This window comes from Lacerta agilis, chromosome 15, assembly GCF_009819535.1.
Source record: "Lacerta agilis isolate rLacAgi1 chromosome 15, rLacAgi1.pri, whole genome shotgun sequence".
In the NCBI taxonomy this organism is placed as follows: Eukaryota; Metazoa; Chordata; class Lepidosauria; order Squamata; family Lacertidae; genus Lacerta; species Lacerta agilis.
The window spans coordinates 17093668-17670383 of NC_046326.1; the positions used below are offsets into that span (position 1 = coordinate 17093668).

At 45.1% G+C, this 576716-nt stretch overlaps 14 protein-coding genes and 1 non-coding gene across 22 annotated transcripts; 5 read left to right on the forward strand and 10 right to left on the reverse strand.

Moving 5' to 3' along the window:
* Positions 1 to 4369: 4369 nt before the first annotated feature.
* Positions 4370 to 9643, reverse strand: LOC117060201 (NXPE family member 2-like). The gene is made up of 5 exons (XM_033172379.1): positions 9430 to 9643; positions 8166 to 8865; positions 7338 to 7396; positions 6777 to 6992; positions 4370 to 4975 (listed from the first exon to the last, which is right to left on the reverse strand). Exons 1-5 carry the CDS (start codon positions 9497 to 9499, stop codon positions 4440 to 4442), a joined length of 1581 nt encoding a protein of 526 aa, XP_033028270.1. The 5' UTR covers positions 9500 to 9643; the 3' UTR covers positions 4370 to 4439.
* A 15430-nt stretch (positions 9644 to 25073) lies between these two features.
* On the reverse strand, positions 25074 to 29284 carry LOC117060250 (NXPE family member 4-like). The gene is made up of 4 exons (XM_033172457.1): positions 28578 to 29284; positions 27668 to 27729; positions 26628 to 26849; positions 25074 to 25749 (listed from the first exon to the last, which is right to left on the reverse strand). Exons 1-4 carry the CDS (start codon positions 29249 to 29251, stop codon positions 25214 to 25216), a joined length of 1494 nt encoding a protein of 497 aa, XP_033028348.1. The 5' UTR covers positions 29252 to 29284; the 3' UTR covers positions 25074 to 25213.
* Positions 29285 to 42134: 12850 nt separating this feature from the next.
* On the reverse strand, positions 42135 to 43992 carry LOC117060071 (NXPE family member 1-like). Its single transcript, XM_033172165.1, is given in 3 exon segments — positions 42135 to 42310; positions 42313 to 42669; positions 43928 to 43992. Coding segments are annotated over 3 exon segments (561 nt in total). The 5' UTR covers positions 43956 to 43992.
* Positions 43993 to 52592: 8600 nt separating this feature from the next.
* LOC117060395 (NXPE family member 4-like) lies at positions 52593 to 64319 on the reverse strand. Its single transcript, XM_033172614.1, has 7 exons — positions 63778 to 64319; positions 63423 to 63532; positions 62711 to 62771; positions 61698 to 62376; positions 55794 to 55855; positions 54077 to 54295; positions 52593 to 53379 (listed from the first exon to the last, which is right to left on the reverse strand). The coding sequence occupies exons 2-7, from the start codon at positions 63501 to 63503 to the stop codon at positions 52844 to 52846; spliced, it is 1638 nt and encodes a 545-aa protein (XP_033028505.1). The 5' UTR covers positions 63504 to 63532; positions 63778 to 64319; the 3' UTR covers positions 52593 to 52843.
* Positions 64320 to 79609: 15290 nt separating this feature from the next.
* Positions 79610 to 91619, reverse strand: LOC117059962 (NXPE family member 4-like). 2 transcript variants are annotated; one of them, XM_033171937.1, is made up of 7 exons: positions 91361 to 91619; positions 90994 to 91103; positions 90125 to 90185; positions 89111 to 89789; positions 84445 to 84506; positions 81402 to 81620; positions 79610 to 80240 (listed from the first exon to the last, which is right to left on the reverse strand). In XM_033171937.1, the coding sequence occupies exons 2-7, from the start codon at positions 91072 to 91074 to the stop codon at positions 79705 to 79707; spliced, it is 1638 nt and encodes a 545-aa protein (XP_033027828.1). In that variant the 5' UTR covers positions 91075 to 91103; positions 91361 to 91619; the 3' UTR covers positions 79610 to 79704. The 2 variants fall into 2 exon arrangements, with proteins under 2 accessions (XP_033027828.1, XP_033027829.1); XM_033171938.1 differs by lacking the exon at positions 90994 to 91103.
* Positions 91620 to 102072: 10453 nt separating this feature from the next.
* On the reverse strand, positions 102073 to 108703 carry LOC117060023 (NXPE family member 2-like). Its single transcript, XM_033172063.1, has 4 exons — positions 108066 to 108703; positions 105618 to 105679; positions 104147 to 104365; positions 102073 to 102703 (listed from the first exon to the last, which is right to left on the reverse strand). The coding sequence occupies exons 1-4, from the start codon at positions 108701 to 108703 to the stop codon at positions 102168 to 102170; spliced, it is 1455 nt and encodes a 484-aa protein (XP_033027954.1). The 3' UTR covers positions 102073 to 102167.
* Positions 108704 to 152432: 43729 nt separating this feature from the next.
* Positions 152433 to 330002, forward strand: ZBTB16 (zinc finger and BTB domain containing 16). Of its 2 annotated transcripts, none has more exons than XM_033171723.1 (7): positions 152433 to 152456; positions 157078 to 158367; positions 233427 to 233524; positions 266528 to 266614; positions 317520 to 317690; positions 326705 to 326872; positions 329673 to 330002. In XM_033171723.1, exons 2-7 carry the CDS (start codon positions 157130 to 157132, stop codon positions 329900 to 329902), a joined length of 1992 nt encoding a protein of 663 aa, XP_033027614.1. In that variant the 5' UTR covers positions 152433 to 152456; positions 157078 to 157129; the 3' UTR covers positions 329903 to 330002. The 2 variants fall into 2 exon arrangements, with proteins under 2 accessions (XP_033027614.1, XP_033027613.1); XM_033171722.1 differs by lacking the exon at positions 152433 to 152456 and adding an exon at positions 153567 to 153828.
* Positions 175642 to 175713, forward strand: TRNAA-UGC. The gene has a single exon. It is a non-coding gene; the product is annotated as a tRNA-Ala (tRNA).
* Positions 330003 to 351081: 21079 nt separating the features above from the next.
* HTR3A (5-hydroxytryptamine receptor 3A) lies at positions 351082 to 369257 on the reverse strand. The gene is made up of 9 exons (XM_033172264.1): positions 368872 to 369257; positions 360568 to 360734; positions 359357 to 359401; positions 357858 to 357967; positions 356745 to 356914; positions 355303 to 355463; positions 353474 to 353684; positions 352102 to 352335; positions 351082 to 351517 (listed from the first exon to the last, which is right to left on the reverse strand). Exons 1-9 carry the CDS (start codon positions 368954 to 368956, stop codon positions 351228 to 351230), a joined length of 1473 nt encoding a protein of 490 aa, XP_033028155.1. The 5' UTR covers positions 368957 to 369257; the 3' UTR covers positions 351082 to 351227.
* Positions 369258 to 386657: 17400 nt separating this feature from the next.
* On the reverse strand, positions 386658 to 399111 carry HTR3B (5-hydroxytryptamine receptor 3B). The gene is made up of 11 exons (XM_033172531.1): positions 399094 to 399111; positions 398548 to 398724; positions 394571 to 394615; positions 394175 to 394284; positions 393451 to 393620; positions 392424 to 392581; positions 389677 to 389887; positions 388276 to 388476; positions 388152 to 388173; positions 387313 to 387488; positions 386658 to 386945 (listed from the first exon to the last, which is right to left on the reverse strand). The coding sequence occupies exons 1-11, from the start codon at positions 399109 to 399111 to the stop codon at positions 386806 to 386808; spliced, it is 1428 nt and encodes a 475-aa protein (XP_033028422.1). The 3' UTR covers positions 386658 to 386805.
* A 20307-nt stretch (positions 399112 to 419418) lies between these two features.
* Positions 419419 to 451823, forward strand: USP28 (ubiquitin specific peptidase 28). 5 transcript variants are annotated; one of them, XM_033172648.1, is made up of 26 exons: positions 419419 to 419536; positions 424439 to 424516; positions 425454 to 425586; positions 426269 to 426386; positions 426956 to 427118; positions 428122 to 428208; positions 428709 to 428846; positions 429920 to 429993; positions 430877 to 430956; positions 431938 to 432086; positions 433763 to 433890; positions 434050 to 434145; positions 435127 to 435291; positions 435661 to 435872; positions 437380 to 437450; positions 438381 to 438612; positions 440516 to 440704; positions 441221 to 441366; positions 441538 to 441723; positions 442668 to 442763; positions 444441 to 444619; positions 444984 to 445062; positions 446310 to 446389; positions 447902 to 448025; positions 448734 to 448929; positions 450417 to 451823. In XM_033172648.1, the coding sequence occupies exons 1-26, from the start codon at positions 419474 to 419476 to the stop codon at positions 450590 to 450592; spliced, it is 3438 nt and encodes a 1145-aa protein (XP_033028539.1). In that variant the 5' UTR covers positions 419419 to 419473; the 3' UTR covers positions 450593 to 451823. The 5 variants fall into 5 exon arrangements, with proteins under 5 accessions (XP_033028539.1, XP_033028540.1, XP_033028541.1 ...); XM_033172649.1 differs by lacking the exon at positions 442668 to 442763; XM_033172650.1 differs by lacking the exon at positions 441538 to 441723.
* A 1378-nt stretch (positions 451824 to 453201) lies between these two features.
* On the reverse strand, positions 453202 to 454380 carry CLDN25 (claudin 25). The gene has a single exon (XM_033172082.1). It carries the CDS (start codon positions 454166 to 454168, stop codon positions 453458 to 453460), a length of 711 nt encoding a protein of 236 aa, XP_033027973.1. The 5' UTR covers positions 454169 to 454380; the 3' UTR covers positions 453202 to 453457.
* Positions 454381 to 461422: 7042 nt separating this feature from the next.
* LOC117059816 (G protein-activated inward rectifier potassium channel 4-like) lies at positions 461423 to 490680 on the forward strand. Of its 2 annotated transcripts, XM_033171664.1 has the most exons (4): positions 461423 to 461478; positions 478930 to 479209; positions 481295 to 482543; positions 490149 to 490680. In XM_033171664.1, the coding sequence occupies exons 2-4, from the start codon at positions 478991 to 478993 to the stop codon at positions 490505 to 490507; spliced, it is 1827 nt and encodes a 608-aa protein (XP_033027555.1). In that variant the 5' UTR covers positions 461423 to 461478; positions 478930 to 478990; the 3' UTR covers positions 490508 to 490680. The 2 variants fall into 2 exon arrangements, with proteins under 2 accessions (XP_033027555.1, XP_033027556.1); XM_033171665.1 differs by lacking the exons at positions 461423 to 461478; positions 478930 to 479209 and adding an exon at positions 480214 to 480220.
* A 6853-nt stretch (positions 490681 to 497533) lies between these two features.
* Positions 497534 to 513060, forward strand: ZW10 (zw10 kinetochore protein). The gene is made up of 16 exons (XM_033171663.1): positions 497534 to 497721; positions 499295 to 499429; positions 499809 to 499910; positions 500006 to 500083; positions 500219 to 500378; positions 502601 to 502750; positions 503267 to 503455; positions 505195 to 505358; positions 505756 to 505938; positions 507107 to 507345; positions 507546 to 507617; positions 508740 to 508897; positions 509509 to 509639; positions 510491 to 510622; positions 511497 to 511699; positions 512857 to 513060. The coding sequence occupies exons 1-16, from the start codon at positions 497587 to 497589 to the stop codon at positions 512975 to 512977; spliced, it is 2352 nt and encodes a 783-aa protein (XP_033027554.1). The 5' UTR covers positions 497534 to 497586; the 3' UTR covers positions 512978 to 513060.
* Positions 513061 to 517880: 4820 nt separating this feature from the next.
* On the reverse strand, positions 517881 to 527599 carry TMPRSS5 (transmembrane serine protease 5). Its single transcript, XM_033172533.1, has 7 exons — positions 527542 to 527599; positions 526302 to 526485; positions 524067 to 524180; positions 520311 to 520474; positions 519809 to 519907; positions 519553 to 519701; positions 517881 to 518161 (listed from the first exon to the last, which is right to left on the reverse strand). Exons 1-7 carry the CDS (start codon positions 527597 to 527599, stop codon positions 517994 to 517996), a joined length of 936 nt encoding a protein of 311 aa, XP_033028424.1. The 3' UTR covers positions 517881 to 517993.
* Between the last annotated feature and the right edge of the window lie 49117 nt (positions 527600 to 576716).

The window sequence follows — 576716 nt, forward strand, 5'->3', positions numbered from 1 at the left end:
AACAAAACCACCACACAATGGCTGAAAATGTAATGAAAGATTTACTGGAACATTCTTCAAAAACACCAATGTTCCTTCAACTAAGCCACATGATAAACAGAGCCATGTACAGGTATAGGTCATACAACTGAATACATAATATACGATAAAATGTTCACGCAACTGAACCATTCAGCAGTAGGTTGGGTATAGCAACAAAATCTTAATGCCACCAAAAAGTTCACAAATAGTTGATGGTGAAATGACGGTAGAATTCTTCAGAGTTTAGAAGTGTACATGCGAGTCTTGCAAAATCACCACCCAGATGAAATCAACAAAAATGGCAAGGAAAAAAGGAAAGAAAGAAAACCTGTCTTCCGGATTACTCACAGGTTTCACTGTATAGCTTCATCAGTTGTGTACAATGTAAACAATACCCAAATCTATATATATAAAATGCAAGTGTCTCTGCGTCCGTGTGTCTCTGGGTTTGCGCAACTGAGCATGTGCCCCAGGGACACAGGGATTGGAGCAGAGAGACATCGGGCCACGAGCAGCGTCGGCAGTTCAAGCGGGGCGGTTTAAATGGAACGCCGGCGCTGCAGAGGACGAGGGGAAGCCGAAGAGGGAGGTCACGCTGCTGCTCCCGCCGCTACAAGGAGAGCCTGTTGCTGCTGACCCCCTCCTGCCCCGTTGGCCTGCATGGCGCTGCTGCCTCTCCTCCACCCCCGACCACCCGCTAAAGCAGGCTTTGGCAGGCGGGCGGGGGGGGGGCAAGCAGGGCTTCTCCGCTAATGCAGAGAAAGCCCTGCTTGCCTCTCCTCCACCCCCCGACCACCCGCTAAAGCAGGCTTTGGCAGGCGGGTGGGGGGCAGGGGGGAAATCAGGGCTTCTCCGCTAATGCAGAGAAAGCCCTGCTTGCCTCTCCTCCACCCCCCGACCACCCGCTAAAGCAGGCTTTGGCAGGGGGGTGGGGGGCGGGGCAGGCAAGCAGGGCTTCTCCGTTAAAGCAGAGAAAGCCCTGCTTGCCTCTCCTCCACCCCCCGACCACCCGCTAAAGCAGGCTTTGGCAGGGGGGTGGGGGGCGGGGCGGGCAAGCAGGGCTTCTCCGTTAAAGCAGAGAAAGCCCTGCTTGCCTCTCCTCCACCCCCCGACCACCCGCTAAAGCAGGCTTTGGCAAGCGGGTGGGGGGCAGGGGGGCAATCAGGGCTTCTCCGCTAATGCAGAGAAAGCCCTGCTTGCCTCTCCTCCACCCCCCGACCACCCGCTAAAGCAGGCTTTGGCAGGGGGGTGGGGGGCGGGGCGGGCAAGCAGGGCTTCTCCGTTAAAGCAGAGAAAGCCCTGCTTGCCTCTCCTCCACCCCCCGACCACCCGCTAAAGCAGGCTTTGGCAGGGGGGTGGGGGGCGGGGCGGGCAAGCAGGGCTTCTCCGTTAAAGCGGAGAAGCCCTGCTTGCCTCTCCTCCACCCCCCCGACCACCCGCTAAAGCAGGCTTTGGCAGGGGGGTGGGGGTGGGGCGCCAGCCCCCTCCACATATATTCTAGCGCCCGTTTTTTTAACGGGCTTAAACCACTAGTTACAATATAACATATTACATAAATAGTACAAAAATGTTTACATAATACCATATAACATCTTACCAGGTTAAACATTGTGATCAGCACAACACAGGCACAGCTTAGTGAAAAGGCAAACTACAGCACTTAAATATATCAATGGGTAAATGAAATCAATTAGTGTAGAATTGCTTTCTTAAAGGTACAACAACTCTTCTCTAGGAACCATGAAACCTAAATATAACATCCTAAATCAAACTCTGTGTTGAGGCCCTTGGGATGGAGAGTATCAAGTTCAAATAAAAAATTGTACTCTTTCTGTAATAGCACTCTGCGTATGTCAGTAGTTCTAAAAGGAAGTTTTTTTGGAGTCCATAAGATGAAAAAACTTAAATCATCCTCAGTATGAGCTGCTGACTGAAAGTGTTGGACCAAGGGAGCGTCCAAACATTTATTGAATATTTTGGACCTATGTTCTGATATCCTAGTTCTAACTGCACGTGTAGTGCTTCCTATATATAGAAGACCACAATCACATCATATCCAATATATACAACTAGTGGTTTAAGCCCGTTAAGTTAACAGGCGCTAAAACATATGTGGCAGGCAGGCAGAGGGATCGCCAGCCCAGCCTGTGAGGCAATGGCGGCAGCAGTGGGGTTTTTCCCTGGGCCTGGGGGGAGCCTGCCTCCCTGCCTCTTGTACATGGACTCCAGGCCGGCAGGCGCGAGGGGGGTGCTGCGGTGGGAGGCCTCGGCGGACAGGGTGTGTGTGCCGGTGCCCGCCCGCCGGCTCATTCTCCCTCCGCTGCTGCCGCTGAGGGTGGGGTGACAGAGCTGCCGAGCGGGTCTCTCCCTGCCTGCCTGCCAGGCGGTCCTGGCTGCGCCAGAGGCCGCCACCGCCCGGTGGGGTCTGGACGGAGGAGGCCGGCCGGCGGCATCACCATGAAGGAATGCGAGTACCGGCAGATTCCGCCGGGAACCCCGGCCGCTCCTCCTTCCGTGGAGCCTCCGGCGCCGGCAGCCCCTTCCGTGGCAGCCGCCACCACCCCAGCACATGGGCGCCACCGCAAGTGGGAAGTCTTCCCCAGGCGCAACCGCTTCTACTGCGGAGGCCGCGTCATGCTGGCCCGGCACAGCGGCGTCTTCCTTCTCACGCTCGGCCTCATCGTGGTCACCAGCGGCCTCTTCTTCGCCTTCGAGTGAGTCCGTGAGTGAAGGAGCGGAGAAGCCCAGGCTGGGGGACGGGGGGACACCCAACCCACCCAACAACCCCTCCTGCTTTTTGACATTTATTTCCTTCCTTCCAAAACCGTAACCTCGCTTTCCAAACCCAGCCCCCAAAAGGGTCGCAGCCCATCCCGACTCTAAGGGAAAACCCAGGAAGAGGCGTGAGCAGCCATTTCTACCTCCACTGCTTCCTGGTTGCTTTTGGCACCATGTTTTCTTTTGCGCTCCAAGTGTCCGCGGCAGCGGCAGTGTGGCCTCCCTTCTCGGCCTCCCCTCGGCCTCTGGAGCTCCGGCGTTCTGATTCAACCGCCCTGCTTCAACTGCCGCTGCTGCTCCCGGCCTGATCTCTCTGCTCCAATCCCTGTGTCCATGGGGCACATGCGCAGTAGCGCAAACCCAGAGACACAGGGACTGGACGCAGAGACACTTGGGTTTTATATATATAGATTTCTTGTGGAGCAGTTAGAAAATTATTGTAAAACTATCTGTTTACCATTGAGCATATTAGTGAAAGATTTAACAGGTAACACAAATTTACAACATGAACAATGGCTGCATCTGAAATGTCCTTTAAAAGCTCCACACTGATCTTCATGTTTATACTCTAATGCATCTCTGTGTGTCAGGACGTCCCTAAAGGATCTAGTTCTCTTGCCCAAGATAGGTAAATTTTCACATCCTGAAACGCTAGAAATGATATGCCAATGGTTTTTGATAATTTTCTCAATGGACGAAGATAAATGGTTATATTCAATAGTAGGAAAAATCCTATTATGTAGATTCTTGGGTTTGGGTACTAACAGATTCTGTCTAGGCTTTCTGGATAACACTTTGAGGATAGCCCCTGTCTTTCAATGCAGAGGAGAGTGACGCAGCATGTTGGAAAAAAATCTGATTCTAAAGATGAATTTCTTTTTAGTCTAATGTATTGACTAAAAGGGAGACTGTTTTTTAAATGAAAAGTATGATTGGAATGATAATGCAATAATGAATTTTTATCTGTAGGTTTGCGGAACGGACGTATATTAATGATTGATTCATTAGCAGAAGTAACAAAAAATAACTCAACATCTACAAAAGGAATACTATTAACACTCATCTTGCCACTAAACCTCAACGCTGCATCACATTGGTTCAACCAAATATCAAACTCAAGAAATATATCCTTATCTATAACAAATATCAAATCATCAATAAACCTGTGATAGGCCAGAATATGTTTCTTAAAGAGATTACAATTGCTCAGAATGTACTGTAAATCAAAAAAAGCATGTAAATACATACATGCAAGAGAAGGAGCGCACCGGGAACCCATTGTGACTCCTCTGCATTGTATATAGAACTGATCTTTGAAATGGAAAAAAAATATTATCTAGAATGATATCCAACAGGTCAAGTAAAAAATGAACAGGGGGATCAGATTGATTATTGTCATGAAGGATATGCTCAACCAAAGAACGCAATTTGTCTAGTGGTACATTGGTATATAGGGCTTCAACATCCCAAGTTGCCAAAATGGATCCCTGAGGGACAACGAGGCCTTCAATCACAGAAATGAAGTGTTGAGTGTCTTTAATATACGATGCTGTCACCAGCCTAGCAGTCACCAGCCTAGCAGCCACAAATGGAACAGGCAAGACGGTTCTCTCTGTTGATCATAAGGGCCAAGGTCATTCTTAACAGAGGTATGTTAGAAACAACACGATTTGGCTCCAAACCACTTGTTCTGGTGGGTGAATTTTGTTTGTATTATAGGCAATAGTCATGTCCCAGGCATCAATTACGCCAACCCTGAGACCTTGAAAAATGTATTTCATGGCAAGGTACTGGGCATAGCCATGGAAGTCGCCAAATCGCTCTGTGTCTGCATTCATTTCTCGGATATTCTCTGTTTTGACAATGACTTTGGTGTCAGGGCTTCTCAGGAGAAGGCGCTCAATGGCGCGGCGAATGTTTACAACCCTTCGCACAAAGAGATCCATGGGGAATGGTCTGAAGTGCTGACCTATAGCAATGACGATGGCTGTGTCGCTGTCCCCTGCTACTTGGTCGATTTCCCGAGCAACGTAATTCAAATCTTTGACTGAATAGAAGGACTTTGTCACAAGGGGGTACCCATGTTTTTTCCACTGGATGAATGTGTTCCTCTCCAGGTCCAAAGCCACATGTGTCTTGAAGACTGGAACGCTTTGGTGATCAAAGTACTTCAACGCTAACAAAGAAGAGGTTGGAAAGAGGAAATGAAATATTTGAATAGGAATGTTTTGAAAACTAATAGCAAGGAAGTTCTGATGGTTCCAAGGGAGAGCTTTTCTTTTTTATAATATTTTTATTAGTTTTTAATTACAATATTTCAATAATAGCCTCATTATAACAATGCCAAATCATAATACAATTACTAATACCAACCATTCAGATGCCAAATTATATAATTTAGGTGCCCCCCATGTGCTAGAATTGATGGTTTGATTATTTACTTTATTTCTGCATTCCAAAATCTTATTAATTTCAATTACACTCCAGTCAAAATAACAATCCCTTATACAATAACTGCAATATTAATGCCTTCTATTCGTATCGACACATTAAATGATTTATAAATCAACAGGTGAATCATTCAAACTATATCCTTGTTCTTCCTGTGTGTGGCAAATATTCTGTCCGTGGCGTTTCTTCCTGTCCTTATAAAATGTTATGTCTATCTTTTCCTGGTTGTTGCTGTTCTCCATCATGCCTTGGGTGAAGCTATTATCCCATTGTTGTTTCAGAAGGGATAACGTTTCTGCCCTACATGTCTTGATCTGCCAAGGGTCCAACAACATTCCCTCCCCCAAAATTATTCAGAGCACTTGAGCTCATGCACAATATTAGGTAGTCAGGTCCAAGAGTCCATAACTTAGTGGCAGAGCACTTGCTTAGCAAACAGATGGTTCCAGATACTTTAACTGGAAATGTCAAGGATTGTGTCTTATGTAAGAAGGCAGGGAAACTCCTCTCTACTGAAGACCCTGGAAAGCCAATGTTAATCAGGAGGCATGGATGGGTCTTATCTTTGTCCAGTAGGCTATATTACAACTGTTCAAAAGTCATAGGTTTCTACACACACCGTCCTCTCCATCTGGGCAAGCAATAGGCAATATCTCAGAGCTCAAGGAAACATTTCAGCTAGGCAAAAGCACTGGAGGAGAGCACTGAGTGGGAACATTGAGGGGTGTGGCCTGGGGAGGAGAGCAACATGGGCCAGATAGATAGGACTAAAGGGCTGCATCCAGCTCCAAGGCTGGAGGGACCCCAACCCCACTTGATAGAATGATGGCTATTTATTATTTTACTCTTCCTCAATTGTTGAATGACTCTCTTCTTCTTTTCTAGCATGAACCTGCCTGCTAAATAATTGTTATAATTCTCATGCTTCATTGGCTCTAAGACTTCCAGTTTCTAAGCAATTTGTTATTTGGATTGTCTTTGTCTTGATTTTGATGATTGGGTTAATTTGGTTTTACAAGCTTTGTTTGGCCTACTATGAGCTTAATCCAACAAGGTATTTCTTATACCAGCATGAGGCTAGAGTTTCAAGTGTTGCAGCAAGTGTAGTTTTGAATTGTATCAAAGCAATCTGAAAACTGCGGCTAACGCCGCAGAATTACAGAGCTTTCTTTGTGTACCTATGGAGGGCTGCATTTCTTAAACCCAGTGTTCTTCAATTTGTGTCATTGGCTAAGTTGGCTGGGCATGATGGGAGTTGTAGTTTGACAACATCTGAGGACCTGAGGCTTAAACTACAGCCCCCTCCTCCCACATTCTGCAAAGCAAGCTGCTTTGGAAACTTAAGAAACTGCCCGTTGCAATTGATGATAGGTCTTGGGGATCTGCTGTTCAAAGGAGGGTGTAGTCCAAAATTTTAAACTGGGAAGGAAGGAAGGAAGGAAGGAAGGAAGGAAGGAAGGAAGGAAGGAAAACAACATTTTGGATCTCAGCAGAAGTGTGAAAATCCAAACCCAGCCAAGACGTACTTGTCACTCTCTTGGTAAGGTAAGAAATCCATTGAAATGATGTTGAATCCCCCATGAGATAAATCATTTTGCTCTTCAGGCTGGCACGGATCTTATCCAAAGTGCTGAAATTGTGGACAGAGCAAAATTCTGGGTGCCAGGTGTTGTGCAAAACATAGCCGCTGGGGACAGGAGAAGCCATCCCAATCCTGCACTTGTCTCTCGTCACGTTACTCGCTGAAGAAATATAACAAATGAGAGGATGAAGAAGGAAGTAGTTGCTGATACCTCCTCTGACCACACAAGACCCCTGCAGGAAGTGATTAGATATTCAAATTCTCATCTTTGTTGGGAATCAAGTCATCCTAAGCAATAACTGAATTTTCTCCCTTGCATTATTCTTCCCATGACCTCTCTCTCTTGCCCCTTTCAAACTCTTCCTCCCATCATCTTTTTTCAAATAGTCCTGTTCTTGCCACATTGCACCTCAGTCTTACAATGCCAATTAAAAATACAGGCCCTGCCTCAATTTCGGCATTTGTTGCATTCAAGTTATGACCAGAACCAGATAGTCTAGCTTACTTTTGCAGGGCATGACACGAATGTTCCCGAAATTCTGAGGGATCTCAATTCCAACACTGGACATTCAAGAAAGAGAAAATACTCATTAGAAAAGCAAATGACAACAAATCAGGTTTTTACACACCTAAATGGCTACTGCTGGAAACTCAACACTGGAGCCAAGCTTCCATTGGAAGGGGAGTGGGAACGCCTCTGTTTGTAACTGTTTTGATAACTAAACTTAGGAAAGGAGATGGGAGCACTTTCCCCTGTTTTCCGAAGCCACTTGCAGATCCTCTATGTGTCCCTTTTTCCCAGGGACAGTCCCGGATTTACAGAAGCTGTCTGGGTTTCTGATTTGATCTCAGAATGTCCTGCTTTTCCTTAGGACATCCTTATTTTCATGGGAGAAATGTTGGAGGGCATGGAGTTATGCAACCCCTGAGCTAATGTTTTATTTTTTTAATGTTTAATGTTTTATTATGTTTTTATATGTGTTGGAAGCCACCCAGTGCGTTTGGGGCAACCCAGTCAGATGGGCAGGGTATAAATAATAAAATTATTATTATTATTATTATTATTATTATTATTATTATTATTATTATTATTATAGAATAGGACATCCCTATTTTCATTGGAGAAATGTTGGAGGGTGTGCACTTAATGATATGTGAAGAAACCTTCCCTGGTTCTGAAAATGGATGAAACGAGCAAGATTTTCTTCCCAGCATGGCCAGTAGAGATGATAAGACATCATCACTCAGATTTTGTTTTCAAATAACATTTTAGAGGATCCCAGAGGAGTTTTCAGTACTTCCCTAAGATAAAGCATTTGAACAGCAAAGAATGTACCTTTTTAAAAGTCTCTTTTCCATGGCTGTGAAGTATGAGATGGGGCTGTTGTTGGACTTCAGCTGGATGAAAGCTTCACATGGCACATGCTTTGGTTTCACACAGTAAAAGGCCTCCTGGTCTCGCTCATCTAGATACTCGCACAGTTCTGCATTTGTGGTCTTGTTAAATCCACATTCAGTGAAGACATCTAACGTTTCATTTAAAAATTTGCCTGTGAAAACTATTTTGTCGTAGCCCCTCTTCCTTGCAGCCCACAGTGCTGAAACTCCTTCACTGGGGTGGATGAGCATGAGGGATACTTTAACACTGCCAGCCCAGAATAAAGTGAAATTGACCAGGTATGTCCCATTCCTATAGTCTGTGATGTGTCCGGAAGCTCCAGCCCTAAGACTTGAAGAGAAGATCCTTGCTCGTAAGAAGTCTCCTCCGTATTCCTTCCTCTTACCCAAGTAGTTGTATAAATCCAGTCGAACCATCAAATACTCGCCAACACAATAAGAGTCTTTGTAGTTTAAGATGGTGGCCTTGCTGTTCTTAGCACTTGTGGTGGTATTTATATCCATGAAAGTCATGCTGGGCATCAGGTTGTCTAGTTTTCTAAGGACAGCTTTAATTTCTTCGTCATTTTTTGCCCATTCCATTCTAGTATGTCTTGAGGTTCCATCTTTCATTGGCCAAAGTTCACTCCTGCTGTCTGTGATTGAAGCATTTAATAGGTATTAAAAAGGAATCTACCTTAGTGCATCTAGCCCAGTATTATGGTCTGTCTGTGTATTGGTGCAGATTCTGCATGGCCTCAAGCAGATGGTTTTTCACATTAGCTGCTACTTTGTCCTTTTAATGGGAAATGTTGCGCATTCATCCTAGGTCAGGGGTCAGCAAACTTTTTCAGCAGGGGGCCAGTCCCTCAGACCTTGTGGGGGGCCGGACTATTTTTTTTTTTGGGGGGGGGTGCATTTTAAATAAAAGGACACATTCTACTCATGTAAAAACATGCTGATTCCCGGAGCACCCATGGGCTGGATCCTGCCCCTGGGCCTTAGTTTGCCTACCCATGTCCTAGGTCTTACTGTTCTACCACCAAGTTGCAATCCCTCCATCATCTTAAAAATGTTTTAATTTACAAGCATCTGGGAAACAGAGGAAGGGAATAAGCTGCACCACATATTTTCTTGATTGCGAAATTAACATTGTTCACAATGTGTTGTGTTGATATAATGCTTGGTGTGGTTATGAACATTAACAAGAAAATGCTTACCAATACCTGTAGGAACTTCACTTTCTTTAAATTGCTTCACAAGGCCTCCAAAGATGGTAAACTTGAGCATGGAATTAAAAATAAACAATTTCAAGGGTGAGCAGAGAGATACTGCCTCAGCTCCAATGGGTTCATTTGCAGCAAATTGGAAATGATGAAACAAAAATGTGGGTTCTTCCCTAGCTCCCAAAAATCATTTCTCATCCTGAATCACCAAACAGAGGGGTGGGGGAAGTTTATTCTCAGGCCACTTATATCTAGAGGCAGAATCGAGCTAATACCCTCACAATTCAATGGCAATATATTTGTGGAAACAGGCACTGAATGATAGATTCCCACTGTCCTTTCAAGGACAGTTATAACTTGCTCAATAGATACATATATACATCTTCAGGCTGGATTTGGCTAAACTGTGAAAGCATAGGAGGGGTTGTTTCAAAGGGGTGAACTGGCACAATGTAACAAGAGATGTTCAGTATGGTGATGGGCAAAAATGTCAACTTTGTTTTTTAAGAGGAGCTTAATGAGCAGCTTAATGAGTCCCTACCTTGCATCTCTGGCTCATGTGAGCAGGAATGGCGCGAGCGGGGGGGGGGGGGCTTGCTCAGCTGAGGCAGAGCTTTCACATGGTCAACCATTAGCCAGGAGGCTGAAGAGCCTCAGCTAAGCCTTGCTGCACCTCCAACTCGCAAGAAGACCCTTTCCAGAGCTCGTAGTGGATGTCCCCTTTGGGCTCCTGGGAGGGTCTCCTCATGAATCGGAGGCACAGTGGGGCTTTGCTGAGGCTGGTCAGGTATCTCCCTCCACTTCCAAGGCCCAACTGAGAGGTGCCGGTACACCGTTCTGGCATGTTCTGGCTGGGGGGGGGGGGAGAGGAAGCCCTGGTAAAATTGCTACATTTGTAGCATACATTTAATCTCTTATTATAATGACTGTAGTTTTTCCATCACATTGCCATTCAACAGTGTGTGTGTGTGTGTGTGTGTGTGTGTGTGTATATCTCCTATATAATAAAGTGCAAGTGTCTCTGCGTCCAGTCCCTGTGTCCGCGGGATTGCGCTACTGCGCATGTGCCCCACGGACAGCTGTTGGGACTTGGAACGCGAGACTTCGGGCGGCCGGGCGAAACTGTTGAAGCGGCGGGTGTGCGCGGGCACATGGCAGGCGCTCGCTCGCGTGGACGTATTTCTAAGCGGCAGCGGCGGTTACAAGTGGCGGCGGGTGAGCAGTCTGTTTTTAAAAATGCTTCACCACATATGTTCTAGCGCCCGTTAATTTAACGGGTTTAAAGCACTAGTGTGTGTGTGTATATATATATATATATGTATATATGTGTGTGTGTGTGTGTGTGTGTGTGTGTATATATATATATATATATATATATATATATATATATATATTCCTACCTACAAAGATTTCACTTCATGCATCTGATGAAATGAGCTTAGATCCACAGAAGTCTATGCTGCAATGAATTTGCTAGTTTCTTAAGGCGCTGATTTGATTTGTTTTTTGCGGCTCCAGATTAACATGGCCATAACTCTGGGAACTCTAAATTAATATCGTGGTCAAAACTATCCCCCCCCCTCATTTATTTATTTAAGTTCCAGTTGAGATGCTCACTTTATGTTTAAGAGTCACCAGGCACTAAACACATATTGGATGTGACTGTTGGGATATTTGTACACGCCGAGCTGCAAAAGCAACAGCGAGGCCAGTGTAACATGTGTCTGTTTTTATCCTGTGAGAAAGCCAGCAGTCCTATATTCTTTCTCACACATCTGATGTTATTGTACTTTCCTTTCAGTTCTGGCTCGAGAGATGCTAGATGCTCTTATGCACAGCTCTGAGTATCTGAGCTGGCTAGCAGAGACATATTCTGCATTTACCTATAATAAATAGTTTAGCCTAATCAATGGCTTGTGTGTGTTGTTCTTCAAACTGGGGAACAATCACATATTGAATGTGCCACCGGTCTCGCGTAGCCGGGAATGTGCACAAGGCTTTGTTCCAGGTTCGGGGCAGTCTCACAACTGGAGCAGGGGCAGGGAGTGACCCTCTTTCTTTCTTTCTTTTTAAACCCTCTTTAAGACACTTTACTGTATATTCCACTCTTTTGCTTTGCCAACATTTTTTTTTTCATAGAAAAAACTGGGTGAGGAATGATTCCTACCTTGGTCTCCATTCTGTGGAAGGTGTAGCTGAAGACAATGATTGTTCCCAGGACAAGGGCCAATAAAGTTGGCGGCCTCAGGATCGGCAATAAAATCATTCTGATCAGCTGTGTGAGAGGAGAGAGTTACTCTTGATTTCAACTCTTATCGCTGTAGCATATCTGAATGTTGCTTTAAGACTGAAGGGGAACTCAAGCAGTGAATAGAAATTCATGGTAAGAACCAAATTCATTTTTACATGCTTGAGTTCTCTCTGCTGCGGATACATTACTACCCTCTGCAGAACCTTTCTCCCAAAAGAAGCACCAGAAGAAGAAACAAAATTTAAAAGAAAACTTCCTTCCAGTAGCACCTTAGAGACCAGCTAAGTTTGTTCTTGGTATGAGCAGGGGTAGGCAACCTAAGGCCCTTGGGCCGGATGTGGCTCAATCGTTGTTTCCTGCTGCTCCAGAGAAGCGGACACAGGGCAATGGATTCAAACTACAAGAAAGAAGATTGCACCTAAACATTAGGAAGAACTTCCTGACAGTGAGAGCTGTTTGGCAGTGGAATTTGCTACCAAGGAGTGTGGTGGAGTCTCCTTCTTTGGAGGTCTTTAAGCAGAGGCTTGACAGCCATCTGTCAGGAATGCTTTGATGGTGTTTCCTGCTTGGCAGGGGGTTGGACTGGATGGCCCTTGTGGTCTCTTCCAACTCGATGATTCTATGATTCTCAATCCGGCTCATGGACAGTCCGGGAATCAGCGTGTTTTTACATGAGTAGAATGTGTCCTTTTATTTAAAATGCATCTCTGGATTATTTGTGGGGCATAGGAATTCGTTCATTTTTTTCTCCTAAATATAGTCCGGCCCACAAGGTGGTCTGAGGGATGGTGGATCGGCCCACGGCTGAAAAAGGTTGCTGAACCCTGGGTATGAGCTTTCGTGTGCATGGAGTTGGGCCTCGGAGGTTGCAGCCTCTCCTTCTGCTTGCCCGCTCTCCAAGGGAGGAGAGCCAACAGGATGCTCTCTCACAGCCACAGTCCTTGCTGAGCACACATTCCCATTACTAACATTTGTGTAAGGTTTTGTTATAAGAATTTTAAGGTCATATGTATATATATATAATAGATGTTCATAACTGTACCAAGCAAACACATACAAATATTTAAACCACATGTCTGAAACCCACAGAAAAGTCCTGAAACCATTTTCTCTTTCCCAAAATGACCTCAAATATTTCTCTGCAAGGTCTAAGGAAATGGGAAAAAACTCCCCATTGTCTCTTTGCTCACAAATCCTGCCTTAAGGGCACATTTAAGGTGTGAATAAGGTGAGCCTGTGACCTGGATTTGGGAATTAAGTAGTTATGATAACAAAAGAGTGGCCAAAACCCAGATAATGCAATCAGGTAACCTGCCAGACAGGAGATAATACACTCAGGAGTCTGTTTTAGACCTCCCCCTGTGATGTATGTATGATGTTTCTGAGGGTGGTCTGGAGTTTGAGGGTGGACAATTTCAAAAGTCTATATGAGGGTGGGCACACCTTTGTTCTGGGTTCCTCCTCTTTCCTGCTGGTGGTGCTTTGCTTCTCAATATTCTCTTGTTGGTCTTTGTTATTTTCTCCTTCTGAAACAGAACCTATAAAAGAATAGAAATAGAAATAACAGAAATACTTTATTGTCACTGTACCACTTCTTTACGGTGAGATTAAATTAGCCCCCCCCCAAAAAATCTCCCAGTCCATGTGTCACCACTATATGTGCTATCGTAGGACCACCAACCTCAAATATCAGCTGCAATGTTGCTGTCTTCCATTCAGCAGCCTCACGGCCCATGGGTAGAAACTGTTCTTTAACGTGTTGGTGTGGCTTATCATGCTTCTATATCTCCTGCCTGTTGTCTTTGTCCATGGAGTTTTCTTGGCAGGGATACTGGAGTAGCTTGCCAGTTCCTTCTCCAGGTGGAAACAGCAAACTATGGCAAGTGCTTAAAGAAATGGGAGTGCCTGATCACCTCATCCATCTCCTGAGAAATCTCTATGTGGGACAAGAAGCTACAGTTAGAACTGGATATGGAATAACTGATTGGTTCAAAATTGGGAAAGGAGTACGACAAGGCTGTATATTGTCTCCCTGCTTATTTAACTTATATGCAGAATTCATCATGGAAAAGGCTGGGCTGGATGAATTCCAAACTGGAATTAAAATTGCTGGAAAAAATATCAACAACCTCAGATACACTGATGATACAACTTTGATGGCAGAAAGTGAGGAGGAATTAAAGAACCTTTTAATGAGGGTGAAAGAGGAGAGTGCAAAATATGGTCTGAAGCTCAACATCAAAAAAACTAAGATCATGGCCACTGGTCCCATCACCTCCTGGCAAATAGAAGGGGAAGAAATGGAGGCAGTGAGAGATTTCACTTTCTTGGGTTCCATGATCACTGCAGATGGTGACAGCAGTCACGAAATTAGAAGACGCCTGCTTCTTGGGAGAAAAGCAATGACAAACCTAGACAGCATCTTAAAAAGCAAATACATCACCCTGCCGACAAAGGTCCGTATAGTTAAAGCTATGGTTTTCCCAGTAGTAATGTACGGAAGTGAGAGCTGGACCATAAAGAAGGCTGATCGCCGAAGAATTGATGCTTTTGAATTATGGTGCTGGAGGAGACTCTTGAGAGTCCCATGGACTGCAAGAAGATCAAACCTATCCATTCTTAAAGAAATCAGCCCTGAGTGCTCACTAGAAGGACAGATCCTGAAGTTGAGGCTCCAGTACTTTGGCCACCTCATGAGAAGGGAAGACATCCTGGAAAAGACCCTGATGTTGGGAAAGATGGAGGGCACAAGGAGAAGGGGACGATAGAGGATGAGGTGGTTGGACAGTGTTCTCGAAGCTTCTAACATGAGTTTGGCCAAACTGCGAGAGGCAGTGAAGGATAGGCGTGCCTGGCGTGCTCTGGTCCATGGGGTCACGAAGAGTTGGACACAACTGAACGACTGAACAACAACAACAACAATATCTCCTGCCCGAGGGCAGGAGATTAAAAAGGACTCTATATGGGCTCTTTGGTACCCCATAAGGGAAAAGGAGCAGGGTTTTTTTTCCCTCTTAACAGTTTGTAAATACAGAGTTGATGGACACTGATCTTCTTCAGTAGCAGCTATGATTAAGATGAGCACAGTTCAGTACCAATGCACTTTGGCTGAGATTTTTGCAGGCTGTAGAACACAATGTTTGCAGATCCAAACAGGAGTTCATATGCACCGTGTTGCCAACGGCGGGGTGAGGGTGGGGAGGAGATTGAGTAATCTGTTCTTGTTGGGCACAGAGAGGCGAGAAACTGGGTGAGAGGTTATAATTTGGGGAGAAGACCAAAATCCAGGAAACCAATCACAAAGTGACAGGTGGATCAAAGGCAATGAGCTGAAAGAACAGAGAGGAGGAAGGAACTAAGTCAGTGCAAGAGATTAGGGGTGGAGGGAACAGTGGAGCTAGAGGAACCAAGTAAGAGAAGAAGGGACAAGGACCAGAGGAGAAACTGGACCCAGGGTCGGACCTGACACTTTTGCTTGCAAGCTAGGATGACGTTCCATGCAAGAACCAATTGCTTTGCATTTGTTGTTCTTTCCTTTGTGGATACTTGTTGGGGCTTTTCATATATTAAAAACAAACAAAAAACTCACCTCCTTTGAACTTGTCTGATATAGCACTGCTTGGTTGAGATGACAGGATCAGTGCAATGGGATCCAGGACAGCAGTAGACTAGGACCCCAGTTGAAGAGTGACTGAGGCCTCCTCCTTATAAAATATCTCATAAAAATCCCAACAGCTGCATCATTTTGGAGCTATTTGGAAGCTAGATCTTAATGCTAGTCCTCTTAGAATTCTGGTGCTCACTGCAGAAGGATCTCAGGGAAGAAGGAATGAAAGGAGACGTGTGGACTTTTGGCTTGAAAAGATTCCCTGCCACCACCTTTAACAAATTCCCTCTGTCACAAGAAGGAAGTTGGCTAAAGAGATTTCCCTGTCACCAGGAGACTTGCATATACCAGTACATGTGGATGTTTGGTATTTCTTTTATTTATACAGCAGTTTCTACCACACCCTTCTAACGCAGAAGACAGTGATAGCCATCACAGTTCCCTCCAAATGGCGTTGGACTGGAACTCCCGTCATCAGCCTGACCAGTGGGCATAGAAGCCAACTCCTAGTGGTTGAGGTCCCTTCAGCCCCCCCATAAAATCTTTGAGGGGGCTGGGCCCCTGCAAATTTGAGGGGCATTGTCACTCAAATGCATACCCTCCAACATTCTCCGATGAACATACGGATGTCCTATTCCCTAATAGTAATAATAAAATAATTAATTTTATTATTTCTACCCTGCCCATCTTACTGGGTTGCCCCAGCCACTCTTGGTGGCTTCCAACATATATAAGAGCATAATAAAACATTAAAAGACTTCCCTATACAGGGCTGTCTTCAGATGGTTTGGAGGTCTGATAATTCCATACTCTCCAACATTTCTCCCATGAAAATAGGGATGTCTTAAGGAAAAACGCTCCTTCATGGATCACTGCCTTGTCGTGGCGAAGGGGCTTCAATAACTATGGGAAGCTATGAGCTATGCCGTGCAGGGCCACCCAAGATGGACAGGTCATAGCGGAGAATTTAGACTAAATGTGATCCACCTGGAGAAGGAACTGGCAAGCCACTCCAGTATCCCTGCCAAGAAAACTCTATGGACAAAGACAACAGGCATATAAAAGTTATGGCGCTGGAAGATGAGCCCCTCAGGTCGGAAGGCATCTAACATGCTACTGAGGAAGTGCAGAGGACAAGTACAAGTAGATTCAGAGCTGATGAAGTGGCCGGGCCAAAGCCAAAAGGTCGCTCAGTTGCAGATATGCCTGGAAGCGAAAGGAAAGTCCAATGTTGTAAAGAAAAATATTGCATAGGAACCTGGAATGTAAGAACCATGAACCTTCGTAAGCTGGATGTGGTCAAAAATGAGATGGCGAGAATAAACATTGACATCCTGGGCATCAGTGAACTAAAATGGACGGGAATGGGTGAATTCAGTTCGGATGACTATCGTATCTACTACTGTGGGCAAGAATCCTGTAAAAGAAATGGAGTGGCCCTCATAGTCAACAAAAGGGTGGCGAAAGCTGCACTGGGAAGCAATCTCAAAAATGATAGAATGATCGTGATATGAATCCAAGGCAGACCTTTTAACATCACAGTAATCCAAGTTTATGCACCAACTACCGGTGCTGAAGAAACGGAAATTGACCAATTCTATGAAGACTTACAACACCTTATAGAAATGACACCAAAGAAGGATGTTCTTCTCATTATAGGGGATTGGAATGCTAAAGTAGGGAGTCAAGGGATAAAAGGAACAAATGGCAAGTTTGGCCTTGGAGTTCAAAACGAAGCAGGGCAAAATTGGAGATATGAAAGGAACATTTCATCCAAAGATTACCATAATAAAGGACAAAAGTGGGAAGGACCTAACAGAAGCAGAAGACATCAAGAAGAGGTGGCAAGAATACACAGAGGAATTATACCAGAAATATATGGAGGTCTCATACACCCTAGGTAGTGTGGTTGCTGACCTAGAGCCAGACATCCTGGAAAGTGAAGTCAAATGGGCCTTAGAAAGCACTTCTAATAACAAGGCCAGTGGAAGTGATGATATACCAGCTGAATTATTTAAAATTTTAAAGGATGATGCTGTTAAGGTGCTACACTCAATATGCCAGCAAGTTTGGAAAATGCAGCAGTGGCCAGAGGACTGGAGAAGATCAGTCTACATCCCAATCCCAAAGAAGGGCAGTGCCAAAGAATGCTCCAACTACCGCACAATTGCGCTCATTTCACACGCTAGCAAGGTTATGCTTAAAATTCTACAAGGCAGGCTTAAGCAGTATGTGGACCAAGAACTCCCAGAAGTGCAAGCTGGATTTCGAAGGGGCAGAGGAACTAGAGACCAAATTGCGAACATGCGCTGGATTATGGTCCGTATAGTTAAAGCTATGGTTTTTCCAGTAGTAATGTATGGAAGTGAGAGCTGGACCATAAAGAAGACTGATCGCCGAAGAATTGATGCTTTTGAATTACCGGAATGGTGCTGGAGGAGACTCTTGAGAGTCCCATGGACTGCAAAAAGATCAAGCTTATCCACCCTTAAAGAAATCAGCCTTGAGTGCTCACTGGAAGTGCAGATCCTGAAGTTGAGGCTCCAGTACTTTGGCCACCTCATGAGAAGAGAAGACTCCCTGGAAAAGACCCTGATGTTGGGAAAGATGGAGGGCACAAGGAGAAGATGACAACAGAGGATGAGATGGTTGGACAGTGTTCTTGAAGCGACTGGTATGAGTTTGGCCAAACTGCAGGAGGCAGTGGAGTGCCTGGCGTGCTCTGGTCCATGGGGTCATGAAGAGTCGGACATGACTGAATGACTGAACAACAACAACAAAGTCTAAACAGATGTATTTCACCACAAGCTTCCATGAACTTCTACTTCATCGGATGCCTGGTATGCTATCCTCCGCAGGCAGGGCGTAGAGAGAGAAATAAATGAAAGCAGTGAAGTCAGAGGGCAACCAAGTGCAAGGAAACTCATCAATTAGAAGGCAGAAAACGATGACTCAGTAGATTAGCTTTATTTCTATACTAAAGAACTTAGAAGGAGCCTATTGTTCTTTGCTGCCTAATAACTTTGCTCCCCTAAAATAATCTTCCATATAAACAGATGGTTCCCCTCTTTTCAATAACTGTAGTGCAGATGATCTCCATATTTTTCTAGGGGAAATAATGCTAAGAGTTTACTCTACAATAACTAGAAAGGAGTTAGCATACTCACTGCTTTATTTTAACCTGAACATTTGCAGAAATGGAGTGCAATGTACATATGCAAAACAACTGAAAGCCTGTAAAGAAGTGTAGCTGAGCTAAATATCTATTAGGCATAATTGTTTGGATCAATGTCCTAGTCTTTAGCTTGATGTGAGCACTGCCTCTTACTTTACATCTGATGTTTTGTGCTGCTCTCCCCTTTCCTCTGCAAAAATGACCCAGGTCCACCCTTGGGCATGTTGGGCAGGACACAACGGTGTTCTGCTCTCTGTACTGGGGCTTCTCAACCCCCCGCTTCCTGTGCTGGCCACCATATGTGTCCAGGGCCGGATTTAGTTTTGATGAGGCCCTAAGCTACTGAAGGTAACGGAGCCCTTTATATGTCCAGCTTTCCTTTGTGAACAACAAATTGTCACTGTATCATGTGTTGAATATATGCTATATGGTATCTAAAGCTAATGCTAGTAGGTATCCAAGAGGAACCAAGTAAGAGAAGAAGGGACAAGGACCAGAGGAGAAACTGGACCCGGGGTCAGACCTGACACTTTTGCTTGCAAGCTAGGATGCTGTTCCATGCAAGAACCAATTGCTTTGCATTTGTTGTTCTTTCCTTTGTGGGTACTTGTTGGGGCTTTTCATATATTAAAAACAAACAAAAAACTCACCTCCTTTGAACTTGTCTGATATAGCACTGCTTGGTTGAGATGACAGGATCAGTGCAATGGGATCCAGGACAGCAGTAGACTAGGACCCCAGTTGAAGAGTGACTGAGGCCTCCTCCTTATAAAATATCTCATAAAAATCCCAACAGCTGCATCATTATGGAGCTATTTGGAAGCTAGATCTTAATGCTAGTCCTCTTAGAATTCTGGTGCTCACTGCAGAAGGATCTCAGGGAATGAAAGGAGACGTGTGGACTTTTGGCTTGAAAAGGTTCCCTGCCTCCACCTTTAACAAATTCCCTCTGTCACAAGAAGGAAGTTGGCTAAAGAGATTTCCCTGTCACCAGGAGACTTGCATATACCAGTACATGTGGATATTTGGTATTTCTTTTATTTATACAGCAGTTTCTACCACGCCCTTCTAACGCAGAAGACAGCGATAGCCATCACAGTTCCCTCCAAATGGCGTTGGACTGGAACTCCCGTCATCAGCCTGACCAGTGGGCATAGAAGCCAACTCCTAGTGGTCGAGGTCCCTTCAGCCCTCCCCCCCTAAAATCTTTGAGGGAGCTGGGCCCCTGCAAATTTGATGGGCATTTTCACTCAAATGCATACCCTCCAACATTCTCCAAGGAACATAGGGATGTCCTAATAATAATAATAATAATAATAATAATAATAATAATAATAATAATAATTTATTTCTACCCCACCCATCTTACTGGGTTGCTCCAGCCACTCTGGGTGGCTTCCAACATATATAAGAGCATAATAAAACATTAAAAGACTTCCCTGTACAGCGCTGTCTTCAGATGGTTTGGAGGTCTGATAATTCCATACTCTCCAACATTTCTCCCATGAAAATAGGGATGTCTTAAGGAAAAGCGGGACATGCCAGGATCAAATCAGAACCTGGGACAGCTTCTGTATATTCAGGACTGTTTTTGGAAAATAGAGACACTTGGAGAGTCTGCAAATGTGATCAATTATGTGAGGCAGGGCTTACCTGCCCTCCTCCCAATATTTTATTCAAGTTGGCACCCCTGCCAGCGGGCATGCTGGCTGGGGCTGGTGGGAACTGGAGTCTCCAAATCTGGAGGCCACCCTGGCATAAACAGTACCCCAACAGTTATAAAAATAGGTAACAGAACAATATAAATCACAACAGAGGTAGACACAAGCAGATAAAATAGCATGTTTTAACACCACCAGCTACCTACCTGACCAGGCTGAAGCCTAGGATGGAACAAGAATGTCTTCACTCACCGGCAGAAGTGCATCAGAGAAGGGAAGTCACCCAAGCCTTGTGGGCCAGCCACTGCAAAGGTTCTGTTTCTGAACAGCCCCACAGTCTGTTATTGTGTGCTTGAGGTAAGACACAGGTAACGGCTTCCACCCCACACCCACCCAGTGTGGGCTGGCTGGTAGAGGAAGAGGCCCCCTGAGGCCCCTGAACCCAAGCTATTTACGGATTTAGCAGAAATGAATCACGAATATTTGGAATTGTGCCCAAAAGCAAATTGGCAAGCAGTGCAGGCATTGCTGAATCCATGTAACTTAAGCTGTGTTGACATGGCAGTTTATTCCCTTTTTACGACTGTTAATTTCCACATGACTGTTAATTTCCACATGACTGTATATTTAACAACAACAACAACAACAACAACAACAACTTTATTATTTATAACCCTCAATAATATATTCAAGGGGTCTGGATGCCTGCAAAGGTGAGGCCCATTGCCATTCGAATGCATACCTTTCAACATTTCTCTGATGAACACAGGGACATCCTATTCCGTAATAGTAATAGTAATAATCAAATTTATTATTTATACCACACCCATCTGACTGCATTGTCCCAACTACTCAGGGTGGCTTTCAACACATATCAAAGCATAATAAAATATTAAACATTAATAACTTTCTGGTACAAGGCCGCCTTCAGATGTCTTCAGTTGTATAGTTACCTATCTCCTTGACATCTGATGGGAGGGCGATTCACAGGGAGGGTGCCACTGCTGAGAAAGCCCTCTGCCTGGTTCCGTGTAACTTCATTTCACTTTTCACATGATGCAAAAACCAGTTTCAGAAGTATAGGGGCATTATAGTGATATAGTACATGTTGAGTCCAGAAAGCATGGGGCTAAATGTGTTTCCCACTTCTCCTGTGCTTCCTAGACATGGGTCTAAATGAAGTGGTTGCAATGGACAGGCAGGCTTAGACTTGCACACCTGTCACTACAGAGAGAGATCTTGCACTTTGCAGGGCTCAAAGACTGGGGCAGGGGTGTGGAGCGCTTTTGGGAAGAGGTATCTAAACATTTTTGAACCAAGGTTAGGCCTCATTTTCAATGCCAAGGCCGGATGCAGGTGAATAGAGTATTCCTGGACATGACTCTTCCTTTGCGCCAATCTACCTGGTGTTAGGGAAGGAGCTAAAGGATTGCAGATTCCTCATACCCAGTCTATATTTTGTCTTGAAATCCCAGAAAGCTACTACCTGTCTTTCTCAGTCCTACCTGGACATAATGGCCAGGATTGAACTTGGAACCTTCTGCATGCAAAGCAGATGCTTTGAGCGATGCCCCTTCTCCAAATTGACTTTTTCACCCCCTCCCCAATTTTGCCTCTGTCATTTTGTTTGTGTATTATCATATGCATTTCTATTATATAAAGAACCCAAAGTTTTCTGGGTGCTCTACAAAAGTTTAAGAACCACAAAGTCACTGCTCAAAATCTTAAAAGCCAAATACAATTGGATCCAGACGAAAAGGGAGACTGAGAGGGAACAGGAAATCAGGAGTAAGGAGGCTGTAATAATTCCATAGCAGCAGCAGTGGTAACAGTAGTAGTAATAATAATATTGAAATCATTATTAATAATAAAAGCAGTAATGATTCCTCTGACTTAAGGTTTGGGGCAGGGTGAAGATGAAAGTTTTGGAACATCCTGCTTCCGACAGCTTGTGTAAAGAGTTGCTGTTCAGTTCCTTGCAGGGCCAAAATACAACCTTGAGAAGAGACGCTGTTGTCAGTTTGTTGCCAGAAAAGCAATATGGCGTCTTGTGGCACCCTAAAGTCTAAACAGATGTATTTCACCACAAGCTTCCATGAACTTCTACTTCATCGGATGCCTGGTATGCTATCCTCCGCAAGGCAGGGCGTAGAGAGAGAAATAAATGAAAGCAGTGAAGTCAGAGGGCAACCAAGTGCAAGGAAACTCATCAATTAGAAGGCAAAAAACAATGACTCAGTAGATTAGCTTTATTTCTTTACTAAAGAACTTGGAAGGAGCCCATTGTTCTTTGCTGCCTAATAACTTTGCTCCCCTAAAATAATCTTCCATATAAACAGATGGTTCCCCTCTTTTCAATAACTGCAGTGCAGATGATCTCCATATTTTTCTAGGGAAAATAATGCTAAGAGTTTACTCTAAAATAACTAGAAACTAGAAAGGAGTTAGCACACTCACTGCTTTATTTTACCCTGAACATTTGCAGAAATGGAGTGAAATGTACGTATGCAAAACAACTGAAAGCCTGTAAAGAAGTGTAGCTGAGCTAAATATCTATTAGGCATAATTGTTTGGATCAATGTCCTAGTCTTTAGCTTGATGTGAGCACTGCCTCTTACAGTACTTTACATCTGATGTTTTGTGCTGCTCTCCCCTTTCCTCTGCAAAAATGACCCAGGTCCACCCTTGGGCATGTTGGGCAGGACACAAAGCTGTTCTGCTCTCTGTACTGGGGCTTCTCAACCCCCCACTTCCTGTGCTGGCCACCATGTGTCCAAGGCTGGATTTAGTTTTGATGAGGCCCTAAGCTACTGAAAGTATCGGGGCCCTTTATATATCCAGCTTTCCTTTGTCAACAACAAATTGTCACTGTATCTTGTGTTGAATATATGCTATATGGCTGGCATGTCCAACAGGTAGATCGTTATCTACCGGTAGATCACTGGACGTCTGCGGTAGATCACTGGCAGATCATTGGCTCCCACCAAAGAAGCTGAACAACTGTGGCTCCCCTAAAAAAGCTTCCTCCTTCCTAAAAAAAAAAAGCTCAACAACTTTGACCTGAACCCCCCCAAAAGGGGGTGGATCATTGCCAGTTTTTAACTCTGTGAGTAGATCACAGTCTCTTGGGAGTTGGCCACCCCTGCTATATGGTATCTAAAGTCATTTGCACATAACAAAATATGCATTTTATCAAAGTAATTGCTGAACTGAAATACAATTAAGAAGAAATATATTAATAGTGAAATAATTATTAAGCCCCCTATCCAAACAATGACTATCATCAGTGCAGATAAGAAAAAATTAATTTTAATTTTTATCATCTACAGTACTGTTTTATTTATGTTATAGTGCATTACATTGATTATTGCATTCATTTTATTGATCAATGGTCTCATTAGATAGTAAAATTCATGTTAAATTGCTGTTTTAGGGGTTGTTTTTGAAAGTCTGGAATGGATTAATCCATTTTGCATTACTTTCTATGGGAAAGCGCGCCTTGGTTTTGGAACGCTTTGGTTTTGGAACAGACTTCTGGAACGGATTAAGTTTGAGAACCAAGGTACCACTGTATATAGAAATGAGCAAACCAGTGATATTTCAGGGAGCAGGGTAGCAGGCGGGCCCCATTACTTACACCATAGGAGCCTACACAACACAAAACACTGTTGTTGTATGTAGGTTTTATTTTTTATCTTATATTTTGGCAATGTACATCCAGTTGTTTTTTCTTTAATTTTTTTGGGGGGAGCCCAAGAGAGTGGGGCCCTAAGCTATAGTTTGTTTAGCTTATATGTAAATCCGGCACTGTAATGTGTCCAAAAGCCTGCTCTGGGCCAAGATTGGAATGGCATACCATGAAATATAAGTGGCTGCTACTACCCAAAGCAAATTTTTGCAGATAGGGAAGGCAATCCAATTATTCTTTCTCTCTCCCAGGCAGCTTCCCAGAAGCAACTCAACAGGAATTGTTGGGAAATGATCCTAACCCAGAAGGATCTTTGGGAAGACTTAGCAAGGCTCTCCTGACATTCTAAGGAAAACCCAATTGGACAAAGTTTATCCGTCCAATATTTGATAAAGTGTCACATATCCTTAATTGCTCCATTTTCCAAAACAAAATTCTCTGCTTTGTCTGTTATTTCGTTTGTTAGCGAGAGGATTGCCATGTCGTCAGCGTATAATAAGATGGGTATTTTTGCTTGTTGCAGGGACGGGGCGGGTTGGTTAAGAGCTTTAATAGCTGTTATTATATCATTTATATAAAAATTAAAGAGAAAAGGAGCCAACAGGCAGCCTTGTTTGACGCCTCTGGTCAATGGAAAGGGACGGGAGAGAGCACCAAGGGGTCCAAATTTCACTCTGGCAGTTATATCTGAGTGGATTTCCACTAGCAGCCATAAGAGCCTTTTGTCTATGTTGGTTATACTTAGCTTCTGCCAAAGTCTCGTTCTGTTAATAGAATCGAAGGCAGAGGATAAGTCGACAAAGGCAACATATAGCTTGGAGTTAAACTTGGTTTGGTATTTGTCAATCAGAGTTTGTAGGACTAGACAGTGGCCTGAAGTACTGTGGCCTTTCCGAAAGCCTGCTTGTTCTGGGTGGAATAAGCCAATTTCATCCTCCCAGTTGGTCAGCTTCTCTAGTAGATATCTGGTGTAGATCTTGTAGGTTATATCTAATAGGCTGATAGGCCTGTAGTTGGTAGGATCTTGGGGATCTCCTTTTTTGTAAATTGGAATGAATATACTGTGTTTCCAGTTTGTCGGTATCATGAGGGAGGAATTTATGGCAGTGAATATAGGGGCCAAAATAGTTGCCCACCAGTGTTGATTTGATAGGAATACCTCAGGGGATAACATGTCTTCCCCAGGTGATTTACCTCCCTTTAACAATAGCGGAGACTCCCTGAGCTTGGATTATGAGGGAAAGAGCTGCTTATTTCTTTTGGTGCTTTATTACATCCTTAAGTCTCTAAATACAACTGATAAAAATGTTCCACATGTTTAGCTGACTGTCTTGCCCCATTCAAAATCCTTTCCTTTGCATAATTAAAGCTTTCACTCTGGGTTTATTTTACTGCCTTAACATATGTAAGACAAAAACATATCAATCTGACTCCCGACCACGTGATCTGGTGGGTGAACCAGGTTTGTGGCGTAGGCAACTGTCATGTCCCAGGCATCAATGAAGCCCACCTTCAGATCTCGAAAAATGTCCTTTAGCGCAAGGTATTGGGCATAACCATGGAAGTCCCCAAATCGCTCCTGGTCTATTGACATCTCACGGGTGTTCTCCGCTTTGATGATGACTTTTGTGTCTGGGCTCCTCAGGAGAAGACGTTGGATGGCTCCCCGTATGTTAATCATTCTTCGAATGAAGAGCTCAATGGGGAAGGGACGGAAGTGCTGGCCCAGGGAGATGACAACTGCTGTGTCTCTGTCACCTGCCACATGGTCGATGTCCCAAGCGACATAGCTGTGATCTTTCACTGTGTACTCAGAAGAGCCTATAAAAGGGTGAGCATGTTTTTTCCAACTGATTTCAATGTTTCTAGCAATGTCCACTGCGACCATTTGGTGGGGTTTCCCAATTGCATAGCGCTTGAGATATTTCAGTGCTAATGTGGGAATAGAGAAAAAAATCAGTACAAGTTTTTTGGTCATTGCCCTTAGAAAAATTAGGGGACTATTTCTTGTGGGGAAAACTCTACTGAGTGGCTGGTGTACTCTCTTGGATCTGATGTTGCTATTTTGTTTCAGGACAACTACAGAGACATTTGTATTAGCCTGATTTCCCCACTACTTCCTAAGTACCCAGGGCTTACAGAGCAATTCTATACCTCCCTCCTGCTCTCAGATACCAGTCCTGCTACAACATACAATGTTGCTAGATTCTGCACAGCAGTGCTTGGGGAGGGCGGCATGAGTATTGCCCCCCCATGCACCCAGGCCAATCGCCCCGACAGCCCCCCACCGCTGCTACACCCTTAGTGCATGCATAGGAAAGACTAGAAAGGGATCAATCAGGGATCAGAGTGGCCCGTGGAAGGTGTATTGTCAAAACTAGGCAAGGATCAAGAGCCAAGGCAGCAGTGAATGACTGGAAACAGGCCCCAGAGTTCAGCAGACAGAGGAGGAAACTCTGAGCCTCAGCTGGGTGGTGTTCTCCAAGCACAGAACAGATGCCTGTTGCATGTGTCAGGCAGGGGGTGGGGAGCGTGCAGGTGACAAAGGAGGTAAAGTTCTGGGGTGTGACTGCTGGGGACCTGTTTGAGACAGTCTCTCCTTTCCACCTTATACCTTGCTACTCAGTCTTAATATAACGAATGTCGTAACCAAGAAAAATAATAATAACAATATGGTTCTTACAGCCCTAGACTTAAACTAGGAGATGGCTCTTTAGCGTGTAGAAAGGACTGTGAGTTAGCAGAAGCAGGCACTGTGTGTTACTGGAAGCTTTGTTACATTGAGATTACATCTAGGTGGGAGAACGTACTATTGACTCTCTTTGTGAAATACTCCATCCATTGCCGTACAGTTGAGTCTCCCAGGAGGTAAATTAGTTTTCGTTCCAAGCAAGTGTAAATCCTATCCAAGGTATGGAAAGCTGACATGTTGCAGAACACAGGATGCCACTGGTTCTGCCAGACGAAGCCCCTGGGAGATGGGGACCTCATGCCAACCTTGCACTTCTCGCTCGCCGTGGTCATCACCATGCCTACCAAAAGGAAATGAGAGACAAGCAGGTGCCAGTGAACTCTGTAACTGCAGCACTGTGAAGGGAAAAAACAGGGTTGAAAGTGTGGCTGGTCCCACAGCCTCCTGGGCAATCATTGGGGATCCCAAGCTATAGGAAGAAGGACAACCAGCAGGGACAACCCTTTACTGCAGCCCCTCAATTCCGCACCTGGCAAACTGTGTCCCAGCCCTGAAGTTGGCATCATTTTCAAGGATGGGGAAGAACCAGAATAGCAATGGAGATATTTATTGTAATTATTTGGCCTCCTGCTTCTACGCCAAGAGGTTTCGGAGGGTTTGATGACAAGAGCAGCAATAAAGGATAAAATTTAAAACTGTGGAAGGCAGGAGAGCAGTCAAAAAGTCTTAGCTTAAAATAAAGGAGAAGACGACAAGATCCAAAAGGTCTGGCTGAATGAAAAGAGTCTTTCTTGGGAATCTCCTAAAGCACACAAGAGGTTGGGGTGTGGGAGGTTGGGAGCCAGAATCACTAGGTTGGATTGAGCCCAGAAAAAATATGCTTGGGGATGGTGTACCTAGGCTTTCTTGTACCCTTGGCAAAGAGCTGTATCCGCACCCCCTGTTCCTTGTGGCCCGGCCATCCAGAGCAGCGGAGGAGAAGCCCAGGGAGTGTGTGGACAGGCGGGCAAGGCTACTAGCCACTTCAAGCCAGAGTGGACAGGCATGTTTTTTGTGTCATCCCACCCCCCTTGGCAGAGGCCAGCTTCGCCAACCCCTAGGTATGCCCCTGGATGGACCACACAAAAGTTGTGACAATAATCAGAAAGTCCAGCTCACTTTCACAGGCAACAACACGAATGTCCCCAAATGTCTGAGGGATCTCAGCTCCAGTGTTGAACCTTCATGAGAGAGAAAAATGGCCATTAAAAATCAAGTTGGAATATAAGTCCATTACCAAGAGTGCTGCGGCTTTATCCCACCCCATTCTCACACCTCAGTGGCCTCTATTGGAAATAGATAGTTCTTGGTGTCTTCCAGCAAGATGATTGTTGTATTATTGTGTTCTCATTAGGTGCAAGTGGAAAGTTATATTGGAGTTTCTTTAAGACAGACTCCAGAGTGTTCCAGCTGTGGAGGATGTGAGTGAAACCTAGGAAGCTGTCTGTCAAAGCATTGCTCCATCTAGTTTATTAATGTCTACACTGACAGGCAGCAGCTCCCCTACAGAGAGATGCTGGGGATCAAACCTAGAACATTCAGCTTGCAAAACATGCTCTACCATGGAGCCATGAACACATCACCATATTACATTGAAATGTCTCAAGACTGACCCCAGAGTGCTCTTGATTTGGAGGAAGCAAAAGTAATAGTGTTAATAGTCCTACCCTCCAGAGCAGGAGAAAACAAGCTTGCTCCATCTTCCATACGACAGCCCTTGAGATATTTGAAGATGGCTATCATATCTAGAGCACATAACTTCCTCCAAAGAATTCTAGGAAGTGTAATTTTCTAGAGCTACAATCCCCAGCACCCTTAACAAACTACAGTTCCGAGGATTCCTTTTGGGAAGCCGTGTGCTTTAAATACATGGTACGCATGTAGCCTGTGTAATATCACCCCCCCCCATGGTCAGAAAACAGTAGTTTTCTGTTGATTGGTGTGACTATTTGCTAACTGAGATATAGCAATGGTAACAATTGGCTGGTGGGACCCCAGGTGTTTTGCTGCCTGAAGCGAAGAACAATACCTGTTAAAAAGTGTGTGCTCCAAGGCAGTGAGGTAGGAGATAGGCTTGTTGTTGGACTTCAGGCTAACAAAAGCATCACAAGGTACATTATTTGGTTTCTCACAATAGAAGGCCTCTCGGTCTCGTACATCTAGATACTCGCAGAGTTCTGTGTCTGTGGTCTTGTTAAAACCACATTCGATGTGGACTTGTGATGTTCCATTTAAAAATTTGCCTGTGAAAACTATTTTGTCGTAGCCCCTCTTCCTTGCAGCCCACAGTGCTGAAACTCCTTCGCTGGGGTGGATGAGCATGAGGGATACTTTAACACTGCCAGCCCAGAATAAAGTGAAATTGACCAGGTACGTCCCATTCCTATAGTCTGTGATGCGCCCGGAAGCTCCAGCCCTAAGACTTGAAGAGAAGATTCTCGCTCGTAAGAAGTCTCCTCCGTATTCCTTCCTCTTACCCAAGTAGTTGTATAAATTCAATCGAACCATCAAATGCTCGCCAACACAATAAGAGTCTTTGTAGTTTAAGATGGTGGCCTTGCTGTTCTTAGCACTTGTGGTGGTATTTATATCCATGAAAGTCACGCTGGGCATCAGGTCGTCTAGTTTTCTAAGGACAGCTTTAATTTCTTTGTCATTTTTTGCCCATTCCATTCTAGTATGTCTCGGGGTTCCATCTTTCATTGGCCAAAGTTCGCTCCTGCTGCCTGTGTTTTCAATGCTTGAAATGTCTGAAAACATGGGGTTCATTTATTATTTTATGGAGGAGGTGACATTTGAATTGTTTTTTCTTTATTACATGAACAGAAGTGTGCTCCCCCCCCCCCCGGATATATTGCTTGATATTCACTTTCCACACAAAGTGAGACTTTTTAGCATAATGGCATAATATTTTGGACACCCCCTTTGCATTGACATTAGAGAAACACCCACAATTTTACCACCCGCTGGAAACGTTTCTGCTTTGCTAAGCATTTTTGTAGAATTAATTTGATTTGACGTCAGCTGTTTCTTCTGTGATAAAAAGTCGACGGAATCTCTCCATCATATAATCTTTATCTGTTCCCTGCATAGTGAGGCTCGGGCAAAATTACTAAGACCAATAACTCAGAAACTTACAGGTGCACCAGCTGAGTCACACCTTGCCTTACTCCTGCAAGACAATGACTCTTATACAACCTTGCAGGTGGCAAGGTTTCTAAACTCTATCATATCTCAAAAAAGGCGCTGTGGCCAACTACACGACCACTAATACTTTTGTTTTCTGCTCCCTGGTTGCAATTTTAAAACTTGTATTTGTGCTGTGGTTTGTTTCCCTATGACTCCAGGGTCTATGGTTTGCTGTAACTTTATGTCATATATTCCATATTTTATGTTTTTATGGGCTTATAGCCGCAATAAATTTGAATTTGAATTTGTTTCTTCTGTATGTTATGATTTTATAATTTAATGATACTTTAGTGATTTTATTGCACATCATTTTTTTTAATGAGTTGGTCATTTAGGAATACTCTTATGAATAAAATAAATAAATAAATAAATAAATAAATAAATAAATAAATAAATAAATAAATGTTTTATGGATGTTTAAAAGCAAAAGTCCTTACCAACATCCAGAGCCATTTCGTTTGCTTCTGACTGCTTCTTCAGCGCTCCGCAAATGAAATTCTTGAAAATTGCAACAAGAAATAACGGTGAGAGTTTGCACACTACCTTTGCTGTCTCCGCTCTTCAGTTCCACCAGATGAATGTTCACAATGCATTTATACACACAGCTTCAGAATTATTGATTTCACTGGTGAGACATGAGGTTTAATGGGGGAAAGTGTGAGGATTCCTACCTTTGTGTCAGTTCTGTGGAAGGTGTAGCTGAAGATGATGAATGCTCCAAGCACCAGGGCCAAGAAAGTTGTCGACTTGCAGGTAAGTGCCAAATACATTCTGGTCTCCTCTGAGAAAGAAGGAGGGGGGTTTCCTCATGAGTTGCCACCTTTGATTTCAAGCCTACCACATACAACATGAACAGGGCAAGTTGGGGGGCGGGCGATGACTTAACTGCACATGATGGTAGTTCAGGCCATCTGTTCACACCACCAAATTATATCATTTTGCAACACTGATTAGCCCTCATTAATGCTACTTCAAATTTTGCATGAAAAAGGAGGTTCTTCAGAGCTTTAGCAGGGCAAAGAAAAAGTACTAACAACTTCCTTCACATGGTGATCAGCTAATCCAGAGCTTTCCAAACTGTGTTGTGACATGTTAGTGTGTCGTCTGCAGTGTGTCGGTGTGTGTGTGTGTCACACAAAGCGAGTTTTCCCTCATAGAGAACACGTGTTGCGGTTGGGGCCTAGCTAGACACCCTTCTGTATTTGGGGCGGGACCCAGTTAGATAGCCAGGGCAGCTGATAGGGGCTTTTGGGTCGTTGGGGAGATTTGTATGTTGCAAATGTTGATAGACAGTTCAGGGGTTATATATTCTTGGTGCTCGCAGCCTCAGCCCCTCTTTGCTGCGTGCACCGGATCACCTGGAACACCTGGGCCGTCTGGAGGACAGTGGAGCGATCTTCTCATTGTCTGGTTAAATTTCTTTGTTTCCCCCTTCTTTCCAATCCTCTCCAATCCCTTAATTACTTTAATTCCCCCCCTTTTTTCCTGTTTGATTTCCCACCCCACCCCTGGCAGGGGCTTTGTCACACCGGGGGGCTGTTGCTCTTACCCCTGCCCTGCCCTTTGGGAAGATTCTCCCTGTGCCCGTGAGCACTGCCTGTGCGTAATCCTCCTGGCTGGCCTTTCCCAATAGTGAGAGCCCCCGTTAGGGGCTGTCCTTCGCACAAAGGTCCCCCCCCCCCATTTCTCCCGTTTATAATGGTGGGGTTAGTCAGGGCTGTTCCTAGATTGGCTGGAATCACTTTCTTTAGTATTCCTGAAGGCTGTCTTTATTTTGGGGGGTGAGCAGCGCTGTTGGCTGTATTTTAATCTAGCCTTGGGTGGCAGAGCTATTGGGAGATTCGTTTTATATTGCAGCTGTTGCTATTGCAAGCATGCTTTCCTAGCGTTGATGTGAGCACCGTTTTGGGCTGCTTCATTTTCATTTTGTGTGGGCCTCATCATGACAAAGATCCTTAAGAGCAGAATAATTGAGGCCTACACGGCCTGCATCAAGCCTAAGCCTGCTACTGTTAGCAGAAAATGGCTGAGTCTCTGGGACACGTGACTCATTCTCTCTATAAAAATGTATCAGTTTGTTTGCAGGCTCATTAGCTCAGTGTGGGTGTGACTGCCTGAATGTCTGCTGTTGTTGCTAATGCATCTCTGAGGCAGAGTGGAGCCAGTGACTCTCTGTGCCTCATATGACTATGAGCACTCTGTGTATGCTCTTTAGCTGTGCTGTTTCTGAACAAGTTTATTTTCTTCAAGTATGTTTTGCCCTGATAGTGACAGTCACCATTTTAGATGTCTATTTTACTTAGCATTCCTTATTGGGGTTATTCTATTGCTGGGTAAGCAGAATAGAAATAGAAGTAGAAATACTTTATTGTCACTGTACCACATGTTTTACAGTGAGATTAAACGAGCCCCGCTCCCCCCAATCTCTCAGTCCTTGTCACACTCTGTGTGCTGTGGTACTACCACCAACCCTCAACATAAGCTGCAATGTTGCTGTCTTTCATTCAGCAGCCCCACGGCCAATGGGTAGAAACTGTTCTTTAACCTGTTGGTGCGGCTTATCATATTTCTATATCTCCTGCCTGAGGGCAGCCCATTTGTGATATTTGACCCCCCCAAAAAAAGAACTTTGGGTTTCTTGAGGGGGTGCTTCCCTCAAAAAGGGCAAGCAGGGGTACCTGGACAGGCGGGCCACCTCGAGTCTGTTATTTCATTGGAATAGGGCTTTGCCTTAATAGGCCTAGTGGTCCATGGAATACTGCAAATGATTGGACTGTTTAACCATTACAGCCTTAGTGGTTGGGGGCTTATTGTTCCATAAATAAATTTGAATAAACAAGGCAATTCGGACAGGATCTTATATGCCAAGGGTTTAATAGTTCAGCAGCTTGGTCTGTGATTTGTTTTGCTTGATTCCTTTTATCTGTATGCAGATAGAATGGCTCCAAAGAAGCCTTCTGCGCAGCCTGCTTCCTCTATCCCTGCAAAGAGGGCTATTGAGAGGCCATCCCAGTCACTTCGTTTGCCCAATCCTAGTTGTGCTGTGGGCTGTATTAAATTCTTCATAGCAAGTTTGGCTGGTGATCCAGAAGCGTTGGCCTGCTTTGCATCCAGAATGGATGGTCCCCTTCAGTGCTCCGTCCGTCAAACCAATGCTCAAGCAGGGCCACCGTCTCCAGTGGGGGCTTTGTCTCCTACTACAGCGGCATCCAGCAAGGAAGGAGAGGAGCTCCCAGCATCGGGGGTTTTAATTTCTGATTCCCAATTTTCACAGAGTCCAGTTCCTTCCTCTTCGCAGGCCCCGGTGCGGGTGGTGGGAGCATCAGCTCGGCGGGCAGCTAGGAGGAGGGGGCAGCAAAAGGCCCCCTCCCGGTCCGGGAGGTCTTCTCAGTCCTTATCCGGGCCTTCTTCTGGGGTTGGTATCTCACCTGTTTCCTTCCTCAGCCTCTCCCAGGTACTTTGCTGCAGGATCCTGCGCCTGAGTCCTCTGCAGAGGTCAGCCTGCCAATGCCAGCAAGAATGTATTTAGGCAGAAAGCGTTGCCACAAGAGACGTTCCAAAAAGCGGGCCAAAAGGAGCCGGGGAGACTCTTCTTCTTCTGCAACGGCCTCTCCCAGGTACCTCGGTCCAAGGGGTGATTGCCATGATGTGAGCACCTCTTGGTGGTGCAGCAATAAATGCTGGCATGCTTGCAAAGCTAAGCAGGCTCTGCTGCAGTTCAAATTGGATGGGAACCACCTGTTGCGATGCATGGAAGTTGGTCAAAATGACCCTCAGGGTCCCTTCCAGTTTGTCAGTTCTTTGATTCCGTGACACCTCTTGTAAATAGGTGCACAAACTTTTCGCTGCTTGCTGCTTAGGCAGGCACCCTCCCTTGGGGGGGGGGGGAAGGGGGCCCACAGCAGCAACCCAAAACGCCCCCTGTCCAAGCAGGGCTGGGGCTGACAAGCAATAATTCTATGCCTCTCGCCCATATTCTCATAAAATTATCTCCATCGAAACCTGGCTGGAAGGTTATACAGATTGGTCAGCTGTTTTGTACTTGTGGGAAGGGTTTACCCAATATTTTAGGATTCCCGTGGCTTTCCAGCCGGTGGTTCGGAATACAGCAAATCAAAGTCAGTTAGAGAGCTACCTGAAGTAGCCAGCAAGAGGGCTGAGGTAGGAGCTTGCATTGAGACGTATGGCGGGACCCTTTGATTCTCCTTTTGTTCCCGACTTGTATTTTTCTCCATTGGGGATTTGTCCCTAAGTAAGCCCCATGTGATTTTTGTCTGATCCATAATTTATTGCATCCCAAAGGCCCCCCCCCCCCATGAATGATGCCATCCCGTCAGAACTTCATTCCATGTACTACATGTCCTTGGATCAGGCGGTTAAGCTTATCAAAAAATACAAACTAACAAATCAGCATACAGGAAGAGGGGCCTTGTGGTCAAAAAGGCGTTATTGAATCGGTCTTGATGTTATTGCCGGTTCACCCTCAAGATTTAAGTAATAATAATGATGATACTACTACTACTAATAATAATTTATCATTTATACCCGCCCAACAGAACATCAAAATGCAATACTCTATTCATCATAAAAAGTGGTTGGGCTTTCATTTGGATGGAGCTCATTATATTGATACGGTGATGCCAATAGGATGTGCAATAGCCTGTGCAGCATTCGAGTCCTTTAGTACCTTCTTTGATTGGCCTTGGCGAGTTAGTTTGGTTCATTGGGGCGACCCATTATATGATTATTTTCTTGGTTGGTTCATGGGACACCAGCGATGGCGTAGTTTTACTGGACACCTTTATTCCTTCTCTGAGGAGCTATGTGTCCTGTTGGCAGAGCATTAGACGGAGGGCTCTATTCTCCCCCCCCCCCTTAACATAGTTGGTGATCCTGTTGATATCGTTCCTCGAACATACTGCTTGCTTACGGAGAAGCTGTCTGCCTTTAGGGAGGTTATTTTGTAATAGTTCCTCTGAAGCAAGTGATGCTTCATCAGATCAGATCTTGTCAAGTCATCTAATTTAATTTTGCAGGCAAAGTAGTTGTCCCAGGCCGCACTTCCGTTCCACTTGGCCATGCTGCCTGTGGCCCGAGGTCCCCTTAGCTTTGTGTTTGCTTACCAAGTGAGGTGAAGACGGATCTCATGGGGCAGTCGCAATTCCTAACGAATGCAATAGTGTCACCGCGGCAGGATACCTTGAACCTGCACAGTGTTTCAGGTTCATTCTGATGCTACTGTACCTTGGCCTTGGGCTTCATTCAGGGGCTGCTGCTGTGCAAAGCCATGGCCTCGAGTCTGGTGTGGCGAGGCAATCATGTGACCTAACCTTTCTTGAGTTTCCCCCATTGTAGTAGCAGTGTGCTTCTGGACTGAGGTGTTCAGTGACCATTGGATCTGCGTTTGGTCTTGGCAAAATGGTCCTCACGTTCCGGTAGAGTCTCCGCCGCTTTTACGCATCTTCCAGCTGCACTGCTTAAGGTTTAATATTGTGTTTCTCTGCTCGCTGTACTACGGGATCATTTAAGGTTCTTGCTGATGCTCTATCACATATTTCAGATGGAGAGCTTCAGGTCCTGGACTCCAAAAGCCTAGCTATAGCCAGACTTTTCCTGGAGCTCATGTGGCACTTTAGAAACAATTAATTGTTACGGGGAGTAGCAGCTTCCGTTCCCTCTTCCGCTTTTAGGCCTTATGAGAAGGTCTGTACTGATTTCTTAGCCTTTTTGCTGGCAGTCATCGGCCGTTCAGAGGGACTTGCCCCCACCCTGAGCAGGCACTGCAGTACTTGGCTCACCTGCTCCAGTTCAGACGTGCTACAAAAAATCATCAGGATCCAGTCCGCTGCAGTTCCCCTTTTGGAAAAAAAAGTAATTTCCAGAGACCTTTGCGCATAGGATGTCATGCGCAGGGCCTTTGAAAGTTGGAGTTGACTCCAACCCCCAAGGACACCGGGCAGTGAGCAGGTCACTTTGACCTTCTATGCATTATCTGCAGCAAGCCAAGACTTGTCTGCTGGTCAAAGATTGAGGCGAAACTCCTTTCTGCTGCATATTCCATGGCAATTTTGTGCACTGAGGGTTGAGAATATTGTGTGGAGCCAGCACAGGGCCGAGAGTCTAGAGGCTTATTGCTTCACGCCTTTTCCTTATCTGGTTTGGAATTTGTCGTAGAGTCAGGAGCTCCAGGACAGACCTAGTAAGCAAGGGGGGATGCCATTGGCAGGCTCCTGGTCACAGGTGTGGCGGGCCCTTGCCCAGTTATGGATACCAGTATTATTTGGCTCTTCATCCTCTTGGGGGGCTGGTCCACTCCTAGTGCACGAAAATAGGTTCCTGTCAGCCAGGCATCAATTTGCTTGTGTCGAGCGCCAGTTATTACAGCCAGCAGCTCACCTACCGCTGAACATGCTTCATTCCTTCCATTTAGGTGCTGTTACAAAGGCTGCACATTGGGGCCTGTCGGGACAGGATTATGAATACAAGTTTTTGGAAGTCTGACACTGATAAGGGTTTACGTCAGGAAGCATCGCCAGTGATCAGCTTGCTTTTCGCACAGCTCACTTGCATAATCAATTCCCGTGTCGGCTCTGTTATTTCTACACAAATGGTGATATTTCACAGTGGTGGCGTGGAGTGGTTGAAATGCCCTTTTCATTAACTTCTCTCTGACCACGCCTTAGGTTGTGTACAGGGGTGGGGTTGAGGCTGCTCAAGAGTGGCTTACAACAGTCGTGCAATGCAGTCCACTATTCTGTTGAATGGGAGGGGACAGACCTATCCCTCCCCCCAAAAAATATTGGGCAAGGCGATCCCTCTAAGAAAAAAACAAATAAAAACCTTACATAATTGTAGTTTCTCTTTAAATCACACTGATGATTTCTCTCTTTTTTTCCAGTTTCACCGTGATTATTTCTTTACATATAAATCAACGCAAGTACATGTTAAGCAAATCTGTCTGCTCTTTGGCCTGTTTTCGGTGACATTTCAGTGGCCACTTCCACTCATCAACTTTTTGCGATTTGTCACTTGTGCCGTCCTCTAATACTGAACTTAGGTGACCCTGTCAGTTTTGAAGTGAAATGTTCCCACCTGAAGGAAAGAAAGCTGGTTCCCACACAATAATGTTAGCTTAGAAATTAAAATCAGTCTCTGCCAGCCCGATGTGGACCTTTGGATTTTTCCAGGGGATTAGGGTCAGGCAGATGAATACTGTGCCATGAATTTAAGAAAACAAGAAGCCTTCCTTCCCTATACCATATGGAGAGGTAAGGTTCCAGGTGAGAAGAAAGGAAAAAGGACGTTGTGATGTATCCTGGGCTCCTTCAGAGTGTCTTTACACCTCTCTTTACTCCAGACCCCTGGGTAGGCAAGGGGGTGTCACAAAGAAAGTCATCTTAAAGATGGTCACTGGAGTTAAGGCCACAATAGAATAGCTGGATTGCATTTCCAACCCTTACTGAAAGTGTGCAGGTTTCTATTCCTACATGTCCCACCAGGGATGGAGAAGGGTTTTGGACTCAGATCCTGCCCTGAGCCCAGTTAACAACTTACTCACCAACCTCCCCCTCCAGCCTCCTCCATGCCCTCCTCTCTGTCTCTCACCTCTTCCCTTCTTGCTTGCGCTCTGTCCTCCCTGATGCCAGCTGCAACAGGTGAGACCAGCAGGATAGGCAGGCTGGTATTTGTTTCTCTTCCCCTTGCTTTGCAGTGAGGAATTTGCCTTGGGTAGGTTGGGCCATGGGAGAAGGGGAGGGCCAGAGGAGAGAAACGGAGAGCTTCTGAGCATGTGCCACTAAGCTCACTCAGAAAAACAACCTAGCTAGCAACCTCAAGGTTTCCCCAAACATGGGATTAGGGCAGAATAAAGGAGAGTGGTGTAATGGACAGACAGCCTTAAACCTCTCACTAGGGAGAGCGAGAGCAAGAGAGATTTCATTTTACAGAGCTAAAAGACTAAGTGGGTGGTAGTCCATATTCCTAGCTGGGATATGGTCCAGATAGGCTTATTCCCCAGCTCTGGGAAAAGGCATCTAAACAAATTTGAACCAAGGATAGACATTTTTCCCAACACAAAGGCTAGCCATATTTAAGAGTGTAATGCTGGGCCTGCCTCTGGCCACAATGAACACAGCTGCCTCTGGTTTTAGTTGTGAGCGTGACTTGCATACAGTGTTTTTAAGGCCACAGAAATCTCCCTTATACCAGGTCAGGCCATTGGTCCATCACTGACTGGCAGTGCCAACAACCCAACAAGTGTTTCAGGTAAGGAAGTTTCTTTCCCAGCCCTACCTGTCTATAAATGCATGTGGCAAGAGGCAGGAGAGTTAGGGCCTCAGACATGGAGAGTAACTCACTGATACAGAGGGAAGGCATGGGTAGAGGGGTGCTGGTAATCAAAGAAAAGGCTTAACAAACCGGCAGCTGACATCCATCTGGGGTGTATGGCAGGAGGGCACCAGTACGGGGAGTCAAAGCCAATGACAGGCACCTTCTGTTTCAACTTTTAAACGCCTGAAAACATTTCTATTCTGTACGGGTTATGCAGGCAATAACCTTTTCCACCATAGTTAGCTGATTCCTGTTTTATTTTAGATAAATGATAGATAGATAGATAGATAGATAGATAGAGAGAGAGAGAGAGAGATAGATAGATAGATAGATAGATAGATAGGTTTTATAGGTAATTGTTATAAACCAGTTACAGGTGGGTAGCCGTGTTGGTCTGCCATAGTCAAAACAAAATTTAAAAAAAATTCTTTCCAGTAGCACCTTAGAGACCAACTAAGTTTGTTCTTGGTATGAGCTTTCGTGTGCATGCATACTTCTTCAGATACACTGAAACGGAAGTCACCAGACCCTTGAATATAGTGAGGGAGTGGGGAGGGGTATTACTCAGAAGGGTGGTGGGAATGGGTGATCAGCTGATAGGTGTGGAAAACCTGTTGACGACTCTTAAGGCTGCAATTGGTCTTGCAGGGAAAGGCAAGGGGTGAGATGGCTAAAGATAGCTTTGTCATGTATAATGAGATAAGAATCCAATGTCTTTGTTCAGACCAGGTTTCTCCATGGTTTTAAGTTTGGTGGTAAGTTGCAATTCAGCCACTTCTCTTTCCAGTCTATTTCTGAAATTTCTTTGTATTAAGACAGCTACTTTGAAATCTTTTATAGAATGTCCTGGGAGATTGAAGTGTTCTCCTACTGGTTTCTCTGTCTTGTGATTCCTGATATCAGATTTATGTCCATTTATCCTTTGGCGTAGAGTTTGGCCTGTTTGTCCAATATAGAGAGCTGAAGGGCACTGTTGGCATTTGATTGCATACACAATGTTGGAAGATGAGCAATTAAATAGTCCTGAGATGGTATGTTTGATGTTGTTGGGGCCAGTAATGGTGTTGTCCGGGTTTATGTGGCAGCAAAGTTGGCATCTGGGTTTATTGCAGGCTCTGGTACCAGTGTCCATGTTGAGTCCTGTTGTTGTATTATTGTGGGTGAGGAGCTGTTTGAGATTGGGTGGCTGTCTGTAGGCGATGAAGGGTCTTCCTCCCAGAGCTTGAGAAAGAGAACTGTCATTGTCTAGGAGAGGTTGTAGATCTCTGATGATGCGTTGTACTGTTTTAATTTGGAAGTTGTATGTGATTACTAGTGGTGTTCTGTTACTTTCTTTTTTGGGTCTGTCTTGCAGCAAGTTCTCTCTGGGTATCAGTCTGGCTCTGTTGATCTGTTGTTTAACTTCATCAGGTGGATATTTTAGTTCTAAAAAGGTCTGCTGTAGATCTCTTAGGTGAGAGTCTCTGTCTGTAGAGTTGGAACAGATGCGGCTGTAACGTAGGGCCTGTTATAAACCATACATACATACTTACATACATACATACATACTTACATACCCTGCTCATCTGGCTGGGTTTCCCCAGCCACTCTAGGCGGCATCCAACAAAATATTAAAATAAAACAAACCACAGACAATGCTCTCTTACAACAATTGACCTTGTGGAGATGCAAGTGCAGCTGAATGCTGGAAGATTGAGGATTTCATCACACAGGGGGTACAATTAGTCTAGGAGCATGGGTCTTGCAGATAATTCTTGAGGACACATAAAGTTATGATTTAGCTAGTTTGCATTCCCTATTGTATCACCCCCAAAAAGAGTTGAGTGAAATGGGGTGGTGGTGGTGGTCCTTTCTTCAAGGAGTTAAGTAGCAGTAAAATATCAGTAAACTCTGAAATGAAATCTTTCTCTTCTAAGTTATAGATACAGTTATATAACACAGCCCAATGCATTTCTCATCATATAAAATCACAAGCATTTGGTATTCCATTTGTGCTGACCATCTGATTCTTTCACAGGGATTAATAGATGGGTTATTTGTAATATTAACCTTATTTGAAAAAAAAAAACACCTTAAAAGATAGACAAATTGGGAAATGGTCAGAATAGCAGTACACTTCAAAACTACTAAGGTAAGATGGGGGATTAAATCAACCAAGACAGCCACTGGCTTCCTTTCCACTGGCTGGAGAGGAAGGTCATATTGCTGGCTTTATCATCAGAATGATTCCCATTCAGAATATAAAAACCGTATATTGTGTAGAGGAGTTCACAATGATCATACTATCCTTTGATTCCCTGCCTACATTTAGAGGGCGGAGTTGGACTTCTGAGTTATGCATATCGATCTCAATCAAAGGGCTCTCTTCATTTGAACCAATATGGGCATTTGACAGAATAATGGGGCTGCCACTAGTTACGAGCTCAAGTAGTTTAATAAATCCCTCCAATTCTCTCCATGCCTTGCCACTATTAAACTTGGAAATTATAGGGGGAATATAAGTATTTGCCAGGTAAACATTTATATGACCTCTGAGTTATATATGTTAACACAATGGTTATTACGTCTGGCTACACTAATCTCAGCACATTTGATGTCATATTTGGTAGATACATAGGTGATTAACCCTCCACATGGCTGGCCATATTGTGACAATTTGCAGACAGGTTTTAACTAATGGTTAAACCTCTTCAGATGGATATCTTTCCAGTCTGAACATATCTAGGGATTGTATACTATTCTGGGGATTGTATACTATTACTGCTACTAGTACCATGTGTAATACTATTATTATTATAATTACCGTATTTTTCCGTGTATAAGACGCCCCCTATTTTGGGGGACACAAAAATTAAGAAAATGGGGGGAGTTTGCCAAGAGTCGTTAAACTTTTTTGGGGGAAAGGATTGCCCAGAGTTGTTCAACTTCACCCACCAGACTGACAATCGCAATCGCGCATGCCGCCGAACCCACCGATCGCCTGACCACTCACCATCAGCAGCTGCCAAATGCCCGCCCAATTGCCGCAGCAACAGCCAATCGACAGCAGCCCTTGCCGCAGCCACCAATCACCCATCTAATTGCGCATAACATCTCCTGCTCGCGGCAGCAACCACTCCTCCGCCCCACCTCTGCATTATCCGTGTATAAGACGACACCCCATTTTTGACATTAATTCATAAGAAAAAACACCTTGTCTTATGCGAGGAAAAGTATGGTATATTTTTTTAATAACATGTGTTTGAATATATAGTCATGGCATTTATGAGGGCATTGTTTGAATTGTGTTTTCTCATCTCCCCCTACCAAAACACTTCTGCAAACCCCTCATAGGCCTTATGAGGATCTCAAAACTAAATTAACAGGATGGTTGGAATACCACCAAGTCAATGATGTCTTTTTAAAGGACAAAAAATAAAAATAAAAAATGGCTTCGAACATGTTAGATCAAGGATAGAAATGGATGTAATACAGGGAAGTAAAAAAACATTGTCTAGAATTTATGAGTTTCTGCTGGAGTAGCATACAAAGGATGAAGAAATTAAAGAGGTCATGTTCCGTAATATTAAGTGCACATACCGGTAGATTGTAAACATGACAAATGTGTAAATATAAAGAAAATATAGAGAAACCAGAAGGAGGAGGCAGGGAAGTAAAAACTTGTTTCGAGTTAACTACCCAAAGCAAATATTTGCAGATAGGGAAGGCAATCCAATTATTCTTTCTCTCTCCCAGGCAGCTTCCCAGAAGCAACTCAACAGGAATTGTTGGGAAATGATCCTAACCCAGAAGGATCTTTGGGAAGACTTAGCAAGGCTCTCCTGACATTCTAAGGGAAACCCAATGGGACAAATATTTGATAAAGTGACCCATATCCTTAATTGCTCCATTTTCCGATCCAAAATTCTCTGCTTCGTCTGTTATTTGTTTTGGTCCTTTATTACACCCCTAAGTCTCTAAATGCAACTGATAAAAATGTTCCACATGTTTAGCTGACTGTCTTGCCCCATTCAAAATCCTTTCCTTTGCATAATTAAAGCTTTCACTCTGGGTTTATTTTACTGCCTTAACATATGCAAGACAAAAACATATCAATCTGACTCGCGACCATGTGATCTGGTGGGTGAACCAGGTTTGTGGCGTAGGCAACTGTCATGTCCCAGGCATCAATGAAGCCCTCCTTCAGATCTCGAAAAATGTCCTTTAGTGCAAGGTATTGGGCATAACCATGGAAGTCCCCAATTGCTCCTGGTCTATTGACATCTCATGGGTGTTCTCCGCTTTGATGATGACTTTTGTGTTTGGGCTCCTCTGGAGAAGACGTTGGATGGCTCCTCGTATGTTAATCATTCTTCAAATGAAGAGCTCAATGGGGAAGGGACGGAAGTGCTGGCCCAGGGAGACGACAACCACTGTGTCCCTGTTGCCTGCCATGTTGTCAATGTCCCGAGCAACGTAGCTGTGATCTGCCATCCTGTATTCCAGGATGGTGACAAAAGGGTGGCTGTGCTTCTTCCACAGGATCTGGGTGTTTCTGTTCATGTCCAGAGCCATCATATTCTTCTGCTTACCCGTTCCATGGAGGTCAAAATACTGAAATGCCAATGCAGGAATAGAGGGTGTGGGGGTGTGGAATCAATACAAGTCTTTGAAAACTATCCTCTGAGAAATCAATGGACTACTTCTTCTGCGAAATGACTAGACTACTCTTGTTGATCTAATAGTGCTGTTCATTTCAAAGAGAAATATGCCAAGATTCCTGTGTCTGCTATGAGTTTTCTTCATCCACCCTAGTATGCATGCTGTTCCCCTTACAATGATTGCATCAATTTCTCTCTGTAAGTAGCAGTTTAGTGGCTGCACCTTCACAACCAGGCAAATGATATTCAGCAGAGGGCAACCTTTCCCCTAAGAACTCTTCCTTGCTGTCATGTGCCAATTGGCTATGGAGTGGTAAGGAAGGAGAGCACCTGTGCACTCATCAGCCAAAGGAGACCAAAGCTCCCGGCAGGTAGGACTTTTCCCTCTTTCAGAGAGAACTGAATGAGGAAGGATGGTGAGGTTACAGCCAAAAGTGCTGGGAGTTGACTCTTGCAAGCTGAATTCATTCAGAACTGGCTCTTGCTTCCTGCATATTCTCAATGAGTGAACAAACAAATACATTCTACAAACAGTTTAAAACATTCACTCAACCAGTGATATCAGTGAAGCCAGGAACAGTATCTTTGAGCCTGGATAAACAGAATTCTTTTTAAACTCCTCTGGAAAATCAATAATATTTTTTGCAAGCAAACAACTTTCCTAAAATAAAGTGCCCTAATAAATGCATTTTTGTTTACATTTCTTGGTTGGAGAACTGCACCATAAGATTCAAATAATGAATTCCAAAGGATAGCTGTGTTTGGATTTATGAATTAGTTTGGAAAGCATAACTTAGGCCGTATTACACTTTCCTTTGCTCTTTCCAGGCAAGGTCCTTGCTTTAAAGCTCTGTATCTGAGTGACCCCCATAGAGCTTTGCCCATGAAAACACGCTCTTTAAAGCTCATTTGGAGCAAATGGCAAATGAGTGCTGAAGAGTGGTGAAATCTCATGGGTAAAAACAGAAAACAAACAAACAAACAAACAAAAACCACTCAGATACAGAGCTTTAAAGCATTGACCTGGAAAGAGAAAGGCAAAAAAGGTAAGTGCGGATAAGCCCTTAGACAAATGTCTCCCTGATCTCCATTTGGAACAGATTCCTTAAACATAAGAAAGACTGGGTGTTCAAAAGTTAGGGTGCAGAAGCCTGAAACAAAGATACTTGTTACAGGCAACAATATTACATTGTGGTTGTCTCTAGGTAGGAAAACGTACAATGGGTTTTACTTGTGATATACCACATCCATTATCTCAAAGTTGAATCTCCCAGGAGGTAAATAATCTTTTGTTTCAAACAATTGTTAATTCTCTTGCGGTTTCTGAACCTGAGCACATTGCACAACACAGCATACCACTGGTTCTTCCAGATGAAGCCACTGGGAGATGGGGAGCTCACTCCAACCCCACATTTCCCCTTTGCCACGGTTACCTTCTTGCCTGTCAAAAGGAAATGAAAAACAAGCAGTTGCCAATGATTTATTGCATTCCTATGCCACTCTTCATTCTGGAAAGGGCTTTACAAACAATAAATAGCAACGGAACATCACAAATGCAGCATAAATGATATGAAATAATTAACAATTGCAATCGATGAAATACTATTAATGAAACAGCACTTAAAAAATAAACTCAGCGTCACAATTACAGCAAAGGTCATATTACACGAATAACAAATCAATACAGCATTTTCGAAACCTATAAAACATCATTAACGATATATCAACAAATGAAATATGCACTGCCCCATGACTCATAATCTTTCGCTCTATTCAGTTCATTAAGATACACATAAGATACACATAACGTCTGTTGTCACACCAGCTCAGCCAGATGCTGCATCTACAGGGGTCCTTGGGCAGCAATGATTGTAGCAGTGTGAGGAAACCAGCATGGAAAGGAGTGAATGGATCTATAGTCTGTGGGCAATCAGTGGGGGTCCCAAAGCTCCAGGAAGGAGGGAGGAGGAAAGTAGTTGGCAGAAGCAGTGGCATAGCTAGCCACTCAGGTGCTTGGTGCGGGGGCGTGTCCTGAAGTTGGGGGCGGGGCGATCTGCTCATGGGGGCGGGACAAACATCTCTGGCTCTTGGAGCCTCTCCATTGCCTCCCCCTCAGCTGTAGGGCAGCTGAGGCAGAGGCAGTAGGCAGGCACAAGTTCCAGCTACCATGTCACCCCTAAAAAGTTCTGTGAGCCCAATTTTATTCTATTTTTTAAAACTCATTTTGTCACACCCCCTCAGTGATGATACCCGGGGTGGACCACACCCCCGGCACTCCCCTTCCTCCGAGACAACATTTTATAGCAGCACATCAATTCGGCACCTGACAAACCATGTGCTAGTTCTGAAGCCACAGTCATTGAGCCAGTGGTTCTAGTCCCTACTCAAAACTGAAACTCACTGGGTAGCCTTGGGCCAGTTACTTCCTCTCAGCCTAATCTACTTCACAGGGTTGTCATGTGGAAAAGAACTATTTGCACCACTTTCAGCATATTGGAGGAAAGATGAGTTATAAACGTAGTGATAAATAAATTTTCCAGGATGGAGCAAAACCAGAATAACTATTCCCTTATTATAATTATTTGGTCTCCTGCTTCCACTCCCAGATGTGTTGGACTACAACTCCCAATCCCCCTCAGCCAGCATGGCCAGTGGTCAGGGGTGCTGGTAATTGTAGGCCAACAATAGGTCAGGAATGCTTTGATGGTGTTTCCTGCTTGGCAGGGGGTTGGACTGGATGACCCTTGTGGTCTCTTCCAACTCTATGATTCTATGATTCATATGATTGAATACCTGGGGATCCAAGGTTAAGAAAGGCTGGTCTAGAGTATATTGGGGGTGGAGGGCAGCACTATCCTTTGTGCTTGAATAATCCATAAATGCCTTTCCATCTTTTCTCAATTTATCCTTTGTCCCTTGGCAACCTACAGTTTTTGTTTTCATCTCTCTAAAAGAGCGCATTGTCATACTTTTGGGTAACACTGGTCAATACTTATATTCTGAAGTGCCTTTCAATTCTGAGCTATAACTGCTCATGAAGCCAAAAGGAAATGACCTGACTTTCTGATTGATAGTGGCTGGGGCAGCCCATAGTGAGAGTGGCTGGGGGTATAAATAATAAAATAATCATCATCTAAATTTCTATCCAGAAACATATTTAACAGCACCAACATTGGAGGTGGATGTATTCATGCTCTAGTAATCTCACATACCAACTTCCAAAAGCCTTGTACTTGAGGGTACATGTGCTTGTAGGAGCTGACCATAGACTCAGCTGCGGTTGCCTTCTTGCCTGCCGAAAGGAAACAAGACAAGTACATTACAATGAACTCTGCAACTGCAGCACAGTTGTGATGAAACCAACATTGAAAAGAACATGTGAATGACTTTATAGTCCATGGGAGAATCACTGGGGACCCCAAAGCTCCAGGAAGGAGGAAGGACAGTAGCCAAGAAGCAGAAAATTCAGTTCACCTCCACAGACTAAGACACGTATGTCCCCAAATGTCTGAGGAATCTCAACTCCAATGCTGGACCTTCAAGAGAGAGAAAATGGCCATTAGAAAAATGAGTTTATATTCTATGCACATCACCAGATTGCTCTCCTGTCGTGTCTTTCGCTCCTAACCAGGGCCGGTGCTAGAGTTTTTTTGCGCCCTAGGCGAGATCACCTCTCCCCCCCCCCCCCCCGCCAATCATATTTCAAACACAGATGTATTATAGGAAGAATAAAAAGCAACTGCCTAGTTCGCCTAAATGGACGCACCGGCCCTGCTCCTAACCACATTTCCTGTCACATCTAAGTATCTGTATGGTTGAGATGGGAGAGGGAGAATTCCAAACACTGAGCTTCTCGTTTTTCTGCCATTCCAGAATATTCCTGAATGATACCGTTTTCAGTACAGCTGTGATCCCCTTTGAATTAAAAAAAAATTACATTAAAAAATAATAATACCAGAACACCTTGCTGGTTCAGGTCAAAGGCTCATGAAACCAAGCTTCCTGTTTTCATGGTAGCCAAATGTAGATGCTCCAATGGGAAACCTGCAAGCAGGACATGAATGCAATAGCCCTCTGTTTTGGGTCCCTCCCAATCCTATAATTCTATGATCCCCTTACTTGTTCCCCAACAACTAGAATTCAGAGGCACACCAACTTTTCAACCATTGATAGCTATGAATTTGTCTAGAGCCCCTTTAAAGCCATCCAAGTTGGTGGCCATTATGACATCTTGTGGGAACAAATTTCATTGCAAAGAAGGAATTCCTTTTGTCTTCACACCATTCATAATTTTATACCTTTCTACCATACCACCTCATTCACCCTTTTTCTAAACCATAAAGTCCCAGATAGTGTAACCTGTCCTTGTCAAAGTCCATCTCCATTCCCTTGATTATTTTGGCTGCCCTTTTCTATGTACCCACCACATTTTCCATGTCCCTGTGAGGGTCACCAGGCACAATTAACATCTGATGCAATCATTTCACCAAATCTATTAGCCAATTAAATGCCTTTCTATAAATCACATTTTCGCTTGGCCAACAAGCTTAATTTTTAATATAGAACATATGTTCTGACTGACGGTCGAATAAATTGTTATTGATTGAATATAGAACATAAGGTGAGGATTCCTGCCTTGGTCTCAGTTCTGTGGAAGGTGTAACTGAGGGCAATGATTGCTCCCAGCACAAGAGCCAAGAAACCAGCTGGCCTCATTCTGGTCTCTGTTGCACAATAAAGGTTTCTGCATCAGTTGCTACCTTTGATTCCAGGCCTCCTACTTGGCAACTCTAAGCCATTGAAAACTCAGTCAACCCCTTGGCCCAGTAGCATAAAGTGAAGCGGAGCTGCATTTCCATTGTTCCAGGATGGCTCGTAAAATGGAACCCAGCCTTGTGAAACCAGAATGATAGATCATGCAGGAAGTGGGTGCTAGAGAATATTGCAATGACTTGGGTGTCCAAAGTCTTTTGCACGCATCATATTTTGTTTACAATAACAAGGAACTTGACTTCAATCAAGTGTGACTACCAAAAATAAAATGGTGTTTGTTCTTGACAAGAGGGGGGGAACTGAATCTGGGTAGCAGAAACTTCATGCTCTATTACCCTCCCAATTCCCATAATTGTACTCTGTTTCTACGTTTTTTAATTCTGAATGTTAAATTGGTGTAACTCACCCTGAGACCTGCTGGGTAATAAATTCAGTTCTCCTTCTCCAAACAAAAATAGCAATAATAATACCTAGTACTATTTTTTGTAGAAAAAGAGATGCTGGAACTGTCCATTAACACCTCCCTTATTCTCTTATAATGGCAACGGTGCCTACCTGAGAGGTGCCAGAACTGAGTTCCGGCAAGTTCCGGCTTAGGATAAAACAAACACCTGATAATACCTAAGAAAATCTGGCGGGTTTCTCACTCCACCAGGGCCAGCCCACCCATGAGGTGAAGTGAAGTAATTGCCTCAAAGCCAGTAGCATAGCAGGGGTTGCCAGGGCCCGGGGCCGTGTGGGAAGGAGGGAACCAGATGGAGTACGCAGGCACATTCAGCTGCCTAATGATGTCTACATCACCCAGAAGATCGCAGCTGCAGAGATAAGAAAAGAAAAGTTGTTCCATTGTCTGGAGAGATCACTTCCCATTTCACATGGAAAAGCTGTTTTCAACAGAGTCCAGCGACAGAAGCGTGCAGCTATATTGAGGCAGCATCGAGCGTTGAAATTTTGCACCCCCTAACAATTTTGTGCCCGGGCAATTGCCCCTGTGGGCCCCCCATGCTACACCACTGCTCAGGGTGGCAGGTTAGGGATAGTTGGGAGTGGTGACAGATCCACGACTGCAAGAAGCACACCATTTGCCACTTGCCTGCTCTTCTTTCATCCTCTCACCAGCAACAACTCCTTCCCCTGCCACCCCTGCTTCCTCCTCCTTTTACCTGGCAAAGCCTTGCCCCTGCCAGCTTCCTTTTGGACTTCCTTTCTCTGGTTATCATTGCTGGGATGGAGGGGCAGCATTTTCTGGTATGCCTCAGCAGCAAAATGTCCTGGCCCTGCACCCAAATTCGGCAAAGCAGCATCTATCACGTTGTGATATCCACGAACCTTTCTGCCTGCACTCCAACACAAACTGAGGCCTCAGCTACATCATTAAAAAGAAAAATAATCCACAATGAATTGAAAAAAAAAATGTTTAAAAGTACCTTTCAAAAAAAAAAAAAAAGCAACCAGAGTCCTTTTTGTTAGGGATAATTCAGACTGAAATTCCCATGTATTAGGAAAAGGTTATTTATGTATGCCACCACTGCGAGCGAGGATGTGTGGAAGTCAATTTACAATGTTATAAAGAAGGATAGATAGGTTTAAATACCGGTAAGTGTTTTTGTTTTGTATTTTGTTATATTGTTTTTTATTGTATGTAGTATTTTGTAGTGTTTAGATAAAAATTAATAAATTTTTGAAAAAAACAAAAACAAAAAAGGTTATTTATGTATGCCACTACTGTGAGCGAGGTCCCAACTAAAGAAGAATGGCAACTTAAATTGATGGAATATGCACAGCTTGCGGACCTAACACATAGAATAAGAAAACAAGAGGAACATACATTTAGAGAAGACTGGAAAACGTTTATTGAAAATATGGGGGGAAATTGCGTATACTTGAAAACGTTGGCAGCATTAAGATAAATTCAACAGTGTAAACAAGTTTTGATGGATGTAATAATGGAATACAAAATGATTTAGTTTATATAAAATATGCCGGGATTTATTATATGAAAAATGAACCATGGAAAGGGAAGAAGGAAAGTCATTGATATTTTAAGGATGTTTAAATGAGTATTTTAAATTGTAAAACAGAACATTTAATAAAAAATTATATATACCTGTATATTTAAAAAATGTGTATTCCTGGTGTTGGGCAATCGGGACAGATTAGGGATTTTGCTGGTTTACCACCCAACTTGCCGCCCAGCACTCTCCCTGCCTGAGCTGACAGAGCTGGTCTCGGAGGTGGTGTTGAGGACCCTCAGACTGCTGGTTCTGGGAGACTTCAACATCCATGCCAAGGCAGCTGGCTCTGAGGCATCTCAGGACTTCATGGCTGTCATGATAACCATGGGGCTGCCCAAAAATGTCACTGGCCCAACACACATAGCAGGCCACACATTGGACCTTGTTTTCTCGACTGGGCAGGTAGAGGGTGATTTGAAGGTGGGGGACATTGACACCAGTCCCTTGTCATGGTCAGATCACTTCCTGCTGAGACTTAGGATGTCAGCATCAGGCAGGCCCCATAAATAACCTAGAGATGCATTTTAAATAAAAGGACACATTCTACTCATGTAAAAACATTCTGATTACCGGACCATCCACGGGCTGGATTTAGAAGGCAATTGGGCCGCATCCGGCCCCCGGGCCTTAGTTTGGGGGGCCCTGCTCTAGACCCTTGCCCCTCTTGGCTGATTAAAAACTGGGGGGAGGGAACAGCTGGCAGTCATTTCACCCGAGAGGCACAAATCTACCAATCAATGAAAGAGCTTTCTATTCACCACTTTTTCAGTCTCTAGAGAAATGGAGGCGAGGATTCCTACCTTGGTCTACCCTTCTGAGACCTTGGTCTCAGTTCTGTGGAAGGTGTAGATGAGGGACGGCAATTGTTCCCAGTACAAGAAAACTGCTGGCCTAGTGGTGCAAGCTAAAGGCATTCTGGTCAGCTCTGTGAAGGAAGTGGAGACCTTCCCTTCAGTCACCACCTTTGATTCCAAGATTCCCACAGCACTTTGCCCCAGTTGTGTATCCAACTGCACACTGTTGAAAACTCAGTGAGAATCCCTTCACCCACTAGCACATAAGTATTGGTCTGACATCAGGAATGGAATGTGTAGAATAACAAAATTTGTTATAAACTTGTACTCTGTTGCATCCTTCCTAACTTAGGATGCCCGCCTGGCTGGAAGTGGTGGAGCTTGATGGAGCATTGCAGTCAGCACCACATTCACAGAGATGATGCTCTTCATGGGAGACAACTCCTAGGGGCCGTGAGGGCTTCAGGCCCCCCCCCCCAACAAAATGTTTTTTTTGGGGGGTGGCACCCACAAAATTGATGAGCATTCCCATTCAAAGTGTGTGTGTGCAAATGCCACATAAAGTATCTGAAGAAGTGTGCATGCACACGAAAGCTCATACCAAGAACAGACTTAGTTGGCCTCTAAGGTGCTACTGGAAGGATTATTATTATTATTTATTTTGTATAAAACTTTTTGTTTTATTCCCCAAAGCAGACAGAAACTTCCCATGTTGTGTTCGTGCATTAGTGGGAAAACACAGTAAGGTAATACTTGAGTAATACCGAATAAAATGTCACAATGGTCTTTTCAAAATGAAGATCTAGGGTGTGGCCAGACACACAAAAGACAAAATGTCATTGTCATTTTTGTCATTTGTCTTTTTTTTTGAATGAAGAGATTTGGGATAACAAAAGCTGGTGAGTTTCACACTTGAAGCTGATAAATGAGCTTCTGTCATTGAAATATATTCGGAGTCAAGTTCAACTCAGTACATAACAGTCATGCTGTGATATCCATGAATAAACTCGGGGGGTTGCATAAGGTGTGTCTGTGACTTTTGGTTGGTTCCCCCCCCCTTGATACTGTTTGTATTGAAGGTGGGACCCAAACCGTGAACGGCCATAATCTAACTGGGAGATGGGAAGAGAATAAGTCTGCAGCTGCCCATACATGCCACCTGCGCATCTCCTTGACATCTGATGGGAGGCCATTCCACAGGGTAGGCGCCACTACTGAGAAAGACCTCTGCCCTCAGAGAGTTAATTGGCTCACCCTAGGGGTGGATGGAAAGACAGGAAAAAACTGCTATAAAAAGTCAGAAATTTAAAAAAACAAAAAAACGCTATGGAAAATCATTTAGAATTTTATTTTTTGCGCTCCAGTTGCCATCTGGTGTTGCATGTTTGTAACTCATTCAAAACGTTGTTTTTTGACTAGTGTAGCTGAGTCCCAAGTCTTGATCTATACCCTTCAACTTAAAATGCCTGTCAAGCACTATTGGACCCTCCTCAATCAAGAAGGGGTCAAACTAATGGTGATTCAGTATTGGCTGCCCCCGAAAAACTCACCCACTTTGTCAACTTTTGCATCTTTTTGAACTATGGCAGGACCATGGTGAATAGCTTGATGAAGTCTGAGTCAGTGTGCGGCAGTTGTGAAAAAGGGGAATGTCATGTTAGGTATCTTCATCTCTTATTTGAAAGCAAGAGAGATCAGTATCATAATGCCATTATCTTGCGAACCGCCCTTAGATCTCCAGATGAAGGGCGGTACAGTGGTACCTCGGGTTACAAACACTTCGGGTTACAGACTCCGCTAACCCGGAAGTAGCACCTCGGGTTAAGAACTTTGCTCCAGGATGAGAACAGAATTTGTGCAGCGGTGGCACAGCGGCAGCGGGAGGCCCCATTAGCTAAAGTGGTACCTCAGGTTAAGAACCATTTCAGTTTAAGAATGGACCTCCAGAACGAATTAAGTTCATAACCAGAGGTACCACTGTATATAAATTTGATTAGTAAATAACAAAATATTTATACAAACCATTGCATCTGACCACACTTGGTCACCTCACCTCAAAAAATTGTATTGTGAAGTTGAAAAAGTTTCAGAAAAGGGTAACCAAATCGATCAAGTTGAAGAAAGGTTACAATATCCGCAGATACTTTGATAAAATCGGGGAAAGGGACCAAACAGAGATGTACAACATTCTTCTAAGTGTGGAGAAGTGGGTCTTCTTACTCTTTCACCATACAGTAGTAGGCTGTGTTATGTACCCCAAAGTCATCCCTGAGCCAAAACCTGGGTGACAGCCAATGAGATGTAAGAGTCTGCTCCTACCTGACGGAAATATTTGTGCAGAAGAAAACCACACCAATTATTCTCCCTATCCCAGGCAGCTTCCCAGAAGCATCTCAACAGGCACTATTTGAAAATGATACGAGGCTAGAAAGGTATTTAGGGAAATCCAGTGGAGCAAAATATCTAAGTGCACTATTTAAATAAAGTGTTCCATAACTTTCATTGATACGTTTTCTGACTCGTAATTCTCTGCTTCCTCTTTGCTTTAGCGTTTTAACATATGTAAGTTAAAAACATATCAATCTGATTTCCAACCACGTGATCTGATGGGTGAAGTATGTTCATCCCATAAGCAATTGACATGTCCCAGGCATCAATGAAGCCCACCTTCAGATCCTGAAAAATGTCCTTTAGTGCAAGGTGCTGGGCATAGCCATGGAAGTCCCCAAATAGTTCTTGTTCTATGGACACCTCCCGGGTGTTCTCCCCTTTGATGATGACTTTTGTATCTGGGCTCCTCAGGAGAAGGCGCTGGATGGCTTCCCGGGCATTGATTGCCCTTCGGATGAACAGCTCAATGGGGAAGGCGCGGAAGTGTTGACCCAGGCAGATGACAACCACTGTGTCTTTGTCACCTGCCACCAGGTCAATCTCCCGAGCTACGTAGTTATGATCTCTTACCATATACTCAATAACAGTGACGAAGGGATGCTTGTGTTTTTTCCACTGGATTTGGATGTTTCTCGCCATGTCCACAGCAATCAAATTCCGCTGCCTCCCAGTTCCATGGCTGTCAAGATATTTAAGGGCTAATGTGGAAACAGACATAGAATTAATCCCACTTTTTTTGTTCATTGAGCTCTCAGAAGATACTGAGCTATTTATTTTGGAATGACTAGTCCAGGGGTCAGCGACCTTTTCCAGCCATGGGCAAGACCACCATCACTCAGACCATGTGGTGGGCCAGACTATATATATATATATATATATATATATATATATATGGGATGAACGAATTCCTATGCTCCACAAATAACCCAGAGATGCATTTTAAATAAAAGCACACATTCTACTCATGTAAAAACATGCTGATTCCAGGACCGTCCGTGGCCCGGATTGAGAAGGCGATTGGGCTGCATCTGGCCCCCGAGCCTTAGGTTGCCTACCCCTGGACTGGTCTATTCTCTTGCATCTAACGGCAAGGAAGAAGCAGGACTTGGCCACCCATGAGGCTAGGTGAGGCAGTCATTTCAGGTGTCAGAACTGGTTTCCTAAACAGAATTAATTCAATAATGTCTGGAAGAAGGATGTTGTGGGGTTGCTGTTACTATGTTATGTAATTTTAGGTATTGTAAATTGCCCAGTGATCCTCGGATGAAGAGCGGACTAGAGGTGAATTAAATGAACAATGTTCAGGTCACAGAAAAGTATTCTGGCTTACCCAGAAATAGGAATTAAGCTGGCAGCAAAGCTACACTGTGGTTTTATCTAGGTGGGAGAACTTACTATTCACTCTCTTTGTGAGATACTCGATCCATTGCCTCACAGTTGAGTCTCCCAGGAGGTAAATTAGCTTTCGTTCCAAGCAAGTGTTAATCCGCTCCAAAGTGTTGAATGTGGACACATTGCAGAACATAGGGTGCCACTGGTTCTGCCAAGCAAAGCCACTGGGAGATGGGGAGCTCATCCCAACCTGGCATTTCTCACTTGCCGTTGTCTTCTTGCCTGAGAAATGGAAAGGAGATATAAGCAGTTTCCATTGAACTCTGTGACTGCAGCACAGTTGTGGGGGAACCAGCTTTCTGTGGGGAAAGTCAAGGTTCCAAGGAGGAGGAACAGGGAAGTAAGAAAATACCTGGCGGAGGCAGCATTTTATTGTTGCCTATAAGGTCTGCTTCTGGCAAACAATATGCCAGTTCTGAAGCCAGGGTCATTTTCAGGGACCCTGAACAGCACAGAACAACAATTTATTTCTTTATCATAATTATTTGGTCAACTTCTTTTATCACAAGAATTTTCAGAGGGCCTGAAAACAGCAATAAAGAATAAAACCAAAGACAATTCAAAGCCAGGCTACAGCCAACAAGTCTCAGCTTTTTTAAAAATGGAGCAAATATCTTTTAAAACAAACAACAAAACACCCCAAAGATAGAAGTTTGCATGCACACAAAAGCTCATACAAAGAATAAACTTAATTGGTCTCTAAGGTGCTACCGGAAGGAATTTTTTTATTTTTTATTTTGTTTTGACTATGGCAGACCAACACAGCTACCTACCTGTAAGCCTTACCAAACACACACACAAAAATTGGGTGGGCAAGAGATATGTGAGTCTGGGTCAGCAGCATGGATGAGACTCAGGAAATAAGATGCTTAGGGATGGATGCCACCCAAGTTGTGACAACTTAAACTAGGAAGGGGACAAACAAAGGAGGATGCCTTCACCCCAGTGCGGATCCCCTTTATCACATATGCAGCACAACAAGACAATGACCCACCCCCACAACAGTATATGAATCAATATGGCTGATCTGACCCAACAAGCCCCACACAAACACACACAAACAAACCAAAATGCAACCAACCTAATGTAACCAACCAAGCTCTAATCTCTTGCAATGCCCATAAAAATAAGCAAATATATAACTACCCTGTTTCTCCTAAAATAAGACATGGCCATAAAATAAGCCATAGCAGGATTTCTATGCATTTGCGAAATATAAGCCGTTCCCCAAAAATAAGCCATACCCCGAAAATAAGCCATAGTGACGTGGTACCTCCCATTAAAACAGCCTGGAGAGGCGTCGCTATGCAGCGTACCGATGCGACACGGTTAAAATAAGACATCCCCTGAAAATAAGCCATACTGTGTTTTGTTGAGCAAAAAAAATAAAATAAGACGGTGTCTTATTTTAGGAGAAACACAGTAAGAGCCCTACCCATATGATGCTGACACAAAAACCCTGCAGAAACGCTGTGCAATAAAACGAAATAACATTAACCTTTCCCTCAACCGCATGATGTCTATGGCAACAGTTTCTCATACTGAAAGCAAACGAAGTGTGAAAAAGACTCTACGAATCAGAAGTGCAGATGCTATATGTACGTCTCCTTGTTTATTTGTTTTGCAACACAGACACACACACATACACATACACATACACACACACACACAACACAAACAAACTTTTAATAAAGACTGATTGAAAGGAATTCCAACTCACTTCCACAAGCTGCAACGCTTATTTCCCCAAATGCCTGCGGGATCTCAGCTCCAATGTTGGACCTTCAAAAGAGGGAAAACATCCATTAGGAAATCCAGGCCAGACTGTGTGTCCTCCCAAGAGGACTACTGGCTTCATCCCACCTTCTCCTGCACACACCTCAATGGCCTCTATGGGAAATGGAAGCCTTGCATAGGTGGATCATATTCAGGGGCTGGGCAGAAGAGGAGGAGTGGTGGAGACTGCCTCCCCATCCTGATGCTTCCAGGGAAGAGGAAGCGGAAGACAATATAAATTTACAACAGTGGTTTGTGGGAGATCACAGCTCAGAGGCAGATGAGGGGGGAAGTGGGGAAATCATGGGAGAGGAGGAGGAGCAGCAGCTGGCTGACACGTTGTCATTAGAAAGCATTCCAGACCCTCCATCTCCCAGAACCTGGCAAGCCTTAGATTTAGGAGAGCAAGGAGCTCAAAAACGGAGGGCACTAAGCGGCACTCATAGAGGAGGTAATGATGATGACGAATGAGGAAGTGGAAGGGGGGGTGGAGATTCACTTGGGACAACACCATTATCCAAGTGACATTATCCAAGGTGAAAAAGAAGAAGAAGAAATGGAAAAGAGAGAAATAATAAAAAATAAAGGAAAACCGGGACGGGGGGGGGGGGATAAATAAATTTGACTTCTGATTAGACTCGTTGCATTGTTGTTCCTATTATTTCTTTACACACAGTTTCAAATTATCATTTATTTTCTTTGTTCTTATAAAAAAGTTCCTTTTTATAAATCATTTTTATTAGATTTTCCAATTCAACAACCAATCAAAATCACTTTAAAATATTCCAAATTATATTCAAAATTATCTATACAAATATCAAATATTTCCATTATTCTGCCAAATTATTAATTTTAATTTTAGGACTTCCCATGCTTCAAATGTAAGGAGTTTCTGATCAACCATTTCCCATTGCCATCCATTCCATTCCAATGTTTTCGCAGCCTCTGAGGTGTTCCAAGAAGCAAGATAAAACAAATCAAACAATGTTTTCTGTGTGGGTTGAAGTCCATAATCCACTTCCAAAAATCGCATTGCCCCTTGTCTCACTGGTATTCTTATTAAATCCAAAAGTCTGATCACAGGCAGTTGCCATCTTGACTCAGTCACAATGAAATCCAAACATCATCATCATCTGCTTTATTATGGTCGACGACCAACACACACACACACACACACACACACACAAACAAGACACATACAGAATCAATAATAAATGCAATTTAAAATTGATCTGAGATTTGATCTAGAAGGGGTTGGCCATCTTAAAATTAAAATACATTAAAATTAATAATTATTGCTTTAAAAGAATAAATTTACAATTAATTAAAAGAATCAACAATTCAGATTATTATAATACTTAAATCGAAAGAAGGATCAGGAGCCACCTATTTGTGTGGACCAAAGCTTAATAGCGACAGCACAGAACTTTGCCACCGCAGCTGTAACCTTAGGATTGGCATCTGAGAGGAGCCAATGAGTATAGTGTTCTTCAGAACATCCAGGAGACTCACATAGTAGCGGAGAGATAAGTTCATTCCGTAAAGCCCTATAAAAGCGGCAATGGAGAAGCACGTGGTCTGTAGTCTCTACTTCTCTGGAGTCGCATGGACGGAGTCTGTCACCCAAAGGAACCCCCCTATACTTCCCATCCAATACGGCAGATGGCAGAACATGATTTCAGGCCAGTGTGAACGCCCTTCTGTGGGATGGGACCTTGAGCTGAGTAAAATACCTAGCTGGGAGTTGTAAGTATCTCCTTTCCTCTGGGGTTAAAAAAGAGGGACTTTACATAAGTCATTTTGCCTCTCGATAGCCATTAACCTCTGCTAGACTAATGCCCTTGCTGTGTTGTAACTATGTGAACACAGGTAAGCTGGATGTGGACCTATGCTCGTCATCTTGTTTTCTATGGCTTTGCTCCAAGAGGAGTGATGTTTATCTTTTAATATCAATGGGGCAAGGCCCTGAGGATTAAGATGAACTTTCAGCCAAAGGTTACAGGCCTGCATCCAGAGTCTTGCCTCGATGCAGACCATGCCTGTTTTGAGACAAAGAGCAGCATTTGGCACACATGGAGGCACCTGGAGGGCTGCTCTGATAAATTTTGACTGGACCCTTTCAAGAAGGTTCAGATTTGGTGGGGGGGGGCACAAAGTTGAGCCCCATAAAGCAGTTGAGCTAGCGCTTTAGCCTCAAAGAGTTTTAGAGCCGCAGGTACATGGTGTGCACCGTTGGATCCTAAAAAACCTAAGATTGCAGAGGTGGACTTCTGGGCTGCAGCAACAACGTGTGTTAAGTGGGCTTTCCTCAACCCTCTATTGTGGAAGACTATGCCTAAGTATTTAAAACAATGGACTTGCTCGATTTTTCATCCATTGATACTCCAAGGTCATGTCTTAGGACGCTTAGCAAATGTCATTACTTTGGTCTTCTGATAGTTAATAGTAAGACAGGCCTCTTTACAATATTGAGCAAGGGACCGGAGTGCCCGTCTTAATCCGACTGGAGTCCTGGACAGGATGAGGGCATCGTCCGCATGCAGGAGAATGGAGATAGTCCTGTCTGCCAGTTTGGGTGGATGGAAATCAGAACGTGATAGTTTAGATATTATATCATTAATAAAATAATTGAACAGCAGGGGGGCTAGTACGCATCCCTGCTTGACACCCAACTGAGTAGGCACCCGATGTGTCAGATGTCCCTGATGGGAGCAGTGGACCAGGAGGCTTGTGTTTGTATATATTGATCGTATAAGAAGGAAAAGGCGAGGATCAATTGTTGAGGATTTCATCTTCTCCCAAAGCTTATTTCGTGAGATGGAATCAAAAGCAGTTTTTAAGTCTATAAAGGCTGCAAAGAGGGAGGAAGATTTACAAGATATTTATTTCTCGATGAAGTGTTGAAATACTAGGCAATGGTCCATGGTCGCTCTTCCTTTCCGTAATCCTGCCTGTTCTTCTGCGATTTGATGCTCCACCTCCAGCCAATCTTGAAATTTGTCTTTGAGATGTAAGGAATACAGTTTACTCACAATATTGAGTAAACTGATAGGCCTGTAATTTCCTGGTTTGAACTTGCTCCCTTTTTTATAAATGGGAATTATAATGGCGACACCCCAGTCTTTTGGAATGTGTCCTGTGCTATCAATATATGTAAATAGTGATGCTAACACAGGGCACCACCATTCTTTGTTTTTCTTAATCAGCTCAGGCGGGATTAAGTCCTCACCCGGCACCTTCCCTACCCGAGTACTAGACAGTAGGGAATCTATGTCTGTCGTAGAGACTGGGTTCCATTCTGGGAGCTCTTTTAGATTCCACGAATCAGAAATCTCAACAGGATCGGGGTCTGCATACATTTGAACCTTTTCAGGAGAGGTTTGCCAATCATATTGAACGTTCATAAATTTTAAGTTATTTTTGAGGCTTGCTTCTCCCTGTGGTTCAGTGTTACGCAGCCAGGATTTTATCTTCCAACATGGCATGGCGAATTTCCCAATTAAGCTGTGTCATTCCTCATAGAGCCAGAGATTTTCTGGGAAACTATCCAAAATTCTCTAAAGATAATTTAACCAGTTGGCAAGGGGTTCTATCTGTGCCAAAATCAACAAAACTGAAGTGCTTTTTATCCTCTTCCGAATAAATCAAAGATATAGTTGCTTATTAAATAGGGACAGCGCTATTGTATATTATTTCATTTCCACACAGTTTATAATTATGGAGCCAAATTATATCCGCAAATGTCAAACTTCCAGTCTTTCAAATCTTGCTTGTTATAAATAATGAAAACGGTTCGTCTAGGGGGGTTTTGCCCATTGATATAGTGTAATAAAGCAAAATACAATAACAAAGGCAGAGGCTCCCCCCCCCTTTCCGTCCCGTTCCCACATACCGATAAGATGTTAAAATCTTCTTCCTTTTGATCTTCTTAGCTTCTCAGTGGCTGAATTATTTGGCGAAATACTTTTCCTCCTTCTGTTTGAAGCATGCCCAAGACTTATCTCTAATTTTCATTTTTAAGCATTGGGGCTTGTGCACGGACAGGGTGGTCTCCGGGAATGCCTTCCCTCACGGGGGCTAACCACCCTGGCCCCTGCGCTCCTCTTTCCTCAGAATTCGGAGTAGGTTTGATGGGCATCTGTGGGTGAGGCAGTTCTTCCCATAGCTCCTGGGAAGAATTTGGGAGGCTGATTACTCCCGTATCAGCTTCTAATTTCCCTGCGAGGGTCGGAGAAATGTTATAAGTCAGCCATTTCCCGACACGCCCAAGCGCAAGTCTTAAAAAAAAAGTTCTTAAAAAAGGAGTTCTTATCTATACTTTTTTATTTTACAAGAATCATTTGAATTCTTGCAGGAGATTTTTGGTGTTACAATAATTTTTCAAATACTGTTTACTATTTTTTTCCATTCTTTCTGTACTTTCTGTATTGGATACCCTCAGACTGTCCCTGTCATCATAGCCAACTGCAGGTACTCTATATCATTTGGACCTGCCACGCATTTATCATAGGTGCTTTCTCACTTTTCCAGTTTCTTGCGATTAAGATCCTGACTGGTACTGTCGAGAACATAAAAAGTTGTCTAGCATCTTTTTTGATTTCTGGTGACATTATACCTAAGACGAAGGTTTCAGGTTTTTTCTTGATTGAAAACCTAAATAACTTTTAATTCATTATAGATGTTTCCCCAGAATTCTTTAATGGCTGGGCATTCCCACCACATGTGCATATATGACCCTTTACCATCTTTACACCTCCAGCAAATTGGTGATCTGTTTTTATATATCTTTGCAAGCTTGGCTGGAGTCTGGTGCCACCTGTATTGCATTTTCATAATATTCCCTCTAAGATTATAGCATGCTGCAAATTTGATATTTTATACTTTCCTAGGCAAACAGTCAGGAGCCGCTGGCAGCATCCTGATGAGTGTGGAGTGATCTAACAAGTCAATTAGCGTAGTGCCATGTTCTTATTAGATGCAAATGGAAAATTATATTGAAATTTCTCAAGGGCAGACCCCAGAGTGTCTTCATGCCATGGAGAAAGTGAAAGTTAAAGTGTTACCTTGGTATAATGAAAACCAATTAAAATGAAGTCTGACATACAACATTTCCTGTGTGGTAGATTCAGGGTATGTTACTTCAGTAATAAACTATTGTGATGGATCTTTGCCTCTAGTGGTGTTGAAAAGTTGAATTAGTGGTGGGGTGTAAGACAATAAGGGAACACCCACACTTTCTGTTAAATTCAGATCTACTTGTTCTGTTTTCCATTTCCCCTTTCATTCTTCGCCTTTTGGATCATCTCAACCCCCAGCTGCACCCCCACCCATGGTAGCCAAGTTGAGTATGTGCATCCCCCCCATTGGTAGACTCCAACTTCCGGGTCCACCTGTGCCCAAACAAAACAGCAGCAACTGGGTGGGGTGAGGCTACGAGTTTCCTTTTTTGCACAAAAATTCATTTTGCTGGTCTGCAGCAGCCAATGAGATTTAATGACACATAAGATCTGATTCTGTGGTTTACATGGGATTTTAACCAAAAGAAACAATGGAGAAGGGATGGCAGGGGAAGCTTTCAGACTCAAGATAAGAAACTGATATAGAAAATATGGATCAAATGGAAGAGTTCATGAGCCCATAGACAATCAACTTGCCCTGTTTGCATATACTACCAGCACCTCACACAAACACAAAGGGGAAAGCAGAAGAAGAAGAGGAAGAGGAAGAGGAAGAGGAAGAAGAAGAAGAAGAAGAAGAAGAAGAAGAAGAAGAAGAAGAAGAAGAAGAAGAAGAAATCCCTGGGTCTCAGTGCCAGTGAAATAAGGGAAACGTTCACCCAGTTATGTACCTGTCAAAAAGTCTCTTTTCCAGGGCTGTGAGATATGAGATGGGCTTGTTGTAGGAATTAAGCGAAACAAAAGCTTCACAAGACACATTCTTTGGTTTCACGCAGTAGAAGGTCTCCTTGTCTCTCCTGTCCAGATACTCACACAGTTCTTCTTTTGTTGCTAAATGAAAACCACAATCGCTGAAGACATTCAATGTTCCGTTTAAAAACCTGCCCCTGAAACCTATTTTGTTGTAGCCTCTCTTCCTCGCAGACCACAGTGCAGAAACTCCTTCACTGGGATTGATGAGCCGGAAAGATGCTCTGACTTTGCCCTCCCAAAATAAAGTGAAATTGACCAGGTACGTCCCATTCTTATGGTCCTCAATATGCCCAGATGCTCCGGCCTTAAGGCTTGAAGAGTAGATCCTCGCTTGTAAGAAGTCTCCTCCGTACTCCTTTCTCTTCCCCAAGTGGTTGTACAAATCCAGTCGAACTATCAAGGGATCTCCAATGCAATAAGAATCCTTGGGGTTTAATACGGTGGCTTTGCTGTTCTTGGCACTTGTGGTGGTCTTTATATCCGTGAAAGATACATTGGGCATCAGCTGGTCTAGTTTTTTGAGGATACCTCTTATGTCTTTTTCTGCCCATTCCATCCCACTATGGCTTGGGACTGGCGAAGTCGTCCTTCTGTTATCTTTGATTGAATAAGTTTATGTTAAAAGAATTCCAATACCTTAAACACACTTGTGATACTAAATAATATAACTACATCGTATTGTACATTATTCATTATATCGTACCACAAAATTTCATACCTCCTATTTACATTTCTCAAAGCCTAAAAGGTCTTTATCCAGTTATTGACCAGAGTTGTCTGTTACCACTTTACTGTAGGGGGGGGAGAGATGTGCCTTCTTTATTAAAATGATATGTATGCTTTGCAATATGGTTTCAAATGCTCTCTGATATATTACTTGAAATAATGCCTTATGTGGTTATGATTTTTTTTAATAAAGTAAAATCCTTACCAACTTCTGTAGCAACATGAATCCTTTCCACTTGCCCCACGAGACGTCCGAAGATGGCAATCTGGAGCATTCAGTGAGAAAGAAATTATTTCAAGCGTTCACAAGGACAGAATGTAGCTCAGAGACTGTAGCTCAGTAGTATGTTTTTCATGCAGAAGCTCCTAGTCCAATTCTGGGCTTTCCAATCTCAAAAAAAGTATCAAATAGCAGCCATGTGAAGGGAAAGACTTTAGATTGAGATCCTGGAGAGCCACTGCCTGTCAGAATTGGTGATATTGACCTAGAATAGATGGACCAATAGTCTGACTTACTTAGTATGAGAAAGCTTCCTACAAATATTCAAGAGATTTTAAACCTTGAACCAAAGGTTCCTACTGATTCCCACTGATTCCTCCTTTATCTCTGCTCAGTTTTGGTGTTTTTTTTTTTACCCACTAGGTAGCAAATGGGCAGCTAAAGCCCTAGTTAAAATTGTTTAAGAAAGCTTTGTTGATAAAATAAGGCATGCAGCTTCACGGTAGTGCCAACCGCACAATCTCTCCTTCTCCATTTTAAAACCATTTTTAAGTCCTTACTAACACAATATTTGTTGTATTCACACCCCCAGAGAAACATAAAACTATTAATCAATTCTAGACCTTTTTATGTACCACTTTCTTGGTTGGCCTACCATTTATTTTTTAGATACAGAAAATGGAGTGAGGATTCCAACCTTGGTCTCAGTTCTGTAAAAAGTGTAGCTGATGATGATAATCGCTCCCAGTACAAAGACCAAGAATGCTGCTGGCTTCATGGTAGAAACAAAATGTGCTCTGGTCACCTCTGTGAAAGAAGCAGAGGGGTTTCCCATCAATCACCACCACTTTTTATTTCTAGTTTTCCACAGAACTTTGCACCAGAAGCATATTCAACCGGATCCTGTTGGAAACTCTTAGACCACTAGCATATAAATATTACTGTGACAACAGGAATGCAATTAACAGAACAGCGGCTCTTCCTTCTTGCATTCTTACAGACTTAGGGTGCAATCCTTGTGTTTTCTGCAAATCAAAAAAGGAAAGACTTACTTTAGGGGTTCACATAGAGAGACTTTATCTTCTTCTGAGTGGAAACAACATCACATCCTCAGGTGAAAAGAAGTCCCCTGCCACTTTAACAATAGGCAGTTGGTGCTGAAAATGGCATCATTCATAAGGGCGACTCAGGAAACCAGTACCTAACCTGAAATTGTCTGTATAATGATCACCGTGAATGGAAACAGTGTAGGGAGTGCAGGATCCAAATGGAACTGTATTTTGAGCAAAACCAATGACATAGGCTTTGTTGACCTAACTCTCTCTCTTGCAGCAGCTACAGATAATGAGGAACGCCTCTGGAGCTGAATCTTCCTCAGCCACTTAACCCCTTGTTCTCCAAGATTGTTCTCCTATAGCATTTTCTGTAAGCTTCTTCCCATCTCTTCCAGCCTGCCAGTCTGCCTACCTGCCATGTAGCAGGGTCTTCTCACACATGGCCCCCCCTTCCAGTCCTTGAGCCCAGGATCTGGTTCCATTCCTGAGAACAGAAAGGAAAGACAGAGCTAGTTTCAGAGCATGGCTCATAAACTGCACCCAGCCTTTGGAAACCGTAATGACCGTTTGCTTTAGCAGTGGGTGATAGAGAATATTGTAATGACCCCAAAGTGTAAAGTCTTTTCTGCACAAATTGTCCTTTGTTTGTGTTCCCAGAGAAATAGACTTCAATAAATTCTGGGGGAACCAGCTTACTACCAAAAGCAAAGAGACATATCCAAGTTTGCTATGTTAATTTCAATAGTTCTACTCTGAGTAGGGCTAGCATTGTCTACTACCCAAAGTTTTCTGCTTCAGGTTTTTGCATATGGCAGGGTGGCCTAATTTGCCTAGCAAACAGGAACTTGATGCTATCCAAGACCACATACACACCATACATTTAAAGTGTCATTATATACCTTAACAGTCATAGTCCTCACACTGAGAATCCAGGGAGCTGTTAATGGGGTGCTGAATAGAAGTAGTAGTAGTAGTAGTAGTAGTAGTAATTGTTGCTGTTGCTTATTGAATTTTTATACTGCCCTATACCCGGAGGTCTCAGGGTGGTTCACAGAAAAGATGAACAATGAGTGATTGTTCAGAGTTCTGAATGTGTCGTTCAGAGACCCCTGCCCCCCTTACAGAGCTGCAATTCCCCAAGTGAAGTAAAAATCAGTTCCTCCTTCCAGTGACCTTTGGGAATTGTCACTCTGAGTGGGAACTAGGGTTGCTGCCAGATGGCCCGTTTAATGTGCATTCATCCTGATCTGTTTTCAAGAGAATAGATAAGGTTGGCTGTTTATGGACATATCTGTATACAGGATATTAGCATAATTTTCACCCATGTATATCTCTCTCATCTATTCCCCCTCCCAACTCTCCTTGACTATAAATCAATAAAATGGTTCAAAGGTGGCAAACACTCCCAACTGTAAACTCTGTATCAAAGCTTTTGAAATTAAACAGCAGTTTCACTTACAAAGCGGATGCTAGCGAACATTGAAACGACTCAGGAGTCCAAAGTCTCAATTGCACACATTGTCATTGTTTGTGATAATAAGGTTATCAACCTCAAGAAATCCTGGGTGTCACTAGCTCACAATAGCACCTGTTCCTTTTCAGGTGTTTGCTCTTCACAAAAGGGGTGGGAACTAGATCTAGGAAGCACAAACTTGGAGCTCTGACCCCCATCCTATTCCTGTGATCATCATATGTTTCAACTGTTTTGAATTCTGAATGTTAAAATGTTGTAATCTACCCTGGGAGCTGCTGGTGAACTGTGGGTATTGCATGTAATATAACTACTACTACTAATAATGGCTATTCACCACCAGTGTCTCCTGATGGGAAGAAAGGTCACATCCTTTCAAACTGAAATTTGCTATTCAATTCATTGTGTTCTGTATCCATTTGGACTCTGCAAGGCATTGTGTACAGCAAATAAACTATCAACTGGGTGAATGACATTTTTTCAGGGTATATATTCCCACCCATTAAGGACCAAACTATATATGGCAGCACACCAGGGATTTTTAAAAAATGTGATCGGTATGGGAGGTTCCCTGTTTCTTACTGGAGATGTCACAACTGTCCTTTCAAGGTCAGGATGCAGGGGGACGGGTTGTTGGGCAGACAGGCGACAGGCAAAATGCTGTGCTCATTTTTCAAAGTGAAGAGATTTAGGATAAGAAAATCTGCTTGGTTTCACACTCAGTGTGGGCAAAGCTGCCTCTATCACATGAGATCCATGGTGTTTGATTTCCTGCCTACAGCCCAGCACAAACTTAGGTTTCAGTCAGTTGAACACATTTGGGGCATAGCTCTGGGACTGGCAGAAGATGTTTCTATGACTTTTGGCTGCTTCCCTTCCTCCTTTTACAGTGTTGCTGTTGTTGGGCAATTTGTGCACATTGGCAAACATTAGCACCTGTTCTTTTCTGGCAAGGATTGGCCCCACCCCAGAAGAGCCTGAGTGAGAGAGCTGCGATGCAACAGACCTGCAATACAAACTCCCTCTTTCGTTGCATGATACATGCACAGGCAGTTGGTGACTTCACTATGTGGCCAGCCCCTCCTCCAACCTGGGGCATTGCGGTTGCCCTATCAGCCCATCCTCAGGTCTGCAGCTGCAGTTGCTGAATGCCGCCAGATTGGCTTGGAGTAAAACCTCACTCATTCATTATCTGATTGTGGATGAGGAGGCTGTATCTGGTCGGTAGCACTGAGACCTGGGTAGGTGAGCAGGTCTGAGTTGGTCTCACCCAGTTGTGCCCACCTGGGTACTCGGAGCAGCATCAGGGCAAACTTGAGGATTGGGGAGTTGCTGTGATCTGTGGAGATTTTTTCTCTCTCTCCAGGCTCTCTGTCCAGTTGGGGGGCATCTAGAGTGTGTGTTCCTGGCATTGGGCAATAGGGACAGATTAGGGATTCTGCTGGTTTACTGCCCGTCTCTCTGCCCAGCAGTCTCCTTGCCTGAGATGACAGAGCTGGTCTTGCAGGCAGTGTTGAGGACAGTGGCGAAGCATCTACCCGTGCTGCCCAGGGCTCGCTTGCTCCCATTGGGGGCATGGTGAGGAGGGTGCCCTCCCTGGGGCCGGATAGCTGCTCAGGTGCCCAGAGCGGAGCACGCACCATGCATCCAGGGGTAGAGTGAGCCGCCCTTGCAGACATTTATTGCGCTGCCTGCCTGTAACTCCCAAGCCTCCCCCAAGCTGTCAAAACGAAGTGGGAAGGGGGGAATGCCGTTGCCAAAGCGGCGCAGCTCCCCGCTTACCCCTACGTTTTGGGGTTAGGCTTGGGAGTCGCGGGCAGGCAGCATGCCAAATGTCACCCCCCTCAATGAGGGTAGTCAGGGCGATCTGCACCCCCCACGACCCCCTTCCTACGCCCCTGGTTGAGGACTCCCAGGCTGCTGGTTTGGGGTGACTTCAGCATCCACGCGGAGGCGACTGGTTCTGGGGTGGCTCAGGATTTCATGGCTTGACGTAACACACTTAGAATTTTGGTTCAGGGCCCCAAAGGGGTCTGCTACTGTTGGAGAAGACGGGTGATGTCCAACCAAGGAGAGGAAGAATCAAGCAGCTTTTTAAAAGCAAAGATGCTTTATTCGGTTGCAACCTACTGTATGCAAAGGTGATGAAAGGTATGAGGAACCCCACCCAAAGGCAAGTCCATAATTTTATACAGTCGCAATTGTGGGTGGTCTGATTCATCACAGGTTTGTCAATTTACACAGTAAAGGTGAGTTTCATGGGTGCAGGGTGCAAAAGGGAGGTTTGGTTGCAAGATACAAAGTGGGGTGCAAATCCTATCTACATGAGTAAGGTAATACCTAGAAATCCAGGAAGAGATGGAAAATGATATGGCAATCCGGTTTTCCTAGAATAACAATAGAGATGAGATTTTTATCTAACAGCTGAATTCCTCTCCCCACAGGGTCAAAGGAAATGATCCGGTCCTCTGGCACTTTACAGATGAAGGAACGGTTGCTGAGCAGAAGTGATTAGGTTGAGGCTAAAAATAACATTTATACTTTCATGGTTACAATAAAGTGATTCAAATCAAATTCATGAGTTACAACTCTTATTTTCCTGAAAGTTGTTAAAATTATTAAGTTGAAACAAGGATACAAAGGGGTCGATTCCATTTGCAAAATGTATATATATACATATATACATACATATATATATATACATATATACATATATATATATATATATATATATATATATATATATATATATAGTTGTCTTCATTCATTTTATTTGGTCTTGGTTTACAGCTTCTTTAGATATTTTTCTACATCGGTGGCAACATTGCAAGGGGAAAAACAGCTACTGACTTGGGCTATTTGAAATTAACTCTTCTTGGCTGTAAAAAGTTTGGAACTTTGGAAGTTTGAATTCTTTGCCTAAAAGTTGGATTGTTGGACTTGTGTGGGACTTCTGGCTCAGCAGTCTCTTTGTTCTCTGAATTGAGTTGCTGGCCACCTGGTGTTTACTTTTGGGACTGTTGGTCTTCTGCTGTGAATGTCTGAGACTGTTACCACAGCAACTGGGGTGACCTTGAGATTACAGCTGCAGAGCCCACAGGAAATGCATGAGAGCACTAGATCCAAAACAACTGGCTCTGCACAAAGAAAAGGCTCTGTTTCCCTATCTCTACAGGAGCAAATGGAGAAATTAGTTGCTAGTGTTGCAAAAATAGCAGAAGGACTCAAAAATGTGACTGAAGAGTTGAAGCAAACGCAGGCCTCAGTCAATACAATTAGTGCATCAGTTAATACAACAGTTAACTCTGCAATAGAAAAACTCCAAGCTGATATAAAAGCTGATATAAAAGACTCCACCCAAACATTGGAGAGGTCAATTGGTCAAATTGAGGAAAATGTAAGGAAGAACAGAGAGGAAATTAATAAAATTGGGCAGGAGGTGACAGTCCTGAAAAAGGACTCAGAGGAAATTAAAGTGGTTAAAGAAAAAATAAAAAAGGTGGAGGAGAAATTGGACAATATTGATTTGGAGAAAATAGAGAAAATTTGAACACGACAGAGAACTGTAGAAGAATCTCTTGCCTTTCTTCAACTCCATCAAAGAGAAGGGAATATTCGTTTGAGAGGTCTTCCGGAACTGGAAGGTGACAGTTTAAAAGCATATATTGTGGAGCAATATATTGTGGAGCAATTGCCTTGGAGATTTTAATGGTGCAGTTTCCACATTAATGGACAGATCCCAAAGAACAAAATTAACAAATGATGGGAAACTACCAAAGACTTTTTTTGAAATGGTGGATAATTTGAATTTGGTGGACTCTTGGAGGTTAAAAAATCCCACCGAAACAGAGGCAACGTATTTCAGTGAATCCCAGCAGTCATGGTCGAGGATAGATTACATTTGGATCTCGAAGGAATTGGCACCAAAAATACAAAAAGCAGAAATCGGCCCAAAGACATATTCGGACCATAATCTGGTACAGGTAACCCTAAAAATGGTTTCCAAGGATTCTTTCAGGTGGAGAATGGATGACGCTTTGATGAGAGATACTAAGCTGGTAGAAAGAGCTGTGAAAAAGATGAAGGAGTATTTTCAAATTAATTGGAATTCGGAAGTTGAAAACAGGATTGCTTGGGATGCAAGTAAAGCGGTAATGAGAGGATTTCTCATAAGTGAAAAAGCAAAAAAGAAAAAATTACAAAATGCGGAAATGGAAAGGTTGCTGAAATTAATTAAAGTGAAGGAAAAAGAATTAAGAGGACATCCTAAATGTTTAAAAATTCAAAAGGAGATTAAATACTTGCAATCCCAATATGCAAAAATTGTGAACCAAGATATTGAATGGAAAGTGAAAATGATGAAGCAAAGAACATTTGAATCTGCAAATAAATGTGGAAAACTATTAGCTTGGCAGCTAAAGAAAAGACAGAAGGCAAATGTCATCAGTAATTTAGTAGTAAATGGAAGAACTGTGGAGAATCCAGAAGAAATCAGATGGTGTTTTCAAAAATTTTATAAGCAACTGTACAAGGAGGAGAAGATAGAAGAATCGGAGATAGACCGATTTCTGGAAAAAAATGGATTGTAAAAAGTCCCAGAGGAAAAATTAGTAACCCTCAACCACCCGATATCGACTCAAGAGATAGAGGATGCAATCAATAATATGCAATTAGGGAAGGCCCCAGGACCAGACGGATTAACAGCAAAGTATTACAAGATTTTGAAAGATTGGCTATCGCAGCCTTTGAAAGAAATTTGCAACAAAATTTTAGAAGGAGATAGGGCACCAGAGACGTGGAAAGAAGCCTTTATCACACTGATTCCAAAACCAGAGACAGAAAAAACTTCAATGAAAAATTATCGTCCAATTTCCCTCCTAAATGTGGATTATAAAATTTTTGCGAATGTTATGGCTACAAGATTAAAAAGAGTGTTGAAAGATTATATACATAAAGATCAAGCAGGTTTCTTACCAGGAAGACAAATAAATAATAACACAAGAATTATTGTGGATATTTTAGAAAAATTGGAAAGAAACATAAATACGGACGCAGCACTATTGTTCATAGATGCGGAGAAAGCCTTTGATAATGTATCTTGGACATTTATGAAAAAGAATTTGGAAAAGATGGGAGTTGGAGAAAGATTTTTAAATGGCATTAAGGCCATTTATACAGAACAAAGAGCAAAAATAATAATAAACAGTGTGATATCGGAGGAAATTGAAGTTGAGAAAGGAACAAGACAAGGGTGCCCTATCTCCCCTTTATTATTCATTACGGTCCTGGAGGTCCTTCTAAATATGTTACGAAAAGACAAACAGATAAAAGGAATTAGGGTGGGAGAGAAAGAATATAAACTACGCGCCTTTGCAGATGATTTGATGCTATCCCTACAGGAACCGGAAAGCAGTGTCCCCAAAGCCCTGGAATTAATTGAACAATTTGGACGTGTAGCTGGCTTCAAATTAAACAAACAGAAAACCAAAGTTTTAAGTAAAAATATGAGGGCAGAACAGATACAAAGATTACAAGATGGCACTGGACTCAATTTTGTTAAAACTGTAAAATATCTAGGTATCAATCTCACAGCAAAAAATTTGAACCTGTACAAGGACAATTATGAAAAACTGTGGACAGAGATAAAGAAAGATTTGGAGATTTGGACGAGATTGAAATTGTCGTTAATGGGAAGAATAGCAGCGGTTAAAATGAACGTCCTACCAAGGATGCTGTTTTTATTCCAAGCCATACCAATTTTGGACAAATTGGACTGTTTCAAGATATGGCAAAGGGACTTATCGAAGTTTATATGGCAGGGTAAAAAGCCTAGAATTAAGTTTAAGATCCTGACAGACTCTAAAGAGAGAGGAGGCTTTGCCCTGCCAGACTTAAAGATTTATTTTGAAGCAGCGGCCTTTTGCTGGTTGAAGGACTGGTTTAAACTAGAGAACGTGGATGTGTTGGACTTGGAAGGTTATGATAATATGTTTGGTTGGCATGCATACCTTTGGTATGACAAAGTTAAAATCCACAAAACTTTTAAGAATCATATAGTTAGAAAAGCTTTGTATCAGGTTTGGACAAGATATAAAGACTTATTGGAGAGAAAGACTCCTAGATGGATCTCACCAGTTGAGGCCAAGGCCTATAAGAGACCGAATATGTCTGCAAGTTGGTTAAGATACATGGACATATTGCAGCAGGAAGGTGACTCATTTAAGCTAAAAAGCTATGATCAAGTTAAAAGTCAAGACACCGACTGGTTGCAATATCATCAGGTTTATGAAACATTTAAACTAGACAAAAAAAAACTGGTTTTCAAGTGGAAAAATCAAAACTGGAAACAGAACTGATTGAATCGAACTCTAAAAACCTTTCCAAGATGTATAATTTGTTGCTAGAGTGGCATACGAAAGATGAACTGGTTAAATCGACAATGATAGATTGGGCGAAAGATGTGGGACATAATATTATGATGGATGACTGGGAGAGATTGTGGCAGAAAGGTATCAATTTTACTGCATGTAATAGTTTAAGAGAAAACATAATGAAAATGTTATATAGATGGTATCTGACACCAGTTAAGATAGCTAAGATGAGTTCTAAAATGTCGGATGTGTGTTGGAAATGTAAAGTTGCGAAAGGTACCTTTTTTCATATGTGGTGGTCATGTCCAGGGGTAAATGCTTTCTGGGATAAGATTTATAATGAGTTTAAAAAGGTAATGAAAGTTACCTTTGGTAAGAAACCAGAGGCATTCCTTTTGAGCATGACCAATGAAGAGATACCCAGTCAGGATAGAGTATTTTTTATGTATGCCACAACAGCAGCTAGAATTTTATTGGCAAGAACCTGGAAGGGTGAAGAGATACCAACAGTGGAAGAATGGCAGATGAAGTTAATGGAATACATGGAACTCGCAGAACTGACCGCTAGAATCCGAGACCAGAGGGAGGAGAAGGTGTCGCAAGATTGGAAGAAATTTAAGGACTATTTATTGAAATGTGTTAAATTGAATGTTTGAATATTTGAGCAGAATTATCTAGAAGAATCGGCTTTAGCAGGTTAATGTTAGATAAAATGGTTTAGAAGAAATTTTTGATGTGGTAGATTTAACGGTATAAGAAGATTTTAAGATATAGAATATAAGTTATGATTTATATTGGATTAAGCAAATTTAAAGAGCATTAAGAAATCTGGTAAATGTTAAAGGGAAAAGAAATAAAGCTACCTAAATAGTATATGTGATTTTAAAGGCAGTGGAGGGAACAGGGGAAGTCCCCTGAGAGAGAAGTCAAAAACAAGAAAAAAAAACAAAGATAGGTGTTTATTAAGGTTTGTATATGTCTTTTCTTTGTTTGTTATTTTTATGTTGTTCATTGTTTATTATGTATTATGTTTTTATTGTGTTTATGTTTGTGTAGTGTTGATGTTTTTTTGCTTTGTTTTATTGGAAAATCTTTAAAAAAAATAAAAAAATAGATATTTTTCTACATCAGCTGCCATGACGACCAGGAGAATTTCCCAACACGTCGCCAGCCTGACACATGTGGCAGATTGTTGTTGTTGTTGTTGTTGTTGTTGTTCTTTATTGAATTTATATTCCGTCTCAGGGTGGTTCACAGAACAAAATCAAAATATAAAACCGCAAAATATATAACCAAACAACAACAAATTTGCAGCAACAAATCACTATCTTTCAACCACTTGGTATCCATATTTAACTTTTTCCATGCCTTGGAGAGATCCATCTAAGCGTTTTCCTTTCTAACAAATCCTTGTATCTTATCCAAACATTATACAATGATTTTCTAATTATATGATTTTTAAATCTTCTATGTGCCGTGATCTTGTCATACCATAAACAAGCATGCCAACCAAACACATTATCATCACCTTCCAAATCCAGCAAATCAGCATTATCCAACAAAAACCTATCCTTGAGCCAGCCGAATGCAGCTGCCTCAAAATATAACTTTAAGTCAAGCAGGGAGAATCCACCTCTTTCTTTACTATCTGTCAATAATTTATATTTAATTCTCAGCTTTCTCCCCACTGCCAGATAAATTTGGATAATACCTTTTGCCATTCTTTGAAACACTTCACATTATCGATAATAGGCAATACCTGAAACAAAAACAACATTTTTGGCAATACATTCATTTTCACGGCAAAAATTCGACCTAGCAAATATAGTGTAAGATTTGACCATATATCAAGATCTCTCTTAATTTTATTCCATAACCTTTCATAATTATCTTTATATAAGTTCAATTTTTTTTGATGTTAAATTCACACCAAGATATTTCACCTTTTTAGTGAAATTCAGACCTGTGGTAGTTTCTAATCTAGATATCTCTTCTGTTGTAAGATTTTTTGACAAAACTTTGGTTTTACTCTTACTGTATTTTTCACTGCATAAGATGCACTTTTTTCCTCCTAAAAAGTAAGGGGAAATATCTGTGCTTCTTATGGAGTGAATGGTGGTCATTGGAGCTGAATTGCCCAGGGGCCAAAAGAGGATCATGCTTTTGATTTTACAAAGAGAAAAGTATATTTCCAGACGGGGCTTTTCCTCTTTGCTTTTCCCCCTTTGCAAAAGGAGCTTTGCTTTTCCCCCTTTGCAAAAAAAAAAAAAACAAAAACCTGCAAAACATTTAGCTTATCCTCAAAAAAACCAGGTTTTTTCCCTTTGCAAAAAAGCTGCAAAACTTTTAGCGGATCCTCAAAAAAACAGGGTTTTTAGAGGAGGAAAACCAGAATTTTTTTTTCTTGTTTCCTCCTCTAAAAACAAGGTGCGCCCTATTGTCCGGTGCACCCTATGGAGCGTAAAATACGGTATACTCTTATGTATAAGCAGGTTATTACAGTAATGCTTCCAGTGCTCTTATCTGTTTACGATTTATCTGTAAATATCCAATGAACCATTTCCATTCTTTTATAAAAAGTTTGTTATCTTGATTTCTTATTCTTCTGGTAAGTTTCACCATTTCTGCATATTCCATATGTTTTTGTATCCATTTTTCCTTTGCTGGGACTTCTTCTTCCTTCCAGTTTTGGGCAAGTAAGATTCTTGCCGCTGTAGTCGCATACATGAATAAATTTCTATACAGTTTGGGTAGTTCTCTCCCTATAATTCCCAAAAGGAAAGCTTTGTCAGTTATGAACCCTCCTGGTTACCCATCTGTCGTCATCTTTTTTTGTACATGGGTAAAGGCCCATACCAGAAGTGCCACTTTTGGCCCATGATTGGGGGTCCCAGTGTTGTGTCACGCATGCGCCATCACACTTGTGACGTGTCACACATCAGTGACATCACACATGCACCACATGATGTGCATCTGTGACTTCATGCGCACAATGCGTGCACATCATCAGGAGGAAGCTGAGTGCCTAGTCCGGTGCTATCTTCCTACAAATAATAATAATAATAATAATAATAATAATCATTCTCTTACACACAGCAACCCAGGCCATCTGGGCGGGGAGGGGGGGTTGTAGTGATTTTTAGGAAGTCATTAGTTTGCACCAGGCGTCCTATTGGGAAGACCAGGTTTTCTGAATGCATGTACTGGAAGTTGGGCAATGGGGCAGTACAGGATTCCTTTTGGTGTACTGACCTCCCCGCTGCACCAAGGATTCCCTGCCCGAGCTGCTTCAGGCTATGGCGGATGTTCTCCTGGAGACACCTAGCTTTGTTGTCTTAGAGGACTTTAACATCCATGCCGACATGACCTTACAAGGGGCCGCTCGAGACTTCGTGGAAAGCATGGCCTCCATGTGGCTGTCCCTGAATAAGTTTGGCCTAACTCATAGCTGTGGACATGCTTTAGACCTGGTGTTTACCTCTATGGATGTTGATGATCTGACACTAAATAAAAGCGAAACAAAAGAAGTGCCATAGTCAGATCACTTCCTGGTGCAACTGGACTTCTCCGCGACCCTTCCCTTCTGCCGGGAGGTAGGACCAATTCGGATGGTCCGTCCCCACTACTTAATGGATGCAATTGGCTTCCAGAGAGTGGTGGGGGATGTTTTAGCCCATGTTGATGGCCTTTCAGCTGATTCCCTGGTGGCCCGCTGGAATGTGGAGTCAGAGCCGTCTCATCCATAGAGGCCGGTGGCGCAGCGCGCCAGGGCGCAGGGCACCCCAGGGGCGCCCCCGTGAGCCCGCCGGCATACCGGGCTCCCCCTCCCCAACCAGTCCCCGCCCCCATGGGCAGGCGGGCACTCGCGCGCCGGCGGGCGGGCGGGCTGTAAGCCGCCCGCCCTCGCCTCCTGGAGCCCCAGCTGGAGCGCTGAAGCGGCGCGGGGCTTTGCGCGACCTTCCAGCACTCCAGCTGGGGCTCTGGGAAGCGAGGGCGGCCGGCTTGCAGCCCGCTGGCTTGCAGCCCACCCTCCCGTCGGTGCGCGAGCTCCCGCCCGCTCCCCCTCATCCTCCGCCCGCCGGGGCGCGGGTGCCCGCTCCAATGCCACGCCTCTCATCCCCCGCTTGCCCACCCCCCCAAGGGGCGGCCAGCGCGGGAGGGAGGCGGGCGGAGAGGCGGCAGGCTGGGGGCGCCGAGGGATCGTTGCACCAGGGCGGCCCATCGCTCTAAGATGGGCCTGTGTGGAGTTAACCAGGGCTATTGACTGTCTGGCTCCAAAGCGCCTTCTCCGATTGCATGGAGCCCAGTCAGCCCCGTGGTTTTCCCCGGAGCTGAGGACGATGAAACAGTCGCTGAGACGGCTAGAGCGCCGGTGGCGGAAAACTCATTCTGAATCAGACCGGACACAGGGTAGAGCTCAACTTCGAGCCTACCAAGTGGCAATGGCGATGGCGAAGAGGACATTCTTCACCGTTTCTATTGCATCTGCAGAAAACAGCAGCAGGAGACTCTTCCAGGTGGTTCGCAATCTAGCAGAACCACCTTCGTCATTCAGGCCTGGTAGGGACCCCAAGATCTCCTGCAATGCTTTTGCAAAGTTTTTTTGCAGATAAAGTTGCTCAGATTAGGAAGGAGGTAGATTCCACCGTGGGAGCAGGGCTGGGGTGGGAGAGTGCTAGAGCTCTGTCTAGTCATGTTTCATGGGATCAATTTCAATCTGTTACCTCCGAGGATGTGGACAGGCTGCTTGGATGAGTGAAACTGACCACCTGTCTCCTTGATCCTTGCACATCCTGGCTAATAAAAGCGAGCCGGGAAGGACTGGGCGATGGGCTCTGCGGGGTGGTGAACACTGCCCTCTGTGAGGGAGTCTTCCCATACCCGCTGAAAGAGGCGGTCTTTAAACCGCTTCTTAAAAAAAACATGTTTAGACCTGACCAATATGGCCGACTATCTACCATTCTTGGGCAAGGTGATTGAGCGGGTGGTTGCTGAACAACTCCAGGCACACCTGGAGGATGCGGACCATTTGGATCCCTTCCAATCGGGATTCAGGCCTCATCATGGGACTGAAACTGCCTTGGTTGTGCTGGTCGATGATCTCCGGCAGGCTAGGGACAAAGGTGAGAGCTGTTTCCAAGTTCTGCTGGATCTCTCAGCGGCCTTTGACACCATTGACCATAACATCCTTCTGGACCGGCTAGAGGGGTTGGGAGCTGGGGGCACTGTTATACAGTGGTTCCGCTCCTTCCTCCTGGGCCGTGTTCAGAAAGTGGTGGTGGGGGATGAGTGTTCAGACCCCTGGGCTCTCACTTGTGGGGTGCCTCAGGGTTCCGTCCTCTCCCCCATACTTTTTAATATCTATATTTGGGCTGGGGGTTCATCAGTATGCGGATGATACCCCGCTCTACCTCTCTTTCAAATCAGAACCAGTGAAGGTGGTGAAGGTCCTGTGTGAGTGCCTGGAGGCGGTTGGAGGATGGATGGGGGCTAACAGATTGAGGTTGAATCCTGACAAGACAGAAGTACTGTTTTGGGGGGACAGAGGGCGGGTGGGTGTGGAGGACTCCCTGGTCCTGAATGGGATAACTGTGCCCCTGAAGGACCAGGTGCACAGCCTGGGAGTCATTTTGGACTCACAGCTGTCCATGGAGGCGCAGGTTAATTATGTGTCCAGGGCAGCTGTCTACCAGCTCAATCTGGTATGCAGGCTGAGACTCTACCTGCCTGCAGACTGTCTTGCCAGAGTGGTACATGCTCTAGTTATCTTCTGCTTGGAATACTGCAATGCGCTCTATGTGGGGCTACCTTTGAAGGTGACCCGGAAACTGCAATTAATCCAGAACGCGGCAGCTAGACAGGTGACTGGGAACGGCCGCCGGGACCACATAACACCATCCTGAGACATCTACATTGGCTCCAACTATGTTTCCGAGTACAATTCAAAGTGTTGGTGCTGACCTTTAAAGCCCTAAACGGCCTCGGTGCTGTATACCTGAAGGAGTGTCTCCACCCCCATCATTCAGCCCGGACACTGAGATCCAGTGCCGAGGGGCTTCTGGCGGTTCCCTCACTGCGAGAAGCAAAGCTACAGGGAACCAGGCAGAGGGCCTTCTCGGTAGTGGCACCCACCCTGTGGAAAGCCCTCCCATCAGAGGTCAAGGGAATAAACAACTACCTGACATTCAGAAAATATCTGAAGGCAGCCCTGTTCAGGGAAGTTTTTAATCTGTGATATCTTAAATGTATTTTAATATTTGATGGAAGCCACCCAGAGTGGCTGGGGAGACCCAGACAGATGGGCGGGGTACAAATAATACATTATTATTATTATTATTATTATTATTATTATTATTATTATTATTATATTTATTTGTACCCTACCCATCTGACTGGGATGCCCCAGAAGGGTTGCCTTCAGATGTCTCCTGAAAGATATATAATTTCTCATCTCCTTGACATCTGATGGGAGGCCATTCCACAGGGTAGGTGCCACTACCGAGGAAGACCTCTGCCCTCGGAGAACTAATTGCCCCACCTTGGGGTGGATGTAAACACAGGAAAAAACTGCTATAAAAAGTCAGCAATTAAAAGGAAAAAAAATGCTATGGAAAATCATTTAGAATTTTATTTTTTGCTCTCCAGTGCCATCTGGTGTTGCATGTTTATAACTCAATCAAAATGTTGTTCCTTGACTAGTGTAGCTGAGTCCCAAGTCTTGATCTATACCCTTCAACTTGAAATGCCTGTCAAGCACTATTGGACCCTGCTCAATCAAGAAGGGGTCAAACTAATGGTGATTCAGTATTCAACTTTGGCTGCCCCCCAAAAACTTACCCACTTTGTCAACTTTTGAATCTTTTTGAACTATGGCAGGACCATGGTGAATAGCTTGATGTAGTCTGACTCAGTGTGCGGCAGTTGTGAAAAGGGTGGATGTCATGTTAGGTATCTTTATCTCTTATTTGAAAGCAAGAGAGACCAGTATCATAATGCCATTAGAGTGGTGCCCCGCTAGACGAAAATGATTCGTTCTACGAGTGTCTTCGTAGAGCGAATTTTTCGTCTAGCGAATCGGCAATGCAGAGCGGAGGTTTTCGCGACAAAAAAAATTCGCCTTGCGAGGCAGCCCCATTGACATTTTCGTCTTGCGGGGCAGCCTTCCGCTAGCGAATGCCGTTCGTCTAGCGAGTTTTTCGTCTAGCGAGGCATTCGTCTAGCGGGGCACCACTGTATCTTGTGAACCGCCCTTAGATCTCCGGATGAAGGGTGGTACAGTGGTACCTCGGGTTACAAAAACTTCGGGTTACAGACTCCGCTAACCCAGAAGTAGCACCTTGGGTTAAGAACTTTGCTCCAGGATGAGAACATAATTCGTGCAGTGGTGGCACAGCAGCAGCGGGATGCCCCATTAGCTAAAGTGGTACCTCAGGTTAAGAACGATTTCAGGTTAAGAATGGACCTCCGGAACAAATTAAGCTCATAACCAGAGGTACCACTGTATATAAATTTAATAAATAAATGACAAAATATTTATACAAACCATTGCATCTGACCACACTTGGAGTATTGGGCACCTCACCTCAAAAAATTGTATTGTGGAGTTGAAAAAGTTTCAGATAAGGGTAACCAAATCGATCAAGTTGAAGAAAGGTTACAACATCTGCAGCTACTTTGATAAAATGGGGAAAAGGGACCAAACAGGGATGTACAACATTCTTCAAAGTGTGGAGAAGTGGGTCTTCTTACTCTTTCACCATAAAGTAGTAGGGTGTGTTATGTACCCCAAAGTCATCCCTGAGCCAAAACCGGGGTGACGGCCTATGAGATGTAAGAGTCTGCTCCTACCTGACGGAAATATTTGTGCAGAAGAAAACCACACCAATTATTCTCCCTATCCCAGGCAGCTTCCCAGACGCATCTCAACAGGCACTATTTGAAAATGATACGAGGCTAGAAAGGAATTTAGGGAAATCCAGTGGAGCAAAATATCTAAGTGCACTATTTAAATAAAGTGTTCCATATCTTTCATTGATACGTTTTCTGACACGTATTTCTCTCCTTCCTCTTTGCTTTAGCGTTTTAACATATGTAAGTTAAAAACATATCAATCTGATTTCCAACCACGTGATCTGGTGGGTGAAGTATGTTCATCCCATAAGCAACTGTCATGTCCCAGGCATCAATGAAGCCCACCTTCAGATCCCGAAAAATGTCCTTTAGTGCAAGGTGCTGGGCATAGCCATGGAAGTCCCCAAATATTTCTTGTTCTATGGACACCTCCCGGGTGTTCTCCCCTTTGATGATGACTTTTGTATCTGGGCTCCTCAGGAGAAGGCGCTGGATGGCTTCCCGGGCATTGATTGCCCTTCGGATGAAGAGCTCGATGGGGAAGGCGCGGAAGTGCTGACCCAGGCCGATGACAACCACTGTGTCTTTGTCACCTGCCACCAGGTCAATCTCCCTAGCAACGTAGTTATGATCTCTTACCATATACTCAAGAGCAGTGACTAAGGGATGGTTGTGTTTTTTCCACTGGATTTGGATGTTTCTCGCCATGTCCACAGCGATCAAATTCCGGTGCTTCCCAGTTCCATGGCTGTCAAGATATTTAAGGGCTAATGTGGAAACAGACATAGAATTAATCCAACTTTTTTTGTTCACAGACCTCTCAGAAGATACTGAGCTATTTATTTCGGAATGACTAGTTCAGGGATCAGCAACCTTTTTCAACCATGGGCCAGTCCACCGTCCCTCAGACCATGTGGTGGGCAAGACTATGTTTTTTGGTGTGGGGGTGGTGAAATGAATGAATTCCTGTGCCCCACAAATAACCCTGAGATGCATTTTAAATAAAAGCACAAATCCTACTCATATAAAAACATCAGGCAGGCCCCACAAATAACCTAGAGATGCATTTGAAATAAAAGGACACATTCTACTCATGTAAAAACATGCTGATTCCCTGACTGTCCGTGGGCCAGATTGAGAAGGCGATTGGGCCGCATCTGGCCCCCTGGCCTTAGTTTGCCTACCCCTGACCAGTCTATTCTCTTGCATCTGACGGCAAGGAAGAAGCAGGACCTGGCCACCCATGAGCTACTTGAGGCAGTCATTTCAGGTGGCAGAACTAGTTTCCTAAACAGAATTAATTCAATAATGTCTGTAAGATGGTTGTTGTTACTATGTTATGTAATTTTAGGTTTTCATATTGTAAATTCCCCTGTGATCATCGGATGAAGAGCGAAATAGACGTGAATTAAATAAACAATGTTCAGGGCACAGAAAAGGATTCTGGCTTACCCAGAAATAGGAATTACCATATTTTTCGTTCCATAAGACACACTTATTTCCTCCAAAAAGTAAGGGGGAATGCCTGTGCGTCTTATGGAGTGAATGCATTGTCCCTGGAGCTGAACTGCCTAAGGGTCAAAAGTAGATCGTGCTATTTTTTTTACAAGGGTAGAAGTGGGGGTTGAAAGGAAGCCGCTGAACAGCTGTTCAGCAAGTGATCAGAGAGATAAGGCTCCCTATAGAAATGGCTGAAGGACTAGATGCTGCAGAAATGTTATTTGGAACCTATAAATACGGGGCTTTTCCCATTGCAAAAAAAGCTGCACCACTTTCAGCTGATCCTAAAAAAAACAGGGCTTTCCCCCTTTCCCCCTTTCCTCTAAAAACTAGGTGTGTCTTATGTTCAGGTGTGTCTTATGGAGCGAAAAGTATGGTAAGCTGGCAGCAAAGCTACACTGTGGTTTTATCTAGGTGGGACAACTTACTATTCACTCTCTTTGTGAGATACTCGATCCATTGCCTCACAGTTGAGTCACCCAGGAGGTAAATTAGCTTTCGTTCCAAGCAAGTGTTAATCCGCTCCAAAGTGTTGAATGTGGACACATTGCAGAACACAGGATGCCACTGGTTCTGCCAGACAAAGCCACTGGGAGATGGGGAGCTCATCCCAACCTGGCATTTCTCACTTGCCGTTGTCTTCTTGCCTGAGAAATGGAAATGAGAGATAAGCAGTTTCCATTGAACTCTGTGACTGCAGCACAGTTGTGGGGCAACCAGCTTTCTGTGGGGAAAGTCAAGGTTCCAAGGAGGAGGAACAGGGAAGTAAGAAAATACCTGGCGGAGGCAGCATTTTATAGTTGCCTATAAGGTCTGCTCCTGGCAAACAATATGCCAGTTCTGAAGCCAGGGTCATTTTCAGGGACCCTGAACAGCACAGAACAGCAATTTATTTCTTTATCATAATTATTTGGCCAACTTCTTTTATCACAATAATTTTCAGAGGGCCTGAAAACAGCCATAAAGAATAAAACCAAAGAGAATTCAAAGCCAGGCTACAGCCAACAAGTCTCAGCTTTTTTTAAAAAAAAAATGGAGCAAATATCTTTTAAAACAAACAACAAAACACCCCAAAGATAGAAGTTTGTATGACTTCCGGCGGCGACGCCATCGCGGGCGGTCGTGGGTTGCCTCGGCAGCGAGGCGACCCAGGCCGGCCCGGCGGTTGGAGCCCCGCTACCGCTAAGCGGGGCTCCGGTGGGGCGCGGGAAGAGCGTCCCGTGCCCTGGGCTCCCCGGCGGGCCCGTAAAAGCTCCGAACCCTTCCCTCGTTCCCCCTGTAAAGGGGGAGTGGGGGTGAAGGGACAACGGAGCTGGGCCATTAGGGGACATGCCCCAACCGGGTCGGCGAAGCGGCGGCTGCCGCTCGCGATGAGCGACAACGTTCTCCCTGTAAGGATTGAAATTAAGGAAGCCCGGTGGCTGTGAGTACATGATTGGATTTGCATTTCGCTTTTAACGATCCGGGAGGTTTCATGGAAACCTTCTTTTTAAAATTGTGGTCTTTGCGCCCTGGCTACAGGGAAAATGGCTGCGAAAGATTGTGACTGAGTGGAAATTTACTGGTACTAAGATGGAAAAGTTCTGAAATTGAAACTGTAATTTGATACCTATGCCCGCTTCTGCCATGCTGGGTTTCGTTTTTGAGTTGGTTACGAACCATGGATTGACTGATGAACAAAGGATTAATTTCTTGAGACTGGAACTGCTTAATCAAAAATTGGTGATATTGAACCGGGATATGGCAGAAAAGATATTTCCCACAGAGGAGACTTTTCAGGAAATGGCTGCATTGGAAGAGAGCCTTGGCAAAGAGCTGAAGGGGATGATCGAAGAACAGAGTAAAATGGCTTGGCGACTCTGGAAAAAAGAAACGTCCTTTGGGGGTGGCAGACCCAGGACGGGGAAGATCTTTATATCCAACTCTCGAGGTGAGAGCTCGGGAGTGTTGGCGAAAAAATTAATATGTCTACAAATAAAAGAAGAATGGTATTTTGAACCGGAGAAGCTGGAAGAAGAGGATGTGCATACCCTGACGCTCTATGCAAGGACTGTTATGGATTTTGTCTGGATCTGTGGACCTACAAGGAAAGAGGACATCTTGAGGAGCGGCTCCGGAGTAAGACGGGCAAAGAAAATGGACAGAAGGGGGATAGGGTGAACTGTATTAAGGGTAAAGCAAAAATGATTTATTACGGCACCCTGAAGCCGGTGTGTCGAGACTTTAAGTTTTTGAATTAGAAAAGGGATATTTTGATTTTTCTTTATTAGCAGCAGTTTAAGAGAAAGAAGATGTTTGTTATGATCTGATTTAAGAATAATATGTTAAGATATGGAATTCTGTGATGAATTAATACGAAGTTATAATATGATCTGATTTTAGTTAAGTTAAGAACTGGAATAATATTGTAACTAGAAAATAAGATTTTCTAAGAAGAATGTTTAGTTTTGTACTTTTTAAAATGAATTTAATTTTTTTAGTATATGAAGTTATTAAAGTAATATTTGGAATTGGAACCGAAGGAGAAAAGGCAGGGGAAGTCTAAGCCAAAGATTCGACCAAGAAATTTTTTTTTTTGTATAAGAAGAAGAATTATTGGTATGTTTGTATTTGTTTATTTTTAGTTGGGGTGGGGAAGTGTTGGGTTAATGTTGGTGATGGTGTTGGATTGTCTGTTTGTTATGGAAAAACTAATAAATTCTTATAAAAAAAAAGATATAAGTTTGTATGCACACAAAAGCTCATACCAAGAATAAACTTAACTGGTCTCTAAGGTGCTACCGGGAGGATTTTTTTTATTTTTTATTTTGTTTTGACTATGGCAGACCAACACGGCTACCTACCTGTAAGACTTACCAAGGCACACACAAAAATTGGGTGGGCCAGAGATATGTTGGATGAGACTCAGGAAATAAGATGCTTAGGGATGGATGCCACCAAAGTTGTGACAACCTAAACTAGGAAGGGGACAAGCAAAGGAGGATGCCTTCACCCCATTTCGGATCCCCTTTATTACATATACAGCACAACAAGACAATGACCCACCCCCACAACAGTATATGAATCAATATGGCTGATCTGACCCAACAAGCCCCACACAAACACACACACACACAAACAAACCACAATGCAACCAATCAAATGGAACCAACCAAGCTCTAATCTCTTGCAATGCCCATAAAAATAACCACATATATAACTAAGAGCCCTACCCATATGATGCTGACACAAAACCCTACACAAACACTGTGCAATAAAACGAAATAACATTAACCTTTCCCTCAACCGCATGATGTCTATGGCAACAGTTTCTCATACTGAAAGCAAACGAACTGTGAAAAAGACTCTACGAATCAAAAGTGCAGATCCTATATGTACTTCTTTGTTTGTTTATTTGTTTGTTTTGCAACACACACACACACACACACACACACTTTTAATAAAGACTGATTGAAAGGAAGTCCAACTCACTTCCACAAGCTGCAACGCTTATGTCCCCAAATGCCTGCGGGATCTCAGCTCCAATGTTGGACCTTCAAAAGAGGGAAAACATCCATTAGGAAATCCAGGCCAGACTGTGTGTCCTCCCAAGAGGACTACTGGCTTCATCCCACCTTCTCCTGCACACACCTCAATGGCCTCTATGGGAAATGGAAGCCTGGCATAGGTGGATCATTGTCAGGGGCTGGGCAGAAGAGGAGGAGTGGTGGAGACTGCCTCCACATCCTGACCCTTCCAAGGTAGAGGAAGAGGAAGACAATATAGATTTACAACAGTGGTTTGTGGGAAATCACAGCTCAGAGGCAGATGAGGGGGGAAGTGGGGAAATAATGGGAGAGGAGGAGGAGGAGCAGCTGGCTGACACGTTGTCATTAGAAAGCATTCCAGACCCTCCATCTCCCAGAACCTGGCGAGCCTTAGATTTAGGAGAGCAAGGAGCTCAAAAACGGAGGGCACTAAGCGGCACTCATAGAGGAGGTGATGATGATGACGAATGAGGAAGTGGAAGAGTGGGGGTTGGAGATTCACTTGGGACAACACCATTATCCAAGTGAATGGGTTCTATAGCCTCTCTCTGTAAAGTTTGAAATAAAAAAGGACTAAGAAACTTTTCCTTTTCTTTATCCTTTCATTTTCCCCCCATATATTTTTTAACTTCATCTATTTTACATAACAAAGAAGAAAGAAGAAGAAGAAAAGGGGAAAGGGGAAAGAAGAAGAAGAAGAAGTAATGGAAAAGAGAGAAAGAATAAAAAATAAAGGAAAACCGGGGGGGGGGGATAAATAAATTTGACTCCCGATTAGACTCATTGTATTGTTGTTCCTATTATTGTTTTACACGGATTCAAATTATCATTTATTTTCTTTGTTCTCATAAAAATGGTTCCTTTTTATAAATGATTTTTATTAGATTTTCCAATTCAACAACCAAACAAAATCACTTTAAAATATTCCAAATTATATTTCGAATTAATTATACAAATATCAAATACTTCCAATATTCTACCAAATTATTAATTTTAATTTTAGGACTTCCCATGCTTCAAATTTAAGGAGTTTCTGATCAACCATTTCCCGTTGCCATCCATTCCATTCCGATGTTTTCGCAGCCTCTGAGGTGTTCAAACAAGCAAGATAAAACAAATCAAACAATGTTTTCTGTGTGGGTTGAAGTCCATAATCCGGCGGCGACGACATCGCGGAGCGGTCGTGGGTTGCCTCGGCTGTGAGGCGACCCAGTCCGTCCCGGGGGTTGGAGCCCCGCTACCGCAAAGCGGGGCTCCGATGGGGTGCGGGAAGAGCGTCCCGCACCCTGGGCTCCCCGGCTATGCCCACTATGGCTCCGAACCCTTCCCTCGCTCCCCCTGTAAAGGGGGAGTGGGGGTGAAGGGAAAACGGAGCCGGGCTTCAGGGGACATGCCCCAACCGGGACGCGAAGCGGCGGTTGCCCCCGCGATGAGCGTTAACGTTCTACCTGTCAAAGTTGGAGCTTAAGAATCCCGGTGTCGTGAGTATTGGATTGGATCTGTTTTTGCGCTTTGTTGACGACCTGGGGGACATTTGGAAAGGGAGCCTGCCTTTTTCCCCTCGGGAGATAGAAAATAACCAGCTCAAGAGACTGCTGTTACAGCGATGGCTACAAAGTATTTAAAATTTGACAAGTGAGACTTTTGGATTTCCCTTTGGGGATTAAACAGGTGGACAGTATCTCTTTTTAAAATCTTCGATTCTTGCGCCCTGGATTCAGGGAAAATGGCCGTGAAAGACTTGGACTGAATGGAAAGTTACTGGCAAGATGGAGAAGTCTGAGAACCGAAACTGCAATTTGACACCTATGCCCGCTTCTGCCATGCTCGGCTTTGTTTTTGATTTGGTTATGAACTGTGAAAGGACCCATGAAGAAAGGATTATTTTATTGAGACTGGAACTGCTCAACCGAAAATTGGAAATATTGAACTGCCATATGTCAAAAAAGCTATATCCCACAGAGGAGACTGTACAGGAAATGGCTGCATTGGAGGAGAGCCTTGGCACAGAACTGAAGGGGCTGATTGAACAACAGGATGAAAAGGTATGGCTACTCCGGAGTAAAGGATCGTCTTTTGGGGGTGGCAGACCCAGGACGGAGAAAATTGTTATATCTAACTCCCAAGGTGAGAGCTTGGGAGCGAAGGTGAGAACTTTATGTTTATGTCTACAAATAAAAGAAGAATGTGATGATGAACCGGAGAGGCTGGGAGAAAAGGCGCGTACCCTGATGTTCTATGCAAGGACTATTTTGGATTTAGTCTGGATCTGTGGTTATGTAAAGAAAAAGGATACTTCGAGGAGCAGCTCTGGAGCAAGACGACCAAAGAAAATGGACAGAAGGGGGATAGGGTGAACGATACTAAGGTGTAAAGGCAAAGAATGTATTATGGTAACCTGAAACCGGTGTGTCAAGATTTTAGGCTTTTAGAGAAAGAAAAGAGGTATTTTAAATTTTTGTTATTAACAGCAGTTATAGTGAATGAAGATATTTGTTATGATGTATATTGAAAATAAGGGGATAAGAACTAGAATCCTGTGTGGAATTAATATGAAGTTATAACATGTTTTGATTTATGTTAAGTTAAGAATGGGAAAATATTGTTTATTATGAAACAGGATTTGTTAAAAAGAAGCTTTTGAATTTTAATTTTTAGATATTTGGATTTTTTAAGATTATGATGGCATAAGATGTTATTAAAGTAATATTTGGGATTGGAACCGAAGGTGAAAAGGCAGGGGAAGTCTGTACCAAGATTCGACCAAGAACTTTTTTTTTTTTTACAGCATAAGAAGAAGAATTATTGGTATTTGTGTATTTGTTTATTTCTAGTTGGGGGTGGGTCAATGTGGGTGTTATATTTGTATGTTGTTTGTTGTAAAACCAATAAATTCTTATAAAAAAAAAGAAGAAGTCCATAATCCGCTTCCAAAAATCGCATTGCCCCTTGTCTCACTGGTATTCTTATTCAATCCAAAAGTCTGATCATAGGCAGTGGCCATCTTGACTCAGTCACAATGAAATCCAAACATAGTTTTTATGGCTTTTCCCACCCGCCTGCTTTACACTTGAACCTTTTCAGGAGAGGTTTGCCAATATTATTGAAAGTTCGTAAATTTTAAGTTATTTTTGAGGCTTGCTTCTCCCTGTGGTTCAGTGTTACGCAGCCCGGATTTTATCTTCCAACATGGCGAATTTCCCAATTAAGCTGTGTCATTCCTCATGGAGCAAGAGATTTTCTGGGAAACCATCCAAAATTCTCTAAAGATAAATCAACCAGTGGCCAAGGGGTTCTGTCTGTGCCAAAATCAACAATGTGAACTACTTTTTATCCTCTTCCGATAAATCAAAGATATATTTCCTTATTAAATAGGGACAGTGCTATTGTATATCCAAAATTCTCTAAAGATAAATCAACCAGTGGCCAAGGGGTTCTGTCTGTGCCAAAATCAACAATGTGAACTGCTTTTTATCCTCTTCCGATAAATCAAAGATATATTTCCTTATTAAATAGGGACAGTGCTATTGTATATTATTTTCAGAGTTCATCCACAATGATCAAGCAGGTTTTTTGCCAGGAAGGCACCTGAATGGAAATATAAGAAATATAGTGGATGTACTTGAAAGATTGGAAAAGAGAAGCAATAGAAGAGCTATTTTGATGTTTGTTGATGCGGAGAAGGCCTTTGATAATATTTCTTGGAGTTTTATGAAGCAAAATTTCTATAAAATGGAGATGGGAAGTAATTTCATGAATGGAATAAATGCAATATACCATGAACAGAAAGCAAAGATAATTGTTAATAATGTGGTATCAGAAGAAATAAGAATTGAGAAGGGAACAAGACAAGGGTGCCCGTTATCCCCATTGTTATTCATCACGGTCCTGGAGGTCCTTTTAAATATGATTAGGCGGAATGAAGCTATTAAAGGAATAAGAGTGGGGGAGAGAGAGTATTAAGTAAGAGCCTTTGCAGATGGCCTGGTTTTAACCCAACAAGACCCTGAAAATAGTGCAGTGTGTGCACTAGAAACAATTCAACATTTTGGGCAGGTTGCAGGTTTCAAACTGAATAAGACTAAAACCAAAGTTTTAACTAAGAATATGACCAAAGAAGAGTGTACGAGATTGCTTTACCTACTTGTTCTGTTTTCAATTTCCCCTTTCATTCTTCGCCTTTTGGATCATCTCAACCCCCAGCTGCACCTTTTCTATTGATATAGAAAATACGGATCAAATGGAAGTGTTGATGAGCCCATAGACAATCAACTTGCCCTGTTGGCATATACTACCAGCACCTCACACAAACAAGAAAAAGAAGAAGAAGAAGAAGAAGAAGAAGAAGAAGAAGAAGAAGAAGAAGAAGAAGAAGAAGAAAAGAATTCCCTGGGTCTCATTGCCAGTGAAATAAGGGAAACGTGGCAAGCAAAGGTGAAAAAGCACCTCTGTGCAGACTTTGTTCTCAGGCAATTTTTGGGAAGGTTTTTGTTAATACTCATCTATCTCAGGCATTTTTCTGTTGCCTTCCAATTGCCCAGGAGCACAAATGAACAGTTCAGTACTGTCCTCATGTAAGATATTTGCATATTGAAAAGAAAAGAATGTACCTGTCAAAAAGTCTCTTTTCCAGGGCTGTGAGATATGAGATGGGTGTGTTGTAGGACTTCAGCGAAACCAAAGCTTCACAAGACACATTCTTTGGTTTCACGCAGTAGAAGGACTCCTTGTCTCTCCTGTCCAGATACTCACACAGTTCTTCTTTTGTTGCTAAATGAAAACCACAATCGCTGAAGACATTCAATGTTCCGTTTAAAAACCTGCCCCTGAAACCTATTTTGTTGTAGCCTCTCTTCCTCGCAGCCCACAGTGCAGAAACTCCTTCACTGGGATTGATGAGCCAGAAAGATGCTCTGACTTTGCCCTCCCAAAATAAAGTGAAATTGACCAGGTACGTCCCATTCTTATGGTCCTCAATATGCCCAGATGCTCCGGCCTGATGGCTTGAAGAGTAGATCCTCGCTTGTAAGAAGTCTCCTCCGTACTCCTTTCTGTTCCCCAAGTGGTTGTACAAATCCAGTCGAACTATCAAGGGATCTCCAATGCAATAAGAATCCTTGGGGTTTAATATGGTGGCTTTGCTGTTCTTGGCACTTGTGGTGATATTTATATCCGTGAAAGATACATTGGGCATCAGCTGGTCTAGTTTCTTGAGGATACCTCTTATGTCTTTTTCTGCCCATTCCATCCCACTATGGCTTGGGACTGGCGAAGTCGTCCTTCTGTTATCTTTGATTGAATAAGTTTTTGTTAAAAGAACGCAAATACCTTAAACACACTTGTGATACTAAATAATATAACTGCATCATATTGTACATTATTCATTATATTGTACCACGAAATTTCATATCTGCTATTTACATTTCTCAAAGCCTAAAAGGTCTTTATCCAGTTATTGACCAGAGTTGTCTGTTACCACTTTACTGTGGGGGGGCGGGGGGAGGGAGAGATGTGCCTTCTTTATTGAAATGATATGAATGCTTTGCAATATGGTTTCAAATGCTCTCTTTGAAATAATGCCTTTTGTGGTTATGATTTTTTTTTAAATAAAATAAAATCCTTACCAACTTCTGTAGCAACATGAATCCTTTCCCCTTGCCCCATGAGACCTCCGAAGATGGCAATCTGGAGCATTCAGTGAGAAAGAAATTATTACAAGCGTTCACAAGAAGAGTGTGTAGCTCAGTAGTATGTTTTTCTTGCAGAAGCTCCTAGTCCAATTCTGGGCTTTCCAATCTCAAAAAGGATCAAATAACACCCCTGTGAAGGGAAAGACTTTAGATTGAGCAGGGGTCTAGCGAGGGGGGGTGTAGGAGGTGGGCCGCCCCATGTTCCAGGGGAGGGGGAGTGACACTTTGGCCGGGCCACGGGGCGGTGCGGCCTTGCCTCACAGCCTTCTCTCAAACCTGCTCGGCAGCCTGCGCGTGATGGAGCGGCTAGCTACGCCCCTGACATTGAGATCCTGGAGAGCCACTGTCTGTCAGAATTGGTGATATTGACCTAGAATAGATGGACCAACAGTCTGACTTACTTAGTATGAGAAAGCTTCCTATAAATACTCTGTGGGTATTCAAGAGATTTTGAACCTTGAACCAAAGGTTCCTACTGATTCCTCCTCTATATCTGCTCAGTTTTGGTGTTGTTGTTTATTACCCACTAGGCAGTAAATGGGCAGCTAAAGCCCTAGTTAAAAGGGTTTAAGAAAACTTTGTTGATAAAATAAGGCATGCAGCTTCACGGCAATGCCAATCGCACAATCTCTCCTTCTCCATTTTAAAAACATTTTCAAGTCCTTACTAACACAATATTTGTTGTAATCATGTCCCCAGAGAAACATAAAACTATTAATCAATTATAGACCTTTTTTGTACCACTTTCTTGGTTGGCCAACCATTTATTTTTTAGATACAGAAAACGGAGTGAGGATTCCAACCTTGGTCTCAGTTCTGTGAAAAGTGTAGCTGATGATGATAATCGCTCCCAGTACAAAGACCAAGAATGCTGCTGGCTTCATGGTAGGAACGAAATGTGCTCTGGTCACCTCTGTGAAAGAAGCAGAGGGGTTTCCCATCAATCACCACCACTTTTTATTTCTAGTTTTCCACAGAACTTTGCATCAGAAGCATATTCAACCGGATCTTGTTGGAAACCTAGTGAGAAACACTTAGACCACTAGCATATAAATATTACTGTGACAACAGGAATGCAATTAATAGAACAGCGTCTCTTCCTTCTTGCATTCTTACAGACTTAGGGTGCAATCCTTGTATTTTCTGCAAATCAAAAAAGGAAAGACTTACTTTAGGGGTTCACATAGAGAGACTTTATCTTCTTCTGAGTGGAAACAACATCACATCCTCAGGTGAAAAGAAATCCCCTGCCACCCTCACAATAGGCAGTTGGTGCTGAAAATGGCATCATTCAAGAGGGCAACTCAGGAAACCAGTACCTAACCTGAAATTGTCTGTATAATGATCACCGTGAATAGAAACAGTGTAGGGAGTGCAGGATCCAAATGGAACTGGATTTTGAGCAAAACCAATGGCATAGGCTTTGTTGACCTAACTCTCTCTCTTTTTGCAGCAACCACAAATAATGAGGAACGCCTCTGGAGCTGATTCTCCCTCAGCCACTTAACCCCTTGTTCCCCAAGATTGTTCTCATATAGCATTTTCTGTAAGCTTCTTCCCATCTCTTCCAGCCTGCCAGTCTGCAAACCTGCTACGTAGCAGGGTCTGCTCACACAAGGGCCTTTTTTCGCACAGGGCTTTCTTGGTAGTGGCACCCACCCTGTGGAATGCCCTCCCACCAGATGTCAAAGAGAAAAACAACTACCAGACCTTTAGAAGACATCTGAAGGCAGCCCTATTTAATGTTTAATGGATTATTGCATTTTAATGTTCTGTTGGCAGCTGCCCAGAGTGGCTGGGGGAACCCAGCCAAATGGGCGGGGTATAAATAATAAATTATTATTATTATTATTATTATTATTATTATTATTATTATTATTATTATTATTTCCCCTTCCAGTCCTTAGCCCAGGATCTGGTTCCATTCCTGAGAACAGAAAGGAAAGACGGGGCTAGTTTCAGAGTTTGGTTCATAAACTGCACCCAGCCTTTGGAAAAAGTAATGACAGTTTGCTTTAGAAGTGGGTGATAGAGCATATTGTAATGACCCCAAAGTCTAAAATCTCTTCTGAACAAATTGTCCTTTGTTTGTGTTCTGGGAGAAATCAACCTCAATAAATTATGGGGGAACCAGCTTACTACGAAAAGCAAAGGGGCATATCCAAGTTTGTCTAGCAAACAGGAACTTGATGCTATCCAAGACAACATATGCACCATACATTTAAAGTGTTGTTATATACCTTAACAGTTATAGTCCTCACACTGAGAATCCAGGGAGCTGTTAATGGGGTGCTGAATAGAAGTAGTAGTAGTAGTAGTAGTAGTAATTGTTGCTGTTGTTTATTGAATTTTTATACTGCCCTATACCCGGAGGTCTCAGGGTGGTTCACAGAAAAGATGAACAATGTGTGATTGTTCAGAGTTCTGAATGTGTCATTCAGAGACCCCTGTCCCCCTTACAGAGCTACAATTCCCCAAGTGAAGTAAAAATCAGTTCCTCCTTCCAGCGAACTTTAGGAATTGTCACTCTGAGTGGGAACTAGGGTTGCTGCCAGATGGCCCGTTTATTGTGCATTCATCCTGATCTGTTTGCAAGAGAATAGATAAGGTTGGCTATTTATGGACATATCTGTATCCAGGATACTGTATTAGCATAATTGTCACCCATGTAAATCCCTCTCCTCTATTCCCCCTCCCAACTCTCTTTGTCTATCTATCAGGTAAATGGTTAAAAGGTGGCAAACACTCCCAACTGTAAACTCTTTATCAAACCTTTTGAAATTATACAGCAGTTTCACTTACAAAGTGGATGCTAGCAAACATTGCAATGACTCAGGAGTCCAAAGTCTCTATTTTATATTGACATTGTTTGTGATAATAAGGTTATCAACCTCAATAAATCCTGGGTGTCAATAGCTCACAATAGCACCTGTTCCTTTTCAGGTGTTTGCTCTTGACATAAGTGGTGGGAACTAGATTTGGGAAGCACAAACTTCGTGCTCTGATGCCCATCCTATTCCTGTGATCATCATATGTTTCAACTGTTTTGAATTCTGAATGTTAAAATATTGTAATCTACCCTGGGAGCTGCTGGTGAACTGTGGGTATTGCATGTAAAACTACTACTACTAATAATGGCTATTCACCATCAGTGACTCCTAACGGGAAGAAAGGTCACATCCTTTCAAAGTGAAATTTGCTATTTGATTCATTGTGTTCTGTATCCATTTGGACTCTGCAAGGCATTGTGTACAGCAAATAAACTATGAACTGGGTGAATGACATTTTTTCAGGGTATATATTCCCACCCATTAAGGACCAAACTATATATGGCAGCACACCAGGTATTTTTAAAAAATGTGATCGGTATGGGAGGTTCCCTGTTTCTTACTGGAGATGTCACAACTGTCCTTTCAAGGTCAGGATGCAGAGGGATGGGTTGTTGGGCAGACAGGTGACAGGCAAAATGCTGTGCTCATTTTTCAAAGTGAAGAGATTTAGGATAAGAAAATCTGCTTGGTTTCACACTCAGTGTGGGCAAAGCTGCCTCTATCACATGAGATCCATGGTGTTTGATTTCCTGCCTACAGCCCAGCACAAACTCAGGTTTCAGTCTGTTGAACACATTTGGGGCATAGCTCTGGGACTGGCAGAAGATGTTTCTATGACTTTTGGCTGCTTCCCTTCCTCCTTTTACAGTGTTGCTGTTGTTGGGCAATTTGTGCACATTGGCAAACATTAGCATCTGTTCTTCTCTGGCAAGGATTGGCCCCACCCCAGAGCCTGAGTGAGAGACCTGCGATGCAACAGACCTGCAACGCAAACTCCCTCTTTCGTTGCAGGTTAGAGACACAGGCAGTTGGTGACTTCACTATGTGGGCAGCCCCTCCTCCAACCTGGGGCATTGCGGTTGCCCTATCAGCCCGCCCGCAGGTCTGCAGCTGCAGTTGCTGAATGCCGCCAGATTTTGCTCAGAGTAAAATCTCACTCATTCATTATGTGATTGTGGATGAGGAGGCTGTATCTGGTCTGTAGCACTGAGACCTGGGTAGGGGAGCAGGGCTGAGTTGGTCTCACCCGGTTGTGCCCACCTGGGTACTCAGTGCAGCATCAGAGCAAACTTGAGGGTTGGGGTGTTGCTATGGTCTGTGGAGATTTTCTCTCTCTCTCCAGGCTCTCTGTCCAGTTGGGGGGGGGAGCATCTAGAGTGTGTGTTCCTGGCATTGGGCAATAGGGACAGATTAGGGATTCTGCTGGTTTACTGCCCGCCTCTCTGCCTAGCAGTCTCCTTGCCTGAGATGACAGAGCTGGTCTTGGAGGCAGAGTTGAGGACAGTGGTGGAGCACATATCCATGCTGCCCAGGGTTGGCGTGCTCCCATTGGGGGCTTGGCGAGGAGGTGCCCTCCCTGGGGCCAGATAGGTGCTCAGGTCCCCAGAGCGGTGCACACACCCTGCAACCGGGGGCGGAGTGAGCTGCCCATGGCAGACATTTGGCGCGCTGCCCGCCTGTGACTCCCAAGCCTCCCCCAAGCTGTCAAAATGAAGGGGGAAGGGGGGAATGCCGTTGCCAAAGCTGTGCAGCTCCGCCCTTACCCCAAGGTTTCGGGGTTAGGCTTGGGAGTCGCGGGCGGGCAGCATGCCAAATGTCACCCCCCTCAATGAGGGTAGTCAGGGCGATCTGCCCCCCCCATGACCCCCTTCCTACGCCCCTGGTTGAGGACTCCCAGGCTGCTGGTTTGGGGTGACTCCAGCATCCTCGCGGAGGCGACTGGTTCTGGGGTGGCTCAGGACTTCATGGCTTGACGTAACACACTTTGAATTTTGGTTTGGGGCCCCAAAGGGGTCTGCTACTGTCGGAGAAGACGGGTGATGTCCAACCAAGGAGAGAAAGAATCAAGCAGCTTTTTAAAAGCGAAGATCCTTTATGTGGTTGCAACCTACTTTATGCAAAGGTGATGAAAGGTATGAGGAACCCCACCCAACGGTAAGTCCAGAATTTTATACAGTCGCAATTGTGGGTGGTCTGATTCATCACAGGTTTGTCAATTTACACGGTAAAGGTGAATTACATGGGTGCAGGGTGCAAAAGGGAGGTTTGGTTGCAAGATACAAAGTGGGGTGCAAATCCTATCTACATGAGTAAGGTAATACCTAGAAATCCAGGAAGAGATGGCAAATGATATGGCAATCCGGTTTTCCTAGAATAACAATAGAGATGAGATTTTCATCTAACAGCTGAATTCCTCTCCCCACAGGGCCAAAGGAAATGATCCGGTCCTCTGGCACTTTACAGATGAAGGAACGGTTGCTGAGCAGAAGTGATTAGGTTGAGGCTAAAAATAACATTTATACTTTCATGGTTACAATAAAGTGATTCAAATCAAATTCATGAGTTACAACTCTTATTTTCCTGAAAGTAGTTACAATTATTAAGTTGAACGAACGCCAATAAGACACAAGGATACAAAGGCATCAATTCCATTTGCAAAGACTCCAAATGTAACAATTGCAAAATGGTCACAGTAAGGATTCACATTTAAAATTACCTGGACACAATTATATAAAACAACAACACTTGGTTGCACTTACAAAAGAATACTTGGATGCAATTATAAAAATAGAGATAGGGTAAATTCAGGAAATAGGGTAATGGGCAGTGCAGGGAAGAAATAAAAATCCTTTATTTGACAGAAAGGGAAGAAGGGATTTGAAGGAGGGGAATAATGGGAGAAGCGAATTCAAAGGAGAGCAGACTAAAGGCAAAATCAAAGAAAAGGTTTATATATACAGTGGTACCTCGGGCTTGCCGACAAAGATCTGTATAGTTAAAGCTATGGTTTTCCCAGTAGTAATGTATGGAAATGAGAGCTGGACCATAAAGAAGACTGATCGCCAAAGAATTGATGCTTTTGAATTATGGTGCTGGAGGAGACTCTTGAGAGTCCCATGGACTGCAAGAAGATCAAACCTATCCATTCTCAAAGAAATCAGCCCTGAGTGCTCACTAGAAGGACAGATCCTGAAGTTGAGGCTCCAGTACTTTGGCCACCTCATGAGAAGAGAAGACTCCCTGGAAAAGACCCTGATGTTGGGAAAGATGGAGGGCACAAGGAGAAGGGGATGACAGAGGATGAGATGGTTGGACAGTGTTCTCAAAGCGACTGGCATGAGTTTGGCCAAACTGCAGGAGGCAGTGGAGGATAGGGGTGCCTGGCGTGCTCTGGTGCATGGGGTCACAAAGAGTCAGACACGACTGAACGACTGAACAACAACAACAACATTGGGCTAAGAACTTAATTCGTTCCGGAGCCTTGTTCTATGAAGCCTTGTTCTTAGCAACATCAGAAAAACAACAGCACATTGTCTTAAGGTTTGGAAGGTGGAAGCTAAATTAATGGACTGTCCTGCCATTTGGACGACAGTTGTGTCAAACATCAACAAACTGTGTGTACAAAGCCACCGTGACTTTATTTGAAGTATTACATTTTTGGCATCACCTGTGACATTTAGCTTTGTTCGAAAGGTTGGTCTGAATCATACCCGCACCTGACCCTGTATGAGAATGTTCCTCCTTTTTGTTTGTTACCTCCTGGCTCCCTCTCTGCTTTGCACTTACCTCCGTTTTCCACAAAGCCGTCCCAGCAATCGTTTTCTAAATCTACACTTCCAACATGGGTTACCATATATCTGGATTTCTGGATTACAGCAATTTCTGCCTGGATACTATTCTCAACAGATGAATCCTGGCTATGTCCGGGAAATTCTGGACGTATGGAAACTCAACTTAGTGCTAAAAGGCAATTTTCAAAAATATGACAAATATCTCTAAAGGGCTGTTTAGTCCTTGAGGAGGGTGTAACTCATTGAGGCTGGAAATATTTTACCGAAAAGTGTGGAATAGCAGTCAGCAACCCAAATAAAAACTTGCATCTGCCTAGTTGGGGAGGGGGGGCAATTGCTGTCTAGCAACAGATGGAAGGCTTCACATTTGGCTACACCTGTGTGTAATGCGTATTTATTTATACAATCTATATCCACTTGAATTATGGTGCTGGAGGAGACTCTTGAGAGTCCCATGGACTGCAAGAAGATCAAACCTATCCATTCTCAAAGAAATCAGCCCTGAGTACTCACTAGAAGGACAGATCCTGAAGTTGAGGCTCCAGTACTTTGGTCACCTCATGAGAAGAGAAGAATCCCTAGAAAAGACCCTGATGTTGGGAAAGATGGAGGGCACAAGGAAAAGGGGACGACAGAGGATGAGATGGTTGGACAGTGTTCTCGAAGCTACTAACATGAGTTTGGCCAAACTGCGAGAGGCAGTGAAGGATAGGTGTGCCTGGCGTGCTCTGGTCCATGGGGTCACGAAGAGTCGGACACGACTGAACGACTGAACAACAACAACATATCCACTTAGTGCTAAGCGTTTTACAAAGAAACAATGCACACACACAGAGAGAGAAATTGGTTAAAACTATAAAATCAAGATTCAATTAATATGTCTGAAGAAATAATGGGGAACGGGGAGTCTTCAGCAGGCCAAAAAGTGCCTTTAGCTTTTAGCAAGTCCATCTTGCGGAGAAAATTAATAGTGCTGTTCCCACCTGCTCTCACTAGATGGTGGTAAAGTAAAAGATATGATAGGAGGAACAGGATAATGTATGCACATCCAGTGCAGACTTTTGAGTGTTGGATTGATTTATCTGCTGGCCAGAGTCTGTCCCCCATCAGCTTTCCAGTCACAGCCTTTTGCACAGGCTGGAGCCTCCATAGCTGGCCCAAGTGTTGCCCCACATAGCCTTGCTGGGTTTCTCCATTCAATACTGCAATGTTCTTAATTCTTAATTTAAAATTGCTGTAACCTGCCCTGGGACCCTCCCAAGCTTGGGGAAAGAGGTGTGGGGCCCTGGCAGGATCCTGGAGCTCCACCACCTGCTTTTCTGAGCATGTACAGAGTGCCTTCCCTTGCGCCTGCTTGCCTGTCCCTCTTCTGGCCATTTCTGGGCAGTGAGTACCGGCACCTATTTTCCTAAGGGGGTGGGGTGGGGGAGCGCTGTTCATTGCTGCATTCAGGCCAAAATGCACTTTTAAAGGTAAAGTTAAATCAAGAATAGGCTAAAACAAATTAAAACTCACCTCAACATCTGGGTAAAGGTAAAGGGACCACTGACCGTTAGGTCCAGTCATGGACGACTCTGTGGTTGCAGCGCTCATCTCGCTTTACTGGAAAAGGGAGCCAGCGTACAGCTTCCGGGTCATGTGGCCAGCATGTCTAAGCCGCTTTTGGCGAACCAGAGCAGCACATGGAGACGCCGTTTACCTTCCTGCCAGAGCAGTACCTATTTATCTACTTGCACTTTGACGTGCTTTCTAACTGCTAGGTTGGCAGGAGCAGGGACCGAGCAACCGGAGCTCACCCTGTCGCCGGGATTCGAACTGCCAACCTTCTGATCGGCAAGCCCTAGGCTCTGTGGTTTAACCCAGAGTGCCACCCGCGCTTTGCACAAATCGGATTTGCCAAGTTAATTATGCTGTTCCCAACTGCTCTCACTAGACGGCGGTAAAGTGTAAGACACATGAATGGAGGGACACAGTAAAATCTCTACTGTGCTGGAATAGTGGAGAACAGCTGATCCACAAGTGAGGAAGGGCTGGAGTTTAGCCAGGTTTCGGTGACAGGTGAGCTCACGCCCCAATGACTGCCAAGGGACTATATGCATTTCTCAAGTACCTGCTGCTTCCATTTGGCCTTAGCTCATCTCTACCCATAAGCTGCATGAGAAGGCTTATTCAGGGTTCCAATGGGGAACCCAGAAAGTATCTGCAAACAAAGAAGGGAAAGCAACTTTTCCTATGTCCTCTGGAAGGAACTGACAACCAACAGCTGCCACAATCTTTCCCGAGCAATGACAATGATTGGCTAGCAATGTGACCAAGGCTGCGGTCCTCTCTGCCCTTATTGTTTTTAAGGTGAGAGAAGTTGACTGGCATGCAGTACCAGGCTATTTTGCACCTTAAGCAAGACTAACTATTTCAAAATAAAAACAACAACCCTGCTCCCCCCAAAGTGATAACTTCAATTTTCAAAAACAGATGTCATGTAGAAAAGCACCATCACACTTGTGACGTGTCACACATCAGTGACATCACACAACACATGCACCACATGATGTGCATCTGTGACTTCATGCACACAATGCGTGCACATCATCAGGAGGAAGCTGAGTGCCTAGCCCGGTGCCACGCAGCTTGGCTAGGCACTCATGCTGTGCTGTGCTTGGCTCAGTGCTCAACTTCCTCTGCCCCTTCATCACTGGGGTGTGTGTGTGTGCTAAGTGCCCTGCTAAACAATATTGAGCAAGCAGAAGACATCTCAGCCCTAAGGAGTTGGCACATATTTAACACACACTAACCCCGATCTGTCCCCAGAAATTCTGGCAGTACTGGGGATATGAAATGGACCAAATCAATACGGTTTGGATAAAGAATTGATTCTATATTTATAAATAACTGCCAGGATGTTGATTGCAAAAGGGGGTGATATTTAGAAGAATTTAATAATGATTTGTGGTAAAGTCAACTGGTTCATAGCTATTGCTGAAAAATCAACTCAAAAATCAATGTGTACTAGAGCACAAAAAAGAAGATGGTGCATTTTCAATTATGTGGCAAAAAATTATTATAGCAATGTTCAGAGAGCTGCTAAATATGCTACTATTTGCAATTCATTCATTCATTCATTCATTCAGATTTATATAACGCCCTTCATCATAAGATTTCAGAGTGGTTAACAGAATATGAACAAGTAAGTACAGGATATGAACAAGTAAGTAATTAAAAACAAAACAGCAAAACTACAACCCCTGCTTACTGAACTAGATGGGCCTTTGGCCTGATCCAGCAGACAGGATCTGCTCATGTTCCCTATCGACTTTTCTCACACCATGAACACTTACACAGTTTTACCAGAAGCTGTCTTATTCCCCTGGATTCTGAAGTAAATTGTCCCAAACGTCCTCACTCCTCGTATGGGAACTGCCCCGGATCCCCTCAACCTTCTGGCTGCCCCATTCTCCCCCCTTTTCCGCTGTTCAAGATTGCTCTGTCCTCCTGTGGAACTTAAAGTTCCTTCAGTGGAACTTGAAGGGGATTAACTTTGATTGGAATGTACCCAAAACATCCATGCAGCAAAAGTTATTCGACAGTTTTAAATTTTAAAACAACAGCAGCAGCCTTGAATGTAATAGAATATGTTCTCAGGTAAAGTTTGTGAACTGCCTAAAAATATCTGTCCTCTCCAGTTTGCAATAATGGAAGAAATAACAGACTTGGTTTCAATAAATTCTGGCAGTTGCTAGCTTCCTACAGATAATAATAATAATAATAATAATAATAATAATAATAATAATAATAATAATAATAATAATTTATTTGTACCCTACCCATCTGACTTGGTTGCCCCAGCCACTCTGGGTGGCTTCCAGCATATATAAAACATGGTGAAACATTAAACCTCACATAGCTTCCCTATACAGGGTTGCCTTCAGATGTCTCCTGAAAGATATATAATTTCTCATCTCCTTGACATCTGATGGTAGGCCATTCCACAGGGTAGGCGCCACTACTGAGAAAGACCTCTGACCTCAGAGAGTTAATTGCCTCACCCTAGGGGTGGATGTAAAGACAGGAAAAAACTGCTATAAAAAGTCAGAAATTAAAAGGGGAAAAAAACGCTATGGAAAATCATTTAGAATTTTATTTTTTGCTCTCCATTGCCATCTGGTGTTGCATGTTTATAACTCATTCAAAACGTTGTTTCTTGACTAGTGTAGCTGAGTCCCAAGTCTTGATCTATACCCTTCAACTTGAAATGCCTGTCAAGCACTATTGGACCCTCCTCAATCAAGAAGGGGTCAAACTAATGGTGATTCAGTATTCAACTTTGGCTGCCCCCCAAAAACTCACCCACTTTGTCAACTTTTGAATCTTTTTGAACTATGGCAGGACCATGGTGAATAGCTTGATGTAGTCTGACTCAGTGTGCGGCAGTTGTGAAAAGGGTGGATGTCATGTTAGGTATCTTTATCTCTTATTTGAAAGCAAGAGAGACCAGTATCATAATGCCATTATCTTGTGAACCTCCATTAGATCTCTGAATGAAGGGCGGTAAAGTGGTACCTCAGGTTACAAACACTTCAGGTTACAGGCTCTGCTAACCCAGAAGTAGCACCTCGGGTTAAGAACTTTGCTCCAGGATGAGAACAGAATTCGCGCAGTGGCGGCGCAGTGGAAGCGGGATGCCTCATTAGCTAAAGTGGTACCTCAGGTTAAGAACAATTTCAGGTTAAGAACGGACCTCCAGAATGAATTAAGTTCATAACCAGAGGTACCACTGTATATAAATTTAACAAATAAATAACAAAAATTTTATACAAACCATTGCATCTGACCACACTTTGAGTATTGGTCACTTCACCTCAAAAAATTGTATTGTGGAGTTGAAAAGGTTTCAGAAAAGGGTAACCAAATCGATCAAGTTGAAGAAAGGTTACAACATCCGCAGATACTTTGATAAAATCGGGGAAAGGGACCAAACAGGGATGTACAACATTCTTCAAAGTGTGGAGAAGTGGGTCTTCTTACTCTTTCACCATACAGTGGTAGGGTGTGTTATGTACCCCAAAGTCATCCCTGAGCCAAAACCGGGGTGACGGCCTATGAGATGTAAGAGTCTGCTCCTACCTGACGGAAATATTTGTGCAGAAGAAAACCACACCAATTATTCTCCCTATCCCAGGCAGCTTCCCAGACGCATCTCAACAGGCACTATTTGAAAATGATACGAGGCTAGAAAGGAATTTAGGGAAATCCAGTGGAGCAAAATATCTAAGTGCACTATATAAATAAAGTGTTCCATATCTTTCATTGATATGTTTTCTGACCCGTAGTTCTCTGCTTCCTCTTTGCTTTAGCTTTTTAACATATGTAAGTTAAAAACATATCAATCTGACTCGCGATCACGTGATCTGGTGGGTGAACCACGTTTGTGCCGTAAGCAACTGTCATGTCCCAGGCATCAATGAAGCCCACCTTCAGATCCCGAAAAATGTCCTTTAGCGCAAGGTGCTGGGCATAGCCATGGAAGTCCCCAAATATTTCTTGTTCTATGGACACCTCCCGCGTGTTCTCCCCTTTGATGATGACTTTTGTATCTGGGCTCCTCAGGAGAAGACGCTGGATGGCTTCCCGGGCATTGATTGCCCTTCGGATGAAGAGCCCGATGGGGAAGGCGCGGAAGTGCTGACCCAGGCCGATGACAATCACTGTGTCTTTGTCACCTGCCACCAGGTCAATCTCCCGAGCGACGTAGTTATTATGTCTTACCATATACTCAAAAGTAGTGATGAAGGGATGGTTGTGTTTTTTCCACTGGATTTGGATGTTTCTCGCCATGTCCACAGCGATCAAATTCCGCTGCCTCCCAGTTCCATGGCTGTCAAGATATTTAAGGGCTAATGTGGAAACAGACATAGAATTAATCCAACTTTTTTTGTTCATTGACGTCTCAGAAGATACTGAGCTATTTATTTCAGAATGACTAGTCCAGGGGTCAGCAACCTTTTTCAGCCATGGGCCAGTTCACCGTCCCTCACACCATGTGGTGGGCCAGACTATATATATATAGTTCTCTGTAATTCTATAACAGCTTGGTACGGTACAGCCTCCAAGAGAGACAAGAAAAGGCTCCAACGAGCTGTAAGAACTGCAGAAAGGGTAATTGGTGTTAGCTTGCCTTCAATAGAGACAATTTATGCTACCCGAGTTAGGAAGAGAGCAGAGAGAATTGTAGCAGATCCTTTACATCCCGGTCATCATCTGCTTGATTTACTTCCATCTGGACGTCGCTACAGGAGTTCATATACAAAATTGGCCAGGCACAAGAATAGTTTTTTCCCTTGTGCCATTAAATTGTTAAATTCATAGTTGTATAGCTGAAGGGGGGATAAATTATGGGTGGGGTTTCCTTGCTTCTATGTATTGTGAAAGGAACAGTGTCTGTATGTTTACATTGCAATGTAGCTGAAACAAATTCCAAGTATGTTGGAAAATGTACTTGGCCAATAATAAAATTATTATTATTATTCATATATATATATATATATATATATATATATATATATATATGGGATGAACGAATTCCTATGCTCCACAAATAACCCAGAGATGCATTTGAAATAGAAGGACACATTCTACTCATGTAAAAACATGCTGATTCCCGGACCATCTGTGGGCTGGATTGAGAAGGCGATTGGGCTGCATTTGGCCCCCGGGCCTTAGGTTGCCTACCCCTGGACTAGTCTATTCTCTTGCATCTGATGGCAAGGAAGCAGCAGGACTTGGCCACCCATGAGGCTAGGTGAGGCAGTCATTTCAGGTGGTAGAACTGGTTTCCTAAACAGAATTACATTGGTACCTCGACTTATGAATAACTTGACATACGATTTTTTCGACTTACGAATGAAAAAAGTGCCCACACACCTACGAATTTTTCGACATCCGAAGGACATCCGTTGGCAGTTTTAGATGCAGTTTACTCGACTTATGAATTTTTCCGAATTTTTCGTTTTCAAATGCTTTCCTATGGGGTAAACGCTTTTTTCGACTTACGAATTTTTCGACCTACGAATGTGCATTCGGAACGGATTAAATTCGTAAGTCAAGGTACCACTGTAATTCAATAATGTCTGGAAGAAGGATGTTGTGGGGTCGCTGTTACTATGTTATGTAATTTTAGGTATTGTAAATTGCCCAGTGATCCTCGGATGAAGAGCAGAATAGAGGTGAATTACATAAACAATGTTCAGGGCACAGAAAAGGATTCTGGCTTACCCAGAAATAGGAATTAAGCTGGCAGCAAAGCTATATTGTGGTTTTATCTAGGTGGAAGAACTTACTATTCACTCTCTTTGTGAGATACTCGATCCATTGCCTCACAGTTGAGTCTCCCAGGAGGTAAATTAGCTTTCGTTCCAAGCAAGTGTTAATCCGCTCCAAAGTGTTGAATGTGGACACACTGCAGAACACAGGATGCCACTGGTTCTGCCAAGCAAAGCCACTGGGAGATGGGGAGCTCATCCCAACCTGGCATTTCTCACTTGCCGTTGTCTTCTTGCCTGAGAAATGGAAAGGGGAGATAAAGCAGTTTCCATTGAACCCTGTGACTGCAGCACAGTTGTGGGGGAACCAGCTTTCTGTAGGGAAAGTCAAGGTTCCAAGGAGGAGGAACAGGGAAGTAGGAAAATACCTGGCGGAGGCAGCATTTTATTATTGTTGCCTATAAGGTCTGCTCCTGGCAAACAATATGCCAGTTCTGAAGCCAGGGTCATTTTCAGGTACTCTGAACAGCACAGAACAACAATTTATTTCTTTATCATAATTATTTGGCCAACTTCTTTTATCACAAGAATTTTTAGAGGGCCTGAAAACAGCAATAAAGAATAAAACCAAAGAGAATTCAAAGCCAGGCTACAGCCAACAAGTCTCAGTTTTTTTAAAAAATGGAGCAAATATCTTTTAAAACATACAAACAAACAACAAAACACCCCAAAGATAAACCAGGATTTATCTACTTCCTTACCAAGGTATCTGAAGAAGTTTGCATGCACACAGAAGCTCATACCAAGAACAAACTTAGTTGGTCTCCAGGGTGCTACTGGAAGGAATTTTTTTATTTTTTTATTTTGTTTTGACTATGGCAGACCAACACAGCAACCTACCTGTAAGCCTTACCAAGGCACACACAAAAATTGGGTGGGCCAGAGATATGTGGTTCTGGGTCAGCAGCTTGGATGAGACTCAGGAAATAAGATGCTTAGGGATGGATGCCACCAAAGTTGTGACAACTTAAACTAGGAAGGGGACAAGCAAAGGAGGATGCCTTCACCCCAGTGCGGATCCCCTTTATCACATATACAGCACAACAAGACAATGACCCAACCCCACAACAGTATATGAATCAATATGGCTGATCTGACCCAACAAGCCCCACACAAACACACACACACAAACAAACCACAGTGCAACCAATCAAATGGAACCAACCAAGCTCTAATCTCTTGCAATGCCCACAAAAATAAGCAAATATATAACTAAGAGCCCTACCCATATGATGCTGACACAAAAACCCTGCACAAACACTGTGCAATAAAACGAAATAACATTAACCTTTCCCTCAACCGCATGATGTCTATGGCAACAGTTTCTCATACTGAAAGCAAACGAAGTGTGAAAAAGACTCTACGAATCAGAAGTGCAGATGCTATATGTACGTCTCCTTGTTTATTTGTTTGTTTTGCAACACACACACACACACACACACACACACAAACTTTTAATAAAGACTGATTGAAAGGAAGTCCAACTCACTTCCACAAGCTGCAACGCTTATTTCCCCAAATGCCTGCGGGATCTCAGCTCCAATGTTGGACCTTCAAAAGAGGGAAAACATCCATTAGGAAATCCAGGCCAGACAGTGTGTCCTCCCAAGAGGACTACTGGCTTCATCCCACCTTCTCCTGCACACACCTCAATGCCCTATATGGGAAATGGAAGCCTTGCATGGGTGGATCATTGTCAGGGGCTGGGCAGAAGAGGAGGAGTGGTGGAGACTGCCTCCCCATCCTGACCCTTCCAGGGAAGAGGAAGCGGAAGACAATATAGATTTACTACATTGGTTTGTGGGAGATCACAGCTCAGAGGCAGATGAGGGGGGAAGTGGGGAAATCATGGGAGAGGAGGAGGAGCAGCAGCTGGCTGACACGTTGCCATTAGAAAGCATTCCAGACCCTCCATCTCCCAGAACCCGGCGAGCCTTAAATATGGAGAGAAAAGAGCTCAAAAACAGAGGGCACTAAGCGGCACTCATAGAGGAGGTGATGATGACGACGAATGAGGAAGTGGAAGAGGGGGGGGGGGTGGAGATTCACTTGGGACAACACCATTATCCAAGTGACTGGATTCTGTAGCCTCTCCTTTTCTTTATACTTTCATTTCCCCCATATATTTTTTAACTTTATCTATTTTACATAACAAAGAGGAAAGAAGAAAAGGGGGGAAAGGGGAAAAGAAGAAGAAGAAGTAATGGAAAAGAGAGAAAGAATAAAAAATAAAGGGGGGGGGGATAAATAAATTTGACTTCCGATTAGACTCATTGTATTATTGTTCCTATTATTGTTTTACACAGATTCAAATTATCATTTATTTTCTTTGTTCTTATAAAAAAAGGAGTTCTTATCTACACTTTTTATTTTACAAGAATCATTTGAGTTCTTCCAGGAGATTATTGATGTTACAATAATTTTCCAAATACTCTTTACAATTTTTTCCATTTTTTTCTGTACTTTCTGTATTGGATACCCTCTGACTCTCCCTGTCATCATAGCCAACTGCAGGTACTCTTTGGACCTGCCACGCATTTATCATAGGTGCTGTCTCACTTTTCCAGTTTCTTGCGATTAAGAGCCTGACTGCTACTGTCGAGAACATAAAAAGTTGTCTAGCATCTTTTTTGATTTCTGGTGACATTATACCTAGGAGGAAGGTTTCAGGTTTTTTCTTGATCGAAAACCTAAATAACTTTTTAAATTCATTATAGATATTTTCCCAGAATTCTTTAACAGCTGTGCATTCCCACCACATGTGCATATATGACCCTATGCCATCTTTACATCTCCAGCAGATTGGTGATCTGTTTTTATATATCTTTGCAAGCCTGGCTGGAGTCTGGTGCCATTTGTATTGCATTTTCGTAATATTCTCTCTAAGATTATAGCATGCTGCAAATTTGATATTTTATACTTTCCTAGGCAAACAGCCAGGATCCGCTGGCAGCATCCTGATGAGTGTGGAGTGATCTAACAAGTCAATTAGCGTAGTGCCATGTTCTTATTAGATGCAAATAGAAAATTATGTTGAAATGTCTCAAGGGCAGACCCCAGAGTGTCTTCACGCCATGGAGAAAGTGAAAGTGAAAGTGTTACCTTTTTATAATGAAAACCAATTAAAATGGAGTCTGAATCCAACGCATCATGGAGCAGCTGCTGTAACTATTTGCCTGCTTATTCAGACATATAACCTTTCCTGTGTGGTAAATTCAGGGTATGTTACATCAGTAATAAACTATCTAGAGGATATTTGCCTCTAGTGGTGTTGAAAAGTTGAATTAGTGGTGGGGTGTAAGACAATAAGGGAACACCCACACTTTCTGTTAAATTCAGATCTACTTGTTCTGTTTTCAATTTTCCCTTTCATTCTCCGCCTTTTGGATCATCTCAACCCCCAGCTGCACCCCCACCCATGGTAGCCAAGTTGAGTATGTGCATTGGTAGACTCCAACTTCCGGGTCCACCTGTGCCCAAACAAAACAGCAGCAACTGGGTGGGGTGAGGCTATGAGTTTCCTTTTTTGCACTAAAATTCATTTTGCTAGTCTGCAGCAGCCAATGAGATTTAATGACACATAAGATCTGATTCTGTGGTTTATATGGGATTTTAACCAAAAGAAACAATGGAGAAGGGAGGGCAGGGGAAGCTTTCAGACTCATGATAAGAAACAGATATAGAAAATATGGATCAAATGGAAGAGTTGATGAGCCCATAAACAATCAACCTGCCCTGTTTTCATATACTACCAGCACCTCACACAAACACAAGGGGGAAAGCAGAAGAGGAGGAGGAGGAGGAGGAGGAGGAGGAGGAAGAAGAAGAAGAAGAAGAAGAAGAAGAAGAAGAAGAAGAAGAAGAAGAAGAAGAAGAAGAAGAAATCCCTGGGTCTCAGTGCCAGTGAAATAAGGGAAACGTTCACCCAGTTATGTACCTGTCAAAAAGTCTCTTTTCCAGGGCTGTGAGATATGAGATGGGCTTGTTGTAGGAATTAAGCGAAACAAAAGCTTCACAAGACACATTCTTTGGTTTCACACAATAGAAGGTCTCCTTGTCTCTCCTGTCCAGATACTCACACAGTTCTTCTTTTGTTGCTAAATTAAAACCACAATCGCTGAAGACATTCAATGTTCCATTTAAAAACCTGCCCCTGAAACCTATTTTGTTGTAGCCTCTCTTCCTCGCAGCCCACAGTGCAGAAACTCCTTCACTGGGATTGATGAGCCGGAGAGATGCTCTGACTTTGCCCTCCCAAAATAAAGTGAAATTGACCAGGTATGTCCCATTCTTATGGTCCTCGATATGCCCAGATGCTCCGGCCTGAAGGCTTGAAGAGTAGATCCTCGCTTGTAAGAAGTCTCCTCCGTACTCCTTTCTGTTCCCCAAGTGGTTGTACAAATCCAGTCGAACTATCAAGGGATCTCCAATGCAATAAGAATCCTTGGGGTTTAATATGGTGGCTTTGCTGTTCTTGGCACTTGTGGTGGTCTTTATATCCGTGAAAGATACATTGGGCATCAGCTGGTCTAGTTTTTTAAGGATACCTCTTATGTCTTTTTCTGCCCATTCCATCCCACTATGGCTTGGGACTGGCGAAGTCGTCCTGCTGTTATCTTTGATTGAATAAGTTTTTGTTAAAAGAACGCAAATACCTTAAACACACTTGTGATACTAAATAATATAACTACATCGTATTGTACATTATTCATTATATTGCACCACGAAATTTCACACCTGCTATTTACATTTCTCAAAGCCTAAAAGGTCTTTATCCAGTTATTGACCAGAGTTGTCTGTTACCACTTTACTGGGGGGAGGGGTGTGTGATGTGCCTTCTTTATTAAAATGATATGTATGCTTTGCAATATGGTTTCAAATGCTCTCTGATATATTACTTGAAATAATGCCTTATGTGGTGATGATTTTTTATATATATAATAAAATCCTTACCAACTTCTGTAGCAACACGAATCCTTTCTACTTGCCCCATGAGACCTCCGAAGATGGCAATCTGGAGCATTCAGTGAGAAAGAAATTATTACAAGCGTTCACAAGGAGAGACTGTAGCTCAGTAGTATGTTTTTCATGCAGAAGATCCTAGTCCAATTCTGGGCTTTCCAATCTCAAAAAAGGATCAAATAGCAGCCATGTGAAGGGAAAGACTTTAGACTGAGATCCTGGAGGGCCACTGCCTGTCAGAATTGGTGATATTGACCTAGAGTAGGTGGACCAACAGTCTGACTTACTTAATATGAGAAAGCTTCCTACAAATACTCTGTGGGTATTTAAGAGATTTTAAACCTTGAACCCAAGCTTCCTACTGATTCCTCCTTTATCTTTGCTCAGTTTTGGTGTTGTTTTTTTTACCCACTGGGTAGTAAATGGTCAGCTAAAGCCCTAGTTAAAAGTGTTTCAGAAAGCTTTGTTGATAAAATAAAGCAAGCAGCTTTACGGTAGTGCCAACCGCACAACCTCTCCTTCTCCATTTTAAAAACATTTTCAAGTCCTTACTAACACAATATTTGTTGTAATCACATCCCCAGAGAAACATGAAACTATTAATCAATTCTAGACCTTTTTATGTACCACTTTCTTGGTTGGCCAACCATTTATTTTTTAGATACAGAAAACGGAGTGAGAATTCCAACCTTGGTCTCAGTTCTGTGAAAAGTGTAGCTGATGATGATAATCGCTCCCAGTACAAAGACCAAGAATGCTGCTGGCTTCATGGTAGAAACGAAATGTGCTCTGGTCACCTCTGTGAAAGAAGCAGAGGGGTTTCCCATCAATCACCACCACTTTTTGTTTCTAGTTTTCCCCAGAACTATATGCACCAGAAGCATATTCAACCGGATCTTGTTGGAAACCCAATGAGAAACTCTTAGACCACTAGCATATACAGGTGAAACTCGAAAAATTAGAATATCATGGAAAAGTCCATTTATGTAAGCAATTGTTTTCATTAGCTACTAGAGTTTAATATATGAGATAGACTCATGACATGCAAAGCGAGATATGTCAAGCCTTTGTTTGTTATAATTGTGATGATTATGGCACAGAGCTGATGAAAAAACCCCAAGTTGAAATTATTAATTTGGGGTTCTCATCAGCTGTACGTCATAATCATCACAATTATAACAAATAAAGGCTTGACTTATCTCGCTTTGCATGTCATGAGTCTATCTCATATATTAGTTTCACCTTTTAAGTTGAATTACTGAAAGAAGTGAACCTGTCCACGATATTCTAATTTTTCAGGTTTCACCTGTAAATATTACTGTGACGACAGGAATGCAATTAATAGAACAGCGGCTCTTCCTTATTACATTCTTACAGACTTAGGGTGCAATCCTTGTATTTTCTGCAAATCAAAAAAAGAAAGACTTACTTTAGGGGTTCACAGAGAGAGACTTTATCTTCTTCTGAGTGGAAACAACATCACATCAACAGGTGAAAAGAAGTCCCCTGCCACCTTCACAATAGGCAGGTGGTGCTGAAAATGGCATCATTCATGAGGGCGACTCAGGAAACCAGTACCTAACATGAAATTGTTTGTATAATGATCACCGTGAATGGAAACAGTGTAGGGAGTGCAGGATCCAAATGGAACCGGATTTTGAGCAAAACCAATGGCATAGGCTTTGTTGACCTAACTCTCTCTTTGCAGCAGCCATAAATATTGAGGAACGCCTCTGGAGCTGAATCTCCCTCAGCCACTTAACCCCTTGTTCACCAAGATTGTTCTCATATAGCATTTTCTGTAAGCTTCTTCCCATCTCTTCCAGCCTGCCAGTCTGCCAACCTGCCACGTAGCAGGGTCTGCTCACACATGGGCCTTTTTTTTGCACAGGGCCTTCTTGGTAGTGGCACCCGCCCAGTGGAATGCCGTCCCACCAGATGTCAAAGAGAAAAACAACTACCAGACCTTTAGAAGACATCTGAAGGCAGCACTGTTTAATGTTTAATAGATTATTGCATTTTAATGATCTGTTGGAAGCTGCCCAGAGTGGCTGGGGAAACCCAGCCAGATGGGCGGGGTATAAATAATAAATTATTATTATTATTATTATTATTATTATTATTATTATTATTATTATTATTATTATTATTATTATTTCCCCTTCCAGTCCTTAGCCCAGGATCTGGTTCCATTCCTGAGAACAGAAATGAAAGACAGAGCTAGTTTCAGACCGTGGCTCATAAACTGCACCCAGCCTTTGGGAAAAGTAAGGACAGTTTGCTTTAGAAGTGGGTGATAGAGCATATTGTAATGACCCCAAAGTGTAAAGTCTTTTCTGCACAAATTGTCCTTTGTTTGCGTTCCGGGAGAAATCGACCTCAATGAATTCTGGGGGAACCAGCTTACTACCAAAAGCAAAGGGACGTATCCAAGTTTGCTATGTTAATTTCAATAGTTCTACTCTGAGTAGGGCTAGCATTGTCTACTACCCAAAGTTTTCTGCTTCAGGTTTTTGCATATGGCACAGTGGCCTAATTTGCCTAGCTAAAAGGAACTTGATGCTATCCAAGACAACATATGCACCATACATTTACAGTGTCATTATATACCTTAACAGTCATAGTCCTCACACTGAGAATCCAGGGAGCTGTTAATGGGGTGCTGAATAGTAGTAGTAGTAGTAGTAATTGTTGCTGTTGCTTATTGAATTTATATACTGCCCTATACCCGGAGGTCTCAGGATGGTTCACAGAAAAGATGAACAATGTGTGATTGTTCAGAGTTCTGAATGTGTCGTTTAGAGACCTCTGTCCCCCTTACAGAGCTGCAATTCCCCAAGTGAAGTAAGAGTCAGTTCCTCCTTCCAGCGAACTTTGGGAATTGTCACTTTGAGTGGGAACTAGGGTTGCTGCCAGATGGCCCGTTTACTGTGCATTCATCCTGATCTGTTTGCAAGAGAATAGATAAGGTTGGCTGTTTATGGACATATCTGTATACCGGATATAAGCATAATTGTCACCCATGTAAATCCCTCTCCTCTATTCCCCCTCCCAACTCTCCTTGACTATATATCAAGAAAATGGTTCAAAGGTGGCAAACACTCCCAACTGTAAACTCTTTATCAAACCTTTTGAAATTATACAGCAGTTTCACTTACAAAGTGGATGCTAGCAAACATTGCAATGACCCAGGATTCCAAAGTCTCAACTGCACACATTGTCATTGTTTGCAATAATAAAGTTGTCGACTTCAATGAATACCGGGTGTCACTAGCTCACAATAGCATCTGTTCCTTTTCAGGTGTTTGCTGTTGGCAAAAGTGGTGGGAACTAGATCTAGGAAGCACAAACCTCATGCTCTGACGCCCATCCAATTCCTGGGAGCTGCTGGTGAACAGTGGGTATTGCATGTAATATAAATACTACTAATAATGCCTACTCACCACCAGTGACTCCTGACGGGAAGAAAGGTCACATCCTTTCAAACTGAAATTTGGTATTCAATTGATTGTGTTCTGTATCCATTTGTACTCTGCAAGGTGTTGTGTACAGCAAAACAACTATCAACTGGGTGAATGACATTTTTCAGGGTATAGATTCCCACCCATTAAGGACCAAACTATATATGGAAGCACGCCAGGGATTTTTAAAAAATGTGATCGGTATGGGAGGTTCCCTGATTCTTACTGGAGATGTCACAACTGTCCTTTCAAGGTCAGGATGCAGGAGATTTTCTCTCTCCAGGCTCTCTGTCCAGTTGGGGGGCATCTAGAGTGTGTGTTCCTGGCATTGGGCAATAGGGACAGATTAGGGATTCTGCTGGTTTACTGCCCGCCTCTTTGCCTAGCAGTCTCCTTGCCTGAGATGACAGAGCTGGTCTTGGAGGCGGTGTTGAGGACAGTGGTGGAGCACATACCCATGCTGCCCAGGGCTTGTGTGCTCCCATTGGGGGCTTGGCAGGGAGGTGCCCTCCTTGGGGCCGGATAGCTGCTCAGGTGCCCAGAGCCATGCGTGCCCTGCAACCAGGGGCAGAGTGAGCCGCCCTTGGTGGACATTCGGCGCGCTTCCCGCCTGCGACTCCCAAGCCTCCCCCAAGCTGTGAAAATGAGGGGGGAAGGGGGGAATGCCGTCGGCAAAGCAGCACAGCTCCCCCTCTTACCCCAAGCTTTCGGGGTTAGGCTTGGGAGTCGCAGGCGGGCAGCATGCCAAATGTCACCCCCCTCAATGAGGGTAGTCAGGGCTATCCGCCCCCCTCACGCCCCCTTTCCTACGCCCCTGGTCAGGTGCGGAGGAAGACTCCGCAGTACCCGGGGCGGCGAAACGAGGCGCCGCCCCGGGAGCGGGGCGTCGTGACGTCACAGTGTGACACAATATATCTGGATTTCAGCGATTTCCGCCTGGATACTATTTCAAACAGATGAATCCTGGCTATGTCAGGGAAATTCTGGATGTATGGAAACTCAACTTAATGTTAAAAGGCGATTTTTAAAAATATGACAAATATCTCTTAAGGACTGTTTACTCCTTGGGGAGGGTGTAACTGTTGCTTCATTGAGTCTGGAAATATTTTACAGAAAAGTGTGGAATAGCAGTCAGCAACCCAAATAAAAAGGTGCAACTGCCTAGTTGGGTAGGGGAATTGCTGTCTAGCAACAGATGGAAGGCCCCACATTGGCTACACCTGTGTGTAATGCGTATTTATTTATACAATCTATATCCACTTAGCGCTAAGCGTTTTACAAAGAAACAATGCACACACACAGAGAGAGAAATTGGTTAAAACTATAAAATAAAGATTCAATTAATATGTCTGAAGAAATAATGGGGAACGGGGAGTCTTCAGCAGGCGAAAAAGTGCCTTTAGCTTTTAGCAAGTCCATCTTGCGGAGAAAATTAATAGTGCTGTTCCCACCTGCTCTCACTAGATGGTGGTAAAGTATAAGATATGATAGGAGGAACAGGGTAATTTATGCACATCCAGTGCAGACTTTTGAGTGTTGGATTGATTTATGTGCTGGCCAGAGTCTGTCCATCAGCTGTCCAGTCACAGCCTTTTGCACAGGCTGGAGCCTCCATAGCTGGCCCAAACGTTGCCCCACATAGCCTTGCTGGATTTCTCCATTCAATACTGCAATGTTCTTAATTCTTAATTTAAAATTGCTGTAACCTGCCCTGGGACACTCCCAAGCTTGGGGAAAGAGATGTGGGTCCCTGGCAGGATCCTGGAGCCCCACTGCCTCCTTTTCTGAGCATGTGCAGAGTGCCTTCCTTTGTACCTGCTTGCCTGTCCCTCCTCTGGCCATTTCTGGGCAGTGAGTACTGGCACCTATTTTCCTTAACGGGTGGGGGGAAGAGCTGTTCATTGCTGCGTTCAGGCCAAAATGCACTTTTAAAGGTAAAGTTAAATCAAGAATAGGCTAAAACAAATTAAAACTCACCTCAACTTCCTTAACATCTGGTTAAAGGTAAAGGTAAAGGGACCCCTGACCATTAGGTCCCGCCGTGTCCGACTCTGGGATTGCGGCACTCATCTCACATTATTGGCCAAGGGAGCTGGCATACAGCTTCCGGGTCATGTGGCCAGCATATGTCTAAGCCGCTTCTGGTGAACCAGAGCAGCGCATGGAAACGCCGTTTACCTTCCCGCCGGAGCGGTACCTATTTATCTACTTGCACTTTGACATGCTTTCGAACTGCTAGGTTGGCAGGAGCAGGGACTGAGCAACGGGAGCTCACTCCGTCACGGGAATTCGAACCACAAACCTTCTGATCAGCAAGCCCTAGGCTCTGTGGTTTAACCCACAGCTCCACCCACGCTTTGCACAAATCGAACTTGCCAAGTTAATAGTGCTATTCCCAACTGCTCTCACTAGACGGCGGTAAAGTGTAAGACACATGAATGGAGGGACACAGTAAAATCTCTACTGTGCTGGAATAGTGGAGAACAGCTGATCCACAAGTGAGGAAGGGCTGGAGTTTAGCCAGGTTTCGGTGACAGGTGAGCTCACGCCCCAATGACTGCCAAGGAAGTATATGCATTTTTCAAGTACACGCTGCTTCCATTTGGCCTTAGCTCATCTCCACCCAAAAGCTGCACGAGAAGGCTTATTCGAGGAACCCAGAAGGTATCTGCAACCAAAGAAGGGAAAGCAACTTCTCCCATGTCCTCTGGAAGGAACTGACAACCAACAGCTGCCACAATCTTTCCCGAGCAATGACAATGATTGGCTAGCCATGTGACCAAGGCTGTGGTCCTCTCTGCCCTTATTGGTTTTAAGGCGAGAGAAGTTGACTGGTATGCAGTGCCAGGCTATTTTGCACCTTAAGCAAGACTAACTATTTGCAAACAAAAAAACAAAAAACCTGCCCCCACCAAAATGCTAATTTTCAAAAGCAGATGTCATGTAGAAAAAAAAATGAAAGCACAAAAGCTGAAACTGCTAATTTTATTTTTAACTGCAAAAATAAGTAGTTTAGCAATATTTTATAATCTTTCTCAAATACAAATGTTTTAGCATACAAATCGTTTTTTAATTTTTTAAAATACTTTTCAGATATATACATTTCACTGATTTTACAATCATTTTGACATTTTAAAACTTGACTTCCTTCCCCCTCTTTCTACGGTTCCTTAAATTTATTTTTAATATCTTCTGCATATCCAAATTAACCTAACTTACTCATTTACTTATCTTCTTTAAATATATACTCTTATGCAGCTGCAGGTTTTTACAATAATGCTTCCAGTGCTTTTATCTGTTTACAATTTATCTGTAAATATCCAATGAACTATTTCCATTCTTTGTTATCTTGATTTCTTATTCTTCTGGTAAGTTTCGCCATTTCTGCATATTCCATAAGTTTTTGTATCCATTCTTCCTTTGCTGGGACTTCTTCTTCCTTCCAGTTTTGGGCAAGTAACATTCTTGCCACTGTAGTCGCATACATGAATAAATTTCTACACCGTTTGGGTAGTTCTGTCCCTATAATTCCCAGAAGGAAAGCTTCTGGGTTTGTTTGTTCTTTACAAATGTTATTTTAAACATCCTTTTCATTTCATTGTATATCATTTCCCAGTAAGCCTTAACCTTACTACAAGACCCACACATATGATAAAAAGAACCTCCTTTCTCTTTACATCTCCATCACTTGTTTGATTTAGATTTATACATTTTTGCCAGTTTACTCGGTGTTGGCCATTGCTGGGCAACCTGTAGCCTCCATGGGGGCTAACAAATCATTTTGGATGAATTGTGATGTTAAAATTTAAATTAAAGTTTCAACCTCCACGACGTTCCCAGGGCACCCACAATTTTTTTTTGCACAGGGCCACACATGCCACAGGGGTGTGTGCACCCAACATCAGCATGCCCAGTAACCTAGCCCAGATTCACAGGGTGCACCCTGAGGGGGGTGGGGCACAGAGGGAGCCCCCTGTGCCCGGTCCAGCCGGGCACACTGCCCAGCAGAGAAAGGGCAGAGACGCTGCTGCGATTCTCCTTCTTCTCTGACCTCCTTCAATGAGGGAGCCGTCGGGGGGGGGGGAGGCGGCGCCCGGTCACGTCCCCTCTCAAAAATGCGCCTGGGCCAGGACAGGTGTGCTGACATCAGATGCACACATGTGCGACGGGCGTGTCAGCACTTTTTCCTCTCACGCCGGTGGGCCTGTTCTCACTCAGATAATTTGCCCCCACCTTACTGAAGAACCCTTTACCCAAAGGTTTATTTTCCTTTCCTCTTAAAATTTTAACCCAGAGTATCCTGCGGGGGCACCTTTGTGAGGTGATAACTAGTAAGTTGGAGTCTCAGACAGGTTTTCTTTAAATAAACAATAAAGATTTATTTAAGGCAAGATAGTATATAGCACACATGGATTAAACTTAGGTTACTTCAAGAATACGGTGCGACTCCTGAGGTACTTTAAGTAATAGACCAAAGGGCTCTCCACACCTGCACCCTTCACTGGGTTTGGGAGTTTCTTCTTTTCCTTAGAAGAATCTCTCCCCTCCAGAGTAGATTTGAGTCCCAAGTAGGCTGTTCCTTTCCAGCTCCCACTTCTCCTGGCTCAACCTCTGCCTCCCAGTAAAATTCTGGTCTATTCCTCCTACAGGACACCACACTCTGTCTGTCCCTCACAATACGCTCGGAGTGGAAGTTATGTATATTTTTTTCAGAACCAACTCTTTCTCCCATTCACTCTTTATACCTCAACCTGTCTCCTAACCTGTCTCCCTACCTACAGGTATCTCCTAACCTCTCCAACCTCAATTCCAACCCTCCAAAACCAACCCTCTTAACTCCCTCAACTCCTTAACCGACCCCCAACTCCTAACTAGCTGTCTCTCCTCAAATCCTCTCCTTTTAAACTCTCCCTCCTGGAACCACTGGCCAGTCAGAGGCTGCCGTTCATTAACGATTTGCTGGCAGGGCAAGAAAGAAAGAAAAAGAAAGAAAGAATCACTTGTTGATTCAACCTGTCCAGCAAAATCAAATTTTTCTTCACAGCATGCAAGCGGCCCTGGGCATCCATGTTCCCGGGGCCAAGCCTGCAGGCCTGGTTTCCCCCTTCCCTCCCAATCAGAATAGGGAAAAGACACCAAAGGAGCCAACTCCTAGGGGCTGAGGGGACTTTGCCCCCCCCCATAAAATATCTGGAAATACCCCCCCCCCCAAGGTTGATGGGCATTGCCATTCAAATGGTGTGCATGCACCATGTCATGTGATCCGATTAAGGGGGTGGGGCCTATTTGCCCCACATAATTACCCAATATTTTATTCAAGTTGGCAACCAATAGAAGAGAAATTGCAAAGTGAAAACAGCAATGATGTTGCCTGCCTGCCTGTTTATTTAAATTATATACCGCTTCACATTGCCACAGGAATCGCTGAGAGGTTCACACATCCCAACAACAGTATCATCAGTATAACATACAATACAGAGTCCACCTCCTCTTATTGCTGCTACTCCAAATTTTGAATAACAAAATGATGTTACCTCCAAGCAGAAGTAAATTAAATGTGGAGGAGTAAATTGAAAAAGTACCGCAAAAGCAAATCATATATGCAATAAAAAGATGCATTGAAGTACGGCATTGAAATGCAACATAATTAAGTATGTATCTGGAAAAATCTCATAAATACTACCAAAAACACTCTGTGTATGGTAGGAACACAATCACCAAAATAATTCACATTTACACTATACAAAACCAATCTATGCACACCCACTTTAGCCAACCGCTCAGCCAACACATTTTGTTTCCACCCACAACACCACTCCATCCACTCAATTCTCCCTTTAATAAAACACTCAAGACACTCAACTAACCAATAATCATGTACAGAAAAATAGGTCCGCTGAATAAAAATGTGGGCAGAAGATATTTTCAGCTTTACAAGCGTGGCAAAACAGAATGTGGCCTGCAGTTCTTAGTACTCAAAACTGCTCCTAAAAGATCCTTAAAAGCCAGCATTTCCATTAATGCTACCTTTGGGAAAGAAGAAGAGTAACCGTTCTTGAAGTGAGAACTTATACTTGTAAAATTAAAATGAAACCACGAAGCTTTTAAGGTCTAAAATCCAATTTATTTCCTCAAGTTCCACTCTAGAACTTTCCCCCTGGGGTTTGGCAAAAGCCTGTGGGTGCCTGCGAGTATCTAAGGATAGGATCTGAGGACAAGTCACTATTGGCGGGATGCCAAAGGCTCGTGTGCAGAGGACCAACCCCAATGCACAAACAAGCCAAGGAATTGCTTGAGCAGCAATATTGAACTGTACCAATGAAGCAACATGCAACTTAAGGTGTGTGGCCAGGCTAGAGAGCCAAAAGGACCATGCACGGGCTAGTCCACACTTCCACTTGTGGTGCTGTTTCCCCCCCAGGGAAATCTGCTCTTTAATACTGAATCGGAGCAAGCGTCAATTGCATTTTCTGCAGATTGATGCTTGTGCCAACAGTAACGAGCAAGTTTTTTTCCTGGGAAAGCTAAAACCACTTGGACCATGCCTAGAAGTCACCGGACAAGCAGAAAACTGAGATCTGTGCTTTCTAGGCATAGGACAAGTGGAAGTGTAGACAAGCCCTAAGTCCTGGACTGAAATTTCAAATATGGAATTGGATTCTTAAATCAGATTTCCCTCCTGCTTCTAAATCTGAGCTCTTAATTCCTTTGATTTATGGAATAGTTGGGAAAGCGGCTGCAGCTCAGCTGAGGTTCTGCCTTGCATGGAATCTAGTAATCAGCATATCAAATACCATTGCATGTCAGTTATCAAATACTTCATGCCACTGCATGGCACAAATGAAATATGTAAATATGAAGTGCCATTGCATGTCAGCTATACATAGTCAAGTGCTAAATGACGACTGCATGCCAAACTGCTGCCAGCTCTGCTTTTGTGCTGTTCCTCCTCTTCCTCACATCCTCCTGAAGCGATTGTGAAGGACTTTTCACTGTTGCTGTGCCTGTTGTTTGAAATCATCTCTGCTCTAACAAGAAGCCAGCAATTAAATCTTATAAGATGGTTTTACAGTTGAGCGGAAGGCCCCTTTTATCCACTTTATTTTAAAATTGTTCTATTTTTTATTCCTAGTTTTCAGGAATATAAAACTTTACTACATTTGCTGCAAACCTTCATACTTTGGCCATTTACAGCTCCCTCTGCAGATATATCTTACACATAAATAAGGCTTTCATCTCTGCAGCACTTGTCTAAGAACCCACAGTGGCTCAGAGCAGTTTCATTAATGGATCTTTGCCTATAAATTCTTCTGTCATTCATACATGTATTGGCATACCTCTGCATCATCTATCTGTTTCCCAATGGAAGCATTTGGGTAGCATAATTTTGGTAGTGGTGGGGGTCACAGCTGGGATGATCGGAACCCAAACAGGCGCGAGGTGTGTCTCCCCACCCCCAGTCTACTCCCCCCCCCCCAAAAAAAAATGCATAAAGGGGGAGAGAAAACCTGGCCTGAGGCTGAAAAGAATGGCTCCCCTTCTGGGAGAAACCAAAGTATCAACAGTAAGGGAGAGGTTTTTACATGGTTATAACAGAGACAGAGACATTCTTGACCATGGGCACCAGCGATGGTCGAGTATCATTCAAAGCAGTTGTTATGTACTGAGTTGAATAGGATCCAAAATGCAGCAGCCTGATTGGTCCTAAAACAATAGGATTGAGATTGCAGCAGTCTGATTGGTCCGCAGGAGACACCCAATCGGGCTCCAGGTGGAAATGAATCCGCAACGTGATTGGCATACAGGAGTATCCTGGAATTAGCCAATCACGTGGGGCCCATTGTGTAATAGTGCATATAAAGCAAACGTTTTGGGGGAACTGCATTCCTCACTACTACGAGCTGAATAAAGAGCATGAAATTCACACTTGACTCCGAGTATATTTCAGCAGTGCATCCCAAAAAGGGACACACCCCTTGGATTGGACGCTACAAGCACTGCATAACTGCTGGGTATATATGCAGGACTTCTGAGTCTTCAGACCATTTCATGGGCATCTCCTTGGTGCAATCTGCACAACAACCCTACAGAGTAGGCCTTAGCAACTGCAAAACGGCAGGTGGTGGAATGGGGCCAAAGGGAGGCTTCCCAAGGCTACCTAGTGATTCGTGGCAGAGGTGAGAGTCAAGTGAGGGATTTCCTGATCTGCAGGTTGGGCTCCTACAAGATCTAATTCTAGCTCTTCATTTTATTCCTCGTAGCGGTCATAGCGGTAATCGGCATGGCCCCCCAGGCTTTACCATTTCCTGTGGAACAACAAACACACATAGGATTGTAGCCTTGCAGCAGAATCCTATCCCTGTTTGCTCCAGGGTGAGTCCCATTGCCTTGGTGGGGCTTACTGCCAGGTAAGTGGGTACAGAATTGCAGCCAGCCACCTCTCCCTGCCCACCTGCCCACACACTAAAGTAAAATGCCTCAAATTACACAGCATTTGCTCATAAGAAATGTGGTTTCTGACTCTCATAATTTTTTTTGATTGTGTTTCTACCTGCACCTTTCCCAGCAGTTTTAACAACCCTTTTAAGCTTTTGGGTGTGTAAAGGTAAAAAAAAAAAAGGTAAAGGACCCCTGGATGGTTACGTCCAGTCAAAGGCAACTATGGGGTTGTGGCACTCATTTCGCTTTCAGGTTGAGGGAGCCGGCGTTTGTCCACAGACAGCTTTCCAGGTCGTGTGGCTAGCATGACTAAACCGCTTCTGGCGCAACGGAACACCGTGACGGAAACCAGAGCGCACGGAAATGCCGTTTACCTTCCCGCCACAGCGGTACCTATTTATCTACTTGCACCGGCGTGCTTTCAAACTGCTAGGTTGGCAGGAGCTGGGACAGAGCAACAGGAGCTCACCCCATTATGGGGATTTGAACCACCAACATTCTGATCGGCGGGGCAAAGAGGCTCAGTGGTTTATACCACAGCGCCACCCCTTGCTGGGGTGTGTGTCCAGGTCTCTGCAAAGTACTTCAGATGAGGCTATGCCACAGATATTTATATATTTCAGAAATTATAAACTGTTTTTTGCATTCAAGGAATATTCAAAGAGCAGTGTGCTGAAATTAAAGCATAATGCCAATCATAAAACAGGAAAACCAACAAGGAAAATAAATTGCAGAGATAACATACGTTGATTTGGAAAGCGGTGAAAAGAAATATCTTACACAAACTTTGAAAGTGTAACAATGGCTGTGTACACACACTCTGGTTTACTCTCACCATTGCTTTGGGAAATGGTGTAAACACAGTGTTAGCCACAGTCCACATCTATCCTGCACTTACAGGTATACTGTGTTTTCCTATCAAACTCCTCATTTGATGCATTTTTACGCCAACCAGCCTGTATCTGAATTGAGAAAGAGAAAGGCCTACAGTAGCTCCGTTTTAAGCTGCCCATGTGTGCACAATGTTGGGTCTTGCTTCACTTCTAAGAGAAGAGAAATGCAGAGAACTGGTGTCACACTGCTAAAAGCATCATATAAAGACATCCTGGTGACTGGCATTTTTATTTAACTAAAAAAATAATGGCTTAGGCATGAGAATAATTGAATAGGATCACTATGGTCCATCTCCTTTCTTTCAAATGCCCCAGTGCTTGATAAGGCTTGCAATGGCTATGCTCTGCCCAAAAGGTCAGAGACAGTAATGCTTCTGAATACCAGATACAGGAAGTTGCATGTGGGGAGAACGCTCTTGTGCTCAGGTCCTGCTTGCAGGTTAATTTTGTGTCCAGGGCAGCTGTCTACCAGCTCCATCTGGTACACAGGCTGAGACCCTACCTGTCTGCAGGCTGTCTCTCCAGAGTGGTGCATGTTCTGGTTATCCTCCGCTTGGACTACAGCAATGTGCTCTATGTGGGGCTACCTTTGAAGGTGACCCGGAAACTACAACTAATCCAGAATACGGCAGCTAGACTGGTGACTGGGAGTGGTCACCGAGACCATATAACACTGGTCCTGAAACACCTACATTGGCTCCCAGTATGTTTCCAAGCATAATTCAAAGTGCTGGTGCTGACCTTTAAAACCCTAAACGATCTCAGCCCAGTATACCTGAAGGAGCGTCTCCACCCCCATCATTCAACCTGGACACTGTGGTCCAATTCTGAGGGCCTTCTGGCGGTTCCCTCCCTGCGAGAAGTGAGTTTACAGGGAACTAGGCAGAGGGCCTTCTCGGTGGTGGCACCCGCCCTGTGGAATGCCCTCCCATCAGATGTCAAGGAGATAAACAACTGTCTGACTTTTAGAAGACAGCCCTGTTTAGGGAAAATTTTAATGTTTGATCATGGTTTTAATATTCTGTTGGGAGCCACCCAGAGTGGCTGGGGAAACCCAGCCAGATGGGCAGGGTAGTAATAATAATAATAATAATAATAATAATAATAATAATAATAATTGCAAACTTTCTCATTGGGGCATCTGGTAGGCCAGTGTGAGAAGAGGATTCTGGACCAGATGGGCCATTGGCCTGATCCAGCAGGTCTCTTGGAATCCTGGAACTGTAGCGTTGAAAGGGATCCTGAGCACCATCTAGTCCAAGTGCCTGCAATGCAGCTGTCCCATACGGGGGATCAAACCTGAAACCTTGGCATTATCAGCACCACGCTGTAACCAACTGAGTTATTCTCGAGTTCTTATGCTCATCTCTCCCTGTTGATGCAACACGGGTGCCTTGAGTTATACAAATGTGTTGATCTGATCATGTGAGGAGTTAGAACAGGTTGCATGCCTGCCTTTTTACATATGGCCTCAGGATGATGACACCGCCTTGCAGAAGGAGTCCCAACATGCTTTCAGCTTTGTTTACTGAGAGAGCTAGACGCCCCTTCTCTCTTGTTTGGCACAAGAAGTCCAGAGGAATCCTACCTACCGATCCTTAAATGCCATGCTATGGAATTCCAATGCTAAGGAAATGCAATGCAAAGGTCGGGGGCTTCAATTATGTCTCAACTGAGACCTGAAAACAACAGCAGCAGCAGCAAATACCAATTGTATTCATTGTCCTGATTTCCATTCTAGACATGGGACAAATATTTCCACTCTCATTTCTATTGGAATTCTCCAACTTCCATAGCTGCATAGCAGGCTCTGCTTTCCCAACGGCCTTCAATTACAGTTGGGTGTTGGAAAATGCAGCATTCAGGGCACAGCCCTCATGGGGATGAATGGGATTTGCTCAAGAGCTTGGCTTGCATCAAGGTCTGACCGATTGCCCTATTTGTGGCAGGAAGAGCATAGGATGTTGCCATAAATGAAACCAGACCAATGATCCCCTTAGCTCGGCACATAAACTATAGAGCTTGTTCCCATGGGAGGCAGTGATGGCCATAATCTTGGATGGCTTTGAAAGAAGGCTGGACAAATTCGTGGAGGCAAAAGCTATCTACAGTTGCAACCCATGATGGCAATGCTCTCCCTCCACAGTCGGAGGCAGTAATGCTTCTGAATGCTAGATGCTGGAGAGCACAGGAAGAAGGAACGCTCGTGGGCTTGGGTCCTGCTTGCGGGTTTCCATAGGGATTGGGGGTGTGTGTGAGAACAGGATGCTGGATTAAATAGGCCACTAGTTTAATCCAGGAGGCACTTTTTAAGTTGCTATGCCCACCTTGATCTGCAGCACCTCTCCAGAATTTCAGACAGGGGACACTCCCAGCCCTACCTGGAGATGCCAGGGATTGAACCTGTGACCGTCAACATGAAGAGTAGATACATTACCACTGAGCTACAGCCCTCCCAACATTTTCCCCAGCTCAAAAATGGCTGGTGACGTTGCGCACTAGGTTAAAAGGGAGATGGTGGCGGTTCTTCCGAATTGCATTGTTCAGCTTTTTCACTTGCCTTTTCCATGGTTTGTTATCCGTCTTGAGTTAAGCAAGAACTTTCCCTTAACAATTACAGCCTGCTGTTGCGTATCGAAGACCTCAAGCCACCCCCGAATGAATTGACACAGGAGACATAATTTTTGTTTGGGTTTTTGGCAATAATTTAGGCCACAACTTTATTTAAATACAAATTCGGTGAGTGGTTGCGTAGGCATTGGTTCAGACTACTGTCCTACCGGGACAGAGGCTGGCCTAAAACCAGCGATTGGGAAATTGCAACTGAGGAGAGTTAAGGAGCGGGGGGTACAACGCTTCCCTCTCCCCAGAGGGGCTCAGCTACGGCCCTAACCCCTACTGGGGGTTCGGACAAAGCATAAGAGCCGCCGGATTCCTTTAACTGAATTCCCAATATCATCATGATTCTGGATATGGGTACCGCCCAATCCAGCAATCCACGCAGGAACCAATGCCTAACCGCCAACCTTACTAGTTGTGACAAGTTGCTACCGCAGTAGGCGAAAACCAAATGGCAACAGCCAATCAGCCAGATGGAAAAATTCCTACTGGGCCTCTGCCCCAAAAGCAGACGACCCCATGACAGGCAGTTGCAAGGTCAAGCAGAGGCCTAAGGAAAAGAGGGGGGGGGCGGGATGGGTGATCTGAAGCTCGCAGCCAAGAGAAAGATCACCCTGCGTGCAGAGGAATATATAGGACGCTGAGCTGTCCATCACAAATTGCTACATCTCGCTTTGCCCAGCAACAACCTCTAGACCCTATAGCTGCTAAGGCCAGCTGCCGGCCCCACCCCCACAGGACGGGATGTGTCTTGCCAGGTCCCGATCGCAACACACGCTCTTACTCAAGGTAGAACCCGATTTGTGGAACTCCAGGCCAAAGGGTTGTCAGTGACTCTGCAATCCCAGGGCTGAATCTGCAGAGGCAGCTCTGCCGACTGCCGAATTTCCAAGAAGAACCGAGCCATCAAACGGGGCTCATGAAATAAAACTTTCTCAGTCAGCCCAGGATGCCGCCACTAGGCCAAATGATCCTGCGCAGATGGTGGAGAGATAAATGATGCCATCTTTTTACTGTAGCGCTTGAGCCATAATTTGTGTTAGACATTTATTAGATGCGGTCTTCTCTCCCCCCCCCCTTTGGGGGGGGCTCTGTAGCTCCAGACAACTGCAGCGGGCGAGGTAGGAAGCGGAACCCGATGTTAATAATCTGGCTGGCACTTCAGCCTCTCTCCATTTCTCTCCTCCAATTTTCTCCTGTGACAATTTATAGGTTAGTTTGATGCTTGAATAGCTGTGTCTCTCCAGTAATATGTATTCTCTGTAAGTATTCCCTGCTGTGGCGTATCCTAAGAGAACTCCATCAAATAATTATCTTTCCTCTTTCTTTTTTTATTCACAGGCTTTTCACGCAATCTGCATCACTATAAAATATTCCAATAGTTTTTCTCTCTGCACACAGGCATTCTGTGACTGTAAAGTGTATTTATGTACGATATTAAATCCACCCAATGCAGTCCTCTGTCTTGGCACTCTTCCTCTTCTGACGCTCCAGCCACCGTCAGACCCTCTCCCCTGTCTCCTGTCTCCGTGGCACAATTAGGGCAGCCATAAAAACTGTCCTGGCTACGCAAAGATTTGAGATCGCCAATCTTTTCCCAGATCGTACTTTTCTGTGGTGTTTGACAAACACCTCTCTCAAGCCTGGTCCTGTGGCATGCCAGAAAGAGATTTTGCAAAGTCATCCTGCATGGCACTTAGTGCTCAGCCTAAGAATTCGACCCATCATTTTTCAGTCTTTTGGGGAGAGTTGGAGGAGCCAAAAGGGCATCCAAATACAGGCTTCGATGTGGGGAGGGGAAGGTGAGGGTGAATTATAAACATTTGGAACATAAGAACATTAGAAGGTCCATGTTGGATCAGGCCAAAGGCTTTTCTGGTCAGATTCTCCTATTGGCCAATCAGGTAATAATAATAATCAGTGCTTTTTTCTGGGGGTATGCAGGGGGTACGCATAACCCTAAACATTTTGTGAATCTTTGTACTTTTGTCCATTTACTGTATTTATTTTTCCCAATTTAAACTATAAAATGGTGGTTTTCTTGAGTCAAAATAAGAGTACCCCTAAACATTTTTTTAAAAGGAAAAAAGCACTGATGATAATAATTTATTATTTATACCCCGCCCATCTTGCTGGGTTCCCCCAGCAGAATATTAAAAAGACGATAAAACACCAAACATTAAAAACTTCCCTAAACAAGGCTGCCTTCAGATGTCTTCTAAAAGTCAGATAGTTGTTTATTTCCTTGACTTCTGGTGGGAGGGCATTCCACAGGGTGGGCGCCACCACTGAGAAGGCCCTCTGCCTGGTTCCCTGTAACCTCACTTCTTGCAGTGAGGGAGCCGTTAGAAGGCCCTTGGAGCTGGACCTCGGTGTCCGGGCAGAACGATGGGGGTGGAGACGCTTAATGGAAAGCCCAGAAACTGGGCACAGCAACAGTGCTTTCTCTACTTGTGAACTCTAACATCTGGTATTCAGAGACATACTGCTTTGTCAGTAGAAGTAATATAGCCATCATGACTAAAAAAAAAAAAAAAAAGTAAAGGACCCCTGACAGTTAAGTCCAGTCACAGACGACTCTGGGGTTGCAGCGCTCATCTCGCTTTACAGGCTGAGGGAGCCGGCGTTTGTCCACAGACAGTTTTTCCAGGTTATGTGGCCAGCATGACTAAGCCACTTTTGGTGCAACAGAACACTGAAACCAGAGCAGCGAACGGAAATGTCATTTACCTTCCCCCCTGAGCGGTACCTATTTATCTACTTGCACTTTTTTTGGCATGCTTTCAAACTGCTAGGTTGGCAGGAGCTGGGATAGAGCAACAGGAGCTCGCCCTGTCCCAGGGATTCAAACCGCCGACCTTCTGATTGGCAAGCCCTAGGCTCTGTGGTTTAGACCACAGTGCCACCCACATCCCTTAGCCATCATGACTAGCAGCCATTGATAGCGTTATCCTCCATGAACTCATCAGTATGGCTAACCTGGCCCAACAACCTAACCCTCCCCCCAAGGAAGCCACATTGCAAATGCAACCAGCCGAGCTAGGGACCCCCCCCCCAATCTCACGCAATAGCAACAAAAATCAATATATAAGTAGAGGACCTATCCAGGTGATGCTGACACAAACCCCTACACTAACAGTAGGCAACAGAATGAAAGAATAATACCCCCATCTCTCTCCCCCCTTGCTTTCTACCCCCCCTCAACCACAAGATGTCTATGACAAAAGTGTATCTCGCTGAATGTAAACGAACTGTGAAAAAGACTCTATGAATTGAAAGCAGAGGCGATAGATGTACCTTTCCCTGCTTATATGATTTGTAACACCAAAAAGCCCTTAAAAACTGATGTTAAAAAAGCACTCCCTCATTCATGATCCCCATCAACTAACATTCAGAGAGGCATCCTGACTCTCGTACTGACAATAATATTATAAATCTATTGTTGTTGTTTAGACTGGTTAGTCTCTTGGTACCCAAAGGTCTCCAAGTGACTTACCACGCCTTAAAAACGTAAACATAAATATACAATACCATAAAAACAGAAAAAACAGCCCCCACAGCAGCCACAGGAAGCTAGGCAGCACACTCTCAATAGCTCTCATGGCTAGTGGTCTACTTGACTTTGTTGGCAAATTTCATAGTTTAACTGTAGGCATTGTGAAGAAGTAATTCATTTCGTCTCCTGAATTTTCCAACATTCAGCTTTTTGGGATGACCCCGCATTCTACCATTATGATGGAAGCAGACAAGCTTCTGTCTGCCTCTGACCCCCCCCCCCCATGGCATGCATCATTTTATATGCTGCCACCTTTCCCCTCCCCTTTCTTTCAGATGCATTATTCATTGCGTATTCTGCACTGCCGTTTAGGTCCCCAAGACATACACACAGATAGACGTATTTATATAAGGGTGTATACAAAATGTGTACCATTGACATGCGGATTGTGTGTGTGTGTGTCTTCTTTTAAAAATTGTACAAAAAAGGGAAGGCGGAACAGATTTGTGACCAAGTGCTGGCGAATCTGACAATGTGGGGCAGATGTAGGCTGGTCTGTCCATCATCGTTCTAACATACGATGAGGAAAACTGCAAAAAAGAAGGGTCCCAAAATCTGCCCCCCCCAAAGAAATAGTCTTTTGGAATAGAACCAAGTGACGACACCCTTCTCTGTGCAGTGTCTGCCTTGATTTCTGTCTACCTGTTGCTTTCTCCTTCTTTTAGCCAGGAAATTCAAACTTAGATACAGGAAACACATGAAGATTAGCACAGGTCAGGCAGACAGTGATGGATAGGAAACACAGGGAGCTGCCTTGTACCATGTTAGACCGTTGCTCCATCTAGTACAGTGGTACCTTGGTTCTCAAACACCTTGGTTCCCAAACGCCCCCCCCAAATGGAAGTAAGTGTTCTGGTTTTTGAATGTTTTTCGGAAGCGGAATGTCCGAAGCGGTTGTTGGCTGTTGTTTCCAGGGTGCCTGCACTAATCAGAAGCTGTGCCTTGGTTTTCAAACATTTCAGAAGTCAAATGGACTTCTGGAACAGATCGAGTTTGGCGCTTTTGTTTTTGCTATTTATTTTGCGTTTTTGTTTTTGAGGCTTTTTCGGTTAATTTGTTTATGTGACTGTGTGGAGCCCAGTTCAGCTACTGATTGATTGATTATGTGACTGCAGAAATGGATAAAAGCCCCCCCCCCCCATCCAAACAATGACTATCATCAGTGCAGGTAATAAAAAATAATAATTTTAATTTTTTATCATCTACAATACTGTCTTATTTATTTTATAGTACAATACATTGATTATTGCTTTCATTTTATGGATCAATGGTCTCATTAGTTAGTAAAAGTAAAGTTAAATTGCTGTGTTAGGGGTTGTTTTTAAAAAGTCTGGAACGGATTAATCCATTTTGCATTACTTTCTATGCGAAAGCGCGTCTTGGTTTTGGAACACTTTGGTTTTGGAACGGACTTCCGAAACGAATTAAGTTTGAGAACCAAGGTACCACTGTAATTCAATATTGTCTGCACTGATGGGCAGCAGCTCTCCAGGGTTTCAGGCAGGAGAATCTCTCAGCCCAGCCCGGAGTTGCTGCCAAGGACTGAACTTGGGTCCTTCTGCATGCAGTGCAGGTGCTCTACCACTGAGCTACATCCTCACACAGATAAAAGTCCCCCTCCATGAATCCTGATGGCAGTCTGCTCTGGATGCACCCCAAAAGGAGCGAGACAGAGCCCTTGAAACTCAACATGTAATGCAAGCCGCCAGCAGAAACAATAGCTAGGGCAGGTGGGAGGATGCTGCGAAGCAAGCAACTTTGTTGTAAACACCTTGAAGTTTCTGCTTGTCACCTGCAATCTGCCTTTGTGGATGGCTTTTGTTCCTGCCCAATTGGTTTCTCACGCCTTAATCGCTCCTATGACTGCCCAGGCAGGTCTTATCGATAAGGCTTAGGAGAAACTGCCTGCTTATACAAGAGAGCCTTCTTCAATAATAATTCCTAAGAGGCCACTCCCGGATTTGGCAGATTGAGATCAAATGACAATGTGCCCATCCACAATAGCAACCCATCTATGGAATGCTCTTCGCAGGGAGGCGCTTTGAAGGGATGTCTTTTCCTCTGAATAGTTTTCTAACTATCTCTGTGCAGCTTCATTACTGTATCTTTTTGCTGTTGTCATAGATCACTTCTCTTGTTGAGAGAAGCAATTCATACATTTAAGAAACTAATCCCCAATCTATGCAAACGTTCCCTGTTATACATTCAGATAGAAGTGATGGACTTTGCTGTGGCATGGCTCTTGAGACATCGCCGGGTTCCTCAAAAGCTTTCGACCAGCTGAAGAACTATCCCCCTAAATCAGGGGTGGCTAACCCTTAGCGGGGTGGTGGTGGTGGTGGTGGTGGTTCTGGTCCCATGCAATTTTTTTCTGGTTTACCAGTGTGGATGGTGGTGCTGGAAAAAGAGATGTAGTACTGAGCTAAACCCCATTCATCATGGTGGGACTCCTATGCCCTCTGCACGCATGTGAGAGCAGGGGCCAGCTACTCCTGTTACGGGCATGTTGGCCTCTGGAATGCAACCTTCTCAGGCCAGAAACATTTTGCCCTCTAAATTTGCAGCTGGGCAACTGAAACTAAGAACACTGCAAACCCCAACAACCCTTCACCACTCCCACAGCATTCAGGTTTTGAATCTTAGCCTTCAGCAGCCAGGAGGACAAGGGTGCAAACATACATGGGTGGCTCCATTGCAAGGTGTGAAACGAGGCCCAAGTAAGTCGCCCCCCCCCATAGATTCATGCTAAAAGATCTGCTGCCACCATCCTTCCAGAAGGAGAGCAACCAAAGGCAGCTTTCCTCAACCTAGTACCCTCAAGCTGTGGTTGGACTCCAACTCCCATCAGTCCCAGCAGCCAGCATGGCCAATAGTTAGGGATGATGGGAGTTGTAGCCTAGCAACATCTGATGGGGCTCCCCACCATTGGCTGAAACAGCATTTGTCAGGCTTATAGGTAAAGGTAAAGGACTCCTGGACAGTTAAGTCCAGTCAAAGGCGACTATGGGGTTGCGGCACTCATCTCGCTGGCGTTTGTCTGCAAACAGCTTTCCAGCTCATGTTGCCAGCATGACTAAACCACTTCTGGTGCAATAGAACACCGTGATGGAAACCAGAGTGCACAGAAACGCTGTTTACCTTCCCACCACAGCGGTGCTTTCAAAGTGCTAGGTTGGCAGGAGCTGGGACAGAGCAACGGGAGCTCACCCCATCGCGGGGATTTGAACCACCGACCTTCTGATCAGCAAGCCCAAGAGGCCCAATGGTTTAGACCACAGTGGCACTCATGTCAGGCTTATAAGGTCTGTTCTTATAGAGAGAGAGGGAGCACTGCTAATATGCACGGCACTAGACATAGTGCAGGTCCCTGTCCCCATGAGCATGCAATCTGAAATTTGATATGGGAAACAGCAGAGAAAGGGAAATGGAGGCAAGGTCGAGCAGGGGAAGAATGCGTGGTAACTACCGTTGCATGTACTTAGGCTTCATTAATTCAGCCTTCCTCAACCCAGTGCCCTCCAGATGGTTTGAAGGGCAACTCCCATTGTGCCCTGCCATCAGGGCTCTTCTCTCATCAGCCCCAGCCTCATGCAGTCACACTAGCAGGGCATGATGGGAGTTTTAGTCCAAAACAGATGGCAGGCGCCAGATTCAGGGAGATGTTCCTAGGGGGAAATGCCCTATGAACTGAAAACTGGAACACTTTAAGGCAGGGATGACTAATATCAGGCCCTGCAAATGTTGTTGGGACTTCACACTGGAGAGCCAGTGTGGTGTAGTGGTTAAGAGCGGTAGACTCGTTATCTGGGGAACCGGGTTCGCGTCTCCACTCCTCCACATGCAGCTGCTGGGTGACCTTGGGCTAGTCACACTTCTCTGAAGTCTCTCAGCCCCACTCACCTCACAGAGTGTTTGTTGTGGGGGAGGAAGGGAAAGGAGAATGTGAGCCGCTTTGAGACTCCTTCGGGTAGTGAAAAGCGGGATATCAAATCCAAACTCCTCCTCCTCCTCCTCTTCTTCTTCTTCTTCTTCTTCTTCTTCTTCTTCTTCTTCTTCAACTCCCACCAGCCTGAAACAGCATGGCTGCTGCTCAAGGTTTATAGAAGTGGGAGCCCAACAAAATCTAGAAATCTGGAGGGCCAGAAGTTCCCCAGTGCTGGTTTAGCATCAACAGATTGGAGACATAGCTGGATTGAGGCAACCTACTTCTTGCTTAGCTGTATAGGGAAGCTTGTTGGTTTTTATTTAGGATGTTGCCTTGGCAAGGTACCCATCAGATTGTCTCATAATTTCTTCCCAGGGATGCAGCCTGTTCATTTTGGAGAATAAATACATACCAAACCTCTCACCTGTTTTTGAGAACACTCTTGACACATTGTTCTCTTCTTTCCCATTGCAGGGCTGGGCTCACACCTGAGGGCCTATTCCTGTAAGCATGTACAGTGAGAGTCACACCTTTTCCACCACTGGAGCATGCTTCTAATGCCATTACCTAAGGGAGGTGTTGTCTGTGTACAGCTCGCTTGAGAGGTCAGGGAACATTCCTGGTGCCTCCTGCCCATCCCCTCCTGGCCTCTGTTCAAAGCCTGCCCTGATGTTCCACATCTGTTCACATGGCAGATGAAGGGTATCCTAGACTGTACATTGATGCTGCCTGCTCCCCCCCCCCCGGGCGGGGGGTGGAGAAAGAAGTAACACTGGTGAGAGAAACCTTGTTCCTTTCTTTGGGTGATCTACTTGGCACGCTTTCTCAATTTGCAAACAGGGCCACCAGAAGTCACCAGGTGCAAATGTCTTGATTAACAAGGCCACATTTTGTCCCAATGCAAAACTTGTACTTCACAATTCTAGCCACTGATCATCCCTCCCTGTTACTGTCTACATCACGGGTAGGCAAACTAAGGCCCAGGGGCCAGATCTAGTCCAATCGCCTTCTCAATTCGGCTTACAGACGGTCTGGGAATCGGCGTGTTTTTACATGAGTTGAATGTGTCCTTTTATTTAAAACGCATCTCTGGGTTATTTGTGGGGCCTGCCTGGTGTTTTTACATGAGCAGAATGTGTGCTTTTATTTAAAACTACCTGGCCCGGCCACGCATTGCTGTGGCTGATTTGGTGAAATGGGAAAGGGACGTGCAGTGCAAAAGTGGAAGTGTATGCTTACTGAGACTTTTTCTGCTGAAGTTGAGGATGTGTGGTTTCCTTACCGGCTCTGCAGATGCTTTAGGCGCCGCCATAAATGGCGGTCATTGCATTTCCGGGCATCCAGACTCTCCTCTCAGTGGAGACGGAGTCCCGGAAATGACCAAAGTTTTTTTGCGGCCGACTCCGCAGGTGCTACGGCCGTCTTGTTAGTGGAGCCGTCGTCGGAAACTGCTTCTTATCGGGTTGGCTCTACAGCCGCTACTGCTGCTGCTGCAAATGACAGTAAGTTTAGTTTCTGCCTGCCTTGGCCGTTTTGTAAGTGGAGGCGGTGTCAGAAACTTGAAAGGTTTGAGAGTGCCGTTTCTGCCCGTCCTGGCTCTGTAGGTGGCCGAGGTAACACCGCAGATGGCGTAAGTGATGTTTCGTCTCGCTTTTCCTCCCCACCCGATGAAGCCATGGCCGCCAACCGCACAAATGGTTGCTCCTGCCTGCGTGGGTCTACAGCTGCCACCAGAGACAGCAGCGGCGTTTGTGAGCGGCATGCCCCTCTATTGGCTGGAGGTAGTGAAGTAGTAACAGGAGGAGGAGGGGTGTGAGATGTTTTTAGTGTGTTCTGCTGCATTCCGTCCACTGGAGGGTGCTGTGTTTTTTGGCACAAAATCCAATTTTTACCTGGGTTAGGTGTATTATTTTTGCAATCTAAATACGTAAGATCCTTCCCATATGCCCATGGAACGTTGTGTCCAAATTTGAACGCAATCGGTCAAGCGGTTGCAGAGAAAGGTGGTACAGCACAAACACCTACCTTTTACAATTTTATATATATAGATGCATCTCTGGGTTATTTGTGGGGCATAGAAATTCGTTCATTTCCCCCCAAAAAACATAGTCTGGCCCCCACAAGGTCTAAGGGACAGTGGACCGGCCCCCTGCTGAAAAAGTTTGCTGACCCCTGGTCTACATAGTGACTGCTTCTAATTCTGCCCATGTGCAGTGCTTCCCCCCCCCCCCGAGGGTACGCAGGGGTACGCATACCCCTAAACATTTTGTGAATCTAAGTTTGGCCTCATTGAGGGGCAGTATTTCAATATAAGTAGGAAACTGAGAGTCCCCCTAAGCTTTTTTTTTTTTAAGGAAAAATAACACTGCCCATGTGCATGCACAACAATGGGGAGAATTTCGCCACCAGCGGCCAATGGAGGTACTTATTCCTCCCTCAGATCCACAGCATTCAGAACCTCAGGGAGCATGTCACTTGCCTGTGGGACACACATCTAGTTGACAGGTCAGCATTTGCATGACAGTCCATCTCTCGCAGTGTAGCCGGGAGTTCAGAGAGCTGAGGGGCACCACCTTTCACTGTTGCAAGGCCTCTGAAGTTTTGCCTTTTGGCCTCAGTACTGTGCTGAACATTTATTCCGTGTTGTTTTTTAATCTTTATCTATTAATGAGAAAAGAAATTGCATTCAAAAATTACCAAAGGGAAGAGGGAAAGAAATAGCGAAATTCTCCTGGGTGGTGTGTAGGGTTTTGTTTTGTTTTGTTTGCACTTTCCTTACTTTCAAGGTGGCCAAGGGGTGTTTGTATTGTATTTTCCTTCATTTTGCAAACCATCTCTTCTGTGGTCTGCATTCTGCAGCCTTCCTGGGTGCCCACCATAGCTGTCAACCCTCCCTGCTGTTCCCCACTGCTATAATAAGAGAATTTCCCGCAAAAAAGGGAAAGGTTGACAGCGATGGTGCCCACCCTTCATGAAAATCCCAAGATATCCTCAGCTGCACTTTTCTGTAAGCTGAGGACACCAGGGATGAAGTCTACTGTGATATTGGCAGCTTATTCTTTCTCTTCTTCTTCTCTTTTTATTTTTAAAAGGTAATAGGAAGGACATCTGTTAAAAACACTATGAGTGAATGCACCAATCTCAAGCAGCTGGTTGCCAGCCTCCCTGGTTTCAATGAAATCCTAGAGGAAATTGTCATGAGGTAACTCCTCTCACAGATTCTTTTTCCCCCAAGTCAGGAAGTGCAGGCAGGTGGGGAGGCTGCACAGCCCTGGAGAACCACCCTAAAGTCTTAGGGTGGGCTACAACAATTAAAATATGTTAAAAACAGTTTAAAACAACTTGCAATTGCAGAAATAATGTCACCCTTATTTTGACTACACAAAAGCATTTGACTGTGTTGACCACAGCAAACTATGGCAAGTTCTTAAAGAAATGGGAGTGCCTGATCACCTCATCTGTCTCCTGAGAAATCTCTATGTGGGACAAGAAGCTACAGTTAGAACTGGATATGGAATAACTGATTGGTTCAAAATTGGGAAAGGAGTACGACAAGGATGTATATTGTTGTCTCCCTGTTTATTTAACTTATATGCAGAATACATCATGCGAAAGGCTGGACTGAATGAATCCCAAGCCGGAATTAAGATTGCCGGAAGAAATATCAACAACCTCAGATATGCTGATGATACAACCTTGATGGCAGAAAGTGAGGAGGAATTAAAGAACCTTTTAATGAGGGTGAAAGAGGAGAGCGCAAAATATGGTCTGAAGCACAACATCAAAAAAACAAAGATCATGGCCACTGGTCCCATCACCTCCTGGCAAATAGAAGGGGAAGAAATGGAGGCAGTGAGAGATTTCACTTTCTTGGGTTCCATGATCACTGCAGATGGTGACAGCAGTCATGAAATTAAAAGATGCCTGCTTCTTGGGAGAAAAGCAATGACAAACCTAGACAGCATCTGCAGAGACATCACCTTGCCGACAAAGGTCCGTATAGTTAAAGCTATGGTTTTCCCAGTAGTGATGTATGGAAATGAGAGCTGGACCATAAAGAAGGCTGATCGCCGAAGAATTGATGCTTTTGAATTATGGTGCTGGAGGAGACTCTTGAGAGTCCCATGGACTGCAAGAAGATCAAACCTATCCATTCTGAAGGAAATCAGCCCTGAGTGCTCACTGGAAGGACAGATCCTGAAGCTGAGGCTCCAATACTTTGGCCACCTCATGAGAAGAGAAGACTCTCTGGAAAAGACCCTGATGTTGGGAAAGATTGAGGGCACAAGGAGAAGGGGACGACAGAGGACGAGATGGTTGGACAGTGTTCTCGAAGCTACCAACATGAGTCTGACCAAACTGCAGGAGGCAGTGAAAGACAGGCATGCCTGGCGTGCTCTGGTCCATGGGGTCATGAAGAGTCGGACAAGACTGAACGACTGAACAACAACAAAATATACCTCTCAGGTTTCAAAAGCCAGGATAAAGAGGTGTGTCTTCAGCATTCACAGAAAGCTATATAATGAAGACTCCAGATGCTCCTATGTGGAGAAGGAGTTTTGCAACTTTGGGGCTGCCACAAAAAATGCCGTTTCACAAGAGTCCAAGGGTGGTGGAACCACTGAAAGGGTGATCTTACCACCCATGGACTCCTAGAGGGAAGGAAGTTATCTTTCAGGTATTTGGGGCCTAAGCCATTAGCCAGCTCACAACCATAGAGTAATTTCAACCCCACACCCTGAAAAACCACAGAGAAAGTGTCTAAGGTGTCCTCTGGAAGAACGTAGAAGAAAAGAAGCCTCTTTCACAAGAGAATAAAAGAAACTAGAGTGGAGGTTTTGGCACAGAACTACTCTGGATAGGCCAGGGTTTTCCTTGAAAGTCACGACATTGGGGGCAATGCTCAAAAATGGAGAAACGTGAATGGGATGCTGACCAGGGTTTATTTACATATCTGTCCCCAAGCTGTGATTTAAGTGGTTGAAAATCAAATCACCTCTAGGAGACAGCCCTAGCAAGGGTTAACCGTGTGTATAAAATGGATTGCGATTTTTAGTAATTCAGTATAATCACAGTCTAGCAGCAGGTTGCTTTTGCAGCAGGAGGGTTTGGAATTATTTTCTGGGGTTTGCAATATAGAACTTAAATTAAGCCTCAGAAGTCAGGGGAGCTCCATCGCATCCCTAATGCGGTGCTAAATTCTCAGCGGCACAGGCTTTGTATTAAAGCCTTTGCTAGCAATTAGGTTCATTAACTATCACAATACCTTATTTATTACTTGGAGTGCCATATGGTTTCCCAGCGAAAGAATGGCACCCGCTCCGGCGCAGACCATTTGGCGTCATAAAAATGTTAACAAATAACATTATGGCTCTCGGGGGCAAAAGGGCTCCCTGGGACGGCAGGTCAGGAGCGGCGGGAGGGAATATGGAAACATTTTTCTTCCATGGAGGAGATAAAGAATTCCTCTAGACAGGCAGGGATTCCGAGCTAGCTCAATGGAAGTACAGGCCCATAATAGGCTTGTCACTATTTGCAGTAGGTGTGGGTGCCATTCATTGGGTGGCCACCATACCCTGAGCCAGCCATACACCACGTGGCCTGGTTGATTGCAGGCCATTTAAAATAAGCAAGGCAAGAATTGAAATAGTTGTCCGTCCATCAGAATTGAAAATCCTCCTGCTTGGTGGATGGGGAATCATAGGGCCAGCTGCGCAGAACGTCCTTTGCCTGCAGTAGGTCCCAGCTTCTATGGGAGAGGTGGGATGCTGGAGGGCTGTGTCTATGGCTTTCTTTTGTATTCACAGGCTGGGGGGCTTAAAGCAGAAAAAAAATGACATAGAAATAGCTGCAGAAGATCATAGAACTGTAAAGTTGGAAGGGACAATGAGGACTGTCTAGTCCAGGCATCCCCAACCTTTGGCCCTCCAAATGTTTTGGACTACAATTGCCACCATCCCTGACCACTGGTCCTGTTAGCTAGGGATCATGGGAGTTGTAGGCCAAAACATCTGGAGGGCCACTGGTTGGGGATGCCTGGTCTAGTCCAACCCCCTTCAGTGCAGGAATCTTCTGCCCAACATGGGGCTCAAACCCACAACCCTGAGATTAAGAGTCTCATGCTCTACCAACTGAGCTATCCCAAGGCTTGAGTCCCAGTCTGGGAAAATGGCAGTATATAAATTTAATATTAATAGTGAAATAAACAAAAACAAAAAAAAACCCACTCTCCTTTTCATGTGATCACCCCAATGACTCTTCTGCTATATATTTTATTTATCAAGGTACGTTTACAACACACATCCCCACCTCCAAAAATAAACGAATTTGCATAAGGGAACCAATAAAAATGAAACAAGGATATTGATTAAAAAAGAAAATACAACTAAATCTATATCCTCTGGAAGGCTGACGATAGTATTCTGTTGCTGCAAAGTTCATAAAGCATCTAGTAGCAACTTAAAGACTAACACATCTGTTATAAAGGCATAAACTATAACCAAATCCATAACAAACAAACGGGCAAAATTACAGAATCACCAAGTAATGAAGTAGAGCATTTCCCTTGGCATCCAACCAGGAGCACGGGCAGGTGCCACCCTTTGGATAAGCCAGCACCACTGATGTGTTGTAATGGGTGACGAGAGCCCGGCATGCCAACCTCACTCCTCCATTTTCCCGAGGAACCACTAGAGGTCAGCAGTGGCCACTGCGAGGGCAGTCAAAGCCCAGGGACGCAACTCCTGGCACCAGCACCTCTCGCCTTTCAGATTATCCTCTTTGTTCTGGGCTCGACTTGGCATTTGGTATCTGCCAGTTTGTTGGCTCGGAAAGGGATGCATGTGCAGCGAGAAGCCCGGGCAGGAATCCAAAGGAAAACGAGGGAAATTAGCTTTGTCTTCTTTTATAAAGTGGGTTTAAAAATAAATAGCCCATCCTTTTGCTCCCCCTTAGCTTGAAATAAGCAAGCTCTGGAGCTAGGGCTGCTTAGTTGCACTGGGGGAAGGGGAGGGGGTGGAAGCACAGGGCCTTCATCCTCCAGACATCGTTTGACACCCACCAAAGTCAATTGAGATCACAGTGATTTACACTTGCTGAGGGCCCAGGTTATCCTTCAGAATGCGCCCAGATGTTGGATGATTTCCTCCTATTTGTCTCCTGGGCTCTCTCCCTGCCAGCTTCAACTGGTGGAAGGAGTTGGAGAACATCAGTGCCTGCTGCTTTTACACAGGAATGAGCTGAAGGGAGGGGCAGCAGCCACGAACACACCCTTGAAAGGCACCTCCCACTTTGGGCAACTACAAAAGAGCTTACCTGTTCAGTAAGTACTTGATGGGACTTAATTCTAAGTACACTTGCAGTGCGACCTCAGAAGAAAGTCCCACTATGTTTAGTATGTTGTTGAAGATTACAGCTTCAGGGTTACACTGATAGATTCCTAGTCTTCTTTACTCCTCGGACTCAGCTACATTAGTCAAAAAAGCAGTGTTTTGAATGTGTTATAAACATGCAACAGCAGATGGTGCTGGGCAGCAGCAGCAGCAGCAAAAAAAAAGTATGCAATTCTACATAGCGTTCTTTTCCTTTTGATATTTCTGACTTATTTATAGCATGTTTTTTTTCCTGTGTGTAGATCCACCCTTAATCCTTATAGTCATGACGAGCCTATTTGTGACCAGGAATTATTTTCTGCATTACAACTTATATTGTATATCAATAAAGTTTGGGGGGGGGGGTTAATGCAAAGGATTGTAGCCAATGCTGCTCCTACTCAGAGTAGACTCATTGACATTAATGCACATGACTAACTTAGGTCTGTTAACTTAATGGGTCTACTCTGGGTGGAACTTAGTTGAATACAATCCTTAGATTACAACTGAAGGTAGAGAAATACTTTGGTAAACACAGATGCTCACACCCAGCTTTTGTCTATCCAGCCAAATAATAAAGTAGTAGTAGTAGTAGTAGTAGTAGTAGTTGTTGTTGTCGTCGTCGTCGTCTGGAACAGGCACTGTGGGCATAATCTGATGCAATGTGTGCATCTTTTTAAGATCCACAATGGATATGCACGAGAACAGGATAGCAGCACCCTCTGTGCCCATTGCATTGCTTTCAAATGGTGGCTTGCAGAACTGACTATGCACCTGGACTCACATCTCCACTCTCACACTGGTACAACCAACCAGTCACACATAAGTTCCATTTTTTGTGGTTAAAGTTAGATAGGGGCCAAGGGCATTTGCAATCCTGCTGTCAGGCGGCAGAGGAACCAACCGTCACAGCGGGTTGCCAGGAATGGATAAGACAAGGAAAAGTCCTTACCATCTGCTTTTTACTCAATATTTACAGAGAGAGGCTTGGGAATGCAGCCTCTTGGAATAATGGCATTGTCCCAAGTAAATCTCCACCACCCCCTTTCTCCCACTTCCTCATTTGTCAACAGCACTGCCCCCCCCCCCAGGGTTGCTGCTTAGGGCCATCTGTCTCTGAGCTCTTTGCTCTCCTACTTTTAAGGCTCGCCGGGTTCTGGGAGATGGTGGGTCTGGAATGCTTTCTAGTGATAACGTGTCAGCCAGCTGCTCCAGCTCTGCCTCCTCCTCCTCCTCCTCCCCAACTTTCCCCCTCATCTTCCTCTGAGCTGTGACTTCCCTCAAACCCCTGTTGTAAGTCTGAACTGTCTTTTTCTTCTCTGGAAGGGTCAGGCTGGGGAGGCGGTCTCCTCCATTCCTCCTCTGCCCAGTCCCTGACACCTGCATGGTGCTGGTTGACCAAGAGGAACTGAGACCTGCAGCTGAAGAGGCTGGCAATCTGAAAGGGCTTCACTCTGTACTCTGGGCTGGGGTGGTGAGGAGTCAGTCACAGATTTTCCAGGGGGAGCACATTCCAGAGCCAAGGTGGCCCCATGTGAAAAGCCTGTCCATACTTCACCACCAAGTGTCCAGTTCTCAGCTGTGAAAGAGTGGGATGTGAGCACAACAAATAAATAACCCAAATTTCCACTGGGATGACAAAGACTGCTTCAACTGAACTGGATGAGGTATCTCTAATGCTCTGGATTTTTTGAAGTCTGGGGAATTTGCCAACGGTCCTGCTGTACAAATATCACCAGAAGTCACAGCAACCTGTTTCCAGTTTCCAGACAGATAAGATAGCAAGGACTTGTTGCACCTCCTGCAAATATTCAAGAAATAAAATTGGTTAATAAATAGCTTGGCAGCCGGCCTGCAACAGCGAGGTGTGGCTCCACAATTAGACTTGCAACATCTCCTCGGTTCTTTGTTCAGTTTGTACTTCACAGGGTGGGGATTGGAGGGCCAGTTTCCTGTCAGGACATGATGGCTCCTGAATTTTAGTCATCTAGGTCAACATGGAACAGGATCAGATGTCTAAACAAGGTGTGCATTTTTACTGGGAGCCAATGCAAGTTGAGCAATTTATTACTTGAGGCTTGCTGAGCTAAGGGTCTTCAAGTGAAGCATGAGCAAAGGCTTCTGGTGATGCAGTTTCTTTGTAGATATTTGTAGAAGGGGAAGGAAAGATCCATTTCAGTCTACTCATAGGCTGGATCTACACTGATCTGGAAAACGCTATTAAAAATTGCTCCCAATGCCTATTCTCATTGGCGACAGATTGCTGCTCTATAGAGCCCTCTGGTGTCACATTTTTATAAAACATTTTTAACGATATAACTCACCAGTGTAGATAACTCCATAAACACACACAACACCTTAAGATGAAGAATGTCAGGGACAGACAGGAGTCCGAAGGGTGGACAGAGGAGGAAGGTGGAGGGGGCAGAGATTTGTGGGGTTCTGTGCCACCCCTGAGGCAGAAGCAAGGGGCTGGGCAGTCAGAGATTGGAGAATAGTGAGTGGGGAATCCTCATCCCAGCCCCCAAGGAGGATTCTCAGCCACAGCTGGGATGAGTGGCCTGCAGTGGTCATGAGCAAACCAGGGCAAGGCTTTCATGTTGTCACTTCCATTTCCTTACAGCTTTGGTACTTAGCAAGGGCCACCCAAAAAGGCATTGAGGGCCACATGCAGCCTGCAGGCTGTGTGTTGGATCAGCCTGTGCTAGATCTTTAGAAAGAGATTTCTGTGAAACCTTGGCGTGGTCAGTGTTAGATAATGCAGCTACCAGGAGCGAGCCAGCAGTAAATCACATAGTGCAAGTTGGCGTTCACTCTTTATTAGCCAAAAATGTATTCTGCACAGGAGTCTCAGGCCTAATGAGCACAGAAACTCATCTCCGGTAGGTCTTGCCCCCATGAAACAGTTGCTGAGACTGAAGGTACCTGCCTCCCCATAGCTGCCTAAGTCCCCTCCTCTCCAGGGTCTTTCCCAATCAGAGACTGAGCCTGTGTGTCACCAATCTCTCCTTCATCCTTTTTATGCCTCTTCTGGTTCTGGGAGCAATCAGGGAGGGGAGGTTGTTGCAGCAGGAGGGGGAGACATTTGTGACCCTTCACCAGATGACTCATCTCTGCCTCTTGGCCTCCATCCTCCTACTCTTCTGCTTCAGCTTCTGCCTCCGATTCTGTACTTCTCTCTGCAACAGACTCTCCCAGCTCACTAAGCCCTGTTACCTCCTCAGATCCTGACACCTTCTCTTCCCAGTCTTCTCCCTCCCCTCCTATGATTACTCATTGTTATCCCCCCCCCACTCCTCCCCGTGCTCTGAACCTTCTTCCCTTGTTAGTTCCTCAGCTGGTTCCTCCCAGCGTTCATCTGAGTCCAACCAGTCCATGACAGCAGGTAAGACCAGTGGGCTATTGATCTGCCCCAAAATAACAGCGAGCTCTCACATCCACTTCTTGTGAACTGCATCAGTGGGCTACTTAACTGGTAGTGTGTGTAATAATGGCATCAGGGTCTCACTGAGGACTAGTGTGATGTCATGGTTAGAATATCAGACTAAGATGGTGAAGGCCCAGGTTCAAATCTTCACTTAACTATGAAGATCCCTGTGTGGTCTTAGGTGACCAGTATCTCTCAGCCTGATCTACCTCACATCCTTATTGTTAGGATAAAGGGGTGGGAAAACCTTGAACTCTTTGGAAGAAAGGTGGTATGTTACTATAATAATAAATGGTCATGCTGATAAAGACTGAGTGGGCAATGCAAGTACCAGTTTAAGTGCCCCATTTCTTTCCTTTCTCCTTAGCGGGCATCTTTCACCATGCAGATTACCAGATTTGTTGTTGTTCAGTCGTTCAGTCGTGTCCGACTCTTCTTGACCCCATGGACCAGAGCATGCCAGGCACGCCTATCTTTCACTGCCTCCCGCAGTTTGGCCAAACTCATGCTACTCGCTTCGAGAAAACTGTCCAACCATCTCATCCTCTGCCGTCCCCTTCTCCTTGTGCCCTCCATCTTTCCCAACATCAGGGTCTTTTCTAGGGAGTCTTCTCTTCTCATGAGGTGGCCAAAGTACTGGAGCCTCAACTTCAGGATCTGTCCTTCCGGTGAGCACTCAGGGCTGATTTCTTTAAGGATGGATAATTTTGATCTTTTTGCAGTCTATGGGACTCTCAAGAGTCTCCTCCAGCAGATCACTCTTTCCCCAAAACATACCCCAAAATATTATCTTCCAAAGGAAAACAATTTCATCAATGATGTTTCTGAAGACTCATTTAGGAGTGAGCACCTCCCCTCTCCATTTATCTCGCTCTTTCTGCCTCTGAGCTATTTTTAATTAAAATAATTTATTCTTACATTTTTAATTGATTCCACTTCTTTCTTGCAGACTTCCCATTGGGTTGGACTTCTCCATTTACAAGGGAGGCACACACACACACACACACACACACACACACACAAATTCATGCGGTGCCACAGCAGCCCCTTGATACTACGCGAAATTTATCCATGATTTGGTAAAATGTCAAACCTTTTAGGCTAAAGAGATGAGAAGGGAAATGGAAGGTGGCAGTGGGGTGGAGAGACAAAATAAATAATTATGCAGCAAATTGAGCAAACACACACACACACACACACACACACACTCCAAACAAACCCGGCACTTATTAAGACATCAGGAGCAGTGCTTGTTACTTCTGGCTTCAGTTCTCCTGAGCACAAAAGACGGCTTCTAAATATAGGCATTGAAGAGATGATTAGGTCATAGGCTGCTAGAGAAGACATTTTAATGCAATTACAAACCAAACCATGCATTGTCACAGGGAAAGGGAAGGGGAAACATGACAGCAGAGAGCCCGGGTGCCCATTTCTCAGCACTATAAAAGTCTGCCTTCCATAGCTGAGTTACCGTTAGTAATATTTTCCTCTTCTGAGCTCTTGGAGTGGGGCAAGGAGCAGGGATAAAGTCTTGGAATGTGGGCCGGCAGGCCTTGTCTGTCAAAGTGATCCTGAGTCACAGCTTACAAAGGTCCTCCAAGTGTTTGCAAGCTTAGGTCTGTAAGCTACAAATGACATTACTGTTGTCACCCACACTTTTCCTGATATATTCTCCAGCATTTCACAGGCAACTCCCAGCATCCCTGACCACAGGCTGGCTGCGCTGGTTCGCAGGTGTGTGATGAGGATTGCAGTCCAGTTGGAGTCTAGAGGGCATCAGCTCGGGAAAGGCTGCCTTAAACATTAGAATCTGACCAGGTCCTCTCCTGCTACACAGCTTGAGTCGGAGCCTTCACCCACCTAGCTCAATATTGCCTGCACTGGCTGGCAGCAGTGTTTTAGGCAGAGGACATTCCCAGCCCTACCTGGAGAAGTGGGAGATTGAACTTGGGGACTTGCTGCATGGAAGGCAGCTGCTGTTTCACTGGGCTATGGCTCTTCCCTTGTTAAATTTCTACATATTTGCAGCTGTTAAAAGAAAAAGGAGCACACATTGGGGAGAAGGGCATATGGACTTTGGAGGCTGCCAGAAAAGCTTCAAGACAAGTCTAGGAATCTCAAGCGCAATCCTAAATACAGTTACTTGAGAGTAAGCCCCACTGAACTCAATGGGGCTCCTTTCTGAGTATGTGTGTTTAGACCTTGGTTGTAGAGAGCCAGTGTGGTGTAGTGGTTAAGAGCGGTAGACTCGTTATCTGGGGAACCGGGTTCGTGTCTCCACTCCTCCACATGCAGCTGCTGGGTGACCTTGGGCTAGTCACACTTCTTTGAAGTCTCTCAGCCCCACTCACCTCACAGAGTGTTTGTTGTGGGGGAGGAAGGGAAAGGAGAATGTTAGCCGCTTTGAGACTCCTTCGGGTAGTGAAAAGCGGGATATCAAATCCAAACTCTTCTTCTTCTTCTTCTTCTTGTAAATTGATGATAGATTAGGGGGCACGACACCAGGGCCCGCCCACCCACGAGGAGGACCAGAGCAGCTGCCTCAGGTGGCAGAATCCAATGGGGTGGTGCCCCCACAGGTAACTTGCCCACCGCTGCCACTGGGGTAATGCAGTGGCAGCTTCTGGCAAGATCTCACGAGATCTTGCAGAACTCTCGTGAGAGCTTGCTAAACTCCCAGTAAGCGCATCCCAGGTTTGGTGGGTGGGGTGCTAAAGGCAGCACCTTCCCATTTAGCCTCAGGTGGCAAAATGAGACAGGCAGCTCCTGCAGGTGAGACTATCCCACCTCCAGGAGACAGAATTAGATTCTTGCTATCCTAAAAAGGCAGAGATTCAGTCAGAGGAAGAGTCATTGGGTATGAATGCCTTTGTACGTTATAGGTTTGGAGGCTGTTATCCAGAGTTAACTCCCAGCCTATGTGAAAGAGGGATTTCAAGGAGTCTAATCACACCCGCTAGAGGAGGGGTAGGAAACCTCAGGCCTTGGGGGCCAAATATAACCTTCCACACTTCTGTATCTAGCCCCAGACCACACCCCTTGCTGGACTTTCTTCATAACTTCCTTGAATGTCTTCTCCTGGCTGTGATGTGTCCTCGAATTCTGATAATGGTTCTTGCTTGCCTGGATGAAGGGCAGTGTTTGTGTGCAGAAACCCCAGCCTACTGTACAAAACGGAAAATGACATTTGCCTCTGGCACCGCCCATCAATATGTGGCCCTCAGAAGACTGCCTGGAGGGGAACGTGGCCCTTGGGATTCTGGACATCTGTTTGGCTTATTGCAAGTGGTGTGGGGTTCTCTCCCCCCCCCTGGGAATGTTTTGCACAGCCTGGGGGGTTGATGTGAGGTACCCACTTCTGCCTTGGAGGCTGCGGGGGTCAGGTGCCTGCCCTCCCAGCAGAGAAGGCCATCCTTTTCCCCGACACTGTCTGGCCCGTTGGAAGATTGATGTGGAAGTGTTTGCATTCAGGCTGGTTTCCTCTGGAAATCACCGAGTGTGTGAAACAAACATACAATCAAACAAAAACCACTTTTGTACGTTCACATTGTACATATACACAAACAAAGGTTAAATGCACCAGTGAGTTAACTTTCAGCAGGGACTTAGCTATGGGGTTTCCATTACTGGTAATGGGACTCACGCAGCTTAATTTTATGCGTGCAGCAGTAAAAATGGCCCCCTTAGCTACAAAATTTCAGCTCTGAGTTCCAGCCTTTTGAAAGTTAGTAGGTAAGCAAAACTCCTCACTGTCATGCTATTTGCCTTGCGCTTGGGCTGTAGCCCTCTTCATCAGGCCCTCTTTTCAACATCTAATAAATGGGGAGGGGCTTCTCCCATGCATGTTTACTTGCAAGTAATTCCCATTGAGCTCAACAGTGTGTTTAGTAGGCTAAAGGCTGGCTGTTTCCTGTTTTTGCCTACCACTTCCAAACCTGTTCTAGCCATTGGGTAAGATGCAGTGACATCACAGAATGCTCACTAACGTTCCAATGTTGAGGAGAAAGATGTGATCCAAGGGAGGGGAGCAAGAAGTGAGGAGAGGTTGCGTCACCCATGGCAGCTGCTCAAAAAACCCAAATGTGCCCATGGGTCTTAAAAGTTGGGAATCGGCAAGCTTCACCAAGTCTCTGCTCACTCCTAACTCCATGTCATTTATGAGCAACTTTACAAGTAGTGGTCAGCCTAGTACTGATCCTTGGGGAACCTCACTTCTTGCATCTCTCCAATACTGAACCATAAGAGGACCTCTTCTAGTCCTTAAAAATAAAATAAAAATAACTTCTGATGAAGTTGGCTGTTATGTACTGAGTTGAATAGGATCCAAACTGCAGCAGGCTGACTGGTCCCAGAACAATAGGATTGAGATTGCAGCAGTCTGATTGGTCCCAGAACAATAGGATTGAGATTGCAGCAGTCTGATTGGTCCGCAGGAGCCACCCAATCCAGCTCCAGGTGGAAGTGAATCTGCACTCTGATTGGCATACAGGAGTATTCCTGAATTAGCCAATCACGTGGGGCCCATTGTGTAAATAGTGTATATAAAGCAAACGTTTTGGGGGAACTACATTCCTGACTACTATGAGCTGAATAAAGAGCATGAAATTCACACTCGACTCCGAGTATCTTTCATTGGCACTTACAAAAATGTTCTCATCAGGGCTTTTTTTTCAGCAAGAACTCACCAGAACTCAGTTCCGGCACCTCTCAGGTGAGCACCATTGCCATGGTTAGAGAACAAGGGAGGTGTTCATTGTGAATTCCAGCATCTCTTTTGCTAGAAAAATAGCACTGGTTCTCATCATCTCCAGAGCTTAAAACCCAGGGAAAAATATACTTCAAAACCTCAGGTACCCAGATCCAATAAGGTTCACCAATATTTTGAATTTAGCCCAGGCCACAACACAGATGCACATATGTTCTGTGCGGCTAGCCCCTGTCTCAATTCCTTATCCGCAGAATGTGCAGCTCAGCATTTCGATATGGATCTAATAACCTCCATGCCTCCACCTTTCATGAGGGTTTTGATATCAGGCCGTCCATGCAAAATGAGTGCCAACCTCATCTGTCCCCAGCATACATTAAACCCCATTATAATTATAAACACACTTTCCCTCTGCAGATTACATTCACCCCGGTGACGAGCCTCGGGGCATCTCCATTCTTAAATGTGTTTCTTATTTTCCTATCTTAACTGCCTGTAATATCAGTTCACATCCTATTTGTACCATGCAAGGGGTGGGGGTGGGGTGGGGGAGAGTGGAAGTGAGTGTTTTCTTATGAAGAGAGAGATCTCTTACTCTAATTTGGAAACCTTTCTTTTCTCTAGCATTCTCCGTGCACACTTCAAAGAGTAGACCCAAGGCAGAGTGTCCACCCCTTCTCTCCCCACTTTGATTCATCTGTACATTTAAGGAAACTTGTGGGATTTGTTTGTTTGCTTGGTTGAATGAATGAGTGATGTAATTATTATCAAAATGTAAACTCAGGGGGCATAAGCCATGGGTGCAAGTCATAGGTGCTGAAAATAACCAGCCACCAGATACACTCTAGAAGGGGATTCCAAGCTGGAATGCAATTCAGCCTGAAGCTGGGGAACACCCCCACCTGAAGCCCTGGAGAGGTGCTGCCAGCCAGTGCAGGGTGTACTGAGCTAAATGGACCAATGGTCTGGCTTTCTGTATTCCAAATCTACTCATCACAGCCTCCATCTCAGCCTTTCTCTATTCTGAGGAGCAGATTTGTTCACCAACCAGACACTGTTTCCCCCTTTCTCTCCCCCCGCCTTGCTGCTGCCCCCCATTTCATCGTAATCTTGCAATTTCCCATCCCTGTCCTCTCTATAAAGGCCAGCAGTAAATCTTTGCTCTCAGCCTTTCATGGTCATTCTGTGACACCAGAAAATTCCCTGCCAACCCTATGTAAGTCCTGCTTGTTTGTTGAGCTGGGACTTTAGAAATAAATAATAAAACCTTATCACAACGGAGGTTTTGTGTGCGTGTGTAAAAGCAGCTCCAATTCCTGTCTTACCAGAGTTTCCTCCAGCCAACCCTTGGTCATAGGAACCAAGGAAGCTTAAAACAGAAACACTTCAAGGCCCTGAGCCTGATATTCCATGGGCCAAATAGAGTCAAGGAAGCTTCCTTAAATCAAACCAGATGGTTGGTGCATCTAGTTCAGCATTGTCTACACTGACTTGCAGCACCTCTGCAGGGTTTCAGGCATATCTTACCCCAGCCCTTCCTGAAGATGCCATCTGGGCCTGAACCTGGAACCTTCCTCATGCATAACAGGTGCTCTGCCTCTGAACTATGGCCTCCTTTTGAGCTCCTCAGGGCAAGACTTCAGGGCAGAAGGCCACAGCCCCACTCAGCAGGAGGGGCAAGAGCTGTGTTAGAAACAGATATGACAACGAGGAGCAAAATGGTACCTTGTTGTTGTTTAGTCATTTAGTCATGTCCGGTTCTCTGTGACCCCATTGGCCAGAGCACAACAGGCACTCCTGTCTGCCACTGCCTCCCACGGTTTGGTCAGACTCATGTTGGTAGCTTCGAGAACACTGTCCAACCATCTCATCCTCTGTCGTCCCCTTCTCCTTGTGCCCTCAATCTTTCCCAACATCAGGGTCTTTTCCAGGGAGTCTTCTCTTCTCATGAGGTGGCCAAAGTACTGGAGCCTCAGCTTCAGGATCTGTCCTTCCAGTGAGCACTCAGGGCTGATTTCCTTCAGAATGGATAGGTTTGATCTTCTTGCAGTCCATGGGACTCTCAAGAGTCTCCTCCAGCACATAATTCAAAAGCATCAATTCTTCGGCGATCAGTCTTCTTTATGGTCCAGCTCTCACTTCCATACACCACTACTGGGAAACCATAGCTTTAACTATATGGGGTTTATGGGTGCAACAACAGAATGTCTAGGCACAACTTTTTTATAACAAGAATACAAGTCCTTCCCCTGCCCACCCCAGTAATATTCTTAAGAGGGTCTCTTCTCCAGTCTTCAGAGAGTAGGTGGAAGTGGGGAGGCAGAAAAAGGTCTTCCTTTCCTTCCACTCTGCAGTTTTATTCGAAATCTTAGTGCACAGTACTGCGGCCAAAGCTCAGAATCTGTTCACGCTAATAAAATTCCCCGTCACAAAATGCACCTAGAACAATGGGTGTTTCGAAGACTGGAGTAGGGATGAATTGCCACATTCTGAAGTAAGTGACCTAATAAAACAAACGTTCATACTTGGCCTAGATGGCTCAGTTAGTTAGAGCTTGGTGCTGATAGTGCCAAGGTTGCAGGTTTGATCCCCATATGGAACAGCTGCATAATCTTGCCTTGCGGGGGGGGGGGGGGGGTTGGACCAGATGATCCTCAGGGTCCCTTCCAACTCTACAGTTCTATGATTCTATGATATTAAAACACAGACTGTATTCTATATGCAAACAAGCATGATTACCTTTGTTTGTCAGCACGAGGCACTTGAATGCTCCTGTCTAAACTTACCTAACTTCGCTAATTGTCCATTTTAACAGCAAACAGGACATGGGGCTGTGCAATGATTGTGGGCCGCCCTCTCCCCGACATAACCCTGAGTTCCTCCCTGTTCCCATCTTTATAAGAAGAGCTTCTGGATCAGGCCAATGGACCATCTAGTCCAGCATCCTGTTCTCACACCCAAATGCAAGGAGTTAAATGGCAAGCAGGTTCTGAGTGCAAGAGCACTCTTCCCACCAGTTCTTACTCAGGAACATTACAGTGGTACCTCGGGTTAAGAACTTAATTCATTCTGGAGGTCCATTCTTAACCTGAAGCACCACTTTAGCTAATGGGGCCTCCTGCTGCCGCTGCGCCGCCAGAGCACAATATCTGTTCTTATCCTGAAGCAAAGTTCTTAACCTGAAGCGTTATTTCTGGGTTAGCGGAGTATGTAACCTGAAGCGTCTGTAAGCTGAAGCGTATGTAACCTGAGGTACCACTGTACTGCCTCTGGCAGAGGGGGCAGGGCCCAGCCTCCATCATGCCTAGTAGCCATCAGTAGCCTTATCCCCCATGAGTTTGTTCAACCCTCTCTCAACCTTCCCTCCCTAACCAATTGATTAACTGGAGCTTAAGATGTAGAGGGTTAACTGTGCATTTTCCCTGTTTTGGCAAAATTGCTCCTACAACAGCCAAGAGAGATACAAGCAAACTGGAGGAGCAGCTTTCTTGGAAGGAACTTGAAAATTGTTCTTTTTCCATTTCTTGCTTGCTCAGTCTGTGCTGGGGACTAAGCTGTTGGCCCTCCCTTCTCAATTGCATTTTTTAATTTAGCAATTTTCAGACTTCTGAGAATTGGGAGACATCAGTGGCACTGTAAATTGAAAGTAGAAGTTCCCCTGCACTCTTTACTCCTGCTTTTACAGTGTGTGGGAGTCTGGAGGAGCAGGACCCAGAGGGACTCTACCCGCTGCTTCTCTGTATGAGTCTCTGGCCAGAGTGTGCTTCTCCATGGCCAGGACAGAGCATGCAGAGACACTCACAGTGAGTGAGCCTCCCATTTTAGTGGGTATGTTGGGCTCAAAGGGACATTTACAGGACAATCCTGTACATGTTTACTCAGCAAACCCCCAAGTAAGCATGCATAGCAGGAGAGCAGCTTCAGTGGAGTCATCAGATGAGTATATTTGCAACCTGTTACCAGTCCTCTGATAGCACATAGATATGTTGGACCCCCCCCCACTCCATTTGGAATTACTGATTCTAAGAGGATGGACTGTGTATTAATTATTTAACCCTCTCACTCCTGCAGCTACTGATTTTTTTCAGGGCCTGAAATCCTTGGAAACTGCTCCCCCTCAGTGTTGAGCTACATGAGCTATTGGCCTGGCTCAGTATACGGCAGCTTCCTATAACCCGGACTTTTAAAAAGAAAAAAAGAAATTCCCCCAACATTTTGTAGCGCATGAAACACCCTCTCGAGTTTCAGGACATTTTGACTCGTGAAGTCATCGCCCCAGCCAGTCACTCTTCTCACCGTTGTCCTCCCCCGCTCCTCGTTTCATTTAAGAATTTTTAATGTTGGTGATGGTGATTTATATCCCGCCCATCTGGTTTTATTAGCAACCGCTGCTTGAATCTACCTGTCCTGGGCGTGCGAACAAGTCCGTGTGTAGCGGGGAGACGACGAGGACTGGCAACTGGGGGAGGAGGGGAGCGAGGAGAGAAGAATGTCCTGCATGCCTCGCAGACGGCAGAACACTGGATGGGTGCGGGGGTCGACGGAGAGTCTTTGTCTTAATTTTGGATGCGTGGTGGCGAAGCGCACGTGCTTTCTTGTTTTAACCTGGGGCGTGTTTGTTGCGTTCCGGGGAAGGGGCGTGCAGCTGGGGCTCGCGAGTTTGAGCAGCAGCAGGTAGCAGCAGGGAGGCGGAGTGAAGGGAGAAAGGAGGGGGGCTTTTGATCCCTCCCCCTCCGCCCCTCCCGTAGGCGTCTGCTGCCGCCGCCTCCATATTTGATCCGGGCAGAGGGAGAGCGCTGTCCAGCAGCAGCAGCATCCCTCGGGAGTCCCTATGGCGCGCGTGCGCGTGTCCCGCGCGTATTTTTCCGGATCGGACTTTCTAGTATACCCAGCCCAACTTTCTGGGGCGTCCCTTCTGAGCGCATCGGGTTCTCAATCCGAAATTCCACCCACCAACCCACCCCGAAGAAGGTGCGGCGTCGAGTTACAACAGGTCCGCGCTGTGTAATACTGAACTTGAAACGGTTCTGTTCCCTCAGTTACTGCCCCGAAAACATCTGGTCACAGATGGACTGGATCAAAGGGAGCTGGGCATGTTGTGGGAGGGGAGGTGGCTCATTTTAATCCTACTAGACCTCCCCCGCATTATGTGGACCGCTTCTCTGCCGTCCCCATGCGCACGACGTTTCCACGGGTTGAATCCCAATCCGGAGTCCCTATGAGCGCTTCGAGAAGCGTGTGCGTCGATTGGTGGCGAACCTTGTCTGGGTCCTGAGTTGCAGGCTGTGTGTGTGTGTGTGTGTGTGTGTGTTTGGTGAAGGAAAGTGGGTTAAACATACGAGCGATTGGGTGGTATCTGTAACATCAGGATTCATTTGACGCAAGGGACTGAAAAGAAATCCTCGGCGGAGATCTGGTAAGTGGGCTAAAAAAGAGTGCACCTGGGCACGTGCAGAGCGCCCCTGCTGTGTACCCTCGCTTTAGGCTTAGGGAATATTTCCATAAGAATGCAGGCCAGGCATCCAATTCCACTGCTGAAGCATCGGCGCCTCTCCATTCCCAAGTCCAACAGTAGATCGGGGCGGCTTCTTCCCCAGCGTCCCGGCAGTCCACCGCGCCGTGATCAGCCCACGGGTTCTTTTGCACGCGAGAACCGCGTGCGGTGCAGGCAGACTAGCGCTCAGGCAGCCCCTCGAGGTGTAAGCAAGCCCCATTGCCCTCCGTGGCGGCGGCAGCCCCTCCCGTTCCGCGCCTCGAAGAATCGTCGAGCAGGTCGAAATTCAACAGGGGTCCCACTCCCTCGCTCCCTGTTGAATTTTCTCGCGTGACGCGGGCGCAACTCTTGAGCGCCGGACTCTTGGCCCCGCGTGTAGCCAATAGTCCAGCTGCAACCAGAGCAGCAGAGGCGTCTTTGGCAGCTAGGGGTCAGGCCATTCCCGACTTGGTCGTGCGGTCCCGGCGTCCGGCTCCGGGCGCTGGCTGGCCGTACCTAGGCCGGGTCCGGGCGCTGCGCCGCGCGCGGCCGCTTGTGGGCAGGAGCCGTCGGTGCCAGCAGTCAAGATGGTGCCTGGCTGGGGCTTCGCAGGGGAGGAGAGCTGGGGGCGGCCCCGACGCGCCTCGCCAGCCGTGGCAACGTCAGGCAGCCGCTGGTGATTTGCTAGCCGCGCCGCCGAGCGCAGCTAGAGAGCCTGAGAGCGGGCGCTGCGAACTCGCCTGACGCGCCGGCGATGCTGTTCCTCCGGCCGCCGCCGCCGCCGCTCCTCCGCCACTGCCGCCTCCTCCTCCTGCCTCCGCCGCCGCTGCTTCTTTAGCAGCCCGCAAGAGTTCCGCGGTGCAGAGCCCGGTAAGTCTCCGCGAACGGGACCGAGCCAAAAACTTGCTCCTTGGGCTGGCGTGCGCAATTTACGCACGGGGCAAGCGACGACCTCCGAGGGCTCCAGCGCAAAACTTGGGGTGGGGGAGAGAAAAAGTGCCCCAAGGAAGGGTCTTTTTTGTTGTGGTGGTGGGTGGCGTTTTTCTTCTCCCTCCTTCCCTCCCTTTCTTTGGAGAGGGGAACATGGGGCAGGGGGTTGTCAGTTCGGGACACTTCGCAGAACACCTGGGGAGCGCGCGGCAAGTTTTTCGGAGCATTTATTCTTTTTCTTGGGAAGCGGAGTGGCGTGCGAGCGCAGGACAGTGGCCGAAGTCGCGGAGCGTGTGACCCTGGCTGGATTATGGCACGCAAAGAAGCAGCATTTGCGCGCCCGGGGACAATAGATATAAAAGAAATTACTTTTTAAAGGCCGAGAAGGAAGGGGAAAAGGATAAGAAAGGCAACGAAATCCCTTATGTCAATAAAATAACCATTTGATGTTAGAAAGCACAAGGAGATTGTGGGCTGTGCGCTCCTACGCAGTTGCAAAGGGAACAGCATCCCGTGCAAGAGAGTAGAATATTTGGGGTTTCCTGTTGGAGTGGGGGATACCAACTTGCTCTTCGGGGGGAGGCGGGGCGATTGCACTTTGTTCCAACCTTGCCATCTTTGGGCGGGGGGGGGGGTGCTAAGGTCGGGGTGCGCGGTGGGCGCCGGCAGTTGCGCGTGTGAGTTGTGCGCGGAGGCTGCCGAGGGAGTGCGTCGGCCGGGGTATGTGAGCCCTGGGCTCCTCATCCTCGTGCCTGGCGGATCAGGGTTCTGCTCGAGGACACGTATTTTGGGGGCGGTCATATGCGTTTGCGGGGCCATCGGAAGCAACTGTTGGTCAAAATAGTCGGAGGTTGCTCAAGACGAATTATTTGGGGAAGGGGCACAGACGAACAGGTCAGTTACCCCAACATCAGAATTGCACCTTGTCTTTAAATGTGTGCGTGGTGTCGGGATTGAGGGCCTCCGACTGCGCGCCGCAACCGGCGCAAAGGGCGCCAGGCCGCCAGCGAACAACGAGGCTAAAACAACACAGACCTCGGATTTTCGGACTTCTTTTGCCTCCAGCCCCAAAGGAGTTTTGGCTTCCAATTTCATGGACACCCGCGGATTCACCCCTTCCAAGCCCAATTCAAGTGCTTGCTTGGGCAGTATATATCTCCTCGATCTCAGTTCTGAAAAATAAATGTACACCCTCCCGGCTTAACTGTATTATGAACTGGGTTGCTTTTCGGGGGGGGGGTGTGCTGTAGAAGAGAACTGCAAAGAAGACGTCTTTTTAAAAAGCGTTTTCCCCTTTACTCATATTAAATATATATAGAGAGGGTGTTTTCTTTCCCCTCCTCCTGCTTTAGTTGCAAAATACGAGGGGATTTCGCCTTGCTTTCTTTCCCCTGCTGGGTTAAATCGCGGCTATTGGACCTCATGCCAGTAAACGCGCCCTGCTCGCTTTTCCCTTGATGGCTCAGTTCAGACTTGCGCCACAAAGAGCCTTCTCCCGCAAAGTCATAAAAATACGCGCACCCCACACAAAAAATTAAACAAATAAGATTACTCCCCAATCTTCACCCTGGATCAATTGTGAACCGAAAGCTCCGCTTAGAAGCTCAGATGCGGAGCGATTCATTCTAGCGCTGGTGCGGATGGGGAGAAAGTACTAGGGTTCGGATGCCTAGCCTGGCCGGTGGGAAGCGAGTGAGACCTGACCGGGACCTGGGGACCGGGTCCCGAGTTTCCCCCAGCTCCTGTTTCCTGGGGTTGAATTATTCTAGGATGACACCCCCCCCTTTTTTTTTTTAGTTCTGCACTCTGTTTGCCGTGCGGGGGCTCTGAGGATGCTGGAACTGGGGGAGTTATGAACCCATTGCTTCGTGGTTCGGGGCATTAAAAGCTAAAGATCTACCTGTGGGTGGGGAGAAGTCAACCCCTCACTCTCCCAGAGACTTATGGTGGGAGTCAAGGGAGGCAGCCCTAAAAACCGGGACCCTCAGAGCCTTCCAATAGAGGGGAAAGTGTTGTGTGCTCTTATATCAAGTGCAAAAGCTGCTGCATTGATTCTAGAAAGTTGTGGCAAAGGGTTGTCATTGCCTATAAGCGTGCGGGGGGGGTATGGAGACAAACTCTTTTTAGTCAATGCAACCCTATCCCTACCCACCTCCAAGTAGTTGGGGTTAACCTTTTAATGCCAAAACTGCTTTTGCAGTGTGGGCTTGTTTGTGTGCATGCTTAGAAGCTGATGTGTTTGTGTATATGTGAGAGCTGGGGCAGGAGAAAGGGATGTTAGGCAGTTTGTATATGTGCTCTAATAATGTACATACAGTAGTCTAAAGAAGTTGCTGTTCACAATGGACCCTGGCTGGGTATCATCCTGGTCTCCTTTGGAGGAGAGTGGGATTGGGTTTGGGGAAGTGGTGGGGTGGGGGGAGAGAGAGACAGTCTCATATGGATCGTAGAATTTAGGTTCCCCAGCGCTTGCTCCAGTAACCTCTGTATGTACTCTCACTCCTCTCAGCCCCATGGAACTCCCCTCCTCCTCCCAGGAACAAAGGAGAGAAAAGAAGCTGGCCAGGATCCCAGCCATCCCCCCTGGCTGCACTTTTGTCCTGGAAAAGGCTCTTTGGGGTTGTGGAAGAGGTGATTCTGTCCAGGGCCACAGCTGAAGGCAAGGGGAAAGGAAGGGAGGATGCCATCCGCCACCCTCTATATTTTCAAGTTGTAGGCTGGGGAATTCTTTGGGATTTCTACTGGGGTAGAAATCATGGGTTTACTTGCTCTCAAGTTATTGTGCCTCCCCTCACCGTCCCTCTACCGATTTAGCTGTGTGCCCAGGGTTAACCTTGCTTTCCACCCACTCCAAGCCTTCAGTTGTCTCTGTCCCAAAGTGGCTTGTTGGATGGAGGGGAAAGCAAAGCAGAGCAAATAGGAGTGTTTCTCCACCCCCAACCCCACCCTTTCCTTCCTTTCTCCAATTCACCCATAGGATACAGAGACACAGGCCCCCTTTCACCTTTGGTGTTTAGTTGTCTTCTTCTTCTTCTTTTTTTTTTTTTGCAAGGGATGAGTTCTCTACTTGACTTCTTGGGGTTCTCAGTTCGATCTCATCACACTGTGTGCCTGTTAACATTCCCATTGTCTTTCCTCAATTTCTCTCTCTCTTCTCTCCCTCCCTCCATTTCCCTTCCTTTATGACAGCTCCAGATCGTGCAGTGGAAAGACTCCCTAATGCCTAGACCCCGGGAGTGTTATGGATCTGACTAAGATGGGTATGATACAGCTCCAGAACCCCAGCCACGCCACCGGCCTCCTGCAGAAAGCCAACCAGATGCGCTTGGCTGGGACCTTGTGCGATGTGGTGATCCTGGTAGACAGCCAAGAGTTCCACGCCCACCGGACAGTGCTGGCTTGCACCAGCAAAATGTTCGAGATCCTCTTCCACCGCAACAGTCAGCATTACACCTTGGACTTCCTCTCGCCAAAGACATTCCAGCAGATCCTGGAGTACGCCTACACGGCGACCTTGCAGGCTAAAGTCGAAGACCTGGATGACCTTCTTTACGCTGCTGAGATCCTGGAGATTGAGTACCTTGAGGAGCAGTGCTTGAAGATCCTGGAGACCATTCAGGCATCGGAAGACAACGACGCCGAGGCCAACATGGCTGATGGCAGCACCGAAGAGGAAGAAGACCGGAAGTCAAAGTACATTAAAAACATACTCATCTCCAAGCATTCCAGTGAAGAGAGTGGCTACTCTAGCCTGGCCAGCCAGAGCCTGATGGTGGAGCAGAGCCCCTCGGTCTCCACCTCCTTTGGACTCTCGGCCATGAGCCCCACCAAGGCAGCCGTCGACAGCCTCATGTCCATCGGCCAGTCCTTGCTGCAAGGGGCGCTGCAGCACAGCGGCCCTGAAGACTTGCACTCTGCCAGCGGCCGCCACCCAAACCTGTCCGAGGTGAAGACAGAAGCGATGCAGGTGGAGGAGGCCTCCAGCCACGAGAGCCTGAGGACGGCTGACTTGAGCGCTTCCATAGGGGACAAAGGCGATGACAAGAGCAAGCAAGGGCCCGGCACCCCCACACGCAGCAGCGTCATCACAAGTGCCCGCGAACTTCACTACCCCCGTGACGAGAATGCTGATCAGTCCTCGGAGGTGGTCCAAGGCCCACCGGCTGGGCCAGATCTCATGGTTTCCCACGGCGACAAGACGATGGGCATCTACCCCGTGCTACCCAATCACAAAGGCGACTCCATGCTCAGCATCCCGTCCTCCATGGCACCCGCTCTGCACGTTCAGCCGGCTCTTGCGGTGTCTATGGACTTTAGCGCCTACGGGGGGCTCCTCCCACAAGGCTTCATCCAGAGAGAGCTGTTCAGCAAGCTCGGGGAACTGGCTGTGGGTATAAAAACTGAGAACCGAGCCATTGGCGAACATTGCAGCGTCTGTGGGGCAGAGCTTCCGGACAACGAGACAGTAGAGCAACACAGGTACGTCCTTTCGGTTTCCTTCTTGAGCTCGGCAGTGAAACCTTGCCTCCTTTATGCAGTCTTCTTTATGCAACCTTGTTCCTCACTTCCTTGACTGCAGCCAGTAGAGCTGAGTTTCCTTTCGAGAGGCCTGCTAATTTATTTTCTTTGTTAAAGTTAGAAGCATGATGTAGGATTTCACATTAACCTCATGCTACCAGGAATAGAATAAATGGGGAGGGGGGGGTGGAAGGAGAGATTCTAGATGATGGCCAAGTGGGCGCCAGGAGAAGAGAGAGGGATGGGAGGCCTGTCGGAAATCCAGCGTCCTCCTCACTAGATTATATAGCCAGAGTTGCACTAGTGGCTTTGAGATATAGCAGAAAGAGGACCGTTTCTATCCAGGTTGGTTGGCCTTTTTTTCAATTTTTTTCCCATTTTAGAAACATTTTAATATCTAAAGTGGTAGAGCAACTGATGCTTTGAGTGTAGAGCTGGGTGACACCTGCTTTTCAATATTGTGATCTATTACCAGCTAAACATCACAATATACTGATATATCACAATGTCTGAAATAAGGATGGAACCTTGTAGAGGTGAACACTGTAGGGCTGGGCGATATCTGGTTTTCAGTATTATATCACCAGCTAAACATTGCAATATACTGACATATCACAATGACTGAAATAAAGACGGAGCTATGTAGAGGCATTGGCTGGCTTCACAGTTTTCCCACATTGTGATTTTTGCATAACACACACACACACACCATGATTTGCGATATATTGCAAGGTCAACGTTTATGAAACTGATATCATGATATGGATTTCAAACTGGTTTTGGACAATGTATCACGCAGGTCTGTTTGAGGGTGGGTTGTGATGTATATGTCAAGGTTCCTGGGGAAATAAATGAATTCCTGCCCATTTGCTTGGAAGGAAATGACCCCTTCTGGTTGAAACCCTGTGCCCACTTACCTGGGAGTAAGTACCATCAAACTCAAAGGGACATACCCCAGCTTAGACATGTGCTCTCAGTTACTACCAGCTATGGCTCTGTTCGAGTCTACATAGTTAGCTGTGCCAACATCAGTTTTCTTCCCTTTTTATGAATTAAAGTTTGGAGCAGCTATTGATTTGGTTCCTTTTATTTCCCCCTCCTCCCAAAAAAGTCCCTCCCACCACTATCTCTTTGCAAGCTTTATCTCTGACCTCACAGTGCACTTGCGATGTTTGAACGATAATTATTTTGGACATTGAGCCATTTTGTAATTGATATGTGACTTTTTTTATTTAAAATGTTTGGTTATTGTAAGCTGCTTTGAAAATCACTACTGAGAAAGCCAAGTATACATTTTTTAAAAAAATAAATCAAAATAAACAGTAATTTACACTCTGTTTACTACAACCTCAGGGTTGGTTTCTGGATTTAATCTCTCTTTTTGGAAGGGAAAAAGACACTTCCTCTGAAAGCGTGGAGTTTAAAATGGATGCTATCAGTTTGGGCTGTAACCTTTAATAGCTTATTTTAACAGATTAATTCACAAAAGCAATGTAACCTATTAAGAAGACCGGCAATTTATTTATTTAGAAGGGGTGTTAATACATGGAAACCAATTATGATCTTCACCAAGTAACTTATACATTTGGTTTTTGTTTGGGTTTGTTCTAAAAACTATGTTGCCCAAGCGGATAGACTGACCTAATTAAAAAATAAAATGCCATCATCAGTGTGTGAACCAAGTTTGACTTTTTAAAATGTTGGGTTAAAAATATTCCCCATTTCAGTTTTGCAATGACTTAATCCAGCTGCACCAGTTTTCCTGAATACATGTTTCTGGTCCTGGAGCATAACCGATCTTTTGTGTTCTTTGAGCGTCTGGTTATACCTTTGGGGAACGAATCTTAGAAAACCTCTGTTACTTGGGGAGAAAGCCTCTTCCCTTTCAGTGTTGATTGCTGCTTTGGGAATCGGCTCCTTGTGGCATTTTTTCCCCTAGGCTCTGGGTAGAAGCCTGCCTGGCAAATTGGTCTCTGGGTCTTGCAGTACTGCTTTTCCTTCCTGGTTTTCCCTGTAGTGGCAGAAAGCTGAAACTGGTGCCTGAGAATTCCTTGGTTTAGTCCCTGTGCAAACATTTGGCTTGAGTTCAGTGTATAGAGTTCGGCATATTTCTCGTGTATCTAATACTCTGCAAACAAACATATTACAAGGCAGTCCGCTAATAGGATTCAGAGCAAGAATCCTGGATATGCTCTGAAGTGTTTTAATGAACCAACAAGTTTAATTACTGTAGTCCAAATGTACACATGAGGCTCTGGCAGGATGTGCTTTTTCTCTGTCTGTTTGTGCAACTCTGGGTGCGCAAGTTCTGTTTTTGGGTCTTTAAAAAATTGCCAGCCGTGGCCAATGTATGTGTAAGGTAAAGGTAAAGGGACCCCTGACCATTAGGTCCAGTCATGTCCAACTCTGGGGTTGCGGTGCTCATCTCGCATTACTGGCTGAGGAAGCCGGCGTACAGCTTCCAGGTCATGCGACGAGAATGACAAAGCCGCTTGTGGCGAACCAGACCAGCGCACAGAAACACCGTTTACCTTCCCACCAGAACGGTACCTATTTATCTGTATCTTTCGAACTGCTAGGTGGGCAGGAGCTGGGACTGAGCAATGGGAGCTCACCCCATTGCGGGGATTCGAACCGCCGACCTTCTGATCAGCAAGCCCTAGGCTCTGTGGTTTAACCCACAGCGCCACCCGCATCCCTAATGCAGGTGTAGTGTATGGCTAATGTTAGATCGCTTCTCACCAGTGAATGGGCAATTCATCTTTCCACATTTGAAGATCAAGTTTACAAAGTCCAGCACTCAGCACCCCCCACAGGATTGATGATGCCCATCTGAGCACAAAGGGGTCTGAGCACCCTGCGTGTCCTGTCCGAGATGACCCCATCTGCAGCAAAAAATTGTGATGTAACAATTTTTGTGTCATTAGGATTCTGGTTGGATCGGCCAACTCCCTTTTAAAAAAAATACTGATGCATTATTGCAGCAGTTGGTCAGTTCCTTTTCTTGGCCCCAAACCAGAATCCCGTGTTGAATGCTCCAGTAATGGTTGGTTGTCAGTGTTAGAACAAATAAGGAGGCAAAGCAGATTCTGGGCTTTGCAGGTGAGGTTCTCACAGAAAGGAATGCTCTTCCAAAACATTAACAACATTCTCTGCGTGGGGAAATCTAGCATGTTGAGGAGAAGGGTTCTGTCCTCATTTCCCCCCATAGCTACTAGTGCAGGGAGCATTCAACCCTCTCTGCCCCCCTGCAGTTGGAAGCCATAGAAACAGACTTGCACATTCATCTGCTTTTAGGGAGAAGGAGTTCTTGTCTTAAAGCATTGGATGGCAATTCCAGCAGTTCCCTTGCTGGAGGATCCCTAGGCAAAGAGTGTTGGGAACACTGAGCCACACAACTGCTTCTATTACGCTGCAAACCTAATCTCTCCTTCCTGGGACTATATGCCCCATTGGACTCAGTGCAGATGGAGCCATACCATTAACTCTTGATGTGCCAGGGACTGCACAGAATTTAGGACTGACCCTCATGTCTGCAATCTACAAGGAACACAAATGCACAAGACCTTTGAGTGTGTGTGTTTCTTTCATATTTCTGTAGCTTGCTTCAAAGACAGGGGTTTGCATTCACCCTTTTATAAGCAAACATCCAAATAAAACTGGCCCCATTGTCAAGCGTGTTTGTGAGGTGAGGAGACAGAGAAATGAGGCCAATATACCACATGGTTAATAATAATAAAAATAACAATAATAAATAATTTTATTATTTATACCCACCCATCTGGCTGGGTTTTCCCAGCCACTCTGGGTGGATCATTTGATTGCACTCTGGGGCAGGGGTAGCCAACTCCATGCTCCCCCCCATGAAAGGTTTGTAGTCCAGAACATCTGGAGGGCACCAAGCCCTGGGGTATATTTGGGCCAGTCATTGCATCTCAACCTCTGCTTTCCCACCTGTAAAATGGAAACACCCAGTGGCTTATCGCTCGGTGTAGTTTTGGTTAAGCAGAGACGAATGGTAAGGGCACTGGAGAAATGCCAGACACTTTGAAAATTGTTGGTGGAAACTACTTTTGGAGTTGAGGTGGGACATGCAACCTGTCTTGGTACATTAAGCACAATTTTTTCATCTCTTTGTTGTTAAAGAGCACCTCTCCTTTTATTTGAGTGCTGGGGACAAGCTTTTATCTATGTTTGCTACAGTGCCAGGGTTTGGCAACTTGGCAAAGGTTGCATCTAGGGAATTTCTAATGCTGAAGCAGCCGGGAGTTGCCAGACCTGATCGATAATATGTATATATTTTTTCCACTGCAGCTAATCTCAGTGTTAAATTAGCATTTACTTAATTTTACCAATGTCGCCATTTTTAATAAAACTGAAAACTATGAATAAGAAAGCAGAGAATGTGTCGGTCTAAATAAACCATTTTTTTCTTTTAAAAAAGCTTTCTGTTCTGTGCTCTTTTAGATGTAATTGAAGCAACAACTGTAGCTGTCTAGATTATTTATTTATGATGCTCTTAACATAGTCTTGTTGGTTTTCTCAGAAAAAAAGATACATGTTGGTTAGGACTGGATGGCAAATATCTAGATGAAGCTTTCTAGTAAATGGGGTGTTTTTTAAAACTGATGGGCATGATCCTGCAGATAATTAATCATGGCTGCTTTTGACTGAAAGCCATGAAGTGGTCACGAATTCTACTTCCCACAAATCCAGTCAGATTTTTGTGCTGCTAATTTTTGAAGAATTTTATGCAGTGTGATTATGCCAAAGCCACAACACAAAGGAATGCTTTTAAATTTACTTTGAACCTCTGATAGCTTGTCTGATAAATGCCCATGTATATGTAATCATTGGTTTTTTAGTTTTTAGTTTTGCAACCCAGACAGTGTATATAACTGATTAAGTATCCGTCGTCTTTTTGTGTCCTAAACTTCCTCAGGAATAGATTGATCCTGAAGGAATTCCTCCGAGAGTGTTAGCAGTTCATTGCATTTCTAACATTCATTTTAACCTACATTGCTATGGTAAATGTTAGAAATGTTTTAGTACAGCATCTGGGTAGCTTTACATGATTTATAAATGATGAATAATAATAACTCTCAGTTTTTTTCAGAGACCAGTGGGAAAAGGCTGAAAATTCACTGATAAATCACAAGTGTCTAATGAGCTTTGGCTATGACCAATTTTTATCGTCATTTATCAGAAAACAGTGACATTTATCAAAGAATATTAGTAAGTGTCCCCAAACCAGTCTGATGACACACTCTTTTCAGCTACTCACTTGCAAATCTGAAGAATGGCCAAGATCATGAATGACTCTGTTTCATCCTCATTTCCATCTTTTACTGGTAAATGTTATTATTTAAAATTTCTCTAAAGAAGGCCAGCTGAGAAACTGGTCCGGAAATATATAGAATTAATTGAAAATTGTGGAAGATTTAACTGGACTTAATATGCCAAAGGTTCATAGTAACTTTGGCATTTTGCACTAACTTCATCAAATGACTGAATCATGGATAAATTAAAAACACTAACTGAATTTGATGAAACACGTATGATGCATTTTCTAAGGTTCTATGAGAAGATGTGGGTGCGAGCAACATTTATTGGTGAGAGAAGTTTCAGACAGTGACTGGCAAAAGTGGTTTTTTTTTAAGTTTGCAGTGTAAGATCTTCACAGCTGTCCCAATGCTTACTTTCGAATCAATTTTTTTTTTGCCCTGTGATATTTGTTTATTTATTTATTTATTCCTCCCAAAGGAGCCCCAATATACCTCATTTATCAAGAGCTTCAGATTCTGACCTCCCCAAAAAGTCTTACAAAACTCTTTGCACTAATATAAGTTTATCACGTCGGCTAAGCTGCCTTTTCAATAAGAAAGCCAACGTCGCTCAATCTCTTGCTCTTAAACTGTGCTTATGATTTTGACCAATTGACCACATCGTGAGTTTACAATTGTTTTTTTTTTTTTTAAAAATGTTCATTTTAATAAGAGGTTTTCTTCAAGGTTCAGGAAAGTTCAGTTTTAATCTAATGTTGGTATTGATTGTAGCTTTTAATTGCGGGCTGAGTGGGGGGTGGGAGGCTGTATAGTTCAAACACACTTAAACACAGCAATATTAATGAGGGTGTTACTCACATTCCAAGAACCAAAGGGCATGATCCTGCCAGAGTTAAGCACTCTTTAAGTCCCATTGATTTAGTGGGAGAGAATTAAGCATGTGCACAACTCCCCCACGGAATAAATATTTTAACAAAGTGCTCAACTTTGGCTGGGTCAACATGGCCAAGGCTTGTGGCTGCTTCAATGGCCAACTTTGAATGTACATCTTCTTCTTTTTTTAGCCACATTGTTACATAAATGGGTTTTCAGTGCATCATCTGTATTTTGGAGCCCTGTTCCGTGTCCTTGAAGAATCTTCCCTTTTCTCGATGCCTTTTTCCTTTTGGTGTTGGCGATTAGGCAGCAGGAAGAAAGTAGTTTGCAGTTAGGGGCAAACCTACCTACTTTCTGGCGCGGGGGGGGGGGGGGCATACATGAACTGAAACGAATCCATCCTTTGAAATTTGCGACTTCTCTGAATTTTGCAGTGCAGTTATCCATCCAACTAATGTGTAAAGACAGAGATATATGAAAGTGAAGTGTGCCTCAAAATGCGTATGCTGTTGAAAATGCATTATATTGTGAAAAGTCACTTTGAAAAAAATACGTAAATCAGGCAAAACCACATACAACAGGGTAATTCTTTTTACTAAAATGCTGTTTTATTTTCACGAGGACTTTTTTTTTTTTTTTTAAGGGCAAGCTGATGTGGAAATGTGGAGACCTGAATTTAAGATCAGATAACTGAGAGAAACTGAAATTGACAGATTGGTTCATACCTAGGGGTGATGTAGTAACCTTTCCCCCCATATTTTAATGTTGTGTTAATGACACATTGGCTAATGTACTCCCGAATCCCTTGCAACCTGAATTTTTGGAATCTCTTCTGCTGTCCATTCGCCCCCTCCCAGGGAAAAGAAAAACCTTCTTGACAATGATTACTTCCAGAGTTTGTAGGCTAGGTTAGCAGTCTCGTGTTTCTCGCTGATGGACCTTATTAGTGGCACCTGGCATTGTAACCCGCTAATGGAAACCAGCATTCTCCCACTATGGGCTGGCTGACAAGTAGCTCTGTCAGGCAGTGCTTGCCATGCGAGGAAGTTCTTATTAGCTTTATGGCCAAGAGAACTCACCCCCCATTCAGGAAATGAAGGCTGCCGTTAAGGTCCACGGCTCTGACCCCGATCGTGTAACCTGCGAGCGCCGAGGAGACCCCTCCTCAGGAAGTTTGGCGGCCAGTTCAGCCCTCTCTGGTTCTTGTCACTGGGGAAAGAGGGAGCGCATTGTGGAGGGTAGGAGCCTTGAACTTTTTGATTTATCCTGTGGGGGACTTAACTGTTTCCATGCGTGGAATGTGCGCTGGAGGTGGGAAGACCCCTTGAGAAATATGTGCTCAGGCCACTTGATTGGACAATGCTCTTTGCCCTTTGTAGCAGATCCTGCTCAAAGAGAAGGGGGGGGGATTTTAAACCTTAATTTAGCAAGCGAGACCTCCCTTCATACACACACACACACACACACACACACCCCTCTTATAATATCACTCTTCCCATCTTAGGAATTTGATTTTAATCTCCCCTTTTTTGCATTTCTTAAAATTCAGTCTCTAAGCATCACTGTGATTTCCTGCATGCCCCTGTCCTTATAAAAGAAGCCCCAATGCGGTACCATCTAGGAAGGTTTGTGCTGAACTCCATCAAACAATAAGTTGTTCATTTAAAGGATTCTCCAAATGGGAGATCTTGAACTTCCTAAAATCAGTTACAGATCTGAAGAAGTGTGCATGCACACGAAAGCTCTTACCAAGAACAAACTTAGTTGGTCTCTAAGGAGCTACTGGAAGGAATTTTTTATTTTGTTTTTCCTAAAATCAAATCAGGTTAGGCAACTGCAAGCATTTCGGGGGGGGGGGGGATTCCATAATGCCATGACTGCCACCCCAAAGGTAACACTACCCAAAACATCATAGTACTCACCCCAAACTGTCACCTTGTGTCATCTGCTCCTGATTCTGTCAGCCAAGGGATTCAGGAACAGAGACTTGCAGGTGATAGAGCGCCACCAGAATTTTGGGGGTGTCGGGGGGGGGAAGGTTTGTCCTTTTGCTCAACCAAAAAGTGATGATCACCTGAGTGTATAATAGAGGTGACCTTAATTTTTAAGAGAATGGTGAGGGATGAGTATTCATCCCTTTACCCTGATCTGCTTCCTCCAGCCCCACCATCTTCTTCATGTGTGTCGAACTTCTGAAATCGCAAAGTTGTGGCTTGTAACATCCTGAACTAAAGACTGAAGGGTGTTTTTTTTTGTTTTTTGTTTTTTTTCAAATGATTGCAGCACTGATATCTGAATTGCTTACACCTGTTAAATCAAATGAAGGCATTGATTTTAAAAATGCACTTTATTCTTTTTTTATTATAAAAAAATAGTCTCCTTCTTTTGCCATGTTAACATCATTCTGAAGTGCCCCATATTCCGATGAAACCAGCTTGAGATAAATGGTGCAAATCACATGAGCCCAGATTGAAACAAGTCCAATCTGTGGTTAGTTGAACACCTTGTGAGTATATGAGTTGGTTGTATGAACCGGCCACCAGCAGCATAAATCATAGCTTCATACCCGGTGACTAGCATCATACGCATTTCGTTCATTCATGCTCTTGATGTGGCAGATCAGCGCAACTGGTTCAACATGTGCTTTGTTGTATTCTGCAGATTGAAATGAGCTATCATGGAATGGATTGAAATATGCACAGTGGTGCAATCTTGTTATCAGCTATCTGGTTTCGGTGTGCGTTTCCACCCCCTCTTTGCAAGGCTGGCTCAATCTTACTGAATGTTGGTGACTCCCCCCCCCTCTTTTTACTGGGAAACAAATCTGTTTTGGAGTGAAAGGCAACACTAGTTTGCTTGCGAGGTCTGGAGAGGATGAGTGAGGAACATGGAAATATTAGCGCAGAGGTTTTTCCCCTAGTTGCCCAGAGTTCCCACAGAGAAGCTTGCAAGTGTCAGAATGACGCCAAACTTCTAAGAAGTCTGAGTAACCACCTTTCTCTTTGCATGAGTGGAGCAGATTCATTTTCTTATCCCGGGGCTGTGAGCAGTAGCTGCCTTTTGCTTCCCTTGCAACTAGCAAGATGAGCGACATTCTCCTTTTCATTCATAATTAGCAACCGTTGCACCCACCCCTCGCTGGTTTCAAGGAATGACTTCTAAAAATGAGTAATTACTGAATATTTCCCATCAGTCAAACATGGGGGCTGCTGCATCGCCTATCACCCGAGTGAAAAAAACCTAAAAAAAACCCCTTCTGTTTGTAGTTAATTTTAGTGGCAGGCGGATCATGTTAACTGGCTGTAATTGCTTCCAGATATGGCCAAGGTTTTTGTGTGTTGGGATGAAGGGTTTGGTAAGTGCTTACTTCCTGTGTAAATTAGCTTGTTCCATTCATACTGGCCAGACCTGGATTGTGTCATTGTTGCTGCAATTTTTCTTTCTCCTGTCCTGGTGTTAGGCAGCTAAATGCTTTATATAGCCTTAATTCTTCACGGAGCTTCCCCTGACTTGTAGTAGCGTCTGCATACTCTCATTATCAATATAGGGACCCTGTGAAGCTGCCTCGCAACATATCAGACCAATGTTCCATCTAGCTTAGAATCATAGAATTGTACAGTGGGAAAAGACCCCAAGAGTCATCTAGTCCAACCCCCCTACATTATTGTCTACGTGGATGCAGGGGCGTAACGTGGGTTGCTGGTGCCCGGGTCAGGGCAAGTGTTGCCTCCACCCAGTGGACTGGGCTTAAAAATGGGATAACTCCACAGATTTGGCTTTCAGCACCTGGTAGGTAGAACAAGATATAAATGGCGATTAATAACAGCAGCCTGCACAAGTAACTTCCACTCATATTTAAGTAGAAGTAGTAGAAGAAGAGTTTGGATTTGATATCCTGCTTTAGGAGTCTCAAAGCGGCTAACATTCTCCTTTCCCTTCCTCCCCCACAACAAACACCCTGTGAGGTGAGTGGGGCTGAGAGACTTCAAAGAAGTGTGACTAGCCCAAGGTCATCCAGCAGCTGCATGTGGAGAAGCGGGGAAGCGAACCCGGTTCACCAGATTACGAGTTTACCACTCTTAACCACTACACCACACTAGCACCATAATATTACATTTGATACCCAACAAACCTGTCTCTGACACTGTTGTGTCAAACAGTGTTATTTGTAGCATGATCTGTATGCAGGCTGCTCAGATGATGGGCCACTGCCCCAAGGAACACACATTTAAAACTGCAGTCATGATTCAGCCCCAAAGTTAACCACCTTTAAGCCTTATTGACTTCAGTGGGAGAGGCCCAACTCTCTCCCATTGAAGCCGGTTGGAGTATGGATAGTGTCCATTCTTAAATATTCTCTGATATTTAGCACATTCTACCTTACATGCATAATATAAAAGCGAGCTGTCTGGTTTGTAGCCAACGGCGCTGGCTGTGGGGAGAGGGGTGGGTGGGGCAGTAGAGGAGAGATGTAGCTATTCCTGGACCATGTTGGTACAAAAGGTTTGCTGTTCTTATCCGATTATATATCAGTTTTACTGATAACCCTGCAGTCTGCTTAGCTATGTATGAGAAGCTGATTACCCGCTTTAGACGCCAGGTTTTTACAGACATATGAAGGCGAACTGTCAAGTGGGAAATGATTTCAGATTAAGAGAGAGATCTGAGGAGTGGTGGGATGGATGGAAATTGGTTCTCACCTTTCAAGCAGGGAGAAATAAAGAACTGCATTTTATCTGCAAATTAGGTGGTGTGCACACTTATACACATACATAACAGCTCAGTTTGGCTGTAATGGAAAACGGTGCCCTCTGGACTGCAACTCCCACTACTCCTGACCATTGGCCATGCTGACTGCTGGTGGGAGTTGGAAGTTGGAGTCCAAAAACATATGGAGAGCCACAGGTTCCTCTTCCAAGTCAAACACCTCCTTCCTCCCATCTTCTGGTGCAGCTGGTAAACCCTGGCTAGTTTAAACTAGAGGTGCTGAACCTGAGTCCCTTCAGATGTTGTTGAGATCGCTGTCGTTTCAGCTGCAGACAACATGGACAATGGTCAAAGATGATGGTCACTGGACTCTAGCAACATTCTATGGACCAAGGGCCACCCACCCCTGGTTTAAACTATTGTGGTTTTAAAAACAAACAAAAAACCAGCCAGGATCATAAACTGTGACATAGTCCTAGATTGTTTAAACAAATCATACTTCAAGTCCCCCTTAGTTTGGATGTAATGGGGAACCTCTAGTTAGTTTAGAAGCGGAAGCAAAAGCTTCTTATTTTTTCTTCACATCTGCAAAAGAGGAGCAGAGTAATGTGGGAAGAGCATGTTCCTGACATTTTTCTCAGCACCAGTGCATAGCAGGAACGGGTCTCATTCTGGTCAATGCTGTGCCAATTTAACACATGCTTGTACATTGGTCCGTTCCATTATGTCCCAGTTCTACATTGATCTGCATATATTACATAAATTTGCATTTAAGTATATAAAACCACATTTTAAAATATGTTCTTGTGAGAAGGGCAGCAGAACATTTGGGAAGTGCAAAGTCTGATGGATAACTTGGGTTCTGGTCCACACTTTAGTTCTGGGTTGGTGGGTCAGGTCGCTTCTTAAAGGAATTTGAATAGATCCCTTTCCCCGAGCCCCCAGAACGTTAAACTCAACCATAGTTTAGTGTTACATGAAAAAAGGCTCAATACATACACACATATGAGTATGTCTGCATTGTATAGAAAAGGTAATTAATTTTGGATATAGAAAATGAAGATGGACTTAACTCATCTAGACTATTTTACTGCATTTATCTTTCTGCAAGTGTAGTGAAATGTATAGAAGTATATATGAGCCTATATATATATATATATATATATATATATATATATATATATATGATTAAGTGTATATATATGAGATCAAGTATATATGACACCTTTATTTATCTTCATGGCTCCTGCATACCATGTTTTTTGGAATTTGATCCTAATAAATTAACATTGTTGGAGGGTGTTTGGAGTTTGTATGTGTGTGTTCAGAGTTTGAGTTGAATAACTTGGAAAACGACCCACCCCACCTCTGCTGCACAATCAATTTCTGCTATCTGTCTTGCAAAACTCAAATGGTGAAGCTGTTTAAATTGGGTGCTGTGCTGTCCAGTGTTTGCAGAACTTGGTCAGCTATTTAAAGAACTCTGGTATCTCCTTGAGGAGTTTATTGTACTGGGAAGCAAACAAGAAGTAATACAAAGTCCGTTCTTTTGTTGTTTGCAGTTTTCATCATGCAAGAAAAATCTCAGGCCCCCCTCTCTCTGTGTGTGTGTTTGACAGAAAGACAATGAGAGAGGGGGGAGAGAGAGAATAAATGACTGCATTCAGATGTTCTGATGCAAACCATGGTTGACTGTGATGTGAGTGAGCCTGCCCCTCTTCACAATTTATCTGCTTTTTAACACACCATCTGAACTCAACAAACTATGGTCAATCTTAACTATTCTGTGTTTGAAACAAGCCACTGTCAAACCGTAGTTTACAAAGCTGCCTTGCTTCAACAAGATTGGTTTAGGGTTTGAAGTAATGCTAAAATTTTCTTAATTGAATTCAGAAGCAAAAGCTTGTTTTATTTGTTTAAATGTTTATAAACTACACATCTGATCTCCTCATACACAGTTGGGAAGTACACAAGCCCAGGGGAAGATAGGTTCATTCATCTCTCAAAAAGGCATCTTTTTTACTTGAGTTCAGCTGCAGCAACATCATTTTAACAAGTTGCTTGTTTACATAGACCCGTGCATGAATTTTCTATCTTCAAACTGCATTCATTCTAATGTACCAGGTACTACTTTTAGGGCAGTGTGTGTTGCACTATAACTTAACATACTGTTCCTTGTGCAAGGAAGCAAGTGTTAACTGGATCCATTCACCTTCCAAGGCAGGCTGGAGCAATAGAAAATCAGAAGATTCTCCCCATTCTCTTAATACCACCAACATCACTAGGAGCTCAAGCAATAGGACTTTAATGGTTGCAACAAAGGACACACCACTCAGAGGTGGGGCCAAAAGAGATAATTTTCTGGGACATCTTTGGTTCCTCTATTGCCAAAGTTAACGCACAAAGTCCGCATACCTGCCAAAATGATTTTGCATGGCCAGGCGGAGTCCCCCGAACCCCGGGCAGCCCCTGAGGGAAATAATGACACGTGACAACGTTCTATGGGATTAAATTGGCCACAACTTTATTAATATTCAGATGTAGGGAGACCTTGGCTCAAGCACTGGGCGTTTATTCTTCCCAGCCCCCCAGCCGGGGTTCTGGGTAATTTCAGTGTTATCCAGCATGTGTGGGGAGTGGGCTAGCTCTGGAGAACATATGTTCAAGCAGATAGCCCACCCCCCTAATTTGCCGCCGCTGGAAGGGGAGGGCAGTGACGACCTCTGGGCGCATGGTCAATGCCTCCCCCTGAGACCCCTTTAACAGGAACCTTGTTATCGATGCCGCAATGGGGGTGGAGGGGTCACCGCCCCACAGCCCCCCCAATACTGTAGATGACTAAAGGATTCTGCCCAAGGCCTGCAACCGCCAAAGTTGTGACGAATTGCTACGGGAAAGGCGAAACCTGCCAATGCAGGGGAAGTCCTTTCCAGCCCTTCAACAGCGACCTTGTCATAGCAGCGCCTGCGTGCCTGTATGGCTGTGGGGGAAAAAGTGGTTAACCTGCAATGTAAATGACAATTGAGGGAGTGGAGGGTGGGGAAGCTCTGAATCCAACGGCCTCTTCCCAGGTATGACTCAGTTCTATTGTGTGTACTGTATAATCCCTCCTTCTACCTGGCCAATCCCCCCGGCAACACCTCCCCAGCCGGGATTGGGTGGCTGCTGGAGTAGGTGGAGTCCACAGGTATCCAACCTGGGAAGGCGGTGCCAGGCCCAACTGCCAAGGGCTGCTCTGTGATCCAAGGGGGGCTACTCGCGACCACGCAAAATGCGACCCCATTTGACGAGGGAACGTCCATTATGGCACATCATCTCCATCCCCACTTGTGAGATGGCGCTGACCTTTATTCTCAGCCAAGGTTGCTGTGTCATGTCGGTACGAGTGGCCATGGTTCTGTGTACTTTCCCAACCTTCCCCTTTTGTGTAGTTATTCACAGGGGATCAGAGGAGAGTGCTAAGGAGGACGCGTGATTCACCTTTCTGGTAACCACTGATGACATAAATACAAAGTGCTTGATATGTGTGTGTTAAAAAAAGAAACCAAAACAGCAACACCAAACCTGACTTTTGCTTCTTTTTAAGGAGAGGTTCTGCTAATTTGGGATTGTGAAAGTTAAAACTTGCGAAGAGAGGGCTATGAAGAGGAGAGAACTGATTAAACTCTTGGGCAGTTAAAAAAATGTTTCAATTCCTCCCTCCTCCTCTTTTCTTTTTCTTGGAAGTGTGTGTGAATGATAAAAATGGAGAGTTGGATGACATTTCCCTCGCTTAAGACTTTGGTTTCTGGTTGTGCCAGCTGAGGCCACCTGCCGAAGACCATGTGTCTGAACTGCAATGTCTCTCCTGGTTGCAAAAGTTGTGGATGCTCACCCTTAATCTTAATGGACTGGATGTTTTATTATTATATTTTAAAGTGAAAGGGCTTGGCGTCCGGTCTAGTAGGCTTTGTATGTTCAATTGACATAAATTCTTAGCAGGTTGTAGCTCAACTGCGGCTGTTGTGGTTCCGTACAGCGGAGCTGAAGGAGCTGGAGGTGCCAGGCCTCTCTCGTGATCAAAGATTGCGCTCTGCTCAGCCACGCTGGCCTCATCCCGCTTCCCACAAGCAAAGGGTTCACACCATTGCAGCTCCCTCCTCACGCCAGAGGAAGGAGGCAGAAATCTGAACCGGCAATCCTATCTTGATTCATCTCCACACACACACACCCGTTCCTTTCATGAATTGCTCTGGTTCGGATCGGCTGTTGGGGGAGTTGCAAACACGCTTGTTTCACCGGCTGCCTGAGGTGCCTTATCTGCTGTTGCTGGCTGCAGGGTTTTTGTGGTTGTAGCACACTTTCTGCAAGATGCACAAACTACCGTTGTGTCTGAGAGATAAGGCAGAGAGGTGTGTCCTGCAATGCTGGCTCCTTGCCAGCAGTTTGCTGATCTCTTGGGTTTTCTCTCAGAGCTGCTAACCTCAAGGCAAGAGCCCGTTCCTTCTCCTACCGGCCCCCCCCCCCCGCCCTGACACTCACGCTGCTGTGGTCTTGGCCAACTCTTGTTTACCACGGTCTCTGTCTTTGCTCTTGTGGTTCAACATAGCAGGCAAAATGACAATACCTGTCAAACGCCTTGGGCGCATTTAATTTACCGCTTTAGAAATCCTGGCGGAGTCAAACGCACAGAGAAGTGGGAGGGTGAAAAACAATACCTTTTGTTCTCTAGAGATGTAAGAAGAGGACTGCTAGATCAGGCCAATTGCCCATCTAGTCCAGCATCCTGTTCTCCCAGTGGCCATCTGGGTGCCCCATTGGGAAGTCCATAAGCAGGACCTGAGTGCGACAGAGCTTTTTTCCACCTGTTTTCCAGCAACAGTTATTCAGAGGCATGCTGCCTCTGTGGAGGTAGATCATAGTCATCTTAAGCTGGAGTGGTGGATCTGTGGCCCTCCAGCTCCCAGCACCCGCAGCTGCCAGCATGGCCAATAGGCAGGGACTATGAGAGTCCGAGTCCAGCAACATCTGGAGGAGTGCAGCAACACCTGTGGCTGAAGCAGCCCTTGTAGGACTTGTAAGGTCTCTCCTTATATATAGAGAGAGCACTGCACATGCATGGCACTTAACATAGTGCAGGTCCCTGCCCCAATGAGCATGCAATCTGAAATTTGCTATGGGAAGCAGCAGAGAAAGGGAAATGGAGGCAGGGGTGAGCAGGGGGAGAATATACGATTGTTGCTTTGTTCAGCCTTCACCTACCTGTGCCCTCCAGATGTTTTGGACTGAAACTGCCATCAACTCCCATCGGAGAAGGCTGGCTTCATGACCGTTGGGTACAGGGAGCGATGGGGATGAGGGGTTGTGCTGAATCAAGCTTCATGGAAAAGGTGGGCCTTGAGGAATGATGGGCAGGAAGGAAGAGGAATGGCATTGCGTGAGCATTCAAGGAGGCACTGTCAAGCATCAGGATTCAAAGTCCATGCTGCTCTAACTTGGATTGGTTCTCCCCATCATGCTTATAAGTGGCACCTTCAAAGAGGAGGTTGAACATGTTGGGCCAGCCAGAGAGGTTGGGGGGTTGATTTGCATAGGGTGAAATCTCCCAGGAAGTTCTCTTGGGCCCAAACACTGTGGCACCTTTGAGGGGACCCGTGAGTCAGATTGGTCCCTCTCCCAAGTTGCTACCCTTCTCACCAGCCATAACCTACCATTGCCTCACAGCCTCATGGAAGAGTGGCGGCCCTCTCTCTCACAGCCATCAGCAAAGCTGGGTGTGGCAGCACCCACTCAGTGACGCTGCTTGCCTCTCTGTGCTCCCAGGTTGCGATTGCTCCTGTTTGCATTGGAGGAAGTGGACAAGGCCTTTTGAAAGTGGAGATTATTTCTGCCTTCGCAGGTGAGTGGAGAGGTGAGCTCCTTGAGCCCCCTTTCCCTCTCCAAGCCAAGCTTGGATTTCCATAGTAATGGTGCTGATGAATTGGCAGCTTTTCCTGCACCTCTCCTTCTCGCTCGAGGGAGAGTTTGGAAAGGGGCCGCTCTGATTTAAAGGATTCTGAGCCCGTTGCCGGTATTGATTTTTAGCTTATCTGGCCCTTTAGCTAGAGGCTGCTCTTCTCTCAAAGTGTCTAACCAGATGTAACTTAAAGCAACAGAGAAATGTATATCATCCTTTTCCTCGCATTAATTAGGGTCTGCAAATGCATTATTTAGAGGGGTAAAAGCCACAGCAGCCTCCCCTGGAGATAATTTAGAGACGGGCTGGTACGTGCCGCCTGGGTCGCAGGTATTGCATGGCTGGGCTGGGCGCACGTGCTGCAGGACAGGCGGGAGGGCGCAGGGCATGCAGAGTGCTGAGCGGCAGTCCAGAGAAAGGCATGCATCATAGAGAGATGTAGCTCAGTGGCAGAGCAACTGCTTTGCATGCAGAAGGTCCCAGGTTCAATCCCCGGCATCTCCAGGTAGGGCTGAGGAAAGATTCCTGTCTGAAACCCTGTGGAGCTGCTGCCAGTCAGTGTAGTCAGTATTGAGCTAGATGGACCATTGGCCTGACACAGTGTAAGGAAGCATCCTGGCTCAGTGTAAGGCTACTGAGGCTTGTGTGGACTTTGGATAATCCTGTCTCATTCCTCATCAATGTGAGGTGCTGAGTTGTATGCTGAGGTTATTATGCAAATAGAATACTGTAGAATTATGGGCCTAAAGATACACAGAAATAACAAAGCTCAAAAGTAGACAAATTTATCCTTCCCTAGCTTGGAGAGAGGAACCACCTAAGTTTCATGTTGGGTAATTGAAGGATTCTGCCACTCCTTGGGTGCAGGATTTTGAAAAAAATAAACAGCAGAATTGGGTTTTGGGTCTCAGGCATTCCATTTTCTTGAATGCCATCCCTAGAACATGCAAAGCGCTAAAGAGGAAAACAGTGCCTCTGAGCATGAAGAAAGTGCATTTCCCCCTTGGTGTTGCTTTTCAGATAAGACATGGTTTCTCTTCCATCTTGATTTTATGTGAAAATCTGGCCAACCCGCACCCTGTGCAACTGCACTGCCCACCCCCACCACATCACAATGGTAGAAAAATACTTCACAGTGGCTTGTGAAACACCCCAAAGCAGGCTCCATGCAGGTAAGGAAAGCCACAAAGCAAAATCCAGTGACAAGCTCCATGCATGACGAAGCTTTCAGATTGAATGCAAACTTCGACGTGATATTAGTGACACTACATTGTAACCTCAAACGTGTCATTTGGGAAGTTGTCAGATTAGGGATGGGTGAATGTGCCAATTTCAGTTTCCCTCTATGTCTCATTTTTCCACATATAAGTTCAGCTCTGTACATTTCCACACTCATTTGCCGCCCTTTTGGTTGAATTCATCCTAGTATTTCTTCGGATGCAATTCTGCCTCATATATACATGGGGGGGGGGGGCGAGAGAGTTCTTTTTTTGTATATGCAGTGCATTTTCCCGTGCTATTTCTCTGATATACACATTTTTGTAGGCATCAATGGACTGGGGAACTGCGTTGCAAAATTCGGGGTGGTTGAGTTTTGGTTTTTAGTCATTTAGCAAAGTGTGAATTCGGTGGGTTTGCCTAGAAATGTAAACTGAATTGCATTTCTCCCTCGTCGTCCCTCTGCCAGATGCTTCTCTTCCACACTGAAAACCCGATTCCCTCCTCATCCTAGTTGGGGTGGCTCCCCCCCCTTACTCTCTGAGGTGTCTCTGAAGGGGGCCTTTGTCTGGAGGCCCCTCTGTTACAGTAGGCCGGAGGCAGAGGGGTCAGGGCAGGATACAATGGCCAGGTCAGGAAGGCCTCATTTATTTACAGTAGCCCCTTTCATTGGCCCATAGAAATGGGACTCCCGAGTGGCCATCTTGAAAGGCTACTGTCTCTGTTCAGTCAGGCCTTCCCAGGCCAGAGAGGACAGGGCACAAAGGTTGGGGAGGGTAGGAGGGTGATGGGGAGGGGTGTGTGTGTAGAAATGACACAGATTGCTGGAGACTTTATTGTCAGTCACAGCCAGGCTCGATGGAGAAAAGGGAATGATGGTGTGAGACTTTGTGTGTGTGTGTGCATGCACACGCAAAAGTTTTAGGTTTGTTTAAACCTTGCCTACTGGCCTCCCTGTGTTTAATTTATGTTCCTGAGATTATTGTAGAGGTTAGGAGGCAAACTCACCCCTGCCTTTTAAATGATCCGAGTCAGAGTTTCACACCATCACTGGGCTGGTGGAAGGTTGTATTTGGCTCCAGCTTGCACATTCTGAAACCAGTTATTGGTGGGGCCCAAAAATGTTCTCCTCCTCCCTCCATTCACACACACTCTGTCACACAGATTTTCTCCTTCTTCTCCAAGGCCCGCTCTCTCTCTTTCCTAACATGATCGCCGTGCGTTTCATGATAACCAGAATCAATGCACGTGGCTCGTTGCTGTGTCGAGCAATTAATTTCAGCAGAAGGGCCAGTAAGGGTACCTGGCCATTAAGAGTTGTGGCAATGGCCGTCACGGAGCATGTGGGTTCTCAAGAAAGGAAGCCAACTCATAAGCAATGGTTTGCAGAGAGCAGCCTGGCACTCCCTGGATGTTTTGGACTACAACTCCCATTAGCCCCAGGATCATATGGCTGGGTGGACTAGGAAGCTTTACCCCAAAACATCTGGAGGGCACAAGGCACCTTGTGGGAGGAAATGAGGCACCCAGTGCAGCTTAGTTACTTTACATTATAGAAGCAAAGAGGAAGGAGGTGCTGGTTGCTGTCCCTCGCTAGTTTTTACTGGTGGCTAAGTATCATCAATCTTAGAAGTAAGGTTGGGCAAACCTGTCAATTTCAGTTTCTCTCAGTTTCTCATTTTCCTAATCTTATTCACCACGTTTCTGAAGCAATGGCAGTTTTTTTATATATATATAAGGAAAATCCTTACCCAAAATTCTCCACAATTCTGGCACCCATTTCTCATAATATACACAGGTTCCTGCCCCACACCCCCACCATCGGGAGGAGAGTTGAGGTTCTCCCTTTCCCTCTCCCATCGTGCTTTGGATATTGCACACTACTTCCAACAGGCGATGCACAAGTGGTGTTGTGACAGAGGAAGTATGGAAAGTAGGAATTTGCATCTCTCTTCAACAGTGAGACGTGTGAATTCCAAGTGCATGGGGAAAGTGTACATTTCACTGCGGGAGAGAGGTGCAAATTGTCCTCTTTGCCCATTAGACTGCAGACACGAGAACAGGATGCACAAACCTTTCATCTGGTAACATCTCTCTTCTTTGCATGCCTGAACTTTCACTGGTGTCCCAGATGACAGCCATTTGCTCTCGTCCATTTGTGTGAGCAGTTGCAACTCTTTTTCTGGGTGGGAGGGAAGTAAAGCGTTGCAGTTCTTGTAGAAAAGGTGACACCTGCCCTCCACCCCCTTGATGCTTGGTGTCTCATGGCCTTCGGGTCCAGAGAGCAGCATATCTTTGGTAGCACAGCCCCTGGATGCATTGTGGCCAGGACCAGCACTAGGGCTTCTTGCACCCTAGGTGAACCACCTTCTCCCACCCCCCCACCCCCGCCAAAGCCTGCTTTAGCAGGAGGTGGGGGTGGTGGAGAGGCAAGCAGCAGTTTCTCTGCTGTAGCAGAGAAGCTGCTACTTGCCCGCCCCGCCACCCGCCCCACAAACACCTGGCTGTCCGTGGGGGTGAGGGGAGGCCGCCGGCGGGGCCGCGCGGCTCCCCCCGCTCACTGCGTGAAGACAGGGCTGGGTGGCCGGCTCGCAGCCCACCCGGAAGCAGCATGGGCGGAAGTGGCTGTGCCGCTGCCGAGCGCCCGCCCGCCCACCCACCCGTGGGGGCGGGTTGGGGAGGGGACGCCCAGTATGCCGACGGGCTCGCGGGGTGCCCCTGGGGGGGCCGGTGCCCTGGTGCATAGCGCCACCAGCCCCAATGGACGAGACGGGGCTGACTAGCCCGTCCCGCCCAAGCCTGGCCAGCGCCCCCTCCATTTTGGCGCCCTAGGCAATTGCCTAGTTCGCCTAAATGGACGCGCTGGCCCTGGTTGTGGCCAGAGTGGTCCATGCAGAATGCAAGTCCTTACACACCCACATGAACACACAGCCCATTGTGATGACTGGCATATTTGATAGGGTTGTCAGAAATGGATAAAATGCTTTCTGTACAAAATAAATCCACTGGTTTTTGCAAATGAAGTTTCTAAGAATCTCCACAGATGGAGGCAGAGGTGTCATGGACCCAAGGAGTTCCTTCTGGGGAGGACGTGGGGGCGCAGAGAATTTGGGCTTGACCTTTTTCTGGCAACTGTTCCGAATGCACAATTCTCAGCTAGGGCTGTGTTGGGTCTTTTTCTAGTTTATTGGCAAGCCTGATGCTCTGTAGTCATTAAGGGCAGATGGATCTGTCCATTTTGGCTTCCTCTTCCTTCTGTGTTCTGTTTGTTACATTGCTGCATCAGTTTCTGGTGTGTGTGTGAGAGAGATTTAGAACGTAATAATAATACTACAGTGGAACCTTGGTTGTTGAACGTAATCCATTCCGGAAGACCGTTTGACTTCTGAAACATTCAGCAACCGAGCCGCAGAGGGCTGTTAGCAATTTCAGTGGTGAAAATTGAGAAACGTGCCTTGGAAGCCGTTCGACTTCCAAAGCGCATTCAAAATCGGAAGCAATTGCTTCCAGGTTTTCGGCATTCGGGTTCTGAAACATTCAGCTTCCAAGATGCTCAAAAACCGAGGTTCCCCTGTAATGACATAAGAGGAGCTCTGCTGCATCAGTCTAACAGCCCATCTAGTCCCGCATCCTGTTCTCACAGTGGCCAACCAGATGTCTGTGGGGAACCCCCAAACAGGCTCTGAGCCCAGGAGCATTCTCCCCTCCTGCCTTGTCTTCCATGAATTTGTCTAATTCACTTTTGAAGTCATCTTGGTGGGTGGCCGTCCCTGACTCCTGCAAGTGCAAGTTCCATTTATGTGCTGTGTGGAGAAATACGTTCTTTTCTCTGTCCTGAATCTTCCAACATTCAGCTTCCTTGGTTGCCCATGAGTTCTACCATGTACTTGTTGTTGTTGTTGTTCAGTCGTTCAGTCATGTCCGACTCTTCATGAGCCCATGGACCAGAGCACGGCAGGCACGCCTATCCTTCACTGCCTCTCGCAGTTTGGCCAAACTCATGTTAGTAGCTTCGAGAACACTGTCCAACCATCTCATCTTACATTCCAGGTTCCTATGCAATACTTTTCTTTACAGCATTGGACTTTCCTTTCACTTCCAGGCATATCCGCAACTGAGCGACCTTTCGGTTTTGGCCCAGCCGCTTCATCAGCTCTGAATCTACTTGTACTTGTCCTCCGCTCTTCCCCAGTAGCATATCTTTTTTATATGCCTGTTGTCTTTGTCCATGGAGTTTTCTTGGCAGGGATACTGGAGTGGCTTGCCAGTTCCTCCTCCAGGTGGATCACGTTTGGTCCAAACTCTCCACTATGACCTGTCCATCTTGACCTGTCCATAGCTTCCCTGAGTAATTCAAGCCCCTTCACCACGACAAGGCAGTGATCCATGAAGGGGTCTACCATGTACACCTTTCCTTAAATACTGTAAATTCCTTTTTCTCTGTATGACCATCATAGCTGAGGCTGATGGGAGTTGGCACCTGGAGGCACTGGCGGAGGAACAGGGGGGTGGGGCAGGGGGAGCGCAACACAACTGGCACCATCGGGGAAGGGGGTACCATTGCGGCCACCCCCATGGACATGCGCTGCACCCCCCACCGCGGCAGGTGCCACACCCCCGCGGGCAGCACACCACGCCCCCGGGACGCATACCAGCCACGCCACCCCCTGCTCTCCGCCCATGGTGCCAGAGCATGCAGCTTTGCCACTGCCCGGAAGGATCACTCACCATGATCAACTCCCACCCAGAAACCTATGTCCCCACTGTGGAAGGACATGTGGATCCAGCAGTGAATTTTTTTTTCTACACTTAGCCTCTTTCCTTATAGATACAGGTGTGGTTATTAATTTACTGTGGGTGATGTCCAACTACCGGTAAGTCATACTCAAAACAGACCTGCTGAAATCAATGGATTTAAATTTATTAATTTTGGTGGGCCTATTCTGAATATGACTAATGATGGATATTGCCATATATATATATATATATATATATATATATATATATATATATACATACATACATACATATATTTATCCCACTTTTCAGAAAATTGTTGTCTCCCAAAGTGGCTCATACCAATAGGCCTTGCCTTCCGGATTACAAACTAAAAAGACAAGACACACAAGGGAAGGGGCGTAGAGGGAGATAGTATTAGATGAGGGTGCTCAGTTCTTCAAGGCCAGAAGGAATTGGTAAGCTCTTTTCAGGCGTTTATATCCACTTCGGGCCAAGCTAATCTTCCTTCGCTGGTGCACTTGCTTTAATAGACAGGTGGCATCACGCAGTTCAGAAAAAGTGCAAATTTCTAAGGATAGGTACATTCAGCATCATGCATTGGTTCAGGGTTATGTGAACTAGGTAGATTTTGCATTAAAATGGGAACCAAGTGAATTCCTCGCCCCCTTCAAATCCCTGGTAGCCAACGAGTTTAGTTTCTTCCACTTTTAACTTTTATTTGCTTTAAAGGAAAATGCCATTTGTTAAGATCCATATTGCTGGATCGGGTCCACCCAATCTAGCGTCCTGTTTGTGGTGGTGGTCTGTCTTATTCCTCTGGGAAGTTTAGAAGCAGAACATGAAAGTTTCCAGCCTGTGAACATGGGTGGTGAGTTCACAGCTCCTTTTTCTGATCTCAGGAGGTGATGGGTGAAGCAGGGGAGATTTGGGGTGGTGGGGAGAGGGGTCTTCCTTCAGCATAAAGTCCTGATTCCACCCCCCCCCCAGCCTTCTGCTCCAAGATTGGGCAGCCTTAAAGAGATTGGTGAGCTTAAACAGGGCAGGACTGCCCAGCCACCCTCCTCGGCAGCCTGGTGCATTTTTCTCCGAAGCCTTGATAAGATTACCCAGCGCACGTGTGATTCCAAGGAAGCGGGCGCAGAGAATAATTTTCACTTAACAAATTACAGCCCTTACGAAAGAGCAGCTTTGAAATCCATTTAACTTTTCAGCATCCCATACCCCTTTAAGTGTTCTGAGCGCATTCGCGCTGATAGGTTACCTTTTTTCATTCCCCCGTAGGCTATAATTAGTGTCCCTTACATGGAATTGGCTTAGAATTGGATTTAAAGGAGATAAGAATCAAATTACCAGTATTTATCTTGTAAATTCCAGAAGATCTACTTAAGATGCTGTATGTATTAAAAGGGGGAGGGGGTTAAGGGTGTGTGTGTATGTGTGAAGTTTATGCTATGAAAATGTAAACTCTTAATGGCTTTGTACATCCATATAATAGTCTTAATATTATGCTATCATTATAAAGAAAAGCAGTTACTCCTTAATTCCTAAGAGCACTGTCTGTCTCTGTCCACGTTTGTGAAAATGAGGAGCCCCCCGGGATCCGGGGTTGCCCATCTGCCATTCCCAGAGTTCTGATGCTGGCTGCACTTGGTGAGTGCAGAGAAAATACACTCTGCACATCCTCAGAGGAACCCTCTTCCACCTCGACTCCTGCATTCCAGAACCCATTGACCTTTCCTGCACCTTGTTAATTGAAGTGTGTTTCTGGACCCCGAAAAAGGCCAGTAGCGGGGCAGATTTATTGAACGTGCAGCATCAAGACGCCCGAGAAGTAGACGGCTTGTTCCGTGTGGACACAATTCCTTTTTGTTTAAAGTTCACAATAAAAGCCACATAAACTGTGTTGCTCTCGTTTTTATTGGCAAAATAAATAATTTTCCTGGTTTTGAAGGCCCAGATGCCTGAAAGGCCATTTATCCTCTTTTAATCCGCGTGTACCTGGAGCTGCAGAAACGTTAACTTATTTCCCCCCCCCCTTTCCCCTTCAACCGGCATATTATGCTCAAACGTTGAGCGCGGCTGAGCCTTGTAACACTTTCGCCTCATAAAGGGCTTTGCTTGGTTAAAGCATTAATTTCCCCATTAAACTGTTCAGCAAGATTTACCATACGTTACGAATCATTTATTACTGCACGCTTCTGATGTTGAACTCCGGTGAACTCTGGCTCCGGTGAGCAGCTTCCAACAGTCCCCGCCGTTTTCCTCGCAGCCTAACACAAGTACTTTTGTAACGTCTGGGCCATCTCTGGCTGGCGTTTGGCTGACACTGCCGGGTCCGCAAGCTTTATTTTCCTAACCTGATGAATTGCCGTCTGTTTCCTTTTTATTATGATTATTCTTCATCTTCTCCCTCTCCGTCTCTGACTGGGTGAATGTGGTGCAGATGGTTGTGGTTTTAGGAGCCGAGGCAAAATGGCCAATGCTCTCAGGAATGTAGGGAGCTGCCTTACACCGAGTTGGATCCTTGGGTCCATCTAGCTCAGTATTGTCCACTCTGATTGGCAGCAGCTCCCCAGGGTTTCAGGCAGAGGCCTCTCACTGCTCTCCCCTCCCCCTCTGGGTGCTCTCATTTCTGTGCTTGCCTGTACCCTCTCTGTCTCCTGGGCTTAGAGTGGCTTATAGATGTTGGGGTTTTTAAAACAACAACAACCATGGGGTTCCCAATCTGAGGAAATCAAATGGCTTCCCAAATGGCTAGCAGTGGGGATAAAAGCAGCCATATAAAAATTTAAAAAACGGCATTGCAAATCTAGAAACTGTTTTTAAAAGTACTGTAATATTCCTAGGACTCGTCATTGTACCAGCCAGGCCAACCACTGAGACCTTCCAAAGAACCCATTTTCTATCTTCCATCTTTAGCAGGAAAATACATTGTGTGGGTTGCAAAGAGGGGGCCTTCTCTGTGGTGGCTCCCCGACTCTAGACTTGCCACCCTGAGGGAGATAGTGCCTGACACTAAGTTAAAAACCTGATTTTTTGCCCCAGTCATTTTAGATGGTGATCTTTTTAGCTGCTTGGATGTCTTTGTTCCTCTTGATTTTATTGTGTTGTATATTTTCGAAATTGTTAAATCTCTTTGGGGATGACTCTGAGAAGTCAGTTTTGGATGAAGGGTGGTTCACAGGTTTTGGGTTTTTGTTTAAAATAATAATAATAAATGCATAGCCAACCAGTCACAACCAACAAGCAGCATCCAAAGGACAGAATTTGTTTTTGTTTTTGATGAGTTGCTGTGTGCAGAGGCAGTCATCTGCTAAATGTGGCTTTGCCCCAGAGGTATTGCCAAGTTCCCTGTGTTAACCAGGGAGTGGATGGTGTTTCTGAAGATCTGCCCAGGACCAATGCAGGTAAATCCTCAGGTGCACATCTGGGAAGAGTCCTCTTCCTGCTTCAGCAGCAGCAGAGCTAACCATCAATGATGGATTTTTGGGATGAGGTGCTTTAGATTTGGATGGCATTTTTGGGGAGAAGTTGTTTGGCTTAGGACCAGAGGAAGGGGAGAAGAAGAGAATGGGCCATTGCAACAGCTGGGAGGAGAAAGGTGGGCCCAGTTTCCCTAGAACTAGGTAAAAAGGTAAAGGTAAAGGACCCCTGGATGGTTAAGTCCATTCAAAGGCGACTATGGGGTTGCAGCACTCATCTTGCTTTCAGGCCAAGGGAGCTGGCGCTTGTCCACAGACAGTTTTTTGCGTCATGTGGCGAGCATAACTAAAACGCTTCTGGCACAACGGAGCACAGTGATGGAAACCAGAGTGCACGAAAATGCCATTTACCTTCCTGCCGCAGCAGTATCTATTTATCTAATTGCACTGGTGTGCTTTCGAACTGCTAGGTTGGCAGAAGCTGGGACAGAGCAACGAGAGCTCACTCCATCGTGGGGATTTGAACCGCTGACCTCCTGATTGGCAAGCCCAAGAGGCTCAGTGGTTTAGACCACAGCACCACCCACGCTAAGAACTAAAGTGAGGGTCATAGGTGCATTTTCATCACTTGAGAAAGTCAGTACCAGCTGATGGCACCTGTGTGATGTTGGCCCATCTAAACTTTAAAAGCTCACATAGTTATTTTCTCTGCATAGATGCATACACTGTACTTAAGGGAAACCCAGCCAGATTGGCAGGGTACAAATAAATTATTATTATTATTATTATTATTATTATTATTATTATTATTATTATTTTGTTGGTTGTGTTTGTGTTAACTGGTTTTAATGTAAGTCACCTCGGGTCACCTTTTGTGAGGAAAGTGACAAACAAACAAAATTAATAATAATAATAATAATAATAATACACTTTATTGATTTGTGTTCCATCTTTCTGCATACAATAGCCTCAAGAGAGCTTCTATATCAGGGCAGCTAATACACTAAAAGGAGATTAGGACCATTTCACTTAGAGAAAAGGCGAGAGGTGACATAGTTGAAGTGTATGAAATTATGCATGGAAGAAGTGGAAAGAGGGAAGTTTTTCTCCCTCTCTCATAACACAAGAACTCGTTCTCATCCAATGAAGCTGAAGCTTGGGAGATTCAGGCAGGCAAAAGAGAAGGACTTCCTTACATAGCACATACAGTGGTAACTCGCAAGACGAATGCCTCACACAACGAAAAACTCACTAGACGAAAGGGTTTTGCGGTTTTTTAGGTGACTCGCAAGATGAATTTTTTATGGTCGTGCTTCGCAAGATGAAAACGTTTTGCGATTCCCCCCCCCATGCATTCCTATGGGAAACCGCGCTTCGCAAGACGAAATTTTCGCTTTACGAAACGACTCGCGGAACGAATTAATTTCGTCTTGCGAGGCCCCACTGTAGTTAAACTATGAAACTTGCTCTCCCAAGAAGCAGTGGCGGCCCCAGACTTGATGGCTTTAAAAGAGGACTGGACAAATTCAAAAGCTACTATCCTTGATGATTATGCTCTGCCTCCACAGTTGAGGAAAGAGTGCTTCTGAATTCCAGTTGCTGGAAACCACATGTTGCTTGCAGGTTTCCCAGTTGTGACATCTGGTTGGCCACTGTAAGAATAGGATGCTAGACCAGATGGGCCATTGGCCTGGTCCAGCAGGCCCTTCTTACGTCAGTGATGGCCAAACTTGGCCCTCCAGCTGTTTTGGGACTACAGCTCCCATCATCCCTAGCTAACAGGACCAGTAGTCAGGGATGATTGGAATTGCAGTCCCAAAACAGCTGGAGGGCCAAGTTTGGCTATCACTGTCTTACGTTCAAACGAAAACATAGCCATGACACAAAATTCACACTTCCCTGAATTTTGCAGTGCTGTTAGCCACTTTGGGCACAGCTGTTTGGGGAAAAGCCGCATATAAGTAAACTCAAATGACCAATCAATCAAGTAATGTGTACAAAGATGCACATACTAGTGCGTATAAAAAAATGCCCATATTGGTGAAAATGCATTATACACGCATACAGAAAATGCATTATATTAGGGGAAACCTTGCCAAAAAACATGTCTGTTGCATTTGAAATTGTGTATTATCAGGGTAATTTCATGCTAAAATGCTGCTGAATTTTAATGAGGATTTTTAAAAAAATGCAAACTTGATGTAGAAATGTGGAACACTGAATTTAAGAGTGAAAAACTGAGAGAAACTAAAAGGGATTGTTTTGCCCATCCCTGCATCTAAGTTGGAAAACATTTAACCACTGGTGAAAATGGGTGAAAATTGTTAAATGGCAGTGCCTGTTGTCTCCCATCCCTTTAGACATACAGTGTCAGCAACTAAGCTACACACTGGGCACCAGCTGAGCCTTTTCTCTCTCCCCCCCTTCAGTTTCTACAGTAAATATTTCAGGCCCCCTCCTCCTTGTTCTCTCTCCTCACAGTAAATTACATATTAAAGTAGCTTGGTAACTGAGCAGTGGTTGCCGTGTGATAAGGTTGAGGAAATCAATATGTTTGCCATGTGCCTGCTTGTTTATGACACTCGCCTCTGGAACGGTTGAGCAATGTTCTGTTTGTTAAGGCTACATTTCAGAAAGGCGCCCCCACCTCCTCCTAAAACAGAGTCGTGATCTTACCGGGAAAAGGTGCAACAGCTATTGATTTCTCTCCCTTCCTAAGTATGGCATTACGCTCTTTGAACACTGATGTCTTGGCGTCGGAGAAGTCTGTCTCTTCCTCCCACCCGCCACCTTGGAATAGAATGTGTAAACTATGAAATAACATGAGTGGCAAGATTTGACTATAAAGCGCAAGTCAAGCTGTCTGGAAAGATGACTGGCCAAAAATAGAGGGTCTGGTGGAGTCTTGCTTTATCTTTTTGAGTTCTCTCTCTCTCTCTCTCTCTCTCTCTCTGTCTGTCTTTCCTTTCCCATCCCTCTCTTGCTTTGATTTCCTTCGTTCCACACCTATAAACCTTTCGATTTCTCTTCCCAAGCAATCTTTTCATTCATTATAAGCCATTTTGAGGGAACGTGTTGCAATCTAATTATTAAGGGTGGTTGCGGTGAGGACACCTGCAAGTAGAGGGAGGGGGCACTGGTGGAAGACCAGGGCTCTCCCCCTCTAGTCGGAACTCACCAGAACTCAGTTCCGGCACCACTCAGGTGTGCACTTTTGCCATTATAAGAAAACAGGGGCAGCGTTCATGGTGAGTTCGGCATCTCTTTTTCTAGAAAAATAGCACTAGGTAAGACCACTGTTTGTTTTGCATGCCTTTTTCCACCAGAGTTGTTGGCTGCATGATAAAATGGCAGAAGAACTTGGAGGGTGTGGCTGCAGAGAAGACAATAAAACCAGCAGGACTGAATCCTGTCCACCAGTCCATTGCACTGTTTCCAAAAGGTGCTTCTGGAATATGTTACTTTTGTGTATGGAGAAACCATTGAGCCATTGATAAGAGAGAGGAGGATTCACAGTTCACTTTACAAGCCAAGCCAAAATTGTAGCCGATGGAACCCTGTGGAGTAGCAGCCCACCAGCCTTCACAACAAAAAGTATGGATGGAATGGTTTCTTCTTGCCCCAGGAACAAGCAGAAAGTTTCTGTGTACCTTTCCCAAAGCTATTTAAGATAACAGGCACCACTGTATCTTGTGCTAGTGTGTCTTGTGGGCTCATTTGCCTCCTGTGAGGGCATCCACAAGCACAGCTCACGATGAGACCACTAAATACACCCATCAAGCTGAGAGGTGAGCTGCAGCTGCAAGAGTTTTATTAAGGGAATCATCTCTGTGAGCATGTCCGGCACGGTGTTGTACAGGTTCTTTAGTCTCTCCCGCCATTGTATCTTCTCCTTCCTCTTTCCTCTGCTTTTGCATCCTTGCTTCTTTCCATATTGTTGGAAGGAAAACACCTTCTCTGTGGTGTGTTTGAATGCTTCACACACACCCCATTTATTTATTTATTTAAGCCAAAAAGTGAAAGCAAGAACTTGAATTGATGCTTTTGGCTCTGCTGAAATGCTGGGCATGTCTCTCAATAACCCAGGGCTGAAAGGTCTAACCCATCTGTGGAAAGCTCAGGAGTGCTTAATGAGTTGCACCCTGTAATTAACGAAATAGGCCTGACACATGGAGCCTAGAGAGGCACCAAAACACATTGGAAGGAGTCCGTTAAATCACAAATTGAAGTTGCTTTTCATTGTTCATTTACTTCCCTAATAGATCCTCTAGGTTGTTTTCCCTGCACAAGGATCTCCATACTACCTCTTGACTTTTTATAGGCAAAAAGTGGTGCCTATTATGAGAGGGTCAGTGGGTCTTGTGGTTAGCTGGGACATACCAAATTCAGATCCTTGTTGGATATTATGATCCTGCTCAACATGGACCCTGGATATGACCTCCTTAAAAGAAAAGGTGTACCACTACACAGTTATGGATTTGGAAGAACACATTAGAGTCCTAAGGCTGCCAGGAGGCTTTCTCTCCTGGGGTCTCCTCAGGAGGAGGGAGGCATGAGAGAAGAGTCAGCTGTAAATTATGACTTAGCTGATGGCCAGGAAGGGCTGGGGTTGGCAGTGAGGTCATAAGCCTCTCATTTGGTCCTGTGTTCTTAGTGCAAGGCAGCTCACTGGGTTATAGGAATTGTGTCCTATAATGAGCCAGATTCTTTGTCTATCGGGCTCAGTATTGTCTACACGGACTGACAGTGGGTCTTCAGGAATTCAGGCAGAGGTCTTGCCCATCCTTACCAGGAGATGCTGGAATTTGGATGTGGGACCTTCTGCATGCCAAGCCAATGCTCTACCACTGAGCTATGGTGCCACCCCATATTAACAGCTCCCTGTCAAGGGCCTTTGTCCAGCTCCTGCTTGAGTTCTCTGGCTTAGCTCCTGCTCCAGCATTTGGTACTGGTGAGGGGCACTTGCTTGGGTGTCCATCTCCTAGTTTTACCATGCTGGCTGGGCCTGGTGGGAGTTGCAGTCCAAAACATCTGGAATGCTCCAGGCTGACAAAGGCTGGTCTTCTCTGATTCAACTACAGCTGTGGTCTGACTCCGTATGTGGCAGCTTCACATGTTCATGTGTAACTGATGAAAGGTCACTCCAGAAATCCAAGATAAGAAAACATTGTATTTACCTCCCTTGAGATTTGGATAGGGACATACCATAAATCCAAATAAGATAAGCAAATGTAAGGAAGTCACGCTACCATTGGAGTGAGTCATCCTTTGAGGTCTTGGCTTTGCATTTTGTTCTCCAAGGATTTCCATTGGTGCTGGCAATTAAGTGCCAATCATTAACCCAGTTTGGAAGTTCTTGAGGCAGATCTCCTTGGCTTTAAATCAGGGGTTCAGTGATGTTGTTTGCATGCCCCTGATCTATGCATTGTCTGAGTCCTGAACATTGAGGATCACTGGAAGACCCATCCAAACCATGTTTAGCCTCTCCATGACTGCACATCACAGGACTGCAGATCATTTGGGCTGAAATGCAAGGGAAACCTTTTTGATTCTATAAAGAGTGAGAAGATCAGGCTGAAACTGGCAGATGTCCCACAGGAAGAGAGTTAAGTGGGACACAGCAGTGTAGGCTTGTATCTTTGGAGCATTAACTTATAATTAACTCCAGGCAGTCTGACCCTAGCATACTTCTCATTGACTTTGCCTTTTTATAATCTTAAGGATCAAGAGGTGAAGTAAAATCAAATTTAATGACTGTTAATATTGTTCTCCTGCCTCCTCTCTGGGAAAAAAGCACTATAAAATTAGACATCAAGAATGAGTGATCTTTTGGCCCACATATGAAGTTGGCAATCAAATAGCATGGTTTGCAAGAATTTTTGTGTGCGCGCGCAAAATTGTTGACCTCTTAACGAGATGAAGTCAGCAAGATAATAGTAATTATGAGCAGATTATTGAATGGCCAATCAATACTGAACTTTACCTCTTTCCTAAAGCAGAGGTCATGTTTTATTGGGTTAAGATAACAGGCACTCGTTTTCGCGCCCTTGTTAGAGGAGTTGAATACCTCTGATGGAATGTGGATTGGTGAGTGCCTATAGTATTTATTGACGTAGAGATAGGCTTCCATCTTCTTGTCATTACACAGATAATGAGAGAAAAATGAGCTTCCTGCTCCTTAAAGGATTGCTGCTGCATATCCCCATCAACTTGGATCGTCATTCCAACTGGAATGTCATATGACTTTCCTTGGTACGTCAGGTTGCAGTGTCAGTGATGGGATGCAATAAGCATAATTCTGCTGAGAACTTGAGGATTTACTTAGTGTCCCCTTAGTGGTGTGGGTGCTGCTGCAAGATGGTCTCTTTATAAAATTGAAATCCACAACTTTCTACAAAGGAAAATACTGGTCTGGGGAGGGAGCAGAGCATGAACTCAACCTACACCAACTTCTAATGTTATGGACTCATGCGGGAAGAAACCAAACTTCTACAATTTCTGTGCCAATAAAAGTAGTTACCTCTTCTGGCTCACCAGACTAAACTTATCTCTCTTTTTTGGCTGGGTTGTTTAGTGGATTGTGGATGCGATTTATATTGATCTCAGAAAAGCATTGAAGTAAAGCATATTTTGGTTAGCCAACTGGTTAAATGAAGGCTAGCAGATACTTAGGCAGACCTATAGGTTTTGGAAAACTGTCATATGGGATGCACCCCAAAACTGGATCAAAGTGTGCAAGCTAGGGTGGAAGTGTGCATAATAATGCATATATTGGGGAAAGTAACACATTGAAAGGCATTATATTAGGAGGAACTGCTTATGAATGGGCAAAAGATTCCTGCATTGCAGGGGGTTGGACCAGATGATCCTTGTGGTCCCTTCCTAATCTACATTTCTATAATTCTATTATTGTATTGTGTATAATTGCGTAAGAAAGTATGAAAAGCTCTTTGTGATAACTTTTTTTTTTCAAAAAAAAATTACAAATTGATTTGTAAATGTGATAAACTGAACTTTAGACTGGAAAAACAAGACACTGTGAGAAACTGAAATTGACTGATTCATCCATGCTGCAAAGAAATCCCACTGGGGGTGGAGTCACCATGTCACTTGTGACATCAGCCTTGGACTTTGGAGGGTTCAGTGCCTGATCAGGCAATAGAGCCTCTCACATGGTGTATGTTATCACCAGCCTCCCCTTGCTGCAATGTTTTCCCCCTCCGTCCTTCATATCAGACCTGTCATCTATCCATCCATCTACCCATATGAAACTGCCTTATAATAGGTTGGGCTGTTGGTGCTTCATTTGTAGTCCAGAACTCTAGACTAGCAGCCATTCTCTGGACTGTGAGGCCAAGGATTCTCCCATCACCCAGACCCTTTTAAGCACAGCTTCTGCGAATAATAGTAAAATAATACTGTTGTACATTGGTTCTCAAACAACTTGGAACCCAAACACTGCAAATCCAGGAGTAAGTGTTCCGGCTTGCGAACTTTTTTCGGAAGCCAAACGTGCTCCGTTTTGCGTGTTACACTTCCGATCTGAGTGCCACGCTTCCGTTTTGAGTGTTATGCTGAGGTCTGTCTGTTTTTGCTATTTATTTTGCATTTTTGTTTTTGCGGCTCTTTTGGGTTTTTGTTTTTTGTGTGTGTCACTGTGTGGAACCCAGTTCAGCTACTGATTGATTGATTGTGTGACTGCAGTACATTGTTTATTGCTTTCATTTTATGGATCAATGGTCTCACTAGATAGTAAAATTCACGTTAAATTGCTGTTTTAGGGGTTGTTTTTAAAAGTCTGGAATGGATTAATCCATTTGGCATTACTTTCTATGGGAAAGTGTGCCTTGGTTTTGGAACGCTTTGGTTTTGGAATGGACTTCCAGAACAGATTAAGTATATAAACTGTAATTTATTACTTATACTCTACCAGGAGTGCCAGCTTAAATAAAATACTTATTGGGGGACCCAGGTAAGCCCTGCCCCACATAATCAGTCACAAGACACAGCATACACACACGATTTGAATGGCAGTGCTCATCAACTGGGGGGGGGACAGCCCCCTCAAATATTTTTTGGGGAGGCGAAGGGACATTAGCCTCTAGGAGTTGGTTCCTATGTACCCCATCCATCTGACTGGGTTGCCCCATATATGCAGTGCTTTTTTCTGGGGGTACACAGGGGTACACATACCCCTAAATATTTTGTGAAACTTTGTCCATTTACTGTATTTATTTTTCCTGATTTGAACTATAAAATTGTGATTTTCTTGAGTCAAAATGAGAGAACCCCTAAACATCTTCTAAAAAAAAAACACTGTGTGTGTGTATGTGTGTACACACACACACACACACACACACACACACACACACACACACAATGAAACATCAGTCATTAAAAACTTCCCGATACAGGGCTGCCTTCAGATATGTGAGCTGAAGCTGGGAACTTCTGCATGGAAAGCAGCTGCTGTGCCAGTGAGACGTGGTCTCTCCCCTTGAGGAGCTTGTCAAATCAGGAGTCTTCAGATCTTTATCCCCCCCCCTCCCTTTCTATGGCACGGGAACCGATAGGAAGGGTCCTGACACCCCACCGCATCTTCTTCTGCTATGCCTTCAGATCACACTTCCCAGCCTTCCCCTCCAGATGTTTTCGACTCCAGCTCCCACTCTCCCAGCAATCCAGGTCATTTGGTGCTGATGGAAGTCCAAAACTGCTGTGCCCGTTGGAGCTGATCAGAGTTTTGTCCCATTGAAGCTGGAAGGCAACAGGTTGGGGAAGGTCCATATAGCTTACTGGGTCACACTTTCTTTCAAAAGCACCTTCTCACGCTGGTGGTGAGACACTTCCTGCACCAATTTGCCTGAAACTCCGCTTGACCTATTACAGAACTTGTGGAAAAGAGAGGGGTGGGTATCTGCTGATGTCACGGTTGGCTTTGCAGTGGAGAGAAAAACAGCTTGCGGGGCTTTGCAGTGACTCAGAGCAATGTGGGGGGAACCTTTCTGAAGGTGTGTGGGTTGGGGAAACCCTTTCAGCATTTTTTTTTTCACTTCTATTTCATTTCTGTTTCCATGCTGCCCTTTTATTAACTGCGTGAGGTGCTTTCTCGATGCGGTAGATGGACTCAGAGGTCTCAGTTAAAGGCATTACTGAAAGAGCAGCAGGGAAATCCTGCATAACAGAATTTCCTGGCTGCCAACCTTTCCTACTTCAGCTCACTTTGGGATCTAAAAAGAATGAGAGATTTCCCTCTTGTCATTTAGCCGGTTCTTCGGCCTCCCAGATATCTGTCCTTTGGCATTTACTGGTTCTTCTTCAGTCCCTCGCAGGAGTCTCGATTCCCTCTGTCGCCAGGTGTGTGCAAATTGACTCCTGTTCCAAATTATAAGGTTGCGCCCTCTTGGTAATATCTTAAAGATCACCAAAACGGGTAGAAAACTTGCTAATTAAAGGGGAAGGAAGTGCCAGGCTGCTCTATGCAACTTGTCACAGTGATTTGGGCTGAGCACATTTTCAAAAGCAGAAAGAGAATCGGCCGGGTGGCGGGGAGATGACACCAAAAGTGGTGACTGCATGTGCATTGTTGACTACTGAGAACAGGCAGCTGTTGAGGTTTTAGTCCAAAAAGCACAAAACCGAGACGTTTCTGCACTCTGCTGCTGAACTTCCACAAGGGAGGTTTGCAAAGGGTGCTAAAGAGCAGATCTGGCTCATGCCCGATAACTGGCAAATGTTGTTTGCCAGGCTTGCGGCCATGAGGACTAGCCACTGCTGCTGAGCTGTGCCTGGGCATGTGGGGCACATTATATGCATGTGTGTAGAAGCCCAAAGCACTCGAAGTGGGCCTCTCCACAGGTGGCACAGAACCCAGCGGGTGACACATTATTCAGTTTCTCTCTTGGCCGTGTATCACTGGAAGAGGATAATAACACACCATGCCTTTTACCACATGGCCAGGTGCCTTAGCTGAGAATAGAAGGGACTTAGCTCACTCATAGAGCACCTGCTTTGTAAACATGAGGGGCCCAGGTTGAACCCTCCCCCCAATAGCATCTCCAGGAGAGATCCCTCTCTTCCTGAAACCCTGGAGAGTCACTTCCAGGGAGAATAGACAGTGCTGAGTTAAATAGACCAGCTGACTCTTCAAGTGTCCCTATTTTCCGGGCACAGTCCTGGATTTTACAGAAGCCATCCAAGTTTCTGATTTGATCCCAGAATGTCCCACTTTTCCTTAGGATGTCCTTATTTTCATCAGAGAAAATGTTGGAGGGTATGGAGTTATGTGACCCCCTGAGCCAAGGAGATAAGTAACTATACAACCTTTAGAAGACATTTGAAGGCAGCCCTAGATAGGGAAGTTTTTAAATGTTTAATGTTTTATTATGTTTTTATATAGCCACCCAGAGTGGCTGGGTAAACCAAGTCAGATGGTTGGGGTATAAATAATATCATCATCATCACCACTGTCACCACCACCATCATTACAACTACTACTACTACTACTATTTTGATGGAATAGGATGTCCCTATTTTCATTGGAGAAATGTTGGAGGGTATGGACCAGTGCTCTGTCTCGGTGTAAGGCAAATTCCCATAAGTGCAACATATTTTTGGATATCAGATACGTGGTCACACTTTGAGATATAGGTAGCTTCTCATTGTTGCATCACGAGGATGTGGTGCTTGGTGCTGTTTGGCTGCATCCTGGCAACACTCTGAGAGAGCCTCGTGCATCGCAGGACAGCGAGTGCATTTGCAGTTGTGTCAATCCATGCAGTGGCTACTGTTCTGCAGATTTAGGTAAAGAGTAAATGGACCCCTGACCATTAGGTCCAGTCCATTCAATACTGCAATGTTCTTAATTCTTAATTTAAAATTGCTGTAACCTGCTCTGGGACCCTCCCAAGCTTGGGGAAGGAGGTGTGGGGCCCTGGCAGGATCCTGGAGCCCTGCCGCCTCCTTTTCTGAGCATGTGCAGAGTGCCTTACCTTGTGCCTGCTTGCCTGTACCTCCTCTGGCCATTTCTGGGCAGTGAGTACCGGCACCTATTTTCCTAAGGGGGAGGGGGGAAGCGCTGTTCACTGTTGCATTCAGGCCAAAATGCCCTTTTAAAGGTAAAGGTAAAGGTAAAGGGGCTCCAATCGTGGATGACTCTGGAATTGCGGCACTCATCTCAGTTTACTGCTGAGGGAGCTGGCGTACAGCTTCCAGGTCATGTGGCCAGCATGACTAAGTTGCTTTCTGGCGAACCAGAGCAGTTCACGGAAACGCTGTTTACCTTCCCACTGGAGCGGTACCTATTTATCTACTTGCACTTTGACGTGCTTTCGAACTGCTAGGTGGGCAGGAGCAGGGACTGAGCAATGGGAGCTCACCCCGTCGTGGTGTTTCGAACCGCCAACGTTCTGATCAGCAAGCCCTAGGCTCTGTGGTTTAACCCACAGTGCCACCCGCGTCCCTGCAGATTTATTTGATGCCAATTGTCTCATATCTAGACGTTTGCAAGCCACATTCCTTTCCACACTGCATACAAGTCACATGGCACACCTTCTTGCCTCTGAAAGGGGCACAACGGTTGGCTGAGGGGCACCCACCGTGCTCCTCGGTCCAGAAGCTGCCAGCCATTCTTTCTTTGTGGGCACTATGCATTTTCCACCTAAGCAAGTCTGCTTGGGCTGCACCAAGTCTCCCAGGTAAACTTGGAAGGGAAATAAACACTGATGGAACTGTCACCGGGGGTGCCATTAAAAGCCGCATTTGGGCAGCCAGCGCTCCGCGGAGGCCCGCGTTTTTGCAAGAAGTGAACGCAGGGGGATTCTGGAGAGCGGGGGTGTGGAGCACGCCTCCCCGCAAAAAGCATTTCTCTCTGTTTAGCTTTTAATTGCTTTCTCTCACTTTTTATGTGTAAAAGATTGTCCATTTAATTAACTCCAAGAATGCAATTTCAAAAACACTAACGTTTTTACACATGATGGCTTTTAAAATAAAAGTAGCATTCTAATATTGAGAAGTGCTCTGCTTCGTGTATTGCATTAACCTTTAGTTGGCAATTTTGGAGACAACAAACAGGCACAAACATCTCCTGGTGAAGGCAGAATGTAGGAAAAAGATTGCCGTTCTCTGCTCAGCTGGCGGGGAATCTCCAAGCTGCTGCTGCTGTTCTTCTGTCAGTTGAGAAAGACCTTTTAAAAACTACATCAAGACGGTGGCGGTTGCTGCTGCTGCTGGATCTTTTATATGCTTTCCCCTTAAATTCCCTCCCCATGCTGGTTAAAGGGAAGCCTTCTAGGTTCATCAATCTGCACCACACTCTCTGCTGCCTTACGGTGCAATAGGGCTGGATGCACAACGGCAATCTTTGAACTGCTTGTGCCTACTGATATTTTGCTCTGTGGAATAATGATTTCCCATGAAAATCAGGCCATTTCTGTGGGGTTGCAGATGTCATTTCCCTTTCCCGGGTTATTAAGTCGTTGGGGGGGGGGCTTTGATTCTGATGGAACTTGCATTTTAAAAAAGCTTTTCAGATATTCAATTGGATTCTCGCAACTTTTTGCTACCGTTCACACTTTGGAACGAAAAGGAAGGATGTTAAAGTTTTCACAACAGTAGAAGTACATTTGTAATGCTTGTCCTTGGAAGGATGTTCTGGGCGCATGGTTGTCAGGGGAAAGGATCCATGGCCAGAGGCATGAAAATGTGCGGGTGGAGTCTGACGGATGTGGACATGGGTGTTGGATAACAGAGATCTGGCTTAAAGGCAGCCAGTCAATCGCTGCTGGACCTTTAAGGGCTCACCAGGAAGCAGGGGTTGGCCCAGGGAAGTCTGAACCCCTCTGAGTTCTTATATGTCCACTCAGGGACCTGATGACTCTCCCAGCCTTGTCCCTCAAGCATGGATGCAAGAAGGCATCATTTTCCATTCCTCCCACATGTATTGGTTGCATGCAACATTGTCTCCATGCTGCTGCTGTGCAGCTTCTGCCACAAAACTACAATATTCACCTTGCTGTCAGCTGTGGTGAAATTTCATAATGTTGCCATGAAGTTATTCCGCTCCATTCATTTTAGTGCAGAGGAAATGCAACGCAGAAGTCGGGGGAGTAATCAATTAATGTGTCGTTTGCGAGCTGAGAGCAACAGCAACAGTGAAAGCCAATTGCATTCGCTGGATTGATTTCCATTCTGAACATGGGATGAATAAGTGAGCACCGGCTATTTCCGCTCCTATTTCTGTTTTCGTTGGAATTATCCGGCATCCCAGCTCTCAAGTGACATTGCCAGAAGTTGCGTTGATGTCAAGCGATGATGCCCAGGGCATCAAAGTAGCCTCCGTCCTTGGGCTACTTCATAGGTTGCGTTTCCCTGGCTACATTTGAAAAACACACCTAGGAAAGCAAGGGGGAAATTATTGGAGGCGCCTGTCCGCCCCACCCCACCCCCGCAATATTGGAAGGTTCAGATGAGACTATGAGACCAGGTTACAGGTGGGAACATCTTTGAAATTTGTTCATCAATTTGTAGCTCTGACCTTCTGCATGGAGCTGGCAACTTTTAGATGATTCCTTTGGCCATATCCACTCTTTCCATGTTTTTTTTTTAAAAAAATGCAAGCCAGCATATATGCCATGGCATCATCCCTAACTTTATCTACACTGTAAAGGTACATAAATACAATGTCCTGCTGATATTTTAAGTACAGAGGCTAGGGCAGGCACAGAACTATTAATTCTTGGATGGTAGTAGTGATGCTTCCCTCCTTTTTCAGAGATGAAGTAAAGTGAGCATAATTCCAGTGTCAGAGGAGTATCATCTTGATTTCTCTCTACGTTGTCGGCAGTCTGTATGTCCATTTTGGCTGCCCATCCTCTAATTTGGGATTGAAATGTGCCTTTCCTAACTCGGATGAAGTGGCTTAATCTGGTGGGAACCTTGCCACAAGTTGCCATTCTTATTCTTTCCCCATGTGTATGTTAAAACTGTCAGTCTCTGTCTCTTTTTCAGAAGCTTGCCCATTGTAGCAGAAGGCTGGGAGGGTTTGAATGCCACATGTGAGTGTGGGCAGCTGAGTGGGACCATACGGCTTCGTCATTCATTAATTCCTGTGTTCATTCATCCTTCTATTTAAACTTCTCTGTAAAGACGGTGGCTACAGATGGTCTTTTGGTACACGCTTTAGCTCAGAGACCCTGGCTGTGACAAAGGCGCTTCAGAGGGAGCAGCAGAGTGTACAAAATATTTCCAGCCATTAGAAAACTAGGTCTCATTTGCCAATAGCTCCTGTTGTAGCAGGGCGAGTGGGGGGGGGGAAGCAGGCAGAGGGAGAGACAGTCCTAATTCAGTATCTGAAGAAGGTATCTGAAGAAGTGTGCATGCACACGAAAGCTCATACCAGGAACAAACTCAGTTGGTCTCTAAGGTGCTACTAGAAAGAATTTTCGATTTTGTTTTGACTAATTCAGTATCTTAAAGATAGTGAATGGGAAAGCCCAACACTCATTGGGCAATGCGTACAAATCTTGTGCAGATCTGAGGAATCCAAACTCTGGGTTCCGCTGTAGCAAATTGTTCAAAAATCTGTTCTGCCAGGTTGGATCTTAAAAAAGAACGGCGCACCCTCTTAGGAGCTCAGAATGGGCACCGAAGCACAAACGGGGCTTTAACTTGGAGTATTTGCATCCAGTTTTTCCTGTGTTATGTGTGTTTGTGTGTTAGTCAAACTAAAAAATTGGTTCTTATTTTTACTCCCGTTTGCAATTCTGTCAGATTTGACCGTGATAGTTTTTATTTATTCGTTTCGTGTGTTGTGAATCAGATATGCTTCAAAAGAGCTCCTTTTCTCTCTCCCTTTGTAAGAGCGAGTTGGAAACTGTTGTGCTGGCTGCTACAAACAACCTTGAGAACTGGTATGTTGTGAATGTGTAAAAATGCCCTTTCACAGGGCTGCGGAGAGTGCTGTGGTAAATGCCTAGCAAAGCTCTGCTCTGGGGATGTCTTATTGTACAATTTGATTCCCACTGTCTGAGTAAATGACCTCATGGGGTTAGATTCAGCGAGGAGCGGGGGAGGGGGAAACTGGGTTTGTGTGTAGTTAGTGATCACTTAAGTCTGACTGAATGGACATACTCTCAGCTGGGGGAGAGATGGTGTATGTTTGTGTGTGTTAAAGCCTTCCAACAATTCACAAAGGGAAAGAGCTTCCCTTGTTACTAGCGGAACAAGGAGTTAATGCCATTTTGGTGAGCAATCCAGGTTACCCCAGAGAGAAATTTTGCAATATTAATTCTAAAGCTGCTTTCCTCGGACCCCCACCCCCACCCCCAGGAAATAGACTTCCCACATTTTAAATATCCACAATTAGCACGTTTTTATTTATGCAGCTTGCCCGTTTTTTTAATGAATTTCAAATTCTGCCTCTCTGAAATCACTGTAACTGGTTACAGTGGCTACAGTCTCAGGGTGTATCTTCTTGGGGTAGGAGCTTATGGGAAGAGAAATTTGACAGCATTTGTTTTGGAAGGGATGCATTTGGTATATCATAAAAAAGCACACACCATATAGTCGCTTCTGTGTACTGCAAAGCGTGTGTGAGGATTGAATTATTCTGGTCCTTTCCCACTTGGCTTCCCACAGCCAGTTGGCCTGTTCTGTTATCCACACTTTGTATCCTGAATCCTAGCCTGCCATGTTATCATGCAGCAGCTGGATTTATAGAGGCACACCTCAGAGATATTGCAGGTTCAGTTCCAGACCACTGCAATAAAGTAGGGTTGCCCTCCAAAAGTGGGGGTCCCCAAAGTATGGCAGCCCTACAATAAAATGAATATTGCAATAAAGTGAATATTGCAATAAAGTGACCCACACTTTTTTGTTTTGTTTTCCAGTGCATATAAAAGTTATGTTTACATTATACAGTAGTTTGTTAAGCCAGGCAACCCTGGCTGCTGGAGCGAGGGGGGGGGGGAACCCAGCTCCAGGCCTAGCCAGTTCCACTCCCTTAGCCTGTGTTTCATAGACACCTAGAATTGTATAATTGGAAGGGACTCCAAAGGACATCTACTCCAACCCTCTACAATGCAGGCATCTCGGCCATGTGCATCCAAGATAGATGGCCACCCAACCTCTGCTTAAAAGAAAGGAGAGTCCACAACCTCCAGAGGGAGACCCTTCCACTGTCAAACAGCTCTTATTGTCAGAAAGTTCTTCCTGGTGTTCAGTCGGAATCTCCTTTCTTGCAACTTGAAGCCATTGGTTTGGGTCCACCCTCCAGAGGAGGCGAATACAAGCTTGCCCCATCTTCCATGTGACAGCCCTTGATATCTTTGAAGATGGCTATCATATCTCCTTTCAGTCTCCTATATTCCAGGGTAAACATACACAGCCCCTTCAACCACTCCTCTTAAGGCTTTTGTTTGTTTGTTTGTTTGTTTGTTTGCATGCATTTCTTTGCATGCATTTAGATTGGCTGCCAGGAAGGGTATCTCTGAACATATACAGAGCTCATGCTGCTTACCGCTGAAAAATCACAGCTAGACTTCATGCATTGAGGATAGAGGGGATCACCTGGACTTAGCTTTTGGCCCATGCAAGCACATGGCCACCTAAAACTGAACCAGGGCTTGCCATCTGCAGGGGGCAGCCAAGTCCTTGCCCCCCCCCCCACAGCCCGGCTTGTATACATTGTGCCCTGCTTTGGGATGTAGGAATGTATTCCCCTGGGAAGACTTACAGGCCCCCTCCCCCAAACTAGACTGACATAAACATCATTTTTGGCTTGGTTCCTGTGGGATGAATGTAACTGGTGCGGGAACAGCTGGGGGGTGGGGTGAGGGAGCAGTTCCCCCATGTGGATTGTCTCTGGTGCTGTTCTTCCCATAAACAGCAGGGTCCGTGCCTGGCTGTGTCTAGAAAGACTCCTAGCCCGTTGAGAAACCTTTTATAACCTTTACAGCACTTCGTATGATGCCATGTGCATTGATGGTGTGCTAAAGAAAATAAGCAATAAATTGTAATCAACAGATCATTCCTGCTATTCTATTATACAATCACTTCTGCGTCTTCAAAGTGTTCAGGATTTTTCCACCTCTATTTCTCCTAGTTTGTTTATTTGTAGCTAGTTTTTGTCTCTCTGTGTGTTTTGAGAGAGAGAGAGAGAGAGATCTCATCCATGTGCACATAGAGCCAGGCTTTTCTATTCTTTCCCCTACATCTTAAAAAAGTCATGCCTGGTGGTTCAACTTTTGCCCTACAGTAGGCAGCTGAGAAAAGGGAGCCTCCCCTTTTGAAAAAATAAATAAATCAGTGAATCGTAAGAGCATAGGAAGCTGCCTTATACTGAGTCAGACCAAATGGGTAGCTCAGTTGGTTGGAGTGTGGAGCTGATAATGACAAGGTTGCAGGTTCGATCCCCATATGCATATTTCTACATTGCAGGAGGTTAAACTAGATGATCCTCAGGGTCCCCTCCAACTCTACAACTCTATGATTGTATGATTCTAAGATCATGGGTCTATCTAGCTCCATTTTGTCTACACTGCAGCTTTCCAGGATTTTGGATGGGATATTCCTAGCCCTTCCTGTAGTTGCCCTGGGTTGAGCATGGGACTTTCTGCATGCATAGCAGATGCTTGGTCTCTGGGCTGCAGCTGTTTGAACACCACACATCTGGGGACCCTGGACCAGAAGCTGCCCTCCCCAGCTTTATGATTGCCTGATCCAACAAAAAAAAAATTCTGTATACATTGACTTCTCTGTGGTGAAGTCAAAAGAAAGGAGATAGGAGATTGTTTCATTAGGCCTCGAGTCCATCTGTCTGTCCCGCCTCATTGGTTTTCTGGATGGCTAGAGAGCACTGGTAAGGAGATGGGATTAATGTATGTTCCAGGCTGGGACTCAGCTTGGTGGAGGAGAAAATTTGTGGGAAGCTGTCCTACCATTCTGACACTATCTGTGAGCTGAAACCAGTTTAAACCCACTGATGCACAGTTTGGGCTTGCCCACACTTCTGCTTGTCGGAGTGGTTTTTCCCTTGCCCCACTCCTTTCCCAAGGAGAAGCCTCTCTTTAGTGCTAAATCGGAGCAAACAGCAACCTGGAGAAAAACTGTTTGGCGCTCAGTTGCTGTTTGCTGCAACTGAGCGCCAAATCGTGTTTTTTCCCAGGGGAAAGGAGCAGGACAAGAAGTGTGGATAAGCCCTTTGAGATGCCTTGAACTGGGCATAACTGGTGGTAGGATTTCCCAGCAAGAGAGATTGCAGTGGGCATCCCTACAAGTTGCTTTCTGAACTGGTCCTTGATCGTTCCTATTCTTGGAGGTAGGAATCATCTCCACTGGGTGGGCAGGCAAGGTAAGACCCGTCTCAACTGCAACGAACCAGAACTGGCATGTCAACATAGGGATCGAGCAACCTCATTCAGAAATATCGATCCATCTCCTTCTTGGGAGTGCAACATGGCTCGTAAAGGTGGGAGGAAATGTGAGAACCGGAAATCAGAGTTCCTGGTTTGGTTTCTTTGCTAAAAACCAAGGAGGGAAGATGTCAAAAGGTAAGAAGCAAAGAAGCAAAAGAACTTCTTGAAAGGGCTCTGAGATTGCTGCCTTGGGTTGGGATAGATGCCCCTTTGGTCTGCTTCAGTTGTATGATTCTATGAATACCTACTTCAGGACATGGGAAAGGGGAGAGAGCCAGCTCAGTTTGCTTCCAGGAAGCACCACCTAAAGTTGGCTTTTATCTTCCAAATCTGCCTTCCCAAGTGGGTGCCATCTATATGTTTTGGACCATAATTCCCATCAGCCCCAGCAGTGGTGAAAGTTGTGTTTCAGAACATCTAGAGGGGCACCCAGTTGGGGAAGGCTGTTATAGTTTGAAAATTTTGCATAAGAGAAACAAAAGATAAGCTAATAATGTAAGGTACATTCACCATCAGAAAGAAAATACACACCAGGAAATGATAGGAAGTCCAATACATTATTTTAATTTATGCTAATAAATAGATAAGAAAATAAGAGATAGTAAAAATACAGAATAAGTTTAATGTCTGTAAACAAATGGAGTATTACTTGTATATGATTTTTTAAAATACGGTTTATATTCTTGTCTAGTTAAGAAGATGTGCATTATATTTGTTGTATAAGATTGTCAATAAAGTGTTCAAGCAAAAAAAGAAAAAGAAAATTTTGCATAAGAGAAATGAATGAGTTTAATGCGGGGAATTTCAGCTTAATAAAAAGCCTCATTACCAGATGCTGAGGAAGATGAAGGGGGTGGGGGTGGGAAGCCCCCCCACACACCCAGCACCACACACATTTGATTCCCTCCCCCTTTTCAGCTGGGGCGAAAAGTTTTTTCTTCAGGGGGGAGAAAAAATCCTCGAATTCTGCGATCTTGTCTTTGCACATGCTGTGCTTAAATATTAACACCAATTGAGCAAATTGCCTTTTAACTGCCTTTATTTGCTTTCATTAACAGTATAATTTAAAAGCTCTAGGATCTGCATGGAACCTGTTGTGCGGGGTGAGGGAGGGGAGGGGGGCGCTGGGTGTGTTTTGGGTGCAGGGGCCTGTGACTTCATAAAATAATTAATTGTGTGGTGGGTAGCGGGGTGGGGGTGGGGAAGCCCTTTACAGGAAAGTTGGAGATCTTGTGACATGTGCACAATTGGGAAGGTCAGCCATGGAATGTGGACAGGGTTCTTTGGGGGGGGGAGTGGGCATTTGGTTGTGCTGGGTGGAAAACCACACACAGAGGAGACCATGTGTCTCAAAGGCAAGGGACACAGCTGTCTGTGCAGAAGGTCCCAGTTCCATAAGAAGGATCAGGGAAAGACCCCTGCCTAAGACCCGGGAGAGCCATTCCCAGACATTGTAGACAAAACTGAGCTAGGTTCTCCAATGATCTGACATGGCATAATAAGATTGACTACCCAGAGAGACAATGCCTCTGTGACTCAGGACAAATAGAAACAGTAGAGCATGTCCTTCTCCAGCCCCTGTATCACAAAGACATTCGTATTAGCCTGATCTCCCCACTACTTCATAAGTACCCAGGGCACACAAGACAATTCTGTACCTCCCTGCTGCTCTCAGATACCAATCCTGCTACAACATACAATGTTGCTAGATTCTGCACAGCAGCGCTCAAAATTCGTTGGAGGATGACCTGTGCCACAAACTAGATTCAGTGCTCTGTAAATTAATAGTTAAAATATTTTATATATCAACCTTTTATGCTATTCCACACCTGCCCAATGCTCCTATCCCTTCTTTTAGCTTCTTTTAAATTCTTTTAGACTTTTAGATTCACCTTCTCTTTTAATATCTTTTAGCTTTCCGGATTTTAAATGACTTTATCCCACCCTTTTTATGCTGGTATATGACAGCAATAAAGATTTGTCTTTTTGAATCTGACATTGGCATAAGGCATCTCCTTACCTTCCTGCGACATAAGAACATACGAGCATGTTGGATCAGGCCAGTGGCTCATCTAGTTCAGCATCCTGTTCTCACATTGGCTGCCCATATATCTGTGGGAAGCCCTTGAGCAGGACCTGAGCCCAAGAACCCTCTCCTCTCCTGCGGTTTCCGGCAACTGGTTTTCAGAGACATATTGCCTCTTACAGTAAAGGTACAACATTGCCATTGTAGCCTTTGATAGCCTTGTTCTCCATGAATTTATCCAAGCCTCTTTGAAAGGCATCCAAGCTGGTGCCCATCACTGCCTCCTTTAGGAGTGAGATCCATAGTTTATGCACTGTGTAAAGGTGAACTTTATTTTATTGCTTCTCCTTTTCTGGGTGACCTGGTGCCTTGGTCCTCCCCTGCCCTGTCTTGCATTTGCATCCCATTCTGGTTGCCCTATAATGCACCCCCCCTCGCCTAGTTTTTAAAGCATGGGGCATCTCCCATTCCATTTCCTCCCCCTCCCTTGTGTTTAAGGCGGAATGAGTTTGGGGATGGTTCCGTGTAGCTTTCTACCGGCATTGCCATAAAACATGCCAGCCTTTTAAACAAAGAAATCCAAGCGATCCTGGAATACTTGGCCTCGTTTCCTTAAATGCTTCTCTTTCTCCACCCCCCACCCCCGCCCCTCGCTGTTACTGAGCCCACAAAAAGTCCTGGCACGGACTGCTAACCGCAGTGTCCTTCCAGGCACTAACATTAACTGTATTGTACTGTTGCTGAAATTACCCTCGATTTAGCATTTAAAAAGTTTCCAGAGTAATTTTCGCTTGAGCCTGTTGCTTCCTCCCGTGCAGATTGAGGTGTGTGTGTGTGTGTGTGTGTGTTAATGTGGTTTTGGAACAGGAGCCAAATCAAACATTATGAATGAGCTTTGCTGAGACCACCGTGTACTATGTAATATTGAAAACTCCCGAGGGAGCGAGTTTACACAAGCTAGTTTGACACCTCCTGATTTGACAGGTCTTTTGCCCTGAAACAATGTTTTATTTGGTGCAGGAGGGGGGCAGAACCTTGTGCCTCATTTTATCAGATGACTTTGTAATGGACTCTGGCATAAAGTCAGGATATGAGGACTCAAGTCAAGTATGCCCCCCCGTCCGCTTCTCCCCGCTTTTCTCCCCCCCCCCCCCATGTGCTGATCGGATCTTTTAAAGGAAGGGTATTTTGAGAAGCGTTCTTGCAGTGTGTAGTCGTAAGCAATTTGTTTCTCTTGCTCTGTGCAATCCAAGAACTTGTTGGGGAGGAGAGGAAGAGCAAGTATCTTGCATCAAAAATAAATTGTGCCTCTACCGTGGCTGGCCAAGATTTTCCGAGATGGAAGGTGGCAATTAGGCTCCTTGTTTACTTGCCTGAATAAGTGACCTGATTACCGTAGTTTTGAAGAGCAGCCGTGTCTAGTGCTTTCGAAAAGCAGGTCTTTGATTTGCAGCTTTATGATTACGTTTTTGGCAGATGCATTGTTCAACAGGACTCTTTGGAGCATACATGCATACCAGTTTAGTAGTCTCATTAGTTCTGAGATTTTCTTCGAATTTGCCTATCAGTTTTATTTCAGAAATTGAAAACAAAAGGGAAAGGATTTGATATCATGACCTCCCAATTTATGCCTCTCTCCTCAATGCTCACAGGGTTAAACCACAGAGCCTAGGGCTTGCCAATCAGAAGGTCAGCGGTCCGACTCTCCGTGACGGGGTGAGCTGCCGTTGCTTGGTCCCTGTTCCTGCCAACCTAGCAGTTCGAAAGCACGTCAAAGTGCAAGTAGATAAATAGGTACTGCTCTGGCGGGAAGGTAAACACCGTTTCCATGCGCTGCTCTGGTTCACCAGAAGCGGCTTAGTCATGCTGGTCACATGACCCGGAAGCTGTACGCCGGCTCCCTTGGCCAGTAAAGCAAGATGAGCGCCGCAATCCCAGAGTCAGACACGACAGGACCTAATGGTCAGGGGTCCCTTTACCTTTACCTTTATTTTGAAAGTCGAAAACAAAAGGGAAAGGATTTGGTGTCTCTCTCCTCTATGCTCACAGGTGTTCTCTCAAGCCCTTTCAAAATCCACACTTGTTGGGACCTTTCACATTATCTCAGCCTAACCTACCTCACAGGGTTGTTGTGAGGTTGAAAAGGGAAAGGGGGACCATGTAGGCAGTTTGAACTGCTTGGAGGAAAGGCAGGATCTCCATCTTGCTGCTTTTGTTTTCCCCCTGGAAATTCCCTTTGCAGTGCTTCTGCTCACTCCTTATGGAATATTGCCATCTTATGTCTTTAGCTACATAAACACTCACAGCCTGAACTTTGCAGATGGAAGTAGCAATGGTTACCCTGATTATCCTGCCTTTTCATCCAAGGAGCTCAAGGTTGTATACATGGCCCCAGCCACCTTTGATCCTCACAACAACCCCATTGCCCAAGTAGAGATTTGATGTGGCTGCTGGGAGTTGCAGTGTGCCAGGTTGGAGGAAGGGTGTATCAGGGCTTTGTTAGTCATCATTGGGGAGCAGAGTTGCATATCTGTGAATTGCTGGAATCCTCTTTTCCTCTCCCACCAAGCACTGAAGACCTTTTTGAGATATGTTGCAGGAGCCATCAGCAGCTGGATGTTCACGAGCGAATTCTTCCGCTCCTAAGTTAAAAATCAAAAATGAAGAGGGAGGAGCAGCTGCTATGGCAGTGAGATTTCAACTTTGGGATGAGGGAACCCCTGACTCTCCAGACTTTCCTCAAGGTGGATCCCTGGTAACAGTGGATAAATATACCAGCTTGCTTCTTCTGAGTTTCTCATTTTTGTCCCCCCACCCAAATCTTAAGTTTAGTCCATCACATTTCCATATCAGTTTGTGATTTTATTTTTCAAAGTCATCGTGAAAATTCAGCAGTATTTTAGCATGATTTTTTTTGCCAACGTGACTATTTTTGCAAACTAATTCCTCCAATATAATGCATGCTTTTTCACAAATATATGCATTTTACATGCATGCTTTGCCCACTCTATGTGTATTTGTAGCCATCTTTTGGTTGGAGCATTGCAACATTCGGAGAAGTGTTAATTTTGAAGGATGCCTGTGTTTCAGTCTGCATATTGTTTCTGAAAGTGTGAATTAGGTAGGTTTGCCTCCAGATGCAAACTGAACCAAATTTCTCCTCCATCCCTAACCTGTGGTTCAAACCTTGTAGCTGGGTAGCATATGCCTGGCTCTGTCCCCCTCTCCAAATTTGAACTCTGGAAGGCTCGCTGCTTTCCTGTTGAAGTATCTTCCCTGTCTCCACACTGCCCTTAAACTCACAGGTGATAATATCTTGGTTTTATCAACTCTAGGCACCCCCTTGCCCACCACTGCTTTGCCTAAGACATTGGCACTTTCCCTCCTTGAGAAGAGCTGCAAGTGCTGTGTCCTTTGGGATCTCCGCTAACAAAATTCTGAGCAAAGAGCTTCATTTCCTACTCTTGAAGGAATCCCATGTGCACCTCTTCCCCCTCCTTGCCTATCTTGTCAACGCCTTTCCATTTGAGCAGAAACCTGGGAAATCTCTCCCGTTCTCCAGGCCCACTTGCCTGGAAGGGATCTATCTTCCTTGGCCTGTCTGAAGAAAGGCTTCCTAACGACCAAGTATTAAGGTTTCATTAATCAAAGACACTTCCACTGCCCCTTTACAGAAACACAACTGCTTTGGCTGTCTTCTGCTGACAGCTTGTTAATTTATCTTCCTGGGGACGAGAGGGAAAAAGAAAAGTCTGTCTCTCGGCCACTTGTGCTACACAAACTCCAGCATGAGCTTGCTTTTCTGCTGAGCTATGTGAGTGCTGGGTGTAGTAGATGTTTTTCTTTGAGGAATTGAAGTCCGGCACATGAGAGTGTATATTTTTACATGAAGCAGAGTGCTGTTTCTTCTCTATTTTCCCTTCCCAGTTTTTTTTTCCTTTAATGCACAATTGCCTGTTTCTTCCTACTCCATTTTATCTGCTAAGTTAATTCCTCTCCCGCCTCTGTGGCCTAAAGTTTGGAGAGACAGAAGAGCTGCCAATGATAAATGTGGGTCCTCTGCTTGAGTTCTTGTTTCATCTGATATAGTTGGGAGGTGACCCAAGCAGGTGCCTCAAGCATACTCTTTATTTCTGAATGAAAACAGGATCAGTGTCCAAGGAACATATCCCCAAAGTGCAAGGATTTCTGCTTGCTCAATGGATCTTCCTGTCTCCCCATGTGTGCTCCATGCCCTACCCAGATCTGCTCCAGAGGTTTAGAGGAAGCCATAGAACAAATTTAGTGGGTGAGGGGAAGGAAAAGAGGGACAATCCCATTGCACAAGCAGAAATCCTTGTACTGATGGGACATATCACTACTGTCTCCCAGCCTCAGGCAAGCACTCATTGGAGTCAAAGTCCTCCAATGAAGGCAGCCCTGAGGGGAGGTTGGCCCACTCTCTGGCCTATCCCACATGGAACCATGACCACTAGTGCCTGAACCCTGAGGAAATACCTATGCCACTAGACTCAGATGATGGGTTATCAGACTCCTCAGAGGATCAGGAGAGCCCGGAAGAGATATGACTACACCCTGAAACATTAAGGCCTAAAAGAAGCCAGTGGCTGCAGAGGAAAACACTGTCCTTTTAACTGACCAGATGCAGTGGTCCGGGACTTTGGCCTCTAGTCAATGAACACACCCCAGGCTTTTAAGATCTGCCAGATGCTCTGGGACACTGCTAAGACAACTTTATGTTTTGACTCAGCAGCAGTATCTCTAACCGTGGTCCTGAAACTTACCCCTAGCCCTCTTTCCGAGGTGCTGACTTTGCCTTGCCTTGCCTTGCTCTTGATCTAGAATAATGGGACGTCTGGACTTCCTCTTGATTAGGCCACCACCTATCTGCCATGGTGGGCATCCCTGTGGATCTATGATAGCTGGAACTGAGGTGGAAAAAAGGTCTCTTAAGATTCTCCACCCTGTCTGCAGGCAGCAGAGTTGGGAGTTGTGTTTTGTCAAATAGGATCCAGCAGGAAGGAGAAATTCTTTAGTGATGTTGGGCATTGCCAGTGGCATGGCTCCGCCCTTCCTAAGTAGGTTTTCCGACAAGCATCAGAGGCACCATCGACATCCTGGACCTGGCATAGTTTTAAGGCACAGGGGGGGGGGGGAAGTAGAAGGAGGAGAGATATGTGGCTACCACCAAACTAACTTTTCTTAGAATGTTTCAGATAACTTTCTTCCCTATGTCAAAACAGCCATTTTGAAAGCTTTTGTCTTAATATTGAATGAAGTGATGTGGGTCTCGGGATTCCTTCAAATTGCCTTGAAGAGAATCAAACTAATGTGATGTCCTGAACTAGCTGTTGTTGTTGTTTTTTAAGTTTGTATTTATACTTTTCAAATGTATACATTTCATCAATTTTACAATCATTTTAGCATTTCAAAGTTTGACTCCCTTCCCCCTCTTTCTGAGGTTCCTTAAATTTATTTTTTAATATGCAAATTCATTTAATTTGCTCATTTAATTATCTACTTTAAATATAAACTCTCATGAAACTACAGGTTATTACAATAATCCTGCAGAACTAGGTTTTTTAAGTAAGTAAGTAAGTAAGTAAGTAAGTAAGTAAGTAAAGCTGTCTCATTTAAAGGTAATTTTGGGGATCACTTTCAAGAACACCGCATGTCTCTGATGCTTTTTGAAGTGTGCATGTTGGGGGGGGGAGCTGCCCCCCATTTCTTTGTCTCTTGGAGCCACTTTCTGCTCACCTAGCAGGAGCCTGAATAAAATTGCCCCTTTACAATATATGTGTAAATACCTAGCTGGAGAAACAATACATATTTCAAACCTTTCAGTAGTAAAGGGGAGGGTTGTGTTCTCATCAAAGTCCCCCCCTATTTTTCCATGTACGCTGCCATCTGGAGAGCAAAGATAGATACCCCCCCCCCAATAATACTGTACTTTCAACCCAGAAGCTCTTCCCTTGCTGTTAATTAATCCTTTGTAGTTTAGGGACTGATGAAATCATGGTTCTATGAAATTTTAATCCACGTGCCGCATAGACGCAACTGACGTTATCAAAAGACCCCAGGTGTGCTCACAAAATTAGTTTGTGAAATCTATTGCATATATGATTGCTTCCCTGATTTTTTTTTTTTAAAATCCAGATCTTGCTCCTGTTATACCAAAAGTATTCAGTTTCAAATAATCTGCTAGGCTGAAACAGCAGGGAGGAGAGCGGTGTGTGTTTGTGTGTCAGCGGGAACAGAGAATGAAATGATAAGTGATTTCGTTAGGGAAATTTGAGGGAGGACTAATGGTGGTTTGGGAAGAAGATGGACATCGGGAATGGTGGTGTTAAACTTCATCCCCCAGATTCACACAACCCAAGTGTCCAAAAGGAGACTAGCAGAAGGAAGACGTTTTGTGATCATTTGCTTGACAGTATGGAAATGCAAATTCTCTTTCTTTCTTACTCCAACCTCTTCACTGTTTTAATGGAGTTTGCCCTTCTGGTTATGGTCAGTGTTCAAAATGGCGGCAACAACAACAACAACAACAACAATTTTATTATTATTTATACAGCGTATAAAAAGCATAGTACAATATCAAACATGAAAAACGTCCTAGAACAGGGCTGCCTTCAGATGTCTTCTAAAAGTTATGTAGTTCTTTCTCCCCTTGACATCTGAAGGAAGGGCGTTCCACAGGGAGGATGCCACTACTAAGAAGGCCTTCTGCCTGGTTCCCTGTAACTTCGTTTCTCGTAGTGAGTGAACCACCAGAAGACCCACAAAGGAGGATCTCAGTGTCCGGGCTGAACGATGGGGGTGGATACAGTTTTAATTATTGTATATATTTATTATGCATGCATGCACTCCATAAACTCAAGTGGATTTGGAATTCTTAACAGTGCAATACTAAAAAAAGGGCATGTATTGTGCCTCATGCACACATGTGTGACCTCCCCCAGCCTTTGCACCACCATCATGGCTGAGATGTGTTTGGTGGTTTCACCTGAGCGATTTCTTACAACATTCTGTTAACTTTCAAAGGGCAGGTGCACGTGTAATGCACAGTTAAGGTTTATGTCGTCAACACTGACCATAGCTGTGGTTAACTGGGTTCCCTCTTTACAATGGTTTGCTAGTTGGCTTCAATCTGTAGTTAAGATGTGGGTGGCGTTTAACACAAACTTGGTCATGGTTGCTATTAAACATGGTTAAGATCAGTGCTGATACTGCTGTTAATCATGGGATGGACAGCTTTGAGACAGCACTGGATTACTGAACAGAGGTCAGCTGTAACTAGGGTTTGAAGCTGATTAGCAAACTCTGCCTTAAGAGGGAATCTGGTTCCCATGAACTGTGATTAAGGTGAATGCTAAAGTATTTTTTATTCATAGAAGGTCTTGTTATTAGTATTATTATTTAAAGACCATCAATAATGAACAAGGAATTTGCCTTCCAGAACTTACATGAAGGGATTTGCGCCCGTCAAATTAATTCATGCACATGTGAGACAGAGGGGGGGCATTGTTGCTCATGGCACAGCACATGTTCTACATCATGCCAAAAGTCCCAGGATGCAAACACTTCCATACCTGGCATCCCCAGTGGGAAGGATCCTCAACCTGAGACTTTGGAGAGCCACTGCAAGTCAAAAGAGGCTGCGCTGGGCTAGATAGAGCAATGGTCTGAGTCAATCTAAGACCGGTTCAATATAAAGCAGCCAAATGAAATCTTTGTTATTCTTCTCTTCGTGCCTCTGAGTACCAGATGTAGTGGACAAGCATCTTCTCCTGTGGGAATGGAATGGAACCATGGCTGAGTAAGTGCATATGAAAATGACACATGGAAAAAGTTTAGATCTGTCAATCCCCAGAAACGGGATACTGGACCTAGATTATAGATTCCTTTTTGGTTTTATCTAGCAGTGTACTGCTTTAGCTTTACATAAGAAGCTCCTGAATTTCTTTTATTTTTGGCTGTAACAATTTGGATGATGATTTCCCCCCTCATATGTGGAATATGTTGATATATCAGGAAGGGAATGTGCTGTTAGAGAGATCAGGTGATGTGTTTATTTTTAAATTTGGAATTTGTGAACTACTTGCTATTTCTGAATTAGAGGACTCAAAACATCTGAATAATTACAGTTTGCCCCTGGCAGTAGACTTCTAAGGTCATTTTTATCTTTCTATTTTCAATTGGATCATCTTGTTTTCTGTTTTAATTCTTTGGGGGAAGGAGGAAGAGGAGGTTTCTGGGAGGGGAGTTTTAGCCCTTTCTAACCATATGTGATGTACATGTCAAGTCTACTCAATTTACCCATCAGAACTAGCCCTAGTCCTCTGGGATCAGTGTGTGATTCACAATAGCAATCTCTCTCTCTCTCTCTCTTTTGCTTTCATAACCAGTGATGCTAGATTTCCAAAGAACATCTGTGGCAGCCTTTGCCAACCTGGCACCCCCCATATCTTTTGGATCACAACTCCTAGCCAGCACATCTGTCCAAATGGGAGCTGTGGTCCAAAACATCTGGAGGGCACCATGTTGGGGAAGTCTCATCTAAGAAACTGAATTAGCAATGGTGATTCTAAACAAGAGGGTGCTGTGTGACTAGGAATACTGGAATACATAAACTGCACTTCTGGAGCACCTAATAAAATGCATTAGCACTTAAGCATCACTGAATCTCCACTTCCATAGCCCAAGGCCTTAGGTGAGAAGAAATTGCTAGTTCTCATTGGCTTCATTGCTTAACCCTTCTGCTACTGCGTTCTAGCTGCAGTTGCACTCAGCAGCAGAAAATGAAGCCTTTGAGAGCTGGCTGAGGATCTGATGAAACAACTCATTGTCATTTTGGCTTTCAAAGACTTCCAGGATGCATTTTGGGAACTGGAACACAGGAAGGTGCCTTCTATCAAGTCATACAATTCATCAATTTTGCTCAGCATTGCCTATCATCAGGGCTGGCTAGATGGTGTCCGACCACCACTTCCATCATCTCTGACCACTCACACTCCTGCATGTGGCTGATGGGAGTTGGAGACCAAGAACCCTTGCAGGGTCACAGGTTCCCCACCCCTTGCCTATGCTACCAGATGATGGTTCCCCAGGGCTCCAGACAGGAGTCATTCCCAGACCTAGCATGAGGAGTTGCCAGGAGTAGAACCTAGAACCTTTTGCCTGCACAATTGGTGCTCTCTACCACTGAGCTACAGCCTCTCCTGATCCATGGAGAAATGGCCAAGAACCACCTGCCCCCCATCATCCTGAGGTTGAAAAGAAAAAAAAGGGGTCTGCCTTCTAGCTGCTCCCACATCCTCAGATCAGTGTTGATCACGGTTGTTCTCTCCAGCTGCTGCTGAACTCCCGCTCCCATAAGCCCTAATAACCGGTGTCAATAGGAGTGGTAGTCCAACAACATCTGGAGGGCACAGCATTGGCTCCCCCTGCTTTGGGTTAGAATAATGGAACATAGGAAGCTGCCTTATTGTCATGGGATGGCTGGATGGAAAGGAGTGGTGAGAGGCACCAGTTGGGGAACTTCCAAGGGAAGAAGGCTGGGGATTGGAAGTGGGGCAATGATGGGTGGTCAGAGGGAGAAGAGGGGGCAGACTGGGAGGAGGTGTCAGAAACTGAAGAGGCAACAGGACTTAGTGAGCAGGAAGAGTCTGTGACAGAGAGTAGTCCAGAATCAGAGGCAGAAGTGGAGACTGGAGAAGAGGGGGAGCCAAGAAGCAGAGATGGGGCAAGCTGCTGAAGAAATCTTCCCCTCCTGCTGCGACCAGCTCCCCTCCCCGCTGTCTCCCATAACCTGCAGAGGTATGAAGAGGGTGCCAAGACAAAGGAGCCTAGGATTGCTTGGGAAGGAAGTGGGGGAGGAGGAAACTTAGATAGCTGTGGGAAAGTAGGGACCTTCAGTGCTTGCAACTGCCTCATTGGGGCAAGATCTATTGGGAAGAGTTGCTGTGCTCATTTCTTTGAATAAAGAGTTAACTTCACTGACACCTTGTGAGTTATTGCTGACCAGCTCTTGACACCCTCCCTGACACTTATACTGATTCATACCATTAGTCCATCTAGCTCCATATGGTCCACACTGACCAGAGAGAAGCTCTCCAGGGTTTCAGACAGGAGTCTGAACCCTACCTGGAGATGCCATTGGGGTTTGAACCCAGGACCTTCTGCATTCAAAGCAGGTGCTCTGCCATTGAGCTATGGCCCTTCCCTAATGTGGCACTGTTGTAGCATATGCAACCTGTTACCTGGATCAGGGAAGTAAAATACCTTATAGAATGATAAGCAAGCAAGCAGACAAAAAATGTGGTGCCTCTTCCACTTGAACCTTTGCTAGGAAGATCTGTGGGCTTGGCTTGTCTCTTGCAGATGTGTGTGTGTCCAACTCTCGTTCCCCAGGGCACAGGCTAGAAAGGATCTGAGCCATCCCCCTTTTAGCCTTCCTTCCTGAGAAACACCGATGGCTTATTTGGTACCAAGTCTTGTGCATCTGATTGGCAGCCAGTCCTAGAACCCACATGCTTGTTTGCCCACCTGCCAAGATCCTTTCAGGCTGTACACCTCCGGGAATAAATACAGATGTGGAGAATGTGTCTCTTTAAAACTGGCAGGAGGGATACCATTTTTCTTTCTTTAATTCCCTTTGGGGTTGCAAAGATTTGGTGTGTGTGGTCCCCCCCCTTCCCTGTTGATTCGGCCTTTTAACGCGTTCCTTCGGGCTCTCAAAAATTCTCATTTCAAGGTAACTGAGCAATTAATGAATATTGAACAAAGAAATTTGTTTTGGAACCGGGACATTAGAATACATTAGAAGCAGAGAAATCCAAGCAGCTTTATCTGCTGCATGCCAACTTCTCTCTCTCTCTCTCATTTTGCTTTGTGAATAAGGTTACAGTGAGAAAAACAAAGCTCCTCCTTGAAGGGGGGGGGGCAGTTCTAAGAGGTGGGTGCCTTTTTCGCTTGCTGCTGGAAGGGTGGCTTATGCAGGATTAAAAAATCCAAGCATCCCTGTCTAAGGTGCATGCTCCCTGTCTTAAGGCTCATTTCCCTGCTTCCTCAAAACAGACCTTGATGATGAAGTATGATGCAGGCAGGAAGCAACTGCATTCTTCCACAGACCAGCTTTTTCCACTCAGTCAATGCAGGGCTTTTGTGGGTGTGTTTTTTTAAAAAAAGTTCCTTCAGCTGCTTTTCCTTAAAAAGCCCAAAGTGGTATAAATACATAAGAGTTCTGGTGGGTGGTGGGGAGGTAAGAAAAACAAGTGCAGCTAAATTTCTCTTCCTTTCTGAGAGATGCTTGAGGAATTTGATCGTTGCTAATTGCAACATGCACAGACCTGATCCAGACCTGTAAGACTAATGGGCAATTTGGAGTTGAGTTACTCCCACAGCTTTTGCACTTCCCAAATGGTCCAGTGCAGTTCTTCCCTCAACACTCCTCTGCGCACACATTTAGAAATGCGTGTCTTCATATGGATTTAAAGTGATGTAGATTGGAGATAGGGACATGGGTGGTGCTGTGGGTTAAACCACAGAGCCTAGGGCTTGCAGATCAGAAGGTCGGCAGTTCAAATCCCCACGACGGGGTGAGCTCCCGTTGCTCGGTCCCAGCTCCTGCCCACCTAGCAGTTCGAAAGCACTGCTTGCAAAGTGCAAGTAGATAAATAGGTACCGCTCCAGCAGGAAGCTAAACAGTGTTTCCCTGCACTGCTCTGGTTCGCCAGAAGCAGCTTAGTCATGCTGGCCACATGACCCGGAAGCTGTATGCCGGCTCCCCCAGCCAGTAACGCGAGATGAGCGCCGCAATCCCAGAGTCAGACACGACTGGACCTAATGGTCAGGGGTCCCTTTACCTTTACCTTTACCTAGATTGGAGATAGCATGATCCACCCATTCCTGCTCTTTCCTCACCATCCTCTCAAGTTATAAAAATCAAAGATAAAACTCAAAGAAGCATTTTTGAAAAGGTCATTAAATCCAACCATACGTTTTTCTAAGCCATTCCATCCCTGCGTGCCCTGCCCACCCATCTACACCCAGTAATTCCAAACGTTTTGACCATAGTGGATAGTGAGAGAAATAACTTTGGTTTTAGTGGAAGCTGAACTGCAGCAGAATGCGAACAGTGCTGATTGAGACAAACACAGCAGGATGAAAATGGTTGCTTCTGTACATCTCTTACCAGGATTTGTACATTTTTCTGGTTATGCTGTCTGATATTTCCTCCCCACCCTTCTGCAGTAAATTTTTAGAAATCTGCAACGTTGTTTTGCGTGCGTCCCTCCCTCCCCCCCCAAAAACACAGCACTGAATTTTGCGTTATTTTCTTCTTTTTAAAAAACTGCAGCTAACTCCTCTGCCCTGTTTTGGAATCTCTTATTTTAGACTCCTATGTTTAGAGGTGAGAAGGCTGCAGTGACGGTGCAGTTGCAAATTATATTTGATACTCAGCGGTGCCTGCCAGAGCTATTTGAGACACCTGGTGGCTGATGTCACTGTTTTGTAGTAAATAATTGCTTTCAAGTTCATCGAAGCAGGGTGGGGAGGGAGGGACAGCCTCTCTGTGCTGGCGCCGCCATAGATACACAACTAAAAGCCTTCTTTGAATGGCCTTGACTCACGATATGGTCATAAGAACCTAAGAAGAGGGCTTCTGGTTCAAGTCTAGCACCCCTTTAGTCTAGCATCCTGGTTCCAGAGGTTTCCATTTGAATGGCAAGGCTCATTAACTTTGGGCAGGGGGGCAGCCCCCTCAAGTGTTTTTTTTGGGGGGGCAAAGGGACCTCAGCCCCGAGGAGTTGGCTCCTATGGGTCTGATTCTGTGTAAAGTAGCTTCTAGTGTTCCTAATCTCATGAACAGCTCTCCCCAGGGGGGTGGAGACATGGGAAGGTCAAACCCTGCCTGCCAGTTTTGTTGTTGTTCAGTCGTATCCGACTCTTCATGACCTCATGGACCAGAGCACCCCAGGCATGCCTATCTTTCACTGCCTCCTGCAGTTTGGCCAAACTCATGCTAGTCGCTTCTAGAACACTGTCCAACCATCTCATCCTCTGTCGTCCCCTTCTCCTTGTGCCCTCCTTCTTTCCTAACATCAGTGTCTTTTCTAGGGAGTCTTCTCTTCTCATGAGGTGGCCAAAGTACTGGAGCCTCAACTTCAGGATCTGTCAGTTTTAGGCTTCAGTTAACTCCTAAGGACAGCTCCACACCATTCCTTTAAAGCAGCACTTCCCAACCTAGGGTCTCCAGCTGTTTTCAGACTACAATTCCCATCATCCCTGACCACTGGTATTGCTAGCTAAGGATGATGGGAGTTGTAGCCCAAAAACAGCTGGAGGCCCAAGGTTGGGTAATACTGCTTGAAAGCACCCTCTACACAGAGGACTCCCTTGTTGGGCTATATATGTGATAAAATGGAGCCATACTGGGGTGAAGGCATCCTCTTCTATTTGCCCCTGCATCAGTTTCAGTCTGTTGGCTAGCTTTTCTAGTAAGGCTGTTTCCCATATGGTGGAAATGTAATAAACAAACAGAAAGAGAACCAACCCAAATGACGCTGGCATAAAAACCCCACATACACACAACATATAAGAATATAACTTTTCCATTCCCCCCTTTTTTCTCCTTCCCCAGACTTCTGTGTACAACACTAATGTCTCACATCATATGTAACTGATATATAGAAAAGACTTTACAACCTGAGAAAAGAGACAATTCACATACATTTGAAAACCAAGAAAATCATCTTTTTAAAATAATAATAATAATAATCCAAAACACATACAGAGAGAGAGAGATGACTCCTTACAAAGAATCCTGGGAACTGGAGTTAGTTATGAGTGCTGTGAACTGTATATCTGTGAGGTGGAAACTGCAGCTCCCAGGCGTCTTTAGGAGAAGTCATGTGTTTGCAATGAGCATTGAATGTGTGTCGAACCCTCCAAAAGCTGGACCCATTGAGGTGCCACTCAGGCCATTGCCTTACCCCATTTTTAACCTGGAAGAAGCTCAGGTGTCCACTCCTACCTCCCCTGTGGACCCCCAAGCCCCTATGCCCCCAAACCAATGCATGTCTGGGCAGAGTTTTTGATCAGAGGGTCAATGTACGTGCAAAGTCGGGAGCGGAGATGATGTGTCCCTCCCCCTCCTTATGCATTTGTTGTGTGCCCTTTGAACAACTGAACAGGGCTTTGATTTCTAAACCACCACCACCACCCCGCCTGAGTAATTGTTGCCTCCCCAGGCTCATCTTCTCTGCCCACTCTCTATTCCATTCCCTTTTCTGATTTGCAGGCAATCTATAACGGGGGATTTCTTTTTCGTCGGACTGTTTTTCTGTCTGATGACCTTGGGCATCTGCAATATCTGCACTGTAAATGAGATGTGGCATTGCCGCATGTATCTTGATAAAATGTATCAGCGGATGAATTGATTTTCATATTGATTTACCGGAGCACGAAACGACGCGAGTGGAGCGAGCGAGAGGCAAATCAGCTCCCCGTCTCCTTAATGGCATCTTCCAAAGAAGTTGCAGAATCAGAGGTGGCGTGCGAAAGTTAGCCGTGTCTATTGTAAGACTCCTTGCGGAGTGGAGAGGCCTGTTGCTTTGTTTGGATGTATTTCCCATCTCCATATCAGGCTAGCTTTCGTGGCATAAGCCGTTGCACAGCGTATATGTGTGTGGTGGGGAAATCAGTTATTAAAAGCCACAAAACCCAAACGTACCCGTGCGTTGATGACATCTCGTACAGCCTGCTGCAATGCATTGCAAGCAGGGCTTCCTTGGGAGAGTGTTTGGGGGCTGCAATTTAACCTTCGACACTAGGAGGTTTGAGATGTCTCAAGCAAGTTGTTTGCAACAGGTTGTTCTAACTTGGAGTAGTTTCCTTGGAAAGAGTGATTCTGGGTTAAGTAGAGGCTACAGGCTGGCGTTTTGACTATGGTAGAATTGTGTGGACACTGCAAAAAAGTGGGGGCTTCCATGAGCATGATAAATGCTCACCTGGAAGCACCCTTAGGCTATGGAGAGCAGATCCCTCCTGCTCTTAATGAACTGGACTGGCTGCTGGTCCAAAGTACCCGATGATGACCATCAAAGCACTCAATGGGCTGGGATCAAGGCACCAAAAATTAGTACTTCTCCTATGTCAATTTGTCCAGCCATTAAAATCAGCCTCAGAGGGCTAGTCTCTGGTGACCACAGATATGGCCTTGTCTGTTGTAGCACTCTCATCTTTGTATAATAGTGTTATTTTAAGTACCTGCTGTAATGTCTTTGTTAGCTTGGGTCTTTATTCTATTTTGGGGGGGGGGGTTATATGCAAGCTGATTGAAGACCATGACTGAAGAGTCGTATTAAGTAGTTCTCCACCCACACTGCTCAGAGTGTGCTGCTTTTTAGTGAAAACCAAGCAACTTGTCGGGAAAGACATGCAACGACATGGAGTTTGACCATCTCTCTATAAGTAGGTTGCTAAACAGCAGCCTCGGATTGGACACTGTATTCAGTGCACAAGTAGAGAACCCTTATATTTATATACCGTATATTTGCCACTTCAATTATTTCAGTTCCAATTTTTTCATTTAAGTTCCAGTTCCTACTGGAGGAACCAGATTCAACTGCTGATTGACACTGGAAGGGACAGTAGCTTTCCAGTAGAGTATCTGTTTTGCATGCAGAAGGTCCCAGGTTCAATCTCTGGCATCTTCAGGTAGGGCTGGGAGAGCCACTGTCACTCAGTATAGACAAAATCCTGAGATAGATGGATTAAAGTAGTTTCCTTGGTTCCTGTTGCTTCAATAAGTGCACATTCTCTACCCCTCTGACCCAGGAGAGTTCTTGGGTCTCTTCGTTTTCTTTCCCAGCTTCCCTGAACATTGCCTGCATTAGTGTCCTGAACATTGTTCATTCCTCAACAACGGTGGTGCATCTCATGGCAGTGGCATCCACCTGTAGTGTATCTGAATCCTCTTGCATTCTCAGTAGGCTTGAATTCCATTAAATATATGGATATCAATTTATATACAGTAGGATGCCCACTCCAGGATTGAGGAGTGCTGTCCAATGGGGTCCTGTGGAGTTCATGGGGACCCCTGCAGGACTTGCCAGTAGCTCCAGAGGACAAACATCCTCCCTGACCCCAAACACACGCACATTGCCTTCAAAGCATGAGTTCTCTTCTGGAGCAGTATCAGAACCAACAATGGTGGCTTATGGGAGCCAATAAGTGCCTTTTTGTTTGCTTGTTTTAAAGACAAGGGGACCCAAGGCTGAGCATCAACAGTGGGCCCTGCTTAGGATACTGTGCTAACCTGGCTAGCCTGGCTGAGGACGATGGGGGTTCTAGACCAGGCATAGGCAAACTTGGCCCTCCAGATGTTTTCGGACTACAACTCCCATCATCCCTGACCACTGGTCTTGTTAGCTAGGGATGATGGGAGTTGTAGTCCCAACACATCTGGAGGGCCAAGTTTGCCTATGCCTGTTCTAGATTGACAACATCTGGGGACCCAAGGTTGGAGAACGCTGCCTGAATGGCTATGTGCTTTTCCTGTGTTTGCAGCTGAGTGCCCACATTTCTTTTGCTCTTGTTTTTAAATCTTTGCTTCCTATACGAAAACTCAGTTGAGTGTGTTTGCTGGACCACAGCCTTGTGGAAACTCCATGGGTGGCCCTCTCTGCAGAAGGGGAGACGTGGGGGAGGTGTGTGGTTGTATTTGCAGATACCCATATATACAGCCTAATCCCTTTCCTTCCCCCGTTCCCATTTTTATCAGTCCAAACAGTTAACACAAAACTGAAACAGCCAAATTGAACAGCAACGAAAAGAGGAGACATGGCTGTAATTTCCACTCTGTGGCATCTTTTTGCAAACACAGTCTCCCTCCAACCCCCAACCCCCATCCCAGAAGTAAAATAGATATTCTTAAGTATGTGCTCAGTCCAAGATCTAAGCTGACAGCTGATTTAACTTTTATTAGGATAAGTGAGCTTAAGCTAGAGATCTGTTGTTTTTGTACTATGTTTGCACAAATCATCGTAAAGGAAGCAATGAAACCCGATTTCCTTGTATATATATATATATATATATATATATATATATATATATATATGAACAAACAAGGGAGTTAATTTTTCTTTTGCAAATTATTGCATCGATTTATTCATTTTCAAATGTGAACCTAAAACCAGCATGCATAATTTTTTGCTCATTTTCCATTTTTATGCTGGTCCCCCTGCAGAGCTACAAAGGGCCTGCGTACGCTCGCCTGTGGTTCTGTCTCTGATAGAACAACATATTTATAGCCTGATATAAATAAAATCAGAAGGTTCCTATAAAAGTCTGTTTATTACTGCAGTAGAAAGTTAGAAAAGGCTTAAGGTTTCGGCTCCTTGGCTCTCACATACTGCAATGAATATTTTATAGGGAAGGAAATACTTAGCGTCTGAATCTTTTTATAGTGCTGCTGCTGCTGCTGCTGTTCGTATGGCTGGTAACCTTCCAGAACGTGCGCTTTGCATCACAACAGCGCCTTTTGAAAAACATCTACACAAACACATATATGTGAGTCCATAGCAAACGCTGTTGCTTTTGTGTGTCTTTGGGGATATGCAACCAGTTCAACTTTAGAGTTGACAGTTGGCCAATTTCATTTCCAAATCATCTAGTAAGCTACCTCCTTATTATGGCCCTGAGCATCTGGGCGCTCCCTTGGTGCAAAGATGACATTTTGGAGACTCTTCCAGGGGCTGCTAGTCCAACCAGCATCTTTCAATGATATATCAAGATCTAGCAGCAAACTTCTGCAAGGGGTTGTAATAGAAAGGCAGATTCCTCTCATCCTGGGAAGAACATGAGAAGAGCCTTCTGGGGCAGTCCAGTGGCTCATCTGCATATGTCCATCATCTTGTTCTTAGGTTCTATGGAAAACTGTCAAGCAGGACCTGAGCACAAGAAGTCTCTCCTCTCCTTTGGTTCCCAGCAACTGGCATTCAGAAGCATTGCTGCCTCCAACCATGGAGGCAGATCATAGCCACCATGGCTGGTTGCCATGGGTAGCCTCGTGCTGCATGCATTTGTCCAATCCTCTTTTAAAACCACCCAAGTTTGTAGCCATCACTGCCTCCTGTGGAAGTGATTTCCACAGATTAAATATCTGCTGCATGGTGAAATGTACTTTTTCTGGTCTGTCATCATAGCACCCAGCTGAAAGGATGGGAAGTCTACTAGGAAAGAGGCATGTGCCTTCCTCGTCGGAAAGCCGGCAGAGATGTTCTGCAGCGTTGGTAGGGATCCACACTGGCTGAGCTGAACTTTGCAGTTCTGTAATAAGACATCAAGCTTATCTTTGTCTACACTGGATTGGAAGAGATGACCCTCCAGTCTCGATTGTTGAGGAGACCTTATCTGTAGGGATACAAGAGTGACTGGTCACAGATTCACACTGGATCATGCAAGATTCCTCGTCTGCTTCATAATTCAACCCTCCACCCCCACCCCCCCAAAAAAGAATGACCTTCTAAACTCCTAGTTGGAAGGCTGCCTTATTCCAGGTCATTTGTACATCTAGCTTAGTATTGTCTGCCCTGACTGGCAGCAGCTTTCCAGGGCATTGGGCAAGGGAAGATTTCCTCCAGCTCTTGTAACCTGTTCCTTAACCCTCTCCCCAAACACTGGAGATGCCAGAAATTGACCTTAAAACCTTCTCTACATCTGCTATTGCCACAGGGAATATATAACTCTACTACCAAACCTCATGCCTCCCTTGGGTTTTGCAATACAGCTCCCACCAGGCTCAGTTAATATGGCCATGCTGGCTGGACTTGATGGAAGTTGTAGTCATGGTGGGGACCAGGTTGGGGTTTGCTGCTTGACTATGTGCATCAAACTGAACTAATAGTCAGTTCCCCTTTCTAGGAACCCTGGCATCTTTGGCACAGAAAGTTGAGGCTCTCTGAGATGATATTTTTAAGCAACCTTCACAAATGAAAGTTTCCAGAGTTTATGGAGAGAAGACATTGCAGCAGTTGAGCTGCTTTTGTTGTGTTGGTTGTAACCTTCTAGTCTTTGCAGTGTCTAAACCGCAAGTGGAAGGTGGGCGTAGCAGCGATGGCAGTAATCGCCCTTCAATTGCTACCAAAAATTGCTAGAGGTGAAGGAATAGACAGGATACCTTGCCGTGGAAGGCTCAAGAGGCGCACACCTTGGATTGCAGCTGCTGTGTTAGATTCCCAAGCAACTACTTAGAATCCTAAGTGCAGAGGTGGCAAGTCTGCCCCCCACTGCCCCCCATCTGCATTTAGCAGCAAATGTTGGAAAGGATTAGTCAGTTGGCTGTAAAATTAACTAGTCCGACAGGTATTTAGTATAACGATGGTGCACCAAATCTGTCAGTTGCCAAATAAACTCCCTCCCTCTCCCTCCCTCCTTAACACCCATGCCCCCCCAGTAGCCCTCTGTGCCTCACGAAGCCTGTGCTCAAGCCCTGAAATGACAAAGCACCCTTTAGTTAATTGCGCGACGGATCGCCCAGAGTTAAAAGTTCTGATTTATATGACTGTAGCTCTAACTGCTCAATAACCCAGGCCTGTAATCTACTTTCATTTCAAACAGAACGGTGATTTATGGGGCGGCATGCCGCTTTAGCTCAGAAATGAGGTGTTCAACATATGCTCTGTTGACATAAATTTGGAATTTATTGCTCTTGTCAAAACTGCCTGTTGGACAAAGGTGCGTATTAAGGCAATAAATGACCGGGAATAGTTTTCTGTCAAATTTCCTAACCATTGTATTCAGTCTGTTTGAGGAGTTGGAGCAGAATTAGACACATACTTTTGTTTTTAAAAAATTATCAAAAAAAAAAATCAAATGTCCTAAAATCTGTACTTCTTTTGGTTTTGCCGAGTCTGCCTGAAGGAAGAGAATCTTTGTGCAAACTCTCAGCCCCATCTGAACGCCAACTCAGAGTTTTATGCCCTTCCCCCTTCTGAGCAAAGCACCCTTTTCTTCCTCATTAAACAAGAAAAAGGGGAGAAAGGAGGGGGGTCGGAGGGGGAGCTTGTTAAATAAATATACTATAAAAGGTGTTTTTATGTGCAGCTTAAAATAAAGCAGGAGAGTTAGGGCATTGGGCTGCAAGCAAGTACTGTTTGGTTTACAGTGGGTTAAAAGTTGTCACCCATTGTATGCATTTATAAAAATAAAAACTAGCTTTACAAACTGGCTTTCAACCCTAACAAGGGCCCCACAGGGCAGTGTACAGAAAACAGAGATGGGAGGAGAAATTTGACTCACTTCACATGTAAAGACCAATCTAACTAATTCAAACTTTTAGCAAACGCTGTGCGAACCCGAAATGTGAGCATCCATTGAATTTTGCACTGTTCCAGTTTTGCATTGCAGCTCTCCAGCCAAGCGAGGTACAATAATGCACATGCTAGGGGGGATCTGTGCATTAAATTGCATATATTATTGAAAATAACATACAGAATGCATTTTATTGGGGGGCGGAATGTAAATATTAGGGGAAATGTTTGTATGCGGTAAAATTGCATACAGAAATATGTATATTAAGAGAGAAATTTTCCCCAAAATGCTGAGCGAGTTTTCATGAGGACTTAAAAATAATAATAATTTACGAAATGATGTGGAAATGTGGAGAACTCAGGAGTAGGAAAAGGAGAAAACAAAAGACACTGAAATTCACCCACCCCTAAGAGAAAACAAACACAAAAGAAAACGGGGTGGTTGGTATATCTCCTTAGAAAAGTGTCCACTTTTCATTGGCCAAAGTAATAGTCCAGGAACCTAGAAAGGCCGGTCAGGGGTGATTTTAGCTTTCCAGGTGCCACCAACATCTATTGCACAGCACTGAAAATTCTGAGGTGCCACCTACTGATTTCTTGGGGCCTGCACAGTCAGCTAGTCTCAGTTTGTTTCACTGATGCAAGGAATTTTGGTTTTAAAGGCCAGCAGCAAACTGGGGGCCACTTCTGAACTGGAAACTTCACCAAAGATTTGCACCAGCTTTCTTTTAGATATCTTTCTAAAACTGGACCACTCAGACAGGCCACTTTTTGTAACCAGCCAGTTTTTATTGACGTTCCCTTGGTGCTTTTCAGCAACAGTGCTGCTGTTGTTGTAGTAGTAGTATTAATGTTCGTGTTGTACACTACCTTGCTACATTTCCTATAAAAGTGTGGCTCATAAATATGTAAATAAACACATTTTTGCACAAATAGGGAAAGCCAGCGCTATTCTGACGCAGGATTGAGAGGGCAGCAAGAGCTCACACTTCCCGTGTGATGGACAAAGTTGGCTCGTCTTAGAAATTGCCCGTGACTCTGACACTTACTGGATGGGAAATGTTTTGCTTTGGGGGTTTGTCTCAAGCAAAAATAGAGAATGCTTTGACTCTGGCTTGCAAACAGGTGGCCGTGGGGAAGTGACCTTTATATACGTACAGTAGTTGCATTCATAATCTGCTTTGTCCATAGTACATGCAACAGGCTCTAAGAACAAATGCAGCATAAATTTTATATTATTCCCCCCCAAAAAGGTTATAGCTATAAACCCTCTTTATTAATGTCTGGAATTTCAGGTATTTCAGGAGTATCCCCAGTGATCCCATTTTCTCTTTCTCTTCTCTCCCCCCCCCACCATTTTGAAAGGGGCATTATATAGTAGTAGTATTTTTATTTGGAATTTAAGAAGGACCAAAGCTCACTGGAAAGAACATCTGCTTAGCATGCAGGTGGTTCCCAGGTTCAATTTCTGACATGTGCAGTTCGGGCTGGGATTGTCTCCTGCTTGAAACCCAGGAGAGCTACTCCAGAAGTTGTCAACCCCTGTTTTCTTTTTCTTTTTAACTTAGGAACATGAGAATCTGACTTATACTGAGTCAGACCATCTGTCCCTCAAAGTTCTGGATTGTCTACACTGACTGGCAGCAACTTGCTACAGTTTCAGACAGGGGACATCCCCATCCCTATTTGAAGATTCTGCCAGGGATGGAACCTGGGAGTTTCTGCAGGCAAAGCAGGTGTCCCACAACCAGCGACCCTCTTGTGTAATGCTAGAACTTCGGGTCACTCAATGAAATGTATTGGTGGTTGCTTCAGAAATGGACAGGTCTCCCACCCCCTGAAAAATGTGTACAAAAGTGAGTGTATTGGGTGAAAATGTAGCCCCAAATGCATATACAGTGGTACCTCTGGTTAAGAACTTAATTCCTTCCGGAGGTCCATTCTTAACCTGAAACTGTTCTTAACCTGAGGTACCACTTTAGCTAATGGAGCCTTCCGCTGCCGCTGTGCGATTTCCGTTCTCATCTGTTAACCCGAGGTACTACTTTCGGGTTAGCGGAGTCTGTAACCCAAAGCGTTTGTAACCCAAGGTACCACTGTATTGGTGAAAAGAACATCACATCAGAGTAGATTCTTCCATTCCTAAAGAAGTCCATGGAAGTTAGATTTCCATGCCTGCTGGATAGCTCAGTTGGTTAGAGCGTGGTGCTGATAACGCCGAGGTTACGGGTTCGATCCCCGCAAGGGACCTCTGCAAATTCCTGCATTGTAGGGAGTTGGACTAGATGATCCTCAGGGTCCCTTCCAACTCTGTGGTTATATGAGATATATGAGAAATCTGCCTTTGGGGAGCAGGCGCTGGAGTGAAAAAATGTGTGTTGCTTTTCAGTCCTGCTTGCGGGTTTCCAGGAGGTTAGCCACTCCATGTGGGAAGCTTCTGTAGGCCTGACCTAGCCAGGCTGCCCTTACGTTCAATGTCCCTCCGTCCTGGGTTAACAACTGCTGCCGCAGCAGCGCTCGAGGAGCAGCAATTGCTCTGGCTTGGCTGGAACAAAGACCCGAGTGAGCGGTGTGGCCTTGTGTGTGAGCCTTTCTCCTCTCCGGCCCCCCTGCTGTTCCTGTGTGCGGGTGGATTCGGCCTGCGTTGACAAATGCCCGCGCACACCCTTTGTACACACACAAACATAAAATTCTCCCCGAGTGGTGCCGAATCACTTGCCACCAATCCCCTTTGCCTTTTCACACAAAGCACCCCATTGGGAAAACTCATAATTTTTACACCACACAGTCCTGACTGGTCAGTGCTGGAATTACGGTCTCTTTGAAGTGCTGCTTTTTTTTTTTTGCAGGAGATTTTACAGGCCTTTTTAATTACCTACTGCTTGCGAGAGGCCCCCTTCTTTCCAGTCCAGCGTCTGATTGTTTGTTCTTTCCAGTGGCCTTTGCGGAAGGCAGGAGTGCAGCAATTCTCTCCCCCAACAAACTCCGGTCTTCCTCAATAGTTTAAAGAGGGGTGGGGACGAAGCCCTTGTCAGTTCTGCTTCATGCTCGCTCTTCAGAGATAACTTCTCTCCTGAGTAGGTCATCTTTGCAAGATCTACAGCCCATTCCCCTGCCACCATCTATGACTGGGGCTCCCAGCGTTGGAGTAAAGTCCATCCAGCTCCTTGAAGCCAACTGCCCACCACAAATTCGCTGGTATTGGCTCCACAGGGAGAGTGAGGAAAGGCGAACTTTCATCAGCACCACTGTCCAATTTTCAGCTGCTTGGAGGACTAGGCCCCTGAGTTGTTTCTTGGCAGCTGGTTTCTGTGGTCTCAGGTAGAAGACTTTCCCAGCCCTTCTATCTGTGAGAAGAGATTCTAGGGTTCATACCTGAGACCCTCTGCATACAATTGGCACCTGCAGTTTCCACAGAAAAAGAATGTATCACTGATGTATTGAACCGTAGGCATTACCTCCCGCTTCACAATCCTATTTCAGGTGGAACCAAGGCTGTGGTTGGTGACAGTATTTAGTATCTAAATGAAGACCGCTTATCTCACATGCCTTGGCTCTTTTTTTCAGTGGACTCCCTGAATGGTTTGATAAGTCAGTGGCTGTTATTTAGCACAGCCCCATTGACCCAGGATATGCTCAACTGTCTTGTCACATGTGATCACATTCACAAAACCAGCATGCCAAAATTCAGTAGAAGCCTCAACCCTCTTCAGCTACCATATCACCTTATGCTGAGTCAGACCATTGGTGTCCACCTAGCTCAGTATTGCCTACACTGACTGGCAGCAGCTCTCCAGTATTTCAAGCAGGGCTTTCCCCCCCAAGCCGTACCTGGAGATGATGCCAATTGCACCCAGTACCTTCTGCATGCAAAGCATACGCTCTACCCCTGAGTCTATGGCCTTTCCCCATTGGTTTACTTTGATATGAAGTTCTATAAGAAGGTGGTGTTTAAGTTGGAGTCTTAAATTATCAGTAGTATTACTCCTAGAGCTTTGCTTGATAAACATACATGTATGATGGGCTTGATGAAAGCATACCTTTCTGACTCCCCCTTTAAGAGTGGGACATGTGCAAGCTATAGCAATCTGCTGTGCAGTTTAGGAAAAAGACACCCAAATTTCCAACTGCTAGAACAATGGCAGGCAAAGCTTGTAGACAGGTGGCTTCCTAGTTTGGGTCTGATTTATTTGTGTCGGCCTGTTCAGGACCGGTCCACCAGAATTGTCTTCACCTGTGCATTTGTGTTAAACTGTGTCACAAACATCCCCAGGAGGATCACTTGTGTTCTTGAAGCAGAAGGAGATTTCCAGGGTGTGTGTCTCCCTATATAATCCCTTCTGCACCAGGTTGTGGCTTTACTTTGCTTAGAGGGATAAGTAAATTTATTTACTTATTCAGGATGCACAAGAGATTAGGAATTTATGATGTCAGTCAGATGTCAAATATTAAAAAGTGCAGATCATTTTTCTGGGCTGTGCCGTTTTGGGAGTGTATAATTGGGAATCAATACCCACATACTTTTGAATGTGTTTTCTGGGGTCCCCCGCCCTCCATTCCTTCTTTCTTAAAAGCACAACTTTAGTGAAAATGGTCGACTTGTCTATTGATCTTTCTCTTTCAGATCTTAACAGCGTGGATGGCTATAATACCTTGCTTACATCTGCAAGGGTTTTCCTTTTTTTGTGTGTGTGGCAACATAGCCTTAATCCACTGAGCATAAATAGAACATTTCAATCATATTTCGCTACCAGGAGCCTGGGAGATAAAGTGCTTTAAAGACCTTGCTGAAAGAGACTGTATGAGATTGGCTACGATAACATCATGCTATAAGCAGGTGCCAAATGGAAAAACTTTTGTTCCTGCTGAAATTTGTTGATAGAGATATTTCAAATAAATGACTTGCCGAAAGCCAAAGCACTGTTATTTAAAAAAACAAAAAACAAAAAAACGAAGACTCGGTTATGTAACCAATGGAAGGGTTGGGACACCGAGTTTGATTGCCATGTAGATCTGTAGGTGAGCTGTTGGGTGTAGTAAGATTAATCCATTCCTTTGTCATTTCTGACACCCTGTTCAAATGCCTTGCTTGGGGCAGTGGGAGGGAGCAGGGAAGAGGAGGAAGGGTGTCTTGTCTGCAAACACTCTGCTGGGATTGTGGTTCCCTTCGAACACTCGTGTGTCCTTCGGTATGGAAAGGGGCTCTTCAGAACATCACATTCGGCCCTCGTGGGCTGTCATGCGGCTCTGAAAAGGTGGGGCGATGCTGTGTCTTCTCCGAAATGATATGCTTACACCTAGTCCCAGTGTAAGGAAGCAGCGATTTCTGTCTACCCTGAGTTTGTTGCAATCAACGCTGTTTCCGCTCCACCACAATTTGGCTTCCACAAAAGACTGTATTATTTGTCTCACTATCCACCATGGTTGAATCAAAAATAATTAATTACAGGCAATGCCCCGTTTGTGTGGGGGTTGCGTTCCGGGTCATTGTGTGGGGGTTGTGTTCATATGTGAAATTGTGTGAAATCAGATTCCATTGGAAAAGCCTGCAAACACCCTATTCCACCCCTGCTCCATCCCTGTTCCACTCTTTTAGTGACGTTTCGGTGACATCTTTATGAAGTTTCTGGGTCATTTCCAGGTTTGGTCTTGTGCATGTATGTGCAATCACGCACATATTGGTCGCAGCACATATTGGTCGCAGCAAAAATGGGAGCTGCCTGTGTGTAATTAATTTCAATGGAAGGGAAACATCAGAAACAATGCAGAAAATAATGTAATTATTTATGGAAGATTTGCAAACACAACAAGATGAATACGAATACTGCTCATATTTCCTTGTGTGATTTCCATTCCTGACTTCAGATGACCATGCAAATTGTGGCAATTTCTGCTGCTATTCCCATTTCTGATGGAATTCTGTACCTGGTATCCAGCCAAAATTGGGCACAGGGGTTCAAAAGTGAGTTAGTTTAGATCCCCTTGCATATGTCCCACAGTGTTGGTGATTTGTAGTGTTTACTTTTTGCAGCTTTTTAACAGCGAGCCGTGGCAGCCAGTAGCACTGGAGGTCTCCCTTGTACCCAGAGGTCTCTGGCCTGCAAAAGTAGGGGAAAACCAAGAGCAGGCTTCCATTCTCTCCCTCTCCCTGAGGCACTCATGGAATCGCACTGCATCATGGCCACTGGAAGGCACCACCATTGCTACTGGCAGTAGCAAGTATAAGTGCAAAGAAATGGGAGCGGGGAAAATTAAATGAGGCACTTCCATGGCCACCAAAGGGAGGATACAAAAAAGCCGTCTTTTTGGAGATGGACAACTGTGTCTCCTAGTTTTGCCACCTGTAAACAGAGGGGCAAATTTTGCAGGTGGGTGTGAGGGCATTTCAGCTGAGGGCTACTTAAACCCGAGCATTTTAGCATTTAACTTGCACACCTGTTGGCAGTGGATGGGCCATCAAAGAGCTTAAACCTATTTGATTGTTTTATATGCAGAAGACCGATCAATCCATTTCAGGGTCAAAACCATCTTGGGTTGAAGTGGTTAATCCACCCCCCACCCCCCACCCCTGGTGCAAAAATGTGAGATCAGGTTGTGCTAGCCATTATATTCTGCAATATGCAGCTAAACTGGTTCAGGCTTCCTTTCACTGCTGCATGCTGCAAAGCACATTTACATTTAGGCAGTGTTATTCTATGGCAACATTCCCCACCTTCTGGTTGTAGTGACCCTCTGCACTGTTAAAATGTGTGTGTGGAGGAGCTGTGTGGGACTTTTAGTGCAGGGCTGAGGAACCCAAGACCTGGTGACCTCCTGAATTTGCCCTTGGGACTCTCTCTAGACCACACCCCCTATCTAAACCACACCCCTCACCTGCTTTGCTTTGTACCCCCCTTAAGTGTCTGGGATGTGTCCCTAGTCTGATGGCAGCTGCTTTTCTCATAGTTCATGCCCCTTTGAGCCTGTTTGGGGAAGGAATTTGATTGACAGGGGGTGATACTCCATACACTCTGTAGCTTAGCAGTGATTGGGTGGCTGTTTGCTCCATGTGTCTTTGTCATAGGGATGTAGACGAATTTTAGTGATGGGAATTTAAAACTGATAGAAGTTGGGCAACTATTTCCTCCTCCGTCTTCTTGGGATCAGTCCTGCTACTGCCCCATCTTAATATATATAGCTCGGCCTGCTAAATATCATTTGGGCCGCGAGACCAATGGCTCAAGAACTTCACCAGTTCACTCTTTGATGAGCAGCTGTTTTATAAAAGAGACAGTGCACGCTCCCAACCAGAAAGGCCATGGATGGGTGCCTTTCATCACCTGTCTTGGGAAGTGTCTAGATTCACAGCCCTGGGTTAGGAGCAGAGATGGAAGCAGGAAAATAAATCTCTCATGATGTTGATTAAGTACTTTTTCCTCTTCATCCCCCACCCTCCCCACTTCCAATCATTCTGGTGGCATTTCTGCCCTTCCTTAACTAATATATTGCTGTTTCTTCTCACCAATTGTTTCCACATTTTTTTATAGGCACTTTGTGACTTTTCAGCAGCCCCTACTAGATTGGGGGTGGTGGGGTGGGGTGGGAACATGTTTAAAATTATAGCATAAACCTGTCTGTGGCTATTCCATTCGTCATTAAAAGCACCCATTTTACAGTTGCAGAACTGAGGCTGGGTTGAGCAAGGCTACAACAAAAAAACCCACCTATCACACATCACATCAGCCCAGGTGTGTGAGAGGTGTGTTTTTTGTTGTCTGTGGGCATGCTCTTGTCTTTTAAAACCTTATTTGGTTGTATGTATTAGTGCTTCAGGAAAAGTCTTGAATACTTTTGTTTTTTTTTTATGACAACAAGCCTATGCAGTTGTTTAAAAACTCCCTTGCTTGACCCTTCCAATTGAATATAATATCTTTCCTGTGATTCTTAACTGATGAGAATCTGTCAGTAACAGTAGATTTTGTGAAACGTTCCCATGGGTTAAGTGCCGATGTTTAAAATTAAACTCTTTCCACCTTGGCACTCAAAATCTCTGAGCATACCAAGAGGACTCACTTTCCTCCCATCTTTTGCCTTTCTGTAGGAAACTGCACAGTGGGATGAAGACTTATGGATGTGAATTGTGCGGGAAAAGATTCCTTGACAGCCTGCGGCTCCGGATGCACTTATTGGCTCATTCAGGTAAGTTTGGAAAAATGGGGGGAGGGGCATTCCTTCCTCCCATCCACTTTCCAGGTGAATGGTATTTTAGCTCAATCAGGATTGGAATATGTTGAAACTCTATCATCATCCCTATCATATTGAGTTTAGAGCACACAAGAAGATGAACACTTAGGACCAAAACAGATGTCAATGCATTTCATGTTCTGTCACCCCCTCCTGATAAATAGTGACTGGTATGTGTGTATGAGGCGGGACTTGTTCCAAAAGGCAAGAGAGAGAAAGTTGGGGAAAATGTATATTTTAAAATTGGTTGCAAGCCTCTCAGTTTCACATATCCCTTCATCATGGAGAACATTTGTTGTTGTTTAGTCGTTTAGTCATGTCCGACTCTTTGTGACCCCATGGACCAGAGCACGCCAGGCACTCCTGTCTTCCACTGCTTCCCGCAGTTTGGTCAAACTCATGTTGGTAGCTTCGAGAACACTGTCCAACCACCTCGTCCTCTGTCATCCCCTTCTCCTTGTGCCCTCAATCTTTCCCAACATCAGGGTCTTTCCTAGGAAGTGTTCTCTTCTCATGAGGTGGCCAGAGTATTGGAGCCTCAGATTCAGGATCTGTCCTCCCGGTGAGCACTCTATGTTCCATGGAGAACATAGAATGAATCAAATCACAGGTGTGTGTAGAACAAGGTTTTCTAAAGCCACCAAACTGAGCTGTTTGCTGACAATTGGCCCTGTTTGCTGTTAACCTGTGACCCAGCTTGTTCCCTTTTTATCCCTGTGAAATATTGCTCTGGCCTACCTGTTGAGGATGCTTGTGTGATAACAGAAAGCTCACATACCTGGTCACCAGCCTGAGTTAGGTCTTGACTTGTAAGAACAGAACAGCTTTTCTTATTTTGCATAGATTATTTTGTGTCTGCAGCTTGCTGTGTGGGCTTCTGGGGGTGAAGAGTGTGAGGTGGCGAGGTTATGGAGATAACACTATAGAATCACAGAATTGTAGAGTTGGAAGGTACCCCAAGGGTCATCTAGTCCAGTTCTCTGCAATGCAGGAATCACAGCTGAAGAATCCCAAACAGCTGGCCATCTAATCTCTATTTAAAAACCTCCAATGAAAGAGAGTCCATGAGCATCTGAGGTGGTCTGTTCCCCTGCCAAGCAGCAATCACCATCAGGAAGTTCTTCCTAATGTTTAGTCAGAATACATTGGTTCAAATCCTACCTTCAGGAGCAGCAGAAAACAGCTCCATCTTCAAAGTGACAGCCCTTCAGATATTTCAAAACAGCTATCATATCACCTCTGTTAAGCACTCAGGTGGCATGGTAAGTTAAGCCAGTATTTTTTTAAAAAAATTATTTAGTTTTGCAGTTTAAATTTTTTACAATCAATTATCCAACAACCAACAAAGAAACAATATTCCAAAGAATCTCCTGTACTTCCCTCCTCCCCTTTGTGGGTCCATTTGTTAACAATTTCCTCCTGCATCTTTTATAATAATCCAAATCTTTTTCATCTCCATTATATCCAAAATTCAACATTAAACGACAAGTGTTATTCCAATCCTACTAATGATTTTAGCTGTTTCCAATGGTTTTTAAGATAAATTATGTAATTTCCCCATTCCTTATTAAAATTTTGGCCTTCCTGATCTCTGATTCTTCTGGCCATTTTTGCCCTTTTGGCATAGTCCAGGCATAGGCAAACTCCAGCCCTCCAGATGTTTGGGACTACAATTCCCATAATCCCTAGCTAACAGGACCAGTGGCCAGGGATGATGGGAATTGTAGTCCCAAACATCTGGAGGGCCGGGGTTTGCCTATGCCTGGCATAGTCCATCAACTTAATCTGCCATTCTTCTCTGGTAGGGACTTTGTCTTCTTTCCATCTCTGGGCCATTAACATCCATACAACTGTGGACACATACATAAATAGTCTTTTCTGCTCTGATGGGATTGCAGCACTTGTAAATTAAGCCAGTATTATCCCTGTATTGCAAAGACAGACTTGGTCAAGAGAAAAATAGCAAAGCCCACTCATGACCAGCACAAGATTGAACCAACAGCTTTCTAGTCCATAGTGTGGTCCTGTGTCCACTTGACAACAGGCTACCAAATAATGGTAGCCATTGTGCTAGGACAAAGGACCATTGGATGCACAGAAGTTCAACTCCTTGGCTGCTAGAATCTGTGGTCTTCCTCCTGAGAGTTCTCCATGCACCAGAAACATACTTCTAAAGATTGCCATTGGAGTTAGGGACACTGCTGGTTTAAATGCATACCAATTCAGACCATGAGCCATGCTTCAGACTTTGCCCTGTTGAAGAGTACAAACTGCAATTTCTAAATGATTTCCCAGCCATTAAAACCAATTGGTTACACTTTGTCAGAGGTCCTCAGAGCCAGGTCTTGCTGTTCTGAATGGTTTTCTTTGGCTCCTTGATACTACAGGTGCTTAAGCACAGCCCTGGAGTGGCAGACTTTGAATCCCAAGTGGCTGATTACTATTCCATCCTTCCAGTATGGACAGACATTGCTCCCCCTATTTTGCCCATCTTTGTCTCCACCAATATGTTCTGCATCACCGTGTATGTGTTGCGAAAGCTGCATTCTCCGAGCATCCACTGAAGTTGCATTGGTAAAACTGTTGCAGAATTAGGCACTCGCTGCCTGTAATGAATTTCACGATTGGGCTCAAATTATGCAGGCTCCTTAATTAAATGGCTATCGAGGGGCTGGAATGCTAAGCGGGCGAGGAGGCTTGGCACCCTGAAAGTTAATTCAGTCCCAAACTTACTTGCGAGAGCAACTCAGTGTGCAAGCATCCCAAATACTCAGTTCTCTGAATTGTGCTCCTTATGTAGCTTATGAATCCCAAGCTTTGCAGAAGGGGGTTGGTATTTAAGCAAGAAAACTGAAGTGGCAGGGGGACCACCCAGTGGCTGGCTGGTTGGGAGTCTCTCTCACATGATTTTGATGGTGTGATGATTATGGGGCTCAGAGGTTTGGATGTCCACAGTGGAACCCTTTCCTGAACATTCTTACCTCCTCACACACAAAGAAAGGCACACACCCTGGCGTAGCCTTTGTGCAGAGAGAGAAAAATCTGTCAGATCTCGTTTCTCTCAGTTTTTCATTTTTTTCTAATCTTAAAATCAGCTTTTCACATTTCTGCATTGATTGGGCACTCTCCTTTTAACATAAAACAATTCAGCGTGAAAATTCATCAGCATCTTAGTGTGAATTGACCCTAACCCACCACCCAAGTTTTTGCATAAAGTTTTGACTAATGTGCTTTTTTCTTTTTGCAATTTCTCCCAAAACAACCTTTTTTCCATTTATCATTTACGGTAACAAATGCATTTTTATGCCCCCTTTCTCCTAATATGTATACACATTTTTGCACATATTCTTGGGTTGGAAAACAGCATTGCAAAATTCGGAGAAATGCAGATTTCAAAGGATGGCCGTGTTTTGGTTCTTGGTTCAAGATGTGCAGATTAGGTAGTTTCTCATTAAAATTTAGAAAGCTAACAACCCCTCCCCTCCTGCCCACCACAAATTTGTTCCTCATCCCCAACTGCTGTGCATTCATTCACCATATTATTTTTGAGTCCTAGCTACACAGCAGTCCCGAGGGAAAGGGGAAGGCGAGCCCTCTGCATCTCTCCCTTGGCCTGCTTGCTTAGAAAAGATAGGTGAACAGGTGATAGCAGCAAGAGACGGCAGCAGAAGCAAGGCCTGGGGGCTCCAAGGGCTGGCTGTGGACTCACTGCTGCAGTGTGGACCTTGGCGATTGCCCAGTTATGCTGATTCCTGACACCAGCCTTGGACACAGATAGGGTTCTCCTACCATGTCCCAGTTGTTAGCATAGCTGTCAACCTTTCCCCCTTTTTAATTTCCTTATTATAGCATTGGGAACAGCAGGGAGGGTTGACAGCTATGGTTGTTAGCTTCTGGAGTATTTACAGTCTGGTCCTCACTGGAAGCATGGGAAGGAAGCAACAGTTGCAGGGTGTTCACAGAGATTTGCATGTATTTATTTAACAAAATTTAGATACTGCTTACTGGAACAAAAGACCTCTGAGTGGCTCAGAACAGACGGTCTAATGTGTTCACTTAAAACACCAATTTAAAAACAGGTTACATTTTGCAAAATAAAACCAGTAATTTTTTTTTTTAAAAAAAACTTTATAACTACTAAACTCCCATGTCAAAATTCTGTGCTAAAATTACATGCCTGGGTAGGCTTGATGGACCAAAAAAGGTTTCGGAAGGTGCTGAAAACAACTCAGTTGTTGATTGCCTTGCTGTCAAAGGGCAGAAGCTGAGCATGATGGGAAACTGCAGCCTTAGAACAGAGGAAGAAAGGAAGATGCCTTGGTCCAGTCTAGCTCTGTCTCCACTGACAGGCAGTGGCTCTCCAGGGTTTCAGACAAGGGTCTGTCCAGCTTTACAGGAAGGTGCCAGGGGTTGAAATTAAGTCCTTCTGTGTGCAAGGCAGATGCTCTACCACTGAGGAAGAACTTTAATGGTGAGCGTGTCCATGAAGCAGGTGGTACGGTGCCAGGCCAGTTTTAGAAATATAGGAATATGTTCCAAGGGAAACATCGTCCCTCCAGCAGAGCTCCACATTTCCACCCAGCGAAAACTTTGCTGTAGGTATGAAGAGAACATTCAACCTATGTTTGAGGGTGATAAGAGGGTGGGCAAAAGTCTGTTACTTCTTTCAGTTTTCCCTGGAGTCAGGTGGGTTAATTCTGGAAGGTGACAAAATATGCCAGGGTTGCTGAAGCTCCATGTGTTCCCTGGGACATTTTTCGGAATGGGGGATGTCAGTTGACACAAGAAATTGTGGTGGGATTTCAGTTGTGTTGGGGAGAGGTTAATTGCACATTTGCACCTCCTGAAATTAAGCCCTAACTCTGAAAATAACCGGAATGTAGCTGTCCACTTATATATCCTGTTTATAGGGCCAAAAAATTATGGAGAGGAAGTATATGGTTTCAGCACAAATGCAAATCTATCTATCTATCTATCTATCTATCTATCTATCTATCTATCTATCTATCTATCATCTATCATCTATCTATCTAATCTATCATCTATCTATCTATATGTGAAACATTGCAAATGCACCTTTTATTGTAAGTTCTCAAAGCAAGGTGCAGTGCAAATCACAGTTCCCAGAATATCCAAACCGGTGAAACAATCAAACCATAAATAATTTAGGTAAAATAACAGGTAAAAAATACAGTTAAAGCCTTAAAATTTCAAAACTTTGCAATAAACATTGCAGAGCAAGGCAGTTTCCTTCCACATGGAAGTGTTAGCATCCAGTAAATGCCCAGCCAAATAACTAGGTCTTTACCTGTTACAGGTAGGTGGCCGTGTTGGTCTGCCATAGTCAAAACAAAATAAAATATAAAAAAATTCCTTCCAGTAGCACCTTAGAGACCAACTAAGTTTGTACTTGCACACAAAAGCTCATACCAAGAACAAACTTAGTTCGTCTCTAAGGTGCTACTGGAAGGATTTTGTTGTTGTTGTTGTTAGGTCTTTACCTGGTACTGTAATGGGCTGGGATGAGAGTCAGTGGCAGATACGCTTCAGGAAAGGGCACCCCAAGGAAAGGGTTCCAGGGACAAGGTGCCACTGAGCATAAGGCCCTTCCATGCCTCACCTCAAATGCGTGCCTGCCAGTGCGGAGTGTCAAGGAGGGACTGCCTGCACATTTTCAGCCAGCAAGGGGGTCTTGCTTCAGATATTTGACTCCCTTTCTTCAGATATTTAGACCTTTATAGGTTAGCCCCATCACCTTGAAACCAGACGCCAAATCCAGCCTTTGAGTCCATGCAAGCAGCCGGCTGGCTGAATAGATCATGTTAGGAAACAAGATGTACAGAATTCATGTTTTGTGTTTGTGCGTGCATGTAAGGGAGAGTGGAGTGTGTGTGTGAATATTCTGTAACCACTGAATGCAAGGATTGCAAAACCAGGTTTCGCCAAACCTGCCGGCGATTCCCCAGCGTCCGTTCGCGCTGTCCAGGGGTGGGGACAGCACGGTGTCGGCCCGTGTGGAGAGAGCGCTCTGCTGCCTCTCAGCTGTGTTTTCCCTTCCCCTCCCTCCCTCCCTCCCTCCCTCTCCTCTCTGGCGCACGCTGCCTCTGTTTGTTGTTGTCGTTTTGGCCCAGTGCCAGCAGCTGGCTGGCTGGCTGCCTGCTTTGCGGGTACAGTATGTACAGTGAGCGTCGAGCCAAGTTTGTCATCATGAAAGATTCCCCCCCCCCTTTCCTGCCTGGGTGGGAGGGAGGGAGGAGCTGCTCTGGTACTTGAAAACAACCGCGTTAAATTCCAGGGCTGTTGTTTATGAAAGCTACCGGCACCCCCCTGGGCTGTTTTATTCCAACTTTCTCTGCCCCCACCCTCCTTTTTTGCTCTCCCTCCATCCCCAGATAAGCTTACACTGATTTGACTGAATGAAGGCCTCCTCTTAACGCTGGAACAATGGATTGTTTTTTAAAACCTGTTTCTCTCTCTCTCTCTCTCGGATAAATTCACAACTTGTTTAATTAGAAATTGACTCCCTAGGTGGACCAGGCAGCCCCCCTATCTGCTGTTTGTCCCATTTCCCACCCCTGCCTGCACTTAACATGTTTTGTAGTATTTGCCTACATCGTTGTAAAACCTTGGGCTTAATTGAAGTTAGAGCTGTGTATGTGTGGCGTTTTTTAATTTCACTTCGGATGCGCGTTAACTAATCAGGTGTTTACGAGCGATACCTGATGATAGAGGGGTTTTTTATTTTTTAAAAAAATCAATTAACAAACGATAAACCCTCACATTAAATAACAGGATTGATCAGGGCAGCCCCTGTTGCCGCTGTGCCCTATGGAGGTCAGGGCTGCTGCACTGCCATCAGAAATGCATGTATCTTTTTATTGTGCACCGGAGGACTGAACTCCTTGTTCTGGGCCTCTTCTCAAACCCTCTGAGTCTCTGTCCACCAGAGATGCAGCCACCCACAAACGGACCAGCCCTAAAGAGAGGAGAGCTGATGAAATTCCTGGTGGGGAAGGGTTGTATCTCTGCAGAAGGTCCCATGTTTAATTCCCCATGGAATATCCAGGTACAGCAGGGATTTGTCTCCCATATGAAACCCTGGAGGGCAGCTGTAAGCAATACTGAGCTTGATGGACCAAGAACATGACGTGGTATAAGGCATCTTCCTGTGCTCCTAAGAATGGCTCGGCTTTGACCAGGGTGGATTTGATTTAAATCAAATTGATTTGAATCACGATTGAAATCATGATTGAAATCACTAGTCAGTAAGACTTTATTTATTTATTTATTTATTTATTTATTTATTTACAGAAAGACTAATTCTTGCTGGTATAATCTTAATATTTACAACCGGAGGAAGGTTTTGTTTTTTGGAATAATAAAATTTTCAGAGTAGTTTTTTTACAGTTATATCAAAAATTACTGATTTGGTTATACTATTAAAATACCGATAATTATGAAATTATTGTGAGGTTTAGTAAGTTAACTGTTTATATTTGGACAACTTTTCCGCTATCAGACTAATAAGTTCTCTTCTCCCAGGCATTTGAGTGTTGTTTCTTTTCCTGCCAGCCGTTGATTATCCTCTCAGGTTAGGCAGTGGTGAGCTTGTTGTTATGGTTTGACTGCTTTGTTTTTTTTTATAAATTATTTTGTTTTCCTCTGTTGCATCGTGCATTTGCTTGCATTTGTAAGTTTGCTTGAGACTCTTGTGGAAAGCAGATAATGAGCTGAATAATATTCAGAAATAATAATAATGATGATGATGATGATGATGATGATGTCATTTTTGCATATGGTGCTTTTGTAAGGCCGATGAGCAGACAATCACAACATGGGCACTACAAAGAACACGGAGGCAGCAGTGTTGCGAAATGTTGTACCAAGTGGCATAAAGGTGGCACCCTTCACTTGCAACAGTACCACTCTCCAATAAAACCACTCCATCATTGTCCTTTCCGTCTATAGTTTTGTGTGGGTGTGCTTTATCATGGCAGTGTTTGTAGCAACCATTGCATGTATGCTTGGAATAACTATAGGTATCCAAAGCACACAAACCCTATTTGTTAACATAGGCATGGAACACGTGGGGCAGTGGTATATGGTAAAAATGGAATGCTCCTAAGGCAGTGATAGGTAACTACAAACTCTGAATCCAACTCAGATTGGCCACATTTTCTGGCCCCTAACTCACCCATGGGACCCTTTTGCTTTGGGCAGAGAGGAGCAGACTAGTGTGCCGGGATAAGGAGCCCAAGATGCCCATCTCTGCTCCAGTTCCTCAGCAAGGGTTATTTTGGCAATTGCAGAGATGGGTTGAGGACGGGTTTCAGGTGAATGAGAGTGGCAGCAATCCATGCTCCCTACAGATCTTTCCAACCCGGTCATATGCCCTCATCAATGTGGTGTGGCATTTCTGCTCCCAGTGAGCAGTGCTGCAAAGGCAAACTCTGAAGCTGGGTTGTACGTTGATGACCCAAGTCTTGCCACCACGAGTGAGTTGCCACCAGCGTCCCCCAAGATCCACAGATCTTATGCCATTTTGAAAGTGGAGGATGCTTTTTAACACCTCCCAAATTATGATGATAGATCTATATAGCACATTGAGTGTCCATGGCGCCTGTTGATCTGATGACATAAGCAAATGGAGAAGTCCCTCACCATAGAAGGTCCTAGTGTCACCTTTTGGCTCATTCTGGGTCTGTTGTTTATATGAACCGTCAACTTCAAGCATCCTTTGCACCATGACTGCTGGAGCAATATACTGGATGCAATTGAAATTTGGGGGTCCCGGGGGGTCTGTCCTCATGTCACCCTCTTCCTCTTTCTTCATGAGAGCCTTGAAAGGCAGAGGATGCCTTCCTTTCCCTCCCCTCTGATGTGTATGTCTCCATGGTGGGAAGGTGAGGCGGTGCCGGCTATTCGACTTCAGCTGCTTGTGTGACAAGAATAGAGAAGTGTCCTGCTAGACAGACGGGTGGATTTGCCTGGTGCAGATGAGGCTGCTGAACAAGGGGCAGCAAAATGCACTGGATAACAAAAGAAGACCTAAATGGGGGGGGGGGAGAGAGAGAGAGAGAGAGAGAGAGAGAGAGAGAGAGAGAGAGAGAGAGAGAGAGAAGCAACCAAACAGTTACCAGCAGCCCTCCTTAGCCTTCTCATTTTGATGCAAGGCCTCAAATGCAACACTATCTAACACCCCAAGTCTTGCTTCCCTCCAATAATAACCAGGACCATCTTCTTGCTACCCAGTTACAACCTTCTTGGCCAAAGCCTGTGTGTTTCAGAAATGAGGAGAATTCATAGGAAAGGAGTTTATTGGCCTCTCCACCCTCCTGCCTCTTGTTCTTTCTGCCACTGGACTCTGTACTTTCTCATTTTCCTGCTCCTGCACCTTACACCCTTTCCACCCACAATATCCAGTGCCTTGTATCCAGGTCCTGCTCTATTCTTCTCCACTTCCCTTAGTCAAACAAGTTTCCCACATCATTCAAAGAATCTACATGGTGTGTCAATATTTTTGTGCTTTCATTTCCCCCCTAAGCTGTGAGACTGTTTATGAATATTCTATGGTATTCACTCAGCCCTCCTTTAACATGAGTCATTTGGCATTGGTCTTTCTCTCCCTCCCTCCCTCCCTCCCTTTCACTGTTGCCCTCAAAGACCACCCTTGGCTTATTTTGAAGTAGTTCTAGGAACACCTTTAAAAATCAAGTATTTTTTCCTCTAGATCAGAGTGGCTAATCTGCGGCCCTCCAGATGTTCATAGAATCACAAAATTGGAAGGCTCGTCTATCCCAATTCCCTGCAATGCAGAAATATTTCACCTAACATGGGGCTTGAACTCACAACCCTGAGCTTAAGAGTCTCATGCTCTACCAGCTGAGCTATCCCAGTTGGCCTCCAGCTCCCAGCATCCTTGGCCCATGCTGGCTGGGACTAGTGGGAATTAGAGCCGAACAACAGGAGGGCCTCACCACTGCTCTAAGTGACCCCAAAGGGTTGCATCCATTCAATGTTCATCATGCTGAGAGCAGACCCATTGAAGCCAACAGGCATAGCTGACTTCGGTCCACTAATTCCAGTAGGTCTACTCTGAGTAAAAGTGAGTTGGATGCAACCCAAAGGAGCGGGCTTTTTAAAGAACAAGAGGAAAAGGAAGTGCTCATGTTGTTCCAGAGTCTCTCTCTAAAAAAAAAAACCCACTCTCTTCCTTTTCTCCCCTCCCCTTCTCGCCGCCTCGAATTTTGGCCGCCATCCCGAATTTATTCCCAGAGTGATGTCATCGGCTTGCTGGCAGGGTCTGGATGTTCTGCCAGCATTCCAGAGAGTTTATGATCACTGGCAGATGTGGCTCCAAGAACACACTGTACCCAGAGCAGAAATTAATGCAGGCTTGAGTGCTGTCCAACCCAAGAGAGGAGGGGGGGGGAGAGAGAAAGAAAACACAAACTGTTTAATGCTGTTTATAAATTATACACTTGCTGATGAAAAATACATTTCTTTCTCTCTCCCCCCCCCACCCCGCCTTCCTGCCTTTCACCCCCCCCCCCCAGCCTTCAGAGTTTAAGCTTACTAGAATAATATGGTTTTGCGTCTGAGCTCCTGTTCTGGCAAAGATCTTCGCTGCTGCTGATGCAGCCAGCCAGCATGTTTCTCTCCCCTCCCACCCCCAGCAGCCTTTACCTGATGAAATACATTTTATTTCTCAGCACTCCCGTTTGCCTGTCTCTCTTTCTTGTTTTTAAAGCTCCCTTCCGTTCCGCTATTTACGGCGTTCTGACGCGAGCCCCCCTTCCCCCCCCCGACCGTGCACCAAAGATGATGCCAAAAGACCCTTCTGAAAGCCAATAAGTCATGGATTATTTTTGCCCGGTGCCGTTGGCAGTTCTGCGAAATGCATGGGTTCTCCACCCTATGGCCAGCCCTTCATGTTTTCATTTCATTTCATTTCATTTCTTAAAAAAAAAACTGGTAGACCTCTGCACGAGATGGAGAACATTCTAAGAGTTCAGCAGAGGTCACTGTATTAGAAAACACCCCTCCATCCTTTTTGGGTGGTGGGGGAGCGAACGAGACTTCAACCATGTTTGCAGCTAGCCGTCAGCTGAAGATCAGATGATGAGCTGATTTATTTATTCAGAACCTCTGCCCTCTCCTTCCCTCTTTTGTTATTTTAATGTACGCAGTCCAAAAAAGCACACACACTATTGTTCCCCACCCCACCACCCCCTTTTTTTTTTGCACGGCTTCTGTAGTTCCCCCTTCAACCCCCCCCCCAACACAACCCAACAAAAACCTGCTAATGTTTATCATTTGCCCAACAGGCTCGACAGATTTCTGCTTCCTCTCCTGCATCTCAGCTTTAAAGCCCCCTCGTTGCTAAGTAGCAGCCTCCCTGTACTGTAATGGCCTGATTGTGTATTCCGTTCAGCCCTGTATCTTATTTTTGTATGCAAGGCAAAGTGTTTTGATGGAGGACGATTGCAGAAGTGTCTGGAGGCTGTTTTGGAGTTTTATAGGCCGTACAGTACACTCTGTGCCTTCTGAAACGGAACACAGGCTGTTGGATTTTTGGAATGGGGTTTGTCGCCATCGCCCCCATCCCACCCCACCCCTTCCCAGCTCAGTCTGTTGGATAGAACATTACTTTAAGGGTGGGGGGAGCAGCAATTATGTAATAACCTTACTTTCTCTCTCTCTCTCTCTCTCTCTCTCTCTCTCTCTCTCTCTCTCTCTCTCTCTCGTGTGTGTGTGTGTGTGTGTGGTTTGGGGGTTTGTTTGTTATTTTGCTGAACCAAAATGACACACGGACCCAAAATAGATGCTTCGCTCTTTCCATCCTCAGCTGTGTTTCACAGATTCACAAGCATCTGACTGCACTCCTCATGGGAAGAGGGTTGGCTCCTTTGGCCTGGGTGCCTTTGAGCCTGCCTCCCCTGTGCTTTCCACTCCCAAATGCTGATTTCCGCCCCCCCCCCTTCTAAAAATTTCCTTTAAAGAAGCTGCCCGTTGAGCGTGCACGCCTCGCGCTCTTGTTGTCTGAAGGAAATCAAGAGGCAGAATTGATGTCTTGGTGGCGCGCTGAGAAAGCTCTCAGCCACCGCTCACTGTCTGCTCACGGAGAGGAGGGAGGGTGAGAGGCAGAAGCCATATTATCAGTGACACCTGAGCATTCATCTGTCTTGCGGCTATTAGCATAGGGCGGGATGCTCATCGGAGCCGTGTGGACCGGCGGCGAAAAGCTGGTCCAGAGAAGAAGCGGGAGCCCTGGCTAACAACAGTCCAGTGGCAGCCATCTAGGCTTTAGCAGCCGCCTCAGGGGAGTCAGGAAGGCTCAGAATCCAGTGAAACATCTGCTGTAACTCAGAGGACACCAAGTGATCACAGGATGCCATCTAAACTCTCCAGCTCCGTTGCAGTGATGCTCTTCATACAGGCCTGACTTTCCAGGCTGTTGTGGGGATGCTTCTGGGCACCATTTAGAGTGGGTGGATCATCTATTCTGGCCACAGCATGGATGGGGTTTGCAGAAGACCCTGAAATAGTTATTGATGCCTGACACCAGGGCCTGCTAGATCAGTGGTGGAGCGTCTAGTCTCACAGGCGGAGGGTCAGCTCCCAGAGATCTGCAGGGAGGTTCAGCTCCCGGGACCTGCCCTCCATGTCTTCCTCTGTTCCTAGAGTCTTTGTCCCCCCCCCCCCCTTGCCCAATGTGGATTTGGGAAGATGGTGCCAATTATTTCTGCACCAGGATCGCAACAGTCTAGTGTGGTTTGTATGACTGATCCTTCAGGAAGGGATTCACTTACATGGACGTTGGGAGTTGCCGGGGGGAGGAATTAGTACATTCCTTTAATAGTCTGGCCCAGACCATTATCCTGTAGGTTTGATAATGAAATAAGACATCAGGTATGATGACGTCACCCTGACAGTCATGCTCCACTTAGAAGTCTGTTGTTGAACTATATGTACATTCAAAACAAAAAACTAATACACACTTTTGATGAGTATATGTGTGATAGAATTATTATTATTATTAGTAGTAGTAGTAATAGTAGTTAGTAGTAGTAGTAGTAGTAGTTAGTAGTAGTAGTAGTAGTGGTAGCAGCAGTAATAGTAATCTGAGACATGCAAAACTGGGAAGGTCTCTGTGTGTGACATTTTATCCCATCTGCTTCTTTATGCAATATTATTTTAATCATATACATTTGAAATTTGAGTGAAATTTGGGTATAGAGCGGAGGGGGATCTTTTTTGGGGGTGTGTGTGCAAGGAGTAGAAATTAAACCAGAGCAAACCCAGTGGCTTTTTGTGGGCAACAGAAGAAACCAAGGGACTGGGGTAGAGAACAGGCTAAATTTAAAATTGTAATTGGCTGACTTCCACAAGCTTGCGGGTGTTTTAATGACTCATAATAACTTCATTTAAAACCAGCTGAGCAGAAAATAGATTGGAGAGGAGCCTGAGGCCATTATGGATTTCTGTGGGGGTTTTTTTCCCCTTTCTCTCTCTCTCTCTCTCTCTCTCTCTCTCTTTCTCTCTTTCTCTCTTTCTCTCTCTCCCTCTCTCTCTTTTTGTCAAGAACAGTTTTCAGCAGCCAGCAAGGGCACTTGGAAGACTTGGCTGTTTCCCTTTCCGAGCGTTGGTGGTCTGCCCAAGAGAGATTGTATAGAATCCAGCGTTTTGTGTTTTTTTTTAGACTGATTAAAAATAGATGCCTTGAGGTATTATTTTAGCATCAATGTGTGGGGAGTGTTGTTGTGTGTGCATGTTCTCTCCCCCCCCTTCCCCTTTGCACTTTTGATGTGGTAAATGGAACATAAATAAAATTGTGGTGTTGTTGTTGTTGTTTTTTTTAAAAAATGACTGAATTAATTAGGTAGTAAAGTGACGGCAATGCATAAATTTGCTTTGCCACTTTTTTTTTTTACTTTTTTGTTACAAATCCATATTTGTCTCCCCCCTCCTTCTTTTTCTCTTCCCCCCCCCCCAATTTTCACATCAGTTTTAACACTCACACTATACAAATATAGCCTAACGTTTTATTTTAATTAATAGCACATGACCCTCACTGGCTAGCAGGGGAAGGGAGTATCTGGTGCCTGTGAAATTTCTGAGGATTGCAACGTCAGAAAATATGCGAGTTATGAAACTGTGGTTGGAAAAGGGGATGCAGTTTGGAGTTGTTCTGGCCCGAACTCAACAGCAGAGGTTGATGCCAAGAACCTGACTGTTCATTTTCGTGGCGCTTTCGGTGTAAACAGGCTAAATATACGGGAGAGGGGAGTGTCTCTGGGTGTGTGCCTTTATCCCCTGGTCAGTTTTGGTGCCGTGCTCTATGTTTTATGCTAACAGAATGGTCATTGTTATGATGAAAAATGGGATGCAAGAAGACAAGTTTTGAAGGGCTTGTGTATAAGCCCTCTCCTGCGGGGGCCCATCTAGTGGAGAGGTCACGTTGCCCAGGTTCAGGCTGGAAGCAGCTCAGCACTAGGGGTGGAATAATCATAATAATAATTTATTATTTATACCCCGCCCATCTGGCAGGGTTTCCCCAGCCACTCTGGGCGGCTCCCAACAGAAAATTAAAAGCACAATAAAACGTCAAACATTAAAAACTTCCCTAAACAGGGCTGCCTTCAGATGTCTTCTAAAAGTCAGATAGTTGTTTGTTTCCTTGACATCTGATAGGAGGACATTCCATAGGGTGGGCGCCACCACCGAGAAGGCCCTCTGCCTGGTTCCCTGTAACCTCGCAGGGAGGGAACCACCAGAAAGCCCTCTGAGCTGGACCTCAGTGTCTGGGCTGAATGATAGGGGTAGAGACGCTCCTTCAGGTATACTGGGCCGAGGCCATTTAGGGCTTTAAAGGTCAGCACCAACACTTTGAATTGTGCTCGGAAACATACGGGGAGCCAATTGAGGTCTTTCAGTACCAGTGTTATATGGTCTCGGCTGGATCCACCCATTTCAGGTCCCTCAGTTTCTCAGTTTTGCAGTCTTCATTTCAGTTCTCCATACTTCTGCAGCCATTTGTGAACTTATCCCCTAATCCTGATTAAATTCCTTTAGGTTTTTCGTGCGAATATCTCCTAATAAAACACATTTTTTGCCTGCAGTTTTGACTAACGTACATAGTTTGGCAAACCGTTTCCCCTCAAGCATCTTTATATGTTAGCTCCACCAGTACATTCATTTTTAGCCACAGCTTCCTCTGTTAAATGCAGTTTTTTAAACATTGTTTGGTTAGAGAACTGCATTAGGAAATTTGGAAAAGTGCGAATTTCAAAGAAATTTCAGATTCTGGCTGTGTTTCGATTCTCACGTTCGTTCAGAAAATGTGAATCTTCAGCTCTTAAATATGAACTCAGTTGAACTTATGCCCCATCCCAACTCATAATAATAATAATGTAATTATAATTTATTATTTATACTCACCACCATATTATTTTCTTTTTGGAACAGAAAGGCTTACCTTATGCCAGGTGAGGTATTTGCCCGTCTGTCTCCCTGCATTCCATTATGAATGGCAGCACCTAACCTGGATCTCAGGCTGAGAGAGGTCTGGCACTGTCCTAACTGCATAATCCCACCCCCTCAGCTGCATAGTCTTGCTCTGAGTTCAGCTTCTTATCTTGCTAGTTTCTTTTGGTTTGGCCAAAAAGCTCAGTTGTTAACTCCAATCCAAATAACTTTATTGTACTAGCCATTGGCCATGACAAAGCTGAATAAAAAAATACAGTTGTTAGCTGAGGAGCAAGATATTACATCACTAGAGAGCAGTTGCACCCATGACTCTCTATTCCCATTCCTTTCTATGGGCTTACACAAGAGAACTCCTTGGTATCTTGCATCCAGATTCCAGAGCACCAGGAACCACAAGCTGCCAGCTAAATCAAGCAGACCCACACCATGTTGACACAGTCCAGCAAACAAACCACTCCAGATGACTCAGGCAAGTGATCCAAGCCACTAATCCCACATTGTGGGAGACCATATAAAACCCAGAATCACCAGTTTGTCTGACCCAGGAAAGATTTACTTTCCAGTTCAAAATTAACCCCAGTGTGCTTCCCACTGGGGCATTGGTTGGCTACTGTGAGAAGAGGATGCTGGGCTAGATATCATCAGCCAGACCTTCAGCATGATGGGATCATGTGCAAAATACCTTTCCAGAAGGTGTGTTTGGGAGGATAAATGCTGATTCTCCAGCTTTCTTACTTTCCAGCAGATCTGAATTGGTTGGGTTAATCAGTTGGCCTTATGAGGAGCTGCTTCCAGGGTGTTACTCAACACAACATGCAGCAACAATTGGGGATGAAGAAGTTTGGACTGGGATGCTATACTTTCCAATCTGGACGCAAGCGAAACCACTTAAGTTATACCAGTCCATTGAAGACAGCATCACATCTTGAGGTGGCTTCATGGATTGGCTCTCCTAAATGTTTTTGTGACAACCCTGGGTTACTAATCCTCTGGGCACAAGCTTGGAACTGGCAACTTCTCCTTTCTTTATATATACAGAAGGGATGTGGGTCGCTGCTCATGTGATTGGCAGGAAAGCCAACATCTGCTTATGGTTGACAGCCCACTCACTGTGAATGGAGCCAATCTGCTTGAACAAGGAAGAAGGGCCTGGGAGCCCTTAAGCAATCCCATGTGTTCCATTGATATATCTGTCGGTTGTCATTTCCCTCCAAGGTGGAGCCCTTCTGCTGATCAGTTGCTCTAGAACAGGGATGTCCAACAGGTTGATCACGGTCAACTGGTCAATCCCTGGGAGGTTCCTTTGTGGTGGCATTTTTGCATGACCGCAGATTGTTTCCTTGGGGACCTGTTGATGAGCGACTTTTCCCCTTTCCCCCTTACTCAATTCAGAAACTTTCCTCCCTTAAAAAAAGCTCAACAACTTTGACCTGATCGCTGCCAGTTTTTTATTCTGTGAGTAGATCGCAGTCTGTTGGGAGATGGACGTCCCTGCTCTAGAAGGATGAATGCAGAAGGCCGGCCAATGGTGTGGGCCATTTGTTGGGACTCATAAAAGGTATCAGCAACAGGAATAGACACACTGAAGAGGTTTTAGCAAACAGGCTTATGCTGCCAAAGAAAGCAGCACTAGCATTGAGATGTCTTGGTAGTACAGGTGAGAAATGGTCTTACTCTTATGCCAAAGAGGTGATAAGTGTTGTATCACTCCTACCCTGAAGTGAATGCTGCTTCAAGCTTATTCATTTTTTCACTTGTCCCCACGAGTCCTTTCCTTGTGCTGTTGACTTAGCTGAACTTGGAGGAGATTGCATTCTTCTCCTGGTGTCTCTTAGTGTGACTCCTGATCCTGGCAAAATCTGCAAGTGCCTTATCTGACCATTCTGAATCCTTCCTGTCTTACCTTCTCACTGCTCCTTCCCATCATTCTCTCACTCTTCATCTCCTTCCATCCATCCTCCTCCTCCTCAAATGTTGCTGCAGTTAAGAACAGTTTAATGGGTACAGAACCACAGACGCCTTGCTAAATTATAAAATGGCTAGGTTTGGGGAAAATATGAATCATTGTTTACCTGGCCTTGTAGTGGACAGTGGCAGAGGGTGGGGTGGGGGGCGGGCAGATTCACAGAAGACATTTGTACACCTAAGCAAAGGGGAGAGACAAAATGTCGAGGACATTTTAGTGTTTGAACAGATGTTCTTCAGTGATCTGCTTGAGAACATGTAATGGTGAATTTGAACTGCCTTAAAAGAAAAAAAAAAAAGGTGTTTGAGAAGTTAGAATCATCTTTTGGTTGGTCTCTGCTGAAAGAAGAACATGTCTCTTGTGCTATAGCAACTTATGCCTGTTGCTTCCCCATAAAATTAAATTAATGGTGGTCATAGACAACAATTCTGCTTAGTGGAGTGATCTTACCTTCTCCCCCACCATTGCCTGAAACTTTAATCGCCAGTTGTGTATTCTCAACATTACCCATTTTCAGTTCCTCCGTTACAACCCAAATCTTTCCAGTTTCTCAGGCAGCAATTTTGATGTCAGTTTTAGTTGCCAGGTACACTTTAATAATGCTCTGATAATAATAATACAGGAAAAGTGCACAGTTTAGTGCACTTGCTTCTTGCGTGGCCTAAAATGAAAGAGAAAAAGATGAAGGGAAACTCTGAATGCCACTCAGGAAGGAGTCCCCCCCCCCCCTCCCCGCTTCGCATGCAAAGCTGCTTGGTCGTCAGAGTGTTTAGGTGTCCAGCTCCTTGCCCCTTTCTGAAAATGCCAAGCACAGCACCATGTAATGTAACACCTCAATTATGGGGAGAAGAAAGTAGAAATCAAAGCTATGAAAACCGGCGAGAATCTTTACATCCAGCAGGCTGGGTGACGACAATTAAGGTTTTAGACACACCAAAGGCAATTGGGCGAGTGTCATTTTTAACCAGTTAGAACATTTTTACTACTTCCTAACATCAGAAGTGCCACGAACCAGGGAGCCCCAGTTCTTCTCCTCAATAAAGCCATTAAACTGAATGGGTATTGGGGAGTATTATGGGGTGTCTAAAAATAGCAAAGTGGTGCTTTCAGAACAGATGAGTGTGTTTGGAGGCTGCCCCCCCCCGCCTGCTATCCTTTAACCGGCTGCGTATTTTGTGACCCGCTGGATGTTTTGCAGAAGATATAGACAGATATTAAAGACTTGCTGCTGCTTTATTCTAAGGAGCTGGGGCAGACAGCTGGCAGCTGATCAATTGCCTCTGCATTTTTCAGCGCCAAAGCCCAGGGGAGGTAGAAGAGAATCTATTTTTTTCTTCTTCTTTAAACGAATGCAAAATAGGTAAGAGTTCAGAGAAGGATTTGTGGATGTCCAGGTGCTAACCTTTTTTCCCGGAAGATTTGCCAAATGGAATTCAGTGGTTTTATATTCAAGACCAGGAAATGCTTTCTGTCCTGCTCCCACTACTCACCACCCACTCCTGACTGCCCCTTTTCTGGTCTGTTCAGCTGATTCCCCCGACAGTTGCAGGAGAGAGTGGACACACAGCCACTGCAAGAACAGGATGTCATTCTAGATTAGCCCTTGGCCTCATCCAGCAAGACTCCTCTTATGTCCTTATGGCGTTGCTCTGTTTTGCTCCCTGCAACCTAGAATGATGTGGTTAGAGTGTTGGACTAGGACTTGGGAGAGCAGGGTTGGAATCCCCACTCAGCCATGAAGCTCAGACCTTCGGCCAGTCACCATCTCATAACCTAACATCCCTCACAGGGTTGTTGTGAGGATGAAATGGGGAGGAGGAGAACAACTATATACACCACCTTGAGATCAAAAATAAAAAATAAAATATGGACCACCTTGCTGGTTTTTATTATTATTATTACGAAGCCAGAGTTTAACATACACACATGCAATATTTGATCTTATCCCAGGAAGTCCCATGGACTCAGACAATAACTGATGGGTCATAGCTGTGCTATGCTTTGGACCATTGGCAGGATCAGTTAGACATGCTTAAAACCACTGAATGTATTTTTTAAAAACAAACAAACTCAAGGATGTGACCTCCATAAAGACAAGAGTTCCTCTTCCTAAAATCTTTGAGGTGTGGTCAGTTAGTGAGGATGCATAGGACGGGTTAAACCCACTTTTAACTAAAATATGCTTCTGGGACCAATTTCTTAAACCCTTTACCATATATTTGCATGGTGGTGGTGCTCCTGTTGCAACCCAGCTTGGATCAAGCCATGACCCACAAGCTGAAGACCAGTGGCACAGAGAGGTGCTCTCTGCGGGTGTCCAAGAGCTGTCCAAGAACTTCCTTTGCCTTGGAGACCCACCAAAGGCAAAACCTAACGTATATCTAAATGGGTAGAATGGGAGTATTATGCTTTACACCAAATATGTGAAGGAGGGAGGAGGGAGTCTCCTACACCTTTAAGTGCTGCACCTCATTGCACGAAGGAGGCCTCTGACACCAGAGTGGAGTTTGACCGGGCAGGAAAACACTCCAAGTCATAACAGTGCCAAGAAGGAATTATTGTTTATTAAATTGTTTGTTTCTTTTATTTATGCATCACCTTATACCATATGGTCTCAAGGTGATTTCACATCATAGTACTGTACCGAAAAAAGATGTAAAAATAGATGAAATTAAATAAAGATTGGCTACAGGGGGTAGGGCCCTAGCCAATGGATTCACATTACAAGAAATGAGATTCCAACTCAACATTAGGAAGAACTTTCTGTTTGACAGGGGAACTGACTACCTCTTAAGGTGGTGGACTCTCCTTCCTTGGAGGTGTTTAAACAGAAGTTGGGTGGCCATCTATCATGGGTTATGTAGCTGTGATTCCTACTTTGGACTAGATGACCCTTGGATCCCTTCCAACTCTACAGTTCTGTGATTCTGTGACTCCACCCCTTCTTCCCAGCTGCCCTTTTCTCTTTTGCTTCATTTCCCTCTCATGTTTACTTTCCCCAGCACCACTTCTCATCCTTTCAATTGAAAAGGATGAGACACACAGAGACACAGACACACACATACACCACCCTGCCCGTCAAGGAACCTCCCACAAACTCTTTTCTAGCTTCCAAGCAGGTATGAAATTGATTCGATCCACACTTGAGTCATGTTTATCATAATCATCTTGTGCCTCCCATTATGTTCTCACACTGCCCAATGTGCAAATCTCTGCTCTTCAAAGTATGTCCCTGCCTCCGCTGTTGTTGAATTACCTGGGCTTATGGATCTTGGCCTTGCACCATCCCACTCATAATTTTACTGAGATGGATGGAGTCTTCTGAGTAAACAAGATTGACTTTCCAGGGTTCTTTGACCAGTCTCTTCGTGGACTGAGGTGCTACAGCAGAGACAATTTATGTGTTTGGCCGAAAACCTGCTTTTCTACTTCCTCCTGCAGCCTGCTCTTTTCCTTCAGTTCCAGGCTGTTCTCCCCACTTCCTATCTACTGCTTAAGAACGAAAGGAGAACCCTGTTGGATCAGACCAGTGGCCCATCTTGCCCAGCATCCTGTTCTCACAGTGGCCAACCAGATGCCCAATGGGAAGCCCAAATGAGCGCACCTGCATTTTTGCCACTCATGCTCCTCAGCAACTGGTATTTAGAGGCATACTGCTTCTGACAGTGAAGGTGTCACATGGCCACCATCTTGCTTCTTGGCCTCTGGCTACACCTCTCTTCCTTTTTTGTGTGGACTATCTGCCTTGACCCTGACCATGTTCCTCCCAACCTGGCAGCAGCAAGGCTTCTACTCGTAGTGCATACAGATGGTGATTCTTAGATGAAAACTACCAGTGAAGGATAAAGAATTTGTGTACCATCCCAGCTCATTTGTTCCCACTATAAGTTAACCATGAGCAAGGGCTTTAGGATCAAACACTCAAACCAGACCCATATCTGGAAACCCAGCCAAGTGCACAAGCATCAGGGTCCTTTTCTGACACCGAAGGGAACACTGAATCTCTTGATTATGTGATCACAAACCCAAACAAACCAAACACTAATGACTATACAAGCAAAATAACATACAAAGTATATTAGATCAGGAAAATCTAAAACATGTCTAAAGTGAGCTATGCAGCATGATGCCTTAAAATATGGAAATGAAAGGTAAGTTAAGAAATAATAGCATAACATAACCAGATTATAAATTGCAACAGCTGTTGGACAGGGTAGAGTTTATCGGGGCAGATTGCCTTTCATGTTTTTGCACCCAGAAAGAAAAATGTAGCTCCATTCTCTGTTAATAATCTGTTTGAGTCTGCCAAAAGATAGGTCAGATCCCATTTGGAAGCCCTACCTGGAAATTTTTGAGAGAACAGGAGCCACCAATCGGGTCACCTTTGTTGAAATTATTGTGAAGAACCACATGAGCAAAATATTCTTCAACCTGCTCTTCACAAGGACAGAGTAATTCGCCATGAGGGATAGCCTCAAATTGGCCATCCGGTACAGTGGAGGGCAAGCAGTTTAGACTAGCTTTAGTGGAAATCAAGCTTTAGTGGGCACACAAGGGAACAGAAATATCCACCATAAGCCCTTGTGATTGGCAGGCAGCATAATGTCACCAGATTGGCCAGGCCTGTTGACAATACAAGGAGCCAGTCCTTCTGGGGTTGGATTAAATGTCCTGCAAACCTGGATTTGGCCATGGTTTCCAGACTAACCCAAGAGTCTCCAGCCAGGTGAAATGCAAGTGGTCTTGATGCCCAACAGAACAACGAAGTCCTGCTTGGTGCCTCAAGGCTTCACCTACCTGTTGAGCATCAGGAGTTAGATGAGTAGAATGGTTAAACTTTCTCCTATAGCTTTTAATAGATAACATTTGGGACATTTGAGGCAGGCTTTGGATCACTGTTGAGTTTGGAAACATTTCTTCCCAGAGTTCGGAGTTATTTGCCAGCCTCTGGTTTTATGCCTCGGTTCCCCATCCATGCCCATTGCTGTCACCTTTTTCAGTCAAATGAGTGCTGGGTCAGCTGGAAATATTCCTGGATTGTGACTGTACGGCAAAGAGGGAAGAGCGGGGAGCTTGCCTTGGGCTTTTGCAAAAGGGGTAGGGTATGAATTACAGGTGCCACTTTCTTCCAGTCACCCATGCTGGAAGGACACAGGTCAAGGGCCTGGGGTGAGGGAGAGGGTAGAGCATAGCGAGGACTTGCTGTCATTCCAGAGGACCTCGGTGACTCTGCAGAATCCTGCCTGAATGGAAAAAGCCGTCTGTTTTTGCCAGCTGAGTTGAGCAAGTATCTTTATTAAGCTGAGGCCCATAAATCTGCTTGTACAAACACCAGCGGAAGACCGGCCGGGGATCTGGTGCCAAGGGGATGAGGCATGTTCTCGAACACACAGCTGACTCTTGGCAGCACACAGGGTCCCATCTCTCCAGGGTCAGTCATCGGAAGATATCTTTATACTGTAACAACTTGCTAAAAATACCACCTTTTATCTTTTCTCCCTTCTCCCCTCCCCCACAAAAAAATCCCACCCAAAACATTATTTATTTATTGGGGGGGGGGGGAGGACAAACCTGTTTGCATTAAAGCTGCTAGCTTCAACAAGAGGCTTTAAAAGAAATGGGGGGAAAACAACCTGTAAATAACCATTCCTTGATGTATTGCTTTTGAATGTTCCATCCCCGATGTTCCGTGCTTTTAATAAATATCTCTCCTTGTTTTTCTGAAACCCTGGTGTAATAAGCACTGATGCTGGCTGACATTTTCCTGGTGACTCACATAGTAAAATTAACATTGAACTATTTGCATATTCAATCGCTCTGTTCTCTGCCTTGGCTTTAACACTCTTTCTCCCCACCCCCACCCCTTCCAAACAAGTCCTTTTATGCATGCGTACATTGCAAGATTTCTGGCTTGGTATCACTTTTTGTTTTGCTGATTTGATTTAGAGGGAGAAGGGGGGGGACCTCCCTGCCTGGCGTACACATCTACTTGAGCAAAAGAAAGAACACCCAGTTCTAGCCTTTGAAAATTGGCAGGCTGCGTACTGTTCCCTGACTGATAAGAGGTACTGTAAATAAAACTGTACGGCGTAGCCTGTCGTAAGATGCCCTGTGTCTGCACTTATTGTTCTGACAGCTTTTGCGGGTCGGCTGTTTTGGTACGCTCTGTACTCCCCTTATATAACCAAGCATGCGTATCTCATCAGAACATTCAAGATGTTTATTTTAAAATCTCCAGGATTCTTTCCCCCCTGTTAAAAAACAACAACTTCCCCAGTAGATGAGGGCAATGCTTCACTTGTTTTCGCTGTTCAGAAATATTTCTTCCATTTCTTCTCCCTGTTTACTTACAGAAGTATTTTGCTTTGTTCATTTCTTCTTAAAAGCTATATAGTCCATTCCCTTTTACCGTGGGTCAAATATTATCCCCCAGAGCCCTGGACCACAATGTTCCTATGGGGGGTGGGGGGGGGTCGTTGCATAGGAAATGGCTCCATGTACCTCAACCTTTCTGGCCAAGTATCACTGGGGTAGAAAAGCAGGGTTTGCTACCCCAGATATGTTGCCCGGTCAGAACCTGTCAATGAAAAGAAGGCGCCCACTTATTCTCCCCAGGAAATGCTGTTGGGTGCTCTTTGTCACTGCCAGAAACTAGGCACATTGCTCCATCTACCCAGTATCACATGGCTTGCCAACATGGCATCCATGAGTACCACTGTGCCCACCAGCCCCTCTCATGGGGGTCTGTGAATGGTCTCAGTGAACATCCCTTCAAAAACCCATAATGCAAAAGAGACGATTTGCCCTGGCCCAACGTCTCTATCTCCTACATTGAACATGCTTCCTTAAGCATGACAACGTCTCATTGGATGCCAGGGTCAGAAACCTGCCTTCCCTTCCATCACAAACAGAGGAGAGGTGCACGTTGCTTCTCTCTGTGAATGAGTGTGGCGGCGGCTGATGTAGTTGCTTTTTTCCATTGATGAGAGGGTATGCCCTTCTGGGTGCCTACATTAAAATTCCTCCCTGGTCTCCCTACTGGCCTAGCATGACTAACTTGGCCAGTTAGCCCTGGTGATCCCACTGATGTTTGTTTTTTATGCTGTTTTTTAGCTGTTTTTTTTAGTTGTTTTAATCATTGTCTTATATTTGTTGTTAGCCGCCCTGAGCCCGATTTTTGGATTGGGAAGGGCGGGGTAGAAATAAAATATTATTATTATTATTATTATTATTATTATTATTATTATTATTATTATTATTCCCAGACTTTTTTTGAGATCCTGACTCTTTTCTGGTTTTTAGTTGTGGCAGGCATTTTGTGTTATACCACACTCGTGTGGCAGTAATGTTGTGCTATGTCATGCTCCACGTGGCAGCCATTTTGTGACCAGTGGCCATGATACTTTCTCAAAATTCCAAATATGCCCACTGGCCCCAAAAGACTAGTGACCCTGCAGTGTCATCTCTGCCAGTGACGTAGCGTGGGTTGCCAGCACTTTAGGGCCATGTGGAGAGGGTAGGTGGGACAGACGGAAGAAGGCGGAGTACGCATGCACATTCAACTGCCTAACAGTGTCTGCCTCACCCAGGAGATCGCAGCCACAGAGATAAGAAAAGAAGTGTCATTCCATTTTCTGGAGAAGTCACTTCATGGTTCATATGGAGAAGCCATTTTCAATGGAGCCCAGCAACGGAAGCACACGGCTGTATTGAGGCAGCTTTGAGTGTTGAAATTTTGCACCCCTGAGCATTTTGCACCCAGGGCAACCGCCCCTGTGGCCCTCCTCATGCTACACCACTGATCTATAGCATTAGCAGCTTCCCAGGGTTGGAAATATGTTCTACCTCACCCTGAGCAATGGACCCTGAATTGGACTAACTCTAGTCTCAGTGCCAGGGCTGAGCACACACGTTACCACAACCCATCCAATTCAGTTCAGCTCTTTCGCCTGAATGAGCTGAACTGGCCATTGTCGTGTGGGGTTCCCTCCTCTGGGTTAGCATTGTTTGCAAATGTTCTGCTTGTATTTTCTCTAGTGGAAGCTCCCCGTTTTCTCCAGATGGAACCAGACTTGTTTTGCCAGCCATTTCCTCCTCCTCTTCCCCTTGTCCCTGCGTTCCTTCTGCTGTAATGCAGCCAACGAGAAAAGTGTGCCTCGTGCAAAAGTGAATCATCGCGAACATTAAGAACCTGCACCTGAGTTTCAAATGCAGCTCACTCTTGTTTTCCAAAGAAGGGACATTAAAAACACGAGCAGATGAGCAGCTGCTTTGGGTGCCACCTGGGGCTTGAACATTCCCAGGCATCTGATTGCCCAGGTGTCTAAAAACCTGGGTGTTCTTGCACATGACTAGCAGCTATCAATCTGATGGGGCTGCACGAGAATCTGAAATGTCTCTTCAGAATTGTGTCTCCCCCTTCCTAATACTTTAGAGGAATATATACCTGCTGAATGCAGTTAGACTTCAACCCTGTATGTATTTCCTAGGAATCAGTTTTGTTATACACGCTGGGACTTCCTTCCGAGTAAATATACTTTTCACTGCTGTCTTGTGTCTGTTTTGTACAAAATATCAGGTTTGAAGCAGATATCCCCAGTGCATTTCTGAGCCTTATTTGCTAGGGCTTAGCCCCCAAACCATTATTTGATGCCAGGCTCACGCACCATTGCACAGTCCTATAAGCATCTTCCCATGAAACTGTTGGCTGGTTTGTCATGACAAGTCATAATCTGAAAGCTCAGGCAGTACTTACAGGGTTGTATCTAATGTGTGTGAGTTATTTAGTGGTATTGTGCTGTACATGTGCCAGCAGAACATTGTTGTATCAGAGGATGCACAAGTAGATTGCACCCTGAGTTTCTCCTGGCACATCTAGTGACTTGGATTCCTCTGCTTTGCTACATTGAAACTAGCCTGTCTGCTAACACAAGAGCCCTCGCACTAGCTGACAGACAATATTGGATACAGCCCATGCTACTTATATGAATAAAAAGGTCTGCCTTGACCTTTAGGGCTGAGGATCCTCATTTCTCTGATGCAGCACCCTTAGCACTCTGCTGCCCAGGCCTGCTCTGACATCACAGCAGCTAAGCCAATGGCAGCCACAGGCTTACGGGGACAATGAAGTACAGAACAGCTCTGAATATCTACAGAACTCATTTCTCTGCAACTGAAAGTGGGGAGAGTGGTTTGCCAGTAGAGGAGGAAATTCTAGAGTTTCAGAGGCAACTGCCTAGTGTACCATGGACCCCTGAGTTTTCAGGTGGCTAGACAGCTATTGGGTAGACAACACGTGCAGAAGGTCATGGGAACACAGAGATTTTTTGGAGAATGGGCAGGAGCTGAATCCTGAACCACAATTCATCTTGGAAGCTTTGTGCATTGTCATAATTCATGCTCAGAGCATCTTTCACTTTGCACAAATTGCATCTTTCTTCGTGGGGTTTAGGGATCAAATTAAACACTCTTAACGGACGTGTTTTTCCTTCAGTTCTGGGGCAATGGTGTTGGTGTTTTGGAAAGTCTCTGTCTCCCTATTCTCTTATGAACCCCCCCCCCTCCCTGAAAACCAGCCTAGGAAATGTTTTGAGATCTGGCTTCTGTGAGCAAGAATAAATCTGATTTGCTCACCCCAGAGCCTTCAAGGTACCAGCCGGCACTGTACTGGCCTTTTAGGTCAATGATTCTGGAACAAAACATTCCCTGAACTGCCTCTGGCACGAAGGGCTGTAATAGTTCTCAAATAGAACTGACCTTTCTAATTATGTAGGTAATAAAGCTGTGTTTATTATTTAAGCAGGGCTTGGTGGTGAAAGGGATGGAGGGGGTAGGGGAGAGAGAGAGAGAGAGAGAGAGAGAGAGAGAGAGAGAGGCTATTTGGCATCCCGGCCGTCCTTCCACTGCGCCTCTCTTTCTAACTAGGCTTGGCAGCTTTGGGTATATTTCAGATGAGCCCATCCTCATTGCCCTCCAGTGTACGGCTTTTTGTGAAACTGTCTCCCATGACTTGAAAGGCTGTACAATATATATATATATATATATATATATATATATATATATATATATATATATGTATTGAAACAAAATGAAATGTACAGGCGAGCAAAGGAAAAGCGGGCGCGTGGACTGTCTTTTCTAATATATGAGCTGGCATGTGATGTCATTGTCCGGCCTCTTCTCCTTCCCACCCCCTCCGTACCTCCTTTCTTTTTTAGGGACTGGCCATTTGGTTTAGGCACACTTGAGTTGTTTTGAATGCAAACTTGACATCGCCCCGCAAGCAGCCGTGAACGGCGTATGCACAGTAAACAGGCAGACTGTCTTATTGATTAACAGATGAGACCTCTATTATCGATCAAAGCTTGGCGAGAAAATTTATCACTTTTAATTTCACTGCTGCCAAATATTTCTGCCTGTGAGCCAGCCGTTACTGAGACAATTTAAAGGCAGAGGAATTCTTTTTCTAATGGGGAAAGGAGAGTGCTTTTGCTGCTTGTTTCTGTGCTTTCTTTGGGTGCACGATTCAGTGGGGTGATGAGGGGTGCTGGTGATTTGATGTTGTGGAAGGGGGAATATTTTGGGAGAGTAATGCTGGGCTGGAAGAAGAAGAGTGTTGTGACCAGGATGTGGGCCACGGCTAGGGATGGGGTAAAAATCCAATCTAGTTCTCATTTAAAGGTGAACCTACTTCATTCTCACTTTACCAAAAGAGAACAAGAACCATAACCGTAACGCAGCTATCCTTCAAAATTTGCACCTTCTCCAAATTTTGCAGGGCTGTTCTCCAGCCAAAAATGCATATAATAATGTAAAGCTTACATAGAAGTTCATATAGTAGTGAAATTAACACAAAAAATGCATTCCATTAGGGGGAATTGCTTCGCAAAAATGTGTCTGTTAGGCAATACTGCGTACAATGGCCTCAGCCCAGTATACCTGAAGGAGCATCTCCACCCCCCATTGTTCAAACACTGAAGTCCAGTCCGAGGGCTTTCTGGTGGTTCCCTCACTTCTAGAAGTGAAGTTACAGAGAACCAGGCAGAGGGCTTTCTCGGCAGTGGCACCCTTCCTGGGGAACGCCCTCCCATCAGATGTCAAGGAAATAAATAGCTGTCTGACTTTTAGAAAACATCTAAAAGGCAACCCAGTCAGATGGGTGGCATATGAATAATAAAATAAATTATTATTACTATTATTATTATTATTATTATTATTATTATTATTATTAACCATGCTTGTTTGCATGCCATTTATTACTACTACTACTACTACTACTACTACTACTACTACAGTGGTACCTCTATTTACGAACTTCATTCTTCCGGAGGTCTGTTCTTAACCTGAAACTGCTCTTAACCTGAGGTACCACTTTAGCTAATGGGGCCTCCTGCTGCCGCCGCACCGCTACCACACGATTTCTGTTCTTGTCCTGAAGCAAAGTTCTTAACCTGAGGTACTATTTCTGGGTTAGCGAAGTCTGTAACCTGAAGTGTTTGTAACCCGAGGTATTTGTAACCCGAGGTACCACTGTACTACAAAAAAACAAAAAAACAAAAACCGTGTGCACTAGGAGAAAGTCACTCTAAAATGCTGATGAAATTTCATGACGACTTTTAAACTACATATTTGAGAACTTGAGATTGGAAAAAAAAAAATGAGAAACTAAGAGAAAGTGTGATTGACATTGCCCATTCCAGCTATGGCATGAGATTTTGTGATCTACCAGAGATCTACATAGAGGTCTGTTGCGGCCCACAAAAGATTCTACCCTGATAAAGCCATTAAGATTCCGGTGTGTGTGTGTGTGAGAGAGAGAGAGAGAGAGAGAGAAATAAAATAAAAACAAACAAAAACAAACAAAACAAAGACCAGTTTGCCACTCTCTCCCTCGAATCCTCTCCTCTCCTTTCCTTCCTTTCAAGGTTACTTTTATCATCGCCGAATCCCGTGCTTTAGTTTCTTGGAACAGATGAATCAAACTTCCGAATCTAACAATTACGTTCACAGCTTTGGCCTAACAGCATATGCTTAGAAGACTGTGCCTGTGCCTGTATAGTGGGGTCTATTTTTATCTTCAAGTTTCTTATCTGCTGTTTAGACATCCTGTGCACACTTGTTTCCCTCATTATAACTGGAGCTGTGACCCAACAGACGCCGTGCATGTTGGTAGCAATTTTCTAAGAAATACCGCAAATACCACACCTCACTGATAGTTGTGGAAATATCTGTGAGTCTCAGCACACGCTCTTGCTGTTGCCACTTTCCTTATCTGATAGTGTTGTCGTCTTTCCCTTTATGGCATGCCTGACAATGGGGGGGGGGACGTTTTGCTGTTGGGGGGGGGGGAGGCAATTATATGGGATTGCTAACCTCTCTGAGAAGGCATTGGTGAATAATGATTTTTAAGCAAACGTCTTTCTTTTTGGAAGAGCAACGTTTGTGGGTTTGTTTGTTTTTACACACACCCCTTAAAAAGTGATTAATATTACAACCCACAGCTATCCATGTTCATACTCACCCTGGCATCAGAATTGTCTTCCTGGGTCACCCCAAAAGCCCGTCTACCTTAGAAGATTATCATTGCCAGATGCTAGCCAGGAGGAGGAGGAGGAGGAGGAGGAGGAGGAGGAGGAAGAAGAAGAAGAAGAAGAAGAAGAAGAAGAAGAAGAAGAAGAAGAAGAAGAAGAAGAAGAAGAATCTTTCTTTGCATCAGCCGCTAGCTGTAGCAATAAAATAAAATAAAATGTACAGTGGTACCTTGATTCTCAAACTTACTCCATTCCAGAAGCCTGTTCCAAAACCAAAGTCTTCCAAAACCAAGGCGTGCTTTTCCATAGAAAGTAATGCAAAACAAATTAGTCTGCTCCAGACTTTTAAAAACAACCCCGAAAACAGCAATTTAACATGAATTTTACTATCTAACGAGACCACTGATCCATAAAATGAAAGCAATAATCAATGAAAAAGTAAAGGTAAAGGGACCCCTGACCATTAGGTCCAGTCACAGATGACTCTGGGGTTGCGGTACTCATCTCGCTTTACTGGCTGAGGGTGCCAACGTACAGCTTCCGGGTCATGTGGCCAGCATGACAAAGCCGCTTCTAGCAAACCAGAGCAGCGCACGGAAACGCCGTTTACCTTCCCGCCAGAGCGGTACCTATTTATCTACTTGCACTTTGAAGTGCTTTCAAACTGCTAGGTGGGCGGGAGCTGGGACTGAGCAACGGGAGCTCACCCCGTCACGGGGATTAAAACCGCTGACCTTCTGATCAGCAAGCCCTAGGCTCTGTGGTTTAGCCCACAGCACCACCCGTGTCCCAATAATCAGTGTACTGTACTATAAAATAAATAAGACGGTATTGTAGATGAGAAAAATGAAAATTTCATTTTTTTTTCTTCCCTGCACATTTATTCCCATTTCCACAGTCACACAATCAATCAATCAATCAATCAGTAGCTGAACTGGGTTCCACACAGTCACAAAAACAAATTAACCAAAAAAGCCCCAAAAACAAAAACACAAAATAAATAGCAGAAACAAAAGCGCCAAACTTAATCCATTCCAGAAGTCAGTTTGACTTCCGAAATGTTCCAAAACCAAGGGGCAGCTTCTGATTGGTGCAGGTGCCCCAGAAACAACAGCCAACAACTGCATCAGACGTTCGGCTTCCAAAAATTTACTTACTTCCAAAAAACACTTACTTCTGGGTTTTTGGAGTTTGAGAATCAAAGCGTTTGAGAAACAAGGTACCACTGTACTGAAGATAGAGGTAAAAACTTAACTATAGAAAATGCATTTTGGGGGTTTACATCAATAATCAAATAATAGATCTTGTTCTAATTGCCCCTGCTAAAAACCTTGCAGTTTTTGCTGTCGCATGATCATCTTGATCTGCTAAAAAAGAAAGGATGCAGTAGCAATGGTTGAGCGACCCAGCGTGGGCAATAATAGAGGGGTAATAACCTAATTCCTCAAATTTTATAAAGAGTGCAAGCCAGAAGCACGTGAGCCGCTGACTCAATACTGCCACCTCCACAGGGAAGCCTGCAGGCAGGGCATGAAAGCAATAACTTCCCCCTGCTGATTATCCGCTGCACGTGGTTTCCAAAGATACACTGCACCCCTACGTGGAGGCAACATTTATCTACCAAATGCACATGCCCATCGCCACATACGTGGCCCTGCCCAGCCCTCTGCATCTTCATCTCTTTCTGTTGCCCTACACATTGGATTTCTGTCTGCTTCCAGCAGCCACCGGGACCCCCATCCCGACTGCCATATTTACCCAGAGTGCTGTGTATATCTGCTGCCATGTTTGTAGGAGAGCTTTGTGTCAGAGGACCTATGCAAAGCTAAACTGGGGCAGAGGCCCCTAGGCAGGGTACGCAGCCCCTCTCTCATTTCTGAATTATATCCTTCCACATGTTGTTTCCGAATCCCTTCCCAATCCTTGGGGATCATGTAGTGATCTGTGTTCCTTCCACATCGATGGCAGCACTTGGACGGGCGGTAATATCGACATCTACTGCCAATACGCCATGGCTTCCCAAGTCCCTCGAGTTCAAGTGAACTTTTTCTTCTCCTTGTTTGGGTTTTCAAAAGGCATGCCCTCGCTTCGACTGTGTATACAGTAGCCCCGTAATTGCAAAGTCTTCACAGTGATAGTCAACTTTAGATTCTGAAGCATTTGACGCTCTCCGAATTTCAGAGATTCCTTATGTCTGTGGTTATGATTTTACTGTGTCCACACAGAGGCATTCCTGGAACTGAGAACTACTGACCTTTTGTTTAAAAGAAAATATTTTTTATGTAAGAAAGTATCTCCAGAAGATCTCTAGACTAGTTGTTCCAAAACTTTGCTCCATGAACTTCATTCAGGTGGTCTGTAGAATGTCTCCCTTAAATATTAATAATTATTTTAAATTCTACTTTATTTTATTTTAAATTGCATTTTTATTGCTTCTTTAATTCTTGTATTGTGTGTGTGTGTGTGTTTGTATTACAGTCTTAATATTATGGAACTACTGTAGTGCTCTTGTGCAATCCCTGTTCCTTGCGACTCCTCCCTGTGAGTTGCATCCAAAAAATTAAAATAAAATCCTGGCATGTTTTATTTGGAGTGCAGATATTGCATTTCCACGGGGTTGAGCCCAGAGTTAGTCACACTCATGGAGCAGACCCATTGAAATTAATGGGCATGGAAAACTTAGGTCCATTAACTGAATAGGTCTACTCTAAGCAAAAGCTAGTTAGTTAGTTAGACTCATTCCCTAAGTTTCAATTTTTTTTATTTTATTTTATCTCTAAGAAACCCCACACCCATTTTGGGGTCTCTGTTCAAAGAGGTGTCTTTCATTCATTTTCACTGTAAATGTTCAATGCTACTAATAGGATGAGTTTTTTGACAGGTATTTTTTAAAGATTTATCCATGAATCTTGGTAAACATGTATTTTATAATGTTCTCTCTCTCTCTCTCTCTCTCTCTCTCTCTCTCTCTAGCGGGTGCCAAAGCCTTTGTCTGTGACCACTGTGGAGCTCAGTTCTCAAAAGAAGATGCTCTGGAGACCCACAGGCAGACCCACACTGGTAGGTGTTGTATTTGAGGGGTTTGGTTTTTTTTTTTTTTTTTTTTCAAAAATCTCCCGGTTTTGCAAAACAGTGGTTTGCTTGCACAACGGCATTGTTATTCCAGAATTCCTGGAAATATCATACATGAAATATCAAGGGGGGGGGGTTGCACATACAAGCCGCTCGCCCAATGCACTGGGAAGGTCTGCTGGGACTTCTACTTGCCTTCGCTTGAGGGTGAATAGAATCCTTCAGGCAACTAGGAACTGCAATAAAGCTGGCAGGAGGCTGATGGCAACTGTAGTCCAATTCATTTGAAGAACATCAGGTTGGGAGAGGGTGATGCAGGGCACTGCAATCAGAATGGGAGGGTGATCATCAATATATTTGCTGATGGAAGGCTGATGTGCCTCTGATCGCCACAGGCTGATAGAAGGCAAAAACTTATCATAAACAATTTGCTCAACAACCTGTTGCTCAACACAGATTGCTCAAATTCTGGTTTCAGTCTTGATCAATGTATTGTTTAATTGGGCTCACCTGAGCTGCGATGTGTGAGATCAACAACTTTCCCACTGGAAGACTTTTCGGAGAGTTGCTTCATAGCACAGAACCTGTCCTTGTGAATGGTCTTATCTACATGTACCCAAGTGCCCTCCCTATACTAAGCAAAGTGTGCTTTGAACAGTGAATCATGGAGCTCCCATGGTGAATCGGTGGGGTGGTGGTGGTGGAGGTAATGTATTCCTGAGAGCACTTCTGCCTTAGATACCCTGATCATCTACAGCAGGGATGAAGGATCTGGTGAACTCCTGATGTTACTGACCTCCAACTCCCAGCCAGCACGGCCAATAGTCTGGGGTGATGGGAGTTAGAGTCCAGAGACCATATGGGAGGGTCTCCATCTTTGCTCTGAGGGAATTTATGCTTGAGATAATAACTTTCTTTCCAAGCATGCCAAGTCTAAGAAAATAGGCACAGTAAGAGAATTAGTTATGGTGAAACTGGCTGCATTCACACAGCAATTTACAACGTTTTCACGACTTTTCCCTAGCAGTATTATATTTGAGCTTTCACATGACATAAAAGCCGCTTCTGGAACTATAACGGAAAATAATGGAAGTTTAGTGCTCATTTCTGTGTTATTTGCTCCCAGAGAAAAACAAATCCATTTGCAAATAATATGAAAATGAGCACTAAACTTGCACTGTAAGTCACTCTTATTCCACTCATAGTTCCAGAAGTGGCCTTTATGCCATGTGAAAGCTCAAATATCATATGGAAATTAACAGTTAGGGAAGGTTCATGACAATGTAACACACTGCCATGTGAAGATTTTTCTCTGCTGCTGAATGGAGGAACAGCCTTGAACTGGTGGTTGATAGCAAAGGGAATTGGAGGGGTATTGGCACCTGGGGCAAAATGCCCCACTGCCACCGCCCACAAAGGGGAGCGGGGCAAACCCCATAAGGGCTTCTCCTTTCTGGATCCCCCACTCCCAGCTGGTGGTGGAGCTTTGCACCGGCTTCTCCCCTCAGGAAAAGCCAGTGCAAAGTTCTGCCACGCCACCAGGTATGGGGAAGATCTCCTCCCCACCTGATGGCAAAGCTCGGCAGAAGAATGGGGGTGCTGATCCTTGGGGGTGCCCTCTGCTGCACCCCAACTCATGATGAGGGGCATCTCAGCTTGCTAGGAAGGGGCTCTCTCAGAAGTTGCACCTGCCCTTTCAGCACCTTGTTGTGCCCCATAGTTTTATCTCAGTGTTTTTTCTTTCTGTTTCTTTTTTTTGCAGAGGTTAGGAGGCAAAAGCTTCACTCTTTATCATGGCATATTTTGTACTGTGACCGCCTCCTTTCACTGGGTAGTTTGCTTGAACTTACTGGCTCGGGGGTCCCAGGGGAGGCTCCAGCTTCATTCACACTTTGAGCATCACTCTGCGCACTCCTGCGACTGAAACGGTAGACAGCTCCCTCCCTCCCGGACTGTATTAGGGCGAGCAAATCTTTTTAGTACCGATAAACCAATAAATGCCATCGAGGATGGAATGTATGAATCTGCAAGTTGAAATTTAACACCCTGGATGCTATCTCGGCTCCCAAATATACAACAGCTGACTGTGTGCACCAGGATTAGGAAGAGCCGGCATTAGACCGTTCATGCATCATAGAGCGCAACCGATGCTTGCCGTGCCATTCGATCTTGCAACTTCATTGGCAAAGTAGCAGTTAATAAATTTCAGAGTGATTGTCCTCCTCCTCCTAAGACTAGCCAGCTGGTTGATGTTGGCAGCAGATAAAGTTGTTTGTTACTAATGGAATTCACAGCAGAGGCATTTTCAGGAGGACGGGGGAGAAAGGGCTCCTACCTGGAATCTACTCCAGAGCTAAGGGATCAAGCAGCAAGCATGTACAGTTGTGTTACTTTCTCTTTCACAAAAAACCCTGGTGCAGTGAGAATCCTGTTTTATATGTCGATAGGCGTTGACTGTAATAGAAATAGGAACAGGTGCTCTCTCCATTTGACCTACATAGTTTGTGCAACGTGATGTTGTACCCTGCTGGCCTTTGAGACTCTTGGCGTATCTTCTTAACTGCAGAGTCACACCTGGTTTAACAGCCATCCCTTCCTTCCTGGGGATCCTGGGAACTGTAGGTCTGTGAGCAGAGCTAGGGATCTGCAACAGACAATTCTCAGTACCCTCACTCAGTTCCCAGGATTTCTTGAGGAGCCAAGCGCTTGATATGTAGCCTCTGTAACTTTGTCGTGCAGTTCTGTCATATGGAGAGTTGGGGCCGCCATTTTGGGCAGCAAACCCAAAAGCCGTTAAACATGTGCAGCCTAAAAGTCAGAGGTAGTGCACCTGCTGTACACGCATGAGCATCTTAAGTTAGAGTCCTGGCATCTCCAGTTAAAAGGATCAGATGACGGATAATTGGAAGGACCTCTGCCTCAGACCGCAGAGAGAGGGGAGGTGCTGCCTTAGACCAGTTGGATAAATAGTCTGACCTCGTATGGGGCAGCTTTCTGTATCCACATTCAAGGCCTCATAATGAAGACCCCCGATGGAAGGGATTTGGGCACAGAATGAAGCGACAATGTGTGCTTTCCTAGTGGCATCACAGTGCCACTGCTAGCCAACTAGCAGAAGCCTTTGGGGCAACTCAGTGACTAGCTGTGGGAAAGTGACTTTGTGGTGCCCCAGGCACATCACAAAGATAGCATGAAGCTTGGGCAACCTCTTTCCAGGGGCTTGGGAGACTTGTACTTGCCACCAGTGGGATCAAGAATGTATGCAATGAGGTCTTGGGATCTAGGAAGTATGGCGGTGGGAGCCTTCTCTGATCCCCTGGACTACTCAGGTGCACTATTGCGGCACTCTTAAGTGTCTACTTAGTCTGTCGGCCACATAGAACCCAAAAGCAAATGACCTGCTCGCTGAGTTTTCACAACTGAAACCAACACCTGCCTGGAAATATAACAGAGCCCAGATAGACATAGGTCCAGGCTTCTGCAAATCTGAAAGTGGAAATATTTCATTTGAATAAACCCATGGAGAAAGTGCTTTCTCCGAGTGAACAGGACCCATCCCATCCCTTCTTCCTTTCCATGCGCTTAACCATGTGAGATAACAAAACATAACTCCCTGCAAGTTAAAAGCTAGCATTTCAGGATAAATACCCTAGTCCAGTATCAGGCCTCAGCAAAGGCAGTTCATTCAAGTAGGTCAGAGACATGTTTGCGTGTTCCAAAAATAGGAAGGGGTCAAGATCCATGGCGGATTGGTCAAGATGGATTGGGAAGCCAGAATTTAGCCAGTGCCTTCATGCACTGGTGGACTGAGATGGTCTTGGAGGATCAGACATGAGACTAGATGGTCCTGTCTCCATGCAAGGAGCTCTGTCTTGCAATAGGAATGGAGTGTTGAGGGCAGGTGTTGAGGTTTGACTGCTCAGAGCTCCAGTTCTAGACCCACCCAAGGTCCTTAGCCTGCTGTGCTAGTTTCCTGTTTGGAAGACTTGTGCCTTCAAGCAGGGCTAGCTGTGGTGCACATCCGACATGGCAGTGGGTCCTTGTCTTAGCAGACAGATCCAGTTCTCCCTGGAGCCTCCATCCTCTTTCTCCAAAGAGGTCCCTTCTGAGCCTTGCAGGATTCTGGCAAGGGTCTTCTGCACCTCTTCTGGAGATGGCAGGGTAGGGGGTGGTAGAAGAACCCACCTGCTAATGCCATGCTGTTTCCCCCTGTGAGGGGAGCCTTGTATTTTTCATGGCAGCTTTCAGTGGTGGCTAATGTTGCATATGCCCCCTTCAAATAAAGGACAAGAGAGTTCCGAACGGTCAAGTTTCAATGATGACCTTGGTTGGGAGGGGTGGAGCACTCCTGGGACAGATTAAGTATGTTTTGATTTAAAACTTTGGGACAAGAATGTCAGTGGCTGCCAGCAAATGCGGCTGCCCTGTCAGAGCTCAAAGGGTGACATGATCATGTAGAATCGAGGAACAAAAATAGGCAGCTCGAGGTCAGCGCGACCCAAGTGGAGCAGGTTTAGCATCGCCTCCTCGAGCTGTAAACAAGTGTGTCTCAGTTGCATGTCAGTAACTGGCTTTATGGCCAAAAAGTGCCTCCCTCTTGCCAAGAAATTGATAGCTTCCTCTTGTTGAGCACGGCTGGAAATAGCACTGGTAGGAGGATCAAACTCTGAACTTGTTGGCATTTTCTGAAGTGAAAGCTCCCTGCGTCTGGAAGAAAAACACTCCAAGGCTTATAATTCCCCTAGTCCACTGTTGAGGTAGCAAGAGTGACCCCTTCAAACCAGCAAAGTTGTGGTGGTGTTTTGGGGGGCTGGAGTCTACCTTCTTGTTCCTTAGATTATTTGTACATGGGCACCAGACAATTGCAATGAAGATAATAGCATGCAGATAAGACTTCCTGGACCAGGCCAAAGCCCTCTACTCAGTGAATGATGTACCTCTGGCCCTCCAGGTGCCATTAGACTCCCAGCACCCATGATCATGCTGTCTGGGACTGATGTGAGTAGAAGCCGGTTCCCCACCGCTGAGCAGAGTCAACCTGTTTATGGAGAGCAGGCCAAAGACTGGAGAAGGAGATGTGCATTAGCCTGTAGGGCCACAGCAGAGGAAGCCCTCCAAAGGTCTATGGGGCCTAAGTCATTTAGAGCATGATAGGTCATCATCAGTGACTTGACTGGGAAAGCAATTTGTTTAAAATTGGTGCTATATGCAAGTAATCGGAAACGTCCTGGCTGCCACCTTCAAATTTGTAGCTTCTGAAACCATTATCAGCCCCAAGTAGTGCATGTTAGCAAACTCTCCAAGTGTCCCTATTTTCCAGGGACAGTCCCAGATTGACAGAAGCTGTCCTGGTTTCTGATTAGATCCAGGAATGCCCCACTTTTCCTTAGGACATCCCTAGTTTCATCAGAGAAATGTTGGAGGGTATGCAAGAGTAACTGTAACTAGACTTTTCTGGTCTAGGAAAGACAGTCGCTGGTGAACCAATGGCTACTAGTCACAATGGTTATGATCTACCTCCATGGTCAGAAGAAGCATTGTGCCTCTTAATACCAGTTGATGGGATGGGCAGAAAGTCATTACCCATAGGTCCTGCCAGTGGGCATCCCACGGGCCACTTTGAGATCAGGGTGTTGGACTAGATGGGCCACTTGCTTAATCTACCAGGCTTATTTTATGTTCTTTGCTAGTCACAGGCACCACAGGCCATTAAAACCACCTGGGCTTCCAGTGACCCCCCCCCCAAAAATGGTCCCAAGAGTACCCCCTCCGAAGCTACACAGATACTCCTTCAAGGGAATGCAACTCCCAACTAGATCTTCCACATCCTGGATTCAGGAATGGGCCAAAGACATCACCTCTGTCTAGTCTGGATTCAGCTTCACTTTATTGTTGATTCATCTGTTCCGTTACAACCTATAAGAGCCAGTGCAACCAAGCTGACCTAGTGAAGACACCTAGCAGACAAACCCTCTGGGTGACAGTTTGGTTTCTGTTCACCGTGTGGAAAAATGGCTCTCTCTCCCCTCGCAGTTCCCAACCTCCCTGTCCGCCCCCTCCTCAACAATTACATATATTCAAAAGAGATCAAGACGTCTGTAAGCTGCTAGAGGACACTTTGGGCTCCATAGGTTTTTCTGTGGATGTTCACATCACTTGCCCTCTGCATTCACAGGAAAAGGTGTAAAAAAAGTGATATATATTTTTTTCAAATTAAAAAGGAATGAATTCAATCAGCGCCAGCTGCTAGCAGCATGGTTGCAGTGTTCAGGTTACATGGAAAATGTAGCAGCAACTGGTTGTGTCCCTTTTTATTTCAAAAAATGTAATAGCTGTTGACTTTTTTTAAATATCAGAGGTGATTTGTATAGGATTTCCCAGGCTGGGCCAAAGTATTTCACATGCTCAAAAGACCGAGAATAGAATGCTGTGTAACGTCACACACACACACCCCACATGGGAAGCTTCTGTCCTGAGCTTGTGTTTGTACAGTCAATACCCTGCCATGGATTTACTCCTGACCTAGTTTTGCACTCTGCTACTACACGGGCATGCTGGATGCCTAATATAGAGCTGATTTTCTCAGCATGCGGCGTCTCTGCCATGACAGGGTCTGATTTGCGACTCGAGCGATGCTCTTTCGTGTAGTATGGGCCCATTCCTCCTAGGTTTTGCCTGCTGCGTGGACCAGCACAACTTTTGAAGCCCAAAACCTTCCCACGTGGACTGTGTGAACTTGGCACTGCCGGGCAAAGAGGGCAAACATCACGTGGGGACTTAAACTGAGCACGGTGTCAAATTAGCATAACTTGGCCATCATAAGACGTGCCTCGTTTCTGTCTTAAGACAAAAACACGAGCAGGGTCCATTCAGATCCAATACAAAAGAAGCTACAATTGTTTTATGCATGTATTTGAGGGTGAGAGAAATAGCTCATGCTATAAAAGTTGCAGGTGTGTGTATTTTGGCCTAGTGCCATTATATTCACCTTTCTTTCTGCTCTCATGGAACATGACACACCCTTGCTTACATGATCTGAATGTCTTACATTAAGGCATCTCCAACAAGATGTGGGCCACAATCTCTTCTCTTTGCGTATCATCCTGGAGGTATAATAACATGGGGTAATCTGTGCCTTTCATAGTGAGGATTCTGCCGTAGTCAGAGCCAGCGAGGCTGGACTGTACAGTCCTCAGTTCTGCTTTCCGGAATGAAACTCTTAAAAATGATCAGCTAAACTGCTTCCCTTTGGGGCAAAGGACATTTCTGGTGAAACCAGTGAAAACTGGCATGCAACGAAGGTTTCTCTCTCTCTAGCCAACTAAGTTCTACTCAGACTCATGGGGTTGTCTCCAAGTAACCTCCACTCTGAGGAGACCTATTGAAATGAATAAACCTAAGTTAGCCATACCCATTCATTTCAATGGGTTAACTCTGAGCATGATGGGACACTAGATGCAAGATACAGCATTATGTTTTCGGTTCCATGAGCCCATTTCCCACTGACGGGAAGATGGTTTGTCATAGGTTTTGTCTGCTTAATTTAAATATAAGCTGTTAATTATATTTTTTTTAAGCAACAACAACTTGGTAGCTCAACTTGGCATTTTCACTGTGCATTTGCTAGCATCGAATTTCACCTGCTGCCTTCCAACCCTGCCATGGCCTTTGCTCCTATACCCTGTTGAAAAATTATGTGGCATCCTCTGTTTTTGATTTCCATTGTCTGCCACCAGTCCCACAGTTATTCCATTTTCACTCCACAACACACACACACACACACACACGTGTATCCTCTTCCCAGATCATTAGTAAACATGTTAGAACATCCTTGCTCCCAGCAGAAAACATCTTTGCTTCTTCTCTTGCAGCTTAGTCTTTAAACTGCCCTTCCTTTGGTCAAAGACATTCGGCTTCATGCTCTGTGTGTCCCCCCCCCCACACCCCTCCCAACTTCAATGGCAAAACCACCCACTAGCACCCAAATGGCAGAGAGGAGTTAATAAAACCAATGTGTAACTGAAACATGAAAAGCTATAAATTGTCTTGCGCTTCCCCTCTCCCCCTTCCCTAGGATGTTGGTAGCATTTTGATTTAATAGTTGGACAAACACAAGGGTCTATTTTATTCAGCGTTTACAGGCCTCGGGGCTGTTATTCTTCCAAATTTAATAGCATTGAAATTGCAGGGTTTGTGATAATTTGCCCATCACTTTCTGCGCTTCCATTGATGTTTATTGTCAGCGGGATGAAATCTCGATCCGATTCACTTAGATAACATGTCTGTTAAACATTTAGATAATTGTGCCATCATTAAGTTGTCACATTATTTTAGAGATTCAAAACAGTATCGTGGTAAGTGGAGGTACATGGAGAGGGAAGGGCGGGGGGTGGGGGAGAGAGAGTCTTGCAGGAGCACAGCCGTCTCGGGGAATGAGAGGAGTCAGTCGTGTCACTGGATTCCAGCTCGGCTTATTATCACGGCAACAAGCCAGTTTGCAGCAGATAGATATATAGATATATAGACGATATGTTTGCTTCAGGCACTTTCTTGGGAAGTGTTAAAAAGTACTCCGTCTCATGCCTAGCACAAAGAATCGGAGAATTTATTCACTTTACACGGCATCAAATGGATTTTCAAATCGGGAAAAGCCTGCTCACCTTCCCTTGAAAGCTCGCTCACAACTCCACATTTCAGGAAGCTGACTTATACGGAGTCAGAGAAGCTTCCCATCTAGTTCAGTATTGTCTGCACTGACTGGCAGCAGCTCTTCAGGTTTTCAGGGTGCAGCCTTTCAAAGCCCTACTTGGAGAAACCAAGGATTGAACCTGAGGCATTCTGTGTTCAAAGCGTGTGCTTTGCCACTGAACTCTGGGCTCTGTCCATGGTGGATCCCAGTTTGTGGCAACTGATTTTCTTCTGATTTATTCATAATGAGCAGCTTTCTACACAAACACAAGGTGGCATACTATTGAACTCATGGATAAGGGAGGGAGGGAGTCTGTACTGCTCACTGTGCCCTGTGTCCTTCACACGTAGAGCTGGGGGCTTGCAGTGGCACCTTGTTGCAGACCTTCAGTGTTCCTCTTGAAAGTCAGGAGCAGGATCCTGCCAGGGTGTGACACTGAGGGCACCTGCTCTGCCCTTCTCCACCCCATTCATTGAACACACGGAGAAGGTCTGACCTGGGCTACTGACACCTTCCGTTCACCATTGCCCACCGCCCTCCAACTTGGGTGAAGGTCTGCAGAGGGCATGATCCTGCCCTCATGGAGTCTCCTCCAGGGGCGTAGCGTGGGTTGATGAGGCCCAGGGCAGGCCAAGTGCCATGCCTCCCTGGTGGACTGGGCAATGGCCATTCTCTTTGCCATCCAGCATCTAATCAAGGGATTCTGTCCTTGCAAACTAGCTCCAACCTGGGAGCAGAGATAAGGCAGAGACGCGCAAAGCCGCAAGCACTGCTGCGTTGCCTCGCCCTCCTGTCCTTGCAGTGAGGCACTCTGGGCAATGTGCATGGCTCCGGCAGAGCTTTTCCACCTTCCTCTTCCTCCCTCCCACCTTGGTGGGTAGCAACGGCAGTGGTGGCACCCTCCACCTCTTTCCCTCTTGGCCAGCCCAGAGGGGTGGGGCTTCGCCAGCCACATGGAGAAGGAGATGCCATCTGCACCCCAGCCCCAAAGGCCCCACCCAGCCACTGCTTGCCTCTCCATGGCTCTGGCTTTGATGAGGGAGCCTGTCATGGGGGGCGCCTGGTTGTGCCCCCTCAGAAATTTATGCCAGGGCCACAGCTTTCCCTATCCCCATGCTGCTTTATTTTGTATTATTATTATTATTATTATTATTATTATTATTATTATTATTAAACTTATATACCACCCTTCATCGAGAGATCCCAGGGTGGTTCACAGTATAAAATACAAGGCAAAACACAAGTAAATAATTAAACCAAAACAACAAAACAATACGTCACGGGTCTCTCCGTTTCAGATCTTCCCCTCCATGACTCAGAGGGTGACAGCAAAGGTACTTAGCTTTTCTTAATCATGAAGGTATATACATCATTTTGAGCCTCTCCCCCTTTCCTTTCCTTTCCTTTCCGCATCCTTTCCTGATGCCACTTCAAATACCTCTGGTGAAAGTGCACCTTTAAGCCTGTCCCTGATATGAGGCAGAACCACAAGAACTTACTTGCTTAATTTAAAATAAAATAAAATAAACCACAGCCGGGAGTGCATGAGAGCTCATTAAAATCTTACACGTTTGCTTTTATTATTATTATTATTCTGATCTCCCGGTTCATGATATCTTGGCAGCGTCTGGCCAATCCAGAGCATGGCTCCATTATCATGGCGCTATTACACCCGGGACGCTTTGTGTACAAACAGCCTGTGCGAATTCTTTTTACACACACACACACCAAACGAAAATTCCCCAAGCAGCCGACGACTTTCTATTACCGTTTCACAGTACTCTGGAGAGTTTTAAGATAGCAGCTTGATTAAGCTTGTGGGAAAAATACTATCAGCATGCTACTCCACAGACAGAGATAATGTACTGTTGGCATTAAGTATGTTTAAGGGTAATTATCTTCCCCCTATTCATATTGGTTACATGAAAACCAAAGCAAACAGGAGTTTGAGGTGCGGCGCTCAGCAGTCCCGGGCAGATCAGGGATGGGTTAAGAAGGCCATGGTGACAATTATAAGCCTCGATGAAATGTTATCCCCTGACTGGTGTTCGCTCTGCAAGTAGAGGAAGGAGCTTTCAGCCTCTGTTATGAGGAAAGGATTTATCTTTTCGTTGGGGGCCGGTGTCAGCAATCAATCACAGGCTTTCGTTGGCAAGAAACTTTTCTGTCGAGAAAACGGCGCCCTGTTTTCATCTCCGCTACCACGGCAAAAGGGATTGGGGGTGGGGGAGGAGGGTAAATCAGTCTGGTTCACATTTATAGGCAAACGTCCCTAATTCACACCAAAAAATCTGAAACACAGATAGCCTTTGAAAGTCACACTGATCTGAATTTTGCAACAGGGTTCTCTGACCACCACCTCCCCGCTCCCACCACCGCCCAAAATGTGCAAAAATAAAATAAAAAATATGCCTACATTAGGGGAAGGTGTTCATAAAAACCATACATATAATAGTGAAAGTAACATATAAAAATTCATTCTTAGGAGAAACGGCTTGCAAAAACATTTGTATTAGGCATAACTGCATAGAAAAACTGTGAGGTTGGGTGTGTTTTTAATAGGGTTTTATTGCCAAATTTCTGGAATATTGAACTGCTTGTGTAAGTGGTCTACTTGCATAATCATCATAATGTCAGAAGATAACTGGGAAGGTCACACCCTAGTTTCTGTGATCCTGGAACAGGCCTTTGCCACATGGAAGATGATGACCAGCTTTTCCTCCTCCAATATTATACCGCTGTCAGGATTTCCAAGTATTCCTTGAACACATTTTGCAAGACAGTGGTGTGCTTGGTTTTCCCCCCCATTTTGAAAGTTGTTTTGCATAGATGCAGGGAGCTTGGTGGTGTGGGAGTTGAATATTTGCACAAAAAACCTGGATAGTCCTTGCTCCTCAGTCATCTGAGTACTTTGGGTTTGTATGCGTCCCTGCACATAATTATTGATGTGCGTCTGTGCAAAATTATTTACATGATGTGGGTTTTGAAATTTCAGTCCTGTTTGGGCAGTTTAAAAATAGGTGTGTGTGCTGGCAACAGCGATCTCAGTGAAGCAGGTTCAAAAATGCCTGATTTATTTTGTCCCGTAGACAGGAAGTTGATATTGTAATCTCTAGTATATGTACAGCATAACTCTTGGGCGTGTGTGTTCTGCGGGTTGCTGATGCTGATCAGAAAGATTTAATTGGTGGGTGAAGAAGTACAGAGGGCACTTTTCTGAAGGTAGCGAATGATGCCCCAGAGTTGTTTACCATCTTACAAAAATATGCATTGAACTTGACGCAAAAGGAGTTGCTAAAAGAGACAGATCCCTCCTGGGGCCTCTTCTGCTTCAGATGCACAGGCTACCTCTTACGAGGCAGAAATGCCAATTGTCTTACTTGTTGACTAGAATGAAATCAAGTTCTCCCATGACTTTTGTCTCGTCTGTGCAGCTTTTCTGCATCTCCCACTCAGTCCTGGGATTAATATTTTGTTTTTGTTTTTTTTTAAACACACTGCCCCTTTGCCTAATATTTTGAGTGGTTTGGGGAAAATCTACCACCCCCCTGCCCTCCTCTCCTCACAAATATGTAGCATAATGTTTTTTTTTCTCCTGACATTGCACAACCAGGTCACCGTTGTTGAAGAGCTGGCATAGGAAGGTCCTTTTCCAACTTCGTAAATTTTTCTTTAAATGCCTCCAGATACCTGTTGCTGGGGAAGATCAGTGAAAAGAGGCTTGACCCCTTCCTTTCCTGCTTGTGGGCTCTTTGGGGGCATTTGACTGGCTGATCGTGGGGCCTAGAGGGGCTATTTGGTCTGATTTATCCGGGATCTTCTCATGTTCTTGTGAAATACTTTGTTAATATGGCTGCTTGCGAAGGCCACTTATTCTGCCATGATCAGTTTTGCTACTTTCCACAATCAAAAGCCTGCCAACTGTATCACCTTCCTTGTGTGTAAGAACAAAAAACCCAGCCTGCTAGATCAGGCCAATGGCCCATCTGTTCCTGCATTCTGTCTCACAGCGGCCAACCATGTGCCCATGGGAAGCTTGCAAGTGGAACCTAAGCATAAGACCACTTTCCCCATCCTCTGTGGTTTCCAGCAACTGGTCTTCAGAAACATTACTGCCTCCAACAATGGAAGCAGAGCATAGCCATTATGGCAAGCAGCCAAGTGTTGTGTTGGCCAAGTGTTGAGATCTCAATGTCAGGTCAACCTTACACTTCCAATGTATTCTGCAATGAGGTGAACTTCCATCTCACCAGTTGTCTGTGATGCGTTATGGGGTGGGGGCAAGTGGAAAGCAGGTCTCCTGGTAGATCTCTGGGTAAAAGGGTCTTGGCTCAGTGGTAGAGCATCTGCTTTACCTGCTTAAGGTGCCAGGTTCAATCCTCAATGGTATCTCTTGATAGGGCTTGGCCTCAAACTCTGGGGAGCTGCTGCCAATCAGTGCAGACAATACTGAGCTAGATGAACCATTGGACTGACTCAGTAAAGGGCAGCTTCCTAGGTTTCTATGATCTTCAGATAGATAGATGAGAGTTTCTGGCTCCCAATCGTTCAGCAGTTGCAAGGAACAAACTATTTAGGCTGCGTAAACAAAGCTGCTGAAATGAAGAAAGCTAACCATGAGTGGTCTGTGGTGGGAAAAGACTGAGAGCTCACTTCAGTTCTGGTTCTGAAAAGAAATTCCTAGGCTCAGGACATGCTGTTTCGTAATTCTAATGGGCTGTCTTTTGAAACTGGCTGGTAGATGTGGAGGTGCTAGATTATTATTATTTTTAATGGATTTCACAAGCTTGCCCATTCACGTGACCAAGCCATTTCTTGGAGAGAGCTGTGCCCCTGCTCATTTTTCCTTCATAGGGACGGTGTCTTATCCCCTCAGTCATTTCTGTTCCTCAGTTTCTCGATAGCCTTTTCGAAGCGGAGCAGCCAGAAATGCAAATGGCAGCAGCCTCTTGTTGGACTCTTTCTCAGTGCACAACCTGTTGTGAAGATGCCTACAACAAGGATTTTTTTTTAAAAAAACACAAATAAGCCAAGCACACCTTCCTTCCTGCTTGCCTTGCCACTCCCTAACAGGCCAGTAACACCCACAGCTGACTTTGAAAGCCACTTTGGGAGCTCAGCACTTTTGAAGAATTGCACCACTTATTCCCGGTGACTAAATATGGATTGGGGAGTCTAACTTTAGACATTTATTTTTTGCCGGAGCTGGCTCCTGGCCACACCTTTGGGGTTTTTTTCTTTTTCTTTTTTGAAATGGGTACCGTGAATGTAAGCCTGGCCTCCTTGTAACAGAATCTTCCTGGCAAACCTGAAAAGGGGCCATCAATGTGTTTACAGAGGAACAGAGAGTCCCGGAGATGGTGTCCCTTTTTGGAAAGCCTCCTGCCCATAATCGGTACCTTATGACTTGCAGCTGAAATATTTTGCTGTGTGCTTTGGCTTGGGCTTCGAAAATGAAATGCCTCGCGAGCCGGAGCGCAGCCCGACCGCCCTCCCACCCCCCTTGCAAAAACAACTCTCGCCTTGGCCCAGCCTTGCTCCAGCCTGATGAACTCCAGCTAAAATGTTTAAAAGGGTTTCTGGCATCCACTGCAGTTTGTCAGGCGCAACTGCCGGATTCCATGCCTTCCGCGCGTGGCTTTAAAAATGTCTCCAGCAAGGGGGGTGGGACGTATTCAGGCTCGGCAGTGTGAGGTCTTGACCACAAACACAGCAGAACAAAGGGGGCAGGCGAGAGCCCAGAGGTGGAAAGGATTGGCTGGGCTGCTTCAGACTATAGGCGGAGGGTGGGTCAATTTTAATTTTTTAAAAAATGGTTGTTTATGATTTATCAGTGCCGAAAACGATGATGTCATTGAGGACAAGGAAGCCCATTCAGAGCGAGGGCAAAAGTTCCCGAATACGCATATCCCCCAAAGCATTCACTGAAGGCGGGGGGCGGGGCGGCATTCAGCACTGACAAACATGATTATGAAAACCAACCACCTTTTCGGACACCTAATCTAAATATTGGCCATGGAAAATAATAAAAAGAGAAAGCATTAGCATTGGTAGAGAGACAAACATAGTGATACAAATCGCATATACTCCAACAATCCTCAGAGGCAAATAAGGACATTCCATTCCACATCAGTAACACTGCCACCAGGGAGTGGGGGGGGGGCAGTGCAGTTGCACCTTAAGTTTTTCAGTTTTTCTTTTTCCTTTTTGTTGTTGTTCAGTCGTTCAGTCGTGTCCGACTCTTCGTGACCCCATGGACCAGAGCACGCCAGGCACGCCTATCCTTCACTGCCTCTCGCAGTTTGGCCAAACTCATGTTAGTAGCTTTGAGAACACTGTCCAACCATCTCATCCTCTGTCATCCTCTTCTCCTTGTGCCCTCCATCTTTCCCAACATCAGGGTCTTTTCTAGGGAGTCTTCGAGTCTTCTCTTCTCATGAGGTGGCCAAAGTACTGGAGCCTCAACTTCAGGATCTGTCCTTCTAGTGAGCACTCAGGGCTGATTTCCTTTTTAAAATGCTTTATTTATTTAAACCAGGCTTCCTCAAACTCGGCCCTCCAGATGTTTTGAGACTACAATTCCCATCATCCCTGACCACTGGTTCTGCTAGCTAAGGATCATGGGAGTTGTAGGCCAAAAACATCTGGAGGGCCAAGTTTGAAGAAGCCTGATTTAAACAAAACAGTCAACAAAACAATCCAAAATTATACATATTACCAAATATTGTTGTTGTTGTTGTTGTTGTTCAGTTGTTCAGTCGTGTCCGACTCTTCGTGACCCCATGGACCAGAGCACGCCAGGCACGCCTATCCTTCACTGCCTCTCGCAGTTTGGCCAAACTCATGTTAGTAGCTTCGAGAACACTGTCCAACCATCTCATCCTCTGTCAGAGAGAGAGAGAGAGAGAGAGAGAGAGAGAGAGAGAGAGAGAGATTCATACATAACAAATTCCAGCACCTTAAGATTTTCAGTTTCTCAGGATACAGGCACACCTCCTGAAAGCCCAGCTAGCTCCAGTGCCCACCCTTGCCCCCTAACTTCCTTGCCCCCCATTCCTCAAATGCCAGCCCCCCACAGGCCTGCCTGCACCCCGCCAGCTAAACCCTTCCCTCCCACCCACATCCCAGAGACTGCTCCTGCCCTGAGTCTCCCCTAATCGCCACCCTCTCTACAGGTCTGACCTGACTCCTTCTTGTTTTTATTTGGCATGGCCGGCTGAATGGGCGGCTGGGGGCCTGCCAGGCTGGGGAGTCGCAGCCTCCCATGGCAGGGACAGTGACAATGGCCCCATTACCCAGCTCCCCCTTTGTCCTCCTGCTCCATGCTATTGCTGCTGCTGCTGCTAACTCCACCAGCCAGCCAGCCAGCCTGGGGCAAGACTCCTCCCTCTTTCCCACACTCTGCCTTCTCCAACTCCCATGAAAGCACATTTAAAGCATACATGTCCAAGAATCCTGGGAGCTGTAGTTTAACTCCCATTGAACTACAATTCCCAGCACCCCTAGCAAACTATAGTTCCCAGTGTTCTTGGGGGTATGCTTTAGGGTGTGTACACACTGCATGTTAACATGAATTCAGCACTGGATGCAGCTGAAGGAGGCTGTTTCGCATCTTCCCATTGGGAAGAGGAAGAAGCCCAATGTTATTACATCACCACGTTCTAAGAGCTCCATGCTTCACTCTCCATTCCTTCTTCCCTCTTAAGAACAACATCTTAGTGGAAGATCTAGCGCAATGGCCCACTGGCTTATCTTAACGTTAGATGGTGAAAGGTTAGCTTGCCTCTTATAAACTTTCTCTAAGCTCTTTGATTTCAGCTTTGCATTCAGTGGCCCAGTTCCTTGGAAGACATCTATTCTCAAGAGATTAAACAGCGTTACATGGCAAAATAAATCAGATGTCGCATCGCAATTATAGCCTTATTATAAATATTGCAAAGAAAGTAGTTTCTCAAACTCTGGAGAGAGCTCCAACTACTTACATCCTTCAAATCTGCTTTCAAGTCATGTATGCATTCAGTTACTGTACTTTTCAACCTAAAATTTTCTATATCACTTGGTTGATCACTCAGAAACAAAATAATACTGCATCTTCTTGACCTGAAAATCCACATTGTTCCCTGTATGGATGAGATGAATGGCTGATTTAAAAGCAATAATTTCCTTGGGGAAAAACATAGAGAACAAGAATGGAGAAATTCTAGTGGGTCCGGAAGCTTTTATATAACCTCCTTAGCAAAAGAGCTTGTGAGACAATCCAAAGAAAACAACATAAAGGAGTAATAATCTGGTCTTGAAATGTTTTTGAGACACCGGCTGCATTTGTGTGAGTGTTAATTCTTCCCAGCAAACTTGTGAGTAACTATGATCTTAACTGTTTTTGTTATGCTGCATTGTTAATGGGACTCTGTTCATAGTGGAGAAGTTTCTGTTCCTTTCATCTGTTTGTGAGAAGTATCCCTCAATACACATGCTTTTTTTTAAACCATTGCAATAGAAAAAATGCTCACAGAGGACTGAGGATCCTTCTGCAAATGTTGACAGTGGTGGGGGATATCACATTGATGGAGTTCTGAGTCACATCTCCTTGTTTAGGAGTGCCCACCTAGACATGGTGGGGACAAACAGATTTCTTGTCATTTGTCTGCCCTGTCTGCATATAAAGAAGAGAGCCACGTGGGTCATATTTCAAGCGCTGTAGGTGCCATGTAGAAAGGGGTACTGAATCTCCACACACACCTACATATACCCGCTGCCCTGGCCTCTTTCATCTAATATTTATTTATTGCATCTATTTACCATCTCCATACCCTCCAACACTTCGCGATGAAAAACTGGGATGCCTTCTTCCAAGGAGTCGCATGACCTGTGCAAGATTGCAGCCCCGAAAAGGCGCTTTTCAGGCATGGTGCCCTGCCCCAAAAGCACACCTTCTGGGGTGCCACGCAAGTTGTGGCCCTGAAAATGTGCAGGAAATTAGTTCCTCCAAGGTGGGACTTCATTCTACACCTCCACTTCCTTTGAGCTTTGAGCAGTGTGTTTTTCCAAGGCCACTCACCTTTGTGAGCTTTGAGCAGCGTTCCCCCCCCCCCGCAAGGCCAGCTCTAGAGAAGTTACGTATCTCAAGCTGCGTTAGCATTGCATAGCGTTGGGGTTAGTTAAGGTTAGCAATTTTATCCCTCCGATTTCTTGGTGCTCGTTGGCCTAGAGCACCCCCCCTCCTCAATTCCTGGGTACCTAAACAGAGAGTCTCTTTGTGCGGCTGTAATGTTGTATGGCAGCATTTGAAATTTGAGTCTGAGTACACATTCCAAAAAAACTGGGGAATCTCCCTGGTTTTCAACACAGAAAGAGGGGGAGGGAAGGAATTGCAACTTTATACATTTTTTGTTTTGTTTTGTTTTGTTTAAGTTGGTAGCAAAGTTATACTTCCAGATCTCAACTTCTCTGGGGCTCTAACGAGAATGGGTTTGCTCTGCTGGTGGCATATTTTGCCTGAAAAACAAATAAAGGAGAAATTTGCAAGCTCTAGGGACCTGTATTTAAAACGAACAGTCACTGGCTCACTTTTAATTTTCCCCTCTGCAAATAGTATTTAGACAGCGATGAGAAAAGCACTCTCTTGCTAAGCTACGGAAAACCTTTCTTGTCCTTTAATTCTAGATGAAGGGGATTAGTGTGAACATATTTAGCCTCTGACCTTCAGACAAAAGCATTATCAAATTTAGTGACCAAGTGGGTCTCCATTTAACAGAACTTGTTCAGTTTCTTTGCCTTCTTCTTCTTCATTTTTCCAGAACGGAGAGGCAAAGTTCAAAAATCTATTGTTAAATGGGACGCCTCTGTGGTGCTTTCTTCAGATTTAGATTTGAAATGGTTGTCGGGGTATAAATGGGGAGAGAGGAGTCGACGCCAGCCTTGCCAAAGTGTTGGGACTTTGGAAAATAAACAGAAAAACACACCCAGGCTAACAATCCCACGGTGGCCTTGCAAGAGATCAGGCTCCTTGTGTTTTTGCACACAAACAAACACACACACAATCTACGTAGATGTTTGGAATGGTTGTCATGATTGCCTGTCCCCTGCCGCTCTGCGATTATGCCTTCTTTTTTCTCTGGTGGCGAAAACCAGACCTTTCCAGCATCTTGATTCCCTCCGTCTGGGGACAGCGAGCGAATCTACGGCATCGATATTATGAGTGTGCGCTTGGTGCGCCGGACCCACAAGAGGATAGGTGCCATCTGTGCTCCAATATCCAATCATTCAATGACTTTATTAGCTCACTTTTAACAGGCTCTGTTGGTCTTCTCCCTCTCTCTTTACTTTTCTCTTACTGGACGTGTGTGTGTGTGTGTGTGTGTGTGTGTGTGTGTATGTGTGTGTTGTAGAAGATCACCAAAGCAGAAGGCACCATCGGACACACACCGGGCATTTCAAGACCAAAGCCGGCCTCTTTATAAACCAGTGCTGAAATGTGTAAAGCTAGCTGGTCAAGAGGGCAGCCCCCCTCTCTCCCTCTCTCTGTCCACCGTAAAATATTCCGGCCTGCCCATGGAATGCCAGAAGGGGCCTCTCTTAAGCCGGTGTCCATTTACAGTTCATCTCTCATAAACTCGACCACTGGGGTAAGGGCAGCCGGCCCAGGCCTCCTGGTATGTGATTGATTATCTGGTATTTATGCCATTGAGGAGTTTTCAGCGGTTGAGGGTCAAGGGGTCATCTCGTGTGTCCTGCCGCAAATCCGTTTCCTTTTGTACAGTGAGGGCTGGGTGAACAAGCACACAAAACCCACCTTTTTTCTTTTCCTTGGGAAAAAAGGGAGGGGGACGGGCCAGTGTCAATGATTTTTTCCCCCTCCAGCAGTCCCTGAATAGTGTCCTTTTTAATTCTAAAGAACTTTAATTAAAAGTAGCAGGAGAAAAAAGTTCATCTTGACAAGGTTTAGCTTACCTTAACAGTTACTTGTGTGTCCTGGGACCTTGGAAACCCAAGTTTTGGGACGGGGGGTGATGACTTCTTTTCTCCCAGTTCCCCTGTTGCTAATTAGTCTGTCTTTGGTTTTAATTAAAGCTGTGTCTCAAGAAAAGTAAAAATAAAAAATGATGCATCTGGAAATGTAAAAATATAAAATAATGCATGCTAGATTTTCTCAGGAAGGAACCTATAATGCTAGTCTCTGATTTCGTGAGCAATGCGAAATTGCTACAGGCTTTCAAAAACTAATTCACGTTACCAATGTAAAAACCTGACCTCCAGTTCCACTTCCTCCAGCCAGATGACTATGCATAGCAAACTACTAGCTTGAGCTTCTTCCCACAGAAGACAATGGGTAGATTGCCAAAGCCTGCAGTCCGTTGGGCTGTTGGTTTGCAAAAAGATCTGACCAGCTTTTGTATACAAACACATTACTTTTGACTTGGGTTTTGGTGGCAGCATGTGACTGTGTGACTATATACCAACAGGCAAAACAGTTTGGGTTTTACTTTTTTGAAAGGGGGAAAAATGATACTTTTGATGTGCGGCTGGTGGAGAGCTCCTTGTGCAGGACAAGTAAGGATAACTAAATATTTATCAGGGAAATGCTGCCCTCTTGGGTGTGGAATCCATCAGTTGTTAAATCAATTCAGGGGAGACAGCAGGTCACTTCCCTGCCTCTAGTGGGGGGGGGGAATCCTCCCCAAATGGGACATTGGCTAGATTGCAGTTAAGGTAGGAACATGAGGCTTCTAGGTGGCTATAAAAAGTTCCAGATGGTGGCAGTGGTGGATTTTTTTCAGCCTTTTCACTGTGTTTGGCTGGCACAACCTTTGCAAAGGTTGTTATTTTGTGCGTGTATGATGGGTTGATTGATCTTAGCTCCCTGGGCCTCCAAATTCATGCTTTGCTGAAGAATTTATCCATGGAGCTGTGGTTGATCTTCATTGATGTGAGCAGCTCAGGGTATTTATTAGACTACCAGGTTTCCAGAGTGTCTGAACACTTCCGCTTTTAAAAAGAAGATGAGTTTAGTGGTTGTGCAAAACAGTCTGCGGACATCCTCCGAAATACCTTTTTGAATCAGCTGGCCAGTGCTTCCCCTGTGGTTGCCGGAGTTCCCCTTTAACATCCTCTGTTCCCCCCCTTTGGAGTTAAGGTGATAAGTTCTGGACCGGACTGTTTCAGGCCTAGGTATGGTTATCCATGCTGCAGAATGAGGAGTTGGAGTCCTGGGGGCAGGGAGTGCCAAGTGGATTGTTATCGCTTTGGGTACCAGGTGGGAGATGGTGTTTAAAAATAAATGCAAATACTTCCCCACTTTCATAAACACTCTGCAAGAAGAAAGCCCACCCATCTAGAGAAGAGGTACAGTGCTAGTCCAGCCCACCCATAGCAGAGCTAGTTTTCTACCTGCGGAAGAATGTGTTTTAATTATCTCGGAGAACATTTAGAGAATTGTGTGGCAGTCTGTTGTCCAAATCTACCACATTCAGCTCCAAGTATGCCAAGAATGGAATTTTTTGTTGCTTCACCATGTTTGTTTAATTATTATTATTATTATTATTATTATTATTATTATTATTATTGATACCCCACCCAACTGGCTGGGTTTCCCCAGCCACTCTGGGCAGCTCCCAACAGAATATTAAAAGCACCATAAAAGACCAAACATTAAAAACTTCCCTAAACAGGGTTGCCTTCAGATGTCTTCTAAAAGTCAGATAGTTGTTTATTTCCTTGACATCTGATGGGAGGGCATTCCACAGGGCAGGTGCCACTACTGAGAAGGTCCTCTGCCTGGTTCCCTGTAACCTCACTTCTCGCAGTGAGGAAACCGCCAGAAGGCCCTTGGCGCTGGACCTCAGTGTCCGGGCAGAATGATGGGAGTGGAGATGCTCCTTCAGCTATACTGGGTCAAGGCCATTTAGGGCTTTAAAAGTCAGCATCTTAAAGCCTTCCTGATCTGGAAAAACAGCACATGAGAGGAAAGGGCCCGTTTTCTCCATGCTAAGTGCTCTGTCGTCCTCTGCCCATAAGGGTATTTAATTTTGTGGAGGGGAGAGGCATTCAGAACTGCACCCTTTTACATACAGCCTGAAAGGGTACAGTCCAAGAAGAGGACAGTCTGCACTTCCCAAATATTTATGTTGCTTATTTATTTTGCCAGCTTCTGCTGGGTCAGTCTCCTTGGTGTTTTCTTCAGATAGTCCATTGAAGAAATTAAAATTTGCAATTCTGGAATTGGGGGAGAAAATTTTTCCTAACTGAACCTGGCTGGTTTTTTATGAATGGACCTTTCATTTAAAGTGTGTGTGTGTGTGTGTGTGTGTGTGTGTGTAAATGAATGAATGAATGAATGGAGAGGCATGTGCAACGTGTTAAGGCTTTTTTATTATTATTAAGCCAGAGTCTAGACCAGGATCTGATAAAGAAGGCGATAAAGCCCTTTGGTTTACGTTAGTTCCCACCTCATATTCTGCTTTATCTGCAATGGGAAACAGGAAATTTTGCAGGGAAGATTCATCATTATACAGCTTAGCTGTAGAGGCAGCCAGGAAACAGCAGCCTGTTTGATTCTGGGCCCTGTTTGATTGAAAAAGCACCCACTGACATGGCCAGTCTGGAGAAGAAACGGCAAAGGACGAGCATCCTTTTCTACCACTTCCGCTGCTGTGCTTCTAACTCCAGGCAGTGCTTACGTCTCCCTCTTTGGAGTTAATAGCTTCTTTCAGCGTAAGCTCTTGGCCTGTTCCATCGTTCATATTGGTTTAAAGATTGGAATATCATTGCAGTCTCTTTGTGCATCTAAATATAGACCCGTTTGTGATTATGGTGTAGTATCGCTAAGCTTTTCCTTCTCAGCTGCTTGACCAGATGGGACTCTTTGTTCCCATTTTACTCTTCGTAAGAGCAAGCTAAGTCAACTTTTGCAGAGGATTTGTGCCTGCATGCTTGTGTTTGTTTGTGTGATGTGTGCATGGGCGACGGGGCAGGTAGGTGCCTGTATCTATCTCTGTTCTGGCCCTTCTTCCACTCAGCCACTCAGGATGATGAGATGGTGAGACGTTTATCATCATTGCCTCTGGCTAACCTGGAGAAGAGCCAGAATCAAAATACAGTGGTACCTTGGTTCTCTGTTCCAAAACCAAAGCGTTCCAAAACCAAGGTGCGCTTTCCCATAGAAAGTAATTCAAAACAGTTTAATCTGTTCCAGACTTTTAAAAACAACCCCTAATACAGCAGTTTAACATGGATTTTACTATCTAACGAGACCATTGATCCATAAAATGAAAGCAATAATCAATGTACTGTACTATAAAATAAATAAGTCAGTATTGTAGATGATAAAAATGAAAATTTAATTTTTTTTCTTCCCTGCACTGACGATAGTCATTGTTTGGATTGGGGGGGCTTTTATCCATTTCCACGGTCACACAATCAATCAATCAATCAGTAGCTGAGCTGGGTTCCACACAGTCACAAAAACAAATTAACCGAAAAAGCCTCAAAAACAAAAACGCAAAATAAATACAGTAGCAAAAACAAAAGTGCCAAACCTAATCCATTCTGGAAGTCTGTTCGACTCCTGAAACGTTTGAAAACCAAGGCGCAGCTTCTAATTGGTGCAGGTGCCGCAGAAACAATAGCCGACAGCTGCATCGGACATTGAGCTTCCAAAAATCGTTCGAAAAGCAGAACACTTACTTCCAGGTTTTTGGTGTTTGGGAACCAAGGCTTTTGAGAACCAAGGTACCACTGTATATGTCTGCTCTATGCCTATAAGTATTTTGGCCACCTCATAAGAGAAGACTCCCTAGAAAATACCCTGAAGTTGGGAAAGATGGAGGGCACAAGGAGAAGGGGACGACAGAGGATGAGATGGTTGGACAGTGTTCTCGAAGTGACTGGCATGAGTTTGGCCAAACTGCGGGAGGCAGTGGAGGATAGGGGTGCCTGGCGTGCTCTGGTCCATGGGGTCACGAAGAGTCGGACACGACTGAACGACTGAACAACAACATGCCTGTAAGCCTTAGTTTTTGGCTCCTTTCAAATCAATACGAGTCAGACCATCGGTCCATCTGATTCAGTATCGTCAGCACTGACTGGCAGCAGCTCCCCAGGGTTTCAGCCAAGAGTCTCTCCCAGCCGTACCTGGAGATGTCAGAAAATGAACCTGGGACCTTCTGCACCCATTATATATAATTTTTAATGATATTGCTACTGGGCATTTTTTTTTTGTAAACTCTTCTAATTTTTATAGCTGTTTTTATTTTGTGATTATCACTGTATCGTTAAAAAACAATCTGCTGTGGGTGCTTTATTTAAATTGAATCATATAAGGTACATCTTTGAAATATGGAAATAAATAGCAGGGGGAGTGGCATTTTAGGGTGCATTTCGCTGCCTTCTGGGTCTCCCAATGCACCTTTTATTTAGTTTTCCAGCAATGCAGGCTTGTAAATAGCCACAGCTCTGCTCGCCTAGGGTGAATTGAATGTGCTTTTGGGCAACCAGGCAGGAAATATCAGACACATTGGTAAGAGCTGGTGCTTCTTTCAGGCTGTGTAGGTATGCCAAAAATTGGTTTGTAATGTTACATACTTTGGGGTGGGTCACCTGGACTTACTTGCAAGGCTAGAGTAAGGTCGTTTTGCTGGTCTGTGTTAACCATTATGCCAGGATCCACCCATTAACCTGTGACACCTGTCCATCCTTCCTTCTATGTCTGTTGTAGAATTTGAATGTGCATCAAAAATACTTCTGAACCATTTAAAACAGGACACAACCCTGTGATTAAGAGTCTCATGCTCTGAATGGTGTGCAAGTTCTGTTGTGTGCAATGGAACCTCATGGAAAACACAAATTAAGTCAGCCCAGAAGAAGACACTGGGGTGCTCCAAATCATTTGCCCACGGACATGCACAGAAAATGAAGCTCGCTGGCTGACGCTGCCTCTCAGCTTAACCTGGCAGCCTGCTTCACAGGGTTGATGTGAGGATTAAGTGAGGAGGGGAAGAGCCATATGCAGCACCTTCAGCTCCTTGAGGGAAAAGTTGGGATACAAATGCAATAAATAAATAGGTAGATCCAGCTGAAAAACAACACATAGATATCTGCATTGATTGCTGCAATGCATCCCTAATTAGTAATATTGCATAGCTGTAAACTTACCGTACAAGAGGCATGGCTGTGAGGTAGTGTCGGGGACTGTGCTGAGGAGGGCTGCACTGAGGAGGAATGGTGGGAACCTCCCCCTGCTTCTGATCAGGATCCTGAATCTTCCCAGGAGCAGAGGGACAGTATAGATTTGGAACCATGGTTTGCAGAAGGACATAGTTCAGAAGGCAGAAGTTGGGAAGAATGGGGTGGGGGTGGGGTGAACAGCTAGGAGGAGGAGAACTGGGAGAGGGAGAGTTAACAGACTCACTGTCGCTGGGAAGCTCAGCCCGAGGTCAAGGAGAGCAGATAAGGTGGCAGCACAGAAAGCAAATGGGTGTGAGATCAGGTTGCAAGAGGCGGAAGTGACATGGGTGACTAGGGGGAAAGTGGGTGGAACCCTTAATTGGGAGCACCTCATCCCTAGGAATGGAGGCTTTGTTCTCTTGCTGTAATCATTAAAACTTCAAACTGTAAGAGACTCCTTTCACTTGTGTTCTGCTTATCTCCTGCCAAAGGGGCGGGAGGAAGTTGAGTCCCTGAAGCCTGACAGGTGGCTGGCTATCCCAAAGGAACCCTACACTTCTGACTCCCCACACACCACCAGCCTGGAGGACGGCCATATTTGAGTTCTAGAGAACCCGGCGCCATGTCTCACTTAGCACCCGTTCCTGTTTCCCTCTCGCCTTGACCACCTTTCCCAGCCTCAGAGCAACCCCGAGAGAAACCGTGAAGCTGACGGCTGGGGAAAACAGATTCCTAAAAGCAGTTGTTTTGTTTCTACGCTTTCTTCACTCTATGAACACCCAACGGGTGTGTGGAGAAAACATGGTCATTGGTCCTCGTTTTCTCTCTCATTCCCCCATTCCCCCACCCCCTCACTGTCCGGCTTCCTTGGACACCTAAATTTAATCACAAATTAACACCGAGCCTCTGCTCCTCTCCCTTTTAGCCACTCCCCCCCCCGGGTCCAGCTGCCATAGCTATTGACGCAAAGCCAATATCTAAATAAACCCCTTTCCCACCCCCACGGCTACCTCTCCCTCTCTTTCCCCTCATAAAGACTTTGTGGTTTCATTTTTCCCTCCAAGGTCAAGATCAGACCTTTTTAAATAAACACATATCAAAGGATCATTAGCAAAGCAGCACTGTTAAATTGAGATATTAACTTCTGTCAAGCATGCTTTTTCGTTGCGGTTTCACCCCCCCCCTCTCTCTCTGTAACTCATGACTGCAGTAGCCTTTTTTTATTATTTTGGCCTGAGGCGGTAGCATCTGGCTGCTGTAGAGACTGTAAAAATTAAAAAGCAACACAAATCATTGGGAGAGAAAAGCAGTAAATTCAATGATAAGAATTTAAAATTAAAATGTTTCGGGGCTTTTATATTCCGGGGGAACATGAAAGGAATGAGCTCGTGCGCCTGTTGCAATAAACCGCCTGCCACTAATAGCCGCTTGATTCTTTCCCTCTTTGCTCCTTCCCCGGCATAATCATTCTTCCTTGGGCAATCGCCGAAAAGGAAAGAAAGAAGTGTAATAAAGAATAAGTAAACTGATGATATGGTGTGGATAGTGATGGAGAGGAGGGGAAGAGCGGGCGGGGGGGGGGCGGCCTAATGCACATCGCTGCAAGAGTGGACTTGATATGGGTCCTGCACCCTGGAGGAAAATCCTTTTGGGGTGGGAAATGATTCCTCCTTAGCTGTTTTTGTGGGAACTCAATCGATCTTATCTCCATCATCCTTGTGTTAGCAACACCGTCCCGATAAGTAAGGGGAGAATGGAATCTCTGCACCCAAATCTCATCTTTCATCGTGCCGCAAGATAAAGACTTAGCCACCTTCCAACCCGCAGGCTAAACCAGGGCTGCCGAAACTTTGCTGGTGCAAAAAAAAAATAAAGTTTGCCAAAATAATTACTTTAAGATCTGGGGGATATCCCATCGGCAAGGGATAATGTTCTGTGCCTCCCTCTGTTGTTGCTGGATGCTGCCCATGGTAGGATCTGGAGCATATTTGGTGATTCCTCTTCAGGCATCATCATCATCATCAGAGGAACTGAAAGCAAAAAATATATATATTAAAAAGCCCAAAGAGCGTTGATAATGTGCAAGATTATTTTTGGTGCGGGTGTGTTACCAAATGCGGTGATTGCCCCCATAAGGTTTGAGATGGTGAGAGGGTCTCTTAACTTCTGTGACTTTTCAGATGAGGAGCAGAGCTTCAGCTGGGAAACCTGGAAAGGCAGACTCTGGGGGATTGGGGTGGGCCGCCGCATATGTCATTTTTATGCTCCCTGTCGCGCCGATGTGCAGAGAGGCAGGCCCTTTTGTCTCCTCTGAACTTCGGCAGCCGAAGAAGAGGTGAGAAACGGATCCGGTCATTTTGCCACACTCAAAGGGGCCGAGAGAGAGTGTGAAGATTAGGGATGCAGAGGTCGAGCGAAGAGGGTGTGACTAACGGGGCTAGCCATTCAGATATGGGGACACATTGTTCTCAAGGTCCAGATGGCCCGCGGAATAAATCAGGGGAGGCAGAGACTGCCTTCCAGTATGAGGGAATGTTTGTTCAGTGACTTTCCTGGTGCAACAGGGGCACGCAACCCACAACCCGGCCTTGAGTAATGACCATCCGGGTGGAATTCTGTACTGGCAACAGCCCCCAAACATGCCTTATGTCCCCATCATGTTGAGTTCCACTTGCCTTATTTAGGTGCACTGCAATGTTCTGAAGCAGTAACTGGAGCCAGTCTGATGGCATATGACAGGTCATATGGTTTACCTATGTAACCCAGCATGTCCCACTGGCTTCAGTTCCCTAGCAGACACTGGACAGTAAAAAAGGTAGACAGGGAAACATTTGTCCCCCCTCTCTTGGTGAACCCAGTGGGGCCATGATATCGGAAGATTCAAAAGGCTTCTTTGAACAGCACATAGTTGAACGGTGGCATTTGACACCCCAAGACACAGTGGTGCCCAACAAGTTGGGTGACTTTAAAAAAAGGATGATGATGATGATGATGATTAAAAATTGTATGCTTTCTTATACCTGCAGGTCACAGGGTAGTTACAACACAAAATCACAATATATGAACATAAAACGCATAATAAAAGCAAAAGCAAGAACAACCCAATAACCCCCCCCAAACACATTTTAAAATAGCATTGGGTGTCAATCAGCCAAAGGCCTAGTTATAGAGGAATGTTTTTGCCTGGCACCATAAGGTGTATAATGAAGGCACCAGGCAAACCTCCCTGGGGAGAGCATTGGGGGCACCTGGTTGGTTATTGTGAGGACAGGATGCTAGACTAGATAGTCTCCCTTTGGACTGATCCAGTTGCTGCAGGGTTCTTCTGGGGTCCTCGGAGAGATACTTTCCACATCATAGGCTCCCTCTTCCCTTTTAGTTGGAGATGCCAGGATTTCAGCTTGGGATCTTCTGCATGCAAAACATGTTCTCCACCACTACTGTGTCATGGTTCCTCCAAGCAGCTTCCAAAACAGCACAGAAGTGCACAATGTGGGGTGTGCCCAGAGGAGTGCTCCCCATGCATGCAAACATTTCACAACACCCATACAAATCCATTGGCATCAAAATGCCAGACCATGTTCTGCCCTAACCAGCTTGATCCAGATGGACCTTACTGATGAAAACCATTTCTACAATTGTAGAATTGGAAGAGACCACAAGGACCATCTCGTCCAACTCCCTACAGTGCAGGAATATTTTGCCCAATGTGGTGCTCGAACCCATGACCCTGAGATTAAGAGTCTCATGCTCTGCTGACTGAGCTATCCCTTAGGACATTCTTAATGTGCTTCCAGCGACCCATTTGCAATGGCTGAGAAAACAAACAAAAAAACACATCCAATATGAAGCCCACATCTAGAAGCAGCCATTATCTCTAGTATAAACTTTGAAAAGGTGGATGCAACTGGATCTTCTCTTTACAGATGGCCATGCTGTTGTCCCCCCCCCCCCAGTGTGGGTGGTGGTGTGGGGAGCAGCACAGCAGATAGACAGAACAGAACTTAGAGTTGCCTAGGGTTGCAACTGCTCAGAATTCTGGGTTCCCAACCTCACCAACAATAAAACAGCTAATTTTTGCAAAGACTGAATGACTAAGAATTGTGCTTAGTGACTCTCTCTCTCTCTCTCTCTCCACCCCCACCATATATATATATATATATATATATCACTACACTACATATACTATATATATATGCACAGTATAGCCTTTGAAAGAGTTGTTGTCGCATGTTTCCTTTTGAAAGACTCTTTAAATACAGTATCCTTTTAAAAGTGTGCTTTTAGCATTCCAGAGCTGCTGTATTAACAGCAAACAGCAATCATCTCTCAATAGCATCATTGTTTCCTGCAGAAGTGTGGCAGCCGAGTGACATGAGATGGGAGGAAATGTGAGGTGGAGAAAAAAAGGATGGGTTTTGTGAGTGCCGCAATGTTCGGATGAGACGCTGTGTGTGTGCATGTTTGTATATATTTTATGCAGGCGTGAATGTGAAAGAGTATTCAGAAAACAGCAATTATCCAAAGGTTTCTTTTTCTGGGTTTTACCATAAGGATGTACTTGGGTGGGGCTGTGCTAGGAATGGTTCGTGCTTCAGCCTTGTCACTGGAGCACACATAATCGCGGCAGCTGACACCAAAGCCACGTTTATCTGCTTTCGTGCAGCAGGTGGGGATGGGAGAGAAATTTGATCTAGTTCGAACCTACTGTACATGATTCACGCTTTCCAAAAGAACATGCACGCCGTAGTATGACCATTCTTCAAAATTCACACACTTCCCAGTTTCCCAGTGCAGTCCTCCAGCACCTGCCTGTCCTTTCCAAGTCCAGAAAATGTCACATGGGGAAGGAGAAAGGGGTTGGCAGTTCCAGCAGATATGCAGAGCCTCCTCTTCCCACTGGGGATGCTGGGCAGTTCATCCCAGCTTCTTCCTCTTGTGGGAAAGGGACAGTCCAAACACCAGCCTCTGCCACTCACTCCTACTCCTCTCCCCTGGGCAGGGTTGAGAGGAGAACTTTTATTCTGTTTGCATCTAAAGGCAGATCCACTTCACACACACTTCCCGATCCAATGTGTGAGTTTTCACAAGGATTTCTTTTTTAAGGGCGAGACAGTAGTGGGCACCCAGATGTTCCCAGACATCATCCCTAGCTTTTGACCATGCTGTCTGGTCCTGATGGGAGTTCAGCCAACCAACAGCTGGAGAGCCATAGGATCCTTACCTCTCCTTTAGAAGAGTTGGAAATATCAAAAAGTAAATGCATCACCTCCACCTCCCTTTTTGTGTTCTGTCCCTCTTTTCAATGCTTTCCTGAAGACCATCAACACAGGAAAAGAAGCAAATGGAGAACATGTTATAATCCTCTGAGCCAGGAATGGCTTTACATTCACTACACATGATGCACCCCGCCCCATTTGGGGAATGCATGATACACCATTGGAGAGCCTTGCAGCTGGAGCAAGTGAAAGGGGGCCCATCAAGGCCACCATCTTCTTAGAACAGTGTCCAACTAGATGCCCTAAGTAAGGAGGCTGCAAGCAGGACCTGAGCACTCTCCTCACTTGTGATCCCCAGCAATTCTGGCAGTGAAGACAAAACATGGCCATTGTGTCTAGTAGCCTTATCCTTTGTGAATTTGCCTAATCCTCTTCTAAAGCCACCCGGCAGTACTCTCCCCAAGGCGCGCTGAGTTGCACCCAACATTGGGGGGGGGACATCACACATGCATAACGTCGCACACATGATGCCCCCCCAACCCAACCAGACCGACTCGACCTGCCATCCCCCACCCACCCACTGCCAGCTACCTTACCTTTGCATCCCTGGTGGAGGACATGCCAGGGCGAAGACGCTTTGCCCTGCCACACATCACTGGTGGAGATGGCCAGTGTGCCTTTTGGGAAAGTGCTCTGGCAATCATCTCAGGGACACATGGGATGAAGACACTTCACCCTGCCAACTCCCTGGCGATCCTCAAAAGGACGCGGCAGGGCAAAGCGTCTTAACCCTTTTGAGGATCACCATGGAATTTTTTGGGGGGGGTCTCAGTCCATGGAATTTTTTGGGGGGGTCTCAGTCCCCGCCTTGAAAATTTTGGGGGCCTGCCCCCTAAGGCACCCCTTGGTGGCACCCCTGCTCTCCCCACTTCTGCTCCACAGAGACTGGTATTTAGAGGGCATGTTGCCTCCATCAGTGGAGATCACAAGCAGCCAATAACTGGAGCTCTCTTCACAAGGTCATCGACCACATGTAGATTAAATATATTGGGGGGGTAGCAGGACAACACCTGGCCACACCCTTGATGCCACGCCCCCTGCTATCTTGCCACCATGTTGAGCTCCTTGTCTGAAGTTACTGGGAGATGGGGACAGGACATTCCACAATGGGAAAGGAGCAGCCCCTCTCCCATTTAGTTGGTGCAAAGAGGCAATATTGTGAAAAAGACTGAGCAGTAACTTATTCTACAGAGCTTTCGTCAAGCTAAAATGTGTAGGGAGGAGGATAAGAACCACAACGAACTCTCCTCGGAGGAAAGTAGGTGAGGGTTAAAAACACTAACAAACGATAGCAAATAAATTTGAGACAATTGCCACATTTTGCAGGGATCCCCTTGTGCTTAGGCAAGATGAAATCTTTGTGTAAAAGGGAGCCCTCTTTGTCATTCAGGATCCTGGCCGCAGAGGCCAGGAAAGGATGCCCAACTGTCGACTAAGATGGGCCCCCAACAAGGAGTGATGCTAAGTTGCCCTTTAGACAAAATCTGCCTTCCATGCATCCACTGGTGGGCTCCTTCACATTTATGTGCTATCTGGGAAAGGAGGAAGCCTCAAATGCAGAGGAATCAGATGTTTAAGCCTCATAATCTCCAACTGCTATTGTTAATTTGGTGGAGCATTTTCCATGTTAATTTGTTCTGCATTGTGCCATTAAGAGCCAACCGCCCTCTGCCTGCTGCTGTGCCACCTTCCCTCCTCCTTCCCCAAGCCCTCCCGTGCTCCGCATTAGGAACCGCAGCACAGCCACCCGGAAGGCCTGGAACAGCACGGGCGTTGTGAGGAAGATGGTGCTAGCAGATTCTGGGAGCTACTAAAAACAGAAAAAAAGCAAAACAGGAAAGGTGTGCTGGGGAGGGTTGCTCTTAAAGTCTCAGCAAGTGATAGGGAACATTCATGTATGCAAGCCAAAGGTGGAAACATTCTAGCGGGGGAAAGACCTATTCCTTTGTAAAGACAAACATATTCCTCTATACCAATGTTCTTCATAAAAAGAGCTTGCAGGATCAAGCCAGTGGCCCATCTAAATCAAGACATCCTATTCTCACAGTGGCCAACCAGATGCCTGTGGAAACTGGTGAGCCCCAGCCCGATGATCTGGGGTGATGGGGGTTTAATTAACCACATCTGGTGGCCCCGGAATTGAAGGGCATTGCTAGGAGTGGCCAAGGAGGCACCCCTCCAGACGTTGCACTACAACTCCTGTCATGCCCTGACCATTGGCCATGCTGGCTGCAGGGCCTGCTGGGAGATGGAACTCAACAACCTCTGGAGGGGCACCATATTAGCTAAATCTGTTCTAGACTATCATAGTAAATCAACTAGAGGACACCTAATTTCTGCCATTTCGTGGAAGACCGGATAGCAAGTTTGGAACCCAGCAAAGAATATTCAACAGGTTGCCATGAGCAGAAGTTCTTTCCAAGAAGTTGTTGGAATGGTGCTTACTTTCCTGATATTGCAGTATGGCTACACCCTAGTTTCATCCAGGTCTCCTTTTCATTCGTAAGTGTCAGAATATAAAAGTGCAAGTTGCTCTGTAAAGAGAATGGATTTTCCTGAGCAGCTGGAGTCCATCATAAGAGGAGTTCTGCCCTTGTGATTCCGATAGGCATGGCCTGATGTTTTAAACCATTCTGGGCTGCCTGTTCAAGAATGCAGTAGCTGCATAGGGCAAGATTCTTGACACTTGTGTTTGGACTATAAAGGATCCAGGAGAAAGAAGAAGAAGAAGAAGAAGAAGAAGAAGAAGAAGAAGAAGAAGAAGAAGAAGAAGAAGAAGAAGAAGAAGAATTTGGATTTGATATCCCGCTTTATCACTACCCAAAGGAGTCTCAAAGTGGCTAACATTCTCCTTTCCCTTCCTCCCCCCCCCCCAAACACTCTGTGAGGTGAGTGGGGCTGAGAGACTTCAGAGAAGTGTGACTAGCCCAAGGTCACCCAGCAACTGCATGTGGAGGAGCGGAGACGCAAACCCGGTTCACCAGATTACGAGTACTGGCTCAGTACGTTGTGAGTGGTGCATTCCCCCCCCCCCATTCTGGCACTCCAGCATCAAATGAAGCTGTGTTGCTTCATTTCTTTATTGGCTTGTTTCCTTTTCTTAAAGCCCATCATAGATGGTGCATGAAACAGAGGGGTGGCAAGGAAGGTAAACCCGGGTGCCGATTTCCGTGGGGGGGGGGGCAGGCGCCTGCCACTGAAGCTGCCTAAGCTCTTAACTCTCAATCGGTGGCAGCGAAAAGCAATGGAGCGAAAGTCCCCCCCCCCTTGCTCCATCACTCTGTAACTCCATTGTATCAAATATTCCTGACAAGTCAGGAAACAAAAGCAGTTCTTTCCACTCCAAAAAAAGCTCAATGAAAGCCAATTTGGGGGCAGCTAAACTAAATTTGGGGGCGCTGGGCAGATCTTTGCACCCCGGCGGCGCATATGCTAAAGATGGCCCTGATTGCAGAAGGCATTGGAAGTGTGTCATTGGCATTTTCAAGATCGTATCCATGCCAAAAAAATGTCACCTGAGGGGCTGCTACATTATTGCCACATCAAAGTAACTGCATCCATTACGGAAGTGTCTTGATAGGTTGGAGCAGAGTGTCATTAAAGACAAATAGTTACTTAAGTGTAACAGGCAATTAATGTTCTGTAACTTCAAGGGCTCATCTTCTACGAGAGGCAGGTTGGAGGGGAGGGAGTGAAGGGCTTCACTTTGGGTGGAAGAACGTACCCCTAACCTTTGAGCTACTTGACCTGGTGGGTGTTATCAGGGTTAGCGCCACTCTTTGCTGAGTTGCCCCCCACCCACCATAGCCAAGAAGGCTACTTCTTTTGTAGAAGATAATCATAGGAGATCCACAGAGTGGTGGCATGACATCAGCAGTTATATTACAAAATAACGTAAGAAGAAGACAGCTGCCCAACCTGAGAAACCAATTGTGGAGAGAGACACTGCCCGTCACTGTAGACAAAAGTTGAGCTAGGTCAGGCATGTTCAAAGTCTGTTTCGGGGGGCCTAATTCGGCCCTTGTGGCAGTTTATTTCCTGGGGTAAAATCCTTTAAAAAATCTAAACAACTTCAACCCTAAAAACAACAACTTTGGTCGGCCCTTTGGTCAGTCCCCATGGCCCTTCACTTCATCAAATCTGGCCCTCTTTGAAAAAAAGTTTGGGTACCACTAAGCTAGGTGAACCAATGGTCTGACTTGCTATAACGCAGATTTCTGTGCCACCGGATCCCTTTTACTTCAGACTCCAGGGATTGAACTGGAGACCTTTTACAAGGAAAATAGGTGCTCTGTCACTCAGCTATGGCTGTGCATGCAGAAGGTCTGAGGTTCAAACCCGAGTGGCATCTCCAGGTCAGGCTGGAAGAATCCCCTGCCTGAAATTCTGGAGAGCTGCTCTACCAGTCAGTGTAGACATTAATGAGCTGGTTGGGCCCACAGTCTGACTTGACATAAGCCAGCTTCCTAAGGGTAACAATGGATAAGTGTGGGCAAACTTGATGTACTTAGTAATATATGCTAAGATTTATTTCAGTTGAAGATGCACATAGAGGGATTAAGTCAACGTGGAACCCCTAAAGCAGTTGTTGAACTCTTGTACCTGGCCCGTTGGACATGCTGGCTTAGCCTGATGGGAGTTGGAGTCCAGGAATACCTGGAGGGTGACATGTTGACTATCTCTGGATTGAGCCCAAAGGCTTCATAGCGGAGGTGGGTTTTGCAAGAAGAGAGGAAGGGAACCTTGGCTCTGTGGGTCAGAGCCTTATCGGATCCTAGCCTTGCGAGCTACGTTGTAGGTGTTCTGGGAGGGAATACCATGGTTTGTTTGTTTGTTTTATTCAATTTACATAATGCCCTTAATCAACAGGCAGTTCACAGAATAAATTGCATAAAAACAATTTAATAAGTAAAATGAAGCAGCAAAAGAATAACACACCCCTTCCCACAGACAAGTTTAAAAGGCTGTAGAATATTAACCAGCACAAAGGGCTGGTTGAAGAGCAACGTTTTCGCCTGGCGCCTAAAAAATTATAATGAAGGTGCCAAGCGAGCCTCCCTGGAGAGAGCATTCCACAGAAGGGGAGCCACTACAGAGAAGGCCCGCTCTCGTGTTGTCTCCCTCTGGACCTCATGTGGAATTGGCACATGAAGAAGGGCCTCAGATGATGAATGCAGAGTCCAGGATGGTTTATATGGTTAGGAGGTAGCAAAGGAGAATCAGCAGACTTTTCTGTATCTTGTAATTACTGGTGCAAGTGGGAAACTTTTGATGCCCAAGTCAGTAACTCTCCAGCCTTCGTTTCTTGTGAATGCAGCCTTGGCTAGGAGCTGATTACCACAAAACTACCCCAAGTTCCATTTCCACAAGCATAATCCCCCCCAAATGCACATATGTAAGCTGTGTATGGTTGTGTGCATGTGTTTTCCTTCCTTCCTTCTTCTTTTTTTTGTCCTGTGTGTGTGTGTGTGTGTGTGTGTGTGTGTGTGTAAGAAGACTTGAAGTCAAATGTCTCAAAGTCAGATCCCTTTTTAGTATGAATTTGCTGTATCTCATTCCGAGCACTAATTCCAATTTAATTGCGAGGTGGCCCGAAGCCTCTTCAATAGGAGTAACAAATGGTTTGATTTTGTAAACTTCATCAGACTGCATTTTAAATGCGACACAGTAGCCCGCCTCGAATGCCAATGAAGCACTGAAGTAGCTCTCTGTTTACTAATTATCCGTTTTTACTTCAAGCCACGCTGGCTGGCTTGTCTGATTAAATCGGATTTGTGGGATACAGAGCAGCTAGCAGAGTTTTCTCTATAGTAAACGAGATTGGAACTATGGCGCGGCTGGCTGCACACTGTAAATTATATTTCCTTTTAAAGGGGACGTGTCTCTTTTATGCCTTTGGCCTGCCTTCTGCATATTAAACATGACGGCACGGCGGCATACGCGCCTGGCTTAACTTTTAATGGGATGTGTGTCCCCAGACATATTTATTCACACACTCACACACACACACACACACACCTCTAAGGCAAGAAAGGACTTTTCTGGTTTCCACAAAGCTGGGGTGCATTTGACCAATTAGACCTCGACTTTTTGAAAAGAAAGGTGGAGTGAGTAGACACTTGACATATATATATATATACACACACACACACACACACACACATGGCTGTCTGCATCTTGGACTTGGAAGTAGGCTGGATGGAGGAGGGCATTTGAAACCTCCCATTTTTCATCTTTTAAAAGTCCAGTGGCTAAGCAAGGGAACAGATTTCCTCTTTGGGATTCTAAGGGAAGGGAATGGCAGACGATGCTCTCATACCTCCGAAGTATTGTTTGAAATACTTTTTTCTGCCACCAGTTTTCTTTCAAGTGAGCATCAGTGTGGTAAAAAACTGTTTTCCAAATCACCTGTTATTTAAAGCACTCGTGCATGGATTGATCATGGGTTGCTGTGGACCTCCCCCCCCCCCTTTTTCCCGTGCAGCAAAAACCTCTCACTCTCCCTAATAACCACTTTAACGTCACATTCAAAAAAATTAATCTTGGTAGCAGACTGTTGCTTTTTGTGTGTGTGTGCTGTGGACCCCGTCATCATTCACGCGTGCCGTAGTAAACGGTTTGCTCCTGCTGACTTTGAGAGAAAGACCAATGTTCGGTATGCGTTTCCCTCTCATAGGTGCATTGACACACCTAACCCCTCTTCCCCCCCCACCTGCATCTCACACACCCATCTCCACCCGACACACAGAAAAGGCAAGAAAGATGAGGAAAAGTGTCTATTGAGTGAAATGTTGTAAGGCTGTCCTAAAAGCTCTCCCTGTTGTTAAGACTTCAATTCCGCAAGCTTGACCTGTCCCTCCCCCCTTTCTTCATATCTGTCTTTGTGCCTGGAGCTTTTTATATTTTAATTTGCTTTTGAACGTCCTACAAAATTAATGGTATACTTCTCCCTCTTTCTCTTTTGGCCATTGTGTGGCGTACAGTAAAGGCGAGGCCCCTTGGTGTTCTCTGATAGCGGCGTTACCGTGGAAATGAATGGCCGCTACACTTTTCCCTTCTCCCATTTTAATTGTTGACAGTAAAAAGCGTTTAAATGCTGCTTAATTTGTAATCATCTTCTGGAGGGGGAAAAGGGAGGAAAAACCATTAAAACGTCAACGAAATGAATAAGACCACCTCTCTCTCTCTCTCTCTCTCCATCTCTTGACGGTGGTTTTTCTCATTCCTCCTTTCTCTCATTTGCTACCCACCCCCCCACTGTTGGTTTAGGTGACTGTTTGCTTATTGAGGGGGGCAATTTTCTCTCCCCCCCCAATCTCTTTCACTGCCACAGCATTCAAATATCAAAACGTATCTTTGGAACAAGGCTAATTTGTGTTGTGTTTTGAATAGAATCTCTCTTTTTTCAGTTTCAACATGTGGTGAGGAGAGGGCAAGGAAAGGGAAACATGTTTTTGGGGGGCCTGCCTTCTGCATATTAAACATGATGGCATGGAAACATAGGATCCTGACTTAACTTTTTAATGGGATGTGTGTCGCCTAGACATATTTATTCCACCCTGCACACACACCTCTCTAGGGCAAAAGAGGACCTTTCTGATTTCCACAAAGAGGTAGGGTTTTTTGAAAAAAGAAATAAATGGGTTGAGCTAACTAGAGCTGAAGCACATAGGGTATAATACAGACAAAATGGCGCCCTCTTCCTTTGGAGTTTGGGCCTCCATTCTAGTTGCTGTGCTCCACACACCTCTGGAAGAGCAACTGGTAAAAGTGAACGGCGTGAGTTATAGCTTTGTTCTTCTTCTAAAGGCTCACAAACCTCCTTGCCTCTACTTTTTATACCTCACGTCTTCACTCGTCGGCCTCGATACTGTTGTGTGAAGAGTCTCTACACAGAGCGAGAAGGGTGCATTTAAGTGAAATGGACTGTATTTCCAATTATTAAACCAGAATTGGGATTCTTGATGGACATGTCTTGTTTTCACTTGTTTGTTTTTGCTCCTGGAGTGCCCAGTTCAGTGCCGCACCAGAAAAAAATAAATCAAATGAAAGTTCCTCACTGATGCCCTTCTTGATCCAAACTAAAGTAGGTGCATTAAGATATCCCTGAATGAGTTAAGAATTGCTACACCCATTTATTTATTTTTTTGCCCCTGAAATGCTACAGATAAAGTTCCATTATAATTTTTTAATAAATGTTTTTCAAAATATTTGAATTTGCTTTAGAAAACAACAACCCTGAACCCAATTCACAATTTCCTCTTGACCTGTCATTCCTATGTTCTGTACTATATTGGCCTATCTTTCCATCTAGTTGCCAATTTAGTCCCAACCCCAGTCCTGGAGGGGGGGGCAGAATGTTCTCCTTCCATTAATGCCCCCAGGAGCAGATCCAACAAACATTCCTGATTATTCTTTCCTTATTCTCAAACTACCCTTATAACTAGGAAAGCTCTCTTGCTCCTTCTTTCCTGGAGCTTACGCCTGCTTCTTCTTGTCTTGCCCTGTCCTTAGCCTAGGACACGATGCTCCTCTTCTTGTTTAAATACTTCCAGTTGTCGTGGGAATAGGTGTCTCCTCTCTGCCACGTGGCAGATCCAACGCCGGCCTTAAAGGACAATGCCGCAAAGGGCGTCATGCCAGCAGTTGGCAAGACCGCGAGAGTCTAGACAAACAGCCTTGGCGGTTGCCATGAATTGGGTCAAGCCCCCATGTCACCTCCGCATGGCTTTGGCTTACGAAAAGCTTTTTATTTCTTGGAGTGATGCCAGCCAGCCCTTTCGGTCTTTCTCTCGGCTGAACATCTGCCAAAGTTGGGCAAGGGGAGCCAGGAGAAGCAGTTCAGAAAACGATGTAGCCCTTTGTCCTTTTCAGAATGCTCAGTCTTCTGGAAAACCCACCTCCTTTGGGTCTCTGAGCCTCTCTCCTTCCCAGGTTCCACGAGACCTAGGAACCCATTGCACAACAGATTGCTGAGTCTATTCTACAACGAAGTTACCAGCAACCTGCTTGGGCCTTCTCTTGCCCAGCTCAGTTGGTTGGAGCGCGGTGCTAAAAATGCCAAGGTTAAAGGTTTGATCCCCATATGAGACAGCTGCATATTACTGCATTGCAGGGGTTTGGACTAGATCAGGGGTCAGCAAACTTTTTCAGCAGGGGGTCGGTCCACTGTCCCTCTGACCTTGTGGGGGGCCGGACTATATTTTGAGAAAAATATATATTAACGAATTCCTATACCTCACAAATAACCCAGAGATCCATTTGAAATAAAAGCACACTTTTTACTCATATAAAAATGGCAGGCGGGCCCCATAAATAACCTAGAGGTGTATTTTAAATAAAAGGACACATTCTACTCATGTAAAAACACGCTGATTCCCGGACCATCCGCAGGCCACATTTAGAAGGCAATTGGGCCGCATCCGCCCCCGGGCCTCAGTTTAGGGACCCCTGGACTAGATGGTCCTGATGGTCTCTTCTAACCCTACAATTCTATGAACAATATTCTGCTGGCTCAGAACATTTCATCAGTGGAACAAGTATTCAGCTAAGTGACTTTAATGTACTTATGTTTAATGTAATGTATGTTGGATACAGCCTATAGAATATGAAAACCCACTTCATCTTCACAGTTCTTAAAGAGCTGCAGGGAAATGAGAGGGCTTTATCCTTTATCCTAACCAACCCAGCAGTGGTTTGGCAGAAAAATAATAGCCCCCTGATGAAAACTGCAAACAGGTCCCAGGCACCACCTGCCCTTGCCATGCACAGTAAGAGACAGGGAACTTCAGGCAAATCACTGGTCTTCCACTCAAATGCAACAGAGAAAGCTCTTTAGTTTATAGTGGAGTAGCCTTTTCAGCTGTTGGTTTTCTAGGAACAGTGAAAAACTATGCAACTTTTTTTCTCTCGGGAGGAGCAAATGCTTTCTCTTATGGGTTGGCTGGGTGGCCCAAGACTGAAGAACACAAGAAGAGCCTGTCTGCTGGATCAGACCAAAGGAGGCCCATCTAATCCAGCATAATGTTCCCACAGGGACCAAACCAGATGCCCATGAGAGGCAGGGCATGAGGGAAACAGCCCTTCCCTGCTCCTGATGTCCAGCAGCTCATGGTATTCAGATGTATACTACCTCCAACACCGGAGGAAGGGACTATGAGGGTCATCTAGTCCAACCCCCTGCGATGCTAGAATCTTTTTGTCCAATGTGGGGCTTGAGCTCACGGCACTGAGATTTAAGAGTCTCATGCTATGTTCTGTGTGAAGAAGTCTCTCCTGAATCTCCCAAGAGGAGGGGGAAAAAGCACTCCCTCCCTCCTCTCTTGTGTCCCCAGTTACTTGCAATTTTTCTACACTAAGAAGCCCCAAATGTTGTATTTTTTCCCATGGGAGATTTGCTCCACCCCCTTGATCGTTTTGGTTGTGCTCTTCTGCACCTTTTCCAGCTCTAGAATATCCTTTTTGAGGTGTGGTGACCAAACCTGAACACAGTATTTCAAGAGTAGTCACGCCATAAATTTACATAATAGCATTATGATATTGCCAGTAAACTGCATATGCCATTTTAACGCCCATTTACTCTGTTTGGAGAGATCCTTTTGGAGCTCTTTCCAATCTCCTTTTCTTCTTAATACCCTAAATAATTTGATATGATCAGCAAACTTGGCTGCCTCTGCTCACTTCTAATGAACAAGTTAGAAAGCACCAGTCCCCATACTGATGATTGAGGCACTGTAGTTTCTGCATCCCTCCATAGGGAAAACTGTACACTTATTCCTATTCTCCAGTTCCTGTTCCTTAATATGTTACAGATCCGTCAGGAGACCAGTCCTCTTATTCCAGGACTGCTAAGCTTCCTTAGAAGTCTTTAGTCAAGTGTTTTGTCAAAAGTTGTTTGAAAGGCTAAGTACACAGTGTCAACTGGGTCACCTCTATCTGCATACTTGTTGACACTCTCAAAAAAAATTCATGAGACAGCACTTACCCTTGCAGAAGCCATGCTGATTCTTCTTCAGCAAGACTTGTTCTTCTATATGCTTTGTCATTCTGTCTTTAGCTATGCTTTCTTCCACTTTTCCCAGAACATGCTTTAAGCTAACCAGCCTGTTATTTTACAGTCTCCCACTTCTGAATCCCTAAAATAGAAGATGAGAGATGTTGTACTGGCCACTTCCTAGTTCTTAGGTATGGAGGCTGATCCTATAAGGAATAAGTTACATATTTTTGTCCATTTCTTTAAGAATTCTCGGGTAGAGGCCATCTGGATCTGGTGATTTATTCATTTGGAATTTGTCAATAAGGCCTGGAACTGGAAGAAGCAGTACATTATAACAGGTCACCACTTAACTGGGGAATTGTGCCATATTTGTTCCCATCCAATGTCCCTGATGCAGATCTGAAGAAGAACTGCTTATTATAAGACACATGAATACAGTGGTACTTTGGTACTCAAACAACTTGGAACCCAAACACTGCAAACTCGGAAGGAAGTGTTCCAATTTGCAAACTTTTTTCAGAAGCCGGACGTGCTGCGTTTTGAGTGTTACGCTGAGGTCTGTCTGTTTTTGCTATTTACTTTGCATTTTTGTTTTTGCAGCTTTTTATTTTCTTTTTGTGACTTTGTGGAACCCAGTTCAGCTACTGATTGATTGTGTGATTGCAGTACATTGTTTATTGCTTTCATTTTATGGATGAGTGGGTCTCATTAGATAATAAAATTCATGTTAAATTGCTGTTTTAGGGGTTGTTTTTAAAAGTCTGGAACGGATTAATCCATTATGCATTACTTTCTATGGGAAAGCGCACCTTGGTTTTGGAACGCTTTGGTTTTGGAACGGACTTCCGGAACGGATTAAGTTTGAGTACCAATGTACCACTGTAAAGTTATGTTGTGCTAGACCAGGGGTAGGCAATGGGATGCCCTCCAGATGTTTTTTTATCTACAGTGCCCATTGTTCCTGACCGTTGACCATGCTGGCAGGGGCTGATGGGAGTCCAGCAACAAAGGGAGGGCACCAGTTTGTGTCAAGCACAGCAAGGACCTCAAACCAAGAGCCATGTAGGCCAGGCACTGGGTCCTTTCACCACTAGGACAGCTGGGCAGTGGAGGGAGAGGACAGGGAGTCCATGTGCACCGGGACTTTCTCGCCATGCCCCAAAATCTCCCTGGAAATCAGATGATGTGACAACTGCCACCATCTCAGATGTGCTCTCCCCAAGAGTGGGTAACTCACTGCTGGAGAAGCAAGTGTGGGTCCAGCCCCACAATATTTGACAAATGCCACAAAGTGACTCATGCTTTTCCCTGTTCAGCGTGTCTTTCCCTTTGGCACGAAAAAAAAAATTCTAGTCCTTTCTGGTGGGCTGTTTTGTCGTCATCACTGCTTGCATGTGGCAACTGCTCTCTAACACTCTTGGATGTTGAAACAGGTCCAGGTTGCATGGTTCTCTCTTTCTCTTTCTCCCCCCCCCCTTCAAATCGGGGGCCAATTAGTTTCACAAATGAGGACCCCGCGGTGCCACCGTAGATTTGTTCCAGGCCTGCGCACTGGCCTGCCGCCTTTGTCCTGCCTTCCACTCCCGCTGGCGACCTTTATTCATGGCCTCAGCGGGTGCTACTTACGGGAGACTTCTGCGGCCAGGCGTCCTGCCGGCTCAGGGCCTCCACACCACAGCTGGCTGAGGTGCGCAGGGCCTCAGACTCACTGACCTTTGCCCCAATCCTGCTGTCATTTTGAAAGTTACAGACCAGAGGGCTGCATACCTCGTGGGATTTACTCCTTTGTGGGTGCGAGGACTTTTGTTCCAGGGGAGGAGGGTGGATTTGGGGAGGCTGTGGAGAGCTTGCCATTGGCTGTGTGTGGTTTTGTTTCTGCCTTTACCGGGGACTGGGAAGCAGATAAGAGCAGGATTCTGCCGGGCTCCGCTGTGTCTCTTAATGTGTGTTTTTAATTCTCTGCCTCATTAGTTCTTCGCAAAGTGTCATCTTTGCCTACCGTCCTGGTAGGGTCCACCAGCTTCAGAATCATTCCGCTTTCCCTCTGCTCAGGTATTTGCATCTCTAGAAATGAACAGCCACCTCATGAGATGTGTTTTCATGGAGAAGATCCAGTACAGCAGGCCGGTCATATATGAGACTGCGGGGAAAGAGGACGGAGAACAGAGAATCAAAATCGTTTAGCAACCAATCCTGCCGTGTGTTAGTATTCAGCTTGCTGTTGGAAGTCTGTGTTCTGGAACTTTGTTTTCCTCCACCCTACCTCGAAAAGGATTGACAAAATTAGTAAATCCATCCGTGTTACTTTTGCTGTACAAGTACCAATAAATCCCACCTGCACCAGGAAGTGGAAGGGGATTCGGGGGGGGGGAAGCACCCGGTTTAATGAGCAAGCGAGGTGACAAATTTGTTTACTGTAGGTGCTGTGTAATGAAACGCGTTTGTGTGTCTGCTCCTTACAAAGCCACCCTGAGGCTTTCTGGAGCCCGTGGTGGGATATAAATTGAAAGGGGAGTAAAATAATAAGTTCAGATGGCAGCAAAGTGGCAAGCTTTTATCTTCACCCCTGGAAAGATCACAGTCGTGGAACTTGGGCATAATCCTTTGCCTTATTTTTTAAAAAATAAATGTGTGTAGATATTTGACCTGTTCCATTCACAATCCACGAATACACCTTACCTAGACCCTACCCACCCACCCACCCAAAAAAGCACAGAGAAGGAAAGAATTTGCAGTGGCATTTGGGGGAGGGGACCTATCTAAAGTGATATGAGACTCTGCAAGCTTTTTCAGGTTTGCAGGACTTCTCAATAGGAAGGAACCGTGCATCCTTGTACTGACCCTTCCCTGCCTGTCCTTGGGGCCAACACTAGCCATGTGCAATAGCTGCCAATAAAGACTCTTCTCAGCCTGTTTTCATTTGAGGCTTTTTGGCGGGTTGTCGAAGTATGGAAAAGCACCTGCCGTGCATCAGCTGTGAAGTATGTTCGCATAGCGATACGCACCGTATCAACAACACAAGGCGGAAAATAGCTGGAATGCAGTCCAGAGTGGTGCCACTCGGAAGGGAGGGGGGCACTTCCAAAAGAGGAATGGAGGAGAAAGTGTTTGTTACAAATCGGGGTGTGGGCAGAGAGAGAGAGAGATAAAGAGAACGTTGGGAGTGGGGGAGTTGAACTGTACATTCTGCTGTCAGCCCAGCTTCTTTTGCATCCTCTTAAGATGCAGACAGAAACCTGTCTCCCACGGAGCCGGCATGCTGCAGGGTTTTGTGTAGAAGAGGGGGCAGGCACATCCTTGAATGAAAAAGGAGGTTTTTACCCGATGCATCGACGGTCGCTGGGGCGCAAGGAAGCAGCTTGCATTCATAAGAGTTTTCTCCATCCCCACCCCATGAACAGAGTTCCTTGAGAAGAATTAGTTCGGTTGTGGGTTTCGGCTGTGAGTGAGGAGATGTCACCATAGGACTGGCTCCAGGTTTGAAGGGTCCTGGGGAAAGTGCCCTCTATGGGTGCCCTACCATTGCTACCACATTTATAGCCCACCTTTTCTCCATGAAGGTGCCATACATGGTTCCTACCTTCTCTATTTTATCTTCAGAATAACCCTGTACCCTTCCCTTCCCTTCCATCTACCTAGCTTAGCTTTCCTCCCTCTTTGTATCAGTATGTTTGATGCTGTCTGTGTTTTGTCTTTGTTTTAAAAATGAATGAAGTTTCTTTTAAAAAGAAGAAGAAGGTTGGTTAGGTTGTAAGATAGCGACTGGCTAAAGGTCACCCAGTGAGCTTTAAGGCTGAGAGTTTAAATCATGGTCTCCTAGCTCCTATTCCAACTTTCTAACCATCACATACGTTGGTGGGTCCCGGTCTCCTAGTTTTAAGCTTACCTAAATTCAGTGACTACCATTTTAATTTTCTCCCAGTGCCCTGAAATCCTCAGCCGAGCCGTGCTCTGTGACACCAGGGAATATTTAAGATCTCAGTTCCTAGCCACCCAACATCAGCTGCTGTGTCTCTCTGGTCAGGGCTGGCTGCTGTCCAATGGGACTAGTAGGCAGAAGACAGGGAAGGCAACCATAGGTAGAGCCAACAAATTCTAGACCACGCATCCCCAAACTTGGCCCTCCAGATGTTTTGGGATTACAACTCCCATCATCCCTGACCATTGGTCCTGTTAGCTCGGGATGATTGGAGCTGTAGTCCCAAAACAACTGGAGGGCTGAGTTTGGGGATGCCTGTTCTAGACTCTTTACCTCTCTTCTCCTGAAAAGGCTATCAGGAGAACCCTGACGGCTATGCTCTACCTCCACTGCCAGAGGCAGGATGCTTATGAATACAGGGCATTCTTAAGTGCATTTATTTCACCCTCTCCTCACACTCCATTTGACTTCCCATCAGTAATGGCAGCATGCAGCCCAATCTGGCATTAGCTGAAAAAATAAACCTATGATGCCAATACTCGTGGTAAATCAGTATACAATGCTGCAATCTGGCATTAGGGCTATTGGCCTGATCTAGCAGGCTCTTCTAATGTTGCTGAGTTCTGCAAGGACCAAACTGAGACCGAGGAGGAAGCTGACAGCCACGGCTACCCCCTTGACTGGTTGTAAGAAGGCAAACAGTTGGGGGTTTGGCTGGGAGAAGACTGAGTTTGGTGGGGCAATGCCGACTCACCTCAATGGATGATGCTCCACTGTCTTCAGGCATTTGCAAGAGATCATGTTACCTCTCTGTGCCACAGGAAACTTCCCCCATGATTAGGAACAAACATCAGGAGCTGCCTTATACCAAGCCCATCTAGTTCAGTTCTGTCAACTCTGACTGGCAGCTGTCAGAGATTGGAGGTGGCAGGAACTGAGCCTGGGATCTTCCACACGAACAAAATGTTCATGTTCTTGAGCTGCAGCCCTTTCCATAGCATTTCCACATATCATGCTGCCTTTAAAAGCAAAAGAGCAAAGTAAGTCAGATCAGTTGAGAACCCAGAAATTGTTGCCTGGTATGGGTACCTATTTAAGTAGTGCAGAGTCTCTGAGTTCTGAGAGTGTTTGCAACCTTTCTGTGTTCTTCTGCATGCCCTGGAGAGGTAGGGAAAATGCTGCAAAAGCCCACATCAGGAGCAGTGAGGTTCCTTTTGGCAACGCTTTGGGTTTGTTGACTTCATAGTACCTCTCTACCTTCTTCCCCAGCACTGACACATTTCTTATTCAGCAAATTGTTACCAAAAAAAGCCTGTTTCTATTTAGAGGCCCCTCTCCCTGATTAAGTCGGCGTTTACAGTGCAGGGTAATGAGAGCCTTTCGCTTGGAAGGTGCAAGCACCTGGAATCGCCTCCAGCTGTGCTGCTCTCTTGCCCTGCTCCCTTGGTTCCCCTTAAAGGTCTAAGCACGTGTGGAAGCATGCACAGGTGGAAACAGATTTTGCAGTGACTCCAGCAAGTGCCTGAGCATCTCTTTCTCAGATGGGTGCATGGGTGGATGTTAGAGAGAAGAGGGATCCTAGGTGGTGGTTGTTTTACAAGACAAAATAAAGTATTTCGGGGTTTTTTGGACTTGCAGATGCAAGATGTGGAAACGGCCACTAGATTAGATGGCTTCCTGAGAGAATTGGGCAAATGCACAGAGGACAAGAAGTCTGTCTGTGGCTGCTGGTTGTGAAGATGAAATTATCTGCCAATGAACCCCAAAAACCAAAGTGGGAGAGAACTGTATTATTACATTTCTATCCTACCTTGCCTCCAAGAAGCTCAAGGTGGCATAATATGCATAGAACCATAGAACAGTAAAGTTGGAAGGGACCCCAAGAGTCATCTAGCCCAACCCCCCTGCAATGCAAAAATCTCAGCAAAAGTATCCGTGACAGATGGCCATCCAACCTCTGCTTAAAAACCCCCAAGGAAGGAGGGCTCTTACTGTCAGAAAGTTCTTCCTGATGTTTAGTTGGAGTCTCCTTTCTTGTGACTTGAAGCCTTTGGTTTGAGACCTACCCTCCAGAACAGCAGAAAGCAAGCTTGCTCCATTTTCCATGTGACAGCCCCTTAAAAAAAGTTTCTTTGGCTATGTCCAAAGTAAGAGGAAGAACAAGCAAGTGGTAGGGGTTCTCCCCCTCCTGATTCCGCCCAATCCTAGCAATAACCCTATGAGGTCGGTTAGGCTGAGGGACAGTGGCTGGCCCAAGCTCCCCCCTCCACAATGAGTTTCATGGCTGTGTGGGGAATTGAACCCTGACCTCCCAGGTTCTAGTTCAGTGTTCTTCAACTTTGAGTCCACAAGTGCTCCCATCATCTCTAGCCTGCTTAGCCAATGCTCAGGGATAGCTCTCTCTTGCCATCATGCCCTTTTTCTGGGCTTCCCAGAAGCATCTAGTGAGCTGCTGTGGAATGCAGAACCAAAAGGACCTTTGATCTGATGCAGTAGGACTCATTCTATGTTCTAAGAGGCCTTGGGTACAAGATTCTGCAATTGATAGAAACAATTGTGTTGGGAGATGAAAATGGGCACATATAATTTCCATAAGATTCTGCTGATACTCTAAAGTGAAGCTTGTTTCCTTTGAGTGAGCACCCCCCACCCCCCACCCCCAAAAAATTGCTTCCAGAAATTGCCTCTTTCTTCTCACCTGGACTCAGTGTGGCAATAGAGTCACAGTACTGGTGTGCGGATGCTGTCCTGTAGCAATCCCCACCCGACAATCAGCCCGATTTGGCTGTTGCAATAGAAACAATTGGCATCTCTCCCTATTCCTTGCAAACGTATTCCTGGAGGGTTCATTTCTGGCACGTAAATGAAGTGTGAACCGCTTCTCGTTTCTTTTCTTTCTTTTTTCCTTTAAAGGCAGTGCAGATCCAGTGCTTACCTTGCAATAGTGTGGTGTCGCTAATGAATAGCTAATACAATTTTCGAGATAATTTTATTTCCACCCTCCTCGCGTTCTAATGGGCCTCCAAAAAGAAAAGAAAAAAGCCAGCATTTCCTCGCTTTAATCTTCCCTGGGTAATGCAATTTGCACTGACTCATACATTTCAGAACAATCAACTATGCATAAACAAAAGGAAATTGTTTAATAGCACAAAGGTCATTGGGTATTTGTTATTGACGATGTGTAAATATTGGAATGTGGTCGCGGGGCAGATTTACTGCCTCTATGGATACAGGCCATTGAACAACTTTATGTCTCTGGTTCATAGGCTTGTAAGCTCTTTGGCTGACATTTCTCCAGTGGATTTCAAGCAGTGCAAGGGATGAAAGAGGGGATATTATTTTCCCACCTATTTCTTCTGATTGAATATGCATAGGGGTTGAGTGGGCCATCAGAACGGAAGGTGTCAGTAATCAGGAAGCATGCCTCCTGTTCAAATTTCACAAAGGTTAGAAATCCAGACACACCTGGGCAGTCAACAAGCCTACAGAATGGGGTGGAGAATCTCTGGCCTGCTGCACTCTCCCCATTTGTCTGAGCCATGCCCACCTGCCAATCACCTGACGTCACACATGACATCAGGACTGGGATGAGCCAAACGGAGCTTCTGCAGTGCCACCAATCAGCTGGTCATCAGTGCCCCAGGAGCCCTTCATGCAGGGCTTCTGAAGTCCCAGTGATCACCAGGCTTTTAAAGCAGCTGATTGGATAGACTTCAAAACACAGCAGGTGGCTCTTTGCAAACCGCATGCAAAAAGCCCTGTGTGGTGCTTTGAAGTCATGACAATCAGCTCTGATCAGCTGTTTGCTGGGGCTTCCAGAGCCCTAAACATCTGAAACTCTCCCTAAACCAAAGGCCAGCTCTGCATCTAATGGGCAAAACTAAGAAAGCCGATATCCTTAGCTGCTTCCTGAAAAGTTGTGGCGTTCCACCTCCTGAGGAGCTACTCCAAAAGTTTGTGTTTGAGGAAACATAGAAAGCTTGGCTTAAGTCAAGTCAAATGTTTGGTCCCTCTAGCTCAGTGTTTTTCAACCACTGTTCCGCGGCACACTAGTGTGCCGCGAGATGTTGCCTGGTGTGCCGTGGGAAAAATTGAAAAATTACTTTATATAGTCAATATAGGCACAGAGTTAATTTTTTTAACATTTTCTAATGGTGGTGTGCCTCGTGATTTTTTTCATGAAGCAAGTGTGCCTTTGCCCAAAAAAGGTTGAAAAACACTGCTCTAGCTCAGTGTCGTCTACAGCAGCTCTCTGCAGTTTTGGACAGGAGCCTTTCTAGTTATATCGGAAGATGCTGGGGATTGCGCTTGGAACCTTGTGTATGCAAAACTTGCCCTCTGCCATTGAGCTAAGATACCCAAAGGTAGGGCCGGCACAAGACATTTCGGCACCTGGGGGAAACCCCAAAATGGGGCACCAGGGGAGTGAAGATTGGCATAAGAAACAAGGGTGGGGAGAGAAAGATTGACCTTAGGATCTCCTGCCCCTGAGCGCTCTGCCGCCTGAGGCAATCAACTCACCTGAACTCTTGAGTGGGCCAGCCCTGCCCGAAGGCCAGAATTGGCCAAGAATATGGGTTGGGTTTCTGAAGACAGGAAGGAGAACTTTGGGGTCAGAAGCTGGTAGGTTTGCCTGCTGCTGTTTTGGAAGTAAGCCATGCCCCATACCCCAAACTGCTCCTCCTTCCTGTGTTGTTTACCTTCCTGCAAGTCTTCAGCTTCCATATATTTCCAGATTGCTGTTACATTGTAAAAGTCTTACTGTTGTCGTTAACTAGTCATCAGATGAAAACAGAGCCAGGGGCTCTTCTCTTCTTCCCTCTCCACTTTCCTGCAAAGAGGCATCTTTAAAGTGATAGTTAATATTTTTAATTTTACTTCTTCAAAATTACCTCCTTCTTGCAGATGGATATTCTGGAAGCACATTAGGAAAAAAAAGCATTCTCTTCCCAATTTCAGCTGATGAAATTTAAAAGCCACCATGTGCACATCATAACACTTCTACTTTTTTTTTAATTTGCCCTTTATTTTATTTTATTTTAATTCCCTTCCTAACTAGTGCAATCAGGTTTCATTAGTGGAGGCGTACGTTTTTCTAATATGCTTTTCTGATTACTCCTTTTGATAGTTATATCAAAAGTCACTTGTGTTGGTGCATACGATGTAAGGTGTCCCTCTGCTTCTGCAGCCATCTTGCCATTGGCAAACCTTTGTTTGCACCACTCTCCACAAAACCAAACTGAAGTTCCAGTCTGAATGTTGCAGTCTGAATAAGCTGTCACAAATTAAGCTTATCTGAATATTCGTTTGTTTCTACAAAGGCATGGGAACAGCCAGCATGCTGGGTTGGGCCACAAGTACATCAAGATTTCTGGGGGTTAGCAGAAAAGTCACTGAATTTGGCTTTGGGATAACCTGCTTTATTTAAAAAAAAAAAAAGCCAGTGAAATGACTGAATAACATGTTTAGAGGGCGAGACTTTGGCACTTTGCATAATTCCTGGCTTCTCTCCATGATGACAAAAACAGAATGAATGGTTCAGCTAGTAGAATTTTGAACTGTATTTCTTTGCATGCTTTTAAACACAGCCATTTCTTTAAAGCGTCAGCTGGCGGCAACTGGAGCTGCTGCTTCCTCTGCCCTCCTGTCTGGGTTTGGCCGTTTCCAGCACATTTTCGTTTACCTTGACAGCCATGAGGTCTAGAAACTTGCGGTGCAGTTTAAGACGACATTCTACTCCCAATTCCACCCAGCCTCGTGCGCTGTGCTGCTGGTGTCTAGACCACTTGCTCAGGCATGGTACGAAGGAGACACAGCTGATGAGAACTCCTCTCCCTCTCTCCCTCCAGGCTCGGACATGGCCGTCTTCTGCCTGCTCTGCGGGAAACGATTCCAGACACAGACCGCCCTGCAGCAGCACATGGAGGTGCATGCCGGTGTGCGCAGCTACATTTGCAGCGAGTGCAACCGCACCTTCCCCAGCCACACAGCCCTCAAGAGGCACCTGCGGTCCCATACAGGTAAGCAGACCACAAAAGGGTTGGAGGTTAAACTTAGACTGGCTTGCGGGAACTCCCTCAGTGAAGATGGGGAGTGAGGCAACATCACTGAGACTGGGGAGATGTATATCCTTTGTTGTTGTCGTCATCATCATCCCCCCCCCCCCGTAACAAACTGTGAATCCAAGGACACTCTCTGAGTGGCAAGGGATACATTATGGATCTGCAACAAGGACTGCTGATGTTGGGCGTCCCAGAGCAACTAATTCCCAGTTCAGGGTATAAGGTAAAGTTGAGGCATGTTAGAAATGAAACTGTACTTTATTTAGCAACTCAAAGAGGGATTATGTTTGACATTTTCACTGGTAAAGGCACAGTCCTTAGGATCCGCCATAAACACTGTCAGAGGTTTAAATGAGAACTTTACTTAGGATACCCTGCAACAAAACTATTTCTGTGGAATCCATTGCTCCCTACAAAGGCTATCCCACTTTACACTGCCCATAAAACAATTATTGTTTGGAGATGCTGCTTCTGGGCACCTGCATGATGCTTTTGAGTTTGCAAAGCACCTGCCGCCACTTCCAAGCCAGCAGATCGTATGTGGGGAAGGAGAAAGGGGTTGGTAGTGCCAGTCAATATGTGGAACCTCCTTCTGTAGATGCCAGGGCAGCTCATGCCAGCTTCTTCCCTTTCAGGAAAGGGGCACTCCAAAACATCTGCCTCCACCACTGCCACCTCCTTGTCCTACCAGCCTGAGTAATTTGGCGGGGGACGAATATTTCAATTTGGCTTGCATTTAAAGGTGAACCTACCTTTCCAAAACAAGACACTAACCAAAATGCAGCCACACGTTGAAACTTTCACTTTTCTGAATTTTGCAATGCAGTTCTTAAGCCTATGCACAAAATGTGTATAGTGGCATAGAGTGTGCATAAAAGCAAATATATCTGGAGAAGCAGGATAACAAAATGCATTATATTGTTTTGCAAGATTGTGTACTTTGCAAAATTGCATACGGAAAAAAATGTATATATTAGGAGGAATTTGCACTAAAATGTTGGTGAAGTGTTTTCATTTTTTTAAAAAAAAATGGAAACTGATGTGGAAATGTGGAGAAACGAATTGAAGATGGGGGAAATGAAATGCTGACAGGTTTGTTGGCCCTGAGGTGAGCAGGCAGGCCTGGTCGAAACTCAGAGGTCAAGGTGATCAGGCCCTACTTGAAGCCTGTTCCCTCCCCCATTCACTTTCTCACCACATCCCTAGTGTGAGGTATTCTTTATTTCCAAGAGGCCTCTGTCCACCATACAGAGAAAGGACCATTTCCTCTCTCAAGCCAAGGATAACTTTTGGATACTCCCTTCCCAGCCTCTTCTCAAAGTTGTAATTTGGGGTGATGAACCTGTGACCCTTCAGATTGTGCAGCACTCCAGCTTCCATCAACATGGCCGACAGACCAAAGACAATGAGAGTTGGGAGCCCAACAACATCTGGTTTCCCCCCTCCCTGAGGCAGTTGATAACTGCTGTACTTCTGCCTCTGGAAATTTGGCTTGTGGGCCAGAAGATAAGAGGTGGGGCTGAGACGTGATCTGTCATATGACCTTAATAAGTGGGCAAGTGATCACAATTCAACTGCTTAAAGTGCTGGATACAGCTCACTAGGCCAATCCCCCCCCCCCTTCTTGATGGGATTACAACAACCTGTGCTGCATGCGATTGAGATTTAAATTGCATCAGGAAGTGCTTTTGGAAAGCTGCCTTTCATTGGACGAGGGCTAATGCTATTAATCCACTGACGTGTGGGCTTTCCCTTCTCCATTCCTTTAAGTGCCAAATCCTGGGGAAGGATGAAACTCCTGGCTCTGGGAAACAATTCCAGATGCAGCCGAATATAGAGCAATGCTTTAGATAACATCCCTTTTATAAAATGTCTCTCCACTCCTTTACTCGAGCTGCGCATTTCTCCTTGCTGTGGCTGGGAATTTGATGTGGGGCTTTAGTCAGGATAGAGCGATGGCCACTAAAACTCTTTGGAAGGAAAAGGCAAATTCATAAAGGACAGGTATCTGAGCAGCAGTGCTCTTGGCCAAGATAGCTGAATGGAACCTCCTTGCTCAGGGGGAGTCTACCTGTGAGTGCACTGTGGCACCTCATGTGAACTCTGTCATTTCACCACCCAGCACAGTGCAGTGTTGGCACGAAGTCCCATGCTCTCCTCATATGCTCATGTAGAACCTGCTTTCTCAGCCTCTGGGCTGTCAATTTTATTCTCCTTCTGTGAGATGTACAGTTGCACAATGTTAAGACTGCCTCTCCGGCTCTTTCCGAGAGCTTAGCTGATGCTCGCGTCACTCGCAGGCTTTCTGCTCTGCCTCATTAATATTCCATCCTCCCCGTCCCCATTTGCTTCCAGGGCTGCGTGTTTAGCATCAGCAGCTGCGTTCAGTACACAGGGCCAACCGAGCTGCTGGCATTGACGGATCCCTGATTTACTTGGCCGGCTGTATAATAAAAAACCCTTTGCTGCGCCAGCGAGGCGGCCTACAGGCCTCCGGATTGGCCACTCAGCCGGCTCACGAATGCAGCAGGTAACAATGGAGAGGCCGGGTCACAGGTGCAGCCAAGCGACCAGAGGGGGCTCTAATTAGTCCCATTTGTCCTGGACTTAATGTCAACCTCATTAAGAGGCCTTGCAAAGTTAATCAACGTGCCATAAATGGGATTTTTCTTGCTGTTATCGTTACTGTCTGGCAGCTGGTGTGTGTGTGTGTACAGTACCCCAAACGCAGCTCCAGTTTCCTCCCTCTATATGGCTCCTAAAGCAGGTGTCATTGGTGTGAGCACTTCAAGAGTGCAGATTTAAGCTCATTTAGCATGTGATTGGTTTTATAATTGAATTTGCTCATACAGGCGCCATAATTTCAATGCTCTGCTAAGTTGGAGAGAGAGATGGAGAGAGAACTCTCTCTCTCTCTCTCTTTAACTTAATAATAATAATAATAATAATAATAATAATAATAATAATAATCTCAGAAATCCTCCATAGAATACAGGGAATCAGAAGATGTGAATGCCATCTGATTGCCATCGAAGCTTGCCCATTGCTTCTTCTGAAGAAAAAACAATAATAATTTGACACAGAGAAGTGTCATCACTCTGACGTGGTTTGAAGAGGCTGTTTGTTTGCATGTGGGAATCAGAAAGCATGGATATCAGTAGTATGAGAATCAGAAAGGGCAGCACTGAATTGGAATCCAGGATCCTTGCCATGGCAAGAGTTTGATAGCACTCTTTCCAGTGTGAAGCATTTAATAGGGTTGTATCCTAATAAGCTCTACTTACAGTAGACCCACTGAAATCATTATACCTAAGTTAGCCATGCCCGTTATTTTCTGTAGGTCTCCTCTGAGCAATACAAGCATTTAATACAGCCCACAGTGTTTGTGGGGCCTCACGCTACCCACCACCACCATGAAGTTGGTTTATATGGTTCAGGGGCTGAAGTTGAGGACTGGTGGCTTGCCCAAAGCAGTCAGGTGCACATTATGCCACGCTAGGCTCCAACACAGTCTTAAGGACCATTACCTTCTTGCTTGGAGCACTTGGAAGCCCAGCACTGATACAGGACTTGTCTACTCACTCCCACCTCCCTCTCCAGTTTGGAGATGGAGAGGGCAACACTGGGGCTAACCTTAACTTCATGCTGGGTGTTCCAGGTAAAGCACAGGGCTAGGGACAAAAGCCCACCTCTTGTGGTCTTGGCAACCACAAAATGATTGTTTGACACCCCAAAAATTCGTCTCCTGGAGTAGTTGAAAGAGGGACCATAGGCTCAGCGGTAGAGCATGTGGCTTTGCATGCAGAAGGTTCCAGGTTCAATCCCTGCTGGCATCTCCAGGTGGGGCTGGGAGAGACAGTAGAATCCTAGATCAAAGTTGGAAGTGAATCATGGAATCGTAGAGTTGGAAGCGACCCTGAGGATCATCTATTCCAACCCCCTGCAATGCAAGAACATGCAACTGTCCCTTATGGGGATCAAAACTGCCGCCTTGGTGTTATCAGCACCACACTGTAACCAACTGAGTATTTGAAGAGTGATGCTCATGGTCTGAGTCAATATAAGGCAGAATATACTCAGAAAGGGATACTCAGAAGAAGGTGCTTAGAAGAAAGACGTTCTTCAGGGAAGGGCCATAGCTCAGTGGTAGAGCATGTGGCTTTGCATGCAGAAGGTCCCAGGTTCAATTCCCATCATCTCTAGCTAATTCTGGGAGAGATTTCTGGCCTGAGACCCCGGAGAGCTGCTGCCAGTCAGTGTAAACAATATTGAGTTAGATGGGCCCAATGGTCCAATTCAGTATGAGGCAACTTCTTCTGTTCTTCCCTGTCCCTGGGGGGTCCTTCTGCATAGCCTGCTCCTCTCTGCAGCAGAAGGAATAGAAGGTGTGCATGTTGTTAGTACACATCAGGTTGCTGCATTTTTAAAAGAAAAGATTAACAATATTTTTTTGGGGGGGTTGCTGTAATTGAGGCAACAAGGGTGCTAATTGAGGGAAAAGGGGGTGGGATGATGCCCAAGGAGGGGAGGGCAGAGGGCTGAAGGATGAGGGAGGAGAGAAAAGGAAAGAGAGTAAAATATCATTGTAAAGAGGAAGTGGAGGCGGCAGCCTGCAAGTCTATAACAAGAAGGACAATTTATGCTCAGGCACGAGTTTGGTTTGACATGGGGATAATGAAAAAGCGTAGGTCATTGTGGATGACTTAAGCCTTCAGCAGCTGAGGAAAATGTATGAAATGCGAGCGGCATTACACGCTTGGCGGCTCTGCACATCTGCAACGGGACAAGTGAAATACAGTGGGGCCATTCTTTACCATAAACTTGTGGTCGTCGGATCCGCCAAGCCCGGAGAAGATTGTAATTACACTGACAAGACAAATCAGCGATATTTAAATATTCATGAACAAAGTCTTGGGCGATCAATCTATCTTTATTGTCCTTCCGTTCGGGTTCTGTAATAAATATATTTTTTAAAAAAAACTGAAAAAGGAAAAAAGCTAAAAGGAGCTAGAAGCCCCTCACCTTCCCCCCCCCTTGCCTTAAGAAGCAATACTGGGGAAAGGGGGGGGCAGGTGCTGGAGGTGAAGGGGAAGGGGGCAATAGATTGGTGAAGCTGATGGCAAAAATCTAGAGATTTTCAGTGCTTGATGCCCTAAAATGCAAATGATATGGGGCATGATCCAGTGGGAATTTTGGCCCCACAAGCCCCAGTGACACAAAGGGATGGTGTGCAAGGGGAGCTAGTTTCCTTGTGCCATTCCCCCTCGTATCACTGGGCACCTGTAGCCAAACTTACCAGTGAACCATGCCCAATGTATTCTTGTGGTGCCTAATTTGCAAGTGATTTCTTAGGCAGTGAGCTTTCCCCAGCAGAAGAGATTTTGCCTCAAAAAAGACCAATTGTTCCCCAAAGTCTACACACACACACACACACACACACACACAATCCCACAGTTCATGTGGGCTCTGGATTGTTGTCCAAGATAGGAAGAGACCGACAAGCAAAAGGACATTGTCTAAGCATGCCTTGACTGTTTGCGTGGACAGGTGGAGTCCCCCAACTCCCAGGCGACCACCCGAGGGGAATAATGACACCAGACAACGTACTATGAGATTAAAATTGGCCACAACTTTATTAAGATTCAGATGTAGGGAGACCTTGACTCAGGCATTGGGCGTTTATCCTTCCCAGCCCCCAGCCGGGGATCTGGGAAACTTCAGGGTTATCCAGAATGTGTGGGGATTGGGCTGGCTCTGGAGAACATATGTTCAAGCAGATAGCCCACCCCCTGTTTGCCGCCACTGGCGGGGGAGAGCAATGACAACCTCTCGGCATATGGTTAATGCCTCCCCCCAATACCCCTTTAATGGGGAACCCTGGTATCGCCACCACACTGGGGGCGTGGAGTCACCACACCACCCCCACCCCTCCCCATTTAGGAAGATGACTAAAGGATTCCACCCAAGGCCTGAAACTGCCAAAGTTGTGACGAATTGCTACAGGAAAGGCAAAACCTGCCAATGCAGGGAAATTCCTTTCCGGCCCTTCAACAGCAGCCTTGACATAGCAGCGCCTGCATACCTGTGGAGAAGAGGTTAACCTGCAAAAATAAGCATTAATTGAGGGAGTGGAGGGTGGGAGAAGCTCTGGAGCCCAACTGCTGCTTCCTGGTATGCTACCTTCTATTGTGTGGAATAGGTAGTCCCTCCCCTTACCTGGCCAATCCCTTGGCAATGCCTCCCCCAGGTGGGATTGGGCGCTTAGCTGGGGTAGGCAGAGACCCCAGGTATCCCTCCTGGGGGAAGGCGCAGCCAGTCCGAACTACCAGGTGTTGCCTAGGAGCTCAAGGGGCTGTGCACGACCATGCAAACGTCACCCCCCATTTGATGTGGGGAGCGATCATTCTTCAGAGAGTGTCCGTCTTTTCTTTCCAATTCATGTGTGAATCGCACCAACCCACCCCTCAGTTCCTGTGCCCCAAACCAGAAGTGTCAGGAACACACATGTTTTCTTAATTGTATGCCCTTTTTCGTCATGGCCTATGGTTACAGACAATTAAAAGTCTGTTTGATTGGAACTGTATGTACATTGATAAGTACTCACTTAATTGTGGGTTAACCCACTTGATTGGCCCAGAGCACAGTGGCACATTGGAAGCAGATGGCATGAGTGAGTGTTCTTCCAAAAATAGGGGCCAGAGAGAGAGAGAGAGAGAGAGAGAGAGAGAGAAGAAAGGGAACCAGCTTCTAAAAAATACGTACTGGGTAAGGCAAAATCTGCATAGGGAGTTGCCATCCTGTGAGAAAACCTTTCTTGAGCATCCATTAGCCCATGGGTAGCAAGCATTGTGCCTGAAAAATGCTGGACCACAATTCCTATCAGCCAGCAAGGCCAGGGATTATGAGAGTTGTAGTCCAACAACATCTGGAGAGAGCCACATTGGCTACCTGTGCATTAGACAGAGTGGTGTCACAAACACCCAACCTCTTGATCAAGTTGCTGGCTCTGTCATTTCATAGATGGGGCCCTGCAGCTGAGTGGGACTGGGACTTTTCCAGGGCAGCAGCAGGAAGCTGTGGTGAATCAGGTGGGAACAGGGTTGAACTCCAGATTCCCAGATCCTGGCAGATCTGTTGAAAGGAGGTGGAGGTAAATTCCATTAAAAAATCAATAAATGCTCTAGGGAATAACGATGTTTGAAATTGACATGTACAGGAGGGCAAATTTGTAGTATCCCAAGCGCATCCAGGGGGAGGGGGTGTTTCATCACAAGATTATACTCTTTGGAACAGTCTCCCTCGGGAGGTTGTGGACTCTTCTTCCTTGGAGGTTCTTAAGCAGACATTGGATGGCCATCTGTCATAGGTGCTTTCGTTAAGATTCCTGCATTGCAGGGAGTTGGACTAGATCAATGTTTCCTAAACTTGGGTCTCCAGCTGTTTTTGGACTACAGTTCCCATAATCCCTGACCACTGGTCTTGCCTAGCTAAGAATGATGGGAGTTGTAGTCCAAAAACAGCTAGAGATCCAAGTTTGGGAAACACTGGACTAGATGACCCTTAGGGTCCCTTCCAATTCTACTATTCTATTATTCTTCCACTTGAGTGTCATTTACGTCTGCTAGATCAGCCTGCACCAACCTGGTGTCCTCCAGACATTTTGGACTACAGCTCCCAAGCTGGCTGGGGGCTGGTGGGAATTGTGGTCCCAAACATCTGGAGGGCACGAGGTTAGAGAAGGCTGTGCCCAGACCGTCAATACCTGCACACACACGCGCGCACACACACACATCATGTCCTCTTTTTGCAAAATGAACATCACATCACCATCTTGGGCTTCTTTAATTACTCACAAGATAACACACAGTTGTCCTTCATCCCAATGATTTGTGTACAGTACTTGGTTTCCCCATCTAGGTACTGAGCAAACTATGGCTCCTTTGAGAAGGACTGCCTGGTATGAGTTTTCATGCAGATATTCCTAAACCACTTCCTGGCAAGAAACAGAGAATTGTTGTAGAGGAACAGAACATGCCTCTTCCATCACCTTCCTTGGTCTCATTCTTGTTAGCAGCATGCTGGGGTGGGGGTGACCTCTCCCTAATGGGGTCCCTTCCTCTCTCCAGCACAGCAGCCCTCTCCATCAGCTGCGCCTCGCTCTACTAAGCGCTCCTAGCCCCTTTTCTGGATTTGCTTCTCAGGCTGGGAAGTTGCCTGCCTGGTTAGCACCTGCCTCTTCTGAGCCAGGATCTCAAACCTCCCAAGGGCACCGAATCCAAAGTCAAGAAAGGCTGTGACTAGATACAGCAGCCCCAGCCCCTCAGCTGAGAAGCTGCTTCTCTTTTTTAATAATAATTTTTTATTTGGTTTTACATATTCAAGTTTACAATCATACCACAACACATCCAAAGTTACAAGATTCTCCCGAATCTCTGGACTCCCCACCTTCCCCTCCCTGGGTTCTGTTATTAAACCTTTCCTACTGCATCTTTGTTTAAATAATCCAAGTTTTTTTTATAACTCCATTGTATCCATAGTTCTCGCTACATTACAAGTGTTACTGCAGTCCTGATAATGTTTTCAACTGCTTACAGTGGTCTTTAAGGTAAATTGTAATCCCCCCCCCCTGCACCATTCCTTATTAAATGTTGGTCTTCCTGGTTCCTGAGTTTTCTGGTCAGTTTTGCCATTTTGGCATAGTCCAACAGCTTCATTTGCCATTTTTCTCTGGTAGGGACTTTATCTTCTTTCCATATCTTCTTGACAGAGCAAGAGGTCTGCTTGGTGCTATCCAAGGTGCTGGAAGTCCAGCTCAACATTACCTGCTGGACTAAGCCACCCTTAGATGTCTCTTGTATGCTGTGGGCTCTTGCTGGGGTCAGGGCAAGGAATGACCCTGGGCCCCCTTTTCCTTCTATTGACTTATATCCAGCTTGTGCCTTCCCCCACTGACAGTCCCCATCTGGTTGTAGGTGACCACCCATACGAGTGCGAGTTTTGTGGCAGCTGCTTCCGGGACGAGAGCACTCTGAAGGGCCACAAGCGCATCCACACTGGAGAGAAGCCCTACGAATGCAACGGCTGTGGCAAGAAGTTCAGCCTCAAGCATCAGCTGGAGACCCACTACAGGGTCCACACAGGTGAGGAAAAAGATTCAGCCATGGATCTCAGGTTTTCCATGCAGAAGATGCCAGTTCACTGCTCGGCATCTCAGGAGCTCAGGCAGCAACAGAGCTGGAAAAGAATGTGGAGAGCGGCTGTCAGTCAGAGCAGGAAATACTGAGAGAGTAGGAGCAAGAATCTGGCAGCTCCATATGCAGTATGCATGGATGGTCCTGTTGCTCAGCTGTATGTAGGGCACCTGCATTGCAAGGAGGTCCTTAGCTTCAATCCCTGGCATCTCCAATGCAAAGAATTTCAAGAAACTGAGCTTTGAGTCTTTCTACCTAACAGAATTACTGCCAGATGCAACAGATAGTACTGAGCTAGGTGGATCAGTATAAGTACTGAGCTAGGTGGACCAATATAACGTTCAAAATCCACACTCTCATTGGGCTCTGCAACCGTTTCCTAATATTACCCTGCTAGCCCTTGCAAGCTATATTTAGCAAACCACTTAGAAGCTAATTTAGGCATTGAGCAGTCAACAACAACAACAACAACAACAACAACAACAACAATAATACAGAACAGCCCCAGATATATAGGAGATGACATTATACTGGGGATGGGGGTGACGAAGAGTGACTGGTAACCCCTGGCCCAAAAGCAGACACCTGAGAGAGGTACCAACAGCCAGCTATGTCTGTTCTCCCTCCATTTGCACTGAACAGGTATGGGTATCATGGCAGGAAGGGGGGTGGGGAAAGCACCAGAGTAAAAGTGAACTATTGTCATTCAAAAAAGTGAGGTGCATGCACAATGCTGGCTTCCTCGCTTTTCTTGCGATTTCTGAATGGCATCCATTGGATTCCTTTGGAAGTTGAGCAGGTGTCTTCAAGGAGAAGGTTCAAGCTTCCTGGAAAGGCAGCTCATTCATGCCACTTCTAAATCCCCCCCCCCCCGGAATTTAACAAGGAACAGAAGCGATGTGTAAGGCCTCACACATGCTCAAGATGAACTGAGACACGTGCCCTTGGCTCCAGAACCCTTGCAACTCACATGTGCTCCATAAGAGACATTCAGGGGTGCCGTCAATCGGTGCAGAAGGGGGGGGGGTGAAAAAAGAAGCTGAAAACGACTTCTCTGTGCAATCATGTGTGAAAGCTCAGTTCTAGAGCATCTGCTTTGCATGCAGAAGGTCCCAGGTTCAATCCCTTGCATCTCTAAGTAGGGCTGGGAAAGACTCTTCTGAAACCCTACAGAGCCGCTGTCCATCAGAATAGACTGAGCTAAATGGACCAATAGTCTGATTCAATATGGCAGATTCCTATATTCCTATTTTTGCCTTCATGGTTGGAGCAGAAGGCAGCCCTCTATATAGGCAGCCCTGAGGACAATTTCCCTTATTTCACCCGCCTCTTCCCCATGCTTTTGCTGCCGAATGTGGGATTCCCCACTTTTTTGAGTACAAAACAGAAGATTTGTTGTGTACTGTAGAGCCCAGATCTCTCACTGCCAGCTAGCGAATTGCTGAGTGCATCAGCAGCCCACAACTATTATAAATAGCAGGTCAATATTTAGATCACTTTTGCTGTTCATTACTTCATTATTCGCTCTGTCTGTGCACAGAGCAGGTATCAATATTGAGAAGACTGAGGCAGTTAATTACTGTGTCGAAAGGAGCCCCCTTTGGCTTTCGATCGGGGCTGCCGTGGACAGTATCGAAACATATCTCTCCGGGAGAGACTGAGTAATTCTTCTGTAAAGGTGATGGTCATCTGCATGGTAACCTGAGCCCTCTGCAAAGATGAAATAAGCCCATAGCCAGTCAACAAAATACTTGCGGGCTTGCAGTACTCTTTTTTTTCTTTTCTCTTTTGCATTTAGCCACAGCTCTCTGTGTGCTGTGATCTCACAGGAACACAGAAAAGGTTAAAAATGAGGTATTGGACACAATAGAGTTCCCTAGGGAGGATCTCTGCTGCCTTTTTAAAAAAGTTTCCAGTGCTTATAGCAATTCTGAAATCTCAAAAGTCTGGGCATAACTCTTTCCCATGACTTGCAAAGAATGAATTATGCAACAGCAACAACAAAATAGCTCAACTTTTATTTGACCAGGCTGAGGAATTCAGTCTTGCTTTCTGCAGAATCATTAGGCTCAAAATGTTGGATTTAAGTACACTTTAAGTACAGTGTACTCAGCCTTGCTTGGGCTACAACATGAGAGAGACCAGAGTTCAAATCCCCCCCCCAGTCACTCACTCTCAACCCAGCCTACCTCACAGGGCTGTTCTGAGGATAAAATGGTGGGGAGGAAAACTATGTACCCCAACTTGAGCTCCTTGGAGGAAAGGTGGAATATAAATGTAAGTAATTAAGTAAATGAATAAATACATAAATGCTGATCTTTTTAATGGTAGCTGGGGGGTTTTGTAGGGTCCTTTCTTTCATTCAAAAATACATCTCTTGGATATCTGCACCCTGCACCCTCCCTGGGTGCCCATGTTTCATTCAAAGCCCAGTGTAAACCTCCTCCCTTGGGGGTTTTTCAGATCAGGACGCATGGGCAGCCATGGAGGCTTCAGAGCACTGGAGAAATGTTTCCTGGGAATAAAAGACATACCGCCCTTGGCCACCTTGTTCGAAACCCACCAAAACCCCCAAGGAGTTCTCAAGAGTCTCGAGGATGGGGCATAACAATGGAAACCTCTTTCACAGGGAATCAAAACCCCTTGAGAAACAGAAGGGTTGATTTTTGGCCTAGGCGCTACCCAGAGATGTCATTTCCCCCAAACCAGTGACTCTTACCTTGCCCCCGCCTTGCTTCTCTCCTTGCAGGTGAGAAGCCCTTTGAGTGCAAGCTCTGCCACCAGCGGTCCCGAGACTACTCTGCCATGATCAAGCACCTCAGGACCCACAACGGAGCCTCCCCGTATCAGTGCACAATCTGCCTGGAGTACTGCCCGAGTCTTTCTGCCATGCAGAAGCACATGAAAGGCCACAAGCCGGAAGAGATCCCCACCGACTGGAGGATAGAGAAGACCTATCTGTACCTTTGCTATGTCTAACAGGACAAGAGGAGGGATGGAGGGATGAAGCTGGGAAGGACTGGGCAAAACCAACCACCCCCCTAAGTGGTCTCTCGTCTCCCTTCTCTCCTTTTCCCTTCTTTTTCTCTCCCCAATCCCACCCCCCACCCCACCCGGTTCTGCTTCTGTCCAACTAGGATCTCCTTCCCAGCTCATGAGGGTCCTTGTTGCAATCGCAGCGGGAGTAAGAGAAGGAGGAGTGAAACTCTTAGGAGTTCCCTGGCCAAAACCCACAATAGGCTAACAACAACAGCAACAAAAAGCCCACCCCTCTCTCAGCCCAGCCCTAGCCATGTCTTCAGTTGCCTCATGTGTGTCTCTGTCTCTCCATGCACATAAAGGGCCTTAGGAGGGGTTTGGTGCAGCCTCTTCTACTCCTTAGTGGGGCTGTTGCATTTTGCCAAGGCCTCATTCATGTTGTAAACTGAAACCAAGTCCTCACTCCTGCGTTGCCGTCATGATTTCCCCCAAGGAACCTTGGGAACTGCAGTCTTACGAGGCCTCTGAGGATTCTCTCTTAGGTATATTGTGACCTCGTTTAGATGCAGATCCCTAGCACCCCCACAATCCTTGGGGAGAAGGACACCAGTCGGGACAGGCTTCAGTTTACAGTGTCAACATTCCCTGGAAGCTGCTCTTCACCTGCTTTCCCCATCCCATCTCTTTGGCAGGTGGCTCGACCTCCCAGTCTATTCTCTTGGGGCAAGAGTGTTTCCAGAGGTTGAGGGGGCACCAATGAAGTGGTGTGGGGTTGGAGAGGTGTGCCACAGAAGGTGCTGGGGTGAAAGTTTCAGGTGGTGTGTGGAGCATTGTGCCCTGCTTTCCTCAGTCTTGAGGGTCTTGCGGGGCAGAAGGGGTGGGAGTGCTGAGTGTTTGTGTCTGGCCTTAGCCAAGAGGGAGGGTGGGACTGTTCTTTCTTTGCTCCCCAGAGTGGGGAGTGGGTAGGGCAATGGAAGTGCTGAGGTGCCTGCATATCACATTGTCACTATTTCCGCTATAGACACCCCTCCCTGTGCTTCCATTTTGGCCCTATCGTTTGCATCATGGCTGTGCTCCTGAGGCAAAATCCAGATTTTCCCACAGAGCATGACCAAGGTCAAGTTGAGTTTACAAGAGCACACAACTCACCTGTAGACCATACCTTCTAGGTCACAATGCTTTCTCCTGACCAAAGACCATTCTATGCATTCTTTTAAATTTTATTTAATGTTTTCTTTTGAGTGGGAGTGGGAGAGGGGTTCGGGTGAGAGAAACCAGTTAGGGACAGCATAACTTTGCACATTTCTTAATATGAGTGGTCAGCCTTCTTGGAGGAGCTGGGGTTTGGGGAGGACAGTTACGTTTCAGCTCCTTTCAGAAGAGGCTGGCGGGAGTTGCAATGGCTTCCAGGAACAAGCACTCTGATCTGATGATCTGATGACCCTGGAATTTAGGAGAGGGGTTTGTTGTACACAGAATTTCCCCATTTACTTCCATGAAGGGGCAAGGTCTATGCACACATTCCTTTGTGAACATGGAACCTGCCCCATCATTGAACTAAAAGATGAAGCAGACATTTGCATTATTGGTGGGCACGAGGAAGCCTAGGGCCGTAGTAGCTATCCAGCCATAATACCAATTCTGAGCAATGGGGCATTCTGCATTTGCAGAGTCTTACCTTCCATAGCCAATAATAGTGCCCAGTTGCCATGCATAGTTTACTGAATTGGGATTGCGATTTACTGCAATGTGCAAGGGGACTTCATGGGCTCATGTGCATGAGTCACCCCTCTTAGGGCTGAATGGGCATCAAAGGCACATGCTTCCCCAACCCACCAGTGCCAGCCTTCATACTATCTGCACAAAAGTTGGGGAGGAACTGCTGGCCCAGCTAGGAAAGTGCAGTCAGCCTAGAGCAACCACGGAGGCACTTTGCATTCTTACTACAGTAGGTCAACAGAGAGATAACCCATCCTCAGTGGCATAGCATGGAGGGGCAGGGGGCCGTGGCCACAGGTGCAAATTTATGAGGAGGCGCAACCAGGTTCCCCCACAACAGGCTCCTTCATAGAAGCTGGAGCTGCAGGGAGACAATCCATTCCCAGGTCAGGCCTTTGGGGCTGGGGCAGTGCCGGTGCCTTCTTCACCTCTTGGCCAGCAAAGGGATGCCCAGGAGCACCCCGCCCCTGGCCCAACCAAGAGGGAAAGAGTGGAGGGCAGTGGTGCTACCCATCGAGGAGGGAAGGAGGAAGAGAAAGGCAGGAAAGCACTCATGGAGCCACGTGTATGGTCCACAATGCCTTGCTGCAAGGGCAGGAGAGTGAGGAGACACAGCTTCGTGTTTCTCTGCCTTATCCCTGCTCCAAGGTTGGAGCTAGTTTTCAAGGAGAGACTCCCTTGATTAGATGCTGGACGGTGAAGGGACTGACCGCTGCCCAGTCCACTAGGGGAGTGCAACACTACCTTATCCTGCCCTGGGCACCGGCAACCCATGCTATGCCCTTGCCTATCCTTGTGTAGGTTAGGCCAAAGGGTGAAAGGGACAGATTGAGCCTCTATCTCTTGTGGAATTTGGGAGGAAAACGTTGACTGTAAGCAGTGTGTGTGTGTGTGTGTGTTCTGGTAGGGTTCAACCCCTCTTCCTGAAACCCCCCAGTGAGGACTTTGCTTGGAGTTACATTAGCTGGGGTGGGCCAGCTGGTTGTCATCCATGGGAAGGACTTGTCCTATGAGTTGCCTGCCACCTTCTTAGAGCAGGGAGCGGGGAGCCTACAGCTTTCCAGATGTTGCTGGACTACAGCTCCCAGAAGCCAGCATGGCCAATTGCAAAGGATGATGGTTATTGTAGTTCAGCAATATCTGAAAGCTTGACTTGGGGTGCTGCGCCCCTCCCTCTTTTCCAACTTGCTTAGCTCTCCTGCATCTCATACCTCCTGCTACAATCCGGGCAACGATCTTGAATTGTTCCTTGTCCCTCTTGACAAGGTGCCCTAAGTACAAGTGAGGAACACTTCCTTCTTCTGTCCACCCCCCACCCAGGTGATGGCTTTTGAAACATGCCCGCCCCCACCCCCACCCCCCACCCCCAATCCTCCTGCCCAGTCCTCTGTCTCTGAAGGAGTCGAATGGGAAAGGGTTGTTGTTTTTGCTTTCCTTTGTCTTTGCTTTCTTAATTTTATGTTACGTTTAATGATTTCTGCATTTAGCACATTGTACTTGAAATTACCTCAGTTTCTTGTGACCTCATGAGCTTGTTTGCATTGGCTTTTTTTGCGGGGAAGGGGGGAGAGAAGTGTTTTAGGTTGATTGCTGAAAGGGCTGCATCACGGCGCCTGCGGAGAGAGTATTTGCGTGATGCGCCAAAGTGCCACAGCACAGCCACAAAAGCGCCGTGGCAGTCGGTTCCCACGTCAGCCTTATTTTTATTTTATCATGTATTATTATTACCAAAATTGGTGTTTTGTTTTAATGGCCCACCTGATGGAAAGTGGGTTGTATTATCTTGAAAGCTACCTCTTTTAAATTGGGGAGGGGGGTTGGTGAGAGGGTTTTTTTCGCAGTAACGGAAGCACATTTTTGCAATATTTGTGTGTTTTTTTGTTAAGTTTTTTTTCTTTTCGCTTTGTGATGTTCATTTCAATTTTCATCTCATGCTTTATATTTTGCCAGTGTAAATTTTATTCTGTAATTTAGCTTCATTTTATATATGGGGGGAAAGAAAGTTTTTAGGGGAGCCTTGCATAGATGGAAGAAAAGGGAATTTTAACGGAGTGTCTCTGTACTGCTGTCCACCACCACCACCACCCGCCCCTCTGATCTTGTCTCAACTGTTGGTTAAATACTGAAGGCCTTAATCTGGGGTGGGGGGGAGGGGAGGAGGGAGGGGGAGGAGGAATAAGAGGAGAGAGAATATGCGTCATTGTAACAGTTGAGAGAGCTTTGACAGTTTAGTGAAAAAGTTAGCGATTTGGTAAAGGAAGAAAAACAAACAGTTAAACTTGAATATGTGAATAGCTAAGTAGAGTTTCGTTTATAATGTGAAAAAAATGACGTCATTTAAGGCAGACCCTTTAAAGAGAAATATGCAGTAAACGTACCAATGTCACATTTTGCCAGAGATGGCCATAAGGTTGTGTCTATGTGCTCCCAACATTATTGGGCTATTGATGGTGTTGTTGTTGTTTTCTTTATTAAAAAAAAGGGGGGTTGCTCATTTGAGGAGCCTTTGCCCTTCCGCCCCACCCGCCCACCAAGCTGAAAGTGTTGGACTGATGACATTATTTGCAGAGTGTAATATTTTTGTAACATTTGTTAGTCCCTGTGTCAGGATGATGTTCTCTCTCCGCCCCCGCTCCTTTTGTAATGTGAACAGGAATCTGTATGCCTGCCTGTGTGTGTGTGTGTGTGTGTGTGTTTGTGTGTGTGTGTGAGCCCTAGTATTAAATAATAGCAGTATTGTTGTAATCTAGCATCACATAGGATGGTACTAAATCAGGGTGAAATCGCAGCTTCCTAAGCGCACTTTGGGAAATGCATTTAACCTCCTGGTCAACCTCTGTGTGGGCCTTTCCTGCATCCAGAAATGTGGCCTTGAGGTAGGCAGGGGCGATACTTGCAGTTTCCGATGGAGGCATCCTTACCGGAAATGCACGTTTTCACTGCAACTCCGCTTCCCGCTTCTGCAGGAAGATGCCATTTTCCTCTAAATATTTTGGTTGTTTGCAAGGAGCGAAGTTGTTTTTGATCAGTGAACACAACACAATCCAGAAAATTGCCAGGTTGGGGGGATGGGGAAGCATGTTGTTGACTTGATCTAAAAGTTAGGATCGACAAACCAGATCTGAATTTAGAAGGGAAAGGGATTCCCCAACATTAAAGCACCAGCAGTTTTTGCAAGGTGCTATGTAGAGTGGCCTGTTCGCTGTGTTCCATTTGCCACGCGAATAACCCCCCACTTAAACTGCCATTTTTAGCACACTTTATGGTACTCTGGGTTACAAATGCCTTACACAATTTTCCTTCAAACTTTGCCCACCCGCTGTATGGAAATTCACAATTCTGGCTGTCCTGCGTAACACTTTTATTTTTTGCAACCATATTGCTTTGGGAATAAACTTCAAAAAAACAAAAACAAAAAAACAGAAAGCATTTTCAGATGCATTGTATACATACATGTGCGAGTGTGCATTTTCTGCATGTCTGTGTGAGAAAGAAAAAAAATAACTTTTTTTTCTTTTGTATTGTTTTTGCTGCTTTGTGGCGGAGGGAGCAAGACAGGCACTGATTTAGTACGATCCTTGACACAACTTTGGGAAGATGGCTTGTTTTATCTTTGTGCCTGGTTTTTTAAAAAAAGGATAGGTTTTTTTCACATTTAAAAGAGTGGGAAATTGCTGCAATGCCTGTTCAGTTGTTTGGTACCCTGGGGAAATGGGTTGGACTTTGTTGCAAAAGGGATGTCATGGTATGCTCTACCGTCCTTTATTTTAGAAAAAAAATTTCTCATATGCCCCTCCTCTCCTCCCCCCACTTCCAAGCTTCTGGCTTCCAGTAGGATTCAGCGCTTAAAAAAACCCTGAAGTTACTTCTTGTTCCAGAATGCCACCATGGTAAATAACCTGCTCAGTTGTACTAATAGAGGCAACAACCTGTCAGCCCCCTTTCCCATTAGTGTTCACTCCAATGGTTCTACAAGTCTTCTGCCACACCCACCCACCAGCCCCTTCTCCCCGAAAGCTTGCTCTTCTGTTGCAGAGTGAGGTTCTCTCACTCAGCCGCCCGCCATTGGAGAGCCAGTGTGGTGTAGTGGTTAAGAGCAGTAGTCTCCTAATCTGGTGAACCGGGTTCGCGTCTCCGCTCCTCCACATGCAGCTGCTGGGTGACCTTGGGCTAGTCACACTTCTCTGAAGTCTCTCAGCCCCACTGACCTCACAGAGTGTTTGTTGTCAGGGAGGAAGGGAAAGGAGAATGTTAGCCGCTTTGAGACTCCTTCGGGTAGTGATAAAGCGGGATATCAAATCCAAACTCTTCTTCTTCATTGTGAGCTGTAGGGTGGGGATAGAGAGAGAATCCAAGGGCTCATCCATGCTGCCATTCAGTGTGGACAGGAAGCGAATCATGTGCTTCCATTCCTTCTCTTTTGCCTCATATGATGTTCTCCTCCAAATTGCTGCCTTCTCACGTTCTCCCCTCCCTCGATCTGGATTTTCCCACACAACAACAGGAGATAGGTATAAGAGAATCTTGACCGAGGGAGAGCCAAGTGTTGGAAGGTAGTGATTTGGAGGAGAGCGTCACATGGGCAACAGATAATTAATGGAGGCAGAGGAAGCTTACCGTCCATATTAAACAAGAGTTTGAATGAGTCTCCTGATCTTTCCTGGGCCTGGAGAACTTCCTCAGCCACATTTGCTCCCCCTGCTGCCATGACATCCCTGGGCACCCTAGGGCGCCAATATCTGGGCGTGTGTCTTGGTGTTTGTTTTACATAGTGTTAAAAGTATGCATGATCTTTTGAGGCTAAGAAGCCATGCTATGTCTCCATGACGTTTTATGTTCATAAAATATATATAAATATAAATATATATTATAGCACTGAGGACCAATTGTTGTCCTTCTGGACCAAGCAAATTTAAAGCTTATTATTGATTTTTGTTTGTTTGTTTTTGTTTTGTTTTTTTGCTTGTCTCTTAACGTTGTGACAGCACAAGTGCCAGTTTGATTGCTTCGTATTAAAAAAAGAAAAAGAAATAGTGTTTTTAATTGCTGTCCTGGCTCCGTCTACCTCAGCACCTCCTGTTAGCCTAACTTTAGAAGGTGCCCATTTGTTTTTGTTTTGTTTTTGTTTTTTTATTGTTGTTGCTGTTGTTATGTTTCGATTTGGGGTTTCCCACCCCCACCCCTTCCTTCATTGTGTATTTTTTCCCCTCTGTACAAAATATTCTTCCATTTGTTCCTTTGCAGTGCTGCTTGTGAGTCTTGTTATGTGTTCCTCTAGAGTCACAGACGCATTTAGCTTAAAGATAACTCACACACACACACACACACACACACCATAAATCAGATTCCCTCCCCCACCCTGATTAAAAAGTTGTGATGTCCCTCCCCCACCTACTAGATGCCGCTGTCTGCCTCTGCATCTGTCCTTCTGTGTTGGGTGCAGGTGTGGTCCTTTGTAAAATCTTCAGTGTTTCTGGCGAGGAAAAAAAAAATTAAGAAAAGGTTTAAAAAAAATTAAAGAATTTACTGCTGCAGGTTTTTTTCTCTCTCCATTTGTCACTAAGTGAAGTTTGTGCCTTCTATAGCAAAGAGAATATTTTTTACATCCTACTAACAGTAGATTTTTTTGTAGTGGACATTTTTTGTATTTTTATTTATAAGTCTCATAAGGAAAATAGCAATGTTCAGTTGTATACCTTGAATCTGCAGTTAGGAAAAAAAAAACCAATAAAGTTAATTCAGTCGTTGATACCTGTTGCCTCAGTGTTTCCTTTGGCTCCCTGCATTTTTATTTTTATTTTGCTGCTGCTGGGGTGGCAGGTTTGGTTACATGTGATGAACTAACTTGCCTCATTCCAAATGTCCTCTCCCACCCCACCCACTCCGGCAATGCCTTCAAATAATAGAATTGTAGAGTTGGAAAGATTCCCCCAAGAGTCATCTAGTCCCACCCCCTGCAATCACAACTAAAGCATCCATGATGGATGGCATCCCACCTCTGTTAAAAAAAAAAAACTTCTAATAAAGTCCACCACTCTCCAATGGAGTCCATATGAACCTACCTGGACCCTGAGATCATCTCCTGAGGCCCTCCTTCATGTGCCTCCTCCTCGAGAGGTCCAGAGGGTGGCAACACAAGAACGGGCCTTCTCTGCAGTGGCTCCCCATCTATGGAATGCTCTCCCCAGGGAAGTTCGCCTGGCGCCTTCATTATACACCTCTAGGCGCCAGACAAAAACGTTCCTTTTTAATAAGGCTTTTGGTTGATCCGATTTACAACCTTTGCCCTTTTAAAATGGGGTTGGGGGCTATTGGGTTGTTGTTTTTATTTTTATTAGGCATTTTGTAGTTTTATAGCTTGATTTTATTCTGTGAACCACCCTGAGACCCTCGGGTACAGGGCGGTATATAAATTCTAATTCTAATTCTAATTATTATTCCAATGTCAAACAGCTCTTGTTGTCAAAAGGTTCTTCCTGGTGTTCATTTGGAATCCCATTTCTTGTAATTTGCATCTATTCATTCTGGTCCTACCCTCTGTAGTAGCAGAAAACAAGCTTGCACCATCATCCATGTAACAGCCCTTCAGATGTTTGAAGATGGCTCTCATATCACCTCTCAGTCTACAAGCTAAACATTCCCAACTCCCTTAACTACTCCTCATAATAAGGCTTGGTAGTGGGGCAATGGGGTAAACAGGTGGGTCCAGGTTGGAATGTGCAACATTAATTCGACTCCAAAGCACCCTGGTGCATGGATTCCAAAATGGTGGTCCATGCTTTGTTCACGTGGTCCACAGCATGTCCATGTTAAATATACTGAATTTGTTACTGAGAGCCAGTGTGGTGTAGTGATTAAGAGCGGTAGACTTGTAATCTGGGGAACCGGGTTCGCGTCCCCACTCCTCCACATGCAGCTGCTGGGTGATCTTGGGCTAGTCACACTTCTCTGAAGTCTCTCAGCCCCACTCACCTCACAGAGTGTTTGTTGTGGGGGAGGAAGGGAAAGGCCGCTTTGAGACTCCTTTGGGTAGTGAAAAGTGGGATATCAAATCCAAACTCTTCTTTATTGTTTCCTTTGTTTCTTATGTTGTCCTTTATTGTACAGTACAGTTTGACATCTATGGAATGTGAATGGTAATATAATGAAATACAACGTAAGAAATAAAAGAAGCAATAAAAATACAAGTAAGCATCTAGCACAGAACATTATAATTGCTACATAGGCAAAAAAAAAGTATCATTCAGTGATTTGTCATTTTCAATTGGTCTTTAGGAAAGCAAAGTTTGGGAACCACCAAACCTTGGAGCAGAAGTGCAATCGTCTGTAGGAATGAGGATCTCCTGGGTAAGGGATGGGAGCTCCATGCAGCCATAGCTAGTGGGGGGATTATCAACACATACTGGTAAATGTTAATAATCTCCAGTTTCTACAATTGACAGTAATATGCATTTTTTAAGATTCTGAACAGGCTTCCTTTTTAATTTTTGAAATGCATCCCCTAATATGAGAGAGTGTTTAGACATTCTCCAAAATGACTTCCCCAGCGATGTCATAATGATGGATTAAACGGTTTTACTGGTGTTGGTATTGCATTAAAGTCAGCAGAAAAACATCTGGGCCAATTGGGGGAGCCCCCTTTCAGTGCACTCCACCTTGTAAGGTGCCAAAGTGTTCAAAGGAGAGCATCTAGCACCTTTTCACCAATGCTCTGGAAGGCAGAACAAAGACGGTATTTGAAAATGGGAGACTGGGGGCTCACCAGGTAGGCAAATGGAAAGTCCCTTATGCTCTCCAGAGCAGCCAATATGGTCCTGTGATTTAAGTGTCACCTTTTATTCCTTTATTAAGACACTCATATGCTGCCCGTAGTCAACAGGGCAGTTTACAACATAATAAACAATGTTGATAATACAGGTAATATCCATAAAATGCAACCGTAATGTCCAATACAATTTGGTCCTCCTCTCTCCGGCTGCTATCCTATCTGTGCTTACTTGGGTCCATGTCCTACTAAACTCAGTTGAGGCTTGTTGTTGCTTAGTCATTTAGTCATGTCTGACTCTTCGTGACCCCATGGACCAGAGCACACCAGGCACTCCTGTTTTCCACTGCCTCCCACAGTTTGGTCAGACTCATGTTGGTAGCTTCGAGAACACTATCCAACCATCTCGTCCTCTGTCGTCCCCTTCTCCTTGTGCCCTCCATCTTTCCCAACATCAGGGTCTTTTCCAGGGAGTCTTCTCTTCTCATGAGGTGGCCAAAGTATTGGAGCCTAAGCTTCAGGATCAGTCCTTCAATAAGTTAAGGCTTATTGAACAGAATACAGCAGACCTTTTGTGAAATCTGAAAGCCACACATTGTGACTCCTCACAGTTGCATCCCTATCTGGGCTGCCCCTGTAGCTTTCTAAAAAAAACAGTAACTGCTCTGCCCAACCATATGAGCAGTGGACTTACTTCTAAATAAACATACATAGGACCCCACGAATATCTGCACAACCCTTCATCGTGCCTCGTGTGCTGGAGAACCTCCTTTGCTTTCTCCAGATGTCACTTTCTTTGCAAAACGAATGTCATAAACAAACAGGTCCAAATAGCTAAACAAAGTTCAGGATTCCTGTGGGTTTGCTCTTCTCTTTCTCCACAGCCCCATGGCCCCCGGCCAAACTTGCATCTGTGTTGCCAGCTCCCTGCTTGAATGTCTCTCGCCCGACCTTACTTTAGGGCATCATCTTGAGAACAACATTTAATTGCAGTTTTCTGCTGTCGAACATCAAAAGGTAGGGGCTTAGGCTAAGGAGCAGGGAGGAGGGTCACGTGTCCTTGGCTGTGGGGGGAGAAGACCTGAGTGAATAGAGCCTGAGGTTGAATAGACATTGTGTGGCAGGGGGGCTTTCCCCCCCCTTCTGTGCTCTTTGACCCAGATATGATCTAATGGATAGAAAGGGGACCCTGACAATGTGAGCCAGGAGAAGCTTTGTGGCAGCTTAAAACCCTATATTTATAGATAGGCTCAGCTGCCCCACAGCTCTGGAGGGGCAACTCAGCGACAGAAGGAAAAATGAGCTGGACTGGGCATTTCGGGTGGCCAGATCACCCTGTCACAAAATGAGGAAGGCTGTTGAGCTGTGGCCTTCTGTAGTCAGGGGTGTCCCACAAGATTCCCCGCAAGGAGTTCTCTGGGAGCAGATGAAGTCCAAAGATCTGCCTTTTTGTCCAGATGAAAGAACCACTGGCAACACACTTTCTGTAACTGCTAATGTTGTAACACGTGGCTTTTATTCTTGGATTGTTTAAAACTTTCTGTGTGATGGTTCCATGCATTTTGCTCATCACTTTGAGCAATTTTGGATTATTTTTTTCTTTGAAAGCCAATCCATCCACGAAAAGGAACAGCGTTTTCTCCAAACATGTGATTAGAGGAGGATAGTTCTATCTGGGGTTTATTTGGTGAAAAGCAAAGCAAAGATGTGCCCTAATTACTCCCATGAGAACTCCCCCCCCCCTCTCAGCTTGGCAGAATCATTGCTTGGAGAGCTGCCCTGGCAAGCACCTCAAGAGCACTTCAAGTTTTCAGCAAGAAGACCTTTCTCCCCCTGCCCATTTGCAGCAAAAATGTTGCTGGCCCCCAGAAGCCCTTTCCCATTTCTTTGAAATTATCTTGGCTGCTTTTCACCCAAGCGGGCACTTCCAAAATCACGTCCGAAAGAAAAATCCTTCGGGCAGCATGGAGTGGCAAGTCTAGATTTGGTGTGCGGTAGCAAGCAATGGGGTTGACTCCAATGATGCCCTTGGTGAGGCTGAGGGCTACTGGAGAAGGGAAAGGACCATTGCTCAGTGGCAGTGTGCCCTGCCCGAAACCCTGGAGAGTTTCTGCCAGTCAGTGTCAGCAATACTGCGCCAGATGGATCCATCATCTGACTCAATATACCTGAAATGGTCAGGCGGCATTGCAGCATGGCCACAGGCCGGGTTAGAGATCCAGCAGCCAGCTGGGGAGGACTGCAGGCCTGCCTGTAGATTGGCCTTTGGCTGGCAGGCCTAGGCCTGGAGATTCCCCAACCAGTCAATGGGCCTTGCTTGGGTCATGTTATGACCAAATAGGTCCATTCAAACCATATCATTCATTACAGTCTGCCCCCTGGGGGATAAACTGAGGTGAGCCCAGCGCTCCTCATTTGGCAGAGGTGACTTGAAAACTGCCTCAGGCTCATCGTTTCATTAGCGGTGCTAGGAGCATTTCACGGGCAATATGTGTGCTTCATTTGAATGCTCCCCTCAGCTTGAGTTTCTCTATCCTGGATGTACAAGCTTGGCTGCTGCCCACCTCAAAGACGCTTCTAGACCCCTGTTTGAACTTCTATGGCACATCATACATTCCCAGGCATTAAAAATGTGGGGGGGGGTTGGGGGGGAGCTCAGTCACATAATGTTGGCAAACATGGCACCCATGACAGTTTCGCTCAGGATGATGAGAGGCAAAGGTGCCCGGAATGGTGTGAAATGCTTAAGCAAGGAGTGCGGGATTTCATGCTTCAAAATCAGCCACATTTATTTAGCCGAGGAATTCTGGAAGAAGAGCTCTTTTGGATTCAAGGGGTGGGGGCGGTGGTCCACTAGGCCTGCTCTGGCCCTGCACGCGCCTCTGCCTGGTGTCTTTCACCGGCTCTTCCCCCAGCGTATTTTTATACTCCCCGGGGAGCTGAGCAAGTCTGCCTCAATGAAAGTGAACTCGTTCATTTAAACCTGACTATAGGCTGCTCCGGCCCCCTGCTGGGTTAATTATCCTGTAGTTCTAAACTGATTGCTGTACCCTAAGCTTAAAGCCCTCCTTTATTTATTTACTGACTACATTAACTGCAGTGCTTGCACTCCTTTTATTTAGATGCAAACTGTACAACCCTTTGCTGTGGCTCGTATGCCTTTCATGCCAACATGCGGGACCCGGCTTGCCTGACTCAAAAGGAAACAGCTGCTGGGGTCCTACGAGGTGGCTCCCATTCATCTCAACTGGGGTGTGCACAGGAGAGCATCCCGGCAGATCGCGTCCTGTTTGGTGCTAAAATGTCCTGCGCCAGCCTTGGGCATGCAGAAAGCAGCTGGAACCCACTTTAAGAGCTGCTGCTTTGTACAGCATCAATCAGGGTGTATGGGGTGTTAAGGGAGGGCTAGTACCTCTGGTGGGAAAACATCAGGCTCCTTTGGGGTCATTTGTCCACCTTTGGTCCCCAGCCTGCACTCAAGTCTTACCTGAGGCTCCGAGAAGCTGTCAATGTGCAACAGCAGCCACACTCCAGAAACAGCTTCAACTGGACGGCTAAACCAGGTGAAGGTAGCCAATGGCTCTAAAACCCTCCATGAGTTAGGGACTTCCACTGCATGCAAAGACAGGATCTGGAAGATCGAGTGGACGTGACCAGTAATGAGTCCAATGGTCCAGATGGTGGTTTCTGCATGTGCTGTAGAGGGAAGGGTGGGGCAAATGGGGCTCGTCAATCTGAAAATGTAGCCCATCTAGGAGAAGAAAAACTCTGGTGCTAAACCTCTGCTGCCTTGTGGGATATCTTCGAGAGAGAGAAAAGGCTAAGGAGTTAACCCAACACAAATCCAGTGTGAGTCCCTAAGGTAGTTGGGTGAGATATTATATGCCTTCTTCTGGCAACTCCTGCAGCCCAGCTGGTGCCAAACATATTGCTCTGCTTTCCTTTGGACCACATCAGTGAGGTCGAGAGGGGTTTTTTGTCATCTGGGCAGCCCAGGACCTTCACACACACTTCCCAGGCTTGCGCCCCAAGGAGGTCGCTTCAGTTCTGTTAACGCAGAGGTTTGACTTCACCTCCGAAAGCGCTCTCCCTCATCTCTCAAGAAAGACAGGTGCCAACAACAGAAGCAATCTTTGGATGAGAGAAGGGGGCAGCCTCCTTTGATGGTGGTGCTAGGGCAATGCCTGGAACGGGTGGAGCCTTTGGGTACCAGCCAATGTAGCGTGCAGGTGGGGGCCGAGGGGTGGGGTTGCCAATCAGGGCTGCATACACCCATAAAAATTAAAATGCAGTTAAACGTTAATTATGTGGGATCTACAGGGGTAATTAGTGTCGCTTAATATAAAGTGTTGTTTACCCTTTAAATTATTGATGAGCTATATAGACATGATCAGTGGCTGTGCGCAGTCAAAATGGCTCCTGGCTTGGAAACAACGGAGAGCCTTGTTGCTGCGTCCAGGCCCATGCAGCCAAACATGCCTTACAGAAGTATCATTTGATTGTGGGAAGGATCTCAGTAGCCTTGCCCGCCTTTCATTTAAATTTTCTAGAAGAAGAAACACACACACACACACACACACACACACACACGCTCCTAACTTGCCATCATACTGCTTCCTTGCTGAGAACCACAGGTCTTCTCTGGTTTACATCTTAAGCCTACAACTGCAATACAGAAACTTACCAGGAAGTAAGCTCCATCCTATATATTTAGGATCTGTTTCAGAGTATTATTTTTGTGTGTGTGTGTGAAAATTTCCAGCCAAATATTTGGCAAAGCTAGAAGAAGCACAGTGTGTTTAGAGTGGGGTTTTTGACTTTAGGGTCCTCAAGGTTCAGAATACCAACACTCGAGTCATTTTTCTCGTTGATTTTGCTGCAGTCACCTTACCCCTCCCAAATGGAGCTAAGCTCCATTTCAAGCTTCTGATCAATCATCTGTCAGATGTGGAAGCCCTCTTCTCAGATCTTGGCATCGTATGACGGTATTTACTGAAGTAGTATTACTTCACAATATCATTGCAGCCTCCTGGGCTAGAGAATGAGAGCACAGAAGCCCAAGTGACAACAACTGACTATGCCCTGGTATAGATTCTGCTAATAACCAGTCCCACCATGCCTAAAAAATAACATCCCAAAATGCCACTTGTGGATTTTGCTCAACAAGCTCCTCAGCTGGCTTCCTTTGCAGGCCCCTCAGATCAAAAGCTGCCTCTAGCTGCCATCCCGATTCTTCCCACTCTGCTCTGTGGGGTATGATAGGGGTGAGGTCCCAGAGAGATGTGAACACCTGCTGTGGAAGATCTATACCCCTTCTCTGTTTGGAAGCTTGTGTACAGTGGAATCACTGGGATAGGCTGCCATCGTGTGGACAGACCACAAAATGCTCATGCCTTGCTGAAGGCGCCAGTTGACACATCATGTTACAAGCCACTCTCTTCTCAAGGAAGGTATTTGTCACATCTGTCAAAATCCTCCTGTTCAGGATGCAACCCTGGCAGCCTCCTGAAACACAGTTGCACGGAGAACGTAAGGCATAATCTGGTTTGTTTGTTGCCACCTCGATCAGTGGTTTGTCCGGATGCAACTGCACAGTTGCAAATTCGGGGCTCGGTGCTAGATAACAGCAGCTGTGTCTGCCAACAGGCTAAATGCATTCTCCACACAAATGCACTCCCAGGAGTGGAACATCCTGCATTGGAGGATTTAAGTGTGGAGGCAGTCTGCTGGAGGGATCAGCCAGAAGGAACCAAGGAACTTTGCATCCCACCTCCAGCGGCAAAGCAGCACCATGCATTAGCCAACTCCTCACAGCTCAACCCATCCCACGGGGCTTGCAAGCAGAGGACAGGTGAGTAAGAGGTGCCATAGAAGTTAGAAGACCAGGTGGCTCAGGAAACTGACCCAAGCTGAATATTACATCTGCGGTTGTCGAGGAAGCCACCCCACTGCAGAGGAAGGCTGTTGCTCTGAAACAGGAAATAAGGCAAAAAAAAAAAGGATGGGAGGCTGGATCCGATCTCAGATCTTTTAGAGAAGAAGGCATCATCTCCAGGCTGACAGCTGGCAGAGTGAATTGTGGGAGAAGGCAAAAGAACCCTGCTATCAGCACAGGTGAAATTTGGCTTAGCAGAAAACTCTCTTCAAGACCATAGAGTCATTCAACGATATTTCATGTAGGTGCAACTGCACACCAACTAACGTTAGTGCTCCTTTCTTTCAATGTGCCCGACCTTAATGGGGCTACTGCAAAGATAAGATTCAGCACACATTTTATTTCTACATTTCAATCCCAAATTGTTCTTTTCAACATTTCCTTTGTGAAAGATTTTGAAAACTAAACTGCAATATTGCTGTAATGGATCTATGTGCCATATTCAGGGAGCCAGCGTGGTGTAGTGGTTAAGAGCAGTGGAGTCATAATCTGGTGAACCGGGTTCGCTTCCCCGCTCCTCCACATGCAGCTGCTGGGTGACCTTAGGCTAGTCACACTTCTCTGAAGTCTCTCAACCTCACCCACCTCACGGAGTGTTTGTTGTGGGGGAGGAAGGGAAAGGAGATTGTTAGCCGCTTTGAGACTCCTTAAGGGGAGTGAAAGGCAGGATATAAAGTCCAAACTCCTCCTCCTCCTCCTCCTCCTCCTCCTCCTCCTCACAGGGCTATTTTTTCAGCCAGAACTCACTAGAACACAGTTCCAGCATCTCTTGGCTAGGGAACATTGCCATTATAAGAGAACAAGGGAGGTGTTCATGGTGGGTTCCAGCACCTATTTTTCTAGAAAAATAGCACTGAGGACACCTTTTATCTGTTCTGGTGAAGGTAGGTTCAAACTATCCTCACTTCAAATTCATTTCAGTCTCAATCTTAACACTGAATCTAAATCCATTACATTTCTCCCAAAAAGCCTTTTAGGAGTCAAAGACTACTAGCCAGGCAACTCGGAGGCTATCACTAATTATCTAGCACTACTACCAAATGAATCCATTCAAATCCCTGTTAGCTACAGTAAACGTATGTCCCCAAATGCTAACCCCAAATTCAGAGCAGGACTCGGCCACAGAGTGATGTGTGCAAGAGTGAAGCAAGGCCACAGGCCCACCCAAACATACACGCAGAAAGAAATCCAGTTTTTGCTATCTTGAGTAGTAAATTTTGATAATGGCTGCAATCATTTGTCTAAAAATGTGAACAGGTTGATAAAGGATAACCTACGAAACCCAGAGAGCTGAGCTTTTTCCTAAAATGCAGAGTGGAGTAAATAGAGGAGGCCCAAAACTCAGCTTAGCTGTAGGCATTAGCCACCCAGCATACTCATTAAGGAAGAGACACTCAGGTGAGATGTGAATGGGTGTGCCCTTCATGCATTCAGGTGCCTGTGCATTCTCTACTCCAGCACTTGCTTTCTGAATGTACACACGAAACACACACACCTTGTCACGGCACCAGGAAGGCCAGATCGATGTGGCGATTGGATTTGTCTGTTGAAGCATTTGATGTTACATGAAGGCAGCTCATTCCAGCGGTTGTTAATTGCCCGTTGCAGTGATCAGGTCTGTAGCACCATCGATCTCGCTAGGATCAATGGGGCTGATTTAGTGTCTTACTAACTCTTTAGCTGGACACCTCATCAATAGCCAGCCACTTACAGATCATCAGCACATTATTGCGAACCCTGCTACCAAGATCCCACACTTGCACCATACTGGTTACCACCTGCCAGTCATGCTGATTTTTTTTTCCCTTGCAGGTGGGATGGTCAACATCACGGCCCGGTGTTCAGCAGACGTTGAAAGGACTTAAGAGTCTTCAATCTAAACTGATCCAAATACCATGTGGAATCTTGTCAGTGCTGGACGCTATCTCATCTCAAGAGGCTTCCAATTCATACCAGTCCTTCTGTAGAACATCTAGCTTATTGAGTTGAAAGTTGCATCTGGAGGTCCAACCTGTGGGGGGGGGAAACCCTTCAAACATACTAGTTCTTGATGGTCAATCTGTGCAGCCCTCAGGGTAAACCATTAACGGAGAAAAGGCCTGTTCAACTGGGGAAGCTCCCCTGCCCTTTGCTACTAGACTGCAAGGAAAACAGAGCCATGCTGGCTCAGGACCATTTCACACATTTCATGGAAACAAACCTGGGTTTGTCACTGGGTGCATGCTGGTTACAGGGATGCATGTAACTCTGGGGTACATGTTGTTTGCACATGTTAGGTGTACATATAAACCATCAGAGATGTGATGTGCTAATTAGCTGTCACAAACCTGTAGCCCAACTATCTCAACATACTGACAGTGGCTAACTGCATACCATGAAACCAATGGGATGGCTATTAATATCACCTTGTCAGAACCTCCCTTCAGTACAGAGGTTGCTAAATCTCCAAGTGGGCTGGTAGGTATTCATTTAATCTCCCATGCAGTATTTGTGCAAGTGGCTAAACAGGCATTGCATGGCAACAAGTTCCATAGGCAATATATACCATGCCTAAAAGACATACTTTGTCACCAAAAAAATGCACCCACTTCTCAGCATCTGCCTCTTGCGACTTTGATGAGAGTTTTTGGCATTTTGGACACCGCTTCTGGCAGTCCACACAAATAAAGCGTGCTTCCTTTTTCATTTGCTGCAGCTGGAGCTTTGAGCTGGTGGTGACATACAAGAAGGAGGTGACACCACAAGGCCATCCTCTGCGAAGAGGTGATAGTGAGGAACGGCTGGATGTGATCTGCATCTATTCCGCGAAACAGATGGAAGCTCCAATGCACAGGTTTATAAGCCAAAGTTCTCCAGATCCTTGCTTTGATTTTTTTTCGTAACATTTTGCAAGATGATCACTCAACCGCTTTCTATACCCTCCACCCAAATACAATTTCTGACAAGTCCTTGTCTTATATTAATAGCAGATTGACACTGCCAGCATGCAGCTCCTTTTGGATAGATGCATGGGGGGGATGTTTATGCATACACACACACACCAGCATCATGCCCAAGAAAAGTCTGGAGGGGTGGTGTGTGCTCATTATTATTCCTTGCAAAGGGATGAGTCAAGGATGGGTTCCCTTCTGCAGCAACCGAGACCCAGAGAGGTTTGAGTAGGGCACCATGAGATCTGCAATGATATTTGCCAAGTGACAGATGGACAAGAGTGTAGGTGTTGAGCCGTTATTGACACCAGCTACTGTTTGGTATTTTCAAGTCCATGTGAGCTGCTTGTTATTTTTCTGCTTTTCATTCCTTTGAGCTTTGTTGTGGACTTGCGGTGTGAAGTGCCCACGCAGCTATTGTACACACACACACACACACACACACACACACACACACACACACCGCTTAGCAACTTTGGGTGGGGTGGGGGCGCTTTTGCCTATCCTACCAGCATTTGACCACAGATTTCAGTTAAAAGGATAGAGAGACACCTTCAGGGCAACACACGGCAAAGCTTGGGGCGCTGTCCGTGGTGCTGAAAAATCCCCCTCAGAACAGTTTGCTTTGGATTTCAGACTTCATCCCAGAACGTGAATGAGCGAAGAAATTGTAAGGTGCGCTTTTTGCTCAGGTCAATGTTATGTAAGATTGTGAAAGTTTTCATGTTACACAGTTTTTCTTGGCAGGCAGAAGTGGGAGGACGCTAGTTCATAGCTATATACAGAGAGAAAGGACCAGGGAACCTAAGAAACATCCCTGCTTCATTCTATTTGTAATCAATTGTTAATTTTCATTACCTGAAATTAATATACATCAGAAGGAGGGGGCTGTGTAAAAACAGTTTTGCCTAGGATAGTGTCATAGATAAATAACTATTAAGTAGTAATACTATACTGACCTTCCACGCTGTTGTCAGGAGCCAGAGTGGGTCAGCAATAAAAAAAAAACTGGTGTCTGTGAAGTTAACTATTTATTCAAAGAAACTAAAACAGTGCAGGCCTAGTGATTGCAGCAAAAGGTCCCCACCTTCCCATCGCTCTCTAAGGCTCTTCCCCCAATTCCTTCCCTAAGGCTTTGGTGTCTTGCCTCTCGTTGCTCCACCCTCTTCATATCTCTGTGTGTTCTGGGAAACACCGGGGGGAGGGCTGGTCACAACAGGAGGGGAAGATTCCCTGGCTTCTTCAGCAGCCTGCAGCCTTCACTCAGCCTCCCCCCTTTTGCTTCTGAGTCATAACTGCACTCTGCCACAGCCTCTTTCTGTTCAATAAACCCTGTTACCTCTTCAGCTTCTGACACCTCCCTCCTTCCAGCCTGCTCCCTCTTCCCTCTCTGACCACTCATTGTCATCCCAACGCCAATCCCGTGGCTGAGCTTTCTTCTCCTGGGGGTGCCCTCCTGGGAGTGCCTCCCACCACTCATCTGCATCCAGACAGTCCAGGACATCTGGATAGATGTATCCTTGTGTGACAGAACACAACTGATAGAAAATAGTTGACTTAGGCTCCATTGAAATCAATGGGATTTAAGCTGGATGTGACTAACATGGTCTGCTAATTTCATTGAGACTTGAGGACAGCTACGAACCTCTAGGTTAGGATCAAAGTTTACGCATTCCCAGACCAACAGAAACTGACCAAGTGGAAACTGCCATCTTATCTTCTCTATACTTTCTAGTGCTCCATCATATGTGGGAGTGTTTTTGCATTTCCCCCAAGCCTGGGATGAGTGTTTTCAATGAGTGAATGAATGCTGATTAATAAAAAAAGAACCAGTCTTACCTTCTCTGGATACTTAACTGAGGGGTCTTCCATAGCCTTTCATTCCTTATCCATACCCCCACCTCTTTTCTGGCTGTAATGAGTAACTCCAGCACATTCCATTTAACTTAAGAAACACCCAGTTTATTGCACAACAAATGGATGAACCACAAGAAAAGAAGTGGCCTGCTTTACAGATGGCTTGGGTGAAAAGGTTAATGCAAGCAGCTAGTTACTGTACAGGTGGGGAGGAACGTTGTTTACAAAATGGGTGGACAGTCTGAGCATCATGCACCCTTGGCAGCAAATGTCTGAGCCATTTCAAGACGTCTGAAAAATATAGTCCCCAATAAGAATTGGGGGTGAGGGTACATGTGAGGGAGAGAAAGTGCTGGTAGAATATAGTCCTCAGCAACAACTGGCCTCAAACCCAGTAAACAGATGCAGCAGGGAGGAAAGGATTGTAGCAAAAGACTAGATGTGACCCCTGGTTTTGGTTTTCCACTGCGAAACCTTCTTTGTTTAGTATCTGGACATTAAACCTCTGCTGAAGAAATTAAGATTGCAAGATTTCTATCCATATTTGGCATATTCTCAAGATGACAGGTCTAGTTAAAGCAAAATGGCTTGGCCACCAGGATGAAGCTCATTTGCTCTGAGATGGAGGTGGGAAATGTGCTCCGCCATGGAGCGTTAGCAATGAAAATATAGAATTGGGGTGGAAAGCAGGAAGACTGGATTTAGGGTAGGGTAAAAAAAAAAAAAAATCAGTTCCATGCAACTCATCTTCCTTTCCCCTTCTGGGATCCAGTTTAGAGCTCAGAATCGGAATTTGTTTTTAACTGGCATGCATCATAAGGTATTTATTTATATTTAGGATGTGTACAAACATCGCTTAGGAGCAATTGCATGTGCTTCTGCTTTTATTTTTTTATTTTTGCAGGTAAGACAATTGGGGATGGCAGGTCACAAGCCACTTAGGCAAGTATTGCACCTTGATAACAAAATAACACACTTGAAGCCAGCAATCTTAAGATGCATGTCCATGAGCAGTACCTCAGAGCCTGGGTCTTAGTTCTACATATCAATGAGTCCAAAGACCTCAAAAAGACTCATTAAGCATAACTGCTTGACAAACCCATCTGTATGGCGCCTGTCTCAGGCATATTGCCAGATGGACCACAGAGTGCCCAATGTGATGCTATAGGCCAGCACAGCTACTAGATATGCCCGGAAAAGAAGAACATCCAGGATATAGCCCACCTGCAGCCATTCACGGGCAATGTCACGGAATTCATCCCGCTTCTCCAGAAACTGGCGGATGGCTGCAATCTCTTGCAGGATATTTTCAACCACCAGCGAGCTCTCCCCTTGCGGCTGGGTCATAGTACCACTTGCTCCTCCTTCAAAGTCACGTGTGCTTTCACAGCTGTAGTGGTTCAGTTTGGCTGGAGAGAGGTAAAGGAAATGGTAAAGCTGAAACAAATATGAGGGACACACTGGGGAATTGTGTCCCAGCCTAAGTGCCAGAGCCATGGGTCAGTTCACAACAGCTCCCCACTTCGCTCATCGCAATCATTTCACTAACTTAAAATGACAGCAAGGACCATTTGGTTAGGAACCTAAGGGTGGCTGCAGCTAACAGACAGCCAATCAAGATAGGTGACAGTGGAGGAGGTGTTGTCTAGCAACCAGCCAGATTGGCATGATCCTTGCTAAGGTTCTGATTGGCTATGTAGTTCTGAGGAAATTTTCCCCTCTGTGTTTGGTTGTATGTCTGCCTCTGCTGTCCACAAGGCCTATAAATAAGATCAAACCTCTCTGTTTATTTCTCCTCATATTATGTCCTGTATTTGTTCAGTTTGCCCAGTAAAACATTAGCAGTTATTTTCTCGCTCTCTCTCTGCACTCCATCTGCTTTCACTCAGTTAGCATTTCTATCCCCAATAATGTACCATTCAATATGGGCATCCATCTGAACAGAGTGTTCACATGCTTGCATTCCGATTTGGGACTTTGATCTTGCTCTTACCTGTACTGTCGTTGTTTTCCATGTTCCCTGAGATGTCAGAGCTCTGAGTGTGGACTGGACAGAACGTGTTCCTGTCTCGGATGCAGAGCAGGATGGTGGCCCGTTCCAGCACCCAGCGCTTCACCCAGTCAGGTACATGAGGCTGTAGATCTTGCTTATGCACGAGTCGCACTATGAGGATGGTCTCTGTCAAGCTAATGACCAGCAACGCCATGCACACCACAAAATAGACCCCTGTTGGAGGAAAGCCATGACCTTCAGCCAAGTCCATTTCTGAGCTAAGTAGCTCAGTTGGTTAGAGAGTGGTGCTGACAACACCAAGGTTGCAGGTCCGATCCCTGTAAGGGATAGCTGCATATTCCTACATGGTCCTCAGGGTCCCTTCCCATTCTAAGATTCTGTGAGATAAAGCTTCTAGCAGCAGAAACAAGCCCTCCATTCCCCACACCTCCTCATCTCCTGCTGTCGCTCAACCTTTGGGGCTCCTCAATAACCCTATGTGGGGTTGTTGATCCTCCCTCAGTGAGAACTCCTTTAACTTTCTTAGCCTAGATTCTTTCTCCCTTTCCTCTTGGGCCGAGATCTGCACCTCAATCACACCTTCTCACACATAGAATAACATTCAGATGGTGCTGTAGGTAGCCCAAGCTGTGCAGTTCATTGGCCATCACCCACATCCCAAGACTGCTTGCAAAAAACACCTCAAAAGCAGGAAGGCATACCAAGCAAACTTGCCAATAATCCCCATGGAGCACACCAAGGCTGTTGTATATCCTGATGTATTTAAGCATTTTCAGCCTTTGCTTTTGAGCTTTTGGGGTTTTTTCTGGACCTGAAGGTCCATTTTTGAGACATTTTGTGTATGGAAAGCAACTAAAAAATAAAATAAAAATTAATCATAATAGGGCCAATGTCATGAGCACATCTTAACCATTTCTTGTTTTATCCCACAACTGACTGAACGCAAGGCACCACCAGCCATGCTGCAAAATTCATCCCATTCATGCTTTTGTCAATGGGGCTGCTGTGATCTTACTCGGCCCAGTATACCTGAAGGAGCGTCTCCACCCCCATCGCTCAGCCCAGACACTGAGGTCCTCCTCCGAGGGTTTTCTGCTGGTTCCCTCATTTCGAGAAGCAAAGCTACAGGGAACCAGGCAGACGGCCTTCTTAGTAGCGGCACCCTCCCTGTGGAACACCCTCCCTTCAGATGTCAAGGAGATAAAGAACTACACAACTTTTTGAAGACATCTGAAGGCAGCCCTGTATCGGGAGGTTTTTTATGCTTGATGTTTTGTGTTCTTAGATGTGCTGTGGCTGGGGAAACCAAGCCAGATAGTCAGGGTATAAATAATAAAATTTCTATTATTACCTATCAGCGGGGTCCCAATAGCCGTGGCTGGCAGTGTATCAGAGACAATGATCAGGAAAACAGAGTAGCCCAAGAGTAGGGTGATCTTGAAGGAGACCCTCTCTCCACTGTCAGGGGGTAGGTAGAAGCCCACAATGTCCATGACCATCAGGAAGATACTGGGGAGCAGTAGGCTGACGGCATAAAAGAGGGGGCGTCTTCGGATGACCACCTGCCAAGGCACAAAGAGTCAGGCATGGGCCTTGGGTCTAGCTGAGACATGCTCTAATGGGTGGCTGGCTCTCCCTCAAATTCATCGTCCCATTTAATGCTTCCTAAGCCACTGCAAAGTGGCACAAGCCAAGGGCTCCATTGGCACCAGGCGTCTGGCTAAGCTGGCAGGGGGGCACCAAGGAGTCCTTTGGGATGTGCATCACTGCCCAGTCTTTCCTCCTCCTGCTGAAATATTTATGCCCTTTGCTTGCTGCAAAACTGCCTGTCAGGCAAGGTTAACCCTTCCTTCCCTGGAGCGGGACTGGACTGGCTGCTTCTACTGCCCATGTTTTTACAACACATGGCCCCAAAATGTTCTCCTTCATAATATTAGAAAAGCAACAAAGTCAAGACGCAGGGAATTCAGGAAAAGTCGCACAAAGTTTGCAAGACCTTTCCAAGCTGAGTGGGGAATCTGGTGAGATCAGTGCTTCCTGGGGGTACTCAAGGGCACACAGTACCGGTAGCTTCCCTCGCCAAAAAAATGGAATGGAATCCATTCTTACAAATACTGCAATAGGTTAAGATCTCATGAAGTACAATAACAACCTTGTAAAATATACAACTTTGGGTTTCCCCCCTCCCCCCTTTATTTTCTCTTCTACACAGGTTCTGTTTCTCTTTCTCTCTTTCTCTCTTTTATTTATTTCTCACCATGTTTAGTGCACATATAATTATATACTTTTTGAATTTTCAATAAAGATTTTAAAAAAAGTGTGGCACTTACTGTAGCAACTTCATAGGGAGTACCAGCACCTTTTTCCCTTAAAAAAAGCACTGGGTAAGATGATTTTAAAAATATATATAAGTTATGAGCTATATTGCAGGAAGAGGCCCCATTTTCTCTGAACGTGCATTTTAAGACATGAATGCTCAGGAAAAAACCAGGAAGAGAAATTAATGACATCTTAGAAATTCAGCCTTCTAAGAAGTCATTGAACATGACGTTTTGCAGTCCTGGAGCACAATGCCACATAGCAATTGAATGCTGCTACATGATGTAGTGACCAAGGACAAAAGAGGGTAAATGAGGGTGAGGGTGAGTGAGAGCAAAGTTAATGAATGATGTTTGGCAAGCAGTCCCTAAAATCACACAAAAATGTGGGGGTGCCTTTTGGCATTACTGAATGAATTGTTTCAGCTGAGCTGTAGTTCCTGTGGCTTGCCTCCAGTGACACTTCACAGTCAGAGTAGACCCACTGAAATTAAGAGGGACGGGAAACCTAGGCTCATGAATTTCAGTAGGTCTGTGCTGAGAAGAAGTTAGTTGGCTACAACCCTGTGCTTCTGTAAGGTATAGGTCACAACCTGCAGCAGATTGACTCTCCTCATTCTGATACTGAAACATATTTTTCCCCTTCTGAATTCAGGTAGCTCCAGTTTAGAGAAAACCCATTTCTCCTCCCTCCTCCTCTTGAAAACTAGCATGAAACCTACAGCAGCAGCAGCAGCTTCTCATCGCCAGAGCTTTGCACCACCCTTCCACCTCCGGCCTTCTTTAACAAATAATATGCACTGGAGATTCTGTTTCTGGCTCCTACCCACCACCCCTGCCCAGGCCCATCAGAACTTCTTACGAAGAACTTCATCTCAGCATAGAACTCGCTGTCACCAACACTGAACTCTCGGAACTGGCTGAGAACGTGAAGAAGCTCCCATTCCCCCTGGTTCATGAAGACACTCTTGTCATGTTTCACTTCCTCTGGGGTCCGCCACAGGGAGATGTTAATGTCCCGGACTGAGGAACAGAAGACAGAAAGAAAAGTAGGGTAAAAGGTAAAGGTAAAGGGACCCCTGTCCATTAAGTCCAGTCGCGGACGACTCTGGGGTTGTGATGCTCATCTCACTCTATAGGCCAAGGGAGCCAGTGTTTGTCCACAAACAGCTTCCAGGTCATGTCGCCAGCATGACTAAATGCTTTGGCGAACCAGAGCAGCGCACGGAAACACCGTTTACCTTCCCGCCAGAGTGGTACCTATTTATCTACTTGCATGTTGACGTGCTTTTGAACTGCCAAAGATGTCATCCCCTCGCTTTTCCACGCTATACCCATCTCCAAGTGATTTGTTGACCTTTCTGTGTGTCCCATCAAAGACATAATTTTGGACTGATGGCCACACATTAAAACCCCATGATGCAGATCCCAAAATGAGAGGAGTACAGTTGGCCCATGATATTAGCCACCCAGAGTGGCTGGGGCAACCCAGTCAGATGGGCGGCATATAAATAATAAAATTATTATTATTAGTCATGAAATGCCAGATGAATGGGCCACAGCTCAACAAGCTAAGATGTTCATAAGCCTGTTGATTTCTATGGGCCTAAGTGCATGCCTAGCACTTGAAGGAATGGGACCATGTGAGAATCAGGTTCATTTAAAAGGTATTGGTGGCCATAGTATCTGCCAGGTTGGATCACATAAAAGGTCTGTCTTACGCCACATATACAACATACATTTAAAGCACTATGATACCATTTTAAACAGCCATGGTTTCTACCAAAGTATTCTGGGAGCTGTAGTTTGTTAAGGGTCCTGAGAGTTGTTAGGAGACTCCTTATTCCCCTCCCAGAGCCACACTTCCCAGAGTTCCCTGTGGAGAGGGATTGCTTGTTAAGCCACTCTGGGAACTGTGGTTCTGGGAGGGGAATAGGGATCTCCTAATAGCTCTCAGCATCTTTAGCAAACTACAGCTCCCAGAATTCTTTAAAATGGTCTCATAGTGCTTGAAACATGTGGTGTGGATGTGGGTTACGTTTAGTGCTCTATTCCTGGGAGACGCACACCTCTAACAGTTTGCTGTTGTATCTGCTACTTGGAGGTAGGAAACATGTATATGATGCTTGTATTTAGCCATCACAATAAGCAGTCATTGACAAGCCTATTCTGCAGGGAGGAGGTTGAGGGGAGATGCTTGGCAACCAGGGAGTAGGAGCCCCTTCCTATTTGGCTTAGTCGGTCGGCCTCTTCTCCCAGTGTGCAGCAAGTCACAAGGCAAAATCAACACAACTGCTCACGTACTGTTATGCAGCCAGCTGGTGAAGGTCAGAGAGCAGTTCTGCACATCAAAGGGGAAGTTATAGATGTCCAGGCTGCAGGCAGTGACCACCTGGACAGGCTTGAGGTTCCGCACTTCCCCATGATGGAGGATGTAAACATAGGGAATATCGGGGGATTTCCCCACATCCACACTGCAAGAAACAAAGGGTGGAGGAACCAAAGTGAGGGGAGAGAACATGAACCATTTGGGCTGCAGTCAAAACCCACCAAACAATGGAACTCCTCCATCCCAGATTCCAAATGTTGAGCTACAAGTGGTTACCGGTAACAAAACGTTGCAGCATGCTCCCTGTTCAGGATTCTAGCCGCTCCACCACATTCCTCCTCCCCTACCCTAGATTTTCATTTGTCCTCTGGTCTCCTAGATCCTAGTCCAACACTCTGACCACTATACCATACTGGACACAGATGGACCATATGTATGTCTCAGTAATGAACAGCTTCCTATGAACCCTGTAATCCCCCCCACCAGTCTCAAGTGGCTTCTCTCTTGTGATGACCCATTAAAACAATGCAGCCATTTTCCAATGAAGCTGTTTACCTTACAAACATGAATACAAAAAGGGCATTTTCTTCTCCTCCCCAAAGGGGCTTTCTGACCCTTGCTTAGGTCTTCCAGTGGTCACAATAGAAGGAGGATGGTTTAGAACAATAGCTCCATACTCCCGCCTTTCCTTCCTTCTTTCCCTCTCTTCCAAGTATGCGCTGACAGCTCCACAGCTGCCCCTCCATATTCTCTCTCTCTCTCTCTCTCTCTCTCTCTCTCCTCAGAAAATTTGAATCCCACGCCCAACACAGCAAGGGTAATTATGAGTGTTTATAGTTTTCCACTACTGGAACTGTCCCAATTTCTCAGCCTTCTCCCCATCTGCAATATACAGTACACAGAGGGGCAAGCCAGAGGAAAAGCATTGTCAAGAATACAAAGTGGAAAGAGTATGGGTGGTATGGGAAGGGAGGAACGGTTAGAGAACAGAAATAAATCCTCACATTCTCTTCCATCCCATATTTTCGGCCTCCACAATGTGGAGAGAGGGTTGGGGAGGGGGGACCCAAGAAGGATGGTGCACTTACAATTCATTGATAAGAATGTCTGGGACCCAGATGGCCTCAGTAGGGACAGACATCTGGGTGATGTTGTCAAACTCCCTTGGATTCCACTGCAGAAACTCATCGATCCAGTGCTGCAAAATAGAGGGGAGGATCTGACACAGTGGTAGATGGAAATAAGTAGGTGGGGTGCTCTGCTAAACCACTTGTGGGTAGGTGTCAACTATTCTATTCTGCGATCTGATCTGAGGACAGAATGGCTCTGGAGAGTTGCTACTCTCCCAGACAGACAGAACTTGCACAGACAGAGCTATATAACTGTGTAACTGTAACTTTAAGAAACTTGTGGTTGAGTTGTCTTTTCCCCTCCTCCCTGTGTGAACCTGGGTTAGAGGAGAGGAATTCTGCACTTTCCATTCCATTTCAGTCACTTTGAAAGGGGGAGCAGGGGTACTGACATTCCTGTGGAACGGAGAGCCTCAGTGGAGGCTGGGGGGGGGGGAGGCTGAACAGAAGCCAACACAAGAGGGTCCAGTCTTGTCACCTAGAACCAAGCACCACCTTCTTAGATGGGAGCAGACCCACCTGCCCCAACAGAGTATTTGCCTGCAAGCTCAACATCACCACAAGGCAAGTGAGTCTTGTGAGTGAACATGCCTTGCCTTGCCTCACCTCATCCTTAAAAGCAGGAGAGGTAGGGGAACTTGTTGGGACGTCACTTCTGTCCAGTTCTGAACTTCTGGCCCTGCTTTTTACCTCCTAAATTGTGAATATCTAGCAGTGTATCTACTGCTGAGCCTGTACTGTTACTTGTCTGCATAAATATATCTTCCTTACTTCCAAGTAATAGCCTCTGTCTGTGTTGGGTGGGGGCCAAGGTGCTCCCTATCATTCATTTTTTTCTCTTTTATCATGCTTCACTTTTCTTTTTTCAATTGTAAGGTGCACCTCTGAGGGTGAGGCCTGTTTTATTTATAAGCTGCTCACATCATGCGCTCTCATCTTCCCTCCTATGCTACTTCATCTCTCAAACATGCTGTAGGGCAAACTCCCTTCCTCCTTTGGGTACCCAGAATAGTGAAATTCTAAATTGCTGTACAAACCATCAGTGTGGTAACCTAGCCCAGGCTTGTGCCCCAGGGTCATGTTGGTGCTACTAATGCAGTGGTGTGACTTCTTCTCCAAAGGTGCACACCATTGTCTCTTGAGAGAGTTTGATGCCAAAAAACGAAGTCTGAACACCAGGAGCAACTTGTATTGGAAAAATGGGGCTTAATAACCTCTCTATGCTGTCAAATGCTTAGCGCTCATGGCAGATGCTGCCCAGCTTTCCAGTACAGAACCCCAGCCACAGTCTGCAGAAGCCAGCGCAGCAGAGGGGGACTATGGAGTGCAGTGAATGGAAGATTGCATCCTAGGAATCAAGAGACCTATGTAGTGTCAGTGATGAGCTGCTGCTAGGTCAAGGGGGTTGGGCAGGAAAGGAGGAGAGCAAATTGCTCCCATTGGCACAGCCTTCTTACCTGTCTGTACCAGATATACGTTGTCAGGACTTGGTTTTTCTCATCCTGTTGTTGAAAACAGAGAAGCAGAGATCAGGCTAATGAAACCAAAGGGTCGGTTCCACTATTGACCTCCCTATATGGCTGGCTGCAGGAAAGTAAGGTGACACCTTAATGAGTTTACAGGGAGCCCTCATAAGCAATCAGACAACAACCAACACAGTCCATGCAGGCACACTAAGGAAGAAGCAGCAGCCTGTCCCAGCACTATATCTCTAACATGGCTATGTTTTCACACATTTTTTTGTTACATTTACAGGATGTATCCAGCATAGCACTGAGCAACACCTTCCATCAGCATAAGGATTTCTGCTTGTGCAAGGAAACTTCCCCTCTGTCCTCTCCTCACCCCTTGCACCCCTAAATCTATTCTAAAAGTTTCCCCAACCCTACAGAGGGAGGTTGTGGGGCATACACAGGAAGAGGAGAAGGGGAGTTCTGCTGCACAAGTGGAAATCCTTGAGGTGATGGAACACATAAGTTGGGTACTGCCCACATTTTGCATTTTTTACATGCATAGAAACACACCTTGGATGTACCCATCTGGAGAGAGAAAAACAGTGTATGCAAGAGTCCTAAGTGATGCTTTAGAAGTGAACTCCTCTTTCATTAGTCACTAAAATCAACAGATAAATTCCAATTCTGTCGTGTGAATCAGGGATGGGAAGCTTCTGTCATACACACACACACACACACACACACACACACACACACTTCCCGATTTTGCTGGGATCCAACTCCCATCAGTCTCCCCACCTCCCCCAACCAGCATAGCCATTGGTCAGGGATGATGGGAATTATACTCCAGCAGCATCTGGGGGTGGGGCACAGGTGCTCCCCGTCACTGATGTGAAACATTGTGGAGACCAGCTTCTTTAAATGTCCAAAGCAGAAAACCTGGACACGAGTGGGAGGGTATTGTTTTCATTTGTTATGTATTTTTGTGTTTTTATATCGTAAACCTCCTGTGATCTTCGGATGAAGGGTGGTAAAGAAATTTAATAAATATTTATTTAATAAATAATAATAATAAATAAAAATGTTGTAACTCCCTGGAAGATGGAGAGGGCTACCTAAATTCAGGTGCATCGTGTCTGTCACCTAGCCCACAGTGATCCGTGGGAACAGGATACCTGGACCGTTTGAGAGAGGAGGAGAAGGAGAAGACCTACCACACTCAGGATGGCATAGACCATGACATCAATAGCCACATTGGTGGTCTTCCTCCAGTTCCGAACAGGACGGACATCCTTTTTGTAGTTGGAAAATAAATAGTCAGAGAGCAAGCGGAGAGCAGGCTTGGTCAAGTTTTCTGGTTTGCTGGCTGTTTTATGAAAAGCTGAAGAAGTTGGGAAAGAAAACAATGTGTGTCATTGGCCGTATCTTCTTGGCAGTAAAACTCCCTGAAGGTGGTTTTCTGCAGAGGTGGTTTTAGACGGGCATGACCTGTGCAGCGGCACTGGGCGCCGGACTGCAGGGGGCACTACAACAATGCTGAAGAATGGAGAGCAAGAGGTGGGAGGGGGGGCGCCGAATTTCAGCGTCACAGAGGGTGCCGCTAATATTTGAGAGCCCAAAGCCCGCCACTGCTTTCTGCATGCAAAAATAAAAATGAAAAAAATCCAATTTATAATCCAGCAGCGGAGTCTGGTTCCATTAAGTGAAGGGGGCACTGCTTCAGCAACCTCAGTCTGCCCCCGGCTGCCCAGATTTACCTATCCTAACAACCAGTCCTTACACTGGCTGTTGGCTTCCACTTCTTCCTTAATCTCAATGCCACTTTTGTAGAGGAGTATGGGGCAAAATGGCTCTGGCCCCATCTACTGTTGACCTCCTTCTTTATGCCCCACTGGCACCAATGAGCACCAGGCACTAGTGCAGCACCCCACCTACCCCCAACTCTACAGTTAGCCTTGGAAACACCTCCTGTCCAAGTAAATAGGAGGCTCCCCCTCCCACCCGCAGCCTAAAGGGGGGGAAAAGAATGATTGGGATTGGAGGGTGCAGTTGGGGAGGGGAGGGTTACCCTTCCCATCCGCATGCAATGTGATCTGCTCATTGAAAACAGACTGTGTGCTACATTTAGGCTTGATGGGTGCTCCAATCGGCTCTAACTGAGACTGTAAACGTATTTGTGGTGGACTTGCACACTGGTAAAAGCTTTCTGGGAAATGATATATAATGAATTAAAGAAAATGTTTAAAAACACATTTGTTAAAAAAACAACCAGAAGCTTTACTGTTAGGTATAATAGGTGACAATGGCAATGAGAATGCTTCTATGGAAGGAAGGAGAAGTACCAACAAAAAAATAAATGGCAGACTAAACTGATGGAGTACGCAGAGATGGCAAAACTGACGGGGAAGATCAGAAACCAGGAAGATCAAGTATTTTTAAAAGACTGGAGTAAATTATTAATTTATTTAAAAAAACACCGTAAACAGTTAAAATCATTGGCAGGGATATGATGACACTTGTAATGTGGAATTAATTATGCTAACTATAGATATTTAACAGATGGATAAAGGGAAAAGATGCAGAAAATGTTATCTTGAATATGGAACCCATGGAGGGAGGGAAGGATGTCCAAAGGTTCAATAGAACCTTTTATTTGAATGTTTGAAATGCTTAAAGTTAAAATGTATAAAATTATGTAATTAAAAATGTTATATAAAAAAGAGAGAGACTGTAAACATCGTGCAGCAGAAAGACCTGTGGGTGGGTTGGTTGGTTGGTTGGTTTCTCTCTAGCATTATTCAGTAAGATGCCATGTAACCTGATGGTGCTATATAGATAAGCCAGAATAAGTAACATGTGGCTTTGCTGATTCTGTATCCAAAGTAGAGGCAGAATCTCTCCCATGAACCTCTTGATCTTTTCCACGAAAACAGTGGTCACGAAACAGTGGACCTTATGAAAACAAAGACTTGCTACCATCTTGAAAGTAGCATCGCCCACCTCTATTTTCATAGTTGTGGCTGTTCCAGAATTAATAGCAAAAAAAATTACCTTTGATGCAAGCTTATCTTGCAAGGCAGCTCACAACGGGGGTGGTGGGGTGGTGAGGAGCCAGGTCAAAACAGCAGAGCTGCTGCTTGCCTGCCTGCCTGCCACGTCTCTCCCTGAACATGACTTCCTAAGACTGGGGCACAATTCACACTTTGCAAGCAGCCCCTAATTGGAATAGATCTGCAGGTGCTTGGGGGAGAGCATCCTTAGAGGAGGCTTTTCAAGCAGACCCCTCTGCCTTTTCATACCATCTATAATTCCTCTAAGCTAGCTGGGCGCACGAGTTTCAGGCAGCTGGAGGGAGAAGACGGGGAGGGCCAAGCAGAGAGAAGAAAACAAATTAGGGGAGTCCGCTGAAAGCAGGCTGGCTGGGTAATTCAATGGCAGATTTTGCCTTTGTCTCTTCCAAATGACCCTTAAAGATCCAACTGGCATGCAGCAAGGTCTACAGCTGGCTAGGGTTGGCTACAGGATTAGCTCTTGGGCCTTTTGCCTCTGCTTATTGAGGGTTTTTTATGGGGGGGGGGTGATTATGCACTCTTACTAAAATGACAGAGAGAGGATTTTGATGGGCTGTCCATGGCCCAGCTCTTAGGGAGGAAGGAAAGAAGCTCAGAGGACTCATAGATTCACAGGGCTCTTGAAAACATCATGCCGAAGAACTCAGTCCCAAGATGTTCCTGGGTTCTGCAAACTGAGCATGGAGATGCATGAGCTGAGCCAAGGGCTAGTGGACTTGGCTTACTCCCAGCCAATGGCTTTGGGGATCTGTGGTTTTGGAAGGAGCAGGAGTGAGGTCTTTGACACACATTTCTCAGCCTGTCAGGGTTGAGCCAGATGAGGAGGAGTGGTGGCAAGCCCCCCCTGGTGAGGCTGCACCCACAGAAGAACCTGGGGAAATGGAGGAGTTCGTACCTGGAGAAGACTGGTGGCGGCACTCCTAGGAAGAGGAAGAGTCAGATGGAGAGGGGGAAAGACCAGAACAGGAGGAGGAGGAAGTCGAGCCAGAATCAGGCCTTTGTGAGGAGAGAAACAGGCAGGGCCCTTCCCCTCCTCCCTTCTCAGCTGTAGAGTGTAGAGCTGAGAGACGCAGGGAACAATTAGAGGCAGCTGCAACTCGTAAGAGACGTGGTTGCAGGCCAGCTACTTAAGAAAGGCTGACTCCTCCCTTCACTAGCACCTGCAACTGCTATGCTGAGTGCGTGGTTGCTCTTGCTCGTTCTGTTCCTGATTCCTGGCTTGTTCCTGACTCCTGGCTTGTTCCTGACCCTCGGCTTGTTCCTGACTCCTGGCTTGTTCCTGACCCTTGGCTTGTTCCTGGCTCCTGGCTTTCCCCTGACTGACTTGGCTGGTTCCTGACTTGGACTGTTCTGATTTCGGCTTCTCCTGACCCCATACTGATACCTGACTTCAGCTGGCTTCTGACCCGGACTGTTCGACCTTGGCTTATCTGACTGACTGCTGCACTTCAGCATGCCAACTTGTTGGCGCCCTAACACAGCCCTTTTCAAAAAGACTCCAGCACCCAGGAGCAAAACAAGCTTTTCTATCTCTTCCACCCCCATATTTCCTGCATGCAGCAGATGGGAGTGGGATCTGAGTTTTTTAGAAAAAACAAAACAAAACAAAAAACAGCACATTGGGGTTTGTTAGTTTTTCACATGCCTGGAACACAATGAATGTTGTTTTTCACCTAGAAAAGGCAAAGAGGTGGTGGAATTTGGAGCAGCCTTGTGCTGACTGATGTCTGGCAGGGATGCAGACTGGCACCTTTTCCGTTACATGAAGGATCACGAGGTAAAAAAACCTCCATGATCACAGGCGTTGGCTGCGACAAGCCATAAAGTCCGAAAGATAAATGTCCGGCAACTTCCGTTGTGCCACACTTCTTCCTTAAGCAGACAACCTCAAGCTCACAACCTCACAGCACCCTCTGATGGAATGGAAGAATTTCATTCGAATCCATCTTCAAGAAAAGTGGCAGTCATTTGAGGGAGCTGAGTGGTTAAGAACGTAAGAAGAAACCTGATGGATCAGGCCAGTGGCCCATCTAGTCCAGCAATCTGTCCTTACACTGGCCAACCAGATGCTCCAAAGAGAAACCCAACAATACTCTCCTCTGTTGTGATTTCCAGCAACCAAGACAGGCATACTGCTGTGGAGCTAGAACACAGCCATTAGGGCTAATAGTAGCTGGCAGATTTCTCCACCATGAATTTCTCCCAATCCTCTTTTAAAGGCATCCAAGCTGGTGACCATCACTGCCTCCTCCTTGGGGAATGAGTTCCAAAGTTTAACTACCGTATTTCTCCTAAAATAAGCCATAGCCATAAAATAAGCCATAGCAGGATTTCTATGCATTTGTGAAATATAAGCCATTCCCCGAAAATAAGCCATAGCAATGCGGCATCTCCCATTAAAACAGCCTGGAGAGGTGTGGCTATGCAGTGTACTGATGTGACATGGTTAAAATAAGACATCCCCTGAAAATAAGCCATACTGTGTTTTGTTGAGGGGGGGGGATATAAGACGGTGTCTTATTTTAGGAGAAACACAGTATGTGTTGCATGAAGAAGTCCTTTCTTTTGTCTATATTGAATCTTCTAGAGTTCAGAGTTTAGGGTCTCTCTCTCTTCCTCTCTCTCTCTGGCTCAGGAGTAGCCAACATAGTACCTACTACGTGTTGTGGAGTCCAATGTCCAGCATAATGGACCATTGCTTGTTCTGGTTTGGGCTCATGGGAGCTGTAGTCCACAATATTTTGAGGACACCTCATCAGCTAACCTTGTCTGAGCTTCTACCTCATTGGCTGTGTCTTCTTTGAAGGAGAATGTCCGGGGTTAAAATCCCTGACCTGCAATGGTTTCAGGCTGAAGGACTGGGAAAAGTTGTTATATATGTGAGAGCCTGGAGAGTTGCTACCAATCATACTGAGCTAGAGCACGATTCCCCAACCTAGTGCCCGCCACAATGTTTTGGCTTCATAGTCAGTGGCTGTATACCAGTTTCTGGAAACCACAGGAGAGAAGAGTGCCCTTGTGCTTGGGTCCAGCTTGTGGGCTTCCTAGAGAAGGCATCTGGTTGGCCACTGTGAGAACAAGATGCTCAACTTGATAGTCCATTGGCCTGGTACAGCCAATGGCAACCACTCCCATCATCCCCAGGCAGCATGTTCAATGACCAGGGGTGATGGGAGTTGTAGTCCAGCAACATCTAGACGGCCCCTAGAATAGCCTGCTGGACCAGGCCAATGGACCATCAAGTTCAGCATCATGCTCTCACAGTGGCCAGCCAGAAGCCCCACTGAGAAGCCCAAAAGCAGGACATGAAAACGACAGGAAACCACTCCTGTGATTTCCAGCAACTTGTACTCAGAGACCTCCAACAGTATATTGTAAGGCTGGAAAAGGTCCACCAAAATGATGGGAAGGGCTGTAGCTCAGTTGGTAGAGCACCTGCTTTGTGTGAAGAAGGTCCCAGGTTCAAGTCCCATCATTTCCAGGTAGGAATAGGGGAGACCCCCTGCATGAAATCCCAGAGAAGCACTGCCAGTCAGTGTAGACAATGCTGAGCAAGATGGTCCACGGGGTGTGACTCAGCATCAGGCAGTTTCCTATGTTCGTCTTGGAAGGATAAAGCACCTTCCCTGCAAGGAAAAGCCGAAAGCATTTTGGGGCTTTTCAGTTGGGCGGGGAGTATCTTGGTGAGGGACATGATAGAGGTTTATCGTATTATGTATGGTGTTGAGAAAGTGGATAAGAGACTTACTTCCACCCCTCCTTCCACTTTCCTAATACTAGAACTCGGGGTCATCCAATTAAATTCACTGGCAGTAGGTTCAGGACCGATAAGAAAGTACTTCTTTGCACAATGTGCAATTAATGTATGGGATTCTCTGCCACAAGATGGGGAGAGACGGTTGCTGGCTTAGATTCTTCTTAAGGGTAAGGTATTAGGCAGGTTCAGGAGGCTGAGTTTATCAATGGCTACTCACTTTTGATGGTTGCATGGGAAATGACATGTTCAGAGGCACTCTATTTCTGCATGCCAGCTACTGGGGAACAACAACTACAAAGGGCTGTTGTTTTCTTGCCCCACTTGTGGGCATCTTGGGAGCTTAAGATTGACCATTTTGAGAAACTAAATGCTGTACTAGGTGGACCTTTTGGTCTGGCTCAGCAGGGCTCCTGTTAAGTTTTTATGGATTATTTATCCCTACTAATTCTGGCCACAGCCCTGCTGAAAACGTGCCCCAAGCAAGACCCATTGGAGCAAACATGTTGTGTTCACCCAACCTTATTTCCATAGAATTGTAGAGTTGGAAGGGACCACAAGGGTCATCTAGTCCAACCACTAGCAATGCAGGAATCATTTTGTCCAAGGTGGGGCTCAAACCCACAACCTTGAGATCAAGTGTCTCTTGCTCTACCAATTGAGCTATCCCTCGTCCAGATTCTTTTCAATGGGATTTCGAGACAAGGACTTCATGACAGTTTCTGCCACCAATCATGAAACCACATGTGCAATTTTTGATGGAGAACCTGTGGCCCTCCAGATGTTGTTGGACTACATCTCCCATCAGCCCTGGCAGCCATCATGGCCTACAACCACAAATGATGGGAGCTGTAGTCCATCCAGCAACATCTGGAGGGCTACTATTTCCTCACCCTGTCCTGACATTCCACATTTTGGTCACTTTTCCAGAACAGTAACATTGTGCTAGTTTACGTTAAGAGGAAGGATGTCTCTCAAATGGTCCCCAAATGAAAGCCACATTCAAACCTGTTTTGGGATGGCAACCAAACAACAGCAGATGTCCACCTGTCAGTATTTTCCAACTCCTCTCCATTCTGCTCCCACTGCTTAGCAAACCAAAGAGCCCCTAATTAACAGATGATCATTAGCTAACCCGGTCCATTGTGTTATCAGGAACAGGAAGCCTGAGCAACAACACAATCATCTGTTCTCTGCACCGTTGCTGCTGTCCAAGGATTTCAACCCCCGCCATTCTGAGCAACAAGCGATACACAGAACTGGGTTTTTCAAGTTCAACTTGGCTCAGGCAACAGGTTCTGAAACAGCATATCCTCACCCCACCCCAGTGCTTTATTGTTCTCCGCAGGTCTGTGAATAAATGTGCACTTTTCCATCACTCCAGTCTCCTCTGCCCCCAGTTAGTTCAAATGATAAGAAACTTGAGGTTAGAATAAAAAGCCACAGTAAAATGGTAAAATTATCTGTGCAAAACTTGGGGTGTTTTTTTAAGGAAGGAAGCCTAAATCATTTAAAAAAAAAAAAGTTGCACTTGACTTGCAAAAAAAAGTCTTGTGATTCATCCACACAAATGTTAAAGATTGCTTTTAATATCCCATGAAGAAAAGCACCCTTTCATCCAGATCCAGCACCTTCTATTAAAAGAATGTGGAGGACATAAAGGCACTAGAGAACCAGGGGTACCATCAGGTCAGAATGTTAGGGCAGATGCCCAAGGACTCTATCAGCAGATTGAGCAGGAGGGGCCCCAAATACAGCAGGGCTGGCTTACAATATTTTGAAGTTGTGCATATTATTGCCATCTAAACAGTGTGGGCATAAGCCCAGTGAGTCTAGAGTCTGCACCAGCCTTCTCAACCTGCTGCCATCCTGATATTGTTGGACTCCCAACTCCCATCAGCCCCACCCAGTATGGCAAATGGTTAGGGGATGAAGGGCGTTGGGTCCAATCATATCTAGAGGGCCATAGGTTAGGGAGGCTGCTCTAAAATGAGATAAATGCACCACAAAGTAGAAAAGAACCCTGCTGAACTGATTATGTTCTAAGCCGATCATTCTATTTCCAGCAGTGGAGTAGCTCACATAAAGGGCATGAAAACAACTGCTCTCTTCTTCTTCTTCTTCTTCTTCTTCTTCTTCTTCTTCTTCTTCTTCTTCTTCTTCCCCCACCCACTATACCTGGGATTTGGAGGTAGACTTCCTCTGAATCTGGAAGTTCCATTCATTAGCCGTCAAGTCTCATAGCCACTAGCAGACCTCTCATCCTCCTGTATGAATGTGTCTTATCCCCTTTTAAAGCCATCCAAACGAGGAGCTGCCTTTGCAGCTTGTGGCAGCAAATTCCAGAGTTATCTTTTACAAGAAGGCTTTCCTTTCTGTCTCTCTCTCTCTTTAGTTTCAACTTATCCTCCCCTCCCCTCCCCTCAATTCAAAACTCAGGATTGCCCTGGAGCAATCCAGTATTACTGAACAAAAGCTAGCCATCAACGTTCTTTCATAAACGTACAGCGAGATGGGACCCAGAGTTCAGATGATTCGAGTTGCACCGCTGCCTGTAATACGAAACGTTCGGCAGCCTCTCCGAATCGACCTCGCAAATGCGGACAGCACCCCCTGCCCCCCTGCAAAGTCTCTCCTTCAGCTCGCAGGCACAAAACAAGCAGCCTTTCAAACTTTTGCTCAAGTTTCCTTACCTTTGCATTGCAGCACAGAAGTAAAAAACAGCAGGAGCAGAGAGACCCCCAGAGCAGAGGGAGCCATGAGCACCTTGGGGAGCATGGAAAGCACTTTATTGCTTAATGCTTCTTCCGATCGCCTTGACACAGCAGAGGAAATCTTATGGTTCCCTCTCGCACCCCTTTCTTCCACTCTGTCTTTGCCTCTGCAGAGAAATTAAATGCAATTAAGGAGGCAGAGCGTACTTTATTCCCCTCCTTTCTTGTTTCCCCCTAACTGTTGGATTTTTTAAAAATGCATAATTAATGTTGCAATCAGTCTCCCTCTGCTGCCTCAAGTTTCAGGCAGAGAGGACTCCAAGATATTCACCCACCCACCCAAGCTGATGTCATGCGAAGATGCTCAGGGATTGATGCTCATCACTGCTGCATCCCTTTAGTTGCGGGGAGGGCAGGGTACCACTGTCTGAGCTTTGGGTAAAACCTGAGAGGCCATGCAGAACCTGAGCCCCACTTGAGTGCTGTCCTGACAAATTGATGAGGACGTTTCAACGATAATTTCTGCATTAACGTATCAAGTGCTGCGATAGGGATGTGGCCGGGAGCAGATAACGTTATCACAATCTCCGACAGGACTGAAACACCGAACCTCAAGTTACACGGTGCGGGAATTCAAGCCACAGAACCACAAGGCACCCCTCTGTGGAACAAAAGTTATTAAACTCACAATGTGCGTGAGACGCTTCAGACAGACCTAGAATGGTTGCCACGTACAATTTACTGGCTATTGTCTGCGCAAGCCCCATCCATATGTGGGAGGTACTTGGGGTGAGTGAACAGAAGCCAGAGGTCACGTTATGGGGCCCTTGTGTCATTCCCCTCCTCCTCTGCTTTATCACTATCCCTTTTGTGTGGGGAAGGTGATGGAGGACAAGGCTGAGGCCCAACCCATGAGGGAGGAAATCGGGTATGGGAGGAGACTTGCGTTGTGAACGTCAAAACTTTCTGCGTCTCTAAAGCTGAAGTCTGAAGTATCCTGGCCTTGAAGTAAGAGGCAATGTCTACCCAGAGCAGAAATATGTGGTAGAATGAGTCCCAGACCCTTCAAGTGCCCCTATTTTCCAGGGACAGTCCCGGATTTACAGGAGCCATCCCAGGTGCAAACTTTATACTGTAATGGGAAATCACGTTGGTGAAAGATGGAACTCCACAGCGCCATCTGGTGTCAAAGTGTTCTAATGCATATAAAACACTTTTTCTTTACTAAGGGTAGCTGAGTCCCCGGTTTCTGATTTGATCCCAGAATGTTAGGACGTTCCTATTTTCATCGGGAGAATGTTGGAGGGTAGGGAGATATGTGACCCCCTGAGCCAAGGAGATAAGTAACTATACAACCTTTAGAAGACATCTGAAGGCAGCCCTATATAGTTTTATTATGTTTTTATATATGTAGGAAGCTGCCCAGAGTGGCTGGGGCAACCCAGTCAGATGGGTGGAAGAAGTGGTGGTGGTGGTGGTGGAGGAGGAGGAGGAGGAGGAGGAGGAGGAGGAGGATGTCCCTATTTTCATTTGAAAAATGTTGGAGGGTATGGAGTCCTCAGGTGGTGGAATGGACTGCAGCATTGCAAACTGCAGTTTGGAGGACATCATTCTTGAATGCTCCCTTATGTCGAAAACACATGCCTGTCAAGCAGAAGATCAACACAATGAGAAAGGGCTGGGCTACAATCTCGTTCAGGTGTGCTATTTTTTTACTTGCAGGTATCATCGAAAAACAGGAATGTCCACCCATCAGAGTGCGGTACATGCTGCCACCTCATGCCCACCTCATTCTGCCGCATGTTTAAATTTGGTATCTGGCCCATACTGTGTTATTATTAGTGGTAGTAGCAGCAGCAGACCCGTGTCTGTGTTACTGGGGAGGTGGAAGAAACCGTGCATTACCTTTTGCACTTTCGCTTCTATAGAGATTTCAAAGCTCATTATTTGGGAGACCTTTAGAGAGCAAGAGCAGGCTGGACCCTGACTGATATTATTTGCAAACTGTTGGCAGACCACAATAAAACCATGACAAATAAGGAGGCCAGTGGCATTGTGGGGGGGACGACGACCAGGGGTGGTTCCCCCAGGAGCAAAATTGTTAGATCCCTTCTGTGACTTCTGTTATGTTTACTAGGGTTGGGAAAGGAAAGGACTTGATCAATGGTTCTTGGAACACCCAGTTCGTGTTTTCATCTGCAAAATGCAGCAGGAGAGGAAAAGCAGAATGAGCCAGTAAAATCCTAGATAGACTGGATTCGGTTCTGACTGCATTTTAAAAATAAAAAGTAAATCCTTATTACCTCATTATAGAGAGATAGATAGATAGATAGATGATAGATAGATAGATAGATGATAGATAGATAGATAGATAGATAGATAGATAGATATAGATAGATATAGATAGATAGATATAGATAGATAGATAGATAGATAGATAGATAGATGATAGATAGATAGATGATAGATAGATAGATAGATGATAGATAGATAGATAGATAGATAGATAGATAGATAGATAGATAGATATAGATAGATGATAGATATGTTGTCATGATCACATTCCTTAATGCTCCAATACTTCTTTTTTAAATAATAATAATAATAATAATAACTCTCCCTGCAAGTAGAGCAACTAGCACATCACAGAGAGAGGTGGCAGCCCTTCCTGTGCTAATTTTTTCCTTGCCTGGATTCTCATCTTCCACATAGCAGAGTACTGTATTCAAAAATGTGGGCTTCTCCCTTCCACTCCCTTCCACCACCTTAAGCAGTCCTGGGCTTCTTCTAAACCTCAGGTTAATGGCATATGCCTATTGTTTAGGCATTCTTTGCACTCAGAGCCCCTGCAAGGGCAGTGGCCTATAGGAGCTGGTTATTTGGAAATGAGGTGGAGGCGAGCGAACCAAATTGGGGAAGCTTTTTTCTTCCCTCTCATGGTGTTTATTCTGATGCCCTTCTCCTCCCAACGGAACAAAAAACATGTCTTATTTTTCCAAAGCCTCTCCCTGCCACCTCCCCCACCTTGCGCCACCCAAAACAGAGATGTCCTATTAATGGAACTGATGGCGAAACAAGCAGAAATTGGAGCCCTCGGCCACAGCGCAGGGGCAAATTGCATCAGATGGCAGCGTGGAGTCACTTAGAGAAGATAAGAAATTAGTGTGGAGCCCTGATGAACTCAGCCCTTGACTGCCAATACTTGTGTCATGGAGAAAGTGAGCGTAAAGCCAGCGCTAATTTGATTTCTTGACTCTGTTAGCAGATGGCAAGCCTCCTCCCCGCGGAAGTGGAGACGGTAGCTCAGAGCCCTGCGCTCTTATTGAATCTTGAGAGCCAGAAGCAAGGAGTGGCTAGCTGAGGCGAGGATAGGTCCCTGGGAGGCTGGCGGCTGCCACCCTGATTGGGAGAGCCGCCATTAGTTTGGCGGCACCGTATTTTGGCAGCCAGAACAAACTCCGTGGTCAGAGGGGCTTTTACCCAGGGACACAGAAGCTATATAAAACAGAGCTAGCTTCTTCAATAAACACATTGCAAAGTGATCCTCCTAGTGAGGGTGGCAAACTAACAGGGATCACCTCCACTTCCAGAGAGCCTCAGTGCCTCTAACATTGCTGAGATGAAAATAGGGAATGCATATTTCATACCCTCCAGCATTTCCTTGGTGCAAATGGAGATACAGTCGTACCTTGGTTTTCAAACAGCTTAGTTCTCGAACGTTTTGACTCCCAAATGTCTTAAACTCGGAAGTGACTGTTCTGGTTTACGAACTATTTTTGGAAGCTGAACGTCTGACGGGGCTACTGCAGCTTCCGATTGGCTACAGGAGCTTCCAGCAGCCAATCAGAAGCCGTGCTTTGATTTCCAAACATTTTGGAAGTTGAACGGACTTCCGGAACAGATTCCGTTTGACTTCCAAGGTAAAACTGTAATCCCCTCGAACACTTCTCCGGTGAAAATAGGGACATCCTACTATACCCTCAGATATTCCTCTGGTGAAAATAGGGGCATCCTAAGAAAAACGGGAAATTCTGGGATCAAACCAGAAACCTTTATACTTGGTGGGTCTGATAGAAGAGGGCATCCTGAGTAGCTTCTGTCCATTTGGCATCCAATGGAGCTGCATACTGGGAGATTCAGGACAGACAAAAGAAATGATGTTTTCATGGAGTGCATCGTTAAACTAGGGAAGCAGTGGTGGCCAGCAAATTTTATGACTTAAAAAGAGGGTCGGAGCCATTCATGGGGGATGAGGCCACCATCCCTGATGCACTGGCACCGTCACACATGTGATGCACGCATGTGATGTCATGCTCATTAGAAGGAGGCTGCCCAGCAAGGCCCAGCACAACTGTGGGGAGGCTCAGAGAGGCCTGGTCCCTCAAGAGTGGGGGGCTCAGCCCCATCCCAACATACTTGGGGGTTGGCATCTATGCCATGATAGCTTTGCTTTGCCTCCACAGTCAAAGACAGTATATTTCTGAATGCCAGTTTCTGGAAGCCTCAGGAGCATCTTGGTGGCCACAGTGAGAACAGGATCCAGGCCTAGGTGGGCCCCCTTTAGCCTGGTCCAGCAGGCTCTCCTTATGTTCAAGGGACTCTTCTCAAGATGTCCCACATCAAACCTCTGCAGCTGGAAGGAGCTGTGCCAATTTCTTGAAATTCAGAAGTAAGTCTCAGTGACTGACTTCACCCCACCCCAACTCTCCATTTTAGATTTTCTACCAGTTTAACTGTCATGGCTTCCCCCCCCCCAATAATAATAATCCTTGGAACTGTAGTTTGTTATAGGTGCTAAGACTTACGGGCTACAATTCCCATCACCTTCAACAAACAACATTTCCCAATATTCGGGGGGGGGAGCAATGATTTAAAGTGTTTATAAAAGTGCTTGAAATGTTTGGTGTGGAGGGTGACTATATATTAATTATGCTGCGGTACACATCTCCAAGTGGCAAGTGACTCCTTGGAATGAAGGTCAATGGAGACTGTGGTGTCTCTAGTATATATGGTTTTATTTACACATATATACAACCTGAGCATAGGAGGGGCTCACAGCATTAACACTCCAGCAGATTTTGCCTCCCCATTAGGTTTCCAGGGAAGCTGCAAGCCATAACTTTGGTTCCTGAATAGAGCAAGACAAGCCTCTGCATCTCCAGCTTGAAGCACCAGCCAAAGTTCATACACACACTCTTGACCTACTGTTCTTCCTTCTGGATAACATGGCAACTAGCCAAATGGGAGGATGCCCACCCACTTGTCTCTATGGCAACAGAGCTCACTCTTTTTACATGTTAATGGTGGTGTTTAACTGGCCTGCTAAGGCCATGGCCTTAACAAAAGAGCTGGTTTGACCAATTAGAGATTCTTACCTCACAGATACAGGACCTTTTTGTATCTTTTGAAGATACAAAAAGGTTGTATCCAGCTTACATTCTTACAAGCCATCCAAGAGATCCTTTGGGGCGAAACATGCAGGCAGTTAAATAGCTGTTATAGGTTTGGGGGGTCAGTCTGGATGATATCCAATTGAGCAGCAAGCAAGAAACCACCTGTAGCTGGCCTGCCACTCCAGCATCACCCATATTAAAGGTAAGCAATGACCATGTAGTCTTCCCCACTCCAGTCCAGGGAGCATTGCAACCAGCTGTGGAGGGGCCTCAGCTGTTGATCTAAATGCAGGGGTAAAGGGACCCCTGACCATTAGGTCCAGTCGTGTCCGACTCTGGGGTTGCAGCGCTCATCTCGCATTACTGGCTGAGGAAGCTGGTGTGCAGCTCCGGGTCATGTGGCCAGCATGACTAAGCCGCTTCTGGTGTACCAGAGCAGCGCACGGAAATGCCGTTTACCTTCCCGCTGGAGCGGTACCTATTTATCTACTTGCACTTTGACGTGCTTTCGAACTGCTAGGTGGGCAGGAGTTGGGACCGAGCAACGGGAGCTCACCCCGTGGCAGGGATTTGAACCGCCAACCTTCTGATCAGCAAGCTCTAGGCTCTGTGGTTTAACCCACAGTGCCACCCGTGTCCCCGAAATGCAGGGATAGGTACCTGTAAAATGAGGCAGCCCTTCAAAGAACTGGGCCCCAGATTCTGGAGGCACCAAAAGCAAAAGTGTGTGTAGCAACTAATGTGCAGGGGGTCACTTCTACACACACCCCTCTCCATCCTCCATCCAGATAAATGAGAGGCATGATCACTGTTCAAGGACACATCTTAGGAAGGCAAACAACAACAACAACAACAACAACAACAACCGGATGCCAAGCAGGGCATGGAAGTGAGTGTTGTGGGCATGGACACAGAGAGAGGACTAGGGCCCACATTTGGTCCCAGGACCTGAGGTCCCCCACCCCTGCACTAAATGTTATGGAGGGGAGCAGAGGCGCTTTGGAGCTGGTACTTTGTGGCCTAAGTTGGAGACATCGTGAATGCTGATGGAGTTTATGTGCCATCCCTAAATGGAGCGTCTCCCTTCCTCTGGCCCTGCTTATTTTGGGTATCTAATTAGCCGGATGGATTGTCGTTTCGTATTACCCTCGCGTCCGCGCCTTTGCCCCATCCATCTCAAGCTGTTAACAGGATGCCCGCCAGAATGGATGCATTCTTTGTGGGCCATCAAAGATAAATTGGCAGCATCCCGATCAGATTTACTTTCTGAAAATGGTATAATGGGATTTTATTAGCTCTCTAATCTGCTGTTCAGTAATTGGTTTTCTGGGAAATCAAAGGAACTTGGTACCTAGAGACTGCCAAGCTTGGTGGAGGCGGGGAGGGTGGAAGGAGCCCTCCTTGAGTCGTGGCAAACCTTGCACATTTGAAGCAAACAACCCAATCACTCGGAAGCACCCTACCTGAGGTGAGGTCTCTCCTCTCTCCATTTTGAATTTTGGGAGGATGACTTGCCACCCATTCCCCATAGTTTAATGGGGCTGTGCTGCAGCTCAGTGGTAGAGCATCTGCTTTGCATGCAGAAGGTCCCCGATTCAATCCCTGGCAGCAACGCCAGGTGGAACTGGGAGTGTCCCCTGCCCAAAACCTCTAGAGGTTTGCTTCCAATCAGTGGAGACGATACTGAATTAGATAGACCAATGGCCTAACTTGGTATGAGGCAGCTTTTCCTATGTTCTACACACAATTATAGCATGGAGGAGAAAGACCATAGCAAAGACAGTCAGAGCCCAGTTGCAGTACACATGTTTGGCATGCAGAATGTCCCAGGTTTGGAATGTGGATGGTACCTAACCTTATTTCTCTGCTTCATCACATCCAGGTGAAGCAGTGGAAATGTAGGGTTTGTGCCTGTCCCACTGCCATGGCCCTACCAGGAGGGCCAATAAACTGAAGCTCAGTTCGGACAAGGCAGGTGGGCGAACTTTCTGATGAAGCACTGCTCACCCTGCGTTTGGTGAGGTTTCACTCCCCCTGAAGGAACAGGTTCAGTGCTTGGGGGTTCCTCCTTGATCCACCTTTTTCCACAGAAGCACAAGTTGCTTCTGTGGCATGGGCTGCCTTTGATCAGCTGAGCCCAGCATGCCAGCTTTGACCCTACCTGGATAGAGATAAGCAGACCTCACTTGGCAACTTCCAGGCTAGACTACTGCAATGCACTTTCCCTGGAGCAGCTTTTGAAGACCAGGTAGAAGCAGCAGTTAGTACAGAACGTGGCTGCTAGGTCACTAACTTGGACCAGGTGTTGCGATCCTCAGTTTGGTCTCCACATAAGGCAAAATTTGAAGTGTATCCTCACTGGCAGATCTTGAGACTCCTTCAGAAGGAGATGTTCCGATCACCGCAATCTGGTGGCTCCTCTGCATATAAGAAGAATTCTCAACAAGCAGAAACTCAGCACATCAAGGAGGCAATAGTAGCTCAGGCTGTTCCATGCTATGCTAGACCCCAACCACCATCCCGCAACTCTCTCTCTCTCTCTCTCTCTCTCTCTCACACACACACACACTGGCAGCCCAAAACCATCAGCTCCTATCTACCAGCTCAGAGCTCTAACATCTTATTCTGATGCAGGGTAGAACAGGGTCATAGTTGTTGAATAATAATAATAATAATAATAATAATAATAATAATAATAATAATAATAATAATAATAATTACCGTTATACATTTTATCCTGCTCTGCATTGTTTCCCACAGGACAAAAGAATAAAGAACAAGTGAAAAGATTGTTATTTATTTATTGGCCAATTAAGGCTTAAAATAGTACAGGAAAGTCTTTGAGTTGCACAGAAATACTGACTCCAGAAAATTACTTGAGAACTGGAGGGACCTTTTTATCAACCACCCTTGGGGTTTTGTTTTGCTATGGAGTTTTTTGTAGGGAGGGGGACTTTTGAATTCCTTGTCCCGAGATGCGGTGACATTTTTTCTGAGCAACTCAGGAGGAAGTGGTTCAACTTGATTACTTACAAATGCACAGAGACACAAGCATTTCTGTACATACACATTTTCCTTCTTCCAGCGTGCTTAAGGACTTCTTTTGGAAACCTGCCCCCACTTGGCTTTCCCTCAAGAGAGGCAGGCAAAAAAAATATGCAACTTGTTTTGCATATCATTTCAGAAATGACCCTCCTGGATTTTTTGTTTTTTCCCCCCTGGTTGAAATTCTAATTCTAATTAGAGGGAGAGAGAAATGCAGATGAAAATTAACAAAAGCACTTGTCAGATTTTGCTGACATCATTGCTTTCTTCTCACAGTTTCTTTGTGGCTGTCCTCTTTACCTCATGGCCAAACAAAGCTTTAGAGCAGGGGAAGCTGATCTTTTGGGTCCCAAGGGCCATGTTCACCCTCCCAAAAGCCTTCCAGGGGCCACATGCCAGCAGTGGGTGTGGCCAGTGCTGGATTTTCCAATAAACACTTAAAGCACATGCAGCGAGATTTTGTTGGTGCATCCTTCTAACACAGACCAAAGCTGCTGCTTCTTTGGTGATCCCTCATAGCTGAGTAAGATTGTCTTCCAATAACACGGTTTTAACACTCTGTGACTATGGAGGCCAATTCTGGATGCACATGTCCTTCCACAGTGGAGACATAGGTTTCTGGGTGGGAGTTGATCATGGGGAGGGTTTGCCAAGCGTACCTTCCTCTTATCAAGTTTTTCCCTTTTGTCCTGAGTTGGAGCATCTTCAAAGGCAACAACACCTTTGGTACAGGCTGTTCTCCAGTTGGAGCACTTGCAGGCCAGTGTTTCCCAATTGTCAGTGTTTATACTACATTTTTTTTTTAGATTTGCCTTGAGAGAGTCTTTAAACCTCTTTTGTTGACCACCAGCATTATGCTTTCCATTAAGTTCACTCGCTGGTGAGTGGGCTTGCACGTTCCTATGAGCCTTGTAAACGAAGCTGTTGGGAGTCTCATACTCCCAGCAGGGTCACCCGAGGTGGTACTGTCAAAGGGCAGGAGCCAGACAAAGAATGATACAGGAAGTCCTCAATGGTAAAACAGGCGGAAGATAACAAACAGTATGTTACAATGGCTGTGAAGGCAAATGAAGGCTGCAGCAGATAAGAATCTACCAGTCTTCGTGATGCTCATGCCATCAGAATAGAGTCTTACTGCGAAGACTGTGCATTGGTCAGCATGCACGGATCTCCACACATAAAACAAATTCATGCACAGACATCTTCCAAAAACCCATCCCAGACCCAAACCCCCAAAGTCCCATAGTGATTGGCAAATAGTAACAGGGAAAGATCAAAGCAATGCTTCATTGAGTCAGCTTCAACTAACTCTCCAGAATTTTGCAATCAGAAAATCTAGGAAGAAGTTATTTTAATCTCAGTGTATGTGTCAGTTTTGTGTCATTTTCTATTTTGAGTTGCATATGAGGGCAGTACTATACCATAATCTTTTCAGTGTTTAGGCCCTTTCAAGTTCTTAACCCAGCCTTGGGTGTGGCCAAGTGTGTCCACCCCACACAGGGCACACAAACACACGTTAGGCACACAGGCTATCACCCTTTCCTGCTCATCAAATGATCTACCTGACAACTGTCAGAGTGGGCGGGTTTGCATCTCCATCAGGGCTCTGCACTGAGTGGGAGATCGCAACTTCTCCATACACCCCAGGGCTTTCCCCACCACCACCACTGCTTACATTGAGACTGGGGGTGGGCTTAGAGTCCAAAAGTAAAGGATATTTCACCCACGGTGTGTGGGGGGGGAGATAGAGAGAGGATTCTGTTTTCAAAATAGCCCAGTGGGTTTCGGCCAATTATTGATTAAAGGCCTTCCTCAGGGGTTGAACTGAAAAACATCCTGCACCTGCAGAAATATCTGTTTGCGGAGTCTCTCATGTACATTGAATAACCACTCAACATCTTGAGATAACATCTCCTTTGGTTTAAGGTTCTGTGTGGATACTCTCTGCCTGTTTGTTTTTTGCATTTTGGAGGGGTCTTGGAGAGCCAAGAAAAATTGCTTGGGGGCTGTATCCAAACACACACAAACAAACACCAGTGCTGCGGTTAGTCATCCCTGCTTTGGAGGAATCAGTTGGTTAGAGCATAGTGTTGATAACACCTAGGTTGCAGGTTCGATCCCCATACGGGGCAGCTGCATATTCCTGCATGGCATGGGGTTGCAATGGACTACCATTGGACTAGATGATCCTCAGCGTTCCTTCCAACTCCACAATTCAATCATTCTTTGTTTCTCCCAGAAATAGTAGGAGAAGAGGGAAATGGTTATCCTTTAGGTCCCCCCTGAGCTGCCCACATTCAGCAGAGCAGAAGTGACCCTGATCGTGGTGTCATCTGCGAGGGTTTGTGAGGACAGATTCCCTGTGGCTGCACTCCACACTGCCTCGCCAACATGTCTGAAGTGAAACGGAGGTTTGTCAATGGCAGCACGGCCAGCTATTCCTTTCTTTGATTGAGACAAGCTCCCCATAAAGGCTAATGGGTTTTTGAAGGATATCAGGCACGAGAGGATATGTAGGGCCGTTCAGTCTTCAATTTTGCGGGAACTTACACTGCCTCGGGCTTACATTTCCATGGGCCGCGATGATTCCACTGCCGCTTAGGAAGTCCTCAAATGGTCGACGGGTTTGGTTGGCCCAAAGGCCAAAGGAGATGGGATGCGAGAGAGATAGCCTCTGATGTTATGGATCTAGAGATGGGCCCACAGCGGTCTCCGGTGTCCTCTCTGCCATTGCAAAGCAGACATCATCCAGGGCAGTCCCTCGGGCCTGTAGCCACTTCCAATGAGAGCATGAACAAAAACTCCTGGGAAACCAAGCAATTGACAGTACTTTTCCCTGCTCCTCTGCATCTTAATTCTCCCCTGCCTCTTTCCCTCTGCGGCCTCCTCTTTAATGCATCACATTCGGGGAGGCAGAGAGCAACTCTCAGTGGGCTATTAACGTGGCGCTGTATCAACTGGCCTGGAGAGGCAGAAAGCTTCCCCGCAACCACTGGGAGAGGGATTTCTCCCCTCTCTCTTATCCCCAGGCCCCTGGGGATAGTGTGGCTGTAATTCACTTTTACGGCGCTGCCCAACGAAGCGCAAATTTAAGTGTGCATTCTCCCCTTCTCCCCCAATTCGATCCGCATAAAAACTGGGAGGCTTTTGCCAGTAGGACGCTGAGCTGGGGGTGGGGTGGGGGGGCTTCTGCTACACACGGCGCTAATCTAATCGCTGTCATGGGTCATTTCAGACACTGATGGGTTTTTTGCTCCCTTGCTAAGAGGCAGGCCGTTGCCAGCTTCCCGGGGCCATGCGTTGTCTTGCTAATTATGAAGCCATAAATGTCTCTTTAGGTAAATAACTCACCATAAATAGAGGTGGGCTGAGAGATGAGGAGCAAAGTGGCGGCCGCCTCGAGGCGGTCACAGTCTTGTTCTCCGTGATGTCAAAGTCACCTGTGCCAGGAAGGTGTAAATGACCCAAAGGGATGGAAGGAGCTAGTGATGGCAGGAACTTGACCCAGAGACCAGTTTATGTTCCAGAGCTCAGTGCAATGGCCACGTGATACAAAGTTATGGACCCCCCAGGGATTTTCTGTATTACAGAGGGTTAGACTAGATGACTCTTGGGGTCCCTTCCAACTCTACAATTCTATGATCCAGTGAGGGGAAGCTTCCGTCTATGATATGCACAAGCCTCTGTCCACTTCAGTTCCTCCCAGCTTCTCATTTTTGCAATCTTAACTTCAGGTATCTATATTTCCACATCAGTTTGCTTTGGGGTTTTTTTAATCTTCATGAAAGTTCATCAGCAAATTTCTCCTAATAGGTATGTATGTGTATGGTTTTTACTAGCACACATATTTTTGCAAACAATTTTCCATAACACAACACATTTTTTGTCATTTGTTTTCAGCAATATATGCATTTTTATGCACACTTTCTCCTAGTACATACATCTCTGAACATATTACTTGGCTGGAAAACTGCAAATTTTGAAAGGGGGCTGTGTTTCAGTTTGTGCACAGTTTTGAAAAGTGCAAAAAAATTGGTAGGTTTGTCTTTGAACAAGAACTGAATCAAATTTATCCTGCACTGGCATGGTGTCAGTTAACAGAGTCATAGCTTCTGTTTATCATTTTCCAGTTCTTGTTCTTCCACTTGGAGCTTGGAGCCAAGAAACAGAAGCCAGAATTTCATTTGCAAAAATATTGAACAAGTCACGAAAACTAGAGAATGTGCTCAAAAATGGAAGCTGAAAGGGAGAAGGAACATGGGGAACAGTGATGCTGTTGATATCATTTATTGAATTAAAGTCCTTGTGTACACTCTTGAAAGTGTACAACTTCCTCTGACTCTAATGGGTGAACATAACAAGTCATGCTAGGTTAGATCGAAGTTCCATCTAGTCCAATGTCCTGGTATGACAGTAGCCAGCCGAATGTTCATAGAGACACCACAGCTAACAACAACAACAACAACAACAACAACAACAACAACAACAACAACAATAATAATAATTTGTTTTTATGGTCGGAGACCAGCTTGTCACAGCAGACATAGTATCATAGAATCGTAAAGTTGGAAGGGACCCTGAGGGTCATCTAGTCCAACCCCCTGCAGTGCAGGACTATGCAGCTGTCCCATACAGGGACAAACCTGCAACCTTGGCATTATCAACACCACATTCCAACCACCTGAGCTATACATGAAAGTTAACAGCCCTCCCCTGCTTTTTGATCCACTTTAATTGGCAATTCACAGGTATAGTGCTTCAGGATGTGGAGGTTCTGCTTCACTATTGTGGGTTCAGTCAAAGGCATATCTTAAATCAATGACATAACTGGAGGCAAAATCCACCATCCCCTCTCCCCAGATAATGATGGCCCACAAAAGGTGTCTTAATTTTAAAAGCATTTTTTCCCAGGACTGGAAGAGGCTACCTGTTATGTATTGAAGTTCTCACCCTAGGCCAGTAGGGGTGTGTGTATATAGTTCATTCTGCTGCAGTTTTCACTCAGGTCCGCACATGCAAATGAGGGATTGAAAGTGACGTTCAGGGATTGGGTAACTACAGAAAGTTGTTACTATTGCTTTGTAGCTGAGTTCTATATAAGCAGGTTGCTGAGCCCTTCAGCTCACTTCTGTTCCAGCCTGAGAATAAACAAGAGCTGTTTGGAAATCACTGTGTCGTCTGCTGTGTCCACCCACAACTTAACACTACCCTGGGGGGGCCTTTAACTTTTATGGGAGAGAGACAATGGGGAGAGTGTGCACCCCCTATAGGAGAGGAGGGTTCATTGCATCAGAAGCCCAGTGTGACACACACTCTCTCTCTCTCTCCCAACATCACATGACTATTGTAACATGACCAGAACTTACAAAGTTTAATACAATTCTTTTTCTCTCTTAATGTTGAAATTTTTTGACATGTCCCCCCCCCCCCGCTGAAACTCTTGCAAGGACGGAACTCCTCTGTTTCATGGCCTTTGCTATTAGCAGTTGCTGGAAAGATCCAGGATGCTGGCTTGCCCCCTCAAGCGCCCTTCTGCGCCATCGAGATTGAGCTGACCCCTGCTTTCTGTCGATTCCATTTCTTCCGCCTGCCATTTCTCCCACTTTCTTCGGCTTTTACGAGGGAGCCTGGCTGAGAAAAGAAGCCCGTAATGGCTTCCAAATTTATTTCCACGGCTCTTTGGAAATCAGAATTTATTATAGCGATAAGAAAAACTTTCCCAAGTTGCATTCACGTCCTTAATAATAAAAGTGAACAAGGCTAATAAATCACATGCCCGGGGGGGGGGGGGAAGCGGGGATTCGAACGGCCGTGGGATTGGAGTAAGGGATTCTACTGTATTTCATTGTTTAATTATCAACTGCAGCAGAGCCAGCATCGGGGGCATTTAATGCTTTTATTTTAAAATACTATAGAGCAGCCTTCACCAACCTGGTGCCCTCCAAAGTGTCAAATCCCATCAGTTACAGACATAGGAACGTAAGATCTTTCTGGATCAGACCAATGGCCTATCTAGACCAGCATCGAATTCTCACTGTGGCCGACCAGGTGCTTGTGAGAAGCCCTTAAGCACAAGCTGAGTACGAGAGCAATCTCCCTCCTGTGGTTTTCAGCAACTGGTATTCAGAAGCATTATTGTCTTCAACCATGGAGGCAGGGCATAGGCACCATGTCTAGTAGCCATGGATGCAACTCATATCCAGAACTATAATAGCCACTACTGAGTCACCACCAGCCAAAAGAAGCAGCAGAGAAAGATGTTGGGGAGAAGCAGAATGAGGTTGAAAGGTGAGCGTTAGGAGGCAGAGGGCTTCTGGAATAATCAGAAGAGTTTGGTGTAGCCCCCACAACTCACCTCCTGAAGAAGTGGGATCTGCGGGAGGTCACCTGTGTTGGTGGGGTGAATCCGCCAGCACCTATTGGACAGAGAGGAACTAAATTCTAAGCCAACCTGATGTTCTCCTGCTGCTTTGGATTGCAGCTGCTGGCTGGGGCTGTTGTCTGAAACATCTGCTGATGCCAGGCACCTGCTGGATACTAAAGAGTAGTCACCAGGAGAAGCAGGGTTGGAGACTGACGTAGAAGGAGTCTCTTGGGAGAATCTGTAACAGCCAGGAGACAAGAGGCAGAGGCGGGAGAAGCTGTGGGATTGGAGAGTGAAGAGGTAAAGGTAAAGGACCCCTGGATGCTTAAGTCTAGTCAAAGGTGACTATGGGGTTGCGGCCATCATCTCCCTTCAGGCCGAGGGAGCCGGCGTTTGTCCACAGACAGCTTTCCAGGTCATGTGGCCAGCATAACTAAAACGTTTTTGGTGCAACAGAACACCATGACAGAAACCAGAGCTCATGGAAACACCGTTTACCTTCCCACCGCAGAGGTACCTATTTATCTACTTGCACTGGCGTGCTTTCGAACTGCTAGGTTGGCAGGAGCAGGGACCGAGCAAAGGGAGCTCACCCTGTCAAGGGGATTCAAACCGCCGACCTTCTGATCGGCAAGCCCAAGAGGCTCAGTGGTTTAGATCACAGTGCCACCCGCATCCCTAGAGTGAAGAACAGGGGCAGGAGAAGGGAGAAGGGAGAGATAGGTCAGGCAGGTGTGTAGTCAAGGACTTCCACACCACCACCACCTCCTTTCTCCACCTCTCCTGCTTTGATGCCTCCCAGGACCAGAGGAGGATTGAAGTGGGAGGAGCAGATGGAGTCTTTGCCTCCTTGCACACAGCTCAGATAGAGGAGGTATGTAAGCCAAGGTCAGGGGCAGCGCCTCTCTGTTGTGGCAACTGCTTCATCAGGTGCACACCTGGGAGTACCTGAGAAATGCAGGACTGCAGAACACACCTTCCCCTAACTTGTAAGTGAACTTTAGACAATAAAGAGTTTATTTGTCACTCTGGACATTCCGTGCCTGACAGCATGGTGACAGCAAGGGACCAGGTTGGGAAAGGCCATGGTAAAATTTCTCTCCCTTCCTCCAGTCTATGAAGTCCAAGCCTGTCAACGCAGCACCTCCCACTCAGCTAAATTCACTTTGCAAAACGGCCAGCCCAGAGAGACTTCTTCTACCTGCTGCTGCTGCCTCTATTAGTGCTTAGCACTAATTGCCCATGAAATGCTCCTACCACCGCTAATGAAACGATGAGAGCGTGAGGCAGTTTTCAAACCACCTCCACCAAATAATCCCCCCCCTCTCCTCTTCCAACCCTCCCTTTTCCACCTCCTCCAGCTTTGGAAGAGGAGGCAAGGAAGAGGACACAGATATGCCTTGGAAACCCCTCTCAGGCACTACTTGATAACAATAACGGGCTCTGTGTCCCTTGTGCTAAGCCTCTGGGAAGCACCAGCATCCAGCAATCGATGCAGGCTGAAAACTGTGGAATCTGATACCTCGTAGAGCAATGGTTGCTAAGCCTTCATTTTGGGCTGACAGCCAGGTTCACCTTTGAATACTGATTCCCCCCCCCCCACACACACCCTATTCCTTTGAGTGCTCAAGGGGTACTGCTGTTGCATCCCACAATGCTCCCTCCTTATCCCCTCATTTGATGCCACTTTACCTAAACTTCTGATATCCATATTTTTCCTTCTTTCACCACACCTTCATCCCTCCATCCCCTCCCCCATCATTTCGTATATCATGTTCTGAGTGAAATACGGAAAACTGAATAGTTGTGATTCCACAGAGGTCCAAACCATCTGAAGGGTTAAGGAAGGCTGCCCTATGGAAATCAGTGGAGCTAGTGACTCATGGCTAGCTGAAGTCTCGTTGGTTTTGAAACTAGTATGTTTATTGCTATAAACTTATTACAGTTCATTTCCATACAGTACTGATTTCTGCAAACTCCCCCTGCCAGGAAATCCTAATGAAGTGCCGCTCAAAGGGTCACCTCGTTTTTCTTGATGTTCTTCACCGCATCTTAAGTGCGGGTGCTGCAAAAAGCCTAGGAGAGGCACTTCCATCACCCCAAATGCATTTGCATGGATCTTATGAGCAAAATAAGCCCTGGAGATGAGGTTAATGATGTCCCATTTGATGCACTGATTGGATTGGGTCTGGGAATGATACTGCAATCATGGCTTTGTGGAGAGACAGAGGTTGAATGGGAGAGGAGAGTCATTCTATAAAGCATGACGGCAGTGGAGTCAAAGACATGGTGTCTACTTTATCCACCCCATGATGTTTTCTCCTGCTAGAAAAACCTCTGTGATGATACTAGTTTCCCAGAGAGTTGAAGGCAAAATAAGAAAAGAGGGATTGTTACCCATAGCATCGGGAAGGTGTCCTCCAGATTTGATGGACTCCAACTCCCATATCCCATTGGCTCAGCTGACTGGGGCTGATAAGTCCAACAACATCTGGAGGGCAACTCATCGCCACATCTGCCCAGGACTACCCACTGTACATGGTAATAACCTGTGGCCCAGTAACAAAAAAAGGGGAGAGCTGGAAGGAGAGATGAGACAGAAGGAGCAGCTAGATATGACCTTAAACGTGAGAGCAACTTGAGTGAAGGTTATTTTGTGGGGGGATAACACACATAACATCTTCTGGAAAGGGGGGACTGATATTTGCCAGGACTGCAGCAGGAACTGAGAGGGGCTTTGAGCATTTCCTGCAGTCCTGAGGACAGTCGCTTCTCAGAGATAGGAGGAAAAGCTTCAAATTCCCACTTCACACCTGCTGTGATCCCTGTGATTATTTCTCCTATGATTATGGATGCTATCTGCATATTACACACACACACACACACACACACACACACACACACACGCATGCATGTTAAATTCATTTAACTAGCCTAGACTAGTCAACAAAGAAAACTGAGAGAGCGCTCAAGTGCCAAAGGTGATGCCCCACATTTTAAATTGTGCTATCCAATGCTGTAAGTGGGCATAATCATTTGACTGGGAATGTCATTTAAGATGCCCATGTGGCCATTCTTCAGTGCCATGTTGAACTGCCTTGCCAGCTGCCCCTACTGGGAGCTCCACATCCCCCAGAGAGAACCCATTGTGACTGCATACACAGCCAACACTAAAAGATAGGCCCGGAACAGGAGTTTGTCAAGCTTGTTTGCAAGAGAGAGCCAATCACCATCCACTTTGGCAGCAACGCCTAGGGCAGTGTTTTTCAACCACTGTTCCGCGGCACACTAGTGTGCCGCGAGATGTTGCCTGGTGTGCCGTGGGGAAAATTGAAAAATTCGAAAGATTTAAAAAAAACAGCCAAACAGACCCAGGTTGCGCACTGAATAAAGTATTTTATAATTTTTCATATTTCTGTTTACTTACTATTTCATAATAAAGTAATTATAAAATACTTTCTTTGTGTTTATTTGATTCCTATTCAAGAGAATTACTTTATATATAGTCAATATAGGCACAGAGTTAAATTTTGTAACATTTTCTAATGCTGGTTTGCCTCGTGATTTTTTTCATGAAACAAGTGTGCCTTTGCCCAAAAAAGGTTGAAAAACACTGGCCTAGGGCACGAAAGTGGGAGCTGATGGGGAGGAGTTCTCTTCGGATCTTCTCCATTGGGGGTGTGGCTGTCCCAGTGGCGTGGTTTTTAACAGATGAGCCTTCCCAAGCCAAGGGTATCCCTGCAGAAAGACAGAAGCACTTCATCATGTTGGAAGAAGAGATGAATGAGGGCTTGCTTCACTTTCATTCCTAACCCAACCCATTCTTACAACTCAGTCCTGGGTGGGCATAGTTCCTTGTTGACCTCGTGCATTGCCGGGGGTTGGACTGCATGACCCTTGGAGTGCCTTCTAAGACTACAATTCTAGAGTTTTGCCTACAAATCTATGAGGTTTGTGCTTGGACATAAGCAGAGCTCTGTGAGGTCAGACCAATGGGCCCATCTAGTTCAGCCTTTCCCAGTCTGGCATCCTCCAGATATTTTGATGTATAACTCCCATCAGTCCGTGCTGCCTGGGGCTCATAAGATTCATTGTCCAAAATATCTGGAGGATGCCAAGCTCAGGAAGTCTGCTCTAGATTCAAGCTGGTTCCCCACAGATGCCTCCTAAAATCCTACAAGTAGGGCAGAGTGAAGGCACAGCCATCCTTCATCATTGCTCCTCCACAGTGTTCAAGATGTAGACTGCTTCTAAAGGTTAAATATAGACACCATGGCTAATTGCTATAGGTATACCTATTCTCTTTCTTGAAGTTGCTTCATCCTCTTCTAAATACATTTAAGCCAAAGGCTATTGCTACATCTTGTGGCAGTGAGTTCCACAAATTAATGACTTATTGTGTGAAGAAGGGCTTTTGTATGCCTGCAATCCATCAACAGTTAGTTTTCTGGGCTGACACAGAAACCCTCCGCTCCAGTTCTAGTTTTGTGAGATGTGGGTGGGAAGACCTCATTTCTATCCACTTTCTTATAGTTTTATAAATTCGTTTTCTGTCTCCCGTTACTTCTTGGCCTTCTGTACCTGCAGCAGTGCCAGCTTTTCCTCCTGTGCTCCTAGCAGCCTTGGCGTTTTCACCTGCAGTGTCAACAGCGCTCCTGCAGCAGTAAGAAGCAAAGGGCTTATCCCGTGTGCAGTCATCACCCAAGTGGAGGAATTTGATGAGGAAGATGGATTTGGATAGGCTGAGGACCAGCAGAGCCATGCAGATGGTGAAGAAGGCACCTGAGACAGAGTTAAGAGGAGGAGGAGGAGATACCATTGTGAACCATTGGCATTGCTGTGATCCAGCATGCAGAGCCCATATAAAGGGACTTCTCCAATGAGGATGATGACCACAAGCCATAGGCATCTATCTAGAGACTCTTGCATTGCCCCAAACCTATCAATTACGGGGGAGTCAGTGAACTTAGTGAACTGGCTGAGGTGCTTTGTTCTCTGTGCTACAGGGCTTCTAGCAAAACCAGCTGGCCAGCTCCTTGCTGCTCAACAGCACCAACTTGATAACAGAAACAAAATAGGAAATTCTTTCCAGTAGCACCTTAGAGACCAACTGAGTTTGTTCTTGGTATGAGCTTTCGTGTGCATGCACACTTCTTCAGATACTTGGTATGAGCTTTCGTGCATGCACACGAAAGCTCATACCAAGAACAAACTCAGTTGGTCTCTAAGGTGCTACTGGAAAGAATTTCCTATTTTGTTTCGACTATGGCAGACCAACACGGCTACCCACCTGTAATTGATAACAGAAGTGCAGCCAGGTTAGCTCATCCAGGGAGCCACATGGAGCCCTGCTGCTCTTATCTAACAGCTGCTTCAGGCTTGGCTCCCTGGCAACTCACCTAGAGAACCTGCTGCCCAGCCACCTGCCTGCCTTGGGCTAGGTTGGAACTGCTCCATCACCATTGGTTTACAACCTCAGTGAGAACTTTGATGCCTGCTTTGCACTCCTTGCTTCCTCCTGTACAGGCTCCTACAGAAACAGGACAGGCACACAAGAACACACACCTGAAGCATTGTGGGATATTTCCCAAGAGAGGCTGCCTGTATTTTGAGACCCACTTTAGCCAAGGCTACTGCTGCAGAAAAGCTCATTTGGCACCCATGCATTTTGCCTGCAGCAGAAGATTGGTTTTCTGCTATGATTTATTTTGGTGCAATCACAACCCACTCCTATTGTCCTGGTAATACTGCAGTGGCTGGAAGAATGAGCTCTATACCTCCTGGCGCTCCAGTTAGAATATTGCCTCAGCTGGGTTTTCTTTAGGTAAATCACAACCTCACTGTTTCAGTGCCTTCACCTGCAATATGAGCATAATACTATACCTTTTAAGAATTGCCCCATTGCACGTGTGAAACAATATGAACCTTTGTGCTATTATTATTAAGTTATACTCATATTAGTGCTACCCTGTTTCCACTCACTAATCAGAGATGTGCCGGTCCCAGTGCTTGGCAGTTCATCTGACATGTTGACTTTGAAGAGAGTGTAACCAACCAGCACGCTGGTTTTGAATGTTATCCTTGTTCCAGAATTCGGGGGCAAGTAGAAACTACCCAGGTCCACAACAAGCAGGAAGATGCTGGGAATCAGCAAGCTGACCACGTAGAGCAGGGGACGTCTGGTGATAACAATCTGGAGGAATCAGATGGAGAAAGAGGGCTGGCAATTAATGAAACTTCAGAGATAAGGAATTTATACTGCCTCCGGGGCAGTGATCTATCTTTCTCTACTGTTCTGCCTCAGCTGACCCACTGGGCCACAATGGTGACACCAGTTTCCTTAAGGGCATAAGAGGCCCATCAAGTTCGCATGCTTCTGGAAAGCCTGCTCCTGCTATTGCTCCCTAGAGACTGATATCCAGGGACCTCTGAACTTGGTGCTTCTGTATAATAGCTGTTCCACTTGCTTTCAGTGCAGACAGTACAAGTCAGATGTGGCATCCAGAACAGAAAAGAAAGGCAGCTTGTTATAAATGTTTCCAATCTGTGCTGTTCTGTTCTAAATTCAGTTGCTTACACAGATATGCCAAACTTTGTGATGGAGTTATTCTAGAGAGTTCCATTCACAATTCTGCTGTTGTTGTTGTTAATGCTGCTGCTGTTGCATTTATATCCCTTCTTATCTTGAACTGGGTCTCAAAGTGGTGTACATAGTTATCCCGCTTCATCTTATCCTCAAAGCAACCCTGTGAGGTAGACTATACTGAGAGACTGGCCCAAGATCACCAATGAGCTTCATGGCTGAGTGGGGGCTAGTGCCCTGGTCTGACACTCTAACCACACTGGCTGTCCTAGGAAACATGGGAGGGAGGAGAGAGCAACGCTGACGTTGGTCACTAGCTACCAGTTCCTTATTTCATAGAGAATTTGAAAAACCACAAAATTAGAAAATTTTATGTCGGTTCAAAGCTTATGTACTGTCAAACCCGCAAATAAGCTTTGCTCGGCCCTATACTATATTTCTCTACAAGTGGGAGCCGCGTCCCTTTGAGAGGCACAATAGTTTTCTCCAGTCAAAACCATTGTGTCTGTCCAATGCTCAGAAATTTGAGGTGACCCCACATGACGATTTCAAATGTGGACTGTGGGGTGTGCACCCCTCAATAAGATTTGGGCCACCCTGCATGAAGCATCCTCACCGGGAACTGGTATCAGCCAATGGCAGCAGCATGTTCCTTCAGAATCTTCATCTCTTTTCTGGGCAGGGTTTTGTGGAGGTGTCCATGGTCCTGAACTCCAACCTATGATTCTCTCAGCTACCAAATCCTTCCCTTCCCATCCTGTCTAACAGGAGATGGAGCTCATTGCCTTTAAATTCCCCAGCACAAGGAAGGAAGCAAAAAGAGGAGAGCGCTTTCGATTTAGTCGTGCTTGCCATTAGACACCCTTCAGGTGCTAGCAATATTATGCCACCATTTCATTATCCATTAACGCCAGGTAATAATAATAAGTACACAAAAGGTATTTGCAGCCCATTGGCGCTAATGAAGGGAATCAATCTCATTCGGTGCCCGTTCAGCAGCTGCAGGCTGGAGATGGAATATTATCCAAGGTTAGGTGCCAACTGTCTTCCCGGCAGAGGACCCCACCAGCACTCAGTCTTGCCTAGCTGCCTTCATGAGGCAAACGGGGGCCGACAGTCAGACACAGCTTTGCAGCTGAAACTGGCATCTTTCCCTTCTCATTTATTCAACAAAGAAGCACCAGATAATGGTAAGTTTGTAGATTCTATGTGAAGGTAGCATTTCCTGTGCTGGAGTGAGGAGGGTTGAAATGCTGAGTGTGTGTGCTGAATTTGTGGTGAATGTTCATGTATGGTAATTGTGTGTGGTTTGTTTGTGCCATGGCCACTGCAGATATGTGACACTTGAAGGCAGTGCTGTAGCTATGGGGGCTAGCTGGGTTTTTTTTTTCCTGGGTGAAGCCTCCATTGCGGCTCTCAGCCTGTGTGTGTGTATAAATGTGGATAGCGGGGTGCCAAACTGGGAGTTTGACCCAGGTGAAATAAGGCCTCTGCAGCACAGTCATCTGAAGAAGCAAACAGGAAGAATGAAGAGGAGGGTGGAAGAATAGGAAGACAGAAGAAGAAGAAGAAGAAGAAGAAGAAGAAGAAGAAGAAGAAGAAGAAGAAGAAGAAGAAGAAGAAGAAGAAGAAGAAGAAGAAGAAGAAGAAGAAGAAGAAGAAGAAGAAGAAGAAGAAGCATGAAGAAAGAAGAACCAGGAAGATCCTTACTAGGGGCAAACCAAATTTCTCTTACTCCTAGCACTGAATCACATTAACACGCCGACTGGAAATCTTGGGTCCCTAACAATTATCACATCACTGCTGATTTCAAAGTAAAAAATGTATTTTTACTCCACCCTGTACCCACAGGGCACTCAGAGCAGCTTCACAATGTTAGGATTATTATTTTTTAATCAAATGCAAAAGTGCCGTTTAAAAAACACAACTATAAATGAATGAACAGCAACCATCTAAACTACAATACAAAAACCAGGCACCAGTAAAGCTGAAGGACCAGGTTTAGCCAGGAAGCCTTTGTGAACAAGAGAGAGAACAAGAACAAGAGGACATGGGGGCATTAAATGGTGTCATTAATGGAAGAGAAAGGAAGAGGAGAGGATAGAGTGACCAGGTCACAATAAGAAATTATGTTCTGGGTACTCACATGAAACCGAATCTGAGCAATGCTCCCAGTCTGAGTTTGCAGGATATGCCGCTCAGAGAGCACAGAGACCAACTCCCATTCTCCATCATTTAGAAACAACTTCTGGTCACTGTTGATCTCCTCATATCTCCTCCAAAAAGCAAGATCCACATCCTGAACTAAAAAGGATGCAGTGGGGGGAAATGACGAAACTATTAGTCATGCACACATTTAAGATCAAGTCCAGTGGTGAACAAAATGTTACGTTACAGCCTCACTGCACATTTAAAGCACATTGCATCCCCCAAAGATTCCTAGGAACTGTAGTTCACCCCCCCCCACAGAAGTACAATTCCTAGCCCCCTCTGCAAACTAAACTTCCTAGGATTCTTTTCCAGTAATGTGGAGAACTCAGAGGGAGCAAACAGAGTCAAGAAATTAGTTCTTGTGGAGGAGAGAAGCCAGACTGTGGCTACCTATCATTCCAAGGTATATCTCCTTGCCGTTTCCCACTCAGAGCCAACTCTTGTCCTGCAAAGTAAGGCAAATGTGAAGCAAAATAAAGGCAGCCTTGTTAGAAGAGCAATCAATCCTGCCCAAAAAAACTGTTTGGGGGGGGGGGGTTGGATTCTCTCTGGTCAGTTGAGAGGCGTCTCATCTGGTCTGACCAGACTCCCTGTAGTCCCTCCCTTTGGCCAGCACTGGGTGGTGGTGGTGGTGTAAAGGCAATAATGGAAACAGAGGAAGCTGCCTCAGACTGTTGGTTCATCTAGCATGGTATTGCCTACACCAGTGTTCTTCAACCTTAGGTCCTCAGATGTCGGTAGACTATAATACCCATCAGCCCTGGCCATAGGCTAAGCTAACTGGTGATGATGGGAGTTGTAGTCTAGCAACATCTAGGGACCCAAGGTTGAATACGTGGCTCTCCCAGTCCTACCTGGAGATGCTGGGGATTGAACCTGGGACCTTCTGCATTAAAGGCAGCTGCTCTACACAATTCCCCCCTAATAACACCCAGTCCCTAGGTTCAGAAGTCCTGACTCACCTGTGTGCAAAGCACTGCTGAAAGTCAGGCTGCAGTTCTGTGTGTCAAATGGGAAAGTGTACATTTCCAGGATGCATGCGGACACCACCTGCATGGGTTTGTAATTCTTGATCACGCCACTGGCATTCAAGTAGACAAATGGGAGATCTGGGGATTTGCTGGCATCCACACTATACCAGGAAGAGAGAGAGAGTGCAGAGGGACAGCCCATGATGTATTGTACATTACCAGGGAACATTACTTCCATTGCTAAATATCACATCTTTTGTTCAGGCATGAGTGATATTTGTAGCCTCAGAGCTTGGGAAGTAGGGAATGGAACAACTCCTCTCTGAGTTACTCCATTCCTTACTTCCCAAGTTTTGAGGCAGCAAATGTCACTCATGAGTTGTCAAATGCCCCCTCTGAGTTGTTCCATTCCCTTGATCCTTTTGGTCCTTCCTTCCTTCCTTCCTTCCTTCCTTCCTTCCTTCCTTCCTTTCTCTTTCTCTTTCCCATATATGTGCAGTAGGCCTCCAAGGCGGCTAAAACCAATAAACCATATTTATTAATATAATACTATAAAATGCTACTGAAAAGCAACAATATCACCCCCCCTCACCCTGTGCTTCAACACCCCCCTCATCTTCAGCTTAACAACTGCAACCCAAGGGGGAACCTACTTAAGAGAAGTTTATGAGACCCTGAGTCACCATCATCTCCAACCAACAAGGTCCACACTTACGATTCACCAACAATAATATCAGGAGCCCAGATGCAGTGAATGGGCAAAGAGATTTCTTTGATACCATCATAACGACTGGAATTCCAAGTGAGATACTCATCCTTCCAGATCTGCAAAGGAGAAATAGGAGTATGTCTAGCTATTTCTAAACTGTACTAAAGTCAAATGTATCATGATGGAAGCTGAGAGGCATCTGTTTAGTTTTTGGTTAGAGAAGTGGGGGAAATGGGTGGGGGTTGAATTTAAAAGGGAGAGGGGGGCTACTTGGGTTATTAGGGTGGCCTGGCTTACTAACAATTAACAGTTGGAGCACCACATCATACAGCAAAGATATGGAAGCTGTGGCCCTCCAGATTTGGGGGGGGACACCATCAGCCCCAGTCAGTATCATCTTACCTGCCGATACCAAATGCTTGTTGTCAGTTTTTGATTCTGAGCATCCTGGAAAGGAAAAAGATGCAAATTGTGCAAATCATGCAGACAACAACAATCATTATGATGAAAGACAGTGGAATCAGGAAATTATCATTGTTGCACATTTGCCTAGAGAGTTAAAGAGGTTTTGCCTATTGTTAAACAGGATGTTTTCATGTGGCTCCAAATCATCTCCATCCCTGTCTCTCCCATTGCAAATTCAAACAGTATGACTTGCATGGAACTAGATCCACCTAGGTGTTCTAGGGACATGTTGGACATGGGACCCAAGCCATGCCAGAGCGGGGTGTAACTTTTTTTGCCTCTGTCTGTCTCTGGTCAAAGGTGGGAACTGCAGGGAGACCAGCCTGAGATTCAGAGCAGGTCATATGTTACTTTATGACTTTCCTACAGGAGGAATAGAGAACCCGGGACCCTCTGGACGTTGTCAGACTCTAACTCCCAGCAGCCCCAGCAACTAGTATGGTCAGTAGTTATGGATTATAGAAGTTGCATCTGGAGGTCCACAGATGTTCCTGAACCTTGTTCTGGGTTAGGCTTGTATGCCAGTTTAAGCAATGAAGAAACAGCTTTGCCTGTTTCTTGTGCTGGCTAGAATTATTCTGCCTTATCTCATCACTGCCTTGCCCCATCTCCAGATTTGCAAGAGCTGCACCTGGAATCCAGCTAAGAAAGAAAAGGGGGAACCAATCAATTTTGCCAAGTGGACAACTCTCTGGAGGCCCATCTCCATCACTGTCTTCTCTTACACCTGGCTGACGCTGTTTTGTTGACCCTCGACTCTCAGGTACCCCCCTCTGTCTGCTGCTCCTTACAGTAAATTACCATTGACAAAATGGCACACCGCTGCCGGCTGTTGACACTATAAACGAATCACCCATCTCTCCCTCCCTACCACCCTAATTAGTTACTCTGACATTAATCAGGTTGCTAAGAATAATGCATATTCCCTACAAAAGCAGGGCTTGAAAACTGGGCAGCGTTGATTGCCTTCCTCTCTGGAAGGTTCACAGTTTGGAAGCATCCCTTCCTAGCAAAGAGAATAACAGAGAAATAATTGCAAGGTGGGGGGTGAGAGAGATATTTTGCCATTGTGCTGGTGAAACGGCCACCATATCCCATGAATGCTCAGGCTAAGAGGAAAGGGGGGGGCAGCTCAGAAAATATTTTGTAAAGTTTAAAAATGGTAGTCCCACTTTCCAAGGAACCCTGCCACAGTACACACACACACACACACACACACACACCTATAGCCTCGCAAGCAGTAGGATGCTTATTCAAGGACACATTTCAGCCTGGCAGAAGCATTCAAGTAGGGCATGAATGGGGCTGGTAAGGGGTTTGGCCCTAGGGAAAGGAGGTGCAGCTTGGGGACAGATCCTGATGGCCAGATAGAGAGGGCTGGAGGGCTGGATTTGGCTCACAGGCCTGAGATTCCCCACCCCTGTTTTAAGTCTTCTTATGCATAACCCCACATTTTATGAACAGCTAATTCTTATCCCCATCTCTGCTTCCAGCACCTTTCCTGCTTATCACTGCTGTATCAGCACTCTTTGCTTTGGGCAGCCCATTGGCTGTTGATGTTCCCTCCATCCCTAGTGCTAGAGTTGTTGGAGTTGGCGGAGGGGCGGGGAGTCTAAAAGTAAAACTTGACTCCCCTTCAGAGTTTTCCTCCATGCCAGCTGGCCAATATAATTGCTTCTCTCTTTGTGCCGTTTGAAACTGCTCCTTCCTCTCTCGCTTTGGGTGTACATGTACGGATCCCCTTCCATCTTGCTTGTTAAAAGCAAAGGATATTTGGGAGAATTGGAATTCATTAGTCTCCCTAACATAGGAAGCCTACTTTAGTCTTAAATTGGTGGTTAGCAAACATGCAGATAATTCCTCCGCATTCTTATTTATCTTTCCCCCAGTTCGGCATCCTGTTGGAACAGCTGCCTCGGCGTCTGTCTGGGAGGCTCTAAGTCAGTGGAGTGGAAGACGGAGGTGCGTGGAATTCGGCACTGACGAAACTCAATCTAAACAAATTGGAGCTCTTTCTCCGTTGACTAGATTATCGGTCTAATCAGATTTCCCCAAGGCCCTCCTAATAACTGGAGAGTCTCAGACTGCTCCCCGCCTTTTATGTGCGTGGAACAGGAGGCAAAAGATCAACAAAAGGAGTCGCAGGCGACAGGGAAGATGGGGCGGGAGCACTTTGCGTGCCGCAATGCCTGCCGAATGGCTCCTCTATTAGCGTGCACACCTGCCGAGGCCTGGGAGGCATCGAGCGCTCTTGCAGAGCCAACGGCAGCGTCTGACAACGGTGATTACACAGCCAAATCTCTCCTCTGATCACCGGGGGGTACAAATACGCTCGTCTTCAATGTAAGTTGATCGTACAAAACAAAATGAGCAAAGTCACTCCCTTGCAAGCTCTGGGCCTTGTGGAGCCACTGTACTTTCCATCTTATGGGCATGGGAACCTGCCAGATATGGAGCCAGACAAAAGCGAAGTCTGCCTAGCAGAGGTACAGTGGTACCTCTGAAGTCGAACGGAATTCATTCCGGAAGTCCGTTTGACTTCCAAAACGTTCGGAAACCAAAGTGCGGCTTCTGATTAGCTGCAGGAAGCTCCGCTAGACGTTCGGGTTCCAAAGAACATCCGCAAACCAGAACACTCACTTCCGGGGTTGCGGCGTTTGGGAGCCAAAACATATGAGTACCAAGGCTTTGGGGGTCCAAGGTACGACTGTATTGTCAATTCTGACAAGCAGTGATTCTCCAGAGTTTCAGGTAGGAGGCTCTTCCGGTTCCAGCTAGAGGTGCTATTGACTGAGTTCAGGACCTTCAGCATGCTAGGCAGATTCTCTACCACTGGGCTCCAGCCCTTCCCTCTTACATAGTGGTCAGGGGTTGAAGACCCCTTACTATTGCTGCAGCAGAGTCCCATCCCCAGCAACTCAATCAGCATGAAAGGGGAGCTTTTTAGCAACTATATGCTCCAGAGATAAGCATTTAGGAACACTGAAAAAGCAAGGTGCTTCAGTTTCTAGAGAATGGTATGCAAGTTCTATTGTGTATGATGAAACTTCACTGAAAACACAACTTGAGTCACTCCAGAAGGTGATATTGGAGCACTCCAAATCATTTGCCAAGGTATGTTCATAGAAAACAGTATATCTAGCTTTCAGAAAGGAGGAGAGCTTAAAAGCTCTTTCTGTGGCAGGAAAACCTGGTGTGGAAAGGTCTCTGCCTTGCTTACCAGGCTCTGGGAAGATTTTGCATGGCCTCTGGAGGCCATGAAATCTCATGAGATCTTGGATGGCCCTGTAAGATCTTTCAAAGGCCCCACAAGATGATGCCAGACTTTCCCAGAACTCAGTAAGCAAGCCTGAGAACCTAAAAGCTCTTTCCACACTGGGGAAAACTGGCACAGAAAGAGCTTTCAAGCCCTCAAACTTGCATACATTTCATTTGTGTGATTGCATGCTGGCCAGCCACCAATTGCCTAGAGCTGCAATCGGGCAAGTTAAATGCACAAAAGCTGCGAGTCAACTGTACATGCATTTTTGCAAACATTACCTAGCTGTAGGCCAGCACTGCAAAGTTTGAATTCTGAAAGATGGTTCTGTTTTAGTTTGTGTGTTGTCTCACAAAGTTCCTATCAGGGTAGGTTTGCCTTTAAAATGTTGACTGAATCAAATCCCTAGTCTCTGGAAGTGCTGCAATATTCTTCTGCAGATCTTCCAAAATTGCTGTTTCAGGCAGGTAATAATTACAGGGTTCGATTTAATGCAGAGCTACTGGCACCCAACCCATGTTTAGACCTCAGTGACTACAGAAGCACATCACACATGGGCTCTAGCCCCTGTTTAAAGGTGTTCCCCTTGCAGAGACTTCATTGCTATTCTACCCTGCAGGTCAACAGCTTTAAATGAGCTAGAAGCTCTCTTTACCACATCCAGTACTGCATGCACAAAGAGGTCAAGATAGACGATGGTGGGCTTGCTCCAATTTCTGACAGGCCTCACTCCCTTGCTGTACTTCTTCAGAAGCCGCCGGGTCAAGCGGTGCAGTGTGGAGTTCCTGGGTCGCTGAGTGGCTGCAGCCAAAGTGCCTGGCAAGCAAAGAGACTCAGGTAATTAAGCGTGATGGGAACATAACAAAAAGCTGACAACACTTTCTTGGGAAGGGCTGTTCTTCCTGAAGCACTTGGACCCTTCAGGGCGGGACACAGAGCCTAACAGAGAGGTATTAACTTAAAGCCTGGAGTGGGCCAGCTGGCACATGGACTACCACCCCTGTTGAAGTAAGGGTAGCAAAAATGCAGCCAATGAAAAGGGCAAATCTAAAAAAATGTAGTATAAACACCGACAACTGGGAAACAAGGGCCTGCAAGCGCTCCAATTGGAGAAAAGCCTTTACCAAACAAAGGTGTCGTGGGCTTCGAAGACACTCGAACTCAGGACAAAAGGGAGAAATGTGCTAAGAGGAAGGCCCACTTGGAAAACCTTCACCATGGTCAACTGCTGCCTGGAAATCTATGTCCCCACTGTGGAAGGACGTGTGGATCCAGAATTGGCCTTCACAGTCACTTACGGACTCACTGTTAAGACCATGTTTATGGAAGACAATCTTACTCAGCTACGAGGGATCGCCAAAGAAGAAGAAGAAGAAGAAGATATATATGACTGATGCCCTTCTTTGCAAATTAAACCAATGTCCAGACTTTAACGTTCAAAAACTTTACTTGCAGAAGCTTATACTTATAGACAAATTAAAACAATATTTACAGTCACATGCTTATCCAAGCATGAGCTTACAGTCTCTACTTCTAACTTCCAAACAACTGTATTTTCCTGTTTCCAGAGCTCAGCGCTCAGCCTTCTGTATCCCAATGAAGCCATGCCTTGCAGGTCCTATGAGAGATTTCCACCTTCTTCTGCATTTTTGCTCTCTTTCTTTCATACAAGCGGAGAAGAAACACTCAAACACACTATTCAACTTAGCAGTGTTCACAGTGGATTGTAAAACACAGCCATCTCGCTTCACATAAAATGGAGTCTATCCTTCGCTAGATACCTCTCATGTGACTAACATTAGCCAATCACACAAGAACTACTAGAGAATTTTCTAGAATTCAGTTGCCAACCATAAAATTTAAACACATAGTAATGCATACATGCATTTACAATTTCAGTGAATTAAATTACTATACTTAACAACCCCCACAGGGTCCTATCCTCTTTCTAGTCTCAGCCAGTGTGGTGCAGTGGTTTGTAGAGTTTTGGACTATGACTAGGGAGATGGGGTTCAAATCCCCACTCAACCCTGAAGCTCACTGGGTGACCTGGGGTCCATCACTGCTTCTTGGCCTAACCTACTTCTCCCTAAACCACTTTCTCCAACTCATTGACTGAAATGTGTCTTCTTCTTCTTCTTGGGCAATCACTCATAGCCAAGTAAGATTGTCTTCCATCAACGTGGTTTTAACAGTGAGTCCCTAAGTGACTGTGGAGGCCAATTCTGGATCCACACGTCCTTCCACAGTGGGGACATAGGTTTCCGGGCGGGAGTTGATCATGGTGAGGGTTTGCCAAACGTGCCTTCCTCTTAGCACGTTTCTCCTATTCATCCTGAGTTCAAGCATCTTCAAAACCCATGACACCTTTGGTAAAGGGGGTTCTCCAACTGGAGCGCTCACAGGCCAATGTTTCCCATTGTTTGTGTTTATACTACATTTTTTTAGATTTGCCTTGAGAGAGTCTTTAAACCCCTTTTGTTGGCAACCAGCATTACGCTTTCCATTTTTAACTTCGGAACAGAGTAGTTGCTTTGGAAGATGATAATCAGGCAACTGCACAACATGACCAGTCCAACGAAGTTGATGTTGAAGAATCATTCATCCTCACCACCACCATATCTGTATCCAAGGCTGTGATCCTGTGTATACTTAGTGATTTGGATGTTATAAATTTCCAGTGAACACAATGGAACTTGCTTCTGCACAAATATACTTTGAATCAGGCTGTAAGATCCTTAAGGCTTCTGTCCCTACCAAGGGAAGCAGAAGGAGTAAAGCTCAGTCTGGTAACTGGATAAGTTTGGCATCAGTTGCCAGGTGCAGAGGTTGCCTGTGGTTAAGAAAGAGAGCAGTGTTGGTTTGGCTTTTGCACTGCTTCTGCCTTTCTCCTCTGACAGCTCATGTCACACGACAGCCAGCCTACTGCCTTTTACCAAGCTCTGAAGTCACTTTAATTTTCATGATAATAGACTGTGTGTTTCCAGTTAATGGCCTTTTTTCCATTCAGTATTCTGCGGATCTCATTCAAGAATCTAGACCACAGAAGTGAATGTGGAATTGGAATTAGCAAACCCCCAAAGCCACATGGTTTGGGAGCTGATCCTGTACTCAGATAATTTAGTTTTCACACACACACACACACACACACACACACACACACACACACCCTCCAACCCTTCCCCCCATATGAGCAAGCTTCTTTACTGGAACAAAAAAATAAAATCTGTTTGCATAGCAGGAGAGAAAAAGAGCCAGGGATGTGGGAGCATTTGTGGGGGGGGGGGGAGGGAGATACGGAGACCCAAAATTGCATGTGACACATTCCTGAGTGGCCCCTCAGAAATGCAAAAAGATTCTCTCCCCCGCCCCCTGCTCACTGTTCCAGCTGGCCCTTGGGGAGCTCAGCCTCACCAACTCATTGGGCTGAAGCAAATTGGCAACGTGTGTGAGCAAAATCTAATCTTCAGGGTCCGAGATGTACGCTTTCTCCCACTCGCCGGGCCTCTGATAGCTGTTTTGATGAGCTGCTGAAGGGACCAGAGTTCCAGCAGGAAACTGTAAATGAGATGTCCTCTCTCAGCATGCTGAGGCTGCTTATGTCCATTTTTTATGAAAGATGCCGTGTCAGGAGCTGGGCTGGGAAGCGATCCCTATCTTTGATCAATGTCACAGCAACCAGAATGTTACGGACAGGGCTGCAGGTGTGTTCTCCTCAGCGGAGCTTGTGGAATAGCAAGCCCTGATCTCATCTCAGCCAGGAGGCAAAAGCATATTTCCTTCCTTAACAGGAATCAGAATGATAAAAGGAACGTTTTAAAGGGGAAACTGGAATCAAAGCGGCCTGAAGAATAAACTTAGTTTCTAAGCTCAGTGAATATACCCTGGAAATATGGTTTTTCATGTTCTTGTTAAAGACTTGGTCAGGGAATATGGTTAGAGTACAGAATAGGACGAGGGAAAGCAGGGTTCAAATCCCCACTCAGCCATGAAGCTCACTGGCTGACCTAGGGCCTGTGTTCGTCAGAGAAAGAGGTATGATATAAACGCATGAATCGATCAATAAATGTCTCAGCTGTTAAGAGAGCAGGTGCTCAAAGTGCCAACATATTTTATTATGCACAACGTGTTTCAGAATTATGAACTTTCTTCATTAGTGGCTATGCTTCTTACCACCAACCTGTAAATATAAACACCTGTGGCTTTCACCTTTGCCGTTTTATACCGCATCTATTGATTGACTTCATAAAATTCCAAAACCACTTGATTATAAGAAACGTCAAAGTGGTTCACAAAAGATAAAACAGTGAAAAAAATTATAACCTTACTTTAAATTACCCAAAACTTAAAATACTAAAACAGATTAAAATTTCCTCAACTTTCTAAGTGTCTGTGTAGGCTTGTCTTCAGGAGGCACCAAAAAGAGTACAGTGAAGGCACCTGCTTAATCTCAATAAGCAGCGAGTCCCAAATATGCACACACTATGAATTGCAGTAGTCTTAACTTGGAAGTTGTCAGATGTCTCTGCCCAGGAATTGCTGTAGCAGCTGACTATCAGGCTGCTGTCAGTGACTCCCATGGCCAGTTGCCCAGGAATGTACAAAGACAAGGAAATGTTTCTTACCGCCCACTTTTTATTCAGTATTTACAGAGAGAGGCTATAGAACCCAGCCTCTTGGATAATGGCGTTGTCCCAAGTGAATCTCCACGCCTGCCCCCATCTCTCCACTTCCTCATTCCTCACTTCTATGGGTGCTGCTATGTGCCCTTTGTCTTTGAGCTCTCTGCTCTCCTACTTTCAAGGCTCGCTGAGTTCTGGGAGAGGGGGGGTCTGGAATGCTTTCAAAGGACACTGAGTCCATCAGCTGTCACCCCCTTGGTGCTCCCTCTTCCTCCTCCTCCTCTCCCATTATTTCCCAACTTTCCCCCTCATCTGCCTCTGAGCTGTGACCTCCCTCAAACTCCTGTTGTAATTCTAAACTGTTTTCCTCTTCCTCTTCCCTGGAAGGGTCAAGCTGGGGAGGCAGTCTCCACCATTCCTCCTCTGCCCAGTCCCTGACACTGACACACCAGTCTCATCTGGTAAAAGACACTCTACCACACTGATGTCACCTGGGCCTCTATGACAAAGCTGGGTTGAGGAGCACTCCACATTGCAAACCTGATCTTTTGGGACAGTTGTTCCCAAACTCTTCCCATCATGGACCAGCAGAAAATTCCTGAGGATCTTGGAGAACCACTTAAAGATTTTTTGCCCACTGTAGAAATTGGAGAGCACCGTGCTAAATGATGTGTGCTTTTTAATTGTGTTTTCACAGACACAGACCACCCGACTGAAGCTCATGGACCACCAAGGGTTCACAGACCAGTTTGGGAAGTCCTGCTTCGGGGCAGAGATGGGGAATCTGTGGCCCTCCATATCTTGTTGGACCACAGCTCCCATCACTCCTGCCCACTGGCCAGGCTGGCTGGGGCAGATGAAGCCTACCAACATCTAGGAGGCTACAGCTCCCTGCTTTGGGGTAAGTGCTGCCCCATTCATAAATATGGGTTTGTGTCAGTTGCAGATTTTTAAACTTGATGCAATCCCTAAAACAGAGCAATGCGTGGAAGTCCTGCTGAAGAATCAATGTCCGCTGGCCTGTGTCCAAAATGGAACCAAGTTAGAGATTTTAACCTGCTACACTGATTCAGAAGTCAAAACCGGACGTTTCCATGGGGACAGCAATGCTCGATGGAGTTAATGATGGTGCTAAAAATAAGCCTAATAATGATCAATTGTCAGCTATGGCGCAATATCGTTTCGAGCTTTGTGCCCACCTGTCCCCATTGTGGCTACCACCAAGGAACGTGATGCTTCTGGGCTGCATTCCAGCAAGAACTGTGGAAACAAACAACGTGCTTAAGCTAATGTCAGGGACAGAGACGGCTCTCATCATTAGCAGCTGCATATTTCCTTCGGCAGCCTGGAAGCGTTGCAAATGAGCCTCCTAAAACTCAACTGTCAACGCAGCTAAACGAATAGATGTTGTTGATAATAATAACACCTCCCCTGTGTAGGAGCATGCAGGGAAGTAAGGCTGAAGTGGCCACATTTCAAAGCTGCAAAGTATCTTTTGAGTATTGGTCCCCTGCAGCAAACATTCACATGCTTTAATCCTCTATCCTCCGGGAGTGTCAGAAACATTCCTCACCAGTTTGGCCGCAGCTTGGGAGTTTTGTGCAGCTTCAGTGAGGCTTTGGGTTGTGATAGAGAGAGACCATTGGAAGTGTGATGCAATCAAGGGAAGGGAGCTGCTTACACAAGACCTTGGCATCGCTGGAGCAACTCGGAGAGGGAGAAATACTTGCTCCTCATCAAGAACCAGGAATGTCTGCTTGGCTTCTCATCCTTGAGTTATTTATTTATTTCATAAGATTTATACACTAGATGGGGGACAGGGGACCTCAAAGCAGTTTACAGGGAGAATAAAAGGATAAAAATGTAAGCAAGAAGAATTAGCAACAATAATTTAAGACTTTTGAAAAGTTAAAACAACAATAAACTAAAAACAGATTAAAGCTTGCATCAGCTTTCTAAAGCTCTGATCGGGCTTGTCTAAACAAAAAAGTTTCACCAGATGCTAAAAAGTGTGCAGCAAAGATGCCTGCCTGATATCATTAGGCAGAGAGTTCCAAAGAGTAGGTGCTGCCCCACTAAAAGATTGAGTTCTTACAAATGCAGAATGGGTGTTACATGACACCCGTAACCGTGCCAGTTCTACCAATCGAAGCAGTCAAAAGGGAGTATATGGGGTAAGGCCATCTTGAAGCTGCCTGCGCCACAAACTAGATTTAATGAACACTCATATCAGAGTGCTTTGTAAATTGATAGTCATTGTCTCTTATTTACTAACCTTTTATGCTCTTCCACTTCTGTTTAGTGCTCCTAACCCTTCTTTTAGATTCTTATAGATTCTTATAGTCTTTTATATATAGCTTCTGTTTTAATATTTTTAGCTTTCCAAAACGTTTCACAGATTTTAAATTATTGTACCCCACCCTACTTACGCTGGTCTATGACTGTAATAAAGATTTGATGATGAATCTTGTAGGTAAACTGGTCCCAAGTTGTTAAGGGCTTTATGTACTAACACCCAGTGCCATTTTTCTAGAAAAAGAAGTGCCAGAACTCACTATGAACGCCTCCCTTGTTCTCTTCTAATGGGAATGGTGTCCACCTGAGAGGTGCCGGAACTGAGTTCCATTGAGTTCTGGCTGAAAAAGAGCCCTGGTAACACCTTGAACTTGGCCCAGTACCAAATAGACAACCAGTGCAGGTCTCTGAGCACAGGTGTAATATGCTGACAAGGCCTCACGCCAATCAGCAGTTGTGCAGAAGCACTCTGCACTAACTGCAGCTTCTGGATCAAGCACAAGGAAAGCCCCACATAGAGTGCACTGCAGTAATCTAGTCAATAAGTAACTGTCGTATGAACTAATGTGGCCAGGCTTTCCTGAGTAACTATATTCTGCATCCATGATTCCCAGTTGCCTCTGCTTTGTGCAAAATCATGGGTTCACACACACAGAATATCCTTACTATAATAGTCCTGCACATATAGAATTTCCTTCCCTAAAGGGGTTGAAATCTAGCATCTCTGCACTCATTCCACCTCCTGCAAGTATGTGCAAGGGATGAGTCCTGCTTTTGTGCATGCACAAAAATCATGGGGGCAAACTTTCCCCTAGGCTGTGCCACTTCAGACTGCACGGGGAGGCTGGCAGTTTTGGAAGCCCCCATAAAGAAAACAATCACCCTGTTTGTATTGGTTTGTTTGCTTACTTGCAGCATTTGTGCGGCTGCCCATCATTCCCTGAACGGCTCACAAGCAAAAAGCCATGAAGTGCAAGATGGAACTATCAAGATTTTAAATATAAAACCCAGCAAATGGCAGCATAAATATTTGATCAGCAGAGAAGAGTAAAAAACAGTTCTGCAGCAGAAGTAATGGTAACATGAGGATAAAGAGGGGATTACAAGTGAGATATTAAAATTGCAATTTTAAAAGCTGGGAGAGAACAGCACCAAAAAGTATTCAAGAGGCACTCACTCAGGCCAAAGTGTAACCTCAAAGCAAGCCTCATGGGAGTGGAGTAAGGGCAGGTGGATTTTATGACAGTTGAAAACGTCTTCTCCTTTGGGTGACTGCTCCATCACCAAGAAAAAAATAATGCACACTAAAGGGGGACACTGATTTGCATGCAAAAAAAGTACATAGACTAAGTTACATGTATAGATGTGCATTTGGAGACAATTACTCTAACTTTAATAGAAACACAGTATATCTCCCCTCAATGGGGAAGACTAGGGACAAGTAGCCTGTGTTTATGCCTAGTTTGCTGTCCAGGTGCTGAAATTTGTTGATAGGCAACTTCTAATTGCCCCTTGCTCTCGCTCTGTCTTCTTAGAATTCTTTAAACTGGGCAGCCCATCAAATAGAGAACTGTCTTCTGTGCAGCAAAACACGTGGACACCCTACCTCGGTAGCCACCTGTTGTACCCCACTTGACAGGGCACTCAGAGTAGGGCCTGGGAAGTGGATCTTGAGTTTCAGGTGGAGGTCTCTATGGGAGAAGAGGATCTTCCAGGCATCCTGGCCCCAGTGCCATGAAGGCTTTAAAGGTGAGAAACAGCAGCTTGAACTGGGTCTGCAGATGGACTGGGAGCCAGTGCACAGGAGTCATGTGATTAAATCACCCAATCCCCACGGTATTATGAACCAAGTGCAGTTCAGATACATGTAAAATCCAGCATGTTTGAAAGAAGGGCTCTCACCAGCAACCATTTTTTTTGCTTGCTTCTACACCTCCCCCTGCAAACAGCACTAAAACATTCAAAGTGCTACATTCCAGGTCAAGCATTATGGCCCCTGATTTTGCTGCATGTTGCTATAACATCAAGGAGAATTCCATCTCCTTATTACCTTTCAGGGTGGACTTCTGGCTAGCCTGCTGGTTCCTTTTCTAGATCATTGGTTGTTTTGTATGTATTTTAACCTCTTGCATTAGTTGACATAAACCACCCTGAACTGTGAAAAGGTGGCTAGGAAGTGTGTTAAATGAATAACTCACATACTTGACTGCTCAGGCGTTCAGCTGAGAGTCATCACCAAGTGCTAAGTTACTGAACAAGGAGTGTGAGTATATGAATTGACCCAGTGATCAAATCTTTCCCACCCTTCCACTCTTTCCCAAAGTACTGAAGTCAAAACTGTAGCCTCCTCAGGGCAAGAACCTGCTTAGGTTGCCCTGAAAGAGGCCATGTATACAGATGGCAATGTAATAATAACATACCTGAAATCTTACCTGCAACAAAAATGAGGAGCAGTAATACCTTCATCATTATCATCATCATCATCATCATAGATACCACCTGGTAACTCACAGAATCTGATTTTTCCCAGGAAAAGATTGATTCTCCAGCATCTCATCAGAGGAGCAGACAATTCTTAAGCAGGAAGTGAACCTTCTCTCTTCTTGTCCGTTTCTTCATTGCACATCAATGAAATGCCCAGCACCACCAGTATTTCAAGCTCTGAAAGCCTTTCTGCGCTCCCACGAGATCTAACACTCGCCACCTCTTCTGCTTGGGAAAGTGATCACAGACAGCATTTTAATTCCGCTGATGTGCTGGTGCTAAGTGGCTGGTGGCAATTGGTCTGGAGATGGAGAGTTGAGGTTGTGGGGGGTAAGAAATCCTACTCCTAACAGGATTTCGCAGAATGCTTTTACCTGGGAAGCTGTCTTACCCGACGGTCTTTGCAGTAATAATAATAACAGCATCCCAAATAGGTCCTCTGCAGCAGACTTATGCACCGGCATCTCCGGCATTGACAGCAATTAACCGCACTGTCTTGAATTACCTTGGGTAATGGAAGCTTTCTATTGTCTAATGAAGAACAATCACTAACACTGTAAGCCAAGGAGGAGGGAGGCTGGTGTTGGGAGATCCAGACTGCATGTCATCTCCTTGTCTCAACTCCGTTTAATTAAAAGACATGCTGTGCTGTGATGGATGGGAGAACTTGGTAGCCTCATCTCAGAAGGGAAGGGAGAGCCCCCTTTTCAAGCAAGATTATTCCAGGGGACCTGTCCGCTACTGGCCTGGCAACTGAAGCTTGGTTGGCAAACACTTTTTTATACCAAGGGCAATGTTTTAGAGGGAGCCAGTGACTTGGGGAGCAAATCAAAGAGGAACCATCTATTGCCTCTCTTCCCATGTGTACCAATATAGGAGCAAAAGACTCTTTAACACACACAACCTTTCCACTTCGATGCACCAACTGTTCCTTCTTATCCACTCATTTCACTTAGATTCTTAGAAATGGGGATGGCCATTTTAATTAATTTTATTGCCCACCCTCCACCAGTAAGTTCCAGGACAAGTTACAACAATTTAATATATTTTTTGAAATTGTTTTTATTTGATTTTACAAGTGTAAAGTTATAACAATACCAGGTTAAAAAAAGGTAAAGGTAAAGGACCCCTGACAGTTAAGTCCAGTCGCGAACAACTCTGGGGTTGTGGCGCTCATCTCGCTTTAGTGGCTGAGGGAGCCGGCGTTTGTCCACAGACAGTTTTTCCAGGTCATGTGGCCAGCATGACTAAGCCGCTTCTGGTGAAACCAGAGCAGCGCATGGAAACACCATTTACCTTCCCAGCAGAGCGGTACCTATTTATCTACTTGCACTTTGACGTGCTTTCAAACTGCTAGGTTGGCAGGAGCTGGGACTGAGCAACGGGAGCTCACCCCATTGCGGGGATTTGAACTGTCAACTTTTCGATCGGCAAACCCTAGGCTCAGTGGTTTAGAGGTGCTTCGATAGGGGTGGACTGGAGAAGATAGATAGAGGTTTGGTTTTGAGTTATAGGGCTGAGGCACATATCCATATATAGAGATTTCTCTGAATCTCGAGACTTCTCACCATCCCCTCCATGGGACCTATTGTCAACATTTTCAACTGCATACTATTTCACAATCTATATTTTGTATCTGCCCATATTGTCTGTAGCATTTGTTACATTACAAGTGTTATTAGAAAACTGCTAGAGTTTTCATCTGCTTACAGTGCTCTCCTAAATAAATTATAAATTTTCCCCATTCTTTCTTGAAGTTTTTGTCTTCTTGGTTGGGGGGGGGGACACCTTGCTGTGCTGGATTGCCCAATAGGCAGACTAAGCATGTGCTTAGGGCACCAGCAAAGCAGGGGCACAAAAAAAGATTTAAAAATGATAAGAAGAACTTGGTTTGACTTCCTTACACTCCACTACACACACTTCCCAATTTTTCTATTCTGTTTTTAATACACCTGTATGTGCCCTACTAATGTAGATCAAATTAATGTTTGGAAATCGGATTCTATCATGTGTTGCAATAAAACTTTGTTGTTGTTCTTATTTTAAACTTTTATATTACCGTTTACTGTCACTTTTATTTTGCATTATATAATGGGGGGCACTATAATTTTTTCAGGGTTTCAGCCCCTAAACGTCTTAATCTGGCCCTGGACATTAGAATGTGGAGAATTGCCCAAAGTCTCTGTTCATCAGACTCTGCTTCTGAAAATGAAGCCTTGACTTTATATCTGTGGTTCCCAATGTGGGGCACATGTCCCACGGGGGGGGGGATTTGATTTTTAAGAGGGGCAATTCAAGAATGAGTTATTAACAGTGAATGGCCCTTTAGGCTTCCTCCATGTGAATAAGAGTTCACTTTTTGAATAATAAGAATTATATGTCACGGGGGGCAGTGGCGGAGGAACCACTTGGGCACCTGGGGTGGTGCACCCAGGGGTGGGGTAAGCCGCCCATAGGGGAGGGGAGCACCACCAGCCTCCGGAGTCTACCTGCCTCCTCCCACTCAGCCGCCCTACAGCTGGGAGGGAGGCAGCAGGAGGACCATTTGGGTAGCACGAAGCCTGTGCACACCCAAGCCACCGCGTCTTTCCCAGGAGAGACGTGCGGCTCAGGCACACTGCAGACCCCACAATGAGTGCTGTTCGGCATTTTGTAATCTTCCTCAGTGGTGACACCTGGGGCAGCCTGCCCCTACTGCACCCCATTCCTCCGTCCCTGATGACGGGGGGCATTAGGATTTTAGAGGTGCTTAGGCATGGCATGGCATGGCCAAAAAAAGTTTGGGAACCACTGCCTTATATACTTCCAAGATCAGGGCCTTGCTTGGAAGAAGCCTCAGTTCCTTTCTTGCTGGTGCAACACTTATCCTCCCTAGTTCTGCAGGTTCTTAACTCCTTCGTGGGCAGTTCCTTGACTGCACCTGCTGTTGCGCCCAGCCCCTTGACTCTAGTAGGTCTCCCTACTAGCCTGACAGCTCCCCTATCTGGGTTCCTCTGGTATCTTCGGGAGGAAGGGTGGGACAGCAATGGAAGAAATAAATAATAATCTCCCTTGCAAACTGCAACATGGCTGTCTCACCGACAACAGGAGTAACTCTAGCTGGCTGCTTCATATATCAAAATTCTGAAGGGTCAAAACAGATGATGAGATCATGCAGCCAGCAACTCCCAGCTGAGTAATGGGCAACAATAGATCAGATTAAACCAGCTTTCCCCCAACATGGTGCCCTCAACCCATTTTGGACAGTAACTTCTGTTAGCCACAACCTAAAGATGGCAATGGAAGAAGCAGTACAGATTCTCTGAACTGTATCCATTTGATCATTCAGCCTGATTCTACATAGCCCTTGGGTTTGTTTGTGCTGTACATACAAAGAAGATCAGGATCTGCTGCATTAGGCCATTGGCCCATCTAGTCCAGCATCCTTTTCCCACAGTGGCCAACTAGGTGCCTCTTATGGGAAGCCTGCAAGCGGGACGTTGGTGTTAACAGCAGCGCTTTCCCCACTTGTGATTCGATGCAACGGGTCTATTGCCTTTGATGTTGTGGCTAGTAGTCATTCGTAGCCTTACTTTCATGCAAACATGATTTGGGTTGTCCTCACAGCACCCCATAAAGGGAAGCAATAGTTTTATGGGGCACCAGGAAAACCATTCATATTGTCTTGAAGTTACTAGCCAAGCTTGCAAACATGTTGAGCAGTCAAGATGTGTTTGAAAGGCAGGGGACAGGTTCAGATTATCTCATAGATTTGGGCCACCTCAGCTTCTTGCTGCAAATGGGGCCAATTTTGCCTCCAAAAAACAAGCCAAGGGAAGCTTAACCAGTCCTCTCTGAGGTCCACACCCCCCCAAAAAAGAAACAAATGTCTACAAAATGTTCCAAAATGTCATTGCTATCCGGTTTTGGAATGCAGGATTTTGAATTTGTGCTTTAACCATATACTTCAAAATTGCGAGAGGTCCTAGGCATCCGGTGCCGCTGTTTGGAGCAGTGAAATGTTTCAGGTATTGGGATGAAGTACTAAAATAGAGAGCTGACACCTTGTTGAAGACCTAGGAAGATTTGAACTGCTTTTTGTGGGTTTGCAAAATAGCTAGCGGCAACCCCTCCAGGTTCTGTGTACAGAAGCCAAGTGGACTAGCAGCTGAATCTTCCTTAAGAACATAAGAACCTGTTGGATCAGGCCAATGACTCATTGAGTCCAACACCCTTTTCTTACAGTTGCAACTCAGATGCCTGTGGGAAACCTGCATCACAAGAATCATAGAATCATAGAGTTGGAAGAGACCACAAGGGCCATCCAGTCCAACCCCCTGCCAAGCAGGAAACACCATCAAAGCATTCCTGACAGATGGCTGTCAAGCCTCTGCTTAAAGACCTCCAAAGAAGGAGACTCCACCACACTCCTTGGCAGCAAATTCCACTGTCGAACAGCTCTCACTGTCAGGAAGTTCTTCCTAATGTTTAAGTGGAATCTTCTTTCTTGTAGTTTGAATCTATTGCTCCGTGTCCGCTTCTCTGGAGCAGCAGAAAACAACCTTTCACCCTCCTCTATATGACATCCTTTTATATATTTGAACATGGCTATCATATCACCACTTAACCTTCTCTTCTCCAGGCTAAACATACCCAGCTCCCTAAGCCATTCCTCATAAGGCATTGTTTCCAGGCCTTTGACCATTTTGGTTGCCCTCTTCTGGACACGTTCCAGCTTGTCAGTATGTTCTCTTCCCTCCTGTAGTTTTTAGCAGCTGTTATTCAGAAGCAGCATCACTGCCTCTGACCCTGGAGACAGAGCATGGGTAGTAGTCACTGATAGTCTTATATGTCATGAATTTGGAACTAGCTCAGTATCGTTTACACTCAATGGAGTTTCAGACTCTCCCATTGCTACCTGGAGATACCAGGGAATGAGCCTGGGACCTTTTGCACTCAAGGCACTTTCTCTGCTCCTGAGCTATGGTCCTCCATCCCTCATCAATATCCTAGAGGTTGAAGCTGGCAAGAGAGGAGTTGGGTGCATGGGACGATCTCCTTCCATTCCCTTCTAGGATCTTCTGCGTGCCTTCTCCCTCTCTCTCCTTCTACTGCACCCTTCATGCTGCTCAGTAGGAAAGCAACAATCTAGCCCTGGCCCCTCCAGAATGGCCATCTGAATTATCGAGATGGTGAAAGGTTTATTATGCAAACATAATAAACGTAATAAGGGACGTGTTTATTATGCAAACAGCAACTGAGTTATGTGTCCTTTAAGACTACTAAATAGTTTTTAATTACTGCTATATCAGTAAATCCCATAAATATGCAAATGCAATTAGTTCACAAAATAGGCCCTAAATATCTTTATTCCTCTCCAACAAAGTTCTTTGAAGTTAATCGCCAGCTCCCTTTGTTCACTCCCTTGGCAGCGGAGCCGAAAATGATGGGAATTATGACAGATGTACACATTTTTGGGGGGGAGAAGTGTATTTTTCCACCCACCCCTTCATCCAAATGCCACATCTGGACAGGCAGAGATGGGATATGGAGGAGGGGAAGAAGAGATGGATGCGGAAACACAACACCCCCTCCCAGAGAACAACTTCATCATTTGGCTCAATGCAAAAGGTTTTGTGCTGTGCACAACAGACATATCACAACAAGTGGGTCTTGCAGCAAGATGCAAATGCACATAGTGTTCCTTTTCTGGATTCCAAACTGTTTAATTTCCTCTTCCCCCTGGTTTTCTGTTCTCCCCCACCCCCCAAAAGAGAGAGCAGCCTGTTAGCATCCCATGCCCTCCAAGAATGCTCTCCTCACATTGACCCATTTTAAGCACACAGATGGTTGCACCCCCCGCTAAAGTTTTTGCTGTACCTTTGGAAACCTTGAAATTCTCCTAAGCCTCCTGATAGCTCCTGCTTGTGTGTGTGTGTGTGCGTGTGTGCCCATTTGGCTACATAAGGAGCAACACTCAAAGACTTGCGATCACTTCTTCTTCTTCTTCTTCTTCTTCTTCTTCTTCTTCTTCTTCTTCTGTGATCGTAGCCAAGTAAGATTGTCTTCCATGATCACGGTTTTAACAGTGAGTCCGTAAGTGATTGGGGAGGCCAATTCTGGATCCACATGTCCTTCCACGGTGGGGACACTGGTTTCCAGGCGGGAGTTGATCACAGTGAGGGTGTGCCAAGCTTAACACGTTTGTCCCTTTGGTCCTGAGTTTGAGCGTCTTCAAAGCCCATGGCACCTTTGGTAAAGGCTGTTCTCTAATTGGAGCGCTCTCAGGCCAGTGATTCCCAGTTGTTGGTGTTTGTACTACTTTTTTTTAGATTTGCCTTGAGAGAATCTTTAAACCTCTTTTGTTGACCACCAGCATTACGCTTTCCAGTTTTAAGTTCGGAATACAGTAGTTGCTTTGGAAGATGATAACCAGTCATTCAAACAGCATGACCATTCCAACAAAGTTGATGTTGAAGGATCATTGCTTCAGCACTGGTGATCCTTGCTTCTTCCAGTACACTAATCGTAAAAGAAGTTGGAGTTCTTATTGCCAAATACACTGTAATGAATCCAAATAAGAACTCTGGCCAAAAGTTTTAACTTTTTTAAAACTTTTGGCCAGAGTTCTTCCAGTACACTGGCATTAGTTTGTCTGTCTTCCCAAGTGATGTCTAAAAATTTTAGGAGACACCATTGATGGAGTTTATAAGTGGTCCATGTTTCACAAGCATACAGTAAGGTTGGTAGTACAACAGCTTTGTAAACAAGCATTTTGATTTCCCTGCAAATGTCCCAGTCCTCAAACACTCTGCACTTCAATTGGGAGAAAGCTGCACAAGAGGTACCTACAGCAAAATGTCACCATACAGAATGCAACGGCTTCTGTTCAGCATGCCAGCGGTTCCCTCCCACTCCACCACCACAGCTTTCCATCCTCTTCCCCCCAAAAAGTCAGCATTCTGTGCCCACTGAGCATGCTCAGACCTCATTTGGCTGTTTTGGGTGGGTGTGTTTGTGCACCAGTGTTCACTCCTGGCTACATTAAAATCTCAGGTTTCTCTATTGATTTCTACAGGCAGCATTCACATGTGTTCCTGGGAATGTTCAAAAATAGCTTCTCAGGCAGGCTGAACCAAAGAATTGCCTATGGTAACCAGAAAAAGAGAGAATTTTCTCTAACTTTTTAATATCTATGTTATCTTTTCCTCCTTTTTTTCTTCAAAGTGTTGGTGCTGACCTTTAAAGCCCTAAATGGCCTCGGCCCAGTATACCTGAAGGAGTGTCTCCACCCCCATCGTTCTGCCCGGACACTGAGGTCCAGCGCCGAGGGCCTTCTGGCAGTTCCCTCGCTACGAGAAGCAAAGTTACAGGGAACCAGGCAGAGGGCCTTCTCGGTAGTGGCCCCCACCCTGTGGAATGCCCTCCCATCAGATGTGAAGAAAATAAACAACTATCTGACTTTTAGAAGACACCTGAAGGCAGCCCTGTTTAGGGAATTTTTTAATGTTTGACGTTTTATTGTGCTTTTAATTTTCTGTTGGGAGCCACCCAGAGTGGTTGGGGAAACCCAGCCAGGTGGACGGAGTATACATCATCATTATTATTATTATTATTATTATTATTATTATTATTATTATTATCATCATCATCATTAGCTTGAGGTCCTCCTGGGTATGCTGGTGCCTTCTGCTTGTGGCATGGGTAGCATCTGTGGCAGGTGCTGGGTGGGGAATATCAGTAGCCCCCTATTTGTTTCTCCTAAGTCCCCTGGCTATACCTTTCTTTCAGAGAACAAAAATATGAGTCATGCATCCCCAAAAATGAGCCTGCTGCCCTCACGTGGGATGAAGGAGGAGGACAGTGTCCTCCTGGCCAGTATTGAAATAAGATCCAACTGTCAACCCTGTTGGATTCTGTAAGTGTAATGGGGCCACAGGTTCCATCTTGACTTTTGTTGCAGTCAACCAAATGCCTTGACCAGCTCTAATTTGAAGGAGCTTGTTTGCCAATTTAAACTACAATCCTACGCCAAGCATAATTATGCTGGAGTAAGTCCCTTTGAACAGTACAGTGGGACTTACATCTGCAAAGATGTGCATAGGGTTGTGCTATTAATTAGGTAAAATGGTCCTAAGGAGAGGTGTTCCCATGTATCCTCCTACAGAATTAAATCAGCCTCTCCCAGCATGGGACCTTCCAGATGTTATGGACATCAGCTCTCAAAAGTCCCACGCAGCATGGTCCTGCTTCAATCCATCCTAAAATGCTGTAGCTCTATGGGCTGGTGCTGACTTGAGTTGCAGTAGAAACAATCTGAAGGGCACCAGGTTGGGGAAAGCCGACTTCAATTCAAATCTTTATTACAGTCATAAAAGGTAAAAGGACCCCTGACCCCTGATCGACTCTGGGGTTGCAGTGCTCATCTCGCTTTACTGGCCGAGGGAGTCGGCGTACAGCTTCTGGGTCATGTGGCCAGCATGACTAAGCCGCTTCTGGCGAACCAGAGCAGCGCACAGAAACGCCGTTTACCTTCCCGCCGGAGCGTTACCTATTTATCTACTTGCACTTTGATGCACTTTCGAACTGCTAGGTTCATAAACCAGCATAAAAGGGTGAGATACAGTCATTTAAAAACTGAAAAGGGTTTTTTGGAAAGCTAAAAGGTATTAAAAGAGAAGGTGAATATAAAAGTCTATAAGAATTTAAAAGAAGCTAAAAGATGGGATAGGAGCATTGGGCTGGTGTGGAAGAGCATGAAAGGTTGATATATAGAAGTCTTTAGCTATTAATTTACAGAGCAATCAGATATGTTCATTAAATCTAAACAAAATCGAAAATTCTTTCTAGTAGCACCTTAGAGACCAACTGAGTTTGTTCCTGGTATGAGCTTTCGTGTGCATGTGGCACAGGTCATCCTCTGATGAATTTTGAGTGCTGCTGTGCAGAATCTAGCAACATTGTATGTTGTAGCAGTACTGGTATCTGAGAGCAGCAGGGAGGTATAGAATTGCCCTGTGCGCCCTGGGTATTTAAGAAGTAGTGGGGAAATCAGGCTAATACAAATGTCTCTGTAATATAGGCACTGGAGAAGGACATGCTCTACTGTTAAAGCCAACTTAGAGAAATATACTCAGACAGCTCTGAGGCGGCAACACCCTCTGGCCCCATTTATTGATGTGCTGGTCAGTTGGGTTTTTAAAAAAATGGAATTTCTACCACCACCAGCACCCCTTTCACCATAAAACAGCCTCAAGGTGGCATATAATAATAAGAAACAATAATAAATAGAGTTATAGAGAAAGATAAAACAGAAAAGCAGTAAATAATAAGACAGCACATTAAACCAGCATATAAAAGCCAATGGAAGGTCTGCGACAATGTTCTGTTTCAAGGGTTGCTTCATCCAAGTTCAGTTTAAAGCGAAGGGAGAAGAAGACCTCGCAGTTGCCCACCCGGACAATGAAAAAACTACGAGGACTCCACTGGAATCTGAAGGGTAAGAGTTGGCACATGGTGACAGTATCTGGGGAGAGAATTTTATAATGTGCAGGTCACCAGTAAGTATCCACCTTATATTAGGAGACGGTGATAGCTGGAAAAAGCCCTCTGTTGAATGAACCAGTGCATGGATAGTGAGACAAGGCAGTTTTGAAGGTCAAATCCAGCACTTTGGAATCAAATTGGGAACTAGTGCAAAGCTGCCCCAAGGCATATGGAAAGGGTAAGTTGTGTAGAAACCATTTAATGGATCTGCTGCGTGTTTTAATATTCAAAATGTACCCCTGTCCTGTTCAGAATTAATTTGTTATCCTTAAAGTTTTTGCAAAGCTACTGCTGCCGTGCACATTTTGCATAGTCAGAGTGCCATCTGGGGGCCAAAATGGATTTTTCTGGTGTATGTGATTTGCTGTCTGATAAATGATGGGGTGGTAACACAGCATGCCCTGCTTTCATTTTAGGTGCCATTTGTTGTGTGATTTAAATCAGATAATTCATTATTTTGATATTGAATCACTTCACTTGATAGGGGAACATAGAGCAGGACTCCTAAAGTGGATGTCAAGATTCAGGTCAGTATATGTGGAAGAAGGTCATGTCTTAGATATCCTGGTTCCAGGCCATCAAGGGTTAAAACCAGCATTTTAAAATTGGGTCACAAAAATGGGTTTGGAGACAGTGGAGTGTCCTTAAATTTGTAGGAGACATTTTCCCAAAATGGCGGTTGGCCATTCTCTTGCAACCCCGATCACACTAATCATGGTGCCTACAACCAATTTTTTTTAATCAAAGTTTATGTTTTGGGATGTTTCAATAACAGTCAATCTATTATTATAAAATAATATAATTACATCAGGAAGTATGAAAGAGAGTCAGGGCTTGTAGATGGGGGTCTTTTCTAGCCCTGCCTGGGGATGTCATGGTTTGAACATGAGACCTTCCGCATGCAAAGAATGAGAGCCACTATGTTGTGTAATGGGTAGAGTGTCAGACCAGGACCTGGGAGGCCAGGATTCAAATCCCCACTCAGCCATGAGGCTCAGTGAGTGTGAACCTGGGGCCATTCAATGCATCTTAGTCCAGCCTACCTCACAGGGCTGTTGTGGGGATTAAATGAGGAGGGGGAAACCTCATGCACCACCTGCGGGCTGCAAAGACTCCCGAATCTCCCGCCCGGGCTCCCTTGGCGGAGCGCAAGTTGGGGCAGGGAGAGGGACGGGCCAGCGAGGAGGGGTGTCCCTCCTCGCTGGCCCGCCCCTCTCCATGCCCCGGCTCTGCAAGCCAGCCAGCGGCGGAGCTCGGCAAAGGGCAGGCCAGCAAGGAGGGGGTGGCACCCCACCTCGCTGGCCCGCCCCTTGCCTCCATGTCGAGCTCCGCCGCTGGAAAGGGGGGGCTATTTTCGGCGCTGCCGGGGCGGAGCCGCAGGGGCGGCCAGCGAGGGGGGTGACATCCCTCCTCGCTGGCCGCCCCTGCGGCTCTACCCCAGCAGTGCCGAAAATAGGCTAAAAAGATTTTTAAATTTTTTTTTAAAAAGAAAGTTTTAAAAAGCCCAGTGGGCGGGGCCGCCCCCGATGTGTCACCCCCAGCAGGGGCGCTGCCCGGGGGCCCCCCGCCCCCCTTGCTATGCCCCTGATCCTGGATACATATGCTATGTTATTGTTTTAGTTAAATAAATTCTTTAAATTGTTATTAAGAAAATGATTAGTAAAGTACAGCAGAAAAGTTAGAATCATAGAATCATAGAGCTGGAAGAGACCACAAGGGCCATCCAGTCCAACCCCCTGCCAAGCAGGAAACACCATCAAAGCATGCCTGACAGATGGCTGTCAAGCCTCTGCTCAAAGACCTCCAAAGAAGGAGACTCCACCACACTCCTTGGCAGCAAATTCCAAAGTTGTCCAAATATAAACAATAATTTCATAACTATCTGTCTATGTATTTCTAATAGTATAACCAAATCAGTAATTTTTGATATAACTGTAATAACTACTTTGAAAATTTATTATTCCAAATATGAAACCTTCATCTGGTTGTAAATATTAAGACTATACCAGCAAGAATGAGTTTGTTAAAAAAAAATGAAATCAAGTCTTACTGACTAGTTAAATCGTGATTTAAATCGATTTGCTTTAAATCAAATCCACCCTGACAGAAACCCATTCTGATGTATATAAATATTTATTGAATACGGCGCATTAGAAGAACTAAAGTAAATATACTATTTCTGAGGGCGAGATTTAAAACTTTCGCCTCACGTTTAGCCGGGGCGGGGCGGGGCGGGGCGGGGGTGGGATGCGGGATGCGGACTATTATCGGCCGCCTCGAGCGGAGGCGACTCGTCGTTGGGAGCGAAGCGGCAGCTTAGCCAAAAGGAACGGGAGGAGGCGCTAGGCAAAAAGCTCTCTCGTGGGCATGCGCACCTTGCTCCGAGGGGGGAGCGCGGGCGGAGGAGGCTCGAACCTGACACGCCCCCTCGCGCGCGCGCTCCCCTTTTCGGAAATATGAGATGAGACCCGGCCGGATTTGTTTTTCGTTCGGGTAAGGGGCGGTGTGCACCGCCCTCTGCCGCGCGCTGATAGGTTGGCGGCGTGGGCGGGCGGGGCTTGGCGTGGGCGGCGGTTGCGGGGAGCGTGGAGCGTGGAGAGCTCGGGCTGCCTCTGTGGTGGCTGAGGAGGAGGAGGAGGCGGCGGCTGCGGCGCGATGACGGCCGAACTGCAGCAGGCCCAGGAGGGGGGCGCGGCTGCCGTCGAGAGCCAAGGACGGGTGAGGGATTGGGGGCCTGTGGGGGGGGGGGTTCGTGAGAGAGAGTCCGAGTTGGGTCGCCTACCTTGGTCTACCACCCGCGACGTTATACTGGGGAGAGGGAAGAAACCCGCTCCTCCTTTCCTTTTCACTTCTCTGCCTTTTCTACCCCCCCCCAAAAAAAAACCCTACCCCGGGTCTCAGTCTGTATATAAGCAGATATAGCCGTTAATATTGGCAATATTCATTAGTATTGCGATTATTATTTATTGCTGTTATATTCATTGCTGGTAACCTATCTATATAACCTTTTCCTCTAAACACAAAAAAGTCTGCTGGTTCACTATTGCGTGTAAAAGTGTGCTTTGAGCGCCCTAAATAGAGTGCCCTAGATACTTGATGGATGAAGCTGTAAGTGGCAGAAGAAGAGGAGGGCCTTCATGGGTCTTTTTTCTTTGTGCGTCTTCTGTTTCCCTAAACGGAAAACTCTGAAAGTGGGGTCGTATCATTAGCGGGCAAACAAAGAGGAAGGAAGACATATCAGGTGCTGAGATGAGGTGGGTTTTTTGCCTCCCTTGCAGATACTTTTTTAAAGTAACAGCTCTTCTCCAGTGCTATTTTTCTAGAAAAAGAGATGCGGGAACTCACCCTTGTTCTCTTCTAATGGCAATGGCACCCACCTGAGAGGTGCTTGAACTGAGTTCTGGTGCTTTCCAGTGGGGAGGGGGAAAAGCCCTGCTCTTCTCTAAACTACTTAAAGTTTCTTAATACTTGCTTGCTGTTTTTTCTTTCACACCCCTCAGAGATGTATGTCTTCATGGAGTATCTGCTAGTTTTGTACACACTTTTCTTTTGCCAGCTGGGTTTTGCATTTCTCATGCACCTTTGACATTTATAGATGTGGACCTCCTCCTCCCTTGCTGCTCCTCAAAATCCCCTTTCAGCATTCCTGCATCACTGTGGGTAGGGGGATAATTAAAACTTATGGCTGCTTTAAATGGATTCTAGATGTGTGATTTTAAGGTGGTGTTCTTACATTGCTCTAAATCTCTCTAGGGACCTTGGGCCCAATGAAAGTAGTAAAGACTTTGCTTGTTTTTTATAGGAAATTTCAGCTGGGCAAGTGGCAAGCAGTAGACATGAGCTCGCTCTGATATGTAGGAATATTGCAGATCTGTTGATTCTGCCTTGTGGATTTCAGTGGCAAAAATTCAGCTAAGCAAGATCCACTTTGCACACTGAAATGTGCTTCTGCTAGTGATGCTGTTTGAAAAGGTAGCTGTGACTTTATCTGTACATAGGTAGCAAACCCTGTAGCTGGATTGCTGCTTGTGGTGGTGATGCCCAGGTAATACAACCATCCCTTAAATTTGTGGCGCATGTGACATTTTTTGCTCCTGTTAAGACTGCCTTTGTTTCATTTATGTCAAGATAAGATACACTTAGTGGGAAAAGTGGCTGCTAGGCTGCTAAGTGGGGCACCCCAATTGGACTATGGGGTCACCGGTCCTGAATGTGCTACAGTGGTTGGCAATGACCTACCAGGCCAAATTCAAAGTATTAGTCCTTGCCTATGAAGCCTATCCACCATGTCTGACCCTACAATTGGCAGGTGAGACCTTATTGGTGGTGTTGCCACTCAGGGCTGCCTGGTTGTTGACCTCTGACAGGGTCTTTTCAGTGTCAGTTCACCATTTTTGGAATGCCATCTCTAATGAGGCACTTCTCTATCTCTTATCATTGGCTTTCAGGATAAATTTTAAAACTTTCTTGTTTATTCGGGGATGAATATTTATTCAGATGACTGAAATACACTATTCTTGGCCATCCCAAGACCGTTGAAAGGAACTGTTTTTAGATTGCTTTTTAATGTTTTATAGTTGTGTCTGGTGTCCTGGGCTGCTTCAGGAGACGGGCATGATATAAATCAAATGAATAAAATAAATAGTTAGATAAAACATACAGGTGATGAGCAGGATTTGTTTTTGGCCTGGCAACCCATTTTGTGGTACCAAAGGAAGCTTGTGAATCTGATAACTATAAATATTTTTATTTATTTGAACTTAAGATGTTTCCTAGTCCCCTCAATGGATCTAAGTTTCCTTTAAGAAAGAAAGATAAATGTTACAGATTTTAAAAAGATTAATAAAGCTATATTTGGGTCTGGCCTTCACTCTTCTGAACAGAAGTACATAGTTTTCACTATTAGCTAAACAACTACCAATTATGTGGTTTGACCAACCAGTTGTAGGTCAACTTTGTCACTGAACTTAAAATAAAACTTACTAAACCTCTGGGTAATGAAATTCCTTTCACAGTTGCTTGTTACAGTGAATATTAACCATAGTCTAATACTAATTTTCATTATCTGTCATGATGATGTCAAATTATTTTCCCAGGAGCAGACAGCTTTTTGGCAGGCTTGTAGCATCTTCACAGAATGATGGTGTTCCCAGTATTACAAAAATGACTTGCTGTGTACTATTGGATGTTGACCAGTTGTGTGTGACGCTCAGTGAATGATATTCCTGTGATTAGTATTTTATAGAGCTAGATGCTTCTTTAGTGCTGATTTTAGTGTTCTATTCTGATATTTTTTAGAAATTGTATTGGTGGGGATTTCGGCCCTTAAGGCAGCCTATAAATATTTCAATTTGTTTTTAAAAAAGAAACCAGTTCCTGACAAATAATTTAACAGGGTGCCATAAGGACATAAACTGATCTAAATAGGTTGGAACTTGAATGATGTCTTTGCACCTGGAGTATTCCCTTTTGGGGGGAGAGGGGTTGCGTGAACATAATGAGAGTGGGATAATTATGTATAATGCAATGATTCCTAAACTGTATTTTATTTTCCTTCTGGGAGTCTGGATGCGAGATTCATAATTGCCCGTATCTGAGTAAGGGGGTTCTTACCAGTCAGTTTGTCTTTACCTGTTTTCCTTGCTGTTTAAAAATGTTGCTTGAATATCCACCCTTTCTGAATGCTAGCCAAACTTTTCTGAAAATCAGCTGTTTGGTCTCCGGTATTTGGGCCTAGCTTGGTTTGTTAATAGGTGAATTTGCATGCCTTTTTCATATTTTGATAAAAAGGACCAGATAACTTTTTAGGCCTTGGGAATTAATGAAACCTGATTTCTGACTCCCCCCCTTACCTGAATGGAAATTTATCAGCGTGAAATAGTATATTTGGGGTAAAATTTGGAGTAATTTGACCCTAGATGCTGCTATGCAACTATTCCTTAATCTGCTTGCCTACTTCATAGAATCTCTAGAGTGGAGAAAAGCTGTTGTTTGTTGTTGTTTAGTCGTGTCCGACTCTTTGTGACCCCATGGACCAGAGCACGCCAGGCACTCCTGTCTTCCACTGCCTCCCGCAGTTTGGTCAAACTCGCGTTAGTAGCTTCAAGAACACTGTCCAACCATCTTGTCCTCTGTCGTCCCCTTCTCCTTGTGCCCTCAATCTTTCCCAACATCAGGGTCTTTTCCAGGGAGTCTTGCTAACTCCACTAGTCAACTAGTTACACGGCAGTTTGGAGAGGGTCTAGCGTGCTGTATATCTTTGGCACCTTGTTGTAAATGAGAAATGACAAACCTAAATGGCATGTGCAGCCAGCTTAAAATAGCTCCTCATCAAACCCCTGCAAATTCCTGGACTGCTTACGTCTGATAGCATATGCTGCTGCTTTTTGGTAGAATAAATATGTAGACTGCTGGTCCCTCGCCCTGGTAAAGGGAGATTTGAACTGGTATTGCTTAGGCCTGGCTATAATTCATCCTTTAAAGGGCACATGCTCCTTTCTAATAAGGAGCTAGCTTATACTGAGGCATAACATGGAACATGTTGCATTTAAATGGATTGATGCCTACTGGTATTTGGAGAATATGTAAGCTTTTGAGTTGGACAGAATGCTTAATGGTATGTCTAGGTCAGGGGTGGCCAACTTCCAAGAGACTGTGATCTACTCACAGAGTTAAAAACTGGCAGTGATCTACCCGGTTCACGCCAAAGTTGTTGAGCTTTTTTTTAGGAAGGAAAGCCCTGTTTTGGGGGGTTCACGTAAAGGTTGTTGAGCTTCTTTAGGGAAGAGGAAAGTGACGCTGAGCTTTTTTTTAGGGAGGAAAGCCCTGTTTTTGGTGGTTCAGGTCATTTTAGGGGTGCAGGGCAAAGACATTGAGATATTTTTTAGGGAAGCCAAAGTTTTTTAGCTTCTTTGGGGGGAGCCACTGATCTACTGGTGATCTACCACAGACGTCCAGTGATCTACCGGTAGATCACGATCTACCTGTTGGACATGCCTGGTCTAGGTGATCAAATGTCTGCATCTAGAAAGGTCCAGAAAGGTACATTGACCTGTGGAGGTAACAATTGAACTTTCCTTTTTTGCGCTTCATGCACAGAGCCATTGGTCTGCCCTCCTTCCTTGTATGCAGAAGAAACAAACCACACTTTCTGGCTTAGCTGCATATCCAGCCTAGGGCTTGGTGTGTTTTTCTCAAACTGCAGTTGATAAGCCAAGATCAAACCCTGGCTACAGTTCATGGTTTAGGAGCAAAAAAAACTATGGTCACTGGTTTTGAATGTAAATCTTGAGCTAGGGATTGTAATTTTTTTCTTCACAGTGCAAGCTTAGACACATGCATGGTTACTGAATCATTAGCTCTAGCTCATGTGTGAACTGTGCTGATGTTTCAACTTTCCCCAGCCTGGTACCCACCCTCCAGATGTTGATAGACTCCAGCTTCCATCAGCCCAGCCTGTATGGCCATGGTGAAGGCTGATGGGAGCTGTAGTCCAGCAACATCCGGAGGGCACTGGATTGGATAAGGCTGGTCTACTACAATGTTGATATTGCCTCGCTGTAAGTATTCTATTGTTACTCCCTTATTGACATGTACTTTCTTTGTCCTGTGTGACTGTAGAATGGCAATGTGCTCATCAACCAGCTCAGAGAGATCACAGGCATTCAGGATCCTTTATTCCTCCACACAGCCCTGAAGGTAAGTATTCTTCTGCCATTTTGGTGGCACTGGTTGTTGCACTATGAATGTCAGACCTGCTCACCAAGCACCAAGCCAGTGTGGTGTAGTGGTTAAGAGTGGTAGACTCATAATCTGGGGAACCGGGTTCATGTCTCCACTCCTCCACCTGCAGCTGCTGGGTGACCTTGGGCTAGTCACACTTCTTTGAAGTCTCTCAGCCCCACTCACCTCACAGAGTGTTTGTTGTGGGGGAGGAAGGGAAAGGAGAATGTTAGCCGCTTTGAGACTCCTTCGGGTAGTGAAAAGTGGGATATCAAATCCAAACTCGTCTTCTTCTTTCCTCTGTCTCCTCCTTCACTATTGCATCCTAATCACCCTTCCCTTAATCTCTGCTGCCTGTGTTCTAGCTGTGCTCTTGGCACTCTTTGTGTTGACCCCCTAGAGCCAGCAGAGGCAGCTATGTTTCCCCAAAGGGATTGCTTCAAGCCAGGAAAAACAACAGTATAAAGACAGTTGTCCATGCTGCCACTCCTGACCTTAAAAAACACCACCTTAAACATGTTACATTTGCTTCAAGTTAGAATAAGAAAGATGTGCAGAGATACCTTTTTAGTGGGCATTATCTTGCACTTGTATTGCACTTCCAGAGAGGATCACCACCATTGCCGGAGCCTCTCCTAGCTCAGGATATAATAGGACCCTTTTAGGATCATGTACGAAAATGTGGTTCCTGTTTGAAATGCTCTTTTCATTTTCATTGCCCTTCTTTAAAGCTGCCCCCCCCCCCGCATCTCTTTGGAATAATGTATAGACAGGGCAGGATGGGAATTGTGCTGTACTTTAAATCTTAATTTTTCCAGAGAGTGTCCTGCATAAGCAATTGTTGACCTAAAATACTTCGTCCTGTACATATTTTCTTCCCATGTTGCACAAATGCTTTGTCCTTTGTCCTTAGGCTGCTGATGGAAACTTAATTCAAGCCGTTAGTTTCCTCACAGAACACCACGCTAAAGAGTCAGGGCAAGAAGTCGTTGCTGCAGAACCATCTGACTGTGAAGGAAGTGCAGTTGGCAAAAATCAGGCAACCAGTAGGTGACTTCTTGCCACCGGTGGATGCATTTTGGGGGGTGCTCTATATAGGTTGTGAAAACTTGAGCCATAGGCTCAGTCCTATTTATAAAGAGACTCTTTGCTGGGGCTAATCAAAGACAAGTATGGACCCATTAACAGTTGGATTAGATGAAGAGGCTTGATCATTCCATTTTCATTGTTATGATGATGGGGTGAAGGGAAACGGAAACATTGCGATGAGATAGCAATAGGAACAGTGTTTTTGTAATTATATGCTTACATGGATGAGAGCACATTAATTCTGTTAGATGGGAAATGATCTTACATGTGGCTGGCTGCAAGCCAGGCCCTCATCTAGAACTCCAGACACTTCAGTTGCACACAGTCCTTCAGTCAAAATATGGATTAAACTGCTTTAACCATCTGTGGGATGTGTGTCCTCGTCATTGGAGTAAGTTTGAAAACCATTGTGCTAGTGACTGTCGTAACATGACGGTCCAAGTTTAATTGTCCAGAGAAAGCCTCTGTGTTTGAGTGGTGTTTGGAGTTTGTCTTTGCCAGTGCTTTTGGAAAGCATCAGATGGGGAAGTTTGAAAATGCCTATGCAGTTTTTGCTTTTAATCTGTTGCCTCCCTGTTTGAAAACCAGTAAAATACTGTGTCACTCTACTTAAATAGTGATAGCCACTTTGGTTTCCAGGTGCAGTTGAAGCAACAGAAGATGATGAAGCTAATCTGCAGGAAGCTGTTTCTTCTGGAGCCCTTGATTTTCCAAGTGTTCAAGTTGTAGAGAAAGATCCAAATGCAACAGTGAATGTGTATGCTGTGCTCTGCCTTTTTCTTTTCTTTGTGGATGTTGTTATCAAATTCCTATCCTGCCCTTTTCTTCTAAGGATCCATGGGCAGCAAACAACCAAACAGTAAAACAATACACCTGTCAGCACAGAAAGGGCAGCAGATACCGGTGTCATTGCCATATCCACTCCCTAAGTATCTGTGAAGAGTCGTGGACTATATTTTATTCACACTAGAAGAATGGTCTTCATTGCCACTGTTTACCCAGGTTGTGTTCGGGTCCGCAAGATGTTCTCCTCTTGTACATCTCCCACATGATCTGGTCCTCCGCCTGGCACATTCCATTGTTATCCCAGATAATGTAATCTGATCCCTGCAGAATATGATCAAAAGTCAGCCTACAAAGGTGTGCCCTGCCATAACACATCTACAACTGACCACAACAACCTATGCTGTTAATTGGGGGTGGGTTAAATATAGCTACTCTTTAGTTTTGCAGTTTCCAATCAGAAACATGGGAAGTTTTGTGTGAACACAACCCTAATACAATGTAATTGTTGTCGCTGACTTGCTGATCTGTGTTCCCTGGCAGAGTTTATGAACCAAGTGTGGCTGAAAGCAACAATCGGTCCAAACGGAAACGGTGTGATGTCTGGGGAGAGACTGCTGCCCAGAGTGAGTGGAGGAGAGCAGGCGACTGGCCAGTAGGGATGAAAAACATTGGAAATACTTGCTGGTTCAGTGCGGTCATACAGGTAAGATGGCGCCTCTAGTTCTTGAGTGCCATCTGCCGGGGGGAAATGTCCATTACTTGGGCCATTGGGTACATTTCAAATTGTGATTGCCGTGGGCACTAGTCACAAACTGGCTGCCATGGGGGCATGGCATAACACAACTTGAGTACCCTAGGGGGGTATAATATAGCATAGCACACAATTAGAGTGAGTACAGTCATTATTGCTCCATTCCCCTGCCCCAAGACTACCTCATGTTTCCTATAGGGAGTCAGCTATTTCCTGCTGGTCAAATGGAGTTAAAGGCCCAAGAACCCTTGTACATTCTTTCCCTGATCCATAAAATTGGATGCTGCTTTTATGATGCTTTATATTATTTATACACTGCTTAGGGTTTTTTTTCCCCAAGTGACTTTGAAGTACTTTTAAATAAACCATCCTTGACCATTGGCCATGCTTGCTGGGGCTGATGGGAGTTCCATCCCTGTGCTAGGGCAGTGCTTCTAGGGTATCTGAAACTTTGTGTTAATTTAAGGTTGGTTGTCAAGCTTTCTCCAATGCCTATTTGCCACGGGGTCCAGTAATAATAATAATATTTTATTTATTATTTATACCCCACCCACGTGGCTGGGTTTCCTCAGCCACTCTGGGCGGATCCGAACAGAATTAAAAGCACAATAAAACATCAAACATTAAAAACCTCCCTAAAGAGGGCTGCCTTCAGATGTCTTCTAAAAGTCGGTAGGACTGGGAGTGCTTGGTATGTTTCACTGGCTTTAGTGGGAGAGCTGAGCACATGCCGACATCTTTCTGTTACCATGATTAAGGTCCACTTCAGAGCAGCAGTTCGTCTCTACACAGTGTACATGCTTCTGTGACATCAAAAAAATGTGTAGGAAACACATAGCCTTCGAACTTATCATGAATGCTGGCCTACAAAGAGTGTTGTGTTCTGAACTGAGATCCAATTACAGTCTTGCTTTGATCAGATGAGACAGTGGTTTAATTTAAGGGTATTTGTCAGTCTCTCTTCCAGCTGCCAGAATTCCGCCGGTTGGTTCTTAGCTACTCTCTTCCAGAGAGCGTACTGGAAAATTGTCAAAGCCAAAGCGTAAGTGCTGTCTGAACAAGGGCTGGTTGCTCATTTCTTGTAGTTGTGTTGTCTAAAATTAGAATGAACCTGGCTAGATTTTGATAAGCTTATGACTCTAAAACGTGTACTAGGTTTGAAACTGGCTTCAGACTTCTTCAGAGTTTGAGGCTGGTTTGTTTTGCCACAGCTGGTATCATGTTTTCTTCAATATCTAGTTTATTACTTCAGGCAGAGTAAGGGACCATGTATGAATAATCTTAAACATTTTTGCATTGTAATACATTAGACGTTCTCTAACTGCTTACTTTCAATGTTTCCAAACTTCTCAGCCTCCTTGAATATTGCCTTGAGTACTAAATGGGCAGCTTCCCAGTACTTGTCCCTTTCTTTGTTTATACCTTGCCTTTGCCATCAGCAATCTTGACCTCTGTGCTATTTCTCTTGGTAAAATGCTAGCTCCTGTTACAATGGGTTGCTCAGGTTGTCATTTCTGCAATTCATTGTGTTTTTTCATTCAGAAAAAGAGGAACATCGCGTTCATGCAGGAACTTCAGTATCTCTTTGCTTTAATGCTGGGAACACCCTGTAAATTTGTAGACCCTTCTGCAGCCCTGGACCGTCTCAGATCTGCGTTCAGTTCACCTGAGGAGCAGCAGGTAATTAGGATGGTTGTGCCACCAGCCTTGATTGTGATCTATAACGTGGGTGTGTGACTTTAAAACATAGCAGGGGCATCTCAACCGTCTCTCTCCCTACATCTTAGACGGGATGTTTTCTAGTCTCTGGACCCCACCATGAAGACATGCTTAAAGTGGTTTGGGGCAGGAGGCTTCCCTTTGTCTTCCCCCTTTCCCAGCTATTATCTTATGAGGATTCTGGGAATCATCCCGGACCTATTTGCTTGTACTTGAAGAGAACCTTGTCAAAATTTTGTTGGCCTCTGCTAAAAGATCAGAGTGGTTTGTGTGTAGCTAACTAGTGTGATGGTGATGATGATAACAATTTTATTATTTATAACCCACCCATCTCTCTGGGTTTCCCAGCCACTCTGGGTGGCTCCCAACAGAAAATTAAAAACACGATAAAACATCAAACATTAAAAACTTCCCTAAACAGGGCTGCCTTCAGCTGCCTTCTAAAAGTCAGGTAGTGGTTTATTTCCTTCACATCAGATGGGAGGGCGTTCCACAGGGCGGGCACCACCACCAAGAAGGCCCTCTGCCTGGTTCCCTGTAACCTCACTTCTTGCAGGAAGGCAACTGCCGGAAGGCCCTCAGAGATGGACCTCAGTGTCCACTCCAGGCTGAACGATGGGGGTGGAGACGCTCCTTCAGGTATACTGGACCGAGGCTGTTTAGGGCTTTAAAGGTCAGCGCCAACACTTTGAATTGTGCTCGGAAACCTACTGGGAGCCAATGTAGGTCTTTCAGGACCAGTGTTATATGGTCTCGGTGGCCACTCCCATTCACCAGTCTAGCTGCTGCATTCTGGAATAGTCTGATGGCTCTTCCTGTGCATACATACCTTGAAATGCCTCTCTTTATTTATGGATATATTCAGTCAGTCTCTGTGTTACATTTCAACATGAATATTCTCAGCACAGCTCACAAGAACAGGTACAGTGGGTTCTGTTGCAAACACAACGCAAAAACAGTTGTTGCTAAAAACAGCAGACTAAACTGGCTGGTAATTGGCATGTTTGGCATTAAGTGTCTTGTCTTTTTTCTAGCAAGATGTGAGCGAGTTCACCCACAAACTTCTGGATTGGTTGGAGGATGCTTTTCAGTTGGCTGTGAATGTTAAGTGAGTCTGGAAAAACTTTAGTTTAACAATAAGTTTGGTATATGACACGTCATTGAATACCCTTTCCTTCTTTCCGTTGAGAATAGGGTAGCATTTAACATTGTGAGATTATAGCAATCTTTCCTACCATGTGCTGCAGCTTGTTTAGGTGGTGGGGAAGAGATCTTTAATTAAGCCAGAAGCTCTAGTTCATATTTCAATACATGATAAACTTTCTAACTAAATCATGTAAGTTGCCCATGTTAATAGCTCCCTGTTCAACTACCTATGACTCCAGGAGCTTCACATAGTTGGCTTTTGTAGCTAAACTGTCTGTTAAAACTTGGGAAGCATCATTTTCATAATAGCTAGAATCAGTATGGCAGAATATGAGTATCTGAAACAGTGTTTGAGGCTCTGAATATTCTGGGCTATGTCACTTTAGACTACAGGAGAAAGCTCACAGGATGAAATGCTTTCTCATGGAGGAGGGGGATGAATTCCCTACCTGTAGAAGACTAGTTCTTTTGGGGAGAACAGTTCTAGCCTGCTCGCCTTGGTAACATGCTAGTTTTGGGTGGAGCATGAAATCTGTTATATAGAGGAACATTCCATCACATGATTCCCTCATCTGCAGCCCTGGCAAAGGTTTCCTGTCTGAGTGGGACCTAGGCCTAAACCATAGTGTTCTAACAAACTGATAACTGCATATTTCAAGTTCATATCCCCTGTCCTTTTACACAGGCCATCTGTCATTTTATTCCATTTTCAGGCACCTAAGGATTGTTGATAAAGCCTTGGTCTTAGTTTGTATTTTTTTAAAAGCACTTTGTATCCCTGAGTCCAATGAATTTGTCATGTCTTTATTTGATTGATTGATTGATTGATTGATTGATTTCTGCAGTGGTAACTCACAGGACAAATCTGAGAACCCAATGGTTCAGCTTTTTTATGGGACTTTCCTTACTGAAGGTATTCATGAAGGTAAGGTAGAAGGGTGTTAATTTAATCCTCTTTACATTGATTTGTGTCCTTAGCTGGACTTTGTATCTGGGCACTGTTGCAGATAAGTCTGTTTTGTCCCCAGTCCAAGCAAAATTAAGCATTTGCAGCTCCCTCTTATGTCAGTAGTGGGACATTTCAATATCCACATTAGCTTACTATTGAAATTAATGAAAGTGCTCAATTACCATTGTTATGAAGATCCTTTCCAAGGGCTAGAGCCTTGAGCAGGAGCACTTCACGGAATTGATGGTGGGTTCATGGCAATATTTTGTTCTTGTGGATTTCCACATCTTAAATTCTGAAGCAAGCAGTCGTGCATGCTGTTTGCTCATATGCAGAAATGTTACAGGTGGGTAGCCGTGTTGGTCTGCCATAGTCGAAATAAAATAAAAAAATTCCTTCCAGTTGCACCTTAGAGACCAACTAAGTTTGTTATTGGTATGAGCTTTCATACCAATAACAAACTTAGTTGGTCTCTAAGGTGCTACTGGAAGGATTTTTTTTATTTTGTTATGCAGAAATGTGTGAGTCTCCCTGCCTTGGAAGGTTTGGTGAACTGAATCAAAACTAATATCCTCATATGTTATCCACATGTGATGAGAATGTAATGAATACTTGCAATATTCCCTATTTGTTATTAATCTTGGCCCTAAATCAGGAAAAACTAGGGAAGAATAATTATTATTTTATTATTTATATGCCACTCATCTTGCTGGGTTGCCCCAGCCACTCTGGGCAGCTCCCAACAAAATCTATAGAGCTATTGCAATGTGCTGAAGGCTTATTAAAAACTGCAATATGTTTATTTTGACCAGTCAGTTGGGAAAAACAAAACCCTTGTTTGGCTTAGCTTTAACAAAAACCTCTTTGCAATATCTAGATATATCTGTAAAGGGATATTCTTGTGTGTGCTTGGTTTTATGAAAAGCTGGCTTTTGACTTTGCTCCTTTCATGTTCAGGCAAGACCTTTTCCAAAATAGAGACATTTGGCCAGTACCCGCTGCAGGTAAATGGTTATAAGAACTTGCATGGATGTTTGGAAGGCGCCATGGTAGAGGGGGAGACTGAACCGTCGTCATCTAATCAATCAGTGAAGTATGGGCAAGAGGTTAGTTCTACACGATTCATCAATTTTACTTACAACAGAGCAAAGACAAACATGATTCCAAATGAGAAATTGTAAAAAGTATTGTGAAGCTCACATTTTACGTGGGAATAGTTAAGTGTACAGTATTTCGTGGCTAACATGTTCATCAAAGCTAGCATGCCTGGGTTGTATAATTGCTGACTTCCCACATAACCTGTCCAGCATTTACCTTGCAGTAAAAGGGTCTGCTTATTATGTGTAAGTGTGATAAAGTGTTTCTCTTTCTATTGAAGCCTACCCGTACCCGAGTAGGGAGGAACCACTGCCTCCATATTTTCGGAGGGTAAAAGTACAGTTCTTAACTTTATGGTATGCTTTTTTGTAATTCATCTTTTCCCTCTTCATGTACACTACGCTTTTCATTTCCATCCTAAAAAAAATAAAAAATCTTCTGCCTCCACCTATCTTGCTCTTTCTGCTTTTTGATTTAAATCATGACCCAATCATATGCTGCTTAGACATATTTGAAAGCTATTTAGAACTACTTTAAACTACCTAAAGCATATCTCTTTATAAGAATTGTTTATAAACACATGGCAAAGAATGAAAAATAAAGTTTTGCATTCTGGCAGGCAGCTTGAAAGAGAGGAGACTCTGCTGCTGTTTAAGGCCCATCTGTGCAATATTGGTACTTTCTTCTGCATCATGTGATGTTCCTTGATAGAGCTGATTGGCTCTATGTCGAAAATAATGTCAGATTTTTTAAATTACCCACCTAATCTCCCAGGGCTTCATTGTAAGGCAAATCATCTTGAGTGATTTAAGCTCCATAGTTTAGGATCCCAGGAAGCTTAAAAGCAAAAATCATAGCCAGAGGCAATTTTTTACTTAACCCTTTAAATTGCATCTTAAATCAGTGCCTTTCTGTTTGCATATGCAAAGAAGGCTTTAGGAGGCTGATGTGTTGCGAATAGTCAGGAATGTTCTCATTCTGTTCAGTTAATAGGAGTTCTTCTGCTTTCTCTTCTATAGTTAAATTATCAGCTTTTGTAGGACAAAGAATAAGGATTGCTTTTTAAGAAACCTGTGGATTTTTTTTAAAAATAGTCCCTATGTTACATTCAACTGCTAAGGTAAAAGTTGTGACAACTAGGATAACTTTTAAAAAAGTGCATCAGGCCAACTAATTACAAAACAGAGGGTGTGATATTATTTTTTTCTCGTGCAAGCTTTGTCTAGCTCTAGATGCCAAAAGTCTCTTAAAAGCTTAGAAGGTGGAACCATTGGCAGGATATTCCCACCATGGATTTTAATATCTGCAGTTGGAAAACTCTTCTGCTCAGTGTCAATTTGAAACAGTTTCTGACTTGGCAGTTTTTAGTTGTGGTTGTAAGGCTTGTTTGTGTTGCTCTGTAACCTTAAGCCTTTGTACACACCCAGCGATTTAAGGTGGGCTCAGCTTGACTTTAAAATCAGTATTCAGAAATAGCCTATAACTAAATGTACAAAATAATATACATTTATCGCCCCTCCCCGCTGGGTATGGCATGTGACTTCCTGTGGTGGATAGATAGGGTGAGATCTCTGGTATCTTACATATTTTCTATAATTAAGTCCTGCTTGAAGCTGCTTGAAAATTACATGAAGAAGGTCTAGCATCCTCCTCCTGTCTTAAAACCTTTTTTTTTGTGTTCCAGCGCTGGTTTACAAAACTGCCTCCTGTGTTGACTTTTGAACTTTCCCGTTTTGAGTTCAATCAGTCGCTTGGGCAGCCAGAGAAGATACACAACAAGCTAGAATTTCCACAGATAATTTATATGGACAGGTGAGATGTTAACTGGTAGTATCATATGCAAAAGCTCAGAGCATCAGACTTTACCCTCAAGGCCTGCTAGGAGTAATATTGGCATGACTGCATCAGTCTTCGTAATGGGAGGATTGATGCTACAAAAAGAGACCACACAAAGACGTGTTTGTCCTTTAGGTTCCTGTATGGTAACAAAAAGCTTGTTCAAGCCAAAAGAGAAGGGATCAAGAAACTGAAGGATCAGATAACGGTTCTACAACAGAAATTGGAAAGGTAGGTGGTCAGTTTTTCAAACTACAAAACTTCATGTTTCCATATTCAGACTGTTATGTATCGTGGTCAGTCCATGATTAGAGCAGCAGTGTCAATATCACCTTTCCCCACATGGAATTAATATGAACCCATTGGACTGGTGTGTTTTTCACTCAGTTTGGGATCTGTGAGTGCAGTCTTGGCAGGAGCCTCCACATCTCTCCAGTCATTTCAATGACCTCAGAGTGGCAAGGAAAAGCTTTCTCTCTATGATTTCTCCCTATTCTCCAGCCTGCAAAGGGTCACATAGCTATATCCTGCTTCTGTCTAGCCACATTTATTGTAGCTGCTGGATGAGTCCAAAGCAAATTTCCTGAGGGGGGACAAGCTTTTATCCAGCATTGCATACACACACAAGGACATGGATTGAATGCTTGGCTATTAAGGTTCTCATGGCTGAGTAACAGTGGCTTGTAGTTAAGACAGAATAAGTTCCTTAACTGGTCCTTGGCATTCCACCATGAACAATAACCTTTACTTTATATCACTGTTGTGTAATATAGGCAAATAGCGCACTAACTAACACTACTTGTTTTGGGGCCCATCTTATGTTTAAGGTCAGAATAGCACGGGGTCTCCATATGTGTTGACTGACTTTTAGAAAGCCCTACAAACGGGTGCCTCTTCCTTCTTGGGTTATTATGCCTGACGTTATAGAATCCAACTGTGAGTGATAGTTTGTCATGCAGTTTTCTTGGTAGTTAAAATTTAAATTAGATTTACAGTAGTCCTTGAAATGGGCATGTGATTAACACTTGGGCATATGCCAGATATTTAAAGGGAAAGCACAATTGGTCGCTAATGCTTGCTTAAATAAATATTGTAGCTTTGATCCCGTTAGAATAATTTAAAGTATACAGGGATTCAATAAACTTAATTGGTGTTTTTATAAAGTAGGATATGAATAACATGTCATAATTCTCTTTGATTTACTCTCTTTAGGTACACAAGATACGGCTCTGGTGCCAGCCGCTTCCCTTTACCAGACATGCTGCAGTATGTTCTTGAATTTGCAGGTACTAGGCTGCCCAGGGCTGCCCCCTGCACTCAAGACTTGACACCAGTAGCTGAATGCCAAACTTCAGAGACTCCTCCAACGCAAAGCAGGTAAATAAATGATTTTCCTAAGATATCATTTGCAGCCTCACCTTGACTCCAGAAATTTTGGGATCCATTTATATATTTTTTTCCGTTTCCTTGCTTTCCATCTTTCCAGTGAAGGACTTGGTTGAAAGCTGAGTGATGCCATTCTGACAGAGGTTGGCTTTCCATCGGGGTTGATTTAAAATGTGAAAAATAAGATGTCAGCAATTCAAATTATTGTAACTTTTGTGTATGCTGTTTTGGGGGGTCTCTGGCCAAAAAAGCGTCATACTATAGCTCATTAGGTGGCTGCTGAGTACACTTCAGAGAAGTGTTGGTTTCCATTTGCTGGGAACTGGAGCATCGATTATCTGTCTATCCTTATCTTAATAGGGTGACAGTAACACAAGCTGAAAGTGCCAAGGACGTAGCCTCTGCCCTAGCCACATCTCGCCAGGAGCCAGCCAACGAACCCCTCCAGTTTCCCAGACTTCCTGTGAAGGTACCAGAAGGTCACATCCCTCATGAGATCACAGAGGATGAAATAAGCCTTGTTGTGGCCTGCCTGCAACGATGGAGAGAAGAGGTTGAGCAGGACATAAAAGGTCTGTGCCCAGATAGTGCCCACCCTATTACAGTGGTATCTTGGTTCCCAAACGGCTTAGTTGACAAACAAATTGGTTCCCGAACGCTGCAAACCTGGAAGTGTTCCAGTTTGTGAACACTTTTCGGAAGCCGGACGCCTGTTTTGGCTGTCGGCATTGTTTCCGGGGCTAATCAGCCAATCAGAAGCCATGCTTTGGTTTTCGAACGTTTTGGAAGTCAAATGGACTTCCAGAACGGATTGAGTTCAAGAACCAAGGTACCGCTGTATTGCGTTTGTTTTTTGTTTTGTTTTTAAATTGTAAGCTTTTAAACTGTATTTTAAATGGTCTGGGGAGCTTATGGTGAAAGGTGGACAGAAATTATTATTAATAATAATAATATAACAACAACAACCACCACCACCAAACGGAGCTAGAGTCACTGACTTTCATTAGGTATGTTCAGGGCTGTTCATTCTCTGCCCCATACCAATGCAAAATAAACAGTATCAAATTTGATGGAAACGTGCTTATCCTAAATTCAGTTATTTAGCCTGCTTGCTTCATTTGAAGTTGGAAAGATTAGTAAGTGTTGGCATATTGTAGGATGCAGACTCTGAGCTAGAGGAGCCTATATCCTATTATATGTGATGCATTTTTCACTTGATTTCATCAGCTGCTTTAGAGACCTGCTGAAAGGCAAGAAATAAATACTTTAAATGCAGCCTGCTCTTAATCTGCCTGCACACTTTTGTCTATTATACCTCCACAGCAATTGAGACTTCTGCAGGTAACCGTTTTCTTCACAAAACATCAATAGCCTTGGCAATTTTCACGATTACTTTCTTTATAAATTGAAGTAATTTCTAACCCATTCTTCATTGTTCACCCAACCCCAGAGTGGGATATGACATTGAAATACAGTAAAGGTGAAAATGGACAATATGCTAAAAAAGCTACAGCAGCCAAACCAAGGGCACTCCTTTAGTCAAATGCTTGGGCGAAATCATCACCCGGTACCTTTCTCTGAATAGAGTTTTGGAGATAGGAGCTGAACTACTGTAAATCAATGCTTCCAACTTCATTCTCTGAAGCTGCTCTGGAAGAATGGTGTGGTTAGTAGTATCAAAAGCCACTGAGACATTGAGACGAAAATCAACAGAGTTCCACTTCTCCATCTTTCTTCTGATAAAGGCCTAAATTCAGGCTGAAATGGGTCTTCTAGATAATCAGTTTCTTCCAAGAATGTCTGGAGTTGAGAGGCCCCTCCCTGTTAATCACTTCCCTAAGGAACGAGGCATGTGGGCTTAGAGTTATTAAGATCATCCAGGTCCAGGGAGAACTTTCAAAGAACGGGTGCACCGGTGCCTCCTTCAAGGCGGCAAGAAACTGCCTGTCATGCAGCAGTGCATGGATTTGAATGTGTGTTGTTGCGGATACGGGTAGATATTTGTGTTGTCTGTGTGCTAGAAATGCTTAACAGTTAGCACAAGATCAAACATAAGTATTGAATTGTTTTGATTAACAGACCTGAATGCTTCTATTGCACTGCTTTCCCAATCTATTGACCAGATGTACTCAGATCCTTTGCTTCATCAGGTAGGATATTTTGACTTTTCGTTGAGATTATGTTTTTCTGTTCTTGTGCTAGCACTGGTACATGCAAGCAGCGCATGCTGTTAATTGAGTTCATTTACAATTTTCTTGAAAGCAATATCATCATATTGGGAGGGGGGCATAACTGCTGTTGTTGAACCTAAAGTAATTCTCTGATCTGTCCACATAAAACTAGTTTACTAAAGCCCAGCCTTTTCAAGCAGGCATTTGGATTCTATATGATATCCTGCAAATAATGAAATTACCTTGCTGTGGAATGGGATTCATTAAAACTTGTTATCAGACACAGGCACTTTCCATTTTTCTACCTTACACTATTTCCTGTACTTGTTTTAGTGAGCTGCAGATGCTGTTGTAAATATTAATAATTGGTGGAGTTGGTTCAGTTTTTTCTCCTTTCCCCCTTCAAAATACGTTACTAGGACCATTCAGATACCTTACTGAAAGACGGAGAGCTGCTTCTTTCATGCTTAGAGGTGTTTGTGCCCTTTTCCTCTAGCACGTAATGAATCAAATACTGGGTGTGTCCTGGCTTATACAGTATCTGCCTCTTGGCTCCTCGTCTTAAAAGGCTTGGGTTTCAAGATTCTTCCATCATATTAGTGGAGTTACGTTGTATAATCTTGGTTCCCCCCCCCCAATAAGTGGCTTGTACTCTTATGTGTCAATCTGCCAAGTGTTTTCTGGGTAGCTGTCACAATGACTCCGAAGCACTGCTTTCTGCCAACTAAAGCCATGTTGCTCCGAGAAGAAAAGAATCTGTTCCTCTCTGTGTGAAGCCAGGATTGTATGAATGGATAGTTCTTAACAGGCACAACAGCTGGGAATGTGCCTGGCTGAATCTGGCCTGAGGTCATGTTACTTCACCTGCTAAAAATAAGCCTGTTGTGTATGTGTGTGCATATTTTGCAGGTCCCTTACCACTTGCATGCTGTCTTGGTCCACGAAGGCCAGGCCAACGCTGGCCATTACTGGGCCTACATCTACAACCAGCCCCGAAAGAGCTGGCTCAAGTATAATGACATCTCTGTGACAGAGTCGTCTTGGGAAGAACTGGAGAGGGACTCTTTTGGTGGCCTGAGGAACGCTAGTGCCTACTGCCTGATGTATATAAATAAAAGGCTACCACACTTTGCTGCTGGTGGTAAGGACTTTGAAATGCTTACTTGTCTGAGTGATCTTGAGCTATTGGTTCTGTAAGCATTTTTCTGCAATGCACCCAGTCCCTGCTTGTGGCTCATGGTTGATTCTTGATTGCATGGGAATGTCTGTGGGGACTTGGGGTTTGGGCTAAGTGATCTCTTCTAAGCAAGTGTTTTTCTAGACACATCTAGTTGTGTATAGAAATGGTACAGTAAAAAGGGTGCAGTACTGGAGTGTAAGATGTCTAGCCTGCATTTAATGTTGTTTGAAATCACGAGAGAGAGGATGTCTTGACCTCCTTCTGCAAAGCAAGAGTGAGTGCTGAGAGTGATCCTAACTGGGCCCAAAGTAACACCCAACATCCATATGGGGACAGAGATGTTGGCTCAGCCCAGTACATGCTTCCTTCAGGTTGATGATATGCTCTATTCAGATACCTGTCTTCTGGAGCAGTCTAGAAAATTAGCTTGTGCAGGGTAAAGAGATGAACAAGTAAAGAGTATGAAGGCAAGCAGTTGACCATTGCCATCTCTCATGGCATCATTGCCTGACTCTTCCTCCTTTTCTCTGAGACACTGAAAAGATCTAGTCCATTGGGGTTTGGGAGGTGGTGTGAAGCACACCTAAGTAGTCCAGTTGATCTCTCACCACCTCTCACTGTCTTTGCCCTGAATGCTGGCGGTTGGAAACCATCATTGGGTGCCAGTTGGATTGAATTGAGGTATTTTATTTTCCCTACTTCCTACATGCATTGCCCATCTTTGCTCCAAGGAGCTCCGGGTGTCCTATATAGTACTCATCCTTCATTTTTAACCTCACAGCAACCCTGTGAGAGAGGTTAGGCTGAGAGGGCTAGTGACTGGCCCGAGGTCACCCAGTTGAGCTTCATGGTCCAGCTGGGTTCTGAATCCTGGTCTCTCAGGTCCTACTTCTGACACTCTTTAACTACACTGGCTCTAAACCCCATACCAGTGGTGCGTGTTTGGGATAGAAGCAGCTTCAGTTTATTTGTATCTCCCGTTCAGGATTGTTATGGATCAAAAGGCACAGCACAGAGATCATCTTAATAAAGTTCCATTCCAACCCTACCCCAATTTAAATGTAGATGTGGGCCAGGATAAGCATAAGGGTTGATAAGAAGCTGAAAGAATTCTCCAGGCATTGATGGATTGAGAGAGCAGAGGAGTAATAAATGAGGAGCTAATGGTTTGGGAGGAGTTGGGGCTTTCCCTAGGTCCCTTTTTACATCATTTGCATTTTGAGCCTTAGCAGTAGGTGTGTGGATGTGTAAAAGGTAAAGAACCCCTGGATGGTTAAGTCCAGTCAAAGGCAACTATGGGGTTGTGGCGCTCATCTCACTTTCAGGCCGAGGGAGCCGGTGTTTGTCCACAGGCAGCTTTCCAGGTCATGTGGCCAGCATGACTAAACTGCTTCTGGCACAATGGAACACCGTGATGGAAACCAGAATGCACAGAAACACTGTTTACCTTCCCGCCGCAGCAGTACCTATTTATCTGCTTATACTGGCATGCTTTCAAACTGTTAGGTTGGCAGGGGCTGGGACAGAGCAACGGGAGCTCAATCCATCGCAGGGATTCGAACCGCCGACCTGATTGGCAAGACCAAGAGGCTCAGTGGTATAGACCACAGTGCCGCCCGTGGGTGTGTAGCCCCCCCCCCCGGTGATGTGTAAACCCAATTCCGTTTCTATAACTGTCTGCAACTTCTATCCAAGGTTCTCAGATAAGTAGGGGTGACCTATAGTATTAATAAACAAAGGTTTCACTGTAGGCTATTCTTTCACAAAGTGTTTTGGTTTAATAGTGAGCCCGACAGGTATTCAGAGGTAGGATGCAAGGGGCAAACGAGCACCAGCACCTTCTGGATATTTTCCCTTTCATTAGATTATGTTAATGGGCAGACCCAGAGAGAAGTGGAATCTCTGCCTCTGGAGCTCCAGCACTACATCCAAGAAGACAACTGGAGGCTTGAACAGGAGGTGGCAGAATGGGAGGAGCAGTCGAGCAAGATGGTGCAGATGGATCAGTCATCATCAGCAGAGTCTCAGGACCTCTCTTCTGACTTGGGACAAGGTGAGAAAAGCAGACAGTCTCTTTGCTTGCCTCTCCTAATGCCGGTTGATCAGTCCTCTGGCTTACTGGATTGCTGAGAGTGACAGGGCAGTCCTGGTGCTTAAATTTCTATAAGAAGCCCCGTGTGGACTTTACCCCCCATATTGACTTGCCCCATGTATTGAGATGATCTTCAGAGGTTCTTCCAAAGCCCCTGGCATTTGGAGGTAACGCAGATTGCTTGCTATCTGTAGAATTCCCTCACTGGGGATGATCCTTGGCACCAGCCTTGATACCTTTTTACTCTTCCAGATTTATTAATGCATTACTTACAAGACACAGGCTGCTGTTTTTGTCCCGTTCATTGGAAGCATTGCTCAAAAGGTAGAATATGAATCTTTGCCCTCCCACACTAGCTGTAGCTCAGGGCCAGGCACGACCCACGTTTTAACATTTTGTCTAGTTCTCATGTTTTTCTAAATGTCTTGCTGGACGTAGAGAGTAAATTGTAGGCTACACTTATTTTTCTCTCCTCAGAAAGATCTTGTTCCTCCAGCTCTGAACGGATGGCACATTCCCTCTCCTCCGAACATGCCATGATTGCCAAGGAACAGACGGCTCAAGCCATTGCCAAGACAGCTGATGCATACGAGAAGGCTGGTGGATTGGCAGCTCTTGACAAGGTGAAAATAGCAATTGCTGGGCTTCCGGACCTTTGTAGGCACACTTGTCCATGCCTCTGCTTCCTGCCTCCTCTTGCTTGGACCTTTTTTTTTTTTTTTTTTGCTTTGCTGGTCTGCCTTTCATTTCCCTTTCTGATTTCTTTCTGTTTTCTTATCTCTGTGTGGCAACAGTCAAAGGAGGCAGAACCAGTGCAGCACCTCCCAGAAGAAGCAAACCCCACCACTCAGGCAGAAGAGCCACAGGATGCTAAGGGGATGGAGCTTTCTGCCCCGCCTAGCTCACAGATCTCTGAAGTGGATATCCCCAGTGTGGGAAAGATTCTAGTTAGATCAGATGCAGATGGATATAATGAAGAGGTACACAGCTATGTGTCTGTGTGTCTTTTTTGCAGCAAGCAAAAAGGTTGGGGATGAGTATCTTTCATTCTGAGGCATTGCGAACTAGGGAAGATGCCAGACACTGCCCTCGCGGGCTGCATCTTTCCCATTTCTGATGGGTTGTGCTTGGAAGTAAACATCCCAGAGCTCTCTCTCAAACCATCCAAATGATGGTGCTTAGGATTGCAGACTTTCCCACCAGCGTTTGGTTTCTTTGACATGAGAGCACTCCCCAAGATTGCTCACTTAAAAATAAAAATACTAAAGCTGTTTTACCTCTTCCGATGTCTTTTTGCCATCCAAGGCCGCAGATGGTATAGCCACATAACATTCTAAAAATGTGGCAGCAGTCCTAGTCCTAAATTTTGACTGCTCTCCTGTGCATGGAAGCAATCCTGACAGCACCATCATGTTTGTGTCTGTATTGAATGGACAGTATGTTTTAGGGCTGTAAGCCAGTTGCTAGCAACCTGCTGTGCAGTAGGTAGACCTGCGCATGATGCCACTGTCATCCCATACAGGAAATGGGGATGGGTCAGGACTTGGGTGATGTATCTCTGCATCCCCTTAATTGCCCTTAATTCCTGCTCATCTTTCATTAGACCCTCTCAATGCATATGTGGACACTTAATTCATAGTCAGTGGAAGGGCACAAAGTTGAAGTGTGTCTGCAAATGTGTGAACAAATCAAAGTAACTTAATAATCATGAAGGGCAGTCTTCAACTGGTTGCTTCCATGACCATCCTGGTTGGGGCTGATGGGAGTTGAAGTTCAGAATTCTGACATCTGGAAGGCCCCAGGTATGGAAGAAGGTAGAACTCTGACTCTGGATTCTGCATGTCTTACCTCTCTACCTGTTCTAACTCTTTCATCATGTAGCATTTTTCCGCTCTCCATCTTTCTTTTTTCTTCTTTCTGTCAGATGATGCTCAGTCCTGCCATGCAAGGTGTGATCCTGGCTATTGCTAAAGCCCGTCAAACCTTTGATCGGGATGGGTCTGAAGCAGGGCTAGTTAAGGTACTATTGTACACATGTGCCTTTTGGCAGTGGAGAAATGCAATGAAACATTGGCTATGGATGCCACATGGCTGTTCCTTACTTCATTTTTCTGCCCTGCGGTGTCTCGATTGCAGAGATTGTTCCGTCACGAGAGGTTGATATCCTGTGACGTTGTTTGCTCCCCTGTCCACTTTGAGGAAGCAGATCTTCAGTGATTTTTGAAGTGTCTCCTCCCAGGAGTCTTCTTAATATCTGTCCTCCACTGAGATAACAAGACTGCTGCTGCTCTTAAAGCATAAACATTCCACTCTGAGTAGTAGTTTATTGGATGCACCCCAAAGTGCCGCTCCCTCCACTACTGCTATTGGATATATACATATTGGATACAGTGGTACCTTGGGTTACATACTTAATTGGTTCCGGGGTGCCGTTCGTAACCTGAAAAGTACGTAACCCGAACGGCAATATCGCGCTTCTGCGCATGTGCGGACAAAAATACTTCCGGGTTACGGGAGTACGTAACCCGAAAAAAACGTAATCCCAAGCGGACGTAACCCGAGTTACAACTGTATATATTGCAAGGTGTAGTCTTCTCATGACCAAGGGAATCACTGGACTGGCTTGTGAAGCTTCTTTCTAGTCCTGGAGAGGGTGGCATCCTGATTTTCATTCATTCATCCTTCCTCTACATAAGGAGGGCTTCTCCCTGTCGTTAGAAAACTTAGAACCTAGAGATAACCATTTATCCTATTCTGCTTTTCCCTCTGCTTGCGGGTATAGGGGTAAGGGTGGGGCAGAGATGACTGCTTTTATTGATACTATTTTTTGTCTATTTATTTAAGATCTTATGATTTACGTACAAATTGTTTATTTTGGTTGTACTTTTTGATGTTTTATTTATTGTTTATGACTACTTTTGTTATGTTTGTAATTATGCAGGGGGGGTTACATGTTGTAAGCCACCTTGAGTGGTTTTAACCTTGGAAAGGCAGCATATAAATAAAACGATGCATGTATGTATATTGTTAAGAAATCTTTTGTCTGGTATCCATTGAGCCTGTTTCTCAGCTGTAGAAGTCTCCAAATGAAGACTCGTGTTTCTAGCTCAGGTTCTGGACATCTCAAGAAATCTTGCTGTCTCAAAGTGGATAGGTGGAAATTGCCCATTTTTCAGGAAACCCTCTGAATGATTGGTGAAGGCCAACATGCTGGGAATTTTCTTAGTTTCCCTGCAAAGTGCCAACTGCCATCAGAGGCAAAATTTCCATAATTGTATTATTATTTCATTTCATTCATTCATTGAGTTTATATACTGTCCTATATCTGGAGTTCTCAGGGCGGTTCACAGAAAAGATCAAAACAATTGTAGAGAGCAATTTGTTCCTCCTGTTGTTGGAGTTGTGCGCTGAACAGAATCCTCGGTATTGCTGCACTAGATCATATGGTGCTAGCTTTTGCGTACCAGTTCCAATGAGCTACTCTGACATGGTTGGAGCAAGGCCTCATGACGGTCATTTGCAGAGCAAAGCAAGACCTTGCAGTTGCTCAGCTTCATAGGACTTTAATTTCAGCACATCCAGCTTAAGTTGGTCATGAGCAGCTTATTGCTAAGAATGCCCTCAAAGTCTAAGAATTGCTTGCATTGTGGATTCCTAATTGTCAGACTGGTATTGTTCCAATTCTTGGCTTTATTAGGCATTCCATGAAGAATACTCCAGGCTGTACTCGCTGTCAACAGAGACTCCAACGCCACAAAATGACCCCCGGCTTCAGCACGTCCTAGTTTACTTCCTGCAGAACAATGCGCCAAAGCAAGTGGTGGAACGGACTCTTCTGGAGCAGTTTGCAGACAAAAACCTCAGCTATGATGAAAGGTTTGTTCAGAACACGTAAGCTGTAATGTCTTCTGTGTGGATAAAGGAAGGGCACAGAATTGCTTTGAAAGTGCTATATGGGGGCTTTGTTTGGTAGGAGTGGTGTTCAGTGACTTTGGTAGCACTGATCAGTATTAGATGGTTAAAGAGATTTTTATTGTTCTGTGTTTTAGTTCTCCATTTCTAACTTGCATTTCCCCCTCAATGGGCCAAGAAAGCAGCTCCCAGCAAGTCAGCGCTACTTGCACCTCTAAAATAAATAGATGTAAGATCAAAACAAGCTAAATCTAAGAGACGTTTCAGTTGACATTCTCTGGCTTTTGGGTGTCACTTCCCTAAGCTTTCTCCTCCTTTCCGTGAACAGATCGATTAGCATTATGAAGGTGGCTCGAGCTAAGTTGAAAGAGATTGGTCCTGATGAGGTGGACATGGAAGAGTATAAGGTAAGGAGCCTCAGCCCTAAAGTTTTAGGTCTGGTTTATATCTTTGTGTCTAAGCTGCAGCCTAATTGTTAGATGAGCAAACGCTACTCTTGTGACCAAAAAGTAAAATCATTTTCCTTTAGATAAATGGTGATCACTTAGTTTCTTCAGAGTTGTGTTTTGAGGGTTACTTGCTCTGTCTGAGATGTCTATATTTCCTCTTGCCCTGTCCCGTATCCTGGATAAAACCTGTTTCATTCCATGCATAAACAGTAGCAGAAATAAGAGTGCCCTGCCCCTCCCACACCATTTAGATATTATGGTAAATTTAGTAGCATTCTGTTCATCCATTTTCAGTAGAAAACATGTCTACAGCATTTTTAAAGTGTCTGGCTTGCTGAGACACTACAGAGTGTTTCAAGTGCTCCCTTTGCTGTCTTGTAGAGATCCTGCTTCACATTCACTTCAGGATGCATCTGAATCCAGCGCACAGCCTTAATGCATATACCCAAAATGAGGGTGAAGTGCATAATGGGCATCTTGTAATTAGTAAGTGCGCTATGATTCCTGCCTCTCTACACCTGGCCCAGGGCAGGGCCTGACAGGCTTCATAAGAACTGCTGCTGCTGCCCAGCAAGGACTGGGGTATTTTGGGAAAGGTTTTGTCAGGAGTTTTTGCTGTTATTGATACTAATTTTTTGTATATTTTTATGTGGAAATGGTTCAGTTTGGTTATGTAGTCTTGATGTGTTTTATTTATTTTTTCAATCTTTTCATATTGTAAGCCGCCTTGAGTGTTGTTTTAACTGTGGAAAGGCGGCATACAAATAAAATGATGATGATGATGATTACCGTGTTTTTCCCATGTATTAGACGAGGTTTTTTTACTTGAAAATCGTCCAAAAAACAGGGGCCGTCCTATACACGGATAGTGGCATGGGGCGAGAAGTGCCTGCCAGCCGGTTGGCGGGAGCACAACTTCCCCCAATGCTGCTGCACGTGGGAAATGGTCTAGGGAGTGTTTCCTGCCTGCAGCTGCATGGGGAGAGAAGCTAAACAACTTTGGGCCATCTCCCCTCATTTTCTTAAAATTGAGTCCCCCCAAAATAGGGGGGGTGTCCCTATACATGGGAGCGTCTTATAGATGGAAAAATACGGTACCCAAAAGCAACAAGAGAAAGGGAGCAATATGAGAAAAGCCAGGTGTGAATAAAGTGGGACTTACTGAACCAGTAATGGATTGTGAACATTTTCTTTTTCTGGCACAGAAATGGCACGAAGACTACAGTTTGTTTCGCAAAGTATCTATTTACCTCTTAACAGGCTTGGAACTGTATCAGAATAAACAGTAAGTTTGTGTAAATTGCTTCCAAAGGTTGTGGTGAAGATTTGGAGGGTAGCTGAGGATTAGTGGATGTATTCTTAGACCCAACACAGAAGGTGGAAATCTGTGGTGGTGCATCATAGCAAGTAGAAATTAGGGACGACTTGAGTGGGGAAGTACTTCTTTTCCACTGTGTATAATCATAATCATAATCATAATTTATTATTTATACCCCGCCCATCTGGCTGGGTTTCCCCAGCCACTCCGGGTGGCTTCCAGCAAAATAGTAAAATACATGATGTTGCCATTTCCGCATCTGTATCTTGTCATGAACACTTTGGCTCAAAAAGTTTCGTTTTGTCTGGAAAGGTGAATTAGTAAGACTCCAGCAAACTCGGACGAGCCTTCTTCTAATGGACACAGGAGTGTCCATAGTCTATCCAGGCATGTCCAACAGGTAGATCGTGATCTACCAGTAGATCACTGGACGTCTGTGGTAGATCACTGGTAGATCACTGGCTCCCCCCAAAGAAGATAAACAAGTTTGATTCCCCTAAAAAAAGCTCAACATTTCTGACTGGAACCCTTAAAAAACTGGGCTTTCCTCCTCCCTAAGAAAAGCTCAACAACCTTGACCTGAACCCCACAAAAGAGGGTAGATCACTGCCAGTTTTTAACTCTGTGAGTAGATCACAGTCTCTTGGGAGTTGGCAACCCCTGTACATAAGGATGGTGAAGAAGGGTGGTGCTAGGATGCTTGTGGTAATCCATCATGCACTGAGGGGAGAACAGGAACTTCTGAACAGGGTACAGTTGTCTTCCTGTGAATTTTGGTAAATGTGCTAATTTGTGGGCCAGCTCTTACTAGGCAGCTGTCCTCCTACAGAGTGGTGCATGGGCTACAGTGGGGAAAGGTTCCTATCTCATTTAAGCAAAGCACCCCTTCCCAGTTATTTGTATTCTAGAAGGGCTTCTTTTCTGAACACAGGGAAGTAGTTAGCAGATGGGTATAGCCAGTGCTTTTTTAGGGGTACTGTCATTTTGACTCAATAAAATCACCATTGTATAGTTCAAATCAGGAAAAAATAAATACAGTAAATGGACAAAAGTTCAAAGAACATGCATTACCTCATATTACACAGCTCACAGTAACTTCCACATTGGCATGAGGTTGTGTGCACTAACATCTTCCTGATTCCTCTGCTAGGTTCCAACTCCTACTTCACACATTAAAACACTCTATTCCGTCTGAGACTCAAGAAACACTATGACAGGAAATGAGGCTGCCATCAGGGGTATCAACGGAACTGACAATTCACCGTGCTAGAGAAGAGACTAAAAAAAATTATTATTATTTTAGTTTCTTCTATTAGATTCACAAACCCCCAGGGGGGGGGAAAGCACTGGGTATAGCCATGTGTCCCAAGGAAGTATAAGAGCTATGAATGGCTGCTGTAGTTTGCAGTAAATGTTTCTTGCACAACCTGTTTTAATTCCAAAGATTGCAACTCTCACCCTCTTTCCTGTTCTTATAAGGTACTATGAAGCTTTGACCTATCTGGTGTATGCCTATCAGAGCAATCTGACCTTGCGGAGGAAGGGAGCCAACAGAGGCGCCAATGCATCTTTAATTGCTCTGTACAGAAGAAAATGTCTCTTGGTTGGTATTAATCCCTTCTCCCCTCCCACCACCCCTTCAAGGAGCTTGCTGGTAGAATGATCTGCTTCCAAATCATTGCTTTGTTTTCGATCTTCGTCTTATTCTCATGTGCAGATCCAATTCTTTATAGAGATGGAGTACACTGCTTTAATACACTGTTGTCCGCACACTGGTGAGCTCCCGTTGCTCTGTGCTAGCTCCTGACAACCTAGCAGTTCGAAAACACGCCAGTGCAAGTAGATAAATAGATACCACTGTGGCGGGAAGGTTAACATTTTTGTGCACTCTGGTTTCCATCACGGTGTTCTGTTGCACCAGAAGCAGTTTAGTCCTGCTATGTCACATGACCTGGAATGCTGTCTGCTCCCTCAGCCTGAAAGCGAGATGAGCACCGCAACCCCATAGTCGTCTTTGACTGGACTTAACAGCCCAGGGGTCCTTTACCTTTATAGTGTGCTCTATCTCTTGGTTCCTGAATGGATTCGTGAAAACCTCTCTCAGGTTGGAGCACTTTGCAGGGAAGGGAATATCTGCCAGATGTTTGGGCTCTTTTTTGCCATGGCAATGTAAAAACAAGCAAACAAAAACCCCTAAAAGTTCATCTGCACTCTAAAACTTGCCACAGGAAGCATTGCGGAAAGTGACAGACACCAGGCTGAGCTGTTGCCAAAGACCCATAAATGTGTTTCTCATATTGCTTTGCCACAGAAGTTGAACGATGCTGCAGCAGCTCTGTTTGAAAGTAGCAATGAGTTGAGAGTGGATGAAGGTGTGAACATCTTGAACGAGCTGATTATACCCTGCATGCACCTCCTCATCAGCAATGATACCTCAAAGGATGACCTGGATGCCGTTGAGGTCATGAGAAATCGTTGGTGTGCTTACCTGGGAAAGGACATGAACGGTAAGAAGGGGGTCCTGGACCTCTTACTCTGTACTGCTATCGTTCTATCTCTCGCCTAGTATTGCTAGTCTTTGTGTACCTTCTGACTGTTTTTCTAAAGACTGTCAGTAAAATGCCCTTGCACAATTAAGATAATCCACAACATTTGCATTTTGCTTAGCCCTAAAGCCAAGGTGGCAAATGTGGCCCTCTAGATGTCAGCTGGACTACAGCTCCTATCATATCTGGCATTGGCCGTGCTGGCTGAGGCTGATGGGAGTTGGAGTTCAATAGCATCTGGTGGGCTACAGCATCTAAATTTTACTGAAGAGACTGCCTTCTTGAATGACTAGATCTTTGTGTTCAAAATATGGGATTTGATTCTTTCATTTCCCCTCTTGTTCGCAAGTAAAAGTAACACCTGTCTCTCAACAGTCATACTTGTATGCGGCGTTCCAGTTATAGCAGCTTGCTGTGTACGCCAAGCAGCATTCTCCTGGGGTGAGGAATGATAGAAAATGTTTTGTTGTTGCCAGAAATTACTTGTACATGTTGCATCTGTACCTGGCACATCCTGTGATCAGAGGTACACACTGATCAGAAAACTTAGTTTTCAATCTTCACGTGGCATGTCAGTCTTTATCCCAGAGATTCTGGGGGCAGGGGGCAGAATGGAGTAGGAAGAGGCAACTATGTGTGAGGATATTATTATTATTATTATTATTATTATTATTATTATTATTATTATTATTATTATTATTATTACTGAACATATTGTGAATTAAAATAAGCACACATGACCTGGAAGTTAATCTGTTGTGCATTTTTCTTTGCTAGATTTTAATAAATTGGTTAAACTTTGTTCACTTCAGCCAGCAGGGGGTGTCAGGAAAAAGTATTGGCCCTGAAATACTATTCAAAATAGACAAAAGCTGGTTTCTGCTGTTGAGTTTTCTTGTGTTCTGCTTTCATGAACTTGTGAAAAAGCTTTTTCACATCTGCAATGAAGAGGTAATTCAGACTTGCAGATAGTTGCTTACAGTGAGAAATATTTCCTTTTAGACAAGTGGCTCTTCTCACCAGTACCACCTTGTAAAATGCAGGTGGTTGTGAATTGGGTACAACTTAAAAGGTATCTCTTACTGTGCACTGAGAATGAGGTGCTGTTATAAGTGTTTGCAAGTTGGGTTTGTAGACATCCGTGATGTCTGCAACACTGTCTTCACTAGTGCTTATGGGAAGTGCTTGGTGAAGTTGGCAATAAGTGCCCTATTTTAACTTGTAAGTGCCATTATGTTGCTTTGAAGGAGTGGGGGAAGGGGGGACATGATTGAGGGAACTTCCAGATTTACATACAGATAAGCCCTAATGCAGTGGTTCTGCATTCCAGAGTTTTTCTGCATCTTCTTACATTTCACAATCTTAGTTTCAACAAGACGTCAAAGCATAGATTTGTTGCTATTGGGTTGTTGTTGTTGTTGTTGTTATTTGCTCGTCTTGTGTTACAGAGGACCTGCAGCTAAAACTGAGTGAATTCCTACCCCGCCTGCTAGATTGTTCCTCCGAGGGCATAGTTCTGAAAGAACCACCCAAGATCCGCCCCAATTCTCCCTATGATCTCTGCAGCCGATTTGCAGCTGTCATGGAATCTATTCACGGGGCCTCGACTGTCACTGTCAAATAAAAACTGCCGACTGTACTGTATTAAGCTCTGGAGACCACAGGCCCACCAGCGTGTGGAATCCAGCTGCCGACCACCTTTTGGAATGGAGCAAGGAAGAGAGATGCTACATTGAGACAATCCACATTCAGACCTAACCAAAACTGTGCTTAGAAAAGGGCTAAATGGGACATGACATCCTCTGGTGTGCACCATATATGGGCAGGCACTAAATTAGAACATGTCTTGAGGTTTCACTGTTTTACATTGCCTATAACTGCGTTTGCCTTGGCTTCCTACAAGAACATGGTAGGAAGACTCTTATTTTTTTAAAGGGAAATTTTAAACACAGCATATTGTACATATATACTTCTGTTGTGCTAAATTCTTATGGAGTATACAGTGGTTTGATATGCTCATTGTGAGCATTCCATGCACACACTGTTATATTTTTAATGCACTTGCAACACATGCTGGTCTATTCATGTGTCATAATGCCAGCAGTATGTTATCAGTGCTGATAGCTGTTGTGCTGTCACTACATATGACTGAGACAACATAAGGGAGTGCATTTAAAGCACAATGGGGAGCATGTAACCTGGAGCCTGTTTAAAATGGACCTCAGTGACATCAAAGCAGGACTGATTCAGGGAATAAGCCAGACAGTCGTAGGTAATTTTAAGAGCAATAATTCACATTCACATTTTTTGTGGAAAAACACCCTAAAATGAGAGCCTATCAGTTGAGGCCCTTCCCATCAGATATCTCCTGATGTGGCAGTAACAGAAGACCTGGTAGCCTGGGTTGTACAAAATACAGGCATTCGTGCACACTGCGTTTGTGTGTGTTAGCAACTCAAAACACAGTTGATGCCATCAGGAGAAATGGTGATGGTGGCAATATTTTACAGTTGCTACAGAATTGCAGAAGTCATTCCAGGACAAGAATAGAGATGCAAAACAAAACCCAAAAGGAAACTGCTTTCTCTGACCTCCCTAAGCATATCTCCTTTATTACCAATCACTGAATTTTCATTACCAGGCTAGTATTGGCAGTGACAAGGGCTCTGAAGTCAGGAATAATAAACCTTTCTAAAAAGATACAGCTTAACTGGCAAAGTCTACTGCCAATATTTTTAAGCAATCTTTGTTTTACTGGAACACATTGGCAATCGGGATGTAAATGGAAATACATATTTGATAAGCCTTTTTCTGTTTTAATTAAATGTGCAATAAAGAAATTTACCCTATTTAAATTTGTAGTGGATTGCTTTGTTTCTTTTGAGTGTCTAGACTTTATCTTTCTCCTTTTCTCAACTGTGTTTGAACACTGGGAGTGTTTGCTACTGGCTTGTATTGGAGAATTTTTGCAAAGATCACCACTGGAATAGCCATATAACATGACTTAGTCAGCATCCTACTTGCTTTGGTGCTAAGAATAGATTAATTGCTCCGCTACTTCCAGTTGTGGTGTGCCTCATTAGTTAGCCTGTGATGCTGATCCTTGGTCAATCTAAAACACTGACTGGTCAGTTTGGGGTGGACTGCTGTGCACATAGGCTGGGCCCCTATGATTACATAGGTGTAAGGCTCCTGGGGGGAAAGTTGCTTGCCTTTACTTTTGACATTTTAGATTTGGGTGTTGCCAGGACTAACCAGGAGCCTAAGATATGAGATACTGATATTTTAACTTGGCCATGGGCCTCTTAACCATCCAAGTACTTATGCTGTTTTCGTTCTGATTAACTTGTATAATTCAGAAGAGAGACTTCTAAAACTCTTTCCCCCTCCCTGCACCCAAATGAGAGCATCTGCATTATCAACAGAATCAGGCTTGCAAGTGATCTAGGCCTAGCTAGCCTTTCCTTGAAAGGAGTTATATGTTGTTGATGAATGCAACTTAAAGGAGCCTCTGCCAAAGTTTCAATCTAGAATTACTTTCTTGAAGTTCAAAACCACTGCCGTGTTCAATGTACTCATCTCAACTGCTACCTGCTTCAGTGCACAGGTAGGTTGAACAGTAAAGATACCATCTTCATTCAGCACCTACCATATGGATCCTCGGTTGCAAGCCTTTGCCTACTTGCCATGGAGTAAGACCCATTGAGCTTGAGGTGGGGTGGGCTTCTAAGCAGACCAGTATAAGATTGCACCGTTAGTAGGTGAAGTCAGTAGCAGAGACACCACCAATAATGAAACTGTAATTCTTGGGGTCTTTTTCTCTATGCTTCATGCTTCTATTTGAGAAGTGTCCATTTAGCCATTTCCCCCCAAACCCTATTACTGTATTGTCTCAAAAGACAGATTTCTGATCCATGTGAAAAGCAAACAAACGGTTCATTATTATTTTTACAGTGCAATTAAGTACTCCTTAGGTCTGACAATGCCTGTTGAATAAAACTTGATACCTTGCTATTGACATTGGATATCATAACTAGAGTCGGTCTCCTTGACAAAAATTCCAGTGAAGGGGTATGTCAATAAACGGCCTCTTTCCTGATTGTTTAGAGGAAAAAATAATCTTGCACAGGAAAGAACGGGGATTCTAATCCTGTATCCATTCCCCATGTCCCCATCTTAATATATTAATAATACTAGCAAATTTTGAAGGAAAACAATTTATTTCTATGCATTCATGTTTAAGTTTCCTGCATTGTAGTCATTGAGATGGGTATCCCTGTTGCCACTGAAAATGCCACACAACATGGTATGACACATTTAAGTACAGAATGTTTGCTTTCCCAAGCATATTTTTCAGAAAACAGTGCTCCGTAAAGGATGCTTGGAAGGATCCTAGACAATAACCCAGTTTCCAGCCAGTCAGATATAAGCCATTCTGGCCATCTCAAATTGTTCTCATGAAACCTGTAAAGAGACTTTAGTAGGCAGCTCAGATTACAAGGTCTGCATTTTTAGGTGGCAAGTACTGATGATGCCTTTGTAACCTGGGGTCCTTTCGCACCTCTGGCTTACGGTGGACAGCGAAATGCTTGGACTTTATTTGGGTTTGTAGGAAACAAGCTGAGCAGATCAGAAGAAACCCACCTAGTATGAGGAAAAACCCAGCAAACCAGCCCAGGAATAATGCTTCACCAAATTCCCACCTTGGGACAATCTCTGGCACAGTTTCATCCCAGAATTCTCGCACTATGTTGTAGGCAACCCAGGAGACTGGCATGAGGGTTGCCATTCCGGAAATGCAGAAGAGAATTCCTCCGGCGATTCCGAGGCGTTTTTTCAGTCCCAGGTTTTGTTCCCTTATCTTCAAACAGTTCAACCCCAAAATAGAAATAGAGAGGGCAATGAATCCCAGTCCATTAGAGAGAACCATTACAATCCTAGAGATTCTAAACTCCAAAGGGAGGGTTAAGAGGGAGCCATAGCTTTTGCACTCCATTATGTTTTCGTCTTGAATGACGCAGGCATGCCAAAGCCCTGTGTTCCAGGTCTCCAATTCGTTCAATTCCAAGTTGAGGTTCTTCCAAAAAGGTATGAAAGTTGTAACACAAGAGGAGACCCAGCCGAAGAGCGAGATAATTAATCCCCCCAATTGGCCTATAGTACTGTAGTGCCAAGCCATATTTGGACTCACAGCCGGCATACAAAACTCTCTGCCTTTGAATGTTCTCTATTCCAGATGAGCTTGATTCTTGCGGCAGAAGTTTTGCTAGAGCTACGGTGTCATCAATATGCTGTAGGTTTCAATGGAGCTCATCTGAATTGGTGCTAGTTTTTTAAAAGGGCAGCAGAGGAGGAGCTGAAGAGAATACCACTCATTCCAAGGTGTGGCCAAGCTTTTCACATCTGATTGGTTTTGCCCCTTTATCTGAAAAAAACAAAAACAAATCCTAATTCAACTTAATTCATGTGCAAGGCAGAAATGTCAAGGTTAATTGAATTGATGCAATCGACCAAGTTCCTTTTCAGCATGCAAAGAAGCACAGATGAGGCTGATGGAGCAACTTCTTCAAACAGATTCACTGAAACGTGGCACAAAGATAACTGTAAGCTTTGCAGTTTGTCTAGCTTTCTGTAGCATGAAATCCCTCTGTGCAGGCGTTCATTTCCACACACCCTTCTGGGTTCAGAAACACTTTGTGCAGTACCGCCTCTGCAGAATTACCATATTACTGGCCGAGCATGTTGATCTTTTCACCAATAAGCCAGGGGGTTTTAACTCATATTTTGCTCTTCAAGTTAGCTGGGACAGATGGTCTCTGTTACGCCGAATGCTCCATTGTCCAGAAGCTCTGGAAAGGAAATGAGGGAGATGACTGTAGAAGGAAGAGGAAAACATGGATGTGAGATGAGTTGATCTGGATAATGGGGGAGGAAGAAGGAAACAAACCAGTGTCTCTCTGTCCCGTGAGAAGTTCCAAACCATAGCTAGCAACGGTAAAAGACCAACATCTACCAATGAGCCCTTGGACTGAGGAAATGTTTCTTTAAAATGAGCTTTGAAAGGTTCTCTAGAGTAGTACTTAAGCCTCTTTTCCCCGTTCGTCATTTCTCAGATTCTCCCCCCCCCCCCAAAAAAACCTGGCCATTCTCCAGATACTGAGTAAATACACAAAGCTCAGAAAAAACAGCTGTGTATAGATCGCAATTCTACTTAAGGATCCAAGAGACCACTCAGGGGGTCAGAGGTGACAGGCCCAGTTTGCTCAAGGAGCAGCTTACGAAGGTCACTTGCTGGAGAACTTTTGCAATTGGTGTAATGCACATGCCACCTGTCTTTTCAAGTAGCTTCTTGGGACCTGCGCACTAGTTAATAAATGGAAAGGTTGTTGGAAACAGTCCATTCAAGGTGGGAGCAATCAACTGCAACCTTCCCTGCTTCTGTGTGGGACTGTGTACGCACACAGTGAACTCTTTTTAAGTTTATAAACTGCTAACTTTTTTCTTTAATGAGGAGGGAACTAAATATAGAATAATTTTGCTTCCTGGGTTGCAGTATCAGTTCTTCTGCATGTTATTAGCCAAATGCTGACAAAACCGCAATCCAATAACCAGTCAACTCATCTCCTAAACCAGCCTTCCACTGCCAGGTCCTCTGCACGTCTTGGGCTGCATGAGGTGCTGGCTGGGGTTGATGGGAGCTTCTCCTTAATATAGACAGAACCCTCCAAGGCTGGGGAAGGCTACCCTAAGCAAGCACATTCCAGCCTCTAAACATCCTTGGGGTGCATTCAGCCCCCCCTATAATAATAATAATAATAATAATAATAATTTATTATTTATACCCCGCCCATCTGGCCGGGTCTCCCCAGCCACTCTGGGCGGCCTCCAACAAATATCAAAATACAATACAGAGTCACAAATTAAAAACTTCCCTAAACAGGGCTGCCTTTAGGTGTTTTCTGAATGTCAGGTAGTTGTTTATTCCCTTGACTTCTGACGGGAGGGCCTATATGCTTTCCCCATTTATTTCTCCATGTGTGGATTTGTCCTGTCTCTTCTTACTCCTCTGCCTACTTTATTGTCAAGTAAAGTACAAGCAGTCAATGCTGATAAATTTCCACATCTTCCAAAAGCTTCACTTTGGCCTGGACTTAGCACTGAAACGTGTGCTGTGTCTTCAGAGCTCAGCCCTAAGATGTGTATGTACGTAATAAGAATAGGGAACCTCTAAACATGTAGCCATTTCCATGCGCTGCTCTGGTTCGCCAGAAGCGGCTTAGTCATGCTGGCCACATGACCCAGAAGCTGTACGTCGGCTCCCTCGGCCAGTAAAGTGAGATGAGTGCTGCAACCCCAGAGTCGTCCGCGACTGGACCTAATGGTCAGGGGTCCCTTTACTTTTTTTTAACATTTAGGAACATCCTTTTTTGTTAAGCAAGGGGTGGGTGGATTTGATTATCCTCCTGGTTCCTTTCCAACTCTACAGTTCTATGATTCTAGGATGAGGTTACCAACTGACTCTGAGGTTGAGGTCTTTCTATAAATCTGCTTTTTACAAATCAAACTATTGCATTTTTTATTATGATGTTTTAATTGGTTGGAAGCTGCCCAGAGTGACTGGGGGAACCCAATCACATGGGTGGCATATAAACAAATTATTATTATTATTTCAGGTGACAGCCTTGCCTTTCCCCACAAGCTTTCTTGTTTCCTCCTAGTTACAAGACAGAAACACTCGTGTTGCGGTTGCTGTAGAGGTGTTAGTTATTTTAAGCAAAGTATACAGCTGGAGTGATCAGCTAGCAATTCCAGCGAAATCTACCGCAGAGCTCCTCTCCCACTGCAACCTATACACACTCTCATGAATTTAGAAGTGGTTCTTAAGAAATTCACAGAAACAAAAAAAAATGTTTTCTTGAACTGAGACCTAAAGATGCAATAGACTGCAAAGTCTACCTGTATTTTAAAACATCCAGATAGGATTCCCTGTGGTTGTGCTGTGCTGCCTGGGGCTGATTGGAGTGGTAGTCCAAACAGCTGGAGAAAAGTAGGTGCAGAAGGCTAACTTAAAAGAACACTGCTTCATCAACTTTATGCCCTTGCATCTTCAAAGGGGACATACCGTTCCAGTTTTAAAACAAGATAAAATTCATTTTGCTTAAAACATCCATTGCAAAGTATGCCAAACACCAAAAGAATAACAGGGTAGGCACTTATCAGATCATTTTGGACTTGCAGCTGTCCATGGAAGCACAGGTCAATTCTGTGTCCAGGGCAGCTGTCTACCAGCTCCATCTGGTACACAGGCTGAGACCCTACCTGCCCATGGACTGTCTCGCTGAGTGGTGCACGTTCTGGTTATCTCCCACTTGGACTAATGTAACACTCTCTACGTGGGGCTACCTTTGAAAGTGACCCAGAAACTACAACTAATCCAGAATGTGGCAGCTGGACTGGTGACTGGGAGCAGCTGCCAGGACCATATAACACCAGTCCTGAAAGACCTACATTGGCTCCCAGTACGTTTTCAGGCACAATTCAAAGTGTTGGTGCTGACCTTTAAAGCCCTAAACGGCCTCGGTCCAGTATACCTGAAGGAGTGTCTCCACCCCTATTGTTCAGCCCAGACACTGAGGTCCAGCTCCGAAGGCCTTCTGGCCATTCCCTCCCTGCGAGAAGTGAAGTTACAGGAAGCCAGGCATAGGGCCTTCTTGGTGGTGGTGCCCGCCCTATGGAACACCCTCCCATCAGATGTCAAGGAAACAAACCACTATCTGACTTTTAGAAGACAGCTGAAAGCAGCCCTGTTTAAGGAAGCTTTTAATGTTTAACACACTATTGTATTTTAATATTTTGTTGGAAGCCGCCCAGAGTGACTAGGGAAACCCAGCCAGATGGGCGGGGTATTAATAATAATAATAATAATAATAATAATAATAATAATAATAATAATAATAATAATAATTGTTGTTGTTGTTGTTGTTTATTTGGACCACATCAACAAGGCCGGTGTGTGTGTGTGTGTCTTTTCATCTCGGTAGCCCAGGACCTCCATACACACTGCCTAGGCTTGCACCACAGGGAGGTCACCTGGGTCCTGCTAATGCAGCGGTTTAACTTCATACCCAGAGATGCGCTCCATTGTCTCTTGAGAATGAAACTAGCAGAGTTTGCTCCCAGACTCTGGAACTCCCTCCCTAGAGAAGTTTGATTGGCTCCCTCCTTGTCGTCCTTCTGACAGCAGGTGAAGACTTCCTTGTCCCAACAGGCTTTGTGGAACTGACTGCTTTTCATGAATGGGCTTGGTGCCATGTGTTTTTATTGTAATGCTTTAATTGTTTCTGTGTGTTTCATCCCCCCCTTTTTTGTTACCAAAAACATCTATTCAAAAGTTACAATACATCTTTGTCCACTGTCATCATTGTATTAAATTAATGATTTTTTTTTTTAAAAAAAAATGTTTTGGCTGCTCTTATTTTTATCTTTAAGCCACTTTGACTCCCTGTTGGGGGAAAGACAGGGTATAAATAAATATAGAATAATGTTAAGAATGATGCTCTAATTTCAGAAGAGGAGAGCGACATAATGCAAGACCTCAAAGGGAACTATTTGTACAGGAATGAGCACCTTAGGACTTTTAGGTTAAAGCCAATACTTTGAATCGCACCCAGAAACATACTGAATGGGGATACACGAAAGCGAAAATGTTTTAAGTACCAGTGATCTATTTATTGTCAGCATGGTGGGTCCTGGTTTGAGGATCTCCACGACCCTCTCCTTGCATGTGCCATGCATGCAGATTAGGAAAAGAGGGAGACTGCATTTATCCCTGAAACCACAAATGCAAATTGCAGTTGAAGCGGATGCCTCTAGACATCGTTTACCTGAACTCTGGCAGTAAGCAACTAAGTGATTAAAACCTTCCATATGTATTAATAATCCTCGAGCCGTTTACAACACTGGCTAAGTAGTTATTTATAACCAACAGGTTAACCATTGCTATTTTTAACCCGCCCCCCTCCCTGTGTGGCTGGAGACAGGTTTAAATGTAGTCTGCAGATTTTCCTGGCTTTTATCCTCTCCCTGTCTCTGGACTTAGAATATTTCATAGACCACAAAGCAATTTACGAATCACTTAGTACCATCGCGGCCTCAGAGCTGGGTTGAGAATTTTTCTGCCCCAGTGCAGTAAAAGGGAGTCCTTTCCATCTCTACATAGAAGGCAAGATGGTGTCTTGCAGGAAGAATTTGGAGTTGTGTCTTTCTGTGCATCACTGCAGGGCTGTGGTGGTCTTAGGTGAGGTTCTCAAAAACCTTCTCTAGCCACAGAGTTTACACTGGGCAAATGGCACCCTCTCAAAGGCTTTTCATGAGGAATGGGATTGTTTTCAGTCTACCAGACCTGTTTTATTCTGAGGATGGTAATTCCTTTAGGAATAGGAAGGGCGAAAATTGCCGGAAAAAATAAGAAACCAAGATAACAAACTTTTTATAAAAGGATGGAAATGGTTTATTGAACATTTACAAACAAACTGTAAACAGATAAGAACATTGACAGGATTATTGTAATAACCTGCAGTTTTATAAGAGTATACATTTAAAGTAGATGAATAAATGGTTAAGTTAATTTGGAATATAAAAAATAAATTTAAGGAACTGCAGAAAGAGGGGGAAGGAAGTTGAGTTTCAGAATGTTAAAATGATTGTAAAATCATTGAAATGTATAAAATTGAAAAACATAAAAAAAAAATTTAAAAGATAATTCCTACAGGAAGTTGGGCTTTTGTTTTGTGGCAAAGTTGTCGAGCTTTTTGTGCAAACTCCACACAAAATGAAGTTTTTTTAGCTAATTTTTGGGAAAGTCGCTAAAAATCCCCCACTTCCGATATGGTCTGCCATACACCTGGGTTTTCCTAGACATTTATAATTAATACTTGATAATTCTGCCCAGACGCTATTTTTGACAGATGAATCCCAGCTATGGCAGACCTAATGTAGGCAGTTATGGCCCAAGACATGTGGGTGACTGAGGAATAGGGCTGAGTGATATCTGGTTTTCAACATCGTGATATATCACCAGCTAAACACTGTGATATATCAATATATTGTGATACATTTTATTCAAGTTGGCTCCCTTGCCCCTACCAGTGAAGACCCCGGTGCTCCTCCCAAATTTTAATTTTTATAGCTGATGGAAATCAATTCTTTTACCCGGGGTGGAGGGGATGCTGATCTGACTGGAAAGCTCAGTTCAGTTCTGACCTCTTACTTCCTCTTCCCTAGAATGCTTTAGGCTCTGGGATGCTTTCCCTCCTATGGTTTGTTTGAGGGCGAGTTACCTGCTTTTCTTTTTGTTTGAGGAATATTGGGATTTTGAAATGGTGTTTTGCCTATTTGGGGTGGGGAACTGTTGCTTGTTTGGTGTTTTGTTTTGTTTTGTTTTTGGAGGCGGAAAGAGAGGTGCAGATGTTTTACCTGTCTTTTGGGTGGGCTGGTTCTGAGCATCACTCATTTTGGTCCTGTGAAGTAGCTATTCTGTGGAGCCCATGACGCTTTTTTCCATTTCCAAATCTGCCCCGTGCACCAAACAAGGTGGGGACCCCTAGTGTCTGCTAGCATCATTCCTCAGGCATTCAGCACCCAACTCCTTGCGAGGGCCACCACTGAATGTCTTCTCTCAGCAGGCCCTCTCCTTTCTCTTCCATTTGCCTTCTCCATGAGTCCATCTCCTCCTAGCTCCTTCATAAGCAGGCGTAAATATAGACTCTTAATCTCTCCTCTCGGTAGGTGTCATTCAGGCCTTTTTCTAGGTGCGGAAAGCAAAACTCAGGCCGTTGGAGTAGACATGTTCTGTCCTGGTTCTTGGGAGGAGCAGAAATCCAGACACCTTTCCCCACTTAGGTCAGGAATTGTGTCTTAATCTCCCCTTTAAATTATCATCTCTTTCTCATTCTAGTTGACGGTTAGCATTTCAGTCTGTCCCACACAACACATGGTAGAGCTTGGAAGTTTAGAGCAGATGCCGGCAGATGGGCATGTGGGGAGGGGGGCAGGGGACAACATGGACCCACCATGTGCCTCAGTCTCCAAGAGATTAACCCTGTGGGGCCTGGAGTCTCCCAGCCAGCGTCTCTCCTCCTTGCCCAGGCCTCTCTGATTAAATCATCTTGAGGTAATTCTGCGTGTCATTGAGACAGATTAACGGGTGACCTTCTTCTCCCAGAACAGGATTGGAAGGCTGCCGCCTGGCTCTCTCCATCTCCCCCACCAGCTCTGAACGCACAAACTGGGGAAGAAGAAAGGGGGGTTTTTTGGTTGGCTTTTCCTCCCCCCCCCTTCCACAATGGATGGGAACGTGTTGGGGAGTGCAATGACCCCGGAGCTGAAGACCTAGCAAGGGGCTCTAGATTAACAAACCGGTAGGAGCGACAGCAGAAAGGACGGGAATTTGCTGTGCCTTTGGAGCTTACTGGATCTGGCCCTCGCAGCACACTCCGCTGGAGAGATGAGGTAGGTGTACTGCTTGCCACCAACTCTGAACGCCAAGGGGCTGCAATGGGATGATGGTTGGGTCTCTCGTTTTGGCTAAAGTCAACCAGGGGAAACTCTTGGAGGAAAGTGACAGTTCTACAGTGGATAAGTGAATGTATAGTATATATGGCTTCCCCACACACCCGAATACATTTGATTCTCCCAAAACGTTGGCTATATAGACAGACATAGATATATGATCAGGTTCCTTCCTCTCCCAATGAAGAGGGGTCTCCCCAGTCTCCTCCCGTGTCTGTAAGTGGACTGGTAATTCAATGTATGTCTGTGTCCCTCAGAATTTAGCATGGCAGCTGGCTCCTTTCGTGGGTGTAGTCTGGGGTGGGGGTGATGGGGTGGTGCCCCCCCCCATCCCACTGTTTCAGACCACATCATATTTCCTTGCGGCTACCTATATCTTGTAAGAGGTATACCGATATATCCCGGTTCAAAGCTAAACATCTTTAAATCCAATGCTATTTTGCAATGCGGTTTTACATTTATCTTAAAGGAAGCTCCCTTGAGCCTGTCTGTGGATCTTACCTTTCCCCATCACACACACACCCTTTAGTGGGATCACTGCCTGGTGGTTTACAGAAATGCCCCCCCCTCCCAACCCCAGCTCATGAATCCAGAAAGGAAAAGGAAATTATCCTGTGAGCACGCTTAACTTGAAGGCCCTCCTGGATGACATTTTTTAAAATAAATAAATAAATAAATCTCTGTCTTTGTGCAAGTAGGAAGCCATTTAATGTCCCCACTGAAATTTCACAGATGAAAACTGGAACATTCTTGGGTACTGCTTGTAACAGGCCTCTGCTTTCATTGCCCGAGGTACTGTACATTCTTCCACTGCCCACTTTTGATTGCTGCCCATTAACCTGACTATAGCAGTTGATTTAAATAATAATTAAACTTGCTGTCCTATGCACACTTACACGGGAGTAAATGCCACCAAGCCTACTGAGACTTAGTTGCCAATAAATACAAATGGAATTGCTCTGTGAGAGTGTTTTGGTAGGATATTTGGGTTGGATCTCTCTCCCCCCCCCCCATGCACACTTAGTTTTTGCAGGGAGTAAACCCCGTTGAACTTAAGGGGACATAGGCTGCGATTCATTACCCACTTGCCTTAAACTAAGCATCACTGAATACAGTGGGACTTGCTTCTGAGTAAACATGCCCAGGACTGTGCTGCTGTTTCAAACTAAATACGCCTACAGGGTTTGGCTAGAGAGTTCTCGTATTTATTTGTCGGAGAGTAGGTGCTACGCAAAACACAGCCAGTATTTGCTACCCAGGTGCAGGCAGTGAAGGGGGAAATAGTCGTGGGGATTTTTGCATCCACACATGTGTGTGATTGGTGCACAAATTGTTTGCTCACTAGGTATATACTCCTCTTCACCACCAAGGGGTTTCATGCCCCCCTCCCATTTTATTTTCATGGAAGAACTCTCAGAAAGGTAAAGCTAAGAGAAGGTCCGAGTGGAGATTCCAGCTGGTGTTTTTGTGACCCTGGTCTGACACCCTCACCACCCCACTGCTGGCATTCACATACCTCCCGTCTGATGTATTAAAACAATAGATGCAGGAGATATTTGAAACCTGAAGAATTATATAGCATGTGCACCTTTGCACCCGCTAACAGAATAGACCAGCTTTCAAAATGGCAAAAAAATAGGGGCAGGGTTTTGTCAGGAACAGGGATTGGCACTATCCCAGAAAAATGGGCAAGTTGGGTGCATAGGATCTAGCAAGTGGCTTGCATTTTGTCAGGTCAAAGAAAGAGGGCAGGAGTCAGGGAGGACCTGAAATGTTGTCAGGAGTGGGAAGGAAATATTTCTGCTTTCTGCCAGTATTTTCCTAGGCCTAGTCCCCTCCAGCCCTGGCTGGGCTGATAGCGTTGGTAGTCCAAAATTTTTGGTGGGCACCAACATGGATACTCGTCCTGGTTGTTTCTTGCAGCACCTGATTCCCTTGTGAACACCTTGGTTCTTTCCCTGATCTGGCCCACCGTCTCTTGTTAGGCATTGTCTTCCCAAAACTGCCCGGAAGAAGCAGGATGAATTTCCAGCCAGCTTTTGCAAGCTGTTCCCAATCCCTGCTGCATAGATGACAATTTGGAGGAGGGATCCAGAGTGGGGTGGGTCTTAGAATCTTGTATCATTTCCGGGAAGTGAGACCAAAGGCATCTGTCAATGGAAGCATCTGTCAATTTCGGATCCTCGCTGTTCCTCATTTTTTCAGGCTTAACTTTGGTTCTCCACATTGCCACATCAGCTTGCAATTGTTAATATTATTCTTATTTTAAAAAACCATCCTGGAAATTCATCAGCGTTTTAGTGCAAAGTTCTCCCAGTGTATGTTTGTCTCAAAAGTTGTGCTGAGCAACTCATTCTGTTGGCGCAAGGATTTCCACTTTCACAAAGGAACTTTCTCTCCTCCTTTTCCCAACATGCACCCCCTAAATCTGCTCTAAAGGTCCCCCCAACTCTCTTGAGCAGATGGGGGTGCAGAGGGAAGAGAGGTAAGGGGGAAATCCCACTGCACGAGTGGAAATCTTTGCTTTATCATTGACATTTTAGTTGGATACCATTCAACCGTTTTGTTATGCAATTTTGCCTAATATACACATTTCTGTAACACAGTGTTCCCAGTATAATGCATTTTTACATCATTTTCACTAATATGTGCATTTTTATGCAAACCCTATATGCATTTTCATACACAAAGCTTGGCTAGAGGACTGCATTGCAAAATTCATTGAAGTGCAGATTCTGATGAATTTTGGTTCATGAATTGTTGCTCATTCTCACAGTGAATATCAGAGGAAGTGAGAGAGCAGCAGAGACCTGTTGCCTTCAGACTCTACTTGCTGGGTTCCTAGAGGCCTATGGTGGGATGTAGGAAGCTGGGCTAGATGGACCTGTGTTCTCATCCAGCTTCAGGTCTCTTCTGATAGTCATATATTGTGTGTGATGCAGGCCAGCCATTTAGACCAGCCTTCTGAAACCTCATGCCCTCCAGATGTTTTGGACTTCAGCGCCCATCATCCCTGACCACCATTGCCATGCTGGCTGGGACTGATGGGAGTTATAGGCCAAAATATCTGGTGGAAACTGAATTGGGGAAGGCTGGTTTAGACCAAGAGTGAACAAACAGTGGCCTAACTTAGGTCATCTGCTGGGCCTCCCAAGACTCGCTCTTGAGTGTCGAATTCTGAACCAGGCTGTCCTCTGTTTAGATCTAGCCACTGCATGCATTTGCCAAGTAGCCCTAAATAAGCCACTTGTTTGTGGCCTCAATTGGGCACCTATGTTATGGTTGTAACAGCACTGATGCAATAGGGGTGCCGTCTGCCAAGAGATAGTCTCTGGACCTTCCAAAGTGCTGTGTAGAATATAATACAGTACTATAACTACCACCGTTGCATTCCTTCAAAAGATGCAACTCCATGGAGGCAGAAAGGAAACAGTTTGGCTCCTTGGGAAGGTAGGGTGGCAATCTTTATTTATACCCCATGGTTCTCCCCCTCCTCATTTAATCCCCAGAACCTGTGAGGTAGGTAGGGCCAGTCACTGCCTCTCAGCCTAAGGTCACCCAGTGACCTTCATTGCTGAACCTTGGCCTCCTAGGTCCCAGCCTGGTACTACCACTACACTGATTCTTCTGACTCCTTCTGGCAAGGAGGGGGAAGAACTTGGAATCTGGCTGCCAGAATGACATCATCATTCTTAAGTGCAGGCGCTCCTCATAACAACCTCCATAGGCATGGTCCTTCTAAGACTGTACAACAAAAAATGGTTTGGTTTGGTTTTGAAAGCTAATTTATCAGTGTAGGTATTGTGGCACAAATGGAGCCCTCCAGGTGTTGCCCAACCTCAACTGCCACCACCCCTGGCCAACATGGCCACAGTGGTTGGGGATGATGATGGGAGAGTCTAACAGCTGAAGGGCCACAAGGTTCCCATCCTTGGATTATGACTTCAATACCAATTCAGCTTTTTTTAAAAACCCATATCCCTGCTCCCCTCCTGCTCTGCTCAGTGTCCAGCCTGATGAAGAGTTCTGGTGGACCCAGAAACTTGCTTGCTGTTTTGTGACATTTTGGTTCATCACAGTCAGGGTTTCCCAAACTTGGGTCTCTAGTTAGGTTTGGACTACCATTCCCATCATCCTTGACCACTGGTCCTGCTAGCTAGGTATCATGGAGGTCCAAAAACAGCTGGAGACCTAAGTTTGGGAAACCCTGGTCATAATAAACAGATTTTCAAAAGAGAAGAGCCACTGATCAGTGGTAGGGCATCTGCTGTGCATTCAGAAGATCTCAGTTTCAATGCCTGGCATATCTAGGTAGGGCTGGTAATACCCTCTGGCAGTGTGGACACAACTGAGCTACTGAGCTAGACGGACCAATGGTCTGACCTCTGTATAAGGCAGCTTCTTATGTTATGACAGCATGCAAGACTAAGGGAAACCACCTCTCTCCCTCTGTTTAGGTTTTGGTGGGTTTCTCCCTGAGTAACCTCATTCACCTGGTCTGCAGAAGGTTGGCAAATATCCCCCTGGGTGATGGGGGCACCACCCTCATCCCTCTTGGTCCACCACAGCATGGGATGCAGGCACTGCTTGTGTTGCCAATCAGGGTTTCTCCCTGTGGTGTTGCCTGCCAGCTCTCTCACCGCTGAAGGATTTCCAGGAACTTGGCATTTCATAATATGTGCGCCAGCGAGGATTACAGCAAGAACGGCTAGGAACACCACAAATCCGATTGGTGCAGAGTAGCTGGGTTTCCCTTCTCCCTCCTCCCTCCTCCTCCTCCTCCTGCTGCTGGGTTTGAAACATAACCCAGACTCAATATGTTCATAGGGAGGAGGTGGTGGTTCAATTGGCAATCTTTACCAGGTGTGTTCACCTTTCTTGTTTTGGAGGGGCTATGCATGCACAAGCAGCCTAGGCACATGGTCTATTTTGTGAGGGGGGCGGAATCCTTACTCCATCGACTTCTGTCTGCACTAAGGAGGATTTCCTTGTGAGCCGCCAAGATCTGCAAGCTAAGTCAGACATACCCAGCCTGTGTGCACAGATAGGCTTTTTTTTATCAGTGGTGGCCGGTGATTAATGGAACTGGTGGGGCAGAAGGCAGGGAGACCAGCTGTCTTTGGGGCCTGAGCTAATGACTGGCAAAGCCACCTCTTGACCGGTTGCCAGTGTGTTTAGAGTGTTGGACTAGGACCTGGGAGACTGGAGTTCAAATCCCCACTTAGCCATGAGGCTCACACTAGGGAACTTTAGACCAGTCACTGTCTGCCTCAGCCTAACCTACCTCATATGCTATATAACACTTTCATGAAACCACTGGAAGAAGTTGTCCAGAGTTTCGAGGTTTCCAGTATGCTGATGACACCCAGCTTTATTTCTCCTTTCCACCTAAATCCAAGGAAGCTGTCTCCACAAGAGGTCCGGAGGGTGGCAACATGAGAACAGGCCTTTTCTGCCACAGTTCCCTGTTTGCGGAGTGCTCTCCCCAGGGAGTTTTGTCTGGTGCCTTCATTATACATCTTTAGGCACCAGGCGAAAACATTCCTCTTCAACCAGGCTTTGGCTAACATTCTATACCCTTTTAAATGTGTTTGGGGAGTATTGTTTTGCTTAGTTTTAACTATTTGTTTTGTGCTTTTATGCTGTGTTTTTATTTTGTCAACTGCCCTGAGAACTTTGGGTGAAGGGCAGTATAATTATCACCAGCATCATTATCCAGACAGACAAAACAGGGATGCCCTTGGTCAGATGGAGGAAGGTAGAGCAGTGAAGAGGGATTGAGTCTGTGCTGGATGGGTTAATACTCCTCCTGAAGACACAAGTTCACAGTTTAGGCATGCTCTTGGGCTTAGGGAAACGCATATAAAACACAGGAAAACTTTCTCTAAGACGCCACATTTACTCAAGAATCAAAGAAATAGAAATTATATATATTTTTACACTTCTTTCAAAAAAACGAGCTGAGGAAGGCATCTACGCTGAAACAGGGCCCTCCAGTTGTCTCATCATACATCTGACTTGTATCGTAGAAGCCCTTACATCAACCTCTAAAAGACTTTCAAGAGACTTTTCAATGTGAAACCATTATCTTTATTTAAAACTGTAACTCTTAACAGGATTGATACTATATTTGAATTTACTCACGAGTAAACGTATCTTTGTTGTTGAAACTTGCGGCCAGAGTTCTTAGTAACATTTATTTCAGGGATATAATAGCAGCAGCAGTAGTAATAATAATAGGAATAAAATGGTGAGAATTATGTAAGCCACATTGAGCTCCTTGGATGAAAGGTGGAATATAAGTGTAATCATAATCATAATAAAGTAAGAAGGCAGGCAGGTGGGGGCTCGCTGAGGCAGACGGAGGTTAGTGGGGAAGTGCCAATTTCCTTAATGGACCACCCTCTGCTAGTTTTAATCCTTATGGGACCATGGAACCTGTGTGTATGCGTATAGATTTTCATTAGGAAAATGGCAGTGGGGCAAAAAGCTGCTTGAGAATCCCGCCCTCTGTCTCCACACAAATACTTGCTAAAATGTAAGAGATTGTAGTTTCCATCAAGGCACCTCTTTACTTGTCTAGTTGGACTGTCAGACTTACCTTTGGTTTCTTACCTTTTTACATATGCTTGCCTTAAACTCCACACTTCAGTATGAACATAAATGTCACTTGGCATTTTCTGTCCCTTCAAGGACTTTGTCAAGGAGTGCATGAATGGGCTTGCTCCATTTGGCCCTCCCAATAACCCTGCAGAGTAGAGTGGGCTGACAGGGAAGGGCTTGCCTGATGCCACCCGAGGTTTTTGGTGTCTGTCCCGATTCCATGATGCCACCCTCACTCCAATAGGCACCTTCAGAGTCTAAACTTGACATTAATGTGTTTGCATTTAACATGCAGATTTCTTTTCTTTTTTTCTAAATGCAAATAATATTAGCTGGCTGTGCATGTTTGTGTGATAATTCTTGGCGTCATAACTGCCATGAAGAATATATGTAATTCTTTCCTGCCCTGGCATAGTGCTGATGAAAATCTCTCCTCTGAAATTGACATTTGGTTTGGGAGGTGCAACGGGGGAAATCCCCCTCCCTTGTGCAGAGAACACTTTCAGAAGAAGGATTTTGCTCAGGATGGTAGCAGGGGAGGAAAGGGTTACATCCCCCCCCTCCCCAGCTGCTACAATCCTGATTTTTCTTAGAGCTCCGCCCTGCATGTTTGATTCCAAGAACACATTTAGTTCATTCTCAGGATGAGTATACAGAAAGATGCCAGATCCGAGATCCTTGCTGGTGGAGAGAACCCATATATACCTGTATCTTGGTCCCAAGGTGTATAGGACTCTATAAACCAAAACCAGCACCTTGGACTTAGCCCAGTAGCTAATTGGCAGTCACGTGGGGTTCCAACATCTGGAGATCTACAGATGTGCCCCAGTCGCTGCTCTAGATGTATTGCCTTTATCCTCTGCTTCTGACTTCTTCCTTGGCAAGATTCAGCATTCCTAAGGTCCTGTTGTTTGAGTGCTCCAAACTGATGTTCCAACTGATGTCAGGGCGCTGAGGGGAGGACCAGTACAAATAGCTATGATGCCACACTCTTGGGCCATGAAGTCCTGTTCATACGAACATAGGCAGCTGCCTTATATTGACTGAGACAGGCAACTGGTCCATTGGAGTCCAATACCCTTTTAGGTGGAGACATGGGGGATCTAACCGGAAGCCTTCCATGAACAAAGCACAGGTTCTTCAGTTGAGCAATTCCCCCATCCAATTCTGCATACTGTTCCAATTCCCCAGTTTCACAACTGGACCACTGAACCACTCTGTTCATGTCCCTTTCCTAGCTGCCGTGTCTCCAGATGTCTTTTCATATACACCTGAACAGGAAGAATCAGAAAGGTGGCTTGGACAGGTGTGCCTGTAGGTACTCTGAATAGCTGGCATGCATTTTGAGCATCTAGAATGAGATGTATTAGACGTCACATCACAGGAGCTTTAGTACTGCAGTCACAAGGCACTTGTAAAGGGTAGGGAATGTGTGGCCAACTCCCCCCAGCATAGCCAGTTCATTGGGGATGATGGGAGTTGTAGTACAGCAAGATACGGAGGGCTGCAGGTTCCCCATATTTGCTCTAAGGAATCAATCATGGTTGCTAGCCAGTCATTCCTTTGATTGGGAAATTGCTTGCTAATGGCCCACAATGGGTGACAGATGTTTCCTCAGCAGAAGCTAGTAGATGGAAGAGGTCACTCTTGCAAGAATTAGCCATCAGAGCTTTGAGAAGGTGACCTGCTAAGGAGAGGGGCTGGTGCTAAGTATGAAGTGCAAATAAAAGGTGCATTTTGTGGGACAAGAGATACAGGTGAGAGTGAGGTGAGGACTTTGGTGATGCTGGGGAGTGGATTTCTTGCCTGGCAGCAGTGCTTATGCTGTTCTGGACCATACCCAAAGGCTCATCTGGTCCAGCATCCAATTCTCATGAAGGATCAATGTGTATGTTAATTTGAACTAGCTGGCTTTCTGTTGCAGTTTTCCACTCTTGCACGATGCAAACACTTGCAGAATCGTAAGGTTAAAAAAATTTCCAGCAACAAAATTCTCACCCAAAAAGGAGGGGGAGTGAAGCACAGGACCAGCATGCTGAAGAAATTGTGCAAATATGTATGTGAAAGTGTGTATCTATTTGCATGAATGCTGGATGAAACCAGTTCCCTGACTAAATGCTGTGAAATGCTGCCAGGGTCACGGGGCAGAAGGTTCTCAGGCTTCGCCCATCCAATCGCCTCCTCCTCCTCCCACCTGGCACCTGCTCAGACTGCTTTGAACCTGGAGGGAACGGCTAAGAGATGCTTGCTGCCTCTTCAGCCTGGGCAATGCTATTATGTCACATAATTGGCTTAGCCATCTGCTATTACACTGTCAGCCCCCACACCCTAACCAAACATGGATGTGCAACTGGACTTGGCTGTAAACCCATTATTTTGACACACCAGTGACTGAGACGGGAGATCCCTCACCAGAGCGGTCAAGCCCAACCTCTAACCTGCTACCACTTGCCATCTGGCATGGACGGTGTGTGTGTGTGTGTGTGTGTGTGTGTGTGTGTGTGTGATGGGGAGGGGGAGGGGGAAGGCAAATCACAGCAATTGACCAGCTAAAGGAAAGGCTGTTTTTCTTGCTAGACTTTAGACTGCTTAGCTTTCGTCCTCTTTTGCCCCAGCTAGTTCCAGCTGGGAGCATTAGGGTTGCCCTGTGGGGGTCTGTGCAAATACAGGCATACTTTTTCCACAGAGTCATGCAGATTACTTCTGTGGATTATATCTGTTGTGGGTTGCAAGAGCTCTTCTAATGGATCGTTCTTAGCACCCTCACCAAATGTTCTTGGGAGAGAAGATTAAAAAAAACAAAACTAGTGCCCATCTGCAGTATAGATCCCCTGGTGGGTCCCCCCCCCTATTTTTTCTTTTGCTGTTTTGGCAATGCTATGGGTTCAAACATTTTTTGCAGAGCAGCCAATAGGGATGGAGGAGAAATTTGGTTTTGTGCACGTTTAACCAGTGGCGGAGGAAGCCTCTTTGCCACCTGGGGCAGCGGAGCGGAGGCACCCCCCTGGGGGCAGGGCATCACAATGTGTGTGTCGTGACATCATGACACACGTTGGATGCACTGCACATGCCCGGAATTTCCAGCGTTGCTGCTCCCGCGGCAAGCCAACAAGCAAGCAGCGGCTTGTGGGGCTGCCCTGGCCGTGCTGCTTTACGGACGAGGCAGCCCCATGAGCCGGTGAGTGAGCGGCGGCTCGTGGGGCTCCCCCAGCCATCTGTAAAGAAGCACGGACAGGGTGCCGGGTGGTGGGGGAGTGGCGGGAGGGGCCGGGGAGTGTCATCCCCCTCTGCTGGAACACGGGGTGGCCCGCCCCCTACGCCCTGCCCTTCCTACGCCACTGCATTTAACAAGAAACTATCAAGTTTGCACTTCTTGAATTGAAAGAAAGCAAACCTTTGAATTTTGCAAGGCAATTCTCCACCCAAACATTAGGCTGCATCAGCTAAGTTCTACTAAGAGTAGGTCCATTGAGATGAATGTATCTTAGATGTGTCCATTAACTTTAAGTGAATAAGAGGTATTGGTTGTGTTTAGAATAACATTGTGAATGACATAGATAAGTTTGGAGATGAATTGGAAAAATGTACATAAAGGCGATAACATGAAAATGACAGATGAAAAATCTGAATATAGAATTAGAATTAATTTCTAATATAGAAATTAGAAATATGAAACATTGTAATAGCAGTGGAAGTCATATCTTGAAAGACCAACTTTTTCTATAATCAGAAGGCCTCTGTAGAAACCTTCTACTTACCTCCTTTCTCCTTCTTCCCGTCCTGTAGCTTTTTACCTTTCTCCCCCTCTCCTTCCTTTTTCTTCCTTTCAACCTTTTATCTTTCCCTTTTCTTTCCTTCTCTTTTTTGTGGTACAATTTGTATTCATAATATGTAATATTAATTATGTAATATGTAAGTTATGTGCTACATGTATTTTTAATATGTAATAAAGTTTGTTTAAAATTTTAAAAAAACTTTAATGGGTTTAATCTGAATAGAATGAGTATCTGACACAAGCCAATGTGTACAAAAAAAAATGCATATATTGGAGCAAGTGACATACAAAAAATGCATTGCCTTCGGGGGAAATTGCTTGCAAATAGGTATATATTAGTCACCATTGCATGCTAGGATGTGTTCATTAGGAGAAATTCACACTAAAATGCTGATGAATTTTCATGGGGTTTTTAAAGGGATCTCAAATTGCTGCAGAAATGTGGAGAACTGAATTTAAGATTGGAAAAATGAAATTGACATATCATCCATCCCTCTTGCCAGCCCGAGTGGCAGATCCCTAGTTTTGAAGGTCACTTCAAACTAAGATCTTGCATCTCTGTCTTTCTTAGCCTGCACTTTTTCAAATCTTCATGGATGTCTTCTGAAGACCAACATGCAAATGGCAGCCTTTGCTGATTCTAGCTCATTTGGACTCAAAATGCACTCTAAAGCGCTTGCTTTGTACTTCTTAATATCTGAAGGGTCCATGTAATTTCTAAACCATGGAATGAGGAACTGTGACTGGTCCCAGCTGCTGTCACATGAACCCATGGAGAAAAGGGAACATAGCTGTTTCAGACATGGCTGGACACACCCTATGTACACAAGTGATTTTGGATTTTGCCATTAACATGCATATCCCCTAAATTCTAGCCTTGTGGTCCTAGAATTCCTGGTTTTCCCTGTCCATTCACCATCAGGAGACACTGTGGAATACATTTGTCCTCATTTATCAGGGCCTATTACTGGGAGCTGGAGTGCATCAACAACTGGAGGGCACCACGTTGGCTACCCCTGCCATATATCACCATCATCATCACTCTTAGGATGGAATTCAATGTAGCGCTAAGTGGGGCATGTGCACGAGGAATAAGGTACACTCATGCAATGGGAGAAGGCTGCGAGGTGATAGGATGGCCATCTTCCAATACCCGAAGGTATCTTCATGTAGAAGATGGAGTAAGCCTGTTTTCTGCTGCTCCAGAGGATTCAAACTGAAATAAAGGAGATGCCGAGTAAACATTAGGAATAACTTTCTGACAGCAGAAGCTGTTTGACAGTGGAATGGATTTCCTCAGAAGCAGGTGGACTCTCCTTCAGAAGGAGCTTCCTGCAGCCAATTGGAAGCTGCGTGCGCCTTGGTTCCTGAATGTTTTGGAAGTTGAACGGACTTCTGGAATGGATTCCGTTCGACTTCCAAGGTACGTCTGTATTTGCATATGAAATAACTTTAAATTTAGTAACTTGTTTGTATTTAGAGGCCCTGCATAACCTGAGGTTCCAAACTGTAGTTTATTTAGCTTGGGCATAAATCTAGCATCGGGAGAACCCCAGTTGTTCTGCCCTCGATTGCAAGAGGATGTTAGTTGTACTGTGGCATGTGCTCAGAGGCTGCAAAGTCAATGAAGAGTTTTGGATTTGATATCCCGCTTTATCACTACCCTAGGGAGTCTCAAAGCGGCTAACATTCTCCTTTCCCTTCCTCCCCCACAACAAACACTCTGTGAGGTGAGTGGGGCTGAGAGACTTCAAAGAAGTGTGACTAGCCCAAGGTCACCCAGCAGCTGCATGTGGAGGAGCGGAGACGCAAACCCGGTTCACCAGATTACAAGTCTACCGCTCTTAACCACTACACCACACTGGCAAGGCATAAAGTTGGACTGAGAACCTTTCCTGTCTGAACCCTTGGAGATCTACTGCCACCCAGGGCAAAGGCAATGCTATCCCCCCCCCAATAATATTTATTCTTTTTCAAAACAAGCATACAAAAATATAACATACAAAAACATAATAAACATACAAAAGCCTTAAAAAGAAAAAAGAAAAAAAGAAGAAGAAACATAAAAAGATTCTTTTTTCTCCTCTAACTTTCTTTGACAGTGTTAGCTGACTTCCCTCGGTCCTTCCCATCTGATTTTCATTGTTAAATCATCCTTAGCAGTTTATCATCATACTTAACATATTGATAATAATTACCAATTTAGCTATTATTAACCTATATTATTACTTCACCATAAAAAACAAAAATTCTATACTAAAATCAAACTTCATGCTGCAAGCCTATAACTCCTCCTCTACGAGTCCATAATTCTATATATTGCAATATTTTTCAAATAAGCTTTGAATTTCTTCCAATCTTCTTCCACCGCATCTTCTGTCTGGTCGCTCAGTCTCCCCGTCAGTTCAGCAAGTTCCATAAAGTCCATCATCTTCATTTGCCATGCATCTATGGTTGGTATCTCATGTGTCTTACAGTTTTTGGCAAGAAGTAGTCTAGCAGCTGTTGTGGCATACAAAAAGAATGTAATGTCCTTTTTGGGGATTTCTCCTCCAATAATTCCAAGTAAAAAGGCTTCTGGTTTTTTAACAAATGTGTTTTTCAACACCTTTTTCATTTCGTTATAAATCTTTTCCCAGAAGTCTTTTACTTTGGGGCAGGTCCATCACATGTGGAAAAAGGTACCTTCCTTCTCTTTACATTTCCAACATTTATTATCAGCTGTATAGTGCATCTTGGCTAATTTAATAGGTGTTAAGTACCACATATACATCATTTTCTTCATATTTTCTTTCAGAGCAGTACATGCAGTAAAATTCATACCTTTTTTCCACAATCTCTCCCAGTCTATTCAGCATTATATTGTGACCCATGTCCTTTAGGGCAAAGGCAATACTAAGCAAGATACACCATTGGCCTAACTCAGCAAAAGGAAGCTTTTAATGAAGTCTTCCCTCCCAATGCAGTTAGAAGCAGTGGCAGCAGGATTTTCATCAGGATTGCAGTGTGGAGTAGCCCTCTCTTTCGCCGAGGTCCTGCTGCAGTCCTGCTACCTCCATCTGTGAAACATGGGAGGCTTTAATAATCCAAATGTAACAATCTGGGATTAGGAAACCTCGGAGCATTTAGGTAGGGGTGTGTGAATCTGTGACTCCCCGTTTCTCAAATTCAATTCCTCACATTCTAACGTCAATTTGTGGGTGGGTGTTTTTTAATCCTCTTGAAAATTCATCAGCCTTTTAGTGCAAATTTCTCCTAATATACATGTTTTTGCAAAGTAATTTCCCCTAATATTTTCCCTCATAAATGCCCTTTGGGGCACACTTTAGTGTACAAAATTTTATACGCATTGCAAAATTCAGAGATGCATAGATTTCAAAAGATGGCTGTGTTGTTGTTCGAAAATTGTTTTGGAAAGCGTGAATTAAGGAAATTCACTTTTTATTGCAAACTGAATCTAATTTTCCCCCTCCCCTATCTTTAAGAAATTGTCTGTTTGGATAGGCAAGATGTTTTGGGGACTGACATATCTCTTGCTTTGAGGACAAAGGCCTCTGGTGCCAGCTCACAAACAGGGCAGTCCAGCTAACCTTTTGAAATGACCTTTGCCAGACTCTAATAGGATCTGGTGCTTAAGAGGACCTCAGCCTAAATCAGGTGTATTCTGAGCAAAGGCGGGTAAAAATGGAAAGCTTGCATATTTCTCCTGCGGATTCACTTGGGAGGAGCCCCTTCCTGACCCAGGAAGCCGGTTCAACTCTCATAATCATGTTGTAACTGGGAATCTCCTCTGTGCAGCTTACACAATACTCTGAAGAATGAGGTTTTGAACTGGTCTGGGTATGGAAGGTTGTTGTTGTTATTATTATTATTATTATTATTTCTTATTTATAACCTGCCCATCCGACTGGGGTTCCCCAGACACTCTGGGCGGCTCCCAACAGATTAAAAACAGAATAAAATATCAAATATTAAAAACTTCCCTAAACAGGGCTGCCTTCGGATATTATCTAAAAGTCAGATAGTTGTTCCTTGACATCTGATGGGAGGGCGTTCCACAGGGTGTGCGTGCGACGAACCTCCACTTCAGACTCTCCCCTCATTACTAAGTGAATTTTTAATCAGGTGTTCTGGGTCAAATTACAATGCACCCCACCTGTCCCTCTGAGGTCCGTCTGTTATTTCAATCCCCTTTTATCTATAATCTGGGGATCCCTTAGTAATGGGAGTTTTCCTGCCCAGCGGCCGTGGCCGGTTATATCCTCTGCTCAGGGCTTCAGGGGTTAACCTCTCCTTTGCCTACAGATCGGGGTCTCTCCTTATTAGATCCCCTCACTATATCAGTTAGCTAAGCCCTCTTAGCAACTCTGTGGCAATACCAGGGTTTCCACCCGCTAGCCCCTCCTGAGGGAACTCCAAGACACAAACTGTTACCCTTCAGGTTAGTTTTGTCCTTTCCCTGAGTTCACCTCCTCAAGAGCCTATATAACTCGCTGGACCAAATGAACGACGATATTTTCTTAGCTCAACAATAAGAGGTCTTTATTTCTTACATAACATAACGGTTTCAGTAATGGTTCATAAGCTTAGTTTCATAACAGTGTAAACTCTTTCTTTCAGCAACATATACACATCTTCAACGATCCTAACCTAACCTGGCCCCACGCCCTCCTTCTTCCAGTCACCACCCTCCTTACACTAACGGCTGCTCCCTCCTTTTAAAGAGCGGAAGGTCCCACCTCCCAAGGGTTATCTGCCACTCAAACTGGGGTGCCCATTAACTCCTAAAACACAGTGGGTTTCTGAACACCCCTTAACTTAGATCTGATTCATTACCACTCCAAGAAGTCCCTCTGCCCTGTTCCTTGTAACCTCACTTCTCGCAGTGAGGGAACCACCAGAAGACCCTCAGAGCTGGACCTCAGTGTCTGAGCGGAACAGTGGGGGTAGAGACGCTCCTTCAGGTATATTGGGCCAAAGACACAGGTGGATAGATTGTCCCTCACAGGTACGGTAAAAGGTAAAGGACCCCTGGATGGTTAAGTCCAGTCAAAGGCAACTATGGGGTTGTGGTGCTCATATCACTTTCCGACAAAGGGAGCCAGCATTTGTCTACAGACAGCTTTCCGAGTCATCTGGCCAGCACAACTAAACCGTTTCTGGTGCAATGGGACACCGTTATGGAAGCCAGAGTGCTCGGAAATGCCATTTATTTTCCCGTTGCAGTGGTACCTATTTATCTACTTGCACTGGTGTGCTTTCGATCTGCTAAGTTGGCAGGAGCTGGGACAGAGCAATGGGAGCTCACCACTGTCACACAGATTTGAACCGCCGACATTCTGATTGGCGGGCCCAAGAGACTCAGTGGTTTAGACCACAGCGCCACCTGCGTCACCCATAAGAATGAACATAGGGAGCTGCTTTATACTGAGTCAGACCATGGGTCCATCACCTAGCTCAGTACTGTCCAGTACCAGTGGCTGTCCAGGGTTTCTTTTTTTTTATTAAAATTTTTATTCTTTTCCAATAAGACAAAAAAAACCACTACATATACACAATAAAAAAGCACAATATACGATAAACAATAAACAAATTCAACAACAATAACAATAACAATAAACGTAAGAAAAACATATACATACCTAAACATACACTTATCTTTATACCCTTCTTGTTTCTATCTTCTCTGTGTGGGGACTTCCCCCGTTCCCTCCACTGCATTCAAAAACCTTATAAATTTTGGGTAACTTTATATCTTTTTCCAACAGCATTTACCAAATCTCTTAATGATCTTTAGATTTAATTAATCAAGTATAAATCATCACTTAAACTCAATATCTTAAGATGTTCTTAAACAGTTAAATCATTCACAACAAAACTTCTTCTAAACAATTTTATCTAACATTAGCAAGCTAAAGCCAATTCTACTAACTAATTCTGCTCAAATATTCAATTTTGCACTATTTACTAGATAATCTTTAATTTTCTTCCATTCCTGTGACACCTTCTCCTCAAATGGGGGACATTCCCAACACTGCCTGCTGATGCCGACGATTGAACATTGTGCCTTTTGCATGCAAAACCAGTGCTCTTCCACTGAGCTGTGACCCTTCCCTATTGGTGGGGTTGGAGAGCTGAAAAGAATGTCAATATATTTCACATCTGGCAACCTATGCACCCCTTTGGTTTCAAATAGTACATGGATAGAAGAGTCTAAAAAGCCTGGCACACAGATTTCCATGGCCCTCTAGCAGCTATGGTGGCTCGTATACCAGAAATAATGTATTTAGCATTAACTCTGGAAGTGTCTACTTGATTCTGAGCAAACTAATCTTCCTGATGCATATTTACTCTAGGAGGCTTAGTTTGGTCAGAATCAAGTATACACTTCCAGAGTTAGCGCTAAATACATTACTTCTGGTAAATAAGCCACCATAGCTGGTAGGGGGCAGCGAAATTTTGTGTCCCAGACTTTTTAGATTCATCTAGCCAGGTGCTATCTGAAACCAAAAGGGCACATAGGTTGCCAGATGTTAATTCTTTTTCCTACCCCACTGTATACATGAAATGACTTTGAGAGAGATTATCCAGGGATTTAACCTGCTCTTTCTCTTTCTTTCTCTCTCTTTCTTTCTTTAAAAATTTGATTTATTGATACTTATTCAAAGATATACAGAATTACATACCCATTACAAAGTATATTTTTAATAATATACTAAAACACCTACTTCATCTAAAATTGGAAATTTCTTATGGACTTTTGGTGCGAAAGAGAAAATGAGCTTGTAATATCTGGATTTGACGATTGAAAAAAATACTGCTTAATAGAAGATAGAATGGTTGGACCTTAAAGAATACTATATGTAGTTGCTGATAGCAGAAAGTTCTTTCGTTTTACTCCATCTTTCTTTGGTTTTCTTTCTTTCCCCTTTCTCTTGTTTTCTCCTCTAGATTTCTCCTTTTATTTTCTTCCTTCTGACTTTGCTCTCTCTCTCTCTCTTTTTCTATGGAAGGATCCTTCACCGGAGGAAGCGTAAGGCCCTGGGTTAGGCCCCCCACCTTGGCCTGAAACAAATGATGGTTTTGCCCCTGGCTAGCAGCAACATGGAGTTGCAGCCAGACAACGGGCTCTGTGTTCGCAACAACACTGGCGACTGGAGGCTGAAGTCTGAAGAGTCGCGAAGCCGCAGAAACTCCATCCCCCCAGCGAAGGCTCCAATTGCCAAGCACATGTTGGCTTACCTGCCTCGGCCCCCCACAGAAACAAGCCAATATGGGACCTTTCCTCAGAAGGTACGTGGGTGGGGGACCCAGAGCTCCCTTGCTGGCTGAAACACTCTGGGAATTGCACCTCTCCGAGGGGAGCAGAGGGTCTCCTCACAACTCTCCCTTAACAAACTAGTTTCCAGAATTCTTCAGGGGGAAGCCTGCTTGTGTATATACAAGGATGGGGGCATCAATTACCAATGGGGTGGAAGGTTCGCAGGGGCGTAGCAAGGTAAATTGGTACCTGGGGCAAAACTTTTTTGTCACCCCCCTCTCCCAGGCATGGGAAGGTCAGGTGGTACCCGGTGTGGAAAATTTCTTGTCAACCCCCCCCCATTGATTCTCCCCCCCTGCAAAAATGGTTTTACGTTATTTCATATTTTCTTACAAAGAAATAATAACAAGTAATAATAATAAAAACTTTTATTTATATCCCACCCTCCCCGGCCAAAGTCGGGCTCAGAGTGGCTAACATCAGATACATAACATTGGTATAAAATCAAACAATAATTTAATTACCTCCTAAAAACATCTCAAAATCAAATTAAAGTCTAATTAGATGGCTTTCCACAGGGTTAGGGTTGGGAACAGTAAGTGTTCTCTGAACTGAAATTTCAGCCTTCATGACATAGGAAAACAGCCAAGTGAACAGCTATTTTGGTGGAGGAGGGTCAAGATATTAACTGATATGCATGAAATTTCATATATAGCTATATGATCCCTAGTATAGTAAGATAAGACCTTCAGAGCAGGCATTTTAAAAAAAATTCAAAAACATTTTTCATTTTTTTTTCCAAAAAAAAAATTGTTCCTTGATAATTTGTCACCCCCTCCATTATGGAACCCGGGTCAGCCCACCCCCCTTGCTACACCCCTGAAAGTTTGCACGCTATGAAGCACTTGCTCACAAATTTATTGACAGCTGCACAAATTATGATAGCTAGGAAGTGGAAGGGGCAAGCAGAATACAAAATGGGAGAATGGTACAAAGAGGTGTGGGATATAGCTACTAATGATAAATGATTGTGTGCCATTAAGGTAAGATGGAGAATATGCAGGAGAAATGATTTTGAGGAGATATGGAGGGTGTTTGTAGCATTTGTACTGTTAAAACAGAAAGGGGTCAAACCATCACAAGAGGTGTTGAAATTTTGGGAGGTTGGATAGTTACAATGGAATGGTCTCAGTGGTGGGGTGCACATTTTTATTCTTATTTATTTATGATTATTACTTTGTCCCCCCCAAATTTTTTTTTAAGTATGTGGGCATGTGGGCCCTGGAGGGTTGGCTGGGGACAGGAGAATACAGGCCCCTGACTTTAAAAGGTGGACCACCCCTGAGTTCAACAATAAATGCTTGACTACTGCTTCCTTCTCTTAAGTTTGAGTGAATTGTCTTACCTTGAACAAAACTTGGATAGAGCAATTCCATCTGAACATCAGAGATGTGCTGTCTCTGATGTCTTTTTGGCACCTACTGAAGATCCTCCTCTTCCAACAAACTTTTTCAGATATTTCCCCCCAGTCAAAATCTGCACAGGAATTGTTCTTAAGATGCTTTATCTCATGTTGTTTGCCATCCTGGGATACAAATTTAATGAATGAATGAATGAATGAATGAATGAATGAATGAAATGAATTCAGTTCCATTACCTCTCTGGTAGGTGCCATTGCCATTGTAAGAGAACAAGGGAGGCATCCATGTTGAGTTCCAGCACCTCTTTTTCTAGAAAAGTAGCAATGTGAGAAATACATCCTTGCCAACCAAAATACTGTTAGGGGAAGGGCTGCAGCTCAGTGGTACGAGTGTGTGCTTTGCCAGCAGACCATCCCAAGTTTGATCTTCAGGTAGGACTGGGAATGTCCTCTGCCTGAAACCCTAGAAAGCCACTGCCAGCCATTGTTGGCAATGCTGAGCTAGATGGACCAAGGGACAAACTTGATATAAGACAGCTTCCAAGTTTCTATCCTTATCTTTGCATTATCTTTGTCCTTCAGCTTGAGATATGGGGTTGTGCTTCAGTGAAGAGCTTCCATGATCAAGCCTTCACTAACAACTCAATATTTTGGAAAACAGAGATGGAGAGCTTAATAGGTTTGTTTTCTTTTCCAGCCTGAAATGATAGCTGTTTCGATGGGTCCTTTAGACAGGAGCCACCAGCAAACGGAAACTGCCGCCACCAAGAAAAGTGCCCTGACATGCAACTACGTGTCGGTACCCTGCAGCTCAAACATCCCCAATGACAGGACAGTCCTTCTCCAGCGGAGGCTCAGCACCGCGGAGCAGGTTGTGCCTACCAAGCATCGTCCCAGAGTCTCAATCGATACAGATGAGTTGCCCAGATACCACCGGTCCTCCAGGACTGACCCGCCACCACCTTCTCTGTTGCGGGACCTCAATGCCCGGCTTTATCCCCAGCACGCTTTCAGTGCGCCCAACATCATCAACTCGTCACGGAACAAAACCCCAACCCGTAGCATCATTTCCGTGCCCTCCTCGGACAAAGGGCAGAGTCGGCGCTGTAAACTCATAGACGATGACCGGCAGTTTGGCTGGGGTAACAAGCAGCAGCGGCAGCGCTACGTCACCAAGGTGGGCAAGTGCCAGGTGAACCTGGGCAACATTCAGGAAAAGAAGAGGTTCCTCTCAGACATCTTTACCACCATTGTGGATCTCAAGTACCGCTGGTTCCTCTTTGTCTTCAGCATGTGCTACATCATCACCTGGGTGGTCTTTGGCATCATGTATTACTTTGATGCCTGGGTCCGAGATGATGTCAACCACATAGGTGACCCCGAGTGGAAGGCTTGCATCGAGAACATTGATAACTTCATCTCTGCCTTACTGTTCTCTGTAGAAAGTCAGCGGACAATTGGCTACGGATCTCGGATTGTGACGGCCAATTGCTCAGAGGGGGTCATCTTGCTAATGGCCCAGTCCATCATTGGTTCTATGATTGATGCCCTCATGGTGGGCTGCATGTTTGTCAAGATCTCCAGACCCAAGAAGCGTGCCCAGACCTTAATTTTCAGCAAGAAGTGTGTTATCTCCCACCGGGATGAGAAGCTCTGCCTCATGTTCCGCATCGGAGATCTCCGGGATAGTCACATGGTAGATGCAAAAATAAGAGCCAAGCTAATCAAGTCCAGGCAAACAAAGGAGGGGGAGTTTATCCCACTGGAGCAGTCAGAACTGAACCTGGGCTATGACACGGGGGAGGACCGACTGTTCCTGGTGGAGCCACAGATCATTTGTCATGTCATCAATGAGGTCAGCCCCTTCTGGGAGATGTCCGCGGACACATTGAAGAAGGAACAGTTTGAAATCATCATCATCCTTGAAGGCATTGTGGAAGCCACAGGTGGGTGCACTGTAGAGTAGAACATCAAAGAAGGGAACACATTCTGGAGACCTGTTTGGGTGACCCTACAAACTCAACATGAGTGAGCTTTGGAGAAATGACCCAGTTTTCACTCCGTGGTGCAGCTCTGGCTGCTGGCCCTACCTCACTTCTTCTTTCTTTTCTTCTTCTTTTTTATATTTTTTTTTTTACTGATTTTCCAAATTATTACAGATCAAACCAAATTACTTTAATACAATTTCTTAAAATCAAGTTCCCTGCTCTCGTTGCAATCATATGTCCAAGATTCCCCCCATAGCTGCTTCATTTCTTCTTTAGTCTCCAGTTGACATCCTTTACTTGCCATCAAACCTGCTTTTTCACCTTACAAAACAGCACCTCAGTTTCATCTTGTAAATTTATAATCCATTTCAAGTGTGTAGCCCTTCACATACAATTTTATTCCAGACCTGGAGTGTTGAAAGAGTTCAGTTCTTTCTCTCGTCGTTCAATCATTTGCAGTGTTTATCTGAGTGGCACAAGGTCACATTCCATATCATTCCACTGTTATCAAGCTGACATGCAAACTGTAGCCATAGATATCTCATAGAGTGAACTTTCCAGACATCCGCCATGAAATTCCCCCCTGGAGTTCTTTCTCGGCACACAGTACATAGCAACGTCTTTCCTAAGATTCAACCTCATTTCAGCATTTATCCAGCTGCGGATCGTTTTTCTCTTTCCCCCCGTTGCATTCCTCCAACGACACCACTGTCCAGCAGTATCATAATTAAAGTCCTTTCACCTTCGGTTGGGGGTGGGGGGAGGCATAGCAAAACCTTATTAAATTCTTTGTAGAACATAAATCAAAAGCCTCCCTCCCTCTTTTTCGAAGTGTCAAACAAATTAGCAACTGCACACGTCTCTTCATTGTAGCAGAGGACAAGGAAAAGAAATACAATTAAAAAACCGCAAGAAAGCACAAAGCTCCTCCCCCCCTTCCTTTCAGGCTGTTGTAAGGGATCTCAAGCTTCAGAAAACATTCAAATACTTTCAGAAAACCAGCCCCGGTTCTTTCGGTGGCTGACTGATTGCAGCTTATTAGCATATGAGGCTTCGAGAGCACCTCTTGATTAAAGCCAATTATCCAGATTGAGGAAGAACCTTCCACAAATCATGCCAGTAACGAAGGCTCGTCCATGGCAGGGGCACACTCCCAGATTGCTCCCGTTCTGCCTTTCAAGTAGGCAGACACAGGATTGTGTGACACTACGGGATGCAATGAACTCCCCACTGAGGAGCATTGAGAAGGTTTATGCCAGGGGGGTCAGCATTTTTTTTCAGCAGGGGGCCGGTTCACTGTCCCTCAGACCTTGTGGGGAGCTGGACTATATTTTGAGGGGGGGGGATGAACAAATTCCTTGTTGTTGTTTAGTCTTTTAGTCGTGTCTGACTCTTTGTGACCCCATAGACCAGAGCACGCCAGGTACTCCTGTCTTCCACTGCCTCCCGCAGTTTGGTCATACTCACGTTGGTAGCTTCGAGAACACTGTCCAACCATCTCGTCCTCTGTTGTCCCCTTCTCCAATCCAATATTTATTACAAATCCAATCCAATATTTATTACAGTCAATGAGCATCATAAAAAAACAAGATAAGATGCAGTTTCCAGCCAATTTAAGTCGTATGGCTGGAGTTTCCAGAGGAGCAATTCAGAAGAAAATCAGTCTTTGGGCAGGTTGATGTGGGTGTACTTCCTCCTTCAAGTCACCGGGTACAACAACATGGAGGAATTTAAACGTGAGCACCACCACTTTGTGCTCAAGTAACCAAGCTGAGAGACATAATCAGAGTAGTTTATAAGCAATTCAAGAACAAAGGAATTGCTGTTAAACAGAAGTAACATTTATTTGCCGGGGGGGGGGGGAGGAAGCACTATGCAACACAACACACTAGCATATTTAATTCAGCCAATAATTTCTGTGTGCAAATGCATGTATAAGCACTGCTGTCTCTGAGCATATCAGTTGGGATTTTTTGTTTGTTTGTTTTTAAAGTGGAATCCGCACTCTCAAGTGAAAAAAATGTGAACATATATTAAATTAGGGTTGCCATATTTAAAAAAGTGAAAATCCAGACACAAAAGTTTGCACCTACAGTGGTATCTTGGTTCTCGAACTTAATCCTTTCCGGGGGTCCATTCAACTCCTGAAACCATTTGAAAACCAAGGCGCAGCTTCCAATTGGCTGCAGTAGCTTCCTCCACTCAAGCAGAAGCTGCGTTGGACTTTCGGTTTCCGAAAAACATTCGCAAACCGGAACACTTACTTCCGGGTTTGCGGCGTTTGGGAGCTGATTTGTTCGGGAGCCAAGCCATCCGAGAACCAAGGTACCACTGTATTTTTAAGGAAATTGGCCAAAAAAATGAACACTTCTGATATGAGCTTCAATATGCCTGGATTTTCCTGGACATATTGACTGATTTCTGAAAATTTTGGATGCTATTTTCAGCATCCAAATCCTGGACATATCCGGGAAATTCTGAATGTATGGCAACCCTAATTAAATGCACACAGAATAAACACCACAGGAACAAATCAAATCGAATCAAAACAAAACAAAACAAAACAAAACAAAATTATTTGCAATGCAGGGTGGCTGTGCCCTGTGCCATCTAGTGGTCATTCCTCTCTGTCTTGTCATTTCCAGAGGGCCTGCTTATTACCGGTAAGCACTCAACATGATTTGTTTGCACAAAGTTTGTGGGGAGGTGAGATGACATCGACCACTTATTGAGCATTCATTCTGATTTGTTCGTGGGGAGGTTATAAAGTACTGCATCAAGCAACTGTGATCCCCAAAGATCACAAAATGTCTGCTGGGGCAGGGGAAGTGAGTTTGTTGTGCAAAAACTCCAGAACTATTTTAATTACAAAGCCTGAATTTGCTGGTCTGGGATGCGGGTGGTGCTGTGGGTTAAACCACAGAGCCTAGGGCTTGCTGATCAGAAGGTAGGCGGTTTGAATCCCCGCGACGGGGTGAGCTCCCGTTGCTCAGTCCCTGCTCCTGCCCACCTAGCAGTTCGAAAGCATGTCAAAGTGCAAGTAGATAAATAGTTACTGCTCTGGCGTTTCCGTGCACTGCTCTGGTTCGCCAGAAGCAGCTTAGTCATGCTGGCCACAGGACCCGGAAGCTGTACGCCGGCTCCCTCGGCCAGTAAAGCGAGATGAGCGCTGCAACCCCAGAGTCATCCGCGACTGGACCTAATGGTCAGGGGTCCCTTTACCTTTACCTTTAACTGAATCCCACCTCAAAAAATAGCAAAATCCTAGAAGTGCCCTTTCCCACATATCGGCCAAATTGTTGGAAGAGGGAGCAGCTGCTTGGACAATTTCTTTTTTAAAAAAAGTATTATTTAATTCCCTGCTTAAAAACACAACACACTAGCATATTTAATTCAGCCAATAATTTCTGTGTGCAAATGCATGTATAAGCACTGCTGTCTCTGAGCATATCAGTTGGGATTTTTTGTTTGTTTGTTTTTAAAGTGGAATCCGCACTCTCAAGTGAAAAAAATGTGAACATATATTAAATTAGGGTTGCCATATTTAAAAAAGTGAAAATCCAGACACAAAAGTTTGCACCTACAGTGGTATCTTGGTTCTCGAACTTAATCCTTTCCGGGGGTCCATTCAACTCCTGAAACCATTTGAAAACCAAGGCGCAGCTTCCAATTGGCTGCAGTAGCTTCCTCCACTCAAGCAGAAGCTGCGTTGGACTTTCGGTTTCCGAAAAACATTCGCAAACCGGAACACTTACTTCCGGGTTTGCGGCGTTTGGGAGCTGATTTGTTCGGGAGCCAAGCCATCCGAGAACCAAGGTACCACTGTATTTTTAAGGAAATTGGCCAAAAAAATGAACACTTCTGATATGAGCTTCAATATGCCTGGATTTTCCTGGACATATTGACTGATTTCTGAAAATTTTGGATGCTATTTTCAGCATCCAAATCCTGGACATATCCGGGAAATTCTGAATGTATGGCAACCCTAATTAAATGCACACAGAATAAACACCACAGGAACAAATCAAATCGAATCAAAACAAAACAAAACAAAACAAAACAAAATTATTTGCAATGCAGGGTGGCTGTGCCCTGTGCCATCTAGTGGTCATTCCTCTCTGTCTTGTCATTTCCAGAGGGCCTGCTTATTACCGGTAAGCACTCAACATGATTTGTTTGCACAAAGTTTGTGGGGAGGTGAGATGACATCGACCACTTATTGAGCATTCATTCTGATTTGTTCGTGGGGAGGTTATAAAGTACTGCATCAAGCAACTGTGATCCCCAAAGATCACAAAATGTCTGCTGGGGCAGGGGAAGTGAGTTTGTTGTGCAAAAACTCCAGAACTATTTTAATTACAAAGCCTGAATTTGCTGGTCTGGGATGCGGGTGGTGCTGTGGGTTAAACCACAGAGCCTAGGGCTTGCTGATCAGAAGGTAGGTGGTTTGAATCCCCGCGACGGGGTGAGCTCCCGTTGCTCAGTCCCTGCTCCTGCCCACCTAGCAGTTCGAAAGCATGTCAAAGTGCAAGTAGATAAATAGTTACTGCTCTGGCGTTTCCGTGCACTGCTCTGGTTCGCCAGAAGCAGCTTAGTCATGCTGGCCACAGGACCCGGAAGCTGTACGCCGGCTCCCTCGGCCAGTAAAGCGAGATGAGCGCTGCAACCCCAGAGTCATCCGCGACTGGACCTAATGGTCAGGGGTCCCTTTACCTTTACCTTTAACTGAATCCCACCTCAAAAAATAGCAAAATCCTAGAAGTGCCCTTTCCCACATATCGGCCAAATTGTTGGAAGAGGGAGCAGCTGCTTGGACAATTTCTTTTTTAAAAAAAGTATTATTTAATTCCCTGCTTAAAAAAATACAAAACTAAAAACCACCAACATGAACAACTGAAAGCATCTAATGGGGGTTAAAAATAACAACTTGAATCCACATAAAAGAGATTATTAAAGAGCTGGCCATATTCCAGCAAAAGCTCTTTTCATATCATCCCCTCTTCAAGCCTGCCTGAAGTGTCTTCACCTGTTTCCTGGTGTAATTTAAGAGTTTAGAGTGTGGTAGGTCTCCTTGCTGGGGGAGGGAATGCCGCAACTTGGGCAGCACGGCTGATAAATGGGGCTGCTTTCTCAGGCTAGCATCTGAGCCCCAAAATCCTTTGCTCTGGTGCTCAAATTCTGTTCACGTATAAATACTGTCCCGTGAAGTCAGAAAATGAACTGTGACAGTTTTGTGAATTTTGTACACTGGCTTACGTCCCATGCATTTAAAGCACGCTGCTTCTGGTTACTGTGTGTAGAACATTACAGGCTAAAATTGGGGAGAGTCGGGGTGGGACTGGTTTCCCCCTTAAGAGGGTCCCCTACCCTTCTCCCCCAATAATACGTGCACATAATAAGGTCAGATAATTCAATCACTAACAGAAATGGGAGCAGAAATTGCCACTATTTGCACATTTGACCAACATGAGAAAGGGAAAGCACGCAAATATGAGCAGTATTCACTACTGTGATTATTATTATTATTATTATTATTTTAGTCTATGAATGTTACACAAATTTGTTGTTTTCTGAATTGTTTTTGGCATTCCCCTTCCATTGAAGTGCACCGAAATTGGTCTTAGTCACAGCAGATAGTGAGACAAACAATGTAGGTTTTAGCAGAAGCTCATACTGTGATGGAACGAAAGCAGGAGTGGATTGGAATAAACACGGGATATGACAGATATCACTGCCTTTCTACAGCCCTAGCACAGAATGAGATTCCTCCCAGTTCTGATTCTATGAAGCCGATATTCCTGGTGACTAGTAGCTTGTTTGCGCAATTGGATATCCTGATATGACAACCACTTAGCCTCTGTTCAAAAAGCAAATTGGAGGTCAAAACAAGTAGAAGTGAGTGAAGTGATCACAGCTGAGAGGCAGAGCAGATGCTTTGCCTGCAGAAAGCCCCAGTTTCAATTCCTGGTGTGGCCAGTGAAAAGGATCGGATAATAGATGGGAAGGATCCTCTCCTAGGGATCCTGGAGGACAGGTACCAGTCAGAAAATACTGATCTAGGTGGACCGAAGGCACAGTGGAAAATGTTGTTAGGGCCTCACTCTCTTTGCATGCAGAAGGTCCTGAGTTCAATCCCCAGCATCTCTGGTTAAAGGGGTCAAGTGATGGGAAAGAATCCCCTTCGCCATCACTCGAGACCCTGGACAACCATTGAAAACCAGAATGGGCAAAATGAGCAAAGAGTTTGACCTGGTATAAGGCCACTTCCTATGGAAGAGTCAAATCCAATCCAATATTTATTACAGTCAATGAGCATCATAAAAAAACAAGATAAGATGCACATTGAACACATACAGATGAGCATAACAGAGTAAAAATAAAATAAAAAGTAAAAGTAGCACAGACTGAAACAAAACGGGCATCAACATTTTAAAAGTTGTAGTTGTAACCAGTACTTCCCCCTCCGGGGGGGGGGTGTACTCAAGGGTACATAATACTGGCAACTTTTTTTTCTAGAAGAAAAGCACTGTCTGTAACACAAACTTCAAAGACAGAAATGTAGAAATGCCTGAGGTCAGTTCCTGGCAGGTTTTGCCCGCTGCAGCACAGCACTTGATCACCCTGAGAGCGATAGATGCCTGGCAAGGTCAGGTGTCTTGACTCAGCTCCTTATTTCCTGGGATAAGCTGTCCTGTCAACATGAGGCAGCTTGTTAACTTTGGTGGGTCGGGTTCATGGTTGTACAGGAGAGAGAGGGAGGTCTCATGTTCAGTCTCCAAAATCTCGATAGGGCTGGGAGATCTGTTCGAAATTACAGAGGCCCTTTGCCAGTCACAGTGGACAGTATTGAGCTGGATGGACCAATGATATGATGAATTAAGAGAGCTGTATCTCACGTTCCTAAATGTGGGAAGTTCAAGATACAATCATACCTTGGATCTCGAACAGCTTAGTTGATGAACAAATCGGCTCCGGAACTCAGAAAACCCGGAAGTAAGTGTTCCTGTTTTCGAACGTTTTTTGAAAGCCGAACATCCGGCGCAGCTTCTGCTTGAGTGCAGGAAGCTCCTGCAGCCAATCGGAAGCCGTGCCTTGGTTTTTGAACGGTTTTGGGAGTCAAACGGACTTCCGGAATGGATTAAGTTTGAGAACCAAGGTATGACTGTAGTTGGGCACATGTGTCTTACAGAAACAACCCCAAAGCCCTCATTTCATGCAACACTCTATGTCACAAAGCCAGTTACAGGTTTCCGAGGGCCCTTGTCCCCCTCCTTTTTCTACTTGAACCACACACTCTCCCTCTTGCCCCCCCTTAAAGTAAAACAACTCATATGGCAATCCCTACACAAAAAATATGGGGTTTGTCAAATTCAGACAATGCCAATGTTTCAATTTCCACTCTTTGCTCTCCACTTTTTTTCCCTGCAAACAACATAACTTAGATGTATAACTTAATCTGCGATGCTATACATGCTTCCCCAGGAGTAAGTCCCATTGAACCCAATAGGACTGTATGGTGTCTTCCACATTTCCTACTGCCCATTGACATTCCTTTCCCCCCAGGAATGACGTGTCAAGCCCGGACCTCCTACGTGGAGGACGAGATCCTGTGGGGCCACCGCTTTGAGCCCTGCATGACGTTGGAGAAAGGCGCCTTCCGTGTAGATTACACCCGCTTTGAGAAGACCTTCGAAGTCCAGACACCAGTGACTAGTGCACGAGAGATGTATGAACAGCGGGAGATGGAAAACCAGGACCAGTCGACTCTCAGCTTGTACTGGGACCATCTGCTGCACCCCTGTCTGTCGGCAGACCTCAACAATGATGGTCCCAGTGAGGAAGGCCTCTCCAAGCTGGGCTTCTCCAACATCACAGAAGAGGAGAGAAGCAGTGAATGCAAAAACCCAGAGGCCAGTGTTTAAGCAACCTCAGGCATTCAGGGCTTCTCTTTCAACCAGCAGGAACCAAGAATAAAGCGATGCCCTTCAGATTCGCAGGAGGGTATCTGTCATTTTGTTCACATCATGTTGTGGTTGTTGCACTCCCGGGTGGAGCTGTACGGAAAGAAGGCTTGTCGCATTTCAGCAAGTCCTCAAACATGTCCCCTGTCCAGCCATTGTTGACTTCAGGGGACTCTTCCCATCAGCTCTCTCTGGGTTTGCCGAGTTCAGATGATGCCCTGAAATAAAATTGCACTACAGGACAGCTCTTGGGGCCGGATCCCTTACAAAGAGCGACTTTGTGTTCCTGAATCAATGTCTGATTGGGGGTTCTGGTTTCTGCAAGCAGAAGTTCAACGCTGAATCTGTCCCTTTGAAAACAACAAACCAAAAAACCCTTTTGACTACTTTTATTGGCATAGCTATTGCCGTCAAAGCTGGATAGCTTGCAAAGGTTGACTGGAATCTTTCTTTGCTTTGAGTTTAACCACTTTGGAAAAAGCTTTGCGTTGGGTGTTCTGGGGTCTGTCCAGTTCTCTGGCTCCCCCCTTTTCTATGCCACATGCAGTAGGTGCCTGGGCTGCAGGCAGCACCCCCAGCTGCAGCTCCCTCCAGGCGCAAATGCGAAAGTGTCTCATCTTGTCACAGTGCCATACAGAACTCTTTCTTGGTGGATGTGTTGCCCTATCCCTCCCTCCCGCATTGCCCACGTGCATTTAGCTGGCCCCATTTCTCTCCTTCTTTGCCTAATGGAAGCCTTTAGCTCCTGGACTCACCAGTCTTACGGTCCCTCTTTTGCTGTGGCTGCTGCTAAATGGAATTATTTTTTTTACACAAAGCCACACACCATTTTCCAACAAGGACACAGGGAGGGGAAATGGGAAAGTGAATAAAGTTTATTCTTTGAACAATGATATATTGTGTGCCTTCATGCTTTGCCAGATGAGTGCTGTGAGGCAAATATCAACTAAAGACATGATCTGGAAATGTTGAAAGCATTGTGGGTGTGAGTGGGACTTTCCCCTAGATATTTAGAGTGAAACGGTGTGGGAGAGGTGAGGGAAAGAAGGTAATTTGGGGAGAAGAGCCTGTCCTGCAATAATGATAAAGTTTACATGGGCTGTGTCTGTATCTCTTTATTTAATCTCAATCTCACATTAACTTGTACAGCAAATGCCTTCCTGTCTACAGAACAGGGGTGGCTATTCCTATGCTAGCATTCTGATGTTGCTGAACTACAGCCCCCATATTAATTGACCACTGGCCATACTGGGGCTGATGGGAGTGAAAGTCCAGCAACATCTTACCAGAGAAGAATGGCAAATTAAATTGTTGGACAAATCTGAAATGGCAAAATTGACCAGAAAGATCAGGAACCAAGAAGACCAAAATTTTAATAAGGAATTGGGGTGTGTGTGTTATAATTTATCTTGGAGACCACTGTAAACAGATGAAAACATTAGCAGGATTGCAATAACACTTCTAATGTAATGGGTATTATGGAGATAATGAAGTTTGTTTGATTGTTTTTTTTTTAAAAAAATAGGAGTATTGAAAAGGATGCAGTAGAAAAGATTTAATAATAGAACCCATGGAAGGGAAGGTGGGAAGGCCAGAGATTCATTGGAATTTCGTAATTGTGGATATGTGCTGTGTTATCTTTATAATTTTACTAGTGGTTTAAGCCCGTTAAGTTAACGGGCGCTAGAACATATGTGGCAGGCAGGCAGAGGGATCGCCGGCCCAGCCTGTGAGGCAATGGCGGCAGCAGTGGGGTTTTTCCCTGGGCCTGGGGGGAGCCTGCCTCCCTGCCTCTTGTACGCGGACTCCAGGCCGGCAGGCGCGAGGGCGCTGCGGTGGGAGGCCTCGGCGGACAGGGGGTGTGTGCCGGTGCTCGCCCACCGGCCGGCTCATTCTCCCTCCGCTGCTGCCGCTGAGGGCGGGGCGACGGAGCTGCCGAGCGGGTCTCTCCCTGCCTGCCTGCCGGGCGGTCCTGGCTGCGCCAGAGGCCGCAGCCGCCGCCCGGTGGGGTCTGGACGGAGGAGGCCAGCTGGTGGCATCACCAGGGCCGGTGCTAGGGCGTCCGCGCGGCGGCTGCTTTTCAGAGGCTGGAGCCCTCGCTCCTCTCTGCTTGGCCGCTGCGAGGGGTGTCAGGCGCGCGCTCTGCTAATAGTCCCACCGGGGGGCTCGCCAGTTGCCAGCCCGGACGCTCGCTTGGCGCTCGGGTCTGTGCAGGGCGAGGGCGTGTGAAGGGAGGAGGAGAAGGAACACCAGGCGGAGAAGGGATGAGATGGAGGAGGGAGGGGCTATTCCGGCTGGTCCCGTCGCCGCCGCAGCTGATTGTTGTTGGGGCCTCCCGCTGGGCCGTGGGAGCCCGGGATCAGGCTGCTTGGTGGCCCGAAGGGATGCAGGCGGCACGGGGGGGCTCAGGGCCCGGCCGCCGCTGCCGCCGCGGGTCGTTGGGGCCTCCCGCTGGGCCTGGCTGGCCGCGGGAGCCCGGGATCAGGCCGCTCGGCGGCCAAAATGGATGCGGGTGGCGCAGGAGGGCTCAGGGCCCGGCTGCCGCCGCCGCTGGTCGTTGGGGCCTCCCACTGGGCCTGGCGGGCCGCGGGAGCCCGGGAGCAGGCCGCTCGGCGGCCAAAATGGATGCGGGCGGCGCGGGAGGGCTCAGGGCCCTGCCGTCGCCACCGCTTGTTGTTGGGGCTTCCCACTGGGCCTAGAGCGCTGCGAGAGCCCCGGGATCGGGCCGCTCGGCAGCCGTTCAATCGGCGGCGACGCGGGAGGGCGATGGGGGAGCCGCTGTGGCGTCTGCCACTGTTGGCCGGTTGCGCCACGCCTCCGCCGACGCCTGGCCGGTGGGTGTTTCTGTCACGGAGAGAGAGAGGGAAAAGAGCGTGAGGCGCCACAGCCGGGTGCCGTCGGAGGGCGTCCATCGCAAGGGGGTGGTGTGCGGTGAGGTGGAGAAGAGAGGGGAGGGGCGGGCTGCTCTGCGCTGCTCCCGGGCCGCTAGTCTTTGAGGCTCGGCTTTCAGCGGCGAGAGCAGCAGCGTGGCCTGCCTTCTCGGCCTCCCCTCGTCCTCTGCAGCACGGGTGTTCGGATTCAACCACCCCGCTTGAACTGCTGACGCTGCTCGCGCCCGATCTCTCTTCATCCAATCCCTGTGTCCCTGGGGCACATGCACAGTAGCGCAAACCCAGAGACACACGGACTGGACGCAGAGACACTTGCATTTTATATATATAGATACTTGTAAAATCAAATAAAAATTATTTCTGGGGAAAAGAGAGAGTCCAGCAATATCTAAAGGGCCACAGATTCCCCCACCTACTACAGAGTTTGCATTTCAGTTTTATTCTTTATTGAAAAACAAAAAGGTACAAAATTTCAAGTGTACAGAGTACCGATAAGACACAAAAAAGAACAAGAGACAGTACCCATGTAGGAAACAAAATGGAACAAGAACAACAAAAGATATTGTGTACATTACAAAAGGGGGGGGGAATTGTAGTTAAGCAGACCTTAACCTAATACAGTGTTTAATAATAAAGACAAATAATACAAATACAAATAATAATTTAACCAGCTGCCCCATGGAAAACGTACATGCTACACTGTGCTATTCCTCTTTTCAAATATACCGGTAGTTAATTAACTCTAAGCTTCAAAGGGAGATCAAAGGAACCTTGCATGCAGCCTCCATATGGTGGTCTTATTTAGCCTATTATTGAGCAATGGAAGGGCCATAGCTCAGTGGGAGAGCGTCTGCCTTGCATGCAGATCTCAAGTCTGTGCCAGCAATACTGACCCAGATGGACGCATAGTCTGACTTTGTATAGTACTGACAACTTTCCTATGTTACTGTGTAGGCTCTACATATGTGTGAATTCAATATGGTGTGCCAAAGCCGTTATTGACGAGTTGTAGCCATTGCTGCGTTCATAAACAGATTACCAACCCTGAACAATCCACACTTAAAACAAAATTTAAAAATTAAAAAAATTGTCCAGTAGCACCTTAGAGACCAACTACGTTTGTTCTTGGTATGAGCTTTCGTGTGCATGCACACTTCTTCAGATATACTGAAACAGAAGTTCACACTTGTCTTGAATTTACTTTGAGCTTTTTTTTAAAAAAAAAAATGCTCAACAGTTTTCTGCAGAAGAAAATATTTCTTGGCTTGATCTCCAACTAAGCAACTTGCTTCAGCAAGTATGTAAGACAGCCCCAAACTGGTGCCCTGCTGATGCTTTGAACTACAATTCCCAAATGACATGTCACCCAAAACTTCACAGGGGCATCAGGTCTGGGAAGACTGGTGTAGGATTAAGTGAGCTCGTTTTCCAGTGAGACCAAGTAGGGGGGAAAGTCCTAATAAGACATTAAGTGCAATGCTCCAGGTTTTGCATTTTGGATACAGAGGGCAAAAACTGAAAAGCAAGGGCAAGGGAAATGGAGAGACTGACACTTTGGAGGAAATGACATCTATTCCTGAATATATTTGCATATTTTATTAGTTACTCTGCTGTATAAAGAAGCTGTCCAAAGTAACACATTTAGCCTCTGTGAACTTTAACTCTATGGGAAGAGAAAGACTTGTGAGGAGGTAATTAATACTTACCTTGTTATTTCTTTAGTAGGTCACAGCAGACTCAGACAATGAATCATCCTCTCCTAAGCTAGCAGCTGCTCCAGGAGCAATTAGAGGCTCTGTATGCTTCTGTGTGATAGGGCTTACCCCAGCACCACTCATTTGAAGGGCTGTTGCTCAGTGATAGAGCTTTGCAGGTAGAAGTGTCATTCACTTACTAAGTTTATATCTTGTGATTGCGGGAAACCCCTGGGGTGCTTCACAAGGAAATGCCATTTATTTATTTAAAACATAAAGGTTTGGGTCTTCCCTGATGTAAGTGTGAATCTGTGCTGGTTCTTTTCATAAGACAGAAACACACACACATACAGTTCAGGACTATAATTTGTGACTATCTTAGAAGCCTACAGTGGTACCTTGGAAGTCGAACGGAAGCTCCTGCAGTCAATTGGAAGCTGCGTTGGACATTCGGGTTCCAAAGAACGTTCGCAAACCAGAACACTCATTTCCGGGCTTGCAGCGTTGAGGAGCCAAAACATTTGAGTCGCAAGGTGCTCTTGAACCAAGGTACGACTGTATTTGTAACCTGAAATGTATAGAAAAGCTGACTATTACTTATTTGTACAATTATAAATCACAGAATCACAGAGTTGGAAGGGTGTCCGGGGGTCTTCTAATCCACACCCCCCCTGAAATGCAGGAATCTTAACTAAAGCATCCATGAATGATGGCCATCCAACCTCTTCTTAAATACCTCCAATGAAGGAGAGTCCATCCCCTTCCGAGAAGTCCACTGTTGAACAGCTCTTTTATCTAGGCTCCTCTGAAGGCCAATTCTAAGTGCATTTAACCTCACAGATTTTCAAAGGGAGAGCAGCAAACAGTGAAATCTTATACGTTACTCAGAAGCGAACCACACTAATTTCAATGGGGCTTACTCCCAAGTAAATATGTATAGGATTGCAGTCTGAGTGCGGAGAATTTCCTAGGGCCATCACAACTACAACATAGCTTTAAAGTAACCCCAGCCCCACTTTGCAATGGACAAAACACAACAGCTCTGCTGGGTCAGGCCAATGGCCCCTTCTGTATTGTGGGGGGTTGGACCAGATGACCCTTGGGGTCACTTCCGACTCTATGATCTAGTCCAGCAACCTGTTCCTGTAGAGGCCAACCATCTGTGGCAAACCCACAAACGGAAGATGATCACAAGAGCCATTCTCCCCTCCTGTGGCTTCCAGAAACTGGAATTTAGATGTATTACTGTCTCCAACCCTGGACATAGCTATCATGCTAGTAGCTATTGATGATGTTTTCCTCCTTCACGGATTTGTTTAATTCTCTTTTAAAGCCATATATGTTTTGGTGGTCATTATTGCATTCTGTGGAAGTGAGTCCCACAGCTTAACTTATGTGCTGTGTGAATAACTTTCTTGTATCTGTCCTGAGTTTTTCAACATTCAGCTTCTTGGATGCCCCCAAGTTCTAGTGTGCTGAGAGAGGAGGGTTGGTTGGGGGGACTATTTTCATGTTGCCTCTTACTCGCCTTTCCTCTAAACTAAAAAGGCATCAGACGCTGCCACCTTTCCTCCTAGTGGAGTCGCTTCATCCCTTTCATCATTTTGATTGCCCTTTTCCGACCCTGCGATATCCTTTTTGACGTGAGTCGAAAGAAAACCGACCGAAGTGTTTATTAAGTGTTTATTTCTGCTCATCAACAACAAATAAGAAAACGCACAACTATAACTAAAATTTCATTCAGAGTACTACGCTGAATTACTGCAGCAGATGAACATGTTCCTTTGAGGGAGGTCCCTATGCAGCACCGCCTCCCTTCCTGGCTGGTTTGCATTTCTATATTTAAAAATAAATCCTGTCCTCCGCAAGGCGCATTTTCCACTCCATGCCGGCAGGCGAGACTCGCAAGAAATCCAAAAAGGGATCCAATGTAGAAGCGGCTCTAATTTTTCTATATCTATGGCAACAGATGGGCCGCCTCCATTGGGCTTCGTTCGTATTTTCTTAAGGGAGCGGAGCTGCGGCGCTCTACCCCTCCACACCTCTATTGCTCCCCGTTCCCATTTCCTATGTAAGCTTTGCGAAAGCACGTAAATGCAAAAGCACGCCACGTTTTAATTTATTACTTAACAAATGCACACGTTCGCTCTCGAGAGGGGCTCCTCGGTGCCATTTCTCCTCGTCCGGTGTCTCTGTTTTTAGATGTCAAGGCCCGCATTTCCGGCCTGAGAAACGACTTTCCACGTGAGACCGGAAGCCCGTATCCTGCGCGTGCCGCTCTACCCTTCCCCAGCGATCTAACTCCACGGGCGCGCGCAGGGCACTCTGGGAATGTAAGACTTCTCCCGGCGGGATAGGCTGACGCGCGTTCCCTTTCCCGTGATGCCTTTCGCGCGTCTGAGGAGAAGAAGAGCTGGCGGCGGCGGCGGCTGCTGACGAAGGCGCCGGCTCCCTCATGGCGAAAAAGGCCGAGGCGGAAGCGAGGAGCGCCTCGCTAGTGGAAGCCGTGCTGGCGTGCTCGGGCCGCCTGGAGAAGGAGGGTCTCAGCGGCCGCATCTCCCGCCTATCCTGCCGGGTGGAGGAGCTCAAGGTGCGAGGAAGGGGAGGGGGGAAGGGGAAGAGAGGTGGGCGGGGCCTCCTGAGAGGAGGGACCTGTCAATTAGTGGGCGGGGCCTTGGCCCCAGAGGGCGGGGCTTGCATGGGTGCCGCCCCATTCGAAGCCTTCCTTTTATTCCCTGAAACTCTTTAACAGAGCGATCTAAGCGAGAGTGTTTCAGAGCCCATGTGGAATTAATGTATTCTTTTATTTATTTATTTATTTATTTATTTATTAATCATCGTGTATATTTCACCTTTCTTCCAAGGAGCTCAAGGTGGCTTCTACAATTCTCCCCATTTTACCCCCACAACAACCTTGAGAGGTAGGCTAGGCTGGGAAAAACAGTGACTGGCTCAAGGGCCACCTGCCGAGCTTCATGGCCAGGTAGAGATTTGAATCCTGATCTGCTAGACCAGTAAACTTAAGTTCCAGCTGTTTTGGGACCACAGTTGCCACCATCCCTAACCGTTGGTCTTGCTAGCTAACGGTGATGGGAGTTGTGGTCCAAAAAAACAGCTGGAGGCCCAAGTTTGAGAAACACTGTGCTAGGCCCTAGTACAACACTAACCACTATTCCATGCTGTGATGAGCAGGCAGGTTAATCTTTTCACCTGGCAGGTAGCTTTTTCTGGTGTGTGTAATGCTTTTTGTTTTATTTGTTAAAGGATTTTGAAACCTCCTGCTGTAGAATAGGAATGCAAGATGTTTCCTTATGTTGAGTCACACCTCCAGCTCAGTATTGTCTACAGACAAACTGGCAGCGGCTTCTCCAGGGGACAGCTACAGGTCCACCTGGAAATGCCATTGGAAATTGAACCTGAGACCTTTGGCATCCAGAGTTGATGCTTTGCCACTGAGCTATGACCCTTTCCCATAGAGTTGGTCATCTAGTCCTTCCCATGTTCTTCAACCAGATGTTGTTGGAATGCTACTCTTAGGATCTCTTAACTGTTGGCTGAGCTGGCAGGGGTGATGGGAGTAATTCTAGCAACATATGGGGTCCCAGGGTTAAATAACAAATCCACTGCTTAATGCAGGATCAAGCAACTACTGACAGATGGTCCAGAGGGAAGTTCTCTCTGGATCAATTTGACTACTGTGCCCGCTGAAGCACACAACATGTGTTGCTTACTTGAAGCCTCTAAAGATAATTTGCTTTGCAAGGACCTTGTTTGCTACACCTTTTATCTACTTGTGTTAAATTGGATCGCTTGCAATCTCTAAGGAACTGGCAAATGGAGAATCATGCTTTTGGTCAACTGATTGGGTTCCATGAGTTACAGTGGTACCTCGGGTTACATACGCTTCAGGTTACATACTCCGCTAACCCAGAAATAATGCTTCAGGTTAAGAACTTTGCTTCAGGATAAGAACAGAAATTGTGCTCTGGCGGTGCAGCGGCAGCGGGAGGTCCCATTAGCTAAAGTGGTGCTTCAGGTTACGAACAGTTTCAGGTTAAGAACGGACTTCCAGAACGAATTAAGTACGTAACCAGAGGTACCACTGTATAACACTTCTGTGATTTTATGTCAATTTGAAGTGACTTGTCCTTCCGCTCTTCCAGGATGAAGTCTGCAGCATGGTCAACAAGAGGTACATAGAGTTTCTGCCCAGTATGCAGAGTGCCAAAGATTTGGAGTCCCAAGTTGAGGAACTTTCTGGCAGCATCGACCAGCTGAAGTCCAGGATTGAGATTGAGGTGATGCAAAGAAAAATAATGGGCCTTTGCCAGAACTGAGTCTTCAGCTAGTTAGAAGGACTAAGAAGTTTGATATTGCTAATCCAAATGTCTGACAAAAAAAAGCCCCATAAAAATTATACGATCATAAAATAACTGCAAATTGGAAAGTAACTTTTTTTGCAACCTTGATGCCTAAACATCACAGCACAGGGCTTTTCTTTCTCAAATAATACTGTATCCAGACCTCCCTAGATGCTAAGAAGCTTCCATATGCCTAAGGAGTATGCCTTCTATGCCTAGCCCTACAAAAGGAGGTATGACATGTAATAAAGAACAGCTAAATAATGTTTGCAACCCAGAATTGTACAAATGCTTTGGTTTTGTGGCTCCTTCCCAGGTTCAGCATGACCTGAACGTGGCCATTGAAGAATTTTCTGAGCTAAAACAGCAACTGGAGAGAGACACGCTAGTTCTGAGTGGGCTGAAACAGCTGCAGGAGGTGAGAGGGGGCCTCTTTTCCCCAGTTACCATGCCAATCTATTTCCTTGTTTTTTCAGACCCTCATTCTGATTTTTCCTTCTTTTTATTTTAAAGTTCGCAACTGCTCTCAAACAGTTCAAAGCCTTGCTGCCACAAAAGAAGTATGTGTCAGCAGCATGCCACCTGAACAAGGTAATTCCAGTTGCTTTGGGGACTGGTGGACTTCTGTGACTGCTGTGGACTTTTGTGTCCCTCTAAGAACAGACTTGCTTCCCTCCTGTTTGTGCAGTTTGTTACTCTTTGTCTCCTTCTCCTCCTTTTTGTCAGGCTCGGAGGATTCTGAAAATGCTGGAGTCACGTCGAGGCTTTGAGCTGAAGATTCTGAAGGCGCTCCGCACGGAGCTCACAATGCAGACCGAAAACATTAAATACCTCTTGGGTCAGGAGTGGCAGCAAATGGCTGTGTGGAAGGTTCCTCAATCAAAAGGTTTGGCAGGGGGCGTTGTTTGGGGGTTGTGAATGTGTGTACTTTTTGGAGGGCAGAGGTGGAGGGGAGGATATATTAGTGGTAGAGCATGTGTTCTGCATTCAGAAAGTTCCAGATTTAAGCTCTGGCATCTCCAGATTTTTAAGAAAGTGAGGTAGCAGGTGCTGGAGCCATTGCCAGTCAGAGTGAATGGTACATAGTTGGTTGGACAAATAGTATCACTTAGTAAAAAGTTGTGTCTTAAGTTCTTGTGGCCCAGCCTTGTTGCAAATTGGAAAAATGGTCCTGCAAATACATATTCATATATCTGTAGGCCTTTATAGGATTAAGATGTTAGTAGTCTTTGCACAACTAAAACGCTAGTACAGAGGTTATATGTGGGCTGTGGGGCTTTATTGTACTGTTTGATCACATAATAGAATTTAAGAGGGCTTATAAGCAAATTCCCCCTCAAGAGTTTTTGTGGGCTTGGTTCAAGAATTGCTTTCCTGTGGACTTAGTGTTGACCAGCGGTCAGCAAACCTTTTCAGCAGGGGGCCGGTCCACTGTCCCTCAGACCTTGTGGGGGGGCGGACTATATTTTTTTGGGGGGAGGGAGAATGAACGAATTCCTATGCCCCACAAATAACCCAGAGATGCATTTTAAATAAAAGCACACATTCAACTCATGTAAAAACACCAGGCAGGCTCTACAAATAACCCAGAGATGCATTTTAAATAAAAGGACACATTCTACTCATGTGAAAACACTCTGATTCCTGGACCGTCTGCAGGCCGCATTTAGAAGGCGATTGGGGTGCATTCAGCCCCAAGGCGTTAGTTTGGGGACCCCTGTTCTTCACTATACATAGGCTCTTCCTCAACCATTGTTCCCTGTCTGGTGGAGGCAATGGGAATATTAGTAATGTACCTTATGGCACTGTTGAAAACAACAAGCAAGCAAAGACATACAAAGAAATTCACAAGTGCTGGAAGTTCTATACAAAAAAGTAATGGTTCCTTTTGTCCTTGGGTAGTGCAACCAGAGTAATTGAAATGCTTAGAATTTTATGGTTGGCAATGTCCATTGTAATATGATTGTCAGTGTTGACGAACTTTGAAGAGTTGGGAAATTTTGAAGAGCACTTGGAAATGTTGGCTGAAGCTTGTAGGAACCAGCATCGAATTTCAGAGTGCCTGGAATTTTTTTGGGTGGTTGGTGCTGATAAGCTTCCTTTTCTTTCTGCTTGTCTGTGACTGCAGAAACAGACTTGGGGTGTGTGTGTGTGTGTGTGTGTGTGTGTGTGTGGCTTGTCAAGGACCTGACAGACCATAGTGCATTTTTTTGTGGGCTGTGTTCATTTTGGTGTTCACAAAAGTGCAGAACCAACTCAAAAATTAGGGACATTCTGTGCCCCCCCACCTTGTGCTGTATCCTCTCGCAAAGCCTGCCATCCTGCCTGCCTTTTTCTGAATGCTGACAAGGAACTGTTTGGTTTGCAGATTTGAAACAGGTCAAGCATGGTCTGCAGGGTACATCTTGAAGATTTTATGTCTCCTGGCACTCTGCACATTACATGTTTCTGAGCTCTCTGGCAGGATTGTGGCAGAGTGTTAACGGGGAAAGGAAAGCAATTCTGGATTCAGGAAGGATGAGCTTTCTCTGTCCTATCTAATGTTTTGTGTTTTATATGCATCCAGTTTTATAGAGGAGTCTATCCCAAGAAGTTAAAGCTAGTAACATGGGAAGCTGCCTTATTATTGCTGCTGCTGCTGTTTATTGAAATTTACAGTTTGTTAATAAATACAAAACCATGATCACATTTATATGGTTGATATATGGAATGCTGCTTTATACTGACTCAGATTATTTGCCCATTTAGTTTAGTACTAATGATTTGCAAGTGCACGTCTTTTTCATTTCATGCTATCTGACCGCCTCCCCCTCCCCCGAGTTGTCATGCATTGAACCTGAGACCTTCTATATGCAAGGCATGTGCTCTACCATGGAGTGATGGTCTCTTGGTATTTGTAAAAATCCATACCAACATGGGACATGCATCTCATTGGTTTCTATTGAACACATGCAAGCAACCCTATTTGTGGAATTGCCTCTGAATAGATACTGAAGTCTGGAAAGGCAGACCATGCAAAACCTGTCCTCTGTGTTTGCTCTTTTGCTTTTGCTTTGAAGCCAATGTTTTGCTGTAATGGGGGCTTGTCCTGTGCCACTTCTTGCTTAGAAGCGGACAGCCTGGAGTCAGCCATGGAGACAGAGCTGCATTTGTGCAAGGTGCTGTCCAAGGAGGGTGTGGTCCCTGGCCCAACAGTAGCGTCTGTGTTGCAGGCATTTGCTATCCTGGACAAGCTGCGTTTGAAGTTCAGGCAATTCGGTAAGTGATTTTCACTGGCAACATCCAAAATCTGGCTGTAGTTAAAACCATTTGACTTGGATCAGGTTTCCAAACTTTAGATATCTGAAGCATAGCTGTTTTTCTAGATTAAAATCAGAGACTTACTTGCTTCCCTCTTCCCTCACAGCAGTCTGCTATTAATCAGCTCCTAAAACAGTGGGGAGGCACTGTAAGCATGAAAGGGTTGTAGCTCAGTAGTTGAAACATTCACAGAGATGTGGGAAAGTGTTTAAATATACAGAGTCAAATTGCAACAGTTTTATCTTTTCTTCGTCAAGAGCAGTATTTAAGAATTCCTCTTGCTTGCTCCAGAAGGAGCTACTACCCTCTTCTTCCTTGCCCACCCCTTGTACTATCTTCACTCTTAAGTTAAGCTAGATCAATTCAAGGAATGTTGCAGCAGCCCAAGTGGAAATGCCGCCCAGCATGCTTCTTCTACTTTGTCTTTCAACCCCGGCTGCTAATGGCTTCCTCCTTCCCTGTTCCTTGTGCCAGGACAGTTGCTGCTGAAGTACATCCTCAAGCCGCTCATCTCCCACCCGTCATTGCAGCCCTTGCCTGAGGAGCACCCTGATGCTGTCACACTGAGGTTTAGGTCTGTGGGCTCCAATCTTGGCCATCCGTCCCCCGTGGAGGTGTTTGCTAGGATCAAGCTGGTACTCGAGGTTCTTCACAAGTATTTAGGTACGGAGCAATTACTTGCTGTAAACGGGCACCCCCCTAGGTTAGATGCTAAAGCAATTCCCACCCTTTTGTATGCGGATGATACTGCCCTCCTCTCCTAAACCAGAGTCGGGCTACAAAGATATCCAAAAGCATTCTCTAATTACTGTCAAGTGAACCACCTAACAATTAACTATTCTAAGTCAAAGATTCTGGGTTTTTTTCTAAAAGTTGGCGTCCATCCAATTGGTTCATTGGAACGCAAAAAATCGAACAAGTAAAATGTTACAAATACTTAGCAGTCACTTTTCATTATGATTTAAAATGGGTGACCTATCGCAACAGAACAATTAATTTAGCTAAATGCTCAGTTGCACAAATCAAAGGTTTTTATTTCCTTGGCGGTAACCAATTTGTGCCTGCAGCAATTAGTGCCTATAAAGCAAAATCCACCTCCCAGCTCCTATATGGGATCCCCCTATGGATAACCAACTTTAATAACAAAGTTGAGGAAGTCCAAGCATCCTTCTTTCGGCAAATTCTAGGAGTTCCAAAATGTGTTCCCTATTTGGCTGTCTGTGCAGAATTGGGCCAGCACCTTCTTGAAACAAGAGGTTGGATCATCACTTTTAAATACTGGTTGAAAATCCATTTTGACACAGAACCAGAAAACTTACTATTCTGCCTACTAAAAGATAAACATAACTTTATTTGGTTCTCTGATATTATCTTTAAACTTAAGCAGCTAGGCTTTTCAGTGGATTGCCTCTTGTCATTTGAGGAATCACATATTTTTGCACTTATTAAGCAGAGGTTGCTAGATAATGAATTCCAAAAACTCCACCCTTCTCAGTCCTCAGTATGCTCTCCTGCCTTTCTGGGGCTGCCACCGCATCATAGACTGATGCCTAACTACTTCTATGATTTGGTTACAGCATTATATCGTGGAGAGTATTTATGCTGGCCCGCTTAAATGCCTTTCCGTCTTCCGTGCTATTCAGAAGGCTCAAAGGCATCCCCTACCAGAACAGACTCTGCCCTTGTGGTCAGAAAGTGTCGGACTCTATGGACCACATGATACTGGATTGCCCTCTCTCTAACATTTTTGATTTTGTCCCATCGATATCCTTTATGTGGCTCAGGGCCCTCCCCAACAAACAACTCGCGGTCCAGCTTCTGCTGAGGGGTGACTCCCCTGAACTCACTAGAGTTATGGCTCATTATTTTAATAGGATCTATGAAATTAAAGCCAGTACACCTGGCCTATCTAACAATGACTGCTGAGGATTCCTTATTTTCTTCTCCTCTCCTTTTTGTCTGGTATGTTGTAGAGTTATTATATATACAGGTGGTTTGTATGTTTGTGTTTTTATTTTATATATGCCAATAAAGCTACGGAGCTCCATGGGAGGTGGCAGTCTGAGTGGGTCAGGAGAACGTCTTGTGTGTTGCTGGGAAGGATGCCACAGAACTTGGCCGGGGAACCTGTGGCCTACCAGATGTTGTACTCCAACTCCCATCAGCCTCATCCAGCATGGCCATGGTCAGGAATGATAAGAGTTGTAGTTCAACAACATCTGGAGGGACAAAGGTTCACCATCCCAGCCATTGAGGCTTCTAAAAATTATGCCACTGTTTTCCAAATGCAAGGAAATCTGCCGAGGGGATCTGCCCCTATTGTGCATGCTGGTGTTTTGTGCCAGGGCATTGAGGGGGGCATGATTATTCTTACATTCTGAATGCTGTAACTGTTTCCCCAGGTGTTCCACTTGAGCACTGTGCAGAGGAGGAGAACAGCTCCAGTCTTGTCTTGGCAGAGGTGTTGGGTGACACAATCTGGAAGGACATTTCGGACTGTCTCATTCACGACTGCTTGGTGCATTCGATCCCAAACAACAGCAGCAAACTGGGGCAGTATATTGAGGTGAGCGTTGCAGCAGCTGAGGGACTGTGAAGGATGGAACAGTTCCCTAAACCCTCTTCCCTTTCCTTTCAGAGTTAGCCCTTGAATTGTTGTTGTAAAGGTTTGCTTAGCGGATGAAGGTAAAAGTTCAAAATGTGCACATATTAAAATAACTGGTCTTTTCCTGAGTGTCTTCCTTTTTTCACTGTTGTTAGTAGGCTGCTATAGCGTCTGATAAATTCTAATGCGTCAGCTTCCCATGGTCTGCTACTAAATCAAATGATCCATAATTTCCTTATTTTATGGGGATTCAAAGCCTGAAAGCTGGAGACAGGCACATTCATTCCCAGTGCTAGGCCTTCTGTTCCACCCATAGGTAGCTCACTGTTCCTCCTCTCTCCCTCACCCCCTGGTTTAGGTTATTAAAGCTACTGAGGAATTTGAAAAAGCCTTAAAGGACATGCGGTTCCTAAAGGAGGATGCCACCGACTTGCTGACCTATGCCCGTAACGTCAACTGCCACTTTGCTAATAAGAAATGCCAGGATGTGATAGTGGCAGCCAGAAATCTGATGACATCGGAAATACACAACACCATAAAGGTAGCTGAGCCAATAGAACCTCTGCTTATTTCCCCAGTGTTTGAGTATTTTTCCAGGTGGATTGCGTAATCCTGTGTGTTGTTAACCATGCTTACAATTTAGTGATATGTACTTTTTTTGTCTTTTTAGTTATTCCAAAGTATGTGAATAAGGTAGTGCTCTGGGATAGCTCTTTATTTTTAGCAAAGCCCAGTTTTTGAAACAGGAAATGCAAGATCCCCATACAGAGTAGATGTATAGATCAGTTTAGTACCGTATTGGCCCGAATATAAGCTGCACCCGAATATAAGCCACATCTTTAAAATTCAAGGGGGGGGGAGAAAAAAAGACAATACCTGAATACAAGCCACTCCCTTAAAATTCCGCAGAGATTCGCACCTGTTCCCTTTTACCGTATGTCTGTTTCAGCAGCGATATCGTAAAGGCCAATTTTTGTAAGGTCGCAAATTTTAGCTGCATTTTAACTTTTCGCGGTCAGAATTTGGGGGAAAAGTGAGGCTTGTATTCAGGCCAGTACGGAATGTTTGGGGCCCCCTGGGCTGTGCAGTAAACCTAACCTGGGTTGTTTCTATGGCCTTCCTTGGCACTCTTGTAGTAAGCTTTCCCCCTCTTCCTAATTGGACTTGTATTCTGCTCTTTCTGGAAAAACGGAAGATCATTTAACTTTTAGTGGTTTTCCTTCCAGACACGTTAAAAGTCCTGCATTCCAATCCCAACACAGTCATTAAACACTTGACCTTGGGCCAGTCATTCTTTTTCTCTCAGGCCTACCTCATAGGGTTGTTGAGAGATCAAACAGAGGCAGGGGAGAAAAGAACCATATGTATATCAATCTGAGCTCTTTGAAGGGTGGCCTGGGGTATTAATTGAATACAGTGTTAGGAGCTATTCAGTCCTCCTGATATCTTTATAATTCCTCAGAAGTAGCCATGAAAGTCAAACTAGTCTAAAACAGTCTTGTTGCGCCTTAACAGCTAACAATTTCATTGTGGCATAACCCTTTGTAGTGCTAAAGCTGCCACACTGCTCTTTGCTTTTGCTACAAGATACTAACACTTGTCCCACCTCTGGAATTTCTTAAGTTGTGCCCTAAGTTGGTATTTTGCTTGCACTGCAGTTCCACTCCTATCCCTCCCCTCCAGTGTACACCTTTATTTTCCCTTCCTAGGTTACCCCAGACTCCTCTGTAATTCTGCCCAAAATGCCTGACCCCGGAGCAGGTGACCAGTTAAAGGTGCAAAAAGTATCTGAGGCTCTTTACAAGCAGGCGACAGATTTGGAGAATGAGAAAAGGCTGAGCCGCCACACCTTTTCGTTTCCTGCCTGCCGCATCAGTGAATCTGTACAGAAGTTGATGGTGTTGGCTTATCTGACACTCCAGGAGGCCTCAGCCAGCACGGATCAGTGGTGAGGACTCTGAATGAATTGTTTGGGCACAGCTGATCTGGGGGGGGGGGTTGAGTGGGTATGAATGTAGGCCTGCCATGCAGCCAACAAATGCTTAAGTCCTGCAAACATTTAGTGCTGTAGCTGTGATGCTTTCAGCCACACAACCCAGATAATGTTTCTGCTTTTCCTTTCTTCTCCCTGCCCCCCCCCATCCCCAGGCGCATCCAACTCTTCTACTCAGTGCGGAACATCTTTCATCTGTTCTGTGATGTGGTGCCGATGTATCACAAGTGAGTGGCATGAAAAACCTTGCCGGGGAGGTGAAAATTCTTTGTTTCTTCTTCTTCTTTTTAAAATAATTTTATTCATTTTATAATATATAACAAAAACAAACACAACAACAACAAAAACACGACATTAGCAATTACAACAACAATATACTATTATTATCTAATTTTCTTACCATCTTGATGGAACCTCCTTCAATCTTCCCTTCCTGGATTCCATTTTTCTCCTATTTTAAGCAGGAACATCTTCATACTTAACTTTCTTACCTCTTAATTTCCATTTATTCAATTATTCATTTTGCAACCCAATTTTCTCCTCTATTTCTTTTTTACCCCAATTTTTATCCAGAAATCTCGTAACTTCTTCCCTAGATTTTCAAATATTCTCAATATTACAATATTTCTTTAAATACAATTTAAATTTCTTCCACTCTTCTGCACCATCTCCTTCCTCTGTTGACACAGTCTTGCTGTCAGCTCGGCGAGTTCCATAAAGTCTATCATCTTCAATTGCCAGTCCTTGTTTCTTCAGTCCCCTTTCCTCCTTTTGTTCTCTCTTAAAAAAACAACACACCTTTATGAAGATATGGCTTAATGTCTTTGAACAGTGATCCTTTGGAAATTTCAGAAATGTTTGAGCAACAGCAGCTTTACATTCCATGCAGGGGCCGGAGAACAGCTTGTGTAAACCCATGCTGTCTGAAGTAAGATGCACCAGCAGGCTCCTCCACTGGCAGCTCACATATCTCATTGCTGTGCTATGCCAACTCCAAATGGGCACTGCATGATCCCAAAGGGACTTCCTTCCCTCTGCCTTCACCTCTCTCCCTTCCTCCGTTAGTGGTTTTCTACCCCAAGGATGGGAGACATGTAGCCCTTGATAAAGTGTTGGGCTCCGACACCCATCAGCCTCAGCTAGCAGGGCCAATGATCAAAAATGTTAGGAGTTGGTCCCCAAAAGCAACTAAAGGGACCACATTTCTGTTGTAAGCTTATAGACAGAACAATATTCCTGCTCTGGGAAACCTAATGGCTTTATTTTCTTTAGATGGTTGCAGAGGAAAAATGATCAAAAACTGTCTCATCTGGGAATATCTGCTCTCCCCCTTCTTTTCTCTTCCCTAGAGAAAACCTTCAGAAACTTCCCCAGCTGGCTGCTATACATCACAACAACTGCATGTACATTGCACACCATCTCCTGACCCTGGGCCACCAATTCCGGGGCCGCCTAATTGATGGTATAGCCACATTTGTTGACCTGGTGCCTGGTTTCAGGAAACTTGGTGAGCCTGGAAGAAACTTACTTGTTCATGTTTATGGATATTTACACCCTGCTTTCCAACTTAGCTGGATTCTCAAAGCAGCATACCTTTCAAATGCAAACAGAGATTAAATTATAACAGGGATATGTTGTGTGTGTGTGTGTGTGTGTGTGTGTGTGTGGCATCGTGGTACAGTCCAGGTTCTGTTATACCAACCTGATGCTCTCCAGACATTTGGACTCCAGCTCCCATCAACCCCAGTCAGCATGGACAATGCTTAAGGAAGATGAGAGTTGTAGTCCAACAGCATCTGGAGGACGCAAGGTGGGGGAAGATTGTTCTAGCAGGAAAGGGGTGGGGGAAGGAACCGCAGGTGACCCTGAAAACTAGTAAATTTGCCAACCCACAGAAGCAATCCCTCTGCCCGATCTTTTGTATTGTATTTCTGTGGGACTCGCCACAAATGCAGAGGAACGTTCCCCTGAGGTCCCTTGAAAATTCTCTTGGTGTACTTTGCAGGGACCTGCAGCTTATGAAGAGGTAGATCTTTGGGTAGGTCAGAAACTTGCCTGTTGGTGTTATGGTTCCTGGAATTCAAGGCCAGAGTTGAGACTTCTCCCTCTTCCCCACAGGGACGGAGTGTTTCCTGGCCCAGATGCAAGTGCAAAAGGAGGAACTCCTGGAGAGACTCTCAAGCGCCAGGGATCTCTCCAGCGTGGATGATGACGACAACTATTCAGCGGCAAACAAAGCTGTGCGGCAGGTGAGTGGAGGTGAAGCTTTTGAGGGATCAACTGCAAGCTTTTACAGCGCCCAGCGCCCATCATTTGCAATCTGCACATTACACTGACACTGAAAGGCAGGTACTGTTCTGTACAATGAAGGAAGATCAGGAGAGCCCTACTGGGCCTGTTTGGTCTATTCTCCTGTTTCCAACCCTGGCCATGCAGATTTCACCAGGAAATGTCCAAGCAAGGCATGAGAGTCATAGCTTTCTCCTGTTGTCATCTCTCCCCACACTCCCCCCAGTAACTGGTATTGAGTGGTATACTATCTCTGAAGCTGTAGGTTCTACTTAATCATCAGAGCCCCCCCTTTCACAGCCATCTCTCCCACTGAATGTCAACACATCTTGCCGCAGAGACACCCATAAGTTGGCTATGAGTTGTGAAGAAACAATTTCTGAAACTTTCTGAATTTGCTGCCTATCAGTTTTCCTGGAATGACTCGGTACCTTGGTAGTCGAATGGCTTGGCTCCCGAACAAATAGGCTCCCAAACGTCGCAAACCTGGAAGTGAGTGCTCCGGTTTGTGAATGTTTTTTGGAAGCCGAATATCTGATGTGGCTTCCACGGCTTCCAATTGAGTGCAGGAAGCTCCTGCAGGCGATCGGAAGCCATGCCTTGGTTTTTGAATGGTTTCGGGAGTCAAATAGACTCCCGGAATGGATTAAGTTCCAGAACCAAGGTGCTACTGTATTACAAGAATCCCTCCATCAACATGACTACTTTTCTAAGTTGCATCCTGCCACTGCCTGTTCCTCCCCACCCCTACCAGTCACATTGTGAGTCGTCTTGGGTTTGCATGTATTAAGAAGGTGCAGTTTCTTTCAAGGTCTTGCACCAGCTGAAGAGGCTTGGCATGGTCTGGCAGGACGTTCTTCCAGTGAATATCTACTGCAAGGCCATGGGGACTCTGCTTAACTCTGCTCTCGCTGAGATCATCAGCAGAATTGCTGCCTTGGAGGTGAGAACCGTGTGGGCCACAGGTGGTTTCTCAATGTAGTTGAGATCCACTCCTCCCCGCAAACACAGTTGTTTCTCTTAGTGTGAGCAGCTTTTTCCCCCTGCGGATCTGGTTCACATTTTAGAAAGTTAGAGCCAATTCTTACGATGATAGAAAAGCAGCTTCTCGGGCTCTGCGAGGCTGACGTTTCCAATTTCCGTAGCATGGAATCACTCCACACAAAAAAACCCAAAAAAATCCCACAGTGGCAATTTCATCTCTGTCAGGTTCTACATCTTTAAGTTTAATTAATACAGCTGCTTTTGAACTTGTGAATATGCTGCTTGCATGGGGATTGGCTTCTTTTAAGAGAGAGAGAGAGAGAGAGAAGTCAAGTGTTACACACTTCCAAGCAGGAGATTATTTTGAATGTCCTGATGGGCACGTATTTTCCGTCTTCGTTGAAAAGACCTCATCTTGGACTGTTACTTCAAGTGAAAGATTTGGGCTCTCCTGCCGGGGGGGGGGGGACGACGACTATTCTCAACATAAGGTGGCATAAGGTGGTTAAAACTATAAGAATGTCTGCTTGTCTGCATCAAGCGTTGATGTCTTCTGAGACGTGCAAAATTTAAACCTCCAGTTTCTGCATCTCAGGTAAAAGCGATCTAAGTGTGCTACTTGAAACACTTTTCTTGCTAATCTGATGATAAGACTGATGAAGAAAGCCTTGTGGGTTTCTGGAAAGTGGGCTGGGATGTGCAAATGTTCAGATAAATCTCATGCCAATTTCTTTTTAACATTTGATTTTATTGATTTTTTAAATGAATATTTTATATTTTATGCAAACAGTAGAGTTTTTCAATTAAGTGGTATGCTCTCTGCCATATTGCAGGATATCTCTGCTGAGAACGCAGACAGGTTGCACATGCTTTGTCAGATGATGGTGGACGAGGGACCTCTGGTGTTCATGCCCCTGCCAGAAGAAAAACAGAACAGACCCTTCCAGGAAGAGGTCCCCATCTACGTGCCGAAATGGATGACGTTCAAGGAGCTCATGTTGGTGCTGCAGGCCAGCCTGCATGTAATTGTGGACCGGTGGGTGTTCCATACAGTCTGCTCTGCATCCTCCCTATTCCTGTTAGCCCTCCCAGACCAGTAAGGATTGTCTGGGAGAAGTTGAAAACACCAGACAGTGGCATGATATAGCCTGGCTTGGATGCTTGTTCTGTGCCTGCCCCCTGCCCCACTCAGCCACCCAACTCAAGAGGTGGTTTTCACCAGAGAAACCCACATTTTGACTATTGTAGCAGTACACATTTTTGGTTGTTCTGCCTCTGAAGATGGTTCGGAAACTTCAGCTAGTGCAGAATTCAGCCGTCAGGTTGCTCACTGGAGCAAGACGGCTTGAGCATATTACACCGATCCTGGTCAAACTACACTGGCTACCAGTTAGTTTCTGGGCCCAATTCAAAATGCTGGTTTTGACCTGTAACGGTTCAGGACCTCAATACCTCAAGGACCGCCTCTCTCCATATGAGCCTACCCAGTCCCTGAGATCATCTTCTGAGGCCCTTCTTTGTGTGCCCCCTCCTCAAGAGGTCTGAAGGGTGGCAACACGAGAATGGGGCCTTCTCTGCAGTGGCTCCCCGTCTATGGAAAGCTCTCCCCTGGGAAGTTCGCCTGGCGCCTTCATTATACACCTTTAGGTGCCAGGCAAAAATGTTCCTTTTTAACCAGGCCTTTGGTTGATTTTATTGACATCCAACACCTTTTAGAATGTGCCTTTTGGGGGGTGGGTATTGGGTTACTGCGTTTGTTTTGATTTTATATGTTGTGGTCTTGTTGTGAACCGCCCTGAGACCTCCAGGTATAGGGCGTGTATAAATTGAATTAATAATAATAATAATAATAATAATAATAATAATAATAATAATAATAATAATAATAAATTAATTTTCCAAGATCCAGGTGTGATTCTTTAAAGAATGTGACATCTTTGCTTAAAAAGATGTTGGAGAAGGAAGGAAAGGGCAGGAATTGAGGTGGGGTGGATCAGGGTCCTGTAGCAATGTGCAAAGAACAGGCATCGGTACAAGGACCCCTAACCCCAAATCACTGACCACAGAAAGCCATGGGCAGGGAGGTTTACAAAAAGGCCTCCCTCACTCTCCCTGCCCTTCTCTCCTCCCTCCCTCAGCTGTTTAAATAACCACTCTTGCTCTTTCCATTTCTTTTGTCTTTGACTCTCCCAGGTGGGCAGATGGCAAAGGGCCTCTTGCAGCGGCATTCTCCCCTAGCGAGGTGAAGAACCTAATCAGAGCCTTGTTCCAGAACACAGAGCGCAGGGCAGCTGCCCTGGCAAGGATCAAATAGCTTCAGTGCCTCTGCTGTTTCTAAAATGTTGTCTTCCTGGACACGCTGGAGTTGGCACAGCCAGTGTCCTCTCACCCCCCCCCCCCATACACTTTGACCATATCTCTTGAAAATGACTTTCTGGCTTTTGTGAGCAGGAGCTTCCTGCAGACCAGGTTGAGTTTCTCAGAATAACCTGAATCAAGGCAGCACAGCGATTGTGTTGCCTTCCCAGACCTGACACCTGTGGTCCAGAGGGAATCCTGGATTGTCGGATGTTAACTCCTGACATGCACGCCTGCAGGTCTTGCCAACTCTTTCCCTCTGCTTTGGGTGTTTGGTAAAACCAGTTTGGGTCCGGTGGAACTCATGGCAAACACGCCCCTGCAGTACATCTGACTGGGAGATGTGGGGCACTCAATGGCCCGGGGTAATCTGATTCCTTGTGGAACAGCATCTATGCAGCATTATGGGTTTTTTTTTGGGGGGGTGGTACTTCCCCTTTGTGCATCTTACCTCGTCTGTTTTGCAAATGGCTTCTGAAGCACACAAGACTTGAAAAATCTCTCTATGCCCTTTGAAGGGCCTTAAAGTGCCAAAACATTGTAGTTTTACCAGCTGCTGCCTTTAGCGTACCCCATGCAGCATGCCTCAGAAGTTGTCTTTTTACCCCGAGTCCTCTTCTTTTGTTCTTCCCATATAGGGAACTATGCACAAACAGCTGCGTATGGATTAGTGCCGCTGCTACAGATGTTCGGAGGACAAGCCAGTGGCATGTTTGACATTGTGGGTGGGGTCAGAGGCTTAGTCCCACTGTTGCTTGCTGATGTTCATGGAGAACAACAGAAGAGGCCTGCTTGTCTCTTTGAAAACTCTTGTCAACTGCAGTATTCTTCCCTTGACTTACCGTATTTTTCGCTCCATAGGACGCACCGGACCATAGGGCGCACCTCGTTTTTAGAGGAGGAAACAAGATAAAAAATATTTTTTCTGATTTTCCTCCTCTAAAAGCCCTGTTTTTTTGAGGATCAGCTAAAAGTTTTGCAGCTTTTTTGCAAAGGGAAAAGCCCTGTTTTTTTTGAGGATCAGCTAAAAGTTATTCAGCTTTTTTTGCAAAGAGGGAAAAGCAAAGCTCACACATTCAACAATGGAGGCCTGGGCAAGGGGGCGGGGCTGAAAGGGAGCCGGGACTCTTATCTCTCTCCCGATCTCTTGCTGATCAGCTGCTGAGCGGGGTCCTTTCAACACCCCCTTTACTCTTTGTAAAATAAAAAGCATGATCTTTTGGCCCCTGGGCAATTCAGCTCCAGGGACCACCATTTGCTCCATAAGACACACAGATATTTCCCCTAACTTTTTGGGAGGAAAAATACGGTAATAACTACATAGTTAATCCAAACTGGCTGCTCTTAAGCTTTCCCCCTTTTCGCTTACCGGGCAGATGTTCTCTCCCACATACCCCGCCTCCATCTACAGAATTTGAGGTTGAGCATTTGTTAATATGGAAGCCCTCGGTTTTCTGGTTATTTGGGGGAGAGGTGGTGCTTTTGGTTGAACACTCCCTTTTCCTTGTGGTTCCCCCCCCCCCCCCAAGCATTTAAACCTCCATTCACAGAGGCTAAAATTCAGTCACTGTCTTATCTAACATTCACTAAGAAGATAAAATCCAAGACTGGGGAAAAATGTTATTGGATTAATCATTACTTATAAATTATTTTGTATTCTCATACTGATTTCCTTTTGGGAGCCATTAAATAGGCATATATAAAACTATCCTCAATGTCATTCATTGTCTCCTTTACTGTGAAATATGACCAGTGCCTCTGGCCTTGGTCATTTTGGTTGCCCCTTTCCAGTTTTTTGAGATGGGGTGATCTGAACTGTGCACAATATTCCCAGTTTGGTCACACAATAGATTCATATAATGTCATCATTTTAATGGCAGTATTAGTTTTTTCCTTTTTTTTTTACAAATCATATTTATTGTGGTTTCCAATAAAACAATATCATATGAAACATTCCAAATTACATTCCAAATTATTTCTCCAATTATAAAAAAAGTTCCAAATTATCCAAATTATTACTTTAAATTTTATTTAAGGCTTCCCATGCTTCAAATTCCGGAGGCTCTATTATCATAAATTATTGCTTTGCTTTCTCTCCCAATGTTTTCACAGCCGCTGATATATCCAACAAGTAAGATAAGTCCAAACAAACAGTATCGCTGTGTGATTTTAAGTCTGTACTCCACATTCCTTCTTTCGCCCTTGCTGATTGAAATCCAAAAGTCACATTTGTAGAATCGCCATTTTCTTCTTTATTATATTTCATATATTTTTCCACTTTTAAAAGTCCCGATCTGCACCAACTTATAAATCTTCGGAGGTTAGCCGTCTCACTTATAAATCATCACGTAAATAGAAAAAGGAATGCAGCCTTGTCCCTCCTACGATCTCACATTGCAGTCCGGGCATAATTCTAACTGCGTCATTTCTGGGCAGTCAACCAAATTCTTCCAATTAAAGTCTGTCAATGTCCAGGGGTTTCATTTCATACTTCACACATTTATAGATTATAGTCCAAATATTCTCCTCCATACTCAATTCTTCAGTCCTGCAAGTCTCACTTGTTATATAAACGTTGGGTCTTCTGGGGGGTATTTGCCTAATATAAAATCATACAATCACATAGTCCAGGGCTCCTCCCCCCCTTCTGTCCCGTTTCACATACCGATACAGTCGTAAATTCTCATCCTCTTCTTTTCAAACAGTGGCTGGATTCTTTAGCAAAATACTTTCTCCTCTTTCGTTTGAAGCATGCCCAAGGCTACTCACTAATTATATTTCTTAGCGTTGGGAATCCCGGACGGACAGGCCGGTCGCAGGAGTGCCGAACCTCAGGGGGGCTATCTGCCCTGACTCCCCTGCCCATTCCCGAAGGGTCAGAGCAGGTTTTGGAGCACCGCGGGCAAGCTGTCCTTCCCACATTCCTGGGAAGGTTAGGAGGCTGCATACCCCCAAAACAGCCTCAAAACTCCCCATGGAGGTCGGGAGCAGATGGAATTCCGACCATACCAGTCCGTGCCGGAAGCGGAACCGGCAGTATTAGTTTTTTCCAGTCCATTCCCTAATGATCTCTAGAACAGAATTAACTTCTTTTGCAGATACTGCACTCTAGGCTGACATTTTCCTTGAGCAATCCGTCACAGCCCCTAAGATTCCTTTCCAAGTCATTCATTGCCAGCTCAGACCACCAGTGTATATGTGAAGATGTGATTTTATTGCATTGCTTCAATATGCATCACTTTACACTCACTTGAAACCACGTTTGCCCATTCATCCAGTGACTGTCTGATGGTGTGCTTGTTGCGCCCTCTTTCAGCTAAAAGCTGCAAATGATATTAGCACAGGTGCAGGGCTTAGGAAGTTTTTTTTTTTTTTTTTTTTTTTGCAAGGCAGATATGTGCTTGGTTGCCCAGCAGAATGTGCTGTTGAGCAATTGCGTAAGATTTCATCCTTGAAACAACGTTCTACAATGTCAGGTTCTCAGCCCCATGTGCTCAGAAGTGGGAATATTGATGGGGCAGGAGAAACTTCCTGGTTTGAGTTCTGGATTCTGTGCTGTTGAAAGGTGGGACAATGGACTCTGGATGTGGGGCATGCAGAGGCTCTTCTGTGCTCACCCGCTGGCGACTAGTAGCTCTGGAAGGCAACGGGACAGCTTTTGAGCCATTGCTTAACTGAACCTTGAATTTCTAAAATGAAAGCTGCTAATCCTATGCCTTTCAAGTCATTGTCCCCAGCAATAGTGGCCCAACACATTTTGGGGAAAGGGCAAGATAGCAGCCCTCCTTTTCAATGTACTGAAGCCAACTGGAGTGGCAGTTGCGTCTTCAATGACAGGAGGAAGTCCTCCACCTACTCAGCAGTCTACCTTAGGGAGTACAGGGCAGGCTGACTTCTGCCCTGCGGCACACCCAAGGCAGCTGCTTCCTTCTGCCTAATGGTAGGGCTGCTGCTAAAGCTGGGTGCAGGGTTGCCTGGGGCAAAGCAGGGAGAGAAACATTCTGAAAGGCTCTTGCTCATTAAGAGTTCTGTGCTGGTTCTGCCTTGGGAAAACCTGGCACCAGCACGGCTCTCTTGGAGGGCATCTTTTCATATTAAAATAAAGTACAAATAGTAGCATCTTATTTTCATAGGGAGGGGGGCATAAGTGGCCTTCCCTTTTTGCTTCACTCCCCTTTTTGCATTTTATTACATTAATAATTAATCATACATAAATAATAAAAATGTGCACCCCACTACTGAGACCATTCTTTTATAACTCTCCACCTCCCAAAATTTTGACACCTCTTGCACTGGTTTAACCCCTTTCCGTTTTAACAATACAGATTCTACAAACACCCTCCATATCTCTTCAAAACCATTTCTCCTACATATTCCCAGTCTTACCTTAGTGGCACACTTTAATTTATCATTAATGCCTATATCCCAAACCTCTTTGTACCATTCTTCCATTTTATATTCTGCTTGCCCCTTCCACTTCCTATCTATAATTTTTTGTGCGGCTGTCAATAAATTTGTGAGCAAGTCCTTCATAGCCTGTGAACCTCCCACCCCATCATAAATTGATATTGGTGCTACCTCTGGACTTTTGGTCAGCTTTAACCCCATGATTTCTGCTATCTCCTTAAATACCCTTTGCCAAAAAAATGTACATATTTACACCCCCACCACATGTGAACATAATTCCCTGTTTCCTGGCCTCACTCCCTTTTGTCCCAGAAGTGTGTGTGAGTCTCTTGCACTGTTAAGGGGCTCTGCAAACATCATAATAGCCTTGCAACTGGAGCAGACCAAAGTTGTCCTAGTCCAGCATCCTCTTTCCTGCAGCATCCCTGTGGATCATGTGGTCCTCAGGATGCTCCAAATGTGTGTTCTCACATGGTGAATATTGGGTTAGGTGGCAGGAACATCATTGCAGCCAAGTGTTCCACTGCAATGATGGTTGCATGAACTGGCTTCAGCTCTCCCAGCCTCACCCCCTGCTCACCTCCATGACATGATGGATCCAGTCCAGGAACTCTGCCACCTCTGTATAAACACCAGGTTGTTCAGGCTCCTTGCACCCGGTCCCCTGGCTCCCAATCCCCACTAGGCGCCAGACGTGTTCAAGCAGACAAACCAGAGGTCCTCCCCACTTGGCCTGCAAAATGCAATGAGATTGTATCTGACATGTTTAGATGTCCTGGTCTCTTAATCCAGAGGGAAATAGGATTAATTTATTTTTTACTTGGCCCTCTCCTGTAACCTAGTCACTGCTTTTTACCAAGCTATTCTTAATTCAGGGAGAAGAAGAAGAATTTGGATTTGATATCCCACTTTATCACTACCCGAAGGAGTCTCAAAGCAGCTAACCTCCTTTCCCTTCCTCCCCCACAACAAACACTCTGTGAGGTGAGTGGGGCTGAGAGACTTCAAAGAAGTGTGACTAGCCCAAGGTCACCCAGCAGCTGCATGTGGAAGAGCCGAGACGCAAACCTGGTTCACCAGATTACGAGTCTACCGCTCAATCACTACACCACAGCCTTATTTCCACCAAGTTTGCTTGTTTAGAACATCTATAGCGTCCCTTCCTGTGACGGTGTTCTCTGGGTGGTTTATGAACAATAAAACATTAAAATACAATAATAGCTAGGGGTAGAGAAACAGTAAACAAATTCCAGCATTAAAAAGGCAGAAGAAGAGAAGACGTAAGTGAAACCACCAGAAGAGAGAGCTGCTTTATCGTGTTTCAACAGAAAGGGAAAGAATTTACCAGCCATGGAGTGAATGATAAACATTTGATTTTTCTTGGGAAATACCCATTTTGTACAGGAAAGCAACTTAGACAAGGTTCTATAGACCTCATTGGTTAAAATTAAGTCTCTGAGCCCTTTGACTTGAGCTGATGTAAGAAAAAGTAATGCAGGAAATGTTGTATTCTGTTTGCTCAAATTAAAACCTTCCTGAACGCAAAGGCAATTTGGAAAGCTATCAGAACACTAGGCTCTGATTTTTTTTTTTATAAAATGTAACTTTTGTCAAATTATTATTTCATTAATATGTAATACAGTTTGAAAACAATCATGAATTTTAAACTACTTTTCCTTACAGGTAGGTAGCCGTGTTGGTCTGCCATAGTCAAAACAAAAAATAAAAAAAAATCCTTCCAGTAGCTAGAGACCAACTAAGTTTGTCCTTGGTATGAGCTTTCGTGTACATGCACACTTCTTCTTTTCCTTAGATTCTGGCCATTCTGTGGGGATTCCCTCACCCCTTAGGGACTCCTCTCACCAGAGACAGATTTAGGCAGTGCAAACGATTCTGCTGCAATGGGCGCTTAGCCTGGGGGGGGGGGTGCTGCTGCAACTTTGACATCGTGAACTGAGCAGACGGAAGGCAAGAGCTGGTGGGAGTGCCAAATTTTGGTCTCACACAGTGCGCCGCTGAAATTTGCAAGACCGAAGTCCGCATTTGCTCTCACCCCGGTATTTCAGCCCCCACGTGTCCCCTATCCCACTGCAACTGCAAAGCCACACACTTCCCAGCTGTTACCTTGCAGGCCTCAGTGTTTCCATCCAAGTAGTGGGCACAGAGCATTCTAGGGCTGAGCTCCCCTGCCATCCTGCATGAACTGTTGCACTTCTGGGTGCTGAGCAGGGTCACTGTCACTTCCGTCAGTGTCTCAGCAGGGTCATCTGTGGCTGCAAAACAAGCAGCAACATCCTGTTCCTTGCAACAATGGTGTCTCTATATACATAAACTTTTTATTTATTTTTTAAAATAAAATCTCCCTAGCTTTGTTACTTACCATTTTCTAATCTTGTCGTGTCCTGAGCCAAAATCCAGCATGTGCTTCCGCTAGGGATGTCTTGATGGTACTGGGGCAAACACACAGCTCCAACAGTATCTTGGAACAAAGGATATATCTTACAGCCATTGAACTGAGGGTGTAGGAGTTCCAGTTCCCACCTTTGTGCCAAGACCAAGGCTTATGGCGTGAGAGTCCTTCTCAAAGTGGCATGGAAGGTGGCCGTGTGTCCTGCTTTGCAGTGGCCACCCCTTTCTTTAAAAGGATGCCCAGCCCAAGTCTGGTTTAAACAGCAAGCACAATACGAAGTTGCCCATCCACAGTTAGCAAAACCTGGACAACAGGCTGAGGAAGCACACTATGTTGCAATTAATTGCATTTCCATTTGAATTATAGCAATTATTTATAAATGTGCACTTACATGTATAAAGCTCCCTTTGCAAATCTGGATCCTTTGTTATGGGTAAATGGCCCACTGTTGTCGGGTGCTGGCACGGCTCACCTGAGAAACGCAGAGGCTCCTTCAGCTTCAGCATTGCAATGTCATAGTCCGGGCTGCTGCTGCTGTAGTTGGGATGGGGAATTGCCTTCTCCACTGCGACTTCCACCTGCTCTTTGACACTAGTGTGATCTTCAAGCCCAGCAAAGGCCACCCAGCCGGAAAGTCTGGAACTAAACAAAAATCCTGAGCGTTCTTGGCCTTCCAGTTCTGCCTCACTGGGCTTTTTCGCTTCCAGCACCAGAGGATGAATGTGCCAGACATTCAGAAAGGGTTTCAAGACCGAATAATGGCAATGATGATGATGATGATGATAATTTATTATTTATACCCCACCTATCTGGCTGGGTTAAAAATGTGAAAAAAATAAAACATTAAACACTTCCCTAAACAGGGTTGCCCTCAGATGTCTTCTAAAAGTCAGATAGTTGTTTATTTCCTTGATATCGGATGGGAGGGTGTTCCACAGGGCAGGCACCACTACCGAGAAGGCCCTCTGCCTGGTTCCATGTAACCTCACTTCTTGCAGTGAGGGAACCGCCAGAAGGCCCTTGGAGCTGGACCTCAGTGTCTGGGTTGAACGATGGGGATGGAGACACTCCTTCAGGTATACAGGGCCGAGGCCGTTTAGGGCTTTAGAGGTCAGCACCAACACTTTGAATTGTGCTCAGAAACGTACTGGGAGGCAATGTAGGTCTTAAAGGACCGGTGTTATATGGTCTCGGTGGCCACTCCCAGTCACCAGTCTAGCTGCCGCATTCTGAATTAGTTGTAGTTTCTGGGTCACATTCAAAGTTAGCCCCACGTAGAGTGCATTGCAGGAGTCCAAGCGGTCCACCTGTCTCGTTTTGCATGGAAAAGCCCAACGTTTGGAAACGGGAGAGAGCAGAGGAAACTTGTTTGCATACCCTGTATCCTATATACTAAGACTTTGCCTGAAGAGTTCATTACCCAACACCCCAAAAAACCTGGAGATGGGACTGCATCAAGTGCCATCCACAGGTAAGGACCAGAGCTTGCTGGTACAGCATCTGTTCTACATGCAAGAGGTATCACGTTCTATCCCCAGCATATCCCATTTAAGTCCCCAGAGAGGTTCTGCCAGCCATGGTGGGTAATACTGAGCTGGGTGGACCTTGATGTTCTGGCTCAGTATGAGGTTGTTGCATGTTCACCCAACAGTGACATCTTCTGGGGACAATACCATCCATTCTGTTGCCTCCTCAAAGCAAATGACACCCAGTGACCCTTATTGGCTTCCCTCTGCAAGAAACCTAAGGCCCCTCTTAGGTTCTGCTGAGTTGCTTCTGTGGCTACCAATTGATGGGGGCCATTAGCAGAGGATGGCAGCCTTCCCCTTTTTTTAATGCATCCAGATAAAAAACGGTGTCTCAAGGCTGAGCTGATTACCCACTAAGTAAGGTGGTAGGTATGGGACCCAGGTGGTGCTGTGGGTTAAACCACAGAGCCTAGGGCTTGCTGATCAGAAGGTCGGCGGTTCGAATCCCTGCCACGGGGTGAGCTCCCGTTGCTCGGTCCCAGCTCCTGCCCACCTAGCAGTTCGAAAGCACGCCAAAGTGCAAGTAGATAAATAGGTACCGCTCCAGCGGGAAGGTAAACGGTGTTTCCATGCGCTGCTCTGGTTCGCCAGAAGCGGCTTTGTCATGCTGGCCACATGACCCGGAAGCTGTCTGCGGACAAACGCCGGCTCCCTCGGCCTATAGAGCGAGATGAGCGCCGCAACCCCAGAGTCGGACACGACTGGACCTGATGGTCAGGGGTCCCTTTACCTTTACCTTTTAAGGTGGTAGGTAGCCAATGACTTACCTACAAGCTATGCACCAGGAGGACTTGTCCATGCAACTACAAATTTGCATCTCTACACAAAACTGTCCAGAAGAGCTGGGATAGCTCAGTCGACAGTGCATGGAACTCTTAATCTTAGGGTCGTGGATCTGAGCACCACATTGGGCGAAAAGGGTGTTGGACAAGATGACCCTTGTGGTCCCTACAATTCTATGATTCTATGAAAAACCTACAAAGATTTGGCCAAATCTGCACCTTCTTTCCTGCTGTTGGAGTCAGATTCTCCCACGCTTACTTGTGCATGCAGTGAGCAGCTGCGACGATCCATTCCTGCGACACCATAGAGCCTGCGCAGAAATGGTTGGCCTCGTGATAAAGGGTGACCTGCCATGGCCAGTGCCCAGGAGGTGAGTCCTTTCTCTCCATTGCCTGTGGAGCCTTGGAGCAGATGCCACACTCTGTGGGGAAGATGAAAGCTCACTCCTCAGATTAGCACTCAAGGAATCTGAGAGAAAAACAACCTTGGCTTGGAATAATGTTGAGGTGTTTCTTGGGTGAAGCAAAGGATGGGAATAAAGCATGCGTATTTAATACAGATAAAGGCTCCCAACATGCAAATGGCTGCACACATTTCATTTTGCACCCAGAGTGTGCATTGCCTTAGATGTTTGTTTGTCTGTTTATGAAAGATGGGTGGATGCTAACAACATCGGATTTGGCCATTGGTGGGAAGGTGCATTTTCAAGGCAAATCAGGGTGGCAATGTATGATGGTTTCTGAAGTACCATAAGGTGAGTTTGGGTTACTTACCAGAACATTTGAGGGCCACAATGCGACCCGAAGGGCATCTACTCCTGAATAAAATAAATCGGTGGTTAAATACTGTGAAGCCCAAACAGACCCATTATGCACAGCCATGACAATGTCTGGATACAGCAGCCTGAGGAAATTGGTCAGCTTATAGAATCCTCTTGAATGATCAAACAAATTTCTGTGGCATTTTCCAGACAAATACATCCTAAGGCAGATGTAAAGGTAAAGGGACCCCTGACCATTAGGTCCAGTTGTGGACGACTCTGGGGTTGCGGCGCTCATCTTGCTTTACTGGCCGAGGGAGCCGGTGTACAGATTCCGGGTCATGTGGCCTGCATGACTAAGCCACTTCTGGTGAACCAGAGCAGCACACGGAAACACTGTTTACCTTCCTGCCGGAGCAGTACCTATTTATCTGCTTGCACTTTGACGTGTTTTGAACTGCTAGGTTGGCAGGAGCAGGGACCGAACAATGGGGGGGGGGGATTCGACCTGCCGACCTTCTGATTGGCAAGCCCTAGGCTCTGTGGTTTAGACCACAGCGTCACCCGCGTCCTGGTAGATTACAAAGAGCCAATAATAGGCTGGCATCTGCCTGCCTCAGGAGCATAGGGGCCAAGGTCCCTTTGGGGGCCCCCCAATAAAATATTTGTGGAGGGCTCCCTCCCCCAAGTTGATGAACAGTGGCATTCAAATGGTGTGCACGCACCGTGTTTTGTGATCGATTATGCTTATCTGCCCCCCCCATATTTTATTCATCCTGCTCAGGAGATATTACTGCAGCAAAAATCTTTAACAAGTGGTTACAGGGGTGTGTGAATTAAAATGTACAGTACACAGGGGAGGGGAGTCAAGAGATTCAGAAAATCCCTATTTTGGGATTTGAAATTGTTTTGGCATACAGTTGTGTGTGTTTGTTACTATTGTTTCTGTTATGGTGATTTTTACTTTTGTATGGTTGGAATATATATATATATATAATCAAAAGAAATTGGATGCCACTCAAAAAGTCTGAAATCGTGTTTTGACATAGAAAAGAAAAGAAAAGAAAAGAAAAGTACACATGCATGCCCAAAGAGAGAGACCTTGTCTTCCACCCAGTAGACTGGAATGGGAGTTCAGCTTAGGCAGGGGACCCACCTCATTTGCCACTTATCCTTGATGCTTCGTTTCCAGTTGGGCAAAATCTGAGCAAACTCTTGGGTAGTGCTCAGCTTCACATCCGTTAGGTTTACCCCTTTGTGGTGGGTGAGCCTGCAGGAGTGACAGACAGGAGTCATCACTTTGGAAAAAAATCACACCAGTGTGTGTGTTCATGAATCTATGGAGCCACTGGCTCTTCCTACATTGGTATGGACTACTCCAGGGATGCCCTCCAGATGTGTTTGGACTGCAGCTCCCATCAACCCCAGCCAGCATGGCCAATGGCAAGGGATGATGGGAGTTGTAGTTCAGAACACATCTGGAAGGCCACACATTGGCTGCCCATGGTCATTTTAACTGGAGTTAGCTGGGATGCCTACACTACGCTTCAACATGAATTTTCACGTCAGTTTGCAAATAAAATGATAAAGACCACGTCAATTTAAAAAATGTTCAAAATAATCAAAGCTATCGGACCTGAAAGTTGCCACACACACACACACACACACACGCCTTTTTAAAAGCCTGGGAGATTTGTGATTTGTGACTGGCTGAAGCCTGGATAGCAGAGAGATTTGGTAAGAGACAGTGATTGATGCATTATTGGGTGGTAACTGGAAGTGTGTGTGTGTGTTGTTTTTGCTGCTGCTTTGTTTACTGCATTTGTATCAGATTCTTGTTTGCAATGTGTTATTCAGTTCAACATTTTGTCATTTAAAGACAGGTTGTAAACCACTTGCAGATTCCTTTTGGAAATGTGAAATGGTATGAGAATGATTTTTATTTTTTTAAAGGTAAAGGACCCCTGGACAGTTAAGTCCAGTCGCATACGACTCCGGGGTTGCGGCGCTCATCTCGCTTTACAGGCCGAGGGAGCCGGCGTTTGTCTGCAGACGGTTTTTCTGGGTCATGTGGCCAGCATGACTAAGCTGCTTCTGGCACAATGGAACACCAAAACCAGAGCAATGCACAGAAATGCCATTTACCTTCCTGCCGGAGCGGTACCTATTTATCTGCTTACACTTTGGGCGTGCTTTCGAACTGCTAGGTTGGCAGGAGCAGCGACCAAGCAACAGGAGCTCATCCCATCGCGGGGATTCGAACCACCAACCTTCTGATCGGCAAGCCCAAGAGGCTCAGTGGTTTAGACCACAGCACCACCCACGTATTTAATGTATTGAAATACATTTAAGTTTTTTTTTAAAAAAATGATAAATGGTATGGGAGAGTGTCTCTGAGGCAGACATGGTACCGAAAATAAAAATGTCACCCAGAAAACTAACAAAGAGTGTGTGTGTGTGTGTGTGTGTGTGTGTGTGTGTTTTGTTTTTTATTTATTTAAAAACCTTTTATTTTATTTTTATTCTTACAGAGTCAAAAATAGAAAAAAAATTACACAAAAGTTACATAGACAAAGACAAAAACATGCATCTCACATCCTTTTTACACTCATTCCCCTTTCCCCCCCTCCTTGGGAGATTTCTCTCCCCCCCGCCTCGGTTGCTTCTCAGCCTCCCCATTACATTATTTGTATTTGCTCCTTGTTCTAGGTGCATGCCCTTATGTCTACTTTTATTTCTTCTTTCCGCCATTTACTTGAGCCTTTACAACTCTGCCAAGAGATCAGCCTTTTCAATATGTAATTTGATATAATCCTTAAATGACTTCCAGTTACTTTCTCTCTCTTTTTCCTTTATCCCTTTTAATTCCTCATATTTTGATGCTAAATAATAATACGTCATCATTTTTAGTTGCCAATCCTCTTTATTTGGTACTCTTTCTGATTTCCAGTTTCTCGCTATTAGGAGTCTGGCTGAAACTGTTGCATACATGATTATGGTTCTGTCTTTTGCCTTGCCCAGCATTCCTAAAAGGAATGTTTCAATATTTTTCTTAAAGGAGTATTTAATGATTTTCTTTAATTCTTTGTATATCATCTCCCAAAACATTTTGATTTCATTACAGTACCACCACATATGCATAAGTGTGTGTGTGTGTGTGTTTGTGTGCATGTAAGAAAGTGCTACAACCAGAAAGTGCTACAACCAGAAATGGAAGATTACAATTTCAGTGATGTGAAATAATGAAATTTCTGGAGGGGTTCTGTAGATATCCAGGACAGGTTTCATATCTTGTGAGCTGACAGACTGATTTGTGCAACTGTTTTTCATAGACAAGACAACAAAGCATGTGGGATTGGGAGGATTTGACACCCCATCTTGCTGCACTTACCAGGCGTGACCCAACCACCTGCAGATTTGCATCCCCAGGGAGACATCCCAGTTTTCATGACATACCAGAAACCAGTTGGATTGACCCTCAACCTGCACTTCCAATAAGAAGTTGCTTCTGTTTATTCTGAAAAATACTAAAACGAGTGGATTAAAAACCTCATCCTGTGGGGCTTGATCTGCTCCTGCTCGGAAGGAATTCTGTATTATCCATCATTTTGGGGCAACCAGGCCTTCACAAGGCTTTTTTTTTTTAAGGGGAGGGGGAAATAGTGGCAGCAAGCAGTGTAAGGAGTATGCAGCTGTGTCTACTTCTTCCAGCTTTTACCTGGTTGTTTGCAAGATTCCTTCTGTTATCTTTCACTCATGTAGACACCTTTGCACAGATGAGTTGTGCTCCTCAAAAGATCCATTATCCATACAGCCAGCACCCCAAAAGCACACCCCACCTTTCTTCTAAGCACATATGGATGAACCTCTCAGTTTTGAGTTCTCTCACTTTCTCATTTTTCCAGTCTTCGGTTCATTAGAATTTGCCATTTTTAAAAAATGAAAAGAGTTCATTTAAAAAATGTTGTGTTAGTCACTGCAATATACATCAGCTGTATCCCGCATTCTCTGTCTGCTATTGCTAGGGCTTTTGCAGTAGCAGACAGGTGAGTTTTAATGTTGTGCAACAAAGGAATCCAATGCAACAGTTGCAGTTAGGCTTGCCAGATCAGAAACATCCCAGACCCTGAGATTTCAGGGCCCAAACCTGAGACCCTGGTGGTGTCAAAGAGGTGGACCCTGATTATTCTTCCTCTGCACATCCTCCATCCACTGAGCCCTGGAGATAGAGGTTCATTGGGACAGGGGAGGAGGGAGCAGGGGAGGGCAGCTCACGGTGGAGAGTCTATGCAATTTTGCAGCCGGTTCCTGATAACTGAAGCTTGGAAACAGCATGCATAATTGTAGTATCAATCAATCAATCAATCAATCAATCAATCAAAAGCACTCTTGCCCACCTGACAATTCAAGCCCTCCCCCTGCCACCCTGGAGGTCCGGCAACCCTAGTTGCAGTAACGGAAACTTGTGCAACACATTGTCATTGTGCAATCCATTGTACAACAAAGTTACCAACAATGTGGTTATGCGTTCTTTTGCATAACAACACCCCACTGGCGCAAAGCATTTCACAGGCAAAATGAGTATACCTCTTTAGTGCCTTTAACTTAGTGCTACATTGGAGATTCCAAACCTTTTTTGCTCCCAGCGTCTCCAGCGAGGGTGTCTTGGTCCTTCTCCCCTTCTTCCATCGTTTCCCTGCACCTTGTTAGAGCAGCCTCTGGGTCCTGGAGGGGGAACGACTCCTGAAGGGGAAGGGGCTTCTGCAGTTGTTTCACTAAGAGGACAATGGCAGGAGGAGGGTGGAACAGCAGCCTAGATACTGCGCCCCACACAGTAACCACCAGAGCTGGGCTATCGAAGAAGCAACTTCTCTCCCTGTGCCCACCTAAGCCAGGCTATGCACATCCTCCTAGCTGGCCTGTACTTACCCAGGAACCAAACCCCAATGGTTGTTCCAATCAGCAAGCCAAAGGATCCCAGGAGCAAGAAGCACCTCTGGGCTGTGCAGGAGTTTGGAAGAAATATTTTTGAAGGCACTTGATACAAAAGGAGAGAGAAATTAGATTATGGGCTGGGAAACTGAAAAATCAGAGAAGGGCTGTAGCTCAGTGGCAGAGCGCCTGCTTTTCATGCAGAAGGTCCCCAATAGCATTTCCAGATAGGCCTGAGGATATCCACTCCCTGAAACCCCAGAGAGTTGATGCTGGTACTGAGCTAGACAGACCAAGAATCTGACTTGGTATAAGGAAGTTTCCTCCTTGTTCCTATAATCCTGTTAGTGCTCTGGGATTCATCTTGGGAAAATCCTGATGGCAAGAGGTGGAAAGCAGGAGGAGGAGGAGGAGGAGGAGGAAGAAGAAGCTGACCACCTCAAGTGACAGGATCCACAGGCGCAGCACATCCCAATACAGTGGTACCTTGGTTTATGAACTTAATCCATTGCAGAAGTCCGTTCTTAAACCAAAACCGAGGCGCGCTTTCCCCAATGAGGCCTCCCACTGCTGGTGCCTTTTCACCGTTCGGGTTCCGTTCTTAGACCGAGGTAAACTTCTCAAACCTGGACACAATTTCCGGTTTTGAGGAGTTTGTAAACCAAATCGTTCTTAAACCGGACTGTTCTTAAACCAAGGTAAAGTAAAGGTAAAGGGACCCCTGACCATTGGGTCCAGTCGCGGATGACTCTGGGGTTGTGGCGCTCATCTCGCTTTACTGGCCAAGGGAGCCGGCGTACAGCTTCCGGGTCATGTGGCCAGCATGACTAAGCCACTTCTGGCGAACCAGAGCAGCGCACGGAAACGCCGTTTACCTTCCCGCCAGAGCGGTACCTATTTATTTACTTGCACTTTGACATGCTTTCGAACTGCTAGGTTGGCAGGAGCAGGGACCGAGCAACAAGAGCTCACCCCATCACGGGGATTCGACCGCCTAACTACTGATCGGCAAGCCCTAGGCTCTGTTGTTTAACCTGTATTCAAAGTCAGCCCATTCATGAGGCAAGGTGAGGTGATCAGGATTCATCAGGGCAGCAGATCCCGATGTCAGTCTTCCTTTCCCACTTGTTTCTGATGTAAATCGTCCCTCACCTCATCTTCCCTGGTGGGGAGGGGGATGCAATTTCAGGGTGCCAAAATGTCTTGGGCTGGCCCTGTCTACTGCCCACCAAGCTTTTATAACTCCCAGGTCCAATCACATCAAATAGCTCACCATTCCCTCTCGACGCCCGTGATCTCTCTTCTCCCTTTGCCTCTGAGGAGGGACCAGGGTTGTGGCTTTGAATCTGAGGGTCAAACCACACGTGACATTTATTCGCAGGGAGATGGCTGAAGGTCAACCCCATTATTTGGAGACAGCAGTTTTGTGGCGACTTAAAGACTAGAATGGTCTTACAGCAAAAGTTTTCAAAGTCTAAAGTCCATTTCAAAAGTGTTATATACTGTTAAATACCTTTCTGGCAGCCTCCAAATTTATGTAAGTGAGAGTTGTATGTAAACCACCCATCAGTCATTCTGGATCACATCCTGACAAAACCAACCACTGGACGTTTATCAGTATTTATCTTATGGAGACAGTTCCCTTTAACAGCACAAGGACTGTCAGGACTTACTAAATGAAACAAAACACTCCCTGCAGGCCTCCAATGTGATTTATTATACTGAGTGTGAGAGCCCAGGATGCCACAGTCAGTTTGTGTGTAAGAACATCAACTGACCTACGCACATGTTTTAGGAATCATAAATCCACTGCAAACTTGACAAAAATATATCTATCACTTGCAAAGCACTTTGGTCTCGAAAATCACAGCCCCTCTGATTTATCAGGTACTGCAAGAAAGAAACTACTTGTTCCAGGAACACTGGAAACAAGATAAAATGTCTGGATTTACAGACTTTTAACCTTGAGACCATATAGCCCCACTTTGGGGCATAATAATACCTGATATCGCTCAGCTTCAGCAAATGCAATATGGTAATATTTCTGCTTCATTAGTCACTGTTAATATGCACACAACCCACACCCCTAGCTAGAGAGACAGAGAGAGAGAGAGAATGGGGCTGTATGGGAATGGGAACTTCAAAAAGTACAGCAATTGCAGATAAGCAAAGCAATCAATTCACAGCAACAAAAACAGGTGATTACCCCATCATTCAGGTTTTGCTGTGTAAATTACCCCCAGCAGTGGGAACAGGAAACCGTAGTCTCAATTCAAGGCTAAACTTAATAGATTCAGACTTTTTGATTGGTTCTAACCAGACAGTTTCATCCTGGAGTCTCCCTCTGAAACCCCTCTGTTTGAGAAAGGAAACTCTTAAGTCAGAAGTGGCCTGGAGAGATTGAAATGACCCCACTTCTTGTTTCTGAATGCTGCTATTTCTGATGTCAGAAATTTCATTTCCATTTGTTCTTTTGCATAGAGACTAGCCTGTTAGTACACTGAAGAAGGGGCATTACCTTAAGGGAGTGTGTGGCTTGGACCACAATGGAATCTGAATGAAATTTGGTCAAAAAATATAATTATATTTCATGACAAATCTAGTCATGACACACACCAAGAATGTTTGAAGAAACCACCCCTGCAAAAGACAAAAAATAGGCAGAGTGATTTACCAATGTTTCTGACTTTGAATTGGCAGGGAATGTTGGAGGATGAGTGATACATCATCACTCATTTTATTTCCAGATTACCCCTTGCTCTCATATCTCCACAACTGTAGGGTGCCAGAGTCATGCTTGAGATGCTTGAGATATTCTGCAGCTCATGTAGCCACCGGAGAAGAATTTAACAGGGGTATCTTACCATTGCAGGGAATGCCAGTAGGTCAAAATGATGTCCGGAGCTTCAGTTCATCACTTCAAGGTGCAGGAGATGAAGGCTGAATAGGGCCAAGGTGGTGACCCATCATTAAATAGGCCGCTGGCTCAGATTCCTCTCCTTGTGCATGCACAATCCACGCACCTCCTACCCCAACAGTGAATAGAGCCATTGTTTCAGCCAGGAGGTCAGGTGGCTGGTTGGTTGATTTCCCCTTTATCTCCAACCAGCTGATGGGGCACCTGGAAAGAGAGGCAAGCATGTGGTTGCTTAGCAACCCCTCCTCTCTCTCCCAAACCGGGAAAGATGCCCCAACCCGCATGGTGCAGGACAACCTTCCCGGGCGCTTTCTCAGAGCAAGAAGGCTGAGCGACGTTTGCAGTTGATGAAATGGTGTCGAAAGCAGGAGCAGAGGACAAGGGCTCTCTCTCTGGCTGGAGTCCAAATGTTATGGGGGAAATAAGAAATCACTGTTATTATTGAAGGAAATGGACTCCTATTCCCATCTCTCTAAAGGTCACAAGCCATGTCGTCATCACCAAAGCTCCACAGCTGTCCCTCCAACATATGGCTCCTTCATGTGACGTATGGTCACCAACATTTGATGGGGAGAAAAAGAGGTACCAGTTTTTAAGTGAATGACTAGTGATCCAGAATAACCTGCTTTTCATGGTGTCTGGTAGGGGACCCCACCAAAGGTTGTTTATTCTATTTGAAAGGGGTTTCGTATCTTTAGTATATGGGTGGGAAGTGTGTGGCCCTCCAGTTATTGTTGGTCTCCCATCATCTCTGACCGTTCATCCTGCTGGCTGGGATTGGTGGGAACCAGAGGCACCAGCTTTTAATGGAACCCCGTCAGGGGAAAATAATTTAAATCCCCCAGAGCTATCAAAGACTACAAGAGACGAATGTGGAACATCTGTGGCCCTCTAGATATTCAGGGGTCAGCAAACATTTTCAGCAGGATGCCGGTCCACTGTTCCTCAGACCTTGTGGGGGCCCGGACTATATTTTTTGGGGGAAATGAACGAATTCCTATGACCCACAAATAACCCAGAGATGCATTTTAAATAAAAGCACACATTCTACTCATGTAAAAACACCAGGCAGGCCCCACAAATAACCCAGAGATGCATTTTAAATCAAAGGACACATTCTACTCATGTAAAAACATGCTTATTCCCGGACTGTCCGTGGGCCAGATTTAGAAGGCGATTGGGCCCTATCTGGCCCCCCGGGCCTTAGTTTGCCTACCCATGATATAGAGGGACTACGACTCCCATCATTCCTGACCATTGCCCATGCTGGCTGCTGGGAGTTGGAGTCCAACAACATCTGAAAAGCATCCTGATCTCTGTTGTCAAAGATATATGCTGTACCACCTAGAAAACATGCCTTCCGTTTGTAAAATTTATGTTAAAAATTCTGTATTTCAAAACTCTGTGCCTGCTATTAAAGTTGTTTCATCCAGTACCAATGCAATACAATTTCTGCCCTTCAAAGAGGTAGCCTTGATTGAAATCAATGGACCTTGAGCTTGTTTGGAGGTTCTAGCAGGGGAGCGCAGCTATCGTATACCCTTGACCGAAGAACGGTACACTCCTTCTATCTGGGATGGTTGTCCTCTTCCACCGAGCGCGCAGCTTTGGGAGGGACGCACATGGAGCGGTGAGGGAGGGAGGGGACACCCACCTAGCCAGCCAGATCAGCCGAATCAACCCTGGCGATCAATGGGGTGACAGATGTCGCAGCCAGATCGCCCTCACATCCGAAATCAATGGGTTTTCTTGAGTATGCATAATTTTGGAGTGGGCATTCTTCTTTGTCAGATTTCTTTTTAAAAAACTCCCTAATTGCAAGAGTGCTCAGAACTAAGTATAAACAAACTTAGTTGGTCTCTAAGGTGCTACTGGACATTTTTTTAAATTTATTCCAACTATTAACTGACATGGTGAGAATTTCTATATATCTCATTTTTTCTATGTGTTTCACGTTTCTTCTTTATGACTGCTGTTGTAATGAATAATCCTTTATAAAAGTTATTGCGTTACATTCTGCATTAAATTATCTTTCCATTGATATATAATTCTACGGTATTACTCCAAAAAAGTTGTGTTAGGAGCCATCAAACATCGGAAATGCACTTTCCCCAAAAGATTTCCACAATTTTGGCCTCTGGTGTATATCAAGGCAATCTCATTGGCCTTCAGAAAACTTGTTTAACAATGCCTTACTCCAGATTTGTCCTGGCTGCAGAGCGAGGCAATGCAGAATACCTGTTCAACAGCTGCCATCTCAGCCAGCCTCATTGTTCTCTTCCTGCTGGCTGTGACATTTCAAAGTCAACTTTCCTAAACCTTCATTACTTTCTCACCAGGACAAAGACAGCCCTCCTTTGTGGTTGCCACTCAATGCTCTCATTCTCTCAAACGGCTGCCAGTAATGAAGCCTTTCTTTTTGTACCCTGGCCTCCGATTGATTAAAAAAGAGAACTTCAAACACACAGAGAGACAGGGACACATCTTCTGGTGGGTGGGTCAGGGGCATAGGAAGGAGTGTGGGGGGCAGGGGATGCGGCCCGCCCTGGGTGTCATCCTGAAAGGAGGTGGCATTTGGTGTGGCCACCCTCTCCTGCGACTCCCCCAAACCCAGCAAGCGGCTCTCCCCCTTCCCCTGGCTCGCTGTAGGCTTGGGAGTCATGGGGGGGGGGGCGCCGCCAAATGTAAACCCTCTTTAGCCTGAAGGGTGTGACATTCAGCTCCCCCCATGCTGAGATTGCCCCCTGGGGAGGATTGTGCAGCCGCATCCATCGGCCCCGTGGGCGGATCACCCCACCCCTTGTGTGGATCGTCCCCACACCTGTGGGTGGATCTCCCCACCCCTGGGTGCATGGCATGTGTGCCGCTCCAGGTGCCAGAGCACCTAGCTCCGCCACTGGGGTGGGTGGGTGCCAATTATTCTAATATTTTAAGGCCAAACTAAACATCATGTGAACCATCCATGGACAGATCGCCTGAGATACCTTTTAGCCCAGGTGTTGGCAAACTAAGGCCTGGGGGCTGGATGTGGCCCACCAGGCTCGTAGATTTGGCCTGCGGACCCTGCCGCCCCCTCGGTCAGTCCTCACGTGCTGAGCTAAATTGGCACTGCCACGGACGCTTTGCCATGCGGGGACTGACTTCCGTGACACTGGCATGGCTTCGGATTGGCTGCAGGTGCCTCTGGGCGGGTGGCGACGCTGATGCTCCTGCAGCCAGTTCGAAGCCTTGCTACCCGCGCACTGAGGTAAACCTGGTGCGGCCATGGACTTAGAGGCCGGCGGGTGGGCGGCAGGTCTGGGCCGTGCCATGGGCATTGTGACGGGCTTCAGCCGGAGCTTGGCAAACCAGCTGGTCCCACACCTGGCGCCTGGCTCAGCACTGCTGATGCTGGTGTGCTCGGCGGCTGCTGCTGGTGTGCTCGGCGGCATGCTCTACATGCATGGCCTGCCCGCCGACCTGGCCTCGGACAATGGGGCACAGTGCGTGGTGCACACCACCTGGGAGGTCTGCCGGGACGGGCCGATGGAGCGGCTGCTGCTTTTCAACAATGCTGGTGAGTGGGTGGTGCTGAGAGAGTCTGAGCAGAATGAGTTCCTCCTCCAGGTCCAGAGGCAGCTGTGGGACTGGCTTGCAGGGTATTTATATTTTTCAAAATATACTGTAGTCCCCCCCCCCCCAAGGTCTGAGGGACAGTGGACTGGTCCCCTGCTGAAAAAGTTTGCTGACCCCTGTTTTAGCCTGAAAAGCAAGTGTATGTGGGGTTTTGTTTCTTAGGGAGGGGTGAATTGGATCAGGACTGCAGTTCTGCAAGGGATGATTATGAATTTCCTTTGGCTCCATATCTCTGGAGACTACTGTACATTTCTCCTCCAAAGCCGTGATTAGCTGTGGAAAGTAAAGAAAAAAGGACAAGCAGCTGTATTTTGCCTGCAGATAATAGTGGCTTGGGGGGAGGTATTTAAAGCGGGTTAATAGTATGAGTGGAAAGGGTTAACCCCCTTGACCAGCACTGTGACCCCCAATTTTCCCCCTCTCCCAATTGCTTTTAAGACTAAAATACAAGGGCATGTGGATATTTGACCCCAGACTCAGGTTCTATGCCAGTAAAATACGGTTTGGCCTTGGAGTAGTTTTGAACTGGGGAAGGCAGTAAGTGCTGGGCTTGACCCCTTCATAAGGCACAGGGGTGTGCAGAGGAATGGGGACAGAAATTCAGTTCAGGTTTCATTTTAAGGCAAACTTACTTAATTTGCACTTTCTAAAACAAGATAGGAACGGAAACACAGCCATTCCTCAAAAGTCAAATTTCACACAATTTTTACTGTCCCTGGGTGGGTTTGGAGATCTAAAATCAGAGTCCCTGGCAGCCCATCCCAGGAGTCCCCCATCACTCTGCATCCCCATGACAACAAGGAGATCGCCCTAGAAACAAGGAGATGGCTGATTTGCTCCCTCTTGAGGAGTTGCACTTAAGGGATTGGGCAATTGTCAGGTGAGTTTCAAGGTCCAATAGGATTTATCCAGGCCTTATAAAGCCTCAGGGCTGTGGTGGAGTTCTTCATGATGACTGTGAAAATATGACCTGAGGGAGAGGATTTATTTTCTTGGAAAAAAAAGAAGCTATTTTCTTACCAAACAACAAGCAGCTTTGTTTTGCCAGTAGATCTGCTTCTCCTTCCCGTCCCTAAGTAGCACCAATATTTCTCCCCACAGCCTCCCAGCCCCTTTGGGAGATATTTTTCCTTGGTCTCATCTAAAGTAGTCAGCAGATGGCAGCAGGGAGCTGTAGCTTCCAGTCATCCAGAGAGCTGCTGCCGTTTATTTATTTTAAATATATGTCTATCTGTCTATCTATCTAATCGCTCCACACAATAATAATCTCTTGAGTTACATGAAAACAATAAAAAACCCAGCAACATTCAGTAACAGTTTGTAAAAACTGCCTAAAAACACAGCTACATATTGCAAATTAAAACTGAGCAGCATACAATGTTTTTTTTTTAAAAAAAATTAAGAGTTAAAGGCCCCATCTGCACTACACATTTAAAGCAAAATCATGCCACTTTAAACAGACATGCATTCCCCCAAAGAATCCTGGGATGTTGAGTTTGTTCTGGGGTCCTGAGAGTTGTTAAAGAGATGTTAAATGTATGGTAAACATGCAGCATGTTTCTTTTTGTAGAAGTGAAGGGAAAGCTGTGCCGCTGGTTTTTCATCTTTTTACCTGCCGTCACTGGAATTGGTCTGAGCTAAGTGGGCCTACCTGGAGATGAGGGCAGTCAGGTAATTTTAGAGACTCTGGACTTAATGGCCTTAATTCAAAAATATGGAAAGCTAGTCTCTCCCTCCTTCTATGTCTGCTGAGCAGGGCTCTGGACTTCTGCCTTGAAGTATTTCCATAGCAGAGCCATTACCCAAAGTCATCTGGTTGGTCACCATGGGAATAGAGAACTAGACGGTCTTTGGTCTGATCCACCTGCAGGGCTCTTGTGATTTTTTGATTAATCTTCTCAGGAGAAAACTCAACTTTCAACCATGAGCACTGTGTCTCTGTGGACACAGGGAGATCAAGCTGCTTCCTTCCGTGTTTCTTATTTATTAAGCTCGAGGAAAGACTCTTCCGCCCTCCCTTGATGTGGTCAAATGCTACTCTATCAAATATTCAGGTTAATGTCAGAGACTACCAACTGTCCACACCACTGTCTCTCCACAAACTCCCAGAATCTTCATTTTTTTGTGAACAGTTGAAATTAACTTCTACTTTAGAGACCTGGTGCATGTGAGCCCACGGGAAAAAATTGCCCTGTCTCTGCAGCTACAACTGGAAAGCTGGCAGATGACAAGTGAAAAGCTGTTTGTGTTTGTATTTTGCAGAAGACCTGGAAAAACACACACACACCAGCTGCTTGTCTTAGTGGTGAGCTTCAAAGCTGAGGTAGAATGAAGCAAGTGATTCTTCTCCGCTCCTTTGATCCTTTTCTGTTGTAGATTTCTGTTTAACCTACCTTCCTGCCTTCCGTAACACTCACTTAAGAGATGGTCTAGCTTTTTCTGTGGTCAAAGGGGCAGCTAAAGACACAGCTCAGCAGCTCCAAAAACCATGTTCACAGCAGGAGAGAACATCTGGCCACTCTCTGTGTCCTCCATCACTACAATCTGGACTCTGAATCGGATAATTTGCTCCATATTCATTGCATGCAGCACTGCTTCCATTCAGCTGCTGTTCACCTTCCACCAAAACCTTTAAAATACCGTATTGGCTCGAATATAAGTCGCACCTTTAAAATTCAAGGGGGAGGGGAAGACAATACCCGAATATAAGCTGCTCCCATAAAATTCCGCAGGCACTCACACCCATTCTGTTTTACCGTATGACTGTTTCAGTAGCAATATTGTAAAAGCCATTTTTTGTAAGGTTGCGAATTTAAGCCGCACTTTAACTTTTCACTGCCAGAATTTGGGGGGAAAGTGCGGCTTATATTCAGGCCAATACGGTACATGTCTTATTGTGGCAAAATTACATAACTTATCTAATTACATAACTTACCTGGTCATTACATTATTCCACCCCATTCATCTCTGTGCAAAGGAAGCACAGTGCAAATGGGCGAAAATATAATCAAATGCATATTGCTGGTGCACCAAATGACTCATAGAATCGTAGAATCTTGAGAGTTGGAAGGGTCCCAAGGGTCATCTAGTCCAACCCCCTGCAATGCCGGAATCTCAGCTAAAGCATCCATGACAGATGGCCATTCAACCTCTACTTAAAAACCTCCAAGGAAGGAGAGTCCACCACCTCTTGTGGGAGTCTGTTCCACTGCCAAACAGCTCTTACTGTCAGAAAGTTTTTTTCGAATGTTTAGTCGAAATCTCCTTTCTTGTAACCTGAAGCCTTTGGTTCAAGTCCTACCCTCCAGAGCAGGAGAAAACAAGCTTGCTTCCTCTTCCATGTGACAGCCCTTGAAATATTTGAAGACGTCTATCATATCTCATCAAAGTCTCCTCTTTTCCAGGCTAAACGTACCCAGCTCCTTCAAGTGCTCCTCGTAAGACTTAGTTTCCAGAACCTTGATTCAGGCTCCAAATACCTAATAGACCACTTCCTTCTCTATGTACCCTCTCAGATGCTAAGATCAGCAACAGAGGCCTTCTTTGTAGTGCCTCTGTCCTGATAAGCTTGGGGGGTGGCAGCCCAGGAGAGAGCATTTGCTGTGGCAGCCCCTAAGTTGTGGGACTCCCTCCCTGTAAAGATGTCTCTGGCACCTTCATTGTACTGCTTCCAGCAAAAGCGGAAGACACACTACTTTACCCTAGCTTTTGACACTTGAGAAGTATATTTTCAGGACCCACCTTATTTCTGGAATTTTGTTTTCAAATGTTTTCAATATTGTGTTTAATCGCTGTAACCTACCCAGGGACTTTGGGGTGAAGGGAGCACTTGTAATTGTGATAATCATATTCCTCACAACAACAACAAGTAAATACCAATAATTTTCACTGCATTGATTTCTATTCCAGACATGGTATGAATAAGCGAACACTCACCATTTCCACTCCTGTTCCCATTTTCATCAGAATTCTCTGACATTCCTACTTGTCAGCAGAGGTGGAAGAGGAAATTAATCTCTCTGGGTTTTTTTTTCCTTTTTTTTGCAGCGGACTGACCTGATCCAACACTTGCTTGCAGATTCAGATGCAACAAAACCCACTCAGATTGCACGTTCCTCCAGATTTTTTTTGATGCAGAGAAACGTACAGAGAAATTACATGTTAAAATGTGCATTTTGTGGAAAAGTGCATTGAAGTAAAAAAGCATATTTTATGTAAAAAGTGTGTCTACAACTTAAATGTGTACTTGTGTGCTTTCTTAAAAAAAAAAAAAAAACCACACAAAACAGGGGGGGCATAGACGTATGTCAGAGCACCAGTGAAGCTGAAATGGGATGCGCTCAAGCTGCTTAGTTGATCCCTGTTAGTCGTCTTGGCAGACTATGGTGCCAGCATTTCAGGGTCTCCTTAATTGGCAATTACCTTGGCATGCATTGCAGCTCAATGGTCCACCGAGGAATCCCCTTCCCATTACGGAGAGAACTAATGGTGCAGGTGACTTGCTCGGCCTGAAATAATGCCTGTTGGGACCTTGACCTGAGATCCAGTTTGAAGTGAAGGTTAACAAATACTCTCAGTGGTCACCAACAACCTATAAGCATGGCAGGGGTCCTGTAGTATATTTTCAGGTGAGTTGCTGGGGCTGAAACGCAGAACACAGCCAGTTCTGCTCTGTCCACCAGAGAGAAGCAGAAAGTCACGTTTTGTGCCAGTCTTTGTTAACCCAAAGGCTTCACATTTCTTACCAGTCACGGGATCTTCATTCCATTCTGTAATTGAAGAAGACACCAGGGCTTTACTGGGTCCCATTCTCAGGCTGGATTTAAGTCCCAGAGATGCTGAAAAAGACATTTTTGAGAATGTCTTAGTGTCCTGATCGCAGAGATGTTTGTTGAAGTAAGAGTAGCAAAAACACAGCTAAGAAGCTCAGACCAGGCAGAGGGCCTTCTTGGTGGTGGTGCCCGCCCTGTGGAACGCCCTCCCACCAGATGTCAAGGAAATAAGAAACTATCCTACTTTTAAAAGACATCTGAAGGCAGCCCTCTTTAGGGAAGTTTTTAATGTTTGACATTTTATTGTGCTTTTAATTTTCTGTTGGGAGCCTCCCAGAGTGGCTGGGGAAACTCAGCCAGATGGGTGGGGTTTTAATAATAATAATAATAATAATAATAATAATAATAATAATAAGAAGAAGAAGAAGAAGAAGAAGAAGAAGAGTCACAATTCACAGCAGCATCAGGGAAGTGAGGGGCTGTTTCCATTTAATGCATTTTTCAATTCGTGGGTTTTTCTGCTCTCATAACTCACCCCAAAACTTTGGATTAAGCACAAGAGGAATCAGAAAGAATGGTTTTTCAATTTTATATTCTTTCCTGGAACTTCATCTTGACAAAGACTGGTTTTTCCAAATCGGTCTCTGGGTTTTAAGACACTCCACCCCCAGGGATCTCAGAAAAGGAGAAAGCCTGCTGCCATATAACCCTGGGGATGTTCTCTCACTTCAGGCAGTGAGAATTTGGCTGCATTGCGTTGTCGCTCCTTTCTGTGTATGCTCCTCCCTCAGAACAATGTGGTGCTCATCCCCATTATTCATATCACTGTCTAATTCGGCAGAAAACTGCTATTCATAGGCAACTGCGTAAGTGCAAATGCGCTCTATTTATACACATTTTCTCTACAACATTTGCTTAGAAGAAGCAGTAACCAGGGGAGGGGAGGGGGGGAGAGAGAGTCTCACTATGCTGCTAACTTGAAGTTTTCCTGCATCCAAAAAGAGGAAAGGAATAAATATGAAGCTGGGGAGGAATGAAAGCTTGGCTTGTGTGTTTTCTGAGAACATGCTGGGGTTGGAGAGTCCCTCCCCAAACCAAATGAAAGTAGAATGTCTTGGGAATCGGAAACCCCCTTTGCCTCATTTGCTGAGGAGTTCCGTTCCTGGGGGGCAATTAACACATTACAATGGTTGAGGCTTTGGAAGGAGCGTTTTTTAAAAATATAATTAATGTCAGCTAGTGATAAAGTGCCCCCAGGCAGTTCAGATATTATTTGGCTGTTAGACAGAAGAGTTCCAAAATAGTTTTGAATCAATGCCAGAATATAAGACCTCACATATCAGAATATATGCTTTAAACTCACACCCATTGGAATCCTTTGCCAACCCACATTCCACAACGAGAAAAGTTGGAATCTGCAACCTGCACAAATTAATTTCAATGGTCTGTCTTATTTTGCACGTTTCCTCTTACCTTTGCTAGTCACTGTCAGGGACTGGACTGAGGAGGAATGCTGGGGACCGCCCCCCCTTCTCCTGAACCTTCCCGAGAAGAGGAGAGCTGTATAGATTTACAACAGTGGCTTGCAGAAGGTCATAGTTCAGAGGCTGCAGAGGGGAGAAGCTGGGAAATATTGGGAGAGGAGCAGCAGGAAGAAGAAGCACCACCAGGGGAGAGACAGCTGACAGACTCAGTGTCTTTAGAAAGCATTCCTGACACAGTTCTCTCCCAGGACCCGGCGGGCATTGAGAGTAGGAGAACAGAAAGCTCAGAGGCAGAAAGCACAGATCAGCCAGTGCAAGGATGACGTAGAATAGGAGAGATGCAGGGCGTGGAACTTTACTCGGAGCAACACCATTATCTAAGAGAGATGGCATTTCTCTGTGAATATTGAATAAAAGACTTGGTAAGAACTCTTCTTGTTTATCAACTTCTTAGCTGCCACCATGGTAGGGATCGGATTCTGTGAAGCCTGACAGTGACTGGAGATAGGAAGGAAGGACCTCTACAGAGCAACCAAGTCCCACCCTCTGACCACTGAGAATTATTCACCACCCACTTCTGGTTTCTGATATCTTGCTGAGCATCAGCTGTAAGAAATGACAGAAGACTCGCCAACATTCTGTTCCCCACAGTGGCCAATCAGATGCCTCGAGAAATGCCGTAAATGACATGAATGATGATAGATTAATGTGAATTAGGATAGAAGGGGCCTAAGAATGACCACATGTCAAATTGACAGGAACAGGAGAGAAATAGATCTGTCCATCCCTCAACTCACTTGTTTTTCTTTCTCTTCTAATTAAAGCAAAATGGATCGTGGCAAGAAAATTTTCTCCCACCACCTCCAAGACTCTTTTTGGTGTTTTTTTGGGGGGGAGGGTTCATTATTGAGGGGATTTATGTAGCAGTTGTTATGGAAGCAATTTGAAGGGAGCTAGTTTCTTTTGGAGAGCAAGCTGGAGCTGTCATACTAACCCATCACAGCCATTTATTTCAAAACTCAGCTCGTTTCTGGAGAAGAAAAAAATGCACAGAGTCTCTTCTGTCAGCCCAGCAGAGACTTTCATTCTATGCATTCTTGCCAGGATCTTGAGGCTGGTTCCATACTAGGGGGAAAATGTGACTGCAAGTACTTGGGGGAAATTAGTGACTCTTTCCTGGGGCTGGGTGTAAAAATCTGATTGACTTCCCATAGTCAAAAAGCAGCAATGCAAAGACAACTCTACCTAATTCATGCTTTCCAAATCAACACACAGACTGAAACACAACCATCCTTCAAAATTTGCACTTCTCTGATTTTTGCAATGTCAAGCAATCTGTACAAAAATGCCTATAAATGCATATATTGGTGTAAATAACATAGAAAAATGAATTATTTTAAGGGAAATGGCTTTGCAAAAAAGAAGATATTAAGCAAATTTACTTACAAACATATGTATATTAGGATAAATTCATATTAGAATGCTGATGGCTTTTCATGAGGACTTAAAAAAATCTCAGACTGATCTGGAAACATGGAGAACTGAACTTAAGAATAGAAAAAAATGAGAAACCAAAAAGAAATTTTATAGCAGATTGTCTCCATCCTTACCCTCTTTTTAAAGCTCCCTTTGTGCTCACAATTGAAGATTGCCAAAAGAATTGATTTTTTAAAGATCAGGAGTAATCAGGCTTTAGTCTTGTGTGGTCTACTTGGTTTTTTGTTTTTTTTTACTAAAACCCCAAGACCCACCAAACTTTGCCTGGTGAAAAAGACGTGCTTAGAATTAAATAATTCTTATACAATAAATAATTTTTGAGCACCAGAATTGGACACATCTCACACTCTTTCCATATACGAAAAACACAAATGGTTACCACGATGTTGGGAGCTTGTGTTGATCTACTGCAAGCCACCCAGAGATCTACTAGTACAATGTTCTTGTGGGATGTAAGCCATTGAGCAGTCAAATACAACATTCCTTTTTTCCCTACAGTGGGCACAAGCAGGGGGATGTTACTCCAGTCAGTATAACTTCCTGTTCCACTAGTCTGGAGCGTCTCCCCCCTGCATGTGACCAGGCAGATGGGTGTGACCCTGGCTGACTCAATAAAATAGTCGAGTCATGCAGCCATCTCTCTCTCTCTCTCTTGATGCCATGCTGCTCTCCTGCAGCCATTTTGTTCTCTTGATGCTGTTCTCTTAATGTATTTTGCTGTCTGCTGGCTCTCAGCCAGCAGCACATGGGCTCAACCCCCATATGTGATGAACTCACACTATGTTCTGTAACTACAAGCTAAAGTCTGCTTTCAGGGATCATACTGTGAACTGAATGTAAGTAAACTTGTTACTTTTAAGGAAAGATGGTCGTGTCTTTATTGTTTTAAAAGGGATTAAAGGGGACAGCAGAAATAATCCAGTCTGATCAAACCAGACTGGGTTGCTTAACTAAAGAGATTCAAATGAATCTGCACACTAGCTTCCTGCTGTATTGAGGGGAATCTGCTCTGCTACATGACTCACTAGCGTGAGTGAAGGAGGGATAATATTTAATCAATATATCCTCTCCTACTATCCTTAACACCCCCATAGTTCTTCAACCTTGGGTCCCAAATGCTGTTGGACTACAACACCCATTATTTCCTGCCATCTTAGCCAGTTGCCATGAATGATGGGAACTGTAGTCCAACAACACCTGGGGACCTAAGGCAGAAAAAACATTGTGCTAATAGATCCAGCTCTGCCCATTCCTGTTTTAGACCACCCTTTCAGTGAATGGTTATGAGAGAAATTATATGACCCTCCATCAACTATAAGCTGACACCTATTACTGATTCATTGCAGGCTGTGAGTCAGAATTAGAAAGTCTCCACCTATGAATGCAAACTGCTAGACTCAGCTGCCTAAGAAGCACAGACACTTCCTTCCCATTCTGTAGAGTTGTTAACATGATTTTGAATTCAGTGTGACTTAAAAAAATAATAATTAAGAAAAGTGTGTTGTAACCACTTTGGTTCCATTTCCTTCCTAACTTAGAAGACAGCTCTCCTTAAGCATTGGGAAAGCATAAGACGAAGATGGTAAGAGTTGTACTCTGGAGAAGGGATGACGTTGTTTAGATGTTACGAGGGGCTGGAAAGGAATTAGGGCAATAGGCAGATGATGAATTGACCTCCCAGTAAGTGAAGGAGTCAGTCATCTGCTAAGGTAGCAAACATGATTGATGCATATCCCTCCAAGGGAACCTAAGAGTACACACACACACAAACATTTTTTTTATTGATTTTTGAAATATATATATATATATATATATATATATATATATATATATATATGTTACATCATAATATAACATCATAATATCTTTCTGCTCTGCTGAGCTTTCAATTTCCCTCCCTCCCTCTTCTGGTTTCCTTAAATCTCAATTTTATTTCTGCACATTTATACCGTCCTCACCCTATATATTGTACACTTTAATCACAAATATAATGTTCCTTGATTTTAAACGTTGTGAATCTTATTTTAACCCCTTGTCACTTTCTGTTAGCGACTCTCTATACGTAGGCCAATCAGTTTTCATATTTAACCTTTTTACTGATATTGCTTCTGCTGGTGAAATCCACCATGGTGTTTTGCACTCTAGCAAATCCTTATATCTAGACCATATCTTGTATAATGACTTTCTTATAGCATGATTCAAGAAACTTCTATGTACTTTGACTTTATCGTACCACAAACATGCATGCCACCCAAACCTGTTTCCATAACCTTCTAAAATCAATATATCTGTGTTTTCTAGTTTCATCCAATCCCTTAGCCAGGTCAGACAGGATGCCTCATGATATATCTTTAAATCTGGCAACGAGAATCCTCCTCTTTCTTTCTTATCTGTAAGAAGTTTATACTTTATTCTAGGTTTCTTCCCTTGCCAGATAAATCTTGACAATACTTTCTGCCATTCTTTGAATTGTCTTATCCCACTGGTCACTGGAATTGTCTGAAACAAGAATAGTATTTTGGGTAAAGGAACATAAGAGTATACTGGTCACACACTCAGGGCCCCTCCAGACAATCTCTTTGGTCTGATACAATAATGAGCTCCCATCTTGAATTCCTCCTGATCTGTTTGCAGGATGTTTTTCTACATTTTCCCATTTGTTCATTCCACACTTTCCAATGCCTTTCATCATTGCTTTCCAAACAGTCAACTTTTATATTAAAAAGCAGATTTTTTAAATATTTTTTTTTGCAAAAAGGCATCAGAGCTCCTTAACCTACTTTAATGGCAGTGTTTGAGTCCCTCCTGCAAAACAGTGGCAGTCTAGGGGCACCTTTTATCAGCTTTCTATTAAATAAAGCTAATAACAGAGGAGTTGTCCATGAAATCTGGTTTTCAACTCCCAAAGTAGTCCCCCCGATCTTCCGTGCTCATCCCATTTCTCATAAAAAAGATTAGACAGTTGACTAAACAGGCAAACAAAAGCAGGTGAGCAAGGCTGGGTGCGCAGGAGTTTTGGCTTTCTTAAGAAAACGAACTTATTGGCAAAATGTCATTCCCAATCAGGTCCTTCTTGGCTAATGGAGAGTGCTCATCCCATCTCTGGGCAGACTTATATAATTACTGTACACAAAGGAAGGGCATATGGGGGAGCAGAAGAGTAGTTGCATGCCCTCCGAATGCTTTCCAAATAAGTTTCCACTTAACTCTTCCTTATTCAGAGTGAAACAAGGCTGCAAAGACGGAGCTTTGTGACAAAGAACTCAGCCAAGGTCAGATGGAGCGAAAGGTGTATGGGAAGAAGGAGCCATGGGCTTGTGTATGCTGTCCCAGCTGCCAGCCTCTCATTGAAAGTCTTCTCCAGAGTCAATGTTCAGTTTCCCATGCCACTCTAAAGACCTCGGGGTCTGACACCATCAGTGTCAGGCGGCAGAGGAACCAACCCCCACGGCAGGTTGCCAGGAAAGGACAAGACAAAAAAGAGTCCTTACCATCTGCTTTTATTTAATATACACAAAGGGAGGCTTGGAAATGCAGCCTCTCAGAATAATGGCGTTTCCCTGAGTGACTCTCCACCCAATTTTTCTCCCACTTCCTCATTCATCATCTCTTCTATGGGTGGCACTGAATGCCCTCTGCCTTTGAACCCTTTGCTCTACTACTTTCAAGGCTCAGTGGGTTCTGGGAGAGGGGTGGCCTGGTATGCTTTCTAAAGACACTGTGTCTGTCAGCTGTTGCTCTCCTGGTGCTTCCTCCTCCTCCTCCTCTCCCATTATTTTCCAGCTTCCCCCCTCATCTGCCTCTGAGCTGTGACCTCCCTCAAACCCCTGTTGTAATTCTGAACTGTCTTCTTTTCTGGAAGGGACAGACTGGGCAGGCGATCTCCACCATTCCTCCTCTGCCCAGTCCCTGACAATCGGCCATGATGGACTCCACTGCAGCCAGAACTTCCAGCACAATAGGAAGTCGCTCTGCCAACACCTCTCTGGTCTAAGCTTGCATTGATTCAGACTCTGAAGATTCCAGCCCAGAAGCTCTAACAGCACTACTGTCTCTCATGCACTGTGGGGATCTATGGGCACTGAAATAGCCAGGGCCCCTTGTATCAGAGGTGATTCTTCCACTGTAAAGCAGAGCTAACCACTCAGACTGAGGACTTGTCCACACTCAACTTCTCTCTACTCTTTCCAGGCACAGGAAAGCTTCATGTCAAAGTCGTGGTTTTTTTTTTGGGGGGGGGGGTGTTGCCTGCTTTTTAATGCTCAATCACAGCAAGCATCAGGTTTCTTGCAGATTGCTGTTTGTTCCAACTGAACTTTAATGAGCAGTTTTTTTCATGGGGACAGCTCAGGCGCATAAAAAGGGTGCTTGGGCATGGCGCTTTAAAGAAAAGGCTGTGCCTGGAAAAAGTGAACAAAAGATAAATGTAGATAAGCCCTGAGCTAGGGTTATTTGTTGCTGAAGCAACATCCCAAACTTGTTCCAAGTTGGGCACCACATGGAGCTGTCCATCCCAAATGCCTCCCCTCATCCCTCCATCTATTGCATCCATCACCTGGACCAGAATGGTCACTGGCTTTGATGATGCTCTGCCAGGGATCCAGAATGGATTTTCATATTTCCTTAGGACAGAGACAGATCCGTATCCCCTTGGCAGTGAGATGATCTTCAACACTCCCAGAAAACAGCTCTCAAGGTTCCTTGTCAAATCATCACTAAGAGTTCCTTCAAGTACAATTTCCCAACATTTCTGAATTCATTTTTTGAAGACGTTCCGAATGGTGAACTCTTCTAACCCATCTTAGGTCACTTTGCCATTGTTTATTGAGCAAACACTAATATGGTGTTAAGAGGATCTGAGTCGATCGCATGGATGGAATAATGTTGGTGGTCTCTGGAGTATATCGGGCACAGAATCTTGGTGACCTTTGTGGAAGATGAAGCACTCATCATCCCTGAGTTTTTACTATTTCACCCCGGGGAGTGCCTTGGTATGTACATTTTTCACACATCCGTGACAGCTCCCTTGTGAAAATGGATGTGGAAATGGAGACATAAAATGGTATCCTGTGAAGCGTCAACTGGGTGACAATGGCAGAAGAACGGAAGTGAATGAGGGTGAGAGCAGGCCAAGAATAGAATTTGGGCCCAGTCTCCCCACCCCCGCCTTAACAGGCATTCTACAAAGAGGCATATTATTGTCACAAAATGTTGTCTTCCAACTTGGAAACGGCCTCTTAGGAAATGGGTGGGAACCAGAAAAGGCCCTGCTTCTCTTTACTCTCTGAAGTGCCTCTGAACTCTTTAAAGATGAAAATTAAATCCTGTCATTACACATTTTAATTGCCCGCAAAATGACCTGTGTATTTAACGAGTGTTGTTGTTGTTTTGCAAAAGGAAGAAAGGGAAAATCCCAAGCACATGTAAGAGTTCCAAGTTTACGCCTTTCCCTCTGCCTAGTAAGGCATTCCAAAAGGATCTGATTGGAAAAGGCAGTGATGCCAACAGGCGGACAATTTTGTCATTTTGGAACCTGGCCTAGCAACAGAGCAAAGTCGCTTTAACACCGTAGATATGCCCTGACCCAGAGCTTTGTGTGTACGGAATGTAACTTTATTCATGGATTTATATACTAAGATAAGAGGGGAAAGAGTTTCAGAAGCTGCTCGCCCATGGCACTATGACAGAGCACGGGTCCTATGGCATTATGACGTCAGGCTACTGACAAATTGGTGACCCCACCTACTTATCAATGTTGGCCTGTTAGGAGGAGGTAGATAAAGCTCTGGTCCACTGTGCCAGAGAAGGTTCCCTCCCTCTGACATAGGATCGAATGACTGTACACCGACAGCATCGAATGACTGTACATCACCAGTAGCAGCAGCAGCAGCAGCACCAGACAGGGTGCTATAGCTCCATTGCAAGACCTCTCAATCTCTCTACCTCAGGTTTCCTCAGGGAGAAGATCAATAATCTGTGGAAGAGGTATTTATTTATTTGAAGTATTTATATAATACATACTAACTGAAGTACAGTGGTGCCTTGGTTCTCAAAATTAATCCGTTCCGGAAGTCCATTCCAAAACCAAAGCATTCCAAAACCAAGGTGTGCTTTCCCATAGAAAATAATGCAAGATGGATTAATCTGTTCCAGACTTTTAAAAACAGCAATTTAACATGAATTTTACTATCTAACGAGACCATTGATCCATAAAATGAAAGCAATAATCCATGTCCTGCAGTCACACAATCAATCAATCAATCAATCAATCAGTAGCTGAACTGGGTTCCACATAGTCACAAAAACAAAACAAAAAAGAGCCGCAAAAACAAAAATGCAAAATAAATAGCAGAAACAGTCAGACCTCAGTGTAACACTCAAAATGGAAGCGTGGCACTCAAATTGGAAGTGTAATACTCAAAATGGAGCACGCTCAGCTTCTGAAAAGAGTTCGCAGACTGGAACACTTACTTCTGGGTTTGCAGTGTTTGGGTTCCAAGTTGTTTGAGTACCAAGGTGTTTGAGAACCAAGGTACCACTGTACTTGAAGCAGCTTACAGTATTTTAAAATGCACCCCCCCCCAAAAAAAATTCGCAGTGGGGATGGTGCGCCAACAGGCTTGGTCAGCGGCACCTTGAATGAACTGTGTGTGCATCCTTGAACTCTTCCCCAGAATGCTTTGCAGCCCACCGGCTTCTGTGGTAAAGACACAAGAGGGGGCTCTCAACAGGCAACCCAATGTTTCTCAAAGGGAGATAGATTGACAGCTGGCAATTTCATCATTGAAATGCACGTGGGTGCCATTGTGGAGACCGGGAGCACAGTGCAAGATCTGGACTTTCCTCTACTCAGAATAGAGTGCTGGAGCAGAGCCCTATTCCTTTTTTGTGCTTTCCTGAGATCTGCTACAAAGGTGTTATCATGCAGGGCCACACTAGAGCTCCAGACAATTCAGAGGATGAAGTATTTGCATACTTCACGGGGTGGAGAGTTGGGAGGAGGATTGCTCCAGGAAAACATGACCGTTTAAACGACACCCGAATCATCCTTCCCTCAATGCTCATGGCAAGGAATAGGTTTTTGTGATGAAGTGAAGCTGGCCAAGAGATCGACTTTTAAAGCCTCATTGAGCCTAATGTGCTGCAACAGTCTTCTAATTAAAAACCATTTGTGCCACTCTTTGGGACATCAGTTATCACCATTTTAGTGGAGGAACATTAACTAGCTTTTAAAGGAGCTGATGCAACTTTATTGCTTGAAGGGCTTCTGTAACTTTATGCATCAGAGAGAGAGAGAGAGAGAGTCTGATCTCAGCAAACATCTCTTCACAACATCCCATGCACTGAGTGGGGAAGTGGTGGAGGGTTCTCTGCATAGGTAACAGGACTTGCCAACTCTCAACTCCTGAGCCATATGAGACATCATTGGAAGAGGAAGAGAGCACTCCCTCAGACTTTAATATATGCTGGGATCAGAAGTTATTTACTCTTCCTAGTAGGGTTTCTGGGGCAGCCACTAAGATTTGCCTATTTGTTCCATTTCAGGCTTGAATCCTGCTGACTCCAGGAGTTTGGATCCCTTGTCCTCATGCAAAGGGACACTTTGTTAGTTACCCCTGGGGGTCCCTAAAGATGGTAACATGCCCAGAAGCCACCATCAGAAGGTAAAAGTAAAGGTTAAGGGACCCCTGACCATTAGGTCCAGTCATGGACAACTCTGGGGTTGCAGTGCTCATCTCGCTTTATTGGCCGAGGGAGCTGGAGTACAGCTTCCGGGTCACATGTGGCCAACATGACTAAGCAGTGCTTTACCTTCTGAGTAGCCCCCCCCCTTTCCTGTGAACTCCCCCTGCCAAGTGTGTGTGCTTCTGTGCAAGGGCTTGATTTATATAGCATCTTCTGGGAATTTCACTCTTTGAGACATGTGTTTCCATTAAACGCTTCTTATCTGCTCAACGGCATGTGTTTCAATTGCTGCAAGTCAAAACCCGTCAGTTTCCCTGACAAGCTGATGGTGTGCCATCCATCTTGGGAAATGAGAACAATTTGATCAACTTCCTGCTTATCCCTCTTTCTCTCTCTCTCTTGCCCGGGGCTTCTGCCAAGATGCTGCTGCTGACTCATTTGGGGATTTCAAGCATCCCTTAGGAAACTTCTGAGCAGAAAACTTTAGCTGTGCTCGGTTGTTCCCTTCTGGGGGAGAAAGGCAGCTGCAGATGCTGCCTCTGTGGTCCTCTCTGAAAATGGGCAAAAGGAGAATTGAAATCGCCATTAAGCCTTGTGCACTCCTGCACAGTGCTGGAAAAGTTTATATAGATTAATCCTCTTCAACGTCATTCAGAAATGAGTGTTTAATTTCTGGCCCTTTCCAAGATGGACTCTTATGCCTGATTGTTAATTTCTGCATTAAATTTGTAGAGTTTGCAATGTTATATTTTTAAAAGAAGGGGAATTGACACTCAATATTGATTGATTGATTGAATTTTTATACCACCGTATACCTGGGGGTCTCAGGGCAGTTCACAGAATAAAAACAAGATATAAAACCACAATATACCTAATAAAAATAAAAACAACAACTCAACCCCCTCCCCTACATTTTAAAAGGACATAGGATGTAAATCGGATCAAACAAAGGCTTGGTTTGCCTGGTGCCTGAAGGTGTATAATGAAGGTGCCAGGCGGACTTCCCTGGGGAGAGCATTCCATAGATGGGGAGCCACTACAGAGAAGGCCCATTCTTGTGTTGCCACCCTCCGGACCTCTCGAGGAGGGGGCACACAAAGGAGGGTCTCAGAAGATGATCTCAGGGTCTGGGTAGGCTCATATGGAAAGAGGCTGTCCTTGAGGTATTGTGGTCCTGAGCCATTTAAGGCTTTGTAAGTCAAAACCATTTACTTTTCCTCTGTCCTTAATATCACATGTTATGGGTGTTGTGTGTATGTTGATATCTGACCAGAAGCATTTGCTCTCAGAACCAGCCTTTGATGCACCCGCTACCTCAAAGGTCCCAGCATTAGAAGAACTGGTGGTTCCAGTCCCTTTATGGCCTGAAGAGGGTACATAACTGTCTTCAGACTCCAGTGGCTCCAGCTTTGGAGTCCATAGTAGAACCATGGCCTCCACTGTACCACCAGAGTCCAAGGCTCATAAAACAGGTTGGCTCCCTTTGAAAACAACAACAAGATGATAAAACATCAAACATTAAAAACTTCCCTAAACAGGGCTACCTTAAGATGTTTTTCTAAAAGTTAGGTAGTTGTTTACTTCCTTGGCATCTGTTGGGCGGGCACCACTACTGAGAAGGCCCTTTGCCTGGTTCCTTGATGCCTCAAAGGGAGGGAACCTCCAGAAGGCCCTTGGAGATGGACCTCAGTGTCCGGGCTGAATGATGGGTGTGGAGACGCTCCTTCAGGTATAATGGGCTGAGGCCATTTAGGGCTTTAAAGGTCAGCACCAACACTTTGAATTGTGCTCAGAAACATATTTGGAGTCAATAAATAAAAGACCCACTCATCAGGGCTGGGGACAACTGTTCAAAAGAAGCTGCAGTTCCATTCAGGACTAGAGTAGGTCTGTGTTTGGTCTACTTGGAACTGTCCAGGGTGCTACTCACATCGCTTGTTTGCCTTTGGGACTTGGACCTTGCTTTTCTGGACTTAGCTTATGGTTTCCATGACCTTGCCTTGCTGGGACTTGAACTTTGCTTAACCCGAGACCACTCCTTGGAAGAGAGAAAATGCTCATAGGTTTCTTTAGCTTTGCCAAGGTGTGCAAAACTGGGGGCAGGTGGGCAGTGAGAACTGTAGAAGCAGTGATGTAAGGTAAAGGTAAAGGTAAAGGTAAAGGAGCCCTGAACGGTTAATTCCAGTCAAAGGCAACTATGGGGCTGCAGTGCTCATCACTCTTTCAGGCCGAGGGAGCCAATGCTTAGTCCACAGACAACTTTCCGGGTCATGTGGCCAGCATGACTAAACTGTTTCTGGTGCAACAGAACACCGTGACGGAAGCCAGGGTGCATGGAAATGGTATTTATCTTCCTGCCACAGCGGTACCTATTTATGTACTTGCACTGTTGTGCTTTCAAACTGCTAGGTTGACAGGGGCTGGGACAGAGCAATGGGAGCTCACTCCATCACAGGGATTCGAACTGCCGACCTTCCAATCAGCAAGCCCAAGAGGCTCAGTGGTTTAGACCACAGTATCACCTGCAGCGAGAATGTATACCCACCTGGAGCAACTACAGAGAATTCGGCAGAGACTTGAGAAGGAAAATAATATTGTGCCATACATTTACAGGTCTTAAGATGTAATCACACCTTTTAATGTCAATGGAATCACAGGGCATGTTTTTGTAAACAAATATACTAACTTAAAAATAGCTAATTATGCTCATAATTGGAAAACAGAGATCTTACCAACAAAGGAAGAGTGGCTGATTAAATTGATGGAGTACACTGAGATGGATAAGCTGACAGGGCAGATAAGAGATCAAATGAAACAAACATTTAAAAATGATTGGAATATATGTAAACAGTATCTGAAAGACCATTGTGGAGAATTAAAATATTTGACTGGTTTAGAATAAATCTTGTAAGGAGAAATATTAAAATATAGTGGAAAAGTAGGTCACCAAATATATAGATGGGCATTCAACTAAGTAAAATAGAGGACCCAAGTAAGAAGGGCAGGGACGTCAAGCACAAATGGAATTAAATGAGCAAGAATATTTTTCTGTTTTCTTTATTATGTTTCAAAATCACATGTTTAATGACAAGAAAAATTGAAATGTTACAATGTGATTTTATGAAAGTTTGTTAAAAGAAATCAATAAAGATGAATTGCAAAAAAGTAGATAATTAAGAATTGCAACTATGAAAGCAGGTTGCAATTAAAGCAGATACAATTCCCTGCCTGCTTGCCCTGCTTGCATTTGCTAAAAGCTGTGGGAATGTTAAGGATAGTAGGAGAGGATATATTGATTAAAGATTATCTTTCCTTCACTGACACTAGTCAGTCAGGTAGCAGAGCAGATTCCCCTCAATACAGCAGGAACCTAGTTTGCAGATTTGTTTGAATTTCTTTAGTTAAGATTATTCCTGGTATCCCCTTTAACCCCTCTTAAAAGAACAAAGACACAAGAGTCTTTCCTTAAAAGTAACAAGAGGTTTACTCACATTTGGTTCACAGTATGATCCCCGAAAGCAGACTTTAGCTTGTAGTTACAGAACATAGTGTGAGTTCATCCCTTATGGGGATTGAGCCCATGTGCTGCTGGCTGAGAGCCAGCAGACAGCAAAATACATTACGAGAACAGCATCAAAATGGCTTGCAGGAGAGCAGCATGGCACACACAGAGAGAGAGATGGCTGCATGACGCAGCTCTTTTATTGAGTCAGCCAGGGTTACACCCATCCACCTGGTCACATGCAGGGAGAGGACACTCCAGACTAGTGGAAGATATACTGACTGGAGTAACATCCCCCTGCTTGTGCCCACAGTAGGGAAAAAAGGAATGTTGTATTTTGCTGCTCCAATGGATTACAGCCCACAAAAGCTGGAAGCCCTGAATAAATACAACAAAGCTTTGAGGGATAGAGGCAAGGCAAGAGTTGCAGTTCAAGGCAGCACCTTGGACAGCTACAAATGGCACTCAGGCTGGCGACTGACACAAGTAGGCTTGGGTGATGTTTCAGCTGCAGACAGCACTAGAATCATAGAATCATAGAGTTGGAAGAGACCACAAGGGCCATCCAGTCCAACCCCCTGCCAAGCAGGAAACACCATCAAAGCATTCCTGACAGATGGCTGTCAAGCCTCCGCTTAAAGACCTCCAAGGAAGGAGACTCCACCACACTCCTTGGTAGCAAATTCCACTGCCGAACAGCTCTCTCTGTCAGGAAGTTCTTCCTAATGTTTAGGTGGAATCTTCTTTCTTGTAGTTTGAATCCATTGCCCCGTGTCCGCTTCTCTGGAGCAGCAGAAAACAACCTTTCACCCTCCTCTATATGACATCCTTTTATATATTTGAACATGGCTATCATATCACCCCTTAACCTTCTCTTCTCCAGGCTAAACATACCCAGCTCCCTAAGCCGTTCCTCATAAGGCATCGTTTCCAGGCCTTTGACCATTTTGGTTGCCCTCTTCTGGACACGTTCCAGCTTGTCAGTATCCTTCTTGAACTGTGGTGCCCAGAACTGGACACAGTATTCCAGGTGAGGTCTGACCAGACTTAAATAAGGCAGCCACACTTAAATAAAGCAGCCACTCAGGCTGGGAAGTGTCTCTTGTAGTTAAACGAACCTTGGCTGATTTAGCAAATGTTTGTTCCTGTGCTGTTTGGGAGACTGCGGTTCCTTGGTGGTTTCTGGACTGGAGTCCCCAGATGGCAGCACAAGCCATGGAGGTGTTGGCATGATGGGTTTCTCATGTGGTGAAGCTTCTGGAGAAGTAGGGTCATCCAGGCTGGGCACTGAGGTTCCCCATCACTACCATAGAGAATTGTTCAGTGAGAAAGATAAAATAATTCAGTTCTAGATAAGATGACAGGAAGAATTCGAAACCGTCGGGACCAGAGATTCTTGGAAGATTGGAAGAAATTTGAGAATTATTTGAAAAATAACTGTAAACAACAAATTACGCTAGTAGGTTTGCAAGAAGTTTTGTAAGGAGAATTATATGAAATATTATAGGATAAATTTAAGAATGAAAATTGGTTATAGATTTTTAAAGTAATAGTTAAATTATGAAATTACAAATTAAGATATGAAAATTGGAAATCTTTAGATGTGGTTGATGGAAGTCCACAAAAAAAGATTGTATAATATGTGAAGAGATGTTAAATATTGTGTGGAAATTATGTTAAGATTTAATAAATATATATTAAAAAGAAGGATAAAATATTAAGGGACTACTCACATAGCTGGAGAGGCACTGTGTTGTAGTTCTAACTAGAAACCTAAAAAACTTCTAAGAGAAATATATAAAGGTAAAGGTAAAGGGACCCCTGACCGTTAGCTCCAGTCATGGATGACTCTGGGGTTGCGGCACTCATCTTGCTTTACTGGCCGAGGGAGCCGTCGTACAGCTTCCGGGTCATGTGGCCAGCATGACTAAGCCACTTCTGGCAAACCAGAGCAGTGCACGGAAACGCCGTTTACCTTCCCACCAGAGTGGTACCTATTTATCTACTTGCACTTTGACGTGCTTTCGAACTGCTAGGTTGGCAGGAGCAGGGACTGAGCAACGGGAGCTCACCCAGTCGCGGGGATTCGAATCACTGACCTTCTGACCTTCTGATCAGCAATCCCTAGGCTCTGTGGTTTAAACCACAGCGCCACCCGCATCCCAAGAGAAATATATGACATGCTGTTAATTCCTGCCTCCCAGTTTCTGTTCTTATTACAATCAGAATGAGGTTTAGGATTATATGGGAAAATAACTGCTAATATAAAATCTTTATAATAGCATCTAATGTAAAATAAGCTTCTTTGAAAGTCTGTTACAGATGATACTTGAGTAAGATTTATCATTCTAATTTGGCCTTATTGGTAATGTGGTACATTTATATATTGCTGGTGGTGGGGCTCAGACATTTAAAATGATTGTATACAATATCCCTCTGGAGCCTTTGCATTTATTGCTGGGATGTGGGAGAGCTAAAGAAGATGTCAAATGGATTTTAAATATAATAACACTAACAGGGAAGATTGAAGGATGATGGGAAAACACCAGACGGTCCAACAAAAATAGAAATCTAATGGAAACTTTGGCTAGGGCCAGATTTAACAAAACTAACCAATTTTTATCGGGAGGCTAACAAATAATAGTTTTGAATGCAAATGGGCAGGTATTTCTTCATTTAGGAAACTAATATTTAGCCAGCAAATTTTGCTCAATCCTTTCTTTGCTTCACCCCAGGTACCTTTAAAAATGATGATACTGATTATGAAGTGCTATTTCTCCAAGGAACGTTTTCTCTACTGAATGTAACCTTATCATGATTAATTATAGGTAAAGAGAGGGAGTTAAAGAGGACGAGGGAGTACTGAGTGAGCAGGCTGAGGAACTAAACTCACAGCACCTAGGGACAGAGGATTTTTCATGTTGTTGATTTATGCACCTTCACAAAAACATTTACTTAAGGCAGAACCGAGGATGGTTAGCTACAGGCTTGTTCACACATTAACTGAATATGGGTACAAGCTGTCTCTGCCCATGCACAACTGGTTCTGTGAAAGTGTATATATACTGATGTGTACACAGACTGTGGAGGGGGAAGACCCCCCATAATCTTAAGTTTAGTATATGTTCACATGTGGTGGGGATGTAAATACATACAATTATTTTGGCAAAGGGTGTTTAAGGAGATAGCAGAAATCACAGGGTTAAAGCTGGCTGAAAGTCCACAGGTAGCATTATTATCAAGGTTCACAGGCTATGAGGGACTTGCTCACAAATTTATTGACAGCTGCACGAATTATGATTGCTAGGAAGTGGAAGGGGCAAGCAGAATATAAAATGGAAGAATGGTACAAAGAGTATTGGGATATAGCTATTAATGATAAATTAACATGTGTCATTAAGGTAAGACAGGGAGTATGCAGGAGAAATGATTTTGAGGAGATATGGAGGGTGTTTGTAGAATTTGTACAAGAAGTGTTGAAATTTTGAGAGGTTGGATAGTTACAATGGAATGGTCTCGGTGGTGGGGTGCACATTTTTATTCTTCTTTCTCAAATCACCTATAGTCTTACCTGAACTGTTCAGAACCACACTGTAATGCCTCTTGGAATAGGTTTATGGCACATTCCCAGCAAATTGTTTTACAGAGAAGTGGCTGTGGATTGTGGAAACAACCTCTATAGCTCCAGAGCTGCAAGTTAACTGTTGTGGTATGAAATTGGGGGACCCGGTTAGACTCTTTACAATCCTTCAAACCTTTACAAGGCGGAGGAACTCACGGAAGGCGAGAGTTCCATTCGATCAGGTTCAGTTAGTTGGAAAATTAAGAACAATTGTGGGTTGCAATTGCAAAGCCCCCCCCCTTTACAACAGCTGTAGAAATTGTAGCTGGGTTAGATGAGTTCAGGTTCCACTCATAAGTTTTGGGTGAGCAGCTTGTGCATTAAGTATGCAAGGCAACAATTACACATAGCTGCTTACATCAAGTCAGACCACCAGACCATTTAACTCAGTGTTGTCTGCACAGACCAGCAGTGTCTCTCCAGGCTTTCAGACAGAAGTCATTAAAGGATTGAACCTGGGTCCTTCTGCATGCAAGGCAGGCACTCTGCCACTGAACTACAACCCTTTGTCATAGTCCAGGGATGAGCTAACTATAGAGCAGGTAGAACATAAGATGAGTTCTGCTGGATTGCACCAAGGACCCTTGTGATTAGCCAGGCAGTGCTGAACAGCTTAACAGAAGCAAGCTATGAACACAATGGGTCCCTGCTGTTATTTGTCCCCAATGCCTGATAATATAAATTTGAGAAGCATCAATCAAATCTCTTATTATAAGGTCACAGACCCACAAAAACAGAGACTACAAAGAATAAAAGCATGAGCATTAAAATATACGCTTGGTTGAAATCCAATGTAATACAAAGGATGTAACACACGTATTTAGAATATCACATGCTGCCAAAGGTAAAAATGAGATCATCATCTTGCAACACCTTTGAACAGAGAACATGGGCACTAGGTTTGCTATTAGCTTGTTTGTATCAGCCAATAAATATTCCAGGGAACATTCCAGTGCCCTTCCAGGGTGTTTCCTCTTAAGGAGACAAAGCAATTTACTGTGTTCCTCTCTCTGCAGGTCACACTCAAAGAAGGCATGGCCCAACAGTGCAGCTACTTTGTCTCCACATGGACACAAACAACCCTTGTACGGGACACCTTTGGGTTAGGGTGCCAAAGGCTGGTTTTGTCGAGCACTGTGAAATGCAGCATTTTCACCAGCAAACATTGTAGGAATCCTTCTGCTGGTGTTTGGTGCCACTTGGGAGAGAATCAGACAATGTTGGGTTTTGGGTGAAACCATGACCCTGCGGTTTAGGGCACCGAGGGCTCAGCTCATTTTGTGGAAAGACAGCGAAACGCGGTGTTTTCACCGGACGACGGCGGGTTTTCGGTGAAACCGTGTGTCAGGGGCTGGGCAGAGGAGGAGGAATTGTGGAGACCATCTCCTCATACTGACCCTTCCAGGGAGGAGGAGGAAGAAGACAGTACAGAATTACGACAGTGGTTTGCAGGAGGTCACAGCTTAGAGGCAGATGAGGGGAAAAGTTGGGAAATAATGGGAGAGGAGGAGCAGGCAGAACCAGAGCAGCAGCAGCTGGCTGACACGTTGTCACTAGAAAGCATTCCAGACCCTCCATCTCCCGGAACACGGCAAGCTTTAAAAGTAGGAGAGCAGAGAGTTCAAAGACAGAGGGCACTTAGCGGCACCCGTAGAGGAGGTGATGATGATGACAAATGAGGAAGTAGAAGAGACGGGGGGGGTGGAGATTCACTTGGGACATTGCCATTATCCAACAGGCTGGGTTCTATAGCCTCTCTCTGTAAAGTTTGAAGTAAAAAAGGACTGAGAAACTTCTCCTTGTCTTTATACTTTCCTAGGCAACCAATTGGGAGCCGCTGACAGCACCCTGACACCAGGCCTGTGTTCTGGCCGAGAAGTGGTGCCAGGATAGGTTCTGATTTCCTGCAGATTTCCTACAAGATCTTGATAATTCTCATCAAAGTCTTGCAAGATGGCCTGCCTCCTGTCCAGGCCTGCATGAGAATATGAAGCAACAGGTTGTTCATGTGAACCACTCCAAATCCTTACCTTGTTTGGAGTGAGGCATCACTTATTTTATTCTTGGACTGCTCTTTTGGGCAAGCATGGTAGATCACAAAAGGCGTATGTGCACATGTAAACAAATACCAATGGATCGCAGCTTTCCTGGCTTGGAGCAACACACACACACACACACACACACACACACACACTGCTGTTTTGTGCAAATCTGGTAGATTGAGAAACTTGTATTAAAAATAAATAAATGTGTGTGCTTGCAGGGGAACAGATGATTTCCTGCTGATTTCCTGCAAGATCTTGTGAGTTTTCATCAAAGTCTTGCAAGATGTCTAGGAGAGCAAAATATCTCTTGAGATTTAGGAGAGATCTTGCAAGCTCTTTCAGGGACCAGTGCCAGCACTGCTTCTCCACAAGCAGCGGAGGCGGCACACCTGGCGGTACAGTTGCAATGCCACCGGCAGGTGGCTCAGTGGTGGTGAGTGTCCCACTGGTGGTGGTAGTGTGGCACAGCAGGGTGGCACTTCCTGTTTTGCCTTACAGTAAGTGGTGAAATAGGACGTACGTCCCCTGATCTCAGGATTTCAGAACTTACAGCTGTCAGTTCTAAGGGAAGGCAGGCAAGGACCCACAGCCCAGGTGGGGCTCGCTAGTTTGGGAAGGAGGTGTGTGATTCCTCAGTTGGAGAAGGCTCAGGTGAGGCTCAGGTGCCTCATCAAGCCCAGAAGCTATAACAGGAAAGCCATCATGACTCTGTCCCTATGACACCATGCCCCTATTTTCCAGGGACAGCCCCAGATTTATGGTGCTGTCCCAGTTTCTAATTTGATCCCGGAATGTCCTCCTTTTGCTTAGAATGTCCCTATTTTCATTGGGGAAAGGTTAGAAGGCATGGAGTTGTGCAACCCCCAAGCAAAGGAAATAAGTAACTATACAACCTTTAGAAGACATCTGAAGGCAGCCCTGTCTAGGGAAGTTGTTAAATGTTTTATTATGTTTTTTTATATGTTGGAAGCTGACCAGAGTGACTGGGAAAACAACAACAACAGAATAGGACATCCCTATTTTGGATGGTATGACTTTGCTATTAATCGCACCTCATTTGCAGAGGTGTTTTTTCAATGCATTTTGTTGTTCATGCAGCTATGAAGTCCTTGCCAATGCAGAAAAGTGGCAATGCAGAAAAGTCGCAAAGCAGAAAAGTAGAAAAGAGGAAAAGAATCCTCCCGGGTCTGTTAGGCAATGTAAACCAATTAGGGTGCAAGAAAAGCTTTCAACCTCAGGATGGAATAGCACACTTCCATATCTTCCTGTCCTGAAAGATGTCCTGGCCCCCAGGGTGAATTGCTGTACCACTGCCATTTGATGGCAGAGCAGGATCAAAAGTCTGATGGCTGGACATACACACAAGTGCACACAGAAAGGGATATGGTTTCCACGGCGAAACACCTCTGCATCCAGAAACAGGAGTTGTACTTTCCTGCACTAGGCTAGAGAGTACCTCATGAAAAATACCAGGTGAGGTTCCTGCAAAAATGAAACCAGGTATTTCCAAACAGAGGCACTGTTTTGGATCGAGATTGGGATTGGATTGAGAGAGAAACTGGACTGAGATTGGAAGCCTGATTCCAATTAGTCAAGACACATTGCACTGGCAGTAAAATGCTTCACTTTGCAATACTTCTGTTCTGTTCCATGCTCCAGCCAGCTATGCCTTCATGCAGGATATTCCATTGCATTTTGCTGCAGATTTCCATCCCCCCTTGCCCAGAGCCAGCGTTTTGTAGCCACTAAAGTCAGCCCCCTCCCCAATACATTTAAAGCATTCTTTTACCACTTTAACACTCATGGCTTTTCCCAAGAAATCATTTGTTGTTAGGAGACCCCCTCCACAGAACTGCAATTCCCAGCACCCTTAACAAACTACATTTCCCTGGATTTATTTTAGGGAAGTCATGACTGCTAGAGTGGTATAAGAATGCTTTAAATGTGTGGGGTGGATGTGACCATGTTCAAGGCCCCTTGGGCATTTTTAGAGTTCTTCCTCCCCCTATTCCCCCCCCCCCAATGATTTAATGTACTTCCTGCAAACCTCACCTGGTGTAGCCAGCCAGACAAAGCAGTTTCTGAGGTGTGGCCACTGTCACATGGTGACAGCTTCTAGGAGCCACAGGTGTTGGGGACCAGGAGCAGGGTGAGGACCAAAGGTGGGCCAACTATCTCAGAAGAAGCATGATGTGTCCCAAATCAGAGGTATTACCCCTCCCCTAACACCCCATTGAAGGCAGAATGCTTGTGAATACTAACTGCTGGAAATTGCTCTGTTCCTGGCTGCAGGCTTCCCAGAGGCATGTGGTTGGTCACTGTAAGAAAAACGACATTGGACTAGATGACTTCCCATTGGCTGATCCAACAGGCTCTTATGTTTTCTTGTACTTTGTGAAGGCACATTGTGGGTGTTGCATGGAAACAAATAAATGGAGACAATTACATTTCACTTGGACTTGCCGATCAGAAGGTCGGTGGTTCAAATCCCCGTGACAGGGTAAGCTCCCGTTGCTCTGTCCCAGCTTCTGCCAACCTAGCAGTTTGAAAGCACACCAGTGCAAGTAGATAAATAGGTGCCGCTATGGCAGAAAGGTAAATGGCGTTTCTGTGCGCTCTGCAGGGGCAGAGGAACAGGGGTGCAGTGGGGGCAGGCTGCCCTGGGTGTCACCACTGAGGAGGGTAACAAAATGCTGGGCGGCACTCACCGCGGGGCCTGCAGTGTGCCCAAGCCTTGCATCTCTCCTGGGAGTGATGTGGCGGCTTGGGTGCCTGCAGGCTCCGTGCTGCCCCAAACGGTCTGCCCACTGCCTCCCCTTCAGCCATAGGGTGGCTGAGTGTGAGGAGGCAGGCAGACTCCTCAGAGGCCCTGCAGAGTGTCCTGCCCTGGCTGGCCTCGCCCCTGGGCACAGGGCACACACTCTGCCCCAGGTGCCTGATCATCTTGCTCTGCTTTCCAACACAGTGTTCCATTGCACCAGAAGCGGTTTAGTCCTGCTGGCCACCTGGAAACCTGTCTGTGGATAAACGCCGGCTCCCTCGGCCTGAAAGTGAGATGAGTGCCACAGCTCCATAGTTGCCTTTGACTGGACTTAACCGTCCAGGGGTCATTTACTGTTGCCTTTTTACATCTCACAGTGAAAGGCTGCTGTCTGTCAACTAATGCACAAAATGGCACAAGAGGCCGAGAGCACCCACTTTGAACCTGCACGAAGGAACCTCCCTCCCCTTGATGAATGAAACAGCACCTTCTCTGCCTTCCCTCTACCCTCTGGATCTTTGAGGGGTGGGTGAATTCTGCTCAATCCGAGAAGAGAACCTCAAGTGCCAAACCTCTGATTGATTCCCTTTAAGCACCTGCCAGTCGTCGCTCAGATTCTCCTAGGAGAATGAAATGAGCTGGTGTGAAGGGTAGATCAGCAGGATGATTTGACAGCTATGGCTGTCATTATCCAGGGGAAGTGTGGCATGCCCACCATGCCACAGACAACCGACCCTCCGCTTTCCTTGGCTTCCCAGTCTTCTCAAGCCAGTCTTTGCTGGATTGGGCCATTATCCTTGCTAAGGTGGTCTCCATCACTCAGGGGCTGGCATAATGAGATGCTAATAAAGCTTGATGAGAAAGTGTCAGAAAACCTCCAAGGCTGTCATTTGGGAAGAAAAGAGCGAGCATAAATACTGCTGAAACAATGGAAGAGCAATTACTTTCCCTGCTGCAATGTTTATTGAAACTTTTATTCGTTAATGGGCTTTAACATTTATGCTAAAATGAATGGAAAATACTATGTGGAGGGAGGGAATATGAGCTATTCTGATGGCTTAAACCAGGTATAGACAACCTCAGTCTTCCAGATGTTTTGGGACTACAGCTCCCATGATCCCTGGCTAACAGGACCAGTGGTCAGGGAAGATGGGAATTGTAGTCTCAAAACATCTGGTGGGCCGAGGCTGCCTATGCCTGGCTTAAACAATGGAAGAGATGCTAATAGCATATGCAGATGTCATCCACCCTCCAGGTTAGGAGAAGGGATGGCTTTGCCTTTGAAACCCAAGAAGGAGCCTTTCCTTCAGAGCGGTATAAATCCCTTGGCACGTCAACTTCACCCTTTTGCAGATTCGCTTGACACCTGTACCCCAAAGTCAACCATCATACACGTTTCAGTCTGGTAAAAAGGCTCATAAAACCACAAGGAAATCACAGAAAGGTGGAGGGTTCAGAAACGCCTGGAGGGATCTATCATAAACCCACGACACCAGGTGATTAAAAGCCTCCCTTGACACCGGATATGCTTCACGGCTCCATTGCCTTTCTTGGCATCTGTTCCAGAGAAACCCTTTTCTGCGCTTATGGCACAGCTCTGCACTATTCCTACCTCAAATCAATATTTAATGTTCCGCTATGAAATTGCAACTTTTGGATGGCAGGCTGCGAAAGGCATGCCTTTTTAACAGGAAATGAAGCGGTTGCTTTGAAACCCCCGAACTTTGATAAAATATCACTTCAGGGGAGGCTGAGGGCCAATTCACTTCCGACATCCAGGGAACTTGTTGGGGAACAAGCTCTGGGAACGGATGCACTGAAAACAAATGCGCGGTATGTGTTTTTGTTTATTTAAGTCATGCTCCAAGCTCGGATTCCTGCAATCGTGACATTTCTGGACAGTCCAGCTTTGCAATCTTATATGCAGCCAGGGTGATGCCACAGTGGCTTCCTTCATCTGCTATCCTGCAAAACAGGCAAAAGGTTATACAGTCGTACCTTGGATCTCGAATGCCTTGCGACTCGCAACGTTTTGGCTCCCGAATGCTGCAAACCCGGAAGTGAGTGTTCCGGTTTGCAAACTTTCTTTGGAAGCTGAACATCCGACACGGCTTACACGGCTTCAGATTGAGTGCAGGAAGCTCCTGCAGCCAATCAGAAGGTGCGCCTTGGTTGTCGAACGTTTTCAGAAGTTGAACGGACTTCCAGAATGGATTCCTTTTGACAACCAAGGTACGACTGTATGTGGGATGGGAATGCATTTAGCATGCCTCTTTTCTGACTTTCTCAAAATAAGAGCCCAAGGGTGGTGGAGGGTTTGGCCGTTCAGGACCATACTACACAGGGTGGGGAGGGGGTAACCTTTACCACCACTGAGGCCACTAAAAGGCCTTTCACCCTAACCCCCAAAAACCCTGCTCATGGAAGTTTCCATCCTGGGCCTAATACCAACTTCAGCATGGGAGATCAGTTTTCATTGGGACCGCAGTATTGTGGGGTGGGGGTGGGAGGGAGGGCAAGGATGTTAAGACTCCTTCCTGTGCAAAAGGCAAAAATGGACACAATTCAAAGTGTTGGTGCTGACCTTTAAAGCCCTAAACGGCCTCAGTCCTGTATACCTGAAGGAGCGTCTCCACCCCCATCATTCAGCCCAGACACTGAGATCCAGCGCCGAGGTCCTTCTGGCAGTTCCCTCACTGCGAGAAGCAAAGCTACAGGGAACCACTCAGAGGGCCTTCTCGGTAGTGGCACCCGCCCTGTGGAACACCCTCCCATCACAGGTCAAGGAAATAAACAACTACCTGACATTCAGAAAATACCTGAAGGCAGCCCTTTTTAGGGAAGTTTTTAATGTGTGATATTTTTGTATTTGATTTCTGTTGGAAGCCGCCCAGAGTGGCTGGGGAAATCCAGCCAGATGGGCAGGGTACAAATATTATTATTATTATTATTATTATTATTATTATTATTATTATTATTATTATTATTATTTACACATTTGACATCCCATATGTGCTGACTTTTTCCACGAATCCCTTGGCATAACCCTCTGTAGTCTGGCTGAGATGCATGCGACTGAAAGAAATGCATATGCTTCCCCTGTTTGCTTCATTTTATGAATTCCCACCCTACAGTGCAAAAGCATTTCCTCCCCAGCTTATGAAAGGTTGCATCCAACTAACATATGCAGTGTGGATCTGTGGAAATCAATGGATCTAAACCAGTTGCTTCCATTGACGTCAATAGGCCTACTCCGGGAAAGATTAACATCGGAGACAAAAATGTAAAGATTTTGCTAAAAGTGTCAAACTCATCACCATCCCCCCCCAAAAAAAAACTCATCACCATCCCAAACAAACCAAACACTTTGGTGGTACTTTATAGCGTCCGAGGATCAGGGATCGGCTCTTCTTGTTAGCTGACTCAGTCAGGTGATGGGGTTGGTATTGCAGCCTAGACAGCATCCGCAAAGCACAGAAACTAGACTACTGGACTTGCAGGGGAAACAGGCTGCTGCTGGTACAGAGGTGGGCAGAAAGGGTGGAGCCCAGGTTGCTAAGATTCCTACCCCTGATTCTTCCACCTTAATATTTAGTTATTTTTCATTTTATCTCACAAGATTTATATACCACTTGACTGCAATAAAAACCTCCAAGTGGTATACAAAAAAGAATAAAGCAATTAAATAATCAGATAAAAACAACTATTTAAGAGCAATGGAGAACTTCTGAAACAACAATGGGATATTAGTTCCGCCCAAGGCACGATGGAAAGCAGCAACAGCTGGGAATAGATAGACGTAACATTTTACGAGGACAGGAAGGAACACCACGGACAGAATAATTGTCACACCAGGAGAAATAAGGAATGCTTCACTATGGATTTATAAATCATTTAACGTGTCAAGATGAATGGATGTCGTCAATATTGCAGTTGTTGTATAAAGGTTTATTATTATGACTGGAATGTAATTGAGGATGAATAAGATTTTGGAACGCAGAAACAAAGTAAATCATCAATTCTAGCACGCATGAGGCCACCTAAATTATATAATTTGGCATTTGAATGATTGGGATTAGTAACTGTGATATACTTTGGCACTGTTATAATGAGGCTACCATTGGATTACAGTGGTACCTGTGGTTACGAACTTAATTCATTCCAGAGGTCCGTTCTTAACCCGAAACCGTTCTTAACCTGAGGTACCACTTTAGCTAATGGGCCATCCCAATGCCGCCGCACCGCCACCGTGCGATTTCTGTTCTCATCCTGAGGTAAAGTTCTTAACCCCAGGTACTACTTCCGGGTTAGTGGAGTCTGTAACCGGAGGTGTTTGTAACCGGAGGTACCACTGTATTGTAATTGAAAACTAATAAAAATTATTGGCAAAAAACAACAAAAACAACAATTTCATAGAATCATAGAATTGGAAGGGACAACGTGCATCATATTATTATTATTATTATTATTATTATTATTATTATTATTATTATGTCCAACCTCCTGCAATGCAGGGTTGTGTTGTTGTTTTTTGCCAAAAGTGGGGCTTTAGCAAATGACTCTGAGATTAAGAGTCTCATGTTCTAGTGATGTTCAAAAATAATTAAAATCAACATATATATATATATATATATATATATACACACATACACACATACATACACACACATGTGTGTGTGTGTGTGTTTGTGTGTGTGTGTGTGTGTGTGAGAGAGAGAGAGAGAGAGAGAGAGAGAGAGAGAGAGAGAGAGAGAGAGATGAACTGGATTAAAACACATGTCGATATCCTACTTGTCTGAACAGGCCTGCCAAAAGAAAAAATGTTTTTAGCAGGTGTCAAAATGGGCACAGTGAAATCGCTTACCTAATGTCAATAGGCAGGGAGTTCCCAAGGGTTGGTGCTGCCTCACTGAAAGACTGATTTCTTATAAATGGGGAATGATGTGTCAACATTGTCTTACCAAGTTCTTCTATGCCCTCTGCTGTTAGCTACCACCTGGAAAATTAACATTGGAGACTCTAAGGCTTGGTAGAACAATTAGGGCAATTTCATAAGCCTACTTGGAGAACAACTCCAATGAAATCTTAAAAGGATAGCTTTCTAAAAAGGGGGGGGGGGGAGGACCCAGCAACATGTGTTGGTCAGCTGCCAGAAACCAGAGCTGTCTCTCCACAGAAGGACAATTTCCCCCCCTAGTAATAAGATTTCTCTTTTTTTGTTTTTCTTCTCCTAATTGCAAAAGCAGCTAATCTAATATCTCGTTAGATGAGAATCAAAAGAAATAAAGGGAAACAAAATTGAATTGTAGCTCCTTTGTGCGGCTTGCCAAAGCATTTTCATAGGTTCCCCCCTCCTCCCTGTCGGAGAGTGGGATACTTAGTAATGATAAATAGGAATCTTCAGGATATTTAGCACTGCCTGTCTAGAGCTATTGATGCAATCCCAGTGGTCCTGGGATAATCCCCTTTCCAACTGAAGCCACTCCATCTTCTTATTTGTTGACCTATTCCAGGGACAAATTAGAGGTTAAAGCAGGCAAAGGAGAATTAGCAAATCCTTTTCAAGATCAGGAGCCGCTAACTCACCTCTGATGGTGCAGTCAAAACTATGGAACATACTCCTACAGGAGGAAATGTTGACCAACTTACAATATAAAAACACAAAAATACATACAGTACCATAGTAACAAACAAAAGCAATGCTCCCCCACAGTTTAAAAAGCCAAAGATTTTATAATTAGCCAAAGCCCTGGGAGAAGAGGAACGTTTTTGACTGGTGCCTAAAGATGTATAATGAAGTGACAGGTGAAGCTCCCTGGGGAGAGCATTCCACAAGCAGGGAGCCACCACAGAAAAGGCCCTTTCTCATGCTGCTGCCCTCTGGACCTCTCACAGAAGGGCATCAGATTATGATTGCAGGGTCTGCGTTGGTTCATATGGGGAGAGGCAGTCCTTGAGGCAAATAATAATAATAATAATAATTTTATTATTATACCCTGCCCATCCGGCTGTGTTTCCCCAGACACTCTGGGTAGTTTACAGCATATCAAAAAACATAATAAAAACATCAAGGATTAAAAACGTCCCAATACAGGGCTGCCTTCAGATGTCTTCTAAAAGTTGTGTAATTCTTTATCTCCTTGACATCAGAAGGGAGAGCATTCCACAGGGAGGGTCCTGAGCCGTTCTTATGTTCTTATAAACTAGATCTTATAAACAATATCAATATTATTATCTCTAGTGAATGGATTTAAATTCACTAGAACAGGTAGAGAACCGTTGGTAGATTCTATCTCCCATTGGCCCAGTCAGTATTGCCAGTGGATGATGGAAGCTGAAGTCCAACAACATCTAGAAAGCCACAGGTCCTCCACCCTTGCCTTAGAAAAAAAGAGGGTTGTAGCCAATGTTGCTTACTCCGAGTAAATCCATTGAAGTGAATGAACATGTGTCACTTGAATGCATTCATTTCGGTATGTCTGCTTGAGTACAGCTTAGTTGGATAAAGGTAAAGGGATGCGGGTGGCGCTGTGGTCTAAACCACTGAGCCTCTTGGGCTTGCCAATCAGAAGGTCAGCAGTTTGAATCCATTCGATGGTGGTGAGCTCCCGTTGCTCTGTCCCAGCTTCTGCCCACCTAGCAGTTCGAAAGCATGCCAGTGCAAGTAGATAAATAGGTACCGCTCCAGCGGGAAGGTAAACGGTGTGCTGCTCTGGTTCCCGCCATTGTGTTCTGTTGTGCTAGAAGCAGTCTAGTCATGCTGGCCACATGATGCGGAAAGCTGTCTGTGGACAAATGCCAGCTCCCTCGGCCTAAAGCGAGATGAGCGCCACAACCCCATAGTCGCTTTTGACTGGACTTAACCGTCCAGGGGTCCTATACCACCTTCTTCTTCTTCTTCTTCTTCTTCTTCTTCTTCTTCTTCTTCTTCTTCTTCTGGATACAACCCAGAGTCAATGATATGGTCATGTTGTATGGAGTGTTAGGGGAAGGGTAGTAGTAGTTCATATGTACATACATATGTTCTTATGTACTTGTTCCCTGAACTAGGCATGATAGCAAAAGTAGCAAGTGCCCAATATTTTTCAAGTGCTTTTTGGCAGCAAATGCTGAGTCTGAACTCTACATTGCAAAAAAAAAAAAAAGGGAAGGGCGGTAATGAGCTAACCAGGGTCCTTGTAATAACAAACTAAATAGGGACTTTAACAAGAGCAATGCAAATGATTTATTGTGGCACTAAAGTTAAGATAAGCTGCTTAGCTAGAGGACAATAGCTTGGAATCAAGCCCACTTTGGTAAGTGTTGTTGCCATGGCTTAGGACCAGTTTTATTGGCTTTCGCAAACTACTGAAGTCAGAACATCAAAGGCAACCAGGGGAACAATCTGGCACTCAGTGCCCTCCAGGAATTGTTTCTGCTGAGTCACATCATGCGGCAAGAGATGAGTCCCCTTCATTAAGAGAATAAGAAGATCCTGCTGGATCAGGCCAATATTGTCCATCCAGTCAAGCAACTTATTCTCACAGTATGACCCAAATACCCATGGGAAACCCGCAAACAGGATCTCCCCCCCCCAAAAAAGAATTTATTGGATTTTAATAACAAAAATACACAAAACACAAATACATACACTACAAAAACCACACAAAATACACACAAAGAAAACAAATATTTACTCATCCTTATCCTCTTTATAATCCTAAACTTGGGACTTCCTCACATCCTCTCTTTTGCGTTCATTTCTAATCTTCTTTAGTAACTTTGTAACATTGTAAAATCTACTTTCTTACATCTAATCTTAGTCTTACAATTATAATCCACATATTTTAAATCCTAAATCTTATTCTTATCAGATAAAACTTCAAATTCCACATCTCCACTTCTTTTATCCTCTCTTCACTTAACTTTGTTATGCTGTAGCCTATATTTCTTCTGATTCCAATTTCAAATATATAAAAAATCAACACATATTGACAAATACCTAAATGTTTCTTCCGTCTCATGATCCGTTTCCCCTCTGGTGTCGGAGTACCGTGGTCAGCCTTTATAATATCCCCATTAATTCATACTTTACCCCGCCCCCCTCCTGTCCATCATCACCCTTTCCTTTACCTTTCCCATCCCCCACCGGTCCCCCCCCCCAACATTTCCCCAGTCCAGTTTCTTCTTCCTTCATGTTCAGTTTAACTTCTTTTCCTTCTGTTATTTCCTTCAATTGTAGCTTCCTCTCCTTCAGAATGTAGCATTCTTCCTGATGAACAGTTGCAGCAACTTTATCACAAAGTATCTTCCCTCCATACTCAGCTCCGTATTGCGTTTTCCATGATTGTTGTTCTCGAACCTCTGGGCTGCCACCCCAGGGGTTCTCCATTTCTGCCTCCTGTGTGAGCGAGTTCCAAGCTTAACTATGTGTTGTGTGAAGGAGTACCCTTCCCCGGAATGAGGTGAGATGAGTCAGGGTGCACCACATCTTGGCATTCTTGAATGGGGCACCTCCTGGAATGGTGTTCCCCAGGGGATTTCCCAGGTTCCATTCCATCTCCATAGGTTCCATCTTCAACTCCATAGGTGCTGAGGCCAGTGATAGGGCAATGATTCTTCAAGGGGGTCAAATCCCGAGACCTCGAATCCTGCTTTAAAACGTATGTGTTTAAATGGAAGTAGTTGTGCTTATTTCCTTTTTAGCAGATTTATATGGAGAAGGACTTATATCTGAACAAATGTAAATGGGAAAAGGGCTCAACGCTGAGTGATTCATCCAGACTCTTAATAGCCATAACAATTATATGGAGCCTCAGAAGCAGAATGCCTCTGAATACCAGCAGGAGGACTGTTAGCTCTCTCCCCTGCATTTTTTTTTTTGGGGGGGGTCATTTTTATTTCATTTTACATAGTTATAACAATACCAAATATATATCCATATATAGAGATTTATCTGATTCTCGAGACTTCCCACCATCCCCTCCATGGGTCTTATTGTCAACATTTTCAACGGCATATTATTTTATGGTCTATATTTTGTATCTGTCTATATTGTTTGTTACATTACAAGTGTTATTAAAATCCTGCTAAAGTTTTCATCTGCTTACAGTGGTATTCTAAATAAATTAGAACCCCCCCCCCATTTTTCTTGAAGCTTTTGTCTTCTTGGTTCCTGAGTTTTCTGGCCAGTTTTGTCATTTCGGTGTACTCCATCAGCTTGGTTTGCCATTCCTCTCTGGTAGGGACTTTGCCTTCTTTCCATCTCTGGGCTAGTAGCATCTGTGTGGCTGTTGTCACATACATAAAAAGTCTTTTCTGCTCCTTTGGAATATAGGTAACTACAATTCCTAATAAAAAAGCTTCTGGGTTTGTTTGTTTTTTTTAAAAAAAAAACCTGTCCCCTCCTTTTGAGCTTCTCAGATGAATCTTGTTGATCACTATGAGCCGCACTAAATGGACCTTTGGTATGATCCAAGAAAGCTGTTCATAGCTAGCAAGGCTCTTCTTACACTCTTTTATCAGCATACCTTGAGTTGGTTCAATATTCTCAGCTTGTCTTGACAACAGTGTCCCAGTACACCTTCTTCAAGACGGTAACAACAGATTCCATGTCTGTGGGGCCAGATGCTTCACAGGTGACCTTCTACAAGTACACCTGCTTGCTTTTGTAGCATTGACATACCAGTAACCAAACCTACTCCAAGGTGGTAAAAGGAAAAGGTAAAGGGACCCCTGACCATCCAGTCATGTCCGACTCTGGGGTTGCGGCGCACATTTCGCGTTACTGGCCGAGGGAGCCGGCTTACAGCTTCCGGGTCATGTGGCCAGCATGACTAAGCCGCTTTCTGGCGAACCAGAGTAGTGCTCAGAAATGCCGTTTACCTTCCCGCCGGAGCGGTATCTATTTATCTACTTGCACTTTGACGTGCTTTCGAACTGCTAGGTTGACAGGAGCAGGGACCGAGCAACAGGAGCTCACCCTGTCGTGGGGATTTGAACCACCGACCTTCTGATCAGCAAGCCCTAGGCTCTGTGGTTTAACCCACAGCACCACCTGCGTCCAAGGTGGTAGCCAGCATCAAAAGACACTTCCTTCATTGAGGCTGCCCCCAGAGGACACCAGCTCAGCTGATGCCATTAAAATCCTTCTCAGTGTACAGAAAGCCTGTTCTACATGAAGAAAACAAAGATCTTTAATATTGGAGATCGGCTTTTAAAGAACAACAAAGCACCTTCAGGGAAATGAAGTCAACGGCAAACAAACATGATTGCCTATCCACGAGAAATTAAACATTTAACAGCATGATGCAAGGCTATTTAAAACCGAGGCCTGCAGAAGTGATGAGTCCAGAAGTGCTGGTTAAATGTCACACTTGGTTTGTTCCACCTCCTTCCACTTAAAAACAAGCAGCAAACAAACACCCACAGAATGTAAATGGAGAGACTAGCCACCTTTGCTTGAAAGTGAGTCCCATTGATTTTAAAGTGACTGCAATGACCGCTCCCCACATCAAATGGGGGGTGACGTTTGCATGGTCGCATGCAGACCCCTGAATTCCTGGGTGACACCTGGTAGTTTGGACTGGCTGCGCCCTCCCCCAAAAGGGATACCTGGAGTCTCCACCACCTACCCAGTTAACCGTCCAATCCTGCCTAGGGGAGGCGTTGCCAAGGGATTGGCCAGGTAAGGGGAGGGACTACCTAGCCCACACAATAGAGGGTGTAGCTTACCTGAGAAGCAGCAGTCGGCTCCAGAGCTTCTCCCACCCTCCACTCCCTCAATTAATGCTTACTTTGCAGGTTAACCTCTTTTCCACAGGCACACAGGCACGCAGGCGCTAATATATCAAGGCCGCTCTTGAAGGGCCAGAAAGGAATTTCCCTGCATTGGCAGGTTTCGCCTTTCCTGTAGCAATTCGTCACAACTTTGGCGGTTTCAGGCCTTGGGCGGAATCCTTTAGTCATCTTCCTAAATGGTGGGAATGTGGAACGCCCTCCCATCAGATGTCAAGGAAATAAACAACTATCTGACTTTTAGAAGACATCTGAAGGCAGCCCTATTTAGGGAAGTTTTTTAATGTTTGACGTTTTATTGTGCTTTTTATTTTCTGTTGGGAGCCGCCCAGAGTGGCTGGGGAAACCCAATCAGATGGATGGGGTATAAATAATAAATTATTTACTACTACTACTACTACTACTACAATCAATCAATCCGTCTTCACAGGGAACTCTGGAAATCATAGCTCTGTGGGCAGATGTGTAGGAAGCTGCTCGGGCACCTGGAGCAGCAAACATGACATGCACCCGGGTGTGGGGCATCACTATGTATCATGCATGCTCAGCGTCACTACGCACAACGCATGCGTTGCAACGTAGTGATGCTGCGCATGGGCGCTGTGTAGCGGTTTGCTGGTGGTGCCACTCCAGCACCGTACGGATGTGCTGGGATCCTCTGCTCACGGCTGCAGCCGCGAACGGAGGATCCTCTACATGCGGCTGCAGCCCTTGGTAGAGGATCCTGGCACTGTCCTGGCACTGGAGGATCCTGGCACTGGAGAGGCACCGCCAGCAAACCACATGCTTTGTCACCCCCGGAGACGTGGCACCGGGACTGCCCCGCCCCCCGCTCCCCCATTGGTATGCCCCTGCTGTGGAGAGAATGGAAGGTCTCTTAATAATATTCAGCATCCTTAACAAACTACAGCCCCCAGAATTCTTGGGGGAAGCCATGAGTGTTCAAAGCCATGAGTGTTCAAACTACAGCCCCCAGAATTCTTGGGGGAAGCCACGATTGGGCTTTGACCATGTGGTGCAAATGTAGCCTTAGTCTGTTGTAGCAAAATCAACAGAGGACCTCTCCAGACATCCATTTTATTGGGTGGTTCCACTGTTTCCTTTCCAATCAGTGCATGCCCCATAACCTCCTACTGAAATCTTGTAACTATACAACAAATGTTCTGGTTACATTTTTGTTGTGCTATAGGACTTTTGGACATTAATAATGTGGTAGCACTGGGGAAGCATCACAAAACAAACTCAAGCAGAATAAAGACACCACTAATGCACTATTATTGAGCCAAGAATATTTTGCAGAAACCACCTGCGATAAAATGCCAGTCCGCAGGGGCCCAGAGTGTCTTGTGGCACCATAAAGACTAACAAATTTATTGTTACATAAACTTTCATGGGCTAGAGTCCACTTCATTCAAAATGTCCTCCATAAACAAGGAGCATTTAAAAGGAGCTCATGAGAGATATATAGCTAATAATTAATCTAGACTGGACACTGCAATAAACTGCTACAGAAAACTCAACCAGGTGAATCAAGGCATCTGGAAGATCAGATGATGGAGATCATTGCAGCCTTCTTCCCATTTTGCAGGGATGAAAGTAATTGAGGAAGGCATCAGAGATAGTAGCAGGATTTACTTTGCAGCAAAACCAAAAACTTTCCTCCCAGCCTCCCAATCAATAGTGTCATGCTGGGCCAGTATTAAAATTCTAGTTACTATCAATATTAAAGTTTAATTTGCAAAATGGCTCAATCGATCCATGCAGACAATAACCTCTTAACAACGCACCAGCTCTGATGGATTAGCTCTGACATGGAATTTTTGGAAGCCTTTCTGTCACTTCTGTCTCATGGACCTCTGCTGAGTCCAATCAGAAATCGATGTTTGCTGTCTGAAGTCCTAAACTTCAGATTTATTTTGGGAACTTTTTTTGGCCCCTGTTTTTTGCAGTTGTTGAGGGGAAGGAAAGAAGTGGCTTTTTAAGGATAGGTTTCCCATGAAAACATTATCACAGGTATTAAACCAATATTTAATACTTGGCCTTTTGAGGACAACTCGATAAGTACTGATTTTGTGTCACAGAGGAAGCAATTATGTCTTCAAGAACGCCAGAAAAGTAGCCTGCTTTCCCCCCCCCCCAATACAAGGAGGACTGAGGTTCAAAGGCCAGGGGATGAAACAGAAGTATCTAAATTATAAGGCATTTGTCAAGAAGGATGGTATTTCTTGTCCACAAAATTGATTTCCTCTCCACTCCTCTAAAACAGGCAAAGTGAGGGGAGCATAGGCATAACTGTCAACTTTCCCCCTTTTTAAGGGAAATTCCCTTATTCCGAATAGGATTCCTCGCAAGAAAAGGAAAAAGTTGACAGCTATGAGCATAGGTCTCCACACAACTCTCAGCATCCTTAACAAACTAGAATTCCCAGGATTTTTTCTGGTGGAAATCATGACTCTTTAAAGTGGTTTGATATGCTTTAAAGACAGTATATAGTGTAGATAAGGCCTCAGATTTGTACCTGGAACTCTGGCTGCTTCTCCAGTAATACAGCAAGGGCTGCCAGACTTCCAGGGCTGATTTGAAGTCTCCAGGTTTGCCTAGCCCCCTCCAGGTAGCAGGTAGAGAGCTTGAATCTACGAAATTAAGGAGACCATGCACGCAGCTTGCAAGCTTCATCCTAGCAGGAACCAGCTGCAAATTATAGCACGCACTCTCTGGGAAATTCTGCCTACCTCTGCTCCTGCTTTGCCTCTCCCAATTAACTTCCATCTCCAGATATTGGTGATGGAAGGCAGTGCAGAGGAAGAAAAAGAGCAGGGCTGAACTCAAGAGAAGCTGGTAATGATAGTGCAGGTGCACCTGACACGAGTTGTGGGGCTGCCCTCCATACATCACCAGGGGTTAAATGTTTTATTTAACGTTTTCCTAGCAGCTACACCAGCTCTTGGAGGGAGCGCTCACAAACCATAGCTTACATGGTCGTGTTTTGAATTAATGTTATACTCTCCAGTCTTTTCCCCTAAGGTTGGCAGTGATGATTGCTGTGTTAGGGGAGATACTTAAATCTAAACAAATACACATATCCAAAAAGAACAAGCAAAGGAAATTAAAAGGAAATATAAAAGAAGAAAATATAAAAGAAGAAAAGTAAATGAAACAACCCAAAAGACGTGAAAACAAGTAAGAATTCTTAAAAAAAACAAACCAAAAACATAGCTTTGCATCACTGACTGATTTGTAGCGGGTAGATAAAGAGTTTTTCTCCTTGTCCCTGCTGCGACAAATTCCCTCAGTGAAGATGGTAGCAAGACAACATGTTTAAATCAACAAAGAATTCACGAATTCTTTGTAAGTGGTGGGGGGTACACTATAAATCTGCAGCAAGGACTCTCTTTTTCTCTCCAGCTTGCTGCTTTGCTTCTAGCTCACATCACTCCAACTCTATGCCCTCAACACTGACTTCATCCTTCTAACTATGCACAAGTTGGGGGAGAGGGTCCCATCCATTTGTCATCTCACACCGACCCACTTCCTTTGTTCCACTTAATGGCCCATCACCCAGGCAATCAGGTCACCAGGAAGCTAGCCTGGCTTATATTTTCACAGTTGCTGAATCCAGGGGTTAGAAGGGTCACCCCAACTCATACCAATACCCTTCAGGTTTAGACTAGCATCTGCCTGAGCTCTGCGAGTGCAGCTTTCTCTCGAATGAAGTGCAGAGTGTTTGAGGACCAGGACATTCACAAGGAAATCAAAATGCTTGTTTACAAAGCTATTGTACTACCAACCTTACTGTATGCTTGTGAAACGTGGACCACTTATAAATACCATCTCCAACTCCTCTAAAGATTCCATCAACAGTGTCTCCGAAAACATTTGCACATCATCTGGGAAGACAGGTAAACTAATGCCAGTGTACTGGAAGAAGCAAAAATCACCAGTGTTGAAGCAATGATTCTTCAACATCGACTTTGTTGGACTGATCATGTTGTCCGGATGCCTGATTATCGTCTTTCAAAGCAACTACTCTATTCCGAATATAAAAATGGAAAGCGTAATGCTGGTGGTCAACAAAAGAGGTTTAAAGACTCTCTCAAGGCAAATCTTAAAAAATGTAGTATAAGCACAGACAACTGGAAAACATTGGCCTGCAAGCACTCCAATTGGAGAACAGCCTTTACCAAAGGTGTCATGGGC

Coding starts and splice junctions, on each gene's coding strand:
- LOC117060201 (XM_033172379.1), bottom strand. CDS start 9,499: ATGCTCAAGTTTACCATCTTTGGAGGCCTTGTGAAGCAATTTAAAGAA. Junction 7,397..8,165: donor AAGAGACTTTTAAAAAGGTA/CATTCTTTGCTG, acceptor TTCTTGAATGTC/CAGTGTTGGAATTGAGATCC. Junction 6,993..7,337: donor TCGTGTCATGCCCTGCAAAA/GTAAGCTAGACT, acceptor ATATTTCTTCAG/CGAGTAACGTGACGAGAGAC.
- LOC117060250 (XM_033172457.1), bottom strand. CDS start 29,251: ATGAAAGATGGAACCCCGAGACATACTAGAATGGAATGGGCAAAAAAT. Junction 27,730..28,577: donor GAGCACACACTTTTTAACAG/GTATTGTTCTTC, acceptor TCTCTCATGAAG/GTTCAACACTGGAGCTGAGA. Junction 25,750..26,627: donor TTTCACAAAGAGAGTCAATA/GTACGTTCTCCC, acceptor TTCCCACATTAG/CACTGAAATATCTCAAGCGC.
- LOC117060395 (XM_033172614.1), bottom strand. CDS start 63,503: ATGAAGCCAGCAGCATTCTTGGTCTTTGTACTGGGAGCGATTATCATC. Junction 62,377..62,710: donor TCATGTTGCTACAGAAGTTG/GTAAGGATTTTA, acceptor ATTCAATCAAAG/ATAACAGAAGGACGACTTCG. Junction 53,380..54,076: donor TCTCACAAAGAGAGTGAATA/GTAAGTTCTCCC, acceptor TTTCCACATTAG/CCCTTAAATATCTTGACAGC.
- LOC117059962 (XM_033171937.1), bottom strand. CDS start 91,074: ATGAAGCCAGCAGCATTCTTGGTCTTTGTACTGGGAGCGATTATCATC. Junction 89,790..90,124: donor TCATGTTGCTACAGAAGTTG/GTAAGGATTTTA, acceptor ATTCAATCAAAG/ATAACAGAAGGACGACTTCG. Junction 81,621..84,444: donor AAGCGTTGCAGCTTGTGGAA/GTGAGTTGGACT, acceptor TCCATTTCTCAG/GCAAGAAGACAACGGCAAGT.
- LOC117060023 (XM_033172063.1), bottom strand. CDS start 108,703: ATGGAATGGGCAGAAAAAGACATAAGAGGTATCCTTAAAAAACTAGAC. Junction 105,680..108,065: donor GAAAAGAGACTTTTTGACAG/GTACATAACTGG, acceptor CCTCTTTTGAAG/GTCCAACATTGGAGCTGAGA. Junction 104,366..105,617: donor AAGCGTTGCAGCTTGTGGAA/GTGAGTTGGACT, acceptor TCCATTTCTCAG/GCAAGAAGACAACGGCAAGT.
- ZBTB16 (XM_033171723.1), top strand. CDS start 157,130: ATGGATCTGACTAAGATGGGTATGATACAGCTCCAGAACCCCAGCCAC. Junction 266,615..317,519: donor CCACAGGCAGACCCACACTG/GTAGGTGTTGTA, acceptor CTCTCCCTCCAG/GCTCGGACATGGCCGTCTTC. Junction 326,873..329,672: donor CCACTACAGGGTCCACACAG/GTGAGGAAAAAG, acceptor CTCTCCTTGCAG/GTGAGAAGCCCTTTGAGTGC.
- HTR3A (XM_033172264.1), bottom strand. CDS start 368,956: ATGCTCCCCAAGGTGCTCATGGCTCCCTCTGCTCTGGGGGTCTCTCTG. Junction 359,402..360,567: donor TCTATGCCATCCTGAGTGTG/GTAGGTCTTCTC, acceptor TTTCAACAACAG/GATGAGAAAAACCAAGTCCT. Junction 357,968..359,356: donor CGTATATCTGGTACAGACAG/GTAAGAAGGCTG, acceptor TCTATTTTGCAG/CACTGGATCGATGAGTTTCT.
- HTR3B (XM_033172531.1), bottom strand. Junction 388,477..389,676: donor GACCGGCACATCTCTGATTA/GTGAGTGGAAAC, acceptor ACTCTGTCTCAG/GTGCCTTCTTCACCATCTGC. Junction 387,489..388,151: donor CTGGAGCGGAGGGTTTCTGT/GTCAGCCCAGAA, acceptor ATGAAAGTGAAG/CAAGCCCTCATTCATCTCTT.
- USP28 (XM_033172648.1), top strand. CDS start 419,474: ATGACGGCCGAACTGCAGCAGGCCCAGGAGGGGGGCGCGGCTGCCGTC. Junction 428,209..428,708: donor AAAATTGTCAAAGCCAAAGC/GTAAGTGCTGTC, acceptor TTTTTCATTCAG/AAAAAGAGGAACATCGCGTT. Junction 438,613..440,515: donor ACCACACTTTGCTGCTGGTG/GTAAGGACTTTG, acceptor CCCTTTCATTAG/ATTATGTTAATGGGCAGACC.
- CLDN25 (XM_033172082.1), bottom strand. CDS start 454,168: ATGCCGGCTGTGAGTCCAAATATGGCTTGGCACTACAGTACTATAGGC.
- LOC117059816 (XM_033171664.1), top strand. CDS start 478,991: ATGATGGTTTTGCCCCTGGCTAGCAGCAACATGGAGTTGCAGCCAGAC. Junction 479,210..481,294: donor ATGGGACCTTTCCTCAGAAG/GTACGTGGGTGG, acceptor TTTCTTTTCCAG/CCTGAAATGATAGCTGTTTC. Junction 482,544..490,148: donor AGGCATTGTGGAAGCCACAG/GTGGGTGCACTG, acceptor CTTTCCCCCCAG/GAATGACGTGTCAAGCCCGG.
- ZW10 (XM_033171663.1), top strand. CDS start 497,587: ATGGCGAAAAAGGCCGAGGCGGAAGCGAGGAGCGCCTCGCTAGTGGAA. Junction 500,379..502,600: donor GAAGGTTCCTCAATCAAAAG/GTTTGGCAGGGG, acceptor CTTCTTGCTTAG/AAGCGGACAGCCTGGAGTCA. Junction 502,751..503,266: donor TTTGAAGTTCAGGCAATTCG/GTAAGTGATTTT, acceptor TCCTTGTGCCAG/GACAGTTGCTGCTGAAGTAC.
- TMPRSS5 (XM_033172533.1), bottom strand. CDS start 527,599: ATGGAAGAAGGGGAGAAGGACCAAGACACCCTCGCTGGAGACGCTGGG. Junction 524,181..526,301: donor AGGTGGTTGGGTCACGCCTG/GTAAGTGCAGCA, acceptor TCACTCCTGCAG/GCTCACCCACCACAAAGGGG. Junction 520,475..524,066: donor AAGGATAAGTGGCAAATGAG/GTGGGTCCCCTG, acceptor GTTTAGTTCCAG/ACTTTCCGGCTGGGTGGCCT.